Below are 530,770 nucleotides of genomic sequence, written 5' to 3'. Positions count from 1 at the left end.
CTGTCAATTATGCTGACAAGAGACAGACTGGCAAGAAGAAAACAGAAGTTTCTTAGCATGTGCACCAACCATAGCACATGGAGAACTCGCATGAGTAACTACTTGGGGGGGGCGGGGAGGGAGAGAGTTAACAAAAGAACAACACGTTTTTAGAGAAGAGACAAGTCAAAGGAGAAGGGCTGTGAGCTTCTAGAGGCAGAACGTTGAGGGAAGGTAATATACTGGGAAACTAAGTGTGGTTAAGGCCCCTCTTTTGCCTGGTGTGTTATGCAGATGGCTCCGGCGCTGCTAAGGGACCCAGTTCTCTCCAGGGGTTAACCTGTGCCCTTCCAGGCAGGGAGGGGAGCGAGACAGCCTTATAAATTTAGTGCTGCTCTTACGTAAATAGGGGAAGGGCGGAGAGCTTGTCCTGTGTCTACTTCTTCCCAGTTCCCTGCAGCATCAAATCCTTACCCCCATGGGGCATATTTTCAGGCCGCACGTTCTGCTACCCTTCACCTCTCTATCGTCCAGTCCTTGCCACCTGTGAGGCTTCTGACCTAATTAAAGAATATAAAGAGCAAGTACTTACACATTTTTTAACAAATCTATTCTCCATGAAATGGTTTGAGGGAAGTCTGAGTTTTTACAACAAAAGGGGGCGAGGGAAAACTGCTTATGTTTGACCCCTAAGTAAGGAGGAAACTGACCCAGTCAACACACATCTTGGGAAAAACGATGTGAGCTTTTATTACCTAACCTCAGTTCTCGATTATGCTTTAAAGACAGGGAAGGGGGTAGAAGTGAGGTCATATTGAAGCTCTCTGGCCAGCACTTCCACCCTCAGGAGAGGAGTGGAGCCGACCCTTGGTTGCTAAATGCAGAGGATGCTTTCCAGTGACTTCCTGCTGCCCCAGGGGCTCTGGGAGATGATGTATATCTTAGCCTATTTCTCCAAGAACAACTTGGAAGAATGTAGCATTTCCTGAATGTAAAACTTTTCAAAAATTAATTAAGACAAAAACGGTAACCTCAAGTCAACTTAAGGCTTGTTTTAGTTGGTGGTGGGGAAGGGGGTTTAAACTAATCAAGACAAGAAGGGAGCTGTCTAGGGAGGCAAACTTGAAAACCTAGAGAAGGCAGATTTTCTGAGAGCAAAAAAGTACCAACAAGAGCCTGAAGGGGTTCAGAACATGTCTCCCCAAAATGTACAACTTTGGCACACGGACTATTTTGCACCTGAAGCTGACAGAAACCCTGCAAGCTCAAGAGAATGTTCCCCCTCTCCTAACGACCCAGAAGAATCTAAACTGAGGGGTCTTTCCCAGAATAAGAGCTATTACAAGAGACAAAGTTTATCTGCGCAATCCATCTTTATGGCAGGTCAAACATCTCGTTACCAGACATCTGCTCTTCTTATGGCCCTCCCCCCCCCCCCACTGAACCCCCAGACCCCATCCCGTCCCTTAGCTCAGGACAGCATATAGACCTCATTTTTCCTTTCTGTCTTTGAATCTCTCCTGTGGATTCCTGTGGATTCCCATACATATAAAATTAAATTACATATTAAATTAAGTTAGGTTTCCCCCCGGTAAAATGTCTCATGTCAGCCAGAAGAATCTTTGAAAGGTAGAGGAAAACTTTTCCTCCCCAACACACCAAAAAGGGGAAAAAGCTAAACCAGAAGAAACTTGGGAAGGTTGTTGCAGAGATAACCACCATTCCCCAAGCTCCATGGTGGGAGGGGAAGGCAGAAGCCTCGGGCATGGATCCTTTCCCAGGTGAAGGGAACCAACCTAAAGTCAATCTTTAGGAATGTTCATTTCAATGCCATTTAAACTGATCCAGGGCCTAGAAGAGGAAGAAACACTTCCAAATTCTTTATTAGGGACATCGATATCCAAAGCCAACAATTACAGCACAATAAAGGAAAACCACAGACCAACTTCGCTTACATAAAAATCAATGCAAAAGTCCCAAATATTAGCAAATAAAATCCACCATGATCATTAAAGGGAGAAATCACCAGATCCAAGTGAGACTTGTACAGTGTGATGAGGACACCTTTTAATTTACTTTATAGTAACGTATTAAAGGAGATAAATCATGCTCCTCATAGATGCTGAAACGCATTTGACAAGATTTACATTTACAACAAAATCTCTTATCAAATTAGAAAAGATGCTTTCTTAACATGATAAAATTACACACACAGACTCGCACATCCATCAAGCCAAAAATCAGCATCATTTGTAATCATTGGAAGCAAGAGAAGTTTCCATGAGACTCTGGAACTAAAGAATGCCCCCTATCACTGCTATTTTGTTTGGACGATTCTAGCTGATGAAAGTAGTTAAGAGAAAAAACGAAATTTGAGAAGAAAGAAGAGAAGTAACTCTGTTTACTCTGGAGAGTCCAAGAGAAGCAATGGAAAAAATGTGGCAGACGGAAAGAGATTTCACGAAGGGATAGCGTATCGAAGCAACGTACCCAAATACCTAGCCTTCCTATGTACAAACAGTAAGCAGTTGGACAAGTTAACCAAAGAAAATATCCCATTGACAACAGCACTCCCCACTCCAAAGAAAGAAAACTCCCAGAAACAAATGCACCAGAATGTATACAATCCAGATGGAGCAATCTTTTTAAAGCCCCTGGAGGAGAGAGAAGACTTCAGATGGAAAGAAAGCTGTACTGCATATGTTCTTATCTAGAAAAAACGCAACGCAAGAAAGGTGTAACTGTCAATATTGAGTATCTGGGAGGATGTGGACTGGAGCCCTCACACGTGGTGGGGGTGGGGGGTGTGAGATGACGTGGCCACTCTGGAAGGAAGATAGGTCGGCAATTTCTTAAAAAGTTACACACGCTTTTGCCATATGGCTCAGCAATTCTCCTAGGTTGCTACCTAAGAGAAACGAAGGCGTGCACCCCCACAAAGACTGGTGCACAAGCGCCCACCAACTGATGAATGAACAGACAAGCTGTGGCGTGTCCGTCCTATGGAGGCTTCTCAGCAGTGAAAAGGAAATATACCCACTACGAGAGATGAACCTCCAGCACAGCAGGCTGGGGGAAAGAGGCTGCAGACCGCATGTTGTGGGACTGCATTTACATGAAATGACCAGAAAAGGAAAACTGGTCAAGACAGAAAGCGGGAGAGCGGCTGCCTGGGGCTGGCGGTAGGAACAGGGAGGGACAGCAAACGGCACAGGTGCTCTTCTTGGGGTGACAGCAGAGTTCTAAAACTGGACCACAGTGATGGCCACACAACTCTATAAATTCACTAAACATCACCAAAGTGTATACTTAAAATGGGTGATTTTTGAGATATAAAAATAAAGTCACTAAAAAAGCAACTTCTTAAATTTAACATGTAAATAGGATCTCAACAAAAATACCCCGCAGGGATATATGTGCCCGTGTGTGTGTGTGTGTGTGTGTGTGTGTGTGTGTAATTTTTCAACTAGATGAGCTGATTCTAATGTTCATGAAATGTTTTAAAACAACTATACCCAGGAAATTTCTGGAAGAATAAAGAACATGATGAGGTACTAAAACAGATTATGATCCTATAGTAATCAAAACAATTTCATACCAACAAATATGTGTATAAAAATGTACCTAAACATATCAATGGAATGGAGGTAAAAATACACATAATACATTCAAGAATTTAACATATAAGGAAAGACTTCATTTCATGTCAGTGGAGTTAAGTACTCTCTACTTATGGGTATTAGGACAACTTGGTAGCAGCTGGGAGAAACAGACCCCTCTACCTTTTTCTTCCACCAAAATGAATTATGGATGAGTCAGAGATTTAAACATAAAAAAAAAACAAAACTGTATAAGTCCTAGAAGAAAACCCAAAGAAACTTTTACTGATCTCTTGGTAGGAAAGTCCTTTCTAAGTGGGACTCAAACCCCAGAAATCCAGAATATATATATTTTATGATCTAATAAGAAGTTTTAAAAGTCTGCAAGCCAGCCTCAGTGGATTACTACCACTCCTGTCATAAACAACTCTGAAACTAAGCAGAGTACATAAAACAATCATTGGCAGGGATTGGAGAGCACAACACAGAGCGGCAGTTCTGAGAGAAGAGAAGTACTTGAGATGAAGTCCATGTTCGCCATGGCTTTCTTCGGAAAGGAGAGAAAGAACTGACACTGAGCAGAGATGTACAGCCCAAACAGAGAGCAGTGGTCTTGTTAACTGGAAGGTGCCACAGAATGGGAGCCCCCGAAATCTGCACAGAGGTTCACCGCAGATCCTTGGCCAGATCCTAAGCTGTGTATGTGCAGAATGAGACTCTGAGGTCTAGTGGAAAACAGCTTGGATGGCAGGGGTAAGTAAACTCAACAGAAATATTAGAGGTCATATAATTCCAGCCCTAGGAGGAAGATTCTGATTAATCATCCATAGCTTTCAGTTGACATCCCCCAAAAAGCCAGGCCTTACAAGTGTGGAGCATACCCTAGGAGTAGGGGCCATACACTAGAACTTAGGCGAGGAGGAGGAGGGACTTGAAGTAGACCCATTTTAACAAGGCTGAAACCAAGCCTTGTTATGTCCAAGGTGACCAGTCAGTCAATCTAACTGTCTGCAACAACAAAACTCAACATTCTTGGGGCACATGGGTGGCTTAGTTGCTTAAGTGTCTGCCTTCGGTTCAGGTCATGATCCCAGGGTCCTGGGATCGAGCCCCAAGTTGGAATCGCTGCTCAGCAGGGAGCCTGCTTGCTTCTTCCTCTCCTCCCCATTGGTGCTCTGTCTCTCTTTCTTAAATAAATAAAATCTTAAAAAATAAACCTCGACATTCTTTAGAGGAAGATAATATAATCCAGAATCTTTACAACATGTCACCCACAATGTTCAACAAACAATTCAAAATTACTAGCTGTGTGAAACAGGAAAATACAGTTAATAAAACCAGATCCACACATGACCCAAATGCTAGAATAGGCAAAGGCTTGAAAATATGTTAAAGAATTTGGAGGTAAAACGGATGATGGATGAAGAGATGGAAATTTAAGAGATAAATGGAAACTCTATGAAAGACCCAAATAGAAGTTTTAGAATTGAAAAATACAAATATCTGAAATGAAAAATCTATCAGAGGAATTTAACCACAGGCTGGACACAGCCCAACAGAGGAATCGGTGAATTTGAAGACAGGTCAATGGTAGTTATCCAGACTGAAGCACAGAAAGAAACAAGAATTAAAAATGAAATGGAAAGGGGGTGGGGGGAGTAAACAAAGAACACATGTGAGACCTGCAGGACAGCATCAAGTTGTCTGGTATATGTGTAATTGGAATCCCACGAGGAGACGAGACAGAGTAGGACAGAATATCATAAAGGATAATAGCCAGTAAAATTAATCAAAAATTGATGAAAGATACCAATCCACAGATCCAAGAAGCTCCACAAATCCCAAACAGGATTAATGCAAGGACAACCACACCTAGGCACACCATAAACTAATGGAAACCAAAGAAAAGGAGAAAAATCTTAAAAGCAGCTTGAGGATGAAAGAGACATTCCATTTGTGGGAACAGCAATATGAATGACCGCTGAATTCAGCAGAAACAGTGGAAGCCAGGGTTGGGCATAGGCAAAGTGTTTGCAGGAATGCCCAGGGCTGTGGGCCAAAGGCAAAGACCCCAAGAAGCAAATACCCCATTTTGGGTTATCCTTCCATGTTCACATGTAGTAAGGTCTCCCAGCAGGGATGGATTTGCTTTTGAAATTCACCAATTTGGTCACTTTTCTCTGATAGAAGCAACACAAGATACATCACCCAAAAGCTCAGGTGGTCTTCAGGTTGCCACTTGGGGAGTGGCGATTTTAATGCATCATGGTCTGGTCTTCTGTATTTTGCTTAGAGCCCTGTGACAGACAATGAGGTCAGGTGGCCATGCTCAGTGACCTCCTGTTCTAGAGAAAAGATGTTGCCTGGCCTGGAGCCCTGCCCTCTTCAGTTGCCCCCACCTTTCCATCACCACATGTCACACCCAGCCAGCCTCTCAGCCTAGACCAGGGCAAACCCTGCTCATTTCACTAGTCTCAGTGGGCCGGCAGCCCAGAAAATACGGTGGGGTGAACAAATCCATCTGTGTGCCCAGACCAGCTGCCCACCCCATACTCGCTCTCCAGACCAGGGCTGGCTTCATGGGTGTGCAACTGCAAAGTCAGGGCCCTGCTCTCAGAAGTGCTCCCACACTTGCCTGAATGCCCTGCTGTCACCATCTTGAGTCTTAATAGTGTTTGGCCCAGGGGCCCTACGTTTTCATTTTATGCTGAGCCCCACAAGTTATTACCTTGTTCTGCTTCTGAGCCACTAATCCCTAGGTTCTCAGGTACCTGCAACAGGTCAAGAGTTTCTATAAAGCAAGGGGCTGGCCAGCCACAGAGCCCCTCCAAACAGGGCACCCTATCTCTGGCTCCAACCGTCCTGCAGCCACTTCCTAAAGGAGCCTTCAACAGCTTGACTCTTTTAAGGATTAGCAGCCCACTTGCACAAGATTGTGTCCATTTCACAGAACTGTGGAATTATTAGGAACAAGAGGGGCCCATGCCAAAGGGCTGGGCCTTATACACATGCATTCTCTACTAAAAACTCCTGGGAGGCACAGGACCCAGTCTGGGCTCATGGGGCCCCCGGAAGTGGCATGTCCTGAGCAGGACAAATCTCCATAATCCTTTTTTTTTTTTTTTTCAACGCTGGAACAGCTCCCAAGGTAGAACAAAGGTGGTGTTTGCACGATGGCTGGCCCAGCTCAACAGCAGACCAGCTGTGCCAGTGGCCCTGGTGGCCCAAAACCATAGCTCAGGCCAGTCACCCTGGGCTCTAGCCGGCCAGCCTAACTGGGAACAGCCATTCCCAGCTGTGCTCCCAGATCTGAAAGGCCCTTCCTTTCCTGAGAAGCCTCTTTTGGGGTTTCAGGAAGGAAGTGGAAACAGAGAGAGGAAACCACAAACCCTTATAACTCTAATAACAGTATCACCTCTTGGTCGGCACCCCCCTCGGACAGACGCTGTGGTGGCGGAGGGCGGGGGAGGGCGGTGCTCCACGGGCTGCATTTCATGCTGAAACCACCCAATGGCTCCAAGAGAGGAGGCCCAGAGACCAGCTGGCAAAGCTGGATCATGGACGCCCTGGGGGCCTGAGGTCACGCGATTGCTTCTGCAGCACCTGCACCAGAGGAGCCGGCGGTGTGGGCCATGGCCGACTTTCACTCTGCTGACAGAGGTTTCTCTTGAAAGACACTGGTGAGGCCAGGGCCCAGCCAGCTCATCTGTCCCTGGGAACAGAGAACCCCAACTAGGAAGGGAAAGTAGGACTGTCAGCTTCTGGGCGCCTGAAGAAAGCCTTACAAAAGGGTGGAAGGACCCAACACCGTGCTTCTTAATCAAAGGTTGAGGGGTACCTCGGATCCGGGAGGACTTAAATGTTGCCCGATTCCTTTTTCTGCCTGGACTCCAAACTCGGCCTCCAGAGTCTTTCATTTTGAAGGCTAAATTTAAAGCCAGGATGAATCCGTCCCCTCTGCCATTCCTGACACCTAGTCCTGTGCCCTAGCCCAGAAGGCTGGTGATGGGCAGCGTCCTTGCTCCCCAAGCCCAAGCGGGCAGCATCTGGAAGACCCTCAGACCTAGGCATGAGCTCTTTGCCCCTTTTGTAACTGTGGTGACCACCCTGGGAGCCAATTACACCCCCTTAAGCCTTCTGGGAACACTTAAGTCCTGGGCACTGCAGAAGGGATTAAGTCAACTGAGAAGAGGCATGTTTTTCCAATTAGTTATAAACCACCCATGTTGGAACTTGAGCAAAACTGGCCACTCGCTTTCATATTACCCAAGATCCCTTGCTCAATCTTTCTCCATTAATAAGTTCACAGGGCTTTCAAGCAAATTTAGTTCTGAAGGCCCATGACCATGGAATAAACAGGATGCTCGCAGAGAACTGCCTCCACCAGAATGCTAAAGCCCGAAGTCTCATTTTGCATGAGCCATGCAGTGAGGGAGCAGATGGAAATTCGCTTAGACCTACCAAACATTTCCTAGCTCGGGCTCATTAACACACGCCAACGTGTGCAATTATGTTTATGTTGGAATTGGATATGCATTTTACTACATGCACACATTTTTTTTTAAACAGATTTTTTCCCACTGACATTTCTCTCCCATGCCAAGTCTGGTCCAGCCTGCCAAAATGGGGAGATCAAGAGCCCAAGCCAGTGAGCTCATTCTTAAAGAGCCTTGTCACAAGCCAGAAAGGCAAAGAATGTGGGGAAAGCAGGGAAAACGCCATTCTCACGCCTACGAAGACAAGGCAGGTCTTGCAACGGGCAGGGCAGCTGTAGCGGCAGGGGAGGGAGAACAGCCGGAAGACGAAGCAGTGATCGGTCAGAGGAGTTTAACGAGGTCACTCTCATTCCCATTTTGCCAATAAGGAAACAGGCTCATAGAGACCATGTGTCCCAGGTGCCACACACATTGACTGAGGGGGAGCTGGGATCTGAACCCGTGTTGTTTGGCTCAGAACCCACTTTATCCCTTACGTAGTTTTATCTGGCAGCTCCTTGCAGTGGCCAGAATTCTAGGATGCCTTCCCAAGATCCCCACCGCTGGTGTAGACACATGGTTCCCAGTTATTCAATCCAACCCTAATCTAGGTGTTGCTGTGAAGGGAATTTGGAGAGGCCATTAGAGTCCCAAACCAGCTGACCCTCAGACAGATGGGCCTGACCTTATCATACGTGCGCTTTAAATGGGAGCCTAGAGGGCAGAGGGGGAAATCGGGGATTGGGAGCTCAAGAGTAATTGGACAGTTTCTGGCTTGAAGATGGAGGGGGATACATGGCAAGGAGTGGGGGTGGTCTCTAGGAATGGAGAGCAGCCCCCAACTTGCAGCCAGTGAGGGAATAGGGGCCACAGTCCTGCAACCACAAGGAACTGGATTTTGCCAACAGCCTGAATGAGCTTGAAAGGAGCGCCTCCCCAGATCCCCCTGCAAATAAAATAGCTCAGCCAGCCTAACACCTTGATTTCTGCCTAGCGAGGCTCTGAGCAGAAAACCCACCCATGCTGTGTCAGATGAGCTGCTGAGCCGGTGGCAATCTGTTATGTGGCACGGCAGTCCCTAACCAATGGTCTCAGAGCACACATCCCAGCTGTCACACCCAGCAGAGATGTGGAGTTCTCCTTGACTCTCTGGGGCTCCCAGAGGCCCGACACATCCTTTCGGAGCACTGTTCCGTCTCTACAGGAACCAGGTGAGCACAGTTATGGGGACCAGCTTTGGAATTAGAAGATGTTTCCAGGGCCTCACCTGCCTTCTCACTGCCGACCTCAGGGTGAGCCACAGGACCCAGCCTCTGCTGCCCGGTACCACCCGCAGCCACGGGCCAGACAGGGCTGTTTACATTCAAGTTCATTAAAATAAGGATTAAGAATTCAGGGGCACCTGGGTGGCTCATTCGGTGAAGCGTCTGCCTTTGGCTTAGGTCATGACCCCGGGGTCCTGGGATCAAGCCCCGAGTCCAGTTCCCTGCTCAGCAATGAGTCTGTTTCTCCCTCTCTGTCCCTCTGCCTGCTTGGGCTTGCTCTCTCTCTCAAATAAATCTTAAAAAGAAAAAAAAAAAAGAATTAAGAATTTAGTTAGGTAATATTGCCAGACAAAATGCAGGATACCCAGTTCAATTTGAATGTCAGACAAACAATGGATAATTTTTTAGTGTAACTAAATCCCAAATATTGCTTGGGACGTACTTATAAAGAGTATTCGTTTATCTGAAATTCAAATTTAACTGGGCAGCCTCTATTTTTAATCAATAAACGCCACTTTTTTGGGGGGGCAGTTTCAGATCTAGAGAAGAACTGTGACAAAACTATAGCGTTCCCAACTACCCTGCCCCCAGATTCGCCTACTGGTAACTTCTTACGTTAGTATGGTACGTTTGTTGCAACTAGACCAATGTCCAAACGTTATTAAGGAAAGTGCATACTCTTTTCAGACCCTCTTCTTGTGCTGTGCCCTTTCTCCGTGCAGGATCCCCCCATACTCTGAACTCTCTGGTCTCCTTAGGCTCCACCTGATCTCAATAGCCACCTGTGCCTGCGGTCCCAGCTCACCCCGGGTATGACAATTTCTCAAGCATTCCTTGTTTTTGATGACCTTGACAGTTTTGAGGAGTACTGGGCAGGGATTTTGTCCAATGTCTGTCAACTAGGATTCGTCTCAGGTTTTTCTCATGGTGGAGGGTAGAGCTTGGCGGGGGGAGGGGGGGACAGGACCGCAGAGGGAAGGGGTCATTCTCACCACACCCTACCAAGGGTAAACCACACTCTCAACAGGACATATCACGGCTGATGTTCACCTTGGTCACCTGGCTGAGGTGTGGGGGTCCAGGTTTCTCCATCGGAAAGCTACCCTCTCCCCTATACCTTCCCATGGGGTCCTCTTTGGAAGGAAGTCACCATGTACGACCGCCACTTGAGGAACGGGAGGCGTCCTGTATTTCTGTTTGCTAAACGTGGCGACCCTACCAGCAGCCCTAGACGCACATCAACTGCTCGATAGCTTGTGGCGGCTGCTGTATCAGACAGCACGGCTCTATTCTAGGTCGAGGAAAAGCAAACGGGCTACCCAAACGCAGGTCATTCACAGACCACGGTACTACTGTTCACTTAACATTTTTCCTTCAAATAGACTCACTTTTTAAAAAGGAGACCCAAGGGGCACCTGGGGGCTCAGTCGGTGAAGCATCTGCCTTCAGCTCCCGTAATGATCCCGGCGTCCTGGGTTCGAGCCCCAGGTCAGGCTCCGTGCTCCATGGGGAGTCTGCTAGTCCCTCTCCATCTGCCACTCCCCCTCTCTCTTGCTCTTTCTCTTAAATAAAACTTAAAAAAACAACCAAAAAAAGCCTTGATATCACTACCTTACAACACCCCGGCAGCAGCCCAGCACCAAGGATGGTCCAGAACGCCCGGGAACAGCGGGTAGGGTCTAGCCTGGTTCCTCTGTGGGGGCTTTTCCCATCCTCTTCCTCCTCCTCCTCAGGGAAGCTGGAGGATGAGTGACCCCTTGGTCCTGGTCCCAAGCTTCCTGAAATCGTCATCTGCCCTTCCTCTGGACTCCAGGGTCCCCATCTGAGAAGGCAAAGGGCTCGGCAGTTGACCAGCGCTGGGGCAGCTCTGACTCGCCCCCAGGTCGTCCGGGCCAGGAAGCCGTAGACCTGCGGCTGCTACACCTGGCTGATAATAAGACTCACCCGGGGAGCTTTCTCAATGCTTCCATCTTCCTGAGCGCTACCCACACGAATTCTAATTAAAGATGTGGGCAGAGACGAGGTTGAAAGCAGCCCAGGTGGGGCCGATCATCAGCCACGTGCCATAGTCCCGAGGCTTCCGTGCGGACACCCAGGCAGCGCGGTCCTCGGGGGATGTCTGCCCCAAAGGCAGCACAGCTGTGCACTGGCAGATCCCGGGGCGGGGCCTGGCCCTGACTCTCCAAAACAGGCCCCACCGCTGTGACGGAAACCGCTGGGTCTGCCTTCCCTCCATGCCCAGAGAGTTAGGTGCCAGCAGACCCTTCTGAGAAGCTCCCGTCCTTTTCCTATTTGCCCTGGGGCAAGGGAAGTCCAGGGGTTAGGTATTCCCATGTGCTGGGGCCTCACTGTTTCTTCTTCATCGTTCTGGCCTCGATCTCTGGTCCCTTGGATCAGGGACAGAAGCAGATGGCATCCCCTTTGGGTTGCCACCCGCTGCATTTTGGGGGATGAGCTTGGTTTCGAGGGTTCCACAGGTCACCAATGGCGAGGAGGGGCGCTCAGGATGGGTTACACCCAAGGCCTGCCCAAGGCACACTCAGATGATTTCGATGATAAGGTTTAGAGAAGATGTAGGGCTTCTGGACAGAGCGAATGTATCTTTGCCTTTGGGACAGACACGCACTTTTTAGGGACAGAGGGCAGACTGGATAGGTAGAACGCCTCCCCCAAAGATGTCCGTGCTTATTCCCTGGAGCCTGCGAATGTTACCTTTGCAGACTTTGCAGATGTGATTAGATTAAGGGCCTTGAGTTGGGGGAGGTTATCCTGGTGAGCAAGACTGGATCACAGAAGTTTCTGGAGCTGTACGCAAGAGAGAGGAGGCAGAATGGGAGTTCAGAGATTTGAAGCGTGTGAAGAGACTGTGCTCCACTGGGAGCCACCACATGTCTTTTGTTCACTGTGCATGTCCCCAGAGCCTAGACTCCAGCAGGGGCTCACTAAGTGCTTAGCGATAGAAAGACCAATGAGGTGAACATTTTTTGAGCATCTGCGAAGACTGCCATGTGGACAAGCGACCTCTCTGACCCCAAGTCACCCCTTCTGTACCGATGGCAGAAATAAGGCTCAGAGAAGTGAAGCCCGCGCACCCAGAGAGGTGAAGCAGGGGTTCAAAAGCCGGACCATTGGAACCCAAACCCATCCAACACTGTCCCCCATCCCCCACCCCCAAGATGGCTTGGCCACGATGGACGAAACTCCCAGAGAAGCTGTGAAGCTTCTCATGGCCCCAGTTCGTTCCTTTGCCTCCTCCTGTGGCTTTCCCTTCCTGTCTCTGGCGGTCGTTGTCCCATTTCTGACAGCACAGGGCAGCGGAGTCTGGGGCCGGCCAGCAGGGGGAGCCAGCACCTAAGTGGAAAGTCCAGGAGCTTCCAGAGTGGGTCTGAGGACTTTCTCAGAGAGGAGCAGGCGCTGGCCACCTCCCCTCCAACGTGGGACATCAGCTGGCCTCACATCTGTCTCTGGCACAGGCTGCTGGCTAGATGCTCTTGGGCAAAGGTCTGCATCCCTTGGCGGGGGACGGGGCGGGTGGGGAGATGAACATCGCAGAGGCACTGACACAATAAAATGAAGCAACAGGGGAAATCTTTAAGCACAGCCCCTGGCATGTCATTCCTGGCTGAATTTGCATTTCTTCTTCTTCTTCTCCTTTTTTTAAATCAAGAGATGTTCACTGATTCCCACAGGGTTGTAATTTCAGATTCTGCCCGAAGTGCATAAATTTGCCCAGCGTGGGGAGGGGAGGTGGTGCTCTGCTATCTCTTTCTTTTCCTCCAGCCTTTTCTTAATCAGGCTGTCCCTGTTTGTACTCCAGAACGCCCTGCTCTCTCTCGAACATTCTAGCGAGCACCCTCAGGCTGGTTATACATTACCCAGGGTGCTCCATTCAAAGGGTGCTTTTCGTTAGGCCCGGCCTGTAAGGGCTCCTTTCATTTGAAAACTGCTGTGTGCCAAGTGTAAACCCAAGAGCATTGTTCCCTGTGGATTCCCTGTTTTCCGACCTAAAATGCAGCCATTCGCCCAATATTTACCGACAGCCCACGTGGGTTTGGCAAGGCCCTGCACGCGGCAGACAGGTAAGACATGATCACATCACTGGAAAGCCTCCTCCGACTGGGTACAGAGATACGAACATTCGATTTCAGAACAATGTATGTGCCTATCTACAGAGATCCCCACTGAGAAGGGGAATCTACTCCAGTTCCCATGAACCTACTAAGGCAGCATCCTGTGAGGGAAGAACTAGCTTCACTTCAGAGACTGACCTCCCAGTCCGAGGCTAGCCTGGAAAGGGCAGGACCAGGACTGGAACCCCGGTGTGGCTCAGCCACTCTCTCCGTTATCCTAAGCAGGCACGGGCTCCAAAATGCCTGCTACAATGTAGGTCATTGTGGCTAAAGTGCATTTCATCTCCTCATCCTTGCAAACAGGCAGCCGTTCGCGGAGTCTGGACTGTGGCCTGGGCTTTAGTGACACTAGCCCTAGCCCATTTGGTGGCCTGACAACTCTCAGGGCCACACAGTCATGCCTGAGACCCTGGGGATCTGAATGGGGCCCCCCAGTGTGTCCATTCCAGCTCGTTCCCTCCTCTGGCATTAAATCATACCGGAACCGGCCAGGACATAGAACCCTTGACCGTTTCACGAGCTCACTGCTTCCCCTTCCTGCTTCACCTGATGCATCAGAATTTTGCGGTAAAACTTCGGCTTTACAAGAAGACCCAGCAGGAACGACGAGGGAACTCGGTGATCCAAAACCAGCTAAATGAAGGTTTTGTGTGTGTGTGTGTGTGTGTGTGTGTTTCTTCTTCTAATGTAAAGCAGTTCCAAGAAAAGTGAAGTCACGGCCTAGGGTGCTTATTTTCAGTTCTTAGAAAAGAGCCCATTTCAAAAGGGAAGCTGGGCGGCGGGAGCACACACAGCCTGCCCTTGTCTGGTGGCGAAGTGGGGGGTGGGGGGGAGGCTTGCTGATAAACCAACTGTGATTTGGGTCCAGAAAACTAAAACCCCCAACCAAGATGCGTTTTCATTTAGTGATGTCAAGGAGGAAACGCTATGAATTGGTGAGAGCTATTAATACTCCGGGGAACCACAAGGGCTCGGCTGCCACGCTGAGGTGGCAGGCTTCCAGCCCCGAGCCCCCCGAGACGCTGGCAGTCTGCGGGGACTGTTGGAAAAATACCAGGCACCCTATGGTCCCCACCTCCCACACTCCTGACAGAGGTCACTGCCCCGGCAACCCTATCAGCTCAATCAGCATTTCTCAACCGGGCATTATTTACCAAAGTTAGGTGAAGACAAACGGGGCAACGGGGCGGGAGATGGGGAAGGTTCTCAGCAGCCCGGGGTCCGTTTTCTAGCAGGAAAGCGGGTTTCGGGGAAGGGGCGGAAGCTCAGGAGGGCAGAGTTCTGGGTAGGGTCTTGAGGAGCCTACCCCACACTCCCAGCTCGAGGACTCCTATTGGGAGCCCCGGAACAACTCTGAAATCATGTTTTAGGCTGAGGATCCAGTAACAGAGACCCCACGGACTATATCAGAATTAAATGTCCGTGTAATCAAAGCAACTGGTCCACAGTCCCGGCCAAGAGGAGCCTAAGGAGACACGACGACTAAATATAACAGGGTCTCCTGGATGGGATCCTGGAACAGAAAAAGGACGTCAGGGAAAAAAATGAAGGAAGTCTGAATAAAGTACAGACTTTAGTTAATAATAACATCTCCGTGGCAGTTCATTAATCGTAACAAATATGCCACGCTAACGTAAGAGGTTAATCATAAAGGAGACTGGCTGCGGTATATGGGAACTCTATGTACTGCCTCTGCAGTTTTTCTGTAGATCTAAAATTATTCTTAAAAAAAAATGTTCTTTCCAAGGCAGTCGGTGCCTGTAAGAACTCACTCCTCCTCCCAGAAACAATCACTTGGTGCCTGCCTGCCGTGTGCCAGGGGCACGTCCAAGAGACTCACGTGCGTCCTCGTTTATCCCTCATGTCGGTGCTGGGAGCTGGGGAAAGTCCGCAGTTTTAGGAGATGAGGAAAAGTAAAGCACAGAGATGTTAATTAACTTGCTCACAGTCGCACAGCAAGTTTAACAACGCATGAAAGGCTCACGTTCGGGTCCACCCGCTGCAAGGTTCCTGATAAAGCTCGGCAACGTTGCCTGAAAAATCCCCAAACGCTGAACAGAAGCTGGCTCGAAACCACGCTTCAAGCAGTTCACAAACCCAGATCAGTACTAAAAACAGCATGCGCTTTCCAATTTGCCTTACCTTTAGAAGTTTAAAAACATAAAATAAAATAGAACTGGAATCAGGAAAAAAAAGAAAAACCTAGTAAATCCCAAACACCAGACGCTGGTGAGGATACAGGAGAACGAGGACTCTCGCACGCGGCTGATGGGAGAGCAGAGAGGTGCAGCCATTCCAGACGACAGTGCTAAAGACTGGGCATGTGACCCCTCTGCCACATTCCCAAGTTGAAACCTAGCCCCCAGTGTGATGGTGTTTGGAGGTGGGGCCTTTGGGGGGTGATTAGGTCATGAGAATGGAGCCCCCATGGGTGAGACCAGCACCCATAAAAGAGGCCCCAGAGTGCTCCCTCGCCCCTTCCACTATGTGAGGACAGCCATCTATGGACAGGAAGAGGCACCCTGAATCTGCTGGCATTGTGGGCTTCCCAAAGCTTCCAGAACTGTGAAAAATAAAAGTCAGTGGTTTTTAAGCCCCGACCCCCAGTCTGTGGCGTCTCATGAGAGCAGACTGAATGGACTGAGACCGTTTGGCAGTTTCTCCCAAAAGCTAACACAGGCTTATGCATGACCACTGGGAATGCTCCCAGGCATTTAGCTCACAGAAATGAAAACTTGTGTCCACACAAAACCTGCACATGAATATTTCTATCAGCTCTATTAATAACCGGCAAAAATTGGAATCAAACAAATGTCTTTCAATAGATAAATCAACAAACTAGGGTATGTCAATACAATGGAGTAGTATTCAGCTATAAGAAGAAATGAGCAATCAAGTTACAAAAACACACAGAGGAACCTCAGATGAAAGCAGCCAGTCTGAAAAGGCTACACATGGTAAGATTCCAACTATGGGACATTCTGGAAAAGGCAAACTAAGGAGATAGTAGAAAGATCAGCGGTTGCCAGGGATTGAGGGAGAGGGAGGAGTCAACAGGTGGAGCACAGAGGATTTTCAGGGTGGTGATACGATTATGTATGACCCTATCATGGTGGATACATGATATTATGTCTTTGAAAAACATGCAGAATTGTGGATCACAAAACAAAAACCCTAATGAAAACTGTAGACTTTAGTGACCCTTTATCAAAGTGGCTCCTCGATTATAACAGATGTACCACACCAGTGCAAGGTATTAACAACAGAACCTGAGGGATGCGGCATGTGGGAACTCTGTACTTTCTTTTTTCTATAAACCTAAAGCTACTCTAAAAAATAGTCTATTTTTTTAAAAGCAGGTGCAAGCCCAACGTGGGGCTCGAACTCATGACCCCGAGATTAAGAGTCCCATCCTCTACTGACTGAGCCACCCAGGTGCTTCCCAAATAGTCCATTTAAAAAAAGGGGGGGGGCACCGGGGGGGGGCTCAGTCAGTTAAGCATCTGCATTTGACTCGGGTCATGATCGCCAGGTCTTGGGATCGAATCCTACATCGGGCTCCCTGCTCAGTGGGGAGTCTGCTTCTCTCTCTACCCTTTCCCTGCTCATACTCTCTCTTCACTCTCCCTCAAATAAATAAATAAAAAATCTTAAAAAATATACAGCATATAAAATAATTTATTAGTGGTAGAAGATCAATAACCCAACAAAACTCTACAGCAACGTAGGAATATAATCTGACTCTCTTGACATTTATAATCTTGGGAAAAATAAGGCATGGGTAAGTTGCAGACAGCAGAAACCCACACTGAATATAATTACAATAAAAAGTCATTCCATCCAGAAAATGTTAGAACTCTCAGATCCTTATGCTGCACCCCTTAGACAGTGCTATATGTCCATTATATTTCAATAACCCTGGGAGGAAAAAAAAAAAACCAAACCCTCTACCCCAGGACATTGCTCCCTCGCATCATCTCACCAGAAGTTAAGAGGCAGAAATTTAGTTAACGCCTAAAGTCATTCTCAGTCTTGATTTTAGTTTCAACAAGAAATATTTCTCAGTGCTTCAGCATCTCCAAGCGAGGAAGAATGGCAGGTGTTAACCCTCGGTACCTCCGGGAAATGGACCTTGACTGCTCGGAGGCCCCCGCAGCACACAGAGCTGGCTTTGGGCCGCTGGTGCCCGCAGCAGGAAAGCTCGGTTTGCAAGCTGGACACGGCAGTTGTTGATGGGAGCAGAGGCGGGCCATGATGTCATTCCCATTTCACGCGGTCTGTCTCCTGCCCACAACCACAGTTTAATCACCGCGGGCAAGGAGCGAGATTCAACTTCTGCATCATAAAAACAGGGTCCCGGCGGCAACGGAAAAAGTACCATCACTTATAAACTTGGAAAATGCAACATGAGATTTCTGCGTGCTTTAAAGAGCATTTACACACACAAACCAAAAGAAAACAAAACAAAACAAAAACAAAAACAGAGCACACATCTGCTTTTCATCTGCAAACAGTCGTCAAAGCAAGGGGCATCAAGGGCTGAGTTAAGTGGAGTGTCCCAGCGCTTAGAAACCCTACCTTCGGACTCCTTGGTCAACCAAAGCAAAAACTCTGGGAGAAACTTGTGAGAAATATATACAGAATGCTATCTGTGAAATCCACATGGTGTAAAGACCTAAACTGTTTCAGGATTTCGGTTGTTATTAGCAAGGGTTCCAATGTCATCTAAGGAATATTCCTGTGTAAATCTTCCACTTCTAGTTCCCACATGCTTTCGTGGATGGGGTTATCAGAGAGGTCTGTCATCTTCACGGCCTGGAGGCATGGCTCGGGGCTGCACGCTTGCACCACTCCCATTACCATCACATACTTCCCTAGAAGAAGAAAAGCCCACGGTGATGTTCACATTGAGACAAAGACAAAAACAAAACAGAGACTCCATCCTTCAGAGCTTAACTTTATCAGAGAAACAAACCAGAGACTCAAAAAAAAAAAAAAAATGCAGAGAGTAGATACCAACATTTAACTTTGGCTTCTGGTTTAAAAATCATAAAACAAATTGCAGCAAGCTACCGTAATGCATAAAACAATCACGCCTAAGGAATGGAAGAGACTCACATCAGAGTAGGGTTGTAATTAGACTGTTCTAAGGCAGGAGCAAAACCCCCAAGCTTTTCTCTTATCTCTGTTTCTTGCCCAGCGCCACAGGGTATGTGTCTGATTTCTGTGCACAGGACCAGTCCTCTTTCTACAAAGACATCCCCTGATGGCCCCAGAGTAAATCCAACTTTCCCCTGATGCCAGAAGAACAGGGCAGGCCACGGCACCCGGCCATGTCACCCTGTTGTTCCAACTGCCTAGGACCAATCCCTGCCACCAGCCGGGCACATGCTAGCAAATCAACAAGAGAGCGGGCTGCCACTGGGATGATCTCATGACATATTAACCACGACTCTCTTCCCAGTCCCTTGGGGAAGTGGCTCTCCTTGAAAGCAAAACTTGGCCAGTCTTAACCACACAAAACTTAATTGTGTAAAAAACCCCAAACACAGCAGGAAGGGCAGGCACTCTGCCAGCCCCCCCTGCATGCCCCTGCGAGGCTGCTTTAATCACATTGCTTCTAATAGCAGGGCTGAGTTTGCACGCAGGCTCCCCGGGCTCTGGCTGAAGGAACCCGGGCAAGCTGACACCTGCCTCCCTGGATTGCTACCCCTTGCACGATGCACGATGTAATTAGGTTCCTCTGAACCCACCTCCACCTTCTACTTGACCAAGTACCGTGGGGTTCCCTGGTGACAGGGGCTAGTTCTAAAACTACACTGAGCCAATACCTCCCGAATGACTCTCAAGTGCTGGTAGAGACAGAACCCTCAGAAAAAGAATGACTGAAGACCCAAGGAAGGACAAACAAGCCTAAGGAGATCCCACCCAGGGGAAGCTAACGGGAAATCTGCAAGAAGGCACACACAACTAGGGGAATGAGCTAGCTCGGTGGCATGAGCTCACTCCTCCGGCGATTAGACAGCCTGGTTAATAGGGTTCATTCTACCCACACCCTCCCTGCCCCCAGCAGTGTTTCCCCACTGTCTCCCTACTCCTTCCCCACCACGCCCCCTCCTTTCCATCAGGCCTTCCTCCGCTGGCCTGGACCTCCCCAATCATTTCCAGTTAGTCCGCCTCCAGCTGCTTCCTCTTCACAACTGTCTCCACCCTGCTGGTGCCGTGATTTTTCCCAAATGTAGCTCCGGCCTCCAGGTACTTGAATTTCTTATACTTTTCACATGTCATGAAATCATCCTCTGATTTTTAAAACCATTTGAAAATGTAAAAAAAAAAAAAAAAAAAGCTCAGGGGCCATTTGAAGAGGCAGCAGCCTGTGGTTTGCTGATTCGTGGGTGCTTCAAGTAATGCTACAGAGGAGAGGGCAGAGACAGGAGGCTGAAGGATGGGGCGAGGGGTGGGGCGAGAAGGGAACAGGAGCATAGTAACAACAGTCACGAAGTCTTGAACGCTCACTGTGAGCCGGGCAGCGTTAAGGCCATTTTTCTTTAATTGAAGCCACACGACAGGCCCCTTTGTGACCAAAACAGGACAGATCCAGAAAGGTTAAGGAAAGTGCTCCAGCCGACTCAGCTGGAAAGAACAGAGCCAGGAATTCAACCTAATGCTGAAGATACAGAGATCAGAAAGACAGTCCTGGTCCTCCAGGCTGCTGGCTCAAACCAAAGCTTCAGAACTTTGGTTCTCAAAGTGTGGCCCCAAGGCCACCCACATTAGCAACACCAGGGAGCTGGTTAGAAATGCAAATTCTCAGCCTCACCCACACCTACAGAGACTCTGAGAGTGGAGACCAGATCTCTGAGTTGTTACAAGCCCTCAGGGTAAGTCTGAGCACCCTGCTGATTTAAGAGGCAAACATTTGAGAACTACAGTCTAAGGCAGTTCCAAGAAGGAGCGGTACCCGAGAGCTTTCCATTCCTAGAAGTCAGGGAAGGCTTCCAGGAGGAAGGCACACGCGAGTCTAGCCGTTACGGATGAACAGAGGCTTCCTGGTAACAGCGTTTTCCAAAATTTGATGGGGGAGGGGAAAAAATCCTCCGTGGGTAAGGGACTTGTTACGAATATTGATGTTGGGGGTTTCTCCACTGGAGACTTTCACCAGGGGAGCGCCTGGATCCTGCAGGGTCTAAGCGGGCTGCAGGGGAGGCTTATCAGCAGGATAAACTGGGCGCGGGCGGGAAACAGGAAGGAAGGGTACCGCGGCAAGGGACTGGCCAGGCCCCGCCCCCCCGGCCGCCCACAACCAGGGTCAGTCCGGCCGTTACCTGGGACAAGGCAGGGCCGCCCGCGCGGCACCCGCTCCAGGCCGCACACTGAGAAGGCCCCGCTCGGGTCCCGCAGCCGCGCCTCGCCGCCATCCGCCGCCACCACCGTGCCCTGCATCCACACGGTCACCAGCTCCAGGGGTTCACGGCCCGCCGCCGCCCGCGACAGCCGCCACGCACCCGGGCTGCCCTCCGTGTCGCGCCGCAGCTGCTCCGCTAGGACCTTGAACGGCGGCGACCGCGGCAGCCGCACCGCCGCCGGGCCACCGCCAGGAGCCGCGTCCCCGGCCCCTGCAGCGGTCGCGGCCGCCATGCTGCCCCGCCTCCGTTTTCCCGCCAACTTTGATAGGCAGCGGGGCCCTGTCCGTGGCCACCAATCAGGGGCGCTCTGGCGGAACGGAGCAATGGTCGGCGTTGGGGGGCGGGGCTTCCCGGTTCAGCGGCTACGTCCAGCCTCCAGAAGTGCGCATGCGTACGTCAAGCAACTAATCGTTCCCAAGCAATGAATGATGGGTGAAGCGAATTACAAGAGAACACATAAATGAACGAGGGAGGGAAAGAACGTCTTGTTCAACACATCTCAAAATTTGATGTGCATGCAAGTCACCTGCAGAATGTGAGTATTCATCTTTACGTCGCCTTGCATGGTACAATTACGCTGAGGTTAATCAATACTAGTCACTACTGTAAGGTATAGTAGCGTGATGAGCCCATGTATTTTGGGAGTGATGAAGAACCGAATCAAGGGAGAAGGCTGGGATGAGGGACAGGGCCAGCTGGTAAAATTGCCCCTTTCATTACTATTTTTATTTGTTATATTTCTAAAACAAAATAATTTAAAACCTAAAATAAATTTTTTTCACAAAAGAAATGCACATTCATTGTAGAACGGTTAGAAAAGGAAATCTGAAATAAGAAGAAAATTGTAAAAATCACTCAGAGATTTCCATTGTTAACTTTTGAGTGTATTAACATCCATATTTAAAAGAAATACATATATATCTTTGATATGCAAATAATGTTTTCTATATGTCTTCACTTAATAACATTTTCCCATAACAACAAATATCCTTCTGCTTCCTCTTGAACAACTGCATAATATTCCATTTGTCAGATCATCTGTTTAACCAGTATCCTATAGTTGAACATTAAGACCATTTCCAGTTTTTCGTTTTATAACATCACTACTGTGAACCTACTTGGACCTGAATCTTTGTACATATGTTTCAGATAAATGCCTAGAAATGGAACTTCTTCCTCAAAATTGTATGTCCCCAGTCAGCAAAATCCACAAATACTTAACCAGGCAAATCCTTACAGTCAACACCAGTCTTTAGGAGACTTTGTACTCCTAGGGCCTTTGGCAGTACAGAGGGTACTGCATACAGAGAGCACACAGAGGGTATTCAGCAAGAGCCTGATCTTTATAAAGCAGTTAAGACATTGAGCCAGGTCCTGTCCTAAGAGCTTTGCAGGGAGTACTCTCCCACACCCCCAGATAAGGAAACAAGCTCATGAAAGCTAAGCAGCTTATCCTTGAGCTCTTTTGCAATAACCTCTATGGGGTCCTGGCCTCTACACCTCAGCCCTGAACTGTAGCATAATCAGGCTACTGGGTTGAGAATGGAGCAGGCACATTAACCAATAGAAAATCCAACCCTTTGGGGGCGCGTGGATGACTCAGTCAGTTAAGCGCCTGCCTTCGTCGCAGGTCCTGATCTCAGGTTCCTGGGTTTGAGCCCCACATTGGGCTCCCTGCTCAGCATGGAGTCTGCTTCCCCTCTCCCTCTGGCCCTCCCCCTGCTTGTTCTCTCTCTCTCTCTGTCAAATAAATAAATAAATAAAATCCTAAAAAAAAAAAAGGGGGAAGGGAGAGAGGGAGGGAGGGAGGGAGGGAGGGAGGAAGGAAGGAAGGAAGGAAGGAAGGAAGGAAGGAAGGGAGGAAGGGAGGGAGGGAGGGAGAATCCAACCCTTCGTATGTAGTGGGTCCCCACTGGCCTTTCCCTAGGCACATGAAGGCCAGAGAAGACAGGGAAGGGAGCTGGGATTAAGGCAGAGGCTCCCATGCCTCTTGTCTGAGCTTGGGAATTTCCCACTATTCTCCTGACCTTCAGATTTACACACACACACACACACACACACACACACACACGTGAGACACACACAGCCCTCAAGCTCCATGATCTTTCCAAAACACCGGGCTGAACATACCAGTGCCTGGTTTAACCCTCCTGATGGTGTGATCCATATGCCTGGAATATAAGCACCCTAGGGACAGAGGGACCTCCACTTGGAGAGCCCAGAGAGGAGAGAGGGAGCAGGAAGCATTGAGCAAAGCATTTCAGAAGGGCTGGGATGCAGAGTGCAAATGCAGGAGTGGGAATGAGACGAGGCTGTACCCACATAACCTCATTTCTTATCCCCATTTTTCAGGTGACAAGAAGGAGGTTCAGGCCAATGACAGGCCTGAGGCCAGATGGCCAGTGCGGGATAGAGCCAGGATTCAAATCCAAGTCCATCTGACCCCAAACTTTACGCTCTTGAACCACTCATGTTATCTCACTGAGCACACTCTTGCCCACCTGACGTGCGCTCCCCCCAGTCTCTCCCAGCTGAAACCTGACTCAGTCACCAAGTGCCTGCCACCACCGAGACCGCTTCTGTTCAGGGAGACATTCTTGAGCTAATGATTCGAGCTGATCCCTCCCTTCCCGAGCAGTTTGCTGCCACCCCTAATCCAGGGTCTCTTCTGACACTTGACGCTGGGTACGTCTGTATTGTGGAAGCTGCCTGGGTGCCCTGGAGGCTGTCGAGCAGCATCTCTGGCCTCCACCCACTAGATGCCAGTAGCACCTTCCTGGAGTTGCGGCAACTGGAAATGGCTTCAGACATTGCCAGTGTCCCCGGGAGGCCTCAGTGCCCCCCAGGTGAGAGGCACTGTCTCATCTCCAATACTCACTTCACTCTGTCTTGAACCGTAAGCTCTGGAGAGTGTGTCCTTCTCAGCAGCTCCACCAGGCATCCAAGATCAGAGGCCAGCGGGGTCGGGCAGGGACTGCTCAGAGAACAGTAAGAAACGGGCCTTCGTGTGTCCCAGTAAACAGGCCGATCAGATTCAGCCCATGGCTGCCGCGCAGAAAGGTGGGCCCACAGTTGCCAGATTCGATTTCTCAAGACCTAATCTATCATCTCCACATTGAAAACAATGTTGGCAACATACTTAATCCTAAACAAACAAGTAAAAGCTGTCTGTGGGTGACTTTGGCCCAGGAGCAGCCAGTCTGCAAACTTGGTCTCTACAAGGCAAGCTCTTCTCCTAGTTTCCTGGGGAGCTCGTGTGTTAACTAATGTGCAGTTCCTTGGAACCTCCAGAGAAATATCTAAGGGGCAACCGAGTGTCACCAGCTCCCAGCGTTGCAAAATCGGCGTCTTCATTTCCCATCGTGAGCAGACCACCAGGGTCTGTGGACACACGCCGGGTGAGCCCCCCTCCATGCAAGATGATCTCCCTACCTACCTGCCACCCTCAGCCTGGGCCTGAAGCACCCCCCCTGGGCAAGCCTTCCTGGGCCCCAGCTTCCTAGCCAGATCAAAGACACTTGGTAGGGAGTTTCCTGCCACCTGAGGACAAAGGTAAGGCAGGGGATTTCCAGGCCTTGACCTCACATTCAACCTACCCATTCACCAGTTCTCAGGCAGATCAGGCCGAAATGCGTCCAGTTGCCAGGAACAGAGACTGAACCCTACCGCCCTAGGAAAAGGAGTTTGTTTCTGGAAGGATATTCACGCAGTAGCGTCTTCAAAATAGCCGTTGCTGTCATTAACTGTGCGTTTACTAAGTGCTAAGCCTCATGCCAGGCACTTCACAGGCAGTCTCAGTTATTCCTCATGACAGCACTAAGAAGTAAGTGTGTTTCTTTTCCTTTTTTTTTTTTTTTAAGATTTTATTTATTTATTTTAGAGAGAGAGAGCGAGAGAGCGAGCAAGTGGGGGAAGGGGCAGAGGGAGAAGGAGAGAGAGGCTCTCAAGCGGACTCTGTGCTGAGCCCAGAGCCCTAGGCAGGGCTCGAGTTCACAATCTTGAGGTCGTGACCTGAGCCAAAATCAAGAGTGGGCCGCTTAACCGATGAGCCACCCAGGCGCCCCAGTAAGCGCATTTCCTAAGCCCATTTTATAGATGAAGAAAGTGATCCTCGGAGATGTGATGTGACCCCCCCCCCCCAAACACCACACAGCTAATAAGAGGTGAAGCCAGGGATTTGTCTGATCCCCATGTGGAACAAAGAGTGCCTCTCTGTGTCTTAATCATCAGGCGCCCAGATGAGGGGGACTTTTCCCCACTATCCTGGGTCATCCAGGGTAGAATTCCCTGAGGAATTTAAGAAAGGGAGGGAGGAAGGAAAGGAAGGAGGGCAGGAGGGTGGGAAGGGAGGGAGGGAGGGAGGGAGGGAGGGAGGGAGGGAGGGAGGGAGGGAGGGAGGAAAGAAGGAAGGAAGGAAGGAAGGAAGGAAGGAAGGAAGGAAGGAAGGAAAGGGGGAGGGAGGGAGGGGGGAAGGGGGACCAGTTCTATTAAATAAATAAATAAATACATACATACATACATACATACAAGTCTTGGATTTTAGTTAATGAGGTGTAGGCCAAAAGATACAGCGTGAGATGGGCAGTGTATAGATGTCTCCAACTTACTTTGAACAGGTGGGTGGACAGAGGGAGGACAGGTGGGTGGATACGCATAAGGTGAGTAAACTCCAGCAGGTCTGGAGCTTGAGCAGCCCTGCGTGTCCTACCTGGGGGAAGGGGGACTGGGCCTTTGTGCTCCCTACGGACCAGTCGCAGGAAGTGGGGGTGTAACTTAGGGCCATGTCCGCAGAGGGACCCAGCTGGGCACCACCGGCTGCCAGCTCTGCCAGCAGCTAGGGAGTGAGCCCCTCAGTCCAGAACGCAGGTCTGACGCCTCCCACCTGCCCAGTTCAGGTCAGCTGCATTCAGTTCCCACCAACACGCATGCGTTCATTCAGCATGCCTGTCCAAAGTTCAAGCCCTGCATTGGGGGTAGAGATTAATTAAAAATAAAATCTTAAATACATAAACAAATAAAAAGAAAGAAAGAAGTTAGCTTTTATCAAGCACTTACTGTGCGCCTGGCACTGTTACAGATCTTTGCACACTTTCCCTCATGTGAGCCTCTTGGTGTCTCTATAGGGTAGACAAAATCATTGTGCCCGTTTTACCGATTGGAGAGGTCAAAGAATGAACTCGAAGCATACAACTCATAAGAACTTTTTCTTATGGACAAGAGGCCCTGGAAAGCTGACTCCAGAGCTTATGCTCAGAACTGCTTCTCTGCCCTCCCTCCCTCGTTCACTTGTGCCCCAAACACTGGCCGCTGGAGTCAACGTGGGGGTGCACAGGGCTGGCCCATCAGGAGCCCTGGGGCTAAGTCTTTCCCTACTGCTGCCTGGCTGGGTGGCCTTGGCAAGATTCTGTCCCTCTCTGAGCTTTAATTTCCCCTTCTGAGGAATTAAGGAACTGGGTCATCCTAACTCACAGCTTCCCTGCAAATAGGACCTCTGTCCTTGATCATGATCGTGAATTCCCCACGACTCCAACCTCTGGTGCCTCAAAGGAAATCACCTGTCATGCCAACGCTGGCTGGTGACCCCCTCAGCGAAGGCAAAAATACAGCCCAAGACACAGAAGACCCGCCTCCCCCCCCCAAAAAAATAGAGCAAGAGGCAACAATTATTGAGCACTTACACTGTGCCTCACAAACATCATCTCATTTCATCTCCACAATTACCTGTGAGGTATATACTGTTGTTATGCCCATTTTACAGATGTAGGAGACTGAGGCCCAAAGAGGTTTGCCTCACCCAGGAGCAGAATCATGCACTCTCATCATACCTCACCCCACGTTCTCAGTCCCGGGTATCTACCCTCCAGAAACGAACACTTAGGTTCATGCCAAAAACACGAATGTTTATAGCAGTCTGTTCACGATTGCCCCACACTGGAGACAACCCAGAGGTGATCCAGCAGGTGCACAGAGAAACAAACGGTGACACAGTCACACCCCGAAATACAACCCAGCAAGAAAAAGGAACTGACATTTGGTAGACGCAGCAACTTGGATCAATCTCAAATACATTATGTTGGGCACCAAAGAAGCCAGACCCAACTGCAGGATTCCACTGACAGCACATTCTGGCATGAGTCAGACCATAGGGACAGAAAACTGATCAGTGGTTGCCAGGCACTGGGGGGAACCAGAGGGGACTGAATAGAAAGGGGGAGCAGGAGGGCCCTTTTTGGGGTGATGGAATTATGTTGTGTCCCGGTTGCGGTGGTGGTCATTACGCAAATATCTACCTGTATTCAAATTCATAGAAGTGTACGCGCACAAGAGACACACACACACACACCCGGTGCGGAATCCCAGCCCCGGGCTGGACGGCTCCAGGCACATGGCAGCAGGACGCCTGTTGTCATGCTATCTGGCTCAGCCAGAAAACACCACTTCCTCTTCAGAGGGCTCAGGCCAGGGGACCAAGCAAGTTCAACGCCTATAAGTTCGTGCTTATAGAGCCAGTACCAGGGGGGGTGGGGAGTGACTGTTGAATGGGTACATGCCTCCTTTTGGGCTGATGGAAATGTTCTGGAGCTAGGTAGAGACGGCAGTTGTACCACATTGTGATTGTGCCGAACGCCACTGAATTGTACACTTTAAGATGGTTGATCTTATGTTATATAAATTTCACCTCTATTGTGGGGTGCCTGGTGGCTCTGCTGGTTAAGCATCTGCCTTCAGCTTGGGTCATGATCTCAGGGTCTTGGATGGAGCCCTGAGGTTGTCGGGCTCCCTGCTCAGCGGGGAGCCTGTTTTTCTCTCACCCTCTGCCCCTCCTCCCCCTCACGCTTTTCCCTGCTCGCTCACACTTTTCCCTGCTCGCTCACTCTCTCAAATGAATAAATAAAATCTTTTTTAAAAACCCACCTTTGTTTTTAAAAAGGGGGGGAAAAACTCTCAAACCAGAAAAAAACAAAAATGTAGCCAGGGATTACTATGCCCTAAATCTGTCCCCAAGGGATCAGGCTTCACATGAGATCGAGTGACTTGGCCGAGGCCTCGCAGCCAATATGAGGCTGACCCGGAATCGGTAGCCTTCTAAGCTTGAATCCTTTCCACTGGACATAATGTGATAAGATGGGTTAAATATCACCCTCCCACCCCCAAAAAAGTGACTTCCTATTACCTGGAAGCCCTGCTGGGCTGTTTCTCCTCTGCCATGAATGACCTCGGATCAGTGTAGGTGTGGCTTGGAAAAAACACATTTCTCCAAACCGAAAATAGGGACAGAATCCAGTCCAGGATGCCTCCTCCCCTGAGTGGTGTGACCTGATTTATGTGAAAATTCTCTCCAACATCTAAATGGGAAACCCAGGGGCGCCTGGGTGGCTCAGTCGGTCTAGTGGCCGACTCTTGGTTTCGGCTCCCGTCGTGATCTCAGGGTCCTGAGATCGTGAGACTCCATGCTTAGTGGGGAGTCTGCTTAAGGTTCTCTCTCTCCCTCCCCCTCTTCCCCCACTGTGCTTTCTCTCTTAAATAAATAAGTAAGAAACCGAGGCCAGTATTTTGTACTTGTCATGGACCCCTTTTCCCAAAATGATCACAGTTCTATGAAAGTGAAACTGTTCTGTGCCGTCGAGATGACGATCACCCTGTGTGCTGATACAGAGAGAACAAAACCTTCTGAGCACAGTGGTGAGTAGGAATGCCTTAGATCATAGGGCAGACAGGAAAAGTGGGAGACATGGGATGTCAACATGGCCCCCCCCCAAGGGCAGCAAGTGCTTGGGCTTAGGCAAGGGGGCAGAGGGATGGACATGATCATCTCCCTCCCCCCCCCCCGTCCCCCTCCCTCCAGCCCCTCCTCCCCCCGCCAGAGGCTCAAAGCAGTTTCTCCAAACGTGAATACCTCAACTGCCAGAAAGGGGTAGTTTCCCAACTGTGCTGGGACTGTGGTTTTCTCGGGGGCCATGACCCTCATTAGAGGTTCACCGAGGCATACAGCCCGCTGCTCACCTCTGAAGGGCTCAGACTTCAGCCTTGCAAAACAGCGACACTCCTGAGTGAACCCAGCTGGGAATAAAGGAAGTGTGAGTCAACCCTGAGAGGTTCTTAAAAACGGTTGTATTCGGCTGGTGCAACTGGGCCGGAGGCAAGTCTGCATGAGCCTGGGTTGGGTGCCAGGTGCTGACCCCCCAGCCATCTTCGGGGACCCGTGGGCAGCAGGCTGGCTGCAGAGGGCTGGGCTGTGCCAGCTAGGAGCTCCCAGGAAGGCACTTCTGCCCAGGCACCTGCTGGGCAGGGGGCTTGAGCAGCGGGAGGGAGGCAAGCTCCAGGAGGGATGGTCAGGAGAGCCTTTGGACATGGGGAGAAGAACCCCGTTGTATGTAAGAGTTACCTCACCTGGGAGATGTGACATGGCCCCACTTCACAGAGAAAGACTGAGTCTGAACTCTTTACTCATCTCTTCTTCCAACAAGCAGTCACCGAATGCCCGCTAGGTATGTGCCAGGCACTGGGATGCAGTGGTCAATGGAACAGACCAGGACCCTGATTTTATGAAGTTTGTGGTTTGGTGAGAGATGAGAGTAAGGACAGACTGTGACAGGTGGTGTGTATACAAGTGAGGGAGATCAACCAGGAGGGTGGAGAGAAGACCTTTCCCCGGAAAGGCTCTGTCAGCCGCCAATGAGACTTTTGAATGATTAGTGATCCCGGGAAGGGCATGGCAGGCAGAGGGAACAGCAGATGCAAAGGCCCTGAGCTGGGAATGACTCTGTCTGAGGACCAGAAATCCCAGCGTGGGTGGATGCAGTGAGTGAGGAGGACATGGGGGGGGGGGGCTGTCAAAGAGGGGGAGGGGACTGCTCAGGGAGAGACTCACATTTTGTTCTAAATGCAACAGGGATTCTCCACTATCGGGGGGAGGGGGGGGCACGGTGTGCTCTGATTTTCATTTTTGTAGCTGCTCCTGGCTGCTGTGTAGAAAGTGGACTGTAGGGGCGGAGAGGCTCCTGATGGTCACAGCAGTCACTGGAGGTCCCTGGGGCTCGGAGCCAGGTGGCATCGGGAGGTGAGGAGAAGTGGCTGGTGTCAGACCCCCCTACCCCCACCCCGGTGGCCTGATGAGGGTGACAAAGAAAGGAGTCAAGAATGACGCCTGCTTGGGGGCTTGAGCAACTGGGTTTAGGTAGGTGGCCCTGACCGAGACGAGGACGGTTTGAGCAAGGTCCCCCAGGCAGGAATTGACGGCCCCTCCTTCTCCCTGTAACTCCCGTCACCCCCAAAGGGAGGCCCAGAGTGCCCTGTATCCCTACCTCTCCTTGCTTCCACCTCTCCATCCTGAACTCACGCTGCTCCCCAAGGCACAGAGCTCTTCCCGCTCTGTCCCCTGACACGCCATCTCTGTCCCCCCACACCTTTGCCACTCAGTCCCTCCTGCCAGAGGGCCCTTTCCCCCTTGGGCTGGGGGGAAGCCCCCCTGCACAGCCATGTTAGGACGCCTCTGAAGGGCTTGGCGGGCCGGCGGCTTTAAAGCCAGCTGCCTGCTTGATTTGACCTCCACCTAGCACGTGCCCTGAGCAAGTCCCTTCACGGGACTCCATTCCTACATCCACAAAACGGGGTTGAAAATATAAGTCCCGAGCCCTGTGGGGTAGTTGCAGGTGTAAAGAAGGGGCACACTTGCTCATTCGGCTCCTAGAACATGAGAAGCGACCCCAAGGGTTAGACGGCGTTTTTCCAGATGGAAGAGAAATGGCGTGGGGAAGCAAGCACTCTTTGCTATTTCTGTGCTCGGACCCCTGTGCACACTCAGGGAAGCACACCTGGGTGTGTGAAAAGGCTGGCGCCCACCAGGAAGACTACCCCGTTTGTGGCTGGGTCTCCAAGGTGTCCCCGACAGAGGCGCACAAGACTGCTTGCATGCGGGTCATTCCTGCTCCCCGTACCCCTGCACAGAGGACTCCCTCGCCTGCCTTTACAGGAGTGGAAACTGAGGCCCGGGCCCACACATGGATATGCTAAGGCAGGCTCCTTCTTGTGAAGGGTCCCCCAGATGCACCCACATTCCTGAGGCGGCTCTACCCTCAATAGCCCCGGGAGCACACGCCCTCCCTCAGGCCCCCGCAGTTGGCTTCATGCCACCAACGCCATAGCCAGTTGGGCCCGCAGCTGCCACCAGGGCCAGATGTCCTGCCTTCATTGACATCCCTTCCACGCCATGCAGCCAGAGGAGCGAGAAGGGGAAGCCACAGGTCAGACCGAGCCTCGGTCACAGTGCCTACTGTCACTGCCGTGCAGTGTCTGCTGGAAACTAGACCATGAGGTTTACAGGAATCAGGGCCTCTGAGCAGCACCAAATGTGAAAGCAAAACTCACACATGCACACATGCATGCACACGGAGGAACATACATGAGCAGGCATGCGCACACACACACGTACATACATACAGGTGCCTGCGGGCATGCGCGTGCAAGGCCCACACGCCCCTCTCCCTGCAGACCACCCCCATCCCAAAGGGCAAACTCTTACCACCCCACCTGCCAGGAAGCCCCCCACCCCAGCAATCGCAGCTGCTTGGAAGCAGGGAGAGACCTGAGATGATCGCAATCCAAAAAACAACCTGCTTCCTCCAGAGGGGGCTCGTGGCCAGTCCGGCACAGAGTAGGTGCTCAGGAAAAGCCTGCTGAAGGACTGAAAACAACGTTCACGACAGATCGGGGGTCTTCCGTGTTTACAGGTGGAACGCCGTGGATGCTCACAGCTCCCACAGGAGCCAGGAGGCTCTCATGCTCTGGAAGAGGAAACTGAGGCCCCAGAGGTACTGGTGTCTTGTCCAGGGCACCCAGGTCTGTGCATCTCCTGCCCCTCGCCCAGCATGTGTGTACAGACAGGCGGGTCCAGGCACAGACAGTGCTGTGCGGGGGGAGGCTCCCTGGCCCACCATGCCCCACTGATCCTGGAAGGGTCCCGGGCAGGCTGGCATTGGGGGCTGGTGAGCAGGGGCCCTGGCAGCGGCACGGTGGAGGCGGAAGGGGAGGGGACTTGCCCAGGGTCACCCAGTCTGTAGGGTCTCCAGGGCTGCAGTAACAAGTTACCATGAACTAGGCAGCTTAAAACAACAGCAAGTGATTCTCGCACCGTTCTGGACGCTAGGAGTCTGAAATCAAGGCGCCAGCGGGACCACGCTCCCTCTGGAGGCTCTGGGAGAGACTCCTTCCTTCCCTCTTCCAACCTGTGGCTTTGGGACCCCATGACTCCAGTCTCTGCTCCGCCCTCACATGGTCTCCGCCCCTCTGTGTCTGTGTGTCCAAACTCCTGCCCTTCTCCTCTAAGGACCCTGTCATCGGATTTGTGGCCCACCCTAAGTCCAGATGTTCTCATCGAGAGGCCCTTAATTACATCTGCAAAGAGCTTTTTCCCCCCAAATAAGATCCCATTCATAGAGTCCGAGGGCGTTGGATGTGAACCTATTTCTTTGGGGGACACTATTCAACCCACAATACTTGATGAGTCAGGCAATACCAGGTAGAGGCCTCCCCACTTCCCAGCCCTTATCTGGGATATCATGAACATGACCAGAGGTGGGACAAGAGACAGATTTTGGAGACTCTCAGCCTGTCTTGGAATTCTGACCTGACCTCTTACTTGCTGTGGGACCTCAAGCAAGTGACTTACCCTCTCTGTGCCTTGATTTCTTCACATGTAAAATGAGGATAAGACAGTCCTTGCCTCATAATGGAAACTACATGAGTTGATATGTACAAAGCCTCAGAACAGTGCCTGCCTGGAACCTAGAAAGCTCTCAATAAATGTCTGATAAATAAATACATAAAATCACATCTGCCACACTTGGTTCAGTAAATGCTAACTATCGGCTGAGGGAGGTGGTGGGGAGGAAAAATTTTCCTCTTATTCTTAAGGTTCTTTTGGTTGGTCTAAGAAATACACTGACAGATCAGCGGAAGAAAATCAAATGTAATTATAGACATGCAGGGGCCTTATAAGATTAGGAGACCCACAGGCAGGCAGGCACTTGAGGCTTAGATGGTCTCCAGAGCTGAGGAGAAGGGGGTCGGGCTCTGGGACTTCCAGGGGAAGGAAGATCATTCACAAGAAGATGAAAAAGAGTAAATGTTTGGTAAGTAAATATTTGCCCGGCCACTCAGAAGCAGTGGGACACAGAGAGGAATTTTAACTAACAGACTTTGCCAGGCCTCCCTGTCTACCCTATCTAGTTCGTATTATGTTGTAGTTATCTGTGGGGACAGCTCACTTTCTACAGAAAGTCCTTTGTCCAAATTCTTTCTTCTTAAAAAAAAAAAAAGATTTTATTTATTTATTTTAGAGAGACAGAGAGTGTGTGCACAAGTGGGGGGAGGGACAGAAGGAGAGGGAGGGAATCTCAAGCAGACTTTGCACTGAGCATGGAGCCCAACACAGGGCTTGATCTCACAACCCTGAGATCATGACCTGAGCCAAAATCAAGAGTCGGACTCTTAACCGACTGACCCACCCAGGTGTCCCTGTCTAAATTCTTTCAGGCAGTTAGGGGGAAGGTCAAAGTTCCTTCCTGAGCCTTCTGTTTCTTAAAAATAATCAACCTAAAATAATCTACATGCCAAAGAGACACATCTTGGGGTGGCAAGGTTTGCTCCTCTAAAGTGGCTGGTAATGTTCCAAAGGATTCCTCACCAAGCATCTCCCTGGGTTCCCCTCTTCACTGCCCTCACCCTGAGAGAGGCAGAGAATGTCATGATTGTCCCACTTGTCAGATGAGAACACTGAGTCCCAGTGGGGGCAGGGGGACAACCGCTAACCTGGGGTTCTGGCCCTGGGTGAGGGTCCCAAATGCTAGCTCGCAGACTACATCTGCCCCCAACAACAGCTTCAAAGCAAAAAGAGAAAAGCAGGACGAATAAACAGGTGATTCATAAAGCTAAAGCTAATCCTGGTGAACAGTATGACAAAGAGCCCTGGTTCTCTGAGGGGGTCCCTGGGCCAGCAGCAGCGGTGTCACCTGGGGACTGGCTAGGAATCCACATTCCTCGGCCCCCCCCTCCAGAGCTTCAAATGCTGCAGGCAGGGCTTTCCAGGGGCTGCTGAAGCATGCTAAAGTTTGAGGACTGCTGGCCTAGGGGTGCAAAGTGCAGACGGAGAGCCGGCCACCCTGGGGGGCTGGAATCTGGGATCTGCCACCTAATAGCTGTGTGGCTTCAGGCACATCACTTTGTGTCTCCAGGCCTCCCCTTCCCAGCTGAGAATGGAGATCATGATCAAGTCTGGGCCACAGGGCTGCACCGAGGCCTCGAGTTCACACCTGGCACCGTGCGAGTGCTGATTAATCACTGCAATTATTCTACTGAAGGGACCGGCTTTCCCTGGACGTTATGAGCTTCTGCCAGTGTGTGCACATTCCTTTTAGGAAGGGATGAAAACCGGAGCTATTAACTGGCTTCTTCAAAACTCTACTTGATAAGTTTTTAAGATTGGTAGTTAACTTTCCAGTCAAGTCTGAGGTCCTTGAGATCCTAAAATCAGGGAGCCAATGCTTCAAGATGGGAGGTCACTGGCCCTTTCACAAGTGGGTAAACTGAGGCTCCCTGACAGCCCCCTGGGAACTGAGATGGCAGTAGGAGCTGGCCTTGGGCCCCTCCGGGAGTGCCAAGCCCATGGGAAATAGCATTTGACTTCCATGGAAATTTCACTGAGCTGCCCCTTGCAAGCAACCAGGAATGGGTAGTTCCAGGAGGTGCGGCCTTTCCCCAGATGCCTGTATTTTCTTAAAACCTCACCTGGGCAGAAGGAGCCCAGAGGGAGCCATGACACTGCTAGTTTGGGTCTGAGCGGCACCGCAGGGGTGATGCCAAGAACCCCAGCAAAAATCCCTGGGGCCATTGACGGTCACCCGTCCTGCAAGGAGGAGCACTCCCACCTTAGAGCCGAGGGTGCTAAAGCCCAGCACGGAGGGTGCGAGCCCAAGGCCACAAAGCTGCTAGGTGGCAGGGCAAGGATTCAGACTGAGGTGTGTCGAGCCTCAAAGCCTGGGAGACTTCCAGGTTTGGGGGCCTGCAGGCACTCCTGGCCACCATCCCCCAAGCCCCCAGCCTGGCCTGACCAAGGCTGAGGAGGAGGGAGGCTACAGCTTCCAAACCCCATCCTCTGTCCATGCCTACCTGCAGAGGTTTGGCTCCCGACAGAGGAAGCTGGCGGGCGGGGGGGGGGGGGGGGGGGCGCGGGGGGGACTTCTGCAGAAGATTCATCGCCTGTCACAGGGGGATTCGGGGTTCCTCCACCTCACCCCATTTCCAGGCAGGCCACCCAGACACAGCCATCTGGGACATGGGGCCAAGGGCCAGATCACAGAACCAGAGGCTGAGGGAAGGGCCTGCAGAACTCTCAGGCTCAGCTTCTGCCTCGGACACAGGGCTTCACATTCCTCACCTGGGGATCTCTGAGTTCTGCAGAAGAGGCCACACCAGCCCACTGCTTCTGGTCTCTGTCTGCCGTCCCCTGAGAGCCCAGTGGCAGGATTCCCAGTGGGAACGCAGCTGCTGGGCTCAGCAGACAGGCAGGGAGCTGGGACCAGTGGGGGAGGGGTGAGGACACCGGGGCAAGGGCGGCTCCCAAGCGGGACAGATGGGCCCCCCCACTCCAGCAAAGCCAGCAAACAGGGAACAGCAGGGGGGTGAATGATGGTGGGTGGCAGCTGGGGGCTATCCAGCACTTACTATGTGTCAGAATTCAAAGGGCTCCTCTTAGGTTTGCACACTTCATCCTCACCAACAACAGGGAGAGGCTGGGTTTTACAGCAAGGAGACCAAGGCACAGAGAAGTTGAGTAGCCGCCCACGGTCACACAGCGTCTGCGCGGAGCTGATTTGGACCTCACACACGGGTTCCAGAGGCCACACTGCATCACTCAGCCCTGTGGCCCCAGGGGACCAGGGACTCAGCAAGGAAATGACAGCATGAGCGAGGCAGGGATGAGGCGGGACCAGGCAGGGAGAGCCGAGGGTGGGGGAGCAGGCAGGGTGGCACAGGAGCTGGGGGTCGCAGGGCGGGGGTTGGACATCGGGGCCTGCAGGGGCCTGCGGTGGTGCTGCTGAGCCAGGAGGCGTGTCCCGACCCGCACAGAGGCCAGCAGCCGCCCTCCGCACACCCCCCCCCCCCCCCCGTGCCTTCCCTTTGAAGCAGCGATCCCACTTCTTGGAACCTGCCCTAAGGAAATGCTCCCCTTCCTCCTCCTGGGGGCTAAGCACCAGTGCGGGTGGCTTGTCTCCCCACCCAGGGACCACACGCATTTCCTGAGAAAGGCGCTCCTTGCCCCCAGCACCTGGAAGAAAGGGGGGGCGCTTACAGAGAGCACTGTGGGTGGCCAGAACCAGCGAGTTCCTCTTGAGACCATTCCTGGGCTGGGTATTTTCTCCAGTGTCACTGAATGCCATTTCATTCCCCGCCCATAGAGCACCCCAGACCATCTGTGCCTGTGTGCCCCTTTCCGCGGAGGTATCCTACACACCGCACAGTCAGCACATCCGTAGTGTGTGGCTGGATCCATTTTTACACACACCCTTGGAAGTCACAGCCCAGATCAAGATTCCGGCCCTGGCTACTCAGTGCGTGGTCCTCAGGCCAGTGGCACCCACCTCTCTGGGGAGCTTTTGGAAACGCAGAACTGTCTAGCATCTACCCAGTGGGTCAAAATCTGCCTTCCATTGAACAAGACCCCAGGGGATTCATGTCTGGTAGTAGTGGGAACCGTTGTATGCTGGGGGGGGGGGCGGCTTCCGACACCACCCCCCAACCCCAGGCACTGTCTCAAGCATGTCAAACAAGCTAATGAGGCTGAAACTACTAGTATCATATCGACATAAGCATTCATATCAACACCACATCGATATGAATATGAATGGCCTACCTGTGCCATTTCACCGGGGAGAAAACCAAACCTTGGACAGGTTTCACGACTTGCCCAAGAGTGCTACAAAGTGGGGCAGTGCAGCCAGGAACCCAGACTGAGTCCACAGCCCTAGCTGATTTCACTAAAGCTCTCAGAGTGAGCAACACAGGACGTCCCTCCAGCAAGCTGGTTTAAGAAACAAAGCTTCTATTCCTTTCTTTCTTCCTTTGAAAAAGAACTCCTCAATAATGATGTGTGCTTACGATTTAAACAAAAATTCAAAGCCTCCAAAGGCTTTCAAGAAACAGCTTTCCTCTCAGCCATCCGCAGCCCCCTGGCTGTGCTTCCTGGGGGACCCACTCTGGTCAACGTCCTGTGTGCCTTTTCAAAAAAACTCTGCAGGTACAAACACGTAGAAATAACCCGTTTTCTCTTCCTTACGCAAATGGGAGCGTATTCTGCATGCAGACCTGCCCCTTGCTTTTATCACCCTGTACTTGGTCTATCAGCACATAAAACCTGGGTTAGGGTGCGGAGTACCATAATTCACCTCCCCATTCCCAGACTGCAAGGCACGCAGGGTGTCCCTGTCTTTTATGACCTGGCCTTGCTGGGCCAGGCATCTTGCCCTGGGCTCCTCTGCGCCTCTGGGGCGTTGCTGCAGGATGCCTCCCAGAGGTGGAACGGCCCCGCCCCCGCTGTGTGCGCTGTTGACCTTGGCAGTTACAAGGAGCAGTCCTTATCTGCCAGCCTTGGAGTGCTTTCAAGATGCTTGGCGCCTCTGGCCACACATCCCGGGTGGGGGCTGTCAGACAGGAGGGGTCCAGAGTAGGGAAGGTCGGTGCTTTCCAAGAAACTGAAAATGGAACCAGAGAGAGTGTTGGCAGCTCTCGAGGCTCCTTAAGAGCGGGAAACCTGGCTGTGCAGCCCCATCTCCAGAGATAAGAGCCTGGAGCCTCCCTTTCCCTGAACATCCTGGGGCGACAACCTCACCCCACTTTCACCCCCCCACACACACACACTCCAAAGCCTCTTAGCTTTGCCTTGGACAGGGTCTGGAAGGCAGTGGAAGCTTTTCGGTGTGTTCACGTAACCAACAATCATGTGGCACAGATATATCGGGTCCCCGCCTCCTCTGCGCCAGGCAGAGCCTTATCGGTTCACTTTCTAACTCTATGGAATGCTATCTGGGTGTCAAGGACTGTTTCAAGCACAGGATAGGTATTAGTTCATTTAATCCTCAGAAATATACTGAGGTAGGTATGGTTGTTATGCCCATTTTACAGAGGAGGAAAGTGAGGCCGGACAGGTTAAGAACCACGGCAAGGTGACACAGCTAGCGAGGACAGAGCCCACGACCTTACCAGGAAGTCACGGGCAATGGCTCTCATGTATGGTCGGGCACCAACATCCCACGGCTTGTTAAAACACACTCCGCTGGGCCCCGCCCACCCCCAGAGTTCCTAACCCCCTAGGTGTGAGGGTGCACCCAGGGTCTTCATTTCCCACAAGCTCCAGGTGATGCTACACGTCGGGTCAGGGACCCCCCTGTGGGAAGCGCTGCTGTAAACCCTGTAAAACTTTCTCAAAACAAGCCGATTAGCAGTGGCTGTCTGCGTTCCAGAAGGATCCTTTACTGGACAAGAGTTGGTCATCTAGGCCCTCAGACTAGGGATTCTTCACCAAAGGTCTCATGCACGCCCACGCCTACCCCGTGGCCTGTGGCCTGGGCTTCACCAGTGACCCAGACCCCAAGTGAGGAGCCGCTTCATGGAGCACTCCCCTGAAGGCACAGAACGAGAAAGATAAGAGCAGGTGCGGGGAGCATGGGGGCCATGGGACTCCCGGGCACGGCCGCCACGCATGTGAGCTGGTACAACTCACAGAAATCTATTTGGCAGCATTTACTAAGACTGGACGCATACACAGCCTACCCCGGCGATCCCACGTCCACGGATACACCCGGGGGGGGAAACGTGGTCACAGGTTCGCCACAGGACACGCGCGCATACGAACGCTCAGATCGGCGATATTCCCAACAGCCCAAACTGGGAACACAGACCTCATCAATCACAGAACAGATAAATAAATTGTGGCCTCTTCACACGACAGAACACCACGCAGCACCGAGAGGGCGTGAGCGTCCCTGCACGCACGGCGTTCGAGCAGCTAGACTCAAACAAGGACACGCTGCATGGCCCCATTTATGATGTTTGAGAACAGGGAAGGACACTCGCTGGTGACAGAGTCTGATCGCCAGGGACCTGGTTTGGGGGGAGGTTTCGGGGGGACGGGGGCCACAGGAGCTGTGTTTTCCAGTCAGTCCAGTGGGCCCCACGTGAGGGCGTGTGTAAGTCAAATTGCATCCAAGATTGACTGCTTTCTTAAAAAGATTTTATTTGTTTATTTATTTATTTACTTACTTACTTACGAGAGTGTGTGTGCACGTGAACAGGGGATGGGGAGGGAGGGGAAGACAGAGAGGGCGGGGGGCGGGGAAGAATCCCAAGCAGATTCTGCACTGAGCATGGAGCCTCACCTGGGGCTCGATCCCATGACCATGAGATCATGACTTGTGCTGAAACCAAGAGTCGGACAGTTAAACAACTGAGCCACCCAGGCGCCCCTGAGGTGTTTTTAAGCGCACAGTTCAGTAGCGTCAAGTACATTTACGTTGTCATGCATCCAATCTCCAGAGCTCTTCATCTTGCAAAACTGAAACTTGGTCCCCATTAAACACTAATGCCCCAGCCGCCGCCCCGACCCCTGGCAGCCACCATTCCACTGTCTCTGTGAATCTGGCGACTCTGGGCACCTCCTCTGTGAAATCCAGCAATATCGTCCTTTTGTGACTGGCTTCTTTCCTTAGCACGATGTCCTTAAGGTTCACCCGTGTTGTACGTGTCAGAATCGCCTTCCTTTTTCAGGCTGGATGATAAGCCACTGTATGGAGAGACCACACTGGGTTTCTCCATTCACCCGCTGATGGATGCGTGGGTTGCTTACCCCTTTGGCGGTTGTGTATACCACTGGTATGACCATGGGTGTGCCAATGCATGACATTTTTTAAAAAGATTTTTTAAATTAATTTATTAGACAGAGAGAGAGAAAGCACAAGCAGGGGGAGTGGTGGGCAGAGGGAGAGGGAGAAGCAGGTTCCCCGCTGAGCAGGGAGCCCGATGTGGGGCTCGATCCCAGGACCCCGGGATCATGACCTGAGCCGAAGGCAGACGCTTCACCGACTGAGCCACCCAGGCGCCCCAAGGACACTCTTGTTTTACTATTTCACACACACAGATGAGGAGAAGGCAGAACAGAGGTTCCGAAGCTGAGTTCTGGGGACCCAACCGGGCACTGACAGGTTGGGTGACTTTGTGCGGTATGAATAATCCTGCTGCCCTCGTGGGGCTGGGAAATGTTGTGCAAGGAGCACCGAGCATGGGCCTGGCCCAGCATGGGTCGCATCAGTACTAGTTACTGTTGTTCCTATTCTCGTCTTCACACGCGCGCGCACACCTCTGCACCCAGTTCCCAGACCCCAGAGCGCATCGTGATCTCCCAAGGGTAGTCCTTCTTACGGAGTAGGGCCAAGGCCAGGAAAGTCCCTGAGGAGTCTGCAAAGGCTGTCTTCTTCTCCTAAAGGCAAGTGGCATTCAATTCCAGGACGTAACGGATTTGCAGGAGGCAGAGGCCTCTTCCTAGGAACTGAGTGAATTAATGAGGATCATTTAACACAGGCCAGTTTTAGCTCTAGTTTATTCCCCTCCAATTCTTGGTAACCAGCAGGCTCATTTCTCACGGGGTTACATCTGGTTACAAGCTGCTCGTGGGGTGTGTCCTGTGTCCCCAGGACCCACGGGTCTACACCCCCTGCCATCTCTGCAGCGTGAGGATGTAGTTTTCTGGGTAGAGGGTCTGTGGTGCTCAGCGGCTTGTCCACGGTCATCTGGGCCCCCTTCACACACACACACACGCACGCACACACGCACGCACGCCCGCACGCACGGAGTCATCTTAAACCAGGGGGTCTGCCTTTCCCTTGGAGGTTTGTTAAACCCCACAACCCCAAGGCCCTCTCCTCCATGGCATGGGATTCAGAAGGGCTGGGTGGGCCCCAGAACCTGGATCTTACCAGGACCGTGGGAGGGGCCACAGTCAACACCTGGAGCTACACTGCCCACCTCGCCCCAGCTCCCTCTGCAGCTGGGGGCCTGCAGGCAGGCTCTGTTTGCCCCACAGGTCTAGCTCTTGGCTCACCAAGGGTGAGAAGTTCTTTTCTCGTGGAAATTTTTTTTTTAAATAGCTTTATTGAGCTACAACCCTCATACTGTGCATTTCACCCAATTAAAGTGGTTTTTAGTCTAGGCTGAGGTGTGCAATCATCACCACAATCAATTTTAGAACATTTTTATCACCCCCAAAAAGCACCCTACTGTACCCATTTATAGTCACACCCCTGACCCCCTCTCCCCAGCCCTAGGCGAGCCCTAATCTATTTTCTGGCCCTGTGGATGTGCTTTCCACATGTCATATAAATGGCGTCCTCCGATATGTGGTCTTCTGGGTCTGACTTCTATTACGTAGCAAGTTTCCAAGGTCCATCTGTGTTGTAGCGTGGACCACGGCTTTACTTATCTTTGTCGCCAAATAATATTCTGTCGTACAGCTGGGGGGTGCCCCACCCCAGAAACCCTGATCCAGTCAGTCGGAGGGATAGGAGCAGGACAAGATTCTGTAAGGCTGGGGGCGGCGCGGTTCTATCTGCTGCCTGGGCTGACAATCCCCGCGGTCCCTCCTTCCAGATTTCAGGGTAGGTCTTAAGGGCACCATTTCACAGACCGGGAAATCAGGGCTCAGAGAGAGAGCATGGCACCAGTCCAGGGTCCCACAGACACAGCAGCTGACGCGGATCTGACTTCCTCCCTCCGTTTAGCCAGCATTAATGAGGCACCGACTGTATGCCAGGTGCTGTGAAATCCAAACGGCCAAGACTGAGACATTCCCTCATGTTATTCAGTGTCCTCGACCAAGGCAGAAAGCCTGGCCTCTGTTTAATTACAAGTAAAGTGAAATTGAGTACGGAGAGGAAGAGAGACAGTGAGGATAGGGGATTTTTTTTAAATGAACATTTTAAATAAAGTGATGGTTCTCAGTCTTTGGGGAGTGCCCACCCGAAATCTGGTGGGCACAATGGGACCCTGTCTCCGGGAGAACACTGTCACAGGGACCTTGTTTTGCCTACAATCATAGAGGATTCTCCATCCTTTGAAGCCAGCTGGTTCACAGTAGATGAAAGCCCCTTGTCTTAGAGAGAAGAATGTAATCCTACATTGAACACGTTATTTTCTGAGCACGTATGATTTGCCAGGTGCTAGGGCTGCAGCTGGGAGCAAGACGATAGCCTTCCCCTCAAGGTTATTGTGATCTGGTGCAAGGAGGCAGGCAGCAAATAAATAATGAGCGGGACAAAGCCCAGATCCATCCAAGCGCGTGGCTGGCCGCAGATGTGAGCAGATACAAAAGGTCTGTGCTGGGCGTGGGAGGGCAGGGCAGGCGCGTGACATTTTGCTGAGATCTGGATAAAAAGAAGATGATGCTGGGGCACCTGGGTGGCTCAGTTGTTAAGCGTCTGCCTTCACCTCAGGGCATGATCCTGGCATTCTGGGATCGAGCCCCGCATCAGGCTCCTCCGCTGGGAGCCTGCTTCTTCCTCTCCCACTCCCCCTGCTTGTGTTCCCTCTCTCGCTGGCTGTCTCTCTCTCTGTCGAATAAATAAATAAAATCCTTAAAAAAAAAAAAAAAGAAAGAAAAGAAGGCATTGCAGGCAGAAGGAACAGGCCAGCAAAGGCCCTGAGGCAGGAACATGATTTTAATTCTAGGAACTGAAAGGGGGAACAGGGGCCTAAAACATAATGGATGGTGCGGGGTGGTCACAAAGGGGAGTAGGGGCAGGGTGAGAGAGTTAGTCTACGTAATCTGTTAATCTGGGTGTGCGCCTGGCTCCTTTTCTAGGCTAGAGGATGCAGCGATGAATAGGGCACACCCGTCCCGTCCAGTCCTCTGGGAGCTGGGGGTGAACGGGGAGGAAGCACCTTTGACAGAATACGTCTCAGAGAGGTTGAGGGTGGAGCCACGGGGCCAAGGAAGGCAGGAGTAAAAGCCTGGGGCTGGGAAAACAAAGGGCCCCACCGGCAGGTAAAGAGGCACAGGTGGGGCTTGCATGGACAGGAAAGGTGGGTTGTTTGCCAAATACAAAATGAGACAAAAGGTGATTTCCACAAAGACCCGGGAATTGGGGTCCCAGCTGTAGTGCCACCTGCCAGTGTCTGCCAAAACTCTGAAACCGGCAAACACTGGGGCATCCGAACTTTTTTTCCCTGAAACTAGATATTTTACATACATCAGTATACCTGTCTGTAATCTTTGAGCACCCACCCTGTGTCACGCGCTGGCCCATATGCTAAGATATTACTATTATTCACATCCTGGTTGTTGTTTTCTCTGCATCTCCCCGACCACAGGTAGAGTAGCGCCCCTAGAAACGTGCGCGTTCTAACCCCGAGACCTGGGAGGGCGACCTTTTTTGGAAATAACCTCTTTGCACATGTAATTAAGGATCTGGAGATGTGAGCATCCTGGCCTGGGGGCGGGGGAGCTGACTCTAACGACAAGGGTCTTCCTAAGAGAAGGCTGTGTGAAGACCAGCGCAGAGATCGGAGTGCCTGGGTCTACGATCCAAGGAACAGCAAAGGTTTCTGGCAGTCTCCAGATGCCAGGAGAGAGGCACGGAACTGCTCTTCCCCTAGAGCCTCCAGGGGGAACCAGCCCGGCCGACACCTTGGTTTCGGACTCTGGCCTCCAGGACCGCGAGAGTGCACATTTCTGTTGCCTCAAGCCACCCAGTTTGTGGTCGTTTGCTGCTGCCGCCCCAGGAAAGGAATACACCGTATAACTTATCCACCAGCTCACATACACAGAGATTCTTGCTGATACTTTATATCCTTACGAGGAGGGAGATGGCAAACTTCTGGGGACCCCTCCCTTGTCTGCCTGATTTTGAACCTCCCACTCACTGCATACCCTGGGACAAGTTCTCTGGCTTTTCTGGGACGACATCGGTCCCATCTGTCCCACGACAGGAGCGACGGATTACACGAAGTAGGGACGGGAGGGTGCAGATGCAGTGTGCCCACGCACGTGGGAGGCCTCCTCTGCAGAGCCAGCTGCTAACGTTCCTTATTGTCTATTGCCATGGTGGGTGTCACATGGTTTTGGTAAGCCCCGCCCGGGCCTCTAGCTCCTCCCTTCCAGAAAAGGGCAGAAAGAACAGGAGTCGGGGCTCATGGGGTAAATTCTAGGTGGGATTCTACAGAGGGAACACTGTTTCCTGGAAAATTCTGAGCCAGCTTTCTAGCCCAAGCGATGGAGGCCCTCCCAGGAAGAGGGAAGGGGGGCGGTTTATGATCTGAAAAGGCCCAACCGAGGCCGACCTCTCCACTGGGCTCAGCGGACACAGTGTCTGGGGCCAGGATGCTTTTAGGGGCCTATGGAAATGGTTTAGGACCTTTTAAAATAAAAGGGAAAACCGAATACGGTTAATGATCAGCCTGTCATAATGACTCCAGCCTGGATTCTATGGATCTATACACCAATGCTGTCATAAAATACTATTTTATTTTTTTCTCTTTTATAGAAGGTATCCACGTCCCTGGACAAACCACCCGGGAGAGGGACGCACGCTGAGGACCAAGAGGGCTCAGCCAGCCTGAGCAAGCAAGGAGTTTTAAAATCCAGACTGACCAGATGGCAGACAAACCTAATCTGGAAAGCATCCTTGACCAAACCCACGCTCCCTGCCCTCGTGGTCAGCAAGCCACCGTTCGGGGAGGCCCACTGCTCCTGGAACAGCAAACCAAATGTTCGCAGTCCAGGCCTTGCTCTCAGGCCTCTCGGGGAATATGGTGTTTCATCCTCCCAAACCTCAGGAGGCAAGCACCATTATTCCCATTTGGCAGGTGGACACACTGAGGCCAAGAGGCATAGCACCTGGCACACCACAGGCACTCAATAAATATCTGCCGAGTGTGGACTGGGTAAATGGAAGGGACGTTAAGGCCCGTGCCCGAGCTCACACGGCTGGTAAGGGAGAGCTAGGACTTGCACCCGGCAGCCCAGCTCCAGACCCTCTGTAACCACCACCCTCTACTGCCCTTTGGCGTATGTACCAGGGTGTCGCTTCTAATCCTTACATAGAACCTCTAAGCTTGACCTTACTAGCCCCGTTTCCGGATAGGCAAACTGAGGTCCAGAGGGCCGAACACACCTGTCCAAGTTCCCCCTAACTCCGTAGATGCCTCTTTCCCCTCCATCTGCAGACTCCTTTCATCCATAAATCGTTCTCAAAGCACTGTTCCCTCCTTCTGTTACCTCTTCGTTCTGTGAAACCGCAAAGCTACTACCCCTGCACGCTGCAACACGTCGCCCAAGATAATGACCGTGTGCTAAGTGCTAATTTTCTGCCTTTCATCCAGTCTTCTGGGAAAAAACAGTGTGAACAATTTGGTGTGTATTCTTTTACTCTTTTCTCTCCTCTCAGACAAACGTATTTGGACATGACTTGGGTTTCTTTCTTCTGGTTTTAACTAAAAAAAAAAAAAAAAAAATAGGGGCTCACGACCCTTCTTGTTTTCTGCACCATTTCCAGGGCTATGCCCTTGGCCTCACGTGCCTGCCTCCCCAGACCCAGCGGGCAGCGAGCTGCACAGCCTGACCGCAGACCTGGCGGGAAAGTGAAAATAAACCCTGACTGGCAGCTGAGTTTCTCTTTCCTGTCAAACAAGCCCCTTATCGTCCCCCGGGGCTGAGTGTCCACCCCGACTACCAGAACTGCTTTTTATTTTCTCCAGGGAGGACATTTACATAACAACACGTCTGAACCCTATCCACCTTAAGTATCTAGCCTGCTGCCTTTTTTCATACCTACGTATCCACCACTCCAAAATCAAAGGCATTCCCAGCCTCCTAAAAGGCTCCTGTGCGCCCCTTCCCAGAGGTAACTAACCTCTGCCTTCTGCAAATATCATATAAATTTCTTAAACTGCATACAAAGCAATCAGTCACATGGTGTGACCCTTTCTTGTCTGGTTGGTTTCGCCCCACAGGACGCGTGTGAGGGTCATGCACGATCTTGCATGTCTCCGTAGTTTGCTTGGTTTTAATACTTTTTTTTTTTTTTAAGTAGGCTCCCCGCCCAGCCTGGAGCCCAACATGGGGCTTGAACTCACGACCCCGGAGATAAAGCCCTGAGCTGAGATCAAGAGCCCGGCGCTCAGCTGACGGAGCCGTGTAGTTCAGGCCACAGTTTACTCGGTTTGATTGCTGAGCTGTTCCTATTGCGTGAATTTACCTCACTTGTTTATCTGATCTCCTGTTGATGGATATCTGGGATGTTTCCAGTTTGGGGCTATTAGGAACTAAGATGCTATGAACGTTCGTGTCCAAGCCTTTGTGTGGGCAGATACTTTTTTTTCTCTCGAGTAAAGACCTAGCTAGGACTGGGACTGCCGGGTTGCAGGAGAGCTGTGTGTTAACTTTGTAAGAGACCGCCAGTTCAGTGTTCCTCCCAGGCTGTGCGGAGATGTTTTAAGGCCTCAGGGACTCTGGCATGATTTCTTGAGGAGACCCCACTCCACATCCCAGCAAACCTACAAAACGACCTGTGATCCACATTAAGCAGCTTCGCCTCCCCCACCCCCGAGGCTTTTCTCCTTTTACTTTTTGATATTATTGGGTCCCAAGTGAGTCATTTGCTATGTGGGTCTGTTGGAGTTTCTCAGCAATCATGTTTGGGCACTCTGACAAAGGAGATAGACCCCCAAGCCCCCAAACTCCTTTTCATTTAGAGTAAGGCTTTTATGAACAACATATTTAGCACCTAATGAATGTCCTTCCCTTTATCACTGGATCTGTGAATCAATCACCCCTCAAAACCCCACGCAGAGAAACTTACAGGTAACACTTTCACACTTCCATGAAGCTGACAGGTAGCTGCAGCTTTCCCCCTCCCCTCCAAGCCTAGAGCCTCATGTGTGACCCTGATGTCATACCCCCTTGGAGGACAGCAGTGGGGTACTATCACAGATAGTGCATTTGAGCAGAGGACCTACATGCCTCTCTGTCTGCTCACCCATGCTGGACACCTGGCATGTCTGTCGACTTGATTTTTCCAGAATTTTTTGTATGTCAGGTGCCCTTCCCCGGAACTGCAGGGCTGGGTGACAGAGGGCCTGAGACAACCTTGAATACATATGCAAACTATTGAGTGCTGAGGGCAAGGGCCATGGTTTTCTTCCAGTTCTCCAAAAGGTTGTCTTTGGCCCCCCAAAGAACAGAGAGGGAGAAACTTTGATGGTCCTGTAAGGACTATTCGCTGGGAGAGGGCTCAGCGACTTACAACCATAGAAAGCAAAGAGGGGACAGAGAGCATTCATTCAGTTAGCATTTGGTATGCACCTTCGCTCCTTGCGCTAGGCCCTGGGGATGTGGCGGGGAACTAAACAAATAAGGCCTAGGGGTAAACAGTAAACACCTGAAGGGAATTTCAGATCCTGATTAGAGCTATGACAAATAAACATGGGGGATATGATAAAGATTAGGTGGAGGAAGAACATCAGATAAGGAGGCCAGGGATGACCTCTCTGAAGAGCCAAAGACCTAGGGGACAAGAAGCAGCCAGCCAGGCAACGCTGTGAAGCAGTGTTCCAAAGAGGGGGAACAGCCAGTGCAAAGGCCCTGAGGCTGGAACACCCTTGTCCTGACAGACCAGCCAGGCAATTCTCAGGATCCTGACTTTCTGCAGCATGCAGAGTAAAGCAGGTAAAGTTAGGTGTGTGCAAGGGACAGAGTGAGAGCTCCTCATTTCAACCCCACATCTACCCTGAATATTTGGTGAATATATTTGCAAAACTGAGACTATGCATACCTTTTTCTTTTTTTTAAAGATTTTATTTATTTGATGGAGAGAAAGACAGCCAGTGAGAGTGGGAACACAAGCGGGAGGAGTGGGAGAGGAAGAAGCAAACTCCCAGCGGAGGAACCTGATGCAGGGCTTAATCCCAGGGATCTGGGATCACACCCTGAGCTGAAGGCAGACACTTAGCGACTGAGCCACCCAGGCGCCCTGAGTCTATGCATTCCTTTAAAAATATTCTGGAAAAGACAAATCTACGGAGATGAAGAGATCAGCAGTTGCCAGGGTTGAGGAGAAGAGGGAAAGAGGAATAGGCAGAGCACAGGAGACTTCTAGGGCAGTGAAACAAGTCTGCGTGCTACTGCAATGATGGACACATGTCATTATGCATGTGTCCAAACCCATGGAATGCACCCACCCAGAGTGAACCCTAATGTAAACTATGGACTTCAGCTAATAGTAATGTATCCATATTGGCTCATCCATTTTAACAAATGTACCACACCAATGCCAGATGTTAATTATAGGGGAAACTGAGGCAGAGTGGGTAAAGGGGGTAGATGGGAGCTTTCTGTTCTGTAGGCAAGCAAACTATGCCACCCCAAAACGTGTCTCTTTGGCATGTGAATGTTTAGACTGATTAATGTTAAGAAACAGAAGACTCAGGAAACGTTTGACCTTCCCCCTAACTGCCAGAAAGAATTTATTTATTTATTTAAAAGATTTTTATTTGTTTATTTGAGAGAGAGAGAGAGAGAGAGAGAGGGAGAGTGCAAGCTGTAGGGAGAGGGAAAGAGAATCTGAAGTGGAGTCTATGCTGAGCCTGACATGGGTTTCGATCTCATGACCATGAGATCAGGACCTGAGTGAAAACCCAGAGTTGGCCACTTAACCAAGCCACCCAGGTGCCCCCTGCCTGAAAGAATTTAGACAGAGGACCTGCTGCAGGAAATGAGCTGTCCCCACAGATAACCACTATAACAAGGTGCAGTAGACAGGGAGGAAGCTGGCAAAGCCTCTTGGTTAAAATTCCTCTTTGGGTCCCTCTGCTTCTGAGGGGTCCTGCAAACACTTGCTTACCAAACATTAACCCTTTTTCATCTCCCTGTGAATTGTCTTCCTTCCCTTTGAAGTCCCAGACCCCTATCCCTTCTCCTCAGCTCTGGATGGCCTCAAATGCCGTCTGACTGCTATTTGTATGGGGCCTCCTTCACATATGTAATTAAATTTCATTTTCTCCTGTTACTCTGTCTCATGTCCATTTAATTCTTAGACCAGCCAAAAGAAGCTTGAAGGAAAGTGTAAAATTTTTTCCTCCCCAACAGCTGGTGTAGGAGTCAGGATAAATATATAAGTAGCTGGACACACTACTGGCCCAGGGCTACCCCAGCTGAGAGATTCCAGGACTTCTGACAAAAGCCGGCAGGAGGTGAGAATCCTGACTACACCGGTCTCCTGGATCTCTGCCTTCAGGGTGTGATGGAAGCTGAAGTGGTGAGAGTCCTTTTCTTTGTCTAAATTTAGATTAGCAGAAGAAAATATCTGTGGAACTAGTTTGTAGGGCATATTGACTTTGGTCAAAATTCATCAGGAGTACTCTTGGTTTTTATCAATCCCTTTCCTCCCAGGGATGGTCACTGTTTTCCTTTGTCCCTGTCGGTTGTGTCATTCTTTTAGGAAGAAAGACCAAGGGTAGAGCACAGGCATAAGCCCTGTAAGCCTGGTGTTCGAGAGGTCACAGTTCCAACCCTACTGGCGTCTGGTTAGAAAGGCTTTGCTGTGAGTTAATGTGCACATCAGGTAGAGGCTGTTGCTAAGACACCTGGGAAGCCAAGGCTGCAGAACTGGCGGGCACGGGTCAAGCACTTGAGTGCGGTTAAGAGTGCTTCCCACCAGGGCACCTGGGTGGCTCAGTTGGTTGGGCAACGGCCTTCGGCTCAGGTCAGGATCCTGAAGTCCCCAGACTGAGTCCCGCATCGGGCTCCCTGCTCAGCAGGGAATCTGCTTTTCCCTCTGACCCTCCGTCTCTCATGCTCTCTGTCTTTCTCTCTCATTCCCTCTCTCCCAAATAAATAAAATATTTTTTTAAAAATTTAAAAAAAGATTGCTTCCCACCTAACTCAGAGACTCCCATGTTAGGATAAGCTGACACGCAATAGGTTACATTGATACTAAGTCCCCTGCCAACCTGAAGGAAAGTTCTGAGCAAACAAGGTACTCTGCAAAACGACACCACATGGTCCCCAATGCAGGCACACACCCTCTTCCCTATTAGTTTGGCTCAGAGACCCAAGGCTTAATCTAAAGTTCATCTGTTCCTTTTTATCAATCCTAAAACCTGCCCTATTTATCTCAAAAGTCTTGTTAATTATTGGCCTCAGGAAATCAAAGTCCTTCTTGCAGAAACTTGCATTCTGTATCTGTCACTTGAAGATATAAATCTTACCATGTCTTTGAATTGTGAACACCCCAAGAGGTATCTAAAACAGTGCTCACACCCACCTAAGACGAAAGGAAAAACATTTTTAAAAAGAGGCCTTTTAAAAAGACAAACTGTGAGAAGGCTTCTCTTGCTCAGACCCTAGACCACAGCCTCCTTAAGATTTGCTTTCAGGGACAACATAAGTCTTAAAAGTCCTCCCCACAAATAGTGAAAGACTTCAGCCGTCTGAGTGAGTAAACTTGGTTTATTCCAACTGTTACGTACAAACTAGGGAGTTTTCGATTGTTTTACGGAAGCTGCAAGATCTCCGTCTATATGTATAGGTCTATGTAGCTACATTATACATCTGTTATTTTTCCATCTCCAGATGGTATTGCCAAAATTAACTTGCATAATAAGTGTTCTATTTAACTGCCTATAAATTACGCACTTATAAAGAAAGCATTTCCAAATCCCAGAAATATAATAGAAACGAACCTAACTGGTTTTCAAGTTCATGCAACCTAGGATAATTTTTGGTAAATAAAACCTGCTTTAAGTTTGCTGGTTTCATGAATACAGACGTGCCTTAGAGCCGTCAACACGGAATACAACGCAGACATACACAATGTTGTACTTTACCTGGGTTTGCTAATCAAGTAAGTGTATGTTGTGTCCGTTGCAAAATTTGTCAGCAAATGATAATGATGGTGGTTGCTTTTGTCTCAAGTGTCATGAAGTTTTCATGGGTAATCTAAACATGATTGTTTAGACCAGATGATTTACACAGATGTAAGTGGGATAAGAGTTTTTAGGTGAACTTTTTAGCAAAAGTTATGCTTTATGGGCTGTGTACTTAAAAATGGTTTCCAGGGTGGGGCGCCTGGATGGCTCAGTCTTGAGCGTCTGCCTTCGGCTCAGGGCGTAATCCCAGGGTCCTGGGATCGAGCCCGACATCGGGCTCCCTGCTCTGCTGGGAGCCTGCTTCTTCCTCTCCCACTCCCCCTGCTTGTGTTCCCTCTCTCGCTGGCTATCTCTATCTCTCTGTCAAATAAATAGATAAAATCTTTTTTTAAAAAAATGGTTTCCAGGGTGCCTGGGTGGCTCGGTAGGTTAAGCGTCTAACTCTTGATTTTGGCTCAGGTCACGAACTCAGGTTTGAGATCGAGCCTGGTGTGTGGAGCTCCAGGCTGGGTGAGGAACCTGCTTAAGATTCTCTCCGCACTCCCCCAGCCCCACCAATGGCTTCCAAAATCTTTTGGTATCCTCAAGTTTAAAGTTTTGCTGGGTTGAATTCAATGATGAGTTAAGTTAAATTTATTAATATCTAGATCACTTCCAAGTAAGATTTAAAAAATGGAACATTAAGGGGGTGCCTGGCAGGCTCAGTCGGTGGAACATGCAACTCTTGATCTCGGGGTGTGGGTTCGAGCCTCATGCTGGGTGTAGAGATTACTTAACAGTAAACTTTTTTTAAAAATGAAACATTCATTACTGACCCTCTGCCTATAAAAACCTTCCATTTTATACAGCTCCTCAGAGCTCTCTTCTTTTTGCTAGACGGGATGCTACTTGGTTCATGAATCTTGCCAGTTAGACCTTCAAAATTTACTCAGCTGAATTCTAGTTTCTTTTTTTTTTTTTAAACACAATTATAGAAAAACTAAATATATCTGGGTTTGTGGGTAAACACGTCTGTGTCATGTTGAAAGACTATACTCTGAAGAAGCGTGTGTTTCTAGAAATTATGAAATATATTCGTGAATTTGCCAATCTAAAGAATGCTGGCGTAAGAATTCACAAATGCTTACTACTTCATTTTCACTAGAAATTAAAGTTTCTAAGAGTTGAGAAATCTGTTTATGTGATTGAAGCTACTATATAAAAGGGAAACGTCTCTGTACACAAGGAAAGTAGGACATGTTTTGAGTAAGAAAAGGTATGAAGTGAAGGAGATGTTTTTGCAAAGGGAAAAGAAATGAAATTTGGGGCACCTGGCGAGCTCAGTCAGTAGAGCGTGTGACTCTTGATCTCGGGGTTGTGGGTTCGAGTCCCACGTTGGGTGTAGAAATTACTAAAAAATAAAAACTTTAAAAAAAAAAAGCAAATTTGTTCTAACGTAGAACTGTTTATGAGAAAGAGGAAATGACCAAATCTGGATATAAAAAAAGGAAGTTGTAGAAGGTTTATGGAAAAGAAATCTTTGGGGAAAAAAATGTATGTATGGTCAGAATGGCTAAGTTGGAAAAGATGTGATTAAGTAAATGGTTTTCATATCAAAATTAAGTGGGTACATAAGTAAAATTTGGGTTTTCTCTGTGTTAAAAGGACAAAGTTTTCTTGGGCTGGTGGTCTGCTCTTGATAATAAGGGATTATGAAGGCATTTTTCTTTGCCCTTAATCTGCCTAGAAAATAAAAAGTAGAAAATAAAAATAAGGTCCTGTACTACATGTTGTCTTTTTTTTTTTTTAAAGATTTTATTCATTTATTCAGAGATAGAGACAGCCAGCGAGAGAGGGAACACAAGCAGGGGGAGTGGGAGAGGAAGAAGCAGGCTCATAGCAGAGGAGCCTGACATGGGGCTCGATCCGAGAACGCCGGGATCACGCCCTGAGCCGAAGGCAGACGCTTAACCGCTGTGCCACCCAGGCGCCCCTACATGTTGTCTTAAACAGGTGTTTGACGACTTAAGAAAAACAGAATCTTCCCAATGATGAAAGAGCCAAGATTCTCCTTTTGACAGCCATTTAACTGTTTGCCTGCAAAGTCTTTGTCATCCTGGCGAAGGGGATAATTACTGTTTCACAGGGACCTAGGAGCCTATTTGACAAGTGGTTTAAAACTGTCTTGATATTTTGGACAAGCACCCCCAAAATCAAGTCCTAAATGAAGTTTTTTCACCTGAAAATAACTTTGGATTTTTCAGAGTGTCCCTGAAAACCTACAAAAGATTCATTCCCTCTCCTTATAAAGGAGAGATAGTAATTAGGCTTACTTGATATGTTAAATCACATGGGAAACAATGTCAAGTGAAGGTAAACCTTCTTAGATTATGTTGTGAGGGTACATATTATTAATTTAAGTGTTCTGGAAATTGTATAAAATTCCTAAGAATTCTGATATGCTTGCTATAATACTATCAGTCATAATTCTAGCTGTTATCTCAAAATGTTGTACGTCACAGAAATAATGCAAGTTCCTTGTCAATTGCATTGTAATGGGCTCTAATCAGCTTCAACCATGCTGTCTTAAGCCTTTCGTCATTTACGGGTAGTGATTCTTTCACTCAGATGCTTTTACAGAAGTGTTCCTGCAAAAATGCTCCATCTTCAAGGACATTTGTGAGAAGGACTCTAGAATTTGGGTTTCTGATAACTTTAAGATCATAAAATCAAACTCGGTAAACATTCCCAGAATGAACAGGAAAACTGGATTCCAAGCACAACAAGAATTAATTACATGGGACTGAATGAACTCAGGAAGAGGATTATAATTTTTATGACTTTTTGTTTGAAATATTGCTGGTTCTCTAAGCTCTCGTTTTCCGGGTACAAGGAGATCTTTCCTCTTAAGCTAAGTAGGACTTAGAGCAATATGAGTGATTACACTTCTGTACGCAGAACTGAAACATTTATCCTTCTCTCCCTACTTGATCTTTCCAGAATTTGGGAACTCTTGATGAGTATTCTCATATTTTCATGGCCATATATTTATTTGCGTAAATTCGGTAAGAATCTGTTTCCCTTGAAACAGGACAGCACCGGAAACACTGGCTCCAAGGCTTTGACTGGAATGCCATATTTGAGAGAGACGTGCATGGATTTGGACCAGACAGCTTCAAGAAACTAAAGGCTGACTTTATGGAGCCAATCAAGCCCCTTGAAAAGATCAGTCTGGCACTTTGCTTACAGAGTTCCCAGCAGATGTGGGGTGTGAATAAAGAATGCTACTTCCTGGCAGGTGCAGGAATCTCTGGATGTTTTGGAGACCTCAACAACGGAGGAATTAACCCAAATCTATAGGTACTGAAGGTAAAGTATGATGGCAAGTATTTGGCTTGGCTTCTGGCCCCAAGAGGCTTTTAGAAGTTCAATCTGAGATTCCTTACGGAAAGTTCCAGCAAAGCAGATTTAAAAGATCCTACATGATCAATTGCTATTCTTGCCACACTTATGCAAATAACCAAGCCGCGTTTATTGAAATGACTTCTCGTGCAAACGAATTAGTGTTAATTTAGCGACTGGTAGAAATGAAGGTGATTGTAGAGAGAAAAAAATGTGGGTATTAGATTCTAATACTGTTTATTGTGGATATTAGCTTCTAATACTGTGGATGTTAGATCCTAATACTGTTTATTGTAAACTAGACTAGATTCTGAATTCTTTCTAGTGTCTTCCAGTGTCTTCCAGGTGAAAACTTTCCAAACTAATGTTTTCACTTTTTCTCCTACCCTTCTGAGTTGGAATCTTTGAGAACTAAGAACTTGAAGCCCTTTTTCCGGAAGCCCTACAAACTGAGTATAAACGACTTGATGGGAATTGAGGGAAATCACCACGCCCGCCCATGTATGCATCATCTTTGTGCCATTTGCCATGTGGCCCCTCAGAAAGATCAGCAGATAGAGTCCAACTGCGGACTGGGACAGTCTGTCGGACTGCCCCCTGCCTGCCTTCACTCCATCCAAAGATCCTTCGAGCTAGACATCTAACATCTCAACTGGCTGCCTTCAGAGCTCAGAAACTACGTTTCTACCTCATGCCAATCATTAACCACAGTTTTTCTTTCGTTTCCATAGGAATGCCTCTCATTTCACATCTGATGACTTGCACCCCAGGCCTCAAAACGGCGAATGGGAGTGGGAACAGACCCAAGGTCAGCCCCAGACTGGTTCAGTGAGATACAATTATCTACTGACTCAACTGCTGGACGGTGAAATTTCTTGGAGAAGTTTCAAAGATTGGGACCAACTGCAGGGGAACCATCTTTGCTGCCCCAAACTGTCTCTCGGGCATGTGGATTAGTTTAGGCTCATGATTTTTAAGAAACAGAAGTCTCAGGAAGAAACTCGGACATTCCCCTTAACTGCCTGAAAGAGTTTAGACAGCAGACTGGCTGCAGGAAGTGAGCTGTCCCCACAGATAACTCCAACATAATATGAACTGGGTGCGGTGGACAGGGAGGAAGCTGGCCAAGGCTGTTGGTTAAAGACAAAGTTTTATCTATCTATCTATCTATCTATCTATCTATCAGGGAGAGAGAGAGAGTGAGAGCATGGGGAGGGGCAGCAGGAGAGAGAGAATCCCAAGCAGGCTCCACACCCAGCGTGGACCTCAGTGTGGGGCTCGATCTCACAATCCTGAGATCATGACCTGAACCGAAATCAAGAGTCGGAGGCTTAGCGGACTGAGCCACCGAGACTCCCCTGAAGTCTGCTGGTTAAAACTCCTCCGTGTCCCACTGCTTCTGAGTGGCCCGGCAAACATTTACTTACCACACATTTATTCTTTTTCATCTTCTTGTGAATGGTCTTCCTTCCCCTGGAAGTCCCAGAGCCCGACCCCCTTCTTCTCAGCTCTGGAGACCATCTAAGCCTCAAGTGCTTGCCTGCCCGTGAGCCCCCTCATCTTATGGGGCCCCTGCATGTCTGTAATTAGATTTGATTTTCTTCTATGAATCTGTCTCATGTCAATTTAAACCAGCCAGGAGAACCACGAAGGGGAGAGACAAAGAAGATGATTTTTGTTACTTAATAAAGAAGGGCGAACCTACTGAAAAGAATTCATGCCACCAAGATGGAAGTGGAGTGAACTGGGGTGGCTCCCCTCTCACCAGCCCCTGCTCCGGGAGAGCCCGCCGAACACTTTGCTGGATCCTTCCAGACCTGTACACACACACACGCATGCATGCTCGCACGCACACAGATGAAGTTGGTTATCTTTAGAGAGAACAGATAAATGTCTAATCAGATCTTCTGCCCGAAAGAAGACGGGAACAGACAGTTCTCCAAAGAAGACATCCCGATGGTCAACAGACACATGAAAGGTATTCCACATCACTCATCATCAGGGAAAAATCCAGATCACAACTGGAGTGAGATATCACCTCCCCCCAGTCGGAACAGCCGGTATCATATCCGACGAGAGATAACAAGCGTGGGTGAGCATGTGGAGGAAAGGGAACCCTTGTGCACCACTGGTGGGAATGCAAACTGGTGCAGCCACTGTGGGAAACAGCACGCAGGGCCCTCAGCAAATCAAAACCGGAGCCAGCACAGAATCCAGCAATCCTACTCCCGGGTACTTATCTGGGGAAATGGAAACACTAATTTGAAGAGATACCTGTGCCCTCACGTTTCTGTGGCATTGCGTACAGGGGCCACGACGTGGGAGCCATGTAAGTGCCCACCGACACGTGGATAAAGAGGACGTGCTGTATGCATATACAACCGAATACGATTCAGCCATAAACAAAAGAATGAAATCTTGCCATGTGTGACAACACAGACGGACCCTGAGGGCATGACGCTAGGTAAAATAAGTCAGAAAAATACAAAGGCCATGTGATCCCACTTACAGGTGAAATGTGGGAAAAAACCCGAAAAGACAAGCTCATAGATACAGAGAATAGACTGGTGGCGGAGGAAATGGGTGAAGGGGGTCAAAGGGGACAGACTCCCAGGTACACAATGAAATGAGACCTATGTCCACACAAAGACTACATGTGAATGTACAAAGCAGCTTTATTTGTAATAGACTGTCTGTGTCCCCCACCCCAACTCATGCACGGGAACCTAAGCCCCAGTGTGATGGTGTTAGAAGGTGGGGCCTCCGGCGCATGACTAGGTCATAAGGGTGGAGCCCCCATGAATGGGATCAGTGCCCTTATAAGAAGAGGCCCCCAGAGAGCTCCCTTGCTGTTTCCGCTGTGTGAGGACACAGTGAGAAGACAGCCTTCCTTCCATTTGTGTGCGTTCTCTGCCCCCAAGACATGGGCAGCCCCTCCGTCCCTTACGTGTGGGCTGGGCAGAGTGACTCCCTTCCAACAAATATTGTGTAAGACGGGGAAAGGAGAAGAATAACACCATAGTGGAGAAACCTGCTGAAGACCTCTCAGCCAGGCGGTCACAGTCAATGCCAACAACAGTGACAAGTCATCTTGAGAGCACACGTCTCTGATCAGTGGACAGTGGCCCTTTCCTTTCGTCGCCTTTCTCCTCAGACACATAGCCCCCAGTCTCATTAGAAAAACACCAGAGAAATCCTCGTCGAGGAACACTCTACAGAATCCCTGACCAGGACTCCTCAAAACTGCGACGGTCATCAAGGACAAGGAAAAGTCTGAGAACTGATCACAGCCCAGAGGAGCCCAAGATGGTGTGGGATCCCCAAGGGACAATCGGGACAGAAAAAGGACATGAAGGAAAAACTAAGCGAATGTGCACACTGAAGTACAGACTTTAGTTAATAACGCATCAAAATTAGTTCAGTAACCGTGACAAATGCGCCATCCCAATAGAAGATGTTAGTAAGCAACACGGGACGTGACCCCCGAATTGGATCGGGGGACGAGTATCAGTGGGATAATTGGCCAAATCCCAGTAAGAGCCTGGAGTGGGTTCATACAGTGTTGCTTTCATAGTTGTGACCAACGTGCCAGGTGATACATCTCATCACTACCAATCAACGCCAACAGTGAGGGAAACTGGGTGAGGTTTATGGGAAAAGTAACTGCCTTTCCAAACTTCCCCAAAAGAAAAAGCATATTCAAGAAAAGACAATACTAAGCTCACAGCTAAATGGGATCACGGCCCATAGCAATTGCTCAACTCACATGGTAATGGGTATCCTTCCCCATTATTATTATTTTTTTCTGATCATGGAAATAACTCATTCAACATTCAGCAATGCCTTGGCCCTGAGGTTTAAAAATTCTGAATCATACAAAAATGAATAAAACAGAAAGAGAAGCCGAACCGTAATTCCACTCCCTGCCGCTAAATCAATGTTATTAAATTCCGGACGTTCCCCTAAGCCTGAGCAATCACTTATCTTTACATTTTTATGGACAAGAGATGACGCCCTACATTTCAGTAACATGCGCCCTGCAGATACGCTGTCTCTCTGTGTCGAGGTCACCCCTCCACAGTGCTCCTCTGGATGGCTGGGGGCTGCTCTGCAAGACGGGCAGAGCCGCTCAGGGGTCATTTCCTTAGGACAGACTTGAAGTCATCGCCCATTTTCTCCCTGCCGTCCACACCTTTATGAGCACGTGTGAGAATTTCTGCAGGACAGATCCCCGGCCATAGAACTGTGTGCGCCATGGCATTGTACTGCCAAATTGCCCTGATTGTCCTCAGAATTGCCTGGCTTGGGGCACTTGGGTGGCTCAGTCGGTTAAGTGTCTGCCTTCGGCTCATGATCTCGGGGTCCTGGGATCGAGCCCCACATCAGGCTCCTTGCTCAGCGGGGAGTCTGCTTCTCCCTCTCCCTCTGCTGCTCCCCTCTACTTGTGCTGTCTCTCTCTCTCTCTCAAATAAATACATAAAATCTTAAAAAAAAAAAAAAAAAAAGAATCGCCTGGCCCCACAATACTCAAAGGCAGCTGGGTTGCAAGACCTCCCCACACCTCCTTTCACCTCTTTGGTGACATCTGCCTTTGATCAAGGCAGCTGTGGGTGGCCATTGTGACATCACAGGTATGGGGGTGGGATGGGACAGCACCTCAGGGGACAGTACTGGACATCCCTCTGGATTCAGTGTGTGGGTGAGATGGCAGGAGTCTTGGCGATTGGCACTGTGTTTCTCGGCCTGGGGACATACCCAGCAGCACGGGGGCAGCGGGCAGGGAGAGGGTGCGTGGCCTTTTCAAAAATCATACTACGGCAGCACGAGTTCATGTTTGGAAAATGACATTAAAGAGTGTTATCGTAAAAGCATCCATGTATCATTCATTTCCTAATGCAACAAATAGTAGGGTTTCTTTTATGTACCGGGTCCTGTCCGTAGGAGGACTGGCCACGGGGAACAGAGGGTCAGCTCCTGAGCTCACGGAACTTACGTCCCCCGTGGAGACAAACAACACCGTCAGTATCGGTTAGCGGCCAAGCGCTACTTTCTTCAGGATAACAACCACACCAGCGGACCACTCCCACCTGTCAAGTCTCGGCTCACAGGTCCCCTCCTCAGAGGGGCCCTTCTCAGATGTCCTAGTTCATGAGTTTCCTGCCCGCCACTCTGCCCGCCACGTCTGTGTGCATTTGTAATCAACTCCAGAGTCTTTGGTTCGTTGACTTGGTCACTCGCGCCCTGTCTGTCCCCAACCAGAATGTAAGCTGCTTGGGGGCAAGAACTTCCATCTCTCTTGCCCCTGTTGTATGCCCGCTGCCTCGAATCGTGCCTGGCACACAGTAGGTGGTCAATAAAAACCCCAGTGAATGAGTCCTCTAGCCTATGTGTCTCAAATTTCTTATCTGTAAAACAGAGTCAATACCAACCCATCATCTCACAGGGCTCCTCCGGGACCATGTAAGATGGCTTTAAAAAGTAGTAAGAGCTAAAAAATCGGATCCACACACAAACCAATAAATGAAAAGGGACTGCGGACTCCCTATGTGCCAGGTGAGTGACTCTGTGGACTTTAGCTTCAAGTCATGGTTTTCCCACCTTGGTGTGGGTTGGGAAGTAGGGTTCTGGAAGCTTCTGGCTGCATCCCCTCTGGGGCAAAAAGCACTAACTGTCCACTGGCCCCTTTCTAACTCTAGAGAGCCCGCTTTATCCCGAGGGGCAGGGTGCTCTCAAAGTAAAGTGAATGACTAGAAGGGAAGTTGCTGGGTGGGGTGTCTGGGAAAGCTCTTTACAGGATAATGACTCCTTTTGCACCCCACCCCCTCCTCTTCTTCCATCCTGCTTGGACAGTGAATATGGCTGAATTTCCTGCAGGGCTGAGGCTAGCCCTTAGTGTGCCTTTGTTAGAATTAGAAAAAGACTTCCACTGTGAGCAGTCAATTAGAAAACAACTCCTGTGGGCAGAAGCCTGCCTGTGGTGCTCTGCCTGGCTTGGCAAGCGGAGCACAGGCTGGGTTTCAGTTTCCATTCAATCCCTTGGCTGGGAGCTTTGAGCAGTACACGCACTACACAACTGTCCATGTGGCCCTGATTTTGGACTAGGGGGCAACCTTGAGAATGGCAAGCACTTGCTAAAGCTTAGCGTGGAGCCCCTATACCAGCCTTGGAAGACCATCCTCCTTACTTCTTTTCCTTTTCTTTTTTTTTAAGTAGTTTTAATAATTTATTTTGAAATTACTTCAGAGTTAGAGAAAAGTTGCAAAAACCATACAAAGAATACCCCTTCACCCAGACTGGTCTAGTGTTAACATTCTATTCCATTTACTCCACTACCTCCCTCCCCTTCTGCCCCCCCTCCCCCTCTTCCCCTATGCAGATGCACGCTCATCGCTGTTGTTCTTTCTGAATCCCTTGACATTAGCTGGCAAAATGACGCTCATCGTGCCTAAATACTTGGGCGTGTGTACCCCCAACACAAGGACACGAGCTGCCAAACACCTCTGACTTCTTCAGGAAAACATAAAACTCCCATCCAGAAGTCAGTTACGTTCGGTTTTGGGTTATAACTAACCAGCTCTAACTGCTACTGTCTTTATCCCTAACACTCACGCGGGGCGCAGGAACGGTCACACAGAGCTCCCAGTGGGCTGGCCCCGTCTTGCCCCAGCTTGCCCGTGCTGTCTGCCCCGACCACAGGGGTCCCCCTTCCACTCCGCACATGTGCCAAGCACCTCTCAGCCTCGGGACTTTTTTTTTTCCAACCAACGTGAAATTCACATCACAAAATGCACCATTTTAAATGGAACAATTCAGGGACATTGAGTAAGTTCACATTTTGTGCAACCATCACCTCCATCTAAAACATTTTCACCACCCCAGATGGAAGCCCGGTGCCCACTAGGCGGTCACTCCTCACGTCCGCATGCCCAAGCAGCCACCCGTGGACGGGTGTGTCTATGGATTTCTGTCTTCGGGACACTTCGTATAAATGGGACGCACGCTGTGTGCTGCCTCAGAACCTTGCAACAGCTGTTCCTTCTCCCCACGTGCTGTTCCCTCCTCCAACACTGACTCGTCCCTTACGCAGCTTTCCTAGCGCCTCTCTGAGGTCAAGGCCTCCCCAACCTCTTATACCCTCTGAAATCCCCCCAAGTGACCCTTAGCATTTTTCACAAGTTCAGTTATTCTGTGTGGCTGCTGTATTCACATCTCCCATAGTTTGGTGATAAAGTTGATGAGGCAAGAAGACGTTGGCCTTATTTGTCCCTGGATGCCGGTGCCTAGCCCAGAATCTGACACATAGTAGGTGCTCAACAAGTTTTTGTGAATTGCGTTAACTGAGTGAGTCAGTGAGTCAGTGCCCTTTACAGAGAGACCTTCTTGTCTCCTCTGGGCTGGTGACCTGGGGGGGGGGTCCCCACCCTGTGCTGCCCGGCTCCACCCTGCTCCCACCAGGGGCCTCCCACACGCCCATATATGGACGCGATCAGGACAGCTCTGGCCAGGGGTCTGTGAGGTCCAGGCCTCTGTGACCTCACAATGCCAGGGGGCCCCCCCGTGTCTATAAGAGGCCCAGGAGGCAGCCCCCGGGCTCACAGCCCACGCAGTTCCACCTGCTCACAGGTTGGCTGGCTCAACCAAGGTGGTCCCCCTGCTCTGAGCACCCGGGCCGGTTCCATCTAGCGCCATGGCCAGATACAGATGCTGTCGTAGCCACAGCCGGAGCAGGTGCCGCCGCCGGAGACGCAGATGCCGCAGACGAAGGAGGCGATGTTGTCGGAGGCGGAGAAGGAGAGGTGAAGGGGCCGCTCCCTGGGCTTGGGGAGCTGGGGGGGAGGGTCCCAGCCGTGCTGAAACCCCGTCCCCGCCTGTCCCCCGCCCCCAGTGTGCTGCCGCCGCTACACCGTGGTGAGGTGTAGGAGAAGATGAGGAACGCACAGAAAAGCCCGGTCCACCGCACTCCTGCCTGCAACGCCACCAGCCGCCAAGACCCTCCTGCCTCCTCGTGAACATGCCACCAGCTCAATGACATGAACAGGAGCCTGCTAACGAACAATGCCGCCTGTCAATAAACGATGAAAACTCATTCTTCTCGCCTCTTTGCCTGGAGGGGGCTCGGGGTGGGGGGGGGCTTGGGGAAGAGGGGACACGTGGATCTTGTTTCAGACGCTTCACTCCACTCTGGTCACTGAATCTGCCCCCCACCCCTGCAACCATCCCTGTGTGAGCCCCACCCGGGGGCTGGGAGCTGGGTCCTCTTCCCGGCTGCGCTCCGTGGCTTTCTGGGGGCAGCTAGAAATGGGCCCCAGAAACGGGCTCAGTGCTGGCTTCCCCCCACCCCAAGAACCAAGGAAACTTTTACCAGCTCAAGCTCCAGGTTTTAGCTATATCCCACTTGTCCCCAAATTGCCCAACTCGGTTTCTTTCTGCTTCCAGCGCTGTCCCATAGCGCATGTCCCACCCGGGGGGCAGTGGTGCGAAGCTAAAAATACCTCCCTGGTTGAGGAAACGAGGGGACTCGTCCATCTCATCTGCCCACTCCCCCCACGGGATGCACGGAGGGTTTAAAATCCCAGTGAGCCGTGGAGATGGTTCACGAGACTCTTGGGACACTTTGAACCAAGCAGACCTCAAAAGAGCCTGTCGGTTACAATCATCACACGGTGGCAGAGCACAGCCCAGGGCAACAACTCAGTGACCAGGCGCTCAGTAGTCCGGCGCTCAGTGACCCAGGACCCTCAAGTGACAGGAACGTCCCTGGCCATGACTTCCCGTTTATTGAACATCATGGGTTCATCACATCCGGGCCTTGCACTGACCTTGCAAGACAGGTAGAGATGACCCTGTCTTTTCAGGTAAGGACACGGAAGGGGACTGAACCCTCTTGCATGACCCCAACCACGAGATGACTTCCTGTTCCCCGTCAGACGATGACAGGATGGCTGGACACAGATCCTCCCCACTCCCCCACCCCCTGTACCGGGGCAGACTTGCTCACGCAGATTAAGCTCTAGCCATGGGGCTTCTGAATCTGCAGCGTCTGGGGGTGATCCCTGGGCCTTCCTCTTAGCGGGTGCCATCCCCAAGGGCACTAACAACTGCGGGAGCAGTGCCTGTGTCGATAGTGATAGCGGTCCCTGTGGGTCCTTCCTTCCACCGGGACGTCCTCCTGGTTAACCGTCTGCTCCTGCTCCTGGCCCTCTTGCTGCTGCCCCTGCCCCTGTTGCCCCTGCCCCTGCGGCGGACACTCGCTGGGACTCCTCGCGCGGCAGAGGACCATCGTGCTGGCGGTGGAATTAACAAATTACCACAAACTTCATTGCTTAAAACACGAATTTATTCTTAGTTTTGCAGGTCAGGATTCCGAAATGATTTAAAATCAAGGTGTGGGCAGGGCTGTGTTTCTGGAGGCTCTGAGGGAGTATAATTGGTTTCCTTGTCTTTCCCAGATCCTTGAGGCCGCCTGTATTCTCGGGCTCATGGCCCCCATGTGACCACACTGGACCCACCCACTGCACATGAGGTAGCAGCCAAGCGGGAGACACCTCCTCATTCGTTTGCTCCAATTTTGACTTCAGATTTTCGTGGGGTCATCAAAGGACAGTGAGGCCCAGGCAACGGGTAGATGGCACATTTGGAGGGGAGCATCCCCTGGGCACAGAATGACGCCTAGCCTTGCCCCTTATGTACAGAGTGACCTTGAGCAAGTCACGCTACCCCTGTATGCCTGTTTTCTGGAAAAGAGTTGTTGCAAAAGGAGTGGATGTATGGGAAGTCGATGAACCAATGCCCGGCCTACAGGGACCTGCAGACAGATCACAGCACAGCCCCAAGGTGGGGAGAACGCATCAGGAATGATTTGGACAAGAAAAAGTTGGCAATGTCCTTGTGGCGACACATTTTCTAGGCAAGGCAAGGAGTGGCCTGCCCTTCCAGACCCTGCTGGCCAGGCCAGGGTGGGGACAATGGTGGGGTGGGGCCCCCGAGTCATAGTGGGGGGCCCCTTTATATACAAGTCCCCAAAGAGCCGCCAGCAGACCAGACCAACATTAACAGCAAGAGCAGGTGGGCAGGCCTCAGCCCTCCTCCCCCACCCCCACGGCCAGCTGCAGCCTCAGCCGAAGCCACCTGCCCCACCAGCACGATGGTCCGCTGCCGCGCGAGGAGTCCCAGCGAGTGTCCACCGCAGGGGCAGGGGCAGCAGGGGCAGGGGCAGCAGCAAGAGGGCCAGGAGCAGGAGCAGGAGCAGACGGTTAACCAGGAGGACGTCCCAGTGGAAGGAAGGACCCACAGGGACCGCTATCACTACCGGCACAGGCACTGCTCCCGCAGACGGCGGTACAGGGTCCACAGGCGGCGACGGCGCTCCTGCCAGAGGCGGCGCCGGAGACGCACCTGTAGACACCGGAGGCACCACAGAGGTCTGGCCAGTTCCCCCCGCCTGGGTGCACCTTGACCCCGGGACCCCCCCTCCCCCCCCCACCAAGCCCCAGCCCCATGGCCCTGTAACCCGAACTCTCTTCCCCAAAAGGCTCCAGAAGGGTCAGGAGGAGGAGATACAGAAGACGGCACTAAACCTTCCTGGGATGGAAATTAAGGAAAAGTCACCTGCCACGGAACCACCTCACGAGGCCACAGCCATCCCCCGGCATTGGATGCCCGACCCCCGAGTTTGCAAGGAGCCCACAACATCTTGACTAACATGAGCAAAAGTCATCTGCCAAATAAAGCTTGAGATAATAAACTTGGCTAAACTTGGCTGTCAGGGATTCCTTTACGCAAATGGCACAGATACGAGAGTAAACGTATAAACGACTAAATCCCATCCCACGCTGGCAGGTCACCCTGTGACACTGTGGGTGTCCTCCATCACCGAGAGCCAGGAGAGCCAGAGTTTCCTGCTTAATGAATATTCGAGGGTGCCGGGGAGCGGGGGGAAAGTGGGACTTGTACTGAGAAGGACAGCAGGTCTGGCATGCTCCAGCAAGAACAAGGCCAGCATGGAGGGAACCAAAGCCCCTTGATGGACTGAGTGAGGCCTTGTGCACCATCTGAGGCCCTGCATTACCACACGCTTATGCTCCCTCCGGAGGCTCCAGGACAGAATTTGTTCCTGCCTCTGGAGTGAAGCTCCTCCTAGTTTCCTCAGTGTTCTAATCTCTGCTTCTGTGAGCGCTACCTCTGCCTCTCTTAGAGACACACCTCTCTTATACGGGACTAGCCAGGCTAGTCTCCCCACCTGTGCAAGAGCCCCGGAGGGTCCGTATTGAGCTGACCACAGCCACCGAGGATTCGGGGCAGGAAATTCGCAGGAATCCATTTTCCATCCTAAGTGCTCAGGAAGGACTCCACCCTCCAATGCTGAAATTGTGTGGCACGGGTGTGTGTAAAGAGACCTGTGATCCCCAAACAGGAACGAATTAGTACGGTTTTCTTCAGTTTTCTAGGAACATCGCTTACACGTAGGGCACCTCCCCCACCGGCCCCCTCCCGGGCCCCAGCCCAGGGGCAGGAAACCAGACATTTCCAGCCCCTCCCCTCCCTCATGCCAACTCCCCCAAAGTAGCCACTATTCTGACCCTTCTTCACATACTGTCAACAGCTCTTTCGGGCTGGGTATTTCTGGAATGTGGGGAGGAGTCTGTGTGCTCTCCTGCTTCTAGAAATTCTATCCCCAACTGTCATCCCAGCTAAAAGGGGGCCTTTTGCCAGCACAAATGAGGCCTGGTGGAGGAGGTAACATGGCAAGGCAAGGCGGTCGGCCTGGAATTCTCTGTCCTGGCCTGCAGGTGGTGGGAGCACAGGGAGGTTGCTGGTGCCTGGGGTTTGAGTCAGGTGTTGGCCCAGAACTCGGGTATCCAAGGGTGGGGGTGGGGGTGGGCTCCAGGGCCCCTTTGTGATGTCGGCGCCCTGCCTGCTGTCCTCACAGCCCCTCCACGCCCTCCCCACCCCCAGTGGCCTTCCTGCCCAGTCTGGAGAGGCAGCCAGAGCAGACAATGGGTTCCCGTTGTGCCAAGCTCGGCACAGGCCACAGCCGGGGCCACGAATCCTCCATGAAGAAGCTTGTGGCCTGCGTGAGTCAGGATAACTTCTCCTTGTCGTCCGAGGGTGAGGAAGAGGAGGAGGGAGAGGAGGAGGAGGAGGAAGAGGAAGAGGAAGAGGAAGAAGAAGAGGAGCTCCCGGTGCAGGGCAAGCTGCTGTTGATGGAGTCCGAGCGGCAAGAGGAGGAGGGCGCTGAAGAAAATCCCGTGGCCCAGCAGAGCCCGGAGCCCAAGCAGACACACTCCTGACCCGTGACGGTGGCCCAGGAAGAGGGGCCTGCCAGTGTTCCAGCGAGAAGAACTTTCAGAAAAGAGTCAATAAAAAGTCTCCAAGGACTTCTGCTGTCCTGTGGTGTCACGAGTTCGTGTGTGTGTTCAGGGAGGCTGAAGGGCAGGAGTCCATGACCCTGATCCTGAGGTCCAGCCAGAAGTTCTCATGAGGCCCACCTCCCATGACTTCTCGCTGCCCGCCCCTGCTTCGGGGGGCTGGGAAATGTGGTAGCCCAGCTGGGAGTCAGCCAGTTCTCTCTGTGGGCGGCAGGGGAAGGGGGAAGAGTCCTGAGTCTGGGCAGATGCCAGCAGGAAGCACCCAGTGGGCCAGTGAGCAGGAGCTCAGCAGACCGGACTCCGATTTCTTTCTGCTAGCTGTGTGACCTTGAGCATGTCACTGTCTGTCTCTGAGCCTCAGCCTGCCCCTCCCTGTCGAAGGGTGAGATTGACTGCTACCCCGCAGGTTAGTCGTTTGGGAGAAGTAACCACAAGGGTGGGTGGGATGAGGCCTGGCACACAGGAAGTGCTGCTGGGGCTCACGGTGGCTGCACCTGCCACTCTGGTTTGGGGTCAGAGCATAGGGAGGGGTCTTGAGTCCTCTGCTATTATCCTCACACTCAAGGTGACCACCTGTGCCGCCCCCCCCCCAAGCCAGAGGCTCACTTCTGCCTTTATCAAGGGGTCCAGCTGCCACTGCCCTCATCACAGCAACGGACAGCAGGAACCCAGAGACACTGCCAGGTCCAAACACAGAATCGGGCCCTGCGTCGGCTTACTCTGGCCTTTGAGAAGCATCGGAATGCATCTGTGGCTATCCTGCCCTGGCTCCCTTGACCCTCCTCTTCCCAAAAGGAAGGACAAATGTGTTCTCCGCCCCTTCTTTTGGTGCCCCAAGCACCAGCCATCTGGGCCCGAGAAGGATCCTGATCAGGGCTGCTGGGGAGGGGGGTGGGGGGCAGTATTTCCAGGGGAGCCTCAGTTTCTTTGGGAGCTATACATGAGGGTAAGAGGGGGGCCCTGAGTTACTCGAGGGGGAGGCCACCACTGAGGCCTGCAGCAGGCCTAGGGCAGGTGTTGTCTAAAGGAAGGGGCCCTGCTGTGGCTTGCTGGGCCGGTTTGGTCCTTCTGTCCACCTGCCCAGTCATTTGCCAACATCTGTCGAGCCCCTGCTGTAAGCCAAGCACGATGGGCCCTGAGATTAATAAACACAGTCTCTGTCCCACAATGCACTCGAGGGTGGGGTTGCGGGGAGTCAGCCGTAGAGGGGTGGCAGGAGGGTAGGGGTTTGGGGGGGGAGAAGGTGGGAGGATGGGGGAGGGAGAATGGGGAGGGTGGAGGAGATGGTCCAGAGACCCAGAAAGGGTCTTCACAGAGTGGCCCAGCACCAAGCCCCCAACCAGCCCCACTGAGCCCACACAAGGCCGAGCCCTCAGAACAGAGCCACCCGCGCCTTCCGTAATCCCCATGGGTCCCTTTGTGACCGAAAGGTGGGACTAGAAGGGGCCAGACCTGGATTTGATTCCTGGCTCTGCCATTAGTTGTGGGATTCTGGGCTGGTCACTCACCCTCTCTGAGCCTGTCTCCCCTTTGTAAAATCTAACAAGCCCACCTACTTCCCGGGGCACTCATCTCTTAGGGCCGCTAGAACAAATGGTTACAATTTTGGTAGCTTAAACGGAAATGTATTCTGTCACAGCCTGGAGGCCAGAAATGTGAACTCAAGTCATCAGCAGGGCTCCACTCCCTCTGGAGGCCCTAGGGGAGCATCCTTCCCGCCTTGTCCAGCTGACAGTGGCCCCGGGCCTTCCTTGGCTTATGGCCACGTCACTCTAATCTTTGCCTCTCCCCCATGTGGTCTTTCCTCCCGTGTCTTGTCCCTCGTAAGGACACTTGTCACTGGATTTGGGTCCCACCTGGATAACCCAGGATGCTCTCAAGATCCTTACTTACATCTGCAAAGATCCTTTTTCCAAATATGCTCAGTGTGTCCAGGGCTTAGGACATGGATGTATCTTTGGGGGGCCACCACTCAGCCCACCACACAGGGCCACTGGGAGGTTGAGGGCAGAGCTGCCTAGACAGGGTGGGGCCCAGAGGCCAGCCACACAGGAAGTGCTCAGTCAACGAGAGCAGCGCTCACCATGACTGATGGGAAGTGCTTATTACTGACCTACAACAAAAGCAGATCATAGCAAAGCCCCAACGAGAGGCAAGGTTGTGCATGAGCAATAGAGAGAAGTAGAGGCTGGCTGGGGGGAGGGGAGAGGGAGTTCCATGGCAGGGGAGGAGTGGGAGGTACAGGCTGAGTGGCCAAGAGCTAAGCCCTTGCAAGGGCTTCAGCGGAGGAGTGGGGAGAGGTGGGCGGCTGTGGACGGAGCACCGGACAGCTCCGACAGGGCCATGTGCAAACGCAGGTGTGGGCTTTCTGCTCCAGGAGCTGGGAGGTCTGAGTGGGGCCGGGGTGATTCCAACTGTATGGCAGGGCTCCACCAGCAAGGAGGGGAGCAGGGTGGGCAGGTGGGAATCAGGAGAAAGGCAGGTTCGCAGGGGTGTCCTGGGGCACCTGAGGCTCAGAAGAAAACCACGAAGGAAGGAAAGCCATCCCTTTGTTGGATAAGGAAACCGAGCCTTGAAAACCAAAAGACTCTACCTAAGATTGGACATCAGTGCAAACTGGGGTTTGAACCCAGCTCTAAATCCCCTAGCTTTAAATCTTGCTGGGGAGGCGAGTTCACCAGGCCGAACCCAGGACCACCCATCAGTCTGCTGGTGACTCATCCAAGCCACTCAAGGCCCGCCCGCCTGCCTGGCTGTGCACTAGCCATGCACCTGATCAGCCCGCCACCCGGCCAGCCTGCTGCGCTGGGGTCAGAGAGGTACTCCTAGCTTCCACACCGTGTGGGGGGAATGAGGAGACGCACTGGGGATGCTTAGACAAAGGGTACTGAGCTCTTTCTGGGGGCTGGCCCTGACCCAACCACTGGACGTGGCTTCTCTCATTTAAATCATCCAACGTCCCAGGAGGCAGGCGTTCCTATTATCCCCGTTCTACAAAGACAGGGGAACCAGGACGTGGAGAGGTAAATGCCCAGGTGAGCGACCAGAGGCAAGGAAGCAGCAGATCTGGGACGTGGGCCCAGCTGCATCTGACCCAAGGTCCTCACTTTTAACCAGCAGATGGGACTTTCCCAGAGCGCCCCTGCAAGCAGCCCCACCCTGGGGTGAGGGTAAGGGTCAGGGGCTTTGTCCCGGCCTGACCACGTCTGTCACACCCCTGTGGCCTGTGCCATCACAATCGGCCCCAACTATATAACCAGGGGCCGTGGGACCTCTGTCAAGCTGGGTGTGCTGGAAGAGGAGGAGGAGGCGGCCTCTGCCCCTCCAAGCGTGGCCTCCCATGGACACCAAGACACAGAGCCTTCCCAACACCCACACCCAGCCCCATAGCAACTCTCGGCCGCAGAGCCACACCTGCAGCCCGTGCACCTGCAGCTCCCACTGCCAAACTTGCAGCCAGAGCTGCGCCCGGAGCCAGAGTTGCAGCCGGAGCCGAAGCTCCAGCCAGAGCCCGACTGGCCACCAGAGCCAGAGTCCGCACCCCAGCCCGCCACCGAGGCACCGAAAGCATACCATGCACTCCCACCACTGTCCCCCGCGGCCCACCACCCATTCCTGCAGCTACCCCAAGAACAGAAAGAATTTGGAAGGAAAGGTGAACAAGAGGAAGGTGGCCAAGAGGAGCCAGCAGGTGTATAAAACAAAGAGGCGGAGCTCAGGTATCTTTCAAGCAGGCAGGGAAGGGCCACAGGGCTGCCCCCCAAGCAATGGGGAACAGCCCAGCCGGACTGTAGGGGTAGCGAGGCGAAGGCCGTGTGAGCACAGAGGAGCACAGCAAAGGCGACGAGGGAGGAGAAACTCTTGGCAGTTGTACGGGTGATGCACTGATGGACTAGTTCTTGAAATAAACTGGGAGGATGGACAGATGGCAGATTAGCTAGATGGAAGCACGGATGGGGGGATGAGAAGCTAGATGGGCAAGTCATTTAAGGTTGATTGGCAGAGGGATGGGTGACAGAAGGATTAGGAGTTTGCTTGAGGGAGGGAGGGATGAAACGTATTAGTGGAATGACTGGAAAGCGAACCGGATGTTGCACGGTAGGGTAAATCGGATTGATGCTCTCATGGGGTAACAAACTAGTCGGCTGAACCAATGGTTGTGGTCAGATTGGTTGGACATGGTAAGAAGCTGAATTGGCTGGACATAGTTGGACAGAGGAAGGTAGGAGTGTTGATGGGAGGATGGCCGAGTTGGTTAAACAATGATTGGCTAGGCGGGTGGATGATCAGAATAGTGGATGGATTGACGGGGAGACGAGCTGACCGGATGGTTAACTGGGTGGGTGAATGCACCAATGGAAGCCTAGATGTGTGGACAGACTGAATGGGCAGCCCGGATATAGTTTAATAATGAAGTCCTGTTGGATAAATGGATGGACTGCGTGAACTCATGGATGGACGGGTGATAAGTGGGACAAATGGATGGATTCACAGAGGATCCTTTTGATCTTGACAGTCTAAGCTCTAACCACATGCCCCATATTTAGTTACAAATGAGCAGTCCAAAAGCCAAGGAAGTATGTGCATGAGGCATGCCACTATTAAAGGACCCTTTCCCATTCCCATCCCTCAGGGCGGAAATACAACTGAGACGGCACCCCACGGCTTGTTCCTGTGTTGGTTTCACCCAAATAAACGCCATCTCGCGCGGAATACGAGAAGGAAGTCCACCTTTTTGCAGGAACATGTTACTACAGTGATTTCTATGCAACATTGATTAAAGCTTGTACACTGGATGACTATACCTTGCGTGGGCATTTTGATTTCACTAAAGGGCTCACGTGTCTGGGGGCCTGGTAGTGTTTGGGGGCCTGGCATGGAAGCTGGAAGCAGGGAAGAGGCTGTATAAGGAGCAGGGGTGTGGCTCGTGACGGGACCTTGTCAGAGTGTCCAGAGCCAATGCCAGCCCAGGAGCAGAAACGAAGGCGGGCTGGAGACTCCCAAGGAGCCTTCGAAGCAGATGGGCAGCCCTCGCTGGGGCAGAGCCTTCCTTTGCCCTCTACACTCCCACCCTGGCACACACGAGTGGGCGCGCGTGCACACACACACACACACACGGGATGCCCACAGGCCCCCACCCTGTTCATGGGACCCACAGGCAATAGACAGGTGGGAATGTGCACTGTGAAGTCCAGACCGCCCTGAGTTTGAATCCTGGCTGCTGTTTCCCTGCGGTGACATGAGGCTGCTGATCCACCTCTCTGAACCTCTCTTGTTCCAACACACTTTCACTGAGGGACCAAGTACGATCTGGCACTGTGCCAGGCACTGGGAACGCCGAGGGCACACAAGGCCCGGTCCAGAGAAGGACACACAGACACGGAAACCCAAGATCTGCTACTCAACAGCTGTATCAAGGGAGAAAGGCCATAGTGCAGAGCAACTGTGCACCTGGTTAGAGCATTCTGGGCCAAAGCAAGAGCATGTGCAAAGGCGCCGAGGGGGGGAAGAGCTTCGGGCGTTCCCCGCACAGGATATGCAGGTGGTGGGACAGGAGGTGGGGGAGTGCCAGGCGGGGGCTGGGCCAGGCAGGGATTTGCACAGGGAGCTTGGCCATTATATTTGGTGCGATTAAGTCACAGGAGGGTCTGACAATGGGGCAAGTGACAGGGTTCTGTGTACTTTTAAAGATGGTGCTAGCTGCTGTGTGGAGACTGGACACGACGAAGAGCCGTTGGCAGGGTGGGGCCAGCAGAGAGGGCACGGTGGCCCGGACTGGAGCACTGATATCAAGGGAACACTTCAGTCTTCTCATCTGTAAAATGGGTGCTCTTGCTGGACGGCGGGGAGGGCTCAAAGAGGTGGCAGGTGTGAGGGGGCGTGAGGGCCGGGCACTCTACACGCAGTAGGCACTGTACGATCTGTATGGCGTCAAGTACCGGAGGGCGGGAATGGCTAAGGCCCCGTGTAAATCACCTTCCAGCCCCGAAGCCTCTTGGGGTCGGACCCAAGTTCCCAGCGAGGGGAATTCAACTCCCCCGAGACCCCGCTCCTGCCTAACGGGGTAACCCAGCACCGCCCCGGGCACATGATGCTTGGTGCTCCCTTCCGTGGCTCATGTGGCATGGAGCACAGGGAGGTGGGCGGGTGTGGAAAGGGTGGGGGTGTCTGCAGTGGAGGGAAAGGGACTAGACAAGGAGCCTCAGGGGAAGGGGGTCCTCTCATCACCTATGTATCGACCTGAAACTAATATCCTGGCGGTCGTCAGTCACAGGGAGTCGGATCTGAGCTCCGATGCATGTGCCCCACGTGATAGCAGGAAGTGCAGGGTCTCCTACAAGGGCTCTGCTGTGCGACCTTAACGAGGCATTTTCCCTCTCTGTGCGCCTCTCTCATCTCCCAAGGTGTCGCTGGAGGGGGATTCCCTGAGATGATATGCACACGTGAGCATCCAGCACAGGGCCTGGTACACGGTCCGCGCCTCCTGGGTCCCTCTCCTCCCCTCGCGGCAGGGAAACGCTCCGGGTGGGCGTCATGCACCCATGAGAGGATGTGGGGAAGGGCCCAAGCAGGCTGAGGAAATTACCACATTCTGGGCACCTACGAGGCGCCAGATGCTTTGACATAAATGTTTCCACTGAATCCACACACCTAAGGCAGGAGGCATCACTGCTCCCACTTTATAGACGAAGAAGCTGAGACTCAGAGGTGGACTAGTTTGGTAAGGTCAGCTAGAGGGCAGGTCTGAGGTCAGACATTCATGCTTTGCCCAAAACCACCCGGTTTCCTAGTAAAAATGTAAGGCCGAAGGGGCACCTGAGTGGCTCAGTTGGTTAAGCCCCCGACTCCTAATTTCAGCTCGATCTCAGGGTCGTGAGTTCAAGCCTCCTGCAGGCTCCATGCCCAGCGTGGAGCCTACTTATAAAAAATAATAAGTAAATAGTAAGGCCAGATTATGCCATGATAGTCACTGACACCTCAGGGCAAAAGCGTCTGGGAAGTCCTTCTGGGGAGCACATTTTGAGGGAGCAGGTGGAGACAAAGGGTCAGAAGAGAAGGTCAGGGACTTCGAGCCCTACTCATCAAAGGACCTCCCTATTCCCTGGACAGTGTCCTTCGATAATATGATCACTGAAGGCAGGAGGTCTTCTACTGTGGAGACAGGATCTCTCTAATAAAGGAAGTCAGCTGGGAAGCAGACAGGCTGGGTCACAGGGACCCATCCTTAACCTCACAGCTCCCTGACACCAACACTCAGGAAAAAGGTACACAAACACACACAGATAACCACCAGTCACCGAGACAAAGGAATCACCATTCAAGCCCACTCAGACACGGAGAGCTGGGTTTACATGTGGACTCCTAAACACACACATGTACACACACACACACACACACACACACACACACGCCCCTCTACACACAGGCGGGCTCTCACACACCTCCCCTCCCACACTGAAACACGCCAGCAGGTGCTCACAGGCACACAACCCCCTCTCGTACTCAGTCACCCGAGGACAAGAGGAAAAACATTAAACCACACATTCAATCTTTCACTTGTTTGGTTTCGTGTGGGGAGGCAATAGTTTGGGGGCAAGTCTGCTGGAAACCCAAATTCAGGAAACAGAAACAGATGCTAAATGCAGCCACCGACAAGCCGCGTAGATTCTGAAAGCAACCTGCCTCTCCTTCCGGGGGGAGAGAGAGTCATTTGGGTGGGATATCGGTGGGGCGGGGGGGCTGAGAAATAGTGGGACACAGCCTCGCCTGTGGTGGGACCGCCTGCCCGACTGCCTGGGGGCCTGCCATTCCCATGGGCCCTCGTGGTCACTCAGGGGACCCGGCGGTCCTGGGGGCGGTGGATGAAGATCCGGAGAGCCTGCAGATCCCTGGCTGAGATGTCCATCTGAGGGACGATTCGGGAGGAAAAACGGCTCCCACTCTTCAGCCCTAAAGACCCAGATTTCATTCCCAGCTCTCTCACTCCCTCGCTCACTGGACGACCCCAGGCCTGTCTCTCGACCTCTCTGAGGCTTATTTGCATCTCATGCTCTGTGAAGAGGTCCAAGGGGCCCCCTGATCTGGATTGCTCTATCCCCAGCACTCAGCAGGGTGCCTGGTACGTAGGAGGAGCTCGGTGAACATTTGGCCACTCGATCAAAGAATGAGCAGGCGTTAGAGCAACAGGGAGAGGCCAGCTGTGTACCCACCGCACGGGCATAAATGGAAAAGGGTAGGTTATGGCAAGCACCGGCGAGGGTGCAGGGGAGCCGATACGGTCGATGCGGCTGCTGAGGGGGTAATCGTGCTTGGGCACGTTGGCGAGCAATTGGGTATCTATTAACATTTAAAGCGTGCAGTGTGTTGGGGCGCGTGGCTGACTCCACCGGTTAACTGCATTTCTGCTCAGGTCATGATCTCGGGGTTGTGGGTTCGAGCCCCGCGTCAGATTCCAAGCTGAGTGTGGAGCTTGCTTGGGATTCCCTGTCTCCCTGTCCCTCGGCCTCCCTGCACCCCCTCGCTCATGCATGCATTCTCTTTCTCTTTAAAAAAAAAAAAAGTATGCAAAGTGTTTCTCACACGCAGGTACCAAGAGCCAAAAACTGGAAAACAACCCATGTGTCCATCCACAGGGGTTGGCTGTGCGAGGAATACCACCCGGTTTTTTAAAACAATGGGGTTGATCGCTTTAGCCAGATCACCAGCAGTGAAAAGAGCAAGATGGGGAAAGATGTATCATTTGCGGAGGAAAAGAGTCTATACAGAGCGACACCGTATTTCTATGGGGGCAAAGGGAGCCGTGTGAGGACGTGGGAGAAGATCTGCAAACACAGAGGCGGTGCTCGCCGTTGCGTCTGGGCAGGGGAAGTGCTTTAATTTTAATTTCATACGAGGAAATGAAAAATAAATTAAGGAGAAAAAAAAGGAACGAGCGTCCGTGAAGTATCCAGTAGGTGCTTAGCAAAGTTTTGCTGACTCTGAAAAGAGACCGTGAGAGGAATGTTGTCTATTACCTCGGTGACTACAGAGCAGTCTGGGCTTGCCCGTCTAGACAAGGTGGCCCAGAAGGTGGTCCCCAGAGGGACTCGCCACTGAGGGGCAGGGAAACCCAAGGCCAGCGCATGGCCGTCCCCCAGCCCAGCCACTGCCTCTAAACCGTTCCCGCTCACCTTAGCCTCATCTCCCGCCACCGGCCGCTCGGGCGCTCAAACGTGCGGCTCCGGGCCTTCACCTGTGCTGTGCTCGGCCAGGAGCACACTCCCTTCTTGCCCCTCGGCAAGACCCACTCGTTCTTTAAGACTCAGGGCCGAGGGTCACCTCCTCCCAGAGCCTGCTCAGGGTCCTGCCGGCTTGGGACCTCTTCTGCGCCAGCAGACCCCGGGCTTCCCAGGCCTGGGCCACTGCCAAGCCTCCTGCTGTGTGTGTGCGCCCGGAAACGAGATGCTTCCTCAACCCGAGAACCGGGACCGATTCAAGCTCTTGTCATGGGGCCCGACACCTGCAGCAGCTTTCTCACGGCGAGCGGCCCCGGAGCTGAGGGCTCGTCAGCTGAGCCCTGACCCTCGATGGCCCTGGCCTGCTGGAGGTCATGCGTCTAGTGTCATAGCTTCTCTGCTCTCTGTCAACCGCCATTACTTCTTGCTGGGGCGGCTCACTCCTAATTTGCCATGTACGCGCTACGGCAGGGCGGGGGCCCGACCGGCTTGTTAGGATAGTGCGGAAACACAGAATGAACAGGCTCCGAGCGAGGTCCTGAGGGATTTACTGATGAAAAAGGCACTGGGCCTGCCACGCTGGGAGTTTGTGGGACTGCTCTTGGGGCCACTGGACTAAGTGCACTCGCCTAAAGCCACCGTGCTGGTGGAGCTGGTGGGAGGAGCTGGGCCTGGAACCAGGTCTGTCTGGACTCCACAACCAGTGCTCTCGGAAATCCTCTTTCCTGCCCCTCCACTGCTCTCCGGAAGCTGGTCGATCCCTACTGCACGTAACCTCTGACCCATCTTTTCACCTGTCGCACGGGGATAATGGGCCTGCGGGGAGGTTCTTATCAAGTCTCCCCAGGACCAGGAGGAATCATCCTATCTATCATCACTTTGGAGGCATCACTCCTGGCCGTTTGGCCTCCTCTGCCCTAAAGGAGAACTTTCTCCTTGCACTCAAGTGCCCCCAGTGGCACGCACCTTCCCTGGGACACACAATCATTCCTGTTCATGGGACGGGCTTTGCCCATGTTCTACCCCACACAACAAGGCAGCCTCTCCAGACGGAGGCCCCTGGGCAGGACTCGGCCTCCCCAAAACACCTGTTCCGAGTTCCACCGGCTCCCCGAGCAGTGCTCTCTCCTGCAGTTGTCCCAGCTGTCCCTCGGAACTGGCTTTGCACCCATTTCAGGGGATAGTATGGTGACACCCCGGTGGGTCAAGGGCAGTCGTGAGGTGTCGCAAGACCTCTACTATGAGTCGTTGTGGCTCAAGCCCCAGCTGTCTGGAAGGTCAGCAGCCAGAGGGCTCTTTCCATGCCCAATCCTATAGTGTTTCCCGGGCCTTAAGGACTGTCTCTAGCCCTTCCCACTTCCCAGCAAGGCCCTGCCTGATAGAATGGACCCCCGCCAACCGCTATGCCTCACCCCTGCGCTCACCCCCTTGCTCTCTACACCAGTGCCACACTCCTCTCTCTGGTCCTCATTCCCACCATAGGGCCTTTGCACGAGCTGCTTTCTCTGCCTGAAGTTCTCTTTAGCCCGCTTTAAGAAAGACCACAATTCTATCATCATCCAAAAGGCTTTCTCCGACTGCCTGATCTCACTCCTGCCCAAGCCCACAAACCCCTCGTCGCTCCCCTTTCTCCGTGTTTATTCCCCCACAGTACTGACCACAATCTGAAACAATCATGTGAATTCACTGCCTCCTCTATGCTTGAAGAGCCCTGAGTTCCCAGCGCCTGGCAGACAGTAGGCACTCAACAAATCCCCACCGAATCAACCCTGAAGGAGGGAAATCGGTGCATTATTACCCCATCTCGCAGAGGACAAAACTGAGGCACGCAGGAACTAAGAAGCTTGCCCCAGGCCACGTGCTTAAGGGACAGATTTCAAGCCAGACTCCACGCTGTAAGCCCTGCTGCTTGGGGCTCCCAGAGGCACAGACACCCATGGGAAGCTCGGCGGGCCCACATGTTAGACGTGGCCAGGACAGAGGAGCACGGGGACAGAAGACAGTTTCAGCATTGCGTGTCCTGGCCAGGAGCGGCTTTTCCCAGCAGAACATTGCCAAAGCGGGAAAGAGCAACTGAAACACCGACCCCTCTGTGCCAGGATTTTGATTCCCCATGGCTGCGGGCTGGGCCCCTAGTTTCTAGGCTGCCCAGTGGGAAGAGGAACACGCTGTGGACAGGGGGCAGTCCCAACTGCCCCATGACAAGCCGCTTGTGCTAAGCCCTTGCTCTGTGCCTGGCACTCTGCTCTGGGCTTTGCATGCAGTGCTGGTCGGTGAGGTACAAAACTTCCAGGGACCGTTTTCCAGATGGGGCAAACAGGGCCCAGAGAGGGCAAGCTGTTTGCCTAAGGTCACACAGCTGGCAAGCAGCAGGCACGGAGTCTGAACGCAGCCCACTCTTGCCGTGACTTCCTGTGAGCCTAGTACCAGTCTAGGGAGAGCCAGACGTTCATCAATCAGCATATTTCCTTTTTCCTTCTGGCATCTGGATGCGGTTTCATTCTGAACTCAGGACTTGAGAAAATGAAACCAAAGGCACAGTAACTGTCACTGTCGGCGGTGAGGAGAACCCACGTGTGCTCAGTGACTTCCGCCTGACTTGCCACGGCTTTCGCAACCAGGAGCTGGTCAGCGGGGCAGAGGGGGCCAGGCCCACCGTACAGGCAAGGTCACAGACAAGATCACGGACACTCAGAGTCACAAAGGGCGAGGTGGAGGCTTGGATGCCAAGACCTGGGGTTGCCTCCGGCTCGTAAATGAGAGGGAAGCCGGTGGAGCTGTCCCCACTCCTCCTCCCAAGGCAGGCTCCAGATACAAATGAATCTCTGATTTCTTTGGCATCTACTGTTTTTTCTAGCAGACAGACCAGGATTTGAGATCACCAGGAACTGGCGGGGGGAGGGAGTTTACAGCACGATGGACAGGGCGAAAACTTTACAGGTCTGATATCCTAGACAGGAATCTCAGCTCTGTTCCTTCTGAGCTGTGTGCACCCAGGCAAGTGAGTCCCCTTTTGAGCCTCAGTTTCTCTACCTGTAAAATGGACAAATTGGATCATTGTGCCAATCCAATGATCTAAGGACCATAAAGCATTGAGCACACAGTCAGCTTAGGTCAATACATCACAGGTATCAGTAAATGCAATGAAGGAGGGGGCTCCACACAGGCACGGGTGGGAGTGTGACAGCAAGGGGAGGCTGTGAGAAGGGGGCCCCAGTCCCATGCAAAGGGGTGACTCTCCCATGTAGCAATGGAAGCTGTCAATGGGGGTTAGCGGGGCATACGGACCGTCAGCTATTTATAGATTTCCCTCTGCCCAGAGGCCTGCCAAGGAGATGTGCTGGCAGGAAGACAAGCCTTGTAGGAGCCAGCCCCGCCTGCTGGCCTTCTCTGGGCCTGGACCACCGCCCCCAGCTCCAGTGAGGGGGAGGTGCTACCCTTCCCCACTGCTAGCATCCAGGGGCCTGGTCTACCCCCACGAAACTCTGCCCATGCCTTCTCTGGCCTGTGTTAGGGCTTCTAGGATGGGCCTGAGGGATGAAGCCACATGGTCACGGGCTCCAGCATGCTGCCACACTCACAGGCACCCTTAGAGGAACAACAGCAAAATCAGACACCTGCTGAATGTTTGCTCAGACCAGGGACTGGTCTAAGCACTTGACCCATAATCACTCATTTTAATCCCTGTCGCCAGGAAGGAGGTGCGATGGTTTTTTCTGTATCACAGACAAAGAAACCAAGGCAGAGGGGTTAATTACATGCTCAGAGTCACAGGGCTAGAGAGATGTATGGCTGAACTGGAATCCAGGTAATCGGGGTCCAAGGTCTGGCTTTTAACCACTATATTTTATTTTATTCATTACCCACCATAGGGCACAGAACCAGCAAGTGCTCTGGAGTGCCCACAGCACCTGACCTCTGACACATGCATGCCTCTCCATCCCCTCTCCCACCTCCCTGCACGCACGCACGTACACACACGCATTCACACACTCAACCCAGGACGACACCAATGGCCAACACCAGCTTCTGCCAGCACGAATCCAGGGAGCTGATGGGGTCCTAAGCAAGGCTGGCTCTGGGCCACCCCCCTATGTTCAAGAGGAGACACAGGCAGCCTAGGGCCAGGGAAGGAAAGCGCCAAGCTGTCGGGCAGGAGGACCGGGCACCCATCAGGACTTCAGAGAGAGAGGCCTGGGATGCAGCCTGAGAGCAGCCCGTAGAGGGCAGTGTGTGCCAGTGTGAGGCAGCTAGCCAAGCCCCCAGCCTGGCTGGTCTTCTGTGTAACCCCAGATGACACTGAGACTACCCACTCTCTAGTCCCACCCTCATTTGTTCTTTTTTTCCTTCAAAAATACAAGTACCCGCCAGGCACCTAAGGCGTGCCTTGCCACAGCAGACAGGATCACTGTATCACACGTGGGAACCTACAAATTAAAGCCGGCACCATCAAGACCCCATGGTCCCAAGCACGAGGTAGGAGTGCCAGGTGGGGGCAGATACTTGACCCAGCAGCTGCAGGGGACTCTATAAGGTCCCCTTGGAGGAGAGGAGGGCAGGCCAGGAAAAGTTAAAGTAGCTTTTTGGAATCACCACATCAATGAACCGTCTTTTCACTGGGCTCCAAAGTGCTTTGGAGGTGCCCAGCCATTCCTCTCCCCAAAATAAGAGAGGAGGGCATGCTCGTCCAGAGCTCTCCAGCTGCCAGTCGCTGCAGATTACAGCCCTTCTCCAGGGCCTCAGTTTCTCCAGATGCTCCCCCGCAGGGAGGGCAAGCCAAGACTGCCGGGGACCTTGATGGCCCCGCCCGGTTTCCGAGGAACTCGGATCCGCAGTCGAGGCGCCCTTCTCGTGCATCCGAAGGGTTCCTCCGAAGCCTGTGGTCAGGCCACCGCTTCCTGGGAAGCCCAAGCCAAGACCAGGGACAGCGACAGGCTAGAAGGGGTGTGGGGGCAGCCGCCTGAGGGTTCAGGGCTGCGGGGAGTGGGGGGGGGGGGTGCAGGCGACTGAGGGAGCAGCCCCGAGGGGTCCGGTCGGACGCCGGATCTGCAAGCAGGACCCCAAAGTCGGGTGGGGAGGGGTCTGACTCGAGGAGGGCAGAGGACAGATCTACCAGAGACGGGCACTGAGGCACCTGGCGGGCGGGGGAGAGGGGTGTGTCAGGGCCAGTCCAGAATATCCTAAAGGGCTTGACTGCAGAAATCCGAGACCTAGGGTAGTAGTGGGGGCACAGGTGGGGACTCCAGGTACGGAGGGGGCATCCGAGTGACAGCGGGTCGAGGGCCGGGACCAGAGCCCTTGATGCAGGGGTCCTAGGACGAGTGTGAGGCTGGATCGGGGGGACCCCCCCCCCCGGGAAGGGTCCCCAAGTGTGTGGAAAAGGTCGAGCTCTCGACGCGCGCCACCGCGGAAAAAGAAACCGAAAGTGGCGCGGAAGGGCGGGGCCTGCGGGGGGTGGAGCCTGCGGGGGGGCGGGACCGCCACAGCCGGCGGGCCACACCTCCGGGCCAGTTTAAAAGACTGGTGCAGGGGCGGGCGCGGAGCAGAGCGAGCTGCGGCCGTGGCAGCTGCACGGCTCCCGGCCCCGGAGCATGCGCGAGAGCCGCCCCGGAGCCCCCCGCCGCCCCGCCCGCGGCGCCCCGCGCCCCGCCGCCAGGTGAGCCGGGCACTGGGCAAAGAAGCGGGAGGGAGAGGGGAGGACAGGACATAGGAAAGGACGGCCGGGTGTCGGGCCGGCCTGGGGGGCTGCGTGATGGGGTCGCGGCCGCCACGCCCCTGGCCCCCGGCGGCCCCACCCTGGCAGCCCCCAGTGCGCGGGCTGCCCGCAGCGCAGCTTTTCTGTCTTTGCCCAAATCGCCCGGACGAGGCGCCAGTCCCCGGCCTGGCCAGCAGGCGGCGGCCACGGGGCGGCGAGCCGAGGGCGGGGTGGCCGGAGTCGGGGCCGGTTTCTCCCCGCACCTCTCTCCACGCCCCCCTCTTACCCTAACTCCGAGCGAGCCGGAGGCCGGACTGCGCCCCGGCCGGGCCCCCACCCTCCTGGAGGGGCTTCACGGACGGGGAGGCCCATTTTCTAGGTGAGCCCGCTGAGGCTCGCGGGGGCCGCGCCGACTCGGTCGTGCGCCCTCGGCCCTTTCAGGTCGGCTCCCCCACCTGCCCGGGGCCGGCCCGACTCTCGGCTCACCGCCCGTGTCTCCCCCAGCGCACCCCCGGACGCTATGGCCCACCCCTCCGGCTGGCCCCGCGTGTAGGATGGTAGCACACAACCAGGTGGCAGCCGACAATGCAATCTCCACGGCAGCAGAGTCCCGACGGCGGCCAGAGCCTTCTTCGTCTTCGTCTTCGTCCTCGTCCCCGGCGGCGCCCGCGGCCCCCGCGCGCCCGCGGCCCTGCCCGGCGGTCCCGGCCCCGGCCCCCGGCGACACGCACTTCCGCACGTTCCGCTCGCACGCCGAGTACCGGCGCATCACCCGGGCCAGCGCGCTCCTCGACGCCTGCGGCTTCTACTGGGGGCCCCTGAGCGTGCACGGGGCGCACGAGCGGCTGCGCGCCGAGCCCGTGGGCACCTTCCTGGTGCGCGACAGCCGCCAGCGGAACTGCTTCTTCGCCCTCAGCGTGAAGATGGCCTCGGGCCCCACGAGCATCCGCGTGCACTTCCAGGCCGGCCGCTTCCACCTGGACGGCAGCCGCGAGAGCTTCGACTGCCTCTTCGAGCTGCTGGAGCACTACGTGGCGGCGCCGCGCCGCATGCTCGGGGCCCCGCTGCGCCAGCGCCGCGTGCGGCCGCTGCAGGAGCTGTGTCGCCAGCGCATCGTGGCCACCGTGGGCCGCGAGAACCTGGCGCGCATCCCCCTCAACCCCGTCCTCCGCGACTACTTAAGCTCCTTTCCCTTCCAAATCTGACCGGCCGCGCACGCAGCATTAACTCGGGCTCGTTTTTATTTCGTATTATTAATTATTATTTCCCTGGAACCACGTGGGTGCCCTCCCCACCTGGGTTGGAGGGAGCGGGGCGTGGGGGCGAGGCGCCTCCCCCTCTCCCCTGGAGACGAGGCCGCAGACCCCCTCCTCATCTCTTGGGGGGGTGCCCCCCCCTCCTGGTGCTCCCTCTGGGTCCCCCTGGTCGTTGTAGCAGCTTAACTTAACTGTATCTGGGGCCAGGACCTGAATTTGTACCTCCTACCTCTTCATGTTTACATATACCCAGTATATTTGCACAAACCAGGGGTTGGGGGAGGGTCTCTGGCTTTATTTTTCTGCTGTGCAGAATCCTATTTTATATTTTTTACAACCAGTTTAGGTAATAAACTTTGTTATGAAAGTTTTTTTTAAGAAAAAAAAAAAAACAGGTTTCTAGAGCGTGTGCTTTTGCTCAGGGGATTCCCTTGGTTGTGAACGGGTCCAGGGCTGAAGGGTCCTATGACCGACTTGTGTGGCTGGAGGTGGAGTGGGACCCATGTTCTGGGGCTGGGAAACCTGGCAGTTCCCAGTGGGGAGGGACGGGGAGAGGAACAGCCAGTCCAGCCTTGGTATTTTGTGTAGGGTAAAATGGCAGCTGGTGTTGGAGCACTTAATGTGTGCTGAACCTCTTCTGTGTTCTGCGGGCTTAAATTAGACAACCCTCCAAAGCAAGGCTTCTATCCTCATTTTTTTTACAGAAGAGAGAACCAAGGCAGGGGTACATTTGCCTGTGGCCATTCCTGTGTCAGAGAACACACTGGGGCCTTTTTTGGCTGTCCAGCCAGAATCTGTTTGAAATGGATGACAGAGAGGAAACTTCTTTCATTCTGTGACCACAGCACCTTCCAGGAAGAAGGTGGGGGTGGGGTGGGGGCTTGATGAGTTTTTGGAAGGAGTGGCACATTCTGAAACTCGGCCTGAGAGAGACAGATTTCAGACGGGATGGGGATCCAGGGCTGGGCCTGACTTCATCCTTCCTGTCCCGTTCTCTCTCGTGTACTTTTTGGTGAACACACCACTTGGAGCCAGAAAAACGCTCTGCGGTCTGTGGTGGCAGGAGGGCCCCGCTAGCGGCCTTGGGCAATTCCCTTTGCCTCTCAGGGCCTCAGTGTCTACCTCTAAAATGGGTTTGCTGGAGGAGGTGGTTGCCGTGCATGGCGGGTGAGGAGAAGCTCTTAGCAGGCGGGGGAGGGGAAGGTGTCTTCAGGCCACTTTGGGGCTGGCCCACATCGCCAGAAAGTGCCCATGACACGGCCTCTATGGCTACCCCTGTGTCCGTGGCCTGACAGACAAGCCATGCTGGCAACCCAGGGCTGGGCGGCCACACCCGGTGAATCGAGTCACTTTCGGGTGTAGGGGGAAACAGCCTCATGGACATGTTGCACTTCATTTTTAGAAGTTGGACTGGCCCTCAGCAGCCTTGGACATGCTGCTGATGGAGTGTCCTAATATTTAATAATACCTTTCAGGCTTGAAAGTGCAACATAAAATTAACTTGATAGAGAACTGGAACAGCCCAGGCCTGTCTTGGGGATTAAATAGGTTCCAGGCCTCAAGGTTAAGGATGGCCGGGAGAGATTTAGGATCTCAGAGAGCTTTGGCAATTGCATCCTTTAATAAGGTGGGGTGGGAGTGAGGGAGGTGACGTCTTCTCTCTGTGCCTCTAAGGAGCGACTGCTTTTCTCTTCACCACCTCCCTGCCCCTTGTTCACTGCTGTGTGGATCAAGTCCTGTCCTTCTCCTGACCTTCCCTGTCTCCCCCCCTCCCCCCACCAGCTTGGGTACTGCCTGGAGAAACGGAAAAATCCAAGAAGGCACTGCTTGGGCATACCGCAGACACTTAGGGAGTGCTTACTGTATACAGGGTCCTGTTTAATCCTCCCAGCCGGCCTGTGAGTGAGAAACCTCTCTCACCCATTCTACAGAGAGGAAAACTGAGGCTCACGAGAGGCAAAGTAGGGCACACAATAAGCGGCGCAACCAGATTTTCAAACTTAGTACTGTTTCGGAGACTGGGTACCACTAGGCCACACGGCCTCCTAGCGAGGGCCTAAGGAGTAGCCGCAGCCGGCATTTATAAAGAGCATTACCGTGCAGGAGCCGTTCCAGCCCCTCCTACCTATATGGAAACACTCAACCTTTCCCCCCAGCCCTGTGATTTGGGTACTGTTAACATCCCCATTTCACAGATAAGGAAACAGGTCCTCATCTAAAGAGAAACAAATGTGTTTACAATATTTTCAGGGCTGTTTCATCCTTCCAAAAAATTTTCAAAAATTACATCCTCACTGCAGAAACCCATTCCCCTTCTAAAACCTGGAGCGGGACGGCTAAGAATAAAGGCTCCCTGGATCACATCCCCCAGAGCTGGCCCCTTCTCTTTGGGCGCCTTTTTTTTTTTTTCTAAATCTATACTCACATATGTACAGTGACCTAAAGTGACCTAAAAGCCCCCGGAGCCGCGCTCCGCCCCGTGAGACTGAGTTCTTGTGCACACACCCGGCCGCAGAGGAAAAGCACTGGGGGGGGGGGGGGGGAGGGGCAGCAGAGAAGCCGTGTGTGCCATGCGGCTTCCCTGGTGGTGCAGATGCTGTCTCAAACCTCAGCTTCATGATTCAGCAGCACTGACGTCAATTTACAAGAATGAAAAGTGAGAGGAGGGTTGGTGCGCGGCGGGGGCAGGGTCGGGGGCCCAGGTGTGGCTGAGGTATCCTCCCCGCGGAGAGCGGGGGAGCTAGGCATCGTGGGGCAGGCAGAAAGTGGGAAAGCAGCAGCTCTGGGGCCTGATGGGGGAACAGGTGCGGGAACGGCCTTGGACCTGCACCCAAGCCGCCCCTGGGCTGGGCACTCGGATCCCCATTTTAGAGATGAGGAAGTGGAGGCTCAGAGAAGTAGAGCCAGTCACTCAGGGTCACACAGCTCAAAAGCGACAGCCAAGACTCACCCCAGGTCCGTCCCACTCTAAAGGGAACTGCTTTCTTACACAGTGGAGGAGGAATCCCGTGAAAACACATATTCATAGGTCTCACCTCCACCTGCTTGACGGTCCCAAGCTTATGGGCAGAACCCTTACGCAGCCCCCCCCCAACCCCAGGCACGAGGAGAGCTGAGCCTTTTGCTGGGGTGGTGCACAGAAGCTGGCGAGACATCAGGGCTCCGTGATAGCTGAGCTCCATACAACACACATTTCCCGAGCATCTATGTTCCAGGCATTGCTCTGAGCGCAAAGGATCCAGGAATGAACGGTCCCTGCTCTCGTGGCATTCACATCCGGACATCCAGGGCCTCGGACAGTAATTAACATTGTAGGAAACTAAAGGACCCAGAACGTTCCCAGTAGGGACAGCGCTTGGATTAGAGCTCAACAAGGTGGCTGGACAGTGGGGTGGGACTCGGTTAGAAAGAAAGGTCAGGGGGCGCCTGGGTGGCACAGCGGTTAAGCGTCTGCCTTCCACTCAGGGCGTGATCCCAGCGTTATGGGATCGAGCCCCACATCAGGCTCCTCCACTATGAGCCTGTTTCTTCCTCTCCCACTCCCCCTGCTTGTGTTCCCTCTCTCGCTGGCTGTCTCTATCTCTGTCCAATAAATAAATAAAATCTTAAAGAAAAAAAAAAGAAAGAAAGAAAGGTCAGGAAGCCTCCTCCGAGGTGACACTGAAATCATGCCTGGAATGACCGGAGGAGCCGGACCCAGACACCATGTTCCAGGCCCAGGGAGCCGCAAGTGCAAAGGCCATCTTGGGTTGGGAACCAGTTGGGCCCGCTGCAGAGCAAAGGCTGGTGGAGCTGGAAGGGACGCAGTGGAGGCAAATGTGGGAGGGGAGGAGGGATGGGTGGGCAGAGGCAGGAGCCCTGTAGGCTGTGGTAATGACAGGGCATTGGAAGTGTATTGGGGAGTATGGGGTGACCTGATCCATTCTGTGTTGTGACCAGACCCTCTGGCTAAGGCAGGGAGGCCCGGGGAGATGGCCTTAGGATTCTTGCCTTCTGTGCCGACTGGGGAATGGGATGGGATGGGAGCTTATTCTTAACCACACCCCTCAGCTCTGGCCAGTCAGACGAGGCAGGGACAGCCACAGGACCTGCCTGGCCCAGCGCTGGGACGGAGTCTGGACCAGGTCTGGAGTGGCCAGCCCTGGGCAGGCCTAAGTCAGAAACCCTAAGCCTGGATCTAACAGAGCCCCAGGGCATGGCCCGCCAGGCCCCGTGAGGGGCTTCTTGGAGAGCCGGCCACCTGTGCGGGGCAGAGCCGGCCTCAACTTTGGGGAACGACATTCAGCACCCGGAAGGAGGTGGCTTGGGCCTCTACCACCATCACCCGGACACTCCTGAGGTCTCAACACGGACGCGGCCTGATTCTGGAGGGCCTCAAGGTCCTGCAGAGAGCGCAGTTTCCAAGGACGCCAATTCACACAGGGACAATGGTGCTAGCAGTGGGCGCTCAAACTGCCCCTCCCAATCGTGCTCTTGCCCCCCACCCCCCGACCTGCTGGCAGACAACCTTCATGGGAAATGTGGGTTCCACGCTCGCCAATGACGGCATCTCCCTGGTACTAACCTCCGCCCCACCCCCCACACATACCCCTTGTGGGGTCGGCAGCCACAGTCCTCCAACGCTCCCGCTGTGCTCGGGAGGAAGCCCCCCTCCCGCAAGGACTCGTGAGGCCCGCGGGTGCCACCCCCCCCTACCCCACCGCCCGCTTGTCCGGCCTCAGCACTCACCGCTCCCTCCTGCCACCGGGCCTTTGCACAGGCCAGGCCACTCCTGGCACGTCGTGGGTGGTGTTTCCCAGCCTGGGAAAGGTCTGGTCCAAGGTCCAAGGGCTCCGAAGGACTCCAAGCTCAGGGCAGCGCCACGTGTGCCACGGGCGGCGCATGCCCATGGCCGCCACGTGCCGCGCACCCATGACGTCACCGCCCCGCCCTCACCTGCAGGCAATGGACTCCAAGCAGGTTCTGTGCGCGGAGCTCTTCGCCTCCGCTTGGTCCTAACGCCGCCCTGTGTGTGCCGCACGCTGGCCGTGTTGGGGCTTCCAGGGCCCTAGCCATACCCCTGAGGCCCAGAGGGTTCGTGTCCTAAGGATCTCGGGGCCCAGAAAGCCCTTCCACCCGATCCCAGTCCACACCGAGCCTTGCCCGCCCCAACTCACCCAGCCCTTAGGTGCTGAACACTCTCTTCCTCACGAATAGCTGTACCCACCCCGTGGGTGAAATTCAGTAAAGGGGTGCTATAAAGGACTTAACACACGATAGTATCCAATAATTGGGACCTGCCCTCTCTGCTTCTTGATTCTTGCATTTCTACTATTTAAAAATAATGCCATTTACTAAGCACCTCCTGGGTGCTAATACTTCATTCACCCAGGCTGCCTTGCAAAGAGACATGCTCAGAAAGGCGAAGGGATTGCCCCCCGTGGGTGTTTAAATAGCCAAGGCACTCTGACTGCAGGTGCTCGACGCCCAAGCCTATGATCTTATCCACAGCAATGCTCAACAGTTCGTATGTCTATGCCTCGTTTCTGCCACTTAGAACCAGCCTGGGGGACACTCAGAGCCACAGAACAGCCAGGGCTCAGAGCATCTCACTTGTCTGTCCTTTCCCCACAGCACAGGCTGCGGAAGCAAGAGAGGCGGTGGGTTGGTAACGTCTGTGCAAAGCCACATCAGGATCCAGCCTAGGAGAATGGCCAGGACCACCTGGTCAGAAGGGACCCTGGTGAGCAGCTCTGGGGCAGCCCTGGCAGCTGGTAGGGGGCCATGGATGCAAATGAGGATGAGTAAGGACAGGGATGCTATGAGCCAAATAGCTGGATCCCGTGCAAGAGCAGGGCTGGGAGGGTGACATTCAGGGCTGGCCCCACCTGGGGGCCTGCTGGGACCTGTGTCGTGAGACATGTACTCCCTACCACACCTGGGTGCATCCGAGAAGCACAGCCAGAAGTATGATGAAGCAGAGGAGGGCACATGGCCCGTATAAGTCAGCCTTGGAGGGCCCCTCCCCACCCATGTTTTGCTCTGGGAGGCGGCTTGGAGGAGCAGAGAGAGCCAGGCCCCAGGACCTGGGTTCGAGTCCTGCCTCTGTCTGTGGCCTCATCCAGACAATGAAAATTAAACTCAGACCCCCTCTGCCCTGTTTCACAGGGCCATGAGGATCAATGATTCAATACAAATGGAAACAAAATGGATCGCCACCCAGTTATAGAAATTACAACAATTCCTTATTATTTTGCATCCGAGAGACTGCCCAGGCGTATGTGAATCAGCATAGGCATGACGTCAGGCAGACCTGGTTGTATTCTCAGCTAGCCATGCATGAAGAACAGCGGTGGCTCCCAGCTCACCCACGTCAATTGTTCACTGCATGCTAGACATCGTTGTATGTAATCCATGCACAGTATCTCATTTAATCCTTGCAAGAACCCTAGGAAACAGGGATAATTATTATCATCCTCATTTTGCAGATGAGGCAATTGAGCGCAGAGAGGTTAAACAGAGTGCCCAGGGTCACACAGCAGGCAGCAGCGGAGGCCAGGGCATTCGAACGCGGGCAACCAAGTTTACAACCATTTCCTCATTTGAAGCTCCAGGCCGGAGTAGCCAAGCTGTCAGGCACTGGAGATCCTCTTGTATGGTCTTTGCCAGACCTATCCAGCTTCCAGCTGTTCTGTTATTCGATTATTATCTCCTTCAAATCGAGTCACTCCGTTTCCTTAAGTGAGCTCTATTTAAAGGGAAGTGTATCATTGCTACACAGGGAAAGCCAGCAAGAGTGAGCCCTGAAAAAATGTAGTGCAGTCCCAACGCGTTTATGTTCCAGCTGCATCTTGGTGCCTCGCTCTGCTATGAGAGGTCCACTCTGTGTTTGGTTGGGAGGGAGGGAGAGAGGGAGGGAGGAGGGGGAGAGTCAAGCGTCAGAGAGGTTCAGAGAGGTGCACAGGGCACAACAGCACCCATCTCAGACCTTCTGGACTGCAGCGGAAAGATTCCGAGAGGATGCAAAGAAGAACTCGCTGTTTCACGGCAGGGGCGTGGGGGAGAAGGTTCTATGTTTTATAAAAATGTTCCTGTGTCCCACTGGAGATCATCGTCCAGAGAGCCTTGGGGACCCCCATCCCCCACCAGGGACACACGACCCCGCGTGGATGCCTGATGTGCGGCCCAGGGAAGCAGTGCTTTCACTGACTCTGAGTCTTAGTGAAATGGGGTAAATGTCTGCATCTCAAAGGGTCCGGAGGCAGGAAAGGCCAGGCTGTAAAGGATCCAGCACAGAGCGGAAGGTAGTAAGAGGCGGGAGCCAGCAGGCAGGCTGGCCCCGTGTCAGAGGACTCTGAAAGTGAAACCCCGGCATGCCCAGCCTGGGCACCTCGGTGCCATCTGTCTCATCTCTGTCCTCTGGGCTAGGCTGGTGACAGGAAGGGCCGCAGTTCCTGGAAGGTGAGTCAAAGCGAAACTACCTCAGGTCCAGCCAGGTGGGCAGGGGTATGGGGACGGGGGCGGGGTGGGGTGGGGGGAGGCACGCTTGAGCCTCCAAGCGGGATTCGAGATGGGGAAGCTGAGGCTGGAGATGTGGGCGCCAGGCCCGTCTACAGGCACGAGGAGGGAGTCAGGCATGATTGCCCACAGTGCAGATTCGATCAGCTCCCAGTCCTGGTCACACGCACCCTGAGCTCCCAGTGCCAGTGAGTATTCGTCTTAGCTGCCCCGTATCTAGCACTTTCTAGGAAGGTACCAGTATAGTCTCATTTTACAGACAAGGCAACTGAGGCCAGGAGAGGTTAAGCTCCCTGTCTAGGACCTCACAGGTGGCAAAAGACGTAAAGGCAGTATTTGAACCAAGTAAGATGATTCCACAGCACCCCAGTGGCTCCCAACTGCTAGATCCTAAGATATGACCCCTGCCCCATGGGATTTCAGGTCCCTCACCACCTGGCCCCAAGGTACATTCCTAGTCCCACATCGTGCCCCTTCACATTCCCCATCTGCTTTTGTCATCCCCAATTTCTCATCGTTTCTTAGGCCTTTTGAGCAACCTGAGAAGCCTCTGATGTTTCTCTTGCTCCCTTTTCACTTGGCAAACTCCTACTCGACCTTCAAAGCCCGACTTGGTCCTCACCTCCCCCAGGAATTCCTCCTTGATTCTGCGGGGCCACCACTGCCTTTGTTCCTGCCTCCGTTAAAGCCCACGTCAGAGTGCGGAGAGTTTTGCTCTGTCTTCTAGACCACGAGTGCCAGAAAGGCAGGGTACTTGTTAGCTGTGTGATACAAGCAAGTTACTTAGTCTCTCTGTGCCTCAGTTTCCCCATTATTATCATGGCTATCTCTCAGGACTGTTAGGGGAGAAATGCTTTAGTATCTGTAAAGTGTTTACAAGCATGCCTAGCAGAAACAAAGTTCTCTAGAAATGTAATAACACTCCCATGGGAGTAACACTCCCACGCTATATGTTGGGTACGAGACTGGCAGAAATTCTCTTACGTGTTTATTTCAGTGTGCATTAGGAGAAAAAATATATCACATCAAACATGAGATGTGATGACTGGTATCACCTGAGACAACCCTAAAGTAGGTATTTAGATTTTTAAAAAGTCGGGTGAGGGGCATTTGTTTAGAAAATGTGGTAAACATTTTCTTAGGTGAATGGTGGAGTTTGGGGAATGCAGGGCGAAGAAAAGAAAAGAAAATGAGAGAGACAGAGACGGGAAGGGGCCGGAGAGATGGGGAGGGGCTAGAGAGACTGGGGAGGGGCCAGAGCTGGGGGGAGAGGCCAGAGAGATGGGGGAGGGGCTAGAGAGCTGGGGGAGGGGCTAGAGAGAGGAGGAAAGGGATGGAGACTGAAGCAGAGAGAAGGAGGGAGACAGACATGGAGCCACAAAGAGAAGGGGAGAGGAGGGACGGGGGAGGAGAGAGGAAAGATGAGAAGAAAAAAAAAGGAAGGAAAGAGAACAGAAAGGGCCTAAGAATAAAAGAAAGGAGCCTTGGAAGGATGGGTGAATGAGTGAAAGAGTGGGTGAAGAGGTCAATAATCCACGGCATGTATAAAACAGAGGGCGAACAAACGAAGAAGGGAAGGCATTGGTGGCCCAGCAGGGTGGCAGACCCTTAGCCCCGCAGCCCCTGCTCCCGCCCTCATGGCTGCATGGCTGGGGCCGCCCAGGACCTCTCTGGGGCCGCAGGCCTGGTCCAGGCCCCGAAGCAGTGGCTGTGCCTTTGACCCTCGACCCTGGGAAGCCCAGCCTGCCACACCCTCCCCTCCCAACCAAGAACCCCAGGCACCCGCTGCACTCCAGCCCTGAAAACTGAAAGTAAAAGCCATCCTGAGCATTGCCCCAGCCTTCCTGTTCCCCTGCTGGTTTCTTAGAAATCAGCTGCCTGGGTGTCCAGCTGCCGCCAGGACTTCATCCCTCCCCGAAGGGCCCCTTCACCCCGGTGGGCGCCACGCTACCTCAGAGACGGGGCCAGAGGCCTGTGCCGGAGCCGGGGACCCCCAGGAAGCATGGGGGGCAGGCGTTCATTCCACAAATGCTTATTCACACCTCCTGAGTGCTAGGTGTGGGGCAAGCAGGTGAATCTGAGTGGTCCGGAGTTAGGAGAAGGACTTAGGGAGGGTTTCAGTGTCTCCCGATTCAGGCCCAACAGGAAGGTGGCTGCAGCGTTGGCGGATGACACCCAGAGAACAATCATGCGTGGAACCCAGGGATCACAGGGATGAGGGTGGGAGACACCAGGGGAGGCTCCCTGGAGGCGGTGCTGTCAGAGTCTTCAAGCCTGAGTGGGAAGGGGTTCACCTGGGTGGCCTCTGTGGGGAAGGGCATCTGAGTCAGAGGGAACAGAACACACAAACTGACCTATGTGATTCCCCGTGATCCATGTAACTGCCCCCAAAGTACGCATGTGTCTCCATGTTTTGCAGGTGAAGGAACTAAGATTCAAAGAAGTGTAGTGATTTATCTGCCCAAGACGCCCAGCTGGAGTGGAGGTCCAGATGCAGCCCGTGAGCCTCGTCTCTCCTGAGCGGGACTCCCTGGGTACCCAGGTCCTTGCCCTGCCTGTCTCTCCCGGAGCACTCCCTCTGCCCCAGCACCCCCCACACACACACTTCACTGAAATCCTCGACACCACTCCATGGGAGGGAAACTGAGGCCCACGGAGGGGAAGTGGCCTGCCTAGGTCACACAGCCTACTGCTGGGTCAGAGTTAGGATTCGGGCCCAGGTTTGCGGGGCCTCAAAGTGCCCCCTCCTCCTTCTCTGTGAGGCATCAGGGTCCTTACAGGACACACACCTGAGCTGATAGTCTCTGTCCCCACAGTCTAAGGAGGTGGAGGGGACAGCAAGTAACGGTCTTGGCAGCTGGGAAGTAGGGTCCACATGCGCTGTACTGCGAGCCAGGGTTTTGCTCAGAGAACTGCCCTCCTGGTTCTCTGTGGTCCCGAAGCAGCCGTCAGTCACAGCACTGGCCGCAGGTGGATGTGAACCTGACCTGGCCCGTCAGAGTTCCCCATGCCTCGAGCGGTAAGCACATGACCCAAGCTGGACCAATCAGAGAGCACTCTGGGACTTTTCTGCCAAAACAAACAGGAACTCTTTCCTCTAACCTGCCCCCTCCGCCTGGCCCCCCGGCAGCCACGGTGCCCGTTAAGTCAACAGAGATGAAGAGAAGGAGCTGGAGACAGAGCCCTGATGCACTGTGTGAGCCCTGCATCCAGCCGTACCTGAGCTCCACCTCTGGACTGACCTATTACACAAACCACAGGTTTCCGTTTGGGTTTATCCTTGTCTGACTTGTGTTCCTGGCACTTGCCGCCCAAAGAGTCCTGGGTGACCAGATTTTGAAGAGCACCCAGGGCCCGGGGTCACGTCGGGCTGGCGTGAAAGGTAAGCAGGTGAAACGGAGCCAGGAATCCTAAGAAGAGACAAAACAGCCCTCTATTCTGGAAGAGCAAAGACTAGTTTCGCCAGGATCTGGGGCCCGCAGTGATCCCCACTCTCACTGCAGTCTGATCTCCAGGGAAGGTGGGAGGCAGACATGTTCACACCTCCTGGTCCACGGTTGTTGTGAATAACTGACTTTTTTAACTCGGGAGAAAAAAATTCCACATTAAAAAAATATTTCCTTCCCATTTTTTTTTGCACAGACTATTTTTAGGGCAGGTTGAGGTTCACACTGAAATTGAGTGGAAAGCACAGAGTTTCCATATACCCACTGCCCCCCACGCACAGCCTCCCCCACTGCAACATCCCACACCAGCCCACATTCTTTCTTAACTTCCACATCTGTTTCTACATTTGTAAAATAATCTGCCAATAATATATTGGTATTAAGTACATTATATATATTTTTTTTCCTGATTTCTACAGATTACTTATATTTTTTTCTTTTAAAAAAAAAAAGGACAGCATTCTTTATGACCCATATTGTAAACCACTTTTTCCACTTCGCATTTCATGAGCAGCCTTCCAGGTCACGGGTTGACAAGGTAGGGATGATTGTACCCACCTGAACAGTGAGGCAGCAGGGAGCGGGAAGGGGCCTGATATTGACCTCATGAGGCACATTTCATCGGATGCTCTCTGCTGTCCACTGAGGTTTTGTTCCATCTTCATTGATGGGCAAGCTGCTGCTCAGAGAGGGGACATTACTCAGGTGGGGAGAGGGGAGTCCCTGGGCAGGGTGGGGAGGAGCCACTGCAAATCGGCAGCCGTGAAAGGAGGCACCACAGAGACTCTGGGAGCTTTGTCGTGACAGGCGGGGAGGCTGGCCTTCCTCCAAGGAGTCCTCAGAGTTGACCCAAGTGCTCCAGTCCCTGAGGGACAGGCTTGTCTCACCCCTGCCTCAGTCAAATTGCTGCTCCTGGGGACACCCTGCTGCCGAACCTCCCAGGATCCGTCTGGTGTGAAATGCTCTGTACTACTGGCTCATTCTCACACCTGGGTGTGTGCTAAGTAGCTGCTGCGTGCGGGCACTGCTGGGAGCTGCACACACACATGGCCTTAGTTCGTCCTTCTTACCACCCTAGAGGGGCAGGGCTGTTGTTATCCCCATTTCTCAGATGAGGAAGCTGAAGCTCCAGGAAAGTGAAATGTCCAGGGTCACACAGCTAACATGCGGCAAAACCAAAATTAGACATCAGTGAGTTCTGAGTCCAGACCGAAGTATCCACATGCAGGCTGGGTCCTTGACTTTGTAAGCTGTTACCTACACACACACACATACATATGCACACACACGCCAACGGCTGACTGATCTTGAGTGGTGTGCCACGGAGCTCCGGCCCCAGCTATGTGCTTCTTTCCATCTTCCTGGATTCCTTCCTAAGGATCCAGACAACCCGCTTATTGCAAGGACGGTGAGCCCATCGGGCAACCGCTGGAATCCCAAACAAGTCCTGGATTAAGACGTTAAGCAGGTGCCGAGGGGACACTGAAGACTTTAATGCGACGTCCTACAATGGGGTAAAAAGAACCAGTTGCCCCAGTACAGGCTGACTTCCAGCCTTAACACTAGCGATGAGTCCAAGCTTGAGATGAATGGCCAGCTCAGTCCGGCCTGGCACAAGTGAGCACGAACGGTGTGCTCTCCCCCGTGCCCGCACATGGCTCATGCTCAGGAATCATGGGTGGCCCTGAGTGCAGGCGACCATGAAGAATGCTCACACCATCCTGGGCGCACGCCACGTGCTCAAGACATGGAAGTTGCTACCGGATTTGAAAGAGGAGAATGGGTGAAAGCATTGGGGACCTGTGTGCTGGGATCATCACTGGCAGCGTATTATTGGCTAAGAGATATCAAGTAGGTACTGTAATACAACCTAAGGGCTCTTCTTAGCATTTCTTTTTTCCCCCCTATCTATCTATCTATTAGAGAGAAGGAGGGGGAGAGGCAGAGAAAGAGAGAGAATCCCAAGCAGACTCCATGCTGAGTGCAGAGCCCGATGTGGGGCTTGATCTCACGACCCTCAGATCATGACCTGAGCCTAACTCAAGAGTCAGATGCCTAACCGACGGAGCCACCCCGGCGCCCCTATTTAGCATTTATTAAATGCAGGCAGGGTGCTAAGCATTTCACAGTATCTTGTCCAATTTTTAAAACACTCTCCCAGGCAGAACCCGTTAGGCTGAATCACATGAAATCGCCGTTTTTGCAGGTCAAGAGACTAGAGTCCTGGCCATTTCATCTGGTACAACCCAATAGCATCTTCAAGTCAAGTCAGCCCCTACCCGCGGGGCCTGTTCAGAGGATTCAGATTCTGTCCTGGGCTCCTCCTCACTCACCTTGTCATTCTGGCTACCCGGGCACCCGCCACCCCGCCCCTTTGCGGCAGGGTCTATATTTACAGCAGGGGGTTTCTGTGAACTGAGGAAGTGACTTACTCCAGAGTCATCACCGCCTCCCAGAGATAACCGCATCCATGACCCTTGAGTTTCTGATCGGCCCCCTCGCCCCTGCCAAAATGGGATTATTCCCCCCTCTTCTGGATCTCCAAGGCCCAGACCAGCCAGACAATAAACCGAAATGGGGTGCCTGCCTGCCGAGTGGCCCCTGTCTGGGCGGCAGATGAAATGGGAGGGGGAGGTTTGTGTCCATTTACTGCCAGTAACACCGAGGCGAATCTGTGCCCAGCCTGACTGCCAGGAGCTGGAGTCAGGGGGGCAGGGGCAGGGAGGAGGGGTGGGTTTCTGGACCCCCGGGGGTCCCAGGCTTGTCCAGCCCAGCCCGAGCATCTCAGGGGCCGTCGGGGGGATGCTCTGGATGGGCTGTGCCTGGGGCTCCCAGGGATGTCGCTGAGCTGAAGGCCCAGCCAGAGGGGCACGGGGCCCGAGCGGGGAGGGGGGGCAGGGGGGTGTTTCCAGGTAGTCAGACTGAGACAGGGAGGGGGGGCGGCTGTGGGGACAGCGGAGGAGGAAAGGGGCAGCCGGGACCGTCGCACACAGCCGGTCTTCTTCGGGGAAGCCGCCGAGTCGGAGTTCCAGGAACCGATAACGCTTGTTGAAACCTCTTTCTTGTGGCCTGGTCGCGTCACATGGCTTGGCGGGGACCAACGTCAGGCAGGGCCGCAGGTCTGGGCTAGCTCGCGCCCTGGCAGCTGCTGCCACCCTCTGCTCTCCCTGGAGGCTGAGGGAGCAGGACGGGGGTTGGGCAGGAAGGCAGGCATCTGCGGCCCCCCACAGCACACCGGGGCCAGGCCGAAAGCAGGTGTTCTGTCCCCAGCCCCCCGAGCCCTGGCTTGTCCCCTCCCCTCCCCCCTCCTGTGGCTGCTTCAGCCTTTGATTCTCCATCCAGCAAATGGGCTGAGGGTCCCTAGGCCGTAGGGTCGCCGTGAGAGCACACAGCAGGTGCCGCAGAGGAGTCTAGAAATTCTCTGCTCCTTGCCCATGAAGGCTAGAAGGTGTCTTTCTTCATTCCAGAGCAGGGATCTCCACCTCAGCCCTGTTGACTTTCGGGGCTGGGTCCTCCTTTGCTGTGGGGGCTTTCCTGTGTATTGTAGCAGACCTGGCCTCTACCCACTAGACACCCAAAGTACTCACAATGACCCCCCCCCCCGTTGTGACACCAAAGAAAGTCTCCAGACGTGGCCAAATGTCCCCTGAGGGACAGAACCCTGATTTAAATTCACTGCCCAGCATGTAGACGGTCCTGAGACATTCGTAGGTCTTCAATCTTGGCAGCAGGGCATGTCTGGTTGATTTTTATACCCGACCCCTTGGCATCATGGGGATGCTGGGGATAATCTGAGCAGCCCTTAGCCCTCCAATCTCCAGCAGCCTCTCATCCCACACCCTTAATAAACATCCCATCTAAATAAAAACTGTGCAGGAGGACTTGAACTTGAGATGACAGACTGAATTGAGGACAGGGTCAGGCCTGACACAGCGGGTGAGGGGAAAGGCCACATGCCTGTCAGCAAGGCACCCCCTTCCCCATGCCCCTGCTTGGTCCTTGGAAGCCGGCAGCCCTGCTCCCCACCCCACCCCACCCCTGCAGGAGGCCGCGGTCCTCTTTCAGAGAAACCGACCTGCCCCGAAGACGACACTTTGCATGCTGACTCTGGGATCCCACAACGCCAGCCGGTTCCTACCCCGTCTCCTGGATGAGACTCACCTGTCCACATGCCCTGCCCACAGGCACGGGCTTCCATAACTTGTTCTCAGCTTCCTGTGTTTTAACATGAACTCATAGCCAAGGATCACTGGACACTCAAGGCAGGCTTGTAAAATGAAAGAGACCCAACTCAGCAGAGGAAAAGAATTCCCTAGATAACACACAATGCTAGGGGTTGGGACAATCAAGACAGCAAAAAACCCTCCGAGAAATAAAAGATGTTGCATGTGTCTAAGAAAAGATCAGGCTTTATGAAGGAACATTCGGCTATGGGCGCTGGAGCAAAAGTTTCTGGAAGTCTCCCAGAAAGGCACAGAGACTGAAAATATAAGAGACGACACAAGAAAATGAGAAGATTATGTCACAAACTGTCACATCCGATTCCTCAGAGTGGGGACAGAGAAAATGGAGGGAAGAAAGTTCCCAAGACAGAAGGACATGAGCTTCCATGTCACAACAGCTCATCGATCAGGACATTTGTATTTTACTTCTGCAGAACGAATCATCCCAACTCTTAGCACGAAGGCAGGAAGAATCCCAAGACAGTGCTGTCATTTCCCACCACCCTGCCCTGTCCCCAGGACCCCAGGATGTGCATGGGACAGATTTCACTCCTGTGATCAGGTTACGCTACAGGGCTCGGCTGACTCTCCCGAAGGGGGATCATCCAGTGGGCCTGACTTAATCTGGTGCCAGAGGAGAGGAGGTCAGAAGTTTGAAGCACGAGGAAGATTTGAGGCACTGTTGCTAGGAGTGGAGAGGGCGGGGAGGGACCACATGTGGAGGGAGCGTGGGTCACCTCTAGAGCCGAGAACAGCCCCCGGCTGATATTCCGCAAGGAAATGGGACCTTAGTCCTACAACCACAGGGACTGAATTTTGCCAAAATCCAGAATGAGCTTGGGAGCAGAGATAGGGAGACACCTTCCACCAGCAAGATCAGAATCAGCCTGAGAGGGATACAAACAACAGCCTTGAAGGGTCTGAGGACTCTGATTTGGCCCCCGGCTCCCACCCTGATAGCCGCGTCTGGAGCAGCCTCGGGATCTTAGGCTCAAGCAAGAGGGGCCCGGAGCAGAGGCTCAGGGAGGGTCTGGAGCCCGAATCCATGTGGAAGGGTCTGACCCCTGAGTTGTGAGGAATGCCATCCTCTCTGAGCTGGTCCCACATCCCTGGGGCTCCCTGCTGCCATCTTCTCACTGCTCAGAAAGGCCTTTGTCCACTTGGGTGACCCCTGGTGCCTCATGGCTCTGCTCCAAGTCTCTGCGGCTCTCCCTGTCACGCGCCGCCAGCAGAGGACACACGAGACTCAGCGGAGGTGCCAGGAAGTAGTGCACCCTGAGTCTGGCCTGGGGTCAGGCCCCATCTGGCAGATGCAGAAGCAGAGACGTGCCAGAGGACAGGGACAGGCTGAGGCCAGGGCTAAGATGTGAGTCCTGGTCCTGAAGTTCAAGGCCTGGAATCTGCCAGCTTCGAGTTAGAGTCCCATCGCGGCTCCTGGTGTTTCTTTCCCTGAGCTTGTAGGTCTCAGCCCAGAAATGGGAGTAATGCTGGGGCATGTGTGCGTTCATTCTCTCAACAAACATTTATTGAGCACCTACTATGTGCGAGCCATTCTTCCTGGCTCTGAGCTCTTAGTGACAAAAACAGACCAAGTGTCTCCTCCCCTTAAGGATCTCACCATCTAGAAGGGGGAGATGCTGGCCATAATTAGGAGCCATGCTAAGGAGGATGTCAAATGTGGCTGAGTGCTATGGAGTAACACAACGCTGGCAGGGGCACCAGGAAGTGCCAGGTGTGGGTTGCTGTATTATTTGGATGGTCAGGGGAAGCCTTGCTGAGAAGTAGAGAGCTAAAAGAGAGAAGTGGGCTATCTCTTTGGATATGGTAAGAGCATTCCAGAACAGGTGCAAAGGCCCTGAGGCAGCATGTTCAAGGAGAGGCAAGTGTATCTGGTACAGTGTGAGTAAGGGGGTGAAGAGGAGATGAGGCCAGAGAGGTGGGGGGTAGTATTAGATCACATCGGGACTTGTGGAAGGAGTTTGGCCTTTACTCAGAGTGGGATGGGAGCATTGGAGGGTTCTGAGCAGAGGAGCTGCTGGGAGAAACACATGAGGTGCATATAAAGTGCTCAGTAGTGTGTCTGGCACATCGTAGGGGCTCCGTAACTGCTGGCTTTTACTATGACCATTATTATTATTGTTTTGGAACTAGGAAGCAAATTGGAAACTATTAAAAACTATAGGGATGCAAATTTTCATTGCTTGACAGAGCTTTTCAAATATTTTCAACTTGCTCTTATTAAGCATTAACCACGCAGGAAGTAGGTTTCATTTCTTCATTTTGCGGAACCTGAGGCTCAGAGAGGTTAGGAGACTCGCCTGGTACTGCACAGTGAGAAAGGGCTGCATACAACTCACCAGAACCCAGGGCTTCAGGACCCAGACTGATGCCCGCTGGTTCGACCACTGGGGCTGAGTCTTGGGTGCTGTGGGCAGGGGGCGGTCTCAGCACAACACAGAAGGCAGAAGCTTGGGGGCTGCACCCAAGACCCTCGAGCGTCACTGCAGAGAAGAAAGCCTGGAGCCCCCAAACCTTTTCGTCAGAGGTTGTTCACAGAGACCAAAAGAGGTCCCGGGGCATCGTGGAAGATACTTTGGTCCAAGCAGAAGTGGCTTAAAGAAGCTGGAGATGGAAGGGCCCCTGGGTGGTGCAGTCAGTTAAGCGTCTGACTCTTGGTTTCAGCTCAGGTCGTGAACTCACAGTCGTGAACTCGCAGTCGTGGGATCGAGCCCAGGGTCAGGCTCCATGCTCAGTGCGGAGTCTGCCTCGGATTTTTTCTGTCCCTCTCCACTCAAATAAATAAATAAAATATTTTTTAAAAAAGGAAGCTGGAGACGTAATATCTTCTTCAACAGAAAGCCCAGTGGTGGGGGAGGGTTTCTGGACGGGCTGATTCCGCGGTGCCACCCGGCCACCACAGACCCAGGTCCCTTCCACGTCTCTGCTCTGACGTCTCGGTGCTGGTTCTGTGCTGGGGATGGTCCTGGGACGGCTGATGCACTTCCAGGTGTCACATCTAGAAGAAAAACAAAGGCCGTCTCTCCCTGGGGCTCCCCCTTAGGAGCAAAGGATGCCCCAGCAGGCTTTCCTCTTGTCCCATCCACTAGAAACGTGTCACCTGCCCACTGCTGAAGCAGCCCCTGGCCTGGGGCCGGAATTTCCTTGAGTGACATGAAATAAGCCTTGGAAGGTGTATCCCATCGATGGAACAAAATGGCCCCAATTCTCCATCCCTCCCTGTGTCCATGCCTTGGATGATTTAACCTGGCCGTGCCTCTCATTGAGACGTCTACACCCCCATCCTCAGAGCCCGGGACGCTTTGGCCTACAGGAAGCAACCAAGGTGACAAAGCGTCACTGAGCTGTTTCCTTGCTTAGGCCTCCAGAGGCCTTCTCACTTCTACCTGCTGGATGATGAGAGGTCTCACGGAACAGAGAGGGACCATCCTAGCAGAGCCACCCACCCCCAGACCGGCCCTCGCTGGGTGTGCCAGGCCAGATCAGCCTAGCCCTGCCCGGACCAGAAGAACCACCCAGCTGAGCCACAGACTCGCGAGCAATAGTAAATGCATACTGTCTGATGCCACTCGTTCCGGGAGGCTGGTTTATGCAGCAATAACTCAGGGACACGGGGACTGACAGCTCCAGCAGGTACCCGCTCAGAGGACCAGGAAACGTCATCTATTCATTGACTCCATCTTCCTGCCCACGCCATGGGCTGGATGCAAGAAAATCACAGATGGATAAGGTCTGGCTTCTGCCTCCGGAAGCCAGACTTGGCAACTGGAGCTTATAGCCCTCCAGTGGCTCCCCACCTGCCTGGGGTGCAGGGTCTGCCCGAGGTTTAGTAAGCTGTGAGATCTGCTCCTGAAGACCACCTCATTCCTTCTCCCTCCTCCTGACCCCCTGCCCCTGGGCCTTTGCACCTGCCGATTTCTCCCTCTAGACTGCTTGGGCCCACCTTCTATGACTTATGAATACCATCATCCTTGGAAACTCCACTCATGTGTCCTCTCTCCCAGGAGCCTTCCTACAACCATTTCCCACCCAAGTCAAGGGCCCCTTGGGGCTCTCACACTCCCCTCGGCTTCTTTAGCTCTGCCTTTGACACTCCGCATTGTGTCTGGATGCCTCACGTCAGAGATGTGGAAACTGAGGCCCGCAAAGGGGCAGGGACTTGAACACGGCAGAGCGGAGCTGGAGCCCAGCCCATGGCTGTCTCGGCTATCCCCCACCCCTGCAGTGTTCTCAGCACCCAGCCTGTGGGGGACGGGACCTAGCAGCCCAGTTGGGGACAGGGAGGGGCGGTGTGGAAGGATACCTGAGCTCCCACTCTGTGGGGGTCCCCTGGTGGGATGAGATTGCTGGAAGGTTCTCCTAGGAGGCTCCATCCACCAGCAGCCCTCAAGGTAAGCACAAGCAGCATCCCACTTTCCAGATGGGGACATGAGGCACAGGGAAGAGGCTGACCAAGGTCACTGAGCCAGGAAAGGACAGGGTGAGGACTCAAACCCAGAGCTGCCTACGCCTTGCCTCCGGCCTCCATGGCTTCAGGGCTGAGCCATGGGGAGAGAGGGGTACCGAGAGAAAGCTGGGGCGGACAAGGGGGAGCAGGGGATGTCGGGGAACCACCGAGGCAGGAAGAGGCAGAGCAGAAAGTGAAAGGGGCCAGAGGCCGAGAATAGCTGTGGGTGACAGAAGCGGGGACTGCAGATGCCGCCAGAAAGAGAAACCAGGCTGGGTCCCAGGGTGGGAGTGGCATCCAGTCCCTGAGGAGGTGACCCTGGGCCGGGGGAGCCTGGAGATGGCCCAGTGTCTACCTGGCTAGGAGGGCCTGGGTGGAGGCCCCAAGCTGTGGGAATGGAGTTGTGGTGAAGAGGTTGTGTGGGGGAGACAGGAGTTTCACCACTGGCTTGGCGGCCTTCTCCTGCTACAGGGAGCTTAGAGCGTCTGCTGGTTGACAAAGCCCAACACAGCAGCCTGTGGGACAAAGGCCCGGGCCGCAGAGAGACACCTGTGTCCTACCATCCTTGTCATGGGCTACTGCGTCCCTGGCGAAGCAGCCCAGCCTCACTCCCGGCTCTGCACTGACTGCTGTGTGACCTTGGGCAAGTCTCTGCCCGTCTCTGGGCCTTTGTGTAGTAAATCCTTCAGGGGGCTGTCCTGAGGCTAAGCTGAGTGAGTATACATGGGACAGCTCAGAGAAAGTGTCCGACAAACACCTTCGCTTGTCTTCTGCATCCCCGATTCTATAGTCTCACACACGGAAAGTCCCTCCACACTGTAAACAGTACAACAGCAGAGACTCGGTTTTGTTAGCTACCGTGTCTCCAGCGCCTGGCACACAGCAGGTGCTCCATAAATGGTGGTGGAAAGAAGAAAGGAAGGAGGAAAAGAAGGAGGGAAGGAAGGAAGGAAGGAAGGAAGGAAGGAAGGAAGGAAGGAGAGGAGGGGAGAGGAAGTGTTCCCTGCATATTTCCAGGCATGGGATATTCATTCTTTCTCTGTATTTTATGCTTTTTTAAAAAGATTGATTGATTTATTTGAGATAGAGAGAGAGAGATAGAGAGAGAGTGGGGGAGGGGCACCGGGAGAGGGAGAGAGAGAATCCTCAGGCAGACTCCCCAGTGAGCGCGGGCCTCGATCTCACAACCCTGAGACCATGACCTGAGTAGAAATCAAGGGTCAGACGCTCAACCGACTGTGCCCCCCCCCAGGTGCCCCTGTGTTTGATGTTTCTGTCACATTGCCAAGCATCACTTGTATTAATCGAAAAAACACCCTGTTTCCACAGAGAGCCAAGAGGGGAGGTGTCTTATAAGTTATGACAGCCTTTCAGCTCAGGAGGGCCCCAAGACTCCCCCCTCCCCGCTGGGAGCCCCAGAGACAGGCCAGGAGGCAGTGGGGAGGGTGGGGGAGGCAACAGGAAGCTAGTCAGGACAAGCTGTCCCCAGCCTACTGAGAACCTTGTAGCAAGAGGACTCGCTGTTCAGGGCTGAGATCTTCATGTCCCAGCCCCGCCCTCCCAGGGGAAGTGTCACCAGCGTCCAGGGTGGGGACCTCTGCCCCAGCCTGGGGATCTTGTGGCTCTTCTGATCTCTACGAGGAACCCAGGGCCGGCTTGCTTTCCAGGAACGCTTCCTGCAACAGCAGGCAATGGCTCAGAGCCAAGGTCTAGGAGGGCTGTGTGACCTCGGACTGGCTGCTCACCTCTCTGGCCCTCAGCTTCCTCACCTGCAAAATACAGAAAATAAGGCCACATGTGGGGTTGTTTACCATCAATTACCTTTTAGAAAATGTTGTAGTAAAGACACAGAACATAAAATTCACCATTTTTGGGTAAGATTTACTTATGTATTTGGGGGGGCGGAGTAGGGGGGAGAGGGATCTGCAGCAGACTCCCACGCTGAGCACAGGAGCCTGACGTGGGGCTCAGTCTCATGACCCTGAGATCCTGACCTGAGCCGAAACCAAGAGTCGGTCTCTCAACCGACTGAACCACCCAGACATCCCCTCTCAATGAATACTTTTAAAAACCATTTTCTAAAAGTATTGATGCACGGGGGCGCCTGGGTGGCACAGCGGTTAAGCGTCTGCCTTCGGCTCAGGGCGTGATCCCGGCGTTGTGGGATCGAGCCCCGCATCAGGCTCCTCTGCTATGAGCCTGCTTCTTCCTCTCCCACTCCCCCTGCTTGTGTTCCCTCTCTCGCTGGCTGTCTCTATCTCTGTCAAATAAATAAAATCTTTAAAAAAAAAAAAAAAAAAAAAAAAAGTATTGATGCACGGATTATGGAATCATAGAAATAAAATACTCATGCTCTAACACGGATGAACCTGGAAATGGTCCTGCTAAGGGAAAGGACTCAGACACAGAGGACCACGCGCCGTAGGATTCCCTTTGTCTGCAGCGTCCAGACAAGGCAAAGCCGGAGAGACAGAAGGCAGAGGGGTGGTTGCCGGGGGCTGGGGGTGCGGAGAATGGGGGCTGACAGCCAACAGGTACAGGATTCTATCTGGGGGAGATGAAAATGTTCTGGAAGTAGTAGAGGTGAGGTTCGTACGACTCTATCAATGTGCTAACTGCCACTACCCTGCTCGCTTTAAAACAGTGAATTTTGGGGTGCCGAGGGTGCCGCAGTGGGTTAAGCATCCGACTCTGGGTTTCAGCTTTAAAACTGACGATAGGAGCAGCTAATCCCTTCGAGCAGTTCCCACAGCCCAGGCCCTGGGCCGGGCACTGTCTCAGCACCAACGCCCGGAATCCTCACTGTTGTCCTGTGAGTTCTGGTTCTTATCCCCGTCTTACTGAGGTGGAAACTGAGGCACAGAAGAGGTTCCGTGGGCTGCCGAGATCACAGAGCCAGCAAGAGGCAGCTTGATCTCAGGGAGAAGAGGCCCCGGCACCCCCGCCCCAGAGCCCCCCTACCCTGCCTGAGAAGAGGGCCTGGAGGCCATCGTTTGGGGATGTCTGGAAAGGCTCCTCAAGTTTGGTTTCAGAAGGATGGAGAGCCCCCCACTCACCCCCAGCACACATCCCCTCACACTAGAGACACTCAGACATAGACAACACGCCAGACACTCATACACAAACACCACACACCGTGCATCCTCACACACACACACACACACACACACACACACACACACACACACAGGCTTTAGAAAGCAGAGCCTTGTCCGGGACACTCGGCCGAAAGGCAGGTGGTGGGTAAAGGGTCATTGCTGCTGAGCCAACCCCCCCTTCCCACCTCCTCCGGTCCCCAGATCTGACGTGGGTGCTGAGGCACGAGCCCTATGGGCAGCACTGGCAACTTCTGCTGGGCCCACCTCCCCCGTGCCCGGCTCCAGGCCCCAAGCCCTGCCCCGGTTAGATCTCTGGACCCTCACAGAAAGTCCGTGCAGAAGGATGTTTACGAAGGAGGAAAGCAAGACCCAGCGCAGAGAGCTGCCTGGCCTGCAGTTCCCTGCCCGAGGTGGCGTTTAGAGAGCGGCGGTGCCAGGCACGTGCTGTTTGCTTTCTGACCCACCCCCTGCTCACCTCCGTGTGGACAGGAGCCACGTTTCCAAAGCTGCCTCAGCCACGGGCTGCCGGCAGGGCCCAGTCAATGGGAGGCGTGGCGGGGGCCAGGAGAGGCGCAGGAAGGGAGAAGCAGGGTGTTCCTCCCTCTGTCCGTGTCGGGTGGCACTTTTGGCAGTGTGGGGACTCCTCTGTGGCACCAGCTCCCGTGGGAAAGTCCCTTCTTAAATTAAAAAAAAAATTTTTTTTTTTAAAGACTTTATTTGTCAGAGAGAGAGAGCACAAGCAGGGGTAGTGGGAGAGGGAGCAGAGAGTTGAGCAGGGAGCCCAACACAGGACTCAATCCCAGGACCCCGGGATCATGACCTGAGCCAAAGGCAGACACTTCACCCACTGAGCCACCCAAGCGCCCTGGAAAGTCCCTTCTTTTAAAAGTTCCACTGCTGGGGCACCTGGGTGGCTAACTCAGCTGAGCGCCTCTCTCTTGGTTTCGGCTCAGGTCATGATCTCAGGGTCGTGAGATCAAACCCGGCATCGAGTTCCATGCTCGGCGTGGAGTCTGCTTGGGATTCTCTCTCTCCCTCTGCTCCTCCCCCTGCTCGTGCTCTCTCTCTAAAATAAGTAAATAAATACAATCTTAAAAAAATAAAGTTCCACTGCTGTTCCTACTCCCACGGGAGGCCCCAGCTCCTGGGCTCCTGGGTACTGTCTCCTCCTCTTCCCCTTTAGGAAAAGGGGTGCTAATCTCTAGTGGCCCCATCACTCGTGCGACCGTTTTCCTTTGTTTGAAATACTAGCTATCGGGACGCCTGGGTGGCGCAGTCGTTAGGCGGCTGCCTTCGGCTCCGGGCGTGATCCTGGCGTTCTGGGATCGAGTCCCACATCGGGCTCCTCTGCTGGGCGCCTGCTTCTTCCTCTCCCACTCCCCCTGCTTGTGTTCCCTCTCTCGCTGGCTGTCTCTCTGTCACATAAATAAATAAAATCTTAAAAAAAAAAAAAAAAAAGAAATACTAGCTGTGGTTTCTGTTTTCCTGCCTGACCTGTGGCAGGGCAGGGATTTGAACTCAGATCCTCAGACCCGAGACTGCAGGCTTAGCCGTGACACCGCGCTGCCTCTTACTGGAGCTGTCCTTCCAAGTGTGTGTCCAGCTCCCACCATGGCCCCGGTGCGCAGGCTTCCCTCCTGGTTCCCGTTGTCTAGTAGAGCTTAGCTGCAATTCCACGCACCGCCAGCAGGGGGGGAAGTCCCACCTGCTCTCCTGCAAACTGCTTTGACAGAATTTTATGTTTCGAGAGCTTTCCCCCAGCTAAAAGAAGTAATGCCTTCATTTGTTTGCTGGTTTGGGGGGAGGGGGGTCATGAATGGCTGGTGAGAATCTCCAGCCAGTCAAGATTCTCAGTGAATAGAATTCCTGGCAAGGATAGAGAGCTGACATTTCCCTCCCTGCCTAAACTACATTGGCAGGGAGAGCAAATGCACGATGTCCAAGTGGCTTCTGCCAAAGACAGCTCCCAGCGTCCCAGGCAGGGACCTTCTAATCTAACATGGTGTGTGCTTTAGGTCTAGAAATTCCGTATGGTTAAAATTCCATACGGCACATTCTGGAAGGTATGCTGCTCCCTCCGTTGGCCGACAGCTCTGTGCCTGGCAGGAGGGGGGCATCTGGAGTCAGGAAGACCCAAATTAGCATCTCAGCTCCTTCAGTCACTGGCTGTGAGGTCTTGGGCAAGTTGCCGAACCTCTCTGAGCTTTAGTCTCCTGATCTCTAAACCTGCCCTGAGCGATCATTGAGGGAATGAAACGAGCTGACATGCGTGTTAAGTGCACGGCACAGGCGAGCCATGCCCCTACCCTTTATTCCAGGTTTTTATGGTTTATTTCTTCTCCGTGAAGTCTGAGGCTTCGGGGAAGTAACTCAGGATGTCTAGAGGCTTCTTTGCTCAGGTGACTGGCACCTTTGCTGGCAGGACTCAAAGGCTGGGTGTCACTGGGGCTGTTGACTGATGTGCAGATGGCTTGGGTTTCACCACATCATGGCAGCCTCACCTGGTGGTTCAAGGCTCCGAGAGCAGAGTTCCAGCAGACAAGGTGGGAGCTGTGGTGGCCTTTCATGACGCGGTCTCAGATGTCACAGAGCATCACTTCCACAGCGATCTCTCAGCTGAAATCCTCAAGAGTTCACTCCGGGGGCACCTGGAGGGCTCAGTAGGTTAAGCATCTGACTCTTGATTTCAGCTCAGGTCACGAGATTGAGCCCCACGTTGGGCTCTGCACTTGGTGCGGAGCCTGCTTAAGATTCTCTCTCTCTCTAAACAAACAAACAAACAAACAAACAAAAAACCAAGAGTCTACTCCAGTTCAAGAGGAAGATGTGTGGACCTCATATCTCAATCCAGGAAATAGCAAAGACTGTATACCTGTGTTTGCAAAGCACTCCATTCTTTGACTTCGCCATCCTACTCCCAAGTATTACTCCTCCAAGTAGGTAGGAAATCATTCCTGCACCAAGACAGTCACTCTCGCTCCAACTGTAACAGCAAAAGATTAAGAACAACCCAAATAGAGGACCCAGTGGGGACCGGGTAAGTGAATCATGGTGCATCCACAGAGAAATACTGTGCAGTTAAAAAAAATAAAGTCACTCTATGTGCATTAATATAGAACTATTCTGGAGACTTGTTCTGTGGGGAAAAAAAAAGGCAAGGCGCAAGATGATATGTGGGGTAGGAGGCCTCCAGGTGACCCACAATAATTCTTACGTCCTAGTTCTCATGCCCTGGTGTGGTCCTCTCCCACATTAAGTAGGGTGGATCCGTGTCATTAATAGGATGTGGCGGGAATGCGTGTCTTCTGAGGCCAGGTCATAAAAGGTGGCATGGCTTCCACCTTGCCCCCTTTAGGTTCATTCAGCCTTGGGGGGAGCTGGCTGCCATGTTGTGAGGACACTCAAGCATCCATGTGGTGAGGAACAGAGGCCCCCTGCTGCCAGCCACGTGAGGGCGCCATCTTGGAAGGGGCTTCTCCAGCCCCAGGTGTGCCTGCAGACGATCACGGCCCCGACCGACATTTTGACTGCAGCCTCGTGCGAGACTCAGGGCCAGAACCACCCCCCTGAGTTGTTCCCACATTCCTGACCCTCAGACACTGTAAGCCGATAAAGGCTTATTGATACTTTAAGCTGCTAGGTTTTGGGGTAACTCGTTATGCAGCAGTGCATAAGTAATGCAGCATGTGTAGTGAGCTAACATTGGAGTGACCACTCTAACTCTTCTTGAAGGAAAAAGAAACTGGGCTCGCAGAGGGAGCCGGGTGGCTGAGGTATGGCATTTGGACCGTCTTTTCAAAAGACCAACTGGATGTCAAATCAGTAAATAAAAACTCAGGCAGCCGTCAGAGCAGCGGCTGTGATTAGGCATGCCACAAATCTTTCTCAAGCTACCAGAAGGCCCTCCCGAGTATATGTGGCGGGACCTACAACAGCGGTTTGTGAAGAACAGGAAAGGCTACGGTGGAGAGTCACAGAGGAGCCCCACCACGTACTAGCTGTGTGCCTTGGGGTAGGTCAATGAACATCTCTGAGCTTCTGTTTCCTTATCTGAAAAATGGGGATCATCAGTACAACTGGAGCCTACTGTTTAGCTGATGGCCAGACATGGGGTACACACTTAACAGATCTGGCTTGTTATTATGAACAAGATCCAAGGATCCTGCCCAGGGCCAGGGGAAGGGAGGAGCCCACTGAGCCCCCTGGCCCCACGCCTGGGGGCAGGCTGGAACGGGTGGCCCACAGTGGGAGGTAGAAGCTGGGGGGAGGGTGATGAAGGCCAGGGGGGACCATAGGGAGATAGAGAGAGAGACCCCACTCCAGGATCACCTGTCCCCCCAGTCCCCCACCTTGCCCTGTGCAGGACCTGGGGGTGGGGCAGCCCTGGCTTCAGGGAAGCCCTGGCCTGCAGCAGCCCGCTCCCTCCACGCAGGCCCGGTAGGCCGGTGCAGAGCAGGATGTGGCTCCCGATCGGGCCCCAAGGTGTGCCAGGGGCTGTGTCCTGGCCTTGCCCCGGGGGGACTCACAGCCAAGAGAGGCAAGGCAGGGGCGCGCTGACCACGGAGCATCACTTGGAGGCATGGGGAGGGTTGAGGGGTACAGGCAGGGGCTGAGGAGCCCCAAGATCTGAGCTGCAGTCTGCCCAGAGCTTGGCGCTCTCCCCCGCTGGTGCCAGGAAGAGAGTTTGGATGATGGGCCCCTGTACCCTGTGATGACTCCACAGGAGGGCGGGGTGGAGGGTGGGGGAGACTTGGGGAATTCCCATGCAGGAAATCTGGGCATTGGCCTGGTAGAGCAGAAAGGTGTCAGGAAGCAGCCCCGGGGCTCTGTATCACGGTATGACTTTGGCAAGTCTGGAGCTTGGCCCCCATCTGCCCAGTGGCCACGCCCCCTGGGCCCTGAGGTGTCCACGGGCTGCCTTAGATCAAAGCAGAGATGGGAAGAGGGGTCGCCAGACCCATCCCAACTCTGAGGATGACAAGAGGCTGCGCCCCTCCCTTCGGGGCAAATGCCTGGGAGGCACCCCTCCCCTGGAATGGGGGGAGCTGCTCTGCTTGATTGGGTTGCTTTCCTCGTGACTCATGCTTTCTGGGACCAGCCTTGTCCCCTGGGAAGCACTTTCCAGAAAGGCCCCCATCTGGCCCCCTCTGCCCTGTACAGATATCTAGCCCTCAGCAGCACCCAGCCCAGGCCAGGAAAAGGCTGGTCAGCTCCTGGCTGGGAGGGGGGGTCTCGCCGGGATGGGGGCACCTTTTTTTCTGGAGGGTGACTTGCCCAGTGTACTATTGGTGACATATGAATGTATCAACTTGTCCACAAGGAAACGGCCCTGTTCACCTGCCCCCATTCAGTGATCCCAGTCCAGCGCGCCCCATCTCGGGACAGCCGCAGGAGCCGAAGCCTGGACCCAGCCTCTCCTTTCCTCTTGGCGCGGGACAGTGTGATCAGCGACTGTCCTCATGTCGGTTCCTCTGAAGCCGGAGCAAGAGAAGGGCTCTGCATGTTCCCAGGAAGGGTGGGGGTGGTGGGGCAGGAAGGAGGCTCAGCAAGGGGATGGACCCCACGGAGGGGCTCCCGCTGGAGCAGGGAGGGGCCCCTGGGGGGTTCTGATCAGGGCAGGGATGGAGTGATTACAGCCGCACGTCCTCCGTCTCTGGGGAGGCATGAGTTCCCGGCTCTTCTGCTGCCCCATGGGTTCAGGCGAAGCTGGCGCCAGCAGTGATCGGTGCTCTGACAAAGAGGGGCAGGTGTCAGCCGCAAGACAGGTCCCGGGAGGTGGGGAAGGGGAAGCCAGGCGGGGCACCCTCAGCGCTGGCCGTGCCGCCCGACGCGCTCCATGAGACCTCTCATTATTTCTGGAAAATGTTTGCTTCTCTCCATCCTCATAGCTGCCCTCATCCCTCACTGGGACACCCAGGAGCCTCCGAACTGGGCCCCCTGTCTCCCTCCAGCCCCCACGAACCGCTGTCCACAGAGCAGCAGCGAGGACCTGCTAAACGCAGATCCCCTCCTCTCAGGCTCAGAGGCTAACTCAGCTGCCTCCAGGTGTGGGGAGGTGACATGGAAAAATGAAGCAAGCGTGGGCTGCACAAGCCCGCAGTGCTCCCCAGAGAGGCCTTTTGATGCAGACCAGGGGCAGCCACGGGCAGGGGACTCCGCTGAGCCCCCCAGGCCTGGACCCTGGCTCCTGACTACGAGCAAGGCAGGACCGAGATGGGCAGGATGGTGCGGGGCAGGTTCAAGAAGGCTGTGCTCACCGGCTGCTGGAGAGAGGGAGTCTCGGTAATGTGGGGGAAGGAGTGGGGCCAGGGGACCAGGTGAGAGGAGGGGCAGCAAGCATCAGGGCGGTGCTGCAGGGACAGAGATGGGTGGATGGACACTGCGAGGAGGCCTCCCAGAGGGACGGGGTGTGGGATGGGGAGCAAGCACTCCCAGAGCTTAGGTGGACACACAGGCTGGAGGCTCAGCAACGGACCGTCCATCCCAGAATACTCCTTACCTTTGCTTCCAGGAGCCCTTAGGGCACTTGCGCCAGCAAGCACATGTCCCAGCAGCCCAGACTCCCTGGCAGGGCGAGGGAGTCAGGCTCTCATCTCTGCCTTGCCCCAAGGCCCATGGTGCCATGGTGGGAGGGTGTGAGATTCCTAAGTGTGGAAAGGGGGTTCAGAGGGTGGGCGGCTCAAAGGTCACCCCACCTTTTGTGTCTCCCCGACCCCCAGTGTCCCCATGGTGGGAGAGGCATGGTGGGATAACAGGTCACTCCCTCCACCTCACTGTCCATCCTTCATTCACCCTGTAGGCCGAATGTCCTAAGTATGTGTGAAATGTCCATCTGCTTTGCCCCATCCTACCTCCTTCTCTGGGCCGGTTCCTCAAGGAGGCCCCAGGCCAGGGGAGCAGACAGATGTTAAAGGGACAGTGGCAGCTCTGTGTGGCATGATGGAAGGACATGCAGAGGGTGGGGGGACCAGAGGAGGCCCTGGTCCTTCTGAGGGCATCCGGGAAGGCTTCCTGGAGGTGGCAATGCTGTGCGGAGAAATGCCATACCAGGGAGGGACAGCAGCTTGAGCTAAACCTTGGAGGCACAGGAGGGAGCTCTGAAGAAGAGTGGTGCATTTCTTGGGGTATGTGTGACGCAGGGGTGCCAAGAGATGAGGCCACACAGCAGGGGGTGCAGGGGTCTGCTGATCGGCCAGTCTGTGGGGCCCAGATCTGATGGAAGCTTTCAGGGCACTGGAGTGACATGGTCCAATGTGAGTTTGAGAAGGACCCCTTCCTTGCATAGGGGGACCTGGGGAGGAGGCCAGCGGCCAGGCTCGGGCTGGGACCAGAAGAGGGATAAAGGCAAGGAGAAGTGTGCCGCTGTTGCTGGGGTGTGGCCAGGTGAGTGGGAGAGAGGCGACACCCAGGCAGGTCCCAGGGCCGGTCTGGTGTCCTCAGTTTCCTTGTGTGTAAATAGAGGGGTTTGGGTGTGGCAGACCCTGGGACAGGGAAGGAGAGCCAGCAAGGCCACCTCTGCTTCCTGCTCCCCACCCACCAGCTAGGGATTTGGGGACGAATAGGGAAGCTGTTACGGGCTCTCGAAAAGGCCAGTGCAGGTGCGGCTGCCCCGCCTGGCCTCACATGCAGGCTCCCACATCCAGGGCTGTCCCAGGAGAAAAAGGGATCTTAGCTATTTACAGCCTCCTCCTCCTGGGGGGGCCCCCTGAGGCCGGGTTTCTCAGGACAATCGATGCCATCATTCCGGGAAGCCTGCCCCAGGAGAGGCCCCAATCCCCCGCTGCATTTGCATAGCCACGCTAACAGGAAACAGGACTCATCAGCACTGGCTGGGCCTGGCCAGTCAGCTCCCGGCTCAGCTCCGATGACCCAGCCTGGGTAGCGGGCACCCCCACCTCCCCCAGCCCTCAGCTGGCAGAAGCCCCAGCTGGGAGCTCTGGGTGGCAGCCAGACAGGTGGCCGGAGAGGCGCACCTGGGTGTCAGACATGGAGACTCCAAGCAGGCCAGCTGCGTTTCCCAGGGAAGGAGGAAGGTGCTGTCAACAGCGCCAGCTGGGTGCTCCAGGGGGGTCAAAGGGCCCCATGCTATCACTGAGCAATCCCGGTTCCCAGAAGCGATTGGTCGACTTTCCTCTTGCAGGAAGCGTGCCTGTTGGCTACCTGGCTCCTCTGTGTTCCTTCCCGGCTCCTGCAGCTCCTTTCCCGAAAGACAGCCGGACTTTGAGCAGGAAGCCTATTTCCCAGATGCCCCCAGGAAGTGCCAGGCAAGGCGCAGAACTCCATGCGCTCAGCTGGGCTCAGAAGCCAGGAGTTTGGGGGCCAGCCAGGGCTTGGCCTTGTCAGAGCCCCGTGGGCTGGGAGCCCCGGGGCCTCCTGGGCCTCAGTCCTGCCTCCACAAAACGGTTGGCAGGGAGGGGGACCAGCGTGGGGAGGCGTCCTAGAAAAGCTACTGTGATTCTAGGACTCACATCTGCCTCTCGGTGGCAATGCTCCGGGCCTCTTTACAGCAGCCGTTGAAAGAGAAATCAGATTTGAACATCTGATGGAGCATGGTGGAGGGAGTTTGGCAGTCTCTGAGACGTGCTGTGGACATAGCCGGATGCGGGCTTGGATTCCAGCTCTGCTACTTGCTGGCTGTGTCACCAAGCAAGCTCCCTAAGCATCCCGGAGGCTCCTTTTACACGGCTGGGGAGTAGGGATAAATAGTGGTACCATCCCCCCCAACCAGGGCTGGTAAGGACCCCATCTGATAGGACAATAAAGGCCCTGGTGGGAAGCGAAGTGCAATTTGAGGTGGCCACATGCCCCACCAAGAGGGTGGTAAGCTCCACTCTACAGCATCCGCCCTGGGAGGGGCTACCGTTACCGAAATGAACCCCACATGTCTGGGTTGGGGGCCCTCAGAGCGATCAGAGTTGAGGGGAGGAGGTTGGAAGCACCAAGTAATCTGGAGAAGGACAGAGGAAGAAAAATGCCTGGGTGGCTGGGAAATCTAGGGAGGCTTCCTGGAGGAGGGGATGTCTGAGCTGGTCCCAAGGACTGACAGGTTTGACAATGAGTGTGGCAAGGAAGGATGCCAGGCAGAGGAGTCATCCCGGGCACCCACTGTGCCTCCCCTCCACCACGGGATGCCTGAGCCTTCTCACCTACCTACTGCCAATCTCTCCCTTGGCCCTGGGGTCCTCAGATCCCCATCAATGGGGATACCCCTTTACCGTGACATGAGAGCCATCATCACAGACGAGGCCGGACAGCCTGATAGCACCACTCCTGGTGGTCTGGGCCTCGTCCTTCCCCGTGCGACCTGCCCCCTGTCCTCCGGGGTCTCTGCTGTCAGCCTTCTGACATCCCATCTTCTGGCCATTTTTCAGTGAAAACTCTTTCTAAATGAACGAAAGCGTGTCGTAGTTCTCAAATACTTGGAACTTGCTTTTCCTTTAAGTACACACCAGTGATGTTTTCCTAAAGGAAGAAATATTCCAGTTTTCATGGCTGGGGATGGTCCATGGTAGGGATGGACTATAAGGAACTTAACCAACTCTGTAATCCTAGCAAACATTTCTTGATGCAGCTGAGGTGTGAGTGGGCAAAAGAATAAGAGCCCAGAACCCTTTTGTTCTGAGTTCTGATCCTGACTCCACTTTCCAGAGCTGTGTGACTCTGGACAAGTTGCTCAACCTCTCTGGTTGTTCTTGGCTTCCTGGAAGATGGGGAAAGAGCAGCTTCTGCTCACACCTTGTGGTGACACTTCCTGGACACCTTGTGTGTGAGGTGCTTAATTAAGCCCGGCACCCCACAGACGAACAAGAGGCGCTCCATCTGTGGTGTCCGGGGGCGGTGGTGGCGGTGGTGGTGGTGTGACTTGAGCCAGCCCTGAATTCACAGTCTGGGGGGTGAAGGGCTCACTTGTGACCACAGTGAGGAAGAGGTAGAGGGAGAAACTGCTCCAGGCTGCCTCCTCCCCTCTGCACCTCTTCCAAAGAACACGACTGAATCTCCTTGAGGTTGGCTGCTCTCCAAATTCCCAGAACCATCTGGGGCTGGTCCACCCACAGGCTGATGACACGTGTGCCTCCGCCCCACGAGTCCCAGCATCCTCAAAAGTCATCCTTTGCGGAGAAAACCACACTCAGGTCCGCCTGAAGCTCCACCCCACCTTCAGGGACCCCTTCCTTTGCTTGGGCACTGTCCTCTCCCTCCCCTTTTCATGTGCAAATTAATGCCCCTGATGGCTATGCAGACGCCTCCAGTGAGAGTCACCACCGAGGACCAAGGACCGAGGGGGCCCCCGGATGTGTGGGCAGATGGATGGAGGCACAATTGCCCCACTCCCAAGGGGGCGCCCAGCAAGAGGGCAAGAAAGCCCCAGCCTTCAGCTGGTCAAATCCCCAGCACCAAATTCCCCTGCGGGGATGGCCGGAGGCAGCCTCATGTCCCCAGAGTCCTTGCCACAAGCCTTCTTATTTCTGCCTCTCATCCCCAAGTGCTCCCTGAGGATCTCCCGGGCCTGGGAGGCAGTGCTGCCCACCCTCCAGTCCCCTCTCCCAGCTGCTCAGCGGCTCCGAGTCTCAGTTTCCTGCAAAACGCCAACAGCGAGGCTATCAGACACAGTGACACTGGTGATGGTCAACTGTGCAAGTGGGAATCAGATGGAATGTGAACAAGGTCGCGGGCCATCCTCTGGCCACGTCCTGGTAGGTGGAAGAGGACTAGAGGAGATGTAAGAGCCCTTGGCATGGTGCCTGACTCCATAAATGTTCGTGGTCACTGCTGTTATTTATTGTGGTGGGTGGTGGGCTGTGACGTGGGATCTCAGCCCCCAGAAACTCAGCCAGAGCAGAGGGAACGGGAGGTCCACCCCTGCTCCGCCCCTAGGGATCTCCAAGCTCCCCAGCAGCCGTGGGCCGGGCTCCAAGTCCCCCCTAATGGGGCTGGACACTCCTTGCTGAATCGTTGATAGACAGTTCTCCCAAAAAGCCCTGGTTCATTGTCCGCTAGGCCCAGGAGAGGGTGGGAGGGGCGCCGTGAGTTGAAGGCCCCGAGGCCGCCTTCATGGCCGTGACTCAGGAGAATCCTGCTCAGCCCCTTGGTGTGTTATCCGTGGCGGGAGTGATTAAGTGGGGAGTCATGGTGTGTGCCATGCGCCCTGGCGAGTCATCGCCTGGCCTCTGACCTCCTTCTGACTCAGGGCTGGCCTCTCCTCCCCTCCCCCGGGGGCCAGGCCTCTTCTCAGCGGGGCTGGGGAGGCAGGTACTGCACATTTCATTCATGGGTTCATTTTTCGCATCCGTCCATTCACTGAGTTAGATCAATCACGGTGGCTCATTCAGGCGACTCAGCAGCTGGGCCGGCCGTTCATTCATTAGTAATAAGCCCAGCAGCCCGTCTGTGGGCCATGCTCCCGGCGGCTGCCTGTAGTCCTCCTGGGGCCCAGGAAGAGGGCTGTCGTTGCCCTTCCTACAGACAGGAAAGCAGAGGCTGCTGTCCTTCTTGAGCCAGGCCCCCCGCCGCTGGGGTGGGCACCCCTCCTCTGTAACAGCCGGAGGGCAGCTCCCGGAGTGCCGCGTGGAAAGGTAAGCCTTGTCCCAGACTGTGACCCCTGACAGCAGGGCCCGGTTGGCCACCGTGTCCCTGGGCCCATCATAGGCTTCTTCACACTCCTCTCTTGGAGATGGGCCTCAGGAAGGCCAACCATAGTCTCTCGAGGCTATGTAAGATCCCCAGACCGACATTCCCCCCCAGCCCCCAGGAAGGCCAGCACCTTCCCTCCAGCTCTTGTAGAACTTCCAGAGACTTCCAGGGTTCCCACCATCTCCTCATCCTCTGGACCCAGGCAGAAAAATTCAGCCCTTCCGTCAGTGTCTCAGAACAAACCCCACATTCCCACGAGGCATTTGGGAGAAGTGCGGGTTGCCCAGGACTGGGGGATGGAGGAGTTGTCAGGGAAAGGGGGTCAGCAGCAGCAATGCCTGTGGTTTCAGACTGACAGCCCACGGCAGATGGCAGAGTGCCGATGTTCTGCTAGAGACCCCCTGGGTGAGGGGATTTCTGCAAGATGGGATTTCTCCGGGGCTTTCGTAGATTCCCCATGAGCTCGTCTTCTGTGGGGAGACTGGGGGTGTGTGCGTTCCCCCACCAGGCCCGGCTGAGTTTGCTTTGGTTGATGCTCTGGGGGCTTCACAAACGGGAGACGGTTTTTCCTACTGCTGCTGCCTTGGCTTGAGATGGCAGCAAAGCGGGTGGTGCCAATCCAGACCCCAGACCGCCCGCCCCACTCCACCCCTGCCTTTCCTGTCTTGGACTTTCGGTTTCTCACTGGAGACTCTTTCCCCTCCCTTGCGTGTGGCTGCGTCCCCAGGCCCGGTGGGCAAAGTGAAGCCCCCTGTCATGGAGGGGGAGCTCTTCGGGGTCTTGCCTTCATGCTGGTCCTCTGTTCCCGCCCCCCTGCACATTCTGTTCCATGGCCACGTCCCTGGGCATCACATGAGCAGAAAGAGAGCCCAGCTTACATCATGCGCAGTTTACCTTGAATTCCTTCTTTCTTGCTGGGTCCTGGGATTTCCTTTTCTTTCTTTTGAGCTTATCCTCCTAACCACCTTCCCTGAAGGGCTTCCCCAAACCCCCGGAGATAAAGCCCAGGCTCCTTGAAACAGCATTGCCAGCCCCACACTGGACTTCATTTGATTTGCACAATTCCAGGAAGGAAGTATGGCTGTGCCCATGAGCCAGATGGGGACACTGAGGCACAGAAGGGCAGAAGGAGCCCTGACTGGTGTGGCGGGGAGGGGAAAATGGGGCTCTGGGGTCCACGCCTCCTGTTCCACCCACCTCCTGGGTGCCAGCCAGAGGCCCGGGACCCACAGGAGCCCTGCCCAAGGCTGCCTGACCACTCCCTCTGTCCCCAGAAGTGGACACGTGGCAGGACCTGCCAGGATCCACTGGCACGGGTGCCCAGCAGGTAAACACTGGGTGTGGTCCTTCCTTCTAGGAACGGGCTGCCTGGAGATTTCCTTCAAAGAAGTGGGCGAGGCCCTGCCCATCACGGACACCCCCCCGGGCTGGGCCATTCCCTGGGCCGGGGCTACTCGGGCGGCAGCGTTGAGCCTCCCGGCTTTGCCAGTGAGGACGTGAGGTCAGAGCGTGAGATCCCAGGCTCTGAAGTCAGAAGGACTGGGTCCCGGCCCCTACTCTGCTCTGAGCAGCTCAGGGGCCCTCAGGCTGGTCACCAACCCTCTCTGGCCCTCGGCTTGCCCATCTGTGCAATGGGGCGGGTAACAGCTTGCCTGCAGTTGGTTGTGGCTAGAGCGAGAGGCCCTGTGGGTATCCTTACACCAGCCTCTCTGGGCCTCAGCTTCCGTCTCTGTGACATGGGGGAACAGCAGGGCCTCCTTGTAGGCTCAGGAGGAGGAAAGGAGCCTTTGCATGCAAACTGCTGGGAGCAGGGCTGGGTGGTGGCATGGCTGCCGGGGCTCCCTGGGACTGTGGTCATGCCCCAGACGTGCCAACAGCAGGCAATTTCATACTCACTCCTGCCGACAGCAGAGACCCATCTCTTGTCACTTGCCAGCCTCTTCTGGTGCAAATGCAGTCCCTTTTGGGTTAACTCTTCCAAGGACTCTTGTCTTGTGGTTCCTTCTCGCTCTGTCCCTTTCACCAGGGGTACCAACCTGAAGGGAGATCTCCTTCTGCATCTGACGGTCCCTGGATCCCCGCCCAGCCCCGGAAGCCCTGGATTGGCATCTGCCCATCTGGGCAGCAGGCTGCTCGGGTCTGGGGGTCCCCTGCACTGTGGGAGACATCACTAGCCACCCCCCGCCCCGAGATGCCTAGTTCTCCTCTCCTCCCAGGTGCGGGTTGCTGTGCTCCTGGGCCTTCTGTGGCTCGTGGAATGTGAGCAGGTGTCATGTGTCGCCTCTCAGCTGACACACACAGCTGCCCAGGAAGATGCCTCAGGCTCATGTGGGTCTCAGGGCCACGTCCGCCTCTAGGATGTTCCACCAAGAAGCAGGACGCCCACCTCCTCGTGCTTTCCACTGGGTGCCCTCCACCCTGTTGGGGTTTCCACGGCCCCACACCCATCTTCTCCCCCTGGGCTGAGCCGGGGTGGTCTTGCTTTTTTTTCCCAGCAACCACGAACCTGATCTCTGTTTCTATGCGTTCTCCTTTCTTTTCAAGTTTCCACGTATACGTGAGGTCATACGGTATGATTCTTGCTCTGCCTGACTTACCTCACCAAGCACGAGACTCTCACGGTTCATCCACGTTGTCCCAAATGGCAGCATTGCCTTCCTTTTTTTATGACTGGGTGTAGATACATTTTCTTTACCCGTTGACCCACTGGGGTCACTCGGGCTGCTCCTGGGTCCTGTGAATGATGCCGCAATGAACACGGGGACGCAGATACCACTCGGACACAGTGATTCCGTTCTCTTTGGATACACACCCAGAAGTGGGATTGCTGGATCCTATGGGTAATTTTCTTTCTCATGTTTTGAGGAAGCGCCACATTCTTCTCTGCGGTGCCTGCACCGGTTTGCATCCCCACCGCGGTGCACTGGGGTCCCCTTCTTCCTCACCAGCACCTGTCTCTGGTCTTCGTGATGGCAGCCATGCTGACAGGCGTGAGGGGGTAGCCTGTCGTGGTGAACAAACGTATTTTAAACCCGATGCTTTGAAAAAGTACTGTTAATGGGAAGTGACATTTCAGTGGAACGCCAGTCCGGCTGGCCACATGTCTCGGGGAAGTGTAAATAAGTACGGTGAAAATCAAAGAAAAGAGTCACTTCTGGCTTCAGAGGTGGCCTGTTGAAGGTAAGGGGGGGGGTCCTTCTTTCTTTTTCAAAAAGGGGGGATCAGCAAAAGTTTAAAAGGATATTAAAGGGACGCCTGGGTGGCTCAGTCGGTGAAGCATCTGCCCTCGGCTCAGGTCATGATCCCGGGGTCCTGGGTCGGGCTCCTTGCTCAGTGGGGAGCCTGCTTCTCCCTCTCCCCTCCCCCTGTTTGTGCTCACTCCCACTCTCTCTCTCTGACAAATAAATAAATAAAATCTTTAAAAAAAAAAAGAAGGCTGTTAAAGATGGAGAAGCACCCCATGGAGACTTTCTTTTTCCTTTATCTGACCGACCGAAAGGGGGTAGAGAAAGGGGTTGTTCTGTCCGCCGTGCTCTGAGGTGACGTGAGACCCCCAAGGCCTCTCTCCTGCTTGGGGAGGCCCAGCAGGGCGTGCAGAGCCCCTGCAGGAGCTGGGGGCTGGGCTGGAGGAAGCCCTAACCTCCCCAGGTGCCCCCGCGCCCAGGCACTCCATGGATGCAGTGTGGGGAGAGGGCTGCCTCCTCTGGGAGACAGGGCCGAGTCCCCTGCACGGAGGGCAAGCATCCTGGCACAGGCAGAGGGGAAGGTAGTGTGACTGGCCACCGTTGCAGGCTCCAGGAGCGCATGCACATGAGGGGCACTTACCTCCTGCAGGGCAGGGCCTGGGTGCAGAGCTTCCCGCCCAGCTGGGGGCGAGGGGCAGGTATTGGGGTAGGCCCGTTGGGGTGGGAATCAGTCCCAGACTCATCTCCCAGATCTGTGACCTTGGGCAAGTCTCCTAATCCATCCGTGCCTCAGTTTCCTTACCTGGAAAATGGGAGATCATAGTGCCTACCGCACAGGCTTAAGAGATGACCTGGGATGGCTCGTGACCACGGGCTTAGCACAGCGCCCGATTCAGAGGCAGTACTCGGTACAGGCTAGCGGCCAAGACACCGACGACGAAGAAGAGGGTGAACAGAATGAGGATGAAGAAAATGGCACATGTGCTCCTGGGCTCAGCCTTCAGGGTGCACTCCCCACCGTGTCTCTCACCAATGGCCCCCTCACGGCTTGGAAGCATAGGGGGTAGAGGGGAGAGTGGCTCCAGAGCCTGCAGAGTCCCGGGGCTCTGCCGGACCCCACGGTGGGTGGCCTCTGGGGCTGCCTCTCCGAGGCTGGGGGCCCCCCTCTGGGCACACACGTGGTCTCCACAGCCCCCTGCCCAGCCTGGGACACTCCTGCCGAGAGGCTCCAGGGACAGGGAGATGCCTTCCAGCAGCCACTCCCTGGAGTCAGAGACCAAGGAAACCCATTCATTCACCCTCCTGCCGCATTCCAAGGAGAGGGTGGTTGTGTCAGCAGCGCTGGGGGCCCCAGCCACTCGCCAGCCCTCCCCTGGGCAGAGTGCGGGGTCTGCCTGTGGGCACTTTAAGACGTCTGAGCTTGCATTTGCCAGGAGGAGAAACCGAGGCTCAGAGATGGGAAGGCACTTGTTCTTGGTCACACAGAAAGCTGATGTTGGAGCCACGGTCCCTCCAATGTGCCCCAGGGCCTTTTCGCTGGCCTTTCCCTCTGCCTACGATAGTCTTACCGCCCAGACACCCCTTCCCTGCCTCCTTCGATTTTTCTTCTTCCTCAGCACAAACTTCCCCGATCTCTGTGTGGAGCTGCACCCCTTCCTCTCCTCCCCAGCTGGCCCAACCCTCCTTCCTCAGCTCTCTCTACTTTCTCGTGTGCTCTACGCTTGCTAGTCACTGTGGGATTTATGGGCTTGTTTTCTTTATTGCCTGCCTCCCCCTGCCAGGAGCTCAGCTGCAGGGGGCGCGGAGTTTTGCCTGACTTGTTCCCGGCTGCCTCCCCAGTGCCTAGTACAGTGCCTGGTACACAGTAGGTGCTCAATCAACGTTTGCTGAATAAATGTTCCAGTGACGGGGAAAGTTCAATTTGCCTCCCCGCCCACTGGGGCTTCCCAGGGAGGGGTCGGAGGGCAGAGGGGCTCTGCAGTCACCTCTTCTCGGTGACAGATGTCATCAAGGGCAGGGTACAGTTCCCAGGGTATTTTGGCAGGAGCCACCCCCAAAGGACTGTTCCTACCCAGGCAGATTGGCAAGAAGCCCAGAGTCGATAAAGCGAGGGAGATAAGCAGGTTCAAGAGAAAAGAGTGAGATAGGGCATGCTCTGGACAGTTCCTGCGAATTCTCTGGGCAGGTGAAGGGGGGGGGGTGTTCCCTCCGCCAGGGCAGCTGGAGCTGGCAAGGGCCCCCGCTTGGGCCCAGGGGAGGCGTGGGGTGGGGACTCCTGGCTTTGCTCTCTGAGAGCCCAAGGGTACAACTGGGAGCCTCACAGACTCTAGCTCCACCACTTCTGAGCTGGGTGGCTTTGGGCCTGGGTTCCTCATCTGTAAAATGGAGATAATACTAACAGCAGTGTGGTAGGGTTTGCGGAGGATAAACAGATCAGGCGTGCAAACCGCTTAGCTGGGGTTGGCACGTACAAAGTGTCCAGGAATCAGGAGCAGTACCACTCACCAGCTGCATGCGTGGGAGGGGATCATCCGCATGAGAGGAGGTTCTTACCCCGGCTGCACGTGGCAGGACCAAAGTCAACCACAGCTGGGACGGACTAGGAGCAAGTGGAGAGAGGGGAGCAACCGGCCACAGGAATGTGTTGGATGGAGAGGGGAAACCTGAGGAAGCTCTCCAGAGGAGGTGAGTTCTGAGCTATGCTGGCAAATGGGAAGGATTCGAAAACTGACAACACTCTGTGCTGGGGATGCTGGGGGAGAGAGGGCAGGTGGCTCGGGGGGGCGCCAATGCTCTGGCCTTTCCAGAAAGCCATCTGACAATTTGTAGCCAGAGCCTTGAAGTGATTTCTGTTTCTACCATCTGGTAATCCCCAGGCTCAGAACATCTCCCAGGGATCGATCATATACAATGTGGACTCAGGTTTACATACCAAGTTGTGCACCGCAGGATGACTTGAAATAATGAGTGCAAACAACTTCCATGTCCACCCATGGGCGACAGCTGACCCTGAGGGACACATCCCTGCAATGGACCTTTGACACTCTTTGGAAATAGAGCTTCTACGAACACAGGGAGATGCCGAGACGGTGGGGAGGGTGGCGGGGGCTGAGTGTCAAAAGCACGACACGAAGTTACACGCACTGTATTATTTCAACGGCTTAAAGGCATAGAAAAAAGACTGGAAGGGAATCTGCCGGCAGAGGCTTCCCTGCCAAGGGTTGACTCTTAGCATGGGAACTATGGAAAATACTATGCTTCTGAACTTTGCCAAACTGTCACCAAAACTATGCAGTCCTTTGGCAATTGGTGCAAGAGAGAAGAAGGCAAAAATCGAACACATCAAAGGAAGGAAGGAACAGAGGAGAGAGAAGGTAGTGGACTGCTCGGTGCAACGAACCTGTCGGTTTTACCTCCTAAGTGTCATGGGTGACCCACTTCTTTTGTGACCTCTCCATGCTGCGGTGGGCCCCTCCCGACCCTCCTCCTCCTGCAAGTCCAGGGATCTCTCGCAATGAGTCTCATCTGTCACTTCTTGGCTTTGAACGCTCCTGTGCTTGCCACTGCCCCCAGCAGCAAGGCTAAGCTCCCGGGGCAGGCTTGGGGGCCTCGGGTGGCCACGCGGGCAGGCGCCCTGGGCACAGGCTCCCGTCAGGGTGTGCTCCTGCCTTTCTGTCTGTCTCACCATCACCTGTCTGTGCTGAGCCCAGCCTGGCCCAGAAGCCAGCCCTGCACAGTGGGGCCTCGGCACGAGTAGTGGATTGAATGAACTAGCCAGGTGGTTTCCTCCCTCGCTGGAAGAGTATGTGGGGACAGGGAACCTGGGGGACCCTCGAGGGCTGAGCTACCCTTCTCAGACCCATTCTCCAGATGAGGAGACGGAGGCCTGAGAAGTTGTGTCTTGTATCTTTTGTGCAGGTGGTAGGGCTGGAAAGGAATGGCCTGCCTGCCTACCTGTCTGTGTGTCTGTTTGCTGGGAGAACCTGGTCTCTGGGAGGTCGGTGACTGTGTGCAGGTCACATCCGTGTTCCTGGGAGCACACACCTGTCCAGTGGCTAGTCCACATGCACTTCTAAGTGATGGTCCCCATGAGGAATGTGGGCCCATCGTCCCCAGATTTGACTTTTAGAGAGAAGCCATCAATCCAGCTATTTATAGGAGATCTGCACTTCGAAGACGTTGGCTCAATTTCTCTTTAAAAGCCCGCTCAGGTGGCATGGAACCTGCCACTGGGTGGTGAGCCAGCAGCAGCATGCAACAGGGGTGCAGCAGAGGGTCCCCCGCCTGCAGAGCCCCTGCAGCCGCCTCTGAGGTCTGGCCCCCCCACCCCACCGACTCCCACCCTCAAGCACCTGCAGGGTCTCCCTTCTTCCATCCAAAGAAGGGCAGGCCGATGGCGGAGCTACACAGGGCCCAGGGCAGGGCAGCTGGGGGAAGCCAGGTCCTTCTCACCAGGGCACAACCTCAACCAATAGGGTGGGAGAGTCCGTGGCTGGGCTCCTGACCTCTGTGCTCTCCAAGGCAGTCGTGAGGTGGTTCTGGGAGGTTCTGCGGGGGGTCCACAGCGGGGCCCGGGCACCAGGGCGCCGTCGCTGTTCCCGGTCCTGCGTGCTGGGATCACCATCTGAGAAACCAGCTGGCACCCATGGCCTCGTCTCTGGCTCTGCTCTCAGCGTTCTTCAAACTAAAAACAACAGGATTTGGAATATATTGAACAAAAGTAACTTGAGGTGTGCCGGGTGCCCTGAAGGAAACAAGTGGACGCTGTTAGAAGAAAGCAGGGGGCTGGGGCGCCTGGGTAGCGCAGTTGTTAGGCGGCTGCCTTCGGCTCAGGGCGTGATCCTGGCGTTCCAGGATCGAGTCCCACATCGGGCTCCTCTGCTATGAGCCTGGTTCTTCCTCTCCCACTTCCCCTGCTTGTGTTCCCTCTCTCGCTGGCTGTCTCTATCTCTGTTGAATAAATAAATAAAATCTTAAAAAAAAAAAAAAAAAAGAAAGCAGGGGGCTGACTCTGGAACTGGCTCTGGCAGGTGACAAGACTGCTGCACTGGGGGGACCGGAGGCATAGCTGCTGCAGGTGCCACGGTGGGGGAGAGTCGCTCGGAAGAAAGGTGCGTGCACAGGGCCTGTCCTGGCAAAGGGCTCAGGTCTTCCGGATGTGGCCGCAGTGAGCGATGGAGCGTGGCCAAGGCTTGTTCTCATCTTGACTGCCCTTCGGTCACCTGAGGGCCATAAAAGGATTCCATGGCTCAGCCCCACCCCAGAGGTGCTGGGTCGAGGCACCTGAGAGGGGCCTGGGCATCGGGTACTTTCCAAAGCCACTCCTTGCTTCTAGCTGGGCTGCTGGTGAGGACCACCGGCAAGGTGAGCCCAGGCCAGGCCGGGTGTCGAGTGCTCGGCTGACTTGTCCCCGCTATACCCCTGAGGCCCCTGCCAGGGATGGCCCTGGTTTAACCATGCGCTCAAGGGCCGAGCAGCTGAGTAACAGTGCAGGGACTTGAACCTGGGCTGCTGGCTCTGAAGCCACTAGGTCCTGCGTGAGGCTTTGTTGGAGGCAGGGATGTTAGCAGCTGCAGCAGCTGTCCCAGCTCAGACACCTGGGGAGGGTCGGGGACACAATCTCCAACGGCGGAAAGTAGAGCCCTCAAATGCTTCTGTCCTTGTCAACAGGCCCTGGCAGACACCAGACCGAGGACAAACAGGATGAGCCTCGAGGCCGGGGCGATCGGCACAGACACACGAATGGAATTCGGGCTTTGGGAATTTGGGACTACGTCCAAGAATGGTTCCATCCATCCATCCATCCTTCCTTCCAACCATCCATCCATCCAACACACATTCAGAGACAGCCCACAGCATGCCAGGTCCTGCACCCAGCCTCGGGGAGACTGGGTCAAATAAGACACGAGCCTTGGCTTTAGGTGAGCCTGCTGGAGAAGGAAGATGAAAAAAAAAAAAAACAAACCAATCAACCCCAAAAATGAACCCACGGCTGGCACCACCTGTGACCTACGATATCTGTGCCACAGCAGCATCTCCCATCTGGTGGTCCGGAGATTCTAAGGGGTACAAGGACACAGACTTCAAAGCCGGAGTCCCACAGTGAGCTGCTGCTGCTCTTTGATCAGTCCTTCCGATCCTGTCAGAGAGAAAGTCTTGGCTGGGTGCTCACAGGTCTCTCACACTAGCCGGTCTCCCGATTACAGACACAGGGTGGGCCTTGGGCCTGGAGCCCCAGGCAAGTAATGGGAGGTGGTTCAAATTTAACCACATGGATTTACTTGTATTGTATGTGCTTGTATGGGATCTTTAATTTCTGGCGAATATAGTGGGTTGAATGGTGACTTTCCCCTGCCCCCCAAAAATAGTCCCCATCCCCACCCCCAGCACCTGGGAAGGTGACCTTATTTGGAAATAGGGTCTTTGGAGATGTAAATGAAGTTAAGGATCTCTAGGTGAGATCATTATGGATCAGATGGGGTCCCAAATCCAATGACTGGCGTCCTTCTAAGAGAAGGGAGGTTTGACATGGGGGACAAGGGAGGACGGACTGCGTGAAGACACAGGGAGAATGGAGTGAGGCGGCCACACGTCAGGCCCGCCAGGACCGCCAGCACCACCAGGAACCAAGAGGGAGGTGGGGAACGGATGCTCCCTCTGAGCCTCCAGAGGACACCAGCCCACCCGACCCCTTGATCTCAGACCTCGGGTCTCCAGAACAGTGGGAACACATTCCTGTTGTTTTGAGCCACGTGGTTTGTGGTCATTTGTTACGGTGGCCCTGGGAAACACATACAGTAAGTGGTGCTGGTTTTGTGTTTGGGCTTCCAGTGGTAAAGTCTCTCCCTTTTTAAGCACATTGAATTTATAAGGTCAGTCAAGAGGTGAGGAAATGGTAATTCAGGAGTGTTGAGGCGGGCACCATCTGGAGGGAAATCAGGCTGAGCCAGTGGCGTGGGGCCCGGGAGCAGGGTGGGCTAAGGGCCACGGCGCTGAGGTTCTGGGGTGGGTGAGGTGCCTGGAGGGCAGGGGAGGCCTCCTGCTGCCCCCTCTGCACACTCGAGTAAATTCCTGGGAAGCCCCATGTGTTCCCGTCTGGGTGATTCAGACCCATCTTCCTTTGGGGAGAAGCGCTTCAGATGGGGAGGGTTTTTTCCCACTGCTCTGAAGTGCCACGAGGTGTCAGGACAGGAGGGGAAGGGGCTTTCCAGCAGGCCCTGGGCCGGGAAGCCGTCTTCCCTGAATGTGGCACCCAAGGTCATCGGCTGGCGGGATGCTGCCTGCCCACCCTCACCGGCTCCTTCACGTTCCAGCTGCCGTCAGAAGATGCAAGGCCCGGCCGGCCAGGAACCTGCACCAGGGCAGACTCCCGTAGGCCTCACCTCCCAGCGGACTCCCACCAGGAGCTAGGTGGCCCCTTCTTGCCCGAGGGCACATAGTGCTCCCCGTGAAGCCCTTGAACCTGGTGCAGGTGCTTCCCAGTCTGCCTTACAGACAGGAACCAGGGACTGGAAGAGCAAAGTGACTAGTCCCAGACCACCAAACAAGCCCAAGGCCTTTCCCAGCTTTGAGCCTGGGCTGGGAAGGGGGCTGGGGAAGCTGCCACAGAGGGAGTCATGCCCAGAGCTCCTGAGGCCCCCTGCCTTGAGCTGAGCCCTTTGCCTGTGTGACTCCCTCCGGCCTCACGATTCACAAGGCAGGCCCAGTCCTGTCCTTACTTTGCAGATGAGGAGACCCAAGCACAGGGAGACGACCTGGCCATGGCAATGGCTGCAAGGCTGCTGTGTGCTGGAGTCTGGCTCCAGATTCTGCCCTCTGAAGAGAAGCCAGCATTTCCCTAGAGTCGGGAGGCAGAAGAGGAACGAGCCACCCATCTGTGGCTGCATGCACTGCACAGAGGGCTATGAGCCAGACCACCTCTCGGGGTCTCAGGGAGTAGCTCTTGGGCAGCGCACGGCTGTGATCATGGACCAGTGTTCTAGGTGGTTCCAGCACCCCTTCACCTGAGAACTACTGCTTCACCTCCTTCTTCCTGTAAATAGCCTGAGGACACTTGGCCCAGCAGCCAGGGTCTCAGCTGGTATGGGCAGCACAAAGCACACAGGCCTGGACTTGCACTCCAGGGCCCTTGGGAAGGTTGCTGAGCCCCACAGGGTCTCGGTTTCCTCATCTGTGTGAAAGCAGTGCCGTGTTCCTGGCACCTGCCCATCACCCTCACTCCCGGTGCCGTCTCCACAACCTGGGGGCCAGGCCCTTGGCTGGCCCAGAGAGACCCTACATCTGCTGTCCTCAGTTCTGTCCCCCCTTCTCCTGGAGGATCCTTCTAGCAAGTTCCTTTTTCTAAACTGAAGTCACTGGAAAGCGTGAGTGCCCACGTGCCCACGAGGCAGGGCTACTCTGGGCGTGGGTAAGGCAGCACCCAGCAGGCCACGGCACAGAGCAGGATCCAAGCTCCACCCAGGGACCCCCCATGCCTTCGCAGCCCCAGGCCTCATGGGCAGACTTCCTAGGAACTGAGCCCCACCCTCAGCAGCGGCCTCCACCTTCTGTCAGAAACGCCTCAACTCCTGGCATTAGGCGGGTGTCCCATTTATGTTCTGGACTCAGTTTGGGTTTTACCTCAAGGCCCAGAAGATCCTGCCTGTTTCTGGGCCAGGTTTAAGCCGGAGAACCTGGGAACCCATTTCCAGGGATTTCTGGAGCTCACGCCGGTGCATGCCGAGGTGTTCCGGAACGGGCCAGATTTCACCAGACTCCCGAGCCCTTCCCACTTCCCCTGGCCCATTGGCACATGCGAGCAATGATGCAGAGGCACATCCTGTGCTTAACCCACTAATGGCCCCATTCCACAGATGCAGAACCTGAGGCTTGGAGGGAGGGCCTCCTGCCCAACGGGAGGCATGCACAGCACAGACCGAACTCACTGCACCGGACTGGGCTTGGAGCACCTTCTGAAGGCAGTCTGCTGCACTGGAGTCTTCCCAGCCCTGCCCCACCCCCCTCTCAGGAGCCGGGGAATACCTGGCCCCGGGTGGGGGCAGGGAGAGGCCCAGCCGCCGCCACGGGCCACGGGGTCAGGCCGCAGAGAACCTTCCCATCGTCGGGCCACGGCCTCCCTACCACAGCACCACGGAGCAGCAGCCACATTCTTGGTAACTTTTTCTCTTTTATTGCCAAGCTCCAATTTACCAGGAAGTTCCAGTTTTCGTTTCCACCCTCGTGTCAGTGCCCACAGAGCATGAGTCAGGCTGGCGAGAGCAGGTACTTCCCTGGAACGGTCCCTTGGCCCAGAAGCATGAGGGTTTCCCAACCCCTGGCTCCTCCTTGGGACAAGAATTATTTACATATTTTCACCTCAGAGGGAACGTAAGGAACCCTGACAGTTTATGCCCAATGTCAACACGACTACATTAAATGCTGCTTACTTATTGCGTCTAGAGAAGATGAGCATCCGTTCACGCCGTGCCTTTACTTCTAACAGTGCATCTGAGACCTTAGAGAAATCTAGTGTATGTCTTGAAAGAGGTATGTCTGTCCTTCGCTCCCACCCGGGGTGGGGGGTTTGCTAACGCAGGGGCGGAGGTGGGGGCAGCTGCCTTCTGTGGAGAGCAGGGAGCAGACCGGCTGGGTGGAGGGAAAGACAGCAGGGAAGGCCTGCAGTGGTGGAGGCCCTCCTCCCGCCCCTCCCCGGGACGGTGGTCTCCCGTACTCTGGCTGTGGCTTTGGGGCTCATCCTGGAGAGCTCCCGGCCTTACCCAGTCTGACCTTCAGCGAGAGGCGCCCTCGCTCTCTCAAGCCCCTGAACTGGAGGGACATACACTTCTCCACAGAAACTTTTAAAGCTGAGGTTTGAGGGTTCATGGGGCCAACCCTGCCCCTGACCTGGCAAACCCAATGGGCCTAATGGATTGGAGGAGGGGGTGGGCCTGGCCCTTCTCTCTGTAGGGACACAGAGATGGTAGGCAGGGTGGGCTTGCCAAGCTTGACCCCAGAAGTCTGAGCCCAGGAGGGCACGGTCCCCACTCCTGCTCTGCAAGGATTCCCAGCTCTACCTGCCTCTGCCTGACCCCAGGGTCCCAGCACAGCCCGTCTGGGCTGGCCTGCCTCGGAGTGCCCCTGTTGTTAGGTTTATGGGGTGCTACTGAAGACACAGCATGCCTGCGGCTACCATGATGGTCAAGACCTAGCAAGGCAGGTCCTTCATCAGAGCCAAGACGGCTGCCTGCCTCCTCCTCACACGCAAGGTGATGGGGAACCCCTGGTTAAGGAAGTCCCCACCCCACGCCCGCCTAGAGGCGTCCTGCTGAGGCAAGCCACCGGACCTACACTGCAAGCCCACCTCCGGGACAGGCCTGCCCTCAGCAATTGGCACCTTTCGTTCAACTGCTCCACTGTCCGGTCTCGGCAGTGCTGCCTCAGGACCTCCCGCTGTGCTGTCCCCAACGTCTCCTTCAGTGCTCGGCGGCCGAGAAGCCCCTGGGAGCCACCGGATTCCAGATGGCAGGCTGGTGGTCCTGGAGGGGGGCTTGGGTCCACCTGTATGGGCCTGTTCTTTACGATAATGCCACCGGGCTGGGAAGTTACTTGCCTTCTGTCGTTTCTGCTGCCCCAGAGTCACGGCAAAACCAGAGCGCCAGCCTGCTCTTCTATCCAAGTGAAAGATCGGGTAGGATGTGTGGCCGGCTGCTGGCACCTACGCCGCATGACAGGCCCTTTCTCGTCATGGACCACCTGACCCCTTCTTCCGTCCCACCTGCCTTTCCTTCCTGGAGGGCTCTGTGCCTGGTCATGGCTGATCCCTCCTGCCGAGGCCCCTGGAATTTCTGCCTGCACGGCCTCCTTCTCCGGGCTGGGTCTCTTCCCTGTTGAAGCGGGGTGGGCACACCAACACAGAGGGCTTCTGATGATGGACATCCCTGTCCCCATGGGTGCCACGCCCCTCCTCGGTGGGCTCCGCTGCCCCAGCAGGATGAGGGAGGCCATGAGGCCCGCAGTCCTTGAACAGGATGATGGTCCCGGGGCACATGTGTGCTGGCACTCTGGGTGGGCACACGGGGAGGAAAGCGTGTAAGGTCGTGGCGCTGACCAGAGAGAGGCGAGGTCACCTGGCCAGGCCTGGCTAAACAGACAGGAACGGCGCAGGCGCTTGAGGAGACATCGGAGAACTGGCCCGCACGCATCCGCCTCAAATGAAGAAGCGACTGTGGCGTTTTCATGTTAAAAATCAGCTTGTGTCTCCACAGCGGCGGCCGAGAGGGAGAGTGGTGCACCTGAGCTCCCAGGACAACTGGTCGAGACGGGACGTGCCCTGCGGCGCGTGCACACAAGGTCGGGCGCAGGCCACGTGGAGGACGGCCTCTGTGGCCTCTTCTTTCCATCACAGCCACGGGGCCCGAGTCTGCGCGGTCCCCAACGGTTCTTTCCAGACAAAGAGAGGGGGCCACAACTGAAGGGAACGCTGGGAAGCCGTCCTGACTGGTTTCAGTCCAGAGAGATGAAGGATGCGTCCTGAGTGGGGAGCTGGCTGCACCGGCCCCTTTCCTGGGAAGATCTTTCAGGAAACGCGAGGCGCCTTGGCTACTGCGACAGAGAAACAGTTGGCCCTCTCGGCTCTGTGTGTACCTGAGAATACATATATCTCCCTTACCTTTGTTTAAAAAATATTCTAAACTTTCCAGGAAGGTAACTTTCTATTCTAAACTTTCCACAGGCTCACAGAGTTAGCGAGTGGTAGAGAAGTAAGGAAATGGGGAAAGCCAGACTGAGAGCTTTACAACACAACGCTGGGAAGTTCGAGGGAAAATGAAAATGAAATCTTAACAGTAATATAATACTTTTAACATGACGTCCAACCTTAAGGGTGGAGGATTCTTTTTTTGGGCTTTTTTCTTTTTTTTAAATAGACGCTTTTTAAATAAATGCTTTTTATCTGCTGCCAAAAGCGGAAATAAATATCCAAAGGAGATGCTTACCGAAGTCTTTTTCTCTACAAATTTCTACCCAAAGTGACTTAGTCCAATTGTTTTGGGCACACTGGGCATGGTGGCCGAGAAGCTTCCAGACTGGAGCAGCTGGGGGCGGGGGTCCTGCCACCCCAGGGTCCTCAGGCTCAGAGACCAGGAGGCCGACCTCCTCCCCGAGGCAGCCGCCTAGTCACCTGGGCTCACCGGGGTGTCCCCCCCGGGACCAGCCTGCTCTGCAAGAGGTGCAAAGGGAAACGGGAATTCACACGGAGCAAAGGAGCGCGAGAAGAGATGGCAGAGGGGGTTCCTGGGGCCGTGAGGACTGCGGGTGCTCCCCATGTGTCTCTGAGTCAGGTGTACCGGGCCCCTGCCAGCAGGGCCACACACACAAAGGGAGGCCACTCGGTGCCCACTCAGTGCTCGGTGGGGCCTGCTGGCTCCGAGTGTGCGGCCTCTTCGCTTGGTGTCGCTGTGCCCACCGCGGCCGGTGCGAGAGGTGCGGGGATGCCAGTGAGGGTACGGAGGCTGTGGGGGTCGACGGGGGGGACGAGGGTCAGCGACTCCACGCTTAGCGTGTCGGCAGTGTCCTCACAGAGCAGGGAGATGGTGGGCTGCTGGGCAGGGATGAGGCTGGGGGACAGGTTGACTGTCTCCGCGTCTGCACCCCTTGCCAGGCTCTTGCTGGGCCTGGCCTCCGCTTCTGTTTCGTTGATGATCACCAACTGGCTGGGAAGATGAGGCTGAGGCTGTTCCATAGTTATGGGGTCATCTGGGTGGGGGGAGAAAGAACAAGGGTACACTTAATCCCGAGACACACTGCTCCTGCTGGCACCCTCTGCTCCCGTCCTGAACAAAGGCCCAGGGACATCTGGGTGGGAGATGGTGGTGCTGGGGGACAGCTTGGCTCCACTTCCTCCTTCTGGGGACACAGGAGCTGGTAAATCCAGTCTTCCCTAGGCCTGGGGAGAAATCTGCCAGGGCCCAGGGTTAGCCTGACTTGTGATGTGAGAGAACGATGAGGGGCTCGTGCAGAATCAATGGGTTCCAGGAAGCAGCCTGGGCGGGCTCCCCGTCAGGGAGAGTCTTGGACCACCTGCCCAATGAGTAAATACGGGTTTAGGGAGGAAACGGGCTTGGGTGTGCTTATCACTTCAGGCCATTTCCAGAGCCTACATTTGGTAGCATTTACCCAAAGGGGGGGAACTCACTGCAATATTAAAAAAAAAAACAAAAACAAAAAACGACAACAACGAAAAGGAATTCTATGGAATATTTCAGCTTGCAAAACCAAAACAAAACCTCAGACTGTGGTTTGTCTCCTGCTTCTTCTCTGCGAGCTCAGTTAGCGCCCAGAAAGGGGCCATTCCGATCCTGAGCGTCCCTATGGGGGTCACGGAGAGAAACCACGGCCGGGGGAAGGCAGGGGAAGGCTCCGCCCAGCGCAGATATTTTTGGAGTGGCAATTTCTTTTTTTGGTGCTTTTCAAAATCCTTGATTAGATTACAGACAAATGGCCTATCTGCTTTCCGATGACGAGTTTGCCTGGACAGGAACAGCAGTGCTGCTCACAGTGGGAAACATCCTCCGGGCTTTAAGCACCGGTAATCTGAAAGCATCGACAAGAAGGCTGAGGGCATCTCGCTCGGAAAGCAAATACCTCCTTTGTACAGATTTTGGGGGGTGGACCAGGCATCAGCAGACGGTGCTGATGACAGGGTGCTCAGCCATGAGTCGGAAAGCACTCTGGACCCTGGGAAGGATGGTAGACATGTTTCTTTCGATGTAATTTAAGTTAGGTTTGTTGTTTTTTTTTTTTTTTTTTAATTTTAAAGTTAAGCCAAAACAAAATAGAACTGCAAACTGAACATACAGCAAGAAAAGGGAAAAACCAAGAGCAAAAGAAAACCGAAGGGCATAGAGAATGGGATGCAGGAGAGGAAGAGGATTCCCATCGTGGAGAGAAAGCACAAGCAACAGACTGAGTTTCCCAGAGAGTACGGCGGCGTTTCTTTCCCCAAGGCTCCTGGACAAGACAAGCTCTCAAAGATCCCAGATAATTCCTTCCTAAGGCCTTTTTGTTTTCCTTCCGTTTATTATTATTATGTATATTTTTAAAAGACAAAGAAGGCCCAGAGAAAATCACTGCACTGCACGGGGCTGTGGGTCTGTCCTCGCTCTGGGGGTGGGGTGGCGGTGAGCACTAGTGGAAATTGTGATTCAGGGTGTGAGCTGAGCCCAGAAACGCTGAATAAACACTCCATGTGCATTCTGGTTTCTCTGAAGCTCACTGAATTCGCTCCATTCAGCAAGGACACCCTTGTGGCACGGGCTGCCTTGCACGCGCAGGCTTGCTTTCGATGGAGCCCCACGTGATCTACCTGCTGCCTGGTTCCCCTGTGGGCTCACCTGCTCTGGCCGCCTCCCCTGGCTTCCAGTGAGGGTGGGCGTGGCTATGGCCCAACGCACCTATGGATTCGCATGTAAGCTCCACTGCTGACAAGGCAGTTCAGAAATGACTAATTCTCCAAATGGCACTTTTGGGCCATCTGGAGACAGAGCTGCCAAGCATTTCCTTCACGTTCTCTTGAAACTTCTTCTAAGAGTTCCGTCTTTGTTCATTTGCATGCAGATATTCAAAAAAGCTGGCAAATCTCTTTCCCTGATCCCAAACGGGGTTTTTGGTGATAAGCATAATCAAGGATATGAGAAATTTGCCATCAAATATATTTAAAAACCAATAAACCAACAAACGATATTACACACACCCAAAATTGGTTTCTCCTTTAAGAAAAGAACCAACAATTTTTATTAAAAGGGTTGGGTTTTTTCCTTAAAAAAAGCCTTTTTCAAATTTTATAGGAAAAAAATAAGCTCTCACCCATCACCCACAACACTTCTTTTTAAAACTAAGAATTGCTTCCTGAATGTGATCTACAAATGTATCCCTTCCAAGGGGAATGAAAAAGATCTTTTACACCAGGGGAAAATGACCCAACGAAGACACGTGTTCTCGTCCAGGGCTGAGCCCTTGGTTTTGCCTGCCTGCTGGTGTTTTCGGCTCGAAGGCCACAAATAGGGGCCTGGCCCTGAAAATGAGAAATGTGGAGAACATTCTGGTTTCCCGGCCAGGAGCCAGGGAGAAGAGTGGAGGCCTGAGCGGGAAGTCCTGGACATCCAGGGTTCCGTGAGAGACGCGTGGCCCCCCGCCGCTCTGCCTGTAGCCGACACCAAGACAGCGGGTCCCCCCATCCCTGGCCAGCACCCGCCAGAAGCTGATCTCCAGCTTTGGGGAGGGGCTCAGCTGGCCCTTGCAGAGTGACGGTTTCCAGGAAAACTTTGGGGCTGCTGTGCTCAGGCTGGGAGAGTGGGACTGAGTGGGAGAGAGAGAGAGAGAGAGAGAGAGAGAGAGTGTGTGTGTGTGTGTGTGTGTGTGTAAGGGGCAGCAGAGCATAGCAGGATGGAGGGCAGAGCTCAGAGGAAGCAGCTTTTAAACGCAAAAGAAGGCAAACGTCTCCTGACTGGCAAGTGGGAGGCCCGCATGGGAAACCCTAAAGGGAAGGTGGGGAAGGTGGGAGGGAAGGTGGGGGGCAGGCAGCAGTAAAGGGCCCTGCGCAGGGAGCTGGCTCGGGTCAGCGGCCACCTGGAGCACTGCATGTAAGTATGGGGGATGATGGCATCCACCCTCCAGTGCCTGTGCGGGGAAATGGCTTTGGCCCCTGGCTGAGGCGGGACTGAATCTACTACTGAGCTTTGAGCAGGGCTGGGGGAGGGGGGGTAGGGAAAAGAAAAAGCGAACCTAGTTGACTTGGTTGTTTTTTTGCAAATTCTACTGCTCAACCCTCGTGGCCTAACCCAGGGGCCCCTGCGGGGACTGGGCTGGAGAACCCCACCAGCTGGGTAGTCCACGGAGAAGGACAGCGTTTCCAGGCTGCCCGAGGCTTGAGGGCCAGGGATCCAGTCCCCAGCCCAGGTGAGGCCAGATGGGAACGGAAGAACGGGCTCCGGGGAAGTTGTGGAGATGGCCGCTCGGGAGGGGGTGGCACAGCCGCGGTCCCCCGAGGCCCAGCAAGGCCCAGCGAGGCCCAGCTCGCGGTGCAGGGCCCGCCACCCTGGAAGGCCGCGGCGGGGCATGTGGGCCGTGCAGGCTAACAGATGAGACCTGCCTGAGTTGCCTGCGAGAGTTGCCGTGACAGCTGCCGTTCGAAGCACTAAACCCAGTGGCCGCCGTGACTGTCGGCCTCCGACAGGCTGAACACTCGCCGGCGTCCTTTCCTGCCACTCCTGACTAGAGGGAAACACAGCGACAGGTCATAGAAAGCCTTTAACAACGGGACAGAGAAAGGTGACACGGAGAGGGGCACAGAGCAGTGACGGACGCCAAGCACGGACGAGAGCGCGAGGGGAGCGTGGCGGGGCCGGGCGGGTGCTCAGGACCGCCTGGGGGGGGGCACGGCCCCCGAGCAGGTGAAGCCCCCATTCGGCCCCACCAGGATGAGGTGCTGTCACGACAGCTGGGCACCCGACCGTGTGCTCATGCGTAGGGCTCAGTGGGGGGTAAAGACAGCAAAGGTTAAGTCCTGTTGGAAAGGAAAGACTGGGAGTCATCAGCAACACGGGGTGTCCGTCGGTGAGAAACCTCCAGGCACAGAAGAAGAGAACTGCTGGTCAGATCCACACACGAACCAGCGGTGAGGACGAAGGCCCTGCATCCCCGGGACCGTCTGAGGAGGGAAGGCTGTGTGGTTGGGGGACGGGAGCCAAGCCGGCTAGTGAAACAAGCACATTTCTGACCCTTGAGGGATGAGGGCTGTGGTTCCTGACGTCACCACACTAAAGCCAACAGCACAGCTCAGACCCTTCCCCAGCTGCGGGGCGCCGCTCTCCAGAAGACACTGCTGGTCTGAACCTTTGGAGAGCAAGACCAAGCCACAGCAGGAAGGTCTGGGACCAGGTGCTGAGCGGCCAAGGATGGGTCCTAATCCGCTGAAACAAAAATGTTAGGAGCATCTTCCTGGGAAGGAAGGAACCATAATCTCGGGCACAACTTCGGGACTCGAGCAAAGCTGAAAATTAATGCCACAGAACAGAACGCAAATATATCTAATGACGCGTGGGGCTATATGCTTCAAAGTTGTTAAAATGGTACATTGTATGGTATGTGTATTCTACCGCAATAAAAAAATTAATGCCATGGAGAAAACTGGGGAGAAAAGAACATGCCTTGCTCAGGGTTTCTGTCCTTAGAGTCCCGCCTGACTGGTAACCGAGTTCGGTGACATGTGGGTCAATCTTGGGCTGTCTGGCTCCCATTGGGCCTGAAAGGGACCGAGTGCTGGCGTGAAGGTCCTGTGTTCAGACAGCCCAGGGAGCAGGTGAGGATGGGGAGAGCAGGACACCACCCCTGCCAGGGCTTGCCACTGGGCCTCCAGGAGCCAAACCCTTCCTTTTTCCTATAAAACCCTGGGGGAAGGTCAAAGTGCTCATAATTCCATGGGCCTTAAAAACAGGTGACGGAAAGAGCAGGCTGGATTTCAGGCTGACTTCATTTTTTAACAAATGATTGTCTTTCTTCCTCGAAGCAGCTTACCCAGGACACGTGTGAGACACAACAGACCCGGTCACAGAGCTCTATACTGAGGAGTTCTCTTATCTGAGCCCCACGCAGGGCATACGTGTGTGAGCGTGTGCACTGGGTGTGTGTGAGCGTGCACGTGTGTGTGTGTGCGTGTCTATGTTATGGCTGTGACCCAGAAAGTTTTTCTGAAGTACTCCTACCAGCCTTACATTTGGTTCTAAATTGGGTCTATTTTCTCTTTCCCGCCGTATGTTCTCTGCAATTTCAGCTTCTCAAAACCATCAAGTGTTTAAGGGAAAAAACCCTGCTAATTCCAACCCTGTAATTTTCTCAGTGGGGAGCAAGCCCAGGCCTATCAGGCCGGCAGTGCTAGACGAGTGGGCAACAAGACTCCAGGTCCTAGGATGCTGCCCAGGGCACCGGCTCTCCCCATGAAGGCTTGGGGGTCTCACTGAACTTTCTATAAAGGACAAGGGGAACAGGTCAACTCGCACGCTGGCTGTTAAAATTGGACAATAATTCCCTCGGCACAGCCTTAAGAGGTAAATAACTAACAATGAAAATAAAATACCCTTGCTCCCAACTCCTTCTAACTGGTTTCTCTGGTTACCAGGGAATTCAGTTGTGACGTTTCCTTCAGCCGGGGGGGGGGGGGGAGTGGGTTTCTTGGCCCTGATTTGAGGTCTAGCACTTGTAAAAAAAGTCACTCACAAGCATCCACACTGTCCCTCGCACGTGGAGGAGACTCAGAAGCAGGTGCTCCCAGCACAGAGGGCAAACCAGTGACCCTCTGGGTGGGTCCCTTTCCCCTGCGGTGAGGGGCCCTCTGCCAGTGCTGGGCCACAGGCCTCGGCCACCATGGGCACATGTGGTGTTCCTCAAAAACAGGCCGCTCCTTGGGGTCTATATCTGGAGGGGCAGGACTTATAGGTAGACCCCAGGGAGAGAGGGAAAAGGAACCTACTTGTCTCTTGCCAGCTGCTGGGCTCAGCCTGGGGGGGGCTGTGAGACCCAAGGCCACCCTCCTCACAGACCTCTGTCCTCATTAACCCTCAGCCTTTGGACACTTATGTGCGGTCATCTGGGGGACACTGGCCTCCCCTGCCAGACTGCGGTCCTTTGTTACCCTCTGTCCCCAGTGCCACACACAGCAGGAACTCAACAAAAACCTATTTGGTTAGAAAAAGTTAATGCAGTGGAGGTAGGGTCCCAAGGTCGGCAGAGCTGAGATGCAGAGAGAGGCCGGACGCGAGGGCCACCCTTGGAGGGACCCTAGTGAGATCAGGTCTGACATCCACAAAACCTGAGTCACTCAGACTCAAGGTCCCGTGGGCAGCTGAGAAAATCTGTATTTGGGATACACAAGGGCCTCTTGCAAAGCCAGGCAGAGAACTTGAGGTCCCCTGGGCTGGACAGAGGGTGGGGGTGGAAAACAGCCAAGTATCTAAAGAGTTTGACGCCCTCATCGGGGATGAACCCATTCGGGCTGGCAGAGGAGCCAGGACCATCTGGGGTCCACTGTGTTGCTGACTTTGGGGGCTAGCAAGCTCCCCCCACAGGGGCCACACAGCCCAGCCTTGGTTGACTGCGGCTGAACAGTAGCCAGGGTCTCTGTGAATGGGCTTGGCTTTTCACGTGGTTTCTAGAGCAACCAGGCACACTGGAAGGAGAAATGCATGTACTTCGCGGGCTGCCCCCAACGGAGATCTGAACCCGAGGCCCAGGGCTCGGCAGTGCCCCACGGAGGCACCTGAGACAGACTTAGGAACCTCATGGATATTCTGTGGAGTGACTTCAGAAGGGGAACCATGGGTTCTGGAGTCGCCAAGGCTGGGGCCCGTGTGGGGGCTCCTCCGTTTCCTAGCTGCACTGTCATGGCCAAGCCATGGGATCTTTCCAAGCCCCCGTGTTTTCAGCGGTATGGTGTGAGGTGGAGGGTGGAAAGTCTCAGGGACGTGGTGTCTGTCCAGTGTTCGTGAGCACAGTGCCTGGCATACGGGGGGATTAGGAGGTACTCTGGGGAGGTATGACTGTTGGCCGTGATGGAGCGGGTACAAAGCACGCAGCATGGGCACACGGAGAAGGCTGGGCAGTGGGCGTAGTGGGTCCCATCTACGGCTAGAAGAGTGCTAAGCCCCACCCCTGGCTTTCAGGGATACCTTTCGATAATTCCGGGTTTCAAAACCACAGCGACATGGAAAGCTGGGCCTGTCTCATCCCCTGATGGATGGCATCCTTCCTCTGCTTCCCCAACCAAACACCTGCCCGTGCAAAGTGTGGCTTCGAGAGCAGAGAAGCCACTGGAGCTAATTCTGGCTGCAAAGGGCCTGGCAGCTGCTCTCCCCACTGGGAACTTCCTGGACTCAGAGGCTCTGGAAGTTCAGGGATAGGAATGCCTCTGATTCAGCACTGTGTCCTCCAAAACCACTTGGGAGGACAAGTGGCCCCTTGACTGGGCTGCAGCTGTCTTCTGCCGTCCAGGCTGGGTGGGCTGCGAGGAGAGGCCCCAGCCCATCCTGCTGCCCAGCTGGCCCCGCACGATGCCACCTCGGGCTGACCGTGGCCATGCCCCATGGGTGGAAAGTCCAGTGAGAAGGCAGCACAGGGCCACCCTGTGCCAATTAGAAACCTGATCACCGAGCCACTGCTCCGGGCTGACATCAAACCAGACAAGTGGCCGAAGGGCACCCGTCCTGACAAAACCTGCTTCCCTGCCAGCCTCAGCTTCCTGACCAGCACGGCCTGGGGAGACAGCAGGCACATGGCGGCACCACCTGCGGACGCCTGCCCTTATGAGGAACACAGAAACCTCATGTGCTGTGCTCTGGATGGACCCAGGAGGCTGAAGCCTGGCCTGGAAGTTGGCCATTGAGAGGCCAAGTGAATGGTAGCCCTCCCAAGGCCTGACACCCCAGCCTGTGACTCCCGTTGCCGGGCCCCTGTGACAGGGACACTGCGTGGGTGCCGATGCTCTTTCAAGGGATTAAGAGCTGGGTCCTCAGATAAGAGTGAAGTGCAGGCTGCCTGACAGGCTGGCCCCTCGTCAGGGGGTGAGTTATTTCAGTGTCTGCAGAGATTCGGACAGGCAGGCTGGGCCGCAGGCTTTTACTGTCAGGCAGCATAAAAAATGGGGACTCGCACACTTGCCTCCGCAGGCTTACCGGGGACGCACAGAACGGGGGCAGACACCCAGGAGAGGCTGACCATCACTTATCGACTGGAGCTGCCTGGCTACCTGACAGCCAGGCTGACAGCCCCTGCATTTCTGAGATGAGAAGACAGGTCACTGGCACCGTGTGGGGGATGGTGGGGGTAGGGATGGAGGGGCTGAGGGAGACCAAGAGAAAAGAAACTTGCCTCCTGGGGACCCTGAGCCTCTGGGGGAAGGTGCAGAGCCGAAGCCACTCAGGTGAATATCTGCAAACACAGACCTGATTTTGACGATTGTGGGTCTTGGCTGGTTTCAGTTTTAGGCAAAGAAGTATACGGCTCAGATGTTTGCTAAGCTGTTGTCTGTGCCTTCTTCAACATGAAAGAAAGGCATACATAGCTCCACTGGGAAGACACTTTCACCCAAAATGCATTTGTAAGTCTAAGTGTGTTGGCGTGCACACGACACAGACGCAGAAGTGTACACATGCAGGCAGCACGTGGGTGCACACACAAGCACACGAATACACAGCCCTGCTCTTCTGTTCCCAGAGCCAGCGTGAGATCAGGCAGCAGAGGAAGGTGGAGGGCTGCTCCCAGCTTCTGGACAAAGCTCCATCTGAATGTCCCGCTGTGGGCCTGGGACCGGCGGCAACACCCGCGGCCACCCTCAGATCAGGCTCAGAAACAGCTCAGACAAGGCGGCCACCTCCCCCAAGCTGGGGCGGGCAGAGGGTGGGGGGGAGCAGGTGCTGAGTGGAAGAGGGTCTAAGTGAGGTGGCGAGAGGGTGACCCTGCTGCCTGGGCGTCGATGTAATGGATGCTGGCGGGAGGGGGGCTGCAGGCAGCAGGCGAGTCCAGGCGGGGTTAACCCTTCGCTGGGGAATGCGGGAAGCTGACGACCCCGGAGAGGTGCGCGCAAAATCTTGGGCTCCAGTGCTGAGGGAACAGGAGCTGCCAGGGCTCATGCCCTGGCATGTGGCTTTTATCATGACCCCCCAATACGCCACCTAACAAGAGTTTGGTCAGGTGCCCCTGAAACAGGATAGGTGAGAGCTCTGGATGGGACCTTGAAGGGACAGCAAAGGACACCGAGGGTCCCCAAATGAAGGTGCAGACCAAGTCCCTGAGGGCCTCCCAAATCTCTAGAGCTGCCCGGGGCCCTCTGGACCCATGGTTGTGCTGCTGGGGCATGAAGCTTCATGCACCCCCAAGCCCATCCCCAGCATCTCTGCTTGGGCCCTGCTCCTCTGGCTGCATTATGCGGCCAAGGGGTTCAGGAAAAAGCCTGGTGCCTTGCCCCTGGGATCTCACCTGGCACAGTGAGGCGCTCACGCGTGAGGGGCTCATGGTGGCTGAGAACACAGGGGGCGCCCCCTGGGCTCACCGTAGCCACCCTGCTCACGGGGTCTGTCTGTGCAACGCCTGCCCTCGTCTGAGCTCTAGGAAGGCGAGACAGGACTCTAGCACATCCTGACAGACTCTCAAAAGGTGTACCCCTGGTCACAGACGACTGGACTGCCCCACACATTTACAGACAAAACTGGCATGTTATGAAGGAAAGAACAAATTAGCAGGGACGCAATTCTTTTGCCGGGTTCAAACAATCCGGTCTGGGAGACCCCTCCTCGTGGAGGTGATAATGGGGCAGATGCAGGCTCGGCAGCCGTCCATCCCCTCCAGCCCTGCGGTCAGGGAAGGCCAGCCTGCAAAAGGAGTGACTCCTCCCCTCTGGGAGCTAAACCAGCCAGCCTGTGGGCAACGTCACATCACAACGAACGCGCAACCCTGAACGGCGGTGGCCCCAAACACGGAGGCAAGGAGGAGCTGGGGGTCAGCGGTCTCAGCACGGAGGGGTCACAGAGTTCCCCGGTCCCCCCCGCACCACGTCACGCAGCCAATACCTGACGGGCTCTGGGTGGCGGAAGGCGTAGATGATGAGCTGGTGCCCGCGGATTCACAGTGACTGGTGCTCCCGCTGCCGCTGGGGCTCCCGCTGGCAGACGGCGAGGACAGGGATGGCGAGCTGTGCTGGTTTATGCACTGGGCCACGGCAAAGCCTGCAAGACAGGTAGTGAGGTGACCAAGTAGGAAGAAACAAGCTGGCCTAGGAGGGGGCCACACTCCCCCATTTCGTGGGAGATGCCACAGGGCAAGCTGCACCTCAAAGGTGGGGGTGGGGACCCTAACCTAAAGGCTACACCCACCAACCCAACCCAGCCCCTTGAAGAGTCCCCAGCTGACCTCTCTGGCCATGGGCCTGACCTGGACACACTTCAAAGCTGTTTCAAGGAAGAGGGTGTGCAGCTGGCCATAGAGCCGAGGGCCGTGAGCCATAAGTCTGAGTGCCGTCGCTGGCTCAGCGATGGTCTGGCTGTGCCCTTGAAGGGGACACGCAGCCTTGGGGCTTCAGAGGCATCCTGGTGAAGTTCACACAGGGACTCAGGACATCCTCAAGGCAAAATCTTGGGGCCTTTGCTAAAGCGCCCGAGTTGTCAAAAGCAGGGCACTGGGCAGGAGGGGAGGAGCCCCTGAGACTCTCCCTGCCACAGGTTTTGCTGAGCTCTGAAGGCTCCGGTGAGCTCAGTACGGGAGGAACAAAAGCGCTGCTGAAGAGCTCCCAACTGCGGAGTTCCACATAGCCCTTGGACCACGAAGATCGGGCCGCACGTCTGTGAGGCCTGAGCCACCCCGGCACCAGGGAGTGGGGGAGCCCCGCACTTTGCAGACGCTCGGATCTGGGCAAGCTCTGCTCACCGCGCAGAAATACCGGAATGCATGCCAGGCACCACCCCCATGCTACCTGGGAGTGTTGTCACAAAGTCCTTGTCGCTGCACTGTACTGGGGGTACAGCGGGGCACAGGGCTGGGCACACAGGGAGAGCGGAGTGTTCTTTATGACAAAAGGAGGCCCATCTGAAGGAGCCCATCTGGGAGCTCCTTTCCTGCAGACCATGGCTTTCTGTCCTTTCTACAGCCTGCTTCTCTAAAGGGCCGTAGCTTCTGATTTTATTCACTAAATACAAGAAAGCTTCCATGGAGCCAGAGCCTTGTTGACGATCCCAGGGGGCTACACGGACTGTGGGGGCTTCTGCCTCTGCCCCCGTGAGCTGCACAGGACCATGGTCAAGGTGCTCTGCGGAGCCTGAGGCTTCTGCCCTGTAATTTAGAAGTGGCAACAAACTGGAGCGGGGATTTGCGGGGCGGAGCATGTCCTCCTTCTAGCTCAGAGTGGGGATCCCAACCCTCTGGGCCAATCACATCAAGCCTCTCCACTCCCTGAGCACACTCACTCCAGCCAGCCCCAAACCTCATTCATGTCACATGCACTGGCTGAACTTCACACAGTCCAGCTCCCACGGACACTTCTTCCAGAAGGTTCCCTAGGCTCTGACCTTGCTTTTCTCAGATAACTCAGGAAGTCGGCAGGGGGTTGGGCGGTGGTCAGCAAACTCTGGCCCGCGGTTTTGTAAATAAAGTTTAACTGGAACCCAGCCAGGGTCCTTCGCTTGCATACACGTTCTGTGGCTGCTTTCAAGCTACACTGGCAGCACTCAATAGTTGCCATGTGGCCCGCGAAGCCGTAAATATTTTACTCTCGGGCCCTCGACTGAAGCAGCACACTGAGCCTGGGCTCTGGCACCAGGAAAGCTTCGGTTCTATCCCTGATCTGCTCGCTTACCAGCCCGTGGGGCAAGTCCCTGCACCGTCCTGAGCCCCCTTCCCTTCACCTACCGGTGGGTAAACATGGGCCTGGCGGGGGTGGGGGGTGGGGACCTGCGGCTTCATCCCTCCCCTTAGGACTAGTGGGATCCCCTATCTGGCCACTGCAGAGGGGCTATTTTGTATTAACGTTTGTGCAAAGTTATTTTTGTCTACAGGTTAGCTCTTTAAAAGCCACGTCTTTACTGTTTTATTGTATTTTATTTATTTATTTAAGATTTTATTTATTTATTTGACCCACAAAGAGAGCACAAGTAGGCAGAGCGGCAGGCAGAGGCAGAGGGAGAAGCAGACTCCCTGCTGAGCAGACAGCCCGATGCAGGGGCTCCATCCCAGGACCCTGGGATCATGACCCGAGCCGAAGGCAACCGCTCAACCGACTGAGCCACCCAGGCGTCCTATTTTATTTTTTTGTGATTTTTTTTTATACTTTGAGTATAGCTGACATGAAATGGGACATTAGTTTCAGGTGTCCCACTTCGTGATTTTCAAGTTTATACATAATGTTATGTTCCTAAGTGTAGCTTCCATCTGTCCCATTACAATGCTATTACAATATTAGTGACTCTATTCTTTATGCTCTTTTTATTCCTGTGACTTCCTCATTCCTTAACTGCAAGCCTGTATCTCCCTCATCCCCCTCCCCTCGGGCAAGTGGGGTCTTTATTTATACCCCAAGCCAGGCCCTCCAGGTTTTGCAACCTAACAGCAAGTGGATGTGAGGCCTTGCGGGAGCGTGGTGGGTCAATTCACCAGCTTCTCTTTTGTGGAGGGCAGTATTCCCCACGCCCCAGCTACTGCGGACGGATGTTTGCTTGCAGGGAGAATAGCAGGACTGACGTGGTGGAGCTCCCAAGAAGAGGCATTATGTGATATACCGTGTGCATCTGCGGCCGAGGGGGAGGCTCAGATTAGCTACGGCAAACGTCAAGGCGAATGTGAACGCCAGTCGGGAAGATTCCCAGGGGGCAATCAGCCGCAGCCCCGTAGCACCGGCTTTATGGCTGCTTACTTCTTAATCACTTCAAGTGGTAAACCCCCAAGTTTACAAGCTGTTAACTTGACTGGAAAAGGAATCACGCCTTAACAAATCAAAACGTCAAGATGGCTTTTCCCAAGCTGCCTAGTGATCAGAGCAAGATGGCTTTTCCCGAGCTGCTTAAGTGATTACAGCAATGAACGCAAGGGCCTCCAAGTGTGGTAACAGGGTTGGGACTAAGCCTTTTATGCCTCCGACAACGCCCCAGCCAGAACAGAGGGATGGCATAGCTGTCACCATGGTGGTCACCCACCCCTTCTCTTACGACACAAGTCTTCTGTTTAGAGCCCTGGCTTACTGCTCTAAGACCTCTGGGGGTGGGGCGTGTGTGGCAGCCGATGAGAGGCTGAAAACTGTTGCCAGGAGACTAAAGGGCCTTCATTTTGGGAATGGATGAGGGTCAAGCCGCATACCTTTTGTTTGTGCGGAGAAATAAATAGGAAAAAAAAATCACCAACTTCGGATACCACCTGTTTGCAGGGTCTAGCTGAGCAGAGACAAACGAGCACATCTTCCCCTTGCCGGCTGCTGCTAAAACCTCCCTTCCTTCTTTGCCTGCCTTTGCACTCCTCTCCCTTCCCCCACAGCATTGGGCACGCAGAAAGGCTCAGTAATTTTTTTTCTTTTTCTTTCCTTTTTTTTTTTTTTGCCAAGTGCCCAGATTCTTGCTGTCATTTCAAGGGACTCCTTCCCAAATTGAGGTCGCAACCACTGTGACAGCCGGTTTGACAAGTCAGAGGGCCAGGAGGGCTCTGAAAAGAACTCACAATTCCTACGGCGAGAGTGCCAGTCCGCCAGCTCTTGCTCCATCCCCGCGAGGCAGTTCTGGATGAACTAGCTTCGGTGGAGGTGCCAAGGGGCTTTCTGGGCACGAGTCAAACACACATGGACTGCCAAGTACTGGCAAACACACACAAGCTGGGGATCATGGGACAAAGGCACAGACAAGACAGGCCTCCCTGAGATCTTCTCCAGCAGATAGAATTCTTGGCTTTCCCCGAGTTATGTGTCAAAAACAGCCTGCGAAATGTGTATCAAAGGCCATACGATTTTCACACTGTCTGACTGAGTCCACAGTCTACAACTTCATGCTGTGGAGGGCACTGTGGGCGGATCCCCACAGTGAATGATACTGGTCTGTGTACCAGGGAGCTGAGAGTCGACATGCCCAGGAGTAGGGGAAAGGCCATATGAATTCAAATACATCCAAGTGGTGAAATCCTTTGCTGGGGTTAAAAATGCTGGTGAGAGAGAAGATTAAGTATGGAGGAAAATGCTTGAGGCAGTAAATGAAAAAAGATTAGAAAGAGCATGTCCCACATGTCCCTGTTGTCTAACAAGAAAAAAGAAAAAGGAAAGGAAAGGAAAGGAAAGGAAAGGAAAGAAAAGAAAAGAAAAGGAAAGAAAAGAAAAGAAAAGAAAAGAAAAAGAAAAATCAGGCTCTGCCTCCCTCCTTGAGCGGAGCGGAGCTCGTAGGGATCAAAGCTAAAGTCATGGGAGAACCAGGTGGTTTTATTATATGAGCTTTTGTTTTAGTTTTTGTGCTTGTCTGAATTTTTTTCAAGATTCCTGTGATGATTATCATTTTGTACCGGACACAGAAGAGAGGATGAAGGCAGGGGCATGAGCTGGACTCCCCTAGGATCTGTTCTGGCCTCCAAAACCCTCTCCCTGGGCTCACTAAGAGCCTCCCCAAAGCTGGGCCCGGCACAGTGCTCCTGAAGCTGGCCGCCCGCGCCAATGGCGAGCCCCATCCCCTGCTTTCCAGGAGCGTGGGTTTCACACGGGCAGCCCAGGGTCTTCCTGCTGCCCTCTGGCCCTGTTCTGCCAGTTATTCTGGGAAGATGAACTCATGAGTAACTTTCTGGCATGTGTCAAGCACAGATATACCACAAAAAGGTCAGCCTTCTATTTTAGGCCCCTGATAGAGGGAGCACTGGGCTGGGAGTCAGAACCCCAAGTCCGGGTCCAAGCTCTGCCCAAATGGCTTTGTGACCTTGGACACGCCTTCTCTCCTCTATGGGCCTCCACGTCTTGATGCAGAAAAACAAGACAGTTAGTGAGGATCTCTTGGCTGCAACGGCCAATGGCTTTCTTTTTACCTAGAAATCTGAATTTGATTTGAACCCTCTGACCTTTTTGGGAGGGAGGCAGAAGAGAAATGTACCTTGAGTACACTTTGTATACACCCCTTCTCTCAGAACGCACACTAAAGCTTTCCCCGCGAGAACCAGCTTGCTGTGTGAGTCACGGTCCAGAGCTGGCTGGCAGCAGCCCAGGGCCTCATAGATGCATCTTGTGTCACTCACATCATGTTCGTGGGCCGTTCGTTTTCGGTACCCCCATTTACACATTGGGAGATTATATCTCCAACTTTTGGCTTCTTAAAATGTAGAAGGATCTGGCATTACTGGGCCCCACTCCCAATAATGGCAACTGAAGAGAGGGAGGGAGCTGATTCCTTCCCCTCCCCACCCTGACGTGCCTTGCGCTCCCAGGTGTTCCGGTTGTTAATCTCGATTTATGCTTAGATTCTTGGTCAAATCCCCAGACTCAGAGAAGTTCCCAACCCAGAGACCTTTGTGTCATCTCCCTCCTCAAACCCTATCCCCCAGAATCACCAGCAGGGCATTTCAAGATGGGGCCGCCTGCCTCCAGCAGCCCAGGTGGGTCCTCAGACAGACTGGCAAGAACCACTTGCTCTCTGCCTTAGCTGGGCTGTTCCCTTGGTTTGGAATTCTCTTTTGCCTCTTTTCTGCCTCCATAAATCCCTTCCCCGTTCTTGAAGGCTCATTCAGCTCAGGGCCAGCTTGGGCCAAGAGTTTCTGCAACCAAGGGGGTGACCTCTTCTCTCCTCTGTGCTCCAGCAGCTGGCCTGTCAGCTGTAGAGGAGATGGCCTTCCCAAGGAGGGCCCAAGAAACTTCACTGCAAAGATGCTTCGGTGGTTTCTACAACTTTCCTTACTTTAACAGCTAACACCTGGGATCCTCTGGGGTTGAGAGGATTTTGGACAGTGTTTCTGAAACTACAAGCTGTCTCCCAATGCGCATTTCCCTCTTTGTCTAGTTACAGGCCCTGGCAGCTAGGCATGGCCATGTGGCTAACTTACAGACAAGGACATAGAAATGAGAGTGGCATGTTGGATTTCTAGGCAGACGTCTTAAAAGGAAAGAGGGATGCCTTCCTCCATTGTGCTTCCTGAAACATGGATGTGACGGCTGGAACTCTAGCAGCTATTTTGGACCAGATGAGTCACATATTAGCGACAGCAGAGCATGGAGCAGGTGGAGGCTTGGGTCCCTGATGCTTTGTGGAGCACCTGAGGACCTTCATCCAGGCTTCGTCTACTTGAGAGGAAAATGAACATCTCTTTGGGGTTTTTCTCTACTATGTAGTTGAACCTGATCTTAACTGACAGTTGCAAAAAAGCTTTGTTAAAGTAGGAATGTAAGCTGAGCTCTGTGGGGACAGGGACTGGCAGGTCTCCAGACGTGGTATAGGAAAAGCTGCCCTGCACTTTCTGGGGGAGTTCTGGGAGGGGTGGAGTGCAGAGAAAGAAGGGGCAACTGAGATGGGAGAGGCGGCCTTCCTCAACCCCCACCCCCAAATCTTCAGGAAATGCTCCTCCAACTCTTTCCTTGTGTGGTGCAAGTGGACTTTTCAAGGGGAAACCAGGGTACGGACTGAGTTTCCGTCTGGGTTCCCACCAGGCCACACAGAGATGATGCACGAGGGCCAAGACCTGAAAAGGGTGGGGACCACGAGAGACCAGAGGGTGGGAAGGCTTACCTGTGTGCAGGAGAACTGGGGGGTTTGACCCAAAGGTTTCCTAAATCTCTGAAGGCCAGGGAGACCCCAGCTGACCTCTGTGCTCTGCCCAGAGCTTGCGCTGTACGGCACACTGTAATTCCTCTGAGGATGTCGGTTCCAGGAAGGATCCGACGTGGCTTAAATTTTAAACCGCAAACCCAAGTGCCACAGGTACTGACAGCCACCGAAACACAAATGACATGACGAGAGTCCAACAATGAAATGCGGGTGGAAACTGAAAAATCACAGCAGAACAGCCTCCAGCGGTGGGAAGCTGACATCACCATTTGGCTCTGTGCTTCCTGGGAGCCAAGACCTCAAGAAAAACTGTCCTGAGTGACCTCGCTCTCGTGACACACTGTCCCTATACCTTCCCAGAAGACGCAGCTGCCTGCCTGGAGATGGGGCCCCATTCTGGAAACATAATGCCATCTCACTGCACTCTGCAAACGCTTTTTTCTGAGCAGAGGAACTCTCATTTACACACAAGCTAAAAATGGAAGCCCCTGGCTGTAGGGTGCCTGACCGTGGGTGGGGTTCTGCTGGCTTTTCCAGAACCTTCTGCAGAGCTGACCTCTGAACCTCACAGAGACGGCAAGCGGGTACCGTGAAGGCTGAGGCCCACGGGCCGCAGACATGAGCATCACAGGGCTGGCCCAGTAAGGTCGGCGAGTGAGGAGGGGCCTGCACGAAGGGTGGAAGGCCCTCCCCATCTGCCAACCACTTTCCCTTATTTGGTTCTGATGAAGGCATTGAGAAACAGTTCCCTCTGTCCGGAAAATAAACACGACGCATGGACATTCGGCCTCTGTGTCAGGGGGACGGAAGGCACTGGTCAAGCGCCTGGAGCGAGCAGGAAAACGCAGTTCCCCGGCCTCTCCTAACGGCCGCTGCCTGAGAGCAAGGGCCTTCGTGTGGCCACCGTTTCCTGTTCCACAGGAGGACCTGGATATCCGGATTTTAAGTAAAACCTCCTGATTTTTAAAATTGTTGACAACTTCATTCACATTCCACTTTCTGAGCAAGAAGCAGGCCACCCCGGGCAGGCCAAACCCAGCGCGTCTCCCGTCTGCATGGGCCATGAGCGCACGGCCTCTGCTCCGGGCGGGGACCAGGGTGTCGGTGTCCAGGCCTCGTGGCCGAGCACCTGATGCGCAGCTTTGGCATCTGCAGTACGAGCCTCTGAGCTGCTTCGGTCTCCGGGGGCTGTGCTTTGGGGAAGCCCAATTTTTAAGAGCCCTCTTTAAGGCAAAAGCTCTAAGACTTCGAGGCGAGGGCTGCCTATCTTAGCAAAAACCAACATTTATTCGTGCTCCTTCCACACTGAAAAGCATCAAACAAAGCCTGCCAAGGGTTGCTGATGCCGAAGCAACCAAGGCACTTTGATGTTCTCCAGCGTGAGGGAGGCCCGCGGGGCGAGGGTGCCCTGCCTGAGCTTGCCTTGCGTTGGCAAATTCACAGTGCCCACTGCAGCTCAGGTTTTCACGATGCGATGTTCGTGCTTCCTCACCACCCCTTGTGCTGCTGGGCAACAGTCAGAAATCAATATGCCTTGTGACCTCATGCACAGAACTGAAGACAGCAAGTGTGGCCACGGCCTAATTTCTCCCCTCAATGGCTCCTTCCCTGGCTTTACCCTTTCCCCTCCCAGGGCAGTGGACGAGGTCCTGGTGGGGGGAAGAGTGCCGGTGGGACTGAGTTTGGAGCCTCAGCCTGCAGGGAAGGGGGGCTCGGGGCAGACTGCAGCCTATGGGGTCTACGTGCCACACGGAGCTTTCTCATCCGCACTCTGGACTCAAGAGGCTGGCTCTGAAGCCTGCCCTGCCAGCAAGATGACAGCGACACCCAAGGGTGGTGGGGGCCAGGGCCCATGGAGTGGTGTGGCAGCCACACCAGAAAAGCTGAATTACCTGCCAACTCTTCAAAGAGCATGTGTGGGGGGTACTGAGGAGGCAGGCTTCAGATTCGAGCCCCATAAGAGCACACCCACAACGGGCCAGGCCAGGCCTGGGTGCTCACCCAGGATTCCTCCGAGGAATTCACACAAAAATGAAAGAATCTACCAACACGGGTGCAGGGCTCAGAAGCCTGCAGGCCAACAGGACCCCTGGGGGGGGGGTCCCTCACAGTCCCTTCCCCTACTGCTAGGACTCTTGACAGTCTGGTGAAGGTGGAAGTCTCCGGAATCTGCACAGAGACCCTTTCACAGTTTTCCTTTCTGGTGACCCACACATGATGTACTGTTTTTGGGGGGGGGGGTGTACACAAAACTCTGGGCTTTAGGGGCCATCTACAGGCTTTCCCCCAAGTGGCCGTTGGAAGCCATTTCTGATTTTCTTCACGTGCACTTCCTATCCAGTCTAGGGGGACAAAACAGGCGCTTGGGAAAGGGGGCGTTTCTAATGCCTCCCTTGGCCAGGCCTGGGCAACCTCAACACAGGCGACCCCTAGATCACTGACTGGCTGCACCTCAAAATGCTTAAAGTCTTTTATTTCTGGTTGCTTTTAAAGGGATAACATGTCCAACATAACAAAAATAGCTGGAAACTTGCAGAATCTCTTAGCCTATAGCTCTTTATCCATGGACAAATCCTCTTGGATTTTAAGGACTATACTTGAAAACCTGCAGAAGAGAGAAAACGGTCTTTCAGTATCTTGTTTTCTTTTGGGGCCGTCTCTGTCTCAGCTTTGTCCCTCCAAGTGTTCCTGCTCCTAGGTGAGACCTGCCTGAGTGGGCTGCCACCCGTGGAAGCGCCAAGGCCTCTGTGTCCCTGTGGCTGCCGGGGTGCGGCCGGGCGGCATGGACAGCAGCACGATGCTGTCCCGGCGCCCTTCTGCTGCCCTGAACACGGGTACCTCTCCAGGCCAGAGAGGCCCAGTGGCATGTGGGGGTCATGGGTGGACTAGGTCTCTGAGGATCACTTCTGGCGGCATCACCTCGCTCTGCCAGGACTTGGGTGTCATTCCTGAGGCCTGGGTCCCTGCTTTGCCCAGCCCCTGCCCTTTCCGGTGGCATTACCGTCTGTACATTAGTAAGCACAGAGCTCCACAACAGTCTCTCAGCAAAGGCACTAGAAAGCTCAGCAGTGGCCACCTCGGCTGCCCCTCTACTGAGGTAGGAAACAGGGCTGAAAGAACAGCGAGAGGGAGGCGGGTTAGATAGCTGTCAGGGCAGGGGGTCAACGACCCCGGACTCCTGTGGTCCCAGCACCCAAGGGGGCAGAATCTGGGACCCCTGGCCCTGGGCTGGAGTGAGTCAGCTATAGCCTTGCTTGCAAAGGACACCCCCCCTGAAGCTCTCGCCAGCCTTTGCATGGCCTGGTCCTTTCTGGCGAGTTTCTCATCTCACCAGCCCGGGTCTGTGCCCGCCTTGTGTGTTCTCCAGAGTGGCGGTGTGCACAGCGGCCAGGGAATCAGTTCTGATCTTCTGCAGAAGGCATGTGCCCTTGGTGCACACTTAATACGCTCCCAAAGCAGAGCCACGCGCCCACGGCCCTGGTTGCGTTTGCATGTTTGCCAGGACTCGGGCCCACGGAGCGGGGTGGTTAAGTTCCGCAGCTGGGCCACGCCACTGAAGCCTCTCCTACTGTGTGTTTCAACAGACTGGGGGCAGGCCGGACCAGCAGATGATGACATTCTATGACACATCATCTACAAAAAGAACTGCAGATACTATCTGGAACTACGTGAGTCAGATAGAATCAGGGAGTGTGTGCAGAGCCGCACAAAGATCGCGACGGACGCTGGCCTGGAACAAGTTCCAAAAGCCCTAGCCGAAGTTCTCGAGGAGACAGGACTTTGTCACCTTCTGTCATGGCAGCCCTGTGGGACATAAGCGATCGGCCAGCTGTACGCATGCCTCTGTCATCTATAAGGGAGGAGACTTGAGAAGGGCACGCGCGTGGCTCTGGGCCTGTAGTTCCCACTCTGGGCATGGGGGACAGGGGTGAAGAACGTGGGGGGATCAGGCCACCCCTCGAGGGAACCGCAAGGGAACCGTTCACGCTGCAAGCCGGTGTGCGCTCACATGTCAAGGGGGTGACCACGGCACCCCTCACGGTGCAGCGAGGCCTGAGGGAGGTGGTAGAGTTGAAGTGTTCAGTTAGCTAGCTGTTTTTATTATTTAACTGGCATGTGTGGTCCCTGGAACTTGGGTCCAATGAGGCAAGAACTGAGGATTTTCAGTTCCACGAATCTTCACACGGCGGGGGGGGGGGGTGGTATGTGGCAGAAGAAACGGCTCAGCACCACGCAAAGCAAGGTTCTTTCTCGTGTGATCGGTTATGACTGAAGGTCTTAGGAGTTAATAGACACAAACATCTAAGTTTAAGGGATTTATATGCAAACAGTATATGAAGGGTGCCTGGGTAGCTCAGTCAGGTAAGCGTCCAACCCTTGATCTCAGAGTTGTGAGTTCAAACTCTGCTTTGGGCTCCACCCTGGGTGTGAAGCCTACTACAAAACAAAACAGAACAGAACAAAACAACACAACACAACAGTGTGTGAGGAGGCGGTGCTCTTGTTATCTGTTATGTTTGGCTCGAGAATGTGTTCTATTAGTTTCTTGGCTAGGGGGCTGAATGTATTGGGTGGAACCAAATGAAAGTGTCCTTCTTAAAGACGTGCACTGGGATAGACTCATGGAGGAAGGGCAGCCGACGGCCAGGTGTGCATCCAAACAGGTGGCTCCCCTAGGTCTCCCTTCCTCTGTCCCCAACGTATCCTGTGTGCGTCTGTGTGTACCTCCGTGTGTGCACGTGTGCTCTCCTCTCCAGTTTAGATTCGTCTTTTCATTTCCAGAAGGCAACTGCTTCAACAAAATGCTTGGAAGTGATCTTGGCACTGAAGGAGGTGTCTGTCTTCTTGATGGAAACCCCCCGACAAGGGGGCTTGTGAGGCCTCGGAGGGGCTTCTCAGATGGGCCCTGGTGCCCTCTGTGTTCCCTTTGTGCTTCCTTGCAAATGCTAAGCTAATGTGTTTGACGCTGAAATCACCCGGCTGTTCTGCGATTATAGTTTTCACTTATTATGTTTTTTTAGTATTATTAATATTTCATCATAAAAGTATTGATTTCCTTTAACTAAGAGACTTTAAAGTTTGCTGCATCCTTAAGCATGATTTTATTATGTCTTGGGGCCAAATGTTTTTTCCTTCCCCCCACCCAAAGGAATTGTTCCCCTTTTATATAATGTGTGTCAAGAAGAAAAAAGGAATTGATTCACAGAATTCTGCCTTATAGGCAACTTTTAAGGAATGTATATAGTAGGAAGACTGGAGAGACCTCTCCTAAACGTGACCATGGGGTCTCACTGTTAAGCCTTTTCCTCTCTAGAGGTTAAGAGCCAAAGCACAAAATTCATATTAAAATATGAGACAACTCAAAAAAAAATATGAGACAACTCTAAGAGAAGCTAATATGGGACAATTAAGACAACTTCAGACATGACCTCGAAGCTTAAAAACTCCTTGCAAGTGCCCCGGGATTCATCAAAGCCTCGGTTTTCACAGTCTTCCCCCTTCCTTCCTTTCAGAAACCCAACAGAAAGCAAGGAGACATGCTGCTGGGTTGGGGTTGCTTCAAAGAGGCTCTGTGTCCCCCCCATCCGAAGCACTGGGGTCAGAGGCCGGCCACAGAGAAAGGCAAAGGGTGCCCGGTTTTGCAGAACGTGTCCAGGAAGCAGGCCCAGGGCAGGAACTGGCAGACCGAATGAAGCTCTCTGAAATATTTAAATATTGAACATCCTTTTTCTCCTTCCTTCACATTTATTATTAACTTGGACCCACATCACTACGTACATTGACTTCATTTCTTCCCAAGAATCCATGACCCAATGGACAATGCTCGGGGCCGGCAAGTGGGGGCGGGGCTGAGATTTGGGGTTTTTTTCTTTCATACCCTCGCTGGAAATCCTTTACGGTCAGCTTGTTTTTAGAGCCATGAATTCCTGGAAACGTCTCAGCCTTTCAATGACCCCTGGCGCCCGAATGCAGATGATTAGTGCCCCAAATATTGACAGACTGGACTTTTTCCCCTTCCCAACAAGGGAGCAGTGTCGGCGCGAGGCAGCACGAAAAGAGGCTGTGGCCACCGGACCAGGGAGGTTGTGCAAACGTCATTCAGACAGGCACTCTATTGTTTGGGACCGTGGTTCCCTCAGCCGGGCCCAGGGAGAAACAATGCCTGTGGTGTCGATGTCAGAAGTGCCTGTTTTAGAAAAACAAAAACAAAAACAACAAAAAACCAGAAAAACAAGAAATCTGTCTACAGCTCCCAGACGTCCTCTGCTCAGTTAGGAGACACCGGGAGGAGGCTGGTGGCGACCCTGCTCTGACACACGAGGCACATCAGATCTCAGCAGCCTGGGCCAGCAGCCAGCAAACTCAGATCCCAGAGCCGCGGCCAGGCGTCACTCCTTGTGAAGAGGAACCTACGGGTTTGGAAACATAAACCTAAAATCTTTCCAGAAAACACGGCAGCACCGTTTCTCGGGAACAAGTAAGGGGGGTCAGGGTGGACCATCTATCATGCCCAGGCAGAACGCGGCCGCCCTCCTGTCAAAAAGAAGCTCCTTTGGACCCGCCAGCAGGGTAAGCTGATAGTAAGCATTTGTTTTTCCTGGGCTTTTATCTGTTCAAGTGAAACTGTCCCAAATGACCGGCCTCCAGCTTCCACTTTCTTTTAAAAGACAGTACTACATTTGAGATCGATGTTTTCCCCTGAAATGCTGGCTAAATTTATCCTTCCCTGCATCCTGCTCTCTGGTCTCTGCACTAAGCTGGCGAGCAGCGCGGGCCTGGCGTTGCTGAGGGAAGCATCTGTCTTGCAACACTCGCTCCTCGCCGGGAGCGCGCAAGCACCTCGCCCCGGCCTGTCCTTCTGTTCACAGCATGCACCAAATCCCCAGTTCTCTTCCAGATTCCTCTGTCGCCTCATTCTCTCAAGTCTCCGTGAGTGAAGCCCCCGGCTGCCTGAGCTCTCATCATCTGTCCTGAAAAGCCATCAGGTTGGCTGGCTTTGAACGGCTCTTGAAAACCCCCTCCCCGGCCTCCTCTCCCCAAAGTGGCTGGCTGAGTGCTCATTATTTGATTGCCTCTCGAAGTAGCAGGATGATGTAGCTGCCGTGGGCTTCATGGACTGAACTAAACCAGAGAACTTACTTCTGTCTCCTGGTCTGGCTTGGCAAACTGCCCTGTGAGTGAAATTTCACTGATTGATTTAATGCCTGATGCCCAGAAAGCCCAGGATTTCTGAAATCTCTATTTGCATATGCGGCTGCAAGAGAACAGGCCCCAAACAGACACTTTGGGCTACAGCTTCTATTCTGCTGTTAACCTGTGGACTCTCTTTTTGGCAGGAATAAGAGATAAAATAAGAATGAGGCCAGAGGGAGAGAATGCACGTGCCCCTGCCAGCGGGCACGCTGGGGAGGGATTCTGCCTTGAAGCACCAGGCAGGCTGGCATTTCTGGAGGGCCCCACTGAATGCAAGTGTGGGGTACAGGTGTGGTCAGCTGGGTAGCCCCCACCCCGCTCTGCTGTCTGGGAAGCAACCTGGCACGGTGCTACCAAGAGCCTTAGATATAGGCATTCTTGCTGATCCTAAGAAATGGTTTCCAAAGGAGTAACTGGAACGATGGACAAAGATTTCTGTGTAAGGAGACTCATCACAGGTGAGGCATACAGTGCAGCGGGAACAACGTGCATAGCCACTAGGAGTGGCCTGGCAAAGTAAATTTCGGTGAAACTGCAGACTGTTAAGACTTGAATTGTGTCTCCCCCAAGTTCTAATGCTGAAGTAACCCCCTGGTACCTCAGAATATAACTTTATTTGGAAGCAAGGTCATTCTGCCGATGGAAGTAGTTGAGATGAGGTCATTAGGGGCGGGGCCCTAATCCAGTGTCAGTGGTGTCCTTACCTAAAGGGGAAATGCGACACCAAGGCGTGTGGCTGGGTGGGGGGGGAGATTGTCCACGTGAAGATGAAGGCATAGACCAGGGTGACGCTTGGACAAGCCAAGGAACCACAAGACTGCCAGCAAACCACCAGACGCCAGGAGAGGGGCATGGCTCCTCCTGACCTCCTTCAGAAAGAGCCAACCCTGCCGACACCAGCTTCCAGAACCGTGAGACAATACATTCCTGTTGTCCTGGTCACTATGTCCCCAGCACTTGGTGACGGCAGCTGTGAGAAGCCAATACTCAGACCATGGACTGCTATGCAGCCATTGGCAATGATGTGTAGGAAGGGGTATTTGGCCACACAGGGACGGGCTTCTGAGGGCAGCAGTGTCGTTCAAAGAGAAACCCCACAGCCCAGCAGCTCTGAGCCTGGGCTGCACGTGTGTGCAGACAAGAAGGTCCATCGCAGTGCAGTCTGGGATAGTGCAAGCCTAGAAACGACCAAATGCCTAGCCCAAGACACCCGTGGGCCCACACTATAGAATACCACACAGCCACAAAAAGGAAGGAGCGAAATCTGTACCTGTTAACACGGAAAGATTTTTACTCACAGTGGTGTCTGAAAATCAAGCTGCAGAAGGATATTCAGAATTCCAATTCTGTGTAGGTTATAAGGGGGGGGCAGCCCAAACCATAAGACAATTACAGATCCATGACCCCTTCTCTCAAACCCTTGAGGCTAGACATGTTTTAGAATCTAGAGTCTTTAAGGCTGAAAAGACCGTGTGGCACACACACATATATTATGTCACACCCTCAGATGGTCTCTGTCAGCTAAACCCCAAAATACTGCATTTCTGCAGGAAAAAACCCCACATATATTCGCAATAAATGGCGTCTGCAACTCTTATAAATAGGCTACAAATAGTTCAAGGCAGGTTTTGCCACCAAGTGAGTTATGAAAAATCTTTTCATTTTCAGTGCTGTTTGGATTTCAGAATTGCAGAGAAAAGGCTGTGGCCCCTTCCTGTCTGTTGGTTATGGGCACACGGACAGAATGCAATGGCATGCAGAAGGATTTGGAAGGAGAGGAGACAAACTATGGGATGCCTGGGGAGGGGTGAGAATAGGGAAGAGTACTCACAGGGGACTTAAGTCCCATTTGTAATGCTTTTTTTTTTTTTAATTTTTACTTTTTTTAATGAGGAATCAACTCATGTATTTCTTGGGTAGCTAAAAATTAGGGGAAAAAGAGAGAAGAAAGAGAAGACACAGATAAGAAGAAAGCAGAAATATCAACAATGCCTGTCTCAGGGGCGGGAGGACCGTAGCAATTTTTTTCTTGTACCTGTACGATTTCTAGCGACGAGCTTCTGCATTCGGGTCTGAGTGCACACAGATGAACAGTGTGGGCCTACGGTGATGGCAGAACAGCTAACTGGTGACCGCTCCCCTCCCTCCCTGTCATCGGCAGCTCATCCCTCAGGGCCCTGGTGACCTTGCAGGGTGGCTCCTGGAGTTGCTGCCACCGCCGCCCCCCGGTTGCTCCTGCTCCCAGACTCTGAGCACCTCCATCACCATGAGATATGGCCCCTTCCCGGGGCACTGCTCACACACTGGCCACTTTGATTCATCATCTCTCTTACTCTCTCTGTCCTTTATTTTTCTGCCCTCATTGGCCTTTGATTGCTTTTCGGGAGTTTATCATATTGAACTTTTATCCCTTTCCAGGAAACCCTATTCTTTTTTTCTTCCCTTTCACAATTAATAAATAATTGCGAGAGCACTTCTTTGGACAGAAGCACATCCTGCCTCCTAAACAGAACAGCTGGAGTGTTTCTTTTGGGCTCCTCTGGGCCTCTGAAGGGCACATCACCTGTCACAGAGAAAGAGCATTTTGGTCTGTCGCTGTGCTGTGGGGGAGGCTGCCAGCGGTGTTCTCATTGTGGGAGCTGCTCTGGCCCCCCAGGACCAGGACCACTGTGCTTTCCCAGCTCTCCTCTAGGGAGGGGACAGGCAGGTCGGGGGCTGGCCAGGGGTACTGATTGCTGGGGTATGGACAGGGGAACAGAGGTACAGTATAAGAGTTACAATGTGGGCTTTGGAGACAGACAGATGGGTTCAAATCCTAGCCTGCTGCCACTGGACTGTTGCCTTGAGTTTCCATTTCTCTGGGTACAATATGGAGGAAGTAATCCCTACCTCACGCACAACCACACCGAGCACGGGGATTGACATGTAGCGATTGGCTGATAAATAGCAGCAGGCACTGCTAAGCCGTAGCTCCAGCCACAGCTCTGAGCACTTCTCTCCAGACAACCTTCACCAATTTCTACCACGCAAGGAGAGGAGCACAACTGGCCCTGACCATCTCCACGAAATAACGTGGAGACTTTCGGATTACATTTCTTTAAAGCCACTGGAGTGAGCTGGACAGAGTGGGGGACATATCACCTAACCTGCACCAGGAAGGGACTCCCGGAGCAACAAACAGGTGTTGTTCACCTGTCTTCTGTCTCAGATCCACAACACAAATTGCTTGCCACTTCAGAGGTTTTCAACAAATGCTCAAAGCAGTGATTTTAATACCTACTTTCTTTCCCAGAAGCCTTGCTTCTGAGGTCAGACCACAATCAACAGAGATTTCTGGAAAGGTATGAAATGCAAACTTATCTCATAATTTACAGGAAAGGAAAGGGAACAGGAGACTATTTTACCAGTAAGAACAGAGTCTTTTCTTCAAAGTCAAAAATAAATGGAAAAAAAGGCAAATTTTAGGGAAGAGGAAGGGTGCCAGGTAAGTCTGCATTGCATCAAGGTTTCCAGATTATTCCTGTGTGGCGGGTTCCAACTTTTTTTTCCACATCTGGACTGCTTTAAGGAAAATGCTGCATAAATTGGACTATTTCATGATCAAATAGGATACAAATAAGATAATCTGGTCTTTAGAAAAAGATGACAGCTTTGTGACAGTCTGACTAGTTTAGAACTGTTTTTAAACACTGAACAGCTTTTGGGGTCCCTGGGTGGCTCAGTCGGTTACACATCTGTCTTTGTCTCAGGTCATGATTCCAGGGTCCTGGGACTGAGCCCCACATTGGGCTCCCTGCTACTCAGGGAGTCTGCTTCTCCCTCTCCCTCTGTACCTCCTGGACTCATCCTCTCTCTCTCTCTCTCTCTCTCTCTAACAAATAAATGAAACCTTTAGGGGCGCCTGGGTAGTGTAGTCATTAAGCGTCTGCCTTCAGCTCAGGGCGTGATCCCGGCGTTCCGGGATCGAGCCCCGCATCAGGCTCCTCCGCTATGAGCCTGCTTCCTCCTCTCCCACTCCCCCTGCTTGTGTTCCCTCTCTCGCTGGCTGTCTCTATCTCTGTCAAATAAATAAATAAAATCTTAAAAAAAAATTAATTAAAAAAATAAATAAAAAATAAAAAAAATAAAAAATACAACAGTCTTCTCAAGATATACCTCACATACCGTATAATCTACACATTTAAAAGCTTACAATCCAGTGGTTTTTCGTCTATTCACGGAATTGTGCATCCATCACTACAATCAATTCTAGAACACTTTCGACCCCCTTCTAACTAGTTGTGATTGTAACTTGCAGCCAGGGTCTACAAACACATTTACCCCCCATTACACTAATCGGTCTCTAACCTGGCCTTTTAAAAAACCTCCAACTCCAGATTCTGCCATTTGTTCTCCTGCATGTGGCATAAAACATTTTGTTCTTCACATCAGGCCTGAGCCCATGAACTTCTATTCCGAAAGAATTCATCAGAAACACGTCATGGGTCAAATTCTTCCTTCCATGTTCTTTGCTCACACGGGAAGAGACCTGGGTCATTGCTGGGAATGCCAGGCTGAACCCCTTCCTAGGAAACAGGACTGGGCTCTGCGCCCCACTTAGCTGGCCAGGGTGGAAAATATTATCAAAGGGGAATTCTGTGCACGAACTGGTAGCAGGTTATCACCTGGACAGCAATGTTTTCATTCCTTGGGAATTTGGGGAGCCTGTAGGCTCACGCATCAACGGCGCTCGCGTCTGTGTGGACTCCTGTCTGGAATGGATTCCTGCCCAGCCTGGCTCCTCCACTTACTCCAGGCCAACAACCCTTCCTCAGAGATGCTTTCCTGGACTTCCTGTCCAGGTCAGATCCCTTTGTTGCATACCATCTCAGCTCTCAGCTGGTTCCTTCAGGGCCCCGATCAGGGTTGACATCTATAGCACCCACAGTACCTGGGAGCTCCAAAGGGACTACTCTGTTCAGCATACATGGTGAACAACGTCTAACACATAAAGGGGGTATTAAAGATTTGTTGGTTCCATCCGTACATGAATTTTTCTCGCTCTTCCTCTATATCCACCCACCCATCAGGCCACTCATCCACCCACCCCCCATTCATCCATCCATCCACCTACCCATCCATCCACCTACCCACCCAATCAATACTTGCCAAGCACTGCCTATATGGTACATCTCCCAGTGCAGCTCCAGGAGCTGGGCATTTAGCAGAAAACAAAACAACGTCTGCTCTCTTGAAGCTTATAGTTCAATAATGGGCTGGGGAAGGACAGGGCATGGGGTAGGCAGACAATGAAGAAATAGAAAATGTTGGGTGGAAAGGAATGCTATGAAGATAACTGAACAGGGCAGGGATATTTTGGAGTGCTGGGAGTAGGGAAGCACTGTGAGTTACACATGATGGTCAGAAAGTACCGAGAGACAGAGCTCTGACAAACAACCCTAAGGCAGTGAAGACAGAGCCATGCAGGTACTTGGGATGAGAGCACTCGGTGTAGGGGCTGGAAGGCGGGCAGGCTGGGCCATGTCAAGGCTCAGCCGGGGGCTCCTGTGGCTGCCCTGGAGTTGGCCAGGGGGACAGTGAGGAGACGTGAGGTCTTGAGGGTCTAGACTGTGTGGGATCTTGGGAGCCAGTGTAAGGAATCTGGCTTTCATTCCGAGTGAAAGGGGAGCCAGTGACAGACTTAAGCAGAAGACACACATGATCTGACTTACACCTGAAAAAGATCTTTTTAGCTACAGAGATGGGAACAGACTGAAGAGGCCTGGGTGTGGGGGTTGGGGGTTGAGGGCGAGGAGGTGGGCGGAGGTTGGCAGGATGATCAGGGCGATTCTGAAGGCCACAGTCAGGAGTCAGCAAACAACATCCTACAGGCCAAATGCCAAATACTGCAGTGGGCCTGTTTTTCTAAGTGACTTTTTTTTTCACTGAATGGGGCCATGTCCGCTCATTTACATATTATCAGGGGCTGTTTAGCTGCACTGGTAGAGTAAAACTGTGACAAGCAGCACATGGCCAGTAAAGCCTAAAATTTTGACTGCCGGGCCCTTTAAGAAAAGTGAGCCAATCCCAGCCCAGGAGATGGGATACAGTGGTGGGAGGGACTGGACCCTGACCGCATTTCGCAGGTGCACTAACAGGCCGGGTGAACTCTGGCCCTGGAATGAACAAGCGCTTGGGTCTCCAGCTGCTCTATGTGACAGCTTGTTTTCAGCTGCTGCTTCTTTCCAGCCAAGTATAGGTCATCACATCCCACAGGCAGCCCAGCCTGGGGCTGGCCCCCATGAATGACCCTGTCTTCCTGCTGCCAGGCTGGTGTGTGGTCAGTTTAGAGGGCAGCCTTTAGCACTAGCACCCTCCTGCCCCAACCTGAAGCCCATCAGGAGCTCCTGTGGGCTCCTCAACGAAGTCCAAGACAGTCAGCCCTGCACGGGAGGTCATTCCCACAAGGCCTCATCTCCTGCTGCCTCCTGCCCCACACATCTCAGGCCACTTGCAGGACCCACATGCATACCATTGTTTTCATAGCCGAGAGCCTGCCATCATCTGCCCAGGACACCCCATGTTTAACCCGGTCCATCCATCAAGACCTTCCTCCGGACCCCTCCTTATCCTCTGATTCTGGCTGGGCTGACATCCCTTTCCTGGGCTCCCACACCATTACAGCAAGGATGTGCCTACGTAGTGACAGTGCGGTAGGTGTGGTCTTCCCCAGGACACCATGAACTCCTGGAAGGCAAGGCCCATCCAGAACCTTCTACTCCCCAGTTCTTGGCGGAGCATGGTGTAGAGGAGTGCCCGTGATGGGGGTCCTGAAAGCATGCTTGAGCACTGGTCTCTCCTGAAACTGGGCCCAGGGCATCAGACAGATCTGCTCCCAAACCCTGAACGTCCCAGTACTCCAAACTCACTAGGGAGCAGCTGCTCTGATGGAGGAGAGAGCCTGTCTGAGAATGACCGCAGCTCACCAAGCTGTCCGTCCATCTCTGGGGTTCAGTTAATGGGGCTGGTCACTGGAGCGCATCAGATCTATGATGAAGGGACCTCAGTCATGCTGAGCCCCATGCTGCACAAGCCAACGGTAGGATCACAGTGAAGATTTGTGGATTAAAGAAATGACAATCAGGCCACAGCATCTGACCCCAGTGGTCACTGAGACCCTCTTGTTAAGCCACCTAAGAGAAATTTAGTGAAATCTCTTCATCTCTAATAGTGTTCTCAAGACTGGAGGGCCTTTAGAATGAGCCAGGGAGCTTCAAAAAACACCAATGACCTTCTCCTCACTCTGATTTAACTGGCACTGGGCTTTTCAAATTCTCTCAGGCTGATTCTAGAAATGTGTAGCCAGAGCTGAGGGCCACAGGCAGGGTTAGGCTGGTTCAGCCCAGGGCCCCAGGCTGGAGAAGATCTTGCATGGGCTGGGACTCCATGCTTCTAAAAGGCTGCGCCTCTGACCCCCGGAAACTACAAGGACAGGTCCCGTGGGGTTCTCTGGCTGACCGAAGGGGTCCTAGCTGACTGACTTTCTGACCACCCAGCTGGCCATCTCACAGAAGCTGTGGGGGTACTGGACTATAGAAGGACAGGTCCACCAGCTTGCAGGAGCAAGGAGCTGGCCCAAAGGCCTCTCCGAGCTGAGCAGGCCCTACTGCGTCAGGCAACAGTTGAATGAGGCCACTCTCCAGCCTGAGGCCAGAGTAACAGCCCCAGACACTGCCCAGCACGCTCAGCCCCTCCACTCTTGGGGACTGCACTGCTGTGCCTTGTTTGGATGGGGTCCTGACCAAGGCTCAGGGATGTGCTTACTGCAAGGTAGATGAGGTGGGGTTGGGGGTCAGTTGCCCAAGGGGTTTGTTGGAAAAAAGCCATGTGACAGGGATAGGAGACACTTGCAAAGTGCAGTTTGGGGCTTCTAGCTGTTTGCAAATTGGAGGTCAAGAACTCAACAGTAATTATCCTCCCATGGGCTTGTGAGTTATGGGGCGCTGATCCTTCTGGCAGGCCACCGAGCTATACCAGTAATAACAGAGAATAGGAAATAAGAGTAAAAATAAGAACACAGAGAGGGAGGCTGGCAAGAGCAGGGGCCACGATCAGACAGAGGTAGGATGAAACACTGGAGTCGCTGACTTGCTGTGTAAGTCTAGGGAAGTTCCTTAACCACCCTGGGCCGGAGGAAACTTCAACTGCAAAATAAGCAGAGGTCTGCCTCTCCCCAGGCAGGTTCAGAAGGTGAGATAATGAATCCATGGAACATGCTTGGTACAGAGCTTGAAGATGGCCCATCGAAGGGAGCAATAATCACTGTCACAGAGATGGGGGGCAGGGGAGCCTGACCCTTGTCACAGTGATGGGGAGCTGGGGGAGAGTGCCCCGTCATACTGATGGGGAGCTGGGGAGCCTGACCCTTGTCACAGTGACAGGGAGCTGGGGGAGCCTGCCCCCGTCACAGTGACGGGGAGCTGGGGAGCCTGACCCTTGTCATAGTGATGGGGACCTGGGGAAACCTACTCCCCATCACAGTGATGGGGAACTAGGGGAGTGTGCCTCCTGTCACACTGACAGGGAGCCAGGAGCCTGACCCTTGTCACAGTGATGGGGACCTGGGGAGCCTGACCCTTGTCATAGTGATGGGGACCTGGGGGGAAACCTACTCCCTGTCACAGTGACGGGGAGCTGGGGGAGCGTGCCCCCTGTCACAGTGATGGGGAGCTGGGGCAGCCTGACCCTTGTCACAGGGACAGGGACCCAAGGGAGCCTGACCCCTATCATAGTGACGGGGAGCCAGGGGAGCCTGCCCTGTGTCACAGTGACGGGGAGCCAGGAGCCTGGCCCCTCATTCCATGCTCAGCTTCCCTGCACATGCTGTCCCTGCCTGGAACACCTTGTCACCCCCCACCCAGTGTGCTCCAATGAGTCCTCTCACATCAGTCCGTACCACCTACACAGAGAAGCCTCCCTGATTCCCACTGGAGAAGACCAGGTTCCCCATTATTAGCTACTCATTTGCTGGTACAATTATATGAATAATGCTGTTATTTTCACAAGATTGCAAGCTCCATGTGGCAGGGCCATGAGTGTCTGGTTTGCTCATGGCCGTCACCTCGAACCCAAGCCCAGCAGCTGCTGCCCAACAGATGCTCAAGGCATGTATGCTAAGCAGAGGACTTCCACAGAAGCCCACCTTTGTGGAGCCATGACGGCAACGAGCCGAAGAACTCCCCAAGTTCACCTCACTGAAGAGCTTAACTACATATTGGGCCAGCCCTAGAACCTTCCAGAAAGTGTCTAAATTCACCCCTGACCAGCAGATCTTACATCTTCACTGCAGGGGCTCCCGTGCTCAGCCGGCACACAGGCCTTTCCCACTGCAGGTCCCTGCTTTATTATTATTATTATTGTTTTTAAAAGAGTTCTGGCTGAGAGCCAGCCCAGGCTGCAGAAAGTAGGAGAAAAAGCTGTTGATACATCACACCTACTGGGCAGATGTCAATTGGCCTGGGAAAGCCTAGACAAGCACTTAGTGTGGCCCGCCAAGCGCCGGCATCTCGGGCCTGATTCATCAGCGCGCTTGGACAGGCGTGCTCAGAAACCCCGTCTCGGCCCAGGAGCCACGCCGGGCTCAGGAAGCACGTGCGAGGGGCTGCAGTGGAGCTCATGGTGTCCCAGCTACCAAATGCGGCTCCCCCAGGGCAAAGCTAAGAATGTCCTCAGGTCCCCAGGCCCTTAGGAGGACCCTGGGACACAGGATTGAGCAGACTGTGGGGTGAGGGGGCAGAGGAGTGGGTTTCAGCAGCACCACCCACCACTGTGCGACCTGGGAGCAAGTTACTCAACTTCTCTGGGCCTCAGGCTCCTCAGCTGTTAAGGAAGAGTAAGGTTGTTGTGACCTGGGTCAGGGAGACACTTAGCCAGACGCAGGCCATCAGTGAGCCTCAGGAAAGGCTCTTCAGCGGTGGGCGAGCCATTCAGCCATTTCGACCTCACAACTGCTCAAGGGGTAGAGTGCACAGCATGCCAGGGCTTCCTGGAGGTACGACCTGGCTGGTCACCTCGCCTCTAGGGCCTCCCTTCCCCCTCCCGTCCCCTCATGGCATTATGGAGAGTGTGAATGGGAAGTGCTTTGCTGACTCTGAGGTGCTACATGGGGACCTAAGGGGACAGCGCCATCCTCAGGAGCACATCTGTCACAACCAGGCAAGCTGCTCCCAAGCCCATCACCGACCGTGCTAACCAAGGGGGGCACCCACCCTGCCCCAGCTCCCGGCTTCTGGCGGACCCCACTGGCCCCCTGCTCTACTGTCTCCAATCCACTCCCCCCACCCCCTGCGGCCACGAGATGCTCAGACAAACACGGATGAGCTCTGTACTCCCCAGCCTGAAGTTCAGAGAGCTTGGCTGAAATACCCATCTCCCCCCAGCCTGCCACTCCCACCTGAGCAATCTTCTCTTCTACCCACCACCCGGCACCCCCTGCATGCCAGCAGCACCGGGCCTCTAGCTGGCTTACCTGTCCACAACTGCCCCCTCCCCCCAGGACTTCCGGCACAGCAGACACCCCATTTCCATGCCTGCTTCTACGACACAGGCTGCCGGCTGCACGAGGGCTCCGTGCGCGCTTGCCAGAAGGATGCACGGTGGCTGAGGTGGCGCTGGCTTTGGTGGCTCTCACAGGGCGGGTGCCCAGAGGTCCCCTTGACTGGCAGAGCCTGAGAGCACAGCGAGAACACTTGTGAGTGGCCTGGGGGAGCTGGCTAGCTCTCCTGAAAGGGGCTAGAGCCCTGGCCATTAGTCAGGAAGTGCTGGCCTACCACCCCCAAGGTCAACCTGGGCAGGCTGCTCTCAGGCTGGGCCCTGGCTCCCTCCTCTTCAACACCAGAGGCTGTTACACAGGTGTTGTGAGGTCCCTTACAGGGTGCTGGCCCAGAGCTAAGCTCCTGCCCTGGGGAGGGAGGCTCTATTCTACAGAGGAAGAAACCGAGGCTCAGGGGCCTTCCAGAACTTCCTGACAACACACAGCTGTCAATGGGTAGGGGCTGAACAAGCTAGGTGGGCTACCTCCAGGGCATGTGCCCCTACCCTCCTCATGGCGAGAGCTCCCTGGCAGGGCTGTAGCACGGTTTAGAGAGCGCAGGGGCATACTCCTGGCATATGGCAGATGCCCAGATATTGGTAGCTTTTAAGCGGCTGGAGGCTGTGGGTGTCCCAGCAGGCATGAAGGGCCCATCTGCTGACCCAGTGGGGACACAAGTCGGTACAGGGTGTTTTCTGCATCTACTTTCTGCTGAGATGGGGGGAAGAGCTCAGAGAGGGGACAAGGAGCAGGCCGTGCCTCCACCGCGCAGGCACTGTTCCAGGCGCTGCTCTGAGCTGTGGGATATTTTCCTTGGGCATCATGCTGGAGCTCAGTTTTGTTTTATTTTTTTTAAAGCATTTTTCCAGAATGCCCAATATTTTATAAATGTCAATTATTTCAGAACATCCTCCAGGATACTAAGGCTAGGGGTGGGGGGGCTCATTCCATCCACACTGACTCTTCCCGCCACTGGACTGACTCCATGATTTATGAGGACACATTCCACCTGAGAGGCTGTAGTGTGCGTCCTACCCAGCATCTGAGGCCCAACCGTCAGCCTGTGACGTCAACATACTCAGCCACAACAAAGAGCGACTTGATCTCAGGAGCTCCAAAGAACCTTTAAGTCAACTTAGCAAGAAAGGAAAGAACACTGAGCAAGAGATAACCTTTTTCTCAGGAAGCAGGTAGAAGCATTACAAAGGGCAGGAGTTTGAAACCAGACTCAATATCTCTGGGACCCTGGGTGGGGGCTCTGCATTTGAGTCTTGCTTGCCCCAGCTGCAAAAGTAGGGTTAGCGACATGACAGTTTTTATATGTTTCTCTTTTGATTTTATATAAAGCAACTCACTTAGCGCCTAAGCAAGCACATAGTAGGCATTCAATAAATGGGACTTCCATCCTGGAGCCTTACAAAGTCTGCGAAGTTAGAAGTATGCCCCACAAGGTATGCACCGGAACTTCTACCAAACTTGCACCTATTTTCAGAGAAGTCATTGCAAATCATCCCCCAAACTTAGTATTTCATGCAGTTGAAGCATCTAATGCCCAACTCATGTGGTGATTTCAGGGACTTGAGTTCATGGCAGGCAGCAATGGAGACAAAGTAAAACAATTCATTGGCCTCGATTTGACAGGCTCTGGGGTATCTTTTTACAACGACTCTGGGGCTTAAGGAACAGGCTGTTTAAGTGTGAAGAGATGTCACAAGATAGCCATGTCTGCCACACTGGGATAATATTGACTTTTGGCCCTCTGGGAATCTGAGATGTTGAACAAATACTACTCTATGTTTCTGGAGAAAAGCACATTCATACAAAATGCCATGGCTGGACAGCCATAAATAAAGGAAGCTGTACTGAGTCATGGGATGCTGGCTACAGAGAGAAGAGAACTGAGGAAAGTCCTAACCCTAGCGGAGATGCCAGGAGGTAGGAGGAGAACCCGTGGGGGGTGCCATCGTGCCATCATGCCCTGTCTGCAATGACAAGCCAAGCGGAGGGCAGGCCAGCCCTTGGAGGCCCCGGACCCGCTCCAGGGAACCTTTCCAGTCATCACAGTTCCTGAAGGCCTCCTGGACAGAATAATATCCACAAGTAACGAGGATTTTGCTGGCGCAGAAGTTGGGATCGTCAAAATGCCCTTGCTGGCTACATGCACACAGAAGGTCCAGAGAGAAAGTAAGACTCCTTGACAGCTTGCCTTAAACTAGCCCTGGGAGCCTCTCTCTCCCTCCACCCATATACTCCATTGGTCATCAAGTCCTGTTAGAGCCACAGCCCTAGATATTTCTGGACTCACTTCACAGTTACTTGCTCCAGGGAAATCCTTGCGCAATGGTGTGCAGAGCGCTCGTTATTTGTTGAGGACAAAAAATTGGCCCCAACTTGAACGTCCATCAATGGGGGACTAGCTAAATAAACAGTGGTTTGCCCACACGATGGACTGCTCAGCAGCAATAAAAATGAAAGCGGGCACTCTTATGAACTAACAGAAAAAAAAATCCAAGGCGTACTGTTGAGTGAAAACAGTGATCGTCTGTGTGGAAAAACTACAAAGGCCATGCAATGCTGTAGTACAAGCATAACAGGCACATACTCAGAGAAAGGTATAGAAGGAGGTGCACCAAGTGGAGGAAGGGAGTAACTCTGCGGAGAGACCGCTGGTCATCGCTGCCGAGGGCACAGCACCTCCCACTGCGCAGGTGTGGTGTGCCAACAGAAGGGTGGAGAGGGCCTTCCGTCTCTTCCCCGCCCACCCTCTTCTCCTCTGTCCTTCCAGACTCCAGTGAGGCAAAACCCAAGTCCCCTGACTCCTCACTCCTTGGCCTCAGCACCTCCAAGGGCTTCCTCCGGCTCCCAGGGTACAATTCCAAGCCCTCAGCAGGCTGCAAGCCCTCAGCCATTCGTACCCCACCCAGCTTTGCAGCCTGTCTACCTGTCACGGCCCTACCCCTGGCCATGCCACCAAATGTCGCCTGCTCCCTCATGCCTTTTGCACATGTCGTCCTCACCACACCCGCCTCTTTGCTCTGCACAACCTGTTTGTGCGTCTGTCTCCCCCGCCCAGTCCTGTGTGGTCGGCATGCATTTTATTTGACTCCTAAGAGACCCCTGGAAGCACCTGCTATAGGCATCCTCCCTTTCCTGACCCTCTTGGTCTATTTGTCATGTAACTTCCTTAGAACTCTTAAAGTTCCTCTGAAAAAAATGCCAGCTTCTTCGTCACCTGTCCTCCTCCTCCTGGCGGTCCCCTCCCTGGCCCCTGGCAGCTGCCATGCTTCAAAGAGGCCATAAAGGAATGGGCGCAAAGGAAAGGGACATGTGGAGGGCCCAATGACTGGCGCCTCTCTGTGAACATGCAGCACTATTACTGTGTCTCCCGCCCGGCTTCTGCTTTGGCTCCTCCCACGCTTAGGAGGGTCCTCATGGATCAACAACTCCTTCTTCTCGCCGTCTGCACACTCAGCAGTGCCACTTAGTTGGCATCACATCCTCTGGGATCCCAAGGCAGGCACTATGACTGGTCCTTGGGAAGTGCTAAAGTGGTTCTCAAACCCAGGTCCAGGGGGGACCCTGGGGTTCCTGAAGCTTGATTTCAGGGCTATTTTAAGGTAAAAATCAAATCAAGGTGGTCTTTTTCCAGTTCACAGATAAAATTAAGGGCTAGGGTCTTCTCTGTTTCTGGGTTTTACCCCACGAATGAGCCTTTGATCCTTGCCATTTGCTATCACTTTTCCGTTAATGAGAGTCTGCAGGTGGTAGAACAAATGACTCAGCAGCAAAAAATAAACATCTAGAGAAAAAGGCTCATAAAGCTTCTTCAAATAATTGTATGGGCTTTTCCCTTGGACGCAGACACTTGTGTCCACAGAATACGGTCATGTTCCCTTCTGGTTTCCATGCTCCTGGCTCATGCTACGGGATGGAATATAATAGCTCACAGGGTTCCCAAAGCACACCTGGTTCCCAGGTGTTCTGCCACCCAATAATCTTGCACACTGAACACATGGGTTCACGGAGTGGGCCAGGTGCTCCCCTTCCCCGAGCTCAGGCTTCCTGGTCCTCTGACTGAGGCGTAGCACCAGGCTCCCAGGGCTGTCGTGTGCTTGCATGGGAACTGCCCAACTCAGGTAGACATGACATGAGCCATGGTGGTCAGTATCATGGGGAGCACGCCTATGCTGGGCTGTGGCCACAGATCTCTGCTCTCCTCTGGCCCTGGTTCTGCCTCTAGGAGCTCCGGGGCCTCGGGCACCTCCCAGAACCACAATACTCATGGCTGTCTGGCAGGAGGTAAATTCAGCCCTAGTGTCTTCTCAGCACCTGATGAAAAGTCTTTCTAAATGAGCAAATCTGTACAACGGCTGTGTGTCTTGTTATTTACAGCTAAAGGAGCTGCTGGATGATTAACTTTGTGCAAACTGATTTAACACATAGAAAGGGAACCTATTATTTCGGGTCTCAAGGGTCAGCCCTGACTAATAACAATGACAATAAAAAATATGGAGAGCCTAACCTTCACTGCACACTGCACACGCATGAGGCGTCGTGTAGGCACTCACGTGAATTAACTCCTATCACGCCCCCTCATGAGGGGGGTGACATTTTCACCCCCGCTTTTTTTCTCTTTTGAATTGTGATAAAATACACGTAACATAAAATTTACCATCTTAACTATTTTTTAGCGTACAGTTCAGTAGTGTTAAGCACATTCACATTTTTTCTATGAATCAACAGGTGCAGGGGGCGAACCAACCGGCCCAAGGCCACATAATGAGTCTAAGGTGGAGCCAGGGCCTGAACCCGAACTGTCCACTCCAGGGCTGTGCTACGCCACCTGCTTCTGCTGACTCTGACCTGGGCACGCGCGGTTGCTGAGGAAAGACACCCGTGACGGACGAACGGCAAGAACAATGGGCGAGGACCCTGGATTTGCTTCATGGACACCTCAGGGTGGAGAGATTCAGTGCACCTATCTTTTCTTGCTGCTCTTCCTTTTTTCCAACTGCCCTGCAATACATGTGCTCGACCTGTCCTAGGAAGGCTGATAGTACCGAGAACTGACAGGAGCTGCATGCTACAGGGCGGGCACGGGCGTGGGCGCACACACGGGCACGTAGCCGTGCCACTTGCTCCAACACGTGCCCGCCCGTTCTGTGCTGCCAGCAAGGCTGCCCCCGAGGGCCCGCTAGAGCCAACAGAACATTCTCAAGTGCAGCCAAGGTCAAAGGGCAGAGTGAGGCTGGGGTCTGGTCTCTTCTCAGGACCTCCGGCATGGGCTCTCTGCTCTCTTCTCCGGGAGCAACCTGGGCAGCATTCCCTGCTCTCCGACGTGCTGTGATCACCACACGGCTCCCGGGCACACAGTCACTTTGACAGTTTGAGGTGGGTGATGACCCCGAAAAGTGAAGCAACATCAGTTCTTTGGAACTCTTTCCTCCTGTCTCCACCCCCCAGAAAGGCTCATCTGGGACCCGAAGGCTGCCTCTGCCTGCTGTGTGCTCCGTTTCGCAAGAGCACTCCCAGACACCGAGTGCCTGTGTGCCGATTGGGAAAGAGTCCAAATCTGGGGGCATGTTCCAGGTGAGGGAACCTTATGGGCCCTGATTCAGGAACGTGGTTCCTCGTGGGCTGTGTGCGCCCAGCTGGACAGCATGATCATACCCCCTCTTCGTGGCTGCCCTAGGGGTTCCAAGAAGAGGCGTGGAAAGCAGGGACCCCCTAGGACTCAGCTGAGGGATGATTTTGGCGTGGAACCTGATCCCCACACCCCGACCCAACCGCTCAAAGGCTGCTCTCTTAGACACAACCACCAGAAAGCTTTGAAGAGAGTGCAAATCCTGCTGCTTTTGTACCAGTGAGATTTTTAAGTCTTGTTTCTGCTTTTTGGTCTTCACCGACCAGGAACGAATCGCTACAAGGATTCACGTGACCCCAAGCTCTACCCAGTCTGGAAGTGGTGTCTGCAGGGGGAAGAAGAGTGTCCTTCCGGATGGCTGCTTTGCAGGTTTATCCCCGAGCCAAGGTGGGGCTTAGAGTGCATGAGTGTGGTGCCTGGAAGACGGAAACAAGAGATGCTGTATCTATACTAGGGCCACGTGAAAGCCCCCTCTCTAACAAGGGTCTGTCTTGCCAACCTCTGACAATCAGAGCCGTCAGGGCTCGGCCACCACTAATGCCAGCCTTGGGGCGAGTGGGATTTAGAGGCAGGCAGTGGAGGTATGGCTCTCAGCCTGCCCTGTGAGAGCTCTGCAGCCTTGGTCCAAGCCTTGGTCTCCCATATGTCGATCAGGATAAGTGCTCCCAGCTCCCAGCATTGTCCCGAGCCTCGAATCAATGCATACGTAGTGCCTGGCACAGATCATTCTTTCGGGCAAACTCTATCCCGCGCCCCCAGAAGCAGATGATGTTTCCTGTCTGAAACACACCACTTTTGGAGCCAACAACGGGTTTTGCCTGATACTAGTGAGGCCTCAGGTGGCGTGGGCAGGACTTTATTTCTAAAATCAGAACAGGAGAATTCACTTCAGATGTGTGGTGGCGGGGGTGGCAGAGGCTCAGGGTCTGACACAGGCCACGCCGACCTGAGTTCACAGCCTCGCTGAGGGGAGGGGTATCTGGTGTGACCTTGGGCAGCTTGTTTCCTCAAAGGCAGAAAAGGAAAATGGCAAAACCTCCCTTCTGAGGGTCGTTGCATCAAATGAGAAAACTGCATAAAGTGCTTAGCAGCTCAATACATCTTGCTTTCAAAAAAAAAAAAAAAGGCCTCAGGGTCAGAATCCAGCTTCTATAACTCACTGACCCAGTGCCTAGAGTCTCTGGCTGGGGAGCTGAAGGCTGGGAGGGGTGATTAAGGGAGAGCGGGGCGCTGAGGAGACTGGAGGAAGGTGGCAGGGAGGTTCTCCTTCCTGTGTGACTCCAGAAAGGGCATTCTTCTTGCCTTGGGGAGCTGAAAGGACAGAACTGGCCCCAGTGTTACAATCGGAAACAAGGAAAATAATGGGCCTAAAAAATTAGTTTCTGGGAAACACTGTCACAAGATGACATTAGCACCTAGTACATCATCCCAGGGAGAAGTCAGGACTGAGGTCTATGAATTAAACATTGATTTTTTTTCTTTTTTCCTTTGGCTGTCAGTCCGAGGCTTCGTGGTCAGCTCAGCTGGCTCCGAGCACACTGTAATCTTTGCATTCTTCCTCAGTTACTCAGCTGCCAAGGGTTGGCTCTGGAACAGTGTTGCCTTTCCACAGAACTATTAAGTGTTCTGGGTCAGTGACTGATAGGGCCGGTTTGTTTGCCTTTGATAAAGATAACGCTTGTGGAAAGCAGAGCACTCCCCCTGTGCTTGGGGATTTACATGTCTGCTCTAAGACAGATGGTGCCCTGGACCCAGGAGGACATGAAGTTGGGACAAGAAGCGAGCGAAGCAGAGCTTGGCCCTCGCGGGATGAAGCCTGACTCTCCAGGTGGCCTCCCGAGCCAGTGCAGGTGCCAGAGCCGGGTCCAAGCAAGACAGCAACGCCCCTGCCTCGGGAGCTTACAGTCTGCTGGGGAAATGAGACACTGAACTATTCACCCAGCAATCCAGGCCCCTACCCATGTTTGACGCTCACTGAGCACCTGCTCGCTAAGTGTCAGCACCGGAGGGCAAGACGAGCACGGACCCCGGGGCCTTCCACGCGAGTGCAGGGCAAGCGACACAGACAAGATGACAAATGGGTCAACTTCAGCTAATGGCAAGGGCTCTGAAGACCGTGGGAAAACCATCCCACTCTGATGTAGACATTCCAAAGAACCGGAAACAGGTGTTCAAATAAAAACTTCCACATACGCACTCACAGCAGTGCTGTATGCACTCGCCGAAAGCTGAACGCCAGCCACGAGGCCATCAGCGGGTGAAAGAATGGATGAGTGAGATGTGGTCCATCCACACAGTGGCTAGCTCTGACACATGCTACAACATGGAGAAACCTGGAAAACATTACGCTAAGTGAACGAAGCCAGACACAAAAGGCTATGCAACGTAGGATGTATATGAAACGTCCAGAACGGGTTAAGTCCATAGAGACAGAAAGCAGAGCAGTGGTTGCCAGGGGATGGGGAAGGGCGAATGGTGAGTGACCCCTCAATGGGAATGGGCTTTTATTTGGGGGGCGATGAAGGTATTCTGGAACTAGCAGAGGTGGTGGCGGCACACAAGACTTCGAATGTACTAAATGCCACTGTATTGTATCCTTTCAAAAGGTTTTATGTTATGTCAATTTCACCTCAATTAAACAAATAAAAACCAGCACAGAGAGGCCTGTGGGTGGGTAGGGGCCCCCGGCGGAGGTATCTGAGCAGAGTCCTGAATGCTGAGAAGGAACCAGCCACACAAAGGGCTCCAGGCAGAGGTCTGGATTAGAACTGGGAAGAGCGGGGCGGCGGGGAGGCTGAGCAAGAGGGACCATGGTGTTCTGCCCACCTCCATGCCACCATGACCCACCAGGTGAACACCTGTGAGCAGCCCCTGGGCTAGAAGGAGTCCAGAGTGGGGGTCAAGGCTGCCCTGGGAGGCTGGAGCCCTGGCCCTCTGACTGGAGGCTGCTGCCCACGCCCCCCACCCTCCAGGGGCACTTCTGGGAACAGCTTCTGCTCTGGGGTGGGCTGGTCCACTTGGTGTTTATGGAAAGATGCCTCGGTGGTCCAGTTTCGGACACCCCGCCTCCCTTGGCAGATTCTAGCAATAGCTGTCACCATGGGTTGGCAGGACAGGTCCTCAAGGGCATGAACCATGGAAGGCTGCATCTCAGAGGCTGACTCTAGATCTGGTCGTGCCTGTACATGGGGACACACTGTTTGCTGATGACCCGGCGGCCCCAGCCAGGCATGCACCCAAGCCCCTATCCTCGTGCAGTAGAACGTTCTGCAGGGGCAAGAGCCATGAACATAAAATCGGCCAAGGCAGAGAATTTGTGATTTCTCTCCAAGTCCAATGGAAAAAGAAAAATATACCAAAGTAGCTAGTCGCCTATGAGCCCTGATTTATATTCTACTTTAGCATCTCTTCCAAGGAAATGGAAGGTACATTTTCATCAAATACGATCATTCACAGCTTGTAAAGGGGGGACAAACTGCTCTGTGATGACCACCTGGGCTGCAGATGAAATCGGAAGATAATGTCATAACAGAGCTAACTCCTCTCGCAGTCACCCTGAGGCAGACAGCCAGAACTGTCTTCTCCACTGTGAATTACCCGCCAGGCGGGAGTGAGGGTCCCTCAGGGTGAGGGACACAGAGCAAGACCATTCCCGAAGTGGGGGAGGGGCGACAGGGTGGCACTCACAGGCCCAGACGGCTGCTGTGGCTGCCACAGCATCAGAGGCCAACCTAGGCTGTGCTTCTGATGACCCCCTCTGGCCCCACTGTTTGGTTTTTGAAAACTTCCAAGCCGAGGGTGAGAAAATTCAGTTGGGGTGCAAGCAACCGAAATCTATCACGTGAGTTCACTTGCTCGCCCCGGATGCATAACTTGTGCACTCTGGTGACAGGAATGAAGCAGAAGAATGCTTAAGATCTTCTGGAGTCTCCGTTCCCTGGTCTTCCTTCCCTAGTCCAGGGGCCACAGACTGAACAACCCGAGGCCTGGGGCCCCAGAGAGAACTCCGTCTTCCTGGAGTTCACGCAGGAGGAAGGCATTAGTGGGATCTGCTCTAAGGCTGTGCAAAGCACAAGCGTGGCTCATTCTCCATCTGATAACTCCTGAATGGGGGCACAGTGCCAGGCGCCAAAGCACAGCAATCAACAGGACAGACCCGGTCCCCATGGAAGTGACCTTCTCGCAGCCAGGGACCCAAACATGCCATCCAGGTAAAGAACTGCAGAGAAAAGAAACCAGGCTAATGGGATAGAGGAAGGAGCGGGGAATCAGGAAAGGCCTCTTGGAGGAGGTGGCATGCAGACTGAGGCCTGTGGAGGAGAAGGAGGCAGCCACGCACAGATCCAGGGAAGAATGTTCAATGAGGAGACCCTCAAGCAGGAGAGAGGCCAGTGACTTGGAGGAGTGGTTCTCAAAGCATAGTTTGGGGAACCCTGGGGGCCTCCCAGGGTTAGAACTACTCACATAAAAATATTAAGATGGCGTTTTCCTTTTACATTCACTCTCCCAGGAGTATATGGGGGAGCCTTCCAGAGGCCACACAATGTACGCTATGACAACAGATTGAAAGCAGAAGCAGACGCAGGGGTCCAGCTGCCTTCTATTAAGCCAGATATTATAGAGATTTGCAAAAACATAAAACATGAAGTTTGTTGTGTTGTTTTTTTTTTTTCCACTTTGGAAAAGTTATTGTTCATTAAAAACTATGTTATTTATATTTACATGTGATGGGTTTATTTTTATTTAAAAAATAAATATGTAAATAGTTAAAGCACTTCTTAGTTTCAATTTTTACTACGTGAAATATTCATAAATGTAAGCCCATATAAACTATAGCTCTTTGGGATCCCTGATACTTTTTTTAAGGGTCTAAAGGGGGTCCTGGGGCCAAAACTTTGAGAAGCACTGGCTCAGAGGAGCAGCAGGGCCTGGTACGGCTGGGGTATGGGACGGAAGGAAGTTGGGGGGCTGCATCTGAGAGGCCAGCTGGGGCCAATCTCACAACAACCACACAAGACCAGAATGAGAGATTGGGATTTTGTTCCAAGTGCAATGGGAAGTTGCTAGAGGGTTGCAGGGAGGGGCATGATGTGATCTGATTTATGTTCTAGAAAGATCCCTCTGGCCAAAGGGAAGAGGTGAGGCTGAGAACACTGAAGAAGCTCCTGCATGATCGAGGGCGAGGGCTAGTGGCCAGAACAGGTAGAAAAGATGTGACATACTCCAGAGGCAGAGGAGGCCAGTGGGGATGGGACGGGAAAGAGGAGGATCACAGATGATTCCAGATGCTGGACGGCTGTAGGGCAGGCTACTGAGACAGCAGGGGGTGAGGAAGGGCAGGGCGGGGAGAGCTTCCCTCCCTCTGTCTGCGTCATGCCGAGGCTCACGGATTTCACTTGCTCTTTAGGTCACATCTCCAATACAGACCAGTGCGGGAAGGCAGCAAGGCCTCTCTCCCCTAGGGCCCACAGCAGAAGCCCTTGGGGGCCCACTGGCGTCAATGTCCCCACTCCCCCCAACACAGCTGAGCAGCACTTCCAGGGGCTGTCAGGGGCAAGAGACAGGGAAGGGGCAGATGGCCAGCTTTGGCGGCTACCTTTGCCCTGCCACAGTCTCAAATGGCTCGACCTCAAATACCCCAACCCTGGGACCAGCAACAGGATAGAGGCACTCCAGCTATGCCAGCCCCCTGCCAGGCAGGCCTCGGCCATGGTAGACAGGACCATACCCCCACACTGGATGACCTCACTTCTCCCCTGGAGCCCAGGCAGGGTGGGAGAAGTTTGCAGTCAGGCACTGTAAAGCCTTCTGCAAACAGAAATATGATTATGCAGATGCTGAAGAATGTGACATTTGCTCTATTTATTTATTTACACTTGCCTTGTTCCAAAAAGCATGGAACGGAAATAAGACCCAGGTTTTTCTCCTTAACCCGTTCGTTCCTGAGATGAAACCCTAATGACCCTAAAGAAATGATTTCTTAATATAATGTTAAATATCAATTATATCTCAATTACAGAAATCACAAGACAGTGCTTACAGAAATGTTATAAATTATAATTGTGTGTAGAAAAAGAAGAACGAACGAAAAAAAAAGGGAATGATTTCTTACCAAGCCAATCTGTATTTAACCCAGACTCAGGGCCATCATTTATATTTACTTAGCAACCATCTCTACAGAACGTGGAGAAATCTGGACAATTTTTAACAAAGAATCCTCCAGGAGCACCTGGGTGGCTCAGTCAGTTAAGCGTCCGACTCTTGGTTTTGTCTCAGGTCATGATCTTGTCAGATCAAGCCCCGTGTCAGGCTCCACACTCAGTGCAGAGTCTGCTTGACATTCTCTCTCCCTCTCCCTCTGAGGGCACAGTGCCAGGCGCCGAAGTACAGCAATCAACCTACCCCTCAAATAAATAAATAAATAAATAAATAAATAAATAAATAAATCTTAAAAAAAAAAATCATCCAGACCCTGGAGTAGGCAGAAATCATCTCACATTTCATAGCTGAAAACAGAGGTGGTGTCACAATCAGTCTTAGAGACTAAGACTGGTTTTAAGGATGAACACAGTCACAGGCAGTGGGTAGGGACGGGAAGGGGTACACTTTTCCAGAGTGCATGCTGGGGCTAACATATGTCAAGAAGACAAGCCTCCCTTCTGACTCGGCAGATCCACTGCTGAGAATTTATCCCACAGACACTCAAGATTTGCAACAGTTATACCGAGGCCACCCCAAGGATGTTCTCTATGACACTGGAAGAGCAAAGCACTGGAAATGACCCAAATGTCCATCAATGCTACATGACAGAAAAGATTTTCTGGTCCAGCCATACAATAAAATACCACGCAAGAGTTCATTATTAATTACCATAAGTCAGTCTAGGTGCATGGACATGTGACATGGAATTAAGTGGGGAAAAAAAGGCAAGGTGCAGAATTACGTATGTAGTACGACCCCATGTGTAAAAACAGACAAGAAAAAACATGGCATAAAATGAACATTTCTGGAATGATAAGCAAGCAACTGTTAACAGTGACTCCTTCTGGGGCAAAGTTGACTCATTTCTCATTTTATCATGTCCTGTTTGGGTTTTAAAATATCATATACTGGGGCGCCTGGGTGGCACAGCGGTTAAGCGTCTGCCTTCTGCTCAGGGCGTGATCCTGGCGTTATGGGATCGAGCCCCACATCAGGCTCCTCCGCTATGAGCCTGCTTCTTCCTCTCCCACTCCCCCTGCTTGTGTTCCCTCTCTCGCTGGCTGTCTCTATCTCTGTCAAATAAATAAATAAAATCTTTAAAAAAAAATATCATATACTTACAGTATATACATTTCCAAAATACGTTAATGAAATCAAAGAACAAATATAGGATAAATCACAGAGTGGAAGGAAAAGAAGGACCCTGATTTTGGACAGGTCCTTACAGCGGCCCTTTAAATCAACAGCTGTTCTTAAATTGATAACTGCTTTCAAACACATTTTATAATGTATCAATTGAAGTTCAAAACCCTGAACGCTTGCAGGGGATAGCCTCGCCAACTTTTGTAAGTTTTGTAATCAAGGGCAAAGTTCCCTTTCAAGGGATTGGGGTGCACATGGATCTACTTAAGGTAGACGCACCAGAACAGGAAGGGGAGGGCCCACCGGCCCTTCTGGAGAAGCAAGCTGGCCTTGAACTTTCTCTTCATGTTTCTCTTTTTGGGAGGGAGGCGGTTTCGAGATGAGCTTTGGAGAGAGTGGGCAGGGGTGCTCCCAGCTCTGGAATGGAAGACCCTGGCACCGCCCGTTGGGAGCTCTAAGAGGAACCAAATATACCGTCTCTCGAGTCATCCTACACGGAGAAGGAAACTACTCCCCCACAACCTCATTACTAGCAATCAAAGTATTTCCAAGAAATTTCCAAGAAACTTCTTAGACTTAATTCTGAGAAGTTCTTCCACATCCCCAGAAAATCTCTGGAAAACGAAAGCCAGGCGGCAGGATACCAAAGGGAAAGCCAAGATTTATTCCTAGGGCTTGTGTCTCATCTTGTGCTATGCTTCGATGAGTTCTAAGAAACGGGCGCTTCCAGCCGAGCAGACCCTGAGAGGGGAAGGGAAGCTTGCTTGTTGCACAGGCTCCAGAGAGAGCCATCCCTGGAGGCCCAGGTGGGGACGAGAGGCGGCGCAGGGTGGGGGTGACTTACCTGGCACCTTGTCCACGGACGCGAACACGGAGCGCTGCACCGTGGGGTCGCTGCTGCCCCGGCGGCACTGGTCGTAGAAACGGAAAGGCAGGTGCTGGGTGGAAGAGGAGGAGCCAAGCCTAAACCCCAGGACTTCGGTCGTCGGCTGGATCGGGAGGTCCAGGAGGGCTATGTTCAAACAACACCGTGGTTCATGCTCATCGCGCGGGCCAGGGGTGTAGGCGACGGGGCTCTGGATGGGGTGGGCCGCAGCCAGAGTGGCTGCGGCTCTGCCAGGCACAGCACTTGGACAGTGCCAAGCAGGCAGCCGGCAGCCTCCAGCTGGGGAGATCAGCGTGACCTCAAAGGTCCCGCCTGAGCTCAAAACAGCCGGTGCCTAGCGAGGGGTTCAGAAATGCAGGCTGGGCTATCTTCACTTTGGATCCTTGGCTTCCGTACGCAAAAGACCCTTGCCAGCCTTTGCCGAAGGTGTCATTTCAGACCCCAAAGCAAATGGGGCCAATTCTGCCCTGAAAGTTCACGTGTGTACATGTGCGTGGGGAAGTGTGTGAGGGTGACTCTATCCACGCGTGTGTATTTATGAGCGTGTGTTTATCTGTCACAGTTGCTGTCTTCCCTTCCACAAACAAATCTCATGATATAGCAATTTGGAGGGGCTTTTTAAAATCAATTTAAGGAATACCCAAGGCGTTAGTTCTAACAGCCACTTTACAGCATAATTCTCAATTTTCAAATGAAATATTTAGCCTTCGTGCCAGCGGTGAGAAATTGCTTTACATTAAAAACAACAACAACAAAAAAACCTTCTGAAAATAAATCTTCAGAGAAAGGACTGAATGATTTAAGTCACTTTGCACATTACAAAATGCTTCTGTAATGATTTCACAGGCCAAGTTTCAGCTAAGTGAGAAATGAAACAGGGACCGCATGGGATGCAGGCCTGGGCAAATCAACAGGGCACTCACGGTAAAGAACCGAATCTGTAATGTCCAGAGACCCAGCCCGCCAAGTGTTTATTTTTCGGTAATCTGTTTAGAAAGCGCCCCTCCTCCCCAAGTGGGCTGGAAAGCCTCCCAGCAACCACACCAGAATGACCATCGGTGCTTGGACTGAAAGGCGTTGGTGTCTGGAGAAAGACTATTTATAATTTGAGGAGCTGATAGAATGCCCTTCCCCGGGGAAATGCCGTGCTGTCAGCCCTGATGAATGGAACACCCTTGTTTTAATGCCTTGATTTCTAAGAAAGCTTGAGCCTTCCTGCAAGGGGCAGCCATAGGACTCCTTACAAATTCACCACAGTGCCTATGACGCATACACCGACTTCCCAGTTTAGTGCTGGGTCATCATGGCCACCTCACCAAGCGGGGAGAGCTGCCTCTCACGACAGCTGGACGGACAGGGGGAAGGGATGAGCTTTAGAGTCAGAAGTTCTGCTTTTGGGTTCTGCCAATTAGCTGTCTGTATGACTTTGGGCAAGTCACTGAGCCTCAGGTTACTCTTCTGAGCAATGGGCAGAACAGACCCTAGTGATCTTAAGGGTTCAGGATCAAAGGTAGAAGAGGAATGTCCAAGCATTTTCTAAGTATAAGCTAGAAGACTCCAGTGTGCGGGAGAACAGCTGTCCCACACGGACACCTGTCTGCTCATGGCCTGTCGCTTGGTGAGGGAGGGTTCTCCTTCTCTTCCATGCAGCCCTAGAAACTCTCGAGAAATCAAACACCTGGGGAATGGGGATTCTGAGCAGATTCTCTGTCCTTTCACCAGAACACAATGAACTCGTAAGCCATAGGTGTCCTCTTCTAGAGGTCAGTGTGAGAGCCCGAGGGCTCCAAGGACAGCGGCCAGAGCTGGCCACTCACCGGCTATCCTCTGCATCTTCATGCGCCTCGCCTGGATGCGGCCCTTGGCCAGGCGCTGCTTGGCGATGATGCAGCGGATGTGGTCCGAGAACACGAAGGTGGCCTGGAGGATCGGGAAGGGCTTGGAGTGGGGGCTGGAAGCAGGCTTGTGGATGGTGATGTTCAGGGCGCGGCTGTCATCTTCCACGCCGGTCACCTGCATGTCCTACAGAAGAAGCCAAAGAAAGGGTGTTCGTGAGGTTCAGGAGGACGGCAGCGGCTCGGAAGCTGTGGGGTCTGCATCTCATCAAGAAAGGGGTTCCCCAAATTCAGCTTGGCTTTTGCTCGGAAGGAGCAGCCTCCCAAGCCTGAGTCAAGGACGGGCACCCACCAGACCAGGCCTCGCGGAGAGGACACTCAAAGTGAGCCCATGCTGGCTGTGGGGGCTGGGACCCTACCCACGAGGACCTGAGTAAGCTAGTGAATGAATGGGTGCTCCCATCAAGGGGCCACGGGGACTCAAACAGTTGGACTCCAGCAGTTCTGACTTCTTCTTCTTCTTTTTTTTTTTATTTTAATGTTTTTTTATTATATTATGTTAGTCACCATACAACTAGCAGTTCTGACTTCTGAGAAACGACAGATAACAAACCAAAATGCCTATCGCCATCTGACGTGATCTTAGATATATTCACGCATCTACTGACCAGCTTGTTCCTGGCTTCTCTTAAGAAGGGGGTATCCCTGGCACCCATTTGTATGTGTCTGAAGAATTTCTGATCCCTGAAGGAACATGCAAGCCCTCAGAAAGGGACAGGGAGGACCATTTAGCAGGCACGTCAAGAAGGCTGCATTTGAAAGGTATGGAAGAAAACTCACGCGCAGCAAGTGTACTAAGGACGGATCCCCTGTAAAACCTCAGAGTGGATTCTGCATAAAGAACCTGTCTCCCACAAGTGTTTGAGGTGATGTGAGGTAAAGGCATGAGACAGGAGGTAGACGCGGAAGTCGGACATGCTACAGGAGCTGGGGAAAATGCTAAGAAGGCTCCCCAAGTGAGATCGTTGTTGTTTTAGGCATGAAATCTGGCGCGGGTGCTTGGGAAGAGTATCTGCCTCGGAATGTTGCAGCGGGGATTAGATGAGATATTACACATCGGAAGCAGAGAACCTGGCACACAGTATGGCCTGTCAAATAAATAGTAACTACTGGAAGGCGACCAGAAGGAAAGGTTTATGTGCCTTTCATTGTCTGATGGAGGACATGTATTAATTCTTCGAGGGAGAAAAACACTTTTCCTGCCACTAAATTCTAAAGGAAATTGATCCTAAGTCTAGATAAATAAGAAGCACTACATCACCTAATGGACAACCTCTTACACGGGAGTCTTTTTAAATGAAAGATCCTTCATACGGTTTCTCACATCATCCTCTGTAAAAGATATTTTTTAAGTGGAAAAATCTGGAAAAAGAGGAGGTTGGGGAAAACACGTGGGCAGCTCCCTAAGAGAGTGGGATGCTGCCGACACGTCACACTGTGCAGGGGTGGACGTGGGTCAGCCTGAGTAAGACTCTGCCAGTGACCAGAGACCGCCCAGCAAGGAAATGGGCTGCCTCGGAGCAGGGCAAGCCTCAGGCCAGGGAGAGTTGGCTGGACGCTCAGGGACTGGGGGTTCTGACAGGGGACAGGAGCTGGAAGGCTGTCTTCAGGACTTCTGGTCCTTCGCTCCCTTCAGTCACCCATCAGACAGACACATGTTAAGAAAATCCTAGTCCCAACTTGGTGTTTGGCAATTTTGAGCCTATCTCTGCTAGAAAGGGGGTGAGGACAAGGGGACTCCCGTATGTTGCCGGTGGCAACAGTCACTTGAGAGAGGAATTTGGCAGCACCTATGAACACTGAAACCAGGCACACCCCAACTTCTTGATAGCTGCCTAGGGGAACCTTGCTCAAGAAGGAAGGACGGTTCTGCTCATGGCAACACTGTTTGTAAAGGTAAAAAGCTGGCCACAGCCACAGGGTACTAGCTAACTATGCCTTGTATGGTCACGCAGCAGTTAAAAGAATACTAGTAAGTCTGCATATACTAACGCGGTCAGCTCTGAGACATACACTGAATGAACAAAAAAAGTTTAGAATACGTTCACTGTCTGGGGCGCCTGGGTGGCACAGCGGTTAAGCGTCTGCCTTCGGCTCAGGGCGTGATCCCGGCGTTCTGGGATCGGGCCCCACATCAGGCTCGTCCACTATGAGCCTGCTTCTTCCTCTCCCACTCCCCCTGCTTGTGTTCCCTCTCCCGCTGGCTGTCTCTATCTCTGTCGAATAAATAAATAAAATCTTAAAAAAAAAAAAAAGAATACGTTCACTGTGACACTATAAAACACACACCCCCCCTCAAGTATGTGTACACAATGTTTATAAACAGCACATGCAGTTGTATTTATATGTGCATTTGGCGGAGCACCAGCTCTGGAAGGACCATACTGACAATGCAGGAGAAAGTTTAAGAACTGAGGGTTTGGGTCAAAGAATACTTGATCCTTATCTCTGTAGTGTTTCAACTTTTTTCAGGGACAGCCTGTTCGTGTATTCCTTGTATCCTCAGAAATTAACTGTGGAGATGATTCTTCTGTGTGTGTGTCTGTACAGCCATCCAAGAAGAGCGTCGAGAGTCCTTCGCCATCATACCTGCAGGAGGCCTGCAAACTTGACCACTCCCCAGCCGAGCCTGGACACATCGGGCTCCACTAAGCTCATCTGGTAAATATCGACAGCCAGGAAGCGCTGGACCATGCCACCGTCCTTGGTGATCACCGTGCACGCGATCAGGTCGCTGTTGTCTGGGGAGAGGGAGAGGGAGAACAAAATGAAACACAGTCTGGTGGCCCAGCCTGATGCAGACAGGCGCTCAGTGGACTTGTGTTCTGCTGGGCAGCAGAGTCTGGTCAGAGCCCAGGCCTGGAGTCACACACCGCTGGAACTGAGTCCCTCCTCTGAGTCACAGTGGGCAACATTTTTTTGTTTGTTTTAACCCTCCTGGGTTTCACATTCCCCATCTGGTAAATGGCAATAATGCCCACCCCCTTCAAGGTGATAACTGAATGAAGTACATAAAGCATTAGTACAGCGTTTACTGCACGTGAGGCACTTAAACTGTAGCTAAAACAACAACCGAGAATCCCTGTAACATTTCAGTGCTTCCTTGCAGACAAATGGTGTTTGATGGTTGTGATGGTGTTTGCCTAAATTAAGCTAAGACCGAAAACAAGAGTCCCCTACTTGGTTATAGAACCATCAAGCTTCCAATCTGGTGTCTGGCAACTTAGAGCCAAGCTTTGCACTAGATGGTGTGTGATCTTGGGCAAGGCATTTGGCTCCTATGAACCACAGTTTTCCATCTGTAAAATGGGAATAATCTCCATTTTCTTGAGATGTTTGGTGCTTTAAATGAGAACAGACTGATAAAGCATTTAACACAGAATCCTTACTGTATGGCTGGGTCCCTTCTCTCACTTGGAAATTATCCCCAAATTTGGTATCTAATTTAGTACCAGTCCTTGATGGCTTTGACATCACCAGAGCAATACAGGACCATGTAATCTAAGGTCTACTTTGTATTTCCTCCAATGGAATCCTCTGCCCCATGTTTAAAAAAAAAAAAAAAAAGGCAAAACAGGAAACAACCTAATGTCCCCAAATATGGGAAAAAGTTATGATTTTTCCCCCATCACATGCAAAATTATATACCCATTTAAAAATTATATTTAACCAAACTGTGAACAGTGGTTGCCTATGGAAAGGGAAGTGAGAATTGATGGTGGGAGTGCATGTATGGGGTGGGGGTATCAATGGGAGAACTTAAATGTTTGTACTGTATACCACTGCATTCCTTGAAATTATTTTAAAATGAGAAGGTACTCAAGATATATTTTTGAAGTACATATTAAAAACTGGGGTGTCTGACTGGCTCGGTCAAGAGAGCATGTGACTCTTGATCTCAGCATTTTAACTTCATGCCCCATGTTAGGTGTAGAGATTACTTAAAAATAAAAGCTTTTAGGGGCACCTGGGTGGCTCAGTCAGTTAAACAGCTGACTCTTGAATTTGGCTCAGGTCGTGATCTCGGGGTCCTGGGATGGAGCCCCATGTTGGGCTCTGCACTCAGCAGGGAGTCTGCTTAAAGATTCTCTCCCTCTGCCCCTCCCCACTTGAGTACGTTCTCTCTCTCTTTCCCTAAAATAAATAAATCTTTTTTTAAAATGAAGTACATATTAAAAACCCAAGTTAAAAAAATCCTGTTTAAGAATAATTGCAATGACATTGGAAAAGACTTTAAAATTTGAAATGAAAAAGGATAAAACTATATTAATTATGATTTTGCTATGTTAAAAAAAAAAAAGTAGCCCTACAAAGAAAATACAAGTGCAGAAAAGAAAACAAACGCTAGAAGAACTTTGATTAGAAGAATGGTAGGTGGGCTTTTTTTTGGCAGCAGCTTTACCGAGTTATAATTTATCTACCATAAAACGCACCCATTTTTAAGTGTACAGTTGGGGTTTGAGCACATTTACAGCTGCACATCACTGCGTTCCAGCTGTGGGACACCTGTGTCACCCCAGTGAGTTCTACCGAGAGCGCCGGAACCAAGTATGTGGCTTAAATATTGGTGGTGGGTGGCTGGGTGGGGGGAGGGGAGGAAGGTAGTAACACAGTCAGTAGAAATCCTGGCCCCGAAAGCAGGTGATGACAAACCTGGGCTCAGGTATTCCCCAACGGTTTTCCCCCATTTTTACTTTTCCTTCAGCTCTACAGAGGATAGGTGAGTCTCTCTCCTCTCTCAGCACCATCTCCCCCAATACAGCTCAGTTTAATGGTCTGAAGGCTACTCTGTTTGGGATTGTGGCTTCATGGGGATGTCTTCCAGTGCACCCTCTGGGCTTTTAAGGGCTTCAGGCTCTGTGTGCTCTCCCTGGGGCAGGCCCGCCTAGGATGGCCAGCAGCCCTGTGGCAAACACCAGCGACCAGGCAGGATCAACTCTCTGGGTGCTGCTTTCTTCGTATTCTGTGGCAGGAATCTTCCTCCCTTTCCCAGCCAAGGACCTTAAAATATTTCTAAAAATTATGTCATCCAGAATGTCCAGTGAGGGCCCTACTGGAACACAGGCAGCCCTCTGTCTTCAGAAGTGAAGCCAGCCTCTTCATTCTTACCAGCATGTTTGCTGGGGCACGTGGTTTATTTTCTTTACTCAGTACTTAAAACATTTCCTCAATGACAATCTTTTACCTTTTCAAATAGAAAGCAAAACTATAAAGGATACTTTTTCTTTCCTTTTTCCCTTTCCCCCACTCCTCACCTTCCCCTCTCTAAGCAGGACTCCTAGGATTTCTTCTCTCTTCCCATTCACAGAAGATGCGCCCCTGAGGGTGTGATCAGGAAAAGCAGGCAAACCATGGGTGTAGGTGTCAATGGGTTTGGAGGTAGGCAACCCCCTCCTAAAGCTCGGGGACCTTAAAGCCTTCAGGGGGAAAAAAAAAGACCCACCATCTCCACCACTAAGAACAAAAAAGGAAGGACAAAACCCCAAAGCGGAACAACTTTCAGAAATGCAATTGAGACATCAAACTCCCACGAGGGATTTCATAAGAAAACTAAAAGGTAAGTGTCCCCAGGGAGCAGGACCTCCGCAGTGAGGGAGGCTCTGGCTTTTCAGCAGCTTTGGGGCAGTTATAAAGTAGGCTTCCTCCTGAGAGACCAGGGAATGCTGGTGGGGGGGGCTCGTCTGTGGGCCTCTTGGTGTCATCTTGGGGAACTCCTTCCCCACCTCTGCCCTCGCCTGCTCCCACGCCAGCTATGGACATTCCCTGTGTGGAGCCCTGGGGACACGAGCTGTCTGCTCCTCTCTGGATGGCCACAGTGTCTTAGGTGAAGGAGGACCCAAGGGAGAGCTGCTAAAAAGAACCCGGTCCCGCCCACAGTCTAGTCCTATGCAGGTTGCCTTTATGCAGGTGCCCTGGATTTCGCTCCGAGACGGAGGAGCCATGCCAGTGCTGAGGTACCGGGAGGGACATGAGGACAAGGGGAGGACTGTCAGGGTGTGACGGCCTCAAGAGCCTCCCTGCCGACTCCCAGGAATGGCCTGTGGCCTGCACACTGGCACTGCCCAGATCCTGCTGCCCATCCGAATCCGTGGGACCCTCCCCCTACCAACATCACTTCAAAAGGAGTAGGGCCTAGGATTCTAGTTCAAAAATTTACAGAAAATTGCCAGAAGACAATATAGGAGAATATCCACGTGATCTTAGGGGCAGGAGAGGGTTTCTTTAAAAAGAAAGAATCAACACTTACAAAAAAATAAATACCCGGGGACGGGTGTGGAGACTGGTAAACTGATTACATCACAATTGAAACTTAACTCATATAAAACAAATGACTTTACAGACTCAGTGAAATAACTAGAAAATGTCTCTAGGAGCCAAAGATCTTGCAGTAAACGTGAAGGACTCCCAGAGGCCATTCACAGACAAGAGAAAGGAGACAGCCAATGAACACACACAGAGGTACTCAACCTCACGAGAACACAGGAAAAAATTTAAACAAGATCTCAACCTTTTACCCATCAACTGGGGAAAAGAAAGGTGTTTGCGAGGACACAGAGAAGCCGACATTCTCAAACACGGCTGGTAGGAGAATAAGCCAACATAGCCACTTTGAAGGGCACATTAGCGTTGTTTATTTAACCTGAAACTTTCACACCATATGACCTGGCAAGTGGTATGTTCCCAAAAAAACACCCACGAGGGCCAAGAGACGCGAACAAGGACGTCGACAGCAGGATTTGGGTCTACCGTGACCCAAATCTCCCACAACAAGGGAAAGTCTAAAAAAAACAACCATACACGTCCATTCAGTGCAAAACCAGTGACAACAAGGAATGACTTCGATCTCTGGCTATTTCAACACAGTGAAGCCTCAAGAACATACTGGAGAGTGGAAAAAACAAGTTGCAGTAGGACCTGGGCAGTGGAACGCAATTCGTGTAAAATCAAGCCTCACAGAACCAGGCTGTCTATTCTCTACGGGTTCCTGCATGTGGGTATAAGAGAGAAAGTTAAGAAAATGTCTGGCAGGGTACACAGTGATTGCCTTTTTGGAAGGGATGAGGTGGGACTAAAGGTGGGGGGGGGTCAAGGTCATGAGGGTTTAAATGCAACATTCTGATTTTTCAAAGGAAGAGGTGTGTTATCTTTGCACTTAAAATTAAACAAAGAAAAAGTGAATCTCTTTCCACACTCCTACACATAGGGCCTCAGGTCCTTCTGGGGCCCAGCAGGGCTGGGAAGCAGCACGAGGCTGAGCTGTGGGCCAGCCGGCTCTGCCTGATCTGGAAGGCGGTGACCACCACCACGAACAGGGAGATGGCGGGAAGCCAGGTCTCTCCAACAGCACCTCTCGGTACACAGGTGTGCACATTTCCAAACGGGACAGACGTGTGTGAGCTTTAGAGCTCTGGCAGCAGGTTCAGCAGAACTGTGGGCATCAGGCCTTGTCCTAGGGAGCCAGACTGACAAGAGTGAGGCTTGGTCCCACCTCAAGGGGCTCGGGACCAGAGGATACCATGCAGACCAAGTCTCCACACCCTACAGGAAGACCAGGTGGGATGACAGATGTCTCCATCACACCCCAGGGCCCCGGAGGCATGGCAGGCCTCCAGTGGAGCCTCACTGCAGGGGGAGAGGACATGTCTCTCTTCCCCTGGCACTGCCTTTTGTATCATTTATTTGGAAGGGAGATTTGCCAATTTTATTTGAAAGTATGTAGATTCGAACACACAACACATTCTTATGTTCCCATTTAAGAAAGTATGACATTTTTTACAGTGGGTGGTAAGTCTCTCCTGCCGTCTCTCCCAGAGGCAACCACCACCCCAGTTTCTTGGCATCCATTCCCGTGCATTTCCAAGGGGAGCTATGTTCTCGCCGCCTTGCCTGTCCACAAAGGGTAGCATGCTATGCACTCCACCTTGTGCTTCTTGCCACATAACCGTGCGTCTTGGGGACACATGTGCAGACAGACCTGCCTCACTCTTGGTCACAGCTGCACCCTCGCCCACTGGAGGGATTACTTAGTGACTGAACAGCTCCCCAGCTGATGGCCACTGAGGTTGTTAAGTTTTGCTGCAGGGGACGAAGGAACCGCCTTGTCTATGCGCGCATGTGAGAGTCAGTCTAGAGCAGCAAAGTAGGGCTTGTGCTTACTTTTTCTCTTGAAAGCACTCACATTTTGCTAAAATAAGTTTATTTTAAAAAGAAAATGTCATACCACTACCAAGAATGAAAAACCAGAATTATTTATTGTAAATAAAGCAACCAAGAAAACAGATTAAGAAGACCCTTCATTAAACTGTAGCCGAAAGCGGACTCTTTTGATAAACAGAGAGAACCAAGAGTTAGAGAAGTTCGAAGACAAACCAGAGCCAATCGGAGGCCTCCCTGATGTCATCGAAAGGATCAGACAGGCACTGAAACAGGTTTCTTTACGGACTACTCTTTTCAGAGATGGCCAGAGCAGTACCTCCCACCTCACATGCTCTCCTTACAGTGTGACCTTGGCCCTCTTCCCATCAAGTGCTGGGGTCTTTTCTCCTGGAAGCTTGGTGGGCCTGTGTGATTGCCTGGACCAGTGGAGCACAGTCTATGTGGTCCTAACATGGTTTCTGAGGCAAGGTCACCAAATGCTCTTGGAACCAACCTACCCACCATGCCATACGGAAGCCCAAAGAGCCATGGAGACACGCACAGGGACAAAGCAAGACCTCAGGCCCAACTTGCCGGCCTCCAGCAGATGCCACGTGGAGCAGAGATGCACTGCCAAGCCCCACTGGGCAAATTCTAGGTCTGTGAGCAAAATAAATGGCTCTTGATGTTCTCAGGCACTACATTTGAAGGTGGTTTGTTACTTGGCAATTGAGAATTGCGAAAGCGATTGTTTCGATCTATTGTAATTTCGAGCTGTGTCCAGGCACACCTGCAACGCTACATTCTTCCCACACCACCAGGGGCTGTATACCACGTCATGGAAGGCCAATCTGGAGCAAGAGCTCAGGGCTGGCCATCTGGAAGGCAGGAAGGGTTCTGCAATGTTTTGTGGGACAAAGGGAAAGGAAAGGCAGCCATTTTCCAACAGCAGCTTACGGTGTTGAGAGAGAGGAGGAGAAAAGGAACAAGCATGGAAGAGCCACTTTACTGTGAAGTGCAGACGCAGGAAAAGCACACTGGGCTCGGAGCCGTGGGACCCGGGTTTAAGTTCCAGCTCTGGCACTACCAATGATGTGACCCTAAAGCCACTCCCCTCTCTGGGTCCTGGGTTCCTTCCTTATGAAACGGAGACCCGAGCCCTGACAGGGCCGTCGAGCTCCAGGCTCCAGAGAGGCCTGGAGCCCGGCACCTGCAGTGCCCAGCGTGCAGCACAGACACACGCTGTGTGGCCCTTACCAGCCGTGGCTGGAGCTTGGCAGCACCCTAACTTTCTGCAGCCACTACACTCTACTCAGAGCCCTTCTGCCTGGGGCAAAGTTATGCTTTCTGAATGCAGGCTCTAGACTAAGCAAGGCTCTTCAGAGGGAGAAAATGATTCATGGTTTTTGGTTGTTTCTCAGAACTCCTGTGGGGTCATAGTAGGTGAGCTACACAGGCCTGTGGCCTCTCCGAGGGGCCCCCGCCCTGACCCCTCATCTGTGGCTGTCCCACCCACCCTGTCCCTCTCCACCCCATCTACGCAACTCACCCCTGACTGCACCCCAATGCTCACCAGTCCCCAACATCCCGTCCACCCCTTCCTTCCTGGTTGAGGCCTGCTCCCTATCTAGACGTAAGGCCCCGGAAGGCAGGGCCCTGGCTGGTCCCTTCACTGCTACACTGCTAAGAGGGTTCTGGGCAGCATCAGGCATGGAATAAATATCTGTCAAGGAGATGGAGGGACACTAATGACTGCTGGTCCTCCTGTGTGGAGGCAGAGGACTTCCCAACCACTGTCATTTCAGCCCCCGGGCTGAGGCCTTCCTCCATGGCTCCCTCTGACAGGCTATAGCTCATTACCGAGTGATAAATGGGGCTGATTGACTTTTGCTGTATTTAAATAATCCCTTCATAATAAAATATGGATGCCAATACCGTAATTTAATTCTTGGCGGTGGTGGCTCCAAATGCATTTAGAAGCGAAGTCTTTATCCTTACTGTGGGATTTCTAGGCCAGCTGAATTTCCAGAGCTTTGAAATCCAATACTCTGGGCTTTAGGGTCAATTCTTGGAACACCACCACAGCTGGAGTTGAGATTAGCAACTCAGTAACACTATCAAGTCTCCCAGGCGTGTGCTGTTAACCAGAGGTCAGGAAGGGCTTAGGAACAGGGAACCCGGATTCCTTGAGAAAGGCAGGCCACCCTGGGATTCCTAGATATCAGGACCATCGTGAGACTTCGCAGCTGACAGGAGACCAGGATTTCTTTGCATGCAGAAAGCCACATGACTGCTTTCGCAAGGAACGCGTGGTTCCGCTTCCTCTGTATGTACAAACGGGATCACAGACTCTCTCTGCAGCTGGAGGCTCTGTCCAGTGGGGATCTCGTGTCACGGCAGGCTTTGGTTCTCCACAAGCACAGGCTGGAAGATTGTCGAGGCTGGGTTTTTGGATAGGGGAGCCCTCCCTCCAGCAGTTGACTGGTGCTACCGGCACCCTAAAAACCCATATGGAGCGTTTCTATACGCCTGGTGCTGAGCTCCCACCTGACACGTTCCCGGGATCCTGTAAGGTGGGATCACTGATTGCAGAGGACACAAATGTGGGACAGCAAGTAACATCCCAAGGACACAGGACTGATAATGACACGGCGAGATAGGAAGCCAGAGCACACACGTGACCTGAACAAGGTTATTGTAACCTGGGGTCTAGTCGTCTGGATGGCGCCTGAGAGAGGACCGACCCTCATTTCCCCCAGAGAAGGGGGTGTGCCTGACCTGGGCTAGCTCTTAAGGATGCAGGATGCTGGCTCGCTCTGGCAGGGGATATCCAAATGGCCTGAGCTCTCAGTAGGCAGGCCCTGGGGGTTCTGATCTCAGGAAGGCTGACTTTGCAAAGCTGCCTGTGTGTTCCCGGACTGTCCTTGCCAAGTTTCCCCCGCACCGAGCACTTGGTGGCCCCCTCAAGTGGCAGACCCAGGCCCTTCTCTAGCTTGGGGAAAAGCTGTTTCTCTTCTGCCCTTGAGGGCAGGGAGGGTAGATTCAGGCTAGGTATTTGTGCCTCCTGGCAGGGAGGGTAGATTCAGGCTAGGTATTTGTGCCTCCCCTCAGGCTCTGTTCAGGAGCAGGGATACAGGGAGAGCAAGGCAGGCTGAGCCCAGGGGCTCCTCGAGCCTCCAGACTCATAGACAGATGGCAGCCCTTTGGAGCTGTCCGACACTCTGGGAATTGGCCTCACACCAAGGTAGTGGTGTGTCTCACACAGAAGGTAGTCTGTGGCAGTGAATAAAGCTTTGACGGTGGTTCCAGGGAAAGCCAGCCTGGCACGGCTCCGTGATGACAGAATGCAACTGAGGGGAGAGGCCGTAACTGGCCAGTAAGGCACGGCTGGGAAGCGAATGATGACTCATGGGACTCCGCGTGGCTCTCTGGGGGGCAGGTAGCATGAGACGGTCAATCCGAAGCCTGGTGGGAAGGGGCAATCCATCTCCCGAATGTCACCACTCCATCAACATCCACTACCAAAATGACAATAAGAGGCGTCCTGGAGCGAAAGAACATTACTCACACAAGTTTCCTTGGGAGCTGCACCAAGGGCTTGGAAAAGGGGGTCTTGTCCTGGGGAGACAGGGACCAGGCCCTGGTAAATTCTACAAACCCACCCAAGGAGGATGGTCTTGCACCAGCAACCCCAGCCCTTCCCAAGCCTGATGCATGCCAGGGGGAGCCTCCAGGCACGGCGTGTGACGTTCTTTAGCCCGAACAGGAATGAGACTCAATTGCTCCCACTTAGGGTGCGAACAAGCACACTCAATTAGGTTGGCTGCTTCTCCTGACAGTCAGATCAATCCTTTGAAGAAAATTAAGTAACCATTTCTCCATCAACCCACGGACAGCTTATGGGTTATTTGCTCCAAGTAGCAATCAATTACTTTGTCTTCTTTGAAGCTCCCTAAAGCTTTCCTTCCCAGCACAGCTTGGGGGCCGTTGTAAAGTGTGAAGCTTCCTGGATGGAGAGCAGGTCTTGGCACATTTCTACTGCCAGGCATAGGAGTCAGCTCCCTCCAAGAGGAAAGGGAAAAAAAATGTGCTGGTGCTAATCCTCGGATTTGCAAAGGGGAACAGTAATCAGGGACGCAGATATTAGGACGTGTGCTAGAATCTGGTCGCCCAGGGAAACTGTGACCTAGTGCTGGCTCCAGGATTTCTAGAAATCCTAGAATGGGCGCCTCTGCCACCTTCTGGTGTGCTGACCCTGGGCACGTGACTTTGCTTTGGTTGCCTCATCTGTAGGACAGGGTAATAGAACGACTTTATAGCTCCACCTCATACTACGTGTGCTGATGTGTTTAGGGAGAAGGGTACGGATGTCTGCAATTTACTTTACTTTGTAATGCATAAAAAAAAAAAAAGAGTTGATGGATGGAGTATATACGTGATAAAACGAGTGGAGGAAAATGTTAGCAGCAGAACGTCAGTGTTAGATATAGCAGAAGACTGGTCGCTGTACAATTCATTTAACTTGGTGGTATGCTTGACTTCTTTCAAAAGAAAATGCTGGGGGGTGGGGTGGTCCTGTTAGGGTTGTCAGGAAAGTCACACAAGCACACAGCGGTGCCCGTGACACTAGGGGCCTGGCAAGCAACGGTGTCTGCAATGCGATTATTCGCTCGGACCTTCTGTAGATCACACTTCGAGTGATTACTACAGGATCCCCTCACTGTAAAAATCTATTTGGTTCCCGCGTTTGAACAGAGGTAGTTTAACAGGAAGAGTAGGGTTACCTATAGCGTTCTCTCTAGCGATTCTTAATCTTGCAGAATCTTAACATCACCCTGTGGATTCCAGGGCCACCAAAGACGCTACATCGGTGCTGACTTTGTTGGTATGGGTGGGGGGGTAAGTCTGTCATGTGTTCATCTGGCAATTATTCAATCAATGAAGGGTCAGCCTCTTGGGGATTGTCAATGACCAACTGGAGGGAAGGTACTGGTGTTGTTTTCAGACAGGGAAGCCTACGGCTTGGGGAGGCCAGCCCTCTGTCTCAGGTGCCCACAGACTAGGAACAATGCTGGGGGTGGGCTTAGCTCCATCTGCTTCCAGAAGAGGGGTTTTCCATGGTTACTTCCTTTCTCTTGCTTGAAAAGCACATGCGATGTCTAGTAAAATAATGTGACCTATTTTCACAAAGTGGCCAAGAAAACCCATGTCATCTCCCCACCCTTTGAGAATTTTAAGAGACTTTGTTCGTGGGAGAACAAAGAGTGAGAATTTGATGTTTCTTGTCCCCTCCCATCTAGAAGTGTGTGGGGCAGCTCCCAGCGATTGCTTCAGTCCACATGGGAACTTTCTTGACACTTGTCCAAGCTTTATTCCCTGTTCCTTCTTTGTACTAAACTAAGTTCACAGACAGGCAACTTGGTGAAAACGTAATTACCAGAAACAGAATCCCAATGAGCCGCAATTCCAAGTAGAGCATATGGCATATCCTCTTATCGAGTGACACGCAGGCTGCCCCCAGAGGCACAGTGATCTGATCTTTATAATGTCTTGGTGGCCACACTTATCTCTACACCCGCTCTCCCCAGAATGCCACATTTGCATAGCACATTGCATAATTTCCTCTCTGAAAACGGCCCTGTTTAGCATGAGTAAATAAAGTTAGCTAACTCTGAGGCAGCCGAATGGAATACTTGAGATTTCCAAGAAAAGATTTGAATATCGAAGCTCTTCACTATGCAAGGCAAGATAGACTAACACAGAATTGACTTTCGACTTTCAGTATGGCTCCCTCCTTCCTGCTACTCAGTGGCCTGACAGCTGATGAAGGAGCCCATGTGCCCCCCCGCCCCCCGCTCCGGCCATGATTTCTCTGCTCTTGGCCCCTCCACAGGATGTGGTCACGTTGACCTGGGCTCGAATCAAGGCTCTGCCTTTCCCTTCCTTCTGCTGTTTCCCCCACCGGCCTCTTCACCCAGTATTTGCCTGGTGGCTACGAGGTGCCAGGCACTGGGTTCTATATATCCCTGTGGAGTGATGAGGGAGGTAGACACACACCTGCTCTGGGTGACTTTCTGAGCCTCAATTTTCCTCCTCATCTGAAAAACGGGCTCACCACTTCTTTCACAGGGATCCTGTGAGGAGCAAAGGAGATGAGGTATAGAAAAGTCTTGTGATTTTTCTCTATGAACCATTGTGTGGGTGTATCTTTCTCCCCCTAGATAGAGGGTTCTTGAAGAGTGGGCCAAATCTTCTCTTTCCCTTGATATTCCATCAGGCAAATGCACAAGGGTGCAGCTCCTGGCCCAGTGGATTCTTCCTCCTTAGGCAAGGGAGGGTCCTCCTGGCAGAGAACATGAGCTGGAACCTTTTCCCCAAGTATGAAAACCTGGGGTGGGGTTATATTGTTAACACTGCTAGAGAAGGCATCTGGGGGGCATCCGTGCCCCCACAGATGCTGGCTAGACTTTAGGGAACTCTTCTGCTCAATGGCTCTGAGCTTGACCTTCAGGGCCCTTCTCAGGTGGGGAATGTTCTCTCTTGATAAATCCAACTCAGACCCTGGATCCAACCAGGCCAGTTGTGGAAGGAAAAAAATGGCTTTGTAGACAAAACCATTTACACCCACTTTCCCCTTCACTGTCTCAGACTTTTCATTCAAACATTTCTGGGGCACTTTTCCTCCATGCTAGACCCTGTGCTTGACAAAGGGGGCCACGGAGATGGGCGAGACTTGCCCCGAGGGAGCGCCCCCTCAGTGCGGGAGACCAAGCAAGTGACAATTACATATAATCTGACAAAGGCCATGGTAGGGGAAGAAAGGCTGCAGAAGACCAGAAGAGGGGCACCAACACAGCCCAGGCATCAGGGAAGGCTTCCTGCAGGAGGTGACATTTTAACTGAATTCTGAAAGAAGCCCAGAAATTGGCCAGGCATTTCAGGTCAAATCAAGCCACGGCTGCTGTCTGGAGGGCTTGCAAGCTCCTCTGCTACTTTCTGACCCTTCCTGGCCTGGGACTGGCTTCCCATTTTCCACTAATCCTTTGGGGTTTCCAGACTCTGCATTATTTTGGTTGGAATGGCACACATTTCCTTGCGTATCACTTGGGTCCTCCCTCTACATCTGTCCCTTCTCTAGACGCTTCTTCTTAGCATCTCAGAGAGGCACAGACTCCTGGTGAGAAGCACGGGTGAGGGACCTTGGCACCCTGCTACCTACCCTCTGGTCCTCAGGTATCCCAGCCAGCAGATGGGGTGATAACAGCACTTTCCCAATGGGGCTGCCGTGAGGAGTAAGCGATACTGATAAAGTGCCAGAAGAGTGCTTGGCACTTAGCAATCATAGAATCGCTCTGAATCCAACTCAGCAAGAGCAAGCAGGGTTTGGTGAGAACCACGGGCTGAGAGCGAGAAGAATCCCAGCTGGGCACTTAGGAGGCTGCTGAGCCTTAGTGGAGGCAATTGACCTTTCGGGGTGGGCCCTCAGTTTCCTTCTCTCGCAAATGAAGAGGTTGGGACCAAACCACATGCCTCTTTTCTGATGGGAAAGAAGGTCTAAATTTCATACCAGGGGACACATTTATGGCCGTTTGGCAGAAATTAGTTCACAGAGTGAATGCTTACCGGCATAGCAGTCTGATTTTTAATTAGCTTGTGGGAATTCAGTATACTTCAAACATTAAAGTAAAATATGGGAGACCTCTGGTGGAGACAAGCCATACCTTTGTCTTAAACAAAAGCTGTATACTTCACACACCAAATTGCCTGCTTTACGTCTTTAATCTCTAGTGCTCAAACTGAGTATCAGTAAACGTTTGGCACTAGAACAACACTTCCAAGGCATATGATTTAAAGTGATACGGTTGATAGGAAACGAAGTCTTATCAGCCTAACTCCATATAATCCAACGCACCCAATCAGATGGACATCTTTACATTATTAAGCTGTTTCAAGCCAAATAAGAATCGAGAATCTCAATTATTTTTCCCTCCGTTTTCTTCTTTTACAGTGAACTTGAACATGAACTATGCCATTAAATTCATGAAGAACAAAATAAGAAAGTGAACTCAACCATTCAGTCAGCTTACTTTAGTCATTCAAGGGGAGTGGGTCCTTATAGACTCTGGAAGGATGTGGAGTCGGCAGACGGAAGGGCATGTGTCATGAATCAGAGACAGATGAGAACACGGTGAGTTTGAGAACTTCCGTCCTTCGGTGGAGCCGAGGTATGTGGAACAAGGCAGTGGGCACTGGTGGTGGCTGGTGGGGGGGGGGGGGTGAGGCTGCAGAGACCATGGGCTCATCAACAGGGCTGTTTATTAAGGTCATGCCAAGTAGCGTAAACAGATGTCCAGGAAATGGGAACTAAAGGAGAGTTGTCATGGCAATGAAAGGTTTTGCCTGTGGTTATTTACTGAAACTTAATTCAGGTCTTTAATTGGAAGTATATAATTAAGAGCCAGTCTGGGTCTTATAGTACACATGAAAAAAGGGCTTACTAAGGATATAAAAAAAATTAACATTTCCCGATCATGATTTTTTAAAAATTAATTTAACAAATATTTACTGGTCTGTGCTTTGTGCCAAGCACAGTCCCAGGTACTAAGGGTGCAGGGGTGAATAAAAAAAAAAAAAGGTCCCTGCCCTATGCAGCTTGGTGGATGCAGACAGACCACAAACAAATAACCAAAATAAATCTATTAGGAATTGTGCTAACACACTGGGAGGGTAATGCTTAACCTGCTTGTATGGAAACTCTTTTCAAAGGTCCATTTGCAAATCCTGCAGTTAAAGACTGGTTTCAAAAGTTCCATTTGCAAATCCTGCAAACAGACTTCTCAAAGGTTCCACATACAAACGCATACCTATACTAATTTCAGGTAATGACGGTTACAGTTTATCGAGCAGTTTTACAAGTGCCTGGCTCTGTGCTGAGCCGTCAGGACAATGCAAGGAAGAAGGTACTATTACCTGCAGCTCACAGACGAGAACAGAGGGCCCTGATGGGGTTCCTGACTTGCCCAAGGTGGTGCTGCTGTGATTTTCAGTCAGATCAACTCCCGGGACGCCAGGCAGGAAATGCCCAGAGTGAGTCAGGTCCAAGTTCCTCCACACACTTGAAACCAACCCCCAATAGTATAAAAAAGATTCTGCAGGTCACACTCTACACTCAGTTACGTGATTCAGGACGGGCTGAGGAGACCAAGTTTGACCTCCGGGCAGCGCTACGACACAGCGGCCGAGACCTTATTTTGACCAGTCTGCGCGAACATCACTGCCTTCTGCTGCTTTGCCAATTTCTCGGCAGGGGAACTCTGCCACCGGGGAAAAGGAAAGGTTAGAGAGACAGAGATCTTGGCAAGACGGCAGGAGGGGATACAAGGTGGTGAGAGAGCCCAGCTCCTGGGAGGCATACCTCCCTCCTTGGTACAGCGTGGCCGGTGCTGAAAACCCCGGGCCTTCCTGAGCTTTATGCACAGAGCACGTTCTCAGAATTAGGACGCCAGAGATCCAAATTTGTTAGGCACAATGGAAGAAAAAGAAAAGCCAGGTTGTCCTCTAGTAAGTAAGTAAAAATGGGCAGGGGAAGGAAGGGCCAGGCCACGGAGGTCTGCTGGGATGCTGGGCAGGGGGTGCAGAGGCAGCTCCCAGAGCCAGGCCTCTAACCCCTCGTGAATCACAAGCCCCACTGTTTCTACTGTCTGCCCTGTGCTGGGAGCTTACACATGGTCCAGGCTCTGGGCCTGCACTTCCCCATCTGTAAACAAGGGTGCTAACAGCATTTAGCTCCCAGGCCCCAGGGAGCAAACGAGCGGAGAGAGGGTCAGTGCCCAATACACGGCACCGCTCTCACCAGCATCACTGTGTCACCTGCCTCCAGGTCACAGATGATGGCACTGAGGTCTCAGCAAGGTTAAAACCACGGGAGACAGGATTCGGAAAGCTTCCAAAACCCATGCTTCTCCTGCTTCCGGAACTGAGCCCCACCTGGCAGTGCTGCCCCAGAGAAGACAGGAACGCTCTGCATCTGTGCTGTCTGGCGTGGGAGCCAGCAGCCACCTGTGGCTATTTCAATGAAATGAAAATAGAATGAAAATGTTCGGTGTTTTTGTGCTGGCCACAGAGGACTACTGAGCATCTAAATGGGACTAGCGCAGCTGAGGGACAGGAGTTTTAGTTTTATTTCATCTTAATGTTGTTTTTGTTCATTGAAATCGGGATAGCTACATGCAGGAGTAGAAACCAAAGAGAAAGAGGAACCCTAAGCACTGTGTGGGGCTGTAAGAAATGGCCCCACTTCAACTCTGGCTAGGAGCACTGTGTGAGAAGGACCTGTCTCAGGAGAGCTTGGTGACAGGAGGCAGCACGACCCTGGGCCAGGGGGTGCTCCCTGATCTAGAAAGAATGGGGTGCTCTGGCCATGTACACTCCTGGCTCTCGGCTCACTCAGTGTGGGAGCCTTAGTGCCTGTGTGTCACTCTGGCCCCATGGCCCCTGCAGGTCTGACGGAGGAACGCGTCCCCACACAGCTCTCTGGAGCACTTACTGAGGAGCCTGACCATTCTCCCTGAGGAGACAGAGGGGACTCTGCAGCGACACAGGCCGGAATGGGGATACCTGGTGGCAATTGCGAACAAGAGGCTGACTGTCCCTGGGTCTTGTGTCCTGGCATGCACCGGCAACCCTCCCAGCACGCGGGCTCACCGGCCCATCCACAGAGAGGAGGCTGAGCAGGGTTTGGCTTCTGACACTCCACCATCTCCCGGAACTGGCTGTTTTCTTGAGGGTGGACACTGAGCGTCCTGTTAGTCACCATTAAGAGGCCTCAGCTACACCCTACAGTAGTGGCTCCCCAACTTGGTTGCATATGGAAGCACTTGGGGATTTTTACTGATTTCTTTAAAGAGGAGAGGGGGAGAGGAATAGAGAGAACCTTAGCTGGCTCTCCACCCAGCAGGGAGTCAGATGTGGGGCTCGATCTCACAACCCTGAGATCACGACCAGAGCTGAAATAAACAGTTGGATGCTAAACTAACTGAGCCACCCAGGCGTCCCTCACTTGGGGATTTGTAAAAGCACTGATGCCAGCTCCCACCCTGGACAGTGTGATTTCACTGGTATAGGGCATGAGCTGGGCACTGGGAATCTAGTCCCCAGCAAAGCCGCAGAGCATGGCCTTCCCGCATTGCCTGAGGAGGCTGGCACCCCTCCTCACCCCCCTGGTCCAGCTGGGGAGACAGACTTGGCTAAGACCGCACTTGACCAACAAGAAGCTCAGCCTTGAGGAAGAAGCTTACGCTCCCACTATTATAACGCAAGGAACTTGCGGCCCATTGCTAAGTCAAAACAAAACACAAAATCCTTTTTCTCATCTTATTCCCAGACACCGAGACAGCAGGGCAAGATGTTTACGGTCATTTGCAAAAGAGATGTCCAATGGGGTCAGAAAGCTGGTGAGCTTCTCAGGTGCAGGGAGGTTCGCTGAGAAAACACGGGTAAATACAGGAGGCTGTCGTCATACCATGCCAGGTCTGATGGACTGCTCACAGCAGTTAATGCGAACAGCCCTGAACGCGGTCCTGTGTGTCAGCGCTCTCTGCCATTAACGATTCAGGTAAAGAAAGACGTAAAATAATAGGGCAGGGAATGAAACTAATTGAGCTAAATAAGCCTTCTAAAAATACTTCCGATACATCAAATTCTAATTAAAGATTAACACACACAATGGAAATATTAAAAGGCACTTACAAAGGCCCCCAGAACACAGTGAGAACGTGAAATCTGTCAGGGGTGAGAAGACTGATGAAATCTTCCAGATAAGGGAACTGGTGAGTGACATGAGGCAATATCCTTACAGCTGTGAATGTAAATCAGGAGAATAGCTCCTGGTTATTCACCCCGCTGATCATACGGCCACAGCCTTCCTGGAGGGCAACTTGGCAACAGGTAAAGAAAACCTGCCAGCTGGGCTTGCCCTTGAACCCATGTGTCCACTTCTAGAATTGCATGCTGTGGCCTCACAGATTAAGCTACAGGGATATTCAGAGAGAGAGAGGAGGGGGAGGGAGGGAGAGAGGAGGGAGTGGGCAGAAAAAGAGAGAGGGGGGAGGGGGGAGAAATGGGGGAGACTGGAGAGAGAGAGGAGGGGATGGAGGGAGGAGGGGAAGGGAGGTGGGAGACGGACAGACATTGTGTGTGTGTGTGTGTGCACGCACGTGTGCACGGGGGAGGGGGGGCGCTTAAGTAGGAAAAAACTCACCGATTAAGGGAAACTTAATCTTGGCAGGCCCCTCACCATGGGGTGTTACATAGACAATTGTGGAAAATGCTGTTAAAACAGTGTTTTATTTCTTTACCACCCTAAGGATTTTTCCTAGTTGTACCGCCTGTACCACTTTACTTGCTCTTTTCCTTAAATCATGCCCCTCCCTTTTAACTTGATTTTAAAAGGAAACTTTGTATCATGTACACAAGTTCAAAATAAGCATCGGCTGTCAGTAAGGGACACCACCATTTGTAGGGAGGACACACTCACGGGGGTGCCACCCCCACCCACCTAAGGGCCCACACTGAAAAGCACAGCTAAGAGCAGCTGAGGGAGCGGAAAGATGTGCCCCTCCGCCTGGCGGGGAAAACGCGGGTCCTACACAGTGTGCGTGGAATGACCTGCTTTCATGTAAAACAGACTCGTGTGTTATCTTTGGATTACGGGACAATTACAAGGTATCTCTAGTTCTGAAATTTTCTACAGTGAACCGATAATAATTTTATAATAAAAATAAATGTTTTTAAACTTTTGTGGTCTCGTGTTTCTCCTATGGGTCCCCACGTGCTTCTTGGAAGATGGGTCTGGAAGGATACACACCTGACTAACACCTGGTTATCTCTCGGGAAGTGGGGGTGGGGGGCAGGAATCACCTAGTTTTGCTTTCTTAGAAGGACGATGTACTTGTATGGTATTTGCATCATTAGAAGTTAATGAAAACCATAACTGTGAGAGTGCAGGCCCATTTGGTGCCCGTCTTAGACCACCGCTACACTTCAAGCTCCTTTCTTGCTCGACCGTCCTGCACACGTGGTCCACAGCCAGGTCCTGCCCGGTGCACAGCTCAGTTGGACAGGATGCCAGGTCCGATCAAGGTGAAGTCGGGCAGGCGGGGAGAGCTGGGGACCCAGGGCTAAACACGGTGTGGCCGGGCTGGGGTCAGGGCCCACACAGCCTCCAGCCTTGATGGCGGCTTTTTTTCTTGCTCCTTCTTGTGCATTCTCTGCTCCCCCTTCTTCTACTTGCTGCCCTTCCTGTCTTCTTACTGGGTTTCACTCTTAAAGCGTGGCCTAGAAAAGGCAAGCTTTCCACGTTCCATAACATTACCGCCCACTTTTTCCTGCTATTTACATCAAAGATCCCAAGCTCACACATTTGAAACAGAATGTCATTTAAAAGATTACCAACTAAAAAAAAAAAAGATTAGCAACCGTTCAAAGAAGAAACAAGTCATGGAAAATCTGACTTTCATTCTGGTTCTGCTCGATCACACCTCCCAAGAAGAAAGTAGAAACTTCAAAGGCATCCCGGGGACGGAGGGAGCCCAGAGCCGTGAAAGGTTACATGCTTTGCCGTGGCAGATCCACGGTGGACAACTTTTTCCACCCCTAACAAGGGGTGCTGTGTTTAAAGGCCCACGGGCCCCTTCAGACTGGCCCCCACTTTTCATAATAAGGACAACTTGATTCATTCTACAGACTTTATTGATTTAAATGTGATTCATGTAAAATTCATGGCAGCCATGCAAAGCTAATTTTTTACATTTGAGTTATATTATGAGCTCCACGGCAGAGGCAGTAAGGAATTGAGAGGAGGCACATTTGGGCAGTGGGGGCCCGAGGCAGGCACGCGGGGCCCCAGATGGAGAAAGGGGAGGGATTCTTTCTAAAGAACTCGGATGCACACGGGATGTATAAGGTCAGTTCTCAGGAAGGGAAATGCCTGATGTGTGTGGTCAGCTGTGGCAACCGAGACTTGGCCTGGGGGTGGGGAGGCGGTGCCTGCAAATGCCTCCAACTTCAGAGGGCAAGGCCTCCTGGGGGAGTCAGCGGCCCCTGGCTGAGCAGCTGCTGCCTGGAGGGCCCGTTAAGCCACAAGAGCACAGTCAGCCTCCTCCCACAAAGTCTGCACCTGGAGATGAGGCCCGGCCTTTATGGATCGGATAGGGGCCCTTCAAACTGTTTACTGTAATCACACACTCGCTGGAAACTTCTCAGGCAAGGCCTGATGGGGACTGGCATGGACCTTCTGGGTCAAGCCTCTGGAACCTCTGACTCATGTCACCTTTCAGTTTCCCTTTGATCCCCTGGAGCCTGCATCTTCTGTCACCTAAGGGTGACACAGCAGCAGGGCCCATTACAAGGTGGTTCATTAGGACACAGGCTGAGAAGGGCCCTACGGAGCCAGCAGGTGCCTGAGAGAAAAGGCTGTGCTTGGGGCATCACTTTGAAGAGTGGGGTCAGTCCTATGTCCTAATGGCACTGTTAGAAAAGAAGACAGAATTCAACAGCCATGGCTCTGTGTGGGCCGGGGGCACCTGACTGCCTGTCATCCAAAGGCACGCACCCCCACTCCTCCCTCTGCGACAGGGCTGGAGGGCCCGTGGCCCCTCTACCCACGGGGTGTGCTGCCATCATCCTCTTGCTCTAGGTGCAATGGGAGGCTCCTCCCCTGTCCGCCTGCCTCCCCAAGTTCCTGCCTCCAGGCCCGCCACCTCACAGTCTGTCCCATACATCCCAGCGCATCACGCCTCTGCCCGAGGCACAGCTTCTCCTTCCTTCCGAGGGTGCCCCCTGTCATAGCCCCCGCCCCACTCTCTGCTCTCCCACTGGCACGCCACTCGAGTCCAACAACACTCAGGCCCATGGGAGCCCTGCCCTTCCCTGGCCATGCTGTGTCTTCTGCCTGGTGGGCTGCTGCCCAGCCCTGAATGCCTGGCTCATGTTGACTTCTGCAGAAGTCAGCTTACTTTAACAGAGATTTATGGGGTGGCTATTTGGTGCCAAGCAGCATGGACATAGAAGCAGAGGAGAAGGAGACAACCAGGTCCGGCTGTCACTTGAGTGTCCATCGAGGCATGCTCTATGGGCAGTGATGACAGCTGCCATGCACTGGGCATTGACACTCCGGACCAGGCACTGGACCAGGTGCTTCCTGGTATGGTAAGTAAGGTGACTGTCACAATAGCCCTGGTTTACAAATGAGGAAACGGAGGTCCACAGAGTTTAAGGAACTGGCCTTGGGTTAGAGCGCTAACAGACGACAGACCCGGTGCTCAAACCCTGACAGATTCTGACTCTAGAGCCCCTACTCTTACCACTGCGCCCAGAACAAAAGGAAGAAAGGAAGAAAAAAGAAAGGAAGGCACAAGTTTTGGGGGTGAAAATAGAAATCAATTATGTTCAAATTTCTATTTGCAAATCAACTTTCAAGGAAATTCTGGAAATGCCCGCAAGCCAGGGGACGGCTTAAGCAAGGTTTCGAAGAGCTGATTTCCAGTCGAGTACGGTAGGCTCCCGCCTATCAGGCCCAGGCAGGCCCCACAGCGAGTGGCAGGCCAACCAGGCAAACCCATGGCAGCTGAGAGGGACGTGGCTCGGAGGTGCCCCCAGGGTGCCCAGGCACCCCTGTTTGGGACGACTTTCACTGGCATCCCTTTCCCGCAAAGCCAGGTGGGGTGCTTCAGCAGGGGGAGCTCAGGCCGCAGCTGGGCCACAGCTTAGTCACCAGAGGCCTGGCGGGTCATTTCACAGCTCTGGTCATAAAACTTGGGCTCACACGCCTCAGAGGCCTGCTGTGTTTCAGGCGCTGTGCTGAGGACCTTCCTGACAATTTCCATTTTCCAGATGAAGGAAACCTCAGGCTCACCTTTGGTGTCATGACAAAGTCACCTAGCGGGCAAGCAGTAGAGCTGGCTGGAGGGCCGCCCGCCGGTGGCTGGTCTCAGGGGCACACCGCCTGCCCTCTACCTCTTCTTGCCCCTGTATCAGGGGCCTGCAGAGGTGGGTGGGGGCCTGGGACACACAGCTCTGCCCACCACAAGTGGCCGGGCCAGCATTCCACGTTCCAAAGGCTCTCTTGCCCCTGGCCCGGCTCTCTCAGACCCTGGAGCACCACCCCGAAATGGCCTTCCTCCTCAAGTGGCTGACACTGAATAGGCCAGAGATTTATTGAAAGCCACACACAACTTCCCTTCCACCCTATGGAATAAGTGATTTCTTCCTCTGCACCAGCTCTCAGTCTCCTGTTTCTTTTAATAGAAGCAGTTTACGGGGCGAGGTGGGGCAGATATAAACATAGAATCAAAAAGTGCTTACCGGAGGACTTGGCTGAGAAAGGAGGTTGGAAGCTTTAAAAGCAAAATCCACCCGAGCCCCCAACACAGGACTAGAGATTCCATGGTGGTGGGGTGGGGTGGGCAGGTGGGTGGAGAAGTACCAGAAGAGATGTCACCATAAAATGGCCCACCTGGGAATAAAATGCAGACCAACTATTTGAGATGCCGACCAACATCGCACTCCATTCCCTGAGGACATTCCTCATGTCAGAATTCCACTTCTGGTCCCCCAGGGTCTCTTTTTCGAACAGTCCCCAAGGATCATCCGGTGAAGCCACGAACATGGGAAAGGAATGAAACATTTTAAATCTCTTCTTCAAGCCAAGGATTTTGAAGTGAAAGTTGACGGGTCACCCACGGGACTGATGAGGCTTTACTCTCGTGAGGCAGGTCCCCCCTTCTGCACTTCTGAGGAACCAGATTCACACAGGGGACACAGTATTTTATGAGAGAGAGATCTGGCAAAGAACCAAGCATATTTCTGGTACTGTTTTAAAATAAACAACTGCCAGGCAGAGGATTGGGAATGTCTAAACAGATATTCTGAGTGTGAAGGATGGTAGGAGTTTGAGAGAACACAGCTGTGTGTCTTCTCAACACAGATAAAAAGAGTGAGGAATTCCAATGGCAGGAAGTCTTTTCTGGAACTTCTTTGATGTGCTAAGACAGGGATGGAAAAAACGGAGTGGGCACACGGTTGGTTGGCCTGGATGGCACCTCATGGGGCTGGGTGGGCTGAACCTAGGCTGGGAGCTGAGCCTGGGCTCCTTAGCCAGCGGCCTTGCTGTTCTTACCAGGGTCCTTCTCTGAGCATGGTGCTCAGGGCACGTCCATTTAATGCAACAACATGCAGATGAGTTCCACCCACGTCTCCCAACACAGGAAAGCCCCACTGTTAACTGTAAAAACCAAGCTGTGGACCAAGATGCACACGGTCCCGTTCATGCAAAAACTACAAGGAGAGCCACACATGTGATAAATACTTATCACATGCCTACGAAGTGCCAGGCCCCAGGCTGGGCCGGGGTGACAGTGGTGAGTGAGACAAGTCTGTGTCTACGAGCACGAACTTCTTTGTGTGCTGGTGCAGAGAACAGGGTCTAGAAGGACACATGCCGAGAGTGAGCTGGGGCCACTGCTAGACCGGCCGGTGGGCTCGGGGAGGGCGGCAGGATGCCTGGGAGGTAGAAAGGGTCCTTTCACTCTTTCCGCTACATGCTGTACCATTTCAGGTTTTACAATGTGAATGGGCTTCTGTATCACGTGTGACATGAAATCACAGACTTGGTGGCAGGACCCCCGCCTCATTGGGCAAGGACAGGTACCCACTCTGTGGGTGGGCAAGGGGCCCAGATGGCATGACGAATGGGCCAATTTTCCAAGCAAAGCCAAGGTTTCGACTTTGCCTCGTTTCCAAGCCCTTTGGGAAGAGCAGGTGTGCAGGGCACTGACTCTAGCAGCCCACTGGTCTACTCTGGAGTTGTGGGCATGCTCTGAAGCCTGGGGCCGTGCATCAGAGGGCAAAGGACCCCCGGGGAATGCTGAGCAGGGGATCACTGCGGGCCTTCTCCCAGCACCCCTCTCTGGGTATGAGAAAACACCCTGGAGTTTTCTGGGCCCATCCTCCTCCCCACCAAGGCGTCCACCCACCCCCAGCTGAAAGTAGGTGGCTTGTTCCGCCATGTCCTAGCTATGCACCCTTGTGCCGATGGGAGCCTCAAGTCCTCAAAGACATAACATCTGTCATCTGCTTCAAAGATACAGGAAGATTCCACAAGAATGCCCCCCACCCCCATCTCAGTGAATCCATGTGTAAGGGGACCAAAAATTGAGGTGTGTCCTCCAATGCCTGGGAACTTCGCATCAAATGCAACCCTGCACCAGCTTATCTGCATTTTAAGTACCTATCGCTGGTGACTGGGATAACCTGTGTATACTCCCTGCCTCTGGAAGAACGGTTGATGAAGCAGGAGGAGAACTTTCTTCCCCGGGGCCAAAGGAATCTGGGGTTGAATCTTAATATTACTCAAACCCAGCCCTCTAAACTGATGCTCAAGCAAGCAGAATCTGTCCACATTGAATACCTACAGGTAGATGTTAAAAAAATACAAGTAATTTAGATTCCTTTGGTAAATTAAAAATGACAGTACTGAACACTAAATGTAGTTTTACAAACTGCCTTGCTGTTCCACTGCCCTAGGATGAAAATCACAGCCCGCCTCCTGGGGAGGACAAGGCTTTTTCCCAGACACCCCGGGGTCCAGTGGGGGGCTCTACAGGCAGGCAATGTGTGCAGACCGTGGGGACATGAGATGGTTTTAGAAGGCACACGTGTGCATGGTTATTTTCATTTTAGTCATTCTATATTTACTTTCACGTGTAGTGAGAAAAATACACACTTAGCTTATGGATCCCAAGATTTCATGGGTATAGGTTAGGATTGGCTTAGCCTACCCCCATCTGGCCCCAAGAGGGAGAAACTGTGAAGACATTCAAAGAAAAATATTAAATAAACGATAGTACAGTTGGTTCTTTGACCAAGGCGTGGTACCCGAATGCCTCCCACACAGGGAGTCCTGGTACCTGGTCACAGAAATGTCTCTGCCAAGCAGAGGTGCACACGGATTGAATGGAAGGGGTAAGGTAGCACTGATTTAGAAGAGGACACCAGGCTCTGGAAAGGCAAGAACAGGGGCTGTGTGGGCACTCAGGCGGTCACACCCGGCTCTCTCAGGCAGCGGTACAAAGGGACCCGGCGGCCACCACCATCAGACCTCTGCACGTCTTGGCTACGTCCTTAACAGGGAGGTAGTTACCCAGGAGTCACCATCCAGGACTTACCACGGCAAAGCGCTGTGAAGACAGCATGGAGTCTCTCGCTGAATGCTCATAACGACACCTCGAAAGGGGGAAACGGTTACTATGCCCGTGGTACGAGTGAGGTAAAGTAACCTGCTGCGGGCACAGAGATAGGAAGTGAGCCGGGTGGGGCTGGCGGGGCCCGTGCTCCGAACCGTGACACCTATGGCCCGCATCTGTCAGGCCAGGCCGTGAGCCTGGTGACCGCACTTGCGCCTTGTCCTTGGCTTTGGTGCTTTTGTGCACAGCCCAGAAGTCAGAGAAGCCAAAGCCGCCCGGACCAAATCTTCAGAGAACCCAAGTACAACCATAATGGCGAGGAAAGAGTGCGCTTCCAACAAAGAGTGCCCTGTGCTTTACACACATGGTCTTATTTTAGCCTCGGGACATCCTGTTGAGTCCCTATATAGAAATAATATTTATTTATATTAAATAATATTATAAAAATATTAACAATTGATAATATATTAATATATCAATAAGATGGTAATAATAAATAATATTATTTATATTAAATAAATAAATAATATTTATTATCCCCCCTACTGCACAGGACCTGAGAGGTGAGGCCATTTCCCACGCACACAGCCACCAAGTGGCAGAGGCTGAAACAGGACCCAGGCCAGGCCACCCCCAAAGCTCCCACTCACACCCACTTCTCTCTCCAGCCTCCCCCACCACAGGGCTTCAGCCCTGCTGCCCGTGCTATTAGCTCCCTCAGTCTCGGCCAGTTCGGAGCGCCCACAGGGTGCTCAGCTATCCGAGGGGACCCCAACTGTGCTTGCGCTCTCCCAGCTTCCCTCTTTTCCGGCAGCGGTGCTGGGGTGCTGGGGTAACCCCTGTCAGTTCTGGAGCTTCCTCTGCTGCCTGTCGGTCAGCCAGCAGCAGGGATGGTTCAGGAACATGACCACTGGCAAATTGTCATCATCCCCCGCCTCCATGGGCCTGGTCCAGCTCAACCCAGCCCAAAATTCGCCTAATGTTCTGAAATGGGTCGAGGCCCTAATTCACCCAGGTCTTCCCTTTCTCTTTCAGTCTGTCTTTGCTCTTCCTTCACTGTTAGCTCCTCAGCTTTCTTCCTGGCCTAGCAGGCGGTGGGCCTGGGTGCCCCTGATCTGCAAACACCCAAATGCCAGGCGCTGACCTCCAGAGGCTCCCAGGGACAGGCAGAGGATGTGCACTTCTGAGCTTGGCCGAGACATTCACCGGGCGCCAAGCAGCCATGGCCCCCCACCACCCTCTTCCCTAGCCGAGAGCCAGGGAGGCTGTAGGGTGGCGAGACAAACACGCGTCCCCATGAGGTGTGAGTGTGAGAGTCAGGGCCCGGGCCTCAGCTCTTTCACTCTCCTCTGCCCTTCACGCTGAGGTGAGTGCCCTTCTCACTGATGGAGCCTCCACCAGCCTGGTCCCTGAGTGGCATGGGGAGCAAGAGTGAGCAAGAAAGAAATCAGTGTTGCGTGAAGCCAGCTTGGCCTGACCTGTGGCGTAGAGCCCATGACGCTGGGCACTGGGGTCCTAAACACAGTGAGATGAAGCCACTTGAGATAAAACCGTGAAGTCATTCTGGGGTCTGGCACCCGCACGGCGAGAGCCCCGCGCTTGTAACACACACTGTGCTGAGCAGTTCTAAATGCACTTTCTCACCATTTCCTCTGGACAGCTCTATGCTACGTTGTTGGGCCTCAGTACCCTCATTTTACCGACGGAGAAGCGGAGACTTATGAAGTTGAAGGGATCAGGTGAGGCCTTGTGGGGAGTGACAAAGCTGGGATGTGGCCCAAGTCCGTCTGTGGTCACCAGCCTGCTGCCGCCCAGCCACCTTTCTCCCCTGGGACTCCATCTAAGGCAAGTTTTCTCTCCTTTGCTGGGAGTGTCACACCATTGGTTTTTCTATAAGCCACAGATGTGCCCTCTGACTAACCAATTAAGGCTTGAGCTGTGAAAACGGGTCTGTCATGTTACATTCTGACAGCCAGGACAAAAGCCCCTGTCTGCGGTCCTACGGGAAGGCCTCAAAGCCCTGCCCGGAGAGTCCAGCACTCCGGCCGGCAGAGAACGGGTGTCGGAGGGGTGCGTTTCAAGCCCTCAGACAACGACAGACCCTGGGAAGAGGGGTTCTGGGGCTGGCTCCCTTCCCCCACCCCTGACAAAGGCACCTGCTCGCGCACGCTCTCTGCAGAAGAACTGATTTATACGCAGGGCCAGAAGAGGCCTCCCAAACCAGGGCCCACACGGTCGTGAGTTATTCCAGCAGACGCACAGCCATCTGGCCGCGGGCCCTTTCTGCCTTCAGAACTGATGGCATGGTATTAATTTTCCTCGAGGTAATCACCAGCTGCGCCTGCGCCGCTTCTTCCTAATAAGCAGCATCTTCCAGGGGAGCTGCACAAGGGCAGGCGTTTTGAGGGACGGGAAGGAGCACCAGGTAGAAGGCAGTGAGATTTACTATGGTTTTTGACATACTGATTGACCTTTAGAGTTTCAGATCGCCTCTGTGCACAATGGCGATGACTCACGTAGTCAGGCAAGTTCTGGAGACTCATGCTGGGCCCTCGGATGCAGTCTTGACCTCAATTCCAGCTCCCCAGTGAGAAAAGAGACCAACTGAAGAAGACTGTCAGATGTGGTCAGACGGCAAGTTCGCAAGGATGCCCTTGGGCCCTGGGATCATGGTGTAGTTCTGAAAACAAGGCCAATGTCCTAATTTCTGGGCACTGTTCCTAAGCCACTTTCTCATTTCCATTCATTCATATCCAGCAAATCTTCACCGAATATCTACTGCGCTGTCAGCCCCACGGTTCAACCAGGAAGAGTCAAGGTTTCCTCACCCCCGCAAGCAGCTTGGTGCCCACATCCATCAAATAACCACTCAAGAACAGAAAATCACATGTGGTGGCCAATGCCATGGAATAAAGCAAGATTTGCTGGTCAGAAAGGTTTTTCTGGGAAGGGAGCTATCTGCAGAGGTCTGGAGGATGTCAGGGAGTTAGCCAAGCAAAGGGACCATGGTGGCTGAAGAGATCATCCCACACAGGCGGGCTGGCCCAGGTGAGGGTCAGAAGCAGAGGGGACAGTCAGGGCAGTGTGGCTGGAGAACAGCTGAGAATCAGACTGCACAGCCCCTGGGGCCCTGTGGGTCTTGGGCCTTGACCTTGCTGGTACACAGAGAAATCAGCAAGGCGGGGGGCGGGGAAGGGGAGGAGATTGGATATGGCTGCTGCTAGAGGCCACGTGTGCATGCCTCCTTGACCGGTGAAAAAGCCCACTGCCCGTTTCCATCCCTGGCAGAGTAAATGCACACACAAGCAGATTAGAGCCATCCCTTCTCTCCTCCCTATGGCAGACCCCATGACAGGTTCCCCTCAGACGGCCAGCCTGGCCCTCCTGGCTAATAAAGGAGCTCCCTAGGCAGGACAGACGGTTGGGACTCAGAGCTATGGCGCCGTGTTTATTCTGGGCTCTTAGCACCACCTTCAACCAAAACCAGTGTTGGGGAAACTGGAGATGTTATTACATGTGCTGCAGAAGGACGAGGCTTCAGGTGGAGAGCAGCTGGGCGATATCAGGATGGGTCGGAGGTCTGAGGGCTTGCTAGGTGAGAGCCTGGGTGCTGGAGCTTGGCGGGACCCCTCCTGGCCAAGGGACCTCTAAACATAAATCCTCAGGCAGCACTTGACATATGGTGAGCTGCCGAGGAGGGGTAGCTCCTGCCACCCCCACCCACCAGGCCGGCTTTGAGTCTGCAGGACTTCTCAAGAGCCTTTGACTGGGCTTTCCAGGGGGTCACTGCTATTGCAGTGGGCTGGGACCACAAGGAAAACTCAAAGACTTGCAAGAAGAGGTGCTGCAACTGATGGGGAGCTCCCATTTTCTCCCTAATTGGGCAAAGAAGCCCTTAATGTGCAGCTGACTATCCACTTCCCACAATTTCCAAAGCTAAACACAATCTCACACCCACACACAACCCAACAGCAAAACCAGGATATAGATTTGCCAAATATGGAAGTTTTAAATCTTTATGTCCATGGTGGGAGGGACCTGCTACCCTGGAGCCAGCTGTGAGTGAATGTGGCCGTAGGAGGGGCATGTCCCTTTGTTTTCACGTGAAGAGGCAAGACAGCTGAAGCGGCAGGGCCCCTCATCTCTACGCCCAGGGCCCAGCCAGGCACACAGTAGGGCTTTAGCAAAAACAGCTGCTGGTCACATGCAGACTCATTCCCAACTCTCCAGCAAACCCATCAAGTTAAGCCTTGCCAAGTCTCGCTGTCAACCCCAAGGTTTCATCAAATGAGTTCCCGTCATTGGTGTCACCCAGTTGATCCCTTAGGGGGTGGGGACGGGAGCTGTCATGTATTTTCGAGAAAAACACTTTCTTCACAACAGGAAGAGAAGTGAAAGCCTGGACCTGGGTCTTGGGGAAGGGTGGCCTGGATGGGGAAGTGGTGCCACCCATGAGCCCATGGTCCTGCCCCGAAGGGGTGAGTGACTGTACACGAGCGGGTCTGGATTTCCACAGAGCAAGTTACCATGCTTTCCCATTACATGTGCACACGTGCGTGCACACACACACGCGCGCGTTTGCACACACACATGGTCTCCACGGTTACTGTGGGTTTGGGCAAGAGCCATCAAAATCAAGGGAGGCATCTGCATAATTTGCCGAACCTCGGTCTCCATACATATACTTAAGGCCTGAACCAGAATGTTTTTCCATCATGGTCAACAATGTTCTCATTTCTTGAAACAAAACAAAACACATTTATTTTATATCATTTTTAAATCCAACCACTTTAGTCAATGACTAACATTCTGCAACAGACCATTTAATGACTGGAACTATCTAATCCTTTCCTGGAGAAAGGGCCCTCTCAAAAACCAAACTGGGACTTTTGATTAAAATTCCTTCTGGCCAAAGCTGGCTAGACAGAACCCCCACTCTCAGTGTTGCTGTCCTGGACTACCAGTGTCTGAGAAGAAACAGTCAGGGCCCCGGTGGCCTGCGGACCCAAGGGAGCGGTGCCTTGTGTGTGTGTTTGTGTGCGGGGGTGGAGGTTGGACGTTTGAGCTTTTCAGGGCAAAAAGAGATTTCGGGGGGAAAATGAGCTTGGGCTGTCTGGGAAAGTACCAACCATAGGAAGAGCCCCAGCAGCAGGAACCCAGGGGAAGGACAGAGAAGACTGGCAGAAGAGGCAGAAAGTGGCTAGGGCCCGGAACTGGAGAAGGCAACTTGGGGAATGTCAGCAGGCAAAGAGCACGGACATCCTGGGGACAGTGGCAGGAAGCAGCGAGGCAGACAGAGGAGAGTCTTAACCTGTACCACCAAAGTAGGGCCTTCCTGGGCATGCCTCAGTGCTCCATGGGGCTAGAAGGTCAGGTGGATCTGCCAAGGATGTGGCAGGGGGACAGGGCCCAGCCATTCAACCCAAGAACAACCAAGGGGTAAATGTTCTTAGCCCAGGCATCTGCTGTAGGTTCTTGGGAACTCCTCAACTGCGGGGTGTCAAGCAGAGCTCCCACCCACCTCTCTATCCTCATGTGCTGCCAATTTCCACTTCCCACCTGGCAGGTAGAACAAGGGCCCCAGAGATGCCATGCTCTAATTCCAGGAACCAGTGAATGGCTACCTTACAATAAGATTCTTCCAGATATGATGAAATTACCGACCTTGAGATGGGGAGATTATCCTGGATTATCTGGGTGGGTCCCATCTAATCAGGAGGGGTCCTTAAGACTGGAAGAGGGAGGTAGAAGAGGTCAGAGTCATGTAAGAATGCTTCAACCCACCATTGTTGGCTTGGAAGATGGGAGAGGGCCATGAGCCAAAAATTGGAGGCAGCCTCTAGCAGCTGGAAAAGGCAAGGAAATGAATGAGTTCTTCCCTGAGCTTCCAGAAAGGAAAGCAGGTCTACCAACATCTTGATTTCAGCCCAGTGAGACCCGTGTCAGCCTTCGGGCCTATAGAAGTGCAAGATAATAAATGTGGGCTGTCTGAAGTCACTAAGTTTGTGGAAACATGTTACACCACGACAGCAAACGAATACACCATGTTCCAGACATGGGGTGTTGATGTTCTAGACATGGGTTACCGACCAGGGTCACCATTAGCACTGTCGTGTCTTCACTTACAATACCCCCTGCCTGGGACATCCTTGCCGAGCTTGAACAATAGCCGGCTCAAAACCTGGGGCTCCCACAGGCAATCCCTGTTCCCACTGACCCCTGCCGGTCCTCCCTGCTGCACCTTGAAGATTCCTCCAAAGCACTCGCATCCGCCTGTTGATGTAACTCCTGCTGGGATACCAGCAGCTGCCTGAAGGGAGGGCTGTGTTTGATTCTTCTCTGTCCTTCTACCACCTAGCACAGGGCCCGCTCAGTAAATGGGGGATGGACGAGTGAGTCGGTGAGTGAGCGGGCGGTAGAGCCCAGCTTCTGCTGGCTGAATCTTGCGTGTGTGTCCTGGTTCCCCCGCTGCCTGGCGGTGCGTCCTTGGGTAGCGGCTTGCTCTACCTCTCCGTGCTTCCACCTCCTTGTCTGGAAGTGGGGATAACAGGAACTACTTGGCCAGGTTGTGAGGGTTAAATGCGCTAACCCACGCAAAATGCTCACAGGAGTGAAGAAATGGACCGATGACCCGTAGCTGTCATCAGTGCTCTGTGATCCAGCAGAGGGTGCTGGGACAGGAAGGGAAGGAGCTGGGGCCAGGGGCTGAGGGAGACCTCTGGGAGCGTTGACAAGGCTGCACAAATCAAGCCTCGATCCTTCCCTAGACACTGCCTGGGACTCCTGTTTCTACCTCCAGCTTCCTGTCCCAGTCTGGTCCTGGGGCTCATTGGAGTGGAGGCAGCAGAGGGAAGGGGGCACAGCAGGGAACAGAGAAAGCTCTAGATCTTCATCAGTTCTGCTGCTCTGGAGGGTGCAACCTACCACTGCAGAGAGGCCAGTTTTGTGAACGACCAGTTAAAGGGTAAAGGTTAACTGGAGTCATTTAAATGACATAAATATTTCCTGGCTTTATAGGGCTCTGGAAAACCCCAAGTGCACTTAGAAAAACGCAAAGCATATTATCAAACTTGAAGGCCTGGGTACGGGTGATGAAAACAGTGAAGGCACAAGATAATGTGGACACACCGAACTGAAAACCCAGAAGCTGCACGGGGCTTTTTGGCACTATGATTTGGCATTGAGAGGAAATCTCACCTTGAACCTGGTATAAAAAAGGGTGGCCCCAAGCAGACCAAGGGAGGAAGGAAGGGAAGACAGGATGAAAACTTTTAGCTCGTCATTATAAGCAAATGACTTGCAAACACTCAGGAGACCTGGGAAAGGCAGGCTCAGCTCCACTGACTTCTAAGCCTTCTGGTCTGACTGTCTGCTCCCGAGACATTTTTACAACTCTGCCTGAAATGGAGCAGGCCATTTCTACGCTTGGCGCTGGTTCAGGGCAAGCGGAGAGTCAGGGCTGGGCTGGGGCTGCCGTGATGCAGAGACTGTCCGCTCTCGTGCAGCCGACGTCCGTCATAAAGAAGGCCAAGCACAGCTCTGGCTCGGTGGCTGCCTGAGCTTACGTGTAGCTGGGGGCTGCAGGGCTGGGCCCCAGGGGTGCTCCAGGAGGCAAAGCCTGGCACCCCCGTCCCTGCTCTCTGCAGGTTGGAATCTGCATGCACAGTTAACTGACACAAACCCAACTGTATGCACTCAGGAAGGGAAGGGACAGAGAAATGTCATGGCTTAAATACTACAGGCTGCTCCCACTGAAGAAGCACATGCCCCCAGTGGAGCCCGAGGGACAGATGGCACTCTGCCTCCCTCATGGGCCCGGCTCCTCCTGCCTCTCCCCAGAGGACCCCTTACAGTGCCCAGCAGAATTCTCCCAGAGACCCCCACTCTCGTATAGCACAGCTAACTCCCTCTTCCTCTGGTGCTCAAAGACAGGGACTGTGTCAGACTCATTGAGAGCCGTCACACTCCCACAGGCCACCTTCCCAAGCGGTTTGTAAGGTTGACTTCAATGGGACAAGGTTTCCACCTCAGAAGCAGACTTCAGAACCCAGAGAGATGTGGCCGCTGCATCACACCCCCAAAGCCAGCCTCCCTAGCAACATCTGGTTGATCAGGAGGTGGGCAAGGAGAGCTCCAAGAGGGAACTGGAGTTCATGGGGAGCAGCAAAGTAGAGACTAAGTGTTCACCTCCAGAACATTCCTCGGTCTAATCCAGTGGTTCTCAATAGTGGTTGCACAATGGAATCCTCGAGGGAGCACTTAAAAATAGAGATGCCAGGGCCCCATCCCTGGAACAAGTGAATCAGAACTTTCTGGAGTGGGGCCTGGGCAGGGACAGGGTTTGAAGTTTCTCAAATCATTTTAAGGCACAACTCGGGCTGAGGATCTCCACGGTCACCCTCTTCCAACAGAGGGAGCCCCAGGCCAGAAGCCACCAGCCCTCCCACCACCTGCCCAGGGCTATGGCTCTGCCCTGGTCTAGGGGGTTAGGGGCAAGTTAGATGCCCAGAAGCAGTTCCTCTGATGCTAGGCCGCAGGCACAGCAAACCAATTTTCACTTCTATTTTCAGGCAGGTCAAAGTGAAATGACAATTTAACTTTTGAATGTCCCAAGATCTGTATTCTACACTTACTAATAGTTTAGCAGAGCAAACACCATTTGACATTCATTTGAAAAAAAAATCAGTCCAGACCATCTACTGTGTCCCACAACCTTCTGGTCACCAGGAAACAGGGCAATCCTCGTCACCACTGTCGTCAAACCTTAATGTCCTGACATCTGCTTAAATCAGAGATCCAGTGGTCATTCCAGGCCTTGACTTGACCTCTACTTAGGAATTTAGGTGATAACAATAATCTGAATGGAACACATCTCCCCCATGAGAGGGAGCCAAAAGAAGGTGCTGGTCCTCTTTACCTGCTTCCTGCACTCCCCAGCGGGGACGAGGGCGAGTTGGAGGGTAAGGGCTGATGAAAGCAGAGTGGGCTTGGTAGCAGGACCGGTGCTGGGGCAAGTGGCACCAGCATCCTGGCCTAGGGGAGAGGACAGGTACAAGGCTGGTGGCCTTTCGATAAAGGTCACTCTGTATGTCACTGCTTCAGTCTCCCCAGAGATTTGTTTTGGGTGTTCTGTGGTTGATCAGGTATCAGGGCCAGAAGCCAATCCTCCCCTCCTGAGGCTTGAGCAGCCCTGTGTTGTCCCTGGTGGCCGGATGGGGCGGTGGAAGGGGACGTGTGGTGGGCGGGGAAACCAGCAGCTTCGGGGTGAGGAGCCCTGTGTAGGCAGAGCCCCAGACAGTCTCAGTGAGTGGGCTGGAGCGAGGGAGGTCTTGAAACTCAACGTTAACCCTCAACTCCACGCCCTCCATGAATTCCTGTTTCCCGTGGCAGCTCACTGCCCCCGCCTGTCAGCTAGATGTGGTCAAGGAGGCTGGCTTCAGCAGCACCATGAGGCAGAGTGGGGACTCAGGAGCCGCACTGAAGCCAGTGGTCCAGGGGGAGACTCTCCTGTGTTCCCATGACTGGAGAAGCGCAGGCAGGAGAGATGGGGGCACAGGGTGGGGGTACACCCTGCAGGTCACAGGCAGGACTCTGGAGGGGTCTCTGGAGGGTTCTGATGGCCACTTTGAAAGGATGCCCCGGGCTCTTGTTGGGGGAGAAAGGCAGTGTAGGAGGCTGGCAAACCAGAAAGAGGACAGTTTCTGGAGTCTGCACCAGGGTGGAGGCATGGAAAGGGGGTGAGCGGGGGCCAGATTCTGAATCTACCTAATGCCCAAACTGGGAGAATTTGCAGAGAGCATGGTTGTAGGGGTGAGAGAAAGAGAGAAGACAGGATACTCTACGGCTTTTAGCCTGAGTGACTACACAGATGGACTTTCCATTTATTGACTGGGGAAGACGGTCACGTTTGAGTAGTTTCTCTGTTGGCCTTCACTGGCCAGGCCCTATGAAGTCACGCCAGGCCCTTGCTCGGCAGGCAGCGTCCCTCCCTCCTGACAAGCCAGCCCTGTGAGGTACAGGCAGAGAGATCCAAGGTTAGGGGGACACGCCAAGGTCACAGAGCCTGAGAGTGCTGGGGCCCTGTTGGCTCTCCTGACCGCCCTGGAACACAGCCATATCCACAATCAATCCGCTTCCCAATGGCCATGCCATGCCTCAGAAGATACCGCTCCTTGCACAAATCTAAGCCACGTGGCCCCCTCTGATCAGAGGAAACAAAACTGTGCCCCCATTTTCAAACACATGCGAAGGACTGGGATTTGGGAAAAACATTTCACTTACATTGTAAAGTACCTTCAACAAAAATGACCATTTTTATAGACAAGGAAGGAAAAAGCTCAAAACCAGTCTCTTCCACTCAAACATCTCATCTCCCCAGTTCATAGAGTGGAATTTAGAAATTCTGCTTCGTAGAGGAAAAAAAAAATCCCAATTTCTGTCTTTTCCAGAAAAACGTGTCCTAGGACTACTTGAATACATAACTGACAACAGAGGGCACAGCCATTAGGTGACCTTGTGATTTCAGCAAAACGTGTCTCTCTAATGTAGTTCAATTACGATTGTAAGTTTATAAAACAGGGAAAGATTACAGGAATATACATTAAACCACATCAATGAGCGCTACTGAGAAAAAAAAAATTAGTCCAGCAGACAGGTACCAATCAAATAATCAATACGCAGGAAACAGCTACATCACCCTGCTTTAAGAGAACCAAATAATGCTGCAATTGGATTTACTTTAAAATTTTCCACTTGAACAAAACTGACAGCTGTATTATAATCACATTTCCAGTCACTTTATAAGATACAAATTTCATTTCTCCATATTTCTACTTCATTTCTGAAAAGGGGCCAGCAACATTATTCATCAAGCACACGGAGGAGCCGCCTAATTCATAGCGGGGGGGGAAATGCTGTTAATCCCATGTTTTCTGTCCCCTTAGAGAATTGGTGGTTTAGTTCAAACATGGTTTTTTCTGATCAGTCTAGTTCAGGGTCCTGGTTGCAAAGAGGGGCGTTGGGGGGGGAGAAGCACAGCATTTTAGTTCTCAGGTAAAATGATTTAGGGTAGGTTGACTGTTGAAACGAAGACAATCTATATGTTTAGAAAGCACCCAGGTCAGTTTAAGACTCTTGGTATATTTCTTTGGCGGGGCGGGGGGGGGGGGGTGTCTGCACTGGGAGCCTGACTATTCAAATGTCTGGTAGTGATGAACAAGCATGGTTCTTAACTCACAATCCAATGGCCTCAAATTACTCAAGACAGCATTTAGAAATGCCACTTGCATGTTAATGAAAGTGCCTTAAGTGTTTATGAATAATTAAGGTGGCTGCTAAAACTCTAATCGGTTCAATCCAACGAGCTTTCTTCGAGCGCCTACTGTGTGCCAGACCCCGTGCCAGGCACTAGGGATGGAAAAACAGCGGTCAGCGCACAGGCGAGATGGCTGGTGACCCCCGACCGTGGGGCTGGAACGGGGTCAGGGGCAGTCTCCGGGCTGTAGGTCAGGTGACGCACAGGTGGGGACGTCCACAGGCAGAGACCCCACGTGTACTGTACCCCTTTTAGGGACAAAGAACCCTGGGGGATGCAGGCTGAAGAGTCACAAACCACAGTGGCCCCTGGGGGGGTGACGTCAGTACTGCAGAACCCCGTTCTCTGGGGCTCCAGGCCTGAGTGCTTGAACTAACTTGCCCCCAAGGAGCCATCTGAGTCTGAATCAAGCTTCCCCTACAGGTTTCAGTTCTTTGCCAAGCAGCCAGCACCCACTTTCCTAAAAGTCATCTTTCCATGAAACTTGTCTAACTAACATGGCTGCGTGACCACTTCCACTCCTCAGTGTACCCCACGGACAGAAACGATCATGAGGCTTTGGTTTGTCAGAACTCCCCTAGAAAACCTTCTAATAGGACAAGTCGTTCCCCGCCCAGTGTGTAGTCCCAATGATGAATGCTAATGACTGCTTTTGTGAGGAAAGCCTGCACACGCCGAGGTGATCCCGAGCATTTCTGAGGGAATTCTCTCTTCTATCTGCAGAGCTGTCCTGAGCACACACTATCAGCCCCACTTTACTAAGAGGAAGAATGGCTCAGAGAGGTTAACTGGTTGCCCAAGGTCACACAGCTGGGATTCAAACTCGGGTTTTTTTCCCCGAATCCAAGGCCCGGTCCCTAAGCATTAACTCCTTGAATTACACGCTGGATTTTCAAGGACTCGATTTCTCTCTTGCCACTTCCTTAAGCTTTTATTTTGAAAAATTTCAAACTTCCAGAAAGGTTTAAAGAAGAGCACAAATAAACATACATATGGCCTCCACCTAGATTCACCAACTGTTATTACTTAATTGCATTTGCTTCCTTTCTCACTATAGCCACACTCAAATTTTTATTTTGTGAATCATCCTGGAGCTGCAAGCAGCATGACAGTTTACCCCTCAACACTGCCGTCTATCCTTCCTAAAAACAAAAACATTCTCCCACAGAATCACAGTGCCATTATCACATCTAAGAAATGTAATAATGACCTCAAACTACATGATCCAATCACAATCTACATGCAAATTTTCTCAGTTTAAAAAAAAAAAAAAAAAGTCCTTTAAAGCTACTTGTTCCTCTCCATCCAAGCTCCAATCCAAGTGGACAGTTGTCGTGCCTCCTCGGTCTGATCATCTAGAACGTAATCTAGAACTGGCCCTCTCCCCCCATGTTTTTTTGGTCTTCCATGACATTCACATTTTTGAAAAGCTCAAGTCAGTCGTCTTTTAGAGTGTCCCACATTCCGGATCTGTCTTTCACAGGCTTTATTATTTATGCTATTTTCTCATTTTTGCCAGGATGAGGCATATGACAATGACCAGGTCATGAACAAAATAAGGCAACCTAGAGAATTTTCCAGAACTGACAGAGGAGACCACAAAACTATCATTGACCTTGTGAGAGAAGCAAATCAATGAGCTCACATTTTCATGGGCTTACAATCAGGCCACATAACGTGCTTGGGGAGCTTCAGAATACTCTTTCAGGCAAAGAATATCTCAGCCGTCCGATGAATTAGCCAGGATCTTCCACGTGGCTGCCTGTCAGGGCATCGGGATGAAGCACGCAGAGTGCTAGGAACTGGGGAAACGGGGAACCCTGCTAGGTCACTCACAACATTCACATTCATATCCATCGACAAACAAAAGGATAATCAAGAGGAGAGATGTGGCCCAAATTCAAACATGGATGCAATCTTGGTGGAGTATGGCTGTCACACATGTAAGTGTCCACAGGTATACTTTCTTCTGAGGGAAATGAGTGGTTTGCAGGGGAGGGGGGCACAGCCAGAGCAAAGGCCCTGGGGTGGGAATGTGCCTGGTGTGTCTGACAGAAAAGCAAGAAAGCAGAGAGAGCCAGGTGGTGCTAAATAATCCTCAGCTTCTCAGTCGCTGTAAAGTCAGAGTGGGAAGGAGGCCACTGTGAGCAAAGGGAGGACAGGATCTGACTTATGTTTTAAGAAGACGACACTGGGCGCTGTGTTGAGAATAAGCTGCAGGGGACAAGGCAGAAGCAAGTGACTAGCTTATGAGGCTGGTTACTACAACAATGCAGGTGACAGAAGATAGCCGGGCAAACCAAGGGCCAGGGCTGGAGCTGAGAGAGGTGGTCAGATCTGGATACGGCTGGAGAGAGGGGCTGAAGAGGTGTGCTGACTGGCTGGGAGGCAAGCTGGAGAGAAAGACGGGAGTCAGGATGGAGCTGCCACCGGCCGGGAGATGGGCAGGCTGCAGGGGGTGGTCTGTGAGGGAGCTCCAGTTCCACTGTGCTGGTGCTAAGTGAGAGGGGCTGAGCAGGCAGCCGGAGTTAAGTGGGTGCCCACGGCTGGAGACAGAGAGAGCCGGTGTGAAGTGCGCCTACCCCTGGAAAGACACGGCCCACTGCTGCTTGTGTGGATGTAGGCCCCTTGGGACCAGACCATTTCAGATTCAAAGTGAGAGATATCTGGGTTTGTATGAAAAGATGTCTTGATTTTAAAATGCTGGCAACTCACGTAAAATTGCAAATATTCTGCCAGACACCAAAGGACATCTGTGGGCCTATCTAACTGAGGGCCAGCAGTTTGCAACTTCTCCACGCCGCTATCTCCCTGCCTTACAATAATCCTGCAAAGATAGGCACTGCTACTCTCATTTTATCAATGAGGGAACTGAGGCTCCAGACGTAGATCGATTTGTCTCAGGTCACGCGGCGAGGAAGAGGCAGAGCTGGGATCCAGAGACCAGATCTGTCCTCTCCTGAGTCTGTATTTTTCTGGGACCCGTGGCTTCCTCCCTACCCTCAGCTACCTTGTTAAACAGGCAGGCCCTGGGCTAGAAGCAGCAGGGGGAGCTGAGGGAAGGTCCATGGCAGCTTGCCTTGCCAGGAGACGAGAACCACTGAAATAGCATTACTGCTGTTAATAATTAGCTTCAAAGGCTCGATGGGTCGGGTTCCAGAGAACAAGCAGGATCAAACAGGATGGGTCTCCAAGCAATAAACTGTCCACGTGCCTGGGCCACAAAGCAGAACACAAGCAGGCTCCAGACCCATTCGCTGGGGCAAACCAGGGTGTGTAAGAAGTCCATGGGCACCACCTTTTGGATAACATTTCAGCAGGATCGGTCTCACAGGCCTGGCCTCCCGACGGGGCTCCCTGCTGGAATGTTGCCCCTGACTCCATAAATCTACCTTCACACTGAGGCCAGGGAGGCCCCTTCTGAGACACATGTAGGTCATCTCACCGGGTAAAAACACTCCTTGCTGTTCTTAGGAGAAAGCCCTGGATCCCTGATCCATCTACGAGGACCACATGCTGGGCCCCAGGCAATCTCGACATCACCTCACCACCTTGCCCTGCCTGGCCACACTGCTGCTTCTCATCTTCCTCAACTCCTCATCAACCCCAGGGCCTTCCCTCCTGCCATGCCCCAGGCCGCTGGCACCTGCCCTAACATCCAGCCCTCAGATGGGTGGTCGCTCCCTCAAAAGCCTCACTGACCTCCAAGCAGGTCAACCCCTGCTACTTGAGCTCCTTAGCATAGTGGCCATCTGCCTTTGCTCTGTGTGACGATGTGATCAGTGTTCACCTCCCCCACAAGACTGAGCTCAAAAAAGACAGAGACGCTTCTGCTCTTGTGATTGGTCTGCACTTGAATTATTTAAGGAACAGACCCCATTAAGGCCGAGGACGTAGGCTTATTTCTTGGAATGTCTGTACCTTGCTGTGAAGTGATGCCCTTCCTGCTTATCTGGCATTAACAACGCCCTTTCTTTTAAGAAATGAGTTTGTAAATGCTTTAAAAAAAAAAAAAAGACTTGGTAACATAAAAAGTTGGCAATCCTATCCCCAGAGGTTTTGTGGGGTTTTATTTTTGTTTTGGCATTTCACTGGGCTGTGCAGTCCCAAGGTCTGGGAACCACAGGGAAGCCCTGCTCTATCCTACATGGACATTTTCCAGGCCCCCGAACAAGGGTGCCCACGCCTGGGGGAGGAAGCAGACCTGGAGTGCAGAGATCTGCTTATGTGGAGGCTTGGGAGCCCCCCCTCACAGACTGTGGGCTCTTTTGAGGAACTGCCGTCTCTGTTGTAACACAGCACAAGTGGAAATGCCAAGAGCTGTGCAATGGTCACAGGAGACGGCTCAGCCAATGGAAGGTCACCAAAGGTAACTCTGACATTCATGAAAGTACGTGGAAAACCACTTCCAAGGAGAGTGTGGAGAGGTTTCCGAGCCTCTCCCCAGACATCCCGGCTGGGATGCTTCCCAGCACCTCTTCTCCGCCCACCCAACAACCTTCATCGTCTGTTTGGACCCAGCCTCTCCTCCAGGGCTGGCCCCTGGCTTACAGAATCACTGTCCCCTAACCCCTTGCTGCCCGCACTCTCCCCAAGCTCAGAACCAAGAAGCCAGCTGACTCTCAAGCATCGCCACCAAACACTATTCCCAGACTGTGCCCCCATCCCTCTTCCCCACTCTTGTCGGCCGCCGGAACCCCGCTGGGCCTCCTAACGGCCTCCCAGCGACTACACCAGGCACTGTTACAGGCACTCCCCATATATTAACTCATTTACTCTCATTATACAGATGAGAAAACTGAGGCACCAACACATTTAGGTACTTGTCGAAGGCCATACGATGGCAAGTTACAAGGGCAAAGCTTGGATTTCACACCAGGCACAGTCTCCCAAGCCCATGTTCATAACCACCTCCTAGGTGGCCTCCCCAGCCCTCTGACATGGCTCACGGGCCTCTGCTGGGACTGTGGGACTTGGCTGTTCCAGTGCACTCTCAGGACCCATGTCCCTGTAGGAACCCTCAGATGGCTTCCCACTGCCCTGGACCGGAGATCTGGTTCATCTCAGCCCTTCTTCCCCCGACTCCTCACCTGCTGGCTGCACCAGCTCTCGGACAGGCCGTGCTCCCTCCCACCTTCCAGCCTCACCTCTACCATCCCCTCTAACTGGCGGACCTCAGTTTTGCATTTTCTCAGAATCTTCTGGTCCCTCCCTGAACGGCACCTGACCAGAGAAGCCTTCTCTAAACAGCGTAGGAGGTCTTTTCTCCCAGTTATTCTCGAGCACAGACCCTGTTCGTCACCTCCACGGACCATCTCAAAAACCTGTGATTACCTGTTGGTGGTCCTCCCATCCTCCCCACCCCTACCCCAAAGCAGAAGCACCATGGAGCTGAGACCAAGTCAGCCTTCAGTTCCCTATCACATTCCAGCTGCCAGCACTGTGCCTGTCATACAGCAGGTGCTCAACACGGAGCTGAATGAGTAGATGGATTTTGCTGAATGGTTCTCACGAATGGATTTAGAAAATCCGAATACAAGATGAGGTATGGGAAGCACACAGGATGGGTACAACATGCACATGTCGAGTGCCCACATGGAAAAGGCTGGGAAGGAATCCAGAAGTTTCCTGGGGATGCCTGGTATCTACTTAGCATATTTAGACAATGGGCAAATTTCTCCCAACTGTGATTGGCCATATTTTCTAGAAATAAGCAAGACTCCTTTCAGAAGGCTCTGATTCCAATCCTGGCAGGAACTTGGCTGCTCCTCACAGCCTGCTTGTCCTCAGGGCACTCCCGGGGACTGTCGGTTAGTAGGCCCAAGAGGGAACGCAAGGGAGCACGCTGCCTGGGTGGGGTGCACCTCCCATCGTCTGGGCCCAAGCAGCCCCGCAGTCTTCTTACCCCTCCAAACAGTGCCATCCTACAAGTGATGAACTGGTTTCAATACGTCAGGATACGCTCTTCCAAACATTGTTAGAGCAGAAAATGCCCACCCCTTGGAGTCCTGCACTATGAGTTCTACATCACTGATCCAGCAGCCGCACCAGGGGCAAGAGCTCCTCTCAGCCCCGAGCACCTGCTACACGCCAAGCACAGTGCCGTGTGCTTCACCAACGTGATCGCATTTGATGTTCAATGGCTCTCCCTGCACGTCTTTTAGAACCATTTTAAAAGCCAGGCCCCTGAGTCTCATGAACATGAAGGCCCCAAGCAAGGTCACAAGGCCGATGACCTCCAACTACACCAGGGGCAGCCAAGGCGGATGTCAGTGCAGCCGGCCACCCCTCCCTCCTGCCCCGGCTCCACCCAGAGCCCCAGCTGGGCCGGGGAAGCTCACGATCTGGAACGGTAGTGACCAATTCAATGACAAAGAGCAGCCCCAAGTCCTTCTCTGTTAGAGAGAAGTATTTATAGATGCAACGATATGAGGTCTTCCACTGGCTTTACTACACTCAGCGGGAGTGGCGGGGAGGGAGGTATTTTGGAAAGAGAAATGGTGGAGCAGATGGAATGAGACGTAGGGAAAGAGTAATAACCCTTGAAGCCGAAGGCGCGGGATGTGGAGATTCATGGTGCCATTCTCTCTAAAAGTCTCATCTATTTTATCTAGTCAAGCTAGCCTTCCCTTCCCATCCCCCTTCCCTCACGGCTGCCAGTCCCTGACCTGGGCCCCAAGCCACTCTCCTCTCCAGCGAAAACAAAACAGTCGGGAGCACAGTCAGCTCTGCCCCTTTCCGGGGAGGGGGCGGGTGATGGGGGTGGGCGATGGCCTCCGCCATGCTCCTTGTCCGGAGCCACCATGCCAGAGCTCACCAGGCACACCTGCCAGAGGCCTGACGCTGGTCAGCAGACACGTGACACGGCTTCTGTGTACTCGTACGCCGCCGTGGTTTCTTATCAGAGTGAGACAAGGTCAGTAAACACACTTTAAGTCACCTCTTTCTGGGGTGCACAGCCGACATGCCTTTGAGCCTGTCTGCCCAGATTATGTCACCTTCCATGAAAGTGGACCAGCCCCCAGCATTTCTCCCTGAGTCAGCTTTCTTCAAATCACGGCGCTCACAAGAAGCATGCCCAGCTTCCAATCATTCGGCAAATATGAATGCCTTTGCCTACATTATGATGTTGCTGACATTTTATATACATAGAAGGCATTTTGTGACATGCGAAGCATACTGACTTTTCCCCACTGGAAGGTCAGACACTCCAGCATTTAAGAACAATCACCAGGAAAAATACAAAGAAAAAAGAACACAAAGTCCAACAACAACACATGCTATCTTCTTCTAGTACCATGCGCTCATAAAATCCATAATTCCTAGTATTTTCTGGATGGCACTCTCTTTAGCAAAGAATAATTTGTGACCGGGCTGGGTAAAGACAGACAGGCATTACTTTCTTAATGGCCAACTACCCAAAAATGTTCAGTTAAGTGATCTCAACTAGCCATCTAATCAATTAAAATTGATAAGTGAAATACTTTTAACCTTTATTTCAGCAGGCCATTCCTAGGTGGGGTAGGGGAGGGGGCAGGAAGGAATGTGAATTCCCAGCATAAAATTTAATTCCATTTCATGGATGCAAACATTCTTGCTGCCCTGATGGAGTGGTCCCCTTGAAAGCAAGCCGTTTCCCTCTTCCCTTGAATCCAATCAGAGAAAGACTGGTTTATGATTCTCTGCAGCCAACTCAATCCATTTAAACCCTTAGAGAAATCCCTACAGCAATTTCTCAAGGAGAAAAGGACCAAAGGAGACGAGCACAGAGCAGCTCAAAGGGGACTTAGCTTCCTTGTTCTTCCAAGAGAGAGAAGAAAAAAAGAGTAAGAAGAGGGCAAGAAGAAGTTAGGGGCACCTGTGTGGCTCAGTCAGTTAAGTGTCCAACTCTTGGTTTTGGCTCAGGTCATGATCTCAGGGTCATGAGATCGAGCCCCAAGTCAGGCTCTGCACTCAACAGGGAATCTGCTCGAGATTTTCTTTCTCTCCTTCTGCCCCCCTCTCTCAAATAAATAATAAATCTTAAAAAAAAAAAGTTAGACAAGCGGGTAAAACCCGTAATAATCACGGAAAATCTTTTGTTCAGGCAGAGTGCTCTGCTCTTTATATGCATCACCTCGTTTCATTAGCAGGTAACATGGACTACAGTTCCCTGAGCACAGTTAGAGGCCAGACACTATGCTCCGTCATGTTATATTTCATATTCTATTTCGCTCGCATCTCAAAACAAGCCCATCATATCAGGAAGTACATCCCCATTTTCCCGGTGAGGAAATGGAAGTTGTAGGGGTTTCAATCATTTGCTCCAGGGAATACACAGCAGGACAGGGCATGTGGATCAAATACCAACCCGCCATGGTCTAGGTCATGATCACTGGCCACACAACTGAGCACTTTTGTCAAAACTCCTTGAACCGTACACTAAAACTTGGTGAATTTTATCGGATGTAAACTGTATTTCAATAAAGCTGAGTTAAAACAGCGGGGACCCTGTCCTGACTACACACCATGAAGAGTGGCCATCTGCCGCTCCTGCCTGCTTAGCTTCCATCTCTTTGTGAGTTTCCTTTGAGGGCAACCTCCCTCTTCCCTCTCAAGTGATGGAGTTGAAAAGAAATGGGCCCCACTTCCCAGCTTAGGGTTCACCACATGACTCCGGCCTCGCCCAGTAATGAATCACGTTCCTCTGACAACGACTGGTTCAGGGATGGTCCACCGACCCAAGCCAGGCCAGTGAGCCCTGCTGTGGACTTCCACAGAAGTCACAGGAAAAGGAAGCCCTGTTTCTGTCAGGTGTGCTAGGCTGGTTCAGCAGATTTTGGAGCTGCAGATGGCCACCTTGTTGCTACCTAGTGAGAGTCCTCCTGAGGATGACGCCAGAAGGGAAGCCGAGCTGAGACAGGGCAGCAGCTTCTTGATGACGCTGCTTGAGTACCTAGATCCAGCTATGCCTGAAGGCAGACGTACTCCTGGACTTTCTAGTGACACCAGCCAATCCCCCTATCTTTTTCCTTAGCCAATCTAAGTTGGGTTTTCTGTCTCTTATAACCAAAGAATCCTACCATATCACAATGCCTTTAAGAAACAGAAACCACCCTGCCCATCCGTGTGCACGTGCCCTACAGCAAATGGAGGAAAGAGAGAACTATATGTGTATGAGGAGGATTACAGGAGCTCGATCAGGCTTTATACCCACTGTCGCTTTTAATCACAGCCTCGTGCTCATGCTGCCGAGGAGACCAAGAGGCACTGCCCACGGTTAGGGAGGGAGCCCAAGGCTGCAGGTTGAGCACATGGCTCTCCAGCCTCCCCGCCTCCGCCTCACCTACAGGCTGGTGATTTGCATTTTTGAAAGTTTTCCCCTTTTTTGCAGCAGAGGCCTTTAATCATTGGAATCCTACAGAAACCTTTTTTTTTTTTTTTAAAGATTTTATTTATTTATTTGACAGAGAGACAGCCAGCCAGAGAGGGAACACAAGCAGGGGGAGTGGGAGAGGAAGAAGGCAGGCTCCCAGCGGAGGAGCCTGATGTGGGGCTCGATCCCAGAACACCGGGTCACGCCCTGAGCCAAAGGCAGACACTTAACGACTGCACCACCCAGGTGCCCCCTACAGAAACCCCTTAATACACAAAACCAATCATGCTACGGTTATGTGGAGGGCAGGGGAGCTGGAGACCCCAATCACCCTGCACAGCTCCACCTGGGCTCCAGAAAGCAGAGCCCGCAGACACACTGCCAGGCACCCAGCATCCAGGGCCCCTTCTTTGAATTTGGCACGATGTGCACACTCTGTCAGCTTTTGGTGACAGATCAACCGCGGTAGCAACTCGGGTCGCACACCGACCCTCCCAGTGACACCGGAGCTGGCGTGACGGCATGTGCACCCCTCCCCTCCCCCGCCCCTCCGCCCCTCCCAGGACTTACTCAGATCCAGCACGTCATCCGTTTTGATCAGGTCCTCCTCCCGCGTCAGGGGAAGCTGGGTCTCGGGCTCCCCTCGCAGCTGCAGCGACAGGGAACGGAGCATGAAGAACACCCGGATGGCCTGGACAGACCAGGAGCAGAGGAGAATGAGACTGTAGTTATTTAAGGGCCATACGGAGAAAACACACATTGACTATTGATTTGAACAAACAAAACAAAACAAAGTCCACTTGTCGCAGTATCATGGCTCTGGTGTTTTCAGAACAAGGCAAAAAAAAAAAAAAAAAAGAAAGAAAGAAAATCAAAGGGTACAGCCTGCTTTTAGTTCTCCACAGCTTTAGGCTACTTTACCTCAACTGAGCACCTGTCATTTGCCAGGAGCTCTCCCCTAGCGCCATGTAACCTTCACGACACCCCTGCTTAGCAGGCCGCCCCATTTTGCAGACAAGGCACTGGGACCCAAGGAGGCAAAGTAAACCGCCCCAGGCCACATGTCTAGGGAGGGCTAGAACCAGGCCTCTTCCAACTAAACCAGCACAGAATTTGGAAATCCAAATCACAAGTAATAGTGTTCTAACATCCTGCCTAGTGAACATGGGGGCTGAGAAGGCAGAAGAGGGTAAGATGCTTGTAGGATTCAGAGCCAGCCAGACTCCATTAAAATCCTGCCCCTGCCCCTCCCTGGGTGAGCCCGTTCACAGCAGAGTCTCAGCCCCTGGGCCTTACCACAGGGGGTATGCTGTGGATGGGACAACAGCCCTGGCACCTGGCCAGTGTGCCGTGACATCAGTGCCTCAAGTGCCCCTCAGACTGACCCGGCCAGCTTTCTGGGGGCAGAGGCAGCTCTGTTCAGCACAGGGATTCCTGGCCCGGGAGAGGTGTCTGGGTGGAATCCAGGATGGCCATCAGACATTTCCAGAGAATAGGAAAAGAGTAGAATTCCCAGACCCGGACCCAGAGAAGTTTATGCAGAAAGCAGCTTCTCCCCGGACCCAGCCTGCCCTGATAGCACTCCACCCCTGGGTCCCAGACTGGGGTTGAGTTGCCCACCGATGAGAGGCCAGGAAGTGGAGGTGCAGCCCATGGGAGAGGCCACCTCCGTGCCAGTTTCCCTGACGCACAGCTGATGGGTCTACTTGAGGCACATGCCTGAGGAAAGCAGCTCTGGAGTCAGACATGTGAGGTCTGTGTTGGACTCACCGGGCAAGGCCCCTGACCTCCATGAGCTTCAATTTCCACATCTGTGAAATGCGAGCGGTAGTCCCTGCCTTGCAGGCCTGCTAGGAGGCTCTGAGATAATGCTGGGGTGGAAGGGGGAAGCAGCCAGCATGTGTTCCGTAAAGGGGCAGCCATCCTTTCCTCCAGCCACTCGATAGCTGGGCACGGGGGAGGGCATGGGGACAAACCACTGTCGCCACTGGTGAGCCACACAACGATGAATTCCAGCCCACTTTCAGTCTTCTTGTTTACAGTTCTGAGACTACAGGCCTGGCCCACTGAGAGGGGAGGCTGCCCTTCCTATGACAAGGTGCCTTCCAAAACAAAGTGGGGGGCAAATTCCTGCCTGTAAAGAGCTGGGCTTGTGCGGGCTCCCACTGACCCAGGCACCAAGGATGCCCCCTGGCACATTTAAGCCCGAGTCCGGCCTTGGCCTGGAAATGGCAGGAGACCTGAGCCACTGTCTCCATTGCCTAACGCAGAAAACTGGAAGAACAACCCTACCTCCTGGATGTATTCTGAGGTCATGTACTCCCCTTTGTCCACCATAAGCGCTACAGGAGGATAAGCCTTTATATTATGACGATGGGGTGGGGTGGCAGCATTAGTACTGATCTGACTGTCCTTATCAGTTTTTTAAAGTACAGCCTTCCTGGGGCACCTGGGTGGCACAGCGGTTAACCGTCTGCCTTCGGCTCAGGGCGTGATCCCAGCTTCTGGGATCGAGCCCCACATCAGGCTCCTCCGCTATGAGCCTGCTTCTTCCTCTCCCTCTCCCCCTGCTTGTGTTCCCTCTCTCACTGGCTGTCTCTATCTCTGTCAAATAAATAAATAAAATCTTAAAAAAAAAAAAAAGTACAGCCTTCCTAAGACATCTGCAACAATCAGAAGAAAAGGAAGAGCCGTTTCATTTGTTAAAAATCAAAACAGCTTCTATTTACTAAGTACCTCCCGTGCACCAGGCACTGTGAGCACCTTACTGCAACGCAGAGCTATTACACAGGAGGAAACGGAGCTGGAAGGGCAGAGCAATCTCAGCTCATGCGGCTGGTGATGCCTGAGCCGCCCTGGACGCAGCAATGTCTGATGCTTGTGTCACTTAACCAAGCACATGAGGACATTCACACGCCTGCACCACCCCGAGTGCAGAAAGCCCGAGATGTGGGTGGCTCCTTGAACTCCATGGCCATCTGAGCTCTCAAGTAAGGAGTCATGGCCTTGGATGCGAGGACAAAGACCCATCGGTCAGGTCTAAGCTGAGTGAATACTTCATTTCTGTGTCAAAAATCCATTCCTCTCAAAGGTTCTGAAGGCAAAGAAATCAAGCGGGACCCTCGCTGGGGGGCGAGAAAAGAGAAACACGTGTGGCTTTCTACAGACCATCACTCTGAGAACCAGAAACCTTCCAATAGAAAAGGACTTCGGAATCTGGCTCCTAGTATAGACCATTTTGGTAAACATCTGCTTTTGCTCTGGAAGCAACAAATGGGAGATATTTCCAGAAATACAAAAACTAATAATAAGACAAAAAAATCTAAAGAATATAGACCACACTGACCAGCCCCATAACTTCAAGAATCCACAAAAGAGAGATAAAACACCAGAATAAGGGTCCTCAAATTCATCCCACAGCCCCCTAAACAATTAGCATCCCCCCTCCCTCTGCTTATCTGAGGCCTGCCGGGTACTGGCGGGGCTGGACCATGTCATCTCCCTGAAGTCTTTTAATGACCCTCCATGGTTCCTATTGTACAGACTGGAAACCAAAGCCCGGGGATGTGAGGTAGCCTGCCCACAGTGACTCAGCTAATAACCAGACTCCAAAGCCTGTGTTCTACTACCATATGCCTTTCCCTTCAAAAGACTTAAGGCTTGGGACCCAGGCTTTTATTGTATGCTTCTCTTTGCTCTGCCAAATAAACATGCAATTTAAAAAGTATTAAAAAGGAAAAAGGAATTATTGCTCTTTCTGATGCTTCCACAGAATGCCAGGAAGACGGACTCTGGAAGCACACATTAGTTCTGGAAAGCAGTGACAGCTGAGCATGCTCAAATATGAAGAGGCTCGTTCCATGTGCTCCAAGGCACTTGGGAGCAAGCTCTGCAGCAGGGTCGTGGAGAATGAGGCCACTACGTGGGGCAGGATGGCTTCGGGGTCAAAAAGACCTTGGCAAGTGGGTCACGTAAATTCCCTGAGCCCGGGCTCGAGTTCTAGGAATAAGGTAGCCACCAGCCCCAATCTCATGGCCTCCCCGGAGGTGTGCCCACTGAATCCTGGGGCAGCCCTGGATCGAGCGCTCAGCTCCAGCCCTCTCTCCACTTCCCTTGTCACATTTGCAAGCCACAGAGTTCGGGGGGCCGTCACCCAGCTGAGGAGCCCACCAGGCCATGGGAGTGGCTACGAAAAACCAGTCACTGCTAATAGGGTGCAAAGCAGTGTCACGTGGGCCAGGCCCACTGTGAAAGCCCCTTGGCAATATGGAGAGCATCACGCGGAAAATGTTCGTGCCCCCTGAACCAGAAATTCTACCTCTGGGAACTTTTCCTAAAGAAATAAGCCAAAAGAAAGAAAACCCTGTATTCGTGAAGCTGCTCATGACAGTTTAGTTGAAAATAATGTAATCCTGGAAGCAACCAGAATGTCTAGCAGCAGGAAAATGCCTAAGTAAGTTACGGCAGAAGTCGCCAGATAAACTTTCATGCACCGGTCAGAAATGTGACTTAAATTACAACTGCATCCCAGCACGGAAAGCTGCCTGCTGTACAAGGGAGAGAGCAAAGGAAGAGGCTGGAAGGAAGACCACAACGCACTCTTCCTGCCGCCACGAGAAGACGTGATTGAACACAAAGACAGGGAGGAGACACAAGTCTAAGCCTTGTTTGTTTAGGGTGATGAAATCACGGGAAATTATTTCCTTCTGCTTTCGAAACCCTACGAGATGTTCTTTAATGCATAATACCCATCCAAAGAATAAAGAAAAATATCCTATTTCCTTGCAGTGGATAGCGATAAACACAAAAACTATTTGTGGTTTTATGCGGGAACAAGGAACAGAAGTCAGGGACAAATAAAATTTCACGCAACTATATTTATTTCATAATGGCTTCCAAGATTACCACAGAAAGACAGCCAGTGGCTTACATTCAGATTTTGAGATTCACCAGAAATTCCTCTCCCTAACTCTCTTCTCTAACCTGAAGCTACAGTCGATGGCTAGAAACTCTTTTTCTTTCCCTCCTGAGACACTAGACTGCTCCACCCCTGTTCAGCCAAAACTTCCTGAGCTCTTCCGGCCTGCCGGGCACCGTGCAGTCCCTCTTTCTTATCTACTTTGGGCAGGAGCTGAGAGACAGGACACCTCAGGGAGGGTAAGGAACTTGCTCAATGCCACACAGTTGGAGCTGGGGTTGAACCTTGGTTGGTCCCACGAGCCTCTGTTCTTTCTTAACTGCTTCTCTCACCTTCCCCTGGGACAGGTCCAGCCCACGTCCCCATTTCTGCCTCCACGTTCTCATCAGATCCCAGCAGTTCCCATGATCTTCGTTTCAATGTGAATTCCCCTTATCAGCTGGCATGGCTCAGTGGCACTCTCGCTATTTGGGGTCTTATTTTATATTAGTTGTTCACGGTCTATTCTTGCATTTTGCATAGTGCCTGGCTCCTAGAAAAATGCTCAACAAATATGTCGAATGAAAGAATAAAGAGTGTAATTTGCAAAATGCAAGAGGGACTCTGTGACTTTTAGTGTTGGATGACTCCCATTGCCTGCAAGGCCTGGCCTTCCTCCTGCCCCGTCCCCTCCCCTCACTCTGCTCGTCACTCTGCTCCCTGAACTGGCTATACCCTTTCGCATCTCAGGGATTCTGCACTCACCGTCCCCTCGGCCCTGCTCATTTCTGTACCCTTGGACCCAGCATCTGGCATCCAGTAGGCACCCAGTGGCTCTCTGGTGATTGTATGGAGGACTATTTCACAGTTAGGAATGATGTATTAGTAAGGGTTGTTTGAACTTCTTTAACAAGTCGTTAAGGAAAATAAAAGGTGGGATTTCTGAAAAGTGTCAGCCTCCTAAAAGTTAAAAAAGTCTACTTGGTGGAAAAAAAAAAAAAAAAAAAGAAGGAAACCTTTGAATCCAAAAGGATGAAATGGAATGTTCTTTGGATACAAGCAAAGAACTTGAAACAAACCACATAAGCCTTCAATTGCTTGCTAAACCATACACTTCCTTTAGCTTAAATTCAAAGCACACTGCTGTGTTCTGATGTCTGAAATGGACTCAGGAGCTAAGCTTCTGGATGATTCTAGACAGCTGCCTTTAACAGAGACCGGACTGAGGTGAGTGGTCAAAATCCGCCTTCAGAAACTGATTCCTGAAGTCACAAAGGGAAGCTTCTCTAAGGTAGATGGCTTCACTTTGAGATGGTCAGCCCTATTTTATATATTCTGCTACCTTCTCCCTGGCTCTAAACCCAGGGACCCTGAGACTTGAGGATTAATTGTATAAACTCCTCAGACAGACAAAGGCTGGACAAGAGACCCAGAGAAGTCCAGGTGTTCCCAAGGGCTGCCTGTGCTTCAGGAAGCAGCTGCACTGTGCCTCCCATCTGGGACAAGGGAGGTGGGCAGCAGGCCCTTGGGAACTTACAACCAAGTGAGATGTCAGGGGCCAACGGAAGAAGGAAACCCCTACCCTCGAGAACTATCACTGGTCTTCTATGTTCTGCCTTTCGCTGAGTCCCCACAATGACTCTGGCAAGGCAGGTACATGCTGCTTTGAGATGGGAGAAGGAACCCCAAAGCCCAAGCGACCCTCCCTCTGCCATATGCCTCACCCCTGAATTTCTCCCATCCTCTCCTGTGGATCAGGACCATCTGTCCCAAGCCGGCCTGATGTCAGGAATCAGCTAACAAGGCCAAGGTCCTCACTGGGCTCTAAGGCCCCGGAGCCTGGCTCCCTCCAGCCTCTTCACTTCCCACAAAGCCTCCCTCACTCTGAGCTCCAGCCGTGTCCCCTCCTTGGAGGTGCTGGAATGAGCCACATCTGTCTGGGCCTCAGCCTCCGCTGCTGCCCAACCTATCCCTCTGCTGCCTGTTCCACCTCCCTCCCCAGGGGGAGGGGCTGACCCCACATTCCTTCGCCAACAGCCTCAGCCACACGGACTGGCAATGCTGCCTGTCCTACCTCGCCCTCTAGACTCCGACTCCTTGAGGACCGTGGCAGTGTATGTTAGGCCCCTGGTGTCCAGCACCAAGTAGGGCTAATAAATATGATGAAGGGAGCGGTGGGAAGCAGCAGGTCAAAGTGGCTAAGAGTGTGGGGTGCAGAGGCCACACTGCCTGTGAGGAGTCCTGGCTCTGCTACTTACTCACTGGGGGACCGCGAGCAAACCACTTGATCTCATCATGCCTCAGTTTCTTCCTCTGCAAGATGGGTTCATGTAATGCCAACTTCCTAGACGGCCGTACAATTACATGAGGAAGTTCACATAAAAAACTGATGTGAATGATTTACTTGATATCGGACAGGAGCTCATCTAAGTGTTGAGAAAACTGGGGGCCCAGGAACCAAAAAGAAGGCAGAGTGCAACCCAGAGCAGCAGCTCTCACCATTCACAGCCTCCAGACCTCTGGCTCAGGGGACCAGGCGGGCCTCAGGGACAGGACCTTCGCTCTCGCTCTTGCCTCAAGAGGGAGCATCTCCGAGGCCAACCAAAGGCTACAGGTGAGCAGGCCCACCCGTTGAAGGAGTTGCCAACACAACCCAAGTTTGTCAGACCCAGTCCTGTGGTGAAGCCAGTGCCAATGATGCCCAGTGCAAACAGTGCCACCCACACACATGCTCGTATGCCCGGCCACGGGGCCTGCGGGCTGGCTGGGAGCGTGAGGAAGGAGCGCGTCACTGGCTCAGACAGGGTGCGTCCTGTGGTGAGGTCTGCGGGTTCGGTCAGACAGCAGGGAATGTGCACTGACTTAAAACACACAGGTCGGACTTCCTCTGCACCCTCCCCCACCCCAGGCCTCTGAGGCAAAATAGCTGCCTGGGCAGAGGAACGCCAGGGAATCCTCCTGTTTGAGGCAGATCCAGTAGGTCACGCCTGCTTCTCAAAATCCCAAAATTAACACCTCCGCTGCTCTGGTCAGATGCGGATTAACTGAGAAGAAGAGGGCAAGGAACTCAGCTGATTTATCCATTCATGTCTCCAAGGAATGATTTTCTAGGAAGAGGTGATGGTGCTTTCTAAGAAAGAAACTGATCTTACGCAAGAGATAAACTACCGTGAACAGCTCTGAAGAGACCGCTTCAGACAAAAAGTGCTGATAAGGGGCGCACACTCCAGCAGGGTTCTGAGAACTCCTCTGCTTTTCACACAAGGGAGCAAGCGGGCTGGCAACAGTCACAATCTCACTTGTGTGTGCCTTGCCCCCAGATCCCTCAGATACCTTACCCTCACGCCATCTTACCATCTCCGGGGGTCCTGAGCCTCTCTGGAAGAGGATTTCACACCAAGGCCGCACCTGCACTACCTGTTCTTGACTCACTCCCCCAGGTGCCTGGCAACAGCCCTGCCTCCCCCCAGAGCCTGGGGCCCTGCTCTGCACCTGCCTGGCTCTCACATGGGGGAATCTCCATCCTGCTTTAGGAAAGGGCAGCTCGCCTTGGGAAGTTCCTCCTGGTGGCAGGGCGCCGGGGGGAGGGGGTGTCGTCCGCTCCCTGTCCCGAAGTGGGCTGGAAGGTGGGCTCTTGACCTGGTCAGACTGCAGCCCAGGAGAGGCGGGTCCCGCCTGCCCTTACTCACCCGCCGGGTCTTCTCCACGTCACCGCACGGCAGCCGCTTCACAAAGTCGATGCCGGTCAGCGGCGTACCCGTGGGAGGCAGCAGGATGGAGGCGTCCATCATGAGATACTCCACGTTCATGGGCTTCATCTAGAAGAGAGACATCATAGGAAACCTCACCGAGGGGACAAAGAGCATGGGGCAGGTCACGCAAGCCCCTCACCTCCACCCAGCAGAGAGCGGGTCCCGGAATGCAGCCCGCCTCCCTCCCTTTGTACTGTCAAGAATGACGACAGCAGACACAGTGACAGCAGCTCCCCGTAGCGTTTATCCAGAGTGGACTACGGACTGAGGGCAGGCAGCGAACTACAGGCTTTGCGTGCATGATCCTATTTAATCCTCCCGAAGACTCCAGAAGGGATGTTTCCCAATCCGTTCATGAGAAAATGGAGACTCAGCTAGCGGGTGACAGAACTAAAATGCAGACCCAGGCCTGCCCTACTCCAGACCCCCTGATTCCCGCCACATGACCACCATTCCCCTTCCTTCCTCACTGCCTTTACCTGGGATCATACAACAAAGCCACTTACTGAGCATCTACTCAGTGCCAGGAGCCTGCAGGGCTCACCTCCTGCTGGACAGCAGTGCTGATGCTGTTCCTTATTACAGAGGGGGACACACTGAGCTCAGAGGAAGGGCATATGCCTACAGCCCCTGGGCCACACGGGAGCAGAACTCTCTGCCTGCTTCCACACCACCTCTGGGAAGCCTTCTCTGCTTACTGTGACATTTGATAACAACATCTCCCCTCCTGGACCTCTGCTGCATCAGTGCGGACATCGAACGTGCATCCGTTGTTGGACAGGGACACTTCATTTCCCGGACATCATGAAGGAATGACATTTCACAAGGCAAATTTCCTATAGAATTAACTTAACTCCTTTAAGCAACACATGCTTTTTGTGTTTTTTGGGGTTTTTTTTTAGAAAGTGGGCTTCAACCGTATCACACTTTCTCCCTCTCCTAGAACATACAGCTGACTACACTGGGCAGTTATGGTGAAGGCCCAGCTGTCTGGCCTAGGGAGCCAAGGAAACACTTAGTGCATGCTGCCTGCCTTTTCTTTTGGCCACCCCCCAAAGGCCTGGGGTCTCCCATCCCAAATCCCTTTATGCCAGGGCTGGGTGGTGGAGCCCTGAGTCCCACCCCGGGGCTGCCCGTGGCATCGCCTACCAGTAGTGCCTTCCAGCCTGCCTGCCACTCCCTAGCAGCCCCCCTGCGCTCTGCCCCACCTCTCTCCACCACCTTCCCGGTGAGCAGTGCTGGCAGCCAGCTGTTGCACTCATTACACCTCTGCATTCAACAGGAGGTAAAGAGAGAAGTGAGCGAGGGTCAAACATGAAGGCCTGGCTTCAGTGCGGCAGTCTCCATGAGCACCCGCGGGCCTATCTCCCCTTCATTTAGCTCAGCGGCTGCTTTCCTCAGGTTCGACCCCAGGACTGACTTTCAGGTGTGGGGGTTGGGGGGTGTCCGCTTTCTATTTCTCTAGGGGGCCAGGCACTGTGCAGACCACACAGTAAACATGGGACAAACCAACAAAGCCCGGAAGCTCTCCATAGCGGGAGGGAAAGGACGCAAATACTCGCCGTGCACACACTATACAGGAGGAGACTCACAGGCACTGCACGCGTGGGCGCGTGGCGCAGACCCCACCTTACAGATGGGAAAAATGAAGGCTCAGAATGTAAGCAGCCCACTGGAGGTCACGCAGTTAGTAAGTAAAAGAGCAGAGGGGTGCCTGGGTGGTGGTTAAGTGTCACACTCTTGGTTTGGGCTCAGATCGTGATCTCAGGATTATGGGATCCAGCCCTGTGTCAAGCTCAGAGAGAAGTCGGCTTGAGACTCCCTCCCTCTCCCTCTGCCTCTCCTTCTCTGCCCCTCCCCCTGCTCACGCACACACCATGTGCTCTCTCTCTCTCAAATAAAAAAGTAAAATCTTAAAAAAAAAAGAGAGAGAGAGGCAAAAAACTGAGCAAGGGTTTAGGAGCCTGAGCTTTTCCACGTCGTCAAGTGACATGCGAGCCTTACGTTTCCAACAGGAAACCCAAATGGAGAATTACGCTGCAGAAGGGGACATCATAGGGGCAAGCTGAAGCGGTAGCTAACCCCCAAATCCACTGCACTCTAACTAGCAGTCCAAGGAGCAGAAGACTAAGACACCATTCCAGGGGCTGGGGGAATAGTGGGGAGCAGTGGCCATCGCCAGGTGGGAGGCACACCTGGGCAGCCTGCACAACACCAGAGGAGGCCTTGGGTGCTACTGGAGTATTTCTGAGATACTCTATGCCAATTTACAATTTTCCCCGGAATGGGCTCTGCGGAGGCCTCGGAAGTGCCGAGGGTGAGAAAGTGGTAAGGGCCCAGCGGTCCATACCCGGTGAGAAGGCCTTGGGAGGCAGAAGCCACTTAGAGCAAGCTGCTTTTGTCTTTGTGACACTTTAGACAGTTAGGTTGACTATAAACTTCTCGAATCACTTCACTCTTTGATGAGCAATGTCCATGAAAAGGACATTTATCATCTCTTTACTGAGTGCCAGCTAAGGGTCAGATGATAGGGATGTACGGAAATGAACAGAACAGAGAAAGCCGCAAATCTTCTGAACCAATCTTTTCCCATGACTGTGCCTGACAGATGGAGGGAAACAGGGCAGACTCTGAGATGGTGCTGTGGATTCAAGGACAAGCAACACGCTGGAACATTCCGGTGACACAGCAAAGAAGGGCAGGGCACTGGAGGCGAACTACTCTGCTTTGGAATCTTGGCTCTGCACCTCACTGGCTCGGCAGGCATGGGATCTCACTCAACCTCTCTGATTCTCACCTTCTGATGGGCGACAGGAGTCTATGCTAGCAGCTACTCCCATCAGGGTGACACGGGCAGTAAAAGGATGAATACATACAATGTGCTTTATACTCCTGACACGGCACGAGTCCTCAAAGATTATTCGTATCAAAGTGAATCTTTCCAACTCATCTAATGGCACAGCCCACAGAGGGGGAGTGAGGGTCATCTGAAATTTCACCAGTGGCGGGGGTCAAAAGGCACCATTTCCAATTCACTTCCCCACCAATCTCGGTCAGAAAGGCCCCAGTTAGACAGCGGTCTCTCAGTTTTTCAGGACAAGCTGTGCAGGCAATCAAGTACGTCCTGGACCCCCACTTACTGTCATACTCCTGTACTCATCTTCAAACATGTCCAAAAAAATTTCTTCTCCCTAAAAAGAAAGGAAGGGAGAGAGATTATGCATATTTTTTCTATAAACACCAAAGTATTATAAACTCCAGTTCATGGCTGTTGGGGCCATCTGGTTCTCATTAGTGAGTTCTCGTAAATCACCAGGAAGTAAGACACACACGTGAACACAAACGCACACACTCCAATGAAAGCCCAAATATCATATTGCACCTCTCAATGTTTCTCTCCCTTTTTTTAAGCATGTAGAATTAGATTCCTTCTGTCAAGGCAGCTAATTGAAACGACAACAAAAATAACACCATATATAATTAAACTACACAAGTGGGTGAAATTAGGAGTGTTTCACTTCATCTATGTGTTGAGAAACGGGAAGCCTGGTTCAGGTGCCATGTTAAATCTATGAGGCTCCACGCCTCGGAAAGGAAGCGTATAATTAAGCACACTTAACACTAAAGTTATACAGCTCGTTCCGGTCATTTCCGAAGCACACCTGTGAGGCTCTGTAGTTCCGCAGGGCTGCGGTGGGTAAGACTCTGGCTTTGAGACACGTAAACCAGGGGCCAAAATCCAGCTTTACCTCTCAGATCCTCTCTCTGGTTCACTGCAAGACTGGAATGACAGCCCACATCTATGCGGGTCACTGCAAGGATTTACCCGAGTAAAGTGCTGACCACAGAGCCTGCCACTCAGCTGGGGCTGGTAAATGCTAGCACTCATGGTCATTATGGTCACCCTTGGACGGAGCAGGGCTAGGGAGGGGAGCAGAGATTCAGGTGAATGCATCATGACTATTGAAACTGTCCTGTCTCTCTCCTAAGTCCTGAATCTCTCTCTCTCTCTCTCTCTCTCTCACACACACACACACACACACACACACACACACACACACACACACAGAGTCAGGATGGGAAAAGGAGCAAGTCCTTTACATATTTTTCCAGTTGTCAGAACTGCAGATAAACTTGAATATTCTTGTGTGGCATAAGAACCACAGAAATCACACCCCTGAGAACATCCAAAAGCTTCTGAGATATTATACTTAGGGTATAACCCTCATAGGACAAAAGAACAATCTGGGTAGGGAGAAAGAAGCTCCAATTCAAATACAGCTCTCCTTTGGCTAAAGATAACCCTCTGGGAAAATGCCTACCTATATATATCTATCTTTCTGACTTTGCAATGCAAAGGCTTTCTAGGGGGGAAACAAACTAAGAGCAATTATCCTGGAAAGAGACCCAAAGATGACTAATGCGGCCGTGAGGCTCCCACTCTCCTCTGGGCTTTGCTAAGGACTTGTGTCCTCCCTCCGAGGCCAAGCCCCTCGGGATGGTCTAAGGGGAGCCTGGAATCTCCTCCCCCATGCATGGGGGCACACAGCGGTCCACCCTCATCTGGGCATCCACCATGCTGCGGCCGCATGGGGTCATCTGCACCTGGCGAGGTGAATTTCCAGATTGTAAGACCTTGTTTTCTCTCAACGAACACTGACAATAATGGACAGTGGCTTAAAAAGCTTCCTGCAAAGAAAAGGGGTCTGGTGCCCATGTGCCTACAATTCACAGCAGTTCATAAAGACTACAGATAATGAAACAGGCTGAACAATGAGAAGAGGGCAGCACCAACACCTTCCTCCTCCAGGGAGGTTCTCTGTATCAGCTGAAGGATGAGGGGAAACCCTGGCTAACTGGATCTGGAGAGACCTGACGCGGAGGTCAAAAACTCAGGGAGGGGGTGCCTGGGTGGCACAGCGGTTAAGCGTCTGCCTTCGGCTCAGGGCGTGATCCCGGCGTTATGGGATTGAGCCCCACATCAGGCTCTTCCGCTATGAGCCTGCTTCTTCCTCTCCCACTCCCCCTGCTTGTGTCCCCTCTCTCGCTGGCTGTCTCTATCTCTGTCGAATAAAAAAAAAAAAAAAAAAAACCTCAGGGAGCCCGGGGGCCCATGTGAATGCGGATTAATCCATCTACTGCTGACGGAGGATGAGCTTCCCTAAGGATATATCACGTTTTAGGTACAGCCCAAAACAAAACCATCTCAGCGAGATATTTCAAAACTAACCATCTGGAATCTGAAGAGGAAATCTACAAATTCCTCGGTGACTCAGAGCTGTGGTGGTCCTTTACAAATCTCACTAAACTCAATGATAAAGGTTTAGAAGCCTCTATGCGGTGTCTTGGCTTACGTGTCTATAAATAAGATACATGCATAGAATTCATAAGTAATTCAAAAGTTATTTTATATGGAAAACCTACATCCCTCATGCACATATTAATTTACGTGTGTACCTCAGTCCCGTGCACGCATGTAATTTGCATTTATATGTAGATTCGTCAATAAACAAATTCATAGATCATTGATAGACTGTCACAGACTAGGGGTGAGTCCTCAGAAGGTGCGCCACTAAGAAGAGCACGGGCGGAAGAGTGCAGGGCCCGCTGCTCGGGGGTTTTGACATGGCGCGTGCTTACTCAGTACCCACGGGTACAAGAAGTCACCACAGACTGTGATTGGTACGTGCGCACGCCTGGATGTCACAATCCCGTGTCTGTGACGCACGCCGCACTGCCTTCCCCTGCGCTCTGGCAGCTTACCTTATAAAAATGCCGCACCAAGTGAACACTTTCTTCTCTGGCGCCCTGTTGAGAGAGGGAAGGCGGGAGGCAGGCCAGTGAGTTGGGTAAGTTACCAATTCCAAAATCTGAGTGTGTATCAAGGAGATGAGAGGCTGGGCTCATATCCTTAAATCTATAAAGTGGTTTATAATAGGGAGGGAGAGGGAGCTTAAAATAAAAATGGGCAAAAGAGAGGGGATTCTGGGCGGTGAGATGGAAAGTTGTTACCCTACAGTTAGGTGGGGGAAGTGGGTTATAAAGTATGGCCATGGTGACTCTTACAAATGTGTCAGTGTGTGGATATCTGGAAAGACGCACGCCAAAGTGTCAACTATAGTTGTTCCTTTTTACCTTTGTACTTTCTAAATTTCTCAAATAAACAGGAAAAATAAGGGGGAAAGCAATAGAAAATAAACACAATGAATGCAGATATCAGCACAATAAACTATAAATACACAAAAAGCGTGCATGTGTTTGGGTATGTATACGATTTTTGTAATACACAAAGGAAAATAATAAAATTCTGGTTGACAAATACAGGGCCAACAATTGTCACAGAAGTTACTGAAATTCAATAATTAAGAGGGCTCATCGAGCCAGTCTCAGAGGAAGGGTAGTTCCACCAGAGCAAGTGGGCTGCAGGGTGGGGTCAGGGCTATTAGGCCCTGCTTCTCGCCGGTACCGCGGACCCCAGGACCGGGGCTCCCGTCTGGACCCAGCAGCTTCCTTCCCCCACACGGCCTCCTGCAGAACCCAGGCGGCGGGACAGGGCCCTCACCTCCAGGCAGGCTAGGTGCACGTCCTTTATGATGCAGCCTGTGCTGGTCACCACTTGCTGCTTTAGGAGCAGGCAGCTCAGCTCCAGCGTCGCCAAACGGATCTTCCCATCTGCAGGGGAAAGCAGGGTCAGCCTCGCACAGCCTGGTGGGAAGCCCTTAAACACAGTCTCTTGCTTTACCCACTTTGAGGTTAACAGGTTAGCTGACTGGCCCTTGACATCCAGTGGGGACACAGAGGGACCTCACATGCCAATTACAATAGAATGTTCCATCCGAACCACCCACACCAAATACTCCCCTGCACTCCCTTTATCAGGGGAGGGGAGGCAGGAAAAAGAATATTACTAATTATTCCTGAAGGCTGGGAAAGTGGCCGTCTGTGGTTGCTTTCCTTGGCTGGGTTCCCTCCCCTTTTCAGGAACAAGCACCCCTCTTTCCTTTGGAGAATCACCAACCCTACTCTTGGGTCTCTAATCTGGGTGGAGCCGGTCCCTATGCTCTGTCCCAGGGAGGGGCACATCACCCAGGCCGGTCAGGGTGCTCTATTCCTCCGGTCACGGTGACTGGGGAGGAGACGGGCAAGGAGGCCAGTCAGAGCCAATAAGGCTCAATTCCACAACATGCCGGGACCACTGAGCAAGAGCACCTTCTCCCTATGCTGGGCTGAGGGCAGGACAAGAACAGTGCTGGGGTCCTGAGCGGCACAAGTGTTATAACACACACTGGCCACCTCCGCACCCTCGCCAGCATCTTCTATCTTTTGTCCAAGTCCACCCTTCCCGCCACACTGCCCAGAGTATGTCTCCTACAGAGAGTCCCGAACCCCAGTAGGGAAAGCGATGGCTGGAGCTGCTGTTGGCAGTTATCCTGCTAACACACAAGTGGGAGAGTCCAAAAATAGTCTTAAAAACATTGTTCGAGCTTCTGTATCCAGCTGTGCCTGAAGCCAGGCTCCAACAGACTTGAAGTTGTACAAGCCAGTAGTTTGCTTGTTCGTATTGTTTTAGGCCGCCTGAGTCGGGTTTCTGTCGAAACCATGCTCTGACTGACCCGCCTGCTATGCTACTGTGAGCCAGGCACAGTGCTGGGCACGTTACAGACCCTCCCTCCAGAAGTCTCTGGAAGAACCCACTGCAATGGGTGCTCTAACGACTGAGGTTCAGGAAAGTGAAGTGACTTGTCCAAAGTCTCACCCTGGGGGTTGGGGGACCCCAGGTGCTCCGAATGCCAAGACCCACACTGGGCATTGCTCCTAGAAGCATCTGTGGCTGCCTGACAGGAGGGCAACCTGCTCTTAAGCGAACTCCTCCCTGGGGCTTTAAGCACATTTCTGGGGAGATGTCTCAATGTGGAAGAGGGGTCAGGAGAGGAAGAAGCCTCCAGCCACACTCCTGAGGCCCTGGAAACCCCAGAGGTCAGGACCGGCTACTGGGAAAAACTCCAGGCAGATGTAGCACCGCATGCCTTCCTGCCCACCTTTTCCTGCTTCACGTGTCAGGTGGGGAACAGGAGAAGAGGGACTCATTTACCGGGAAAGGCAGCCTGGTCTCAGCTCCGTGGCTCTCTCCCCCTGCTTAGCCCCATCAGCCCAGCAGGAACGCTGCTTCTGTGGCACCGCCCCCCGGCCTCGCCCACCTGCCTCCCACTTCTAGCTCTCCAGGCACAGTCTCACTCTTGCCTGTCCCTCTGCAGAACCCCACTGGCCCAGCCACGACAGCCCTGCTGCTGCCTCCAGGGAAGGGGAGTGTGATCTTCCAACAAGACCCTCCTTCCTTTGCAAGCTCCTGCCAGGTGCTGACTTCCTCCCACTGGTCCCCTCAAGGAGCTGGCTGTCCCTCCCCACCCTGGAGGTGCCTCTCTACCATCCAGGCCACGCACTGACTTCCCTGACCACGGGGCCACATCTCCTCGGATAGCTCCCACCAACTGCCCCCCCCCACCATCCTCAGGGATGAGCTTTGCTCCCTGTGCTAGACCTCTCTGTAGAAAACTGACCCCACTGAGCACCCTCGGTCCTGAGCCACATCTCTCTTTTTCCATGTGGGACCTGGCTCAGGCTCCCGTGCTGGCTCCCCCTCTATGTCACCTTGAGATACTTGTAGTGGCCCAAGGCTTGGTCCCAGACATGTCTCTCTTCTCTCCTGTGGCTTTAAAAACCACCCACATGTCTGTGAGTCCCACAGTGTGAGCTCTGGTCCTGACCCCCCCACCCTGCCCCGAGCTCTAGATTCTATCTCCCCATGGAGTCCCAGGCCCCTGGGACTTCAGACCTCCCGCTGTGGCTCCTGGGAGGCAGGAGCCACATCTGTCCTGCACTTCCTATACCCCTGTCATTTGCACACAGCGGGTGGCAGGTAGGAGGCACTCAAATATTTGTCCATGGACCCCATTCCCCAACCCTTTGTACTCTCTCCCCGAAGTCCCACTGGGCTTCTGGCCACCTGGCGGAGCCCAAGCCCCGTGAATTCTGAAGTCCTAGCCTGCAACCACAATCCCTCACCCCTGTCCTTCTCTGGAGTCTGACCTGGGTCACCTCCATACCGCTCCTACGGTACAGCTCTGTGGTTCTCTCTCAACCAGGCCGCATCTCCATTGGGCCCATTTCTGTGCCCTCACTCACACCCTGATGGCATCTCTCGCTGCCTCCACAGAGAACCGGCCCTGCCATCGGGGTTTCTCAAGCCCAGCACTGCTGACGTTTTGGGTCAGATGACCCTCCGTCGCTGGAGGCCATCCTGTGCACTACACGACGTTCAGCAGCATCCTGGCCCCTAGATGCCAAGAGCACCTCCTGCTCAAGCTGTGACAACCAAATACGTGTCCAGACGTTGCCAAATGTCCCCCGGGGGGGCAAAGTTGTCCCCACTTAAGAACCACTGCACTAGGTCATTGCACCTGCTGTTCCTAGCCCTCGCCATGGCTGCAGATCCTCAGCCAGAACCTCAGAACTGGGCTGACAAGGGCCAGACACTGGGCATGTCTCCTGATTCGAATCTTCCAGCCTTCCCTCACGCACACTCTCAGCCTGGTTCATGCTCAGACGTGGCCTTGGCCACCCCGAGAGGAAGGCTGGAGACACTGGCAACACCAGCAAAAGAAGGGCTGGGTGTGGAAGGAGGGGAAAGGCAGGGTCTAGCCCAAACACAACAGGGGAGGAAAGAGGAAGAGGCCCCGAGGTGAAGACACGGCTGGACAGGACAGTATGGGTGGCCCAAGGTATGCACGCACAGCCCAGGGAGTGGCCGAGACCAGCCTGCATTCCCAGAAAGGCCAGGTCTAGAACCCAGGACTCCTGGTGCACCGTCCAGGGGCCTGGTCTCTCTACCTCTGCCGCCCCTGTGAGCGGCCACACCCCAGGCACCTGGCTGGGCCGCGTTGTTCATGATCCGGATGAGTCTCTCAGCCAGGAGATGGTTGTAGGTGGTCTTCTCGGCCGCACCGGGCACTGGGAGCTGGATTTGCTCGAGTTTCTCAGGATCCATGCCTGGAACGCAGAAAGGGGCAGGCTGTCAGTGGAGTGGCCTCATCAAGCATTCTGCTCATCCTGAAACGCGCCTCAGCGCGGGGCCGCCCCACCATCGGCAGCCGTGGTCCATCTCTGGGATTTCGGCCATGACTGGTGCTGCCTGAACCCTCGCTTCCTGCAGAGTCCTCTGTGAATGGAACTTAAATCCACAGATTAAAACGGAAATTTTCTATCACCGTTTGTAAACGGGAAATCAGCATTGCTGCAACACTGACAGTCTCTGTACAAAAGAAAAAGACAATGTTTTTACATTTTAGCCAAAGACGTGACTGACTACTCATCACGGTCTGAGACCTGCTCTCTTTGTTAAAAAGGGGGCACTGGCAGATGCTTAAGAGGTGCGGAAGACGTGCCAGCACCAAGTGGTGACAAGCTCCTGGACGTAAGCAGGGGTTCGGAACAGGGACTGAAAAGGAGGGGCTTCTGCACGGCGTGCTGCTCCGCCATCCCACGCCAGGTCTGCATGCCACCAGAGGCCACCCCCAGATCAGACACATTCCACGGTGGGGGAAATGCAGACCGAGAGGAACGGACCAGATGGAAAGGAAATTACAGTCATGCCCAATAATTGCACCTCAAGCTCTTGGCAGCCAACTCAAGGAGCCAGGCCCGCCACGCAATAAGCGCGCAGGCAGGGGCAGGGGCTGCACAGGGCAAGGGGCATCGCTGGCAAAGAGACATCAGGCTACATCCTACGACAGACAGGTGCAAAATCAAAGATGCCAATAGCGCGGGTCTATCTTGAAGAGGCAAAGGAATCGTTTTTCTGCCAGTAAAGACGAACAGCATTTCAGAGACAAAAGCCAGGATGGGGGAGGGGTGGCTGGGCAAAGAGAATGGGAGCGCACACAAGTCCATCTGTGAACTCAGGGTCATCTCCCCTAAAGCAGAACCTGGGGGCCGCGGCGGCAGGGGGACCTGTGCGGGCTACTTCAGCAGGCCAGGTGCGGGTTGAGGGTTGCCCTAAATCCTTACCACTCTTCTAACGTGGCTCTGGAAAAACACACTCACAGAAACAAACATTTCACTTGATCCAAGGTTGGAGAGCTGAATGGATTGTTTGTGCTGAAAGCACGTCTTTTCCTGTTATTCTACAAAAGGGGGGAAGGTGGCACTTCTCGGAACTCTTGAAATACGGCCCCTTGAGTACTAGATGACGCTTCATTTAGAACCTTGACAACACAGCGGAGGATAGCATTGAAGAGCTGACTGTCTGGATCCTAAGTGACTCCTACACACACACACATTGACGTAATAAACCATAGCAATATATCTTGCTTTATTGAATTCCTTCCAGCTCTGAACCAAAGGCTGAGCCATGCCAAGGAGATGACACCGGTGAGGGACGGCCTGAGGGCTCGAGCCGGGCAGTTCTCACGCGCATGCCTCCTCAACGTGGCTTCATCAAAACATCTCATTGCAGCAAAAATTTAATTTGCGGATTCTATATCCCATTTTGATGCTCCGTGTCCAGCTCTGAAGCATCCTGGTTTATTAAATGGCAAGAAGAACACCAACCGAATCTTTTTGGCAGCTGGTTTTTTTCCCAGAGATGTCAACACCACCCTCCTATCTCTCTGTCCTCCCATTTCTGGCCCTTTGGGAACTGTTAGTCGGCCGTTCTGGGGAAAAAAACGCTCTTCGGTCGGACCGTCTCTCATCCCCCCTCAATGAGGCCAGCAGGAGGGGCCCAGCTGCTGGCTCCCTCAGGAATGTGGCGGTGGTCAGCAGAACCGGGGCTTGAATTTCCATTTTGTCTCTTTCCTATGACTGCCCCCACTTGAGAATTTGTCAAAAATGAGGAAATCTGTGGCAAAATCTTCTCTCGACAGGAAGAAAAACATTCCAAGGTTATCTTGACCTTCCTCAACGAGTGGCTCCACTCTCTGTGAAGAGGGGGACCCCAAGGGACAGAAACACTTCAAGAACTTCACAGGACCGGATTCCAGGGCAACCTCCGCCTCTAGTTGGAAACTGGGGCCCAGAGACGTTAAGTCATGTCTCAAAGGTCACAGAGCAAGTTGGCAGCACGGTTCGAAGAGGAGGATTCCAAAGGTGGACAAGATCCAGCTAACTTCCCAACGCTATGCTGCTTGGGGGCCAACTCAGGGACGAGCTGCTCAGGTAGGAGTCTAAGGATGAGCCAGGATTTGCCTCGAACTGCACAAGGAACTCCTGCATGGAGTGTGGTAGAACTTAGGGAAGGTGGGGCGATGGGGGGGCTCTGGAGGGAAGCGATGAGGCAGACGCTGGGGGAAAGGGACAGGCAAGACTTACCTGCCAAGATCCCTGGAGGGCAGTTAGCGGGAAATGACATGATCTGGCTGTGCTCATGCCTACTCTGGACTGGTGTCCATTGCCCCCCGACCACTCAAGGTGATCTCTCTGCTCAAGGCACTCTCCCCAAAACAGACTTGGTATTGCAACGCATGCTACCTGAAGTGGACTTTACCGCCAGCCACTGGGGAGACAGAGAACAGGGTAGACTCCATATAACACATGGAAAAACCTTGCCAGAAAAAAGAAAAGAAAAAAGAAAAAAGAAAAAAGAAAAAAGAAAAAAGAAAAAAGAAAAGAAAAGAAAAGAAAAGAAAAGAAACCTTTGAGAAGCTCTGTTCTTTCTCCAAAGTTTCTCCTGGGCCAGGTGCCTCAGTTCCTCCCCGTCTCTCTTTTTTCTCCCACCACAGCCTCTAAAAGCCCCTCTGTTACTCTGAATGACCCCATCCCGGCCCTTGGCTTTCAAAGCCTGTGCAGCCATCGAAAGCTCCAGATGTTCTTCTGGGTCCGTACAAATTAGTGGCTGAGAGCTGTTAATGAACAAGGTCGATGTCACAATATGACAAGAATATGCATGTGAACAGGGAAAGGGCACATGTGTGCACAGACACACACACACACACACACACACACACACACACACACACACACACAGGTTTTTAGGCACTGAAAGGCCGATTTTGTTGCAAGCCTGATTGAGTTTCTTTGCTAGCCATTTCCCTCCGACTGAAATAAACAATGCAGATAATATATTGTCCTATTTGCTTCAACCCTTAAGTGCCGAAGACAAATTCCAAAGAAACCCAGATGTACTTCACATGGTCTGGGAAGACGCGCTAGCACGTTCAGACTTCCAGCAGACCACATGCTGCCTCGTTCCCTTCCCGCTGGGGTCAGATCCTGCTCTGTCCAAGTGACTCAGAAAGGGCCTCCCTTTGCATCGCTTCCACCCAGCGATCACAGGGTTCGGGGGAAGGCGGGGGGTGGAACTCCCAACGAATTCAAAGAGTCCAAAATAGAAGGGAAGGGTGTGGCTCCGTGACATCAGAAACCAGTCCTAAGCTTCCCCTCTAAGTTCTGACTCCTGGATTCAGCCTCCTTAACAGGAGCCCCCACCCAGGAGAGGGGTCAAAAAGACCCAGACCAAAGCTACATAAAAAGACGTAGACAGACACCCTGGCCAAAGAGGCCACAACAGCACCAGGTAAACGATGGGCAAAAAATGTGTTTTGTTTTGACCACGCAAGGTCTCCTTGGCTGTAGTCACACAAGCATTGCCAGCTTTGGAAAACTATAGACCAACTATTTCGAAAGCTAACCAGATGTTGGGCCGATTTCCAATGTACTTCTAGTTCTGATTATGTGTCAGTCGAGATCCAAAATGATGGTTTGCCAGCTCTCTGCATGGCGAAAGCCTCCTTTTATCCTATTACCTTTCAGCCTTTCCCATACCTCACATCTGTGTTCCAGTAACTTCTCGGCAAAACAAAACCAAACCCAAAAAGCCTGAGATTCCTCGTGGGTAAACAATGATAAATGGATGGGGCAAGAGGGTGGTGGGTGGAGTGGGGGAACCTTTAAGAATACGAAAGCTGCAGAACTCCCCCCCCCCCCCCGGGCCAGGCCTCTGCAGACTTGACAAAGGAGAGAAGGCTGCATTTGCTATTACAGATATGAACCAGAATTCATTATGTGGCCCAATTGAATCACAACGAGTGCCTTCCTCCAACTGGTCAACCCTTTCCACAGTGGGATATTCATTTCGGTGCAGCATCTAATCTATTATGATTTACTGGAAGGCCTGAGCTAACATTTGGTTTTTATTAACATTGCTTTTATGTAAAAATTGTCTTATGATGAAAAATCTATCGGAAAGAGACCATTTCATTAGGGGCCCTGCTTGGAGGGTACAGATCTAGGGAAGAGAGGCTGAAGGTTAAGTGCAGCTAACTGCCTGTTGCCTAACCAAAAAACGGACTGACCAATCACCACAACCAACAAAAGACTCCCACCAATTACAGACCCTGTGCCTAGAGGCCAGGACTGGAGCACAAAGCGGACAGCAGCTTCGTGCTAGGCAGGTTCCTTTGGGGCCTCCTGGGCTCCTGGGCCCCAGGTGGCAAACCTGAAGTCTCCAGCTTCCTCTCCAAACCTGGTCCATGGCCCATGCTCGCTGTTTCTGGAAATGGCACTACCAGCCACACAGTAGCAGGGTCAGGGACCTGGGCATCACCTAGACTCCTCCCTTGGTGCCCACTCCCATCCAAACCAAGCAGGACTCCCCTCCCCCAGTCCTGCTCCTTTCCTTGTCTCCCCACCTTCAAAAACAGCCCCGCACAGCTGCCCAAGTGTCCCCTTCACTTTACTGCCACATCCAATTCATCAGTTCATCCTGGCCCCAGGTCTAAAACATATCGTAAATCCTTCCAGTTTTCTCCAGCTCTACAGCCAACATGCTGATTCAACCCACATTATCCCTTGCCTGGACTACTGCAACGGCTTCCTACCGGGCCTCCCACTTTTCCTCTTGCAACTCTCTCTCTTACCTCCTTCATCTACTCTCCATCCAGTAGCCAGCCTGCACCTTCAAAAAATGTCCATCTGACCACGTGACTCTTCTCCTTAAAAATACTTCAGGGTTTCAGGGGTGCCAGGGTAGCTCAACTGGTTAAGCAACCAACTCTTGATTTCAGCTCAGGTCATGATCTCAGGGTCCTGGGATTGAGCCCCATGTCTGGCTCCATGCTCAGCCACTCTCTCTCTCTCAAATAAATAAATCTTAAAAACAACAACAACAACAACAACAACAACAACAACAACAACAGAACCGCTTTAAGGTTTCCCACTGCTCTTGGAATAAAATCTAAGCTCCTTTTCATGGCCTTCAGGGCCTTCTGAGATCTGGGTCCTACTCAGCTAGTCAGTGCATCACTTTGCTTGGCCTGCTTTCTGCTCCTCAAACCAGTGAGCTCTTTCCTACCTCATGGCCTTTGCACATGCTGTTCCATTTGTCTGGAGCACTCTTGCCCCAGATCTTGGCAAAGTGGACTTCTTCTCACCCTTCAGACCTCCACTCGAATGTTCGTTCTTCAGGGCAGTGCTCCCTGACCGCCCTGGCTAGTCACCCTTACACCCCACCACCACAGGTTTATTCTTTGTCACTACACGACCCGATTTCTTCTCGTTCACTTGTTCACTTGATGGAGGCTCCTCAGACTTGTTCTAGGACCTACAACAAGGCCTTGCATATAGTAAGTGTACAGCACATACCTATTGAATGACAAGAAAGCCCTTTAGTTTTGCCTCCTCACCACTGCCCACACCTGCCCCTCTCTCTCCATCCTGCCCGTCTTCTGGCTGAACTGTTGTGAGCCCTTACCAAGGGATGCAGCGAGGTCAGGGGGGCTCCTGGCTGCACTGACCTTCAGCATCCCTCACACAGCCCGTAGGATGCAGTTCCCCGCCACTGCCCACCCACTTCCTGCATGCTGGCGCCAGCCCGCCCATCTCTCAAAGTACCCCTGCTCACCATTGCCTGTCGCCACCCGCCCCCCTGACAAGTGGACAGCGATCCCAGACTCAGTGGGCCTGGAGTTTGTAGCCCCCGGACTGGGCGTACTGCCTGGCATGCAGCCGTGCCCACATGAATAACCGAGTAACTTCAAGCACGAATTCTTCAGGATCGACGCAGTCTTTTGGAACCAAAGGCGATTTTAGACAAAGCAGTCACTTTCAAAAGAAGGTAAACACGGAAGTCACACAGATTGCACAATGCTTTCCTGCCTGAACAACCTTGAGAGCTCCGGCTGCGTCAGAATATAGTCAAAGCTCCTCACCGCCACGGGTCCCCGCCACGGGTCCCTGCTCACCTGCCATGCTGCCTGTACCTTCCACCCCTCTCGCATTGCTCCCTCCACTGCAGCCACACTCACCTCCATGAAAGCATGAGTTTGGTTCACCACTGAGTTCTCAATATTAACCACAATAACTGGCATCGAATAAATAAGGCTTCAAAAAAATCTTGGTTAGAAGGCTGAGTTTGTAAATAAAAGACCAGCAGCAGCAGGAAATGGAAGAAGGAATTAAACTCCCTCAATTATATACTTCCACTCTTTTAAGAAGAAACCTCTTAGATGTCGAGGAGGAAGAGGAGGAGGAGGAGGGGGAGGGAAGGAGATCTCAAGAAAGAAAGGGAGGCTCGCCCCACACAACCTGGAGAGGGTTGGCCCTCTGGGGCACAGCTCTGGATGAGGGAACACTGCAGGGTGCGAGGACTTCCCACCCTGGCACCCAGGTCGGGGCTCCTGGAAGGAAGCCCATCAGGAAAGGCAGTCACCAGAATGACAAAGGATTCACCCACGTGCCCCTTGGCTCTCTGGAGCCTGGCACCTTCACCCTGAAGATAGCACCTTCCCGGCTGAGGTCCCAAGGACAAGCCACCAGAAAGAGCAGTCCAGCCAAGCTGCCACGAGGCTGAGAGGCGAGCAGTCAGCACACTTCAGCCGAGCACGGACGGGGGGCCAGGCGCTAAGTTGGGTACTGCAGGGGGCCATCGGGAGATACGTGGTCTCTGCCTCCAGAAACGGGGCAGTCCAGAATGGGAGAGAAAAAAATGGGAGAGAAAATGAGATATAAAAAGTGCCACAGGAACTCCATGGAAATTAAAAATGTCTGCTCTTCAAAGTACATTGTTACCGAATGAAAAGACAAGCCACAGACTGGGAGGAAATCTCTGCAATACTCAACTGATAAAAGATTTGTACCCAGAACATATAAAAAATTTTTCAAAACTCAACAGTAAGAAAATGAACCACCCATGAAAAAATGGGCGAAGGATTTGAAACAATACTCCACCAAAGAAGACATGCAGAATGGCAAATGAGGAACACAGAAAGAAAGTCATATCATTAGTCATTAGGAAAACGCAAATGAAAACCACAATAGGACACTACTACATACCTATTAGAATGGATAACATTAAAAAGATGGGCATACAAGTACAGGCAAGGACGTGAAGACACCAGAACATTCATAGACTGGTGATGGGAAATAAATTATACGGCTACTTTGTAAAAGAATTTGGCAGTTTTTTTCTTTTTTTTAATAAAGTAGGCTCCATGTCCAATGTGGAACTTGAACTCCCAACCCTGAGATCAAGACCTGAGATCAAGAGATGCTCTAACCGACTGAGCCACCCTGGCGTCCCTGGGAGTTTTTCTTAAAAACATACAAATTTACAGTAATCAATGATTCAACCATCCTATTCCTTGGTATTTACCCAAGAAAAAAGGAAATATATGTCCATAAAAGACTTGTATATAAATGTTCCTAGTAGCGTATGCTTAAGAACTGGAAATAAGCCAAATGCCCATTAACAGATGAATGGATAAAAAAATTGTGGTACATTCACACAGTGGACTGCTTTCAACAGTAAGAAGAAATGAACCACCAATACACAGAACAACATCATGAATCTCAAAATAATTATGCACATTGAAAAAAGCCATACCAAAAAAAGAGTACATATTGCATGATTTTATTTACATAAAATTCTAGAAAGGACAAACTAATCTACAGTGAGAGGGAACATCTCAGTGTTGCTTGGGGAGAGGGGTGAGGAGCAGACAGGTAGGAGGGGTAACAATGGGGCAGGAGGGAATATTTGGGGTGATGGATACGTACTCTGTCTTGACTGTGGTGATGGCTTCCTGGGTGTATACAAATGCCAAAACTTATCAAAGTGTACACTTTCAATGTGTGCAGTTTATTGTATATCGATTAGACCATGATAAAACTTTTTCAACTACCATGGCTTTCAGCCAAGATGGATTAGATTTACCCTCCTGATTCAAGCAACTAGAAAACTGGACAAAATACATCAAACAATGATTATGACACACTGGACAGGACAACAAGCAGCACGGAGGGCAGGGGGTGGTGCCCGGTGAGAGAAGAAACGAAGGCAGTGGGCCCAGGAAGTGCTTCAGTTCACCATCTGGAGGGAGCTTCCAGGTCTCAGCAGAGAGAGAGAAACCCCCAACAAAGGCCAAGGTCTCTCTGAGATGAGAAGGCAGAGTTTGGAGCTCAGATGGGCCGAATGACTGGAACTGAGAGGAGAGAGGACCGGAGAGGAGGGGGCTGTACAGAGAGCTAGAGAGGGGTCCTTTGAGGCGTCAGCTAAGTCCTGCTCTGCGCATGCATGTGAGGGAAGGGAATGACCTTCGGAAATGAAGCAGGTGGAATAATCCCAGGCAAACACAGGATGAGAAAAGTTCCTGTTCCCAGCAGCCAGCATGGAAAGACCGCCCAACCATGGCCCATCAAGTATAATCCTCAGAAAGGGACTGACTCAGTAGTGGGGCCAAGTGAGCCCGAGACCAAAGGACCAGCACCAAAAAAGTTTTTAAAAGCCTCAAGGGGCACCTGGGTGGTGCAGTCATTAAGTGTCTGCCTTCGGCTCAGGGCGTGATCCCGGTGTTCTGGGATCGAGCCCCACATCAGGCTCCTCCGCTAGGGGCCTGCTTCACCTCTCTCACTCCTCCTGCTTGTGTTCCCTCTCTCGCTGGCTGTCTCTCTCTGTCAAATAAATAAATAAAATCTTTAAAAAATAAAAAAATAAAAAAATAAAAGCCTCGAAAGGATCAAACTGATTCCAAGTAACTTAACCATGACCCAGGACAGAGCCCAAAACCCAAACCGGGAGAAAAATCAATAACAGAAACAACTAGAAATTACACAGATGATACAACAGACAAGAATAAATCAAAGGGAGATTATAAAATATTTTAAACTGAATAAAAATAAAACCACATATATCAAAATTTATTGCATGCACCTAAAAGCAGTGCTTAGATTTACAGCATTAAACTCTTATCGCAAAAGAAGAAAAAGTTTAAAAATCAATGAGTGGTATGGGAAGGGTATGACTGAAAAGGAATAATAGCATGAGGGAATTTTTTTTAAGATTTTATTTATTTGGCAGGGGGAGAGGGAGAAAGAAACCCAAGCGGGCTCCACTCTGAGCACAGAGCCCAACATAGGGCTCAATCTCATGACCCTGAGCCGACACCAAGAGCTGGATGCTTAACCAATTGTGCCACCCAGGCACCCCTAGCACAAGGGAATTTTTGGCTGATGGAATTATAATGTATCCTGATTATGGTGGTGCTGATCAAACTCATACCTGTGCTAAAATTCATACAACTACACACTATACATTAATTTAAATAAAATAAACTGATAATCATTTTTAAAAAATCAATGATCTCAGCTTCCAACTTCAGAAGCTACAAAAAGAAGAGTAAATTAAATCTGAAGTAGGCAGTTGAAGGTAAGAAAGAAGAGGGGGCGCCTGGGTGGCTCAGTCATTAAGCGTCTGCCTTCAGCTCAGGGCGTGATCCCCGCATTCTGGGATCGAGCCCCACATCAGGCTCCGCCACTGGGAGCTTGCTTCTTCCTCTCCCACTCCCCCTGCTTGTGTTCCCTTTCTCGCTGGCTGTTTCTATCTCTGTCAAATAAATAAATAAAATCTTAAAAAAAAAAAAAGAAATAAAGAAGAGAAATTAATAAAATATAAAACAAACAAACAAACAAAAAACAATAAAGAAAAATCAATGAAACCAAAAGACAATTCTTTGAGCATCAGCAGGATATGAAATTGTTAAATCTCTGCCAAACTGATCAGGAAAATGCAAATGAAGACCTAAACAATCAATACCATGAATTAGAAAGGGGACATCACTACAGATCCTACACACATTAAAATGATAATAAAGGAATATAATGAATAAATCTATGCCAATAAATTTGACAATTTAGATGTAATGACAAATTCCTTGAAAGACACAAGTTATCAAAGCTCACACAAAAAGAAATAAAGCTTCATTAGCCCTGTATCTATTGAAGAACCTGAGTAGTTAAAAACCCTCTCTCAGGGGCGCCTGGGTGGCTCAGTCATTAGGCGTCTGCCTTCGGCTCAGGGCGTGATCCCAGCATTCTGGGATCGAGCCCCACATCGGGCTCCTCTGCTGGGAGCCTGCTTCTTCCTCTCCCACTCCCCCTGCTTGTGTTCCCTCTCTTGCTGGTCAAATAAATAAATAAAATCTTAAAAAAAAAAAAAAACCCTCTCTCAAAGAAACTCTAGGCCCAGATGGATTCACTGGTGAATTCTACCAAAGAGTTAAGGAGGAAATAATACTGGTTCTATAAAAACTCCTCCGTACAATCCAGGAGTAGGAAATACTTCTAAATTTATTCCATAAGGCAAGTGTAACCCTGAAAGCAAATAAAACAAGAGAATTATAAGACCATAAACCAATATGACTCTCAAACATAAATGCAAAAATCCTTAAGAAAATTTTAAGCAAATCAAATTCAGCAATGTATAAAATGTGCCTGCCACATTAGAATGTACCAACCAAAGTGAATATCACCTGAAGGGATCAGAAAACACTTCTGAGCACACCCTTGACAGGCAAGCAAAATTTCAGCTAGTGATAACACTGGGGGAGAGAAAATGGCAGGAAGAAACACAAATGAATACAAGAACGTAGAGGACTAGCCAGGAATAGGTAGGCATGTTGGCACTGACTGCAGTGGCTTCCAGGGTTCCAAGGAAGCTCATTTCTTTGGGAATAGTCCCAGACAGGGACTGAGCCCCTGAGGGCCAAGTCTGTGCTATGTAACCCTGACCCCCAGCCATAACTGCATTTTCCAGAGTCAGACACACCACCAACCTGTAACAATCAGATCTCGTGCCCAAGAACTGGAAACCTGAACAGAGACAGACTCCCAGCTGGGGATCTGCTGGGGCAAATCACGATCTACCTTGAGGGAAGTCCCCAGAGCTGGCTGGTTCCTGCCCTTCCCTCAGCTTTTCAGCAACTTCTCGGATCCTGGGAGCTGCCCCAGGGGCCTTCCTATAGACTTTCCCTTTTACTTAAGTTAATGAGAAGTAGTTTCTGTTGCTTGTAACCAGAAGAACTTTAAAAGAGTTCAGTGAGTACCATGACAGCATCCCCAAGTTTATCTCTATGGAAGAGTTCTATCACTAGATAAAAATTTGAACCCAGAGCCAAGGGTCTGTGAAGGGAAGTCAGAGGAACCAGATCAAACTGGCATGGTGGGTGCCATCTGGATACTCAAAATGGTAGGCAGAGGAGAGTGGGGTTTAAGGGAGAGAAGGCACGAAGGGTTTTTGAACAGGGGAGGGATGTCGTCAACACAGTCTTATGGAAGATCACCTAGCAGTGCTATGGAGGATGGATTATGAAACGGCCGGTATGTTTGACCCCTTGGGAGGCTGTGATAATGGCCACTGGAATGACGTGCCCAGATCTCTCTTGCTCTCATGCCTCCAGTTCTCACCTCCAGCATCTGGTTTAGGACCAGGCACCAAGTCACACTCAGTTAAGTTCTGCTGATTAGACAGGCTGAAGATGAAGAACTGACAAAACCTGATGACTAAACGCTGGGATCAAAGGAGGGAAGGAACTAAAGGTCACGGCAGTTTCAACCTTGGTTGGCAATTTCAACTGAACCAGAAATGGCAGGAAGTGTGATGAGGTCAGGGTATACTGAAGGGGGATGAGCGTAGTGTTTCAAGGTGGTATTGGAACACCTGGGTAGGAGTCTCCAGCATGCATCCAGCAGGAGCTCAGATGCAGACAGTACAGAACTCAGGGGCCAGGGGAGTGGTGGGCGATCCCTGGACGGGAGCCGGTCAGTCTCATGGAGTTCTGTTTCCGCTCAGAAACCAAGGTCTCCTGTGTGTCACGCACCAAGCCAGGAGCTGGAGGGGATCAGAGAAGACATGGGGGTGAACGAGACTGGAGGAAAACGTCAGCAGGATTCAGAGCCCGCTGGGCTCCTTTTAGAGGTCTTAAGTTGGGTCTACAGACTTGCATGTGAGCACAATGACTTACCTTGAGAAGAGCCATCAGGGTGTATCCTAGTCATAAGGGCAAATCCTGGGAAGAGTTTCCATGCCGTTCAATAGGGGAAGACGGCAGAATAACTGATGCCAGACAAAGGATCAAAAAGAACAAGGCAGGGGAGCCTGGGTGGCTCAGTTGGTTAAGACTTCGGCTCAGGTCATGATCTCAGGGTCTGAGATCGAGCCCTGCATTGGGCTCCACACTCAGTATGGCATCTGCTCGAGATTCTCTCTCTCTCCCTCTCCTTCTGCCCCTCCCCCTGCATGCTCTCTCTCTCTCAAAATAAATAAATAAAATCTTAAAAAAACAAAAAGAAAAAGGCAGTTCTCCAGAGACGTGAAATGATGTGTGGACACATGATGATGTGAGAAACAGGACAGGAACAGACAATAAGGGATACCTCTATAAATGTTTAAGTGGGGGACAGTCGTAGAAATAAAATCATATATACTCATACTTGGGTTTGCATGGGTATCTTTTATTTTTTTTTTAAAGATTGATTGATTCACTTTAAAGAGAGACGGTACAAGAGCAGGGCGGGGGGTAGGGGGGAGGGAGAGAGAGAGAGAATCCCAAGCAGACCTGAGCCTGGAGCCTGAGGTGGGGCTCGATCTCACTACCCTGAGATCATCAATGAGCCGAAATTGAGTCGGATGCTTAACTGACTGCGCCACCCAGGCTCCCCTGCATGGATACCTTTAAAAAGACATACAAGAAAATGCTAAGATGAACCACCTTAAAGAACAGAGTGGAGGACAGGGATGGGAGGTGAGGCTTTTTTCACCACATATTCTTTTGCCACTAGTCCACTTATTTATCAGGATTAATGATTTAAGAATAAATACTTATTATTTTGAGTGCTTTTTAAATGTCTCTAGACATAGGCTGTCTAGTAAAACCCACCTTCACCTACCTCCCAGCTTATGAAAAACCTACTAAAACATCACTTGCCGCAAAGTCTCATCTATGCCAAGGTCAGGTCTGGACAGTGGCCAGGAAGAATGTTCTCGACTCTCTGAAGAGCTTCTGATGTGGGGGTTTCAGAAACTGCCCGTGTCAAGCCAGGTGGGGGCATACACCAGCGGCGGTGCCCAGTGAGGAAGTGAGTGAATGAATCCTCACCAGGTCTATCAGCTCCCCAGGACTCTGATCCTGACCGCTCCGCCTCCACGGGGGAAGCCAGAGAACCACACCTTTCTTCAGAAAGGAAACCTATGCTTCCACCCAATCTGCCCAGAGTCTATTTTAGCCCTCAACCCAGGGCAAGAACATCAGCTATCATAAATAGCAAAACCAAGATTACAATTTGACTGATTTCAGTTCTGATGTTAGGAAGAGAGGTCGGATACTAAGCCAGTCGTAAAAGCCAGGGGTCGAAAGCAAACCACAGCGTGAATAGAGTCATGCTGGGTTAGACAGTCACTTGCACCTTCCCTCTCACCCCACCCCACCCATACTGCCTGAGTAACCAATTCCTGTGGCTTTGGTCTGCACAAAAGCACCTGAGAAATTCTAACAAGGCGAAGAGAAGTTTTGTGGGAATTTGCCAAAACCAGAAAGGACATTCCTCAAGGAAAGCGGCTTTCTTTTTTGGTTCCACAAGGCAGAGAGGGATGCCCCGAAGGCAGGCGAGGCGAGGAGGCTTACCTTTGTTATGAGACATGGCGTAGAGGAGGCAGAGCACAAACAGCGCATGGTAATCATCATCTGGGCTGTCCAGGGCGTGGTAGACCATATCTAGGAAGGGTCTGGAAAAGAGGAGGGGCGAGCATGAGCCTCTCGGCACACACAGTGAACAGCTCTCCTCTCCCACCTACACACAGAGCGCTGGCTGCCTTTGCCTTGTCTAGCTCTGCCACCAGCATGCAGTGAGTCCACTGAGCGCCCCGTCCAGCACCGGGCGTGGAGGACAGGCTCTGCCCATGGGAAGCTAGCTCTAGGGGAAACTGAGGAATGGACTGCTTAATCACTCAACAATCGTGGCCCAGCTCTTCCAGACACGGAGGGTAAATGATGCAAAGTCCCTGCTCTTGGGGCACTCCCACAGCAGAGAACAGATGGACGACATCATCACTTTGAAAAGTAAAAAGAGGATGAAGAGAACAGGGCGGCGTAGTAAGCTAACAATAGCAGAAAAGGCCCCAACAAGTCCAAACAATTTCAGGACGTGGGCCCTGGAGCCAGAGTGCCTGGGTTCTAGTTCGGATTCTGCCTCTTCTGAGCCGCGAACCCTTGGGTTAGCTACCTAGAACCTCTCCATTTCCCCATCGGGAAGGGCTCCCAGGGGGCTTCAATGTGAAACGAGGAAGGAAAGGCATTTAGCACAGGACCAGGTGCCCAGTGCAAAGGGTGCCCGCACATGCGAGCTGGGACCAGATTTCTATTTCGAGCATTCCAAGGGCACTTCTCCAGGAGCCCACTTTGGCAGGTCCTGGCCCAGCAACTTCTTGGACTGACTTTCCCTGACGGGTAAGAATCGATGTGAGGGTTCACCTCTGATGCTTTGTGGGAGAGGTCTAGAGAGTGGCTGCAAATATCGCAAACTACACACCCCAAATGCTGCCCTTCCAGGTGAAGGGCCTGGCCTGGAAAGATTCTTCATCACAAGGATAACAGAATATGCACGGGTCTGGCCCATTGGCAGAAGGCTCTGAGCCCGTGACTGCCTGCTGCCGCCTCTGTGGAGGCCGGGCTGAGGCCAAGAAAGCAGATCACCTCGAGGAGAGACCGAGGGCACATGTAACCCCTAAAGGACACACAGCCACTATCAACATCACCGTCCAGGGGGAGTAGAGAGGTGTGGCAGAGAAACGGGGAGACTATTCACTGCATCACCTTTCATACTTTTAAAAAACTTGAATTCCATGAATGGTGCAGTGATTCAAAATATTAAACTGCAAAGTGCAAAAGAGAAAGTGCAAACGTTCTTGTAACATTTCAAATAAACACATGACGCTGGGAAATTAAAGGAAGAGCCCTTCCTTAAAGGGGACATTCACATCCGGGCTGTTTCCCCAGGGCCCCAGATCCTCCCTGCCCCAGACGGGGCACCTTTCAGATGCACGAATAGTCTTGCCAGGTGTGGATCTGAGTTTCTGCAAGTGCCTGGCAATAACACTTCCAAATTAAGAGAGGGATGAAGTAGAAAACGTTTTCTTGTAAACCAGCCACCTGGAATGTGGATTGTATTTTCATTTGAGAGCAATGCAAATAACCAAACGCCCAGTCGCAGAGGGAGGGCTGAGTGGACATAACATCTTCTAGGAGATGAAGTAGCGTGAAACCATTAGCATTTTGTTTTCTGAGTGTACAGCAAAGCGAAAAAGATGCCCGGGGTTTGGTATTAGAAAAAAAAAAAAAAGACGAATGACAGGCATGGTCTGGTGTAAGTATTGGGGACAAGGAGGGTACAATTCCCACTGAGAAATGACTGGCAGGAAATAACTGAAATGTTAGTGACAGCTGCCTTTGAATGCTGGCATCATGGAGACCTTCTTCCCTTCTTTATGCTTTTTTCAAAATGTTCTTACATTTTCTGCATGTGTGTTACTTTTATAATTTTTTTAAGAAAAGAAAGAATGCTTTAGACATTTTTTTGTTTCTTAGGCCTGTGTTTAACCCTGAGTGCAGACAACAGCCCATGGTACGAGGAATAGGAGAATAGTTCCACTTTGTACTATGCTGTGTCTTCAGACAAGTGGACCAATGTCAAGATCCAATTAATGTCGGGGAGAACACACTGGCCCCTCCTTCCTCCAGAGCACCCTCCTCCCTGCTCAGGGCCCCGAACTGGGAGGAGAGAAGCCTGTGGCAGTGTTGCTGACAACCAACAATTCAATACCTTCGCAAAGGAGAAGGCAACTTTCCACCTGGGCCAGTCTCTCCTTGGCATGTGGTCTCAGAGCCAAGGTGGGCCCCGGCCCAAGGGTCCCAGGGCCACAAGCTGTGTGTGAGGCCAACTCAAGGTACAAGGATCAGCTTCCATTATAAGCCACACGGTGGAAGATGCCAGTTAAAGTCACCGAAAGTTAAGAAGTAATTTCAATCAACTCTAAGAAAAGCCCTCTCCTTTACTAAAAAATCAGGAAGAAAAAAGAAGTCTCAACCCAACATTCAAACACATTTCATCTGTTCGCTTTTTTAAATAATACATGGTTATTTTTCTTCCTTTAGCCAAGCTACAGTATTACCGTACCATGTAAAATAGGTGCTGTTTCCATGTATTAGATCCTAAGAAACCCAACACACCCTGAGAGTATTCACTTAAAAGTAGCAGCTCCTATTCTATTAAAACAGATGCAACCCCATTTGCTGATGCACCCCCCCCCCACCAGTCATTCGTGGTTTTTCCAATTATTCATATCCTCACTAACGCTCTGCCAAGCAACAAAGGTCGTTTTCCCCTCCCTTTCTGTGTTTAGAATGATTTCCTGAATTTTCAGAGCTTCAGGAGTTATGTTTTTTGCTGCCACACAAAATCAAAACCGTCTTTGTAAGTTCCAACAACTGATAGCCCACCCCACACTCGGGTGTTTTTTAATTTAAACCCAACTAAAAACGGCTCCCTTGTGCATCTGATAGAAATTAATCCTGACTGTTAGATAACGGAAACATGTGCCAAGCAAAGAGAGGTGGAGGGAAAAACTGGTGTGCTCCAACACTCCAAGCTGGACTCATAAATAGGATGGGGCGTGTGTGTGTTTCAGCCACTCTGCCCCGAGGGGTCAGGAAGGGAATGCTTTGTGGGCTCACAGCGAAACCCCGAAACCCCGCTGCTGGGCGTTTATTCGCACTACAGTGGGATTAGGTTACGGCAGGGGTCTGTGCTGCGGGGCGCTCGGGAAGGAAATAATTCTGAAATGAAAAAGTCCTCCTAACAGTTCACTGCACACTTTGGAAGCCTTCCACCCAGTCCCACTCTGGAAGGGGTGGTGCTGCAGCAAGTTTCCAGGAAATGTGGCATCTCGAAGGTTTAAGAGGATGTAGCTTCAGCAGGCCATCAATGAAATGAACACTCAGGCAAAAAGCCCAAGGTGGACAGCAGCATGAAATCACGCTGGCTGAGTCATGAGGGCAGGCCCTACGGACGGCAGGGTAGCATGGCAGTGAATGAATGAGACAGGGAGCTCCAAATGTGGCCTCCAAGGGGATCCTTCCTGGGAGCAGCAGAGCACTGCCAGGGGCGGCCAGGACAAGGCTGTGAGGTGGCCCACACCCTTTAGGACAGGGCCCACCACCAAAGGGCTTGGGGGAGGTGGCGCCATGTCTCAGTCTCCCTTTCCAAGGGGTGAGCACTCCCTAGTTCAGTGCCAGCTCTGCCCCTGTGGTCTCCTGAGAGGGGCTGGAGAAGCGAAAAGCAGGAAGCAGGACAATTTTGCTGAGAGGCAGAAGAGGCCATCTGGGCGGCGGGAAGAGGCCCCGGGTTACCTTTGGTGGGTACCCCAGCCAAGGCACCCTCCCTCACCGCTCAGCCCATCTCCTCATCCCAGCCATGGAGCAGCAGCCCTCTCCCCAACTGGTGGGCTGGCCTGCGGGCACCCCCCGCCCCCCGCAGCACCAGCCCGAGCGCAGGAGGGCTGGGCCCGCCGGTGGCACCTGTTCCACTGCGCACTCTCCAAGCCCGTGGCGGCGGCACTCTTCTCCTCATCCGTGGTGTTCTGTTCCTGCACAGAGGTGTTGGCCGCCAACTCAGGGAGCTTGCCGCGCTCCATGATCACCATCTCTATCTCTAGAAGCAAATACAGAGACGGGGATGAGCCTGGAGGGCTTCACAGCCCTAGATTTACAGACACATTATCCCAGAGACAGAGGCCAAGTAGACCGCTCCCAAAGCGTCCAGCAAGGGCGCGCCAGCAGTGAGAAGAGCATCAGCAACGAGCTGGGGAGAAAGAAGACGGAGGCCAGAACCTCTCTTTCCTTTCATCTCGGCAACGCCAAGAAATGTGGCCCTGATTTTAATAAAAAAGTGCAAATTGCAGTAATTTATTTTATTTCACGATGTTTTTTAAGGCACTTAGTTTACTTTATTGACACCACACTTCCTTCCCAGAGGAGTTGAGGCAGCAGAGGAAAAAAATGATATGTGGTTAATAAAACATAACCAAATTCACTGAGAAGATTCTCAAACTGTTTACACTCTAGAAAAGGCTTTGACGTGCCTGACAACTTCCAGAAGGCAGAGGGAGGTTAGGAACCTCGCTGTATTTTTCCCAATTAAATAAGGGCCACTTGTAGCAACCGACATAAGCATGGTGTACGTTTTTAGTTTTCAGAAGAAGGTAGGAACCAACAGAGATCAGTTAGAGATGGTCAGCTATTGGTCCGAGTTCTCCGACGTGCAGGTGTGGACCTTCAAACAGCTAGTTCTTGGAACCCAGAGTTCAAGTCATCTCCCCCATCTTCAGGAGACAGATGTGGGGGAAAAGGACGCTGATGTGTGAAGCTGCACTTGTATCTGGAGGGATGGGAGGACTCCCGGGACTTGGACGGCCCCCGCCATCTATGATCCTCCCCTGGACTCGTGCAGAGGCCTCCCAGCTGGCTTTGCCTTCCTTTACCCCCTGGTTTGTTCTCCACACAGACCCAAGTGAGTTTAAGTGGAAATTAGCTCAGGTTGCCCTTCTGGTCAGAGTTCTCCACTGCATTCCCATCCCACCGGATATGAAACCCACATGCCGTCCCCAGTGTTGAGGCAGCCTTTTGTGTAGCCTGGCCCCTCTCCACCTCTGACCTTGCTGCCTGGCCTTCCCCCCAGCACTCCTCTCCACCTGTGCTGAGCTTCTTCCAAGCTGATTTCTGCCCGAGGGTCTTTACACGGCTGCTTCCTCTGCCTGGAATGCTTTCACCCTGGGTCTCCCCTACCCTGGCCTGACTCAATGACATCCTTCAAGGCCCAGCTCAAATGCCACCACCTCAGAGATGTCTTCTCAGACTCCCAATGCACTGGTTTTTCCTTTACCTCCTTAAATTATTAGCAAAAATCCCTATTTCGTTCATAGTTCCTTAGGTTTTTCCCTACTGTCCATTTTCCGTTCCAGGATCCCGTCTCGGGGACCATGTTACATCTAGTCATCATGTACCCTCAGGCTCCTCTTGCCTGGACAGTTTTTGACTTCCCTGCTTCTGGTGACCTTCCGGTTTAAGGAGAGAGAACTGGTCAGTTATGTTGCAGAATGTCCCTCAATCTGAGTCTGTCTGATGTTTCCTGATCATTAGACTGGGGTACAGGTTTCTGGGAGGAAGCCCATACAGGGCAAGTACCCTTCGCAGTCCACCGTAGCGAGGGTGCAGGTTACCAACGCAGCCCAACCACCGCCAACGTCAAGTCTGCACCACTTGGCCAAGTGAATGCTGGTCAGATTCCTCCACCAGAAAGTTACTTTCCCTCCTCCTTTCACTGCACGCTCTGTGGGAGCAAGTCATTAAGCACAGCTCATACTTAAGGAGCAAGGAGTTATGGTCTATCTCCTGGAGGGAGTAGCTACGTAAATTATTTGGAATTCTTCTGGATAAATCTGATCCTTCCCCTCTTATCTCGATTTTACTTTATAGCATTTATGATTGGCTGCATTTCCTATTTTCTACTTGTGGTTTGTGTGCTGCCTGCCTTTCCCCACTAGAATGGGGTTTCATAAGAGAAGCCGCCTTCTCTGTCTTGCTCTCCACAGGAACTCTAGTGTCGAGTCCAGCACCCGGTACACGGCAAGTGCTCACTAACGGGATGGACAGATGGATGTCTGGGCTAGCCCAGCGTGGGAGGCTTTGGTGGCAGGCAGGGCTGGCAGTGACGCACGGCCACTAGGACACGTAGCGGGTGGCCCGGGGCCCCACCCAGTCTGCGCTCAGTGTGCACAGCATTCTCACGGGAGGCAGCGCGTGCCCACCACCCTCTGAAACTTCACTAGGCACGGCTGCGCCTGCCACTGTCCTCCAGCACAGAGGAGTGCACCACCCACCCATCCACCCGGTCCCGGACCACCAGCCCCTTCCTCCCAGTGTGCACTGGAGCCTCCCACGGGGCCATCACACAGGTGGGGGCTGACCCATGAGGTTCAAGTGCAGTGCGGACAAATGTTCTATTTGCATAATTCTCTATTTATTTTAATGTGCGTTAAAAGATTCTAACCGCACAGAAAACCTGTTCTGTGGCCATCACTGCACAGGAGAAGGCGAAATTTAAGGGAAAAAAACCGAGTGAGTCAATTCACAGGGAGCTACTGAGTAAACAGCAGTCTGAGCAGCATGGTCTCGGCAGAGCTGGTGGGGGCGCAGACTGCTGTCTGAGAACCACTGCTCCTTCCTGCGCCTGCACCTTCACCCCCACCGCCCTCCTCCAGCTGCCTCCCGACGAGCCTGACCTCTTGGCGGTGCGGATAGTCTGCCCCCACCGGGGAGAGGAGATGATTCACGGGGCAGTACCTCTCTTATTTTCAATTATCCTCATCTTTAAACAATCTGTTTTGTTTGTTTTGTGACTGTATCTAACCTTGGCACAGCAATACAATATGTGTAATTTACAATAAATGTAACTATATTGGGGAGATGTGTGCTTAAATGACATTTATTTGATTGTGTTTACCGAAAGAACATGCCATCAAAAAGCTCTGAAGACTACCAAGCAGGACTGTGGTGCCAGCCTCGGGCTTCCACCCTGGGACCTCTGACACACCTCCTGTCCTGCTGCGAGCTCCCCTCCCTCCCATCCCGGCTGACAAGGCAGGAACTCAGCTCCAAGGACTCCCCAAGGCTACAGGGCCAAGCCCTAGTGCCTTAGCCTGGAGAATACGCCTGCTGTGACGTGGTTATTCCTTTTTAATCTCCCTGGACAATCAGAATTCTGGAGCAGACAGCCGCTAAAGATAATCCAGTCTAGGGCTCACCAAACTCAGTTAAGGAGTGGCATATTAATTTTGAGTGACAATTTCCCGCGGCACACCACCACAGATGGGAGCAGAGCTGCTCTGGGTAAAGGGTAGGTGGGTTCCCAAACGTCCCTGGCCGCGGGTTTCCTCCTGCACTCCTTTCTAGAATTCTGGAGCTTCACATGGAACTGCTAAAAACTACTGGTTTAGTCCTGCACACTGTATATGAGGAAACAGAAACCCAGAAGCATAGTGACAAATTAATATAGCTAGAAAAGTAGCAGCAAAAGCCAGGACTGCTGCTCTGCCCACTCCTGGGTCCCTCCTCGTGCAGGACCAGGCCCACGGGGATCTCTCCACACACAGTGAGGTTTCTGAACCTCGGTTCTGTCACCCTGGTTCCTACAGCCGTATCCCACCCTCCCTATCCTCATCCAGCCAGCACAGCTATAGAGCGAGCTGCTCCAAGGGGATTAATTCTCTAGATGAACGTACAACAGTTTTTCCAGTGCCAACGCAGGTTTCCCCTGCCCTCTTCTTTTTCACAATTTTGTCCAAACAACTCTTAAAAGTAGTGATTCTTACCTAGCGTCTGTCAACTCCCTGAAACTGTATGCGAAATGCCATGTGGGCATGGGCGGGGGGGGGGGTAGTAAGTTTTTGGGGAGAGGGTCTCTCTAGATTCTCACCATTCTAAAATGCATTCCACAGTCATCTTTAAAAGAGCATGCCAAAGAAGATTTGACCTTTCCTCTCCTGGTGATTCAGGGTCGAAGTGAACCTCCTCTTTATGCCAGACAACAACGACCGGCACTGTTCTGCAGAGCCTTCTGGGCCCCCACTCCCACACCGCCCTGCTGATACATGCCTGTCTTGGTGCAGGCTTGCTCCCTGCCAGGGTACATGCGCCATGTTGCCGCCACCCAGGAAAGCAGATCAGTGGGCTCGCGTGCATGGATTTCCATGGACGGTCACTGAGGCCAGGACTCAGCTCTGACGATGAATTCCCAGGGGCTCCATCTGAACCTGCTACAGTATACCATAAGCCCCCATCCCATCTGGGTTTCTATTTTGGAATTTGAAGGGACTGCGGCAACAACCCAGCTCAGTTTTGCTCCCACTTCAGTCATTTGCCCGTCTCTAGGATGTTTGCCAGGTCTATGTGTCGCCTGTACTATTTGTTATTTACCTCATCATTTTATCCGATCTCACTTTTATTTTCTTTTGATTTAAATACATTTTAAAAGTAAACTTTAGGGGCATCCGGCTGGCTCAGTCGGTGGAGGGTGCGACTTGTGATCTTGAGGCTGTGAGTCTGAGCACCATACAGGGTGCAGAGATTACTTAAAAAAAATGAAATCTTTAAAAAAAAAAAAAAAAAGGGAAACTTTAAATCACCATTATACCCTTCAACTGAGCAATCCCACTTGCAGGGATTTATCTGGAAGATACACCCCTTCACAATATAAAAATGCACACACACAAGGGTATTTACTGAAGTATTACTTATAATTGCAAAATATTGGAAACTACCTAACTGTCCAAGCATAAAGATCGGTTGAATAAACTTTGGTACACACACACACACACACACAGAGCGCAGCTGTAAGACAGAACGAGGAAGACTGCGGTGAGCTGATATGGAGTGATTTCCATAGAAGCCGCTAAGCCAAGAGAAGAGAGCGCGCATAGACTGTGCTACCCTGCGAGTAAGAGAGAAGGGAGAATAAGAAAACATTTATAGATCGGCATTTTCTTAAGAAAACAAACGTGGGAAGGATATTCCAGAAAGCAATCAAGTTGGTTATCTACCAGAGGAAGGGGAATATGGGATGGAAAATGGAAGAAGGGACACTTCTTGAACATACCCTTTTGCATGGTTTTAAGTTTGTTAATAATCCATATAGTAAAAAAAGAAAAGAAATTAAATCTGTAAAACTGGGAAGGAAGAACCCTAACTGCACTCCCCCCCCAAAAAAAAAAGGACGAACGTTTTTTTCAAACGAATACAATACCTACTCTGACGGGGAATAAAGAACAAAGAAAGGGCAGACTAATCCAAGGAGCTTTAAGCACACCATACTCGACTCTATACCCTCGGTTGGGAGACAGGTGAAGTATGCACGGTTGGGGGGATTGCAAACCATCCTGAACTCTTGTTTATTAAACAATAAACAAACTGAAGCTTTTTAAGATGTATTATAGGATTGAGCACACGAACATGTTGACATTGTTGGGAGCCAAGGCTCTCGCTGAAGAAGGGACACACAGATTTGGAATGGGGGAAGGCAAGGAAGAACCCTCTGGGAACTGCTCTGCATTGGTATGAATACTGGCGGTATTGGCATGCATTCGTGACTTCTAAAATACGTATATGCATACGCATGTCTGTACGTATGTATGTGCATGCACAAGTAAATGTATATTTTGTGTATATACACGCATCTGTTTTCTAGATCTGTCCATTGAAAGGGCCAAAAAGCAAAGCACCGCGGTAGCCATTTGCACTTCTGGCAGCCAGATCTTGGCCTTATCTAACACCACTGTCCACTGAGAGGAAGCAGGGTTTGTCAGAGAAGTGGCTCATCCCGTGGATGGGCATTCCCCACCCGTCCCAGGATGAACCTAGAATACCTTATCAAGCCAGAAAGTAGAAGGATTGCTCAAAAGAAATGACGGGAGCTTAGCGCAAGGACACAGCAGGCAGCAGAAAAGGGTTCCCAATGGCCAAGTCTGGGACAAGTTGAGCATCAGATGAATTAAATCAGTAATGAAATATAAACCACTAAAAACTGAAATCCTTGAGTCTGTGCCAAGAACTGATAAAGAAAGAAATGGGGAGAAGGGAGGACTCTCGCTTACAGTGGAATGCTGAGGGCTGACTTTTAAACACAGAGAGAGTGCTGACATTGGAAAATCAACATTTTGCCACCAGTCTGGTAAAGACTGGATCGGGCAGGTATCATCACTGGATGCCAGCTCCCAGGGCACTGGAATGAGGCACAGCATATCTGCATTATTTCTAAGTGTCTCCCCACAGATTGCAAATTCGTTGTAAAGAAAAGAGAAAGCAATTATACAGCGGAAAGACGGGGCAATACCGCAGCCAGGTAACCAATATTCATGTCACCCATGAGGTCCAGGGGGACATCACGTGCCTCCAGGTGGGACACACTGAAAAGGACATGACACCACCCACACCACAGTCCAGCCAGGAATGCATGACCTCCATGTAATCACAAAGAAAACATCAAAGACAGAATAGGGAACATTTTATTAAAACAAAGGAGGAGAGGTTCTGCATTCTTCAAAAATGTCACTGTTGTAAAAAAAAGGCTGTGGAAAAATGTTCCAGACTCACGAAGGCCAGAGAGACACGACAATTAAAGGCACACTACCTGACCCCAGACTGGATTTTGTACTGGTGGGGGAAATACGCTAGAAGGGAGATTATTGGGCTGACGGACAAACTGGAACAGCAAAAGCAGAAACCCACACTGGAGTGGACGGCTGCCCTGGGGCCATGAAAGCCAATGCCTGATCCTTAGCAACTGCGTGCTGACGCGTATAGGAGCAAAGCAACAGGATGGATGCTACTTACCCAGAAAAAAAGTGTGTGTGTAGTGTGTGTGTGTGTGTGTGTGTGTGTGTGTGTGTGTACAGAGGGGAAACATAAATAAGAAAGCAAATGGGCTATAATATGTTAAAAGATGAAACCAGGTAAAAGGTAAACAGGTGTTCTTTATACTATTTTTGTTTCTCCAAATTCTTATAAATTTGCAATTATTTTCAAATTAAAAAAAAAGGGGTCTCATTACCCCTCTAAGCATACAAGCCAGTGTAAATAAGCAAGTGTGAATGTGTACGTGATGAGGGAACAACCAGGAGAGAGGCCTGCTATGTGCTGGGAAAGAAGGGTGCAGGGACGTGAGGGAGGCGTGAAGGACAGCACGTCAGGCTGCCCGGAGCTGATGTCAACAAGAATGTTCTCACCGCCCCATCCCATCTAAAGCCACCCCCGTATCCTGCAGCTCAGGCAATGCTGACCTGGCCTAGCGTCTGCATTCTACAGAAGGGCAGACTGAGGTGCAGAGGGATTGAGGAGGTGGGCCTCTGTCCCACTGCTGGGGGCCCCTCTCCCGGCACGGCCCATCAGCCATGTCCTGGAAAGGAGCATACGTGAGGTTACAGTCCCAGCACCAGGCCCTGGGGCCCATAATCTTGAAGGCTCCTGCACCCCAGCCTGGTGGGTTGTACGACCCCTTTACACAACTGGAGTCTTGAGCCTCTGGGAGTCGAGGAACATCCTTGTGAGGCTGAGCAGCTGGGTGTGGGAACCCAAATCCTCAGCTCCTCTGGCTTCACAGGCCCCACCCCTCCTCAGCGTCTTATCATTTCCTCAAAAGCCCCCAAAGCAGGAGAGGATCTGCACACCCATGGGCATAGCAGCACTAGTCACGATGGCCAAAGGGCAGAAGCAACCCAAGTGTCCATTAAGGAGTGAACGGATAAGCAAAATGTCATCTATCCAAAAAATGGAATACTGGTCAGCCTCAAAAAGGAAGAAGTTCCTGACACGTGTGACCACACGGAGGAACCTTGGGCACATGATACTGAGTGAAGTAAGACAAGTCGCAACAAGACAAATACTGCATGAGCCCACTTCTATGAAGTACCTAGGACAGTCAAATTCAGAGAGACTGAAAATGGAAAGATGGTTGCCAGCGGGCGGAATATGGGGAGTTAATGTTGAGTGGGGACGGAGTCTCAGTTCAGGGAGAGGAAAAGAACTGTGGAGACGGACGGTGGCTTGGGATGCACAGTAGCGTGCATGTACAGGAGAGGCCGGAGGGCCCTCGGCACCCGAGGATGGCAACCTCTCCCCCTCAAATGACAACTCTGGCCAGATCCGGGAGCTTCCCCGATGCTCTGACACTCTGATTTTTTAAATAACAGCAATAATCCATCAACTTGCCCAGGATGATGTACATTCTAATCTGATTAATATTTGGTAAATGAAGTGCTTTTCAGGGAAATGGCAGGCATGACCTCCCAACAGTCTTTGACTTCACAAATTCAAGGATTTTCTGAGGTGCCCTCTGTATTCTACATTCCAGGAATCAAAATGAGGACAGACAATAAAAGGGGGAAGGGGAGACTCAGAAGGCCCTATCGAGACCGTTCAGGGAAGGAGGAGAAAGATGCCCTTGCTGGTTACCTAGGAAATAGGGGAAGGACTGCATGCTATTGGCTGGCTCTGGAGCAGAATTTCAAGAGGCAAAGAGCACCTGGCAACAATAGGGTGTGTATGAGCGGAGGATTTAGGGGAACCTCTTCTTTTGTTGTTTTCCTTGACTGAACAGCACAAGGAGAATTTAAAATGTTTTTTTCTGGGAAGTTCCTTATACTAGTTAAGCCCATTCGAAAAGGTGGCACTCCCACCTCTCTACAACGGCAGGCCAGCCTCCTAATTCTTCTCCTCCCTCCCTTCCTGCTGTCCCCCAACCACACACACACACACACACATGCTCACCCTCTCACCCACCTCACTAATTCATTATACAAATGAACACAGAGCTGGGCTTCACGGAAACTCGCAGTAGGGGCAGGGGGTGCCCAAGCACACACGCCCCTTCCATGTTCCTCACTCTGCTCTCCGCCTTGGCCAGGCTGCCTTTTCATGCTCGTGGGTCACACAGTGGAGTGCTAAGACAGTAATGTTCTCATTTCTGACAACCTGAGGGCTGGGCATCGTGAAGCTCCCCCATCGGTGGAGAAGCAATGACTTGCCCAGGGTCACAGAGCTGCTCAGGAGCAGCCCTTCCAGGGTCTAGGATTCAGACCCCAACCTCCCAATGGCTAATCCATGGCTCATCCCAATCAGGAAACTCTGCCAGCCGTGGGGTTGGCTCTGTCTTTGCAAAGGGAGCCAGAAATGAGGCCAGGGTTCCACTTCACTTCAATAGAAACTTAAAAAAAAAAAAAAAAGGCAAAGCTGGGGTTCCCAACTTCTGGGCACCCCTCAACTCCCAGCTGACCTGGCAGTTTCAAAGTCAGTGTTGTTCTCTTCACCCTGTGCCCTTGCTGGGATTCAAGAGAAGAGCAGGTTTTCCATCTGAGGACATGAAATCGGTGCCTACGTTTCCATAGGCAAAAACCAAAAACTAAACCCTATTTTTCAAACAAGAAGTTCAAACAACTCATTCTCTGGTCCTAGGTCTGTGTATTAAGTCACTCCTCCAAGTGACTCCAAAAAGAGACGGCTGTCCTTTCAGACTGACTTGCATCGAGTGAATACTTCTTTGGCCACGGGCACTAGGGTACCCCTCTTTATCCTTTAGTGTGTAATTTCTGCAAAGTTAGGGGCCCTGTGATTTTCTTGGTTTCCGAATGAGTCACTCCTCAGTTGGGACCTGAAGCCGAGGGAGGGTCCAGAGGCGCACACTCATTTCACACTACTTCCTTGTCTGGGCTTAAATGTGGAGGAGGTGTGAATTCTGGTTGCATTTGTAGAAGAAGAGCATGTTAATGCCACATTTAAATCAGGTCATGGCAAAACTGTGACTTGTGACCACACGCCTTTTTACGCCTGTGCTTTCTGCAGCCTTGTGAAGGCCAGACTTCCCCGCTAGCGTGGGGATGGCAGGGTTTGCGAGGGGGAATGGGTGCCAGCATCTCTTCACTCAAGAGTCGCCGGTGCCTGTCTGTTACAAGCAGGATGTCAACGAGCCTCTAAATCCAGGGACAGGGCGAGAAGCCCGCTAGAGAAAAAATGATCTGGAGGGGAGAAGAGGCACACGGCCACATCCAAACAGCCCCGAGGGAGATAAGGAGCACACAGAAAGACTGCGGCTTTCTCGGAGAGCATCTGCTGTTTCCGCTGGCTCAGCATCTGTGCCCCCTTCTTCTGATGAACACACCCTAGTTTTTACTGAGGGAGTCATCATCATAGGATCAACAAGTGACCCAAGCCTGGCCGGTCGGCACAGAACACCCCTCCTACAGCAGTGGGCGAGCCAGCCCATCCAAGTCACAGAGCATCGGCCCCCAGACTAGAGCTGCAGCTGATGGGAAGGAGCAGCTCCTTCTCCACTCGGGGCTAAGTTGGCAGGATGCAAGCTGGACACTGCCGATGGCCATCTACACCCAGGGCCAGCCCTGCTCAGTCCAGCGACGTGCACAATAATCACTCTCTTTAAGCCAGTCTGAGTTGAATTTCTAACTCTTACAACCACAAGAATCCTAATATATATTCATTAAAAAAAAAAAAGCACCACATGAATTACATTTTTTATACTCAATTTCCAGACGGGGAAACTGAGGTGCAGAGCATGGAGAGACCACTGAAGGCTCACAATAAACCTAGACGTGACCGCAAAGCCGGTAACCCGTCTCTTAGCATCTCCCATATTGACACCGTGGCCTGACACCCTTCCAAGTCCTGGGAGCTACCAGCTGCACCGGTTCACCCAAACACAGTCTGAGGAGAGAACACCCAGCAGCTGCATCTTAAACCTGAGAATAACCAAGAGATCAAAGACATCATTCACCTAAAAGCTGCCGCTGCCCAGTTAGGTGTCTCTCTGCTGGACAGCCCAGTGAGGGCTGTATTTATTTATGTTGAGCTGGGTGGGAAGATGACAGGTCCATAATATTTTGGAATGACTAATGTGTGTTCGAGAAAATAGGAAGGCACCAAAATGTCAAGGGGGGAGGGGTCGCTGAGAGTCATGTTCGACTAAGCTCTAACATCAGCATCAACTGTTCAAGCAAACCTCTGGGGGAGATCCCGGGGCCCTGTCTGGTACAATCTGGCTGAGTAAGCACTCGGAACACAGGGTTTTGGAGGCTGGTGAATGTTTCTCCTCTTGCCCCGGCACAGGACAGGCAGGCTTGGCATCTCGGGAGTCATCACCCAAATCCCAACGGTGAGCTGGAATAGCAGCCCGGCCGAACCACAGAAGCCCCGCATACCAGGACCGGCCGCCAGGCTGACTCACTTGACTGTGCGTTTGCGGCCAAGCCTGCCCTGTCCACACCAGGGTTAGTCATGGCCAGGCCTGGCTAGAGAGCAGCCCTTAAAAGGATTGGAATGAAAGAGGTAGCATCTTTCCAAACAAAATCGTCAAGAACACAGAGTACAAAATGGGGTGAAATCCTCCTTTCCCCCAGTATGGCCACAGGACAACTAAACCCCAGGGTTTGTGTAGTTTTCTCCTGAGTTTAAAAAAAAGGAGAGAAAAAGAAAAAAGATGCAAATAAGCCAACTAAGATGGCTTGCTTACCTTGCGCTTGCCCCTCACCTCCCCACCAAAGTCATACTTGTTGGCATCCGTGTCCTGAGCCAAACAGAATTCCGATGCCAAAATGCTTCCTGTGCACTTTAAACAGAAATAAAAGCATGCTGGGGATCTCAGCCTTAAAAAGAGGGCCAGGTGGCACCAGAGAGATGCTTTGGTTATACTTATCAAAATGGGATCGTGGCATTCCCTGAGAACTGCCAGGGAAATCAGAATGGGGCCAGCAGGGTGGGGACAGGGGACAGGTTTTGGCTCCATAATCGTAGCAAACTCCCCAAAACAAATGAGTTCCCAGTCACTGATTTACAGCTACTCCATTTTCCAGCTTCAGACCCCCCCGGACTAGGGACTCACACAGACCAGACTGATGGGCCAGTGACAGCTGCTGGCTTTGGAGCAGCCACGACCAGCCCCGGGGCCCAGGAGGACAGCCCACAGTGGGAGCTGAGGACAGCCCATGTCCGTCCCACGAGGCATGGTGGGAGCTCACGTCCAGCAAGCAGAGCCCGCATCCCATTTCTACCCTGTCCCCTGTCCCACCCCAAGTGCCCGGGGCTGTGGCCAGACACCCCATCTGTGTGGCTGTGCACCCAGCCCCTGACACAAGAGCCTGCAAAGCTGAAGCCTGCCTCATTCCATAGCAGACACTGCTCTCCAGATCGAGAAAGTGTGAGCATCTAAGCCAGAGGAAGGTGGAAATTAAACCAGAATCATCCCCAACACGAACCAAAAAGAGGACTGAATGATTCTGCTTTTTGAGCACGTGTGCACCAAACCCCGGTGTACCTCACTCTCAACAGACAGGACTTTGGGCAAATCTTAATTTAAGAATCTAGGGGATGAGATTTGATTTATTTGATTCCAAAAAAACATAATCGTATTAAAGGCATGTAATCTCATTAAACACGGGTTTTCTCCCTGCAGCGCCCTGGAAATAATGACTCATGTCAAAAATCAGAACCGCAGGTGACGGGGAATAACCACCTGCAATAAACATGATGAGAGGAGTACGAGCAGCAAATGCTTAGGACACTGCTCCGAGCATGGCACACATATCCACTCATTCAATTCTCAGGATAACAAAGTAAATGCTCTCTGGTAGCCTCTTCTTACTGATGGGGATACGAAGGCACGGGGCTCTGAGTAAAGAACCCTGCTCCGGGTCACCCGTGTGATGAGGGCAGGCCTCGCAGGCGGCCTGCCCGCAGCTGCCTGGGAAGGGCTGGGTCCACAGAATGAGGTACAGCGGCGTCGGGAATGGACAGAAGTGTCCACGGACACACAACAGGGACCAGACACAAGGGACAGCCTGGCTTGCGGCACAGGCGGCAGGGCGGCATTCGCGGGCGCACTCACCTTCACTCTCCCCACTCGTCCTGAGGCCTTTTGAGCCACCCTCAGTACCTTTAGTCTTCTCAGCGTCTTCCTGGGCATCCTCGGCGGGCCCCTTCTCCTCCTCGTCTTCCTCCCCAACGTTTTTGTAGTTGGGTCTCTTCTGCACCCGCCTCTTGCCCTTGTGCTTGTTCATCTCGAGGGAGCGCTCTAGCGTCTCGGTGGGCTTAATGAAGCACCGGATGCTGGGCTTGGCCTAGGGAAGTCAACACAGGGACTGGAACCTTGGAATCGCGCCAGACGCTATCGTCAAGCTGCCTGAGAGTTGCTGCCCCAAGAAATCCTATTTCCGAAACAGAAAAAGGCTACCTCCTACTTTGTCTTCGGGACTACGATTAACACCACCATTGTTAAGTCATCAAAACAAGCCCGGAGCCCTAAGTCAGAAACTCTGTACTTTACCAACACCAGCCACGTGCTTCCCAAAAGCCACTGCTTGTTTGGAAACACACTTCTGGTTAACCCACTCACGGTACTTTGCATGTGCCAGATGCTGTTCTAAGGGCTCTGACCATATTATCTCACTTGAACTTGACAACGACCCCGAGGTCATCCTATTGTTTCCCTCCCTTTTACAGATGATAAAACTGAGGCTCAGAGGTGGTAAAGGACCCACCGAAGGTCCAAGAGCCAGGAGGCAGCAGAGCAGGGATTCAAACCCACATACTATCCGCCCAATTTAGGACTTAAGTACAGCATGCTGGTGTTACTGACTTCCTTTTTTTAAGATTTTATTTATTTGAGAGAGAGAGTGAGCGAGCACACAGGGGGGCAGAGGGAGAGGAAGAAGCAGACTCCCCGCTGAGAAGGGAGCCCAAAGTGGGGCTCAATCCGAGGACCCCAAGATCATGACCTGAGCCAAACACGGCCGCTTAACCAACTGAGCCACCCAGGCACCCCTAACTTCTAACTTAAATAAATTTATTTTAAAAGAAACTGTATACCGCTTCAGGGCAGGGAACACCAGTGTTTTCTTGCTGTTGTAAAAATAAGTAACAGAAAAGAAAAAGGTATACTGTGTATAGCCAAATGCTGGCTCTTTAGAAAGGGGGCTTCGCAAGTGCCAGCAGGGAATCAAAGCTCCTCCCCGAAGGAGGATGGCCCCAAAGTAAGAAGTTCTTCCCTGAGAAAGCAGGAGGCTTTCTAAGAGAAATCAAAGATGCCTGTGTGCTGCCAGAGGCTCATGCCCCATCCTGTGGGAAACAGAGTTGTATCTCAGTCCAGGCAATAAACATGAGATAGACGGATCGCCACTCCCATTTTACAGATAAGAAAACAGAGGCTCCGAAGGACAAAGTGACATGCCCGCTGTCACACAGCTCCTGAGCCAAGAGTCAGACTTGGAACTGAAGCTTGCCCAATCCTAAAGCCCAAGTTCCTCCTGAAATAAGGGTGCTCCATCAGGAGCTCAAACTCAGTTTCCCCGCTCAGCACCCTTTAAAAAGTATTTACATGCAAATGGACCGGGTCTAGAAGGGGAAAAAAAAAAAGAGAGAAAAGAAAGAAAACTGGTTTGTTTGGGGCAGGATTTTGACTGAAGTATTTTTCCCTTTTCAGGATCTGGATGATGTCCAGATATCATTTTGTCATTAAAAAAGCAAAAAGTTTTAAAGAAAACGTTTCCATTATCTTGATACGGTTTATCCATCTTCTGAATTGATCCCCAACCAACCACCAACTGTACTCTGGGGGCCACCATACCTTGCCAATAAGTGGAATGTGTTCAAGGAGCACAGATTAATTTCAATAACGCTCAAAACAAAACCTAATTGGAAGTTAAATTAGCATCCAAATCCAAACATTAATTTTTATTTATTCACTTTGGATTATTCACATCCACAAAAATGACAGATACGTTGAGATAGGATTCTACTGCCGAGGAAACGCAGAGAGCGCATTACAGACGCCAACAGCCGGGAGCCCAGAGATGGGAGCCCCCGAGCGTGCAGCACTTGACAGACAGCATCCATCAGAGCCCACCCAGGATGCGGTATGATCGAACGCCACCCTGGACAGCCCCCTCATCTTCTGCTGAAGGACTCGAACCCACGAAATGAGGGTCCCAAGATAAAGTCACTGCTTCCTCTGATCACCACTTAACTCCCAGTGAATCTTAGAGTATGCCATACGCAATCAAAGCTTTCCGAAACAGAAAACCGAGAATAAATGCAGAGCAAAACATCACCCAGTTAGAAGGTCTAAGCAAAAGTTCACGTGGATGGATGTAGAACCCTCTCCCTGAGCTCTGTATGAACTCGGATGTACAGAAGTGGCAGGACAAAGGGAAGCGAAACAGTGTGTGAGGCCCAGGGCTGCTCAGAGCAGTGTGATCTCCAGCGGAACCCTGCCATGAGCTGTGGGGCCTCTCTGAGCATCAAGAGTGCTTGTCTAAAACACAGGGCAGATAATTCCGGCCTTCTAGAACTAAACGTAATCACGGATATAAAAGTTCTTTCAGTGAGCATACAATATAGGAGAGTCAACTTCCTCTCCCTGCCTTAAAAAAAAAAAAAAAAAAAAAAAGATAAGTGTCAACTGTGAAAATAAATTTAAAAACTTTCCAAAGGGATCTGCTTTTCTCGATGGTCAGGTATTAGGAGGACATGTTTACTAGGGAAATTTCAAACCTTTAAAATGCAACCTACCCAGTGAACAGCTGGAAATAACCTAAATGTCCATCAAGAGGGGAGTGGTTAGGTAATTACGGTCTGTGCATAGAATGGGAATCCACGTATATGTTACAGAGACCCAGGTCTTTTGGTACCTACATGCGCAGATACAACCGGTACCAGGGTGGAAAAGCAAGAGCGGGGAAGCTCAGTGGGGGCCCCTGCAGGTAAAGCTTTTCAAAGGCTACACATGATGCTGTGAACAGCTTTTCCTGGAAAGCGGCCTATGAATATCGCAGGATTTCATCTCTGCAGGATAGAGAAGGCAGGTGGTCCTGTGTGTGCACACCCACACAGGCACACTTGAATTTTTTAATTTCTAGACCTTTCCATTTGGTTTGAAATGTCTCATCCTGTATGCATGTTAACTTTTTAAAAAAAAATTCCTCAGGGATCATTTGGACATTAGAATTTTGGAGTTTATTTTTCCTTTTATATTCAAAAGCCTGATTGTATTTTTCTTAATACTAATAGCATCAAAACCCCGCAGTTACCATGGAGAAGCTGACAGGTCTTGGCTGGGAAATGTGAACAGAGATTCATGACTGTTCCTGCTGCTCCCGTCAAGAGCCTCCCGGCTGCTGGCCTCCCAGGAATCTCCATGTGATAGTCGACAATCTCAGATGGTCCAAATGGAAAGCCCCCAGGAGAAGGGCCCATCCACCTTACCCCTGCCCCTGCTATGCTCTCAACACACAACCAGGAGCCTGGAGCAGGGCAGGGCCTCAGTGGGCTGCTGCCGAGTGAATGCATGGCTGTGTGTGCCCATACTGTACCCAAAGTGAGAGAGAGAACCACAAAGCAGAAAAGTGAGGGACGGAAGAAAATGGGAGCCTGATAGCCTCGGGAGACTAAATTTAGCACAGGGCAAGAGCAAGGGCCATGAAACTAACCAAAAGAAGGGGAACAGCTCACTTCAGAGTCAAAAATCAGGAGGCTTTGGGTTTATCTTCTCATAAAGCGAGCCATACAAGTATTCTGCAAATCAGGTCTACAGTTCCCGAATGCCACAAGCTTAGGTTTCGCCCAGGGCTCGTCTCCCAGGGACCTGGAGCCTGAGCTGCAAGAGGAGCGTGAAGATATGGGGCACAGATTCAGCCAGTTACCCAACCAGGGGATGTAGCAGGAGACCCCTGGGCTCTAGGGCTAGGCATTTAGCCTGGCTCCTGTGGTCAGAGCCAGTGGAAGGCCAGCAACGCGATTACAGGGGTCACCCAACAGCCGAACTGCTCCCTAAAGTATCTGCTTCTGCCTGCTAGTTAACAATACCTTACTCTAGTCTCTACTCCTCCACCCTAAGGCTTCCATCCTTGTTTAAAAGTTAAATACTCCAGAAGGTGACTCGCCAGGGGTTGGCAGTAACTAAGGTCTTTCGGGGCTGTGGGATTTGAGAGCCGGCTCTGCACAGACAGCAACAGGTGTCTGGGGCAAGGGGTCAGGAAGAAGGACATAAACACCTAAGGCCCAAGCACTGGACGCACGAGAAGCAGCAGCACCGCTAATGCGCCAGATGTCAAACAGAACACCCTCTGTTAGGTCTGGGGGCACCCCCCCCAGAAAGGCCACATACAGATATCACATGGAAAAGCAAGCTGCAATCGGCAACCCACCCAGGTTTCCGTTTACAATTTAAAAAACAAAATTATCGGGGCGCCTGGGTGGCTCCATCGTTAAGCGTCTGCCTTCGGCTCAGGTCATGATCCCAGGGTCTGGGATCGAGCCCCACATCAGGCTCCCTGCTCAGCAGGACGCCTGCTTCTCCCTCTCCCTCTGCCCCTGCTTGTGTTCCCTCTCTCGCTGTCTCTCTCTCTCTGTCAAATAAATAAATAAATAAAATCTTTAAAAATAAATAAATAAATAAATAAATAAATAAATAAAAACAAATCATCAATAAAAACATATCCATCTGTATCGTGTTGTCCTGTGTGGAGAGATCTGTGTGTGACAGTGCACACAGCAAGGTCTGGAGGGCTACACACGCTCCAAATAGCAGTCCCTTCTAGAGAAGACAGTGAGGTTGGGGGAACTTTCACTTTCTCCTCTAGTTGTTTCTACGTCATCGAGTCCTTGTACCCCAAGAAAGTATTACCAATGCCACTTAAATGTAAAGAGTAGCTTTAAAGCAAGCACCTAATGCCACTGAACTATATACTTAAAAATAGGTAATCCACGGGCGCCTGGGTGGCACAGCGGTTAGGCGTCTGCCTTCGGCTCAGGGCGTGATCCCGGCGATCTGGGATCGAGCCCCACATCAGGCTCTTCTGCTATGAGCCCGCTTCTTCCTCTCCCACTCCCCCTGCTTGTGTTCCCTCTCTCGCTGGCTCTATCTCTGTCAAATAAATAAAATCTTTAAAAAAAAAATAGGTAATCCATTATTTTTTTATGTATTTTACAATTTTTTAAAAAGGCACCTTTAGAAAGGGCGTGGCGTTAGAGACTGAGGACGAGCTACCAGAAATATCTCCATCTTGCCCTAAGTTACACAAATGTAATAGTAAGCACAAAGCCACTGACACCCTAAGATCACTGCACTTGATTTACGTCATCCCTATAGGTAAAAAACATTTACCTACAGAGTTTTCAATGAAATCAGAGTGTCCAAGTGCCCTAAATACAAGCTAGAAACAACTGAGACAAGTGTGAAGACTGGATTCACAGCAGTCACCAGAGGCCTGACCTCACTCACTGCACCAAACTGAACACCAGGAGCAGGCAGCGGTCTGCCGCGTGTCCACGTGGACACCGGGGGCACAGAGGAAGGAGTGAGGAACTATGCCAGGCAGGGGAGGCGGAAGCGCAGGAGGGCTTCACCGAGAAGGAAATGACTGGTCCAAGTCTTGAATGGTAGCAGGAGTTCACCAGAACACTTGGGAAGAGAGGAGAATGGTAGGAAGGCCAGCTCAGAGCTCTGGCCATTCACCCTTTATTTCTGTCAAGGCCAGGGTCACTGGAGCTGGTGTGCCTGGTGACTACAGCGGTGCTCCGGGACACAATGTGCTTGGCCAGCCCCCCAGGGAGCGGCAGGCACACAAGAAGTCAGGGGGTGGTGCTGGGCCAGCTGGATGGCCCCTCCAGTCACCGGCTCCTGATGGGAGTTCACAGTGCTCATGGCCTGGGGAGAGTTGTCAGGGTACCCCTGCCTCTGTACCTGGTAGATCCAACCTGCTGAGTGCGTTTCTTTGTACCTACTCAGTGGTTCGGTGGGGAAGGGAAAAGGAGTGGCCTGGAAAAGCAGCGTAGGGACAGCAGGCAGGCCGCTCCGGGAAGAAGCAGCTGGTGGCTAGAGGGGGCGGATACGGGCTAGGACAGGTGACGTGGCCCCCGTGTCTGGCTCTGTAGGAGCTATCGCAAGGATCTAGGAAAGCTCACCTTTCAGGCTCTGCCAGGCCTAACCTGCTCACCTTCTGAGGAACCAACTAGAATCCTTTTGTTCAAACAGCTCTGGTAAGGCATTTGAGAACTAGGAGCAAGGTCTTCCCCCTAAGAAAGGAGGCCAGCCACACTAACAGAAACATGCCCAATGTATGGGCAGACCCAAGTCCAACCTCACTCTCACAGGTCCAGGGCCCCTGACCAAATGAGCCTCAGTCTCCCCATGAGTAAAAGAGAGACAACAGCAGCTCCGCCACACGCGGCCACAGAGCTAAAATGAGATCCCGAATGCAAATACGCCTGGCACGATACCTGCCACAGAGAGGCGCTCTAGAAATACTTTGTCACCTTCGAGCCCAGAGGGATCACTGGGGTGGAAAAGATGCCAGGGGAGGGGCTAACTTCTAAAAAGCAATCACATGCTGTTTTAAATCTGGCTCCCGGGGCGCCTGGGTGGCACAGCGGTTAAGCGTCTGCCTTCGGCTCAGGGCGTGATCCCGGCGTTATGGGATCGAGCCCCACATCAGGCTCTTCTGCTATGAGCCTGCTTCTTCCTCTCCCACTCCCCCTGCTTGTGTTCCCTCTCTCGCTGGCTGTCTCTATCTCTGTCAAATAAATAAATAAAAATCTTTAAAAAAAAAAAAAAATCTGGCTCCCTAGCTCCTACAAACTTTCTGCTCGCTGGCTTTCTGGTTTGTTAGTGGGCTATACTCAGCGTCCCCAAAGCGCTCCTGGGCCCCTGGCCAGCCTCCCCAGCCTCTAGCCTCGGGGCCGGGACTGGCAGAGCGTGCAGCACAAAGGCCGGGTGGGATCCGCAGGGATGCTGGGGCAGCCAGCGCCCAGACTCAGTGTCCCACCGCTCACCAACTTCTCCCAGGGCCTCAGTTCCCACAGGCACCAAACAGGTCTCACAGCAGCATTTCCCCCACAGGGCTGCTGTGAGGTGCCCAAAGGTAGCACACCTCCTTATTACATGCTTCCGGGTACTAACGACCATCACTAATGTCCAGTGGGCAACAGAAATGTGCCCAGTGCTGCTGTGAGCACTCTACATGCACTGACTCGCTTTATCCTCCAACAGCCGACTAGGGGAGGGTGGGAGCTGCAGAGGGCAAAGTTCTGGCCCAAGGTCACCCGCTCAGCAGAGCCAGCGCCAGAGCCAGGATTTGGATCCAGGGAGTCTGGCTTCAGTGCCCACAGCCCTGACAACTCTGCAGCACTGCTCCAGCACTCACCCCCTTCAACGAGCACTTGGCAAGCCTGACAACATGGGGCCAGCCTCCTGCAGGGCCGACGTAAGGGCCCAGCCAGGCCCCAGTCAGGCTAATCAGAGCAGCAGGTGGACCCATGCTGCAAAAGCTCAGGGACGGCTGACATACCACTCACTAGGAAGCCTCCTGACCTGACCATCGTAACGGCCACCCACAATGTGTCATGATTCCCCACTTGGTCTCGTATACACAGGGCTCCAAATGTCATAGGGGGTCGCGGTGACCCAGGCCTGTACCAACCATAACCAACAGCCCGTGGCTTTGCAACCGGCTGTGAAGGGAAGCTGGGCTGATAACCGCTGCAGAGCGAGCCTCTTCTCATTCCAGAAGGTGGGGATCAGCAAGCAAACATCAGCGAGCATAAAGGCCAGACTGATCCCTGGGCGCATGTGCCCATGCCGAACCCTGCGTAACACAAGGCTGCTGAACTGAGGCCAACGCATGGCCAGAACGCACAGCTGCGACCACATCAGAGAGGCAACTGGACAATGCTGCCAAATGTTAAGGGGGAAAATAGAACCCATCGGGAGAAGCGTGAAAGAGGTAACGGGCCGCTTCCGTTAACAAGAGGAGGGTGGCATTCTTCTCCGTGAACTGGCCAATTATCAGGGAGTGTTACAGCTGCAGAGGCAAAACCCAAAGAGATGCCCATCAGTCTGGCACCAGAATGATCCCAGAGCTCCAAGGACTCGCACTGCACACACACCAGGCACCATGATCGTGTGAGAAGCAGCAGGTAACAGCAAGACGGTGCTGGGGCTGCCTAGAAAGCAAGGTCTGAGGTGCTCCCAAGCCTGCAAGAGACCAGCCTCATCTCATCCCCAAGCCATCGTTTCTGTCCCTCTCAACACCTAGTGCTGCCTGGTCTGTCCCTCCAGTGCTGTGCCTGGCATGCAAGCTAATGAGTGCTGGGGGAGAAATTAATTGCAAGATACTTAGGATGGAAGAGGTGTGTTCAAGGCTTATGCAAAACTAAATACACTCTTTCTTTTTTTTTTAAAGATTTTATTTATTTATTCGACAGAGATAGAGACAGCCAGCGAGAGAGGGAACACAAGCAGGGGGAGTGGGAGAGGAAGAAACAGGCTCATAGCGGAGGAGCCTGATGCAGGGCTTGATCCCATAACGCCAGGATCACGCCCTGAGCCGAAGGCAGATGCTTAACCGCTGTGCCACCCAGGCGCCCCTAAATACACTCTTTCAGTAAACGACAACACACCAAACACTTGCGGCATATTTCCTCAGGCCAGTGTTTTACTGTTATTCTCTAGAAAGAACTAACTGTGGGATACTGGGAACTCCCAGTTACCCCAAACACTTGGCCCAGAAGCCCACATGTCATGCTAAACTGGGAGTGACTATCACTGTAGACGGTGACAGAGGGCATGAAACAGAAGCAGCATGGGAGTCTGGGGCTGGACACCTGCCATCCCCAGGCACTGGGGGAGGACAGGATGATCACCTAAGGTCTGGGGGTGGCGTCTAGCTCATGCACAGAATGTGATGAAAATACCACCACACTCTAGGTTATCAGAAACCTAAAAAGAGACGTCAGAGGAGATGAACAAGATGAGAAACACCCCCGTCTCCCACTGACCCAGTATTTCCTGCGTAGTGGCCCCTCTTCTGATCCTAGCCAGCCAGCTCATGCCCACAAAGGTGTCTGATTCACCATTTTCCACGCCTTGCCCGTCACAACCCGTCCTCCGCCCCCCTCAACCCCCAACTCAGCTCTTCACCCTTCAGTCCTCCAACCCAACAAGGCCACCTCCTCCGGGAGGCCTTCGCTCACCTTCCTCTTCCAAAACTGGTTTCTGTTTCTTCCCAGATCTAAATCTTCAATCTGTGTTGACATGCTTAATACTGTCTGTTTCCCCCTACCAGAACGTCAGGAGAGGGACCTCGTTTGTCTCATTCGTCCTGTATCCCAAGGCCAGCACAGTGCCTGCCTGGAACGTGTGGGTGCTCCAGAAACACATGTGGGAGGGGGAAGAGGGGTGAGCAAGCCATCCAGCCTGGCACACAGGAAGTGCTGAACAGAGGGGCACTGCTTTTATGGGGGAATGACCCATCGCGGTAGTGGGACCAGGGCAATATCGTGTGAGCCAATAAAGCCCTGTAGCGTTCTCTTCCCTTCTCTTTTTCATGAAGCTGGAGGTTTCCAGCAGGGTCCTCTGGGGTAAGGTTATGAGCATCACAGCAAGTGGTCAGCAGGCAGTCAATCTGTCTCCCGGGATTCGAGTTATGTCCACCTGCTTCGTTTGTCGTCTTCAGTTGGGCAGTGAGTTGATTCACACCACTCCTTGGCTCACAGTCATTAAACCACTGGAGCATCGGAGAGGGAAGTGAACGGAGTGTCCCTTTCTCACCCCTGTGCGGCCCCCCAGCCTCCCATCAGACAAAGCACCCTGAGCAAAACCAAGTTTTCCGGTAGGAGGACTCCAACACGGACCAAGACTGGATCTCCTTGGCTCATTACAGACAAGGTGTTCAATTCCCTCATGGAGATTTGTTATTTCAAGACCTGACGTTTATTGCAGGAGCCATTCTAAACCCTGGGGACACAAAGGTTACGATGCTTCCATTTCTCCTCATCTGAACTCTGGAGTCTCCCAATGGCTCCCAAGGCACCACATGCCTCAGAAGCTTGTTCCTCACTGACCTCACCCTACTACACTCTGCCTTGCCATGCTGCACCCTGCTGTTCCTGACAAACCAGGCACACTCCTGCCTCAGGGCCTTTGCACTGACTGCTCTTTCTGGCCAAAGTGCTTTTCCTGCAGAAATCTACATGACTCACTCCCTTCACTTCCTTCACATCTATGCTCAACTGTCATCTTCCCAATGAGCCCTACCCTAGCCACTCTATGGAGAACTGCACCCCGCTCAAGCCTCTTGGAGCTGCCCTTTCTCCCTTCTCTGCTTTACTACTATCGCTTTTCTAAAGCACTTCTCACGTTCTAACATGCTACAATGTTTACTAATAGTTTCATTGTTCCGCTCTCTTCCCATTATGACAGAAGTTCAGGGAGGTCTGGGGTCTTTGTTTTGTTCCCTACTGCACCAGCGTGCCTAGAACAGTGTGTGGTACCTGTCCAATAATCATTTGTCAAATAGATAAATAAGTAATTCTGACCGGGCTTCAAGAAACTCAGAGTCTTGTTTAAAAACTCAAATGCCGGGGCGCCTGGGTGGCACAGTTGTTAAGCGTCTGCCTTCGGCTCAGGGCGTGATCACGACGTTCTGGGATCGAGCCCCACATTAGGCTCTTCCGCTGGGAGCCTGCTTCTTCCTCTCCCACTCCCCTTGCTTGTGTTCCCTCTCTCACTGCTGTCTCTGTCAAATAAATAAATAAAATCTTAAAAAAAAAAAGAAAAGAAAAAGAAAAAAGAAAAAACTCAAATGCCCACAGAGGCCAGGCGGCTGATAAAAACTATCCAAGTCCCAGGACAGAGACACCAGAAGTACTGGGTGCCTCATTTTTCCATCCCCACCCCCGATTTTCTGAATTTTCACAGAAACCTGGAAGAATTCACCAATGGCTCAATGCAGGCTAGGGACGGTCCCCATTCAACATTGGGGAGGGTGAGGGGGAGGATGATAATACCGCACACCAGGGGGCAAGCAGTCCCCAGCCTTGGGGCCACCCCAGCCCACTCTGTGTCATGCTGCCCGGCAATTGCAGAAAAGACAGCTAGGGTCCAAGCCACGGAATCTTCTCCACCCCTACCTCACCCCCACTTTACTCACTCTGCTTTTCCCTGCTGGCTCCTCCCATATATGGCCATTCCAAGAACCCCTGGCCCTTCTCGGGCTCACTGGACCAGAGGCAGCCTCCCTGGTCCCCAGGTGGTCAGCCACAGCGCTGGCTAAAGGCTATTCCCCCGTGAGCCTCCATACTATGGGACTTCCGTCAACTGTCCAGCCCCACCTGCACAGGAGAAAGGAAGAGGTGACTGCTTCTAAGAGGTCTCCCATTCACGACAGCACCCTACTCGGTAAATGGAAGGTGCTACACTCTGGATTCTCTTTGATTCTGTCACATCCTCTTACGCATGAATCAGTACCGCCACGCTCACTACTTCTGCGGGCACCGGTGGTGACAGGGACCTAGCATTCCATTCAGGGATGAGGGGACAGACCACAACAGCCCCGCAAGAAAGGTAGAATACACAGTGAGTTTGAATTCTTTTGTGGGAATGTTTGTATCTGTGCCAATTAAGGCCCTTGATTTATAGCGGTCTGTCTTTCCCTTCGGTGTGCACCATCAGCCGTCTCCCAGAAGCCTCTTACCACTTTCAGGAAGAACAATGTGTGCGCTTCAGAAGCAGCATTGATTAGCCAGGGATCATGAGTAAGGTCAGGGTCACTGAAAGATTCAGTGGGACTCTAATTCGGGCTGCAAACGGAGTTACTCTGTGTGATGCATTCAATATGCAGAAGGCCCGGCTGACGTCTGATTCAAGCCTGGTTTGCAAAGACAGCCCTGCAACAGTGATCAGGGGACCCAAGCCAACGACCAGTGCTCTGCTTCTGCAGACATGGAAGCCGGAGGAGTCAGACTGCTAGTTTTTCAGCTGCTGGCTCCATATGCCACGACCCGATGAGTGTTCTGCTAGCAGCTGACCCAGCTCCCAGGAAGACAGATGTCATGCAGAGAACTGGCAGCTAACATTTTAGCTGTGCACTCCCGCATTCTTTGGGATCCCGAGAGAATCACCTGGAGACCACTGCAACTGGCTGAACTGGTGCCTATAGAGGGGTGGTCGACATCCTCATTTTGGGACAAACAAGCCTATTCTGCCCCAGGATTCTCAGTCCCCATTCTGAATTCACAACCATCCAACCACAGGAACACATATAAGCTGGTTAAGCATTTGCACTTTCCAGAGATCGAATCTGGGGCTGGCTGAGTTGCAGAGCCAGGAATGCAGAGCTCAGCCCACTGCCACCAAACAGCAACACTTAACTGTTAGTGCTATCATTGTCATCATTGTTGCTAACACCCGGCCCTCGGTGTCTTTGTGTCTTGTCATAAGGCACCTCCCTAAGGGGTGTTCTAAGTGTGCCTCTACCTTAATCATCCCAAGAAGGGAGGTCCCAAGTAGGGAACACGGGATTGCTGCGTGGCTTCAGAAACTAAGATAGTTGTACTGATAACATCTAATATTTAGGTCTTGATGTGCACTAAGCTTTAGCAGAAGCACTCTACCCTGCATTTAATCCTCTATGCAGGCCCATGTCCTTTATTCTAAGCGGAGAAGGGAGGAAACGGAGGCCTGGGGAGGTAGACTAACTTGCCCTGGGGCATACCTAGTGAAACCAGGAACCAGGACTTGGGTGGGCTGGGCAGCCTAACTCCAGAGTCCACTCCACTAGACTGTCCCTTAAGGCAAGAAGCAGAAGAGTACGAAAAGCAACCTGCTCTAACACTCCCTCCCAAAAGCCTGCCGCAGAGCAAAGAGAAGACGGCATGTGAGGGTTAGGCTCTGAAGCTATTTCTGTTTTCAGAGTCATTAAGAACATCACGAGAGCCCTTGTGACCCGACCCCCAGTTCATCCATCGAGTTGCTCGTTCCTGCAGTGAGCACCCCTGAGCATCTCCAGCAAGCCCATGATGGCACAGGTGACGCCAGCATCTCCAAGACACGGCCCCCTCCGGCCTGGGAAGCCCAGTGAGGCCAGGGGTCATGTCTTCCCTGTGCACCACGGCGTCTCTGCTTCAGAAACGGACTGAATGAGTGGAAAACGGAGGAAACTATTCCACAGAAGTGGAGGACAAAAACAGGCCCTTTAAAAAAAAAAAAAAAAAAAGCACCTGTAGGTAACGATGCATATCCCATAATCTCATCTATATGTTCATGTTGCAAAAATAACGAGACGTTAGCAGTTTCAGGATTAGTGTTCTCTTTTTCTATTTCCCTCAACAAGAAACAGGATCTGCTCTGCATCAGAATTATAGCAAACTGGCCCTTAGCAGGAACCATATGATTTTAATGCACAGATGAATTTCAATTAGACATTTACCTAACCATGCTGATGTGTTTTGAATTTAACCCTAAATTACAGACTTTTCAAATAACTCTGCTCTTCCCTCTGCTTCTCTCTCTTCAATTTTGGTTTGGTTTTGTGAAAGGTCTGCTGGTAAAAATGAAGCAATACCAGTAACTTATCTACAAATTACGGGAAGGAGAAAGTAGGTTAAAAAAGATCAAGAAACTTAAAACAAGCATGATCAAACCACATCCGAGTTAGGCAGGAAACAATAGGAGACCGTTCTTGCTCAGAGGGAAGGAAGGTGAATCTTACCAGGACTATTGTCAACCAAGTCATAAATGGGGTTCACCTCCACTCTGCCCAAGTTTCAAGTGCAGTCATCCGAACACAACAAAGTTCGATTCTGCACCCAGGGAAAGGCGATACCCGGAAGCAGAAAGCCGACACTTTCACTTGGGCCGGCAATTCCTTCCATGCTCAAAACAATCTCATTTTCAGGTCAGGCGCCCACCACAACGAGCAGTTGTGTGTCTATCATAACGGAGGCAGGAACTTCATCCCAAAAGGAGGCCGGAGGGAGAAAGAACAGAAAGAACAGATCTCCTAATGCTCCCTCCCATTAGAGGGTTCGACCAAAGTGGATATCCCAAGCTGAGCGGTTGCCAGGAACCTTGTGCAATTTGCTTTTGCTCACATTGCAAACCCCAAGCGTTGAGGCTAGTATCCCACTGTGATACTGTACTAGAGTTTTGCAAGATGTGACCACTGGGGGATGACAAGGGCAAGGGTATGATTATTTCTCACAGCTGCATGCCTATCAGTCGCAATGAAAAAACCTGCAAACCCCAGCACCCCAAAGATCTCTGCATTCATCTCTTGGAACACCAAGTCAAACTGTGGCACTGAATGTCTTACGGGAAGACATTCTGGGACAAAGCCCAAGCAGCGACCAAAGAAAGTCCGGAGGGACTCAGTACATCCCAGCTTGCTATTAATGTAAATGCCGTACGGGTCTACAGCAGGCTGCGTGGGGACTGGGCACGTCCGATGGCAAACACATGCCTCGTCTGATGGCGGGGGCCACCTCGGAGAAGCTTGCTGCGGAAACACGTGTATAATGAGGACCAGACCTGCTAACTCTTCAACGCAATCCCAAGATCTGGATTTTCCTGTGAAACTTCCTAAATGTTAAAGTTGGTCATTCATAAAATTTTCTTTCAAATACTGCAAAGACCAAACCAAACAGCTCTGAGGGCTGTACTGGACCCCTCGGGTCTTGATGGACACTTTCGATGTATTTCCCTCCCGTCCTCACCAACGCCCTCTGGAGTAGGACCTGCTCTCCCTGTTTTCTAAATGGGGTGAAACAACATGTCCAAGGGGAGCCACTGGCTGGCAGGCCCTCGGCAGCCCTGACCGGGAGGCCCCGTGGGTTCTACGCAGTCAGCACGCCACCGCTCGCATTTGGTCAGCAAGACGGAGTTCAAGAGAGTTGCAGAAAAATACCTCCAGCTCCATAAACACCAAGTCAGCCCCACGTTTTCTCATCTGTGGTGCCCTGGCACGGGCCCCGAGGGGAGTCCTTCCCGGTTCAACACTCGTCACCCCTGTCGCCTCTAGGTTACACCCTCTTGCCAAGAGCTACTCCTTTCCTTTAGAGCACTTGTAAGACTTACGATAGTATATTTATTTGTCTATTTGATCAACATCTGTCTCTCCTACCCGACTATAAAGCTCCAACAAGACAAATCCTCTTTAGGATTTTGTATATTCGCAGAGCTAACATGGTGCCTGATCCAAAGAAAGGGCTTAATAAACACTTGTTGAATGAATCAAAGAAGGGATAGGCCAGACAGGGGCCATGAAAGGGCCCCTTTCAACTCAGCTGAACTAATGCCACCACCACCAAGGACAGAAAGTTTCTGGGAACCTTTTCAGAAGCTCTATGACTCCCTTAAACAGCAAAATGGCCCGGGCAAGCCGCCGTACACCAGAAAAACCAGCAGGGCAGGGACTCCCGTCGCTGCACTCCGGGCGGTCCTGGCCTTTCATGTTATAGGAGCATTCTCCACCCACCTGCTAGCTCAGGTATGGCAACAGAGCCGACTGCCCAAGGGCAAACCTAGCCCTTTTACCTTTGTGCCTATTGCAGACACAGAGCGCTCACGAAACAGCCTTTGTGTGAAACACTGTGCTCATCTCAGACACAAATGCCAAGCCCAAGCTGCAACAGATACGAGGAGACGAGATGCCTGCCAGAGCTGCTGAAAGCTGCTTCAAGGAGAGGAACTAGGAGCAAGGGCCTTCCAGGGTGCAGGTACTGTAAAGGCACAGGGACAGAGGCAGAAACACAGGGCATGCTGGGGAAAAAGGAAGCTGCACTGGTACCAAGGAAGCCTGAAGCTCAGGACACAGAAGCAGGATGGTAGGAGGGAAGACAGGCCAGAGACACAAGGGCCAAGCTGGGAAAACCTTGGAAGAAATCCTAACACGGGTCTCGGGAGCCTTCCTTTAGCAGAGCACAAAATGCGCAAACATGCACAAACCACAGACATGCTCTGTTTAGGCCACAGCTGGGTGATCATTTAAAACTTGGGAGTGTTTGCATCCAAAGGCAGATTTCCAGCTTCTCTGGAAACATGAGGAAACCAGGCACTACTGCATCCATATTCCTGCAGAACTGCAGGCGGGGGTGGAACAGCAGCTGCTGACAGACGATGCATACGCTCTCCAACTTGCCACAGTCCCCACCCTTCCCTACTGATCTCTCACGGGGGCTCACATCATTCATAGATGTTCTCTGTCCAGTCTCTGTAGGTATTTGTGCCTTAGACAAGGTATTCTCTCATTCCGTCCCAGTAACAGTATCTCACAGATACATAACCTGGGGCCCAGAGGAGTACGGTTTCCTGTTCAATGACACACGATCAATCAGATCCACTCAGTACCCAACCCAAGTTTTCCTGGGTACACATTTCAAGATTCTGATTAGGTTCCTTGAATCCCAGACCAGCTTACACATCATCGTTGCCGTACAGGCAGAATGTTGGTTTCTGGTTTTAGAGAAACACACACATGAGCAAAATGAGCAGCGGCTTCTTATCAGGGTCTAGGAACAGTCCCAACGCTAATGACTTACACAACTTCTCTGAACATCCTGTTCGGTCTTAGCGTACGTCTCAGACAGATCACCGTTCAGAATGACTTCAGCTAACGAGTTCACCAGGGGTGCATGATGTATAATTAGGAAGACCTGGTGAGAAAGAAGACATCAGATTTGCATTACAGCCTGCAATCTCTCCACCGCTTCCTTCCTGGATCAGAAACAACTAGACTGGGCTACTTAGGTCCCGTGTTAAGCAGCATTCCCCGTGAAGCAAAATCCAAAGAATGGGTCCCATTTAGGAGAAGCCAGTTATGCCTCTCTCCTTCCAGGGTCGGCCCCTCCTTCATTCAGACTCTCGCCTATTTGGCTGGCTGCTCCCCAGCGGAAGGAAGTTCATTAAAGCAAGACTGTCCCTCATGGCTGGGTGAAGCCAAATCTGCCTGAAGTGGAGCAACGTGGGAACGCAGCAGCCAAACCAGCACACTCCTTCCTCTCCACAGGCATTTTAGTGTCAAATTTGATTATGCTAAGACTGGAAGGCACAGGCCCAATATTTCAGTTATACGGGAAGAAGGGGCCGGCGAGTCTTGTTCCAATCAAGGACTTGGCAAAGGGTCGGCTACCCAGAGATCCCATCGCTGGAATGAGCTCTGACCCCCGCGGTGGGTTTCAGCACACCAAGATTCCATGGCAGCGCTGGTAGGTGTGGACACTGTGGGGAAGGAAAGCCACACGAGCCAGAGTCGGGCCTAGTTGTGCCAGCATGCAAAAGCAGAAGGCGCTGGGCTGTCTGGGATGGCCCTGCTACCCCACCCTGTTGTCCAACACTCAGAAGAACAGCTTTGGGAATCAGGGTGGTCAAAACTGCCTAGCAAAGCTGGCTGAGACACACCTGCTACTTTGTTGTAAAATATAAAGACAACACCAGTGGTGTAGCACAGCTTGGGACGTACCTGCCGCTTATACAGAAAAAGGCTGTGTGTGCACATCTGCATTTGTTTACATACACATGGAACAGGATTTCTAAACACTGGCCATAGAGGCCATAACTTTTTGTTGCTGGGGAGCTGTCGTGTGCATTGTAGGATGTATGGCGGCATCTCTGGCCTCTACCTAACCAGAACTGTCTCCAGATGCTGCCAAACATCTCCGGGGGGGCAAAATCACCCCCAGTTGAGAACCCCCCCCCTGCAGGCAATGTCTCTGGAAGGGCACAGGAAAACCCTGTAACTATACTGGGCTCTGGGGACAGAACTCGGGCAATGAAGCAAAAGTAGAAAGAAAACCTGGTTTTCACCTGTTTGAAATATTTAACTTAAAAAATTTATTAAAAACATAAACATTGTTAAGAAAGAAAGAAAGAAAAAGAAAGAAAGAAAGAAAGAAAGAAAGAAAGAAAGAAAGAAAGAAAGAAAGAAAGAGAAAGAAAGTAAGTTAGTTAGTTGAGTCAGACCCTGAAACACTGCTACATCTGGGGAATGGGACCAGGTGCCTGGGGAACGGGAGTAAGAGGGAGACTTCTCCAAGGACAGCATCCCCGGTCACACTAAATTAGCATCGTTAACATGAATTTTCTTGGTTCTGCAGCTGTGCTTGTCAAATATTTTGTAAGGACGCTTTGATGCAGGGACCAAAGATATGAGATTTCTACCTGATTCGAGGTTTTCACACATTTTGGGAATCAACATGAAAAAGCTCATTGAAAATGCAGGGGAGGATGAGCCCTGTTGCTTCAGCTGAGAACGCCGAATCGCACGTTACACTTTTTTGTGAGATACTGAGACAGGTGACTTGGTGCTTGAGTTGCTAGTCCTTCTCGAAGAAAACAGGAGCAAAGGGGTTCTCAGGGAAAGGGTATGGCCTGACCGCGCGCTCCTCAGAGGGGACTCTGTCCGTGCAGCACTCCAACAGCTACAGGGTCTTGGGAGTGCTTTCCACGGGATTCCTGTGGCTGAGCATCTGGCTGCTCGGGCCCTGCCAGACTCCCAGAATCCCAAGCAGGAGGCTCGGGCAGATTTGTAATGAGGCGGCGGAAAAGGGTGCCAGGAGAGGCTGGGGTTTGCACCGAGCTCCATCGCACAGAAGGGCATTCAGAAGGAGTGGGCACCGGTGCGGAGCTCCGAGCAAACAGAGCCCCCAGGACAAGACTCCGGGGGGGAGCAAGGAGCAGGCCGCGCGTGGACCCCGACTGGCTTAGACACCACGGGGGAGGCCAGGGCTGCGACGCTTCTCAGCCCCGCTCAATCTCCAAATGGCCCAGGGACCAAGGCAGAAGGACATTCTCTCAGCAAAGCCAATAAATACCTGCGCCATTGCAGAAGTGGGAACAGAGCTCTGGTCAAACGTTTGACTACTTGACAGTCTAATGAGATGGCCTGAAAGTCTGGACTGCTTGTAATAAAAATATTTTTAAAGTTATGTAACTGGGTCACCATGGAGTTTTTCCCTTCTTGTAAATATTACATAATTACGAGAAGGAAACACACTTGTTTAAGGAGGGGGAGGCAGACAAATTGGCTCAAGACACAAATCTGGGAATGGAGGCTGCTACAAGATACCTTCCAGAAGGTAATCTGGGAACTACAACCATGACAAAAGTCTTTAAAAACAGCCTCATTAGTGGAAGTTTGTTAAACCAAGGCTGCCGCAGGATACACACACTGGACCTTGCAGTTTGGGGCTTATTTCAAAATGCCGTGAATAAGACCCATGCCGCCCACATTTCCAGAGTATTTAGAACACTCCTTGGTTGTTTAAAAACCTCAGTCCCCATGGTAAAAACCAAGCACATAAGTACCAGGTTTGGTTTACTTTTCATTTCTCTTTCAATGTCTACCCACTACCATGAAGAAGATACCAGCCCCTCTGCTCAGTGTCTGGAAAACAGAAAGCCCCCTCCCTTTTATTGTTGTTTTACTTCAAGATGGGGGGACGCAGAAAGAAGACAGGGCGATGTGGCCTAGTCCTCCAAAGGACCCCCAAATGTGGCTGGGGACACAGACAAATGATGAACCATACCTGTGACAGGAGATAGAGAGAAACTGGCAGGCTGATCTTCGGGCGTTCTCCTCCCTAGTGAGGATTAGGGGAAAGAGACAGAGAGAAGTCCAGGTCACACATGCGAGCAGCACAAAATACATGAAGCCAAAAGCCACCTGTCTGAAGGTGAGACGCCCTGTCCCCCACTTCCCTCACGCCCCCAAGGCTGTTCTTTCCTGGTACTAGTGTAAAGTCCACTCTGCAAAATAAATTCGCAATCTAATCCCATCCGATACCATTCTCCAGGCCTCTGTTTTTCCACCTGAGAAATCCTTCACCATTAGTCACGAATTAGAGGCTGGGTCCAAGAGAAGAACTCTAGCTCCTTAAATTACCAGGAATGTGAGTTTCCCTTAGCTGGGGCACAGAGCCCACTGCCCCACAGGAGAGGCCTCTTCTCAGGAAGAGCTTTCAAAATGGGGCAAGGAGGGGTTGAGGTACTCTGGCCTCGGAAAAGCCCCTCGTTTGTACTGAACTTCAACGTGCTCCATCCTGTATCAACCCTGTGAGGATCTTCAGGACCCTGCTGTGGTTCACAGAGGTTAGCTGCCTTGGCCAAGGCCACAGAGTGAGGAAAGGGAAGAAGCAGAATTTGAACCCAGGTCTGAAAACTCCAAGTCCCATGCTTTCTCTCAGCCTCCCAGAGCTACCTCTGAGAGATCTGGTTAGGGCTGCAATTTTTTTCTATTTACTGGTTTTTAGAAACAATCTCCATGTTCCATCTCCAAAAAGAAAGCTACAACCCCCCGGGGCACATCCGCAGAGGCCTGAGCCCCCGCATAGTAACAAACTGGCTCCAGCCTGCCTCCTGCTGAAGTCTCTGCCCCTGAACTCTGGAAAAGACTACTCCTGGTAGGATCTGAGAACCGCCAGCTCAGAACGCCCCGGGGGATGTTGTGGGGGAGGGGGGGGGAGACAGGGTAAAGATGCACACTGCTGGCCCACTACAGATCCACTGAGCCAGAATCCCTGAGATGGAGAGCGGGCCCCCGGGAATGTGCATTTCAATACCCACATGGGATTCTGAGCCTAAGTGCGGACAGTCACTGCTCTGGGATCTTTTCCCGAAGCGCACTCCATCCCTTCCCACCCATTCTGTGCAAGTTCTGTGGCTGGCTGGATCTTCTGCAGATCAATCTGCTCTGGCGGCTATCAGAAGTTACTGGGGATGAGAATACCTCCAGAGAAAGATGCACAGAAACCAAAAACCTAGGTTTCCTGTTTCCTTCTGGTGTCAGTGTTCTTTTCTCATTCACTTTTATAGCTCCCCCCACCCCCCACAACACACACACACTCCCTCCCAGACTTCCCTCTCTCCACCTACCCCTCCTCCCCCAGGGAATAAAAGGAAAGGAAAGAAAACCAGTGTGCTTTGAAAGCATCTCTCTCAGGCTCGAAGCCTTGGTCCCTTGCAAAGTTTGGTCCTATTCAAGGGAACCGTTCCTCCCCCTTCCTCCCCCTGAAGACAGCCCTCAGCCCACAGGCACGGCGGGGCCAGGCCCCAGCCCCACCTTGTCCCGGTTCTCCAGGGAGTACACATAGAGGGGCAGGAAGAGCCTGTTGAGCAGATGGTCTGTGAGCACGTCGTTGAGGAACTCACAGTTGATGATCAGTATGTCATTGAGATAGTGCAGGTGGTCCAGGTGCTCGGCCACCAGGTCACTCAGCTTCCCCCGATTCCGGTGCCTGCCAAGGAAAAGGACGGCCTTAGCCTGGAAGCTGAAGCACAGAGCCTTCGGGCCTCGGCCTGAGACTTAGGTCACTGGGAGTGTTTCATTCATACAACAAATATTCACACAACAAGCAGGCTCAAGGGACACTTACACTGGCCCTACTGGCGGCACACACAAAGGGAAAATGGGCAGGTACACTGCAATCGATTGTGGGGGACTGCTGGGGTCCCCCCACACTCTGGGGGCCTCACTATAACTCACCCACCGCCACCACTACAGCCCAAAACAAAAATGGGTAAATAAAGCAAAAACCAGCTCCCTTAGCAAGCCATTCCACAAGAGCAGCAGCTCGTCAGCGTGGCAAGATCCCCCGCCTCCTGAGATAAGGAGTATTAATGGGGCAATAAATCCTTGCTAATTAAAATGCTCAAGAGGAGTTCCAAAGAGAAAAGCAGGCCTCAGCAACCACATCCAACCCCCTGGCCCTGACCATGTGGAGGGCACAGCACAAAGATGTGACCCTCGACCCCAGGCCCCAGGGAGGTGTCTGTCTCCTTCCAGGAAAGCAACAAGCATGCTGCTTGGGCCCTATGGGTCGTCAGTCCCCCACCTGCCAAGGACAGAACCCCCCAAAACAGCTAGTAGGCACAGTTTCACTACCCCCAAAGTAGTACCACTTGCAAAGAGCAATGTAGCTGGGGTAAGACATTTTGTTTGTCTTATCATTATTACTCAAGTAATAGATGGTCATTTCAGAAGATGGGAAATTGAAGAAGAAAAAGCAAAAAGACATCAAGGTCTCCTAGTCCAACCACTAAGAGATAACATTTTGGGACTTGTGACCCTACAGTCTGTTTTCTTATTCCCATTTCTATGTCCCCCTATAATCACGTCTAAATGCAAGTATTATGTATCTATCCATCTAACCATACGTGCTTTAAAAAAAAAAAAGCAAACATAGGATCAATTTTGTTTCTTTCATATAATTTTTAAAAATTCTTTCCTCTTATACTTTAATCAACTATTTAACGAACATACATAGCAAATACATGTCGTAAAGGCTAACAGTAGGATGAGTACCTAGGAGCCCATCACCCACCTGAGACCATGTTTTGCAACCTTTTCCCCCATTTAACAAGATACTGTGGGAATTTTTCCTCCGTAAAGATAGTTAACACACTTCCCTTTTTAAACCTTTAGTTTAAAAAAAATATATGCAGATGGGTTTAAAAGTTAAAGGGTATTGATAAGCTGATGATAAAATACAGCAGCTCTGGCCCAGCCTCCCCCACCCTGCCTGCTCTCCAGAGAAGGCAGGTTTTCACTTTTGAGCTGTTTCTGTGGATAGTTCCCCCCACACCTCTAGAAAATCTGCAAGATCGTCTATTTTGAATTTGAACCATTGTAGATATCGTGTAATGACCTCCTGTTACGATGAAACCCTTGGCGTTCCCTCCCCCCCCCCCAATAGTCATCAACAACTGGAGTTGACATCATCACGACCGTTCACTGCAGGGCCACAAAGAGGATGAGGAGTCCACTTCCTTCCTGGAATAACTTTTTGTCTTTTCTGGAATCAAGTGCTACATTATGTGTCACATCCATGACCACTCATCTCCATAAGGTCCTGCTTTTCCCAAATGCCCTGTTGGATCTGCCACCCACCTACCCCCGCTTCTTTCCCAGTACTGGGGCTCACATTCGATGGCTTTAGCCCCATCCCCCATGAGACCTCCTTCCTGGATCCCCTTATCACCAGGGCTCTGCTGAGCCGTCACTCTGGAGCAGTGGTTCTCCCCGGAGGGCGATTTTACCTCAAGGGAGACATCTGGCCATGTCTGAGGACGTTTGGGGTTGAAACAACCGGGAAAGGGGCACCGCTGGTATCTAGTGGGTAGAGACCAGGGATGCTGCCAAAGATCCTACAGCTGATAAACAGAGCAAACTGGAGAAGTAAGGAACGGCAGGACAGCCCCCCAGAACCCAGAATTCCCTAGTTCCAAAGAGCGATACTGCTGACTTGGAGCAACCTTGCTCTTGAACTTGCAGTCATCGTTCTAGGGCCCAAATCACCACCTTAATCTGTTGTGCTGTTTGGTTTTTTTAACAGATTCACCGAGATATAATTCCCATACCATAAAATTCTCCCATTTAAAGTGCACAATTTAATGGTTGTTAGTACATTCGCAGTCTTGTCCAACTGTCCTCCCGATCCGCTTTAGAACATTTTTAACTCTCCTCCCCTAACAGCCCTGTATTCCCATTTCCCGTCAACACACCTCCTCCTTCAGCCCTGGGGAACCACTAGTCTACTCTCAGTCTCTCCAGACTGACCTGTTCTGGGCATTTCATATAAATGGGGTCACACAGAGTGTGGTCCTTAGCATCGGGCTTCCTTCCTTCACCGATCATCGCGCTCTCCCGGTCCAAGCAGGGCGTGCCCAGCGTCAGGCGTGCCACGTGTCAGCCCTTTGTTTTACTGTTGAGAACTATCACAGCGTATGCAAACACCGCGTTTTGTTTATCCGCTCACCAGGTGGCAGAGCATCTTACTCTTTTTACCGGCTGCCTGCCACCCCATTTACAGGTGTGCTGAATTCAGTAACCTCTTCCGCTCTAGGAGGTATGAGAGTTGTTTCTAACTTTCCACAGTTATAAAAAGTAGAAAGGCGGGTGGAACCTTTCAGAGAACAGAAGTCCACATTCTGCCAACACACAGGTGGGGGAGTTTTGCACTAGTGTTTTATTTGTCCTCGATGAAAATGGAATTCTCCCCTAACTACACTCTCTGCCTGGGAAGCCCCCCCCAGCCCCACCGGCGGTCACTTACTCCTCATCGGTCTGCACACAGTTATCAAGTTCGATCACGTGGCTCCCAATGAACCAGACCAAATTGGAGAAGTAAGGAACAGCAGTTTTATCTCTGATATAGTGCAGCATGGCCTGGTTATCCACTGAGAAAATTCACAAAAAAAAAGAAGAAGAAAAAAAGTCAAGCTACCAAAAATAACTGGGGGAGATTTAAAAAAAAAAAAAAAGCCACAATGCAAAAGCTCTCTGCTATAATCTGAACCTTTTCTGTCTTTCCTGGGAATACTTGAAAAATGGTTATCTTATTCATGAAACCAGACACATCAAGGCAGTTCTTATGCTATTTTTATAATTAACAAAATGAATTAATTGGGCTAAACATTAATACTGCAATCAGAAAGCCTACTTCTCAGCAATGCATTTAGCTTGACTGTAATGGAAACCACGCCATTCTCAGGCAAGTTTCCTGTATTTACATGTAAGGATAAGTTAAGAAAGCAGAAAACCAGAAGTTAATAACTTACATGACACTGGAATAAGGAACACGGGAATCGTCATTGAAGGAAAGGCAAAAAACAGACAACAGTTAACAGGGTTAGGAACTGGGATGGTGAGACAGTTGCTCAGAGGGACAGAGGGCTAGGGCAGGAGGCATCTAAGGATATAGGCTGGAAGAGAACAAGAGAGAGGAGAGAGCAGGGGCTGCAGAACTGGGGCTCCGACCAGGGCACAAACTCAGAAGCCTGCTGGGTGGGCTGGTGACTCAGTGAGTGAGGCCGGGAGAGCCAGCCTGTGAACTAGGGAGCCCAGGCCTCGACCCCAGGGAGAGGCGCTGCTTGTCAGCACCAGCTCACCACTGCCCTACAAGACTGTGGGCCCAGAGCAGCCAAGTCTCTACTTTCAAGTCAGAAATCCAAAAAATGACCCAAGAACTCGCCGTGTTTAAATACTGGCAACTACGTATCTTTTCAAGGAATACCTAAGCCAATCTAAACACGTCTGAGGGCTGGATCCAGCTCTCCGGCCCTCAGTTTGCGACCCTGGGCAGGGGCCCACCTGCCCAGGCTCTTCAATTTAACACAATCCCAGAACTAAGCTGGAGCGAGTCCCTGAGGAGCTCCCCCCAACCCCAATTAGGGGTCAACTTAAGTAATAACATCATGACTCATAACCCGTGAAGGTCAAAGCCCTTTAGTCCTTGAGAATATGGAGTCCCAGCTCCAGTGTGGTGACTCCAGGGGGAATAACCCCAGTGTCAGGCAGAGAAGGCGTGCCGTCGGAGGCCAGTTTCAGGCCGGGAAACTTGTGTCCAGGCACCCTTTGTGCCAAGGTGGGCAGGAACCCATGCAAGGGCTTTCTCCCGGGGCGATGTTTTGGGCATTAAGTACATCTGGACAAAAGGACAATTTGTTGGGCTTTGCAGTAGGTTGAGAATACAATGCTGCCCCCTGCCGTTAGTGACATGAAATGCTTCTATGCATTATTTAAAGATTCCACAACCCCAGACTGTACTTAAGTACACTTTACAGCCTGAAACACAAAAGTATAAAGACGACATTTAAAAGATAACTTCGCTTTATCTAAGTATCACATGGCTGCTCGGAGTCCCACATATGCCTTTCTTAGGACATTACTACTACCATGTGTCTCTGTACGGAGACTTCAACATGCAGGACTGAGCGCACTCGAAGGCAATGGAACAAAACTTCACGGAAGGGGCCAGTTAAATGTTCCATGATCACAAGCCTTTCATGGGACATGCAACCCCAGCTGTCATACACGAGCTCCCTGTCCCCACCGGAGAAGTGTGTATACAGACTCATGAGAGCAAGCCCCAGCTGTCAAGTTAGAAATCAGACGAGGCATGAGCACCTAAGGAACCTTACCTTTGTAGACGTTCAAAGTGATGGTTCTTACAGCAATTCTAACCATGCTTTCAGGGTGATTGAAAAACTTGATGGCTTCTGTGTACAGGGCAAAGTCATTAGTGTGCTAAAAAAGAAAAAAAAGAAGCACCAACGACAAGTTACAAACCCATAGGGCAGGCCTCCCCTCACCCAGCTTCCTGAATCCTATCAGACTTCTGTAAAAGACGAAAAAACCATTATCCCCCACGAACCTCAAGCTAGTGATTCATTCCCAGAGAGGGGATGTGCAAAGGAATGGCAAGGCGAGACCGTCCCAGAACAAATACAGAAAGGGTCCCGACAATGCCAGACCTGGGCCTGTGATCTCTTCTGCCGCTTTGCAGCTGTGTGCTGTAAAATTTCAAGCCTCTGTGCCTTCGTCAAAAAAATGGGGATAACAATTCCCACTTCACGGCTGCTAGGAGTCACTGAGATGATTTCAGGGGGTGGGGCCTCCCACCGGACCTCCTACCTAACAAGCACTCAGCACCAAGACTGGTTGTTACAATTAGAGGCCACTTCAACTACTGAAAGGCAAGTGTGAAGTTTTACGACATTCGGAATCTCTTCTGGCTATGACACATTTCTCCATTTAGAAACACTAAAAGTAGGGGTGCCCGGGTGGCACAGCGGTTAAGCGTCTGCCTTCGGCTCAGGGCGTGATCCCAGCGTTCTGGGTTCGAGCCCTACATCAGGCTCCTCGGCTATGAGCCTGCTTCTTCCTCTCCCACTCCCCCTGCTTGTGTTCCCTCTCTCGCTGGCTGTCTCATCTCTGTTAAATAAATAAGTAAAATCTTTAAAAAAAAAAAAAAGAAAGAAAGAAAGAAACACTAAAAGTAGACACGTAATCATGGAGGAGGAGGGTTTGGGGAATCTGCTGGCATTAAAAAGATATCATCAGAAGGGATCAAAACAGTTCAGAAATATAGAACTGCACTGCTGGGGCCTTAAGAAAAGCAGGACCGGATCTGGGCCTAGAGCCGCACGGGACGAGCTCTGCTGCCCTCTCCTGGCCAGTTTTCCCACATGGCTCTGCAACCTTGCACCAAGGGCACCGGTGGGCAGTGAGGGCGTAGGGAAGAGGCAACAACCAACCTACAGCAAGGTGACAACTGTCTAAGGAGGACGATGCCACGCAGAGCACTAGATGTGTACCCTAAGCAAGTGGTAGCTGTAGCACTGACCCACATATGAGGAAACTGAGCCCACCTCAAAAATAAGGCTCTTAGCTCCTCTGGTGACCAGCAGGATGTTCTTCCAGAAGCAAGGCTCTGGCCCCAGAATCTCAGGGTCTTGCCCTCCCATCCTGGGGAACACAGGCCCAGCTGTACCTGAGTGGAGGTACCTCTCTTTGGACTGAATTTCATCCACCTGGGGAGCCTCTGGCACAAAGCAAAGACCACCTACATGTCTCTGGACAGGTTTAATGAGCGCCTACCATCTGCCAGAAACCGGACCACGCAATGTTAATTTTTCAAACTGCCATACATTATGTGGTTGTGGCTGACAACTAATATTTCTTCCCTCGGAGACCAGTCCTTCCCCACTCCTAATCTAGACAAGGAAAACCAAGGTTCAGGCCGTTCTGGCCGCATCATGTGGGGACAGCTAAATAGATTTTGCTCACACTCAGGGACTATGTTTGAGAGGATGGTCTGCCTCTAGAGAGAGGCTGTACAGCATACATGACTGCCGATCAGAAGACAGCTGCCATGCAGACAGCACGTGGCTGTGCAGCAGCCCACCTCCAGGACGGCCCAGTGACCATCACGGCCTGTACTCAGGCCTCTCCCACATGGAGTCAGGGCCCACCTGTGTGACCTAAATAATATGGCAGGAAAGATAGTGTGTGGCCTCTGAGGCTGGGTCACAAAAGCTCGGCTTGGTCTCTTAGATGGTCTGTGCGGGGGGAAAGCCAGCTGCCACGCCATGAAGGCACTCAAGCAGCCGCTGGAGAAGCCTACGGAACTGAGGCCTCCCACCAGCAGCCACAGGAGGGGTCCTTCTTGGAAGCAGATCCCCCAACCCATCCAGGCTTCACATCTAGCCTCATGAGAGACCAAGCAGAGCTGCCCTGCGAGGCTGCTCCCAAATTCCCAACACCCTGCGAGGGAGTGTGGCACGATGCTGACCAGGAAGACACAGCAGGAAGTCTGCTGGGGGGCTTCTGGGAAACAAGTGTTTTTGGAGGTCAGAAAGGAACACAAGAAGGGAAGCAATCTCTTCAGGCTTTTTGGCAGTGGTACATGAATATGTGATGTTTGGAGCTGCTGCAGCCATCATGAGACCATGAGGGGTCGAGCCTGAGGACAGTTGCCAACTGTACGGTCAGCAGAGCAGGCAGATACAACAGCCTACATCCTCAATAAAGCGGCTGAGCCACAGGATGAACCAGCCCGAAGACAGCCGGCATCGGTACCTTCTAGTACGTGAGATAAACTGACCTTAGCAAGTACCTGTTCACTGGGAAAACAGCAGCAATTTATTTGCTGAAATTGCTAGTAATTCTCCCAAGGAATACCAGGAACATTAGCTGGTAAAGGACAGCAATGGCTGTGATTTTAAGGAGCCAGGTACATAATAGGGGCTTTGAAGACATCATCTCATTTAATCCAACCCCTGGAAAATCCTGCAAGGTGTGGATCATCATTCCCCTTTCTCAGAGGAGAAGACTGAGGCTCAGAGGACGGAGACTTCTCTGAGGTCACGCAGCAGGTCATGTGTTTTTCCCACAGAGCAACACAACCCTGAGTTAACTTTCAGGCACTTCTTCCTGCTGAGAATGCAATGCTCTTGGGTAGTACAAACTAATGTTTACATTAAAAACAGAGGTAACTTTCAAATTAAAAAAAAAAATGTTTTTAAAGCAGGTCAAAATCTAACAGTGTCACTAAGATCAAGTAACGGTGAGCACACAAGCGCTTTGTCAACAGACACGAGGCCACCTGGCCCGAAGGTCCTGCTCTGACCGGCTAGCTTCCCGCCCCAACGTACCCCTCTGGCATGCACTTACCTCATTGTAAAAGAAGTGGACGGTGTGGTTGTTGAGTTTTAACGAAAGTGTTTTCAGGAACGATATATAATATGCCATAATCTCCTCATCGGAAAAGTCAAACTTATGGACAATGATAGAATTTACATAGTTATTAGAGAGCAAATAATCTAGAGGGAGGAAAAAAAACACAAAGCAAAATAGGTTAATTCGTGCTGGAGGCAAGCCAAGCAGACAAAGTCAGGTAACAGAGGACTCTGAATGTGCTCGAACCCATCAAGCTTCTGGGTCGCTGGGGCGTAACAGGCCAACAGGGAGCAGCTTCACCTTAGCCAGCACAGAAATCAGGCACCCACTATGCACAGCCTCAAGAAAGTTCAAGAGCCATGAGAGAGAAAGGCCTGGGCTACCCTTTCTTCCTACACCAAATAGAAAAAACATCTGAACACTTTTTTCCTTGCTGGCGAAGTTCAACATAGAGCTGGGGTGGGGCAGATGTGCTGGTGTGTGGGCATTTTCACAAACCACCCACAGATGGGGGGGGGGAAGCACTGGATTTTATTAAAAGCTGTTCCATGTTGCCATCAAGAGTCACATTGCCATCCCCAAAGGCTGCAAAGGGCTACATGGTTTTTCTCCTCCCATATGGCAGCGTGATTTCCTAAAAGCTGCTTTATGCCTAACCCCCACTACGTGCCCAGCACCAGGCTGAGCGCTTTACATCATCACCACAACGATCCGATCCGGCCCAGCAGGTTCGTTCTCCCCATTTTGCAGAGAAATAAAAAAAAATTCAGAGAGGTTGATTGACTTTCCAGAGGTCACAGAGACCATTAGTCCCAGAGACAGAACTGGAAGTCAGGTCCTAGGTCAAAACCTGTGTCAGTGTCATGCACTAATGGGGATGAATAATGAATGGGTGGTGAGGGCCTGACGCGCTAGGGATAACTGCAGAATGGCCACCCCCCTCCACACCCCCAGCCCCTGCACAAGTGCAGGCCCGGCACCGGGGGAGCCTCAGACTGTGCAAGGGAAGCTGGAAAACATCTGAATGCTGCATGCCCTGACTCTGCCATGCCGGCCATGGGACCAACTGGTTCTTCACGACGGACTGGCGGGCTGCAGCCTATGGGCCTGCAGTCCGCGACCCTGGCCTGGGGTCCTTTCCAGGCAAGTCCTGGAATCCTCACCAGCCACCCTGCAAAGCGGGCGCTGCCACCCCTACTGTGTGTCCTGTAGGCTGCCAGTCTGAGAGCTCTACACCATCCTACCGCCCCCCCCCCACACACACCAGTGGTTAAAGGCAGAACAGGACCAACACCCACACCTGCAGGCATTCACGGTCAGGCAGTAAAGCTCAGTCGTTTGGAGCCTGGCTGCTCAAAGTCTGATCCTCAGACCTGCAGCCCAGCATCACCTGGAGCTGGTCAGACACGAGGAATCTTGGGCCCCGGCTCCGCCCACCGACTCTGGGGTGGACCTGATACGCTCCACATGTTAAGGAGCCCTGCCTGTATTTCAGAGGCCTTGCATTCGAAGGGGACTTAGATACACACTGCCCCTGCCATCTCCTAGCTGGGTGACCCTGGGAGAGCCGCTTACCCTCCCCACTCTCCAGTTTCCATGTCTAAAAACAGGAATACCAGTACCTTCCTCAGGGGTCTGCTGTGAGGATAAAGCAGATGAAGCACTAAGGAGAGTGAGGGGCACAAAGCAAGCACACAGCAATGGCAGCTGCCACCATTTCTCTTAGTGCTGTTATGCGGAGACCCCTAATCTCCACCACTGAGCCTCCAGCCACCAGGACTGAATACAGTTGCTCTTAGGGGGAACAGAAAAGAGACCGTTATTTGGTGCCAAAGAGGGACCCAATCTAAACCAGTCAAAGTACAACTAGAAAGGCTGACATCACCAAACGCACCCCAAAGAGCCATCCAGGAGCACAGGGCGGCGAGAAGGGCCATGGCAGGGCCCGCTGCTGGGTCCTGCTCAGAAGCCAGCTCTCCAGGAAAGCCACTGCCTTCAGAAAAGCATACTGGGTATTCTTGGCTTTACAGACAGGCCCTGAAGTCTGTAGTCGTAGCACGGTTTTTCAGTACCTCCTGATTCTAACAATTTCTGAGGGAAATCTTGGGGCTCCAAGAGAGGAGGCAGTGGGTCTGGGGTGGGGGTCTTAAGAAGCTTAATTGACTTAAGTGTTTAAAAATGATATTATATACACCATGTAAGGACCATCCAGATCAAAGAGAACATATTTCTATCTCCACAGAAGGCTCCTTGACACCTGCCCAGTCAATCCCCTCTCCCAACAAGAAGCCCTGGTTTGACTCGGATCACACAGACTTGTGTTGCCTGTTCTAGAGCTTCATATCCAGGGACCACACAACATGCACGCTTCTCGAGTCTGGCCTCTGGCACCAGTCACCACATCCGAGAGGCGTCCGCGCTGCCGCACGCAGTGGCAGTAATTCACTCCTTTCCTCCATTTTGCTATGTAGTGTTCTATTCTTTGCACAGGCCACAACCTACCCGCCTAGAATCTTCACTGGTAACAAGCAACCCAGGTGATGCTGAGGCCTAGAGCCCTTCTTCCTCATTCTGTCCTGGCTGTGGCTGGGGATGAATGAGCTGGCAGGAGAATGGACTACAGAGATGTCACAGGGAGCCCCACTGTGACTGGTTGGCGGCTTCCGGGCCACCAGAGGCACAGACGCCGATGCTGGCAGCTTCAGACAGACAACCATGAGCCTTTTAGCTGCACTCTTGAGCTGGAAAAGCCACATGCTCCCATCATTCCCCAGCGGGGACTTTTCCAGGGCCTCCACAGGATGACTCTGTGGGTGGTGGGGGCCACCGTGGGGCCAGCTGAGGTGCCTCTATTATACGGCTGGGATTTTTCTACTACCCCCTCACTGGGTGGCCAACTTTCTGTGGTATCCTTTTCTCAACCCAGGAGTCGCTAAGTAATCTCAGTCTCTCGGGCCCTCTGTGACTTAGGTCACCGAACCGGACAGGCAACAGGTGCATATGTGAAATGGCTGCTGGTAATAGTGAAAACCCGGAAACCACCTCGATGGCTATAGGCAGGTTGAAAAACTCAGGGCTCAGCGAGATACAGCTCCGGAGCCAAATTAGGTGGGGGGCATGTGAACGGGCTGCATGAAGATCTAAGATACAGCAGGAAGTTGGAAAAACAGAAAACAAATGGCAAAATGGTATGTGTCCGCTGAACTGTGAAGGAGAGGCTCTGCGGAACTTTTGCTTTCTATACTCTCGTGCCGGTTGATTGGGTTGTTGTTGTTTTAGAACGAAGACTTTTCTTCCTACGATTGGAAAATGAAAATAAAAGCCAAAGTCACGTGTCCCCCTCACCCCCACCAATCGAAGTGCTGTAAAAGCAGTGATGTCTACTGCTTCTGCAGGGCTTACAAAAGCGCTCCGGTGGGTTCGCTCTAAAGACAGTGGCGTCTGCCTGCTTTTCTTACAGCGCAGCACCCTTTCCAGTCCTAATCTGAGAAAAGCCACGTGACCCAGAAACTCCAGTATTTTCTACCACCCCAACTACCGTGGCTAGCTGGGCTGAGGCAGCATTACCCGAGAACAGACATTTGGGGGAATGCTGGATTTAACGATAAAAGCAGCTCAAGTGGCCGCCTCCATCTGCCAGACCCCAGGCTCCGTTCTGCACATCCACTGTCACACTTAATCCTCAGACCACTCTATTCCCCAGATATGAGCATCATCTCCCCTTCACAGAAGCAGAAACCGCAGCTGGGAGCGGAGAGTCCACCCCCGGAGCACACCCAAGGCCACTGTGGCAGAGCCGGGCCTGGGACCTGGTGGGTCAGAGTCCAGGGCCTACACCCCTGAGCTGGGTCTTCCCCGCTCGGAGTTTTCAGAAACCGCACACAATTCATATCCAGGGTAACAAAAGCTGTTAACACGGGAAACCACTCAGGGAGAGTGAGTCAACTCACATTCGTGGGGAAGTGCAAGCAGAGACTCCTGGGATGGCAGCACCACCTAGTGGCCGCTTCCCAGAGCCACCGTGCACAGCCCTTCCCCGCCTCTCCCGCTTCCTCCTGAGCGGGAATGCCGCCATCTCTACCTCCTTTCACCCACCAGAAACTTTTTTCTAAACCCGTCTTGGGGACCTAGAGCCTGCCTTTGATACAGGCATTCAGTGACTTGTCTTCTCTTCCCGGCTCCTGGGGGGCAGGGCCTGGGGCCTGCAGTAGTCGTCTTAGAGTAATAAAGCGAGAGGTCAAGCACAAAGGAAGAGGAGCTAAACCTGGTTTCTTGCCCTGGGCACTGCTGACATTTTGGGCTAGATAATCCTTTACTGTGGGGGGCTCTCCTGTGCGTTGTTCAATGCTTAGCAGCACCCCTGGGCTCTACCCATCAGATGCCAACAGCACCCCCACACCCCCACCCATTACCACAACCGAGAATGTCCACAGGCACTGACAAATGGCCTCCAGGGGCACAATCACCCCTAGCTGTGGACCCTGAACTAACTTGGCTGCGCTGAAGCCGCTTCTGGATCCGGGCCTTGCTAGAGCTGTCACCATGGGCCATTGACTGGAACTCCCTGGGCACTAAGTGAGGGACAGACAGCACCTGCCTCGCAGGGCGGTTGTTTCAGATGAAGAGCTGGGGCTTAGTGAGGGCAGAGAAGCAGCTCCGAGCCGCACCCGGGCTCGTCAGGCAGTGGGGCTGAGGCAGGCAGGTCAGCTGCCAAAGCGCACGCCCTTGCATGCTTCTGGGCCATTCTTCTTCACCCAGCTGCTTCTAGTGCTTCTTCCACTGGCTGATGATTCAGCGACCTCAACCAGTTATAAAAAAAAAAATGTGAACAGCCCAGAATCACTGAGCAGAAGGGAACCCTCTCAGCCCTTCACGGCATGGTACCAGGCAGGGATAAACATGGTGTTAGGGACCAAACTGCATGCTACCACCATTCACACAGGGAAGCCCTAACCCCCACTGTGACTGTACTTACAGACAGTGGCTGCAAGGAGGTAATTAAGGTTAAACAAGGTCCTAGGGTGGGGCTCTGATCAAAGAAGACTGGTGTCCTTCTAAGAGGAAAAGACCCCAGAACTCTCTCTCCACGTGCGCACACACACACACACACACAAAGAAAGGCCACACCAGAAACAAGAAGATAGTCATCTACAAACCAGGAAGAAGGGAAGGTCTCACCAGAAACTACCCCTGAAGGCACCTTGGTCTTGGACTTCGCACATCCAGAACTGTGAGACAGAAAGCTTCTATCTCAGCCCCCAGTCTGGGGCATTTTCTTAGAGCAGCCCAAGCACATGAAGACATACACAGTAAGCACAGACATGCAAAACGCAACACGAAAACCACGCCGAGCGACACGCGCCAAAGCGCAGCAGTGAGGAGGCAAGGGTCAGGGACTGTCCTTACAAAGCGAGGTCTCGTGACTGATATTCTCAAAGAGGATGTTCAAGGTCTGCAGCAGCTGAACGCACACGTAGCGGCCTGACTTCTGCCGCAGGATGTTCAAGAAGAAAACGAACATGTTCTTCTCCAGGAAGAAGCTGGGGAGAGAAAGGGAAAGCATCAGCGGTTGGCTTCTACACGTGGAAATACCAATCATCCGCGGGCCACGTGCGCCGCACTCAGGCGTAGACCGCCCCGACTCCCAAAGGCATCTGCAGAGCAGCCCGATGACCCCGCCTGCAAGGCCCCGGCTTCCCCGCCGACGCCGTCCTTCACGGCAAAGGGCGGCCGCTCGCGCTCTCTCCCCAGAATGTGAGCACAGTGCTGATCCTGGGAAGCAGAACGGGGAAGATCTTTACACACTAAATGATTACACAGTGATCTACCTATGCTGAGAAACCCGCCAGCCAGCTCTTCCCATCCAATACTCTCTACCCTTAGTTTTCTTTACTAGGCCTCTTTCCTTTGCTTTCCTATCTTGGCATGTTAAACAGCACCACCTGGAATTTCCTACAAAGGGGCAAGATAACGCTAGCAAAAGTTTCCAAATCTTGGGGGAAAGAACTGGAAGGGATTGAAGGGGCTCATAGAAAAGAGGCAGCTACCCAGCCCCCAGGTCAGCTTCTGCCTTTCTTTTTCTAGACAGGACATCTGTGTACATGCAGCATGGAGACACAGACTTTTGGGGGTACACACTGGCTCTTTTAGTCTTGCAATGGAGATAGAACCCCCTGATGCCTTTCTTGAAAGGCAGAAAATGGTGTTTTCTAGTTATGTGTTCTCTGTATGCAAGCTAAAACCAGGTAACCACTCGTGTGGGTGACTCAGAACAGGTCCCTGCAGTCACGAGTGTCTGTCACTTGATTCTGGGGGTCTCTCTCCCCTCAGCTGTCAGTTCCACAGTGGCAGGATCACTGGCTCTTGTTCAGTGCTATGTAACTTCTGTTTGAATTCATGAAAAGGTAAACGAATCAGCAAACCAAAAAAACATGAATTCAAACCTTTTCCAATTCTGATTCTGGGAGCCTGTCTGCCTACAAATGCCCTGCAGGTTGATCCCCAGAATATCTCTCTCATTTGACCTCTTTTGTCTTCCTTTGCTTCGGGTTGAAGAAATTAGTGACTCCCAAGCATCCCCCAAGAAGCTCACTGCAGCACCATGACCAACTTGGGAACCTGTTAGAATGTTTGTACCTAGATCAGGCTCAGGGACAGATTCTGCATGTCTAGCGTGAAATCCAGGAGCCTGGATTTTTAAAACTCCCTAGGAGAGGCAGGCCTTCCTTGGAAAAATGGCTAATTCTAGATGTGGGGCAGGGAAAATACAAGATGAGCCCCCAGCATCTTAGAGTACAGGAAAGTAAGGAAGTGCTCAAAAAAACCAGGATAGGGTGTGTCGAATGGACACGGGCCCAAACCTGAAAGAGCCCCCAGTACCCAAAGCTGGAACTGGAGCAACACAATAAATAATACAGTATTGGATCCAAAGTCTGCTTTAATCCAATAACACAGTATTGCATTTTAATTTAATATTAATGACACAACACTTAATAACACCGTACTAGATCCACAGTGTACTTTAACCAAAGTATAAAATAAACATCCACAGCCCATATTGATATAAGTAAACCGGGAGAAGAGACAAGTCTTCCATGCAGAAAAATTTCAAATAATATATGTAGATACTAACCCCCCTTCCAGAAGGCGGAGCTAAGTTCTCATGCCCCCAGGTGGGCTAAATTGAGTGACTCTTTCAAAGATCAGGGTAGGGAAAGGCGAAAAGAATAGGTTTACAGTAGAAAAACCTGGCCGACACCACCTTAACCAAGCCACCAGATTAACCTCACCAGAGAGCAGGTGGAGATCCTGACTGCTGACACTGTGGGATGAGAAGCGCCACGCACCTGTGTGGTGTTCTTCCCCATAAACCCCGGCTAATCATGAGAAAGGCATCACCCCCCAGACGGGGGTAAGGGCCCTTCTACAGGACCCTTGGCCGGTGCTCCTCCAAACCATCAAGGTCAGGAAAACAAGACTGAAAATCTGTCGCAGCTCGGAGGAGGCCGGGTAGACGTGGCCACTAAATGGACTGTGTGAGCCTGGACCGTGCCGCTAGAGCAGCAAGCGGGGCTTCCAGAAAAACTGGCGAACTCCAGTTCAAGTCGGGAGTGTACTTAATGCTAACATACCAGGGTTAGCTTCTGTTTCCCCAAACGCACCCCAGTCAGATAAGACATTGACAGCGGGGGAGACAGGGTGAGGGGTGTTTGGGAACTTTCTGTACCATCTTTGTGACTTTTCTATAAATCTAAAATTATTCTAAAATGAATGGATTAAAAACAAGTTCTCCTGGGGACCCTATTGGGGAGCCATTTAGGAAGCACTGGGCCTCTCAGGGCTCAGCGGTTTTTCTGAGACAAAAGATGGGCTCAGAAAGTCCACTCTAGTCAAAGGGGACACAGTTTCTAACCTTTAATCCAGAGGTCATTCACATTTCCAAAACAGACACCAACCAACCTATTACCCATGATCCTCAAAAGAAGCCAGCCCCGTTTGCAGACAACACCTCCCTCTTTATTCACGTTTTTCTTTGGGGAAAAGGCCAGCGTCACAGGTTTGCATTTTCCACGAATAGCTTTATCTTGGATAACCCTACTGATGAAAACAGAGAGCTGTCTGGAAAATCAGAATATCTAGTAAGACGCCAGGCTGGAAACGGAACACCTTTATTTGTTTTAAATGGGTTTTTTAAGTGGCCTCAATACTTACAGTTGAGATTATTTTATATAAGAATAAAATCTGTATTTGGTGGTTGTCATAACCCAGATCCCTCTGCACTCAGACAGAGACAGGTCTACTGGGGAAGCTGTCCACAGCTTCTAGCCTTTTTGCTTTTTAACTGTCCAATAATACGGACATCTTTATGAATTACCGTGTGCTAATGATTCTTGAGTGCCTACTCTGTACCAGGCACTGGGCAGGAACTTTCTCTCTAAAGATGTGGAGGGGCACCTGGATGGCTCAGTCGGTTGAGCATCCAACTTTTGATTTCAGCTCAGGTCATGATCTCAGGGTTGTGAGACCAAGCCCTGCGTTGGGGCTCTGCACTGGGCATAGAGCCTGCTTAAGATTCTCTCTCTGCCCCTGCCCCCCTTTTTAAAAAAATGAGGAAACTGAGGCTGGCTTACAACTGCTCATCGAGGAAGTACACGAATGAGGAGAAGCCCCTTCGCTGCTACCAGCTGTGCGACCCTGAGCATACATGGCGATGCTCATGACAGGAGGGCCTCCACCCGGGAGCAGTTGGGAGACTTAGATTATCTCACCGAGAGCTCAGCACTGGGCCTGCCCAGCAGTAAACACAATAAATATGAGCTCTTCAGGTCTCTCCAGGGCAAGGTCCTTTCAGTTCACACAGAAGCTAACTTCCCAGGACATTTTCACCTTCCGCTGGGGGAGACTGTCGGACACTATTTGGAAAATTATCCATCACATTTTCAGATTTTTCGAGAGACACTCATTTCCCTGACGTTCCCACTGCCAGCTTACGTTTCTCCAGTGTTTCAAGGACACTTTATATAGAGATACAGATACAGATCTGCTCAAGACCCAAATGGGTGTCAAATCCTGACGTCATCAGGAATGACTCATGGCATACATTTCAAAGGAAGGAGAAAAATATTCAAAGGAAGGAGAGTCAAAAAACAAAAAACACTGGAAACCCTTACTCAAATACAGAGCTGTCATTTTGATCTCCCCAGATCAGGATCTCAGTGATGGAACGGATGGTCTCCACGAGCAGGTTCCGGTTCTGTTCTGTGACTGTGGTGTTTTTGGTCAAGACGTGGTACAGATACCTGACAGAAAGGAAAGAAAATTAAGGATTACCAACTGAAATATATGCCAGGCTCAATGACCACTACTGACATTCTAGGGATAATTTGGCTGTGCTTTTTCGGATGTGGTTAGCCCAACTCCCATTCAGAGAAGAAGCAACTCGCCACTCAAGAAAAATGGCAGACAATGCTGTGAAGTGTTAACCAGAAACACGCCAACCCAAAGAGATGTAAGAGAATCATCAAGCTCTTGAAGATGGCCATCCTCAAACTCTGGTGTGCAAGAGAATCATCTGGAGAGCCAGATAAAGTGGAGCTACTGGAGCCCATCTGGAGACTCAGAACCAGCAAGACTCACGGGCCTTTTCACGCCCCCAGGTGATCCTGATGCTGGTGGAGCAAGTGGAGACACGTGGCCCAGGCCAAGCGTCTTGCATAAAACCCTCAGCCAGGCTGATGCAAAGCTTCGGAGAGATGAATACCAGGTTAGCGAGGGGAGGTCATAAAGCTAGTCGCTGGGACAAAAATCGCGTACAATCAAGACGATCCTTGGGGGAGAGAGGGGTGCCTAGGTAGTTCAGTCGGTTAAGCGTCCAACTCTTGATTTCAGCTCAGGTCATGATCTCAGGGGTGTGGGATCGAGCCCTGTGCCGAGCTCCATGCAGAGTCTGACACTCTCCTGCTGCTCCTTCCCCACTTGCACTCGCGCTCGCTCTCTCTCGCTCTCAAATCTTTAACAAAAAAAAAAAAAAACATGGGCACGTAGGTGGCATAGTCGGTTAAGCGTCTGACTCTTAGTTTCAGCTCAGGTCATGATCTCAGGATTCTGGGATCAAGCCCTGTGCCTGGCTCTATGCTCAGCATGGTGTCTGCTTCAAGACTCTCTCTCCCTCTGCGTGGGGGCTCGCTCGCGCACTCTCTAAGAAAATTAAAAAAAAACCACCTTTGGAATGCCTATGAGAACTCACAGCTCAAACGAAGTGGGTAGCTTGCAGTTCAAGGCACTGACCTCATTTGCTGGGTCTCCACTGTTGGGTGGGTCTGGGAGGCTATGGCACTGTGCTTCACCCACCCAAATATTCCTGGAAGGCCTCTGCTGCTCCAGCCCTGTGCCTGCCGCTGGGGTAGAGGCAGGTAGACCAAGTCCTAACCTCAGGCCTCTACCAGGGGTCAGGGCAACCGGAAGAATCACTGAGGCCAGTCCTAGGCGGTATGGGGACTAGTGCCCAGCCAGATGCCCTGGGAGTGCCACCTGCACAGCTTTAAGAGGGTTATTGCAAATGGCAAGACTTCACTCTTTTCTATGGCTGCATCATATTCCATCGTGTATGTGTACATCTTCTTTATCCGTTCATCTAGCGATGGGTATCTGGGCTCTTTTCCATAATTTGGCTGCTGTTGATAATGCTGCTATAAACATCGGGGTGCATGTATCCCTTCCAACAGGACTTGAAGATGCTGACATCCCTGCTTCCTGGCTCCCAACGGCGCTCCCTCCCCTTCCTCAGGGCTGTCCCTTCCATTTTTTTTTTTTTTTAATTTTGTTTTTAAGTAATCTCTACACCCATGGTGGAGCTTGAACTCACCACCCTGAGCTCGAGAATCTCACGCTCTACCAACTGCGCCACGCAGGCGCCCCCTCTCCCTTCGAGTTAGTATTTTTGTATCTGATGTGGATGTAGCTAGAAAGCATAACACTAAGAACTTAAGACAGAAAAACAAATAGCACACAACTTCCATGTGGAATTTAAGAAACAAAACAAACATGGGGAAAAGCGAGGCAAACCAAGAAACACTCTTAACTATAGAGAACATACTGCTGGTTACCAGAAGGGAGGAGGGGGGGGATGGGTGAAACAGGTGATGGGGATTAAGGAGTGCACTTGTGGTGAATGCGATCATTACATTCTACACCTGAAACTAATTACACTGCTAACTACCTGGAATTTAAATAAAAACTTGAAAAATTTAAAATAAAATAAAAAGATAGCATCTCCAAGGGCCACAGACTGACTTCAACTGTCATGGTTTGGGAAGAAAAGGGGGCGACCAAGCGGGACTGACTCAAAAAGAGTCACCTTCTGACTTCTTTTATGGCTACCTTCAGTTTGGAGGTGGGGCTGGTGAGAGCAAGGCAGGGGAATAGACAGGATCCTACCATCGAGAATCTCTAAAAACGGGTAGGGTATAAAGAGGTAGAACCTTGCAGATGAAACAGTAAGGCCTAATCTGCTTCAGGGGGGTGGGTTTTACTTAATATTGCTGCTGTTTGTTACATTTTAAAGACCGTATAGTGAGTCACTTAATCATTTAATCAAAGATTGCATGCAACTTTTAACACACAGTAATAGAACAGCTCTCCAAATACAGAAATCTCCACCACCTGTGCCCAAATCTACCAGCAGGGCTGCACGTGGGCGTGGAGGCCAGCGTCTCCCTCTGCGAAGGGGGCTCCACAGCACTGAAGCACCCCGGATGAACTGCAGGAGGACCCACTCGTGAATCTCTGCCTCCACCTCCCCTCCCGTGCATTTTCCCCAAGAAGCTCAGAGGAGTTTTTCCAATTGTGCTTCGAGGGCCCTCTGTGTCCGAATCCCCTTTCAGTTGCAGATTCTAGCTCCCCACCCCAGACGCACCCACCGCACCCACCAAAGCTGCCTCCTGAGCGCAGGGCCCCAAGTTTGCATTCTGAACCAGCTCCCACTAAGCTGTCCACATCGCTGCATCACTCACCCCATGGCCATCAGTGACCCACGGTATGCCCCCTAGGCATCGCTGGGACAGGCATCGCTGGCAGCCCAGGGGAAAGGCAGATCCTCCCCACTCCAGCGTTTCCTTCTGCGGAGATGATGGCATCCACAGCATCCCACTAACACACTCCTGGCCCCGTGGGAGAGGCAGTGGCTTTTATGGCTCTGAAGAGCCCCAGGAGGGATGGGAGGGTTTAAAATCTTTAGCACCAGCCCTGACTTCTAACTCCTGGCATCTCCTGGTGAAGCCTTCTGTGTTGGGAAGCAGAGCTGGTGTGCTTAATTAAGAAAGTGCAGTTGAATGAAGAGGCACCAGCCACCCACACGGGGGCAGTAGGGAGCTCCTTAGCATGGGCGCTCCCACCCTGAGGAAGTGAAACCCACTGGGTCGTTTTGATTGGAGGTGTAGTTTCAGTACACCCATGCAAAGAAGTAGAGTCACAAGATTTACTCCTTGCAGATCCCAGAAGCTGGGGGCCAGGGGTTGTGTGATGAGCCAGAGGATGGGCAGTTCTCCAGCCCTGGTCAGGGGAGCAAGAGACAGACAGTAGGGTAGCAAGCACCTGCTACTGCGACGTTTCTGTTTTACTTTGAAATTCTGACTTAGCATACATCTGGAACTGATTTTTCTGTGTATGGTGTAAGATACTGGCCAAAATTCATTTTTTCCATGTGGAAATCGAGTTGACTCAGCATCATTTACTGAAAAGGTCTTGAGTTCTCCAATGCGCTCTGTCACCTCTGTCATTTATCAGATGACTGCACATGTGGGAACTTTCTGAACGCTCTAGTTCCACTGATCTACTCATTTACCTTTGTGTTGATACCACGCTGATTACTGCAACTTTATGATAAATCCTGCTGTGTGATCGTGGAAGTCCTCCAACTTTTCTCCCTCTGTTTTTTTTTTTTTTTTCATTATTATATTGGCTATTCTTGGCTCTTTACATTTCCACATAAATTTTAAAATCACCTTCTCAACTTCCACAAAAATACTTGCTAAGATTTCCCTTAAGATTGCCCTAAATCTCTAGCTAAATATAGAGGGAACTGACATCTTTACAATAAGGTAACATCATGACATTTACATTTCTTTCAGTGTTGGCTGGATCCGGCCTGGCACATCTTTTGTTAGATTTATTTGTAGGTAACAGATGTTTTTTGATGCTCTTGTAAATGGTAGCATCTGCAATAATCATTTTCTAAATGTTTGCTGTTGGTAGATACAAATACCCACTACATCTCAACTTCGAAAATTCTATGATGATTGTACCTGCACCTTGCTCATCTTTTCACACCCACTGTGCCCTATTACCCATCTTAGGTAATGTTTTAGAAATGGGACCCTCAATCCATATTTGCTTAAATGTACTGGGTGGGGGGAAGCTGAATGGATTAAGGTTTAATAGTTCGATGCCACATCTAATTCCAGAGCTTTGGGAGATCAAGTAATTCAACTACCCAGAGATATCAATACAGCTTAACAACTTTCTGATATTGAGCATAACACTCATTTTAGGAAGGTTGACTACTTCAACAAAAGAGAAATGTCAATTACGCCACCGCCCTGAGATGAACACTGCTGGAATGTGATGTATTTCTTTGGGTCTTTTCCTTTGCTGTGGATACTCACAGTAGTTGAGCTCATACTGTAGAGCCGTTTCCCTGCCCATCTTTCCCACCCCTTCTTGGGGTGATAAAAGCATTTTTGTTACAACTGTTCGCAAGCCTCTGTAATGGCTACATAGTTCACTGCTGACAGGACAAGCACAGCAGCTACTCCTCTGCAGGACATTAGGATTCCTCATTGTTCAGATGATCAACAATGTTACCGGGGCTATCTCTGTGTGCAATGCTGTGTCCCTATTTCAGATAAGTTTCCAAGGTCAGAAGGACAGTTTTCTCTTACAATGATCACTGGTACAATGAAAACATTTTCTCTCAAACTCTGTGTGTGCACATTTTTATCATCATCATCAAAAACAGTTGCAGCTCGGCCCTCCTTTTGCAAGGCGCTCTTCTGAGTGCTTTAGATGTATTCACTCATTAAACCTTTAAAATAAGCCGGCTTGATGCTCTAGGGATCTGAGGTTCTGGGAGGCTAGGACCTGCCCAGAGTCCCGACGCAGGGGACGAAAGCAGTCTGACTCCAGACCCCTTGCATATAACCATGACAGGATAGAAAATGCAAACAATGAAGAAAGCACTATTATTAACCAAGCATTTACATGAAGTTATAAATGAATGCCTAGCATGCAAGGAAACGAAGCAGAAAAACAACAAACCAAAAAGGCATGGAAAATACATATCGGAACTTCGTCCTTATAACGGACCCTTACTCTATTTCTTTGGAAAACAGCCAGCATCATATCTCCAGCACAAGCTCTGTAGAACGTAGAATCCCAATATCAGACCCGTGCACGCACGGTACTCTACCTTGAGTGATAAGCTGGAGTCTGAAATACCTGGATAGAAAACCATAGCCTGTTGCCAGTGTACAACCAACACACCAGAGGCTCCTCGCCAAGGACAACGGACTGTAAACGAATTCTGCCTCCACAGACGCTGCTCTCAAGAGTCCCGTATTTCACAGGTTCAACCATTACAGTCAATAATCATTATGTCCACTTAGACACACTAAGTTCATACAAGTTTTATGATCTGTATCATAATGTGCCTCTTAGGATGTTCCTACTGGAAGATCCTGAAACTTACCCTGAAACTTACCCGTAAGCTAAAGTGTGAGGAAGGATAAGGGGAGTGGCAGAAGCTTAAGGAGACTAGAAATCCACTCACCCCAAAGCACACATCCCAAAATAACAATGTCTGGGGGACAGAGGAACTCGGAGCCTTTGTTCAGGCTGAGCGTCCGCTCCGTGCCTTGGGAAACCACACGTGGTCAGTGCCCGGCCCTCCAGCCAGCAAAACAAGGAGACGCTCCACATGGGGTGCAGTGAGACCAGAGGATTGGGGAAAGGTGTGATAGGCGGTGCTTCTCCCGATGAATCACCCCAGAAAGATGTCAAACTGGGCCAGCCAGTGAGACTGGGTCTGACATTTGGGATGCTGACAACCACACAGGGGTGTAGGCAGGGCTTGCAGCCCTATACACAAAGTCACAGCTCCAGCACAGACACTGGGACCAAACTGGCCAGAGCAGGCCTTTGTTAAGAAAAGTCTGGCCAGAAGTTGCCTCTTCCGTTCATCCTGTGACAAATACTCACTGATCACTCGTTGTGTGCCAGGCCCTGTGCCAGCATCTGACAACTCCCAGGTGAACAAGCCACCCAGGTCTCTCTTTATGAAGCTTATGCTCAAGTTGGGAGAGACAAGACCATTTCTGATAGCAAAAGGATAAGTCTGAGGAACCCTGGCCAGCTTCCTGGGGCTCTAACTCCCGGCTGGGATAAAGCTTGAAAAGCCCAGAGCATCTAACAGCTGGTCTAACTCTGGCGATGGGAAGACTGTACGTGACAATGTGGTAACTGAGTGGGACCGTGGGAACAAGAACAAGTGACATGAGAGATGACAGTAGAGCTTCCGGCTGGCTGAAGTCACCAGGGCAATTTTTATGGAAGAATTGGTATTTCAGTGATAAAGTGGGCATTGGATGGGCAGGAAGAGGAACAGAGCTCAAGTGGAGAGAGCAAAGATGCAGAGAGGCGGGTGTATGAGGTGTGTGTCAGCGAGACAGGAGGTCCATCAGGGCGAAGTGGCACGAGAAACACCCCTGGATTAGGGGAGGCGGCCACCCTCACTCCCCAGAAGACGGCAGCAGTCCAACTGGATGCCCACCTCCTGCCAGGCCCTCCCCCAACCTACCCTCCAAATTTCGGCTGGACCAAGACACTCTAGTTTAAAAAAAAAAAAAAAAAAAGAAAGAAAAAGAAAACAAAAAACAAAAACAAAACAAAACAAAAAAAAACTTCAACAGCTTCCCACTGTTCTCAGCGTGATGTCCAAAGTCCTTAACATGTTTTAAGAAGAGGTCTCTGTGACCTCTCCTGCCTCATCGATCTGCTCTGGGGTCCTACACTTCCCCGTCCCCCCATATGCACCCCCTTGCTGAATGACCTCGGCCTCTCTCTCTCCTCTAGGTCTCTCAATCGCTGTTTCCTCTGCCTACAGCAGACCCCTTTCCACCCTCCCCCCTAGAGTCTGGCACACTCCCATCTTTTAGACCTCCCTTTAAATGGCTGTCTGTCTACCAAGGATGCTCCTGACTCCCTAGCCTGCATTGGAGGACCCTCACCAGTGCTCCAAAACTAGACGGATGGCAACAGAGTCTAGAACACTCTGAAGGCCTGGAAGAACTTGGACTTGACATAATGGGTGCCTCCGGCTCATTATAAGTGATATGATGAATATGATATCCTCAAAAAAAAAAAATCAGTCTGGCGATACTGTACCCTTAAAAATAATCAGTGCTTGGGGCGCCTGGGTGGCTCAGTTGTTAAGTGTCTGCTTTCGGCTCAGGGTGTGATCCCGGCGTTCTGGGATCGAGCCCCACATCCGGCTCTTCTGCTGGGAGCCTGCTTCTTCCTCTCCCACTCCCCCTGCTTGTGTTCCCTCTCTAGCTAGCTGTCTCTCTCTCTGTCAAATAAATAAAATCTTTAAAAATAAATAATCAGTGCTATCCTAGACAAAAGTTGACTAAACCGGGGGGCGCCTGGGTGGCACAGCGGTTAAGCGTCTGCCTTCGGCTCAGGGCGTGATCCTGGCGTTATGGGATCGAGCCCCACATCAGGCTCCTCCGCTATGAGCCTGCTTCTTCCTCTCCCACTCCCCCTGCTTGTGTTCCCTCTCTCGCTGGCTGTCTCTATCTCTGTCGAATAAATTAAAAAAATCTTTAAAAAAAAAAAATTTGACTAAACCGGGAACAGGTGAGCATCTGCCTGCTAGATACACATTGCCCTTCTCTTTGGGTACTAACCCCGGATTTTCCCAGGGGGGAACCACCCCTTTCTCTCATTCGCTCTCCACTAGCTTGGAGGGAGCTGATGCCGCCCCGGTTCTAGGCAAGGGCCAATTAGAGCACCCCATGCCCATGGCCGCAGTGACTAGCTCAGGCTTGCGCATGAGATCCCAGGTTGGTCCAACTAAACTCACTTCTGGACAATATTTAGAAAAGAAGCTCCCTTTTTCCCCATGGATTGCTAGACTGGTAAGATGTAAGCCTGGAGCCTTCTGAGAAAGACACCAACACAGAAGAAAGTGGAGACAAGAACTGAAAAGAGACAGATGCTGACAGCTTTGTCTGAACACCTGGACTTGGCCATGACTTAGCTAGGACGGACTGCTCAGTGACAGGAACCAATCAATTCCGTTTGGGGCATAAGGTAATTCCAGCTGGGTTTCAGTCATTTGCAACCAAGAATTATGACCCCCCCCCAAAGGTCAGAATTAAGGCAACAGCACAACACAACACCAACATAGTTTTACCAGTCTGTGGACTCACAGTTCTGCTAAAGGTGATCTTTCAGAAACAATCACACAACTCCATCAGTAAAGGTTCCGTTTGCTGGTGGGCATTTGTTAGTCCGTATCACGGCCTTGCCACTAGTCTGGGCAATAAACCACCCGTGCCGTGTAGCCAATAACCTCTTCCTATCTCAGTCTGCCTCGACTGAATCTCTAACTCGATTCAGTACACAAAGACCACAGGTGCACAGTTTCCTATTTTGCAAAAGTACAACCCTAACAGAAAGGTTCCTTTCCAGTTTGAAAGCTGAGAATGTTATAAAGAATAATGTTGGTTCAAAAGCAATTCTAGCTCTCTACTATCTTCTCGATTTTTCTTTAAATCTCAAACTGTTCTTAAAAATAAACTTTTTAAAATGGGGAGGGTTCCTAGGTGCTTTGCATGTCCAAAAAAACCTTTTTTTTTTTTTAATTCTAAATTCTTTTATTTATCTTCTTTCCTCTCCACCCACAGTGCCCTTGGTCAAGCCAAGAAGTCTACTAGGGTGACCAGGACTTTCCCAGTTTTAGCACTGAAAGTCCCATGTCTGGGGAAATCCCTCAGTCCCAGGCACACTGGGATGGTTGGTCACCCTTCGTGTCAGATGCAACCCAAGCCCCATTCTACCTCCAGCCTTATTTCCTACAAGCACCAGCCCCACCTCGATATTCCACAAACCCAGGATTTCCCTCCCACATCCTGCAGCCCCACATCATGGCTCCTGCTTGTCCTTCAAGAGTCTGCTCTGGTGTTGCCTCCCCCCGGAAGGCTTCCAAGGGTTCCTACAGAACCCTGAACCTACAGAGATCCCAGCACTTGTCAAGCTGTACAGTCACTGGCATTATGGCTCTCTCCCCCACCAGCCTGCGAACTCCCTCAGGGAATGAGCTGTTCTGTACCTAAGTCCCAAGATGTTTACTATCAGAGCCAAATGAAGAACATCACAAGCACTGGGGTGAGCACTAGCTGTTCAGGACACTCTTCTCCAAGTCATTCTGGGATCTTCTAAGCCGCACAGCAGTATGCAAATTTCCAGGCTCCTCAGACTGTAATATGGATTAAGCTGATCTGCCTGACCCAGGACAGGCAGCTCAGGTTTCCAAAAGCACCCAATGGCCTTTTAACCTAAACCATGAACCTGGGCAGTTCCCAGATACTTCAACAGAATCTGAGAACCTTTACCATTCCCTGGCTGGCTGGAGGGTGAAGATGCCCCATCCAGCAGAGACTCAACCAAGCTGAAAGTCCTCCCAAACTGACTTAGGCCGTTTCATTCAGAAAGACAGTGCTATCATAGACTGTGGGTACGAGCACTGAAGTCAGATCCTGGCTTTGACCGTTTCAGTTGGTGTCACCTTGTGGCAAGTGACTTAACCTCTTTGAACCTTAGTTTCCACTTCTATAAAATGGAAAACAATAACAGTTCCTATAACTCACAGACTTGTGAGGACTAAAGGAAACAACACACAGGAAGTCCTGCGTAAGTACCTGGCGCCAAAAAACAATGCATTCAATAGTTATTAAAGTACTTTACAAGGGCTGGAAGCAGGCAGGTGAAAGCCTGCAGGTGCCTGGGTACTGGCGAGAGGCCCAACCTCCTTCAGTTAACCGTCCCCCCCTTCTCAGCCACATCCACCCACTCCCTAAATTCCTGAAATCCCTCTGCCTCTCCCTTTCCAGTCCAGCTGCCCTCCCATTTAAGATTCCTGGCTTCCCTACACACCCCCACCCTGTTCTGTGCTTCTCTTCTCCGTGTGTCCTCTCTCATCACTCCCCTGAAATCATTCCTTACTACATACTGATCCCTCCTGCCTCCCCACTCTGTGAGACCCACAAAAATTTATGAAATGCCTGTTCCATGCTAGAAAAGACACAGCTGAGAAGCAAAGCACCCTGACCCCTGGCCAAATGAGAAGCCCCATCTAATTTCCCTCCCACCAATCCTTTCCCTGGGCCCCTGTCTTTCTTCTACAGCTCCCTGCCTCTCCCCTCCATCCTTCTTCCTTCCCATTAGTAATTTTCCGACCTCCCTCTGGAAACCAGTCTGTTTCTTACCACCAAAGGACTTTCTACTCCCTACCCAACTGCCCCCCCCCACACACACACTAGATTTTCCTCCCTGAAGTCATTCCCTCCAAAAAGTCTCTATTTTCCAACGCCTCCCCCCCACCAAAAAAAAATCCTGGGTTTGTCTGCATGCTCTGCCCCTGTCCCCAATTCACTCTTTTTTCCACTCTTTCAGTAGCCACTGAGCTCCTACTGTGTGCCAGGCACTAGCGCTAGATGCTGGAAATACAGCTGTGAGCAGAACAAGGGGTCTTTGCTCTCCTGGAAGTACCAGTTTAGGAGCAGACAGAAAAGGAATGAAAACAAACAGGGTAAATGAAGGTAGTGGAGATATACATTGAATGAAATCAAGAGAAAGATCAGACGGAAAGGAATTGAAGTGGGGAAGCACTTTAGGTAGGGTGGTCTGGGAAGGCCTTACCTAGCTGATAAACACAGCTACAAACATTAGCCACCTACTGTGTAAGAGACACTGGATCGATCTCTTTCCATGCACAACATTATTAAATTCTTGCACAGTGTATACCATCCCTATTTGCAGATGGGAAACCAGAGGCTCAAGGAGGTGAAGTAATTTGTCCAAGGTCACACAGCCATTAAGCGGTAGAATCGGGATTTGAATGCAGGTCTGACTGCAAGGCCATTTTGTGGACTCCTGCTTCCCAGGACCACAATGGCCACCTGTCCTCCCCCAGAGCTCTACTTCTGATAGTCCCCTCTTCAGACTCCCCCCAAAAAAAAAATTTTAAACGACTGCCCTTTCTTGAACACTTGTACATGCTTCCAGTTTTACGTGCATTCCCTTACCCAACCCTCCAAACAATCAAAGGGAGTAGGTGCTGTCACTATATCCACTTTACAACTGAGGAAACGGAGGCCTAAGTTCACACACTTAAGAGTGGAACCCCAATCTGTCTGGCTCCCAGGTCCAGATCTCTGAGCCCTAAGCTGTCCAGCCTAAGAAGTACCACCCCCGGAAGCTTGGTGCCCACCGCTGCCCCCGGCAACAACGAAGTGTGCGCATCCGTAAACTGAAATCTCTCCCCTTACTTTACAAATGGGGATACTGAGACTCCGAGAAGCTAAGCCACTTGCCCAAGGTCACACAGCGAGGAGCGACGGTGTCAGGGTTCAATCCCAGGCGCCTTGACTCCGGAGCCCTCACTCTTAACTGTGGTACTGCCTCTCCCGGGCGTCTCTCTCCGCCCTCCACCTCGCTCTCACACCTCGCAGCGCCCCCCGGCCCGGGGCTATGCGCCCCCATCCCCACGTCCAGCCCCGCGGCCTGCCCCCCTCAGTCCCCAATACACTCACTTGAGGTGGTCCAAGGAGTGGATGTTGCGGGAAGACTTGCCATGGCCCCCGCCCACCCAGCTCCGCGAGCGGCCAAACATGTCGGCGGCCCCGACCCGTTGCCCGCCTCACGGTCTCATGCCCGAGCGGCCGAACGGCCGGGCGCCCGCAGTGGCAGCACAAGCGGAGGAGGCAGCGGCGGAGGTGGCAGAGGGACCGCCAACCACCTTCCTCCCCGGCGCACAGCTCCGCACTGACATTCAGCCGGAACCGGCCGTTCGACAGCCGCGCTTTACGGCCGCCGCCGCGAGAAACGCTGGGAAATGCAGTTCGCCCGCGAGGCCCCCGCCGACAGGACTCTGCGGACGAACTACAGAGCCCGGCGTGCATCGCGCAACTGCGGGCCTGCGGCCTCGGAGAAGAGGAGGAGCGAGAGAAGAAGGAGGAGAGCCCGCAGTATCGGACGGTGGGCGGGAACGGGAAACCTGTGCGCGCAGCCCTGAGGAGGGAATCGGTGAAGATGGGTGCTTAAAAGTAACCGCAATGTTTACAATCTTTAGCTTGTATGATAAGAATAAGAACAGCTATTGCATGGCGTATACTATGTGCCACCGTCCTGAGCACCTTACATATACTGCTATTTAAGGCTAACAACCAACCTATGCGGAGGGTACGATCATCCCCAGGCTACCCACGGGGAAAAATCACAGAGCGGTTGTCCTACCCAAGGTCATGCAGCTAGGAAGTGTGTGGTTCAAACCCTGGCACCCTCATTTTATGCCCCAGTAAGCTAATCTGTGTCAAATCGGTAATGGTCTGGACTGTCCTTACAGCTTTTTTTTTTTTCTTTTTCCACTTCAACTTAAAAAATAGATTTTGAAACGCCCTCAGGTAACAGTGTACCAAAACTGAACGTCCGGCGCTTTCAGAGGATTTCTCTAGTCTTCACCCAAAATCCAAGCAATTCCCAAAACTATGACATTAAGAAGAAGAAAAGGAGAAAAGAAACACCCAACTCCCCACATGAGCCTATTAGATATATTTAAATTTCCATCCTGGAGTAGGATTGAGACGCTCCTTGGAGGCAAGACTGCCCTGTTCACCATTCATTCATTCCTTTCTACCCCGCACAGTTATCTAAGGCCTACTGTGTCCCATTAACTGTGCTCAGAGTCGGTCTAAGGGCCCATGTTTTCCCTGCTGCCTAGCACAAAGTTTGGCACATCACTGGTGCTCAACAAATACTGGCAGAGTGAATGAGTGACGGAATGAAGGTTTGCTTCACCTTCAGCAGTTGGAGAATTAACGGTTTCCTCTGTAATTCGTGTAAAGGGGCAAGGAGACAGTAATGGAGAAAAAAGGGCAGGTCTGATCTCCAAGCACACAGAGCCCTAGCATCTTCCTGGGCCCTCCCTTTTCTCTGGCCCTAGATTTCCTCATCTGTAAGAAGAGGTAGCACACTACCCAGACACGTCTAGCTGCAATTAAGCAATGTCTGAAAAGCACCCAGCTCAGTGTGACCTGAGACTTAAAGGTCTGTTCAGTCAGCAGAGCATGCGACGTTTGCTGTTGGAGTTGTGAGTTCAACCTCCACTTCGGGTGTAGCGATTACTTAAAAACGAAATCTTTTAAAAATCATAAATGTTTGTCGAACTGCTCTGGAAGGCACTTTGGGCAAGATCAGTCTCCTGAAGGATATACAAGAGTTGCTCATGAAAAGGGGAATCAACGAGTGCGAGACTCACTTTTCTATGTATTTCTTGGTTGTTTCCATGTTTAACCACGTCCTGTTTACCAACACGGTTTACAAAGCAAAAACAAGCAACCCCACGGCTGCAGGTCTGACCTGCCTGGGAATCTCTTTATTCGGGTGTCCCTGAACCCTGTTATGCACATCCTCGCAGTGGGCGGTCCTTCTGACATCCAGAATTCGGAGAACTGAAGGAGGCACTGATCGATCTTCCCCACCACGGAAAATTGCCACTTTGGAAAGTCCGAGATTTTCACTGGTAAATTCACACCCCCCCACCACTGCCTCCTTTTGACAGGTAAACTGAATCCCAAAGAGGCCATATCCAAGTCCAAGACGGGGCGGGGGGGCTGCTGACGAAGCTCAGTGTTTCCTTGAGCTCTCTTAACCTTTAGGATACGTCTAGTTTTGAACTGTGTTGGGTCTCTTTCCCCTCCCGCCACTCCGTGGGGGATTCGCAGAGCCAATTGCATTTGAGACCTGGGCGGAGCCCGGAACCGGGGAGGCAGCTCAGAGGCCGGCGTCCCAGAGGGGCGGAGCGAAGCGGTACCGCCCCCGGATGTCTCGGGCCAATGAGCGCGGGAGTGGAGAAGGCCAATGAACGCGGGGCCGCTCCGGAGGCGGTGCTCGGAACGCGACCAGGAGGGCGACGCGGCGGCCGCAGCCATGGGCGCTGGGCCTGCGGGGGCGCGGAGGGGGCTCGAGCAACTGCCGGGCGGGGCTGGAGAGACCGCCGCCGGGACTGGCCCTCGACGCTGAGACGCGGTGGGGTCCCCGCCGGCGCTGGGAGGGCCTGTGAGCGCGAGCGAGGCGCGTCGGAGGAGCCGGGCAGCGGCCGGCCACCTCAGTGGGGGGCCTGCCTGGTAGCTGAGCGGATCGGGAGGACCGTGTGGGCACATCTGGGGGTGCGTGGACCCCGCCGGGCACGTTTCAGGGGCAGGGTCGCTTCCGCAGAGGCCGCCGTACACCGGCGGGGACACCGCCGGGGCCGAGCTCGGCCTGGGTCGAGCCCCCGGGGCGCCCCTGGATGGCTGAGTTGACCCCTTGCCGGCCGCCCGGGCGCCGCAGCGGCTGAGATCGCTGGGATCGCCGGGCCGCCGCCCTCGCCGACCCCTGCATGCCCGGCGCCCGGGTCGCGGCCCACTTGGACGCGCTGGGCCCCCTGGTCCCCTACGTGCCGCCGTCGCTGTTGCCCTCTATGTTCTACGTGGGCCTGTTTTTCGTCAATGTGCTGATCCTATACTACGCCTTCCTCATGGAGTACATTGTCCTCAACGTGGGCCTCGTCTTCCTGCCCGAGGACATGGACCAGGCGCTCGTGGACCTCGGCGTGCTCTCCGACCCCGGCTCGGGCCTCTACGATGCCGATTCGGAGCTCGATGTCTTCGATGGTTACTTGGAGTAGGCTTGGCTACCGTCCTCCCTTCCTCCCAACGACCCGCACCCCTCGGCCTGGACCAGCCGCCCAAATCATGCCGCCGCTGCTGGTTGGGGGCATCGTCGGGCCAGGGATGGGATCCCCAGGACGAGGCCCTCTCCGGCCTCCAAGACCTGTAAGTGCTCTCTCTGCGACAGATGAGGGTGGGTTGGGGCGCTGGCGAAGAGGCTGGCATCTCCAGACCGGACACACACCCTTCCCCCAGGCTCCTGGAGGTCTGTTTGGATGCCAGGAATGGCCAAACCCCTGTTAGGCCTTTAGCTGGGGCTGGCAAGCTTTCCCTGATGAAGGTGACAGTTGTTGAAGAGGGGAAGGGAGGCAGAGCCTAAGTGGTGTTTGGGTTAGCCATGATACCTACTGCCACAGCTGGTGGAAAAGCCTTTGCACCCAGATCCCTTTGAGGCAGAGCTGTCAGCTCCTCCCTTCTGCCTCAGTCTGGCTTGATGGTGACCTTGGCTTTCTGGGGATTCCCATAGTTCTGGAAAGATAAGAATTTGGAGTGTCGGAAGAGATAGCAAGCCAGGCAGTGACCATCTTTGTCCTGTGGCCCTTGGGGGAGTGGGTGGTGACTCGAGAGCAAGGGCAAGGGCCCCGGCTGAAGCAGTGAGAGGAGAAACCTCCTTCAGCAAAGTCTGCACTTCTTCTGGCGTTGCGTTTGCTGCTTCTTGGGAGTCGGGTTTCAGGGTGCCCCAGCTCGGCAGTTCTGCAGCTCGCATCTGCAAAGGCTGCAAGGGCTGCCAGTTTCGCAAGTTGCTTTTGCAGACCAGGCAGACTGGGGCTGGCTTCGCCTGCAGTGTTTGCAAGGCCTTAAGGAGCTCTTGGGCCAGCAGGAGTAGGGACCACAGGATCTTTGCACTGAGGTGTTCAAGTCCTGCCTCTAGGCTGTAACCAGGAAGCTGTGTGTCCTGCCCCACCTTGTGTGTTGATGGGAGGGAAATGAAGGTCCAGGAAGGAGAGGGACCTGGCCGAAGTCTCAGAGCTGGAAGAGAGGCAGCTGAACAAGATGGGGAGGAGGGGGTAGGCAGGCTTTTGGGTCTGGTGAGCGTTCGTAGGACTTGCAGACACTCTTTGGCTGAGCCTTTCCACTAGACAGTGTGCAGTGTCACTAGGCACAGGGCCTGAATGGCAATGAAGGGAGGATACTGAGGTGGCAGGAGCTCTTTCTAGAAGACAGACACTAATGCCACTTTCCCCAAGCAGGCTGAGTTCACTCCCCTCCTCTGTGGGCTGCCTTTGCCAAGTGACCATAGTCAGGGAATGCAGGGTGGGGCAGGACCTGCTGGTAGTAGTGCTGAAGCTGGGGGCTCCCCCTGAGAGGTGGACAGTGAGATTTCTTTGATAAAAGCTTCATTTGAGCTCAGTGAGACCTTAGCAAGAACCAAGTGCCAGGTGGAGAATGGGTCAGCTGCCCTGCATACCTACCCAGTCTCCTTGCCCACCTGTCTGCCTGCCATCCATCCATCCACCCGTTCTTGGGTTGAACAAATGTTTACGGAATACACACTGTGCCCCCTGGGTGAACACAGTGAACAAGAGAGACTTAGGCATGACCTCCTGGCACTTGGTGAGAAAAGACAAGGAAATTCCCAAACAAGATGATCAGATTTTTTGAGAGCCATGAGAACATGTAGGAAGGACCTGGGCATCCCTAGTGAGTTCCTGCTGCTTTCTTGGTGCTTAGAAGAGTGCCTGGAATCTAGTAGGCACTCAATAAATGTCTGTTGAGCAAAGCTGAAGAACAGAAATGGGCTGCATTAGAAAGGAGGGTCAGAGAAGGTCTCTTTGAGGAGATGACACATTTGAGCTGAGCCCTAAATTGGTAGAAGGAGCCAGACGGAAGATCTGGGGAAAAGCATTCGAAGCAGAGGGAATCACTAATGCCAAGGCTGTGGGGTAGGAGAACTGGTTTTTACAGCAACCAAAAGGAGGCCAGTGAGGCTAAAGAGCAGCCCCAAGAGAGGCCTGTGGGGCAGGTGAGGCCAGACCCTACAGGACCTGGGAGGCCATGGCCATGAGCAATGGGAAGCCATCAGAAGGCCTGAAGCAGGAGATGACACAATTTCAATTCACATTTTGCAGAGATGACCCTGGCAGTTGTGGGCAGAATGGCTGTCAGGGCAAGAATGGAATGGGGGAAGCCAGTGAGGAGCTGTTTAGTCGCTCAGGCTGGAGGTAAAGGGCGCCTGGATGGGGCAAGGTTGCTGAAGATGGACAAACAGACTGAGAACACCTTTTGAAGGTAGAACCTGTGGAGTCCATTCAAAACCTGGACTGAGTATTGATCATGGACCATGCCTGGTTCTAGGCCCTTTGTGTGTTCGCTCAGTCAGCCATTCAACAAACTTTGCTTCTGCCTGCTCTTCTACCAGGCCCTGTGCTAGGCCTAGCAGATCCTAAACTGAATCTCTGCCTCCAAGCCAAGCGCTTGACTTTGAGACAGTGTAACTTGGTGAAGAATGTCTTATTTTATCTCTTCACCACATCAACAGAAACACTTCCCCTTCCAAATGAAAACATTGGCAGACTTGAAGCCCAAATGCTTCGACAAACTTTGCAGCGAAGGCTGTTTGTGCAGAAACGCCAGGAAGCGTGTCTCAGGGACACCCTGCCTTGCAAAGCTGTCAGAGTGCCTGGGCCCGAGCTGGGAGGCAGAGAGGCCAGGGGCTGGGGGAGATACTCAAGCCAGAAGAAGTGGGGAAGCCACGCACAGCATTCCTTCTTCCCCACTCCCGAAGCCAGGCCGAGGCAATGTTGGCCCCAGGACCAGGGAAGCCCAGCCTGGGGGAGGGGAGGGGTGACCAGCAGCAGGACAAGCCTTTGGGAAAGCTCTAGAAATGGTCTGACAGGACCTCAGCTCTGGGCCCCTTTCTGTAAGCAGAGAAGCATCCGTAGTCAGATCTCATTCTTTCTGGCTCGTTCTCAGGTGGACGTATTCTCATGTTACGCACGAGAAGGTCATGGAAGCACTGACTAAGGGTGTGGGGCATGCCAGGCAGTGGGGACTGGGGTGGTGCACTCACTTGCTCTCGTTCTTTTTTCTTTTGGGTGTGTGCCCACACGGTACGGTCCACCCAACATCTGTTGAGCCCTTACTGAAGGAGGCAGTATTAGGGTTGGGGTAAGGAACAAGAACCTGGTGCAAATCCCAGTCCTGGCTGCCCTTGGGCATGTTCTGTAGCTCCCTGTGTGTCAGTGTTCTAAAGAGTGCGATAATGTTCCTCCTCGTGAGGATTAAGGGAGATGTACGTAAAGCTCGCAAACCTTCCTGTGTGCAGTGAGTGATACATTAATATTAACCGCTGCTAGCATTAACGGTCAGATACAGTGGGGAGTGTGTACACTCGGGCCCTTGTAAGTGTATAAACCTGCACGTGCACACATGCATGGATACTTACAACCCAGGATGAGCTGAAGAGGACTGCCTGCCTGAGTGCTGGGTGGGTTCAGGTGGGGACCACCAGGACAGACTTCCCACTCTGTCCTCCTGCCTGGGACCCTCAGGACACCTTTCCCGTGGCCTGTGATCTCCACAGTCCACCAGATCTGGAGCCCCGTCGAGCCGTGGCTCCGCGATTTTCCTAGAGTTGTCATTGTTGCCCGGGAGCAGGAAGTGGGGAATCAGGAGCTCTCTCCTTCGCAGGAGAGAGGGCCACTGCGGCTGGCCTGGGAGCCAGGGAGAGTCCTCATATCCCAGCACTTCCGATGCGGGGGCAGAGCAGCTGGATCGATCTGTCCCTGTTCCTGGCACAGGGAGGGCTGTGGGAGAGAGCCTTTGTGCAGCGGAAATGGAGAGACTGCAGAACGTTGCTGCTGGGTCGGGAGGGCCTGGTGTAGCTCGGATACAGAGCCAAGGAAACGGGCCCCATCAGTCTACTTACCACAGGGTCTCCCGGCTTCCGGGCCCTGACTCGGTGCCGCAGCTGGTCCTTCTGATCTGTTCTGACCCTGGCCCCGCCATCCCAGTCTGCAGCCTGCGCCGGCAGCAGAACACCCCGGCTGGCACGTCACTGCCCTGCTCAGAATCCCAGACCTTCTGCAGGGACATGGACCATAGATTGAAGTCACGGGAGAGCCCACAGGCAGCTGATAGAGCTGTGGGGAGTGAGGGGAAGGAGAGCGGTCAGGGCAGGTGAGGGAAATGAGTCGGTCTCCCGTAGCTGTGGTCCAGACAAGAGATAGGTGATGGTGGCAAGGGGAGGCAGGTGCACCCTGGGCCTGGCTGACTTTCCAGCTCTGTCCTAGCACAAGGCTCACCTGGAAGCGTGCTGGCCACAGGGTGCTCGGGTGCTGGCTGCCCCTGTGGCCAGGAGAAGGCCCCGTTAGGGGTCTCAAAACAGCTGAGATGCCAGGGGTTCAGCTCCCTTGGCCCCGAGTTATGCAAACTGAAGGTTTCATCCAAGGAAGACCCTCACGGTCCTTGTGTCAAGGAAATTAAGGGCTCCTCTCAACTTGACCATTCGTATTCCTGGTTTACCTCTGTCTTTCCCCCAGAACTTCCGAAAGCTTAGCTTGCTTGTGGGAAATCAAGATCACAGTTAAAGGGAGAGGCAGCTGAGGCCCAGAAAGGAGGAGTGAGGGGCCAGGGTAGCAAAGCTGAGTGAGACAGCTGAGCCCCCCAACCCAGTGCTGGGTTTGCAGGGGTTGCAGGGGGGCTCCAGGAAGGGGCTCCCAAATCCCACCTTGGAATAGCGCTCACGGCTCTGCCAGGCCTGCTGCATAGACCTCACTCCTTTTTGCTGAGTTTCTTAAATAAAACTGTATTTTGAAATCACTTCACAAGTATACAAAAGTTGCAAGAAGAGTGCAAGGAAGTCCCCCCACCCTTCACCCAGAGTCACCAGTTGTACGGATTTACATTTTGCCACATTTGTTCATGTAGACAGTGTGTGCCCACGCTGTTTACGTGCGTGTGTATATACACATATGTGTATGTGTTTAGCCATTTTTCGGAACCACTTGAAAACGATTGCTAACATTGCGTTCCTTTACTCCTAAATATTTCACTGTATAGTTTCTTAGATCGAGGACATTCATTTCCATAACCGCAGTACAGTTGTCAAGATCAGCAATTTAACACTTGATGCAAGCCTATGACCGATTTTCTTCAGATCTCACCAATTGTCCCAATAAAAACGTAGAGTTGAGGTCTGGGATCCCATCACACAGGTCACCCTTTGCTTTAATTCTTGTCTCTCGAGTTGCCTTCAATCCTGACCTCCTCACTCTGTCTTCATCTTTCGTGACACTGACATTTTGGAGGAGTACAAGTCTGGTATCTTCTGGACTGTCTCCATTTGGGTTTATCTGATGTACTCTTGTGATTAGGCTCAGATGATGCATTGTTGGCAGGAACCCCCGCAGAGAAATGAGTGCAGGGTATCTGGGAGACAAGTGACGTCTGTCTGTCCCACCGCTGGTGATGGTAACTTTGATGGCTTGGCTAGGGTGGTGTCTGCCAGGTCTCTCCACTATAAAATTATTTCTCCCTTTGTAACTTGTAGTTATGATTAAATCCACTAGTGTTAGTACTTTGTTTTTCAAAAATCTTTTTTATGTGAATTTATTTTTAAAAGAATGGTGTATAGCCCTTCATAAATGATGCTGTGTTGATGGTGTGTCAGACCCAGAGGGGACTCAGCCCAGGAACCCTCCCCTTTTTTCGGTTGCTTGCCTCCTCCTCTCAGGGGCCCATTACCAAGGAGGATGTGTCTGTGCCTTTAAGGCAAAGGGTGATCTGGGATGGGTTCCGGGACCTCACCTCTGCTTTTGGAAACAGACAATAACTGGTACCTGGTGAGTCCAGCTCATGCTGATGACATCACAGCTGCCATCCCCTGCCCAGAGACTGGGGAGGGGCTGGGAGTGAGCTCTACTTCCCCACAGAAGGGGAAGGCCTCATTCCTGGGATTCCTTCCTGGCAGGGGTCTTGGCTGGGTGGTTAAAAATAAACTATGTCTCCCACATCTCCCAGCTTCCCCTAAGTGTCATCTGCAAAGCAGGCAAGGCAGGGCTCATTAGCTCCATTATACAGGGAGGAAAACTGAGGCTCGGGGACGTTCAGTGACTCATCCCAGATACCCAGCCATGAGGTGGCCAGTTGTCCTCCTAGCCACACTCCCAGTGCTTCCTCGAGTGAGGTCCTTTGCCACACGTGAGGCCACCGAAGCAGAGTGTGGCCAGGCTGTCGATGCTCTGTCACTCTTGGGCACCTGCTACTTCTCCATTTGACCAGAGAAACCAGGCCCAGGCTCAGTGTTGCAGGCCAGGGGTATCTGGCTAGAGCTAATGGTTTCATTTTCATCCTATTTGTTTTTAGCGTTGCCTTCTGTTTATGACAAATGATTCTGTTTTTTATTCATTACGGTGATGTAAAGGTTCCTTTTAAAAATTTGGAGATAAAAAAAAAGGTTCATTGATATAAAGTACTAAATAAATAATCGTCCGGGCAGTGCTCAGGTGTGGCAAGACTTATGGGCAAACACTGCCCTTCAGAAGGGCCTCAGTAAGTCTGAGGCACCAACCAGCTGGAGACACGTTCTGAACCAGGAATCTTCACAAAACCCGTGGCTGGTGAGCGTCAGCAGCTGACACGTAAAGCAGAATGCGGCTTTGAGAAATGGGTCCTGGTTTCTCCAGAACACTGACTTCCATCAGGTACCCAAGCAGCCGGGCAGCATCTCCTTTCCCATCCCCCTCCGGCTGTGAACTCTTGGACTAGCCAGGGCAGAGGTCCTTCTGCCACACAGCCCATCACTGAGACGATGGTGGACACACAGGGCCAATTGGCTCTGGGTGACATCTGTCTTTAGCCACTTGAATTGGTCAGTTGGTGCATGGGAAAGAGGAATGAGCAGTGGGTTTCCAGCACGCAAGGTCTCTGGAGGGCGACAGGACTCCTGTTTCCAGCAGCCCCCCAGCACTGCAGAGGCCCCCTGCCTGGTGTGTTTGCTAGCTGCGAACAGGTGGAAGGAGGGGAGGGGCTGCTAGGTATTGATGCCCGTGTATTGTAGGCACGTGATTTCATATCATCCTCACAACAAACAGCCCAACGAGGTGGGCGCTGTTCTCCTGTTTCAGATGAAGAAAATAGGCCCAGAGAGAACTTGCTAAGGCCACACAGCTAGGAAGGGGCAGAGCCAGGATTCCCCCAGATCGACCTTGCCCTGACTTTCCCCGAGGAGGACCGTGGGAAGACAAGAGTCTCAAAGGAGAGTTTTGCAGCATGTCCAGAGCGTCGCCCACCAGCACCCCAAGACCCAAGGGCCCATCGCAAACTAGGCAGCCTCTCGCCAGAGGCAGTGAGCCGAGACGTTGCTTCTTAAAATGGATCCTTTGCCCAGCTGTCCTTCTTAATGACAGAAATGAGTCAGCTGGCCACTCGCTCTGTCCAGCTCTCTGGAGTAGCCTGGAATGAAAGGTTACAGTTTCAGAAAGAAAGAAGGGGTGGGGGGAACCAGTGGCTAATGAATTGTCTGTCATGCTCTAATGATAGTAGAAGGTTGGAGAACCCACTGCTTTGGATTCTGCAAGCTGCGGCTCCAGGATGCTCTCAGCCTGAGGCTTTCGGTGCCTGGGAGGAAAGAGATGAACCTAAGGTCAGACCACAGAGGTTCAAATCCCGCCTGCGCCATTTACAAGCCCGGAGGCCCTGAGCAATTTACTGAAGCCTCTCTGAGCCCCGTCTGAAATTCCCGGTGATGAGCCTGCTTGGCCCCACCTCCTAGGGTTGTTCTGAGGAGCGTGTGAGCTAGGCCAGGAGTTAGAGCAGATGGCACACAGTAACGTAGAGGGGCTGGAGAAAGCCCTCCCATGACAGAGTCTCAGGACCCTCCCTGGGGTTTGCTGTGAGGCCAGACTTGCCAGTTAGGGAGCAAGGGGACCGATCTTTAACAGCCACCGTGGGTGGCACTGGTGAGTGGTCTCAGGACATGCTGCAGCCAAGGCCCCAGTGACCTGGGCGGTCCTTACCTTGCTGTATGACCTAGGGCGGGTCCCCACCCTTTCTGGGCCCTTTGTGGAAGGAGTGGGACTGACCCCGATCCGGGTTCCCCAACCCCATCTGCCACGCTCAGCAATTCCTGCTCTGTTGTCTGAATTCTCATTTGTGTCATTGTTTTCCTTAAACGAGCTCTTTTTAAAGTGAAGTAATGCTCTGAAGGGACAGGAACTTTGTATTACTATCAGAAGTGGGAAGCTGGCATCACTTGCCATAAATAGAAGCTGACCCTGCAGATAACACAGTGAAAACCGAGAGCAGCAGTGGATCCAGCTGGAGCCGGCGCCTGCAGGGCCCTGGGCCCGTTCAGATGGGAGATTGGCACGTGTCAGAGACATGTTCCAGCCACTGACACTCGTCTGGATCCCGTGCTGGTGGCAGACATCAAGATTGGGAGAGGAGTGGGTCCCCATGCCGGGGGTGATTCTGTGCTCTCTGACACCCAATCCACACAAGTCTGAAATGGGCTTAAGTGTGAACCCCTGCCTTGGAGATCTCTGGAGTGAGCCCTGCTCTCAAGAGCACCACCACTGACCCCCACAGGGGTTCCTTGTGGGATGGGAGGGGGAACCGTGGATGCCTTTTGAGAGGGCTGGGCTCACCAGTGCTCTGGCCGCAGCCCTGGCTTCCCATCCCCATGCCAGGTCCAGTGGGGAGGTGGGTTGCGGCCCCAGGACACAAGGACTCGGCCTGTGTCAACAGTGGGAGCCAGGGAAGGTCTCAGCAGTGGAAGGATGTGTTCCCAGCTGGCCTCTAGAAGGTGAATCTGGCAGATAGCACAAGAAACTTGGCTGACTTGGCCCCTCCTCCCCTCTCCAACTGTGCCTACCATGGCCTGCCTTCTTGCTCCCTTCCCCCACCCTGTACAAACCTTAGGGGGTTTTAGGGCCTGCTGTGCCCTCGTCACCAGCCTGTCCCCTGCCTGGCATGCTCTTCATGCAGGCTTCCCCGGGCTCTGGGCTCCATTCATCCCCTGGACTCCCTGCTGTCGGGTGTATCACCTTGGGCTGTGATTGCTCACCACAGGGTATCTCAAAAGCATGACCACGTTTATCGTGGGGTCCCCAGCACCCAGCTCAGGACCTGGCACGCAGGAGGTATGGAATTAGGTAGTGTGGGAAATCTCCAGTGGAATGAAGCCCTGGAGAACTGAGTATCCTGGACAAGTTACTTACTGTGTCTGGACCTTAGTGTCTTTGTCTGTAAAATGGAATTCCAATAGTGTGTCGTTCCAGGAGTTTTAGGAGAGCTGAATGACCTGACATGTGTAAGGCTCCATCTCAGGTCTGCTCTCCCAGGAGCAGACGCCGGGACAAAGGTTCAAGGGCAAGGTGTGTATTCAGGAGGTGATCCCAGGACTACCAGTAGGGAGTGGGTTAGTGAGACAGGAGAGGGTTCTGTCATCCAGTAGGTCACCACTGCAGCCCTGAGCTCAGTCCTGCTCAGGAACTCTGGAGACTCAGCTGCAGGGTGCAGGAGCTGGGGTATTGATCCACCACCTTCCTGGTCATCCCTGGTTGGAAGGCAGCTCTGGGGAGACATTGGCTCTGCCTGTACTTGCAGCCTGGGGGCCAGTCAGGCTTTGGAGGCAGGTCCCTACAGGTGGAAGCTGGCAGGTCAGCGTGCCCCGGAGGGGTGAGCAGAGGGAATGGCACAAGGCATCCACAGGCTCTGCCTTGGGTTCGTGGCCCATGGTAAGAGCTCAGGGAGTGGCAGCTCCCCGATTGTGATGGTTTCTACCATTGTCACCAGTCCAGTGCCAGCTCTGCCTGTCATAGTTGTGTAACTCAGGTCACTTGGCTTCTCTGAACCTTGGGGAGATGCATGGTTCTCAAGAGAAGCAGTTCTGCCCCCTCGGTGCCCCTTGGAAATGGGGCGAGGGTGCATTTTTGGTTGTCAATGTGCCCCGGAGCGCTACTGGCATTAGTGGTCTGGGACCAGGGATGCTGCTAGCGGTCTTGCAATGCCCAGAACGGCCTCCCACCTCGGAGAATTGTTTTGCCCCAAATGTTGGTGAATGACCGTCCACGTTGCATATTTAACATAGAAGTTTCATTTGGTGCATGATGATGTTTGCAGAAGGTGTAGTCCGGGCTGGCCGTGGGCGTGGGAGCTGAAGATGCCACAGAGCCCCTGGCACCTAGTATGGGAAATGGGACCAGCCGAGGGGCCAGGCACCATGGATGATACCATGTCCCAGGAGGACCAGAGCAGTGAGGCTGGTGAGGAGCTTGGCTGTGGCCACAGCCTTCCGGTAGCCTGCGAAGCATTTTCCGGGCAAGGTGGGAGGTGCTGCCAAGCCCCGCCCTCTACTAGAGCTTGCTCAGCCGCCCCAGGGCTCAGGTCGGCCCGCAGGCCCTGGGTGACCCCTGAGCACACTGCCCTCCTTCCTCAGATACCAGGATCCCCCTCTTCCCTCCCAAGTGTGGGCCATCGTTCCTCTTCCAAGTGAAATTACACTGGCTTTCCCATCCAGAGTCCTTAGAAATCAGGCAAATTCATTAAAAAAGAGTTAATAAAAGTTAAAACCCAGCCTGCATCTGGGGTTTCTGATGGCTCCCGAATGCAAGGTTTAGAGGAAGTTTCCCTGCCCCGCCCTGAGCCTCCTGAGGCCACCACCAAATAAGCGAGGACTGCGGGACAGCGCTTCCATGCTGGTAACACCCCTTTTCCCTTCTCGGTAGGCCTGCTTCCCCCGAAAGCTCCGTGCCAACAGAGAGGTTTCCCTCCGGACCCAGGAGGGTGGGGCGGAGAGATTGAAACTGAAAGCGGAGGCCCAGAAGGCCTTTGCCCCTAACCAAGGGGAAAGGCAGGGGCGTCCGAAGACCTCCCCCGCCCACGGCGTCGCACAAATGGCCTTGCCTTGGCTTATGACCTTTCGCAGTTGCGATGGATGTTTACAAGAACCCAGCCAGAGTCTGCCTCCCCGCTCTTCACCCCCGACTGCACCTGCTTCTCCCACTTAATCTTGCGAGAGGATACTTCAAACTGCGGACACACACGGAAGCCACTCCCAGCTCCGTCTGATGCCAGTGGAGCCCACAGCCCGGCTGGGTTGGGCCCGAGGCTGGTCTTAGATGCAATGACTATTTCAGGGAGTAAGTCAGAAGGAAAAGAAGCCACGGATCGTGTCAGGGGCCGAGGGTCGGGTGTGACTTATTCATTTCAAGTTGCTTGTCCTTCATCAGGTTGCCAAGACTGGTCCATCATGCCGGGGGCATGCCACGTTGCTCCTCTGGCCGGAAATATTTTTGAAAATGTGAGGGGTATGAATACTTGATGTTGATGAACCTGTAAAAGCAATACTTAGGCTGACTTCTTTCAATTAAAACATGTATGCAACTCCAGCCTGTGGGGGCCCTGCCTTTTTTTTTTTTTTTTTTTTTTTTTTTTTGAGATTCGGGAAAGGAGCCCTTAGGCAGGACCTCGCAAAGGGCAGAAGAGTCAGAGAATTCCCCCAAGCCAGGCTGGCGGGTGAGTCAAGCCAGAGAGGCAAGGGCCAGCTTCTGGGGCGTGGCGGCCCAGGCTCAGTGGCCCAGATCCCAGAGACTCGGGAGGCACGGTATCCCCTTGCATGCACACAGCACACCCCGGGAGATCTTCACTAGCCACGAGGGAGTGAGGGAGGGAGGGAAGGAGCAGGTGAATGGATGAAGTTGGGTTGACTTGCAGTTTCACAGGAAAAGAGCCCTGATTCTCAGTTCTGCAGAGCTGCTGCTTCTCGAAGCACCCTCGTGTACGCACCGCGTTACACAAAGCACGATTGGCTCCGTTGTGTGGGTGAGGACACAGGTGAGGGAGGGTCAAGCCCCTGCAGACTCCAGAGAAAAAACAGCCCAGCACCCCTTGACTTGCTGTGCTGCTAAGAAAGGGAGCTAGGGGCTATGAACAGAACACACCTGAGAGGCCCAGGAAGAGAGGTGAGCGGGCGAAGGGAGAGGTTTGTGACGGGGGAGAGGCCTGAGGATTTATTTAAAAGATGTGGCAAGGGGTGCCTGGGTGGCTCAGTCGGTTAAGCATCTGCCTTCGGCTCAGGTCATGATCCCAGGGTCCTGGGATCGAGCCCCATGTCCAGCTTCCTGCTCAGCAGAAGAGTCTGCTTGTACCCTTCCCTCTGCCTCTAACCCCTGCTCATGCTTTGTCTCTCTTGCTCACTCTTTTTCACAAGTGAATAAATCTTTTAAAAAGAAAAAAATAAAAGATGCTGTAAAATTGGAATCATGCCATCAACGTACAGCATGACTCCAGACAGATTCCCTGATTGCTCTGGGCATCGCTCTTCCCACCCAGGAAATGGCTCTCAGAGAGCAATCCCAGCACACTGTGCCTGTGCCCGTGGAGACCCACCCTTCCACAGAAACCCAAAGGGGAGTTTGCATTTCAACTCCCTCCTTTACAGGGGTGTGGCCTTAGGCAAGTCACATCTGTGAAATGGGGACAGTAATTTATGTACCTCAGAAGATCTCTTTGTGCTAATAATTACAAAGGTGCCCCACTGGGCTGACACGGCTCCGCATCAGGACTCACAGCTTGGCAAGCAGAGTCTACACTGGTTTGCAGCCCTCATTTGCCCCCTTGTTTGGGTGTATTTGTGCAGTGCACGGACCACCCAACCACACCAGACAGCCCTGCCCAGGGAGTTTTTTTAAACTTACTAAAGTACAAGACTTCCCAGAGCAGGAACTTTGAGCATTTTATTGAGTACCCCTCTGGGTCCTCTGTACATATTTGTGGAATGAATAAAGCACACAAGCAAAGTTGTGGTGAGGATCATTCATTCCACAAACATTTATTGAGCACCTACTATGTTCAGGCACCTTGCAAGGTACAGAGGGCACAGCAACAAATAAAGTGGACAGGTGAGCTGCCCTCTGGAGCTCACATTCTAGGACAAGAGCAGACAACACAACAAACAAGCATGAAAACGATAAACTAATGACCAGTTTGGAGAGGGGGGAGGGGGAGCGTCCATTTAATAGGGTGGTCTGGTAGACCTTCCTGAGGAGCTGTTCTTTAACCTGCGTCCTACAGGATCAGCAGTTGTCCAATGAGAAAGGCCTGGGAAGAACATTCCAGGCAGAGGCAGGAACAAAATGCATATTCATACATAACAAGGACAGCCAACAAGGATTGAGCTGTATGCCAGGCTCTTGCCGTCAGTGTCTTAACTCCTTGAATCTCTGCATAATGAAGAAGGCACTGTAATTATGCCCATTTTACATGTGATGAGACTGAGGCATGGAGAAGTAATTTGCACAAGTGGTGAGCTGGGCACTGAGCCCACGTGGTCTAGCTCTGGAGTCTGCAGCTGGCCCTAGTCTGGTCCCTTTGAGTAGGAGGGGCTTAACATGGTACTGGCACAAAGTAGTAGTTGCTAATATTTATTGAATACCTGTTATATCCCTTCCACCGTGATGAGCACTTTACAGGTATCAACTTATTTAATAAATGGTAGCTATCCCACTTTAAGCGAGAACTACGAATAATCACGGCCTCTGACGATAGTTTGTCATCTCTGAACAGACCCAAAGTAGTGTGTATGATCGTGCCGTCCCCATCCAGCTGAGGGGTGCCCACGCCTGTGGACTCCACACAGTCCACGAATGCGGACACACCCTGAGGAGTGATGCCCTTGCTATTTAAAACCCACACCTGGGTCAGAACGCCTGGTGCACTTCGCAGCAGGGCCAAGGCAGAAGGCAACACCCCTCTCTGCAAGGACTGCCAGCTGGGCAGCTGGGTCCAAATCCCTCTGACCCTCCTGACTCCTGACTCCCGCTTTCTGGGAAGAGGAGGGGAGTCTGGGAAGCGGGCACCAGGGCTGGTGCACTAGAGCTGAACAGACAGCTCCCGCTGCTGCCGGGAGAAAGCCAACTTGTCCCGAGTTGGGACTTCTGACCAAGCAGGCCATGCTCCAGTAAAAACAACAACAGCTGAGCTGGCAGCTCTCGGCGTAGACAGCAAAGCTTCCAGGTCCCTTCCAGGCTCACCGTGGCTAAGGCAAGATGCCAGCTTGACTAAGAAACAGCTCCCAGGATAGAACACCGAGTCAGACAGGCAGAGGAAAACATGCCCTCCGCTAAGGCTTAACAGTGCTTCAACCTTGCCGATCCCCAAATACTGAATTTGCCGCTAAGTTCAGGACGCGCAAGAAGACCCTCTCCGAAGAGACAGACTCGGGCCCCAGTGCACTCTGCTGGGGGGCTGGGGGCGTGGGCGGTGGCAGGAGAGCCCCAGCCCCTGTCCCACCGGGCAAGGAATATGGAGGGTGTGGTGCTATGTGACTCCCAAGGCTGGGTTATAAAAAGGATACTTCTCCCTGTGGTCTCTGTCTCTGTCTCCCTCTTCCATGTTGCGTGATTGCCCTTCAACCCCTCTCTTGTCGGTTACTTAGAGGAACCAAGGCCCCAGGCCCCCAGCCAGCATGGAGTCCCCGAGCCATTCAAATGATGCCAGCCCCAGCTAACACAGAGTGGGGCAGAGATGCACTGAGCCCAACTCACGTGACTGGCCTGGGAGCAGAATCAGCGTGCGTGTCCTTTTAAGCCCCTGCATCTCGGGGGATTTTGTGATGCATTCGATAACCGAACAGTGGGTGCCCCAAAATGGTGATCACGGCACAAACTCAAACAGTGGACACGCCCATGAGATCAAATGAGCCCTTTATAATGTAGTGAAACACGACACAAGAAATGAAGGCCGAGAGGCAGGTGTGGTTCCAGCCCACCTCCCCCTCCCCCCCATTAGTGTACCGTCAGCTCTTTCCAGCTCAAGTCCAGTGTGTGTGCGCCAGGCCGAGCTCTGGCCTCGACAAAGTTAGTGCAAAACAGCGAGTCGTGTGGCCGCAAAGCAGCTGCTGTGAAACCCGCGCCCATCACAGGCCGGAAGGAGCAGGCGGGGCTGGCCGCTGGTGTCCGCGGAGCGCGCCAAACGCGCTCTTAGGAGAGCAGCGTGGACAACTGCTTCCTCCCCAGGCCGGCGGGGACCTGGGGAGGCAGAGATGGGGCCGGCCCGCTCCCTCGCCCCGGCCTGGCCACCTCTGTCAGGAGCGACCCGCAGGGGCTGCCTCAGGGCTCCTGGGTGGACCTCAGCAGCCACCTAGCGCCCACCCCGTCTGCCAGGGCTGCCATCGACCTGGGCCCCGCGGGGGCCTGGAGCCGGGCCCGGTCTGTCCGCAGAGCAGGTCCTTCCCGCCACTGGGTGGGGGCCGACCCTGAGCCGGCAGGGCTGGGCACCAGGCTGCTTGGCTCATCGGCCCAGAACAACTGTGTCCACAGATAACCATTTCAGGATCCGGCGTGGTCAGCGTCCTCAGAGAACGTGCTGTGAGAGGTCAGGAGAAGGGGTGGGTCAGAAAGCTTCAGGTGGGGGCAGCTCGACACGTGGGCAGAGCACTGTCGAGATTGGGGGTGAGGTGGAGTTGGAAGAGGGGGACATCAGGTTGGGGGAGCACAGAAGTGGGGGGACAGTCATTTGCACAGAAACGTGGAGAGCAAATTCCTATGTAGACCGTGCAGGGCAGGCGGCAGGGGTGGCTGGGGGGACCTCTAGGGAAGCTCTTCCCCAGACTAAGAGCTGTGGATAGCTGACCAACCGCCACCCCCCCCAGCTGTCCTTCCCCACCTCTCCAGGCCCGGCCGCAGGGAGGAGGCTCAGGGCCCAAGTCCCCAAAGCCTTTAAAGACACCTCCACCAGTCACAGGAGGAGGCCCCAGATGGTGCATGTGCTCACCCAGCAGTCCCCCCAGTTCTCCGGTCCAAGCCCGCCTCGGTTACCTCGTCCTGGGCATCACGGAGCTCATCTCAGGCTGATCCGTGAGTCTAGCTGCTGCAGGTGTTCATGGACGCCAAACGGGATAGTGGGCGTCCACATCCTGTGATGGGCACGGCATGTGAGGGCCAGGTTAGAGGAGAGGGGGGCCCGGGTCCCTCCTACCACCCAGCCTAGAACCTTGGAGACTTCCCACCTGGCAGAACCAGACCAGTGCGGGGTTAGAGGGATTGCAGAGGCCTCGAAGCCCCGAGACCCCTTCTTTAGACCTGGTTCTGCTGCTGATTTGCTGTGTGACCTCGAAAAAGTTAGTTAGCCTCTCTGTGCCTCATTCTCCTCATCTGTAAAATGGGTCTTATAAATTCTACACTAGAAGATACGAGGGATTATGTAGGTGAAAGTGCCTTGGAAGAGTATAAAGTACTGATATCGGACATTTGACCCCATGGTGACACATAAGTTTGAACCATATGAAATTGCCAAATTTGCCAGGTCCAAAATAATAGAATATAAGTGATTTCATATCGTTCATCCTAATACGTTGAGCATTTTCAGGTATCAGACTGTTCTAAGATTAATTTGAGCCTCACAAAACTGCTTGGGGGTAAATATTATCACTTCCATTTTACAGACAAAGAAACTGAGGCCAGGGTAGCAAAGTTTGCTCATCCAAGGTCCCACACAGATAAGGGCCAGAGCAGGATTTGAACTCAGGACTCACAGGAGCTGCACCCCTGGAGAGCTGGTGGCTCTCTGCCCACGGGGGGCCAAGACTTACGCCAGTGTCTCCACATGAGGGCACTTCCTGAGGCTGGCGGCGAGCTGCTGAGCCCCAGCGGCCGTGAACTTGTTATACTGTACACTGGGGAGAGAAACCCATCCTGGGGCCTGGCCCTCGCTCGGGGCCATCCAGCCCCAGACCAAGGCCACCCCTGTGCTCTCAACAAGCAGCCCATCCCAGCATGGCAGCGGGAGACCCCGCAGTCCCCCCGAGCCCCAGACCCCTGCCACCCACTGTCCACACTCACTCCAACACCCGGAGAGACACCATGTCTGGAAGCACGTGTGCCAGGCTCTCCGCTCCCACGTCACAGATGCTGTTATTGTAGAGGCTGCCAGAAACAGAGGTCAGAGCCCATGGGGATCCACAGCCAGCCACATTCCCTGCCCCATTTTACAGACGGGCAAACTGAGGCCCAGAGACTCACACAGTGTGTCCAGGGAAAGCACCAGGAGCGAGCGGAAGTAGCTTCCTGGCTGAGACTTCCCAAGTTCAAATCCCAGCTACGGGGCTTGCTGCCTGTGTGACCTTTGGCAAGTTACTTAACTCCTCTGTGACTCAGTTTGCTTCTCCAGAAAATGGGCACAATAGAGTAATCACGGGGAGGAGTAAACAAGTTCAGGCTAGTACAACACCCAAAACAGAGACCGGCAGGTGGAATGACTAAATCCTAGCTGTGGTTATTACTACCTCCTGGGGGGGGGGGTAATGAAGTTTACACGGGTTACCGTAGATGGTGTGACCAGCACTGGGGAATAGTAGGGGAGAGAAAAACCAAAATCACTGGGCCAGCACGGGTTTCTGTGGTGTAGTCACAGCTGCCACGAGCAGCAGAGTAAATAAGGCGGTGGGTGTCGCCAGTGCCAACCGAAGCTATACACTCAACAATCATTCCTTAACAAGCCAGGTGCTCCCGTGGTTCTCATTTCAAGGCCATGACTTTGCCATGACTCAGCCTCGGGGCTCCACCACAGCGTTGCATGTAAAAGCAGCAGGTCTACACTGCAGCAAAGCAGATTCAGGCTAAACTCCAGCATCCCCTGCTGTCACAGGTTGGCCAGGACCAGGGCCGGAACCAGGCGGAGGCTTTACAATTTCTTCCCGGGGTGGGTCTTCGAGCCCAGGGGGCTTCCCCCTCCTCCCACTGACAGAGGATTCTTCCCATATTTCATCGATACCAGGATGTACGTGTCCCCCCTGAGTATCGTTGAGACCTGGAGATGTCTGGTTATCAATGAACATCATGGTTCAATTAGCAGTGTTTTGTCCTCTTAATGGTGTCTTACAGTGGATGGCATCTTAGATTCCATAAAGTAGGAGGTTTTCTAAAGTGGCAGTCAGATCAGATATTGCCCCCATACACCCCACTTGCTTCTCCATTCGCAATGGAAAAACTCCAAAAGCCCCCTCCGGACCTACAAGGGCCTCCCTGCATAATCTGGCCCCCCTACCCCTCCCACCTCACCTCCCACCCTCCGTCCCTCATTCCCTGTAGCCAGCCACAGTGGCCTTTCTGGCAAAGACTCAAATTCTTTCCCACCTCAAGGCCTTTGCATCTTCTGTTCTCTTCTCCTGGAATGCTTGTCCCAGAGCACCTCCCACAGAAGGCGGGATCTCCTGACCTCCTTGAGGAATTCAATACTCCCCATTCTACCCTCTTGGGCCCTTGTAAGTTTCCTCCCCAGCATGAATCTCTATTTAAAAATATTTTGTTAGTACATATGCTAATTATGCAAGATGCTTCAAGGCAAGGAATATTTGTTTTGTTCATAGCTGTATCTCTAGTTCCTAGCACAATACTGGCCCATGGTTGATATTAGAGGTAATCAGATGCCCTGCACAACCCTAGGGAGTGCCAGTCAGATCAACTATGATTTGCACAATACACAACCCATACAGCTGCACACGGTGACCCTGGCTGGAATGATAAAAGAGTGGATGTGTCAGTAACTAGATGAACCAGATACCATCTCCCCACCCCCCTGCCCCGGGAATGTGACTCTGGCTGTCCTCGGCTGGTGATGAGGGCTGAGGAAGGAGTAGGAAAGCCTGGCGAAAGAGGAGAGCTGGCAAGGCTGAGCTGAATGGCTGGGGCTGTGGTCTGAGCTCCCCTCCTCAGTCCTGGGACCACCAGGGAGCCAGGCTGGAAGTCATCAAAAGCAAGGAGTGCTATGCCAAGGCCCACCAGAAGGTGGCAGTGCAGGCACTGCGTGAGCGGCAAAAGCCCGCCAAGGCTACCAGTGCGCGGTCAACCTTCTAGAAACCGTCACCCCTGGACTCCAGAAAAGGCTCAGTCCTGCCACCCCCTGGGGAAAGAGGACCAATATTGTGCACTGGAGCCAGGCATGGTGCCAAGGGCTTTCCATAGGCCACTGGGATTGTACCCATTTTCCAAACGAGTAAGCAACTTGCCCAGTTTGTCAGATGCATTTTCTCAGGCCCTGCTATCCTCCTGTTGGGGGGGTGGGGCACGTTCATATTGGATTTTAGGTCAAAGCCCCCCCCCCCCCCGCCCCCCGCCCCTGTACCTAGCTGTGCAACAAAGGCCAGCAAACACAACAGCCTGACGGGATGCCTCCAGCCCCAGCCTTGGGCTCTGCGGCTCTGGCACAAAGCAGATTCTCCACCCACCCCCAGCCCTCCAGCTCAGCGCCTGAGCCATGACAGGGGGAGGCCCCACTCACCTCAGCCTGAGGAGGGACGCAGCCAGGGAGGGCAAGGCCTCGGCGAGCTTGCAGGCACCCACATCCGTAATGCTGTTCTGGGACAAGCTGCAGGGACACAGCGAGGAGAAGGGCTCAGGGCCAAACTCCCGTGCCCCTCCCCATCTGTGCCCACCTGGCCCAGGCAGAGCTGGGAAACTCTCACTTCCCCACCGGGTGGCCAGAGCAGCAAACACATGCCCATCTACCTCGCGGAGAGTTGTGGGTAACAGGGTGTGAACGACTTTGTGGGTAACACACTGGTTCTTAGTAAATAAAAAGTACTGTCCCACCCTGTGGCTGCGGGGGTTGTGGGGGTGATGATAAAAAGAGAGAGATCACCCTCCCCCCACACCTGTTCTATGATTGGATAGCATCCTTCTTTTCCCTTGGGGCCACATTTCCACACGAGAATAGAATACGTGTTCATATTATTTGTTTAGTGGCAGGTCTGTTTTGTTCGTTACTGTGTCCCTGTGTTTACATCAGTGCCAAGTACATAGTAGGTGCTCAATAAATACTTAAGTGGGTGAGAAAAAGGAAGGAAAGGTAGGAGATGGAGGGAGGGACAATGAAAGGAGGGGTTGGGAGGGGGCGATCTAGCTTACTCACAGCTTCACCCAGAATACTCTAAATTACTGGGCAAGTCTCAGTGCCCTACAGTCAAAGAAATCCCAGAGTGAATCCTGCAGCCATCCCGGCCCGGTTATGAAGCAGAGTGTGGACAGACTTTGATGATCCCCTCTGGGTTCAGTAAACAATCACGCAGACCCTCCTTCATCACATCCATCCACTTCCCAAAACCCAGGACAGTTTGTTTTTCCCTAACTAGGCTCCACGCCCAGTGTGGAGCCCGACATGGGGCTTGAACTCATGACCCTGAGATCAAGACCTGAGCTGAAATCAAGGGTTGGATGCTCAACAGACTGAGCCACCCAGGCACACCCCCCCCTTTTTTTTTAATAAAGATTTACTATTTTGATGATAATGTGTTAGCGACACATGCTAGTTCCTCTCTCCTCTGCACCACCCAGCACCACCCAACGACTGAATGGGTGAGTGAACGGAAGAGGGCAAAACCCAGTGCAGCAGGAAGGGCAGTTCCACACTCACTTGAGAGTCTCCAGGGCCTTCAGCCGAGGGAAGGTGGCTGACAGCTGCTCAACACCCTCGTCCCCGATCTTGTTCTCGCTCAGCGAGTCCAGGCTGTGGGTGGAAGCAGACGGAGGGGCCATCAGCCCACACCCCCGAGGCCAGCCAAGCAGCAGCCTCCTCCCATCCCCCCCTACCTTGGACACACCATAGGCAAACTTTCTAGAGCAAGTCCGCATCCCCTGGGGATGCCAGTTGGCCAGCCAGGGGACAAGGTTCTGACTCTCCATGGACCTGAATCTTCTCCCCCCCCTCCCCGGGAGCCCCATGAGCTCAGGCAACTTCCTTAACCCTCTTGGGACCACAACTGTGCAATGGGATCCTGCGCCCAGACCCTGCCTCCTTGTAGTGGTGCTAGGAACAGCATGGGAGCCCAGGGAGGGAAAAGTTTCAGAGGTCACAAAAGGATTCAATCTTTTTTATCTTGGGGATTCTCCCATCCATCCTCCCTTCCCTGCAGTGGGGTCATCTGGTCATTCACACTAGCCATACTGAGGAGGGAGCAGTAGGGAGGGAGGGAAGGAGGGAGGGACAGAGAAGGTCCTTCTGAGTGCATCGTCCCCAGGGGCAGGGTTTGGGGTAATCAAAACCAGCAGGTGCCCGTGTCCATACTCACTCCAGATGCTGAAGGGAGGAAAAGGCCTCGAGGATCCTCACCAGTTTGGGAAAAGCCTGGGGGCCCAAGACGGAGCCCAGCCTAGGAGGCAAAGAGCAGAGTTAAGACCCCGAAACAGTCACAGCTCCTCAGTGTGGCGCCAGGGTGGTGTGGACAGAAGGCAGGCCCAGTCTGAGGCTCCCTCCCCCTCCCCCTCCCCCTCCCTGCCTGCCCAGTGCCCTCCCTCCCTTAATCCCCACCAGGTGGCACCCCAATCCCTTCTGCTCTGGCTGGACTTCACCAAAGCCCCCCAAGAGGCAGCTGGGCTCCTGGCCTGGGGAAGTGGTTCCCAAATTCCGGCCTGAGGACCACCACCAGTCTGGAGAAAAATGACTTTACTTATCCGCCATTACATTTTTTTAAAATTATTTTTTAATTTGTAAAAAAAAAATTATTTCTTTTTATAAGTAATCTCTACACCCAACATGGGGCTTGAACTCACAACCCTGAGATCAAGAGTTGCAAGCTCTACTGACTGAGCCAGCCAGGCGCCCCTGTGTCATTACATTTTAATAACAAATTAAAGCATTTATTGAGTACTTATTATGTGCCAGGCACACATGGGGTCCTTCACTCAGGTTAGATTTCACTTCATCCTCACAACTCTGAGCTAAAGGCACTTCTTATCCCCATTTTCCAGATGGGGAAACCGAGGCACAGAGGGATTAACTAATTCACACAAGGTCTCAGGGGCTAGATCAGCATTTACACCCGACTTCCAGGGAATGAGAGAAATAAAGGTAGTGCAGGGCTGTTTTATTCTGCTTTTAAAACATGGTTAAACGGACTCAACGTAAGAACCATCTTTTACTCTGAAATTGGGTCCTTTGGAGTGTTTTTGGCATGAAAATGTTCATTCTTTGATAAAATTATTGTGTGGCTTATTGGAATGAACACATTTGATAAAAATGAAAAGGTGGTACTGCATATAGTCCCTCAAATTTACTCTGAAATATTCTCTGTCTTTGCAATCTCAGAGTCTGGGAACTGCAAGCCTTAATAAAAGGTCATGAGATGGGAGTCCGACATCTGATTTGAGCCTGGGCCCTACCACGTGGCTCCCGTGGGGACTTGTGGGCAAATCCCTTCAGCTCAGCCTTGGTCTCATCAGATTTAGCCCCAGTCTCATGAGCTTGTTGGAAGGATTAGGGAGTTTGTGCATCCAGTATTGACTGCTCGCCTACTGTGTGCCAGGCCCATACGAGCCTGTCACGTACAGGGCCGTGAGCAAACCAGAAATCCTGGCCCTCCTCTGTGGAGCTGACAGTCCCGTGGGCAAGACAGATAATCAAAGAAATCGGTAAATTATCTGGCGCGGGGGATAATCAGTAATACAGAGAATAGTACGGTGGCAGGCGGGGTAGAATTGTACTTTCAAACACGGGAGCATTTGGCTCGGTGGAAAGCAGAAGGAAGTGAGAAAGTAGTGGCGTGGGCCGTGCTGATATCTGGGGAAGAGGATCATGGGCAGAAGGCACAGGCAGTGCAAAGGCCCAGGGGCCAGACCATGCCTAGTGAGGTTGGAGGCCAGCAGGGAGACCCCTAGGGCTGGAGTGGAGGGAGCAGGGAAGGCAGTCCGGGAGATGGAGGGTGCCTCATCAAAGCAGATGAGAGGCTGAATCAGGACCCTCGTCCCCCCGCAGAGCACCTCACGGGTTCTGAGCAGCCAACAGGCCTCATCTCCAGGCCGCTGGGGCCTGCGTGGTACCAGGCACGGTGGCTGCCAGTCACACACCCAAAATAGTCCTTTCCTTCCTTCCTTCCTTCCTCAGAACTTCCTCGGGGCTTCTGGCCTCCAGGTGGCTAGTCTCCTGGTTCTGGGCCGTTCCACCTCACAGCTGCTGTTCCCCAGAGCACACTTCCGACCTCGACCTAGGGGCTTTTTCAGCTGAAAATAAGTCAAAGCCAGAAGCGGCCCTTGGTGATTGTTCTCACACATTTCCTCTTTCCAGCAACATTTTTATTTCTGCACAAATGTGGCACCTTGTCTCTGTTCAAAACCAGAAATGCTTGCCTTTTTCTGGGGTGCGGGGGAGCAGAGATCAGGACAGGCAGGTAGCTGGTGGGTGGGGGACCTTGGGCAAGTCACTGAACCTGGCTAGGCCTCAGTTTTCTCATCTGTAAGATGGGGACGGTAGTGGCTACCTCCCAGATCATATATAAATGGCACTGAGCACACTGCAGGTGTTTAATAATTTCTTCCTAATCGTTAGGTGATTTTAGATCCCTAACCAGGATCGCACACGAATTTAGCTTCTTTCTTTGTTGGAGCAAGAGCCAGGCAAGCTTCAGCCCTTGGGTCACCTTCTCCAGAGAGTCCCCTTGGCTTCCTCCTCCCCGCCCCCCACCTCCCCAGACAGGCCACTGATCACAGCAGGGGGTAATTATCTGTTTACCCTAGACTTGAGGCTCGTGAGGACATGGCCTCAGTCAGTGCAGTGTATCTGTCCAATGAATGAATGGGGAGCGTGTCCACCAATAAATGGGCCACTTAGCATCACACCCGAGAGGCCCTAGCCACAGCCCTGACCGCCTGGGCCCCAGATCCTGGAAGCCGGCTTCCAAAGAGGCAAGACAAGAGGATAAGAATGATTTGTGGGGGGCACCTGGGTGGCTCACTCAGTTAAGCGACCGACTCCTGATTTCAGTTCAGGTCATGATCTCAGGGTCCTGGGATCAAGCCCCGCATTGGGCTCCAAGCTCAGCACAGAGTCTGCTTGTCCCTCTCCCTCTGTTCCTCCTCCTGCCCTCTCTCTCAAATAACTACATCAAATCTTCCAAAAAAAAATTATTTTGGGGACCCATCTCCATTCCCGGTGGCATGGGCCCAGTTAACAATGCTGGTAAGAAACCCCACGGAGACCCGAGACAATTCACTCTTCTGCTTACGCAAACTCGAGCTTCTTCAGGTCCCGGACGGCAGGGAGTTCAGCTGCGTCTTCCGAGGGACTCCTCGTCCTGGAGAGAACGGGCAGTGTTAGCGGGGAGCAGGCTCTTCGCCTGTCCCTGAGCCCCTGCATGAGTGATCCAGGATGTCTGCCACAGTACCCCAAATTCCCGGGGAGGCCTGCGTTCCCTGGGGGCTATTGTTGTCCCCCATTAAAAAGAAATACCCCAGAACAAGACGTTATGAAGGCATTCCTATGGGTTTCACAGAAAAGAGCCTCGGAGCAGGGGCTCACCAAACCCGGCCCAGACAGCACACAGTAGGTGCTCACAGAATGGATGAAGACAGAATGAGAAACAGTTATTCTATGGTCGAGTTTCCTCTGCCCCCTGGACCTTAGAGCTCTGCCATCTCTCACATGGGGACAGCACTCGTCCCGGCTGCCTTAAAAGGTGGCCATTGGTGTCACTTCTGTTCCTAGATGCAGGAGGCAAATCCTCGGCCCCTAGCAGGGAGTCCCTCTCGGGCTCTAGCTGAGGACGAACTGGGTTCACGATGGCAAGTTTTGAATGGCATGAGATGATGGGTCCTGGGGGAGGGCACAGGATACCCCCAAGTAAGGGAGAAGTACCAATGGCGAACTTAATGTTGGGTCCTAGCTGTCTGAGCCACCTCTCACGCCCTCTCCCCCTCACCTCTGGATCTGCACGAGGTTGCCCAGGTCTTCCACATCCTTCGGGGACTTGGCCTTGAAAGGCTCGATGGTGAACTTCTCCTCCACCGCCCGGAGTAGCTTGGTCTCCCCACGCTGCTGTAGAGACTCCCAGAGCCCTACCGTGTCACTCAGCGAAGCCCTGTGGAGGAAGGGCCTCAGACCCAGGCACAAGGACCGGGCTAGACCATAACGGAGGGGCAGCTCCATGAAGGGACCTCCTACCGATTCAGACACTTTCTGTCCTCAGCTTCATCCCTACCTCCTCCTGGAAGCCTTCCAGGACCACACCAGTTCCTACTGATTCCTCCCTTTTCTCAGCCCACCCAGTGGTTTTATTTCCCTTTTTGCTTTGGCTACTAGGAAGCTCAGTGGCAAATTCTTGGTCAAACCACTACAATGGTATAGAACTTTAGAGCTTGGGTGAAGTATATTTGGGGGGAAGGTGGGAGAAATTCTCTTCAGATTAGGTGAAGTGATCAAATTGATCACAGAAGGATTTAGATGAGCCAAGTTAAGGAGTCAGAGGGGGGAGATATGATCCGATACAAATTCTGGGAAGACTGCTCTGACAGTTGACTACGAAGGAGAATAGAAAAGGGGTGCTCAAGAGGAAGTTGTGGCTTTAACCATGACAAAATAGTGGCTTGATTAGGGGATGGAGAGAAGAATACGAATTTGAGCCCAGATCAGTCTTACATCCTAAATGTGGCCCAGTGCCTGGCACCTGTCAGGACTTCAAATATTGGTTGAAGGGGTGCCCGGGCAGCTCAGTCGGTTAAGTGTCAGACTCTTGGTTTGGGCGAGGTCATGATCTCATGGTCATGAGATCGAGCCCCATATCCGGCTCTGCTCAGCGCTGAGTCCGCTTGAGATCCTTTCCCTCTTCCTCCCCCTCTGCCCTTCATCTCCTCACTCTCTCTCAAATAGAAAAAAAAAATTTTTTTTAATTAATAAAACCCACAAATATTGGTGGAAGACGCTGTTCTTCACTGGCTGTGTGACCTTGGGCAAGCTGCTGTCCCTCTCTGAGCCTGGACATCCTCATCTTAAAAATGGAAGGAATCACTTCCGCCCCCGCCTGGCTACCACGCATACTAAATGAGACCCCACAGGGGTGCCCAGCACCGGGCACAGCGCCAAGACCACAGCGGAAGCCCTCCCCCCGCTCCCCTGCCCCCACCTGAAATGGGTGACACAGCCGAGTCCCACAAGGCTCCCCAGCCCAGAGGGGTCAATGCCCGTGCTGCGGAGGTCCAGGGAGAAGTCTCGGCCCGCCGCTGCCAAGGCACTGCACAGCACGTAAGTGTTGGGGGGTGTGAGCCGGGTGCCCAGGAAGGAAAGGCGGGCTGGGAGCCCCTGCACCACGTGCTGCCAGAGCCCGGCATCCGAAGCTTCGTGGGCACAGTGCAGCAGCTCCAGCAGCCGGCCGGCCCGTAGCGTCCCTGGCTGCAGCCGCTTAAGGTACCTGCTGAGCACCTTCTGCTTCCTGGCCCCCAAGGTGGCCACCGCCGGCCCGGCCAGGGCTCCGAGGCAGTCGGCGTGGGGCTGGAACAGCAGCCCAGCCAGGAAGCGCGGCACGCCCTCCAGCCAGTTGTCGTAGGGCCTCTTCTTCCTCGGGGTCAATGCCAAGTACTGTGGCAGCTCCTTGTCCTTGATTTCCGTGCTCAGCGCCAGCCACACGGCCCCCAGGAAGCACTGCAGGAGGAAGCTGGAGAAGGCCAGCTCCGTGTCCGGGGCCCCCGGGATGGGCTGCACCAGGCCTCTGGCCACGGCCCAGGCCCTCACCTCCGCCGACGGGAACTGGCTGTCCTGCAGGGTGCCCCGGTGTCTGCGGCCCAGCTCCCACGCCAGCCTGGCCAGTCCTGCCAGAGCCCCCGGGGGGCTGTCGCGGGCCGCAGGGCCCAGCAGGCCCACGTAGAGTCCCGTGAGCGTGGAGGGCAGCTCAGCCTCGCCGCCCAGCTCCAGGAGGGCCTCGGAGAGCCGGCACACGGCCCGGCACACAGTGGGGCTGTGGCTGTGGCTGAGCAGGAACGGCTGGCCGTGGAGGAGCGCCAGGGCTTGCTCTCGGTGCTCGGTCGCCCCAGCGCGCTCCAAGTAGTGCGTCACATAGGTCTCGGCCTGCTCGGCTGAGAAGCCGGTCACCTCGAACAGGACGTCGGCCTTGCTCAGGCTCTGGGCCAGGCGGCCCCGGGGCCGGGCCGTGAGCAGCAGGGTGCAGCCTCGCAGCAGCTTTCGCTGGAAGAGACCGGCCAGCAGCCCCCGGAGGGAGTGGGGCTCAGTGGACACAGGTCCACCTGCGCTGTGCAGGAGGCTGTCTTGGCCCTCGAGCCCCTCGAAGGCGTCCAGGATGAGCAGAACCCGGTCAGGCCTCCTCAAGATGTGGCCGAAGACCTCCTCGTCCACGGGCTGTGGCTGGGGGCCCAGGCAGAAGAGCAGATCCTGCAGGCGGTAAGTGTCCTTCACACGGTCCAAACAGTGGCAGGGGAAGTAGAAGACGAAGTCGTACTGGGGCAGCTGGCCGCAGGCCCAGGCTCGGCTCACTTCCCGGGCCCAGTGGCTCTTGCCCTGTCCTGCTTTGCCCAGCACGGCGATCACCTGTGTCTCCCGCGGCCGCCGTCGGTCCCCCGCAGCTAGCAGCACCTCGGCCAGCCCCCCACGGGCCAGCTGCCGCTCTGCCCAGTCCGGGGTGGCCAGCTCCCTCTCCTGGCTCTTGCTGCTGTTTCTTTCAAGCCGCGCCCTCACCAGCTCCACCTCCACCAGGATGCCTTCCGGGCCTGCGGGCTCAGCCTGGTACTTGTCCCGTAGGGAGCTGCAGAACTGCTCCACCGTCTCTGCAAAGGCCCAAGAGTGTGCGTGTTGGGTGGGGAGGTTGCTAGCGGCAGGACGGGCCATCACGAGGTCAGCCCGACCATCATAAGTTTCTTCCCCCAGCGCCAGTCCGTCCCCACCCACGGCCGCCTTTATCACTGCCTCGTTCAGTTATGCAGACGTTCATTCATTCATTCATTCATTCACTCTCACACCCGTCATTCACCTGTCTTCTCCCTTGTTTATCTATCCGCCCCTTCATTTACTCACAAACCCCCTTCTGCTTTTGCTCCCTCACTACAGGAAGGCCATGGGGTGGGGGGCGGTGTTAAGGGTTAAGAGAGTGAATCCATGTATCTGGTTCAAATCCCAGCCCCACCGCTAATTACGGTAATCTTGAGCATGTTATAGACCCTGCTACCGCTCTGGGGATGCCCCAGGAGTCCCTCGTCTGCAAAAGGGGGATAACATTAGGGCTGTTTGCGACACGTGTGATTTAACCTATCTGCTTAGAAGACCATGCAGAACGGAGTAAGACAGGAGTTCGGTCATCCTCTCATCATCCCACCTCCCATCACCCCCTTGCCCAGAGTCTGCTCCCTCTTTCGTCCACTCTCCCCCCCTTCATTCCCTCAGCCTGGAAAAAAGATGCCAACACCTGGCATGGGCTTCCGAGGGCAGGACCTCAGCACACACGACTTAGGTGTCAGTGAGGGGCAGAATCAAGTGAGCAGGTGAGCGGATGTATGAGCCAGCCGACAAAGAGGGGTGGAGTACATGGCGAGTGAGTGCAGGAGAACCCAATCTGGGCTTCCACCTCCTGCCCCAGGGCACAGAGAGCCCCCCACCACTCACCAGGCCATTTCGGAGGCTTGCTGGAGACCTCGTGAGCTGTCAGGCATTGCGTAGGGGACATCTGGTCCTCTGGAGATGAAGAAGTTCGGGTGAGGGGCCTGCCTGGGACCTTCCTGCCTCGGGGACATTCAGTCTTCTGAGTCTCCCAAAGGCAGAACCAACGGGGGGGCGGGGGCCGCTGGGTCTCCCCAGAGACAACGGCCATAACATGGTACCCTAAGGCTGTATCCCACTCAAAGAGGCCTTTCTTGGGCCGGCTGTGCTTTCACCAATGCTTTAAAAAATCACAGTATCTATGTAAAAACCGAGATTTGCAGATGTTGCTGACAATTCAGAAGATCTGGCCACACTGGGTCTGGTTTCGTGCGGGGGGGCAAGTAGCTGAAGGCCAGTGGGAACATGGGTGTTCCTATGCCCTCCACTCCCTGGAGCCCTCCTCCCCCCTGCCTTGTTTTATCCATAAACGCAACCTCCCTGTCCCTGTGGCTCAGAGACCAGATTGAGACAATTCCTTCCCCCAGGGCCTCTGTCCTGCTTCCTGTAAGTCTCACCAGCCCCCGAGGGGCCTTACCGGTCATATTTGCCCGGGAGGTCAAAGCCGGCTCTGGCATGCCAGGAAGGTCAGCTGCAGACGGCGCAAAGGGGCTGGTGGAGCCGGGCCGCTCTGGGGATTTGGGGAGGCTCTGCATGGCGGGGCCACTGGAAGGAAGCACTTGGCTGGCCTGGGGCATCTCGCCTACAATGGGACAAAGGGAAGGGTCAGAACAACCAGGTATCCACCCAGGACCCCACTTGGGCCACCTCCCACCCCAAAGGAGGCTGTGTGGCTTGAGAAGTCTGGGGAGGAGATGGGAACTTCCAAAGTAAGACATTTCAGGACAGAACTGAGAACTCTGGAGTTACACCTAGCTCACCGTGACTTGGTTTCCCCACCTGTGAAATGGGCACAGTCAGCTCACAGGGATCTTAGGGCAAATGCTACTATAATACTCTTCCTGCTATACGGTCAGGGCTCATTTGCCCGGATGTCAGGTCAGGGATGCTCCCTTGCTTCTGGGCCCCCAGTGCATTACACAAAAACCTGGCATACGCCTTTAAAGGGTGCTCTTGGATTGGGTGGGAAATCCCCCCCCCCCCCCGGGTTTCATCCTCTCTCCCATCCCTGAGAGCCCAAACGAGCCTTGCCCTGGGCAATTCACAACTCCTCAGTGTGGGAGCTCAGCCGGGACCATCCTGCTGATCAGGAAATAAGGCAATTCCAAAAAAGCCACGCAAGGATGCACACCGACTGTTTACCACGCTGGAGCAAGAGAGTGCAGACGAGCCTCATTAACTCTCGTAAGCATCTCGTTTTGTTTGGCTTGTGAATGAGCACGTATCGACGTGATTTTTAAATATAATAAGGTTTAATACAAAGAAAAAAAGGCAAAACTAAGGCTTGGTGGGGGAAAGTGATACACAGAAAGCTACAGCCGCTGGGTGGGTCACTCACCCAGACCACTTTGGGGAGCTCTGCCCTTATGCTTTGGTATTTGGGAAAGGGGATCAGGGAAGGGTGTTCTGGGGGAGCAAGGATCAGAAGAAGGTGCCAAATGCCTGGAGCTGAGGGAGGACGGGGTCAGGGAGTAGGCAGGTAGCTGTGAGAGGGGATGGGCGGGCAGGCTTCGAACACTCACCTTGATAGATGACCATCCCAGACACCCCTGTCCCAGCCCCTGAGATTTGCCAGAGTCCCTGGGGCAGGGAGGGGAGGCTGGGGACGATCTGGATGCGTCCAGCAGGAAGACTCAGGCAGCTCAGCAAGGAACTGGAAGGGGGCACTGCAGGAGACAAAGGCAGTGAGAAGGGGTCCTCCAGAGCGCCAACGTTTGCCATCCCGTCTTCTGATTATGCAATTAATATCCGACTCCCTTTCTAAAGGGCGGGCTCCACTGGCCCCCAGAGCAGCAGCTGTGTCTGTCTTGCCCACGGTGGCATCCCCTGCCCCCGGCAGAGTGGCGGGCACAGACAAGGTGCTCAGTGCATAGCTGCTGAATGAAGAGGGCTGGTGGGCAAATGCCCTCATGGTGGGGACTCCCTACTGTATCTCCCAGATGTTTCCTTCCAAGGCACATTCTCTGACACAGGGTGCACTGATGGGGACCCTGAGGATGGGACTAGCTGGGAGGGAAGTCCCAAGGCGGGGCGGGGGGGGGGGGCAGCCTCCCCTCTCCAAGTCCCTAATGTACCAGGCATCAGGACGGGCTCCTCCAGCCAGCTCTGGCTGGATGCTGGCTCCTTGTTGAACACGGCAGGTGGTGACAGGCAGGGCAGGGCTGAGGAGTCACTCACTGACCCAACCAGGAACGTGCCAGTCACCACAGGCACAGCGAGGGGCTCAGCTGTGAGGAAGAGGACCATGTTAGATCCAGGGGACCGTGGGCAGGGTCTGAGTGGATGCCTGGAGGGGCCCTTCTGGGGAGGGTCGCAGAAGCAGAGTAGATCTCTCTCCTGGCAGCTGGAGGAAGCTCCTGTCCTCTTCTCAGCCCTGGGTAATGCTTTGTTGGCAACTTCTCAGTGCCAGGCAGCCCCCCACCCCCCGGCCCTCTCCCTGTGACTAGGTCCTGAGAGCTTCCTGAGGGGGAAAGCCACAGGCAGGTCAGGCCCCTACCACCTTCCACAGCCAGCCACTGAGCCCCTTGGGGGACCCAGAGAGGCCCCAAGCACTCCCCAATGAAGGCAGGGGCTGTCCTGTGCCCCCTTGTCCCCATCTGACTGGGGCAGGGGTTTTTCTCCTCTATTTAGTAAGGAGACAGAAGAGGGTAAAATCTGCTTCTTCCATCAGATTGGGAGCTCTCTGAACACAGGAACTGCTTCCCTACAGGGGCTTCACAGGCAGAGCTCCTGTCTCCCCCATCAGATTGGAGGTCTTGGAAAGTAGGAACCCAGTCTCCGCCATCAGATTAGAACTTTCTGAGGGCAGTGACTAGGCTTCCCTCATTAAACTGTGAGCTATTTCCTCACTCTGTGCCCCTCGGGCTGGTCTCCCCGCCTTTGCAATAACGACTGGGTGGGATGAGAGGGGAGGTAGAGCGAGAGGAGGCAGCCTCTGGTGGGAGGAGACGGTGAGCCTGGGGAAAAGGCTCGCTGAGGCATGGGGCTCTTGGGAGGCCAGAGGGCACTGGGTGACCAGCTGACCCTAGATGACTCCGGACTCTAAAAGGAGAAGTGTGGCCTGGAGGGCCGGTGGAGTAAGGTGGGAGGCGGGGTCTCGACTCTGACTGAGAATTAAGAAGGGGTGTCGGGGGAGAGGCTTTGTGGGAGTTGAATCTCCCAGCAGCCTTCAAACCACAGAGCAGGGGCTATGGAATCAGGATCTTGGTTTGAATCCCAGCTTCGCCTCTCACTAGCTGTGTGATCTTGGACAAGTGACTTCCCCTCTCTGAGCCTTGGCTTTCCACTGCCAGTTCGGACATGCACCTGAAGAGACCCCGGCTTCCCTGCCTCACGGTCTCCCCAGGCCCACCCGACCGTGCTCACCCAGCTTCCTGTGCTTCAAGTCCACGGGCAGTTCCTCTGGGAAGGCTGCAGAGAGAACATCATGGTCAGCCACCCCAAGGAAGGTGTGGTCCCAGCCACGAGAGGCCCGTGAACCCCAGCAGCCACACGGCCTGGCCTTAAATGGCTGGGAAGCGGCCTTGCAGCCCCCATTCCCTCCCCTTCCTCTGACCCTCCCTGCCCTGCTTGTCCACTTGTGCCCAAACCCCACCTTGAAGACCCAGGGCAGCGAGGGATTAGAAGAGGCAGAAGCACAAAGGGGACACCAGACGAGTCTGAATTTAGAAAAATAAAACAACAACCTGCTTGGGGTCCCTCCCTGGCCCCATGTCTTTGCAACAGAGCCTCTGTGAGGCTTCAATCGCTCATCTGTGAAACAGGGGTGGGGCTTCCTGCTTCGCCGGAGTACATGGAAAATGGGCGAGCTAAGAATCACGGGCTAGCACACCAACGGAGAAAAACCCTATGCGTCTCCCTCAGCAAGGGGCTGGCTAAGCAAATCACAGTTCACCCAGCCCGCGACATTCCACGCAGCCCTAAAAAAGAACAAGAATGCTAACGGACGTAGGGGGAAGTGTCCTGGTGTCTGCAATTCACTTTGGAACGTTCCCAAAATAAAATGAATGGATGAGTGGGTGGCTAGAGGGATGGACAGATGGATAGAGACGTGTTGAGGCAAATATAACCAAACATCCACTGGAGAATGTTCGTGCTATGTGGTGGTTTGCAGTACGATTCTTTCACCTTTATTCTATGTTGAAAAGTTTCATAGTAACATGCTGGGGAAAATATTTATCAAATAAAACCAAAAAAAGCAAGCAGATGGGGAATTCCCTGGAGGGAACCAGCCACATAGGCTGTTTTCAGAGAGGGAAACCGAGGGCCTGCGGGACAGGGTGGGAGGGCGATTTTTCTTTTTTTCACTGAATATCCTTGCACTTTTAGAAGTTTTGTAGCCTACACCTGCTTTACCTGTTGACAAATCAAGAAATAGGTACCAGTCTGACACATGGTCTGGAGCATAGTAAGATCTATGTGGACGGGTGGTCAAGGAAGGCCTTCCGGAGGAGGTGACATGTTAGCCAAGAGTTCAAGGATTCAAAGGAGCCCGCGATGGGAAGAACTGGGGAAAGGGCATTCCAGATAGGACTGCAAGTGCCAAGAGCCATGAGGCTGGAAAGGGTACGTGTGTTCTAGGAGTGGTAGGAAGCCAGTGGGGCTGGAGTGTCCTGGCCCCAGGGCGAGCTTGGAGAGGTGGGAAGGGCCAGATCCTATAGGCCTTGTGTATGTATTCTGGAGCCATTAGAAGGTTAGCAGGACAGCAGAATGGTCTGATTTGCATTTAAAAGCTCATGGGGACTGCCAGTAAGGACAGACTAAGGAGACAGGGAGACTGAGTAGGAGGTTCAGAGAGGGACAGGCACTTGCTCAAGGACACACAGCCCATAGATCGCAGACCCAAGACTCAAACCCAGTTCTTGCCGACTCCAGAATCTACAGTTGACGACACCTCCCTCAAACACAGGGGTGATAACTAAGGATGAAAGGGAACCCAGAGCCCAAAGGTCCTTTGGGAAATGGCAATCAAGACAGCCAGGGGCAGAGACACACCTGGAGAATGGCCATTAGCACCTGGGCTGTCTGCTTCCTCCCTGGGTCACCAGGATGCAGCAGTGAGGGGCGTGGGGGGTGGAACACCCAAACCCAGGCAGAACAGACAGGACTTAACAAGGGTAGCAACTGGGAGCCACAGCAGGCTCTGGAGTGAGGGCGGAGCCAGAAGTCAAGCAGGCCGAGGTCAGATCAGAGAGGGGCTTACTCACGTCTTTTCTGACTTTTCTGCCCTGCTTCCTCCACCTCCACACTCTCACTGATCATTTCTTCCAATCCTATGTGCTCAACTTTGGGGGGAAAAAAAAAGACACCAACATACAGTCAGTGGATGCCCAAAGTGAGCCTTCATTGTCCCTATGTTGGGGCAGGATCCGACCGCCCTTCGAGGGGTGGTCATCAGGTATTACGATGCTCCCCAAGGAACAAGGAAGGAAACGCACGCTGAGCCAAGAAGCCCCCGACTTACTGAAAATGTCTTTGCCCAGACCGTCCAGTTGGGAGTCCTGGAACACATACTGGTCCAGTTCCGCTGCCCAGACAAGGAAAAGAACAGTCAGTCCCCGAGTTTTCTGAACGCCTCTTGTGTGCTGGCCTTGGGGTAGGCACCAGAGAACTGTGACCCGTCCAGCCTCGGCACACACGGAGGGGGGCTCCATCCGTGTGTGCTGAATGAATGATCAAATTAATGAGGAACCCTGAACCTTCACGGGCTCTTAATCTCACTGAAGGGATGATACGCATCCACGAAAACATAATTATTGCTACGAAGTAGTGCAATGCGGTGTGGCGGTTGTCACGGGCTTTAAGCTTAAATCCCAGCTCTACCCCCATTAACCGCACTAGCTGTGTCAATTACTTCACCTCTCTGGGACTCCACTTCCTTATCTGTGCAACGAGAATAAATAATGCCCACACCCCAAGGATGAACAGCGAGGATTAGAGGCTCCACCTCTAAGTTAAATCATTAAACACAGTGGCCAGGACACCATAGGCACTTAATAAATAGTGGTTAATTCTATAAAGCGGTACACGACTTGGATCCCAGGAGAAGACAGCTGTCATGGCAAGAGGTCAGAGGAAAGAGTGTATGGTGGCACGGGTCTGTCAGGGAGGGCTCCTGAGGGAAGGGACCCTGGAGCTGGCCCTCGAAAGACGGTCACAGTCAGAGAGGCGGAAAGTGGAGGGCTTCGGGCAGTGAGGACAGTGAGGAAAGGTGTTTGAGAAACTCAGAGACAGGTGTCTGCGGGAAAGTTTCACGTTGGGGGAAAGGTAGGGCTTGACTGCATCAGCAAGGGAGAGCCATGAAAAGGCAGCAGCGACCGTGATGTCTAGGATGACGGTGATGGTGGCGGTGGTGAGCGGGCGGGGGGCGCCTCACTTACTCTTTGCAAATTCCTTTCCTTTACACACAGAAACTCATCCAATCCGCAGCCATCGCACGAGGCAGGTGCGATGATTATAGCCACCATGTACATGTGGAAGCCATTTTCTAGACATATTTCAAGGTGCCTCAAATGACTGGATGCTCAGGCCAGAGCCTGGCTTTCTAGAAGCACAGAGAAAGCCCACAGGCTTGAGGAGCACGTTTAGATGAAGCTTCTTCCTCCCCTTGCTTTTGGCAGCTTCTACTTCCTGTGTAGATGCCCTCAAGCGAAAAAGCCCCTAAATCCTAAGTAATGCTCAAATCCTTCATCACTGCTTCCAGTTGTGAGGAATACGAATGCCCTCAGCACCAAACACTTCTGCTTCCTCAAGTAAGTTCCCAGGAAGGAAAGGAATGAGCAGACTTCTTAGTTCTGTGATTTTTGAGACACATACTTATCACTCTCCATTTTTGACTCTGTGTGCTGCAGGATTAACTGTGCACTGGGGAAAGACTGACCACATTCACACTAAGCACAGACCACCTCAGTGATGTGGTGCTTGAGGTTGCCAGGAAAAGGGTCAGAAAGAACAGTTGTGCAGGTTGTTCACTGCACAAGGGTGCCTGCCCAGCAAGAGCACAAATGGGGGCTGCATCCTCCAGAAGAAGGGGCATCTTTTTCTAATTCAACAGAGCCTCTGTATGAGATAGTGGTGAGGAGGGAGCCTTTACCCCACTCCCCTCCAAAAAACAAAACCAAAACCAACAGCAACAGCAACAGCAACATCTCCCTTGAAAGAGTTCTGCCCTTGTCTGAAAGTAGTAGCCGTTTTTAAACCTGCAAATCTGCTTTTCAGCTTAAGCCTTAGAGAACCTCCCCACCCTAGACACTTTCCTTTTTGTGGCTAAAAATAAGGACTTTGAAATGAGAGAGACCTAGTTTGAATCTCAGAGCTACCCGTTGCTATCTCTAATGCAACCTTGGGTACATTGCTTTACCTCTCTAAGGCTCGATTTCCTCCTCCACAAAACGGAGATACTAGTAGGATCTACTTCCTTTGTTGTAAGAATTCAGTGCAATAAGACACATACAGTGACCCGCGCGCAACAAGTGCTCCCCTCCAAATGGTAGATACAACAAATACTAGAGTAGTTTTGCTTAGGAGCTAGGGAGAAGACAGGGAGGGGTATATGGTGTGGCTGTGTGGAAGGAAGGAAAGAAGAGCAAGAAATATAAAAAGGTATAGAACTGGAGACAGAGGATATAAAAATGAGACTTTGTTTGCCCGGTGGTCATTGGCCAAGGGGTCAATCTCCCTTCTTCCCTGGGGTCTCTTTTCTAGCTCTTGCTCTGCATTTCCTCTTGCCCTAATTTAATGAGGGAGGAGCCTGCTGTGGCTTGTGGTGAATGGGTGAGGTGAACAAAAGAGAAAAAGGAACTCTTCCCCTTAACTGGCCTTTTTCTGGGTTCAGAATGCTTCCTCACCGATATTGGCATAAGCCTCCCTGGTCTCTTCATCACCTTCCATGTCACACAACAGTCTGCTGAACTGTTCGCAGTTGATGGTGTCCATGTCGGGTTCTGGAGGGAAAAGCCCCATGGATGAAGCCGGAAAGCTCTGGGAAGAGGGCTGGTGGGGAAGGAAGGAGAGGCGGGGCGGGGCTGGGAGAAGCCCCCTTTGGAAGCAAACAAGTAAGCGTTTGGAGCTGTCCGTGGTGCTGACCAGAGCTCAGTGGCCAGAACATCACCGGTGGCTGACTGTCTCCACTGCAGGCTGGGGGGGTGAGGAAGGACTTGGGAGGGGCCAGAGGGAGGAGAGCCCACCTGAGCAGAGCTCAATCTCTTCTCTAGCCAGGTCTGTCTGGTCATAGAGGTGGTAGAGCTGCAAGGGATCGGCACTGCTGTTGAGAAGCTCCAGGTACCCGCCTTCTAGAGGCCCCAACTCCATGGTGGCACACTGTCCACTGCCTGGAAGAAAGACACATTCAGTCAGCACAGGGAGCACTGGAAAGATGCAGAGAATTCACAGCTACCACCATTCCTAGCTGGGTCACCCAGTGAAGGCCAGAGTTTGGGAGAGCCAAAGAAAGTGAGCAGACGTGCTCATTCAGCACCTCTTGTACACTCCAGGCAGTGGAGAGAAGAAGTCCTATCTCCTTCCTCCAAGGAACTTATTTTTTATTTATTTTTTTTAAGATTTTATTTATTTATTCGACAGAGATAGAGACAGCCAGCAAGAGAGGGAGCACAAGCAGGGGGAGTGGGAGAGGAAGAAGCAGGCTCACAGCAGAGGAGCCCGATGTGGGGCTCGATCCCAGAACGCCGGGATCACGCCTGAGCCGAAGGCAGATGCCTAACCACTGTGCCACCCAGGCGCCCCCTCCAAGGAACTTATAATCACTCTGGGAAGATGCCGACCATACAGGAAAGGGAACTTGGAAGTGTAGGTTCAAGATACCTTACACCTGGGATCCAGGAGACTTGACCTCCACCCCTAGTGCTGCCATGAGTGATGACAGTTGAGATTTGTAGAGCACCTACTATGTGCCAGACACATGGGCTAGCGCATTTCATTCTCACATCAACAACCATAAGAGGTAGATACTCTTACTATCCTCACTTTCCATGTGAAGACACGGAGGATCAGAGAGGTGAGGAGACTTACATAAGGTGACCCACGTCCACGTGGAACCAGGATCTGGTTGGGGGCATTCTGATGCAAGGATATGCAATTAAGTGCTATGCTGTACTGCCTTGGGTGACCTCAAGCAAGTCTCTGCGCCTCTCTGTGCCTCAGTTTCCTAATCTGTAAACTGAAAGAATTGGGGCAGATTCTAAGATTCCTCATTTGGTGAAGGGCATATCAGATACCTTAGGTACCACTTCATTCAGTCTTCCAGACATCCTGCACATGTCCACACAAAAACCTGGATATGAAATTTCATAATTGCGTAATTCATAATAGCCAAAATCTGGAAACAACTCAAGTATCTATCAATAAAGGAATGAATAAACAAAATGTGATAAATCCATACAGTGGAATACTATTCAGCCTTAAAAAGAATAAAGTACTGACACAAGCTACAACATGAATGAAACTTGAAAACAGGACGCTCAGGGAAAGAAACCAGACACAAGGGGCCATAAATGGTATGATTCCATTTATATGAAATGTGCAGAATAGGCAAATCTCTACCGATAAAGTAGATCAGTGGTTCGCTAGGGTTGGGAGAGAGTTGTGGAAAAAACTGGGGAGCAACCGATCACGGAGGTGGGACTTCTTTTGGGGGGACGTCAAAAATGTTCTTTAGCTAATGTGGGGATGGCTGTACAACTGTGTGGACATACTAAAAAGACCACTGAATGGTGCATTTTTAATGAGTGAATTGTGGGGCACACAGTGGCTCAGTCGGTTAAGCATCTGATTCTTGTTTTCAGCTCAGGTCATGATCTCAGGGTCCTGGGATCGAGCCCCGTGTCAGGCTCCACACTCAGCAAGGAGTCTGCTTGAGATTTTCTCCCTCTCCCTCTGCCCCTCCCCCCCTTTCTAAAAATAAATATTAAAAAAAAATAAATGGGTGAATTGCACGCTGTGTGAATGACATCCCAATAAAGCTGTAAAAACAGAAGCCAATCCAGGAAGAGAGGCATTATTGTCTCCATTTTGCAGATGAGGCCAACTAGCCTCCCTGATGATATGCAGCTCTTGCTGGCTAGAGTCACGGAGGCCTCATGTGTGCAGAGACCCGCTGGAACAAAGCACCACTAACAAAGGAGCTTAAAACCACAGAGCCTTAGTCGCTCACAGTTCTGGGGACCAGAAGTCCAAAATCAAGGTGTTGCCAGGGGCTCTAGGGGACAGTCCTTCCTTGCCTCTTGTAGGTTCTGGAAACTCTTGGCATTCCTTTACGTGCGATGGTGTGGCCGAATCACTCTAATCTCTCCCTCCATGGTCCCATCATCTCCTCTTCATGTCTGAAATCTTCTGCCTTTCTCTTAAAAGGCCACTTGTCATTGGGTTTAGGGCCTACCCGCATAATGCAAGATGATCTAATTTCAAAATCCTTAACTTAATTACACCTGCAAAGACTCTTTCTCCAAATAAGGTCACATTCCCAGGTTCCAGGGATTTGATGTGGGCATATCTTTCGGGGGCCCCCATTCAACCTCCTCCCCCTACATGAAATGCAGACACTTGCTGGAAGTGTCTTGGAAGAGATAAGAGGAGAGCTGGCCTTGAAGGCCAGAGGACCTACCAGAGCCTTCTGAATACCCCTGCCTGGGCCACAAGAAAGTGGAGGTGAGGTGGGAAGGACCGAAGAGGGTAGGGTCAGGAGAATACACACACACAACTGTGTGCACCTTCCAGCTGCTTCTTTCCTTCTGACTCATTAACAGCCCTCACCACCTAGAGAGGGTCTCTGCACAGACCCCAGACATCACAGAGAATGAACTTTCCAGTCCAACATGGGCCCTGGCTGGGGATGCCTGTTGATAATGGGTTGGGTGGGGGCTGCAGGAACCCAGACATCAGAGACTTGCCTCAAAGGTCCAGCCAGCCATGACCGGAGGAAGCAGAACTGAAAGACTGGGGCCCCCACCCTTTTCTTGTCATGAAGCCAAGCCTGGGGGAGGGGAGAGAAGAATTCCACCCCTCCCAGCACAGTGGCCTGAGAGCTAGAGAAGAAATCTGTTCTCTCCAGGGAGGTAAGAAAAGATGCCCCCCACCCCAAATCTTGCCCAATGCCTTCCTCCCCTTTCCAGTCTGTGGTATTCATGGACAGCTCCCATTGTAGCAATCTGCCTCCTTTTCCAGGCAGCTGGATCGGGCGACAGCAGCTCTGGATGGAGCCCAGCCATTTCACCACTGAGTTGGGTGACTTTGGTCAAGTTACCCAAACTGTCTTTTCACAGGGTAACAGGTCAGCCAGGGGCCTTCAAGTCCAACCTCCTTCACTCTACAGAGCAGTTGAGACCCTGAGAAGGGACCCTACTTGCTCAAGCCTGCATAGCCTGTCCCTGGCTAAGCCTGCACTTGACCCCTCCCAGCACAAGACTCTCAGTCCAGTGCTCTTTCCTGCCAATCAAAATGTTTCCATTCAATGAACAACCCCTATCATATCTAGGCCCAAGAATGGGGGGACCAGGTCCTATCACAGAGCCTGAGGAAGTGTAACCCAGCCTCAGTATCAACGGGCTCAGCTTCGGACAGCATTACCCCAATGCGATCAGACACCAGAGAAACCCACTGACAGAAGAGAAAAGTCCAACATGTGTGAGCTTTGGAGTCAAACTGCCTGCCTCTGAAACCACTCCCACCTACCAACTCACCACAACCTGGGCAAGTTTGTTTTATCAACCTCCTTGAGCCTCACTTTGCTGACCTGCAGAATGGGAATAATAACAAGTAACTCATAAGGATCAGATGAGTTCGTTCTCATAAAGCCCTCAGAAAGGCGACTGGTGCGTAGCAAGCGCTTGGTGAATGGTGGCTCAGAAGGGCATCCATCACATACGTGGTGAGCAAATGTGGGTGATGGCCTTCACCATCACTATTGTTATTAATGATTATTAATATTATTAATGATTATTAATTTGCTTTTAACCTCTGTGAGGTTGACAAAGGGACCCCTTCTCTTTCATTTCTTTGTAAGTCACAACATCATGAAGCCAAGCGTTCTGTTCTTCTACATAAGGAGGCCCCACAGAGCCCATAGGCACAAGAAAGCCCCACAGCCAGCAGTGTAGCCTGGCAGGTCTGCTCATGTCCCCCATCTCTACCCCTGAGAAGGTGCCTGGAGAAAGGCATCCACGGGCCCAAGTTCTGTGTCCTTGGCTAAACCCAAACAGGATGACATCTACTCTTGGGGAGCTTGGGTGGCTCAGTCGGTGAAGTGTCTGACTCTTGGTTTTGGCTCAGGTTGTGATCTCAGGGTCGTGAGATAGAGCCCCGCGTTGGGCTCCATGCTGAGCATGGGGCGTACTTAAGATTCTCTCTCTCACTCCCTCTGTGCTCCCAACCACCCTGCTCATGTGCTCTCTCTTGCTCAAAAAAGAAGAAGACGACGACATCCATGCTCAGATACCCCCCAACATACACCTCAGCATCTCCCTTCCAGCTGCCCCGAGATGAGCCCTGCACCTAATGCCCTTGTCTTGACTAGACAGGGATTTCCAGCTCAGAATGGGCTTCTGCCTCCACCCAACCCCCCAACTGAGCTCCCAAAGAGCTCTAGGGAGAAGGCAGGATTTAACGTCCATCTGATAGACAAGGAAACTCAAACACTTCCGAGAAATGACTTGCCCAGGGTCACCTGGTTGGAGAGTTTGAGTCTGAATCCTGGCGAGGAGGCATTAAGCAAGTGGCTTCACCTCTCTGAGCATCAGTTTTCTCACTACTAGATCAGGATTATGACACTTCCCTTGTGGGACCATTGAAAGGCAGAGGCTCTTGGAGGCACACAGGAGGCCCACAGTCAAAGGAATCCCATGATGTTGGGACCCTGCAGAGCTGGGGCTCAGTTCCGGAGTCTAGTCTCCTGGTCTTGATCTCCCAAAGCCACAGTGAGTCACATTCATGCCCAGATCGACTTACATCATGGCTTGGGCCCTCCCAGCGTTCCCACAACCATGTTCCCTATGTCTCTAGATGTTTAAGAAGTGCTTCAAAGGCCCCTGATTAGACTCTTTCCCCCATGTGTCACTCTAGCGGGGACTGGGGACACAGATGGCTCAAGTCACCCCACTGCAGAGAAGAGGGTCCCCTTCAGCTGCCCCAGCACAGGGCAAATCACACAGGCCAGGAGCCCTGTGAGGGCAGGAGCCCTGTCTGTCTAGCTCACCTGTCCCCAGACCCCAGCAAGCTCCTGCACATAGCAGGCTCTCTCCATCCACAAAACTGAAGCATTAACTAGAATTCACAGGTGCCCGCTGAGCACCAGGCACCAGATGACGTGATCTACAGACCTTATTCTCTTCGGTCTAACACACACATTTGTGATTTGTCTTCCCATTTCTCCGATAAAGAAACAGGCTGAGAGAAGACTGGTAGGATCTGAGCCAACTACCCGGCTCCAAAGCCACGGCTTCTTCCAGCGGCTCTTGGTCCCCAGGCACCCCAGGGAGGTGCCCTCGCCTGGTGACAGGAGGCGTGGGTGACAAGATGGTTTCTCCTTTTGCGGAGCTGTCTGGGGCACAGCAGAGAAGTGGTCTGTGTCTTTTTGGTAAACGAGCAGTATTTTTAGAAGGTCCTCTTTGAATCCGCCCTTCCCCCTGGGCTACCACCTTCCACATCCAACTTGAGAAAAAGTTCCTAATCTTTTGGCGACCAAAAGTCCCTTTGGGGGTTCATTTCCATGTCCGCTTTGTACTACAACGCAGGTTTTGAAAGACCGTAGGCACCAAGATGGTTTCTGGAATAAATTCATTTCCCTCTCCCCTGAGGGAAATCCAGTGTTACCAAACTGTTCTTACCGCTCCTTAAGTAACCTGACAGCCCGTGTCTGCTGGCCTAACAGTCCTTCCCCGCTGGAAGATCCGGTTGGGCTGGGGGCGGTGCGGGACACCTGAGATGCATAACCTTGTTTCCACTGTCACAGCAACTCTGGGAAATTGGTATTATTATATTCATTTCACAGATGATGACAATGAGGCTAGGCTCTGTTTAGCAGGTGCTTTCTTCCCAGAAAAGGCAGTATATCCTTGAGGGTCTCAGGCGGCACTGGGAAGGAGAAAGGGGCACCTCTGCTACCCTCGAACTCTCCAGCACTGCTCTGCACTGTGATACAAGAGCAGGAGAGGAAATACTTCCCTGCACGTTGACTCTACTTCTCCTCCTGAGGAAGGAATGAAAATCTGCGAGCTGCACTCAATGTCTGGGGCCATGGCGTTGCCTTCCAGCTCTGCCTTTGATCTTGAGGACCCTCTGAGCCTTAGTTTCACCAAATGGGGGTGGAGCCCACTCAGTGGAGGTATTTTGAGAGTCTAGATTCCTCACTGCTTGTCAGCCTTCCCCCTTTCCATTCCCCCAAGCCCTTCCCCCAACACGGTCTTGCTCCCCAACCTCATGACACGCTGCTTCCGGGGGTCAGATGGTGGTAGGAAGCCAGGAGCCCATGGCTACCTTATCTGCCACGACCAGCCCCCAGTCAGTATCTCTGTGGGGCTGATCGATCAAACAAGTTCCTCTTCCCTTGCACCTTGCAGTCCTCCAGATAAATTCTGAAAGACACACTGCATTGGTTTTCATCCAAATCTGTAAAACAATGATTTACTGAGCATCTCATACCAAAAAAAAAAAAAAAAGTACGAGGCTCAGTTCTCCAGAGGCGCTAAGGACATTTACAACACAGTCCCTGCCAAGAAGCTTGCAGTGTAGACTCAGATAATATTTTAAGAGGGAGACAAACCGTGATGATAATAATACGGTGGTTAAGAGTGCGTGCTCTGGGTTCGAATCCCAGTTCCCCGCTAAGTGCGTGACCTCACGTAAGTTCCTCAGCCTCTCCCGGTTGTGAAACCTACCGCATTTGGCTGGCAGAGCCTCCACCTCGTTATGTGGCTGTGACTTGCCCAAAGTGACATTTCCAGAAAGCGCTACGATGATGTAAATTTCCAAATAAAAACAGCAAGCTGCCACTTGATATGGCACCGCTGGTCAAAAGTACAAAGCTCCGAAATGCCAAAGGCTGGCAGACGTGGGCTGGGGCAGGACCCCAGCGAGCAGCCCGGCACCTGCTCAAATACCAAAGGAGGCAGAGATCCTACGACCTCACAGTTCCAGGCCGGGGATTACCTCCCAAAGAAACGCTCCCACAGCTGCACAAGGACAGCTGTCAGGCGACGCACTGGACTCTTTGCGGTGACAGCAGGGGGATGCCATCCGGGTGCCGCTGGCTGAGGGAGGGGCAGTCAAAAGTAGCCACTGTGATCCACGGCAGATGATGCTGTGTGAGAAGCAACAGACCAAACGCACACCCAGCCACGGAGCGCAGACTGAAAAGTCAGAAACGGAACGAGCTCTGAGAGCCCAAAGCTAGACATGCAGAGTGACATCCAGGCGCATGAAAACACAGCAGAGAGCTTCCAAGAACACACGCAAACACGGGGCCACACCTCAAACGCATCAGAAGGCAAATCTCAGAGCAGGTGACGCTGCTTAAAGGGGCTGGAGGGCCCACAACCTTTCCTCCCCAAAGGGGCTGCAGAGTATGCTGAAAACACAACTCTAGAGAAGCGGAGACCTTGCCCTCTGGACACTCTGACTTGACCATTTTAACTGGAGTGATGTCTTACACGTGGTATCCGGCTACAACACGGATGAACCCCGTCAAGGGGCTGAGGTCGGGGTGCCCATCTACCAGCTGCTGGAGGGCAAGGGGCTCCCAGCTCACAGCTCTGGGCATAGCTCCAAGTCACACCCCTTCTCCAAGGGGAGCCCATATCCGATGACTGGTCCCTGTGGGGTGCAAAAGTCCGGTCTGATGCCTCAATTTGCAGTAACCCTGAAGGCTGTCCCAGCTTCAGTGCGCTCTGTGGGGGCAGGGGAGAGGCTGAAACCCCTGTTGAGACTTATGGCTGGCAGCCCAATCCTGCTTCTGCCCAGTCCTTCCTCTTCCCTCTCCCTGCGGTGTCCCCCACCTCACATCTCCCAGTAAGCCTCCCACGTACAAATCAACTCCGAGTCTGCTTCCTAGGAACCTCACCGCAGACAAGCTCACCAAGGGGTCTGGCAACCACACAGAACCCCACAAAAGCACCCCCTGCCAAAGACCACCTCTGAGAGCTTGGGCAAGCCACCTACCTAGTCTGGACCCCTACTGAGGACATCCGCCTCATTGTGACTTGGAAAACCTTTGGGATTCGAATGATCCCACCTCAGCTGGTGCGTGTGCCTAGAGACGGCCAGCCACTGGGGGTGAGGGGCCTGCTGGACGCAGGATGAGAAGGCAGGAGGCCAGCAGTAAGAGCTGCAGCTGGGGGAAGATGTGTGGCCAGTGCTTGTCCAGAGTGCAGGTCTCCTTCCACTGGCCTGGCCCCTCCCACCTCCAGGTAGCCTTCCCTCTGCACGCCCCAACATTCCGAGCTGCAGTCAGTGACCTGGAAAGGAGTCCAACATGTTCCCTCCCCTGCCCCCCCCCCGAAGACAACTTGAGCCAGGTATTGGGATGGGGAGGGGAATGAGCACCCTGTGGTCAAGCCAGGCCCTTGGCTCCAGTCCTGACCCCCAGCTTGACCTAACAGGGTGCCTAAGCCAGCACCAGGCCCTCTGCTGGGTGCTGGAGCCTCTGAGCCATGAATCATGGGCCAGCCCTGCCAGCCAGCATCTGACGACAGACAGGAGCCGTTGGCTGTGAATCAAAACCGCCCAGTAAGGGGGCTCAACACACAGGAGCCAGGGGCCTGACTCCCAGAGAGTCTATATTTTTAAACAAGCACCCCCTATGCCCCTACACACACACCTGCCTTGTAGGGAATTAAAATGGGTTTTCTTTTCAAGGCAGCCTGAGTTTCCACTTGTCAGGAAACACGGCCCCTCCGCTGGTGTGACTTTTCTTGAACCCTGGGAGGTCTGCAATTCTCCGTCTCCCAAATGACCCTTCCAGACTCTCCCTTTCTGCCACCTTTCCACTTCTTCCCAGCTGAAAATCCTAGAACCAGACTAAACACCTTCCTTAATTCTTCTCCTTCTCCTTCCTAAAGTCCCTGTCAACAGCCATGCTATTGATGGAGAAGCCCCAACCCCACACCCTGGATTGTTACAATTGCTACTGGGTCTTTCCCCCAATCCGGTCTCCCAAACTTCAGGTGTTCATCAGTCAATTTTTGGGTCAGATCTCCCTACCACCTGTTCTATAATTTACCTTTGTATTTTCCTTGAATTAACTTTTTATTCCTTTTTAAAAAATATTTATTCATTTGAGAGACAGAGAACACGAGCAGGGGGGAGGGGCAGAGGCACAGGGAGAAGCAGACTCCCCACTGAGCCAGAAGCCTGGCACGGGGCTCAATCCCAGGACCTGGAGATCACGACCTGAGCCGAAGGTAGACACCTAACCATCTGAGCCACCCAGGTGCCCCTGAATTAACTTTTTTCAAGAAACGAATATATTTACGGTCAAAGAAAACCTTCCAGAATTGAAAGCAGGCAATCAAATGCATACCAGTACACCCACGTTCATAGCACACTTTTTGTAAAAGACAAAAGGTGGAAACAACTCAAGCGTCCATCAACAGATGAATGGATAAACACAATGGGGCCTCTCCGTACACTGGAATATTACTGAGCCATTAAAAAGGAAGGAAACACGGACACCAGGGACAACATGGACGAGTCTCAAAGACACCATGCTCAGTGAAAGAAGCCAGACGCAAAAGGACACACACTATAGAATTCCTCTTACACGAGGCACCTAGAGTGCTCAAATCCATAGGGACAGAATATCGAAGGGTGGTGGCGGGGGGAGGCGGCTGGAATGGGAAGTTAGCGTGTCATGGGAACAGAGTTTCAGTTTGGGGCGATGAAAACGTTCTGGAGACAGGTGGTGGTGATGGTGGTATAACAGCAGGAATGTGTTTATTACAGCTCAATTGTATACTTAAAACGGGTTCATTGGTAAATTCTCTATTGCCATTAAAAAAAAAAAAAAGGAAACTTTCTATAGCTCCCTCCCATGGGGGGAAAGAAACCAGTATCACTTGCCACTAAAAACAGAACAATGTTATCACAGTAAGGTCAGCTGCCCTCCTACTCTGTTAAAAAGAAGCATCAGCCAGTACGGGTGTTGTTGAAGATGTCTACACCCCAAAATGGGGAAGGCGGATTGAGAAAGAATCTGTAAAGCAGGGATCTCCTCCACCAGGAGAACTGGGGTAAATTAACTCCTGTTTGAGAACTGTCCGTGGGCCACCCATCAGGTACATGTCACAGTCTAGAAGCCTCCCTTCCGCCCACAACTTGCCCTCAAATCTTTCCGTATAATCCCTGTAGGAGCTCTGACGCGTACTCCTGGCATCGGCGCACCCTTTGCTGACTTTTCCCAAGTTCTTCCAAGACAGGGCTCTTGTTTTAGCCGTCTTAGACATGCACCTCGGAGAGGAAAGTCATATATCCTGAGTGACTGATGGCAAGTCTGAAAGCCAAGTCCAGAAGCTTCCCCCTCTTCCTCAGGCCACTGCTCTGATTGCCCGGGATTGACCCCGGGGCCCTGGCGTTGAGTCCTTTTGCTAATTTCCTGACTATTCTTCACGAGGGACCAGGGGCTGAGGTCTCAAGAGGTCAAACCGGGTCCCTGCCATCAGACAGGCTTTGCTATATCCGTAAGCCTCTGACCACCCAGGACCTGCCCTGCGTTTGTGAAGCCTCACGCCCCTGCCCAGACACTGGACTGGGCTCTCCACAGACTCGGACTCAAATCTTGACTCAACCACAACACGACTATGTGACCTTGGTTACAAAATCTCCTGGGGAAGTCCCCAGAGGTTTTGTAACATGGTGAAAGAACAGGGTTTGGACCACATCAATGCCTCTTAATGCATGTATAACCTCTGGGCCTCTGACACAGGAATCACCAAGATAAATGGTTTAGCCCAGGTGGGGCCCAGGGGCAGGACCCAGGAGCCTACCCGCTAAACAGGTGACTTCCTTGTGCCGGAAGCCTGGGACCCCCTGGCTCAGTTCTCTCTGAGGATCTTTCCATCATCCATCCTGGGATCTTGGAGACCAGGTCCTTATCTAAGGCAGCCTGGGATTTGGAAGGTGACGATTTTCTGGGGTCTCTCCCTCTCCCCCCTCAGCTCCACCAGGCCCTAGAGCAAGAAGCACCAATTTCTTTAACCTTCTGATCGGCTGGAAGTATTTCCCTTCTGGGTTGGTGGGAAGGGGAGCTTCACAGATGGAAGCCGTCTTGCCAAAGTCGGGAATGCCTGGCTGTGATTGCAAGTGGGGCGTGGTGGACTGCTGGGCGTCCGTCTCCTACCCTGTGTCACCTTGGATGGGGGGGTAGGGCGTGGGACTCAAAGGAGAGCGGTGGCCTTTAAGGGTCCTAGACAGAGCTAGACATGGCAGTTCCCAATTCTGGCATTCTGGGACCCCAGAGGGACCCGTTTCTGGGGCTCCTTGGTTTCTCTCCTTGGAAGGCAGGGCTCAGGACCCCAAAGCGAGGTAGAGATGTCAGCCCTGTCAAAGCAGTCCCGAGAAAGCTCGGGACCCCACCCCCCACCCCAGATTATCAAAGAGAGGCTTGGATTGTATAAAATTCCTGGACATCCAAAACTACATTTTAAAGTTCCATTTTCCTTTCTAACTAATGAACTCTTGAACTGGGCCAGAAGTGGTAATTGCTTTATAAGCAGTTGCTCATAAAAAGTCAACAGAACAGCAGGCATTCAGACGGATGGGGACAGGAGAGTTCGTACCTACAAGGGACAGTTTCATCTGATAGCACCAACAAAATAAAAAGATCATAAACAGAAGCAGCTCAACCGGTCAGCACCCACTAGCAGCCTTTTTCTTCTCTGCTCTTCTTTACCAAAATCATGCAATCGCCCCCTCCTTTCTCATAAAAACCCCTGGCTTTCCCCACATGAGCAAGAGGTTTTTCTGTGCTCCCGGAATTGCAATTCTGAGACACCCCCCCCCCAAATCAAGGTCTTTGTTCTTTTTCAGTTTAGCCGCCGGTTGAGAGAGGTGAGGATTTCCCCAGAGGGCCCACTAAAGGTCGGGCCCCCCCACAATCCTTCCTGCCAGGCACCGCACCCCAGGGCTGGAAACCTGCATTCCTGAGTGGGAGAAGTGCTATGATCCCACTGGAAAACTGAGGCTTGGAGAAGGACGGACCAGGCCCAGGGTCCCCGTCTGTGTGCTCCTCTGCGCGGCCATGTCACCTCTCCACACTCTAGGAAGCACCAAGGGGGTGTGCGTCCTGGCTTTGGCGCCGAAGCTGGGCTCCGCGGGGCGTGCGCCTCCTGTGCCCTAGAGTGTCTGCAAACGCCCGCCTCCCGCCCGCCTCCCCTGGCCCTGCGCTCTGGGCCCCGCCCGTTCCGCACCCCAGGTCCCTGCGTTCCAGGCGGGGGACGCTGGAAACGCGGGCTTTCCCAGGTCCGCACTCCGCACACTCCCCTCCCCCTCCTCCCAGCCTTGCTGTGTGACCTCAGGAATATAACTGCCAGTCTCTGAGCCTTGATTGCCAGGCCGACTTTCGGGGTGTACGGGGTTGGGGGGGGAGCCCTGGTCACCTACCGCTGCTTCCCGGACTCCCGTGCTGCCAATGGCCTCTCCTTCCCACCAGTCTCTCACTGCGGGGAGACTGGAGCAGGTCTGTCGCCCAGCCACCCCACCTCACCCCCTAGGACCGTCCTTTTCTCTTTCACTTTCTCTCTGCGCTGCGGGATTTGAGCCAAGCTGGGGAGTACGCAGGCTTGCTGGACCCACCACGTGCTTTCTCAGAAGCGCCAGAGTCCCTTCCCTACATCCCTGGGCACTCCCAGAGCGTCTGTCAGCTCCTGGAAATGGCCAGTCCCCCGCTTCGGGGCAGCCAGCACGCCCCCGCCGAGCCATCTGCAAGCCCTAACTTGCAGACAGCTCATCTTGGCTTTGGGGTGGCCTCGGTGTTTCTCCAGCTCAGCCTAACCACAAGGGTGGCAAAACCACCCTTGCAGGGCGCCCAGTCCCAGACACTTGCTCAATGAGCCCTGCACTCGTGGGAAGGCAAATGCCCTCCAGAAGCCGGGAAAATGCCTCAGGCACCTTCATGGGCTGGAAATTCAGCCTAGGCAACCCTGCCTCCCCATCACCACATCCCTGAGGACATTCCTCCTGCTTTTCCTCCTCCAGAGGTCCTGGACCCCAGCTCCACCTACCAGGAGAATTCAGGGAGGGCGCTTCCTTTCCCAGGCTTGGAGTTCCTATCTGGAATTGAAGGGGTAGGTCAAGGTGACTCCTGACCTCCCCTTCCCCATCAAAATTCCCAACAGGCTCAATCCAACAGAGCTGGCAAACGTGACATCAATGTGTCACATTTCGGGGGTGTCTGAGGAAAGGAGTCTCACCCCTCTCAAACACACAGCACAGCAGCCCTGGTAATATTGGGCTTCTGTGATGATATTCAGTTCCTACAATGTTCCAGACACCGTGCTGGACTTTGATCCCTCATCATTAGGCTGCCGTAGAATCTTCAACGGCCCAGGAAAAGAGCCTCAGAGAAGGTTGGTGAAATGTCTTGTGTCACATCACCCAGCCAACAGTGCAGCCTGTCTGGCTGACTTCAGAGCGGGGGCTGTCTGTCTCCTTGCCCCGCTTCTTCCCCAAAACATAATTTAGAAACTAGGGAGAGGGGAACATCCGTGCAGCCAGCCGGGGCTCAACAGCTACACCAAGGAGCTGACTCCAGCTTTGATTTTCCTGCTTCTCCCCGGGATGGGGGGGGGGAATGGGGGGGGGTCTGGCAGGGATCCTGTCCTTCAAGGGCACCCCGCAGTGTTTACCTGCTGGAGAGAGGACCTCTGGTTGGCTGAGCAGGGCCATCAATGCTGAGAGCTAACGACACGCCTCCTGAAAGTTGGCCCTCTAAAACCCTTCTGCGCTGATAAAGACCTCTCACATGCCAGGCACCTGGGCCAATCTGAATGTCCCTCAAGTAGAAGGAAATAACCAACCACCTCACCTTTTTCAACAGCCCCGACAGGACAAGGACCCCCTCTCTGCCCCCACCACCCAGTTCTGAGATGGTGGGACCAGCTGAGACATTCCGCTAAATCAAGAAGCATTCTCAGCCCCAACTTCCTTCACCCCCCTTTTTACCTTGGGGCTCCGGCAGGTAGGACCCTGCAGGGCGTGGAGCCAGGCAACGCATGGTGTGGGAGACCCAGTCAGGCAGCCGCTCCTGGTGCCCTCAGCCTGCCCCACGAAGCCTCTGAATGCCCAGTTCAGGAGCAGACTGCTTCATCTCCAGCTTCTCCGCCTATACCAGGCAGGAGCCCGCCAAGACGAAGACCGCATGCAAAAGACGCAAACAAGGGACCAACAGAAAACTCTCCCCCTATGAAGTGACATCCTGCTGCCCCAGTTCTCTAAAACTCTCGAATTTGCCCACGCTCCCTTAAACCCTCCCAGTGCCTCTGATGGTAATTTCAGTTCCTTGTGGTGGACCAAAGGGGGGCTGTGACTGTAGAATGTTGAGAGTTGTCTCTTGGAGGGGGACCTTCGACACAATGACATTCTGAAATTACGGTGACCACAGTGGAGCCCCACTGGTGCCAGCTGGCAATTCCTGCCGTCCTCTGCTGGACGGGCCAGGATCAGAGGCCCACAAATGCTTCAAGGCAAGCTGACGCCCAGCTGGGGTCCAGCAGGCTTCCCAGATTCCACTTTCCTCCACCACCTCACCCCCATGCCAAAATGCCCTGAATTGCCTTGGAGATCATGCGTGGTCCACTCACGATTTTTATTCCAAGACATTGAATCAAACGTAAATTACACGTAAAACAGTGTTGTCCCAAATGTGGTCTACTTACAGCCGGGTGGTTCGGGGTGGCACACAGATGCAGTGCTAAATAGCACTGACCCGCAGGGGGAACGTTAGCGCCTCTGCAAGTCTCTACCCACGCTCCTGATGGCATCTGGGAGAAAGTCTTAGGCTAAATAGGTCTCTAACAGCTCTTCAAATGCAGGATATATCCCTGTTTCCCAGAAAGCATTCCCTAGCTGCAAGCCTTCCGTGGGACAACAGTATCTGGCTGGACTTGTGCAAACATTGCCCTGCCTTCCTGTTTCATAGTTCGCTTCAGTGGGTGGTATTCCTTTCACTTACGGTGAACATAACTTTCCTTGGAAAACAAAGTCGAATTAAAAAAAAAAATGTGAGTGCTCTGAAAAACACCTGTCAAGCAAATAATAGTATAGGACGGTGCGTAGAAATTGTGCGGGTGGTCCGGAAGTGAATGAAGTTTGAGAAGCAGTGACAAGTGCCTCCTTCCTGCTTTTTTTTTTTTAATTTTATTTATTTATTTGACAGAGAGAGCACAAGCGGGGGGGGGGGGGGGGCGCAGCAGGCAGAGGGAGGCGGAGATGCAGGCTCCCCACCGAGCAGGGAGCCTGCCGCAGGGCTCGATCCCAGGACCCCGGGATCATGACCTGAGCTAAAGGCAGATGCTTAACGACTGAGCCCCCCAGGCGCCCCTCTTTCCTGCATTTTTACTGAAAGAGCGCTGGGTTGGAAGTCTGAAGTCTGAAGAGTTGCCGTCGAGTCCCTGCTGTTAGTAGCAGGTGTGTGACCTTGGACCCCTCACTTCCCTTGTGTGGGCCTCAATTCCCCACATACGAAATAAAGATAACGATGCCTATCTTTGCAGGGTGGCTATTTTGAAACAGTCCCTGCTTTTAGAAGGCCCAGGAAGGAAGTACACAGATGAATGGGAAATGCTAATAGTCAATTTGAAACACGGTCTTGCCTCGTTAGGCTAATAAAACAGACGTGACGAATATTAGAAATCTCAAGAAGTCTCATCTTCCCGTGACCTGGTGCCAGGAGAGAGGCACCCCTGCCCATTCACTTGTCTCGAGACCCCTTCTGAGAGTCCCTTCCCGTCCTCAGAGGCAGCCAGTTCTGACGGCCGTGGCCGAGGCGTTCATGGGCAGGAATGAGCTTGCAGTGAGAGTCGGTCCGACTGGGGTCCACCTGCCTGAATGCCATCATCTCTCACCGGGTCCAATCTCACCTCTGCTACTCACTGAACTGCCCCTCTCCCTCCAGACCCACACTCAAGACCCAAACCTGACCAGGCATATGTCAACACAGGTCTCTGAGCTGGGAGGTGACAAGAACCAGGCTGCGTGTTTGGCTGATGCCAGAGGCTGTAGCTTAGCACAGGGAGGGCCCCTGGCAGAGACAGCAAAGAGGAGCCATTGCAGTGCCCAGCCAGGAGCCGATGGGGTCTGAATTTCGACAGGGGCCGTGGAAACAAAGGGATGAGGGATGGGCAGGCTGGCACTGCAGCGAGCTAGAAGGCCAAGCCTCCTGACTGCATGGGCAGGGCAAGGAGCAGGGCAGAGGGCGTAAGCCGAGCCTAGGATTTCTCCCTATTAAAGCATCCTGCATTTCTTCTGCTAACGTTCCTCTTCGAAACTCCCTCAGAGACGGTGATCTTTCTCCTGAGCCCCGGGATGCTTTGAATAAAATCAATTCCCTCCCTACTGGAGAGCGCTCCCAGCGCTGTTCAAGCCAACCTTGCCCTGGGCATGCAAGTGGCTTTGCCTCCAGTGGGGATCCAGCAGGAGTAAGTCCACTGGCTACCAGGAGAAGCACTGTGAAAGTTGCCAGCCGGGGTCCCCTGCCAAGTCCCAAGGGGAGGACATGGGGCAAACTTCTCTTCTGAGTAAGCTTGTCATCCCTTGCTGCAGTCTCCCCAAACAGCCCTGCTCGACCTAGGTGGGTACCTCTCTGCTTGTGCGGGGCTGAGCTCCTGCCTTCTCCCCCCCAGGCTCTATTTTAGCCATCCTTCAAGGCCTGAGTTCTTGCTTTCAGCACCCTTCCAGGTAACATCAATCTTCTGCTTTACTCATTTTTAGAAAGCTTGTTGCCACGTATTTGGCAATGCATCGGTGAACTTCCCATTTCATAAGTAGAGACTCGGTCACCTCTGATTAGATCATGAATTGGCTGTCTGGGACCCAGTGTTTTATTTTCTTATGTAAAAGTCACACTACTCCAAGACTCTTTGAATGAAGGGACCAAGCCTGGATTGGCACGATCAAGGCAGACTAAAGTTCCCAATAGTGAAGGGTTCCCTCTCCCTAGGTTGTAAGTGCCTTTTCTTATGCTTTTTGGTGACCACCACGATCCCTAGCAGGTGCTAAGACAATGATTAAGGAGGAGGGAAGAAGTGAGTAGAGAAGCAGGTGAACAGATATGATAAAACTGGCACGTGTCCAAATTAGGCAGGTAGGAAGGCGCACGAGAACGGAGGCCCATTAGTCGGTAAATACGCAAGCAGATGGGTTGGTAGGAAGGCAGGTAAATAAGTTGATACAGAAAACTATACATGGTCAGATAAATAGATTTTTAAGTATGTATAAGTGAATGACGGATAGAAGTTGCAGGATTGATAAATGGATATTGGTAGGTGGTTATGAAGACCAGGTCAGTTTGAGGGTAGGCAGGTAAGGTGTCTGGGCAGCTGGCTGGAGAGATGAATAGATTCTACGGAAGGATGCAGGTGGGCTGCTTAACGTAAGGACAATAGAGAACAGAAACCAGCTCTGGTTGGGTCAGGCGCCAAGCTTGGAGCCAAGTGGAGTCTGGAACGGGCCACTGGTCAACCTGGGAAAACCCACGGGGAAGTGCCAACTTGCGAGTGTAGGCGCTTTTCCTTCTGCGGCTCCCAGGGGGTGAAGGTGAAGGGGGTGTGGTTGGCAGGGACACCGTCCAAGGAGAATGGACAGGAGCAGTTCCTGCCAGTACGTCTCCTTCCAGGAGGCAGAGCAGGTTCCCCCAGATTAGAGCAGAAACGGGGCGTGGGAAGGGAAAGGGGAGGGTAGGAGGACACAGCTCCTCTCCTCTCCAAGGTCCCAGCTCTGGTGGCTCTCATGCTAGGGGCCAAATGAGGAAGGAAGCCAGAGGAAGAATTTGGCAGCCTGGGGGTGGGGCATGTCCCTTCCTTTCCAATAAATCAGGTGACATCCTGGAGGGAGGTTTGGTTCTATGGTTCCCAGAAGAGAGTCCTCATGGGCCAATATAAGGCATCAGGAAAACACAGAGTGACCAAAGGACAAAAGAAAGTCAAAGAAAGCAATAAAATATAAACGCCCGGGGAGTGGGGGGTAGGGAGGTTCCTACGCCTCTGAGAATACCTGCCCAAAGGCACTGCTGGGCAGACCCTCCATTCACAAACCCAAGCCGGCTGTCCCCTCGGGCCTGTAGCTGCCCGAACACGAACACCGGCACTGAGGCGGATGAGTCAGAATCCACTCTCTTCTTGCCAGAAATGCAAGTTCCCTACGTTGGATGAGGTCATTGAATCCTCAGAGCACCACCCTGGGTACCATTATCGCCTCCATTTTATAGATGTGGAAAACCGAGGCCTGGAGAGGTTCCCAAAAATGCTCACAGCCACACCCCTTGGAATTAGGGAGCCATTGACCAGCACTCAGGCAGTCTGAGGGCAGAGACCATGTGCCAGCCCAACAGTGGGGGCACATTGATTCACTTCTCAGATATACACAGCACCAAAGCACTCAGCACTGTGTTTCACATGGAATAGGTGTCTAGATATTCTGTGGGCCCCAACGAGACTGTAGACGCAATTGTTTTCTCTGCATCTCAAACCCCTGGTTTATTCTTCCCTGTCCGATTCTCCCTGCTGTGACCCCTCTAGACTTAGCCATCCAATGCCAAGCACTGTCATCTCATTTAATCCTCACTATAGCCCGGGGGGCTTTATATCATCATTCTCATTTTCAAGATGAAGAAACAGAGGGTCAGAGTGGTCCAGTCATGTGGCTGAGGTCACACGGTTTGTAAGAATCAGAGCGTGGCCTCGGACCCAGAGCTCTCCAGGGTCCAGCCTGGTCTTTCTCCATCCCTGCCATCCTCCCTGTCTCTTCTCTGTCCCCAGACTGCCTGCCGTGCATTGTCACCCACTGTCGCCAAAGAATGCCCTGAGCGTTTGCTTTGATTCCCCAGGGAAGCTGCCAAGTTGTGTCAGGACAAGGACCTTGACTCTCAGGCCTCCCCCCACTCTTCCTGACCTTGCCTGGGGTTGCGGGCACCCATGCTGCCTCCTGTAGCAGAGTCGGACCCCCGAGGTTGTGCAGTTGTGCAGGCATTCTGCACAACTGCACCGAGGCAGGGTGGCAGCTAAAGGTGACTTCTGAATCAGTTTGAAGTTTTGGACCTAGTTTCAGTTTGAAGACAGTCAACCTGTTTTGGGTAGATTTACGGTATCCCTCGGGTTGTTTAGAAGAGGCAGCCGAGCAGAAAGTGCAGCGGTAGGGGCGCCTGGGTGTCACAGCGGTTAAGCGTCTGCCTTCGGCTCAGGGCGTGATCCTGGCGTTCTGGGATCAAGCCCCACATCAGGCTCCTCTGCTAGGAGCCTGCTTCTTCCTCTCCCACTCCCCCTGCTTGTGTTCCCTCTCTCGCTGGCTGTCTCTATCTCTGTCGAATAAATAAATAAAATCTTTAAAAAAAAAAAAGTGCTGCAGTAGATCTGGCCTTGTGACAGCCAATAGCCCCCTCCCCAGGACATCTCTTAACCTCTCTGTGCCTCAGTTTACCATTCTGTAAGGTGAGAATAATGGCAATACCTGCACCATCCACCCACCCACTCATCCACCCATCCCTCCCTCCATCCAACCATTCAACACCCAACGGACCTACCTTACACACCTACCCCGTGCCAGGCACTGCGCTAGGCATTTGGAATACACTATGATAAAAATGCAGGTCCCTGCCCACGGGGAGCTGGTTTTCGAGCGGGAGAGTCAGACAATGAACGACGAACATAATACAAAAGTAAAATCTATAGAAGGTGAAAAATGTCAGTCTAGGGAGGGGGCTCAGAGTGTGGACAGGGACCCTCAATTCTTTTTTTTTTTTTTTTTAAGATTTTATGTATTTATTTGTCAGAGAGACAGAGAGCACAAGCAGGGGGAGAAGCAGGCTCCCCATTGAACAAGGAGCCTGACGCAGGACTAGATCCCAGGACCCCAGGACCCCAGGACCAGACCTGAGCTGAAGGCAGATGCTTAACCGATCAAGCCACCAAGGCGCAGGGACCTGCAATTCTAAAGGGGATACTCGGGGTAGGCCTTGCTGAGAAGGTGAAATCTGAGCAAAGAGCTGAGGAGGTATCCTCCAAGGGGATAGCTGGAGAAGAATGTTCCAGGTAGTAGGAACAGCACGTGCCAAGGTCCTGTGGTAGAGCGGGTGCCAGGCCTGTCCCAGGGACAGCGGGGATACCAGTGTGGCTGGAGGAGATGAGCAGAAGTAGGGGCTGAGACCAGAGCAGTGACGAGAGCCAGATTGTGACGAGCCTTGTGGGCCACCGCCTGGATTTGGCTTTTCCTCTGAGTGATGGGGAGCCAATGCAGGCTTTAGAGCAGTGGAGGGTGAAGATCGTTAAGGGTTATGGAGAGAGTTACAAAACCTTCACATGATGATTTCTTTTTCGGAACCTCCGTTGAAACCAGAGTCAGGGCCCTTTCTTTACAAAGCACGCGATTCTCTTTCCCCTTCCCCACTTCCCCTCGGCTGCTCCGTCCGGCTTCTACCACGGCCGCACGCCTAGCAGCCCTGATGGGGGGCTGACCTGGAGGACAGTAAGAAAGAGCAGGGACAGGAGGCGCCTTGCCCTTCTCTGTCTCCCAGCCCCCTGAAGACCACGGCGCTCTGAGCCCAGTTCCCTTTCTAGAGTCACATGGGCTCAGAAATAAAAATATGACATCCCCAGGGAGGAAACAGAGTTAAATAACAGGAACCAGCAGACAGAGGAGGGGGTGCCGAGGTGTCAGGCAGCCTCCACATAAAGGAGCAAGGAGCGTGCAGTGTGCAAGGAGGGAGGACGGGGTTGACTCCCGCCCCATCCGGGGGGGGGCTGCTGCACCCCCCTCAAGACCACACAGGCTGCTTGCACCCCCATGAAGAAATCAGGGAGATCCTGCAGGTGGGAAAGGGCACAAGTAAGAGATATGTCCAAGAAACCAACAGAGATGATCTGGGCGAGAATTTAACCATGAGGAAAACCAACCCCTTGTAAATTCAGTCTCGGCAGAAGAGCGGGAGAAGGGCATACACCCCCCCGCCCCCCCGCCCTGTGCCCCAGTCAAGACCCTCAGAAGGCTTTTTACTCCTCGAAGCTGGGTCGAAGATAAAGTTCGTCTGCCTTCCAATCCAGCCTCCAGCACGTCCCACCTGGGGACCTGGGGTGGGGTCACCTCTGGGCGGTCTGTGTTTTCTTGGTTTAGGTTAGAGCTCAGCGCGCGGCCATGTGATAGGTGGGTCCGGCACACGGTCAGTGCTCAATAAACGTGAATCGTTGTGACCCTCTCCCACTTCAAGTAACTCAAAAACCGTAAAGGGACCTTGAAAGCCTAGAATCTAGGCGCCGTGTCATGAAACTGGAAAAGCCCAGATTGGGGTAGAGTAGGAGGCAGAACAGACATGCACCTTTAGGAAGAACGCTGTTGGCAGCAAAGCGAGCACTTCTTTGCAACAGGGAAGGAAAACCTACAAGGTCTCCGGGGCCGGAGGCGTGGGTGGGAGCAACTTGGTTTAGGCTTGTTTTGACGATTTCAGATGCGTCAAGTGGCGTCAATACTCTAAAAGTAAGACCCTCTTCCTCTCTTTTCACTGATCAGGTTCCTGTTCTCTGTCTCCCTCTTTCTCTTTCTCTCTCTCTCTTCCCCCCACCCCTCCCCCTTCCTTCTCCCTCAGTCCTCTCCGGCTGTCTCTTTCTGTCTCTCCCTTCCTTTCTCTCTCACCCTGCCTGTCTTTTGATTTCTGTCTCTCGCTGACACAGATGCACACACACGCACACATGTACACACACGTGCACGCGCACACACAAATGCACATACACACGCGTGCACACACAGCATCCTCCGTTCTCCAGCTTCTTGGCCCGTCCTCTCTCTGGCACCTGGTTTCTCCACATTTGAGCCACGCCGAGTGCCTGCAGCCGTCTTCCCCACTGGACCGTGAGCCCCTTGCAGGCAGGAGCTGATCCGTAGCTGCCGCCAGCGCCCAGAGCAGAGCCTGACACGTGAAGGCCGCTCAGAGTGTAAGTCAAGCAGGCATTGGATGGCACGCCTCCGGGATGGTCTTTTCTTAAGCAGAGCGGGAGGCACGCCGTACATGCCTTCAGCACACCCGGCATCACAGACCGAGTCCTCCAAAGCACTTGCTGCCCCTACCAGCTCATCCAGAGGCCCTGACTCCTATCCAGCTCTGCCTTCCCATCAGGGGACAGGGACGAGCACACGACTCTCCTTTCAGAGAGGAGGGAAAATCCATGCACTGCCTACAGCCAATCATTGCTACTTGGGCAAAGGGGATGCTGACTTACCACTGTGGTCCTTGGAGTTGGGGTCCCTCTCGGCCACTGGGGCCTGCCACCCGCTCCATGCCCACCTCAAGAGGGCCAGGTCCGGGTCTCCTTTTTCCAGCAAGGTCAAGGAGATCTTCCTGGCCAGGGCCTCGCCATCAGGCTCGCGGAGCAGGGCGCCGTGGTACTCCTGGGACAGGAGCTCCTTCTCCAGCATGTGGTCCAGGAGGGCCTGCACCTGACCCGGACGATAGCTGGACAGCAGCATCCGGACCCGAGGCAGGATGGTCTGGAAGTGGTTCATGGCAGGGCTTGGAGGCAGGCCAGCTGCCTGGGCCAAAGTCTAGGATCTGTGCTCACCCAGCCTGCAGCATCCAAAACACGAAGTGAAAAACAGGATGAGGGAAACTCTGCAGTTGGGTGCTGTTAATTCCTGCTTAGACAGGTTTCCTCATTTGTGCTGCAGGCTGGGGTGCCTGATGTATGGTGGGAAATGGTTGCTCGGGCTGATTTGGACCTCACCGATACTTGCTGGGACCGCCCACGTGCCTGGGTCAGAGAAGCCCGCGGCCTGTGGCTTCCATTTGATCCAGTCTGATATTCACTAAACAGGAAACGAACTTGCCTCTCCGAGAACTTACACCATGATGGTCCTTTTCAGATGTTTTATCATAACAGTAGGCAGCTGGGGCATCCAGGTTAAACAATTGGCCTTGGAGCAAATCTGTCGGCATTCACATCCCAGCGCTGCTCGCTAATTCTGTGAACCTGACAACTTGCTCCAGACCCCATCCCTCCACCTGAAGTTTCGGTGATGAGAATCTTCCTGACCTCCCAGAGTGAGAAGGAGTGACAATAACAGCGCTGAGTTGCGGAAAGAATGAACTGAGATAACCTAGCACGTTATCTACAACGTGATATTAGTTTGATAAAGATGCGCCTTTATTATTATTATTATTACTATTATTATTATTGATCAATCATGCATACGACTGTTATCTTGGGCTCAACCTCACGAAACCTCAGTCCCCTCCTTGGCAAAATCTCCCAGTGAAAGTAATCCAACCTCACTGAGTTGTCTTGAGGATTAAAAAAGATACTGCATTGCAAGGGCTTAGCGCTGGACCTAGTAAGCACTTGGTGAACACTGACTATATGTGAAAAATCATCCCCGATATACTGATGCACAAAACAGGGGCTTTGCGTAGGAGCCAGTCTATCTCAGGATTCTATTCTAAAAATTCCCAACCCAGGGGCGCTTGGGTGATGCAGTCCACCTAGCCCCCGATTCTTGGTTTCCACTCAGTTCATGATCTCAGGGTCGTGAGATCTGGCCCCTCATTGGGCTCCGTGCTCAGCCTGGAGTCTGCTTGAGATTTTCTCTTCTTCTCCCTCTGTCCCTTCCACTCATGCTCTCTTTCTCTCTCTCAAATAAATAAATACATCTTTTTAAAAAATTCCCAACCCCTTTTTTTTTTTTTTTTATCATAGCTGATTGCTCTCCCTTACCATTTTGAAACACACCCGTGACCTCATTTCCTAGCCTGGCCTCAGCTTTGCCATCTCTCAGATGCGGACCATTTGCAGTGCTCATTTAAGTGAGACAAATCAGGATTTCAACTTCCAGCTTCCCTAGTAGCTCCTATCTGACCAATTCTACCACAGATAACAACAAACACAAAAAACCAAAAGATGAAAAACAACTACCTAAAGGCACCGAAGAGTGACCGGGGCTGGCAGATACTAGAAGGGAATCAACGCATGGAAGACAAGAATACCATTGGTGAGTTCTCAGCTCACCTGGGTTTAGCCTGAAGGCAAATCTCGATCACTACTGCTCAGAGCAACTAAAACCTAAAAAATGCAAAGTTTTACTACCCCAAATAACCAGAGGACGGAATTTGGGATAACGATAGCTGCTGGAAAATGGGAGTAGAAATTCCAGCAAGGGGAGAGAGAAGGGTTGCCTCAAATTCTGTGTATAAACTGCCCAAATATCTAGCTGACTTCTGAACCCTACACGCATTCACAGTGAGATCCGAACAGCTCAGCTAAGGCTAAAGGAACTGAATGGAGATTTGAATTGCAACTGACCCTAAGGGTGGGGAGGGAGTGGAAGACGGCATTTAATTCCAGCCAGGTTAGGAGCTGGCTAGATCAACAACGACGGAAAAAATGAACAATGTTCATATTATAACAAACCAGAGTATCTGCGATATGTAACATGCAGTATACACGTAAAATTACTTGACTATACAGAAACAGGAAAAAGGGACCCATTCTCAAGAGAAAAAGATAACCAGTGGAAACGGACCTCTAGGTGAGGTGCCCCAGATATTGAAGTTGGCAGACAAGGATTTGTAAAGCAGTGACTATAATTATGAATGAAAAAGACACGAAGGGGGGCTCCTGGCTGGCTCAGTTGGCGGAATGTGAGACTCTTGATGTTGGGGTGATGAGTTCAAGCCCCATGTTGTGGGTAGAGATTACTTAAAACAATAATATCTTTTTTTTTTTTTTAAAGAACCATTTCGAAGAAAGAAAAAGGAAGGAAGGAAGAATCATAAAGGATGTAAAGGAAAATATGCTCATAAAAATGAAAAGATAGGAAATTTCAGCAGAAAACTATAAGCTATTCAAAAGTTATCAAAAGGAAATTATCAAAGTAGAAAGTACAATATATGAAATTTTGTCCCTGGATGGGATTCACAGCAAAATGGGGAATGACAGAAGAAACAAACTTTCAGTTGGAGCAGTAGAAAGTATTTGATCTGAAAAACAGAAAAGATTGGGGAAAAAATGAGCCTCGGGGACCTGTGGGATAATATCAAAAGGTCCAACTTCTCCATATTTGGAATCATAGAAGGAAAAGAGAGAGAATGGGGTAGGAAAAAGATTTGAAGAACTAAAGCCCTAATCTTCACAAATTTGGCCAAAGGAAAACAAATCCATGAAGCTTAGTAGACTTTAAGAAGGGTAAATACAGGGGTGCCTGGGTGGCTCAGTTGGTTAAGTGACTGCCTTCGGCTCAGGTCATGATCCCAGGGTCCTGGAATCCAGCCCCACATCGGGCTTCTGGATCAGGAGGGGAGTTTGCTTCTCCCCCTCCCCCTGCTCATGCTCTCTCTCTCATTCACTCTCTCCCTTTCAAATAAATAACATCTTAAAAAAAAGAAGAAGAAGAAGAGGGTAAATACGAAGAAACCACACCTCGGTACATCATAGTCAAACTGCTGAAAACCAAAGATGGGCAGAGGGAGAGAGAGAATCTTAAGCAGCCTCCAAGCCCAGCGTGGAGCCTGACGCAAGGCTTGATCTCATGACCCTGCGATCATGACCTGAGCTGAAATCAAGAGTCAGTTGCTTTACCGACTGAGCCACCCAGATGCCCCATCAACACAGATTTCTAAACCCAGTGAAAATACCCTTCAAGAATGCAGGAAAAATAGATGTTTTCAGATAAAGGAAAAACTCAAAGAATGTGTTGCAGCCCACCTGTATGTCAAGAAAGCCAAAAGTATGTTCTTTATATGGGAGGAAAAGGATGCCAGTTAGAAACTCCGATCTCATGAGCATCCATCCCCAAGCATCCAAGGTGGGGAAGAGGACCCGCCATGAGGACCCATCCCCACGTGTGGAAGGTGGGATAATGGATAGTGAAAATAGCACACGCTGGGAACACAGAACCAGGGATAAGGGTAGATTCTCCCAACCCCCTATAAGGCCACCTTCCTCCTTCCTATCAATCCAGCCACTACCCAGTCATGCGCTTGGTCAGGAAAACTTGAATGCCAGCCTCCACTCAACCACTGATTCCCTGTGCCACCATGGGCGAGACATTTCCTCTCTCTGGACCACAGTTTCGTCACCCATGAAAGAAGCGGTTCAGATTACATGATCCCTATGATGTCTTTCAGTTTTGAAACACTCAAAGTGTTACCTAGTTGCAGAACCCTGGTCCCAGAGCTCCACAACATTCCCCTGTGATGAGTCATGAGTGTTGCATTTCCCGTGTCTTCAGTCACTCAGGTCTCCCTGCACGACTTGTTCTCCCCTCGTGATCACATGCAGTGTGTACTATTATTTAGCTGGCCTATTTACGTGCCATTGAAGGAAATTTCCTGTCGTTATCAGAGTTGGGAAGTCATATCACATGCCCAAGTGTGGCGAGCAACTGTGGCAAACACGTGGCAAATAAAATGATACAAAAGTGTAGATTCCCTTGCTTATTAAAGCTTCTGCTCTGGGGGTCCGATCTCTCTTTGTGACAAAGCGTGGTTTGCAGGTGGTCGAGAGAGGTGAGAGCCTAGCACCAAGCTGGACCGGCCTACATCCACACACCGGTAAAAATTGTCAAAGTTGTCCGTAAGCATGTAGAAAAATGAGAACTGTCCTACTCTCCTGGAGAGCATATGGAAAGGTGCAATCACCTAGGGTAGCAATTAGGCAGGACTTTTTTTCTTTTTTCTTTTTTTTTTTTTAGAGAAAGAGAGAGAGCGCAAGAGTGGGGGGGTGCAGAGTGAGAGAGGGAGAATCTTAAGCAGACTCCCAGACTCCGTGCTGAGCACAGAGCCTGACGCAGGGCTCAATCTCACGACCCTGAGATCACAACCTGAGCCGAAATCAAGAGTCGGACCCTTAACCAACTGAGCCACCCAGGCGCCCCAGAGATGGGCATTCTTAAGCCTTACACACAAATATACAGAAATTCACTATTAGGTTAAAAACCATCCAACTTCGCCATGCTAATCGAATAATTTTAAGAAACACAGAATGCAGCCAGAATTGGGAGTGGAACTCAAACTCTCCCAACACCTTGCTAGGCTCCAAAGAGCTGGCACCCACCAGGCGGGTTTGTTTGGTCATTTTCCCACTGCGGGATTGTCAGACAGAAATCATTTAAAGACACTGTCCTCCGATACACATAAAGACAGACAACGCTTTTCTCTAAAATTATCGGCTTTCCTTGGACGTGTAGCCACATGGCCCTAAGGACACATAATGTATAATGATTCTGGAAGAAATTACAGACGGGAAATCACGAATAACCAATGCCACAAAAGTTATGGAGAAATTGTACTAGCAGATGAGCTCAGAAGATTCTGGAATGTCTGTATCTGCATTCATAGCCCTTAGTAATCTCTTTTAAGGGTCTCTTAGAAATATAACATTCTCATGGATGTCATGGCTGTTAGTTTTAATGTGTAAGACCACCCTGGTATGAAAGAAGGAGAGAAAATTGTAAAGACTCAATCATTAAACCTTTAGAACATGGCCTGTATCCCGATGTAGAATTGATTTGACTAACTTTATTTTAACAACCATTAAATTCCTCACATAATGGATTGGGTCCATTGAGCTCAATCTGTTGAAGCCACACTTACTCCAGAATGCTTATAAAAGACATTTATAGCTATTTTTGTGTTGATTTCTATTTATTTATTTTTGCCATCACAAATACGGCCACCTCGTGTACTCTATGCACCTGTGTAAGAATTTCCCTGGGTGTATACTGAGGAGGGCCACTCGGGGTCTGCGTTTCTCCCATGTTAACAGGTGTCATGTAGGGGAACTCTAAGAGAAAAAACGCCCATCTCCGAGAGGAAGGCATTATAATGTTTGCGAGCAGTGACAAAGAGCACTGTGCATTTCTACAATTTCATTTTTCTTTTTTAAAATTTATTTTGTTTTTTGTATAATTTCCTTTTTCAGTGTTTGCAACTCGTTTAGCTCCCTCCTCCCATGTGATACAGCCACACCAAGAACCAGCCAAGCCCTCGTGAAGTTTTGTGGGGCTGTAGGCATCGGCAGCATGAGAACAGCACGTAAAGCAAGGTTTTATGATTATGGTACCGACTTTAATGGACTTTTATTATTGGAAATTGAACCTTCACAGGTATAAACAAAAGCCAGTAAGAGAATATAATCATTTCTTTGGCTATAAAAAAAAATCACCCCAAGAACCGAGAAATAGCCTTACCGTCCTTGAAAAACAGACTAGGTCAGCAAGCTATATACATTACTCCACCGGAACCCTGAACACAATTCAAATGCGAGAAGCAGGGCTACCTAATTTATAACCTGCAAAGCTCGAAAACGTAATGAGTAGAAAACCAGCTTACAGTCCACGGAGCAGTGGACTAGGGATGTAGTACACATGGGGGTCAATGTGCATGAAATGATCAATTGCCAATTCAGGAGACTGGTTCTTTCTACAAAAAAGAGAACGAGCGGGAGGAGGGGCAGGGGAAAGGGAGAGAGAATCTCAAGCAGACACTGTGCTGAGCATGGAGCCCGACACGGGGCTCGATCTCACGACCCTAAGATGACAACCCGAGTGGAAACCAAGAGTCAGATGCTTAACCGACTGAGCCACCCAGGTGCCCCCACATTCTCATTCTTTATGACTTCTTGTATATCTAAATTATCCAATTAGGTTGAGTCATATGAGATTGTCGATATTTGTGTTAATCTACAAAAACAGCCATTTCATATGGTGTAATTTAATATAACGATAATGATGGGTGCATGGGTGGCTCAGTTGGTTAAGTGTCTGACTCCTGATTTTGGTTCAGGTCTCAATCTCAGGGTCATGAGTCCAAGCCCCATGATGGGCTCCATGCTGGGCATGGAGCCTACTTAAAAGAAAAAAAAATATATATAGATATATATCTAAATATCTATACTTATAGCGATAATGATGATTCTGGTAAAGCATGGAAAGGAGGCTCCCTTTCTTGCTATGGGATGACTTATTTAAAGCCTTCAGTTCTCTGGTCCCCAGCAGGCTGGTACAGGAACCACACTTCGGGAAACACTGACTTAGTAAATGTTGTCATGATTCCATCACAAATCAAGGCCGGGGGTCTGGCCCTGGGGACGGCAAACTTACGGTCTGAGACTAGACAGGGAGGATGAGGTCTGCAGAGGGAAGGCGATGCCCCTGGGCAGTGTGCAAGGTGTTCATGCTCTAGGCCCCCAGAGCCAGGGGAGGGTTCAGGTTGTTGTCGGGGTCCCCAGCCCGCACAGTGCAAGGCAATCACATTCTCTCTATCTCTGGCTCTTCCCGTTGGGGCTCAACGATGAGAAGGGTGATGTACAAACATATTTAAATGCGACTTCCTGAGTGAGACTGGTGAGCGGCTAGATACTTTCTGTATGTGGTCTCAGCATCACCAAAGGCACCACAAGGAAGGCATTAATCATCCCATTTCACAGATGAGGCCCAGAGATGTGAAGTCTCAGATTTCGAGCAGGAACCTGGGGAGAAATTCCGGGCTGTGATTTGCAAAAGGATAAGAGGGTGGAGCACAGTGTCTGCTGGAGGCTGGGGTGATCAGCTCCCTGGGGCCACGGGCCCCGTGAGCATGGCAGGCCTGAGCCCTGTGGCTGCGGTGTGGCTGCCCACAGAGCAGGGAGAGGGACTGCTACGTCTCAGCCTGAGTCACCTTGACCACCGCTCGGGGACTTGGCCTGCTGCCCGTGCTTCCTGGGTTTCCCCCCAAGGCTCGGGGAGTCCACTGCTGGCTGTGACTGTAGAGGTGAAGTGGGGAGCGTGGGTGGGGACTGGCGGCATGATGACACTGTCTGCTGTGGCTCCTGTGGGCCAGAAGTGGGAGGCAGGGGACCTGGGTCCGGTGGGGTACTGGAGTGGCGTCACCACCTCCCCCTCCAGCACCTCCATCCATCGCTTCCTCCCTCCATCATTTCCACTGTTACCATCATCACCTCCCACTCCACCCTCCCATTGTTCCCTTCACGGTCACCACCACCTCCACCAGCCCCGCAGCCTCCTCCCGATACGCGCTATCCCTGCCACCACATTATTACTACCACTGAACCATGCAGCACCTTCAACTCAGAAATCGCTACACCAGCCTACAAAGTGGGTGTTCTTACTATCACCATGATATATGAAGCTTGAGGAAGATTCAAAACCAGGTCTACGTGATTCCTTTTGACACTTAGCAAGGGGATGTTGAGCCCACTCGTTGACATGGAATTGGACCCAAGACGGAGATGCCATCTGTCTCTCCCAGTGGGTCAGTTCTGGAGACGTAGATAGGATCTAATGGTTCTCTGCAATAAGGTTCACACTTACGCAAGGAGTTTGGAAATCACAGGAACCTGAGGATCAGAGACATCTAGTGTCCTCCTCAAGGTCACACAGCCCGTAACTGCCAGGATGCTGTCAACGCCTATGGCGTCACAGCTAGATCTGTCTTCGGCACAGAGCAGGGGTGATGCAGCTCCTTCGCGACCATCAAGGCTATAATAGCCATGGGGACATGTCACTTAGCTCTCTGCAAAAGGGCACCTGCCATAGGTACGAGGCAAGTGTGGGATGCAGTTGAGAGTGTCCAGCCGTGGATGGCTCAGGCTCGGCCTCAGCTTATAAATTCAACCCAGGTGCTTCCGGGCAATCCTTGGCCAACGACTGAGCATGGTGCTGATACAAGGTCTCGACATTTCTGGGCAGTGCAGGACTCTGCTACAGGCCATCTCCAAACCCAGGCTCCCTCTTGACCTGGCCACGCTTCCCAGAGCTGAACCCCAGTCTGAAGTTCTTCCTACATAATCCTCCTGTCTTCCCTTTCTCTTTTCAAAGTGTCAGATTCCCCTGCCTGTTCCTGCTCTCTGCCCCCTTTATCTTTCAGCGGCATCACCTGCCCCCATAAATGTCTCGTACTCCAGCTCTGGCTTGGTATCTGCGCCCTGGAGGACCCCAGATGACACAAGGTGAAGTCTGTACCGTCACAGCAGAGGGAATTACCTTCCCCGCCCTGGACTTAAGATCTGACTTTAGTATTTTTTTAAGATTTTATTTTTAAGTAATCTATACACTCAGCATGGGGCTCAAACAGACAACCATGAGACCAAGAGCCACACGCTTCAACAACAGGGCCGGCCAGGTGCCCTGAGATCTGACGTTAGACACACACACTCTTCAGCCCTGTGGAATGAGTGTGTACTAACATGACTGCTTCCTTTAGTAGTAATACAATTATGATAAATCAACCACAGCATCATCAACACTGCACTGGCACACTTCTGGCCCATGGTAAGCGAAACGAAGCCACAGGAGAAGAGGGAATGGCTGGTTTGGTTGTTAACATAGGGAGATTTGGATCCCTATTCTACGAAGTCCAAGCTGGAGTGGGTCCTTTTACTTCTCTGTGACTGGATTTCCTCCTGTGGACCATTCCAAACATCCCGGGTTGTTCTGAGGTCCAAACTATTTAAGTTAGCAGAACACACATACACATAGCCGGGCACATCATAGGCAACCACACATGGATTCCTTCAGTGAGTGCCTAACTCAAGCACGGAGCTAACATCAGGACCTGGGAATACAGCAGCGAACGATAAAGAGAAAAACTCCTGCTCTCAGGCAACTCACAGTCTTATTAGTTGAAGCTAAATCTGGAATGTCTTGAAGATACCTTCATAGCTGTAAAAGCCAAATAAAATAAGCTTCTCCTTTGAGAAGGGAAAAATACGAGACCAGATCTGTGCGTATCTTTTAAGAGGGAAATCAACTTTCATTAAAGGAAAACAAGGAACAGTCACTTGGAGCTTTCGACCCTTGGTGCTGGGCAGTAAACTCTCTCTGCCTCGACAGATGGGGCGTAGATTAAATAGTCAGTGTGGGCTAGTTGAATCTCCTTCACTAAGGTCAAAGGTTCTGAGCCAGACCTGCATTTGCTTCTTCTTGTGAAGTCCTGTTATCTCAAGGTGCAAAGAGATCAATGCTCTCTGCAATTCAGGCAAAGTCTGTTTTTATTTCGTTCAGTTATCACATTATTATTTAGTTTTAACTTGATGAAGATAAGAGGTCAGAGAACGTAATCTACGTGATCTTTGTTAAGGTTGATTCCAGCTCATAGTCAATTTTTGTAAACATCGCACATAACGCTTAAAAAGAATGCGGATCTGGGGCGCCTGGGTGCCTCGGTCAGTTAAGTGTCTGATTCTTGATTTCAGCTCAGGTTGTGATCTTGGGGTGATGAGATGAAGATACAGATCAGACTCCATGCTTAGCTCCGGGTCTGCTCGAGATCTCTCCCTCTCCCTCTGCCCTTCCTCACCACCACCCCCGCCCCTTCCCCACCTCACTCGCGCTCTCTCTCTTAAAAAAAAAAAAAGAAGAAAGATTAAAAGAAAAAAATATGTTTAACAACTAGTACTCTCTCTAAAACATACATTTAAAATGAACAAATAAATAAATACCCCACTTTACCGTGTTTGCCAGCTCCCGCGGTGTCCGTGCTCCTTGTGGCCGGTTTCAAGCTACCAATGTGCTCTTGCCAGACACAGAGTAGAAAAGAGCCACTCACAATCAGCCCCTATGAGCCGTCACGAGCTGGCTGAAACCCATCGCTGGTGTTTACGTGTTTTGTATTTATATCCTAGACTCTGAAGTCCGTGGGTCTCTTTAAAGCTACCATCCATTATTTCTACTCATTTTCCACTTCTTTTTTTTTTTTAACCATGAACTCTTCATTTCTCAGAACTTCATTGTAGGCCATCTTTGAGTCCTGGTGTAAAATTAAGTTGCATTAGTGAGCTCGTTGGGGTCCAGTTCTATGAAGGGATCTACTGTTAAAGTCTCACCTGGGGTGTGCCCGACATTGTGTCTTGCCTTCACTCTTCTGTGGCCGTGAAAGGGGAAGCTGACATTTTTCAGAGTTTGGAAGAAACCCTCAAGAAAAAGACCGCCTTTGGTCGGTGCTCACCACCTGGCATCTCCGACTTCGTGTCTTTGGGGGACTCTGGATTTATTATCTCTGTGCCAACCAGCAATGTGCCAGGTACCTTATCCAGCATTTACTTGTTTCTGTGGGCAGAGTATTAGGGCATCTAGTCCCTCAAAGGGCTGGAATTAGACGTCTCTTTATTACCTCTCAGAAATAAATGACTTCAAGGTGTGCGAGGGTTACTCGCATTTTTTTCCTTAGTCCTCTCCCTCCTTGAACAAAGTCGATTGCTCCTCAGGCTATAAAAGTTTGGCGTTACCCCACGACAGTTGCTAGGGTTCCTTCTGGAACTACACGTGACAAAGTTGCAGATATACAGATAAAGCTACCTCACTACCGTTGGCATCCCTTGCTTCTGCCTCTGCTCAACGCCAAGCCCACCGCTTCTGAACTCGGCACCTGCTCCTCCCCGTTTCTTCCTGGAGTCGGTGAAGGAGGCTCCTCCAGCCGGGCAGCCGGACCCTGACCCAGAGTCCAACGTCCTCCTGCACCACGTCCTCCCCCTGAAGTGCGATCTGTTCCCAGATCATCTGATTAGAGGGCCAATGTATTTCTGGAGTTTCTCATCCTTTATCTCTACCCAGGCTAAATTATAGTCCTTAATTTCAATCCTTCCCATCGTCTCTCCTCTAGCCTCCTATGGGTCTTCATCTACTGGCACATTCCTTGAGAGTTACTCCTCCTGAAATCCCAGGACGGAGGTACTGTTATCATTCCCATTCTACGGATGGAGAAGCTGAGGCTCATTGAGGTCCAGTGGGGGGGGGTGTCCCAGGGCTGGTCCGTGGTAGAGCCTGGCTCCACACAGGGTCTAACCCAGAGCCTGGGTGTTGGCTCCTGCTCTCCAAGGTTTGTTTTCGTGCCTTCAGCCTCACCTCCCTCAACGCACTCTCCCCTTGCAGCAGCTGGAGGGATCTTTGTAAACTGCAACCCTGATCGTGTACTGCCTCAGCCCCAAACCTTCCGGGGGTTGCCCAGCGCCTCGAGATAAAGCCCCAGCTCTTCAGTCAGGCTCCTAGCCACAGCCTCTGCAGCCTCATCTCCTGTTACAGAGAATCACCCCTCACCCCACTCTGCTGCGGCCACATCACAGCCCACTCACAGCAACCAAAGTGAGGCCATGCTCTTCCACCTTTGGGTGACTTCAACTCCCACTACCATCTAACTGCATACATTTTCTCCACTTGGTGAACTCCTACACATCCTTCAATACCCAGCCCAAATGTTACTTTGTGGAACACTTTCCTGACCTCCCCCAGGCTGAACTAGTCATTGTGTACTTAACTCTATAATACCTTGGCAGGAAATTCTTGACCTCTGAGGATCATTAGTACCCAGAACATTCATGCTAAAGCAAATCCGGTTAGAATGGGACTAAAATTTCAGAGTAAATATTGAATTTAAAAAAAAAAAGAGGATTTGATTGATGCTTTGCCTTCAAAAAATGAAACTAAATGAAACTAACATTTATGGGCATTATTCCATCTTTAGCTAAGAAAATTACAATTGAAATTCTGTACTAATTCTTAGACCAGATTATGGAGCCAGGGCTAATATATAAACTTTGGGGGGGGGGGCCTGGTATGATTTCCTGACCAAAATTTGCTTAAAGTCATGATATGACATCCTTTTCTATAAGTTTCACACCATGATCCCACAGAGAGTCATTTTTGAAAAAAACAAAAAACAAAAAACGATAAGATGCTATCAGTTTCCCAGCAGGGTTTTCTTAGCCTTTTCATACTGAAATTACGTTCTTGTGAGCACCTGTCCTGTCCTCTCGTCAATATCCTCTTGTTGAGTTGTTCCTTGGTCTGCCAATGGGATGGGCCAGATACTCATTTGTCAACATCTTCGGGGTGCTTTGAGCAGTTCTCCAATATCCAGTGACATCAGCTTCGGGAAATTCTGTAACTTTGCAAGCAAGGACGGCAATTTTATGGGGCAGATGTGGCAAACTCTCAGAGTGACCAACACCCAAGAAAGACGGTGTTGATGTCAGGGGCAGAGTCAGACAATGGGTTCAGCTCGAGGGTTCAGTTAGTAGCTAATTCTAGAGGCTAATGTCAATTTCCTGGTTCTGATACACTGTCCTAAGATGTTGCCATTGGGGGTTGTCGGCCAAGGGACACAGCACACTGCTTCATACTATTTTTGCAACATCTATGAGTTCATGATAATTTCAAAATGAAAACTTGAACATATTACAAAAATAACTCAGAGCCAAGAGGAGTCTAAGGAAATATAGAGACTAAATGCATTGGAAGTCCTAAGCTCGTAAGTTAAATGTATAAGTGACCAGACACTTTGTTAACATTTTCTTGTAATAATCATTTTTATTTCCCCCAGGCAATCTCTTCACCAGGTGGGGAGTAGGGGTTCCTCACTGATTACTTAGGTTTTCACTACATCCTTCCATGGAATTGTGACTATTCGGTAACTACCTAACTTCTCCCTTTGGACTGTGAACTCCTTCAAACCTAGGAGTGGCTTCCAGTCATCTTTTTGTTTCCAGTGCCCATCGTAGGGCTTGGCATTGATTAAGCCCTGATAAAAACTGAATGAATGAATAAATGAATGAATGAAAACATGCACAAAAAACTAAAAGATGGGATTTCTAATTTGGTCCCAGCATAGCTTAGCCGTGGGAAGGATGGTGCCAGAGATGTTTCCTCCAGCGGTGGTTTGGTCTGAGTCTCAGACGTAACTACAGTTGGCGTAGGGGATGGGAAGCCTACCCGAAAGATCTGCTCTGCTCTCTCCATAGACACAGGCGGGTGGTGCTTGCCCACGTACCTCTTCTGGCCCCCCTCATCAGTAAGGAGGGCTTGGGGAATTTCAGGGATGGTATCTTTGGGAAAGCCCAGGTCAGGGCGAAGCCACCTCTAATGCCCCCCAGAAGGTGCCCCATAGCCCAAACCAGCTCTTCCCCATACTGCTCAGCCTGAGGCTTAGTAAGGAGGTCTAAGAGTTGGCTTTGTTCTCCTGGGAACTAACAACTCCATCTGCCCGGTGGGCATATCAATTCTCCCACCATCTTGGCCTCTTTTCTTCTCCCTGAAACTGATAAAAAAGATAAATCCCACTACCCACGCTTGTCCCTCTCCCCAGAGGCAATCTAGGGAGATTTTCTAACGTCATGCTATAGCCTCTGTTCGGCAACTCATTTTTCCTATTTTTTCTTTCATGTATTTTGGACATCTTTCTATACCCTCGTGTGCAAATCTCCACCGTTCTTCTTCATAGCTCCGTCACATTGCACAGAATGGCTAAAGCATTGTTCACCTAAGCGGTTCCTCCTGATGATGGGCCTTGATGTTGATTCGGTTTGGGCATAGCGTGCCAATGGCCGCACACGTCTGCACACCTACACAGTACTGGTTAGTACCCCAAATGCCCTCTCTGATAGTAGCACTGCTTTTCACACTCCCAGCTATAGCTACGGCCATGAAGCCCAGGCTCGTGAAAGAAAAAGAAACCCCATTACCCATGATGGTGATGCTTACCATAGCAAGAGAAGAAGGAAACTCGCTTGACAAGGAGCTTTCTTGGCATTTTTTGGTTTTGTCTTTATTTCACTCTCTGTCCCCTAACAACCTTGTGGGGACCGTGGAGCTGGGGACTGGCCTTGCTATTATAATCATTACTGAGTTGACACACATTTTGTGCCAGGTTCATGCTGGATGCCGAGTGGGGGGCTGGGAGGGGGTGATGGCCAGGAGAGGGCAGTCTGCTGAGGCGCTTTGCTCAGCTGCTGTCCCCTCCATCCCTTGTGTCCCTTCTCAGCTCCCTTTATTTCTAATTTTTCCCCAACTTGATGAGATACAACTGACATATAACATGGTACGAACTCAAGATTCGATACACTTGTATATTACAGTATTGCGACAGCGCTCTAAGCAGCTGAAGGATTCATTTGCTTCAAGCGTTTGCACTCCTTGCTTGCGGATCTAACTCCCTTGGTTCCTAGCAAAACTAATCTTTTTCCTTGAGATGTGCAGACTGCTGGCCTTGAGGAGAGGAGGACTGCACTTTCCCAGAAGACAAGGCCTGTCTGAAACAGCTGCCACTGATGTGAAGTCTGTTTAGGGTCACGTCCACAGATGACTACCCACCTGGGCACCTGCTTCTCCTGCACGCGGCCCCTCCCCCCCCTTTCCAGTGCCTTGCCCTTAAAAACCCTCCAGCTTTGCCTGGACAGGACAGCAGCTTTCTTAGGTTGCTGGCTTCCTGAATAAAGTTGCCGTTCCTTTCCCTCCATCCTCCATCATTTGTTATCGAGTATTGACTTTCGGGCAACGAGCAACCAAACCTGCGTTTGGATCTGGTCCTCTGGCAGGTAACAATAGGATTATCACCGTAGTGTTAGCTAGCTCCCCCACCCCGCCATAGAACCACCACTTCTTTTTGTGATGAGACCATTTAAGGTTGACTGTCTTTGCAACATTCAGATATACGGTCCAGTGTTGTTATCTATAGTGCATTAGATCCCCAGAACCTTTTCATCCTCTAACTGGAGGCTTGTACCTTTAGACCAACTCTCCCCATTTCCCCCACCCCCTTGCCATTTCTCACTACCACCCTGCTCTCTGTTTCTATGAATTCAGCTTTTTTGGGGATTCCACGTATAGGTGAGATCATACAGCGTGTGTCTTTCTCTGTCTGACTCATCTCACCGAGCGTAATGTCCTCAAGGATCATCCGTGTTGCTGCAAACGGCAACAAAGGATTTCATTCTTTTTTGTGGCTGGATAATATCCCATCGTGTATATACACCACATCTTATTTATCTATTCATCTGTTGACAGACGCTGAGCTTTTATCCATGGCTTTTTCCTTGGCTATTGGGAATAATGTAATGAACCTGGGACCTTCAATATCCTGTTTCCATTGCTCTTGGATGTCTCCCCAGAAATGAGATGGCTGGAGCCTATGGTAGTTTGGTTTTTAGGTTTTTTTGAAGAACCGACTTCCATACTCTTTTCCACAGTGGCTGCACCAACTTACATTCCCTTCTCTCCTCATCCTCACCAATACTTGTCTTTGTGACGACAGCCATCCTTACAGGTGTGAGGTGGCCTCTCTCTCGCTCCCTTTCAAGTGAGACTTGAGAACCAGTGATGACATCACACTTGAACAACCAGCAGCGTTTGGCCCTGTGCCCCATCCTCTCCTTGAAACACCTTCCCCACCGTGTCGTCCCTTTGCCGTCTCCACCCCAGGGCTTTGTCCTCACACCTCTTCTCCTCTATAGCCACGCTTGCTCCCTGGGTGATCACATGCAGTCCCATGGCTTTAAATAGCATATGCTCGTGACCCCAATCTGCATGTCACCATCCCAGACCTCCACCATGAACTCTGCGTGTCCAGCAATCTTTGCATCGTCTCCATCTGGACGTCCGAAAGAAACAGCCCAAAGGTAACACATTTGTGCATCAGCAGATGCGTTAGTCATCAGGGAAATGCAAACCCAAACCACTTCACGCTCACTAATGTGAGTGTCATCAAAAAGATGAATGATAGTGAGTGTTGGCAAGGATTTGAAGAAATTGGATCCCGCCTACAGCACTGGGTGGGGGGGAATGCAAAATGGGGCAGCCACTTTGGAAGATAGTTTGGCAGTTCTGCAAAAATGTTATACAGACAGGAGCACCTGGCTGGCTGTATCGGAAGAGTGTGTGACGCTGGCTCTCGGGGTCATGAGTTCGAGACCCACACTGGGTGTAGCGATTACTAAAAATAAAGAAAGCAAGAAATAACCCTTAAAAAGTTACACGGACAGTTATCGTGTGACCCAGCAATTCCGCTCTTAGGTGTCCACCCAATAGAGGCGAGAACATGTCCGCGCAGACATTTGTATACGAACATTCGGAGGAGCGTTATTCAGAACAGCTAAAAAGTAGCAGGAAGCCAAATGCCCAACAGCGGATGAGTGGATAAACAGAACGTGAGGTAGCCTCACCATGGGACGTCACTGGCCGGGGTGAACCTCAGCAGCACGACGAGTACAAGTGAGAGACACGAGTCACAAAAGCTCCCACACTGGATGATTCCCTTTCCAGGAAATGTCCAGAATACTCAAATCCATGCAGACAAAGCAGATTGGTGACTTCTAGGGACTGGGAGGAAAAGGGGTGGGGAGTGCCTGTGGATGGGGTTTCTTTCGGGGGGATGAACACGTTCTCAAGTTATGTAGTGATGATGGTCACATAACTTTGTGAAAGGACTAGAAACTCCTGAAAAGTACCCTTCAGAAGGGTGACTCTCATGGTTATGTGAATTTATCTCAATTTTTCTAAAGATTTTATTTATTTACTTATTTGACAAAGAGAGAGAGCACAAGCAGAGGGAAAGGGAGAAGCAGGTGCCCCACTGACCAGGGAGCCCAATGAGGCGCTCGATCCCATGACCCTGAGATCCTGACCTGAGCCGAAGGTGGACCTTTACCCGACTGAGCCCCCCAGGTGCCTCTATCTCAATTTTTTAAAAAGTTAAAACCGATTTCAGATTTTTTTAAGAGAGAGAGCAAGCGAGGGGAGGGGCAGAGGGAGAGAGAGAGAATCTCAAGCAGGCTCCACACCCAGCATGGAGCCTGATGCGGGGCTCGATCTCACAACCCTGAGATCATGACCTGAGCTGAAACCAAGAATCAGGTGCTTAACCGACTGAGCCACCCCAGGTTTTTTTTCTTTTTTAAACATAACAAACGATTTCCTCCTCCAAACCTACTCAGCCACTCTTGCACCCTCCATCCTAGCCATCCACGAAACCTGTTAGCTTTACCTTTGAAATTTATCCTGAGTCCAAACCCTTCTTCCCACTTCCCCACCACCATCTGTGTCTGAGCCACTAGTCTGTGTCATCTGCCTTACCCCATAACCATGACGGTGTGTCCTCCATCCAGCAGCTAGATGTTCTCCTGCAAGAGAAGCAAATGAGACTCTGCTTGCTCACAGCTCCAATGGCTCCCATCTTGCTCAGACGAAAAGCCCAACTCTTCACTGTGCCTGTAAGATCCTGACATTTCCACCCCTCCACAAGCTCTCTGGTCTCCCCTCCTCCCAGCCTCCCTTTGCCCACTCTGTTCCTGCTGACCTCCCTTCTGTTCCTCAACATGCCTGACTCATCGCAGGGCCTTTGCACCTGCTGTTCTCACTGCCTGGAATGTTCTTCCTCTCAGGTCTCATTATCATTATCTTTCTCTACACTCCTTAGCTTGATTACTGTCTATAGCATGTGTCTCCCACCTGAATGTGAGCCATTCATGGACAGGAAAGTTGCTCTCATCCATTGTTAAATCCCCAGAGCCTGGCAACCTACCAGTTGCTCAGTAAATGCTTGTTGAATGCACGAACCAAACAACTATACACAGATCATGCTTGGAAACGCCCAAGCGGAAGGGAGACGGGAAGTCTCAAGTATGAAATGTTTCCAGGCTTACAAAAGCTTGGTACCGGGCCATCTGGCTGGCTCAGTCAGAAGAGCATGCAACTCTTGATCTTGGGGTCATGAGTGAGAGCCCCACACTGGTAAAAATAAATTAATACATAAACTTAAAAAAATAAACAAGAGTCTGATACGTATTTTTTTTTCATATAATCTAACAGCCCTATGAGATAGGCAAGCATTTAAACTATTTCCAGATAAGGAAACAAGTTCAGAGCTAACTTGGCGGAGTACCCAGCATAGGGCAAGCCTTCAATTAATATTAACACTATTGTGATTGTTTTATCATTCTCCCCACTTACCATTTCAAGCCCACCTCAGTTCACCTCAGCCTTCTCCCTGAGACAGAGCCCATCTGCTTCCCCATCCACACACAGAGCTGGCTAACTCCCTTTCCTTGCTTTTGCTGACATCAGTCCCTCTACCTCGAATCCCCTCATCCTTCCTCTCTACTTGTCAGTAGCCCAAATCCACTGTACCATTGACTTCACTACTGCTTCCTCCAGGAAGCCTTCTCGGATTAACCCGCCCACTGCTCACTACTTCCGTATTCTCCTCCCCTCCACTCCTGTTCCACTTGCCACTGCTGGCAACATTGTAGCTTTGCTTGAATCTTGACATCTCACGAGTGTTTTCACAGATCAAATAGCACACTTTGGTGAGCCTGATGACCTTCTCCCAAGCTGTGTGACCTTGGGCAAGTTGATTGACTTCTCTGAGCTTCACCTGTGAAGTGGAAATAGAAATAAGCCTGTCTCTCTTAGGGTTGCCATGGGGCTAACACGAGACATGGTAAATCAGACAGCCATGTCAGCACGTGGTGAAGGTCCAGTCCAGATTAGTGCTTATTATTATCTCAAAACGGCCCTGCAAGGTAAGTAGAGCAACACGAGGCTGGAGTGGTTTGTGCAGCTCATGGCGGCAAGCTGGGACTCGAACCCCGCGTCCTGCCCTTCTGTTCGACTTCACCACATCTTTTAGGGATCGTTTCCGACGGCTCACATTACGCCCACTGGTGTTGGTGTCGTGCGTGATCTCGGAATCACTCTCGGATGTCTGGTTTCACCCTCCAGTGAGGACAATGCCCCGAGCTCAGGGTTGGAGACTTTCGAGGGCGTACTCATCTTGGCTTTCACACCCAAGCCGCCCAGCCCCCTACTAGGCAGGCAAGGCACACCGTCATTTCGCAGACGGGACAACCGAGCCTCCAAGAGGCCAAACCACTGGCTCGTGACCTCACACCAAGAAGAGCAGAAAAGCCGTCATGAGAACCAGCCCGGCATTTCGTCCTTCGGTAACTCACAGCCTTCTCTTTTCTGCTCTCCGGTGCCACCGAAAGGCTGTGCCTTCTGCACCGACCCTCCAGGGTGGGGGACAGTAAAGGCACGTGACGCCATCTACAGAGACACTGAGGGACATGGGAGAAGGGGCAGGTGAGGTGAGCTGTGGCCTTAGACCCCCCGGCCCTGGAAATTCTCCTGTCCCCGAGCCAGCCTCAGCTGTGCTCCCCCGTGCGTGATCTCAGACGCCCGGGAGGGGTGATGGTGGTGGTAATTCTAAGTACCCAACATTTCCTGGGAGAAAGTATTTCAGTAGCAAGTTTTGTTTGTTTATTTTTTGTAAACTTCCTCATAGGATGGAGAAACCACAAGGGTGAGTTCTCCTTTCCCAGTAAAGGCTTTAATGTGCTTCTCCAAATCAGAACTGTGTAGGGGACAAAGACTCAGCCCTGTTCCAGCAAACTCTGGCTCATCTCACCTGGGAAGCTGCCTTATTCACTGCTCGCCCTTCTTCCATCCACACACTGCTTCACAGCCAGCAGCCCTGGGAGGGGCTGAATGTGGCTGGTCTATAAAATGGAATTATTTTTTCACCCGAAAGGGAGTATTCTCGTGAACAGTGTCATGGGCTGAATTAGAACTCCCTTCCCGAAGGCATACACTGAAGTCTTAACCCCCAGGACCTCAGGAGTGACTGGATATGGAGATGGGTCTTTAAAGAAGTAATTGAGTTGGGGCGCCTGGGTGGCTCAGTCGGTTAGGCGTCTGCCTTCAGCTCAGGCCATGATCTCAGGCTCCTGGTGCCGAGCCCCACGTCCGGCTCCCCACTCAGCGGAAGTCTGCTTCTCCCTCTGCCTCTGCCTCCTGCTCATGCTCGCTCGTACTCCCTCTCTCTCTCAAATAAATAAATAGAATCTTTAAGGAAGAAAAAAGAAGTAATTGAGTTAAAATGAGGTCACTGTGGTGGGCCCCGATCCAAGGTGACTGGTGTCCTTATAAGAAGAGGAGACTGGAACACAGACATGTGCAGAGGGAAGGCCAGTGAAGACCCCGAGAGAAGACAGCTCATCTCCAAGTCAAGAGAGAGGCCTCAGGAGAAGCCCACGCTGCCGACACCTTGATCTTGGACTTCTGAATTGTGAGAAAATCGGTTTCTGCTATATAAGCCGTGCAGTCTGTGGGAGTTTGCTGGGGCTGCCTTAGCAGTGATACAGAGGAACCGTCTCCTTAGCTGGGCACAGTCTCTACCACTCCCTATTGCCTTACACATGCCTGCGTTACCACTTACATGGCCTCTTCTCCCGATGGTGTTTGAATTTACATCTACTAAATGGCTATTTGTGGAAGAACAAAAACCAGTGACTTTTTTTTCCTCTAAATTTTTATCGTGGTGAAATACACGAAAGAGTACATTTATCATCCGAGCCCTTTTTAACTGTGCTGCTCAGTGGTGTTAAATATATTCATGATGTTGTGCTACAACCCCCACCATTCAGCCCCAGAACACTTTCACCTTGTAGGACTGTAACTCTGTACGCATTAAGCAATAACTCCCCGCTCCCCACTTTGCCCCAGCTCCTGGCAACCACGACCGCTGTTTTACTTTCTGTCTCTACGAATGTGGCTACTCCAAAGAGCTCATGTAAGCGGAGTGATACCGTCTTAGTCTTTTTGCTGAGTCTAAGTCTAAGTCTATCTCACTTCACATTTGCCCTCAAGGTTCATCCATATTGTAGCATGTGTCAGAACTTCCTTCTTTTTGGGGCGCCTGGGTGGCTCAGTTGGTTAAGCATCTGCCTTCTGCTCAGGTCGTGATCCCAGGGTCCTGGGATCGAGCCCCACATCAGGCTCCTTGCTCAGTAGGGAGTCGTCTTCTCTGCCCCCCAAATAAATGCATAAATTTTATTTTTTTAAAAAAAGAACTTCCTTCTTTTTGAAAGCTGAATACTATTCCATTGTACGTGCACACCACGTTTTGCTTATTCATCTCTCGATGAACAGAGGTTGCTTTCACTTCTTAGCTGCCGTGAACACGGGCACACAATATCCCTTTGAGACCCTGCTCTCAATTTTGGGGGCTCTATACCCAGAAGTGGAATTGCTGGATCATAGGAGAAGTCTACTTTTAATTTCTTATGGAACTACTATCATATCGTTCTCCCCAGCAGCTGCACCATCTGACACTCCTGCCGACAATGTGCCTGGATTCTAATTTCTGCACGTCCTCAGCAACGTGTGTTTTCTATTGTTGTTGTTGTTGTTGTTATGGCAGCCGTCCGAACGGGTGTGAAGTGATACCTCATTGTGGTCTCGACTGGCATTTCCTGACGGTTAATAATGCCAAACACCTTCTCCTATGTTGATTGTTCATTTCTGTATCTTCTTTGGAGAAATGGCCATTTAAATCCTTGGCCCCATTTTGGATCAGGTCGATTGTCTTTTTAATTGTCGAGTTGAAGGAGTTTTCTATATAATCTGGATATTAATCCCTTATCAGCTATAGGATTTACAAATATTTTCTCCCATGGTGTGGGTTGCCTTTTTTCTGTCGATAGTATCTTCTGATGCATGGTTGCATGTGTGTGTGAAGTCCAACTGTCTATTCTCTCTTTTGTGGCCTGTGCCTCTGGAGTCACATCCAAGAAATCATTGCCAAATCCAATGTCATGAAGCGTTTGCTCTCTGTTTTCTTTCGAGAGGTTTTTTAAAAATTATTTTTATTTATTTATTTTTAGAGAAAGCGAGAGTGGAAATGAGAGAGTGGGGGGAGGTAGGAAGAGAATCTCAAGCAGATCCCCCCCTGAGCAGGGAGCTCAACACAGGGCTTGATCTCACGACCCTGAGATCATGACCTGAGCCAAAATCAAGAGTCAGGTGCTTAACCGACTGAGTCACCCAGGCGCCCCTTCTTCCAAGAGCTTTATGGTTTTAAGTCTTACATTTAGGTCTTTGATAACATTTTAAGTTAATTTTTGTATATGGTGTGCGGTAAGGGTCCAACTTCATTCTTTTGCATGTGGATATCCAGTTTTCCCAACAATTTTTGTTGAAAATACTGTCCTTTCCCCATTGAACGGTCTCAGAGACCTTGTTAAAAATCATTTGACCCGGGGCACCTGAGTGGCTTGGTCAGTTAAATGTCTGCCTTTGGCTCAGGTCATGATCTCCAGGTCCTGGGATCGAGCCTGGTGTCCAGCTCCCTGCTTGATGGGGAGTCTGCTTCTCCCTCTCCCGCTGCCTCTCCCCACTGCTTGTGCTCTCTTTCTTACTCTCTCTCTCTCAAATAAATAAATTAATTAATTAAAAAAATCTTTTTAAAAATCACTTGACTGCATAGGTGAGGGTTTATTTCTGAGCACCCTGTTTTCTTCTATTGGCCTACATGTCTGCCTATATGCTAGTGTCATATTTTGTTTACTGTTACTTTGTATAGTGAATTCTGAAATCAGGAAGTATGAGTCCTTCAGTTTGCTCATTTTTCAAGATTGTTTTGACTAATCAATTGATTGTTTAACTTTGAGATCCCATATGAATTTTAGGATGGATTTTTCTACTTCTGCCAAACACACACGCACACACACGCACACATTGGGATTTTGATAAGGCATTGCACTGAATCTGTAGATTGCTTTGGGTAATACTGACATGTGAACAATATTAAGTCTTCCAGTCCGTGAACATGGACTGTATTTCCGTTTATTTACGTACTCTTTAATTTCTTTCAGCGATGTCTTGTAGTTTTCTTTGTGTAAGTCTTTCGCTTCCTTGGTTAATTCCTAAGTATTTTATTCCTTTTAATACCATTATGAATGGAATTATTTTCTTAATCTCCTTTTTGGATTGTTCGTTGTTAGTGTATGGAAACGCAACTGATTTTTGTGGGTTGGCTTTGTATTACGTTACTTTGCTGAATTCATTTATTAATTCTAACCGTGCGTGTGTGTGTGTGTGTGTGTGCGTGTGTGCGTGTGTGTGCGTGCACGTGTGTGTGTGTGCGTGTGTGCGTGTGTGTGCGCATGTGTGTGCGCATGTGTGTGTGCGTGTGTGTGTGCGTGTGTGTGTGCATGTGCGCGCGTGTGTGTGTGTGTGTGTACTCTTTAGGGTTTTCTACATTAAGTTGATATCATCTCCATAAAAGAGATCATTTTACTTCTTCCTTTCCAATTTGGATGCCTTTTATTTCTTTTTCTTGCCTGACCTGGCTAGAACTTACAGTACTATGTTAGACAGATGTGGTCCGAGTGGGCATCCTTACCTTATTACGATCTTAGAGGAAATGCTTTCAGTCTTTCACCATTGAGTGTAATGCTCGCTGTAGGGTTTTTCATGTAGAGTTTTTATTATGTTTATGATGTTTCTATTCCTGGTTTATTGTGTGTTTTTATCTTAAAAGGGTGTTGACTTTTGCCAAATGCTTTGACAATTACTTCTGGTTTTCCACCTCGTCTGACTGCCAAAGCACCATCTTTAACACACTCCCTCACCCCATTCATCGAGCAAACTATTTTAAGAACCACTATTCATCCACTGCTCTGTGTCCTTCAGTTCCAGGACATTTTCCTGTATTATCGCTTTGGTAATTTCCTCTCTTGGTTTTCTCAGTTCTCTTTCTGGAACCCCTTCTCATGAGATGTCAGTCATCCTGCATTGACCCTCTCATGACTGTGCCCTTTCTCTCCTGCTTTCTGCATCTGTGTCCCTTCTTGCCGGCTCTTATGTTTCTCCTTTCCCTGCCCTGCCGATCCATCACTATCTATTAGCTTTTTTTTTTTAAGATTTTATTCATTTGGCAGAGAGAGACACAGCAAGAGAAGGAACACAAGCAGGGGGAGTGGGAGAGGGAGAAGCAGGCTTCCCGCCAAGCAGGGAGCCCGATGCGGGGCTACATCCTGAACGTTGGGATCATGACCTGAGCCAAAGGCAGACGCTTAATGACTGAGCCACCCAGGTGCCCCGTTTTTGTTTTTTTTTTTTAAGATTTTATTTATTTAGCTGAGAGAGAGAGGGGAGGAGGGAGAGAGAATCTGAAGCAGACTCCATCCTGAGTGCACAGCCTGATGTGGGGCTCGATCCCATGAACGTGAGATCATGACCTGAGCTGAAACCAAGAGTCAGACACTCAACCAACCCACTGAGCCACCCAGGTGCCCCACCATCTATTAACTTTTACCTTCCAGAAATGTGTTGATTTCTCTTGTCCATTTTTATCTCCTTTCCATGCTTTTTCTCTGTTCCCCTCTCCTTTTTTCTTTTGTCCATTTCTGTTTAAGTTAAGCTGATAAAGTGATAAAGCCCATTCACAGAGACCTCTCCAGGAGGAGAACAGGGAGACACCCACCAGATTCATGGACCTGCTCGGGTTTTCTGCCCCCGGCCTCTCTCTTCTTCTATACAGAGAGCAGAATGGTGGAAAGAATAGAAACAGGCAGAGGGTAGTCAATTAAATTGTGCCTCCCAAAAGGTGGGTCCAGATCCTAACCCTCAGTATCTGTGATTTTGATCTCATTTGGAAATAGGACTTTTGTGGATGTAATGAAGCATCTTGAGATGGGCTCAGCTTAAAATTACAGCAGGCACTAAATCCAGTGACAATGACCTTAAGACAAAGGACGGAAAATGTGAAAACACAGGGGAGAGGACCACCTAAAGATAGAGGTACAGAAAGGATGCCGCCATAAGCCAAGGGACACCCAGGATTGCAGGCAAGCACCAGTCACTGGAGGAGGCGGGGAGAGTTCCTCCCCTAAGGCCTTCAGAGGAGAGGGTAGCCCCACGGACATCTTGCTTTTGGATTTCTGGCCTCCTAAACTGTGAGGGAATCCATTTCCGTTGTTAGGACCCAGCCCTGGAAGAAGCTAAAGGCAGAGCTGGATGAAATTCATGTGTCCTTGAACAGCTCACTCCACTTCTCAAGCACATCTTCTTTCCCACCCACCACCCACCCCCCACCAATGGGAATGGAGATAAGAATCTTTCTCTCCCCGGGCTGTTGGACTTTAGCACCCCCCAGAATTCGCTAGGGGGCTTGTGAAAGAACCCCAAACTTTCTGGATCTGGACGAGGCTTAAGAATCTATGGACGCTGCTCATCTCAGAACCACCGCTGTAGAGGCTCCGAGAACTGCGCCCACTAGAAAAAAGGAAACTCTGGAGACATTGCACCAAAGAAGAGCTGAGAGAAGGGAGAGACCAAAGACGCAGGGAAGCCACTGGGTTCTGTGTGGGGAGGGAGAGAGCAGGGGATGCAGAAGACTGGCTCTCGATCACGGTGGCTTTGGGGCCGTGTGCAGACTCATCTTTGGTTCATACAACTGGGGGGAGCGGTACTACGGGCATCTCATGGGTGGAGGCCAGAGATGCTGGTAAAGATCTGACAGCACACAGGACAGCCCCACGACAAAGGACTAGCTAGCCCTGAACGTCAGCCTTGCCATGACGACAGGGACAGCAGAGACGGATGGTTCTCACTTCTGCTGCATTATCAGAATCACCCAGGGAGTTGTTAGAGCATCTGATGGCCAGAGCACATTAAATTCACATGGGTGCGACACAGGTGTCCGGGTGGGGACAGTTGAGAGCAGTATTTATCCATATGGCAATCACGCCGGGACCTTGTTAAAATGTGGATTCGGATTCACTGGGTCTGGGATGGGATGAGATTTTGTTTCCAACAAGCTCGCAGGTGATGAGCACATTGGGGATTATCTTTAAGAGCTGGGGCTGGGTGTGGGGGGGGTGGGGGTGTCACTGGGATCTCCTCACAAGCTGGAGAGGTTTTTCTAAACCCTTTCTCTGCCCTTTGAGATATAAATCTACCACCCCAAACTCCTTCCTTAGGACCCAGAGAGTCGTCTCTTTGAAATGCAAACATTCAGGGAGAGAAAGTTCTCTCCCAGTCCCTGTGGGACTTTGGTTAAGGGCCAAATTCCGTGGTCACCTTCCAGCAACCCGCACCCCCCCCCCCACCTTCTGGCATAAAGGTAGCAGAAGTCGGCTTCTCCTCCAGCCAAGTGTAAAAAGCCAAGCGGCCTAGTCACAGGGGCAAGCCCCCTTCTCAACCCTCAGTGCCTTTTCCCTTAGCAAAAGCCTTTCCTTTCAAGGCGAGTCAAATCTGGTTTGCACGGGGGCAGGAGAGGGTTCCTGATTACGAGAGCAGAGGTGCACGAATACACCTGTCCTCACCACTTTATTGACCAGCTTCCCGCTGTGAGGGTCTCTGATGGAGGCGTTAGAGGAGTGAGCTCCTCAAGCTCAGTCTCCTCCACCGCCCATTCTCCTGTCTGCCCCCCCCCCATTGGCCCGTAAGCAGGGGGGAGTGGGGGGAGGGCACGGCTCGGATCTTGCCTGGTGTCCTGGCGGGTCAGTTTGTGCGGAGAGGCTCAGAGCCATCTGAAGGGCAGAGCAAGGGCACCCTCATGGCTGCCTGACAACGGTCATGCCATCCGTTTACCTTGGCACAGCCCTGAAAAGCCCCCCCCCTTCCCCAGAGCATGCTCCCAGCTACGGGACCCCCACTCCCACCCAGCTGTGTCTTGGCCACGCTGAGACATCCAGCTCTCTAGGTGACCTCTGATGGCAAACACACTCTCCAGGCCTCTCAGGCCACACACTGCGGCTGTGGCCTTGAAGTTGTGTGTCTGGCCCATGCCCAGATCCCAGCCAAGGAAGTAGCAGCCCAGACAGAGCCCCAGCTTTCCGTTTGGGGCCCAGTGCAGGTGCCGGAGGCCAAGCGGAGCCTAAGAACGCTAGAAGACGTCTCCTGGCTCGGCAACTTCAGGAAACCCCCTAAAACTCCCAGTGGGGTGGCTGTGGCGGCCCCACAGACCTCCCTCACTCTTGACTCGGGAGTGCGGTTTCCCTCCTGGCAGCTCCCCAGCCTGAGGCTGCCCGGCCTCCACAGCCGGGTGGCGGGGTGGTCTCACCACTTCTGGCGCCTAGCTGGTGAAGGCTAGGGGTGCTGGTAAGCGCCCTACAGCGCCCAGGGCCGAGTTCCATGTCACAGGGATCCAGCCCAGTGTGTCCATAGGGCCGTGGTTGAGAAACCCAGGCTGGGCGGAAGCTAAGAGTGGTATTTCCAGCTTGAACGTGCCAAGCCCTGAGTGCACCCAGTGAAGGCTGATGCTGACCTTATGCTGCGCCCGAGTGACTGTCCCCTCAGCCTGCCGAGGGCCCCAGCTGCCCTTCTGAGGCAGAAGAGCTGGGCCTCCAGGCTCCAACACTGCCATAGACCTTTCCTGCCCCCACCGCTATAACCTGGGGGCTCCCCCAGAGGACAAGGGGGACAGAAATGAGGACCAATGCTGGGGTCTGGAGATAGGCCCGTGGGCCCCTTCTCCTGATAACCTGGACTTTGAGGCAAGTGCAGGCTTCAGGTCCCACACACCTGGACTCAAGTTCACTTGCCTGCGGAACCTTGGCCAACTTGCCTCACCTCTCTGGGCCCTGGGAGAAGAGGCAGAGCTACAAAGTAGCCCTTGTGTTTCCAGAGTCCACCCTTGTGGCACTTAGACCAGGACTCATACAGAAACCGCGGTTGTCTGTGCTTAGCGTCTTAATCCTGAAGGTCCCTCTCTCCACATGGCAGTCCCCAAAATCTCTGATTGTGCCCAGTTTCTGCTCCCCTGGAACCTGGATGACTGCCTGTATCTATAACGTGGGTCACAGAGCATTTTGAGTCCAACCACCCTAACCATAACCACCACAGCGGGTGAATATCCATCTAGCCGTTTCTGCATGACGTGGTATGTGAGAGAAGACGGAGTTACGGCTGCCGTGACAGACTGGTGGAATTGTATTTCTCTCTCACGTAACAGTATACACAACAGCCATTCGGAATAAGCAACTTGGCTCCGTGGGACAGAAACCAGGCTCCCTCTCTTGTTTGGCTTTCTCATCTTTGCTCATGGCTTCCACCTCAGGATCCAAAGTGGCTGCTCCAGCTCCTGTCATCATGTCTGTATTCCACCAGAGGGAAAGGCAGAACCCAGAAGTGGCATGATTGACTCCTGCTAGCATGGTCACATGACCACACTAACTGCGGGGGTGGGGGGAGGCCAAGAGAGGCAGTCTTTCATCTTTAGCATGAACCAGCTAAAAATTCTCTTTCAGTGTAAGAAGATCTTGGGGTTAGCTGGTAGTTTCTGCCACATCTAACGGAGGAACAGAGAATAATTTTATTTGTGTGGCTGAGTGAACGCACAAATCAAGTGGTGTGAGGAGAAGCCCCCCAAACCCTCGCAGGGTGATGGGCGTGAGGCTGGAGTGAAGAAGGAACCCCTCTGGAAAAGCGGTCAATATTTTCCTTCTGTCAGTCAACGTACATGCGTCAAGCATCTACTTTGTGTCCGTCTAGAACACGAGCTCGTGTGTGAGCAGGAGGAAGTGGGGAAGGGCCTGGATGCCCCCAGCTGACACGGCTGTCAGTGTGTTGTATACCCCCAGTCGCTCAACGTCTGTAAACTGAGCGCCTACTCTTCGCCAGGCCCGGGGAGGCTACCAAGGTGAAAACAGCCCCAGCCTGACCCCGACACACTCTCACCATGAGTCTGCAGTGCCCACAAACCACACGGGAAAATCCTTCTGTTAGAACCATGCCTGCCCTGGGGGGCGGCGTCTGCCCATCCCTCCTCAGCACGGACTGCCTGGACCCCCCCCTCCCCCGGACACCCAACTCACCCCCACGCTGTCCCACTGCGGCCCTCCCCTCTGTTATGACCAAGTATCTGGAACAGGCCCCCCAGGGCCTCTCCTATGGGCAGCGGGGATCCCTTCCTCTAAGAGTGGCCAAGGCGGGAGTGTGGCCGGTTGGGGAGCGCTGAGGGGTCCGACTCATCCTGGGTTGCTCGGGAGGTCCTGGGTTTAGCAATTGCAAGGCCTGCATCCCGGAAATTCCCCCAGGCTGGGCAAACGGGGATGGTTGGTCACTCTAGAATTCTGACCCTGTCTTGTCCTCTCCCCCTCCCCCCAAACCAGGGCTTCTCAACCCTGGCCACGCGTTGGCATCATGTGGAGGAACTTTCAAGAAAGTGCTGCAGCCTGAGGACCAGTTCATTTGGAGTCTCCGGGGCAGGGTGGGGCACAGGTCTTGTGACAAAGACTCTGGAGGCTTCTAACAAACGAGCCCCCGGGGCTGAGAGCTCCGGGGTCTGTGCTGAGTTCAGTGCGGGAGAGATGGCTTGTTTGTTTCCCGATCAGGAAGGTGAGGAGGGGTGGAGAAGGAGCCCTGGACCGGGGTTCATGGGTCATGCCTTCATTCATTCGTTAGTTGTACCTGGAGGGCCTGCCACGAGTCAGGGGCCATCCTGGGACTGGAGGTACAGGGTGGGGAAGAGAGCAGTCAGGACCTATGTCCATTCTAGCGGGGGACCAGAGCGGAAGCAGTCACGTCAGCTGGGTACTTGCCGATGAAGGTGCTGAATTGAGTGCCGTGTCCCAGGGGGCGCGATAGGTGGGGTGCAGCTGTGCAGACCCAGCTGTATTGTTCCCTTGGGCGGCCGTAACAAATTGCCACAAACCGGGGGCCTTAAAACGACACGAGTTTATTCTCTGAGCATCTAGAGGCCGGAGTCTGAAGTCAAGGTGTCAGCAGGGCTGTTCTCTGTGGCAGCTCTGGGTAGGGGGGAGTCCATCCCACTCCGCTCTCCCCACTTCTGGGGACTGCCACGGATCCGTGGCATCCTTGGCTGGTAGATGCGCCGACCTCCGCCTGGTCTCCATGTGGCCTTCTCTTCCCTGTCTCTCTGAGTCTTCACCTGCTCTTCTCCCTCTCTCTGCGTCCTCTCTTCTTATAAGGTCCCCAGTCACTGGATTTAGGGCCCACCCATGTCATCCAGGGTGGTCTCATCTTTAGACCCTGAATTACATCCACAAAATGTTATTTTCCAAATAAGGTCCCATTCTCAGGTTCCAGGGGTTAGGATGTGGACACACGTTTTCTGGGGTGACAGTTCAAACTCCCACAGGTATGGGGGGGCAGGGAAGGCCTCCAGGGACATGTTCTGGTGTGAATCATTCTGAGGCCAACTCCAGAGTGAGAATGTGGGGGGATCGCAGGAAGTGCTGCTGGGGGACAGGGAAGTGAGGCCAGGGGACAGAAGGGGCCAGTTTTGGGGTGACTCTGGAGCAGATCACCCCTGTGGGCTACTGGGGCTCAGGGGGACCTTCAGGAACCTCAGAGGTACCCACCCATTTGGGGGGTGAGGGCATTGGGCACTGAGACACCAACTCCTGAAAGTCATTGGTGGGCTGCTACCACCCCCGCACTGGGCCTACCAGCTTCTGGCGGACAGATGGAGCCCCCAGGCAGAGAATGGAAGGCACTTGCCAGCGTGGGGACCGTGAGTGCTGAGAGGTCCTGGTGGGACCCTGACTGTGGCTGCTGCAGAAGGGACGTTTGAGCCGCAGCCTACACTATACGAAAGGGCCGTGTGACAACTGTGCAAGAGCACGTGGAGGCCACGCCAGGCAAGGCAGACAGTCGGGGCAAACTCCCCAAGGCAGGAGCGAGCGGGGTGCACTCCCAGAGCAGCAAGGGTGCAGGGCGGCTGCAGTCAGGGAGGGTGGGGAGGCACCCGGAGCCCCGAGAGCCCAAGGGGGGGGTGTTTCCAGGGCCCATCGTGCAGGGTCAAGAGCTGAGATTCGATGGCGTGGACAAGGGGAAGCCTTTGGAGAGTGTGAAGCAGGAGTCCAACAGGGTCCGGTTACTGTTTGACATTTGACAACAGTCTGATCCGGACAAGGAGATGGATTCCAGGGAGTGGCGGCGTGAGGGCGCAGCAGGGAAACTGAGCTGGGGAGGGTCTGGCTCTGTCTCCCCCAGCGGCAGCGGTCCCTCCTTTCTCCAGGCCTCAGCTTCCCATCTGAAAAATGAGTCCCACAAGCTGGGCCTCTTCACTGCAGAAGGGCGTTTGGCGACTCTGGAGATCCTGAGAGAAGTCCCCTGGGCACAGCTGGGTGAGGGGCTGCCCGCGGTGCTGGGGGCAAACAGCCCCTCAGCAGAAGTAGCCATGCCTGGACCAGTCAAGGTCGGGGGAGGCCTTTCTCAAGGTCTGCGCTACTGGCTGAGTTGAATTAAAGTGAATTATAGTGAAGTGAATTGAAGTGAATTCAACTGAGTTGAATTCAAAAGTGAATTGAACTCAAATTATGAATTATAAATGCGGCGTCCTGGAGGCATGAAGACCAAGGTGGGCTGAGAAGTGAAGACTGAGTCTTTGGGGTAGCTTGGCAATGTGCAGCCAGCCCTGGGGTGGGCCAGTCAGCTCGTTCAGGGCTCTGGGAGGCAGGGGCTAACGTGGCAGTCACTTGGCATTCACAGCTGACTGGGAGGAAAGTTGCATTGAACCCTGAGCCTGAAGACGCTTGGTTTCTCCGGATGGACTCTGAGTACGGCCATGGTTCAGTGAGTGCCTCAAATCTCACTAGGCCCAGACCCGCCTGTAGTCCAGCCCGTCCGTGGTTCTCCTCCCCAGTGATTGCCAAGACCCCCAGTGTGGCTACAAGTATCCAGGAACTTCAGATACTCATTTATCAAGGGCTTGCCACGTGCCAGGCATTGTGCGAAGCCCTTTACGTGAGGAAGGATGGTCACCTTTCCCATCTTAGAGTCCAGGAGTTGGCACCCCAGGGACGCGAATTCACCGCGGAGACTCATGCCCCCTCTGCAAGCTGTGCTCCTGAGCGGGGCCCACAGCAAGGCTGCCAGGGTCCCGCACACACTGCTCGTAGCACTTCGGTGCCAAGGTGGCCGGGGAGGGGACGGATTTTGGCACCATGGTGTGCGGTGCCTGGAGCCACCGTCCCTCCCTGACCCCAGGTGCTGAGTCACATTCACCACACTAGAATCCTCGGTGCCCCCCACTTATGCTCCTTTCTGATGCCCCTCCTGCATACAGATTCTTGTTTCCACCAGCGGGGTTCGGATGCCCTGAGTACCCACAAGGGGAGCCTTTAGAGCTGGGGGTGTGTTTCTCACAGGGTTCCTCGGCCCCTCTGTCAGCAAGGCTGACAGGTGCAAGGGCTCTGCACACCACCACCTGCTGACCGTCCTTGAGTGACCGCCACACCGGGGACACATGGAAAGGGGTGGGGTGGGTATGATCCACTTCTGTCCTTGGCAGCTCCAGTGCCAGCAAATGCGTCTGGTATGTAGAAAAAGGAAGGCACTCAGCTGCCAGTGACTCATTTAGGGTCATTCCAAGCCCAGCGAGTGGGCGGCCAATGCGGGTAAAGTTATGCCTTCCGTGCATTCAATGGACGGTGGGCCGCGGGGTCCACATCCCTCAGATCCCTCTCCCACCTTCATGCCTCCCGCCCCCCACCCATGAACTTTCAGTCCTAAACATACCACCTGTGCCTCTGCTGGAGGACGACCCCCACTCTGGCAGACCCCACTTTGCCAGTGTGTGCCCAGAGCCAAGAGCACCTGGCAATTCCTGTCCCGGCTCGCGGCAGCCCTGAAGCAGTGCGGATGGGGGGAGAGCAGAAACACCCCTGCTGCCTCACCAGGCTGGGCTTTCGGAGTGAGCCTCGGTTACCTTCCATTCCAGGCTGAATTGTGTCCCCCGCGCCCCAAGTTCATCCGCTGAAGTCCTAACCTCCAGCAGTTCAGACTGTGATTTTACTTGGGTAGAAGGTCACAGCCCGTGTAATTAGTTATGATGAGGTCCTATTGGGATAGGGTGGGCCTTCAGTCCAACACAACTGGCGTCCATATAAAAAGGGGAAATTCGGACACAGACATGCACGTGGCAATGCCACGTGAAGCTTGGAGCTATGTTGCCAAAAAGCTATCAGGAGCTGGGGGGAGGGGAACAGATTCTTCCCTAGTGCCTTTGGAGCGGGCACAGCCGTGCCAACCCTGTGATCTGGGACCTCCGGCTTCTAGAATCGCAAGGGGAAAAAAATTCTGTTGTCTAAGCCGCTCAATTTGTGGTATCTTATTAGGGCAGCCCCAGGAAGCTAATACACGTTCTGTGGGATTTCGCCTAGTAACACATGCCGGCACGGCCTCCCTCCCTGGGGACACTGCCTGATATCTCGTGGTCTCATGGGTCCTTGTCACAGGGTCGGGTCTGCTCCCGGACAGTACTGCCTAAAATAGTGGGATTTTAAGGAGCAGTTGCAAACTTACCATGGGCAAACAGCGTAAATGAGCAAACGCGTGGCTGGGTAGGGTGAACCCCATGGGAGGGGACGGTCCCTGCTCAGCTCCTGTCATGGGGGACACAGGCTCCGTGTTGCCTGAGTTCCTCAAGAGAAGCCAGAGGGGCGCCTGGCTGGCTCAGTCAGGAGAGCATGCAACTCTTGATCTCAGGGTTGTGAGTGTGAGTCCCACGTGGGGTGTGGAGATTACTTAAAAATAAAATCTTAAACAACAACAACCCAGAAATGTGAATTTCCAAAGGAACAAAAGGTGACATGCAATTTTTAAATATTGGCAAATGACTCCATTCTTGTTTGTCCTTTTAACCTACTCAGATTCAACTCAAACAGGTCTGGGGGTCAGATCTGGCCCTGCTTGGCGGGGACAGCACCCCCCACGCCCAGCCTTGTGTGGCGAGAAGAGCTGTGAGCGGGGCACAAGGCACCTGGCGTCCTGCTGCCCGTGAGCTAGGCGCACCTGTTTCAAAAAACCCTCGCCGAGCCTCAGTCTTCATATGCATCAAATGGGTACCACCTCGTGCACCTTGCTTCCCCGCCGGGGCGGTCATGAGACAGAGGAACACAATATACTTAGCAAACACTGTGCACCAGCGATGTTCTGAGTCCGTGGCAAAGTAGTGAAAGTCTTTGACTCCACCCCACCCGTGCTCAGAAGTGCCAGCTGTGATGACCCTACTTCGTTCTTACACGGGAGAAGGAGGCCCAGAGGTTAAGTGACTTGCCAAAGACCGCCCGGGCGGTCGGCAGTGGCAGCGGGCCTCCCGCCTCCAGCCGAGCTGACCGCCAAGCCAATGCACTTGACTGCCTCTTGGAAGGCATTAAAATACTTCCCAAACTGCTTTTTCCTCTTCTTCTTTTTTTTCTTTTACAAAGGGGGAGGAGGGGACGGATGGGTGCCCTTTGGCCTTTTCTTAGGGAGCTCGCTCTCTCCCCTCCAGCAGCTGCTGGGCTGGGAGGAACTGAGTGTGGGCTGACGTAGTGGCACAGGCTTCCTGACCCGCCTGGACCGGGGCCAGTACGCTGGGCCAAACACCACACCACCCTTTCTCCTCAGCAGAGCATTTCCCGTAAGTAGCAGCTCCCTGCCTGCTGGCACACAGACTGGCCACGGCCCACAATCAGGTGTCTGGGCTCGTCCTCCACGTGGCCAGGCCAGACCTGGGCCAGTGCTTCCCAAATGGACCGGGCCACCTGGGCCACACTGCCTGCTCTACCCTAATCTGTATCTGTGGTGTGTGTGTGTGTGTGTGTGTGTGTGTGTGTGTGTGTGTAAACCCAGATCCAGAGCCACCCCTCCAGGTGGGGATCCAGGCCACCGTTCACCTTGATTCCAAAGTCCTCATCCACACAATGGGCAGATTTGCAGCCTGGCACAGTTCCTACAGTTGTGCACTCTTCATTCACTTACTTTAAACCAGAAACTTCTCAAATACCCACGGTGTGCCCCGGCTAGGTGGACAACAGGGGCACCTGCTTTTATGAAGATAATACTAGTGGGGCGTGAGGAGGAGAAAGCTTGCTTAATAAACAAGACTATTCGAAACCATGGAAAGTGGTAGAAAGAGGACAAGACATGCCTAGGTTCCAGACCCTAGAGAGGGACTGAACGATTAGGTGGGACATGAGCCAGGAGTTAGGAAGGCGGCTTGGAGACAGACCTCATATTTTCAGTCCTAAAAAGTCCCGGCAGGGAAAACAGCAAGTGCAAAGGTCCTGAGGTAGGAAAAGGATTGGGAGTTTCTGGAAATCTTAGAGTCTGGTCAGTGTTATCAGAACATGATGAGTGACAGAAGGTGAGGTAGAAAAGGTCTGCACGTCCCCTCCGAACAGAGCCTGATGGGGACATGGTGATGGAAACCATCTTCTCTAGTTGGGGGCAACCCTGCTGGACCTCCAGCTGCTGGGGGAGAGACCGGCATTATGGTCTCGCCAGCCCTGGACCTGGGGGAGTGACTTGCAAGCTCCTGCTGCTCCAAGAGGAACCCAGAGCTGTAAGATGGATAAGAGCCACTGCCCACTCTCCCAGCTTCTGGACGAGAGGGCCCAGCCTTGCTGTGACCTGCCAGCTCTGTCCTTGGTCCCAGCCGTTGAGTGACAAGAGGCTTTCTCTGGCCTGTGTGCTGACTCCTCCATGGCCTGGCCAGGTGGCAAGTTCCTTGGGAGGCCAGTAAGTCACATCAAAGCTTGGCTGTCCCTTTTGCCCATGGTCTGGAATGTCCCCTCTTGGGGGAAGTGTCCAGCTGGCCTAAGCAACAGTCTCTCCAGACAAGGGCAGACTGGAGTAGGAAGCAAGCTTCCGGCATAGACGGAAGCTTCACAGACTTCAGAGGAGGCCTCGGCAAGGAGAGAATATGAAGAGGGGACAAGGAGTGGCAGCTGCAGGAAGGGCTGTCAGCACTCAGATCTCCATGCCAGGTGCTAGACACAGATCAATCCATTACTCCTGTGGGCGGCGCTCCCTAAGATCCCACCGGCCCTAAGATCTGCCCTCCTGGCACCTGACAATTGCCCTGCCATTCCTCCTCAAGCAGGGCTGATGGTCTCATAAGCAAAAATAAGGGAGCCCAGGAAAATGGAACTTGAGGAAAGCAAGAAATCATTTCTTAGTGTTTAAGTATATCCCATGCACTATTTGGGATATACTTATACTAAAAAATTATCAGTCGCTTATTTGAATTTGAATTCAAATTTACCTGGGGTCCTGTATTTTATCTGGCAACCCTATGTCTCCAGGCCAGGGTGCACCCAGGCTCAGGGGACCCAAAGCTCCCACCGGATGCCTTGGCCACTGTCCCTGTGCCTCTCCCCTTCCTGCCTCCCATGCATGCTCCGCCCACTTCACAGGGCTCCTCCCACCTAACCTGGCCTCTGTCCTTCATGCTGGCAGCCAGGGCAGTGTGCCCAGGACGGCAGACCACGGGGCAGAGGGAGGAAGGTGGGTCCCTCCTGTGGACTGTTTCCTGGGGTGAGCCCCAGATTTCTATCCAGAGTCAGCTGTGGCTGGACCTCTGTGAGATGGGGAGAGACTTGTTGCCTTGCACACTCCCAGGTTCCTTCACTCACTCTCCCACACGCCTACTCTAGGCGATGCACTGGTCTGGGCACAGGGGTAAGGACTTAGACACATAGCGTGCCTGCCTCTTCGGACCCACATTCTAGTTGTAGATGGACAAAAACAACCAATTAAAAAAGAAGTCACAAGACCTTTTGGATCATGCAATACGTGCCCTCCTTAATACCCATCACCGGCCTATCCCATTCCCCCACCCCCTCCCCTCTGAAGCCCTCAGTTTGTTTCCCAGAGTCCATAGTCTCTCATGGAAAAATGAAGCTGCAAGCAATTCCACTCCTAGCCACGTATCCACGAGAACTGAACCCTTTGCCCAAAGCCTCGGGCAGGAATGTCCTAGCAGCCTTGTTCCCAGTCACCAGAAGGTAGACACATGTCCATCCACTGACGAAGTTCTAAACAAAGTGCCCCCTATCCATACGTGGGATTGTGTAACCTGGGTGCACCCTGGCCTGGAGACATAGGGTTGCCAGATGAAATACAGGACCCCAGGTAAATTTGAATTTGAGGTAAGCGACTGATCATTTTTTAGTATAAGTATGTCCCAAACAGTGCATGGGATATACTTAAACACTAAGAAATGATTTCTTGCTTTCCTCAAGTTCCATTTTCCTGGGTTCCCTTAGTTTTGCTCGTGAGTCCCTCAGCCCTGGTTGAGGAGGAATGGCAGGGCAATTGTCAGGTGCCAGGAGGGCAGATCTTAGGGAGTACCGCCCATGGCAATGCGGGGCTGGGGGTGTGGAGCAGCTGCTGGCCTGGGGATGACGGGCCTGGAGGCCGCAGCTTTTGCCCTGACTGACGCGGGGGACAGTGCAGCTCAGGGCCTTTTCTAGCCCCAGGTCGGAACCCCCCTCCCCCCGTGCCAGCTGTCCTTCTCCCGAAGGATAAAGATGGCGACAGTCCAGCCAGGCCGGCCCCCACCGTGCCCCCATCTCTCTGGTTGTGCTCCAGGCTCCAGCCTTCAGCCAGGTCCATTCACACCAAGCCCCTGCTTTCTGGGCCAAGACTCCTGGGGTTCCATGTAGGAATAAGAGCCATGCTGGGTCCTCTGTCCCAGCTGTCACTTGTCCTGGGGACACAGAGTTGGGCCCACAGTAGGTGTTTGGGAAATGGCCCAGCTGGATACGAAGTTCCTGTTCCCTCATTAAGACAGATGCCTCTTGGTGGAAGGAGTGACTCTGACATGGGGCTCACATCCTGTGTGCTGCCCGGCCCATGGGCTTTCCTCAGACCCCAGGCCCCTCTGCGGATGACTTAAGTCACTGTCACCAGAGCTGCTGTCTCCCCAGCCCCAGCTCTGAGGAGGGCATTTTCCATGTGTTTTCTCCTGGTTTTGCATCATCCTTGTTGATGGGACAAGGGGAGGTGTGGCCCCATTTTACTGATGTGGAGACTGAGGCCGGAGAGGTGAAGTCCCCTGGCCAAGGCCACCCAGACAGGAAGCGGTGGAGCGTGTTCCCAGCCAGGCCCAGCCAGCTCCGCATGTTGACCTCCAAGGGCCATCCAGAGGCCGGTGGCTGCCTGAGCTGGGAGCCCCCTTTCCTTGCGGTGGTTCTGGCCCCAGGACCAGTCATCGGAGACGGGCCTGCTCTTTGAAACTCTGCTCCCAAGCTCCTCCTGAACCAGGGCCAGCAGAAGGGGACTCGTGTCAGGATCCCAGCGGCCATATTCAGTGGTAGCAGCGTAAGGGGACAAAGTCAGTGTTTCCGCAAAGTCTCCACTCTCAGGAATTCCCCAGAGCCCACATCAAACGCAGATTCCTAGGCCTGGGCCCTGGTGATTCAGAAGGCCTGGAGCGGGGCCCTGGAATCTGCCTTTTAACCAGGAGCCCCAGGTAAATCCACTGTAGCTGATTTCAAAGCCAGTGATGAATTCCCCATGGAACTGACGGGTTCTCTCCCCACCCCCTCAAATTCTACTGGCTGACTGCAGAGGGCCAGCTAGGTGTGTGTCCAGGGACAGCGCGGTCTCCCGGTGAGGGGATGCCTGGGCCCCAGGTCTGGCCCTGGCCTCCGCACCCCCAGCCCGTGCCCCAGTGTGGTCTGGAAGGGGGAGAGTGGCATGACCTTGTGTTTGTGGGCCGACTTCCACATGGTAGGGCCATGGCTAATTCTCAAGGCACTCTCACCCTGACAGCCAAGAATGACAGTTTGTCCCCAAATGGGGTTTCCAAAGGGGTTTTCCTACCTTCTCACACCCTGGGGACTCTCTGAGCCCCAACTTAACAGCTAGCAACAGCTGGTGATTCTTGGGGTTGGAGGAAAAGCCCCTAAATGTTTTGCAACGGCTTCTCACCTCCACCTGCCCTCCCCTGAGTATCCCCGGCAGCTGGGGACTAGCAGGGCCGGGGAAGCTTAGGGTACCCCAGCCTCTGAGAGCAGCACTCGCCTGTGCCTGGAGCCAGCTTTGGGCCGGAAGCGACAACAGGCCTTTCTAGAACCCGGGGTTTGGTAGTGTAGGTCTTTAATGGTTCAAGGGGTGGTCCAGAGACCTGCAGCCTCAGCATCTCCTGGGAACTCGTTAGAGAGACGCATCGCATGCAGGCCTAGACCCGCTGGCCCCTCAAGATGGCACTCCGTGCCCAGGAGAAGGCACCCCCCCACAGGCCTTTGGGGGGGGCGGGGCGGGGGGGGTCAGTTGGGGGCAGGGAGGGGGTGCTCACCCAGGGATCAGAGCTTAGGCAGCTCCTGGCAGCTCAGCTTCCTACTCCAATCTCTGGGCACCCCCTCCCCGCAGCCACTCTTCCCTTCAGGGGGCCAGTGGTGAATGAGTCGTGTCAGGAGCTTGTGGACCTGTGGCCTTTTTCCAGGTCACCAGAGATGCGGGACAGGCTCCTCCTGCCCGTGACGAGAGGGCAAATGCAGGACTATGGGCCTTGGCATCCAGACTCTCAGCCCTCTGCTGCTGGGTGGGGATCAGGAGAGAGCAGAAAGGAGGGGAGTGACCTGGTCCTGGGCCAGAAAAGACTTTGAGGTGGTAACCCTTCTTTCCCGGGGGTTACCTGGGGAGGTCTTACCGTCCAGAATCACTACCATGCCTGCTAACAATACTTACTTTGTGCTATGTGTCTGTTGCCCGGACGAGGGAAGATCTCATTGTGGTCAGCAGATTCACCTGTCAAAGGCAGATCCCAAGGGCTGCACTCCAGGCCTCCCCAATCTCCAGGGCTGGGCGAGGGCATCCGCTTTGATGAAGGGCCCGGGGCGGGGAAGAATTCTTGGGATCAGAGACTTCTGGGAAACACTGGCTTTCTCCAAACCCTAAATGAGGCTGCCCAACACTGACAGTCCTTCATTCGTTCACTCGCGCATCCGACAACATTGGGACATGCACCTCATTCACTGGCCCGTACCCTCTGTTCCTCCCAGGATCACTGTTCACGGTCCCTGAGTACGCCTCTGAGCCCGAATCGTCCCCTCCTTGCCGCCCCTCCGTCTTGGCCCTCCATCGGTCCGCTCTGGGCATCAGCTCTTTCCCTCCCAGGCGCGGTCCCCAGCGAGCCCTGGGCCCGGGACCCTCGCAAGCCCCGCCCCCGCCCGCGCAGCCTAGCCCACCTCCCCAAGCCGCGACTGCGCTCTGGGCACCGCGCGCCCCGCCCCGACGCGAGACCTGCCGCGCGGGGCGCCAGCTCGGACCCCGCCGCTCCGCACCGTCCCGGCATCCCGGCCTTTCGGCGGCGGCACCCGGAGACGGAGCCGGAGCCTGGGCTGTGGGCTCCAGGTGCGCTCTGGGGAGGATGAAGCAGGTAGGGCCGCGGGGATGCTGGGGGCAGGAGGGTGGGGGAGAGGAAGGGAGGAGCCTGCGGGAGCTCCAAGCGGGGGCGGGGAGGGGGCGGTGAGGAGGAGGGGGAGGGGTGGGAGAGGAGGAGGGATGCGCGAGCCGAGCTGGGGCCTGGGCCGCACCGCAAATGGACAGGAGGCCTTGGATTGCAGCCGCGGGGGAGGGGCCCTGTCAGCTGAGGGGGTGGGGGTGGGGATGCGCACCGCCTGCCACCCGCGTTTGGTGTCTCCCAGGCCCTAGTGGACGATACTGAGGATGTGTCCCTGGACTTTGGTAATGAAGAGGAGCTGGCCTTTCGGAAAGCCAAGATCAGGTACGTTAGGACCTGGTGTTTAGCAAGCATCCCCCCAAAGCTGCATATTCACTTATTCACTTGCACTCACCCACTCATTCATTCATTCATTCATTCATTCATTCACAATGTGTTGAGCACCTACTGCGTGCCAGGCACGGGGCTAGGGACAGACCGTGGGCAGATCAGACAAGGTCCCTGCCCTCCTGGGGCCTGTAGACTGGGCTGCCTGGCACTAACAGCGAACAGGCAAACAAAGATGGTATCGAGATAGTTACACAGTGTGAAAAGATTTGGGAAGAGGAATCAGTGGGTGGTGACAGAAGGGGATGTGAAGGCTGCTGGCCTCAGTGCAGCCAGGGAGAGCCTCCCTGAGGAGGTGGCATTTGCACTGAGACCTGAACGATGGGGAGCAGCCAGCCTTGGGAGACTCTGGAGGATGACGACGAGTGTTCCAAGCAGAATAGGCCCCAAGGCTGTGTTGGAAGGTCAGAGAAAGGCCCCTGTGTCTGGAGGGAGGTGGGGGAAGGGAGAGGAGTTGGCAGGGAGGCTGGAGAGCTAGACAAAGCCTTCCGTTTTTATTCAAATCCTTGCCAGACAGACAGAGTGTCCTGGGTTGAGTCCCTTGCCTACCAGAGACCTTCGGCATCCCAGAAGACAGCAGGACTAGGGTGTGAGGAATGACCCACGGACACCTTGCGGATGACCACAGCAGCCACCATGTCTAGAAACACATGCCTCAGGGCCCCCTTACCGTCTCTCCTTCCAGCCTTCAGATAGCAGGGTGGGGGGGCCTGGCTCCTAAATGCCGCTCTTTTCCAGTTCTCTGATCCAAATCCAATATACCCCAGATTGGAATATGACTGTATGAGTGTCCCGGGGCGGCTGTAACAAATGACTCTAAACTCGTTAGCTAGAAACAGCAGAAGTTGATTCCCTCGCAGTGTAATGAGCAAAAGATTCCCAACAGCTGTGTTTGGGTTTCGAAAAGGAAAGACTTTATTATTGTATAGAAGCCTAAAAGAGACAGGAGAGGAAAGGAATCTACACACAGATGAAGGGGATAGTAGGCAATAAGTGAGAATAAGGCAGAGTTACATCAAATCAGGTACTTACAACATCCGGCCTCATCAGCTGGGGAAGCCCTGCGGGGACAGCCGGGCTGCAGCACCGATGGAGAGGCCTGGGCACAGCATCCTCCCCATGCTGAGCCTTCCAGCCGACCATCCCCATAAGGGCCATGTTTATAGGGCAAATGACGGGGTTTGAAATTAAACATTTGTTTGCCTGCATGCAGTTTGGAGTGAGCTGCATTTCTATGTTATCATGTTTCTATATTTTCAAGGAGCCTGGGCTATGTGTGTCTGCCTCCCCTCCCGGATGCCGGATTTCAATCCGGGGTGGGGGTGGGGGGCAGCCCAGCCTGCAGCAGGAGGGGATGTGCGACAAGATTCGTAGCCCTAGGCACCCAGAATACAAGGGGCAGTTCTGACCTGGAGGCCAGATAGTATATTTCAAACAACCAGCCTCCCGAGATCATTCATGCAGCCCGAGTCTCACCAACAATGTTCCTTAGCCCGCCTGTGTACGCGCCGGTCCGGGTGGTCGATTATGTGGGATGAATCACAGAAACATCTGTCCATACAGAGCACACACTTCTGGAGGGCAGAAGTCCAAAATCAGTTTCACTGGGCCCCAGAAAACGCCTCAGCAGGGCCACACCCTGTTTGAGATTATAGGGGAAGACCTGTCCCTGGCCTTTCCCAGCTTCCGGTGGAGGCTGGCTGAGGCCCCATCCCCCATGTTCAAGGCCAGCATTTTAGCATCTTCAGATCTCTCTGCCCCAATTTCACGTTGCCGTTGTCTTCCTCTGCTAGGGTCGCTTGTGAGTGCATTTAGGGCCCATCAGGATAATCCGGGATAATCACCCCATTTCAAGATCCTTCACTTAATCGAATATGCGGAGTCCCATTTGCCATATAAAGTGACATTTACAGGTTCCACGGGTTAGGACCTGGATATTTTTGGGGGCCCATTATTCAGCCTGCCGTAATGACCAATGACTGATTGTAAGAGAACTGGGATCCTGGGGAACAATCTTACAGACCATCTGTACTCATTATATGCCCAACTCTGGGCTGGTGGCTGGGGACACATGCTATGCAGGACACACACCCTTCCTTTACAGAGTTGTCCAGTCTAGAGCAGGGATGGTCAACCTCAGCATTGCTGACATTTTGGGTCAGATGATTCTTTGCTGTGGGTGTTGTCCTGTGCACTGTAGGATGTTAGCCGTATTCCTGGCCTCTACTCTCCAGGTACCAGGAGCACCTCACCGGTAATGAACCCAGACTCTGCCAACTGTCCCTGGGGGGAGGGGGGCAAACTTGGCCCTAGTTGAGAATTGTTGGTTTGGGGGTAATGGGTGTAGGCATGCCCATGGCTGTTATGACTCAGTGTTTTAAATGCTGTGATCAGCAAAACCTTGGGCACTTGTCCTGCTTAAGGAAAAGGGACAGCTGAGACCCAAAGAATGGGTAGGAGTTAGCCAAGCGAGGAAGGCAGGAAGGGTATGACGTGCAAAGGTTTAGAGGTGAGAGCATGACTTTAGGGAGTTGAGAGTGGCTCCCTGTGGCTCAAGACCAGGGATGCTTTGGAATGGTCTGAGCCGAGGCTGGGGCCAGACCCTGAAGGGCTCCTAAGCAAGTTGTAGAGCTCTGCTGTCCACTAGAACTTTCTGTGAGGATGGGAATGTGCTGTGTCTGCGCTATCCAATATGGTGGCCACCAGCCACATGTGGCTCTTGAGCAGTTGATATGTGACTAGTGTGAACTTTGGGCAGAACTTTGGGTATTGAGTTATTTATAGCCACATGTGGCTACCATATTGGACAATGCAGTTCTAGAGTTTTCTCACCACTGTAGAGCTTTGCAGGGTAGTGACAGGATCAGAGTTGCAGGATGGAGAATGGATGGTGGAGGCAGATGGAAGCAAGGAGGAGAAGCTGGGAACTTAGACCACGGTGCTGGCAGGGGTGCTAGAGGAAGTGGGGGTGCCCAGAGGCACATAGAGGATAGAATCAGCTGGTCTTGGTGATGGTTGAGATATGGGGTGGGGACAGGGACAGTCAAGGATGATGCCCAGGTTTCTGGCCTAGTGATCCCAGCGAAGGAGCACTTCTGGGGTCACAAGATGTTGGGCTTGGGAAGTCCCTGTTGGGTTGTGCTGGGATGTCTAACTGCCAGGTTTGGTGGGCTGCTAGCAAGAGAGGCTCGGAGCTCAGGGGATCATCTGGGCGGCATTCCCAGGCCTGGGAGGCAGCAGCTCTGAGACCCACATGTGTCTCAGAGCCTCTAGTCCCAGAATCCTCTGGTGCACCTCCTGTCGATTTCTGGGCACAGCCCTGCACCTCCCTAACCAGATCCACAGGAGATGGGCCTGGGAGTGTGAACTTAGAATAGCATCTTTCCTTGATTCTGATGTTCAAGAATACAGAGATGGCTCTAAAATCCTGGGGGTACTTAATGAGGTCGATGGCTGGGCTTCAAGGGGTCCAGGAACCTTCTGAAAACTATTCTGTACGTCTCATATATGTGTTGCTTTGGGAAAAGGACTCTATTAGATTGCCAAATGGGCCCATGATCAAAAAAAGTTAAGAGTCACTAGTATAGGGCAAGAATTGTTATTTGGGAATTCCTGTTGAAATGGGTGCCTCGTTGCCTTCAAAGGGAGATGGAATGACAGAAGGGCCATCTAACAGGAGTCTGGGATATCGGGGCCACCACTTCCTTTACCACCTGCTGGCTTTGTGGTTTTAGAAAGGTCGCCTTGCCTTGCCGAGCCTCCATTAGCCTGTCTGTAAAATGGGGATCATTGCACCAACCTGACCCCACCATGTGGTTTTTCTACAGTTTGTTCAGCAACTATTTATTTAACATCTGCTGGGTACCAGGTGCTGGGCTAAGCCCTGGGATGGAGACCAGAGCTGGTCGTCCCCTTCCTGTGCCCAGTTCTAGGTCAGAGAGGTGCAGTGTTGTGGTAGGGACGCTCAGGGGAGGATGTGACCCCACAGCACACTTGGGCAGGTAGAGGAACTGTCAGCCATGCTGTGTGCGTGTGTGGGTGTGTGTGTTCCCCACTGGCTACCTTTTCCTGGTTCTCTTTTTCTTTTATTGCGGGAAAAACCCAAACCCTAAAAGTTACCAGCGTACCCATTCGTAAGTATACAGTTCCGTAGCGTTGAGTATATTCACGTTCTTGTGAAATAGATCTCCAGAACCTTCTCATTTTGCACATCTGAAACTCTGTACCCCTGAAACATGGAACAACTCCCCATTTCCCGTTCCCCAGCCCCTGGCAGCCGTCATTCTTCTTTCTGTCCCTGTGAACTTGAGATACTCTGTGGAAGTGGAATCTTGTGCCTGGCTTATTTCAGTTCACCTGATGTCCCTGAGGTTCATGCATATTTTAGCAGGTGCCAGAATTTCCTTCCTTTTAAAGGCTGAGTAGAGGGGCGCCTGGGTGGCTCAGTTCGTGAAGCGCCTGACTTCAGCTCAGGTCATGATCTCAGGGTCCTGGGATCGAGCCCCACATCAGACTCCCTGCTCAGTGGAGAGTCTGCTTCTCTCTCTCTCTCTCTGACCCTCCTTCCCGGTTGTTCTCTCTCTCAAAAAAAAAAAAAAAAAAAAGGCTGAGCCTTATTCCATCATATGGATATACCACATTGTGTCCTTCTGTTCATCTCTCAGTGGACACTGGCTTGCTTCCATGTTTTAGCTCTTGCGAATACCGCAAGCAATATGCGCGTGCAGATATATCTTCAAGACCCTGCTTTCGGTGCGTACCCAGACATGGAATTGTGGGGTCCTATGGCAATTCTGTTTTTAATTTTTTGAGGAATTTGCATTCCATTGTTTGTAACACCTGTACCATTGTGTAGTTCTGCCAGCAACGTGCAGGGCGCTAATCTCTCGTAGGATCCATCCTGATGGTTGTGAGACGGTATCTCGTTGTTGTGTCTGTTGACATTTCCCTGATGATTGTTGCCGATAAGCGTCTTCTCCTGCACTTGTTGGCCATTTGTATGTCTTCTTTTGAGAAATGTCCCTTCAAATCCTTTGCCCATTTTTAAAATTGGGCTATTGGATTTTTTGCTGTTGAGTTGTAGGACTTCCTTATGTATGTGTGTATTAACGCCTTACAAGACAGACGGTTTGCAGATATTCTCTTCTGTTCCATAGATTACCTTTCCTCTACGGATTGTGTCCTTTGATGCACGAAAGTGTTTTAGTTTGACATAATTCTGTTTGTCTGTTTAGACTTTAGTTATTGTTGTTTTTGATGCCGTGTTGTGTCGTGTGCGTTTTAAATTGGAATATAGCTCACGTATCATAAACCACCCTTTCCAAGAATGCAGCTCAGTGTGGTTTTTAGTATATTAACAGGGTTGTGCAACCGTGACCACTGTCTAGTTCCAGAATTTTTTCATCACCCCAGATGGAAACCGTGTGTCCATTCAGCAGTCGCTCTTCCCACATCCCCCTCCCCCAGCCCCCTGGCAACCAGCGATCTCCTCTCTGTCCCGACGAATCTGCCTGCTCTGGGCATTTTCTAGAGATGGAGCCATACCGCATGTGGCCCTTCGTCTGGCTTCTTTCCCTGAGCATTATGTTTTCTAGGTTTGTCTGTGCTTTGATATTTCTTCATTCCTTTTTATGGCTGAGTAGTATTTCATCATACTGCTAGGGCATACTTTGTTTATCCGTTTCGAAGTTGATGGACATTTGCGTTATTTCTGCATTTTGGTTGTTATGAGACGTGTTGCCTTGAACATCCGTGTACAGGTCTTTCTGTGAGCATATGTTTTCAGTTCTCTTGGGCACAACCCTAGGAGGGAAGTTGCTGAGCCACAGGATAAACTCTGTGTTTTCGCCATGCTGTGTTGCAGACCAACTTTGAGTGAGTACTCTGGGCTCCCAGCTGTCTCCGGGAGTAGGAGGGGCCCAGACTCAACATCAGACAGACCCACGTTTGGGTCTTGGTTTCGCCATTCTCCAGCCATCTAACTGTGGTTAAGGGTTCGGTCTGGCAGACAGCCTCCCAAGACACAAATAGGCTTTCGGATAAAAGTACATCGATTCATCTGTCCTGTGGAAGGATGCGAGGCGGCGACACTGCATCTTCATCTCATTGGGAGATCCAGCCACCATCCACACACAGGGCTCCTTGTGCCCTGCCACCTCCACGCGCCGTGCTGGGATATTAGAAAAATAGCCAAAACGCTGAGTCACCTAGAAGCTTCAGCCTCTGTGTCCTACCAACATTTTCTATGATTCTGTTCAGTGAGGTCCAGTTCCTCCAGCCCAGGCACTCTGAGCGGGCAGATGGCACAGTGCGTGGGAAACCCAGGTCATCCCAGGCAGGCCTGCTGTTAACCCTGGACTCTTGATGACCTTGAACGAGTCAGAGCACCTTCTGAATCGCCCCTTTTCTCATCTGTAAAATGGGGATGATGTTAGCTCCACCGTAAGGTTGCAAAAAGAGGACTAGAGGTGACAAATGTGTATAACCTGCTTAGTGGCACCCCTGAGACCTTGTGTGGGCTTCATAAATGGTACCTATTGTCTGCCTCCTGTGTGACTTCTGTGTCCTGCTCCTGCGGGCAGGGCCCGGGCATATGTCCTCTGTCGGAACAGGATGTCACCTTGCAGTTGGACTGTCACACGGGACCCAGAGACTCTCTCTTCGTGAAAGTTACGTGTATACTTTCAAGGTATTGTCTTCACAGCCTTCATTTAGACCCAAGGTCGTGGGGGGCAGCGGGTTCCCACTCAGAGTAGGGTGGTCTCCTCCTGCCGCGGGCAGAGTTCTTAGGTCTCATTTTGGGCTCAGCCGTCAGGGCTGCTGGTTGGTGGGCCTTGGGCCGTGTTGCGTGGCTGGTCTTCATCCAGCCCAGGGTCGTGCATTGAGAAGCTCGCTGTCCCGTGGTCCCAGATGACCCAGGGAGTCACTCTGAGTGGGGGTCAGGCCCGAAGGCAAAAGTCACACGGAATCAAAACGACACCCCGCAAGTCCCCGACTCGCCCGTCAAGCAGAATAATGTTCTCTCTCTCAAGAAGTCTTCCACCGTCGCCCTCTCTTCCCATGCTGGGTGCCAGAGCAGTTCCTCAAAATGAGCCCAGATGAGACTGTTGGCTGTGTATGAGGGGAAGTAATAGCGAATGGGAAGTCTTCACAGCAATACAAATACTCGGCCTGCACGGACTATATGCGGGCGCTCTTCTGAGCCTCGGAGCTGCAATGATGGGTTTAATCCGTATTGCAAACCTGTGAAGTGGATACTGTGACTTTTAGTGGTTTGAAGATTCAGTAAATTGATGGAGAGGCTCGAGTGACTTGCCCTAGGTCACACAGCTAGGAGTTTGCAGGGTGGGGATTTGCACCCTTCGAGTCAGAATTTCTGCCTGGTGGGCCAGGTGCTCACACAGGAGGGACACTTAGGGGTGAGCTGTGGGACTAGCATTTTTGAGGCTTCCCTCTTAGGCTGACCCTGGGGGATACTTTACCTTTTCCCTGTGTCTGTGAGAGTGCAGAATCGCTCCCACGTTTTAGAATGGGTTTTCTTTTCTTTTTTTTTTTAAGTAGGCTCGATGCCCAGCATGGCGCCCAACGCAGGGCTCGAACCCGCGACCCCGAGGTCAAGACCTGAGCTGAGATCAGGAGTAAGATGCTTAACTGACTGAGCCACCCAGGTGCCCCTTAGAGCGGGTTTTCTTAACTTCAGCATTAATTGATACTTTAGACCGGATAATTTTTTGTTGTGGGGGCTGTCGCGTGCGTTGTAGGACCCACGCACCCCCACCCCTGAGTGACAGCCAGAAATGTCTCCAGATGTGGTCAGATGTCCCCAGGGACAAAATCGCCCCCACTGAGAACCTGATTGGATTATTCTCTCTCTCTCTGCCGGGGGTTTGGATTTGGATAAGTCAAATTTGCATTTGAGGGGACTCTGAGCATTCCCCACAAGTCTGTGTTTGACGGTGGCCCAAGGGAAGCTGGTGGGATGCGGGGTAAGGAAGGAGCAGCGGGCAGATGACCACAGACGGCACCTTGGTGGTCATCTGCAATTCTCTGAAATCAGGACAGGTGCAGCCCCAATCACTACACACACACACACACACACACACACACACACACACAGCTCCAACACACTAAGGAGAACAGTTTTGGTTTTTCTTTGTTGTTATCCTGGGAAGTCTGTTCCCCTCAGTAAGTGAGGATCCCTCAGACCCCCTTCCCCGCTGACCTTGGGGAGGTCGTCCTGCCCCTCTCCCCGCTCTGAAATTTCTCTTTAGAAAATATAAAAATATAACACATAAACCGGTCCCAGCAAGAGCTGATTGTTTAATTTTGAGGAAGGTGCATGATTACCGAGGAAAAGAACCCGCAGAATCAGGGAACTAGGCGAATTTCAGTTCTCTTTGATTAGGGCACGGAATTACATATTCTGAACTTAACCCCCTGCATCTACAGCAGCCTAACTTCCTCTTATTTATATTTCTCGTTAACTTGAAATCGATTGCATAAGCCCTGCCACCAATAAAGTCGCCAAGAACAGACTTCTGCTGAACTGTGGCCCGCGCAATCAGAGAAGGCCCTTGGGGACGCTGGTCTGGTTCCTTGATGTTCAATATTGGACAGGAGGCTGACCGTGTAGACCCGAAGTGTTTAATTCACTCACTCTCGTTCATTCTGGGGATGACGCTATTGACAGTTGGGGCCAGGTGTTCTTTGTCACGAGGGCTGTCCTGCGCACTGTCAGATCTTGAGAAGCTGTCCTGGCCACTACCCACTAGATAGTAGCCGTCCCCCAGTGGTGACAACCAGAAATGTCCCCAGATAGTGCTGGGGGCAGGGGCAAAATCACCTCCCCTTTGAGAACCACTGGCTTATTCTTCCACTCATTTCATTTATTCATTAAATCAACACAAATTTTCGGGGCACCTGGGTGGCTCAGTTGGTTAAGCATCTGCCTTCGGCTCAGGTCATGATCCCAGGGTCCTGGGATCGAGCCCCGCATCAGGTTCCTGGCTCAGTGGGGAGCCCGCTTCTCCCTCTGCCTCTGCCTGCCATTCTCCCTGCTTGTGCAGTGCTCTCTCTCTCTCTGATAAATAAATAAAATCTGAAAAAAAAAACCCCCACAAATCAACACAAATTTTCAAGAACCTTTGTGTGCTGAACACCATTCTGCGGGAAACAGAGGAAACCAGCCAGGCCTGCTCCTGACTCACACGGAGCTGACATTTTAATTAAGAAGAAGACAGTAACCCTCTAAGCAAATATCTATAAACCAAGTAACTTCAAAGAGTGGTAAGCGCTAGGAAGGGCTATATGTGGGGAAGGGGGGCTCCTTTAGATGAGGGGGTGGAGCTCAGAGGTGTCCTCTGGGAAGAGGTGCATTTGGACCCAAATTTGGAGGAGGAGCCAGGTGTGGGACGTTGCACAGGAAGAGAGTTCTGATGGGGAAACGGCAGGTGCTGAGGCCCGGAGGCGGGAGGTGCATTTTAGGGCTGGTGGAGCCAGGGTGTAGGCGGAAGATGCTGGTGGCCTGGGCTGGCTGAATGCCAGGGACGTATCTGGAGACTGGGCAGATTTTTCTGCATTGTCTGTTTGTGGATGAGTAGGGAATGCTCCCACTGGCTCGTGTGTGTGTGTGTGTGTGTGTGTGTGTGTGTGTGTGTGTTTGTGTGTGTTCACTTTCTTTGGCCCCGGGGGGGGGGGTAAGTGTTAATACAAAGCTTAGCCATAAATTCTGGTGAGTGATGCTCGTGACATTTTCTTAGTAAAGACCAACTCAGTGGATTGGGGTCGGAACCTTAGGGGGCAGACCCCGGGGCAGGCCCTTGCTCAGCCCCGAGGAAATCCTCTTCACACAGAGGCTCAGGCCTGAGTGTCCCAGTGCCACGTAGTCAGTCCTCACTCATTACGGGAGTGCGGCGCTCTCAGGATGACTCAGACTCGGCCACAGACGGTGGTAACGGGTCCTCACATTTTCCCTGCTTTACAGTACAGATGTGGGTCTCCCCTGGAGTTTAAAATACTCTAGAATAGGAACTGCCAAGGGAGAGTCAGGGATACTGATTCCAAGCCTCAGACATACCCTCGTAGGCCAGGGAAGTATTTTAAATGAGTTTGAATTTAAATTAAAAAAAAAAAAATCGGGAAAGGTCACGTTACAAACCTGACTTGCTCAGAGTAGGAGAACCAAAGACAAAAGGCAGATGGGTCGTCGGCGGGGGCTGCAGGGAGGACAGAAGGAGGAGGAAGTGCCTGATGGGGATGGGGTTTTACTTTGGAATGATGGGAGCGTTCGGAACAACAGTGTGAATTCCTAAATGCCACTGAATTGTCCGCTTTAAAATGATAACTTTTACATGATGTGAATTTCACCTCAATACATTGTTGTATTTTTATTTTTTAAGGACTTTATTTTTACAAGCAGTTTGAGGTTCACAGCAAAACCAAGGAGAAGGTACAGAGATGTCCCCCTGCCCTCCTGCCCCCACACGTGCCCGGCCTCCCCCATATCACTGTCCCCCCAGATACAACATTTACTACAGTTGACAAACCTACATGGACACATCATCACCCCAAGTCCGCAGTTTACGTTAGAGTTTGTCCTGTGTTGTACATTCTCCTTAGGGTGTTACAAAGACTGACTTCACTGCCCTAAAAACCCTCTATGCTCTGCCTATTCATTCCCCCCACCCCAACCCCTGGCAGCCACGGATCTTTATCCTGTCTTACAGTTTTGCTTTTTCCAGAATGCTGTGTAGCTGGAATCATAATACACAACCTTTTGAGATTGGCTTCTCTCACTTAGTAAAATGTAGTAAAACCATTTAAAATAACAAACTGATTGCTGGCTTCTTTGGGAAGGCCATGAGCATTGGAGGGGTCAGCTGAGTTTGGGACCTGCCCCCTGTGGGTGAGCCCAGCCCTCACCCAGCCAGTGGACTTACTTCCCCCACCGCCCAGCTCAGCCCATGAGCACCTGCATTGGCGCCCCCCCCCCCCACCATCCCTACCCCTTGAGGACAGCGGGGAGTGAACACCGATCTTACAACAGAATGTTTTCCACTTTTCTGGGGAGCGAGAGGCCTTGAGTTGGAATTGCTCTCTGATGGCGTGGTTTTCTGCCCAAACTTCCTGAGGCCGCCAGGTGATTGACGGGCTCGTTCCGGATAGCCTCGTGTCGGGGCTCTCGCTGTGTGGACATGTGAGGCCACGTACCCTGCTTATCCCCCGGCCTTTGTGTACGCTGAGCTCCCTGCTGACACATGTGTCCTTTAGGTCTTCAAATAGTTTGAAAATTCTTTAATTTTTGATGGAGATATAATTCACATACCACAAAATTCATCCCTTTATTATTATTTTTTTAAGATCTTCTTTGAGCAAGAGCGAGAGCGTGCAAGCTGGGGGGGAGGGGCAAAGAGAGAGGGAGAAGCAGACTTCCTGCTGAGCAAGGAGCCCGACGTGGGGCTCGATCCCATGACCTGAGCCGATGGTAGATGCTGAATCGACTGAGCCACCTGGGCGCCCCAAGAGTCACCCCTTTCAAGTGCACCCATGATCACTGTCTAATGCAGGACATTTTCATCATCCTCCAAAGAAACCCCCTGTTCTCTCATTGCTAAGAAGCATCCTCAGTGCTCCCTCTCTCAGCCTCCACAGCCCTGTGTCCACCCCCGGCCCAAGGGCAGCTTTACTGTCCACCCCTTGGTTTCTTAAACTGTCAGTGAACAGCCGAGAGCCTCACGGACGCCCTGCCCTGAGATAAGCTCCTGTAAGTAAGAATGAGCACCTGGAACAGTCAGGGGCAGGGGCACCACTGTCCATCCTGATTGGACGGTGACTGTGTCACATCAGCTGTTGACTGCTTTGATTGTGACTCTGCTTATCCCATTAAGGATACTTTTCACGCTGAGTTGAAATTGCCCATTTGCTTGTTGGCCTCCCCTGAGATGCTGGTGATGTTCGTGGGGGGGAGGACTCGGTCCATGTGTTCACTGCACTTCACCCAGATCTAGCAAGGTAAATAGTAGGTACTCAAAAAATGTGGTGGCATGGCTTTCAGCTCCACTTATTAAACTCACTTTTTTTTTTTAAGTTTTAAAAATTTATTTTAAGTAATCTCTATACCCAGTATGGGGCTCGAACTCACAACCTCGAGATCAAGAGTCACATGCGCCACCGACCGAGCCAGCCAGGCGCCCCTAAACGCACTTATTTTCTAAACAATTTTGAAAATCAGCTTAAAACATTTATATGTGGGTTGCAAGTTTAATTCTATGTCCTTGGACAGTTTAAACTACAATTTTAATTGTAGCACTCATCGTTGTTTGCAGTACCCAGTTGACCTGCAAACAGTATCGTTCCAGTTTTAGTATATGTGCGGTCATAGTGAACACCGACCTGCAAATCATAAACACACGTGCACAGCAGTGACAAGATTCTCAGTGCGATGGTTGCTGGAGCGCCAGGTGGAAAAACCGTAAAGCACAGCAACAAAGTACGTTGTTAGAAAATATTATTATGAATCAATATCCTTAAAAGGACTTAAAAAAACCCTTTTACTTTGAAACAAATTCAAACATACCAGAAAGCGGCAAGAATAGCCCGAAGGACTAGCACACAGCTTTACCTTGGTTCACTTGCTGTTAGCACTTTGCTCTGTGTGTGTGTGTGTGTGTGTGTGTGTGTGTGTGTAGGTGTGTATGTGTACCAACCCAGGACTGCCCATTGCATTTAGTTATTCTGGAATATTTCTAGCCTTTATCTTTCATGACATAGATAGTTTGGAAGAGCAAAGACCAGCTCTTTGGCTCTGATAGTACTCCTGGTTAGATCCAGGTTGATGATTTTTGGCAGAAATACTGCAGGAAAAATGTTGTCTTATAAAAAGACATTTTTTTTTCAAGCTCTGTCACTACTAAAGGTGGCCCAGCAGTGGCTTTTTTTTTTTTGTCCTCCACCACCTCTTAGCTGCACCCCAGCCCCCAGATTTTGGTCTTTGGTTCTCTCACCATTCAAAGAACCCAGGGCTCCTTAGAGAAGAGCCAGGTCCAGATCTGGATGCAGGAACCATTCGGACTGGACCTGGCACGACCTTTTGTCGCCAGAAAGCACAAATGTGTTCTGTTTTACTTCTTCGCTGGGTGGTTCCGGTTCTGGGTCTCATGAGGCTGTAGTCAAGTGACCGGCCAAGGCCAAGGTCATCTGAAGGCTCAACTGGGGCAGGAGGAGCCACTTCCAAGATGGTGCACTCATGTGGGTGTTGGTTAGAGGCGTCAGCTCCTTGCCACGTGGTCCTCTCCATAGCACTGCTCCTGGCATGACGGCTGGCTTCCCTCAGGGGGAGCGAGGGAGAGAGCAAGAGAAAGTGACTAAGACGGAAAGCCAAAGTGTCTTATAACCCAATCTCAAAAGTGACAGATGGTCACGTCTAGCGTATTCTGTCAGTCATGCCGACCAGCCCTGGTTCATTGTGGGAGGTAACTGGACAAGGGTGTGCACACCAGGAAGTCGGGGGTCACTGGAGAGCATCTCAGAGGCTGGCTACTTACAGAGCCCTGCCCAAGGAAGGAACGAATGCATGAATGTCTACAGAGTGCCCCCTGTGCTCCAGCCCCTGCTGTTAGGTAGATGTGATTATCCCCAGTTTGCAGGTGAGGAAACTGGACCAGGGAGGTTAAGTCACTTGTCTAAGGTCACACAGTAAATAGCAGAACTGAAATTTGCAAGGCTGTAATCTGCTTCCCTGACTAGTTAAAAAAAATTATTATAGAGAGTTCTAAACATATGCCAAATAGAATAAAATAATGAACCCCATGTACCCATCACACAGCTTCAGAAATGATGGACTCATGGGGCGCCTGGGTGGCACAGCAGTTGAGCGTCTGCCTTCGGCTCAGGGCGTGATCCCGGCATTCTGGGATCGAGCCCCACGTCAGGCTCTTCCTCTATGAGCCTGCTTCTTCCTCTCCCACTCCCCCTGCTTGTGTTCCCTCTCTCGCTGGCTGTCTCTATCTCTGTCAAATAAATAAATAAAATCTTTAAAAAAAAAAAAAAGAAATGATGGACTCATGACCGATCTTCTTTCAGTTATACTCTGATTATTTTGAAGCAAACCCCCAGACATCACAGCACTTCAAACATACTCTGATATGTTATCTTGAAAAGAACTCAGTTGTATTTTTTTTTTTATTTTTTTCTTAGGGGGATGGAGGGGGTGAGGTGGACAGAGGGGCAGAGGGAGAGGGAGAATCCCAAGTAGGCTCCACACCCATTGCAGAGCTCAATGTGCGGCTCAGTCTCACGACCCTGAGATCATGGCCTGAGCTGAAATCAAGAGTCGGACAGACGCTTAACTGGGTCACCCAGGCACCCCAAGAACTCAGTTTTAAAAGGAAAACCATAATAGTATTTTCTCACTTGAAAATAATTTCCAAATACAGTGAAATATCCAGCCAGTGTCCAAAGTTTCTTGATGGTCTATTTTCATTTATGTATTATTTGTTGGAACTTGCAATGAAGTAACATGCGCATGTTACAGCTGGTTGCTAGATTTCTTAGGTCCTTAACCCATAGGCTCCCCAGTGTCCTTCTGTCTTTTCTTCCCCTTTGCGATCACGCTGATGTTCTGTAGAGCTTCCTATGGTCTGGACTTCGTAGTGCCCTTTGGTGTTTTCCTTCAGCCCCTATACTTCTTGCAAATTAGTAGCTGGACCCGGCGGCTTGATGAGATTCCCGTGTGGCTGTCTGGGCGCCAGCTTCAAGGGGTGGGGGGCGTCCCTCCACCAGGGGCTCCTAATGCCTGGTGGTCCTCCGTGGCCTCCATCCCGGAGTCCTTTTGGGGTTGTAGCCTGGCCGCTCTCCAGTTCTGTGATTCTGTCTTCATGTGAGCCGATGTGATCTGGACGCTTCCCCCTCCCCCCCCCCCCGGCCCCGCCCCGGTCAATGTTGTAGTCATTGCCAGGCGTACTTTATAGAGAAAAGGCATGATGCGTGTTAAGTTCTTGCCCTTCACTCTTCTGTGTTCTGGATGTGAGTCGGTCATCCTCTTGCATCTCCCACAGGTAAGCGCGGAGGGCTGCTTGTAAGTTTCAGATGACTCACGGATTAAGGCGTATTGTCGTTGTTACTCAGCTTGTCCTGCCGCTGGCCCGTGGGAGCCTCTTCCAGTGGGCCTCTGAGCCTTCTGCCCCGACTCTCACAGTCTCCGACAGCTTCCCTGCCGCCTGCGGTGCTCGGATGTCCCAGCCTCATCCTGCGATTTCTCCATCTGAGCTTGGAATCTGCTGCGTGGTGTCCAGAGGCCGCAGTCTGGGTGCGTGTCCTGCCTCAGCTCCCAGGCTCCGTGGCTAGGAAGTGTGTCAGGTGGGCCTGGACTGCCATCTCTTAGTGGACGTATTTGGGGTGGGGGGCGAGTCACCGATATCAGCAAGTACGTGTCCCTTTCTGTTGATGTGTGACTCCCTGGGGGGCAGCCCACAGGTGAGGCAGCCTGGAGGCTCCGGGCTGAGGTTAAGGCTTTGGGCTCTGGTGCTGAGTGTGCTGCTCAGAGCAGCTGCTAGCCCTTAGGACACCTTCATGCAAACCAGCAAAGACCACCCTTCCTCTACCCGGAGAGGGCCGGCAGCTGGAGGGGGAGGTGGGGCCTGATTCCAGCCGCCAGCACCTGTGTTTGCTCTGACCTGGGGCGGTTCCCTTCACCGTGCTTCTGCGTCCTTACCTGCAAGATGTCTCTCCGTCTCCTCCCCACCTGCCTTATTTGGGCTCATTTGTCCCAAGGTAGGTGCTATGGGTTGACTTGTCTCCTCTCCAAGAAGGGTATGTGGAAGTTCCAACCTCCAGGACCCCAAAAGGTGACCTTATTTGGCAATGGGGTCTTTGCAGATGTAATTAGTTACCATGAGCTCACGCCGGAGCAGGGGTCTATTCATGCAGCGTGACTGGTGTCCTTATGGAAAGCCAGCCTTGTGAAGACAGACACGTGGAGAACGTCGTGTGACATCGGGGCAGAGACTGGGGTAAGGAGCCACAAGCCAAGGAACGCGAAGGGTGCCAGGTGCCATCAGAAGGTAGGAGAGCGGCATGGGGTGGGTTCTCCCTCACAGCCCTCAGCGGAAACCAGGCCTGTCGACACTGTGATTTTGGATTTCTGGCTTCCAGGCTGCGAGAGAGAGAAATTTCTGTTCTAAGCCACCTTGCTTGTGGTGCGTTGATATGGCCGCCCTGGGAAACGGGGTACAGCAGGTGACTCTATGCCTGCTACCCCCGGGCTGGTCCAAGGACCAGCATCACCGGCATCACCTGGGTGCTCGTTGAAACGCGGGCTCTCCGGCCCCACCCCAGCCCTCCTGAATCAGAATCCGGATTTAACAAGCGACCCAGGTGATCTGTATGTGAAGGATCCTGCTTTCTGCAAAGGCAGGTGGTGGAAGGACTGCTCCCCGGGGCAGATGCATGGTTCCCGATCGTGGCTGGCACTCAGGGAAGCCCCGCGGCCCAGCAGGCAGTACCGTAACCCCGTAGACGTGTGATTATTCTCATGGGATCTTCCCCGAAACTCCGCGCGTGCAGTTAGTGCTGCTAGCGGTGCATACACATGACTCATGTTCCACTGGAACCCCCTGGCAGCCCTGAGTCTCATCGCCCTGTTTCATAGGCGAGGACACTGGGAGGTTAAGTCACGGCTCAGGGTCCCCCAGGCCTTCAGCGGTGGAGCTGGGCTCTGCAGCCAGGCCCCTGCCCCATCCTCTTTGTGCAGGAGAGCTCCCCCAGGCCGCGCCTCTCACACCTCTGGGTTTTTTTTTTTTTTTCTTTTTGTTTTTAAATTGAGGTGAGATACACATAATGTAGAATTGACCATTTTCATTTAAAGGGAACAATTGAGGGACATGTGTGCGACCGTCCCTATTGTCTGGTTCCAGAACCTTTCCGTTGCCCCCAAAGGAAACCCGTATCTGTTAAACACTCATTCCCGTGTGTCCCCCAGCCCCCGCCCGCCTCTCAGGGGCTGGCTGTCCTCCCAGATGGGTCTATTCTGGATGTTTGCTCTGAATGGAATCTTGAGTACGTGACCTGGCTGCTTTTACTCGCGGTCATGTTTTCCAGTTTCCTCCATGTTGTAGCGTGTGCCAGGACTCCTTGGTCCCCTCCCTTTTTCCTATGTTTTATTGTGGTTAAATAGGCATAATCTAAAATTTATCATTTTTTACCATTTTCGAGTGGACAGTTTGGTGGCATGAAAGTTTGTCTCCAGACTGTTTTCTTCCGCCCAAACTGAAGTCCCGTCCCTCGCTGCCCTCAGTGTCTCCCCAGCCTGCCTGCTCTCCCTGTCTCCCCAGCCTGCCTGCTCTCCCTGCCTTTCGTAGTGGAGTCCCACACTCTGCGCTTCCGTGCCTGGCCCCGGTGTTCTGGGCCTGTCCACGTGGCGGCCCGTGCCCCTGCTTCATTCCTTTCTGCGGCTGAATCACGTCCCACCGCACAGTAGGTCCCGTTTTGTCCGTGTGTCTGGAGATGGACACGTGTTTCCACCTTTTGGCGGTTTTCACCTTTCTTAGGAACACGTGTGGACACATTTTTGTTTGAAGACCGGTTTTTGGCTCCTTGGTTTCCATTTGTTTTGAAAACTCTGAGCCATGTGGGGGGGAGTCTGCCTGGGTGCCCCCAGCAGAGAGGGGAGGATCGCCCTCCACAGAAGGCCCAGCCTGGGCCAAGCAGCCAGGGGGCCACTGACAGGTCCCCGGGGGTTCACTTTAATTGGCCTGCTAAGCCTGTCCAGCCTCTGAAGTTGGGATGTCTCTTTAAGAAATAACAGAAATAAGAGTTAAAACCCTGGTGACCTAGAGGGAAGTCTGGTGTTTTGTTTTGTTTTGTTTTGTTGCTTCCACACTCAGACCTCTGTTGTGCTGACCTTTGAATCGAAGCTGTGAGGACATAGCCATCCGCATCCGCTCAGACTCCCCAACTGTTAGCAAACCTGTCCTGGGCTAAGAGGCCGGGGGTGCAGGGGGGACATGCTGTCATGTGAAGCGAGAAGCCAGAGTCTGAAGTACAGAGTGGTGCTCACGCTGTCCCTGGGGCATTCTGGAGGAGAAATATCCGATTCTGCCCGGACGCGGAATCGGATGCAGCCCACAGGGTTTCTGCAAGGCACATAGGGGCCCCTGCTTGTCTAGGGGTGGCTTCCTCCAGCCTTTCTCTGCTTGGCTCCTGGAACGGAGTTTATCTTGAAGATGGGTTAGAGGAGGGCCCCTTGGTTGTGATGAGCACATGAGTCCCCTGCCGTGTTGTTAAAATGCAGATTCAGGCTTAGGAGGTCTGGGGTGGGGGTTCCCCTGATGCCGCCTTCCTGACGGGGTCCCAGCGGTCGAGGGGAGCGGCAGAGGGAGGGGCGGGTGGCGTCTTCGCTGTCTCCCCCTTGCGCGTGCAGGTCCCCTTCCTCCCACGTCTTCATGGTGGCACGCTATTGTGAGCAGAAGAGCCACCTGACTCTAAGTGGGCGTCAGGGCTGAAGAAATAAATAGCAGCACCCACTCATTTTTAACACCCGGGGGGGAAAACCTCTGACACAGGACGTCCGAAAAGAGCACTGCTGGCCAAGGCTTTTTTTTTTTTTTCCACTTTCTTCCCCTCTCAAAAATCGTGACCATGAATGAGAAACTGTAAGTGGAGTGATCAGTCACAGCCACTTGAGGCCCCCTCTGGTCTGGCGTCCGAGGTACTTCCTCTCCAGGAACTTCAGGCATCTGGGGTTGACTTTGTCCTCCCATTTCATAGATGAGTAAAGCAAGGCTCTGAACGGTAGTACCTGTCCAGGGCCGTGTACCCGGCACAGGCAAGGATGGCGTGCGAATGTGGATCTAGGTGCCCTGGCTCTCGCCGCCCCTTCTGTCCAGGTGGGGGCTGGGTGGGCATTTATGTTCTATGGAAGGGTGCTCCCCCCTTTCTTTTTTTGCAGACAGACTAGTAAGCCCAGAAGAAAGGACCCGCTTTCTGGAATTTTCCTCATGCATCCAACTGTGATGGTTAATTACTCAGTTGGGGATTTTTAGGTCTGGATTTTTATGTTGGCCACAGAGAGCCCCCTGAATATCAGCCCATGGGCTTGGTTTATTCTGAAAGGGGTCTTACCTCCATGCAAAGTGGAGGCTGCCTCTGATTTCTTTATTCTTCTACTTTTTAATTCAGATTTACATAAAAGTCCAGGGAACACTGAGCCTCCATCATGATCCACACGTGGCCGGTTCCTCTTCACCCCCCTCAGCTCCAGCCCCCAGTTTGTTGTAAAGCAAATTCTAGGCATCATCTCAGATAACTTGCTTTTTTGTTTTTTTTTTTAGTGGCAAAATAAGCCAAGGAGGAAATATACAGTCTTTCCTCAACCTGTGTCCCAGAGAAAAACAGCTTTCCAGAGTGTCTGAAGGTTGAGGATTGATTGATTCATTTGACAGCGAGTGCGTGCGTGCCCACCCAAGTACGAGCAGGCAGAGAGGGAGGCAGAGGGAGAAGCAGGCTCCCGCTCAGCAGGGAGCCCGATGTGGGGCTCCATCCCCGGACCCCGGGATCATGACCTGAGCCCAAGGCAGACACTTCACTGACTGAGCCACCCAGGTGCCCCAAAATGATGAGGTTTTAAAGGAAGAGAACTTAAAATAGGCTGTTTGCTGAGGAGTTCAAGCTGCGGTCCATCTTTAAAAACCAGAGCACGATTTTCAAAGTTAAACAGTAAAACGAAGGACAGATTTTTAAGATACTGTTCGATCCATGCTGAATTTAGGATTAAAAGAACCTTTTCCCCTCAGGTCGACCTGCCTTAGAAGTTTATGGGAAAGGAGATGTGTACGCCTACGGGACATGGTTCTCCCCAGATTTTACTCTATTTACTCTGTTTAGACACAGCTCCCCCCGACCCCCCAGCCACCGCGTGTGCCCATTTTTTAGAGTACTTTTAGGTTTACAGAAAAATTGAGCAGAAAGTACAGAGTTCCCCTAAGTCCCGCCCCCCATCCAGAAGTTCCCCCTATTCACATCTTGCATCAGTGCCTTCTGTTTGTTACAAATGATGAATCAACACAGCACTGTTACCTACAGCCCGTCTTTTACGTGAAGGTTCATCCCTGTGCGTTGTCTGGGCTCGGACGAATGTGTCATGACATCGATCTACCATTACTGTGTCATACGGAGTAGTTGCGCTGCCCTGAAAGTCCCCTGTGCTTTTATTCACGCTCCCTCCCCCACCAACCTCTGGCAACCGTTGTTTTTGTTGTTGTTTTGTTGGTTTTTTGCTTGCTTGTTTTTACTGTGTTCGTTGTTTAGTCTTTTCCAGAATGTCCTAATGTTGGGGTCCTTCAGCACACAGCCTTTTCAGACTGGCTTGATTCTGTAATAAGCATTTAAGGTTCCTCCTTGTCTTTTCGTGGCTTGAGAGCTTATTTCTTTTTAGGGCTAAATAATAGGCCACTGTGTGTGGATGGACCGCAGTTTATCTGTTCATCTATTAAGGACATCTTGGTTGCTCCCAGTTTGGGGCAACGAGGCGTAGATTCGCTATACGTATGTGTCCTGTTGCAGGCGTGGACCTACGTTTTCAGCTCCTTTGGGTAAGTTCTGAGTAGTGTGATTGCTGGATTGGATCACAGGACATTTTTAGGGTAATTTGCAAAGATTCCTCTTTGGTCAGCGGCTTCAATGAAAACTTTTTAAAGGTGTAATGTACATAAAGTGCACAAATCTTAGTGGATGGTTTGAACGTTCCTGTGTGTATACACGTGCGATCAGGGTAGGGAGTGCGTCCGGCACCTCTGTTTATGTACCGTCTCGGGCAGTGTCCCCTCCACCATCCCCGAGATAACACTACTCTTGACTTCTAGCACCATCCATTGCTTCTGCCAGTCAGCCAGCTTCCACCCTGCTTTTGAAAGCAGATTTACTTTGGGGTGGGGGGGAGGGGCCGGTAGTAACAATATGATTTTGGTTTGTTTTGAACAGCGCCTCATTTCCTCATTGTTCTTGCTGATCTGCAGCCGAGACGTTGGCACACTTTCTGGGTAAACATTTTCGACTGCAGTCTGTGAGTGAATAAGCATGGCTGCGTTCCCATAAAACGTTACTTATGGAAACAGGAAGTGGGCCAGATTTGGCTCCTGGGCCAGAGTTTATGAGTCCAGTGTAGAGCAGGGCTTTTCCTTTGTAAAATCTGGCTCTGGGCCACGCTCCAGGTCTGACCCCATATCCCTGGGAGGGGTGGCCTTGTGCAACTCCTCAGGCTTCCTCAGGGGGCTTTCATGCACATTCCAGGCTGACCACCTTCTGTGTTTCCTCCAAGGAGGGAGCCCGCAGTTGTGGGGCCCTGGACTGTGAAGGGATTAAAACTGAAACGGAAGCCCAGCCAGACTCTCCCCACCTGGACCGCCCTTGAAGCAATCTCATTGCCCGTTCACAGTCTGTCCTCCCCTGCTGGCCTCCAGGACCAGGCTCCTGCCTACCTGGCGAGTGGAAGGCGCTGTTAAAGTTGAGGAATGAAGAAGGTTCTGCGGTGAAGTGGAGGGACGGGGGAAAATGAAGTCAGGAGACGTGGGGATCTCTGCAGAGGTGAAGGTCTGCCCCTGGCTAGTGAGAGAGAAAGTTGTGGTCAGGTGGGGAATTTCGCAGTTGGGTTCCTTGGAGGTGGATCAGTTTCGAGTGACTGAGGGCTGAGGTAAGCTTGTCATGGTCCCTGAGCACGGTCTGAGTTTCAGGCACTTTCTACGTGCCACCTTCACCTGATCTTTTAATAGCGAGGAAGTGGCCACTATCGGCATTCCCGTTTTACAGAAGTGGAGACTGAGGTGTCCAGGGGTTGTGTGGCTGAGGGCGGGCCGCAGAGCTGCTCTGAGGTTGGAACCGGGATTTGAACGCGGACAGTCTGGCACCTCTGTCCTGGTGGCCTCTTGGGGGCAGCCAGGTGGGTGCCTGGGAGGGTGGAGTTGGAAGCCGGTGGCTTTGGGAGCTGGAGGTGACTGTCAGTGTGTGTCTGTGTTCTGTGGCCACAGAGGTGGCAGAGAGAGAGCCCTGGGGGATGGAGGACCCTCTGGCAGGGAAGGGTGGACAGGTGTAAGCCATGGCCTTCCCAACTCTCCAAACCAGGAAACTGGTCTGAGACCACATGGGTGTTGGCGGGTGACACAGGCTGGGCAGACTCCAGAGGTGCACTGAAGGAGGGTTTGGCGGGCGGCCCGGAGGGCAGCCTGCATCAGCTGGGATGAAAGCAGTATTTGAGAGGATGCCATCGGCATCCTTTTCTACTTTGGGCTTTGTCTGAGTAATGACAGTGGCCATGGTAATGGTACTTTCCATTACAAGCTAAGGACATCATTTAACTGGGACCCAACTAAGCAGAACCTTCCAACAATGGGAATTTCTCTGCATTTTAGGAAACCACAGCCGAAAAAAGTGGGTGGTCAGGGGATTTATTTGAATGCATTAACTTCCAGGTTTTACCCTGGAACAGTGGCCATGTGGGTCTCTTGCAAGTCTATACTGTTCTACAATATAGACCCAATTATGAGGCTCGACACAACAAACATTGGCCGAGAAGCATAAATGCCAGGTGCTATCAGGGACATAGAATGATTTCAAATGTGGCTTCTGCCCTCAAAGAATTTTCGGTTATTGCATAAGCACTCCTTCATCTTCAGGGCGAAGAAGCAAGATTGTATTAAGGCATTTAGTTAAAAGATCCTCAGGAAGATTTAAGGTTGAAAGGGTATAAGAGAAGGGGCACCTGGGTGGCTCAGTTGGTTGAGCGTGCAGCTCTTGGTTTTGGCTCAGGTCTTGATCTCTCGGAGTCATGGGGTCGAGCCCCGTGTTGGGCTTCAAGCTCAGCGGGGAGTTTGCTTGAGATTCTCTTCCTCTGCAACCCCCTCCCTGCCCCCTCACCACCCCGTGTGCTCTGTCTCAAAAAAAACCCCAAAAAACAAAAAAAACACCCCACAATAAAATGTAACAGCAAAATTTATTTAAAAAAGAGGGCATGAGAGACCCCCCAAGGGTGCACTCTGGGAACACTGCAGATGTGGAGGGCGTACGGGACCCTGTCTGACTCTTGAGGGCTGGCTGCCTGTCCCAGGCAGGCTTGCAGCCGGGCTGCCAGGAGAGCTCAGCATCTGAAAGGCACAGAAGGAGAAGCGCGCTGGCGGGTAGCAGGGGTTTTGGCACTGCTGCTTCTTTCTTTGGAACATCAGGAGTAAGTGCAGAAGTCACTATAAATCGTGCTTCTGAGTCCGTTATGTTCCCTTGAGAGTCAGAAACCGCACAATTCCCTAGGAGCCCAGTTTGCTTTCCCTGCACGGTCCTTCCTTGGGAGGACGAGCAGGTGCCCCCCCCTCCCCCGAGGCAGCTCCAGGTCTGCAGGCTACCTCTCTGAGCATCCAAGGGGTGGCGGGGTGGAGGCTCATGGGCCAGCATGAAACCCAGCCTGGGCTATTTTATTAACATTATTAATAGTCGCTGTCATGTAAAAACATTTTCCTGTCACAAGTCTGAATTTTTGGCGTCTTGTGACAGCCATGGGTCTGGCAGTCCTGGGTGAGGCGGCCCACCCCTTCTGCCCCTCCCTCTCAGCGCTGGCTGGTGCTTTCGCTGCTGTCCGCCACCTCGCTTGCACTGTGGCTTTCTCGATCTGGCTGTTTCTACCTGTGTTCTACCAAACTGGGTTCCAAAGAAAAAACCAGAATGCCGTGAGGGTCTCCTACCTGGCCCGTGTCCCCCACCACCATCGCCTGCTGGACACCTGTGGGCATGTGTTCTCTCTCCTCTTGATACATGGGCGGCCCTTGTGCCTGAGCTAGCCTTGGGTCTCTGGTCTTTCTAGACTTTTTTCTTTGAAGCAATTGATGTGGGTGAGTCATGATTTCCCTCTATCCAGGAATATGCATTCCCCGGTGACACGAGATTCTGCACCTGCGGGCTGCACGTGGATGGCTCAGTTACTGGTGGAATAACCCAACCTTTACCTTTAGGGAACTGGTCCTTATCACTACCAGGTAGGAAGGCAGTGACCACTGTCCTGTTTCACTTCAAAAGTGGCTGAGTTTCGAAGAGGGCCAGTGATATTTGGAATCACATGAGGGGAAAGTACTGGATTCTTCAAGAGGGGAAAGATGCTGGTACGATAATGACTGTTTCAGGACTTCTGATTTGCCGACTTGCTCAGAGCTGCAGCCTGACAGAGTGGGGCTTGAAGTGCACGGGGGAGGACATGGAAAGTCAGAACCCATACAGTGAGTTCGGTAATTGCCCTCTTGGCCTTTGCAGTGAGGGGGCTTCTGGGTTCTTTCCTAGGCACCCGTTGGCCACCTTTTTCCACCTGTTTTTCCGAGTGAGTGCCATTGTCATCTATGTGTGCTGTGACTGGTTCAGCAGAAGCTTTGTGGGCTGCTTTGTCACTGTGCTTCTCCTCCTGTCCTTTGACTTCTGGTCTGTGAAGGTAAGGCCCCCTCGCTCATGACACCATCGCTCCTGAACACAGGAGGGCTGTGGTTCTAGACGCTGACGTCCCCGGTACATGTGGCTGATTTGGGCCAAGAGTTATTTTTGTTGAAACTGCAGATCCCTACTTAGGAGTACTGAGCCAACATTACTTGAATATTGTTGAGAGTTGGAAAATGGTCCTGGTTCTCAGCTGCCACGGTAGCAGATGTATATCTCATGAGAGCAGCAACTCCCTACAGCTTGAATTTTTTTGTAAAATTTGCATATACTTCAAATACACATGCTACATATTGTTTGGGGGGTGTGCATGTGTGCGCGGGGCGGGGAAGTCACTGGTTAGGGTAAGCTTAGTTAAGCTTACCTCTCCTCCTGTTCCCAGGGCAAGTTCAATACAAATTGGTGATTTTTATTTTGTTCATCAGTGAAAAGACGATGACTTTGCCAATGGCGTGCTTAGAGTCCTTCTGTCCATTTCCCCCAGAACGTAACCGGGAGACTCATGGTGGGCCTCCGCTGGTGGAACCAGATAGATGAAGATGGGAAAAGCCACTGGATTTTTGAAGCCAGAAAGGTATTCTCAGTACCAGTCAAACTTGAACCAGGAAAACGGTTGTGGAAGGTTTGCACAGGTCCCTTCTGGGCTTTGTGCGGCTCGGGTTCCCGCCCTGCACCGAGCCCACTGCTGTGGGTGCGCCAAACCAGCGGGTGGCCCAAGGCGGCCGACAAGAAGCCGAGAGGACCGCGTGCTGCTCTGCGCCCGCCTTCCCTCATTTTGAAAACGGCCTCCTCCTCCCCTTCCCAGGCGTCTCCGCATCAGATCGCTGCCACGGAGGCGGAGGCTCGCATCTTCTGGCTCGGCCTCGTCATCTGCCCGCTCATCTGGATCGCGCTCTTCTTTAGCACCTTGTTCTCCTTGAAGCTCAAGTGGCTGGTAAGGCGACACCCCGACGCGGACGGGCTTTGCCATCTGCACAGACCAGGGCTGCAGGGTGGGTTTTATCATCTGTCCATTGATTTGAGACCGCTCTGCTGAGGTCCTTCGTGTACCATACAGTCCACCCGTTTAGCACGTGCAATGCAATGGGCTTCTAGTATGTTCAGCGTGTGGCGGTCCCCACAGCCCATTTTAGGATATCTTCAGCACCCTCAAAAGAAACCCCGTGCCCTCTAGCCATCATCACCTCCAGCGCCTGGCATACTCCTGTCTGTTCCAACACTTACCTATTCCAGACGTTGCCTGTAAGTGGAATTCTAGAGTGTGATCATTTGTACCCCTCTTTCACGTAACACCGAATTTCAAGGTTCCTCTGTTACAGCATCTATCAGTACTTCATTTTTTATGGCTGCATGAATATTCCATCATACGGACATGCTACGTTGTTTTTCCATTCGTCCACTGATGGACATTTCATCTTTTGGACTCCTATGAATAATGCTGAGAGAGGAGCTGTAAGCAAAATCGTATGATATCCTACCTTAGAATGTTCCTAAATAGGAATAAGCAAGTCTGTGTTCTGAAGTTTTATTTTACAGGTTTTAAGTACATTCCACACCCAGCACGGAGCCCATTGTGGGGCTTGAACTCATGACTCTGAGATCAAAACCTGAGCTGAGACCAAGAGTTGGACGCTCAACTGACTGTACCACCCAGGCGCCCCTATTTTAGTTTCTTACTCTAGTTCATTGCTGTGACCTAACATCCAGAGACGGTCTAAGCAGCAGTGTCATCAGAAGTGGGTGCTGGAGTCTGGCTGCTGGCCCAGCCGTGCATCAGCTCTGGGACTTTGGGCAACTTCCATTTCTCTGGGTTTCCGTTTCTTCCCTACAAAATGGGATGAGAACGGCCCCACCCTCTTGGGTTGTTGCTGACTAAAAGGTGTCCGTGATTATTTGAGAGTGCTCAAAAAGGTTGGCCGTTATTAGGTACAGGCCAGAGCCAGTGCTATGTGGTTTGGGAGGAACATTTCAGTACCTGCTCTTAGAATGACCTTTGCTTTGCACGCAGGCCCTCGTGATAGCTGGGATTGCTCTCCAGGCCGCTAACCTGTATGGCTATATCCTTTGTAAGATGGGAGGCGAGAGCGACATCAGCAAAGTCACAGCCAGCTTTCTGTCCCAGACGGTGTTCCAGACGGTGAGTGACTGACTCCTGGACCCCTGCACTCCAGACGCTTTAAGTGCAGGTGACGTACTGACAAATGCAATTTTAATGGTTTTCCCTATCAGCTCGGCTGCCATGGTCAGCGTTCGTGGTGGTAAAATAGGCACAGCATAAAACTGACTACTTAACCATTTCCAGACGTGCTGGTGCTAAGTACATTCGCACTGTCACGCGACCATCGCCACCGTCCATTTCCAGAACTTTTTCATTCCCCAGACTGAGACTCTGTCCCCATGACACAGTAACTCCTGGTCTCCCCTCCCCAGCCTCCTACCATCTGCTTTGCTCTATGAATCTGACTCCTCTAGGGACCTCACGTAAGTGGGCTCCTCCAGTATTGGTCCTTTCGTGACTGCCACTGTTTTAAGTGATTTAAGGACTACAGAATTAAGTACTGCACACACACAATATTTTTAACCTAACATTTCTAGAAGTGTGAGATCTTTTCAATTTGATGTTTTGAGCCATTTTAAAATTTGAGCAGTGCTACTTTATGCCAAGACATTGAGCAATGAGCCCTGTGGGCTTTCGGTTATATTGTGGGTTTGCTCTGGCCCTTGTATCAGCAGAATCAGGCCCCTCACATGTTAGGACAAAGCCACAGTTGACTTTTCTCCTTGCAGGCCAGCCCAAGCGACTTCCAGAAGCCTGGCCTTGAGGGGCTGGAGATCCACAAGCATTAGGTAAGAGGCGGGGGTCGGGGCTCAGCTGTGCCGGTGGGCCAGGGCGCACAGTGGGGCTGGAGCCAGTGGGAGGCCTGGGCTCGGGGCCTTCCCAGCTCCCTCCCTTTCCTCACACAGACACTCGAAAACTCATCCCTGGGTGCAGGCACCAAGGGAGGGGGAAGGAAATGAGGGGAGAGGAAGAGAACAAAGGGATTTGCCCATCCTTCCACCAATGCCCAGAGGGAGCTGGAAAACGGGAATTACCTCTTCCCTCAGTGGTGTCACTTCCTGTGCATCTCCTGGCAGTGAGGAGAATTCTAGAGTTTACCTCAGTCTCTTTTACGTAATTAAAGAAAAAAACCCTGTAAATGGTTTTGTAGGACACTGGAAATTATGGACAGCGAACACATATTAGTGCATGGGGCATAGGCACGGATCCCCAGTTCTGTGTACATGGGTGATTTAAGGGCTTTTCGGGGCTATTTTTCATTTTCCCCTCAATCTAAAGCAGTGGCATTTGGACTATGTTATTCAAAACCATGACTGTGGATTTCGTAATGGTTCTTTTTTAGGTGTCTCTCTGAGGCCGCAGTGTTAAGCAAGAGGTTCTGTCCTTAAACAAGCTTCCAGCAGAGAATCCCTGACCACCAAGCTGTTGGTTTTCCGGAAGCAGGCTTGGGGGAGAGGTTTGAGGAGACATTTTTATTCTTGAGAGCATGTTTGTAAAGAATGCCTTTATATATGTTGAAGAGTGTACAAATACTAGAATTAAAGTGTCTGAAAAAATGACTTCATGCCCTACCAGAGTCTGGTCCCTTTCTGCCTGAGACCCCTGCTCTGTTCCCAGGCTGAGCTGCACGTGCAGCTTGCATCTCGAATGCTCTCGTGTGTTTCAGGAACCGATGAGGTGCTCTTCTTTCGGCGGATGGTGACCACAGAACTCCTGAATTCCTGGAACACGAGACATGGCAGCTGCAGTGACGGTGTGCCTGGCTCTCAGCCCTGCCTCTGTTAGCGAGGGCCGAATCCCCGCATGGCTGAACTCCCCCAGTGGTCCTATTTCTGCCGGTGCCCTGACTCTTCGAAAGTGCTCATCCCTGGGACAAGGCAAGTTCCTTTTGCCCAGGAAAATGGTGTCCAGGGCAGATACCGGCATTCCTGGGCTTCTTGCCACAGACCAAGAGCCTCCAGCTTTAATGACTGCCCCCACCCAGCCGCCTTAAAATCCAGGTTTAGCTGGCCACTCACCAGCACGCTCAGGCCTGCACATGGTGGTTTTTCTTTTTCTCACCTCAACGGCTTTCTCAAAGATGCCTGGCTTCCTGGGCTGAGGGGTCATCCCAGCCCCCACGAGCACTACTGTCTCCACCCAAGGCTGAGCGGCAATGACCCTGATGACCCATAAATGGCTCTAAGTGGGATCTTCACACCCACCCGGGCAGCCCTCTGAATTCACAGGACTCACGCACACACGTACTTTTAATGATACTTCTGTAGGCTAAAGTGGCTGGAGAATCCGGTGCGTCTGTCAAAAAAGACTGTCCTTTGTCGCAACTCTTACCTTAGAGAAATGAAAAAAAAACCTGTGAAGAAAACATATTAAGACCTCAAGCCCCCTCACCTGTAGTGAAGAACATAGTTGAGGAAACACGCAAGATGAATGGGGCATAAATACACATGTGGAATGAGACTGCTGGGGCAGGTGCTGTTCTCCCCTCCTCTATTCGCTCTGTCCACCCCCAAGTCTGGGCAGACACCCCCCCCCACCCCGCCTGCTCAGCACTACTGCAGAAGCAGGTCAGTGGTTCTGCTCCCCGCAACTGCTCCCCAACCTCAGGTGGGCCCTGGCAAGACCAGCTGTCCCCTGCGGCAAGGAAACGGAGGGAGGGAAGGAGCCAGGAGCAGGGGCTGGCAGGGGTGGAGCCCAAGCTACCCTGGGAATGTGCTGGACTAGGTCTGGCAAGTCCCTGGTCCCAGAACAGTCACATAATGGCCACTGTGTACTGATTTTCACAGGCTGTTCTTGAGTCTTCCCTGCCCCAGGGGATGCTCCCTGGCTGGGACCCCTTTCCTCTCCCTGTGCTCCAAGAACAGGCATTACTGTCCACAGAGCTGCTTTCTGAGGCTTCCTGGGTCTCCTCTCGTGTCATCTCTGCAACTCCCCCGTTACCACCCGCTCTTACAGATGAGGCCCTCGGGGCCTGGGGCCTCCAGCTAGCAGCGGGAGAGCAGGACTCCGCAGCTGGGGCGGCGACCCCAGAGCCTCAGGGCTGTCGGGCCGGGGCAGGGCTGAGAATCGCAGTGCCAGAGAGGCAGCACCTCCTGCCACGGAGTTCCCAGCATGGCCTGGAGTGTGTGCCTTCACACCTTCCTGTTCCCAGCAATCTGCCTTTGCTCCCACTGGACAAAAGAGCTTGGGGGAGGGGGTGTTTCACAGGACCTCACAGCTTTGTCCTCCTTTCCAGTGTATGACAGCACTAACCACCCTTCTCTGATGCTCGCTGGCCTCATGGTTTCAGCTAGAAGTGAGGCTTGGGGCCACGGAACTTGTCACACAGGCCTGCTCACTAGAAGGCACATCATCCTCTGCGCTTGTGACTGACAGCACCAGCACTTGGCCCTCTGCTTTGCTATTGTCTACTGGAAAGTACTCAGACTTCCCCTTCTTTGAGAAGAATGGCCCTAAAAAGAAAAATCTGGCTGAAGCTGGAGCCAGGCAGGTGGGCAGACACCCCCCGCCCCCCAACTTCCTCGCTCTTTCCCATTCTCTGCCAGGCATCCCCCTCATCTCTTGCCTACCCCTCCTGTCCTGGGGACCTGACTCGGGCAGCGGCACGGGGGGAGCCTGGTGGCAGAGAGTGTGCCAGGACGCCACTGCCCACCCACTCATTCGCATGCTGGGCGTCCACCTGCCTCGAGGCGCCTGTGAGCCGCAGACGCTTGCTCCCACACTTGGAGGGAAAGGGGGGGAAACTCAGCACCACGGCTGGTCGGCACAGACAGGTTCATCTTCCTGGGTGTTTGTACCCTCCCTAAGGAAGCAGCTGGAGTTTCCGTGTCTCGCGGGGAAAACACAGAGCAGGGTCAGGTTTCAGGACAGGGGAGCAAGTGAGGAAGGCTACCGGGATCCGCTCCTGGGTGTCAGGGTTCTCTGAGCAGTGGAGCAGCCGCTCAGTCCCTCCTCTCTCCACCCCCCTGCTCTCCCCACCCCCTGCTCTCTCCACCCCTCTGGCAATCTCATCTGCAGGGGCACATCCCACGACATTCCTGAGCCTGCTGACAAACCCAAGGCCTCCCCTGCTTTGAGACCCAGCATGCGAGAGGGAACCCGGCCCTGCTCACACTGCCTACTGTGTTCACTGCTTCTCAGGGATGTCCCCGTCTCCTAGATGGCTCTGACATCTGCTGCCTTTCTCCCCACCCATCAAATCCTGTTACCTTCCTGCTCGTGTGTCCCTCCCCTTCCATGCCAATGCCCAGGCCTGGGGCAAGTCCTAACCTCCTCCCCACACTCCCCTGCAGGGCCAAAGGCCTCCCTTCTCAGCACTCCCCCACGTGCCCTCGCAAAGTCTCGGTTTCTCATTTCCTAATCCCTGAAGGCCCAGCTCCCAGGCTTGGCTGCAAAGCTGTCCATGCCTGGGCTCCAGCCTGCCTTCCAGCCTTCTCCCCAGCCTTCCCTGAAGCCCAGGCCCCTCTGCTGACGCTCCCACCTCCACCACTTCCACGCGTCACAGGCTCAGCTAACTTAAGCTAAGTTCAGCTCTACCTCGGGGAAACAGATTTGGAGGCAGGTGTCATTTAGAGCGTGGGTGGCCCTGCCGACCATGCCGCTCAGCAGGCTGACACCCAAGAGTGACTACAGAATCGGGAGGGCGTCAACCACCACCTTCAGTCTTGTTGCTGCTCATAGAGTGTCTGGAGGGGACCCAGAGGACTCTGGTACTAAAAGGGAAGCATTTTTCATGCACAAGGGCCCCTGTAGGCAGGCCAACTCCCTCATCTAGGGCCGAGAAAGACAGGGCCGTCCGCACTGTGCTGGACCTCCTGGGAGGCAGGAGGTCTTCCTAAGGGTTTTTGAGGCTAATTCTGTTCATGACTTTCACCCCAGAACCTAATTCCTGTCTGAGACAGGACCCCAGCACACACCTTGGCATTTCCACCTCCTGTCCCCCTCCTTGGTGAATTCCTATCCTGGGGCCCCCCAGCACATCCCTGACCAGTCTTCACCCCGCCTTCCTGGCCCCACCCCGCCACCCCACTCACACTGAGGTCTGCTTGCTCCCCTGGCAACATGACTGCACAGTTTAAGGTTTCTCTCAGCTTCAGGGGAGTTCCTGAGTGTGTACTCTTTGTCTGCTGTCCCCTTGTCCAGAGTTGTCCCCGTGGTGGGTGAGTGGGGTGTGAAGGACCCGTCTGGCAGTGGCGGGCTGGGACCGGCGTTTGGACTCACCCACCTATGTGTGGGTCCAAAGGCACTTTTCCGAGGAGCGGGATCTTCAGATCCTGGCACATGACCTCCGCACCGCCCGTTGTTGGTGGAAATATCTGAGATTCTTTCTGTGAGGCAAATTAAAAGAGGAACAATGAGGATTTTGTTTCAGAATCATTAAAAATGGACCACATTTTAAAGCAACCTAAAAAAAAAAATGGCTGTGTGAACGTGAAACATTCACCACAAGAACTTTCATTAAATCAGCAAGAGATTTTTGTGATTCCACTTCCCAAAATGACGGGGAGAAGCGGACATGGGGTCACAGAGACCCCTCTGCAGGCTTTCCTCCTCCACAGGAGGACGAACAGGTTAGCTGGGCCTCAGGCGGCCGCGCTCCCACCTTGCACTGCGGGCAGATGAAGACGCTCATGTTCTCCACCACTCCGATGACGGGCAGCTTCACCTTATGGCAGAAGTTGATCTCCTTCCGGACATCCTGGAGGGACACCTCCTGTCAAGGTTCAAAAGACCATTTGTTTCAAAGTCAAAGTCTAAGAAAGAATGTTTGCGTGGTTGCAGGGAAGGCTGGTGCGATGCAGTGGATTCACCACCATAAAGCCTTCAGCAAGTCTCTCTCCAGTGCCAACCATGTGCTGAGCCCTATTCTAGGTGCTATTTCCCCCCAAACCCTAAAAGGATAAACCTGAATGGCCAAATAGCAAACTTACCATGAAGGCACAGAAAAATGACCTTTTACAATATCCCCATGTTCTATTTTCTCATCAATATACTGCACCAAGCTGAATTGTGCAGTATTTTCTAGATTGGGGGACAGCAAAGTATGGCCTGTGGGCCCAGTCTGGATGTCTGCTTTTGTTTTTGTTAAGAGCTATTTATGGGGGGGGTGGGGAGACTCTCAAGCAGGCTCCGCACACCCAGCATGGAGCCTGACATGGGGCTTGATCTCATGACCTGAGATCATGACCTGAACTGAAACCTAGAGTTGGACGCTTAACTGAGTCACCCAGGCACCCTTATCTGTTTTCTACAAACACTTCTGGACAGAGCCCTGCCCGCTCCTCTACATACCATCACTGGCTGCTTTTGTCCTACAGTGGGGCCTTTGCGACAGAGGCCATGTGGTTCACAAAGCCTAAAGTACTTACTATCCGGCCCTTTATAGAAAAAGTTTGCTAACCTCTGATCTAGACTATTATGAATGCAAACAACTTTATGGACAAGAAGAAAATAAGGAACATTCCCATATTTAGACCAAATTCACTTCGGAACTCTAAAAGCTCCTTTTACAGTAATAAGTAGCGTAGCATCCTGGCTTGGTACCATCTCTACTTCCCCCTGGCTCTTAGGGTCCCAGACACACTATTCCTAGCTTGCTGTTGTCATGTACGGTCACACGCCAGCCTCTGTGGCTCTAACACTCCTGGGGTCCCAGACGTGCAAGGCTTCGAGTCACCGATTTCTGGAGGCACACACTTGGTTCTCAGTCGCTTGGAGACGGAGGTACAGACACAAAGGCGTTTAGCTATAGAAAATAAGCTGGTATCAACTGTATTAGTCTCTGCACCTCACTGCACCTCTGCGGTTCTCTCCTTAGTGGTCCTGTAAGTCAAGGCCCTGCTTTGTCAAAAAGGACCCCCAAAAGAGAGCCTCCTGCCTGGGCCAGCGGCTGTGAAGGGCTCTGAGAAGGTGGGTGACCCTACTGTTAAGTCACTCTCTCCAGAGAAGCTCCACACAGAGCGCACGCGAATGCAGAGTGTCCTCCCACGGCTTCCCGGAGGAAGGCCAGCATCTGCTTGGTGTGTTTCCCTCTTGAACCCAAGGGGACGCCGTGCTCGCTTTCATAATAAATGTGAAGAGGCCATCTTTGTGCCAGCTGGATTTTTGTTGTTTCTTAATATTTTAGAGTGGTTTTATGTTCACAGCAAAACTGAGCAGAAACAGTTCCCGTATGCCCCCTGTCCCCATACCCATACACCTCCCCGCTACCAACATCCCCCATTGCAGTGCTCCGTTCCAAATGGATTGTTTTCCTTATAGGTCACTTGTTTGGGACCCGCCCTCGACAGTACCGCTGCTCTGAAGCGGGGCTCAAACACTCGGTAAAAATTCAAAAACACTGTTAAGTCCATCTTCACTACCACCCCCTGGGCCAGGTGCTCCCCACCTCTCGCCACTTAAGTGGTGTCCTGCCATTCCATGTGCTCCCAAGACCCTCTCCACAGGGCACCAGAGTGATGTCCCACACTCATCCCATCATAGCACTCCCCGCCCCGGCACCTTCACGTGGCCCTCGGTGCCTGTCACACGTTGTTGGAGCCCCGTGTGTGCCTCGTGTCTGGCACCCGGCTTCCTCCGTGAGCCGCAGAGGCCGTAAGGGAGGACTGGCCTGTTTCTTCCCTGGTGCCAGGCACGGGGCCCACACAGAGCTGGTGCTCCGAGAAGGTTTCCTGAAGCGTGAGGGGTGGTACTGACGGATTCACAGACAGACAAAAGCCTCCTCTGTTGTGCTTTCTTAGGAGTGAAGAAGAGTATGGTGAAAGAAGGTACAACTGAACGGGATCAGCTATGGCTTTCCTGGCAACGACAATAAAGCCCGTTGCAGACGGGACTGCGTTTGTTCACTGCTGGATTCACTCCAGAGGACAGCCCTGCTCTCTCCTCAGTTTGGGCTCAGCACGGGCTCTGCATGACTGGAACAGGAACTGGGCCTTGCTGAAGGGGCAAGGACTGCAGCGGCTGACCCAGCCATTGGTCTATACCCCAGGCTGGCTCTATGGACAACCGGGAAAGGCGCAGGGAAGTGGAAATGCAGGTGGTGGGGACTGATGCGTGAGCACAGTAAGGGTGACGTGACCACGAGGGACAAGCTGGACTGTAAAGGTACCAGTGGTCTTGCTGGCTCTGTAAAGGAAATGTGAAGGGCAATTCTGAGCCACTACCGTTTCCACCTATGAACAGAAATAACTGTGGAATGATTATTTGTCAACAGCAAATGCCTCGACCAAAGATAAAGCTTTTAACAAAGTTTCTGTCGATCCACACAGGGCTGTTGGGGCACATGTTCTGAGGAGCTGCTTCGAGAAAAGGGTCTCGAGGCTGTACGAGAAAGGAACGTTCGGACGCGGCCGAGTGTGCGGCCAGCCCCCCTGGGCGCTCGCTCACCTGAGGCGTGGTGATTATCACCGCCCCATCGATGTGTGCCGCTGACAGGTACTGGACAGCCGACAGGTGTTCGTCCGACGTGCCAGGCGGGGTATCCACGATGAGGTAGTCCACCTCTCCCCAGTCCACGTCACGAAGGAACTGCTTGATCATGCCTGCAGAGAGACACAGAGAGAGAGACAGACAGACGGTGCCGCCTTTTTTCCGCACTTACAACTGTGCAGAGGCACCTTGCGCTCTTCACGTACACCTGGCCTGTGCTCTGAATCAGGATGTCTGCCCATGTCTGGAGACGTTTCTGGCTGTCACGATGGGGGTGGGGGTGCCACTGGCATCTAGTGGGTAGAGGCCGGGGTGCCACCAACGTCCTGCAACGTGGAGCACAGTCCACCCCTCCCCTAACAGAGAATTATCTGGCCCCGAAAGGCAACAGTGCAAAGGCTGAGGCGCCCTGCCCATAAAGGACAGTTCTGCATGGTCTCCTTACGCCTCCCTGCCCAGCCAGCCTGCTAGGATTTCACCTCACACACTTCCTGGACATAAATAAGCTACTAGAAAACCACAGTAAAAACGACTTCAGAGTTACCGAGGCTTCAAAGATAGAAAAACTCACAGCAGACGTTACATATTATAAAACAATTTCTGTCGGCTCTCTATTAGCTCTCTTCAAGCGGTGAAGACAAAGGCAACCAGATGCTTAACCACGACCCTCTGCAAACCCCAGCAGAGGACTGTTGCCATCCTGACGGCACAGGCTGTAGAGGAGACCTAGAGCAGTTCTGCTCTTGGAAGATCGTGCTCACAGAGAAAAAGCAGAGTGGCAAACCATTTTTCTTTGGTCCCCTCCAGATAACGGCGTCGTCAGGACTGCTGAGCAGGAAACCCACCGACATCACCCCCAGGTTGTCTTCCACAAACTGGAGAGGATGAAGCAAAGAACACTTAAAACCACAGCACAGGGCACTTCTTTGCCGTTTATTGGAGCTCAGACTGAAAAAGCCATTTTGAGAACAAAACGACCATGTGATCTCTGGGTCTATTCATTTTTTGAATCCACAAATTATTTTGGGGGAAGAAGGGTTACCATACTGGGGGACCTGAACCCTGGGACCGTGTGCTCCAGTGCAGGAACCTCGGCAGAACCACTGCCCTTGCCTGGGCTTGCAAACTGTGGCCCACCTCCGGGTTTTCTATGAAGTTTTACTGGAACACAGCCACGGTCATTCATTTACATATTATGACTTTCACACTACAACGGTGGGTAGTGTGTGGCCCATACACTGAAAATATGTACCGTCTGACCCTTTATAGAAACAGTCTGCCAATCCCTGATCTTACACCTGTGTTCCCTGAGCCTAGACAAGTGCCCCAATCAGTACCTGCTGACAGATAAACACTTGGGTTGAGGAAGGCGGTGCCAGCCCAAACCATATCCGTTCTGAACCCAAGACTCAGAGCACACAGCCTTGCTAGTAAGGCAAAGGTGTGAGAACTCACCACTGGAGACCAGCCCGAGCCACTCTGGTGAACCTGCAGGAACATGAACACCGACGTTCAATGGTAAGAAATTAGGCGCCATGTGCATACTTCTCACCCACATAGATTTACACGTTAGGAAGACAATTTTATAAAATACAATTCACTGTCTTAAATGCTACCACTCCACTCTTCCTAGACAGTGAGCAGCTGGGGGGGAGGCAGTGAGGGACAGAGCTGTATTTCCTACCCCCTCCCCACCCCCAGGCTGGGTTACTTTGAAACTGCTGAGATAGATCCAGTCAGGGAACCCAGCCTGGCTGAGTTCACGTATCATCTAGGGTGGAAGGTATGTGACAAGCGGGGCGAGAATCAGGTGGGGGTTGCTGAGGAAACGCAGTGGTTGTCGTGTGGCAAGGCCGCCTCTGTGGGAGTCCAGGAGTGAAAGGGTTTCACTCTTGCCCTGTCCGGGGCCTGAGCGTCCGTGCTGGTCTGCTGAACTCCCCCCACCCGGGGATGGGGGCCAACAGGAAGCTCATGGGCCACCTGGAGATTCAGACTCTCTCCTTACAGCAGGTGTTCAGTCAGAGTCGGCATTCAACTCTGCGCTGCCTCCTCATCGTGAGACTAGAACTGACTCAACTTCCGACTACACATGTCTTAGCAAGTGGGCTTTAGAGCAACCTAGGAGCCGAAACAGCCCATATCCTTGAAGAAGTCTTACTTTTTTATACAGCTCTACGGAAAACTTATTCACATACGACACCAGCCTCCCATTCAAAGCATACAAGTCAGTGGCTTTTGAGATATTCCTAGAGCTGGGCACCCACCACCAGTCAGTTTGGGCACATTGTCACCACTCCAGGAAGCCCCGTGACGGTCACACCCAGTCCTTTACATCCGACACCCCCGCCGCCCTCCCAGGCCCAGGTGACCCCCATCTCCTGTCTCCACAGATGGGCCTGTTCTGGACACTTCACAGAAACGCAACTCTAGGATATGTCATCTTGGGTGACTGGCTTTAAGGTCTTTTTGATTTGTATGTACGTTTTAAGTCCCAGAACAGTTAGCGTGCCGCGTCGCATCCATTTCGGAGGTGTGACACAGCGATGCCACAGGTCCACGCGTGTCCGTGCTCATCACAGGGGTGTATGCTTAACCCTCCGCGCCTAGTTCACCCAGCTCTTACTGAGCACCAACCCGTCATTCCTACGGAAACTCATTCTCCACGGTGGCAGGCTTGAGAAAGGGACAAATGAAATGACCCATAGTACAGGAGAAGAAAACAGCACAACTTCCGTTTTCTCTCACCGCGTAAACACGTCAGCGTCTACGAAACACCCGCGTACGGGTACAGTCAGCGCTAGCTGGACAGAGCTCACAGGTCAACATGCTCGTTACTGATGGGCATGGGCGCAGACGTGCCTGCAGCTCTGCCTCTACCCTGGACGGCGTCACGCCCTTCCCAGCACCCTCAGCAGCACATCCCAAGCCCCGAGGAGTCCACAGGCCTGGCCTGTCTGCTTCTGGCTCCTGTGCAGCCACCCTCCCTTCGTCCCTCTGCCACTAGTCCTTCCGTGGAGGACACGCCTGCTTCAGTGCTCCTGCACTTGCTCCCTGGCCCAGAAGGCTCTTCCCTGGCTCTCCACAGCAGAGTGCCCTTGACCACACCCTTGCTCGCCCTGACCCCTTACCCCCTTATTTTCTACTATCAGCTGCCCCTTCCCACTGGGGCCGGGGGCTTTATCTGCCCCGCTCACCACTGTACCCCAGCACCCAGGAGGGCCCGGCAGTTACATAGAGAATGAACCCTGGGAACATCCTGGCCCCCCAGCCCCTTTTCAGTGCACTGCCTCGGAGGCAGACCCTTGCTGGGACAGCTTCTTGCCAGCCAGGAGGGGATGACCGGCACCTGCACGGACTGCTGTGGTGCTGTGGCCCTGTCCCCATCCCACGTCCCTCTGCCACCTCACAGTCTCAGTTCCCCGGGGGTGACCGAAAGGGCAAAAACATTCCCTTGCTTCCAGGGTACAGACCCCTAGCCAGGACTGGTCTAGCTTTCCCAGGCAGTGCGAAGTTTCCGTGTCCTACTTCTGCATTTTACTTGCTGTTTCCCTTCCTCTCTAAGGCACTGAAACTAATGCTTCTCAAATGGTGTCCGTGCACTTTATATACAGTCCCAACCCCCCAAGCTCACAGATGGGACGGGTAAATGTTTATCTGGTTTCAGCACGGCCACGTTAAAAACGCATGGCTACAAAAAACGCATGGCTCTGCTAACCCCTTTGTGTGTGATGAGTAGTCCGGAGCTATGGGTGCCGTGAGAATGCTTTCCTGCGGTTCCCGCTATAGTTAGTACCTGTTCTCCTTCCAATCCCATTATCTTGGGAATTGACGGCCCACATATGTCAATGTCCAGAAGAGCGACCTGGAAACAAGCAGAGACCAGAGCAGTGACACAACTGAACATACGACCTTCCAGATGTGCACCATTGGGAGGGCAACAGCGTTTGAGAAAGGGGAGAAGATGGAAAGAAATGGAGTCAAGCGAGAACCGAGTGGAATCCTGGGGGAGTTCCAACATTTATCTTCCAGGCCATGGCCACACAGTCTCAGACTCCTGAAGAGAGCTTGGCAAAGCACAGCAACACCACGGACTTCCACCCTCCCCCCGTCCAAGTCTGGCCAACTCCGGGGTGATCTTCTGGACCCGGGGTCAGGTCCTTTAAAGATCCCAGCCCAGCCACCGTTCACTTGGCCTTTACCACGTGCCTGAGGGGCGGGTATGGTCATCCCGGCTCTACAGAAGAGGAAATGGAGGTTGGAGAGGCCCAGGGACTTGTTCAGTAAGCAAGCAGCAGAGCTAGGATGCACCCAAGGTCTGGCGACCCCAACACCAGGGCTCTTTCCACTGCCCCGCAGGGCCTGGAGAGGAGAGCCAGAGTGGAACCTGCCCCCGAGCTCTGACCGAGCCCCACTGTGCTGTGATCCTGAAGGTTAATGATGGCTTAACTTCATCTTCTAAAAAGATGACAAGAAGGAAGTCTAGAGAAGCTCTTTGCTAGTGATCTGCGCAGCTGGAATGACTCCTTCCACCCCAAGCACCCTGCTTTCTCAGTGTGATAAATGAGGAGATCTGAGACAGTCTTTAGGAACCCGCTGAAGAGCAGGGTTAATATTCATCTTGAAAGCTCAAATGTCAAGCATCCAAAGTGCAGCACATCTGGGTAACTTTTTAACTTGCCCTAAATTCGTTTCTTGCTTCCCTCTTCACAGCTCTCTGCAAACCCGTCTCCTGCTTCCTCACCCGGCACCCCCGTGATCAGGAAAACTTTTCATCCTGAGCTCAGCCGCTTGCCTCCCCCGCCCTCTGCTGGACCACTTGAAGAACGCAACAGAACGACGCGCAGGCCGAAAACCTGGCTTCCTTCACCTTCTTGACAGCAAGGCTGGAGTGCGTTAATGATCCACAAACGTTTTACCTCAGAGCCTCACAATGTGAGAAACCACACCGTTACTACCACCCTAACAGACTTAACGGTACTCTCGGTTTCTAGACACTCTGTCTCTGTGCCCTTTCTTTCAGAAACAATTTACTGTTTCAAGGAACTACGCTTCCCACAGCCAAGGGGGTGAATTTTAAGTGAAATGATGCAAGGATGCAGGGACAAATCGCAGGCACTCACTCCCGTGGTGGTACCCAGAAAGGCTGTGACATGTCCCTACTATGCAGACCTCCGAGGGGCTCTGTGCCCTGTCCCTTTCAGACTTCCTGTTGAACCTGTCACTACCCTAATATCCATCCAACTGATTCCTTTCTGCTCAGGCCAGAGAACCTGTGCAGAGAGAAATGTGCCCGAGTACATTCTACCAGGGCCTCTGTGGAAGCAGCTAGCAACCTGATGAGACAAGCAGGTTTTGCCACACCTCTCTCCCAGCCAAAGAGTGGTGGAACAGGGTGCTGTCAGGATCCAAAACTTTCCCCTTAAGCAAATCCCCAAACTTCCCCTTAAGAGGCCCTGGGAGACGGGCTCTAGTCCTGACTTTTGGCACTCCAGGGCTGTGTCACCTCATACAAACTGCTTCCGTCGGAGCCTCTGATCTGTCAAACAAGGTTCAGAAGATCATCAGGCCCTTTCCAGCCCCAAAGTCTACCAGCCCCAGAGACGGGCCTCAGACACTTCAGTCCGGAAGCCCCCAGAGCAGACATGTTAATGCTACAGCTCATCTTTCAGATCACAAGGCAAGACGACCACCTGGTCACTTGTGGGAGCTGGTGACCCTGCCCTGGAAAAACAGCCCGTGAGTCGGCGGTGTCTCCTAGCTCAGGTGTTAACTAAGGCTCCTGCGTCCTTCACCACAACTCACACCCCCCCAGCCTACCTGCTCCCTCTGGGCTCATGCCTTCTGCTAACGAGCTGCTGGACACCTGCCTGCCTTGAGCCCGAACCCAGGACAGCCCTGCTCAGAGCTAGGCATGAGCTTGCAGCAGGTCGCAGACAGAAAAGGCACCGGGCGTTTCCCTCCCGAATTTAGGGAAGGAAGGAATGTGTGCTACTTGAGATCAACCAACCAGACGGACTCAGGTCTACTGTCTGTCAATATCCCGCACCCCTTGGAGACAGTGGTGTTTTCAGTCAGGAGTAGGATCTGTGAGGAAATAGTTTCCTAAGTCCGGACTTTTTTTCAGTAAGCCACCACTGCATAAAGAAATCCAGCTTCTCCAGTCGTACTTCCACAACGGATGGTGCATTTTCCTTTAGTTGCAAAGTCCAGGCAACTACTTCACGACAGAATTATACAGAAGCACCATTATATATAAACAGCTCTCTATTTCCAAGTGGTTACTTGCATCTGGCCTGGTTAAAGCCCATCTTCAGAGAGCTGCTTAAGAAAACAGAGCAGATGAACACGGGGGAAGGGAAGGAAAAAGAAAATGAAATCACAGAGGGAGACAGACAAACCGTAAGAGACTCTTAACTCTAGGAAACAAACTGAAGGTTGCTGGGGAGAAGGTCGGTGGGGAGATGGAGTCACCGAGCGATGGGCATTAAGGACATTTCATGTAGGGAGCACTGGGTGTTGTATGCAACTGATGAATCACGAGATTCTACCCTGAAACTAATAATACATTAACTGATTCTCAATTAAAAAAATTAATGCACACACATACACAAAATAGAACATGCCTGACAGCTTCTAAAAAGCAAAGAGCATTCTGGGTGATACGGACACTCTCTCAGAGGAATAATCAGTGTTTGGCCAACAGGCCAATACACATTTGACCCTCAAATGGCAGGAGACTGTTGATTAACAGAAGAATAAACGAACAAGTGGATTCTCCACCCGCTCAGCACTGTAGCTGGTGGGGGTAGGCTGCGAAGCCGGCGCTAAAGCAAAAATGACCACCACCTCTCCCCCACGTTCCAGTTAGTGGATAAAGTAACGGTGACCGCGGCCACCGACATTTACTGAGCACTTATACACCTCAGACACCATGCTGAGCATTTTACAGTTACCTGCATTACCTCACTGGCTCCTGACTCTCATTTTACAGGGAAAACTGAGGCAGAGAGCCTGGCAACCCGCCCAAGGTCCCAGAAGTGGCGTGGGCGAACTGGGATGTGAACCCACGCAGTCTCAGCCCAGAGCCTGTATTCCTGGCCACCACGCTGTACTGTGCTGGTGGCCACCCTGCCCCAGATGCTTAGTCGGGCTCTGACTGCCCCTCTTCCCCAAAGTGGCCAGCCCCTGCTTTGTCCATCTCCCTGACTCCGCCCCTATTTGTCCTGTGGCACTTGCTGCACCGGCTGTCCTGATCTGCATCCTCGGGGCTGCTCACGGAGACACGAACACCACCTCGCGTCTGGCTTCCTGTCCCCTCTAATGGTACTCAATCACACACTCGGCTGTCATCACGATGCTCCCAGAGCAACGCCTCTTTGCTTGCCGAATGTCTTACCAGGTCATTCAAAGCCTCCCCGGTCTGGCTCAGCCTCCTCCTCGGCCCCTTCACTGGAGGAGCCCCACCAGCCTGCCTGCCACACACACATTTCATCTGTCCTCACCACAGTCCAGAGGCCGCCTTCTCTAAGCCCGGGTGTCCCTCCCAGGCTGCTTTCCCCTGTCCCAAATCCCTGGAGCACGTCTTGGATGGTGGATGCCAGATTTCAGAGCCCCCCACCCAGGCCAGCAGGAACAGCTCTACCATTCTAACATGATCAGAAGAGAAATGAGCAAGAAGGGAGGATTCATAGCCCGGGTGAGTGAGAGGAACGCCGAACATTACAGATCACCAAGTCCAGCCTATTCACTCCCAAGCAGGCTGCGGCTCGCCCCGGGTTTCAGTCTTCCTGCACAGACGCACTTCCCCAGCCAGCACCAGTGTTTCTGGGGCTACAAACCAAACCAGGGGCCAGTCAACTACAACCCGGGGGCCAAACCCAGCCTGCTACCTGTTTTTGTACAGCCCACAAGGTAAGAACGGTTGTTACGTTCTTAGAAGGCTGGGGGGCAGGGGGGGAAATAAAAAAAAGTCTATTTCGTGATGTAAAAATTATATGAAATTTAATGACAATAAAGTTGTGTTAGAACACACAGGGGAGTTTGTTTGTTTACAGATCATTTATGGCTGCTTTCCTGTTGGAGGGCAGGACTTAACAGTTGCCATAGGAACTGTACGGCCAGCAAAACCGAAAATATTCACCATCTGGCTCTTCACACAAAAAGTTTGCCCGGCCTTGAAGCAAACTTAATTTCTTAATGCAGTGATTTGGAAACTGTATTCCCGGAGTCCTCGGATACTGGTGAGGTGTCTCAGGGGCCTGTGTGTGTCCTGAGCACATGTCACAATGGTGGCTACAGCCTCTGCGTGCTGCGTAGCTGGCTTTTTTGCGGAGAAAAATCAAGCCTTATGTTGAGATCTTATGGTGCTATTTCACTTATGTAGAATGGTTTATCTACTACAGGCACACAACACTGACATTTACGCAGCTTTTGGAGTTTTAAAATATAACAAGCAATGTGTGGCAGTTTTGAAATTTCAATACTAGATTAAATGTACCTCTACAGCCCCTTTTAGCACTTTTTTTGTTTTAAGTCAAACAAAAGTGAAGGGCCATTTATCAGAAAAGAAATCTGAACTGAACGTCAGCCATTGTATATAAAAATAATATTCAAAATGCATGAAAAGAAAAATGCTCAGAAATAAGTCAATGTATGAAGAAGGCACGACGACCATGGGAAGAACTGAAATGGGAAGAAACAGTTTTCAACGTGAACAAAACACAACTGCTTTCCTGTGTTACGCAGAACTCCTCTGCAGGCCCTGAACCGTGTCCTGAGACGCAAGAGGGCAGTTAGTTGGCAATTCCCGTCCAGAGGGTAGCAGGCTAACCCAGGGCACACACAGCGCTGGCACACAAATCCTCAGCCAGGTCTCTCGTTTCGGGGGTCAATCTATCAGATAGCTGGATTCTAAGAGACATCCATGTGCTCTTGCAGTTCTGATGTGTAAGCATTTTTTCACTGGAATTTTAAACAAAATTTCAGTTTGGAAGAAAACGAAGATGGAATGTGTTCTGTGCTTAAAAAAAAAAAACAGAAACCACAGTATTCATGGTTTTATTAGCTATCAAGCGGTAATAAAGTGAATACTGGGATCACTTTAGAAAAGTGATCAATACAAAATTATCACGAGTCCAGTGAATAACCGAAGGTATTTTTAAAATCACAGGTACTGTCAATTTCCATTCGAGCTTTGTGGTAAAAAGTATTTTATTCTTCCTCATCACACCACACCTTTCATTAAAGCTGAAATCCAGAAAGCAGCTGGATTTTCACTGGGCATTTGTGGAGTTTTTGTGTACATGTGTATACTTGGGTACCAGCAAGTGGCCCAGTTCAAGGGGTTGGCAAGTGTTTTCTTCCTCAAGAGTGAAACAGAAAATACACTTGACCTTTGAACAAGGTGGAGTTTAGGGTTGACCCCTGTACAGTTGAAAATCCATGTGTAACTACTGACTCCACCAAAATTTAACTACTAATAGCCTGTTGACCCGAAGTCTTATAGGTAACAGTCGATCAGCACATATTGGTTCGTTGTATCCATTATACACTGTGCTCTTATACTACAGTAACCTAGAGAAAAAAAAGTTACTAAAAAAAATCCTAAGGGGAAAAAAATACATTTATAGTACTATAAAAAAATCCACATATAAATGGAACCATGCAGTTCAAACCCACGTTGTTCAAGGGTCAACTTTATTTTAGGCTTTGTGGGCAAAATCAAGGATACTATAAACCAATTTAAAAGCAACCGTTTATAAATGTAAAAATCATTCTTAGATCACAGGCCACAAAATGGCAAGAGAAGAGCTGAATCTGCCCATGGGCTAATGTTTGCAAACCTCTGGCCTAGAAACAGGCAGAAAGGGGCCAAGAGAAAAAAGTCTGAACTTAACAAAATGATCAGCATGCCAAAAGACATGTACACCTGCTACGCATTTCCATAGAGAATCTCATGAAACATTTCATTTCACTGCATAGCTGCCATTCGTTTCCTCCTCCTCTCTGCAAGGATCTGGATTCCCAAGAGGCCAATTCAACTTAGTCTAAGCAATCAGTTCTCCAGAAAGCATCACGCACCCTCACATGGGAGCCTCTCTGAGTTTTTCCCAAGGTCTTACCTGCGTGTTTTCATCCTCTGCTAGGCCGTGGGCAAGGTGGGCACTAAATGTGCTTTTTCCAACACCACCTTTTCCAGATAACACCAAGATTTTGTGTTTCACGGTCTTCATTTTCTCTTTGATTTCTTCTATGGCTGCAAAGAAAGCAATCAGGTGATGAAGTCCCTGACTAAATTTCAAGTGTCACTTTTCCAATGGACTAGTAGGAGCTAAATAATTGGGGCTATTTCAAGCGACTGTGTGTGAAGTACCACCCAGTAAGTACTATAAAGATAATAAATCTATTATCATCTCTGAAATTTTATTTATTGGTTTACTTGTCTGTCTTCTCTTGCTAGAACATAAGCTCCATGAGAATAGAGACTAGCTGAAATGTTCACTGCTATATTCCCAGCTCCAGAAGAGCTTCACACATAGTAATGGTTCCCAACCTGACAGCAAAAGCTGCCTGGGGACATTTTTGGTTGTCACAAGGAAGGCGTGCTACTGGTACATAATGGGTAGAGATGCTGTTAAATATCTAACAATGCGGGGCGCCTGGGTGGCACAGTTGGTTAAGTGTCCGACTCTTGGTTTTGGCTCTGGTCATGATCTCAGGGTCATGAGACTGAGCCCTATGTTGCGCTTTGCGCTCTACTCAGCACAGAGTCTGCTGGAGATTCTCTCCCTGTCCCTTTGCCCCTCCCCCTGCTCCTGTTCTCGCTCTCTCAAATAAATTAAAAAAAAAAAAAAAAAGTCTAACAATGCTCAGGACAGCATCCCACCCCAAAGATTTATCCAGATCCAAATGTCAGTAGTGCCAAGGTTGAGAATCCCTGACAAATAGCAGGCATTTATGACGACCAGTCACAGATAACTATCACAGATTATACATATGCTGTACCTTCGACATTTCACCTTACTTCAATTCTTTAAAATACTACCATGAGGTAACTATTCTACCCGCCCCTTATTTAAAAAGTACGTTCCAAGTGGCATCTGACTCTTGGTTTCTGCTCAGATCATAATCTCAGGGTCCTGGAATCAAGCCCGAGGTCTGGCTCTCCACTCAGTAGGGAGTCTCTTGGGATTCTCTTCCTCTCCTTCTTCCCCTCTCCTGCTTGTGAGCGTACGCTCTCTCAAAAAAGTTGGTTCTAAGCACACTGTGGGTCTTGAACTCATGACCCTGACATCAAGAGTGGCATGCTCTATGGACTGAGCCAGCCAGGTGCCCCTTGCCCCATTTTGGATAAGGAAATGGAGGCTCAGAGACCTCAGGAGTCTCGCTCAAGGTCCTACTGTTTGCAGGACCCAGAAATCAAACCTGAGCCTCTCTTCGAACTCCTTCAAAATTCTCCCAGCCTCCCGCTTTTTAAGATCCTTTTACTAAGTCCCCAGAGTCTTTCCCACCCTCCGATTTGTCCTTTGTCATACTTATCGCTGCGATGATTTATTTGCTTGCTCACTTGATTATGGCGGGTCTCCCCTATTAAACTAACGTCTACTAGGGCAGTGACCTCATCTCTCTCATTCACAGCTGTATCCCCAGCACAGAGCACTGTGTCCAGGAGGCGAACACATATTTCTATTAAATAGATAAGAGAATCGCTCCTTTTCACAAGGAGGACAATTTTGTCCAAAGAATAAGCCCAAGCAACCCCCAGTTCAAAGTCTATACCCTATTTCCTGGGACTAAGGCTTCAACCCGACCACTGTCGGTCACTGTCACTCAAACCGCTAGCCCCACCCCCTTCCCCGCCCCTCTTGAGACCCCTTTGGACTCCGTAACAGTCACTGGACCTTCAGGCTTTGCCCCATCGCACCACAACTCTCTACTCTGATAGACTTTTGCACAAGCCCGCCTCCTCTAGCCCCACCCCTCCTAAGAGGCCTCCCGGACCCGCCTCTGACATCCGGTCCTCGGTCCCACCTCTTCCTGGCTGGGCCCTTCACTTCCGGCTCAGGCCCTGCCCCTTCCTCACCTGGGTCAGGAGCGGCGCCGGCTCCGGAAGCACAGAGTCGCTGGTTGGGGCAGCCCTGACATGAGGCCCCTCGGCCCGCCTGGGCGCTGCCGGTCCCGGGACAGCCTGCGCGGGCACAAAGTCACAGTTAGAGTGGCTCCTGTTCCTTCAGCCCCGCTACCCACACCCTCTCCGCGCACTCACCCTGAGGTACCTCCTCCATTCGGCTGCCTCCGACGTCTCCGCGGCCACCGGAACCCGCCCTTACGTGTTTCCGCCTCCTGGCGCCCAAGCTGGCTCTCCAGCTGCGCGAAGTCAGTCTCGGTAAGAGGACTGTGCGCAGGCGCGGACCTTGTGTCTGTCAGGTGCTTGGGGCTGGCTTCCCCCCCCCCCCCGCCGCCCCCCTTGCCCTTTAAAACTGAGCTGCGGAGATATTTCGTAAATTATTCTGCATGTAGCGCCTAGGAACAAAGACATTATTCTACATGACCTTAATGCCCTTTCATACCCAAGAAATTTGATACTGATGCAAAATTATTAGCTAACGTACACTTTATATTCAAATGTTCTCAATTGTCCCAAGTAAGACCTCCCCCCGACACACACACGGCCCATCCTGGATCCAGTCAAAAGCCACACCTTCTCTTTGTTCCCTTCATTCTATTCTAATTCAGAAGTCCTCCCCTATCCCCTTGCCATTTTTTGTCTTTCAGGACATGGATAAATTTGGATATAGCCCAGGCCATTTGCCTTATAGAATACCCCCCCCCCAGCACCTTGATTTGTCGGATAACCCCCCCCACCATGATAAGATTCAGGTTAAAAGGTTTTGGCAGAAGGCACTTGAGTAATGTGCACAACCGTGGTGTCCCAGCGGGAGGCACAGAATGCCTGTGGGTCCCCTTGTTGGTAACATGAGGGCCTGGCCACTTGGGGAAGGTAGCATCTGTCCGCCCTGCCTCTCGAGTGAATGGTACCCTTTTCCATTTGTAATGAATAAAGATTCTGAGAGGATTTCTTGAGATCCTGTGAATATCCTGTTCATCAACCTTGCACTCAGCGGTTTTAGCGTTATTCTTGCCTGAATCCGTTCTAGCAGTGTTTCCAAAATTGTGCCTTTGGGTGAGAACACAGATGGTCAAAACGTCTGAACTCCTTTCCTCAGGTCACACAGCTCCTAGCGAGGGAACCAGAGTGATGAACCTGGATCGTGGGGCTCCCGAGCCTGCACTGTCATCCGTTACACGTGGTGCCAAGTGTCTCCATACAAGGTGCTGATGCCACCAAACTGCCCTGATTCCTGTCGTCCTGGCCCCCAGCCTGGTTGGCACAGCGGATAATGAAGCAGGTAATTAGTTCTGTAAAGGCTATGACAGGAGACAACCGGGGCTATAGGAGAGAATTCCTTAAAGCTGACACCAGACTGGGACAGGGTGGTGGTGGGGGTGACAAGTGGTATTTCAGACAGGATGAACCGCATGAACAAGCCCAGAGGTCAAAGAGGAATTCACCTGTTAGGCAGGGACTGTCGTGATCTCTACTTTGCAGGTAGGAAGACAGGGTCACCGACAATGACTTGCCCAAGGTCTCAGAGCCGATAAGCAGTAGAGCTGGGATGCCAACAAAGTCTGATGTAGGGCCTGGGCTCTTGACACTATGCCATACACCTGGAGGCAGGATGCAAACTATTCTCCTTTCAGTGAAGAAGGTGAGGCTCAGAGAGGTTAAGTGGCTTGCTCAGGGTCTCGCAGCCAGAAGGCGCCACCAAACTCTTGTGACCACAGTCTCGTTCTTCCCCTCAGCCACACAGCGGAGGCCCAAGGCCAGCCCGCTTCAGATCTTCCTTACGGACGTCCCCTAAGAGCATTGCTCCCAGCTGTCTTCAGCAGCCCTGCTATCTCTAATTACCCCAGGGGCCCTCCCACTCAGCAGTCTCTCTGCTCTGAGGCAGGGAAGAAAGGTCTACCATTCTTCAAGCTCTCCCTCCCTCCTCACTTCTCCCCACAAAACTGTAAAAATGATCCCATGCCACCCTATGAAGTAAAATCAAATAAACCTCCTCTCCGCTTTGCTCCAGCTCTCTCTCCTTCTGTCTCCAGCCTAACTCCTGTCTCACTGAGGGTGGAATTTTCCATTTGTGGGAGTGGGGGCCGAAGGACAGGAACAAGGCTGCAGAGCAGATTTCCTCTGGCGCATCCTGACCCCCTCAATCAGAAGCTCAAGGGCTGGGACAGGAAATGCACATTTTACGCTCTCACCAGATAGTAGTTTTATCCACTGAAGTTTGAGAACCACTTCTGAAGAGAAGTACGCCTCAAGACTCTGTCCTTGGCCCGCTTGTCGTCACACTTTCCACAATCTTCAGTCCTTCAGGCATAGCAAACTTCTATCCACAACTCTTTCCTCAAATCAGTTCCTCCTTCTGGAGCTCTTAGAGAATGGTACCACCACTGCCCTACGTATTCAAGTTCGAAATGTGAGCATCAGCCTTGCTTCCTTCTCACCATCTCCCCTGTATCAGTTACCAACTGCTGCATAACAAGTCATAAATACACACACACACAGTGGTTAAAACGACAATGGTTTATTATTTCTCCTGAGTCTTCTCTAGCTTTACCTGGGCTCACTCATATGGCATCGTTCAGGGGGGAATGGAGGAGAAGATTTTCATTCTCATGTGTGCCTCAATTTCTCTCCATGTGGCCACTGTCTCTCCACGTGGTCGCTCATCATTCAGTGGTCTAGCCTGAGCACCCTTCCATGACAGCTGGACAAGGCTTGGAACTGGCGCAGGGTCTCTTTCTCACATTGTACTGGTCAAAGCAAGTCCCAAGGGCAGCCTAGATTCCAGAGGCAGGGAAAAAGAGGCCACATCTAGATGGGTGGAGTGGCAGGCTTGCACAAAGATGGCGGCAAAGGCTGGTGGCCATTGCTGGAAACTTTCATGATGTCTCCCTCCATGTCCAATCAGACAGCAAGTCCTGTGGCCTCACCTCTGTGTGATGTGATGGTGTAGTTCCCTAAATGGCCCCAATACGTCACCTCACTGTGAGCAGGGTCTCTGTTCTACCCCTGGACTCCGGGCTCAGGCATGTGACAGACTTTGCTAATGAGATGTTAGCCAATGTGACCTAACACAAAACAGGTACTTGCCGGTTTTCACTTTCTTCGCTTACTCCTCTGCCCTCACTATGAGAACACCTCTGGGCTAGCCTGCAGAAGGAAGACATACAGGGCCAGGCCAAGTCACCTACATGGTCTCAGCCAAGCCCATCCCAAACCAGGGACCCTGAGACACAGGAGAATCCAGCCAAGTGGTGCAGAGCCCCCAGTCAGACCCACAGGTGACCACCAGGTGTGTGAGTGAGTCCAGAAGAACCATCCAGCCAACCCACAGGCTCAGGAGCTAAATGAACACTTACTGTGTTAAGCCCCCAAGTTCGGGGTGCCAGCAGACAGCCGTCGCTGCATGACCTCATCGCCCTGCGACCCTCACCGCCTTGCAACCGTCACCGCCCTGCAACCCTCACCCTCCTTGGCCTGCAGTGGTTTCCGATCAGCCCTGCTAGGCTGTGCAGCCAGAACAGGCATCCCTCAGCCCGCAGAGGCTCAAGGCAGCAGAGATCATTTTTGGCTCCAACTACTCATACAGGTTCACGGGCACAGACCTGCTCATCGTTTCTTAGGGATACATATGACAGGAGCCCTACCGTCTCACGTTGCTACTGCATGAACACAGGCTCCAAAGGTGGAGCGCGTGAATTGTATGATCTTAAACGCTTCCACCCAGAAACAACCCCTATGCGCACAGCTTCTATCACGAGAATCGGTCACACGGTCATACCCAAAAAAGGAATAGGGAGTGCGGTCGGTGGCATGTGGCTGGAAGGAGAAGAGACCAGGAGTGGCCGGCACAGGACCGTCTCTGCTACACGTCTTACGGCCCTTTCCCCTCATGATTCAGACCGGGTCACTGCTACTCGGGCACCTTCCATGGCTCCCTATGGCCCAAGCTGGCACCAATCTTGACGTGGTTTTCGGTGGCCCCCATACTCATTTTACCTCTCCCACCCCATCTCTTGCTGCGTGGCACTGTGCACGCCGAACTCTATCTAAAACAGATCAGCAGGTATTTCCTTGGCACCCCCACCATTACTCCGTGGCCAGGTCTTTCACCATGACCGTCCTTCCCTGCTGGCCCTCCTCTGGGACAGGTCACCCCTCCGCGTCATCCCACGGAAGCCAATTCTTAGGCCCGTGGAATCCACTGCCTTCTCCTTTTCCGAACATGGCATGTTCCAGAAGTCTGAGCCCAGTTTTCCGTTTTAGTAACTCGGAAAGTGTGAATGCTGCAAACTTACCCAGAATCGGCATTTGAAAGTCTATTTACATCTCCTTTACATTTATTTAGTTTGGGGAGTTGGATAGATTTTAATTTTAAAATTTTTATTTCGGTCCCCCTGATTGAAGGTGGCAACGAGGACTAAGACAACAAAGCGAGAGCTGGAAATGTTGTCGTTTCAAATGTGGAAAACTTAGTACGTGCCAAAAGATTTAATTAGCTACATTTTAAAATGCTTTTAAAAATAAGTTTGTAAAAGTAGAGACACAGCAGAAAGATCCGTGGTTGCCAGGGGTTGGGTGGGGGAAGGGATGAACAAGCAGAGGGCTGGTTTTGAGGGCGGGGAGACTCTCCTGTGTCACATGTGATGGTTAATACTTGACATTACGCAACGTATCGAGTCTCACAGAACCTGCAACACCAAGAGTGAACTCTAACTCACACTCCGGAATTTCGTTAATAATAACGATTCCGTATTATGGTTCACCCATTGTAACAAACGACCCCCACCAACGCCAGATGTTAATAATAGGGGAAATTGGGGTGGGGAGGTAGAGAGGGAATATTCGGGAACTCTGAGCTTCCTGATATGTTTTTCCGTATGCCTAAAACTGCTCTAAAAACATTTTTTTTCTTTCAAAATTTGTTTATGCCTCCGAAGTGATTAGAGCTCAAATGTGCATTAAGAGTGCGGGGACACCTGTGTGTTTACCTTCTGTAGCTTCGTTTCTCAACCAGCTGCCCATTGTGATCACCTGGGAGATCTTAGGCCAGGCACGGGCTCCCCCACAGCCAGTTCAGTTAGAATCTTGGGTGTGGGGCCTTGGCATAGAAAGGGGTTTTGAACCCAGTTTCCGAGGTGGGGGGTGTGGTTTCTCCACACCAACAAACAACACTGGGGACGCCAGCCAGGTGTCCCACAGTTCAACTCAGCTCCTCGATTCTGAGGCTGTTCACCTGGAGATAGCGTTCGATTCCACAGGTTACAGGCTCAGTTTTACAAGACTGCTCCCCCCGAGCCGCCCCCCTGAATTAATATGTCAGTTGCAAATCCAGTTGTCACCTGTCCTTCTGACTGCCTGGCTGTAGTTTGGGGGTTCCAGTGACCCTCCCCTCCTTGGACCACAGACACCCATAAAAAGTCCAGATTGTTTTCTGACCTACTGGCTTCAAATTTGTTTTCCATGACCTACTCCCCCTTTGGATTCGACTGATTTACTAGAGCGACCCACAGAACTCAGAAAAACTTTCCACTTACCAGATGATGGTTTTTGCTGTAAAAGGATAAAATTCCAGAACAGCCAGGTGGAAGAGGTGCTTAGGGCAAGGTAATGGGGAGAGGGTGCAGGGCTCCCATGCCCCCACTGGGCACGACTCTCCCCAAACTCTGGGACGTTCACCAACCTGGAAGCTCTCCAAACTCCAAACTGCCAAGGCTTTGTCGCACAGGCACGCTTGATTAAATCATTGGCCGTTGGTGATTGGCTCAAGCTCCAGCCCTCTGAGGTCTGGGGTGGGGGGGGGAGGGGAGGAGGGACTGAAAGTTCCAACCCTCCAATCACAAGGTTGGTTCCCTGGCAACCAGCCCCCGTCCTAACCGGAGGCTCTAAAGTCGCCTCATTAACATAACAAGAGACACCTTAATCACTCTCTTAGGAAATTGTCGGGGTTCTAGGAGCTGGGTGTCGATAATTGGGAAGAGGACCCAATGTGTTTATTATAAACCACAGCATCACAGCATGTTTAAAAAACCCTCACAGTTCTTTAAAACGACTTTGTATGTCAAATGTAATATTTATTTTTTAAACGATAAAATTGTCAAAATTAAAAAAAAAAAAGGAAGAAATAAAAACCCTTGGGGTCAGACTCCCTAGGGTGGGGATGAATGAGATCGGTGAGGGCAGATGACACGCGGCCTTACAGCCCATGCCCAGAAGTCGGAGGTTGTGTTCAAATCCTGCCTCCAACTCGCATGAGCTGAATACCATTGGGCCAGTGCCTTCCCATCTGCGGCCTCGGTTTGCTAATCTGTAAAATGGGGATGTTAAAGGCATATTTCCCCCCACCGCGTGTGGTTCCTGTGGGGATAAAGCACTGTAATTCATGTAAAGCACCAAGCACAGAGCATCCAGAGAGCAAAGATCCGATACAAGCTTGTGTTTAAGTAAACTCAGGGTCATACGTGAGAGCTGCAGATGTGAGATCCGGCACCGTATTTACAAATGCAGCAACAGAAGCCTACACCGGGAAAGTTGCGCAAAATCCCTCGGCAGGTTAGTGGATGAAACAGGACTAGCGCCTGGGGCAAGCTGGTCAAACATTTAGACGCTGACTCAGCAGGACCACAGCATTTTAACCCCCTGCAGGTTGAGTAAACACTTTTTGAGGTGCCTGCAGTTCTGCCTTTCACCATTAGGTGGCGCTCTCCCCCCACATATGATGAAAGTAGTCAGGAAATGACCAAAAAATTAAGTTTAGGTGTAGGGAATTTTCTACTTCTTTCCCTGGAAACAGCAAAAATATCTAACAAAGAGCTGTCTATATGCACCGCAAAAATATCTAACAAAGAGCTGTTTATATACATTTAACTTAAAATTGAGTCAAAAAATAAGGTTCATATCGACTACATATAGGGAAGCCTACCAGTGTTAGTTAAGAGTGAGGATTCCTGAATGCCAGGTGTCTGCATTCAAATCCCAGCTCTCTGTTTACCAGCTTTCGAGTCTTTTCTTCACGCTTCAGCTTCTTCCTTCATAAAATAGCAATAATAATATTAACTACCTGAAAGGGTTAGTTGTTGGGAGGATTAAACACGTTGGCATTCCCATAGGTGCACACTCATATCTTATTGTGGCTTTAACTTGCATTTCCCTAGTGTGTAATTATGTCGAACAGCTTTTCATATGCTCATTTGCTGTTAGCGTAACTTCTTCAACGAAATGTCTGCTCAGATCCTAAGCCCATTTAAAAACATTCTTGATTGTTTCATATTGCATTTCAAGAATCCTATATATTCTGCATACAAGTCCTTCATCAATTAATTATATGTTTGGCAAATATTTTTTCCTAGTCTGTGGCTTGTCTTTTCATTCTCTTAAAGAACGTCTTTTGAAGAGCTGTTCTTAATTCCAATGAGGCCCAGTTTGTTTGTTTTTTCTCTTACGGGTTGTGTTTTTAACGTCACTTCTGAGAGATCTTTGCCGAACATAGGTCACAAAGATTTTCTGTTTCTTTCTAGAATCTTTAGAGTTTCAGACTTTATATTTAGGTCTGTGACCCATTTGGAGTTAGTCTTTGTATGTGATTTTGGTATACGGTGCAAGGTGTGGGCTGAAATTCATTTTTTAATTATATGGCTATCCAATTGTTCCAGCACCATTTGTTGAGAAGACTGGCCTTTCTCCACAGAATTAACTTTGTGCCTTTGTTGAAAATCAGTTGACTGTAAATATGTGGATATATTTCTGGATTCTTTATTCTGCATGGATCTCTTGGAAGTCTGTGCTATCCTAGTGGTCTTTGTCCATCTTTGTGCCGATACCATACTGTAGTTTTATAATGTCTTGAGGTCAGAAGGTCTAAATCCTCCTCCTTTTTGCTTTTCAAAGTTGTTTTTGGCTATTTTAGGTCCTTTGAATTTGCATTTAAATTTTAGAACCAGTTTACTAGTTTCTGCCAGGAAAAAAAAAAAAAGAGCCTGCTGGGATGTTCATTGTGGTTTGCTTTGACTCTAACCTGCAATTGGGAAAGAAGTGACATCTTAGCACTATTGAGGTTTCCGGTCCACACATGTAATGTAGCTCTCTATTTAGGTCCTTCTGTATTTCTCTCAGCAATATTTTATAGCTCTCTTTATTCCCCCAGTCTTCTGTTTCTTTTTGGAGGCTTTCTATTGCTGCATTTTCAACTTCACTGATTTTTTCTTCTTCATTGTCCCAATCTGCCTCATTATGGGCTGAATGTTTGTACCCCCACCCCAACCCCCAATTTGTATGTTGAAGCCCAGACTCCCCATGTGATGGCGTTAGGAGGTGGGCCTTGGGGAGGTGATGAGGGTGGTCATGGGGTGGGGCCTCGTGATGGGATTAGTGCCCCCTTTCTCCAGGGGAGGAAACACAGGAGAGGGACACAGAGAGAAGGTGAAGGCAGCCATCTATCAAACAGCAAGAGAGCCTCACCAGAACCCACTGTGCTGGCACCCTGATCTCGGACTTCCAGCTTCCAGAACTGTGAGAAACGTGTTCCTGAGGGCACCTGGGTGGCTCAGTCGGTCAAGCACCTGACTTCAGCTCAGGTCATGATCTCAGAGTCCTGCGATTGAGCTCCGCTCAGTGGACAGTCTGCTTGTCTCTCTCTCCCTCTCCCCCTACTTTTGCTCTTTCTCTCTCTCTCAAATAAATAAAATCTTTTTTAAAAATACACGTCTGTTGTATAAGCCCCCCAGTCCGTGGTACTCTACGGCAGCCCCGGCTGCATGAAACACGCCTGTAATCCCATCTTGTGTATTTGTCATCTCAAGACTTTGTCGTTCCATCTCCCGATGTTCAATTCAGGTGTGGGGTGTGTGTGTGTGTGTGTGTGTGTGTGTGTGTGTGTATCTGCTGTGTTTCTGCTCAACATGTCCTATCTGTGGTCTAGCTTCTTGAATACACGGAACACAGTTGTAATGTTTAAAGTGTCCTCCCCTGCTAATGCTATTATCTGTGTCATTCCTGGTTTGGTTTCAGTTGATTGACACCCCCCCCCCCCCAATCATGGATCATATTTTCCTGCTTCTTTGCCTGCCTGGTCATTTTTATTAGATGCTAGGCATTGTGCATTTTACCTTATTGAGAGCTGAAATTTTTTTTCTTTTTACAAGTATTCTTGATCTTTTCTCTGGGGCAGAGCTAATTGACTGGAAACATTTTTTATCTTTTGAGATCTGGCTTTTTGGTATTCTCTAGATAGGACCAGAGAGGCATTAAGTCCAGGGCTCATTTTGCCCTAACACCGAGGCAAAACCCTTCTGAGTATTTGACTTGATGTTGCCCGAATTATGAAATTGTCTACTGTGGTTGGTGGGATGGAGAGCTATTCCCAGCCCCATGGGAGCTCTGGGGATTGTTCCCTCTAACCTCTCGGGATGATTCCTTCCCCAGCCCAGGGTTATGTCTTCATGTGCCTGCACTGGGGATGCTCTGCTAAGAGGGCCCCTCTGCGTATCTCCAGAGCTCGCTTTGGGTAGCCCTCTCCTCTTTGGAGCTCTGTCCTTCAGACTCCAGCCACACTGGCTTCCCGCCTTCCCAGCTCTGTCTCCTCAACGCAAGGAGCTCCCGTCCCTGCACTGCGGCCTGGAAGCTTTGTCCGGGCAGTGAGCTGGGGTAATTGTACAACTTGTTTCGTTTGTTGCTCGTCCCACAGGGAGGACTCTCCTTCGTGGCCTGATGTCCAGTGACTTCAAAATCATTGCTTTATATATTTCGAGTGTTTTTGAATTGTTTCAGTTGGGAGCGTCCAGCCAATCTCTTTTATCCAATCTTGGCCAGAAGTGAAAGTCCTATTAGGATACAAATATGGAAGAGACATATATTACCCACTAGAGTATCTATACCATATACATTGGTGTATATGAAATATATACTATGTATCACTAAAATGAATTTTTGTGAATGTGTAGATGTGTGTACGTACACGTATATGTGTATACATATATATATTAGTATGGAAGGCTTAACCCAAAAGTAAAAGGCTCCCTCTGTGCCCCGCACCCCTCAGTTCCACTCTTATCCCCCCAAGCGTAATCACCCTGGCCCTGGTTCCCGTGTATCCTTCTGGAAGTGTTTCCGGGTGTACAAGTTACGTATCTATCTGTGCATGTTACAAATACATCATACCATGTAAACTGTCCTGTATCTTGCTTTTCTTCACTTACATCTTAGGAATCAATTCTTATCAGCAACGGCAGGTCCATCTTCTTTTTATGCGGCAGCCTAAAAAGCCATAAAAAGATGACTTTTTATTTTAGCCACCCTGTACTGAGGGACAATGGTTAGTTCTGTCTTTTTTCGCTGCTACGACCAACGCAGCAGTGAACACACAGCCGCGTGTGCACGCACTTAGCCTTCATGGAGGCATGTATCTACAGGGAGATTTCCAGAAAGATTGCTGGGTTATTAGACACCAGCCAGGGCTGGTGCTCTAAGCGCCCAAAAGATACCTTCTTAAATTCCAATTGGGGGGAAACGTGTTTTATTGTAAAATGCAGGTTTGGGTTTTGAATGACACAGTCTGACATAGATGCTGAATTGAAAGCAAATTCTTTCCGGATTTTCTGTTTCCGCCGCGTGTGTCCCTGTGTTGCTGTTTTTCTAAGCACTGCTTGGAGCCACCTCCAGTCCCCAGTTTGGGCTGCCCGTCAGGCGCAGGTGCAAGATCCCTGCCTACCCACAGGGGGCGCCCAAGGAATGCTTGCTGATTTGATCTGTTCGCTGCAGAAAGTTCTGTGGGACGGCGCTGCTCCAGCCTCACCTAAGCAAGACAGTCTCGATGATGCTTTTCTTCCGTAGGCTGTTGGGTTTCCCATTAAATTCACAGATGCGAAGCTGTCCCCTTCGGAGCACGTGCCAGGCAGAGATTGTGGTAGAATAGTCGGTGTTGGACACGGTGTCTCCAGTTTGGGAGGCAGAGCTGGCAGTGGACGGGGTGCCCCCCCCCCGGGGGGGTTGTCACTTCAGTGACTCTCACCATCCACTTCCTGCAGAGATTCCAGAAAGAGAATGCGTTTTCCGTCAGCAGGCTTTAAAAGAGATTGAAGGAAAAGCCAAAAACAAAACAAAAAAAACTTGTGGTGGATGATAGGTCTCTAATCAGTGGCTACCTCGAGCATGTGACAGCCAAAGTAGATAATTGTTTTAACACCCCCGTCCTCTCTACAACAGTATCTTGGGTGATAGTAGTTTCGTTCCTGGTTAGTTTTGATGCAACAGACAAATACAGAGATTACCTTTCAGTTTTAAAGGCACTGAGTTCAGAGAAGAGTTCATGTATGAACTAAAATGTCCACTTTCCAAATTAAAGTATCACACCTCTAAGGTCATGCGCTCTTTCGCCGTTGTCCATTCTGGGCACGAACGGTCACACAGAATGACAGAATGGACGTAACCAAGTTCTGGTTTCTTCCCATCTCGGCTCTCCTTGTATATCTCGGGCCTACTGCCTGAACACAGGTGTGCAAAGCACCCCTAGGGGTTGGAGACGAAAATTGCACCCAAAGAGAGCGCCACCAATTCCCAAGCTTTAGGAACTTACTCTCAAAACAGTGCAGTGAGTCTGGTGTGTGGTGCTGACTGTGTAGCTAGCGGTCCTCTGAATTAACGTCTACGTATACTCTATTTAGTAGAGAATAAGCAATAAAAATAGGCTTAATTTGAAACTTACATTTTATTAAAACCCACCAGTATCTTAAGCGGAATTATCACAGGACCCTGCAGTTCCCCTCCCTGATATATATTCAGGAGGACTGGAAACTTGGACACGAATGTTCATAGCAGCATTATTCATGATGTGCAAATGTCCATCCACAGATGAGTGGATACACAAGAGTGGTCGCTCTCACAATGGAGTAGTATTCTGCCACAAAAAGGAATGAAGTACTGATAGCTGCTAAGATGTGGATGAACCTTGGAAATGCCACGGTCCCACCCTTGGCGAGGCACTGCTAAAAGTCCAAGTTATACTCCAAAGGCCTTACTTTTAGTATTTTTCACTTGCTAAATTTTTAGAAGTTGGAGTCTTTTGGACTGGGAGGTCAGGCTTACCATTCCTTTTTCCGCTGAGCTATAGCCAACTGTTCTCAGTTTATCTTTCTCATTTAATGGCTTCTGACGTTCTGTTGTTCATCCGTCTACCCATCTATCCATCCACCCACCCACCCACCCACTCATCCTTTCATTTTTCTCATTCATTCAACACACTCCAGTTGTGCACCTGCTATGTTCCAGGCATTCTACTAAGTGCTGTGGATGCAATGACGAGGAAAATCCAAACAAGGTCCTTTCCCTCCCAGAACTTACTTCAGAGTCTCACTACTCCAAGTATGGCCCCTGGACCAGCCTCCACTGGGGACTTGTAAGAAATGCAGCATCTCCAGGCCTGTCCCAGCCCGCCTCAACTAAAATCTGCTTGCATGTGTTTTTATCTTCACAGACAATCTCTGGAAATAGTATAAACATCTGATAATAGTAGTTATATCTAGGAAGACTGGACGTAGCTAGGGATGATGAGAAAAATCTAAATCTTACTTTATATCCTTAGATATTGGTCACATCGTTATTTTTGGACATGAACCTTTCGTGCTTCCAACATATCCTGAGTCTTTTTGGCCCATTTCTTGACCGCCCTGGATGTGCACGTGCTTCCTGTACAGTGTGGTGCCTCCTCCTAAAGGATCCTACAAAGGAAAGCGTTGGAAGTGTGTAGGGGGTCCAGAGCCCACCCTATTAGATAGGGGTGGGCCTCAAGCCTTTCATTCTAAGTTCTCCGTGGAAATTCAATGAGTATATGTAAAACATCAAATATACAGAAGGTGCTTAATATTATCTTCTTCTGCCTTGGTCATTTATAGCCACTGTTTTCGGTCGTAATTAGGGAGAGAAACACTTCTTTGAGGGTTAGGCTCCTCTTTTTCCTATAGCAGAAGGGGGAAAGTCCCCACACATCAACCACCCCTCTTGTTCTGTACCTTGAGATCTCGTTGCCACTCCCACTAGCCCAAGAGGGGGCAAGTTTCTTGATGGGTAAAACCATTGGTAGAGATGAGAGGGTTGAATATTCTTTCTGGCACAATCCAGCTCTTGATTCTAGATGCCCATTCATTCATTCATTCGTCAGTGTGCTGGTTGCTGGGGCTTAGTGGTGAGCCAGAGAGACATGGTCTCTGCCTCATGATCCCTCCCCCGCTCCCTTTACTGAGTTAAGGTGTGTTGAAGTATGACTTACATACAGTAAAATTCCCCCTTTTTAGTGGACAGCTCTGTGTCCACTACACTGTCACCGCCCCACGTTTTCCCATGCTCCTTTGCGGTCAGCCCACCTCCCCTCACCCCCAGCCCCTGGCAGCCCCTGGTCTGTCTTTTGTCCACGTGGATCTGCCTTTCCAGAATGCCTTCTAAGTGGAATCGTACAGGATGTGGTCTTCTGAGTCTAGCGGCTTCTATTTGGCTTAATCCATTTGAGACTCCTTTTTTACTACGGAGTAGTATCCCATCCCACGGATGCCCCACTTTGGTGTCGTCTTGGGGACAAAGAGGGAAGGAAGACGACTAACCCCGACCAGATGATCCCTGAGCTGACAGAGTTTCCCGAAGTGGACTACATTACATTTTCTCCCAGCGGCAGAGCTAGGTGTGAAAGGCCGATTTGATTACTGTGGAACAGTAGAGCAATACCATTTCGTGCATCTCCAAGTGTGCAACTTGAGAAACTCCCCTTCACTTTGTTTTTTGCATGTGTTTCCATTGGGACAATATGGCCCCAGCCGGCCTAAAATGAGCAAGAGCCCAGTGAAGCCCCGCTCCCCCAGGCTTTATGACAACAGTGCCCGAGTCATAGAGCTCCGGCCCATCACTAGGAGAAGATCCTTCCCCTTCCTGCCGTGCCTTGGCCCCTCAGAGTTTTGCCCAAGGGCAGCTGATGGGGGAGAATGGAATTTCTTGGAACCACTCAGACCGCCAATTACTGTGGCCCCAAGAAAGCCTGTGGCTTCAGTGCGCTGCCCCCGGCCGTGCCGGCCTCGGAGATCCAGGAATGTTACCAGCCCTATTACCTGCCTGGGTACCGCTACCTCAACTCATGGAGACCCAGCCTCTTCTACAAGATCTCCAACGCCCAGACCTGCATGGATGAGGGAGCGACGTGCCGCAGCGCCCTGAGGCCGCCCACCATCCTGCCAGCACTCCGCTCCGCCCTCTTCTGTCGCTACAGCCCCCATGACTGGGACAGGTCCAACGAGCTGCAGATGCGCGGGGCCGAGGCCTCTCGGCTGTGGGCCAGCCGACTGACCGGCGACTCCATGAGGCTCATGCAGGACAAGGACCAGCTGACCCGCCAGATGCAGGAGGGGACCAGCCGGAACCTGGGCCAGAGGCTGTCGGACATCGGCTTCTGGAAGTCTGAGCTGGGCTATGAGCTGGAGAGGCTTCTGAAGGAGAACCACAGCTTGGAGACAGTCAAGAGGCGGCTGGAGTGTGCGGCCGAGGAGCTCAACTGTCCGCTGCAGGTGAGTGTGGGTCAGGAGGGGCCGTGGCAGCCGCTGGGAGGGCAGCCCTGGGCGCTCCGCTCCTCTCCAGGGAAGGTCAAGGCCATGGGCACTTTGCAGGTCGGTTCTCCCTGCATCATCATTTGCGCTTAGTTCCTACAGCCCAGGATTATCCCAGTCGAATCAGGGTTCCTCAGACTGAATGGGATTTCCTTCGCTCCTTGGGATCACAGCAGAACTGCAGGGGTTTTACCCAGACATTCCGCGTGTGCTTGTGTGTGCATGTGGGCACACGCACGCAGGGGGCTCTGTACAGGGTATATTTAAAATAATTGCTGTATTTTTCTCCATAGCCCTGAACACCCTCTAACATACTCTCTAACTTACGCATGTATTTATTTATCGTTTTGCGCCCTGAGCTAGACTCTAAGTGCCACGAGGGTGGGGATTTTTGTCTGCTCTGTCACTGGGCGTGTTCCAGATGGAACCTCAGCTGTGCTGGGCAGCATGAGCAGTGTCTATGCTGATCGCCCATTGTCTGGGCCAGTGTTCTGAATGTCTTCCCAGCCTCGCATACTGCGTGGCACACAGTAGGCACTCAGTAACTATTTGTTGAGCGAACGAAGACCTATCTGGATGTGGACGTTCTCGAGGCTCCTTGGTCTCCGGTCATATCCTGGATCAGTGAGGATTGCTTTTGGCGGCATGTAACAGACACCCAACTGTGGCTCAGTGAAGGCTCAGCCAAGTAGGAATTGATTTTTCTGTCCTGATGAGAATTCCAGAAGGAAACAGAGCAGGCTGCTGCCACCTCCACTTGATGCCAGAGGGGACCCTGGCGCCTGTCTTTCTGCTCTGCCGTCCACAGCTTGTGGCTTTTGTCCTACTACTCGCGAGATTTCATATCTCCTCTTGCAAGCTCCTACTGGTAAGGAGCATTTTGATCTTCTCATTTGAGGCAGGAAGATAGGGACAGGACAAAGGGCCCCCTGTGCCAACCGTGTCAGGGAATGTCAGTTTTCTGGAAAGGAACACCCTGCGTTTCCATTCCTAGCCCATTTGCCAGAACTCTCCTGGGCTCCGTGGCTGCAGAGGAGTCTGGGCAAGTGAGTGGTTTTCACGGGGTCCCGGAGCCAGCATCGGGTAAGGAACCGGCATCATCTGCCTCGTGCTGCGGGAGCTAATCTTGGTCACACAGGATGATGTTTGGCTGCTCCCTGGAGCAGGTGGGGACTCAGACCCTCCTGCCCGGCAGCCACCTGCAGCTGATTCTGCTCCATGTCAGGTGTGGGGACATCTGGAGGAGAGGTCCTGCCTCCAGATCCCTCAGGAGACATGGCGCGGGTCCCCCCTCCCATTATGGGGACTCCTACTGTGTCCATATGTGCCCATGTTTCTCCTCTGAGAGGAGAGTGGGCAGGGGGACCTAAGGCAACATCTAAAACCTATTGCTGTCCTCTCCTGCTCTCCTCACCCCTCCAGCCTGTCTGGGAAACCCGGCTCTGCCTGGTCACCGGCGCAGCGCCTCTGACAGCCATGTGGTGGCTTGGGGGGGGACCAGAGATCTCTCTGCTCCACTTCTCCCCAGCTCCAGGGCTACCACCCTTGTCCCTGGACAATGATGCTGCCTCCTTCCTGTCCTCCCCCACTCCCGCCCTCCTCCACTCCCACCCTCCTCCCACCCATCTTCCAGCCAGAGGGGGCAATTTTAAATATTAAACTGGATCTCCACATCCCTCACTAAACCTCCCCTCAATGCACACTGTTAACATCCAAATTCCTTGTCACCAGCTCCAGCCCCTGCACAGCTCAGGCCCTGCTCTCTGCTCTAGCCTCACCTTCTCCAGTTCCGGGGTCTTCCTGTCTGCTCCTCCTCCTACCTCAGGGCCTTTGCACTTGCTGTTTCCTCTTCCTGGCACATTGTTCCCATTCATCTCTGCTGCTTCTGATAATTCAGGTCTGGGTCTGTCACCTCCTTAGTGAAGTCCTTCCCGGCCAACCCCCCACCGGTTGCTCCCCACCCACCCACGCCACCCTGTTCACATCCAAGCCCTCCTGACACTCAGAAATGATTGCACCTCTTTGCGTGTTTACTTGTGTGTGTTCTCTCCTGTCTCTTAGAGCTCTGTTAATGCAGGGACCCTCTGATTGGTTGATTGTGGTATTCCTAGCACCTTGATCGGGTGTGGTCAGAAAAGGGGCTCAGTAAATTCTTGTGAAATCAGTGAGCCCCTCTGCCCTCCTGAGTTCCCAGATGCATTTGCACCCTAGCACCAAGATGTGCGGCTCCCCTGCTTCCTTCTCATTCCTGCTTCTCTTTGTGACATCACAGGCTCGTGGCCCAATCACCAGCCTTCCTCAGCCCCTCGTTGCAGGAGCTCCCCTGAGCAGCCACTTCTCCCGTCTTCCTTTCCACACCACTTATGGCCCCAGGACCGTTGCTGCAAGGTGCATGGCTGTGTGACAGGGTTGCCTGGGTCTCGCCTGGCCCTGGTCACTTTCCAAAGCTCTCCCCTGCCCCCTCCCCATTTACAGATCTTCAAAAAGGCGTTTTCACATCTATTCATAGGTAACATTTATTGACCACATTCTGAGTGCTTTGCACTTGTCGAGCCCACTTAATCCACACGGCAAACCTGTGAGATAACTGCCCCAGTATTCTGCCCATCCGCAGTCATGGCATCTCGCGGTCCCCACGGGAGGAGAAAGGGAGGTGAAGCCCACCCACAGGCACAGGGCTGAGGCTACACGGAGCATCCAGGTTTCCTGGGGATAAAACAGGTCACGGCAAAGATAGATGGGAGTCGCCTGCGGTCAGGGTCTCCCTACAGGTGCAGGGAACACACGCCATTTCCTGCTGCTCCCTACAGGTGGCTCTGGAGTGTCTGTACCATCGAGAGAAAAGGATCGGGATTGATTTGGTCCATGACAACGTGGAGAAAAACCTTATCCGGGTAAGAGGCCTCCTGGGTTCCGCCCGGCGGCCTGAGGGAGGAGGGAGGGCCCGCTGCTCACAGAGGTTTCCGAGCTGCCTACCAGGAGCAGAAACCATGTAACCCCTTGCAAAGTCGGGGCTCAGAAAGTATTGTTGGGGGCCTACATCGCGTGGAGAACAGGGAGATGTGCAGTCACAGAACCCGCAGTTTTGATCTCCAAAATGGGCATAATAATAATAATAATAACAACAACAACAACAATAATGAAAGCTAGCATTTATGGAGCACCTACTGTATGTCACACGCTGTACCGTTTCATATGCATTATTGACTATAATGATAAAACAATCTACAAATGAGCACTTGGCACGTAGTAGGTGCTCAATTTTCTTTTAATCAGGAGGTGTGTAAAAAAGGAAGAAAGTAAAGCAAGGAACTGTGGAGCCTCCACAGATGACCCTTAACTGTCTGGCCCCGGGGATCAGGTGGGGTGAGGCAGGAAATGGGCCCCGCCCTGAGATTTCACCTGGGGGTGGTCAACGGTGGGCAGCGAGAGGTAGGGGTGGCGTCACTCGTCTAGGACGCGGGGTGCGGTGACTTTCTAAGGGGCACTGCTCTTTTTGACATTTTTCATTGCAGGAAGTAGATTTGCTAAAATGTTGCCAAGAACAGATGAGAAAACTAGCTCAAAGAATTGATATCCAGATGCGGTAAGAGCTGCTTTCTCTCCCCCTTCTCAGGGTCTGTTTTGGGACTCCCCAGTTTCCAGGGGTAAGCAGACAGGCTTGCCGGACGTCTCTCGGTTGTTCTTTCGGTCAGTGGCATGCTGCCAAGTGTTTAACAACCAGCTCTCCGGGGAAGAACATGAAATCCTGATTTGGAGCACTGTCCAAGGTCGATGGTGTCAGTGCTGCAGCCGCAGTGGCTCATCTCGGTCTCCCAGAGCGCGCCCCCCAGTCTTCATGACCCAGAACTTCACTGGCTGCTCTTGTTTGCACGCAGGGCCTTGGCAAAAGAAATGGGCCTCACTGAGGCCCCCCTTAGCCTGGGGCTTCCCCGTGTGAGTTCCCAACTTGGGGAGGTGGCAGAGAGCGGGTGGCATTAGGCATCAAGGTTGGGGGGGCAGCAGCGCATCTCCAGAGGGGAGCTGGTAGATGCCTTGAGCCCAGAGTCTTCAAAAGCAATCAGCTTTTTGTTCTTGAAAGATGACATGACCAGTCTCATGACAAGTCAGGAGGCTCCCCCGCATAATTAGAGGGAGGCCTGAGTTTTACAGGGCTTGGGGCCCCCTAGCTAAGCCCTTGGCACTCGGCTCCCCTGGAGATAGCCTCCACTCCTGGGGCTGGAGCTGGGCACTGCCTTTAGCTCTTACGGGGCACGCTGCTCTGCTGGTTTCTCCTTCTCCTTTCCTCAGACACAAAGAGCAGGGGGAGGGCTGGTCACCTAGCCCCAGCTGCGCCTTCCGGCTGCATGGGGCATGTGGGTAACCTGGACAGGATGCCGAGAGGTCAGGCAGCTTGCATATAGGCTCCGGGGGCTGGCCGTACCCCAGAAGGAGCAGTCGCCCCCCCCCCAACACACAGAGCAGCCCCTCGCCTCCACTGAGGACTGGGCGGCGGGACAGGATCACCCAGGGCAGTGTTGAGAAGCTCCCTGCAGATCAAAGGGTGAGGTCAGGGCAGACCGCCGAGGTGGAGGCTGTGGAAATGAGGAGCACACGGCAGTGGCGTAGGGACCGGTGAATGGCCAAAAGCAGGGCTGACTTCTGTCATGTGTGCGCCTCTGACCTGATTGCTGACAAGTACATCACCCACTTGGACTACTGTTTGCCTCCTGTTTGTCTTTAAGTTAATTTGCTTTAAAAAAAAAAAAAAAAAAAACCAAAAAAACCCTTACATACTTGCATTTTAAAGGAACGTTTTAACAGGGAACGCTTCGGGCAGGCAAATATCTTCATTGTGTTTTTCTTGCCCTTATTTTTATGATCACCTATTTTGGGCAAGAAAGAGTGGTCTTCCATTTGTGGTTGACACCGGGCTATGGCAGAACTCGGCGTGGAGGCGCCGGAGGGCTGGAGTTTGGGAACTGGGACAGCTCGAGCCGGCAGAGTGAACAGAATCCCAGACTGGAAATTGGGGAACTGGACCCTGGAAGGGAAATCATCCCAAGACAGGACTGGGGTGAGGGGGACCGCTCGTGCAATGCCAGCAATGAAGCAAGATGTGGGAGAGTAAAGAGAGCCAGAGAAGGAGAGGGACAGACACAGAGCAAGAGGAAACACGAGTGAGATGAGGGACAGGCACCAAGAAGTGAAGGCAGCTGAGGCAGGGAGGGTGGGGGGAGAGAACATGAGCAGGTGGAGAGGCGTCCCTCCCCTTTGCCAGAACAGAGGCCGAGCCCCTCTCAATAGAGGCTGTTTGACGTGGGGCTGTGGCCCACTTGTCTGAGGATGCCCGTCTTCTTGCAGGAAGCAGCTCGTGTTGCCAGGGCTCCCTGATTAACCTGGAACCGGCCAGAGCCTCCTTGGCAGAGCCTCAGTGTGCCCTTGCCCCTGTGTGTGTGGGGGGGGGGGTGGAGACTCCACGGCTGACCCGTTCAGGTGGCCTCCCTGGCGCCAGGCTGTTGACTCATGGTTTTCTGGGTGAGGCCTCAGGCCTGCATCTGGGCAGAGCTGTGTCCCCACCTCACCAGAAGCCCCAGCAAAGCAGAAAAGGCTGAGCAGAAGCCATGTCAGGGCTTTTCCTCGTAGGCTGGCAGCAGGGTGAGCCTTGGCACAGCTGGGCTCTATGTCATGGGCCAAGAAGGGCAGACGGGCTGCCCCCTCTTTCTCCAGGCTCATTAGCAAGGGCCAGGGAGCTGGATTCTGAGGCCCTGGATCCCCTCTATTGCTCAGGCATGTTTCTTTTCTACATTCTGGTCTTCATGTTCCCGTTCATTAGGCAGGACACGGCCCCATTCCTCCATGGTTCTGCCAATTCAGAAGGCCCCAGGAGCCTCAGGATGGTTCCTCCTGTCCCAGCATGACACCCTGAGCATTCTGATAGGTGGGAGCCCACCATCAAGATTTGCTTTCCTTGCTTCTGGCGTGTTTGAAACCCCTCACCAACATCCAGTATCTATCTACAGCAGAAAAAGGAAGTGGCAAAACCACGAACAGAGAAAGACAGGAGAGAGGGACAGAGAAAGAGATGCAAAGTCCCCACGACAGAGAGAAACCAAGAAAGAAGAGGCAGAAAGAAAGATCTCTCTCTCTCACTCACACACACACACATACACACACACACCCGTGTGAAATGTGCACCACTCACTTTAGTTGGTGTGTCTGGACATTAGCTGGCTTAGTGAAGGTTATCCCTTTCTTTATTCCCTGTCACCTCGAAGCACCTCAAGGATACAGTCCCAGTCAACACTCGTGTGTCTTTAACACTGACTAATCTTGTTTCAATCAAGACAGAGACAGAAAAGCTCAGGCTTAGGACCTTCTGGAGACAACAGATTCTACCTAGGATTCTGTTAGTGTTTACTTAGTATTTATAACTGAGGTGACCTTTTAACGGAAGGTGCTACTGATGTTCCTTTAAAGACAGTGATGTCGATTTTCCCTTTAAAATACACTTATTTATATTTTAAAAGTGATTTTTAAAAAATAGCAAGTAACTAATAGTGCAGGTACTCTGAGAAAATGGCAAGAATCACGAAAGTGGTTCTCCAGGGTCTGGAGTTTGGCACATGGTGGCCTTTAAGTCTAAGCTTCCCAGCCAAGATACGAGCCCTGCAGGCGCAAGGACTGGCCCAATGTCCTCAGCTCACCTCGGATCTGCCCCTGGCTCCACCCAGTCCCTGGCTCCGCCCAGTCCCTGACTCCGCCCAGTCCCTGACTCCGCCCAGTCCCTGGCTCCGCCTAATCCCTGACTCTGCCCAGTCCCTTATTCTGCCAGCCTTAATGAGGTGCTTACAGGTCCCTAAATGCCTGGATGTCTCTAGCTACTTTGCCATGTGATGTCCTCAGCTTGGAATTGTCCTCACCCCTTCACCCAACTTGGTCCACCTGTCTACTTATAAAAGTAAGACCTAACTCAGAAATGTCCTCAGCTTGAGTTTACGGCTTCCTCCTCTGTGTTACTTTGTATCCTTTTCAAACCTTCACTGTTACCCCTACTATTCTTTGTTTTTACTGTATTTGCACAAATCTGTGAGCAACTTGAAGGTAGTGCCTGGGTTTTATTCATGTCTTTTCCCTCTGTGCCTGGCATAGGGTCAGACACAATGATCTGTGAAGTGATTTAAATCAGTACCAGGCTCTGTCCAAAGTGAGAATCCATATCTTCTAAATCAGGTCAGCCAAGTACGGCGGGAGGGCCAAATCTGGCCCTCCACCTTTTTCTGTAAAGTTTTATTGGGACATAGCTACGCCCATTCACTTACATATTTTCCTGCGTAGTTGAGTAGTTGCAACAGAGACCATATGACCCACAAAGCCTAAAATATTTAGTATTTGACCCTTTACACTAAATGTTTGCCCACCCCTGTTCTCAATGACAACAGATCTGCTTGGACTGGGGGGAGGGGAGAAGTGTGGGGAGGCTGTGGGTATGTGATGCGGGCATCAAAGTGGCACAGGGCAGAGAAGCCACTGGGGGTAGACAGAGTACCCTTCTGGGAGTCCAGAGACTTGGCTTTCAGCAATGGCGCTGCGCCACCTCCTGGGTGGCCTGTGTGAGGGACCCTGGGTAGGTACAGAATCTTCAGACAAATCCTTGTCCCACACAGCGATAACCGAGACGCTCAGCATGCTCTGGAGAGGGACTTTGAGGACAAAACCTCGGCCCAGTTTATCGATGAGCAGTGCTTTAACCTGAGGAACACGTCAGACTGCATCAGCTTCTTCCACTGTGTGGAGAAAGTCGATGGCACGTAAGTACTGGGCTCTTGGTCCCCATCTCTGGCCGAGCCTGATGGGAGTGAGGGCTTCCGGGTCTGCTCCTGCCAAGGAACCATAAAGGGTCATGATGCACCAGTCAAGTAAGAAGCAAAGTGGGTGAGTGGGGATCCTCGGTTGCAAGCCACAGAATCCAGTTCTAGCTAACTTGAGACAAGATGGAATTTACTGGAAGGCTGTGGGGGAGCCACAGATTTCAGGAGAAGGCTAGAGGGGAAGGTTCTGGAAGCTTGAATGAGCCAGGAAGTGGGAGCTAATCAGATGTATTGTCAGCACTACTGTCTCTTCATTTTTTGCCTCACTTTAGCCAAGATTCAAATTCCAACAAGAGGGTGCAAGAGATTGGCTTAGTGAGGGTCACATAGCCACCGCCATTGGGCCAAGGCATTCCGGGCACCCAGATTGGCAATTCCACTAAACAAATCCAAAACAGAATGGCTGTAACCAGAAGGAGGAGGGGTCCAAGCTCAGCTGGGAGAGCCGACTGATGCCCATCAGAGCCGGTAGTGGTTTAAGAGTGGATTCTGGAGCCAGGCTGCCTGGCTTCACATTCAGCCTCTAAACTCATGCTTGGGGCAAAGTACTTAATCTCTCTGGGCCCCCCTTTCTTCATCTGTTCTGGAATAAAAATAGTGCCCACCTCCCAGAGCTGCTATGAGTATAAGAAGGTGGGCGTGTGGGGCGCTGAACACGGAGCCTCGTGTGGGGGAATGACAGCAGCTAACTTGTGTTGAGTGCTTGCCGTGTGACTTCATTTTCTTGTCACAGCAACTCCAAGGTAGGTGCCTTCTGTGTGCCTCGCTCTGTCGTGGGCATGTCACTGTTTCTGGAATTTCAGGTCGAATGAGGGCATGCTTTCCCAATCGGCAGGCAGTCCAAGGCCCGGGATAATGAGGGCTGGACAGAGCAGTGCTCTAGGTACAGGGAGAGGATAGTATCTACCTTGGTCTCTTTAAAAAACAAAAAAACCCCAGAGAACTTCTAGCACAATATAATTGTGCTTGGCATGTAGTAAGTGTGCAGTAAATGTTTGTTGAATGAGCGAATGAATGAAAAGAGAAATGGAGGGAGAGAAGAGAGAGAGGAAAGGAATTTCATGGCAGTCTCCTTGGCCCTGAGCCTAGGGCCACCTCCTGGACCTTAGTAAATATCAAAGCGTTGCACTGATCCTTTGGGGTTTCCGGCAGTGGCAACTCATCGGGACCCTCCTCCTCTTCCTGACAAGGCGACTCCCCCCATGGCACTGGCAACATCAGCAGGACTTCAGAGACCTCACACCCCTTGGTGGCAGCTGTCCATCTGGAGAGGGAGTCTAGAGGGTTCCATTCCCAAACAGATGCCCCCCTGAAAGCTTGTGCGGCCAGGGGCTGGCAGGGACTCGGGGCCTGCTGTGTAAGTCCCCCGTCCAGCGACTCCGGCTGGAGAGCAAACACTGTGGGTGTGACTAATCGCTCACCAGATGCGCCAGCCCAGGGCTCTGGACTGGGGATTTTCTTAAAGCAGGGCCATGTCTGGGCAGGCGAAAGGACATTGGGAGACCGAATTGCAGGAGCTCTGGCTCACCCGAGTTCTCATAGCCAGGGGTTAGCCGATGATGTGATGGTGCCAGTAGTAGGTGCCCTTTACCTGATGTTTGCTGAGTGCTAGGCACCGCTCTTGCAAACAGCATCTTGTGAATCATAAACACTCACCAAGCGCTTGCTGTAGCCAGGTGCTAAGACAGGGGTTTCACATTTAGTCCCTCAACACCCCCCGGGGGGGGTAGATACCATTATTATCCCCATTTTACAATGAGGAGACTAAAGCTCAGAGAGTAGAAGTGACTGGACCAAGCTCATACAGTGAGCGTCAGAGCCACAGTCTGAGCCCACGTTGGACATGGAGCCTGTGTGTTTTATCTTGGCACTTTCTGCCTCCCAGCAATGCCCACTGCCGTCTCCTCCATCCTTAGAGGACATGGGCCCCACAAAGCACACTCCCCTACTGAGGCACACCGCCTTCCAGCAGACAAGCTGCTTCTGTACATTCCTCCCAGGGAGAGTGTGATTGAGCGGGCTCTGTCCTCTGGGGAGCACAGCTGTCTGCTCCAGAGGAGGGCGAGGAGTTAGAGGTTGCCGCTCCTGACCTTGACAGTGCCCCATTCAGCAGCAGGAGACACACTCCGAGTCAGTGTGCAGTCTCTCTCTGCTGTCCCTGGTGCCTTCCCTCTCCTGGATTGATGGTGGATAGCTTTGTGACCTTGGAAAAGACGCTTCACCTCTCTGAGCCTTGAGCGTTTGTTGGCTGAAAGATCTGGATCAGACGCTGTGCCGTCTCCCATCTCCAGAAGGCTGAGACCCCTGTTATGCTTTATTTTTATAGTTCCTGCCAAAGACAGACAGGGCAATCACATGTGATATGTAGTTTTTTAAAAAATTTCTATTCACCATGCAATCTAAATGTGCTTTAAAATGTCTGAAAAGAGACTTCTATTTCAGAAAGTTGAGTCTCCTTTTTTTTTCTACTGCCCGAGAAGAAAGATGTTTTATTTAAGAACTGGAGATCTCCCAGCTAGAAGAGACCTTAAAAAGTTACCCAGTCTGCTTTACCCCGGAACTGAAGCCAGCTCCGGGAAATGTGTGTCCTTCCTTCTTAGAGGCTTCCCAGAGAAGACCCCCATGCCATACGTCAGTTGTGTGTTGCAGGGGGTTACGCACTCGGCCAAGTAGTACTTTCTGTTGTTGTCTGAACCGAACCCCTTATGATCACTGCCTCTGAGAAGCTTTCCCTGCCTGCCTTTTCTGATTGAGTCTGTGTTCATTCCCCCCAGATCCATTCTCCGGCTGCCCTGATGTGAGTCCTGCAGGGAGGCTGCCCACTGCAGACTGCCTTTCCATCTGGTTCCTGCTGGGGTTCAGCCAGAAGGGGGGCGCCCGCAGGAGGCAGAGCACAGGAGGAGAGGGAGGCTGGGGGTTTATGCTTCCGGCTCCCTCCCTCTCCTCTGGCCCTCAGTGGTGACAGCTTTGTTTTGTGCATTTGTTAATCCCAGAGCCCCTCAACACCCTCTGATCCTTTTTCTTTCCTCTTAGGACCCTGACAGGCATGTAATGCCTGCACTCCATCACCCTGTCCTTCCCTGGTTCAAGTCCCTCCTAGCACATACACCGTGTGTAAATATCTTCTTTCTTTGATGTCCATCTTCGAAGCTCTGCTGGAAACTTAGCCCCGTGAGGACAGGGCTGTTGATGTTCTTGTGTCTGGCTCTATCCCAAGGGCCTGGAACAATGCTTGGCATGTGGTAGGCGTTCAGAGAACATTCGTTGAATGAGTGAGTCGGGGCAAGTAGCATGGCCACGTGCTCATCGCTGAATTGAAGGGGCTCTACAGCGGGCACTGACCCCAATGCCTGCTTCGCGGCCTGTCTCCGTGATTTTGGTGGTGGTAGTGAGAAGGGAGGGCTCTGGCGGAAAAGAGCTTTTCGAAGGAATCTCTCTCTCCTCCCCTACAACTCCCCAAGCGCCCTTTGGAAGATCAGCGCTCGCTAGGCTGCAGTTGCCTGCCCTGTAAAATGGGGTGGGGGGGTTGGATTAGCTCAGTGGTTCTCAATGGGGGGCAGTTGTTTCCTTCTCCCAAGGAACATTTGGCGATGATTTTTGGTTGTCATGACTGGAGGGACGGTACTGGGGCATTTAGCGGGCAGAGGGGCGCTGCTAAACTTCCAACAATGCCCAGAGTGACCCACCCAACAGAGAATGGTCCTGACCCAGACATCAAGAGTGCCCAGGGTGAGACTCTGGATTGGAGTTTCTCCAAGACCTGCAGTCCCCCCGCCCCCGCCCCAATTCCTGTCTTGTGTTAAGTTCATCCCTGTGCCTCCTGCAGGATCTCTGTGCCCGAGACCTGGGCCAAGTTCAGCAATGACAACATCAGGCACTCGCAGAACATGCGGGCCAACTCCATCCGGCTGCGCGAGGAGGCTGAGAACCTCTTTGAGAACTTGTCGGATCAAATGTGGAAGCAGTTTACCCACACCAACCTGGCCTTCAGCGCCCGCATCTCCGAGGTGACAGACGCAAAAAACAAGCTACAGACACAGCTGGCGAAGGTAAGCGAGATGCGCACGCACGGGGACCAGCGTCCTCCTGGATGAGTCCTCACCTGCGTCGTGACAGTCTCAGCAGCATCTGGCCAAGCTGCCCACCCGCCCTTGGTGCTGAACCGGTCCTACCATCCCAGATCCAGGAGCCTGTCCCCCTGGAAGGGGCGGGACCATGAATATCCCAGGGGGATTCCAGCAGCTGGGGTAGAGCCTTCCCTGCTGCCCTGAGGATGTGACGATGGAGCTTGGCCTGGCTGTTAGCAGGGCCCCCAAGAGGCTGCTGACGGCCCCCATGGTTCTTCACTCCGTCTGAGGGCCTTGCAGCGGAACGTGAGCAGTGTGTATGGGTGCCGTTGTCAGAACCCCAGGAAATGGGCCCGAGCAGCTCTCCACCCACATCGGCATCTTTGGAAATTTAACCTTTTGACCTTCAAAGGCTTCCACAGCATCAGGGGTGAAGGATTGCCTAATTTTGTCACTATCTCCTGCTACTGCCATATTCCCTGCCCTTTCTACTGCTGCTGTGTGAATGCAGCATGCTGTCTCACACCTCTGGGGGTGGGGGTGGGGGTCCTTTCTGCCAGATGCTTGCCAGCCACTAGGAATGAAAGGAGGGGCCATACAAACAATTCCCTGGTCCCTGCCCTCAGGGGACTGGCATTCTGCTGGGGGCTGTGAAATGTGCACAGGGCAAGGGCTTAGGGATGATAGTCTGATGGGGAGGTGGCAGGGGACTAGCCTTGAATTTGCATTCACAAAATGTTACAGATACAAAGATATGTTATATATATATTTGGGGGTGCAGTTGGTGGGCTGCATGCAAGGTTCAATGGAAATTGGACAGGGACAGTGTAAGCCCCCCACATACACCACCCTATAACCTCAGGTATGGAGGTGGCCAAGACAATGGAAGTTTCTAGGAAGAGGAAAGAACAAGGAGATGCATCAGGGTTTCTCATAGAGACCTTACATGGGGTGGCACAGGAGCAGGTCACTAGGGAGTTGGGCAGCCAAGGGATGGTGGGAAGAGTATTCCCGAGAGTGGCCAGTGAGTGCAGCGGACATGTGTGTGTTGAGGTTGGAGCACGGGGCAGGCTCAGGTCCTGGTAGGTCCTGGTGAGAAGTCCGGATTTTATGCTGAGAACAGTAGAGAGCCTTAGAAGGATTTTAAGCAGAAGGCGTTGGGATCCACTCGCATCCTTAGGTGGATCTCTTTCCCTCCTGGATGGAACAGGGTTGCAGAGGTCAGGAGTGGCCACAAGGAGAGTGGTTAAGAGGCTCTGGAAGGTGTCTGGTGAGAAGGATGGCCACCCCTGCCACAGTGGCGGCATCAGACAGGAGAGGGAAGGGAGAGATATGAAATATCTTGAGAAGGCAGACTTGGCAGATGGACCTTCCCTCCCTCTTTGACTGAACATTTTTCTATTAATCTTCCCAAAACAGGGTTGAGAAACTTTTTTTCTGTAAAGGGCCAGGTCCTATTTTCAGCTCTGCAGGCCGTTCGGCTTCTGTCACAACGACTCCATTCTGCTCATGTAGACAGCCATAGACAGTATGTACACAAATGTGCACGGCTGTGTTCCAATAAAACTTTATTTGCAGAACTCGGCCGTGGGTCGGATGTGGCCCACAGTTGCAGTTTGCTGACTACAAATGCAGTTTTACGTAGTTTATCCTTGCTCCTTCCACCCCATAGAGTGTGGGTACAAGCATGGACAGAGCGTGGTTACCCGGGTGTGAACCCTGGCTGCACCATCTCCGAAACCCTGGGCCATTTCCTTAACCTCTCTGTGCCTAAGTTTCCTCATCTGTAGAATGGGAATAATGATGGTTCTGACCTCAGGGCTGCCAGAAGGATTATCTGAGTCAATGTAGGGAAACCAGCTGAACCACAGTGCTTTGTCCACAGTAAGCACTGTGTCGGTGGCTATGATTTAACATATTTAGTTGGTTTACTTGTCCACGTCTCTCCAGGACATTGACCCTGATTCATCTATGTAGTCCCACTACTTCGTGTACCACCTGGCACGTAGTAGACACCTTTAAATCGCTGATGAATGAGAGGACTCTACAATGTTGAGTTTCCTGTTGACACTTTTTAAAGAATGATCCATGAGTGAATTAATGCTTTCAATTTCAAGCCTTTTTTTTCTTTCCCTTCCTTCCTTCCCTCCACCCTTCCTTCCTTACTTCTTTCCTTCCTTCCTTCCTTCCTTCTTCTGGGGAAAAAAAATGTCCTATTATTGCAGTGAAATAAACATAGCAAAAAACGTACATTGTCTTAGTCTGATCAAGCTGCTGTAACACAAATACCGTAGACTAGGTGGGTTATAAACAACAGACATTTATTTCTCGTGAGTCTAAGTATCAGGATCAAGCCCTGGGCAGTTTCAGTGTCCGGGGACAGCCTGTTTCTTGGTCTACAGACATTGTCTTCTCCCTGTGTCCTCACACGGTACAGTGGGGAGGGAGCTCTTCCAGGTCTGTCTTATCAGGGCACTAATCCCATTCGTGAGCCTACTGGTAACCTAATCACCACTCCAAGACCCCACCTCTTTTTACTGTCACAATGAGGATTAGGTTTCGACATGAATTTTGGGAGACACACACGTTCAGTCCCTAGCAACCACTATGAAGTGTATAGTTCACTGGTGTGAAGTACCTTCACACTGTTGTGCAACCATCACCCCCGTCTCTCTCCAGAACATTTTCCCATCTTCCCAAGCTGAAAAGAACTCCTGTGTTTAATTAACTCCGTGCCCATTAAACGACTCCCCAGCGCCCTGGCAGCCACCACCCTCCTTCCTGTCTCTTATAAACTGACCACTCTGGGTCACACTTCCACACGAGTGGAATCATACACTCTTTGTCCTTTTGCGATGGGCTGATTTCAGTGAGCAGTGTGTCTGAGGTTCTTCCATGTAGCCGATCGTGTCAGAATGTCCGTCCTTTGCAAGGCTGGATAGTATCGCATCGGATGTGTGTGCTGTGTATTCCTTCTTCCTGGATGAGGGGGATGCTGGGGTGGCTTTTTGGTTAATTGTGCAAGCATTTTCTCTCTCTCTTTTTAAAAGATTTTATTGATTTATTTGAGAGAGAGAGGGCAACCGCACACAAGCAGGGGGAGGGCCAGAGGGAGAGGGAGAAGCAGGTTCCCCACTGAGCATGGAGCTGATGTGGGGCTTGATCCCAGGACCCTGAGATCATAACCTGAGCTGCGGTCAGACGCTTAACCAGCTGAGTCACCCGGGCGCCCCAAAGGAAGATCATTTTCTTTTGATGGGGAATTTCATATTGTGGGTCAAGCACAGTGCCTTGTCACATTTCGTGGCATGAAGTCTGAGGCCTGGAGGTGACTCGGGAAGCTTCTTTGTTGGGTCTCAGCGGCTGGTTTCTCATCTGTGGAACAGGGAACGAGAACTCCTACTTGATGACGTTACTTAGAGTTGATCAGCGCGTAGATTTCTGTGGCACCCTGAGCGCAGTGCTTGGCGCATGGTAAACATTCAATGAAAGGTAACTGTAAGCATTCATGTCATCATCAATGGGGAGAAAAAGGATATTTTGGGTGGCAGTGGGGCGCAAAGCCTTTTTCCTAAATTTCTCCAGGGAAGTTTGGAATTATTACTAACAGTCTCATCCACACTGATGAATTTTTGCAACTGTGTGGATTTTTATTAATATTCGTTATCTAATGACCAGCTGCTTTGCAAATAGGCCAGCACGCATGTGAAACACACCAAACCCCAGCCCGACACCACTGACAGTACTCCCTGAGTGAGGACTTGTCTTCTGGTTGGTGATGATCCCACACTGTGTTTTTCTAAGGCAATAAAAGGAGTTGATGGAACGAAAATAAATACATAGCAACCATGTCACCTTTCAATGGTTTGCTTCAGCTGGAGGATTAGAAACGCTCCCTTTAAAATTTTAACTGTTAATTGTTGAGCTCAGCCTGCTTCCCCTTGGCAAGGAGCATTTCTGGAGAATTCTAGGCCCCCATCCTCACCTGTGCTGCAAAGGTAGAATCCACTTCAAAAGGCCAGGTCTATGTAGTTCCCCATGCGGACTTTGAATCCAGCAGGGGTTTGGAGGTGCATAGATAGCCTTAGCTGTTCACTGTGATCCTAGGGTTCCATCCCCAAAGCCACACCCCAAACCTTGTAACTTGGCCTAGACCTCATCCATGCACTTCATCCTTGCACTCTGGGGCCTGGGGTGTGTCCCAGGCATATTGACCTCGGCTAGAAGAGAGGCTGGTGACTTCTCTGGGCTGAAGCAGTTGATGACCTGGGAGCAGACTGCTGCCTTGAGAACCAATGCTTCCTGAGAGCTGCCCGGCCCTCCCTGGGACTCCAGATCAGCATAAGTCCCCACCTGTATCCAGCGACCCAGTTGAATATGCCTTGTAGGGGATGGACTCTTAATGTGGGGGAAAGGTGCAAGGGGTGGGGTATGGGGACACCGCTATAGAGCAGTGCTTATCCTGCAGTGTGGGAGCCAGGCCCTGGTCAAGGCAAGTGACAGCGGGTGTAGCTCGAGCAACAAAGTGGTTCTTCCTTCAATCCTGTTTCAGTCCTCGAAATGTTCTCAAGGGGAAGTCCTGATCGCATGCTAGAATGCCCTCTCCGCCTCTTTTATTTTATTTTTTTTAAAAAGATTTTATTTATTTACTTGATAGAGAGACAGCCAGCTAGAAAGGGAACACAAGCAGGGGGAGTGGGAGAGGAAGAAGCAGACTCCCAGCGGAGGAGCCCAATACGGGGCTCGATCCCAGAACGCCGGGATCACGCCCTGAGCCAAAGGTAGACGCCCAACGACTGCGCTACCCAGGCGCCCCTCTCCGCCTCTTTTAAACAGAGTGCCAGCCTTGGGCTAAGAACCTGGGACAGATGGCAGCATCTAGCCAGAGTTTAAATAACGGGGTTTTACGTGCATCTCGTTTCATGCATTTTTATGGTTATTTGCACTTAAGGGGAATGATGCAGATTTTCCACTGATCAGAGTGATACAAAGTTTTATTTTTGAATAAATGCTTTTGAGGGTTTTTTTTTAACAGTTGATTTATAGAAAAGATTGTTCATATAGGATGAGTGATGTGAGGGGGGTATGGTGGACATGGTTAGCGTGTTTGGTGGCAGCCTGACTCTTGGAAAACAGCAGTGTAGACCCGTGTGTGTCAGATAGTACTACGTGTGCAGTCCTGTAGATAGTACCTGGGTATGGCACTGAAAAGCTGTTCTGGCTGAGCAGGTCTGCTGGACCTGAGGGTCTGCGTTTTGAACCAGTGGCGGTGGGGGGGCGGGGGCCTGCAACACCACCAGGAGGATGTAGCCAGAGTGTGGGAGTGTGAGTGTTGGAGTGTTGCTTTTAGGGCGAAGTTGGCTTTGACAGACATCTGGGTGAGCAGCTGTCTCCTTCCCTTCTCCTCTCTCCCTCCCTCTCTCCTCCCCTATTCCAGACTCAGAGTATTGAGGGAACCAAATCCTTCCAAAAGGCAAACCTCAGGCATCCGATTGAATCTGATCTGCCCTCATTGCATTTTGTTCCCAAGCTTCCAAGCCGAGCCCAGTCATCCCCTCTCTGATGGATCTTACCCTGTTACCCAGATCGCCTCACTTGTGCAGAGGCAGACGTCCCTCTGGGGTTTCTGCCACCCCTCGGTCATGCGAGCCCTTGAGTCAAAATCACATTTTCCCATCTTGGATGTGAATGTAGTTGGAGCAAACGAGGACGCTAGGAGCAGGGGGTCAGGATAAGCCAGAAGCATAGCCTCAGTCAGGTTGTCCAAAGAGATAAGTCGGATTCTTGACTTCCTCTCAACAGCTCTCTCCTTGAATGTGGTGTGGGCCTCCTTGTAGTTAGAGGCAGCAAACAGGAGCCAGCTTTCCCCTGAGGACGCCTCCTGCTGCATCGTTTCCCTCTGTGGCTATGGCTTCCAGATGCTTCTAGAGGCTTCCAGTGGCTTCCAGGGGCTCTGACTTTCAGGTGCTCAGTCCCAAACCTTGGGGCCCACTTGGATGCCTCTCTTCCTCTCCCACCCCATGTCTGCTCCATCAGCAAATCCGGTTGGTTCTATTTTCAGAAGCTCACTGCTCCTCACTGCCCCTTCCTCCTCCACCCTGGCTGGGCCTCCACCATCTCTTGCCTGGATTACCGCTATGGCCTCCCTGCTGCCCTGTTTGCTTTTGATGGTACCCACGGATTAGCTGGCAGTTAGTTAAGAGGGCATTTGATTTACAGAGAACAAAAGTGCTACTGCTTTAGATTTCTCAGAAATCCTTGAGAGTTTGGCCTAAGAGTACAGGTGACAGGCTCTCTTTGGGTAGCACCTGCCAGTGTCCATGGGTCACCATCCTCTCCTTGACTGGGCCTCTTTGCATCACTGCTGACTGGAGAACTCAGCAGCCCCTCACCTTTGCAAACCCAGCGCCTCACGAAATGCATGGTGCACCAGGCATGACGTAAATGCTGGCTGGGTGGTTTAAATCTGAGCACAAACACTAGGAGTCCGTGGGCTGGACTTGGCCCACCTATTCTTTGGCCCTTTTGGCTCCCCTTAGGTGCATGTTTTTTAGTGTACAATCTGAGAAGTTGTGACAAATAAATGCCATGAGGCCACCACCTCAATCAAGGTAGTGAACATATCAAAGGTTTCCTTGTGCCATTTTCTCATCTCTTTCTCCACCTCACCCTCACCCCCCACAACAACCAATCTGCTTTCTGTCCCTATAGATGAGTTTGCATTTTCTCGACTATTTTATAAAGGGAAACATACCATATGCACTTTTTTTTTCATTTGGCTTCTTTCACTCAGCATAATTGAGAGTCCTGGTTTACTCCTTATTGTTGAGCAGTGTGTGTTGTGTGGATAGTATATTGTACGTATCCACCCCTGGTATGTATTGTATCCACATACCTGAATTTGCTCATCCATTCACCTGTTGAAGGACATGAGGGTTGTTTCCGGTTTGGGCTGTCATCTTCGAAGCTGCTATGGACATTCATGTCCATACATTTGTATGCACTCTCATAGAGGGTTTGTTTTTGTTTTTGTTTTTAACATTTTGGCAAAAAACAGAGATTTCACATAAAAGTTCAGATTTCCAGAATCTCTAGAGAAATGGGTAGCTCTAGCAACTCTGAGCTCAGGTTTCTACAGGGGAACAGCGGGCAGGAGCTGAGTGGGCACTGCATTTCTTTGCATAGGGCCTGGGCCCTCCAGTTTGCCTTGGTGTCACCACCACCCCTGTCATAGGCCACTGCACTCATCTGCATTACTCGCCTGGGTTCCAGTAGGCTCATGCATCGGCACGTTTTGCTCCACGCATGGGAGGAAATGCAGGAAAGCAGATGTATAAAGCAGTCAGGCATGGGAAGAGTTTAACAGAACACAGAGGGACTATGAATTTTAACCTTGAAAGCCTTTGTTTCGCTCTGAGGTGTCTTTGGGGTTTTGCTTTCCAAGTGGTCATTAACACCAGCAGAACACCCTTCCCTGGGAGGCGGTGCCAGGGCAGGAAGTCACAGTGTCTGAGGGGTGAGGGCCCAAAGCCTGCGATCTGAGCACCCCAACTCCTACTGCCAGCCCCTCTGTTTGTCCAAGGAGGTCTGGAACCCATTGTGGAGTGGGAAATACTTTTGTGCTTTGCAAGCAGCCGGATCCCATCCAGCACCGGTACCCGCAGCCAAGCTACTGACGGCTCTTTCTAAAACTGGCCCAGCCCAGGGGAAGTGGAGCCTGCCCGCCTGCCCCTGTGGCTGAGGGCAGTCTGGTGAGGAGGGGCGGGGGCCAGGCCTTCAACATCGTTGCAGCTTTGTGAGAAAATTCCCCTTCCAGATGCTCGCCATCAGCCTTTCCCACAGCACGAGGACTGGAAAGTGATGCTACTTTGCCTTTAACATCTATCTGACAGCGAGGCATCAAGTCTCGGGCAGGCTTTGAACCCCTAAAGACAAAAGAACTTAGTGAGACTTACCCTCTCTTCCCCATTTTCTCTCTTGTTCTGGTACCTTCTATTAATGGCGAGGGAGATTGGTTTTCCACTTGTGGCAATAAAACAGATCCCATTTCAAATACATTTGTCAGAGGCTGAAAAGGGAGTTGATTTGAAGAAAAATATGAAATCACTGTACAGATGGTAGGTGGGTATGGCAGGATAACTCAGGAAAACCTCAGGGCGGCATGTAATAGGTCTCTGCCTGACACCTTTGTGCCAAGAGGAATCAAAGACTCACCTGTGTCACGTGGGCATAAGTCTCCTTGCTGTACCTGGGCCACGTGTGCCTGAGGACACCCAGCAGGAGGGGCCCACGAGAGCTCAGGTGCGGGCAGTTCTGAGGGCAGGGTGATGGGGGGGGTCGGACTGTGTCACCAATTATCTGTCCTCAGTGACACTGAACAAATGGGAGAGAAACTGCTGGAATCAGGAAGAGCAAGCCGAGGTCCGGAGCTGGGAAGGTAGCCAACAAAGGCAGGAAGTTGGAGGGACCAGACAGGAGAGGGGGGAGGGAAGGGGAGAGAACCAGAAAGGCCCAGCTGGTGGTGGGCAGTACAAGTGAGGCTGTCTCGGGCTCACTTTGCGGCCACCACCAATACTCCGGGAAGCTCTTCCTTCCCCCCTCCCATCCGCGAGCTTCAGCTGGTGTCAGCCAATCATATGCTTCTTCAGCTGGTGTCAGCCAATCATATGCTTGAACTGGAAGCTGAGGGTGGGGCAATCACTGGGATTGGTTGCAGCTGAGACAGGAAGACTATAAGAGGCTGCCTGGTGGAGGTGGAGAGTTGCCTTGGTCTCACCTGGGTCCCAGCGGTTTCCTATTTCTTCCAGGTAGTGGCTCATCCGCTTATGGGTCCTTGGCTGTATGCACACTCGGGACCTGCTGCCCGACTTCATGTACACTCCATTGCATCTGCTTACCTTGTCCTGGTCCAGATTCCCCCAGCCTTTCCACATTCTGCTTCCCCCATGTGTGAGCCCCATGGTGCAGGGCAGATGGCAGCGTTCAGTTCTGGCCCTAGAACTTCCTGGCTAAGTGGCCAAGGCCCCCTGGCTTCGCCTGTGTGCCGTAGTTTTCCCCTTCTGCAGAATGGGAGCAGTAATGGTTGGCAGATATTTGTGAGAATGACAATAGCTGTGTTGGCCACCGTGCTGGCGCTCCATGAATATCAGCTGGAAAGATGGTAAAAAGCCTGGTCTCATGTCTGATGTGGAGGGAGGAGCAAGCAAAGTGGCAGAAAGAACAGGTGTCTGGAGTCAGAAGACCAGGGATGAATGTTGGTAGAGCTGAGAGATCTCGGGAAATTAAGTAACTCCTCTGAATCTCTGAGTCTTAATGTATAAGGCAGGAGTAATCCTGCCAGCTGTGAGATCAGAGGGGAAGGTACAGGTGAGCGGTTCTCGAGCTTGGCTGCACACTGGGATCACCCAGATGCCCAGGTCTCACCTTTAGGGATTCTGATTTAAGTGGTTGGGGTGTGGCCTGGCTATCCAACCTTTTAAACTTCCTGATCCAAGAGGTTCCAAGTATAGTGTTTCTCAGAGTGTGGTCCTTGGACCAACAGCATCAGCATCACCCAGTACCATGTTTGAAATGCAAATTCCTGGGCTCCATTCCAGCCCTTCTGAATCAGAAACTCTGAGGTCCATCCATCTGCATTTTAACAAGTTCCTCTAGGTGTGTCTCCCAGGTGTAGACATGCAACAAATATTTACTTCCCTCCCTCCCTGAAGCAGATACTCACTTAGCACATCTGAGGATCCAACATGAAAGAGACAAGATCTCTGCCCTCAAGGGGGCTTATGTTCTAATGGGGGAGACTAGTTTTCAAAAATAAACACAATTAAAAATTGTAATACATGTTAAGGAGACGCTTGAAGACCTGAGCTAGTGGATTCCCATGGATTTTCACACTCACACAAGTGTCCCCTCTAGCAGGGAGCCTCCGCCAGTTTCTAATCCCCTCCAGGAGTTGCAGGACCCCCGACCTCAGACGGCCTCTCTGCAGCTGGTGCTTGCATTGGCTTGGCACTGTCTGAAGGCAGCTGGCCACCTCTGGACGGCAGTGACTGGGAGCCGGCCTTAGTCAACATCTATCCTCCTCCTCACCTGGGGTGAATTTCCTCCCCGGTGGCATTTGCCAATGTCTGGAGACGTTTAGGTCATTACAACTGGGAGGGCGGTGAGCTAACAGTTAGTGGGTAGAAACCCAGGCTACTGCTAAACACTCCACAAGGCACAGAACAGCCCCCAGAGCAAAGAAGTATGTGTCTCCAAGTGTCAAGGTGCCACGTTCAGGACACCATGCTCTGGAGATCTCAGGACCTGAATTTCTGGTGAGGTCACTCTGGAGCACTCCTGTCCTTTCTCTCCTTGCTTCTGGGCTTGGCTGCACTTGAAAACCTTCCACCATTTGACCAGCAAAAGGATTCCAATCCGCCTCTCCCACCCTGAGCTGGGAAAGCTGCCCTTGAGCCGGGCACCTCCTTGGCTTCACGCAGTTTGGAAAACAATGAATTTGCGAGGTTGCACAAAGCAGCCGCAAGCCTAAGGCTGGCTGGAACTGCTAAATCCATTTTTCCCTCCACATCAAAAATCCTTTCCTGGCCTTAGACGCTTTCTCTGCTGTCACAAGACGCAGGCAGATAGTTTTACATGGCAAACAACCCCGCCAGACCCATCCCCCCTTTCAAAGCCTCTGGGTGGATTTCTGTTCCAGCCAGGAATATCAGCGCACTTTTCCGCTGAGCTGCGAGGTTGGTTTCGGCCGAGGCAGACCTGGCAATTGTCTTTCACACCTCACACATGGCCAGAGCCCATTTCCAGCATGGACCTCACCCTTTCCCCACACACGGGGCTGGGGTGGGTGCTTGGGCTTTGCCCTCATCTGCTCCCCTGCGAGAGCTGAGGGTGACTGATCACAGTCTGAGTCTGGTCAGCCATCAGGCTGCAAACAGGAGAAAGAAAAGATTTCACTCTAAAGACTAAGCTTACTGTGAGCAGAGGGGTCTCCGTGGTTTTCTTGTGTTAAGTCCTCTTTCTCTCCTGCAGCCTTATAAAGAAGGAATCCTTTTTAGCCCCGTTTTACAGATGAGGAAACCAAGGTCGAGTGACTTGCCTAAGGCCTGTCCCACCCCAGCTAGTAGATGGCAGGGCCAGGATTTGCGTCCAGGTGTCTTGCTGCAGAGTTCCTGGTTGGAGTTAATGTGAACATCCCCCCACTCCCCTGGGGACAGCATAAGACTACTAATAATGGCAATGGTTAATAATAACAGGCAACATTTAGGGATGCCTGGGTGCCTCAGTTGATTAAGAGACCAACTCGATTTCGGCTCAGGTCATGGTCACGGGAGGCTCTCTGCTCAGCGGGGAGTCTGCTTGAGGATTCAGTCCCTCTGCTCCTCCCCCTGCTCACACGCAGTGTGTTCTCTCTCCCTCCTTCTCTCTCTGTCTCTCAAATACATATATCTTAAAAAAATAAGAACAGGTAACATTTAGATGGATGACCCTTCAATGGGACACTTTTGCACCCCAAGGGGACATCTGACAATGGGGATGTTTTTGTTATTATGACTTGGCAGGGGAGGTGGCGGTGCTGACATTTAGCGAGTGACACAGGACGCTGCTAGCATCCCACAGTGCACAGGGCCACCCCTGCCACAGACAGTAACCCAGCCCCTGATGTCAGGAGTGCCAAGGTTGAGAAGCCCTGGTCTCCTGGCATTAAGGCTTGGCAAAAAAAAAAGGAAAAGAAGGAAAAGGTAGTAAATAGGTAGACGGATGGATACATGGATGGACAGATGAACAGACGGAAAGTGCTCTGGTTGAGAAACCCAGATCTAGAGCGTGCTTGCTGCGTGCCAGCCATAGTGCTAAACATGGGGTGCCTACATCAATCCTCATGGTCACCCTACTGTTATCTCCATTATATCTCCATTATATGGTTGGGGGTACTGAGGCTCAGAGAGGTGCAGTGATTTGCTAAGGCCACATGCTCAGCACTTTGGTGTTGGCATTCGAATGCAGGCTGGTGGCTTTCACCTCTCTCTTCTAGGAGGTTCCTCCTGATTTGAGGGGCTGGGCAGGCTGAGGTCTGCGAAACATTGCCTCTCCCCACTTGGTACGCTCCCATCTGTTACCAGTGCTCCCCATTTTGCCTTTCGAATACCCCTATGACCTTGTTCGTCCCATGTCTCTCCATCCCGCCTTGGTGTGGGTCCTCTTGCCTCTCCATTGCTCATTGCCCTCCTGCTTCCCACCTTTGTTTCCTCTGTCTGCCCTCCAAATGGCAGCCAGAGAAATCTGCCTCAAACTACAGATCCGAGCCTGTCCTCCCACCTTAAATTTTAATGTGCATGTGATTACCTCAGGGTTTCGTTAAACCACAGATTCCCTTGGTAGGTCTGGGGCAGGACCTGAGACGCTGCATTTCTAATATGCTCTCAGCGTCCAGTAATGCCGGTCCACGGACTGCATTTTGAGTAGGAAGGCAGCAGAGAAATTCTCTGAATTCAGGAAATCTCAGAGGACCAGCAGCCTTGCATGACATGGGCTGCTTAGGGTAATCAGGACTTGACTGTGTTGGGCTACAGCAGGGGTCTCCAACTTCCGGCCCCAGGGCCAACCCTGCCCCCACTCGGCCTGTTTTTGTACATAAAGTTTTATTGAAACCCAGGATCCCTCCCCCACCTCTGTGCATTACATGTTATCTGCGGCTACTTTTGTGCTACCAGTGCCCGAGTAGTTGTGACAGCGACCAGATGGCTCAGAAAGCCTGAAATATCTACCACATAGACCTTTACAGAGAAATCTGTCCACTGTCTGGAACATCTTCAAGATGCTCCGGAAGGCCATGTACCAGGACTCCCTGACATCTGGAGGGGGTTGACTTGAAGACTTAAACACAAAAACACATACACCAGAGCCATCCCTGCGGCTAGCAGGTCTCAGGCTGGGTCCCAGGGAAGTGGCTCCAGGTGCACGGAGAGACTGATGAGGGTTTGGGGTGTAGAGCACATCGCCTGATCTGGGAGACCGAGAGGACCCTAGCCAGCAAGGGAGCATGGGCCTTGGTCCCCATGTGCTGGGTAAGGAAATTGCCTGTGCGGCCCATGGCTCTGAGTGGGGGTGTGGGTTACACAGCTGGTTTGTGTTAGGGTTTGGATGGGAACCTGGTCTCCTGACTTCCTGCCAGGGCTCCTACCTCCAAGACACCCCGCGTGGAGGCCCCTGTGGCTGGACATCTGTCTGGGGGCGGGGGTCGGTTAACAAAAAGAAGTTTGGTTGGGGGGTGCTGGGAGGATGTGGGCTGCCGTCTGCCGGAGGCTGGCTCCCTCTCTGAGCCACATTCCAGAGGCTGGGAAAGAGGACATTCCTCCCCTCCTGCACAGGCTGCCTTGACCCCTAATATCCAAATAAGTGGGTTAATGGAGCTTAAGTCTGAGCCCTGGCCTGGAGGTCTGAGGGAATTTACGATGCCTGCGAAGACAGATCCTGTCAAATGAATCTCAGTGTCCTGTTGTCTTACAGTAAAAAAAAAAAAAAAAAGACCAGTGATCCCAAAGGAAAAATCTAACAACCTGAACATTGCGGGATGGGGGTTGGGGATAGAGTGGGGATGCAGGACAGCCCCGTGGTGTGTGCCAGGCACTGGCCTAAGCACTTTACACACGTTATGTACTGTAATGCTCACAACAACCTTGTGGGTACATTATTGTTACGTTATTTGCACATGAGAACCAGTGGCCCACCCAGTGTCTGGCTCATGAAAAGGGGCTACTCAGTGAAGGGGCTCAGTGGATGTTGAGGACTTGATTGCATGAGGCACAGAGAGGTTGAGTGGCCTGTTCAAGGTCACACAGTGAAGAAGAGCAGGAGCTGGCATTTGTACCTAGATCTGTGTGACTGCGGAGGTGCTCAGTGGCCTGAAGTGACCTGACACTCCCCACCCCCCATGCACTGCATGTGGAAGCTCAGGAATCCCCCACAGCCCCGGTCTCACAGCCTTGACTGGCAGGCAGCCTGCAGCAGCAGCTTGCAGAGCCCAGAGCTGGGGCCTGGGGAGCGGAGTGTGGTGTGGTGAGCCCTCCACTGCCACCACCTCCTTCTCTACTGAGTTCCAGCTTCCAGCTTCTGGGCCAAGGCTGCTGGGGCTCCTCCCATGGGGTGACCCCCTGGGCCAATCCTGCAGCGACCCGCCCAGCCTCGGGTGAGCTGGGCTGTGCCCTGCCCATCCCCGGGAGCCTCTTCCCCCTACTTGGGCTTTGTGGGAGTAAGAAGGTTAACACCCCTAGGGCCTGCAGGAAAGGGGGTGTTTCTGGGGCTCAGGGGCCAAGGAGAGAGGAGGAGAGAAGAAGCAAGAGAGAGAGAGATCACTCTACCTGGCCTAGGAAAGATGGGGAGGGGGCACGATGACTTTCGTGTGGCTCTTTCCAGGGTGTATTTGTAGGAGAAACGCACACACATGTGTGCACATGCTTGCTCTGGGAAGAGCAGGATGTGGCATGTGTGCTCTTCACGTGGCTCTGAAGACGTGCATATGTGTCTCCCAGTTCTGCGTGCCAGGCCGTGGGGGGTCTCCTTCCAGGCCTGCCCCCAGTCACCAAGTCTCCCCTCTGTGCAGTTTTCCCATTTCACTGAAAAGGCTCAGAGAGCCTAGGACACTTGCTGAGGCCAACCAGCTTGCACTAGGATTTAGATACACTCAGGTAGTCCAGTGCCAACCTCTGTCCTCTTTTTAACCAAACACCCCGTGGTGTGTATTAGTCCATCGTGGGGACAAGTGTTCTTTGGGCACTGATGAAAGTCCCCCCGCCAAAGTGCCTGGCACCCAGTAAGCACTATTTCAGGTGTTGGACATTCGTTATTATTATTATTACTCTGTTCCAGGCGTTGACTGGTACAAGCACTGGGGATTCAGGAGTGAGCAAAACAAAAGTCCTTCCTCACTTGGAGCGTACTTTCTGGTTAGGAGAGATGAGCAACGTTAATGAGTAAAACACATAGTATGTCAGCTGGTACAAGGACTATCGAGAAAATAAAGCAGGGGTTTGGGCATTTGGGTGTGCTGGCCACTTCGGGGCTTGCAGTTTTAAAGGAAATAGTCCGAGAAGGCCTTCTGGGCATTCTAGCCACAGCCTGAAGGAGGTAAGAGAATGAGCCATGTGGATGTCTGGGGAAGGAGCATCCAGGCAGAGGGGACAGTGCAAAGGCCCTGCGGTGGGAGTGTGTGGGTTTGATGAGGATGTAGGGGATACACTATCTCTGGGAGTAGGCGGGTGGGTGACTGCAAAGGGAAGTGGAGGTGTTTGGGACACTCATTCTGTGTGCGCGTGCCTGTGCGCGTGCACGTGCATGATGAACTTAATCCCTTTACCTTACTCCGGCCTTCCTGCCAAGACAGCCAGCCTTGATGTACAACACCAAACCACCGAATGGGTCATTAACCCATTTCCTTCCCTTGGAGACTTTCAGTGTTGGCCTGTCTCTGTATCACGTGCACCCGTGGTTCCTGACTGTGACTGCCCTTTTGAATTACTCGGGGGGCTCCTGAAACCTCTGATACCTACACCCAGGAAAACAGAACCTCTGGGGGAGGGGCCCAGGCGTCTGATGATTCTAACACACAGCCAAATTCAGGGCGCCTAGGTGGCTCAGTCAGTTGAGCGTCCAACCCTGGATCTCAGCTCAGGTCTTGATCTCAGGGTCTTGAGTTCAAGCCCCGTGATGGGCTCCATGCTGGGTGTGGAGCCTACAAAAAAAAAAAAAAATTAACATGCAGCAATTTGAAGAAACAATACACTTTACTATCAGATGGTATTTTATTCTTTAATTGGCTTTCTCCCATTAAAAAAAACTAAAGTTATTTTAAAAGGAAGCTTAAATCTGGTAGGGTTGTGGGAACGTTTTCCTTTTTTGACCTCAGTGAAGAGAGAGGAGTTTATCATACTCCTCACTTCTTGGTACATCCTGTTTGTAAAAAGCTTTTTGCTTATTTCTTGTTTCCTTTCTTTTATCCCCATACTTCACGCTCGCTCTCTTTCTCCCGTAGACGACTTTCCCAGAGATGACCGTTCTAATTGTTGAACGTGGCTCTCTTGGTCGAGAGGTATTCTTACTAAATGTCTGTGGCTGTGGTAGGTGCGGGGATTTTTAATTTTCTCAAAAGGGATTGTGTAATACAGTTCAGTCTGTTTCCTTCTTTTCTCACCCTGCATAGTTTTAAAGACCCAGGCTTGGTCCTACCCATGCCTAATCCTCTGCCGCTAATGGCCCCCCGAAATCCGCTGCAGCGCCCATTTGCTGTCTTTTACTTGTCCTTCTCCCTGGTCAGGGGCACCCATTGCCAGCTCACTGCCCATTACAAGTGACACTGCACTCAACATCCTCGACGTGGATGCTCCTAGCAGTCTTGGGATACAGCTGTTTTACCCAGGAGCGGATGTACTGGGATATGTGGGTCACCCTCTTAGAGTTGGGGCTCTTCTCCCAGGGGACATTATGGAATTTGGGGTCCAGGGACCAGGCTGGCCTGGAGCTTGGTTGGCCAGGCTGGCCCTTAGAGCCTATGCTGGCACCAAGCAAACCCTGAACTTCCTCCTGAGCGCGAAGTTCAAGGCTGCTGTGTCTCCAGCTCTTGCCCCTGGTCAGTCCACTTGGTCTCTGCCTCCCGGTCCTTGGAGATCACATTCCTCAAACTTTTGGAGACTGCGTCATTGCACATGGGACTTCTAGAGCTGCCTAGGCTGGCAGGACTGGGGTGGGGGGCAGGGGCTGCCCCCAAGACAGAATGAGTATATGTGTGTGTGCATGTGGCTTTTTTCTCCCTTCTAACGAAAAGGATCCTGGCTTTGAGTGATAGAGGCTGGGCACGTGGCTATGGGGAAGAGTTTTGGCAGAGTACAATCACCTGGGCAGATTTGCTTTGGGTGTGATTCATCGATCGGTTGTAGAGTGCCCAATTCTGGAAAACCCCTACCTTTCTGGAAAATCCACGGACAGGCCCGCTCAAGAAATGCCAATGGGAGACAGGAGGTGGCGACTCGGAAAAACAAACACCAGTCAGTCCCAGGACACACACCCCCTCCCCCAACACCTCCAGATGCCAGCCCTGAGGACATGGGAGGTGGGGGACGTCACAGAGGCCCCTGGCCCTTGGCATCCTCATTTGGTCTGTGACTGCTCCCCTAGCTCCCCGGCTCCCCTCCAGTTCTCTCACCTGCTGTATCTGCACCTGGGAGACAGTGTGGTACAGGGTTTCCCAAATCCAGTCACCCCCAGGGCCACCTTCCCAATTTTACCATATCCACAAGCCACCTGGGGTAATATTTAGTTTATATTTCGGTGTAACGCCAGTCCCTGAAAAATGCTTAAAAACACATTCATTTAAGATGTATTTATATCCCTTGTGTCAATGGAGAACCAACAGCCCTCGCCTTAACTAGAGAGTAGCTAGAAGGATACACGGAAGGCAGAACAAAACTGTTAAAATGTAGCTACAACCTGTTGCCCGCAGAAGCCTCCGGATTCCTCCAGGGCTGGCCCCCCTTCCTGGAAGCGGTTGGCAGGCTTGAAAAAGAATCGATGTATTTCACTTCTCCTGGAACTGCTGTTCATCTCGGGGTTGTGTCCTGGCCCCTCCGCCGTGCTCACGAGGGGGCTCCCCGAGAACAGAGATGAACTTGTATCCAATGCCCCTCGCGTGGCCCCGGCCCCCCACCAATATCCTGCACACTGAAGACATCCCATAAGGTTTTTTTGTTTTTGTTTTTTTTTTAATCGAGAGAGGGTGGCAGCAACTTGAACTTCTGTGATGCTGAAGAAAGCACTTGGGGTTGTAGGAAGCACTTGTCGGCGCTTACTAAGAAACGTGTATTGTGTATAATAAATGTTTGTTGCACAAAGGAGCAGTGAATGAGTGAACTCTCCGCTAGAATGTAAACTCCACCAGGACAGGATTTTTCCATCTGTTGTGGTCACTGCTGCATCTAATTCCTAGAAGGGCTCTGCACCTAATAGGTGCGCCGTGAACATTTGGGAAAGGCAATGCGGGAATCGACGAAAACTGTAAAATAATGAGCAGGGGGAAGAAGTGATTGACCCCCTAAATGAGTGTCAGCACTATCCCTAGACTCGAGAGACAGGTCTTCGGTCAAGTTGCAGGCTCCCCAGTTGCCAGCCCTGAGCTGGGGACCAGGGGATGAAGAGAGCAGATAGGAGAAAGCAAGAAAGCTAAGCACAGCCTTGGAGCACTGGCCCTGAGCCTCTCAAGGTTCCCTTAGCAGCCGCTCTTACTGGTGGGAGAGGAGCGTGCTGGGAGCTGCCTTCACGGCGGGGGCAGGGCTGGCAAGTCCCACCAGCAGCTGAACCCTCAGTGATGTCCTCCTTACCCCATCCTGCCAACAGGCCACAGACGTGTGGATGGTAGAGGGAGGGGCTGGCTTCTGCACAGGACAATGTGATGCCAAGAAGCATTGTTCGTCTCTGAAAGCTTGAGTTTTCTTCTGTACCAGGCTGGGGTGGTGCTTCCTGAAATATGCATATCTGTGGCAGCTCCCCCCCCCCACACACACAAAAGGGCACGTTTCTAAGGAAAATCCCCACAACTTCTAAGAGAGATATCCCCCCCCCGCTCCCCCTCCCAACGGAGTGTTTACATGGAAGCTCGTGTGCTGAGCACAGAACATTCTTATGGGGTAATGTTTAACCAACATGTGGTCGGCGGCGTCACTCTGGTCCTGGGTGGCTCAATGAGGACCAGGTGAGGGAGCCAGCCTTCCTCCTCATGGGCTTTGAAGGAGGCCGAGCAGCCCCCCTGCCCCTTCCCAGAGCCCTGCTGCCCATCTCAACCCCAGTAGGGAAAGGGCATCATCCTGTTGTTACCTTGAAATAGCATAATGCTCTCTTTCTAGACTTTTTTTTCTAAGCTAATAGGGAAGGCAGGACTTTAATTCTTTGGGGAAAAAGTGGTGTTTTAAGCAATTTCTTGGTGCCCATAGAATATGGGCTCAATCCAGGTAAAATAGTCATCCCAGTACCTGTTATGATTTGTGAATATATTTTCTTGCTCACGAATAGACAAAAAATATGAATGTAATGTCCTGGAAAGTGGGGGCTGGGTCTCATACTTGCAATCCCCACCCCATTCAGAAGCCCTGGCATTTTCGTGTGTAAACAGTTTTCCCTGATACCGAAATCTGAGATGGACCCGACAGTATAAAGTTTCAGACACACTATTCCCAAACCTCAGTGGGGATAAGGACCATGGGGGAGCTAGATAAACATGTAGACCTCCAGATCCCACTGTGATTGATTGTTTGGTTGATTCATTGATTCATTCATTTTATGACTGTTTATTGAATTCCTACCATTGAGTAGAGTTGGTAGATTTAGCAAATAAAAATGCAGGATGCCCAGTTAAACTTGAATTTCAGAGCAACAACCTATCATTTTTTTAGTGTAGGTATGTCTCGTGCAGTAGCCGACACATACGCTTAAAGAGTGCTTTGTTGTCAATCTGAAATTCACATTGAACCGGGTGTCTTGTGTTTTATTTGGCAGCTCTCACTGTTCCTGGCAATGGGGATGTCGCATGGACAAAGCAAGGCCCCCAGCTTCTTGGAGTGGACATGCTAGTGAGGGAGATGGACAAACAGCTCGCAGAAGGAGGGATGTTGGAAGTCGGGGTGGCGGGGGTACCATGTCCAGGCTTGTCAGGAAGGGAGCACATGTCACCTCGCCATTGGGTCCTGCCAAGTCTGGAAGGGGTGTTAGCGCAGCCCACCCACAAAGAGGCTTCTGGAAGGAGAGGGGCACCCTGAAAACTAGAACTGCTCACGGTGATGGGGGGGAGGGGAGTGGACGTGTCAGCCACAGTGCGGTGATGTGTGTGGTGTACTCTCGAGTCTGGTGTGCCTATGGTCGGCCAAGTGCAAGATCGGGTTCCTTCTGGTCATGGACAGCACCAGTGTGGCCGACTTCATTCGTCCTCTCATGCTTTCATTTTTTATTATGGAAAACTTCAAACACATGGAAGACCCCCATGGATCCAACACAAATATCACCATTTTGCCAGTCTTTTCTTGTGATGACCTTTTTCTGATTTTGGCTTTATTTTCTATTGAAGTATAACACTCTTACAGTAAAGTGTACAGCTTGATGAATTTGGATAAAGGTTTTCTGCCTGTGTTTACACCTAGGGAGGCCTCCATGCCAATCGAGATACAGAACATTCCCAGTCACAGGCTCTCTCCTGTCCCTTCCTGGCATCTGTACTTTCATCAGTTGTAGGGCATTATATTGGGGGAAATATTTCTATACATAAGTAAAAAATTTTGAGTCTCTCTCTCTCTCCCCTCTTCTCCCATTCCTTCCCCCTTTGTCCCTTCTTCCTTTCCTCCCTTCCTCCCTTCCTAGTTTATTTACTGACCTAGTTACTAGAAAGGTAAATTCTGGATTACTAAGAGATCTAGAACAACCTAGATTAATTCAGATTAAAGTAGATTCAGAGATGAGCTTTTTGGATTGTTTTGGATGATTTTGTTCATCTTAAAGGCCTTTCTCCCCTTCCCTCCGTACCTCTCACTGAACACTAATTGGCCGACTCTAGAGGCTGCTGGAGATTGGAAACACAAGCAGCCTTGGCACTTGCCCCTCACCCATGTTCATAGGGTCCTGGGTGACCTGAGGTGCTCAAGCTGCTTTCCCAGGGTTGTCTTAGGAAGAGAGCAGCCCCTGTGCCATGGGCTGTTAAGGTTGAGGAAGGAGTCATTTAAGCACCCAGCCCAGAGGCGCCTGCTTCCATGACACACCCCGCATGTTCTCCACAGACACTGCAGGAGATCTTCCAGGCAGAGAATACCATCATGCTTCTGGAAAGGTCCATCATGGCCAAGGAGTGCCCACTGAAGGTGGCACAGACGAGGCTGGAGTGCCGGACCCGGCGCCCCAATGTGGAGCTGTGCAGGGACATCCCACAGTTCAAGTGAGTGGGGGAGGCCAGGATGGAGAGGGGTGCGTCTGCAGAGCTCCCAGGAAACCTGGGTCTGAAAAATGGACCCCTCTCCCACCACCACCAATCAGGACATGTAGCCCCACAACTCGACATGACACAGCGGGGGTCTGGAGTTCTGGGGTCCCCTCAATAGCTTCCCCCACCTTGTGCTCTGGGAGCCCTCCAGCTTTCCCCTGAAAGCTAAGGAGAGGGAGCCTCCCAGGCCAGAGACATGGCCTGTGGCCTAGGGTTTCTTCTGCACCCCGCTGCCAGCCCAGAAGAGAGGCTCCAGCTCCCACCTCCCTTGGTCTCCATCTCCCTCTTGTAAAGTTCTCTGTGAATGCTGGAAGAGTTTAATCCCGCCCATCCCGCTTTGTGAAGGGGTGGCTGCTCCTGTTGACACAGGGCCCCCTCGCTGGGAGGGGGTGAAAAGCTCATAAAGCCCCAGAGCAGGGGTTTGTGAGCATGGGGTCGGGGTTTGGAATGGGATGAGTGCCAGGCAAAGGAGGAAGAGGCCATCAGACATGGGAATTTGTGTGACCAGGGGAGGCCCCTTGGTTGTGTGGGCCCACCATACTGGGGGCCCTGTATCAGCTCCCTGTTGCCACACAGCAAATGCCCCACGACTCAGTGGCTTGTCCTCATCCTGAGCTAGATGTGTGGAGATGTGAAGAGAGCTGGAGAAGTAAAGAGAGGGAGGAAGAGTATTCTGAGAGAAAATGCTGGATGGCTCCAGGTGACACTGAGTGATGTTTGCACAGCCTCGTTACTGCCAGATAATCACTCAGGAAATGGCAAAGCTGGGTGTGTATGTTGGCAGGGAGCGGGCAGGGAAAGTGACCCAAGGCTTTGAATTGAAGGCCTGGCTACCTGCTGCTGGCCTGGAAGCTCTTCATCCCTGGAAGTGGGTGCAGGGTCCAGGGCCCCACCCCAGCTGGTCTGGAAGGGGTCCAGGTCCCTGCTGAGGGCTTGGGGGAAGCTCTCCCATTCCTCCTGCACCCGTCCCTGCTTCTTAGATGCTCAGGTTGGGTTCCAACACCGTCTGGGTCTGAGGGCTCTCTGATAACCCACCCTGGGGGACTTACACGGAACAGGGCTTTCGGGGACCAGGTTTGTCCTGGAGAACCTACTACTGTAGGACAAGCTCCCCACCTCCTTGTCCACCAGCTGTGCTGTTGAAGTGGGGGAATGGGGAGCAGGGATGGGACACGTTGGGCTCAGGAGTCCCAGGCGGAGTGCATGCGTGTGTGCACACAGACGTGTGTGCACACAGACGTGTGTGCACACAGACGTGTGTGCACACATGTGTCTATGTGTATCTGCATGTCTGTATGTATCTGCGTGTGTGCTTTTGTGTGTGCATGAGTGCATTGGGAACTGAGCAGATAACAGGACTCAAGCCGGCTGCCTCTCTAGCAGTTGACCTGTCCCATCTATGCATTACCTTCCTCACCCCCCATCCTTTCTTTACCACCGCTGGGCCTTCTTTCCTGTTTCTTCTATAGGTAACCCCTGCCCCTCTGACCCTCTCTCTTGGGTCAGCTCCCATGCACGCCCATTCCTGAGAATGAACACCCATTTAAATTTACATTTAAATTAATTAACAGAAACAAATGTGACGACTCAGCTCCTTGTGTCCATGAATCACATTTCAAGTGGGTGGTCAGAGGCTACCATATTGGACAGCACGGAACATTTCTGTGGCTGCAGAAAGTTCTGCTGGACAGCTCCGGGCTACAGCCCCAAGGAGCAAAGAGGTTCCAGGCTGCTCTGTGACCTCTCTCTAGCACAGGCCTGCCACAGGCAAGCCCACCCTGATATCGAACTCAAGCCCTTCCAGTAGTGTGTTCCCTGGGCCTGAACCAGAGGTGGGATCCACACCATAGCCCCGCCATGGAGCTGCCATCCATCACAGCTCACATGGCATGTTCATTCCCTAGGCCTGCTGTAACAAGAATTTGTTTGAGTATCTGTTTGCAGTTCTCACAGGTATATACCCGGGAGCGGAATTGCTGGGTCATATGGTAGGTCTACATTTAACTTACCGAAGAACCGCCAGATTGTTTCCCTGAACATCCTGTTTCTTCCTTTGTGCCCATCACCCTCAGCTGCTCCCCGTCTGCCTGTTCTTCCTCTGTCCTCCCTGCTCCCTGAGCCTCGTCTGTCCTGCAACCAGCAATCTCCAGTGCCTGGCCCAGCTCCTGGCACCTAGTAGGTACGTCAGTGCTGATCGCTCGGTGAACTGTGCCTTCTCCTCTGCTCTGGCCACAGGCTCGTGAACGAGGTGTTCACCATCGACGACACCTTGCAGACCCTCAAGCTGAGACTGCGGGAGACACAGGACACGCTGCAGCTGCTGGTAATGACCAAGTGCCGGCTGGAGCACGAGCTGGCCATCAAGGCCAACACACTCTGCATCGACAAGGAGAAGTGCATGAGCATGCGCAAGACCTTCCCCAGCACACCGCGCCTGGTGGGCTACACCTGAGCCGCTGCTGCCAGCCCCTGGCGTCCTGCTCCGCGCCTGTTCCGTGTGCAGCATAAACGTTGGAAAGGCAGAAAAACAAAATAAAGTGTCACTTTCTCCTTTTCCTCCTATCACAGAAAAAAAACCCAAATTATATAAATATATATATTCAGAGCCAAAATAAACGTGCCCAAACCAAAGATCCTGGAGCTCATTCCTGCTGCAGAACCGGCCTCATGGCAGATCTGGGAGGAGACAGACTGATTTCTCGGGGATGGAGCATTGTGAGGTTCTCGGCATCCCTAGGAATAGAAGGGGGCACATTTTTTTGTTTTGTTTTGAAAACTGTTTGTGCATTTAGGAGCACAGTGTAGACCACGGGATCCAAAGATTGGACGGCGGAGCTGAGAGTCCAGAGCCCAGCTGTCGCCTAGGAGCTGTGTGGCCTTGGACAGGCTCCCGACCTGAGTACCCTCATCTATAAAATGAGGTC

At 52.1% G+C, this 530,770-nt stretch overlaps 11 protein-coding genes and 1 long non-coding RNA gene across 29 annotated transcripts; 7 read left to right on the top strand and 5 right to left on the bottom strand.

Annotated features, from left to right (window-relative positions):
• Positions 1-16,862: 16,862 nt before the first annotated feature.
• RMI2 (RecQ mediated genome instability 2) lies at positions 16,863-21,092 on the bottom strand. Its single transcript, XM_026520318.4, has 2 exons — positions 20,774-21,092; positions 16,863-18,322 (listed from the first exon to the last, which is right to left on the bottom strand). Exons 1-2 carry the CDS (start codon positions 21,084-21,086, stop codon positions 18,174-18,176), a joined length of 462 nt encoding a protein of 153 aa, XP_026376103.1. The 5' UTR covers positions 21,087-21,092; the 3' UTR covers positions 16,863-18,173.
• A 43,254-nt stretch (positions 21,093-64,346) lies between these two features.
• PRM2 (protamine 2) lies at positions 64,347-64,777 on the top strand. Its single transcript, XM_026520496.1, has 2 exons — positions 64,347-64,623; positions 64,734-64,777. The coding sequence occupies exons 1-2, from the start codon at positions 64,347-64,349 to the stop codon at positions 64,775-64,777; spliced, it is 321 nt and encodes a 106-aa protein (XP_026376281.1).
• A 1,381-nt stretch (positions 64,778-66,158) lies between these two features.
• PRM3 (protamine 3) lies at positions 66,159-66,571 on the top strand. Its single transcript, XM_026520497.4, has one exon. It carries the CDS (start codon positions 66,199-66,201, stop codon positions 66,490-66,492), a length of 294 nt encoding a protein of 97 aa, XP_026376282.1. The 5' UTR covers positions 66,159-66,198; the 3' UTR covers positions 66,493-66,571.
• Positions 66,572-69,910: 3,339 nt separating this feature from the next.
• TNP2 (transition protein 2) lies at positions 69,911-71,220 on the top strand. The gene is made up of 2 exons (XM_026520488.1): positions 69,911-70,289; positions 71,204-71,220. The coding sequence occupies exons 1-2, from the start codon at positions 69,911-69,913 to the stop codon at positions 71,218-71,220; spliced, it is 396 nt and encodes a 131-aa protein (XP_026376273.1).
• A 10,131-nt stretch (positions 71,221-81,351) lies between these two features.
• On the top strand, positions 81,352-86,490 carry SOCS1 (suppressor of cytokine signaling 1). Its single transcript, XM_044391562.3, has 2 exons — positions 81,352-81,441; positions 81,985-86,490. Exon 2 carries the CDS (start codon positions 82,035-82,037, stop codon positions 82,683-82,685), a length of 651 nt encoding a protein of 216 aa, XP_044247497.2. The 5' UTR covers positions 81,352-81,441; positions 81,985-82,034; the 3' UTR covers positions 82,686-86,490.
• A 42,934-nt stretch (positions 86,491-129,424) lies between these two features.
• Positions 129,425-330,651, bottom strand: CLEC16A (C-type lectin domain containing 16A). Of its 8 annotated transcripts, XM_044391582.2 has the most exons (24): positions 330,377-330,632; positions 318,677-318,805; positions 314,913-315,046; positions 309,501-309,649; positions 306,467-306,572; positions 304,600-304,723; positions 301,608-301,782; positions 300,076-300,129; positions 297,091-297,204; positions 280,607-280,838; positions 267,685-267,817; positions 263,737-263,837; positions 249,713-249,835; positions 246,351-246,460; positions 245,552-245,596; positions 242,929-242,979; positions 239,726-239,854; positions 231,710-231,830; positions 185,683-185,834; positions 183,016-183,220; positions 181,157-181,324; positions 142,874-143,029; positions 136,408-136,529; positions 132,933-133,013 (listed from the first exon to the last, which is right to left on the bottom strand). In XM_044391582.2, exons 1-23 carry the CDS (start codon positions 330,454-330,456, stop codon positions 136,453-136,455), a joined length of 2,868 nt encoding a protein of 955 aa, XP_044247517.1. In that variant the 5' UTR covers positions 330,457-330,632; the 3' UTR covers positions 132,933-133,013; positions 136,408-136,452. The 8 variants fall into 8 exon arrangements, 6 of the variants coding, with proteins under 6 accessions (XP_026376105.1, XP_026376106.1, XP_026376107.1 ...); XM_026520320.4 differs by lacking the exon at positions 136,408-136,529 and having other exon boundaries at positions 129,425-133,013; positions 330,377-330,651; XM_026520321.4 differs by lacking the exon at positions 136,408-136,529 and having other exon boundaries at positions 129,425-133,013; positions 280,655-280,838; positions 330,377-330,651.
• A 2,092-nt stretch (positions 330,652-332,743) lies between these two features.
• DEXI (Dexi homolog) lies at positions 332,744-344,896 on the top strand. The gene is made up of 2 exons (XM_026520324.4): positions 332,744-333,658; positions 344,224-344,896. The coding sequence occupies exon 1, from the start codon at positions 333,223-333,225 to the stop codon at positions 333,508-333,510; it is 288 nt and encodes a 95-aa protein (XP_026376109.1). The 5' UTR covers positions 332,744-333,222; the 3' UTR covers positions 333,511-333,658; positions 344,224-344,896.
• Positions 344,897-346,301: 1,405 nt separating this feature from the next.
• CIITA (class II major histocompatibility complex transactivator) lies at positions 346,302-392,892 on the bottom strand. 6 transcript variants are annotated; one of them, XM_026520325.4, is made up of 20 exons: positions 392,437-392,889; positions 370,204-370,347; positions 369,865-369,960; positions 367,482-367,544; positions 367,225-367,302; positions 365,384-365,428; positions 364,093-364,245; positions 363,541-363,684; positions 362,436-362,600; positions 361,865-361,933; positions 359,382-361,032; positions 358,182-358,340; positions 357,489-357,557; positions 354,561-354,641; positions 353,906-353,998; positions 352,775-352,861; positions 350,338-350,421; positions 350,088-350,171; positions 349,315-349,412; positions 346,304-348,862 (listed from the first exon to the last, which is right to left on the bottom strand). In XM_026520325.4, exons 1-19 carry the CDS (start codon positions 392,717-392,719, stop codon positions 349,337-349,339), a joined length of 3,624 nt encoding a protein of 1,207 aa, XP_026376110.2. In that variant the 5' UTR covers positions 392,720-392,889; the 3' UTR covers positions 346,304-348,862; positions 349,315-349,336. The 6 variants fall into 6 exon arrangements, with proteins under 6 accessions (XP_044247480.2, XP_026376110.2, XP_057171181.1 ...); XM_057315198.1 differs by having other exon boundaries at positions 359,667-361,032; XM_026520327.4 differs by lacking the exon at positions 392,437-392,889 and adding an exon at positions 384,179-384,395.
• A 65,264-nt stretch (positions 392,893-458,156) lies between these two features.
• TVP23A (trans-golgi network vesicle protein 23 homolog A) lies at positions 458,157-461,243 on the top strand. The gene is made up of 5 exons (XM_026520337.4): positions 458,157-458,313; positions 458,545-458,673; positions 459,748-459,876; positions 460,527-460,586; positions 461,141-461,243. The coding sequence occupies exons 1-4, from the start codon at positions 458,242-458,244 to the stop codon at positions 460,584-460,586; spliced, it is 390 nt and encodes a 129-aa protein (XP_026376122.3). The 5' UTR covers positions 458,157-458,241; the 3' UTR covers positions 461,141-461,243.
• Positions 459,251-480,591, bottom strand: NUBP1 (NUBP iron-sulfur cluster assembly factor 1, cytosolic). 2 transcript variants are annotated; one of them, XM_026520338.4, is made up of 11 exons: positions 480,491-480,591; positions 480,308-480,412; positions 478,347-478,480; positions 472,019-472,087; positions 469,681-469,713; positions 469,010-469,100; positions 468,184-468,338; positions 465,401-465,511; positions 465,023-465,125; positions 462,046-462,129; positions 459,251-461,519 (listed from the first exon to the last, which is right to left on the bottom strand). In XM_026520338.4, exons 1-11 carry the CDS (start codon positions 480,507-480,509, stop codon positions 461,461-461,463), a joined length of 963 nt encoding a protein of 320 aa, XP_026376123.1. In that variant the 5' UTR covers positions 480,510-480,591; the 3' UTR covers positions 459,251-461,460. The 2 variants fall into 2 exon arrangements, with proteins under 2 accessions (XP_026376123.1, XP_026376124.1); XM_026520339.4 differs by having other exon boundaries at positions 480,501-480,583.
• On the top strand, positions 480,284-530,477 carry TEKT5 (tektin 5). Of its 5 annotated transcripts, none has more exons than XM_057314832.1 (9): positions 480,284-480,610; positions 481,452-481,634; positions 494,146-494,886; positions 497,736-497,819; positions 498,441-498,511; positions 502,572-502,715; positions 506,602-506,824; positions 527,647-527,801; positions 530,082-530,477. In XM_057314832.1, the coding sequence occupies exons 3-9, from the start codon at positions 494,311-494,313 to the stop codon at positions 530,296-530,298; spliced, it is 1,470 nt and encodes a 489-aa protein (XP_057170815.1). In that variant the 5' UTR covers positions 480,284-480,610; positions 481,452-481,634; positions 494,146-494,310; the 3' UTR covers positions 530,299-530,477. The 5 variants fall into 5 exon arrangements, with proteins under 5 accessions (XP_057170815.1, XP_057170813.1, XP_026376115.3 ...); XM_057314830.1 differs by having other exon boundaries at positions 493,868-494,886; XM_026520330.4 differs by having other exon boundaries at positions 493,769-494,886.
• LOC130544196 (uncharacterized) lies at positions 482,856-486,069 on the bottom strand. Its single transcript, XR_008960277.1, has 2 exons — positions 485,887-486,069; positions 482,856-483,126 (listed from the first exon to the last, which is right to left on the bottom strand). It is a non-coding gene; the product is annotated as an uncharacterized LOC130544196 (long non-coding RNA).
• Positions 530,478-530,770: the final 293 nt, after the last annotated feature.

The sequence above is a fragment of the Ursus arctos genome, unplaced genomic scaffold (assembly GCF_023065955.2).
Source record: "Ursus arctos isolate Adak ecotype North America unplaced genomic scaffold, UrsArc2.0 scaffold_2, whole genome shotgun sequence".
Taxonomy (NCBI): domain Eukaryota; kingdom Metazoa; phylum Chordata; class Mammalia; order Carnivora; family Ursidae; genus Ursus; species Ursus arctos.
Note: the sequence above shows the minus strand (reverse complement) of the source record. Positions and strands in the feature narration are given on the sequence as shown.

Excerpts from the sequence above, each read along its gene's own strand:
- RMI2 (XM_026520318.4), bottom strand. The coding sequence starts at position 21,086 with ATGGCGGCCGCGACCGCTGCAGGGGCCGGGGACGCGGCTCCTGGCGGT. Across the intron at positions 18,323-20,773 it reads GCGGCCCTGCCTTGTCCCAG|GGAAGTATGTGATGGTAATG; the intron begins GTAACGGCCGGA and ends TTCTTCTTCTAG.
- PRM2 (XM_026520496.1), top strand. The coding sequence starts at position 64,347 with ATGGTCCGCTGCCGCGCGAGGAGTCCCAGCGAGTGTCCACCGCAGGGG. Across the intron at positions 64,624-64,733 it reads ACACCGGAGGCACCACAGAG|GCTCCAGAAGGGTCAGGAGG; the intron begins GTCTGGCCAGTT and ends CTTCCCCAAAAG.
- PRM3 (XM_026520497.4), top strand. The coding sequence starts at position 66,199 with ATGGGTTCCCGTTGTGCCAAGCTCGGCACAGGCCACAGCCGGGGCCAC.
- TNP2 (XM_026520488.1), top strand. The coding sequence starts at position 69,911 with ATGGACACCAAGACACAGAGCCTTCCCAACACCCACACCCAGCCCCAT.
- SOCS1 (XM_044391562.3), top strand. The coding sequence starts at position 82,035 with ATGGTAGCACACAACCAGGTGGCAGCCGACAATGCAATCTCCACGGCA.
- CLEC16A (XM_026520320.4), bottom strand. The coding sequence starts at position 330,456 with ATGTTTGGCCGCTCGCGGAGCTGGGTGGGCGGGGGCCATGGCAAGTCT. Across the intron at positions 246,461-249,712 it reads GAACAACGCGGCCCAGCCAG|ATGGGAAGATCCGTTTGGCG; the intron begins GTGCCTGGGGTG and ends TTTCCCCTGCAG. Across the intron at positions 143,030-181,156 it reads GTCCGTGGACAAGGTGCCAG|GCTTTGCCGTGGCCCAGTGC; the intron begins GTAAGTCACCCC and ends CCTGTCTTGCAG.
- DEXI (XM_026520324.4), top strand. The coding sequence starts at position 333,223 with ATGCCCGGCGCCCGGGTCGCGGCCCACTTGGACGCGCTGGGCCCCCTG.
- CIITA (XM_026520325.4), bottom strand. The coding sequence starts at position 392,719 with ATGAACCACTTCCAGACCATCCTGCCTCGGGTCCGGATGCTGCTGTCC. Across the intron at positions 369,961-370,203 it reads AGAGATTGAGCTCTGCTCAG|AACCCGACATGGACACCATC; the intron begins GTGGGCTCTCCT and ends TTTTCCCTCCAG. Across the intron at positions 354,642-357,488 it reads CTGAAGAAGCTCGAGTTTGC|GCTGGGCTCCGTCTTGGGCC; the intron begins GTAAGCAGAAGA and ends TTTGCCTCCTAG.
- TVP23A (XM_026520337.4), top strand. The coding sequence starts at position 458,242 with ATGGTGGGCCTCCGCTGGTGGAACCAGATAGATGAAGATGGGAAAAGC. Across the intron at positions 458,674-459,747 it reads CCTTGAAGCTCAAGTGGCTG|GCCCTCGTGATAGCTGGGAT; the intron begins GTAAGGCGACAC and ends CTTTGCACGCAG. Across the intron at positions 459,877-460,526 it reads CCCAGACGGTGTTCCAGACG|GCCAGCCCAAGCGACTTCCA; the intron begins GTGAGTGACTGA and ends TTCTCCTTGCAG.
- NUBP1 (XM_026520338.4), bottom strand. Across the intron at positions 465,512-468,183 it reads TGATAATCACCACGCCTCAG|GAGGTGTCCCTCCAGGATGT; the intron begins GTGAGCGAGCGC and ends GAACCTTGACAG. Across the intron at positions 461,520-462,045 it reads CTACAGAAGTATCATTAAAA|GAATTCAGGAGTTCTGTGGT; the intron begins GTACGTGTGTGC and ends CTCGTGTTCCAG.
- TEKT5 (XM_057314832.1), top strand. The coding sequence starts at position 494,311 with ATGGAATTTCTTGGAACCACTCAGACCGCCAATTACTGTGGCCCCAAG. Across the intron at positions 497,820-498,440 it reads TGGAGAAAAACCTTATCCGG|GAAGTAGATTTGCTAAAATG; the intron begins GTAAGAGGCCTC and ends TTTTCATTGCAG. Across the intron at positions 498,512-502,571 it reads AGAATTGATATCCAGATGCG|CGATAACCGAGACGCTCAGC; the intron begins GTAAGAGCTGCT and ends TGTCCCACACAG.